The sequence below is a fragment of the Urocitellus parryii genome, chromosome 7 (genome assembly GCF_045843805.1).
Source record: "Urocitellus parryii isolate mUroPar1 chromosome 7, mUroPar1.hap1, whole genome shotgun sequence".
In the NCBI taxonomy this organism is placed as follows: Eukaryota; Metazoa; Chordata; class Mammalia; order Rodentia; family Sciuridae; genus Urocitellus; species Urocitellus parryii.
The window spans coordinates 143,647,552-144,202,785 of NC_135537.1; the positions used below are offsets into that span (position 1 = coordinate 143,647,552).

The 555,234-nt window shown below is 41.4% G+C and overlaps 7 protein-coding genes and 1 pseudogene across 19 annotated transcripts; 6 read left to right on the plus strand and 2 right to left on the minus strand.

Moving 5' to 3' along the window:
- Positions 1–553: 553 nt before the first annotated feature.
- On the minus strand, positions 554–12,478 carry C7H17orf75 (chromosome 7 C17orf75 homolog). Of its 2 annotated transcripts, none has more exons than XM_026388861.2 (10): positions 12,265–12,478; positions 11,474–11,554; positions 7,701–7,826; positions 5,886–6,029; positions 5,584–5,641; positions 4,093–4,212; positions 3,304–3,368; positions 3,014–3,150; positions 1,800–1,903; positions 554–1,196 (listed from the first exon to the last, which is right to left on the minus strand). In XM_026388861.2, exons 1-10 carry the CDS (start codon positions 12,402–12,404, stop codon positions 1,071–1,073), a joined length of 1,101 nt encoding a protein of 366 aa, XP_026244646.1. In that variant the 5' UTR covers positions 12,405–12,478; the 3' UTR covers positions 554–1,070. The 2 variants fall into 2 exon arrangements, with proteins under 2 accessions (XP_026244646.1, XP_026244645.1); XM_026388860.2 differs by having other exon boundaries at positions 554–1,286; positions 12,265–12,476.
- Positions 12,479–23,983: 11,505 nt separating this feature from the next.
- On the plus strand, positions 23,984–51,664 carry Znf207 (zinc finger protein 207). 11 transcript variants are annotated; one of them, XR_013344045.1, is made up of 14 exons: positions 23,984–24,155; positions 25,703–25,830; positions 31,849–31,987; positions 33,014–33,184; positions 33,319–33,394; positions 33,883–33,930; positions 35,119–35,189; positions 36,322–36,479; positions 37,792–37,884; positions 38,850–39,092; positions 39,915–40,074; positions 40,214–40,697; positions 43,316–43,370; positions 47,660–51,664. XR_013344045.1 is itself a non-coding variant. In XM_077801376.1 (13 exons), the coding sequence occupies exons 1-12, from the start codon at positions 24,116–24,118 to the stop codon at positions 40,372–40,374; spliced, it is 1,488 nt and encodes a 495-aa protein (XP_077657502.1). In that variant the 5' UTR covers positions 23,984–24,115; the 3' UTR covers positions 40,375–40,397; positions 40,615–42,043. The 11 variants fall into 11 exon arrangements, 8 of the variants coding, with proteins under 8 accessions (XP_077657502.1, XP_077657501.1, XP_077657503.1 ...); XR_013344046.1 differs by having other exon boundaries at positions 47,663–51,664; XR_013344047.1 differs by having other exon boundaries at positions 40,214–40,397.
- A 57,135-nt stretch (positions 51,665–108,799) lies between these two features.
- Positions 108,800–147,767, plus strand: Psmd11 (proteasome 26S subunit, non-ATPase 11). Its single transcript, XM_026388838.2, has 14 exons — positions 108,800–108,944; positions 111,267–111,368; positions 117,760–117,884; positions 125,710–125,781; positions 126,174–126,231; positions 128,877–129,071; positions 138,588–138,732; positions 139,623–139,683; positions 141,816–141,878; positions 143,655–143,780; positions 144,252–144,287; positions 144,527–144,578; positions 145,063–145,205; positions 145,325–147,767. The coding sequence occupies exons 1-13, from the start codon at positions 108,854–108,856 to the stop codon at positions 145,203–145,205; spliced, it is 1,269 nt and encodes a 422-aa protein (XP_026244623.1). The 5' UTR covers positions 108,800–108,853; the 3' UTR covers positions 145,325–147,767.
- Positions 134,293–134,630, plus strand: LOC113182778 (eukaryotic translation initiation factor 1 pseudogene; annotated as a pseudogene).
- A 3,537-nt stretch (positions 147,768–151,304) lies between the features above and the next one.
- Positions 151,305–153,626, plus strand: Cdk5r1 (cyclin dependent kinase 5 regulatory subunit 1). Its single transcript, XM_026388982.2, has one exon. The coding sequence runs from the start codon at positions 151,341–151,343 to the stop codon at positions 152,262–152,264; it is 924 nt and encodes a 307-aa protein (XP_026244767.1). The 5' UTR covers positions 151,305–151,340; the 3' UTR covers positions 152,265–153,626.
- A 3,128-nt stretch (positions 153,627–156,754) lies between these two features.
- On the minus strand, positions 156,755–468,262 carry Myo1d (myosin ID). Of its 2 annotated transcripts, none has more exons than XM_026388876.2 (22): positions 467,945–468,262; positions 384,671–384,879; positions 382,858–382,951; positions 380,464–380,629; positions 379,001–379,054; positions 377,152–377,247; positions 373,797–373,913; positions 371,623–371,826; positions 368,785–368,930; positions 368,421–368,535; positions 364,148–364,318; positions 359,935–360,005; positions 356,323–356,397; positions 353,962–354,094; positions 343,707–343,873; positions 334,418–334,625; positions 293,329–293,552; positions 287,343–287,487; positions 285,931–286,032; positions 278,427–278,540; positions 244,346–244,500; positions 156,755–159,157 (listed from the first exon to the last, which is right to left on the minus strand). In XM_026388876.2, exons 1-22 carry the CDS (start codon positions 468,037–468,039, stop codon positions 159,001–159,003), a joined length of 3,018 nt encoding a protein of 1,005 aa, XP_026244661.2. In that variant the 5' UTR covers positions 468,040–468,262; the 3' UTR covers positions 156,755–159,000. The 2 variants fall into 2 exon arrangements, with proteins under 2 accessions (XP_026244661.2, XP_026244660.2); XM_026388875.2 differs by having other exon boundaries at positions 285,931–286,035.
- A 24,807-nt stretch (positions 468,263–493,069) lies between these two features.
- Tmem98 (transmembrane protein 98) lies at positions 493,070–504,451 on the plus strand. The gene is made up of 7 exons (XM_026388882.2): positions 493,070–493,155; positions 495,385–495,596; positions 496,959–497,090; positions 497,944–497,977; positions 500,175–500,290; positions 501,528–501,587; positions 503,626–504,451. Exons 2-7 carry the CDS (start codon positions 495,466–495,468, stop codon positions 503,831–503,833), a joined length of 681 nt encoding a protein of 226 aa, XP_026244667.2. The 5' UTR covers positions 493,070–493,155; positions 495,385–495,465; the 3' UTR covers positions 503,834–504,451.
- A 38,078-nt stretch (positions 504,452–542,529) lies between these two features.
- Positions 542,530–546,307, plus strand: Spaca3 (sperm acrosome associated 3). Its single transcript, XM_026389018.2, has 4 exons — positions 542,530–542,782; positions 543,580–543,738; positions 544,036–544,114; positions 546,241–546,307. The coding sequence occupies exons 1-4, from the start codon at positions 542,596–542,598 to the stop codon at positions 546,305–546,307; spliced, it is 492 nt and encodes a 163-aa protein (XP_026244803.1). The 5' UTR covers positions 542,530–542,595.
- The last annotated feature ends 8,927 nt before the right edge of the window (positions 546,308–555,234 follow it).

Genomic DNA, 555,234 nt, shown 5'->3' on the forward strand with positions numbered 1-555,234 from the left:
GTAACTCTGATAGGAAGAATCTCTGTTTGCATTCCTTATCTTACAGTTTGTTTGTAAAACTTATGTACTTTATTTCTTCACACTCTATTTAAAAACTCTGGCATTTTTCATCTAAAAGAAAAAAAATACTGGCAACTATCTGTGGACAAATTAATGAAGAAAAGTGGTGGCGGGCGGGCACCAGTTCTGCAGCAGCTTTCCATCAGAGCTAACGTTTTATCTTGCAGCTAGTGCATCTATTTTTGAAGCTTATGTAATTTCTTATACACTTATGATTTATTTGCATATTGACTTAAAAGCTGGCTTCATCATCCAAGCCAACTATTAATCAGACCAAAAAAAAAAAAAAAGTGTATCAGGTACCTGCAGCATGCAGGATGCACAAATCTATGAAATGGTGTAGTGGTACTAATCTTTCTGTGACTGAAATTACGTGTTTAAAAAAGAAGCTACAATCTATTGAGAAAAAAAGTGCTATGAGTTTTTTTCTGAGAAGAAAAATTGTAAATACACTAGCAAACTTTTGAGAGAAGCCACAAAATCATCTCTGAAGTTTCTGAGGCAATACATTTTTTTTATTATTATTTATTTATTTTTGATAACAGGGATTGAACCCAGAGATGCTTAACCATTGTGCCATATCCCCAGCCCTTTTTATATTTAATTTAGAGACAGTCTTGCTATGTTGCTTAGGGCCCTCACTAAGTGACTGAGGCTGGCTTTGAACTTAGTGATCCTTCTACCTTAGACTCCCCAGCCACTGGGATTACAGGTGTGCATCATCACCATGTCCACTTAGGCAACACACTTTTGAAGTTTAGAATTTATGGGAGCAACAATAGGCCAAAATTCCACAATTCTAACACACATATCGATGTAGGACTCAATGAAGATATTCCTCAGATTTTTATGTTTAATTAAGTTAAAATTTTTAAATACAAAAAGAAAAAACAATCTGGTATAATTCAAATAATCCTAAACAGTAATCCTATGAACAATTATTAACAACTGCAATTTCAAATGCCAAGGCTTGAATATACAACTTCACAAAGTAGTTGTCTCAAACATGATCAAAAACCTTGGGCAAGAGCTTCTTTCATGAATTCTTCAAGGACAGCTACCACATTTTTGGCTTCAGGCATTTCTTCGTGTTCCACTTTAACAATCTTCAAAAGGATATCTCCACTACCACAGTTCTTTAGGAACATGTAACATTTAAACAAAGCATAATGATTCATTTCTGCCTGTCGGATAAATCTCTTCAAATTGTTTGTGTCTTGTATGGCCTAGAAAAAGATTACCTAGTTAAGTATGTGTGTAGTGGGATAATAATGAAGCTTGAAAAATATCTCCTATCCAGCTGAGAACTCAATATATGTTCTAAATTGTTTGCTTTTCATCTTAAACATTTCTATCACCTTTATTGTTAATATGCTTTACCCTTGGCAGAGCAAAATCTCATATGTAAGTAAAAATACTTAAAAATCTCCTAAATAAGGTGACAACACTCCCATCAGAATTTTGAACCACTTTTTTTTGTGTGTGTGCTTTGCAACTAAAATACATCAGTAAGCTTCCTTAAATAAAAGCAAGCTTTCAACCCAATTTATTGGAAGTGATGAAATTATATGTATGCAGAAGCTACTGAAAAATTAAAAGCCTTCTGAAGATTCGTTTTAAGAACATCTTGTTTAATAGACATCACAACTGCAAAACAGATTTATTATTCTATCACGGGTACTAATTAAAATGCAGACAAAAAACTGTATGTGGCCCTTGGCACACAGTCAATTAATTACCTTTAATTTAAAGTTCTCCAGTACTTGTCGGAAAAGAAAAGGGTTACCCCCTTCAGCACCATTTAAGAAAGCCTGCATCCAATCCTCGCAAAACCGGTTGCTTCCTACAAAATATTTAGAGAAATTAAATAAATAAAAACGCTATCCTACAAGACAGTTATTTCTTTTTCCCCCCCTTTTTTTATTTCTTTTAGTTGTAGCTGGACACAATATCTTTATTTTATTTTTATGTGGTGCTGAGGATTGAACCCAGGGCCTTGCACATGTTAGGTGACCTCTACCACTGAGCCACAACCATAGCCCCAAGACAGTTATTTCTTTATAACAACATTTATACTGAACTTTTCAAATATTAAATTTATTATCATATTTATTTGTAATGACTTTTATAGTGATCTAAAAAATAGTGTGCTCCCCATATGGCTAAGAAATATGAAGAGGGCTAAAGCACCCCCACCTTCAAGTATGTCTCAATCATATCCCCTTCTTTCCCATCAGAAAGGATTATGATTCCCATATATTTCTCTAAAACTTTTGCTATATCCCTTTGTATCTCCAAGTTATTATTTTGCATATGTTAAAACCTTTTTTTTTTTTGGGGGGGGGGTACCAGGGATTGAACCTGAACCCATGGGCATTTGACCACTGAGTCACATCCCCAGCCCTTTTTATTTTTTGAAACACGGTCTCTCTAAGTTGCTTAAGCCCACTCTAATTTGCTAAGGCCGGTCTTGAACTTATGATCCTCCTGCCTCAGCCTCATGAGTTGCTGGGATTACAGGCATGTGCCACCATGCCCAGTCCTTTATGTATTTTTTTAATGGTTTTTCCACTGAATAATATGTTTGAGAGCTATACTAACATATGTCATCTCTGGTGCATTCATTTTCAACTGCTCTATAATGTCCCATAACATGCAATACCAGTGTATCAAATTCTTGCTGTACACGTTGATTTCCAATTTGTTATAATTTTAAATAATGTTTTCATGAATATTTTTGTATTCATCTTCTTGTGCACATATATGAGTTTCTCTGTATATCTAAGAATGGAATTTCTAGGCATGACTTAATTTCCATGTTTCTAGAATTATTATTGTTTTCAGCAAGTTTGGGATAGCCATGAAAAATTGTACAAGGCAAGAAGGATGTTTGTATCCTTTATTCTCAATGCAAAAAGAGGACCTCACAAGAGGTCCAGAGTTTATGGCTCACCTGCATTGGAGAACTGAGGCTGGGAGCCACTGCAATCGATGACTACAGACTTATGCTGCTCTTCTGTCATGGCCATGCACAAAGATGTCATGGTGCCTTCATGAATTAGTCCCTGAAGACTGGCCACACTCAGAAACCTGCCAAACACACAGACTTTTTTCACAAACAGTATTGGACTATGGGAGGGAGAAAACTAAATCATTCTGCACTGGAAGGGGGAGGGTTTAAAAATGTATAAGTCAGGCTTGCTGTGGAAAAGATTCTCTCTTTGCAAAAACTATGTTCTTTACCTGTTAATGTCTCTCTTTGTTTTTTCATCTGATTCTTTAACCTCAACAGGAGTATAACTCAAAGCCTATGAGAGAAAAATAAAGCCTGATTGATATGTCTTCCAGTTTCCCTTATTGAGCAGCCACTCATGACTAAATGTTACCATTCCCAGTAACCACCTTACTAGACAATGACTGATGGGCATAGCCCACAAGCTCTCCAGAGAGAGATGGTTTAGCAGCTAGTTTAGCAGCTCCTTGCTAATATTTTTGTATAGTTAAAATCACTTTAGAATTTTGTTTTCCTTTTCAAAATGTTTTGGAAATTACCTCTCTTAGATCAGTTCAAAAAGTAATTATTTAAAAATGTTTTATCCTATTAGGAAGACTCAGTAGGCATTTGCAATTCAATTTTACCTTTGTAATATAATCTTCTAGATCTGAATAAATTAAGTGTGCTCTATCCTGACAGCAAGCATAGTTTAAATGAATATTCAGGGGAAAAAGAAATATTCACAGAAAGTGATTTGTCTCCAGATAACCCAAACTCTAGCCAGGATGGTGCACACTTGTAATATCAGATACTTGGGAGTCTGAGGCAAGAGAATTGCAACTTCATGGCTGGCCTGGACAATTTAGAGACCTTATCTTAAAAACAAAAACAAAAAAAAGGGTTGGGGTTAGCTCAGTGGTGCAGCACTTGCCTGGCAAGCATAAGGCCCTGGATTCACTCCCCATATCTCAAAAAATTAAAAACTCTGCCAAAGTGATTCTTGATTAAGGAAATGCTCTTGTTTGGGCAATACATACCGCATGTAGCAGAAAAGTAAGTTTCTCCTGAAAAAGAAGAACAACCCTTTGGATTGGGCAAACAACATCCTCAAACCAGCTGTTCAGATAAGCCTTGGTATGGTTTTCCAGGCCCCCTTCCTAGATCAAGAGAGAAATTATTTGCTTTAATACCGCATAAGCCTTCCTGTTAGTGGACTCAAAACATTTTCTTCACTGTACTCTTTCGACAGTGAAAACTGGAACAGACACCTCCTTTTTTTTTTTTTAAAGCTAATACTACCAGTTTAAAAAAAGGAATCGTGATATAGCTTTCCTGGGAATTTGAATTAGTAGAGTTCTATGCTATTCCTCACTGGGAGGAGTTGGGCATTCACATGGCTATCCCTCCCTACTACACTGGAAGTTCTTTCTTAATAATCCTCATTGCCCCAGCACCTGGCATAGTGTCTGGAACATGCATAGCAAGACTTATTGACTACTGACTAAAGGAATGTAAATAGATAATTCAGTTGTACTCAAAAAGTTAAGAAAAAGAAGCCGGGTGTGGTGGTGCACTCCTGTAGCTTGGAGGCTGAGATGGGAGAATGGTGAGCTCAAAGCAGCCTTAGCAACTTAGTGAGACACTGTCTCTAATAAAATATAAAAAAAGGGCTTGGGATGTGGCTCAGTGGATAAGCAGCCCTGGGTTCATTCCTTAGTATCAAAAAAAAAAAAAAAAGGAAAAAGTTAAAAAGAAACAACAACCCATCAAAACACTCAAAGCCCACTTGTTGTGTCAGACATGCCACCATGAACACATCTGGCTTTCGGCTGTGCTGCTTTCTCAAGACTAGTGTCACATAGGAAGAAGCTTCAGTCTGGGAAAGCAACATCCCCAGACTTGAATCCCTGGCTCACCCCTAAACGGATCCTTCCTTTCCTCTTGCAGTACCATAGAAGTACATGACAAGTAACAGGAACTATTGCTATGGATAATGGGTGATAAATTTTTGAGTCATAACTTCAACAACTGCTGCAAGTTGAAAGCATAGCTTCTAAAAAGGTTTGGATAAATTAGTCAATTTGGAGATATCTAATTCATAAAGGACTGATGAATAAAAATGCAATATTTCTAAAAATCTTTGATGTTAAGTCCAAGGACAGCTATACTATTGCGCAGCATGTCTCTGGTGCCAAAGGCTGCACGGACAATTAGTTCTGACCAGAATATAAATCTTATGTGCTTAGAAATCAGTAAAGGGGTATCCTCTTCCTCTCCAGACATGCTGTTGAATTTAACAGGTAGAAATCTTCATAGGAGTAATTCATCGCAAGCAGTCTTGTGAAACTTTCAACAATTATAGGACTATGTTCCCTCCTTTCCTTAAAAATCACCAGTCTACTAGCCTACAAGGTCAAGTTTTTAGAATTCAGGTGTCATTTCTATCTTCCTATATGACTTGACAAGTACAAAAGCCATGGTTGGTTAATCATTTCAGTCTTACAAAATTTTTAAATCTATCATCTTACCTCACAGTTCATGTTATTTTTTAGCCCTTGAATGTACTTGTCCAGTTCAAGCCTGAAAGTATGTTCTTAAGGAAGTAATAAAGAATGAATAATCAAGACAATGTCTTATCTCACACAGGAAATGTGAGATTGCTCAAATAACGTAAACTGTAAATTAGAACAAGCCAAGGCAAATGGCCACAGGAAGTATGAAATTCAAGCACATACATAAAGGCAGAGAAGCTTGGGGAGGGTAGTAGATAACTCCTCCACTTGCCTCCCACATTCTCCTTCCTGATTCCCTTAGACCAAAGAAAGGATATAGCTCAAGGCCTTTTTCAGAACCTCCTAAAAAACAGACCACATACTCTGTAGGGTTATATTCAGAGACCACTGTTGCTGTTTCAGGAAGCAGTTTTCCTTGTTGGAAAAGACAATAATAACAACCAACTCGATAACCTGGAATTCTGAAAAAGAAAAGAGTAAAATGTAATATTTTGATAACTCAGGCATCTTATTCTGTGGACTGGGCTGCATCTTTATTTATTTATTTTTAATAGTTTTTTTTTAGTTGTAATTGGACACAATATCTTTATTTATTTTAATGTGGTGCTGAGGATCAAACCCAGTGCCTCGCATGTGCTAGGCAAGCGCTCTACTGCTGAGCCACAACCCCAGCCCTGCTCTGCAGCTTCATCTAGCAACACCTTTAGACTGCCCACTTCTCCAGGGCTTCCTAGACTTATCAGTTTACTCTTAACAGCAGAGGGAACATGATTGTACACCCCAGATGGGCTTTGGTGAAAGCAGTCCCTAACACAGACAAACTTTTCTTTGAATTCTCCTGGGTTGTGTGCAAATTTCACTCTTGTTCAAGGTATACACATATTTACATGAATATAAACATATTCCTTGAAATTATGGCATTTGCTGGTAAATGGATGGAACTGGAGACTATTGTGCTAAGAGAAATAAGCCAATCTCAAAAAACGAAAGGCTGAATGTACTCTCTGATATGTGGATTCTAACACACAATGGGGGCAAGGGGGCAAGGGAAGAATAGAAGTACTTTGGATTAGACCAAGGGGAATGAAGGGAAGGGAGGGGGACAGGAATAGGAAAGACAGTAGAATGAATTGGACATAACTTTCCTGTGTTCATATATGAATACCAGTGTAATTCCACATCATGTACAACCACAAGAATGGGAAGTGATACTCCAAGTATGTATAATATGTCAAAATACACTTTACAGTCATGTACGTCTAAAAAGAATTAAAAAAAAAAAAAGAAAAGAAAATAAGCACATTCCTCTTCTTCCTCAAACCTTCACAAATCACTAAGCTCCAGGCACAGGTTCCAGGTTTATCCCATAGCCTCATGCTTGGGCCATGGCTTCAAACTCTTGCGTGTCAACTTCATGATCTAAAGCGAACCATAATCAAGAAGTGTAATGGAAAGACAACTAGAATTGAACTGAGAATGCCTATGTTTAAACGTGAACTCCAACAAGGTAACCAGTCCTGTAACCTCAGGCATCCCATTTAACTTCTCTGAGTTTATTTTCTCATTTGAAAATGCAAACAAAAGTAGTGCTATATTGGGCTGGGGATGTGGCTCAAGCGGTAGCGCACTCGCCTGGCATGCGTGCGGCCCAGGTTTAATCCTCAGCACCACATACAAAGAAAGATGTTGTATCTGCCGAAAATTAAAAAATAAATATTAAAATTCTCTCTCTCTTTCTTTAAAAATAAATAAATAAATAAAAATTCTCTCTCTCTTTCTCTCTCTCTCTCTCTCTTTAAAAAAAAAAAAAAAAAGTAGTGCTATATCTCCTCTTTGTAAGGAGAATTGTTCCAAAGTTTGGGAAAACACTTTATAACTGTAAAATACACAATTTTGGTTTTAGTAATTAACTCTTCTAAGTACAAAACTACAAAAAGTACATGTAGGTGCCAGTGTCTCCATGTTCAATTAACCCCATTCCATAAATGTTTACGTGTGAATCCCAGCACGTGGGCTCTCGGAAAACAACAATACACCGGGCAGTTCTAGTAGGAGAAATTTTAGAGTTTCTCATTACTTCTCATATTTAGCTCGGAAACAAAAACTCAGAACACAGCACATTTTATACTTACCTCAGCTCTACAGATGCAACATTACCCAGCCCTTCAAAGATGGCTCCTTTCGAAAGACGCTTAGCAATGAAACTCCGCAGCTCTGGCTCCACTTCAGATGGTAAATTAGTATCCACCAAGGAGAGGCTTAACAAATGAAAGACACACATTCCTTACCAGGGGACTAGGGCATTCACACTTGTGAGTCAGAAAGTATGATACCAAAGCCAGGATCTCCCTTAAGGACCTAAGAAGGCTACCTACCTAATCCACTGGATACTGCTATAGTCTGGATTTAGAATGTGCCCCAAAGGCCCATATGCTAACAGTTTGGTGCTACTGGAAGATAGTAGAACCTTTAAGAGGTGGGGCTTTGTTGGAGAAAATTAGGTTACTGGGGGCATTCCCTGGGGGCATGCCCATGATGGGGATATTAGGATCCTGGCCTCCTCCCCGCTCGCCTCTTGCTTCCTAGCAGCCACTAGGTGAACAGGCCTCTCTACCATGTGCTCCTGCCATGATGTAGTGCCAGAGACTCAAAGGCAATGGGCTGAAACCTCTGAGATCATGAGCCAAAATGAATCTTTCCTCCTTCAGTTGATTATTTCAGCTATTTTGTCAGTGATTGAAAGCTGAACAACAACAATGTGACCTCTAGGAATGTATGTCACCAAGTGTGACTTATTATCAAACAGTTTAAAATATTACTCTCTCCAGCTCATTCAATTCTGCAGTACTGGCACTCTGCTGGAATCTTTTTTTTTTTTTTTCCTTCGGTACTAGGGACTTAACTAGGGGCACTTGCCACTGGACTATACATCCCCAGCCCTTTTTAATTTTTTTTACTTTGAGAAAGGGTCTCACTAAGTTGCTGAGGCTGGCCTGGAACTTGTGATCTTCCTGTCTCAGCCTTCTGAGTAACTGGAATTACAGGTGTGTGCCACCACTCCTGACACTCCACTGGAATCTGTTTTTTGAGGGGAGGGGTCACCAGATAGATCTCAGGGGCACTCAAACACTGAGCTACATCCCCAGCCCTATTTTGTATTTTATTTAGAGACAGGGTCTCATTGAGTTGCTTAGGGCCTCGCTGTTGCTGAGGCTGGCTTTCAATTTGTGATCTTCCTGCCTCAGCCTCCTGAGCCGCTGGGATTACAGGCGTGCACCACTGGACCTGGCTTCCACTGGAATCTTGAGCCCACTGATTCTCTTTTTATTTTTTGAAGGATTTACGCATTTTCATTTTTTTTAATCTTTATTTTTATGTGGTGCTGAGGATAGAACTCAGCGCCTCACATATGTAAGGCAAGCGCTCTATCTCATACCACTGATTCTCTTTTGACAGTCCCTCAAGTTTCTCCTCTCCTCACTTACTTTCTCCTTAATTAGCTTAAGTTTGCTGGTCAGTCATTATAATCACATCCCTGCACACATTCTTCTTTTTCTTCCTTTCAACGTTACTGAGGTATAATTGATATATAAAAATTGAGTACTAGGCTGTGTTTGTAGCTCAATGGTAGAGCGCTTGCCTAGCACTTGTAAGGCACTGGGTTCAATCCTCAGCACCACATAAAAATAAATAAATGAAATCAAGGTATTGTGTCCATCTACAACTAAAAAAGTATTTTAAAAATTGAGTACGGTGCACATTCTCCTTCAATGAGCGATGGTCTGGCATGTGCGAGGCCCTGGGTTCGATCCTTAGCACCACATAAAAATAAATAAACAAAATAAAGGTATTGTGTCCAACTACTTCTAAAAAATAAATAAATATTAAAAAAAAAAAAACTTAAAAAAAAAGTAGAGAGAACAGTAAGTTCTCATGTTCCCATGATCCAGTTTCAACAGTTATCAGCTCATGGTCATCTTATTTCATCTTTACACACATATTATTCCCCCCATCCCAGAAAATTTTGCAGCAATGTCCCAGAAATGATTTCATGCATTAATTTCTCACTATGTATTTCTAAAAGATGAAGATTTTTTTAAACATTTATTTTTTAGTTTTAAGTGGACACAATATCTTTGTTTTACATTTATGTGGTACTGAGGATAGAACTCAGTGCCTCAATGTGAGGCAAGCACTCTACCACTGAGCCACAACCCCAGCCCTAAAAGATGAAGATTGTTTTGCTTTGTTTTGTTTGTGGTGTAGGGGAGCAAACCCAGGGCCTCATGAGTGCTAGGCAAGTGCTCTACCACCGAGTACATGCCAGCCCCTGGACTTTAAAAATATCTACATATATACTATTATGACACCTGAAAAACTCCTTAAATCATCCATTTTTCAATATTTTTGTACTGCATCTAATTTTGCATTGTCAATGTGAATTCATTCACGTACAACATGTCAAAATATATTCTACTACTGGGTGCAGTGGTATACACCTGTAATCCCAGCAGCTTGTGAGGCTGAGACAGGTAAATCACGAGTTCAAAGCCAGCCTCAGCAAAAGTGAGGCATTAAGCAACTCAGTGATGCCCTGTGTCTAAATAATATACAAAATTGAGCTAGGGAGGTGGCTCAGCAGTTTTAAGTTTTAAGCAGTTTTTTAAAGTTTTGAGTACCCCCGAGTTCAATCCCCAGTATCAAAAATGACAAAAACAACAACAACAAAAAACATTCTACTGTAAAATAAATAAATATATTTTTTAAAAAGGAAAATGGTTAAATATGATTATGACTATTACACCGTAGTTTCTCATACATTTACAGATATAAAATTTATTAATAAATCTTTAATTTTACATGTGCTTTATTAAAAAAGGTGCATTCATTCATGCACTTAATAACAATGTATTAAACATCTACCCTGTGCCAGGTACTACTAAAGGGACAAGACAGGAAGACAAAAATGAGATAATCTCTAATGTCCTGGAATTTCCATTCTAGTGTATGGTAGAGGAGCTACTAAAGAATATCAAGGGATGGGGTTGTGGCTCAGTGGTAGAGTGCTTATGAGGTGTGTATGAGGCACTGGGTTCAATTCACAGCACCACACATAAATAAATAAAATAAAGGTACACTGACAAGTAAAAGAATATTTTTTAAAAAAAGAATATTCAAAGGGAGGAGGAGAGGGTTTAAATTCAAATCTTTTAAAATTTTTCTTTTAGGGCTGGGGATGTGGCTCAAGCGGTAGCGCGCTCGCCTGGTATGCGTGCGACCCGGGTTCGATCCTCAGCACCACATACCAACAAAGATGTTGTGTCCGCCGAGAACTAAAAAATAAATATTAAAAATTCTCTCTCTCTCTCTCTCTCCCCTCTCTCACTCTCTCTTTAAAAAAAAAAAATAATAATGCTTTCAAAATATCTATTTAAAAAAAAAAAAAAAAAAAAAAAAATTTTTCTTTTATATATTTTATATAAAATATAACATATTTCCTAACATGTTATTGTATTTTTAATACCTTTATTTTTTTTATTTTTATGTGATGCCTAGGATGGAACCCAGTGCCTCACACATCCTAGGCAAGTGCTCTACCACTGAGCTGCAACTACAGCTCCTTAAATTCAAATCTTGATATCAATCTGATATTGAAAATTTTACTGGAGTTCTAACCAAAGAACAGAATAATTCTTTTTGGTTAATCACAGAGGCACTATCAGTATTTGGATTTGCCCCAGCCTCTAGTGAATGCCCCAATGAGAGAGAGGTTCCTAAGGAATAGGAAGAATTGATGGTTTGACTCTTAGGAAGTTCAGTGGAAATAGTGTACCTACTGACATCTACAGGCCAGAGATGCACAGAAGATAAAACACATTAGGGGGTGTGGGTAAGCTGGTTTTACCTGAAATCATCACCAGAGGGAGTTTCCAAATTTGTGCCACTTGGGCTTCCATCATCACTGTCCCCACGTTGCTGTGCCAATCTGCAAGCCAAAAAAGCAACAATTTTGCTATCAATTATGGGCTCCAAATCAGATGGAGTCCTTGCAAGCAGGATAGTGCAAGGAGTCACGTAAAAAACTGCAAGGTTAAAGTGCATGGGTCCTCTATTGCTTTGCTGCAAGACAGGGAAAACCCATAACAGGGCTGACAAGCGCCTTTCTCTTGCCAGGCTACCTTAGGGGTGGAGGAGAGGCCTAATAAATTAAAGAAGCGCCTCTTTAAAACAACCACCACCAGAATTAGCAGGGCCAAGAGAGCCCCTGGAACATCAGCCAGGAGGACAGAAAAGATGCAGCAAGGACAAAGAAACCGGGGTGTGGGGGGTGTCAAAAACGGGGAAAACTGGGGAGATAGTGACCAGAGGACAGGGGATGGGGATTGAAATTACTAAGCATGCAGGAACTGTCCTAAATAAACGGCCGGGGCGAGAAGCCGGGCTGAGATGACACAGGGTCAGTAGGAGAGCAGGAGCTAGGGAAGGCCTGGCAGAGAAGTCCAGGCTAGTAGCCAGGAAGAACGGAGTGAGAGCTGGAGGGCCCTTCGGGCCAGAGACCGTGGCTGGGAGAGGAGAAGATGGCGTTTGGGAACTGCCAGGCCGCCAGGGCCGGGAAAGGGTGTAAAGCCGGGCAGCGGGCCCGGGGATTAGGGGGACCGCAGGGGCGGCCGGGCAGGCCAGGCCAGGCGCGGGCACCTGCTTCCGCGGTAGCTGTAGAGACAGTAGTGGCTGCTGGGCGGCGGCTCGAGTTTCCGCTCCTCTGCAGAGCCGCCCTCCTCGCTGCTCTCTAGCTCCTTTTCATCCCCATCCAGCGATTCCTGCAAAGACGGGAGCATTGCGGCGGCCTCCGAGCAATTCAGTGTCGCCGCCAAACCGATCCCCCGCGGCCGTACAGTCCTCGGTGGCCAGGCTCGACCGGCTCCCCGCCCTCGCACACCTGCGTTCCGCTGGTTTCCCTGGCCCCGCAGCCTGGAAGCTGGCCCGAAAAAGAAGGCGTTTTTCCGGGAAGGACCCAGCAGGCTTCCTGAGTTCCCCCTCACCCAAAAGCTTTTACTTTCTTCTTCTTCTTCTTCTCTCTCTCTCCCTTTTTTTTTTTTTTTTGGTAATGGGGATTGAACCCAGGGGCACTTAACCACTGAGCCACAGCCCCAGTCATTTTTATTTTGGGACCGGGTCTCCCTAAGTTGATGAGGCCCTCCCTAAATTGCTGAGACTGACCTGGAACTCAGGATCCTCCTGCCTCAGCCGCCTCAGCTACTAGGATTACAGGCGTGCGCTGCCAATCAGTTTTCATTTTGATGTTATTTTTATGGGTTGATTGATTATTGATTGTGGTGCTGAGGACCAAACCCAGCGCCTCTGACATGCTAGGCAAGTGCTCTAACACTGAGCTGTATTGGTAAGACCCTGCCTCAAAATCGAAAATGTGTCTCAGTGGTTAAGCACCTCTGGGTTTAATTCCCAGTACCAAAAAAGTAAAATAAAAATAATCCTAAATCTTATTTAATAGAATTGTTTTCTTAGTTTCAGTTTAGTTATTCATTGCTGATACATAAAAATAAAATTTGTGTATTTCTATTGTATTGTGAACACTGTCAAACTCTTAGTAGTTCTCAAGAGTTTTTATCCTTAATTCCTTAGGATTTTCTGTATATAAGTATATTCATTTGCTAGGACTGCCATAACAAAATACCAGAGACCGAGTGGCTTAAACAACAGACAATATTGCCTCATAGTTTTAGAAAACAGCACAGAATCAAGGTATTAGTAGGGCTGGTTTCATTTGAATGTTGTTGGGGAAGGATCTGTTCAGACCTTTCTCCTTAGCTTGTAAAAAGCTGTCTTTCTATGTCTCTTCATCTGGTCTTCCCTCTATGTGTATCTCTGTATCCAAATCCCTTTCTAGAAGGACACCAGACATATTGGATTAGGATCACCATAATGATCTCACCTTAGTTTGATTATCTCTGAAAAGAATCTATTTCCAAATAAAGTTACATTCTGAGGTACTGGGGGTTGAACTTGCCATCCTCCTGCCCCAGTCTCCAGAGTTGCTGGGATTACAGGTATGCACCACCACACCAGGCTGCTTTTTATTTTTTGAAGATTGAATATGTGACTTCCTGCTCCCATTTCTCTACTTCAGACTCTTTTCTTCTCTCACCAGGGTTGCTGTCACATTCTCTAAGACTTGCCTTTATCTAACTTCTGACAAACCACTATCCAAATGGCAGCAAGGATGATCTTTCTAAAACTCAAATCTATCCAGGTGTTATGGTACACGTCTGTAATCCCTCGGGAGGCTGAGGCAGGGGGATCCTGAGTTTAAAACCAGCCTCAGCAATTTTGTGACACCCTGTCTCAAAATAATAAAAAAAAAAATGTGGAGAGTGGATGGTCATTAGCTGATCCTGCGGCTTGGGCAGAGCCAAACCCAGGAAACATTCCTTGCCAAAGGCAAGGAGTTATCAGCCTTGACTCTGGGCTCTAATGCTAACAGTTATAGGAGGTCTCAGGACAATGGGTGTCCTGGGTGCAGCAGGATAAGTACAGAATGCTCTTAGCACTGCAACAGTATAGCAGGATAACTGCTGCAAATGTTTCTAGTTCTGTAACTTTTTAGTGCACAAAAAAGCCTCTGACAACTTACAAGCCTTGAGCAATTTACAATGCCCCTTAGTTTTAACTTTCTGATTATATAATAAACTTGTGAAGCTAGGTCTGGGTCACTGTTCCTCCATCAGAGTGCGGTTTCCCACCTTCTCATGAAAGTATCTCTGTGTCTTTTTTGTCTCTTGTGTTTTTCTTCATCTGCTGTCACCCCTACTCAAAAATCCTTTGTTGATGCTGTGCGGGTTGAAGCAGTTGCCGCCCAGTGAGGGACTAAAGAGTACAAGGGAATTCAAACAGAATCAGAGGACGAAACGCTTTTGGAACATGCACACAGTTTTTGAGATCTCGACATTAGCAGTAATCACCGTCAAACTTCAAGGTAAGGAGCGCATATTTGTAGCAGGTTATCAGTCGCTGGATGTAAAACATGGGAAAATCGGGTTCTCAGAAGAAAATTCTTTATGTACACTTAATGCAATTCTTGAAGATCGAGGATGCACTTTAAAAAGTAAACAGCTTGTTACATTTTTTAAATTTGTTGATAAAAATTGTCCTTGATTTCCAGAGGAGGATACTCTTGATTTAGATACCTGGGGGGGGGGGGGAGTAGGAGAGCAGCTGTGTGCTTGCTGTATTAATAAAGGTTCAGATAACATTTCCGTGTCAACTTTTACTATATAGACATTAATTAAGGACTGTTTAAATCCTATCCAAGAAAAATCAAGATTACTTTCCTCTACCAAGGCAACAGATTCAAAACAAACTTTAGATGGGTGTCAGAAACTAAAGTCTTATCTGCCCTTTGTACCTTCAAAGGTTGCAGCGTTAAGCTCAGCTACAGGTGATAAATCATTGCCCTTACAATATAGACAAGAATTAAAATCGGAGGTGAATCAAGATCAATGCCAGCATGCAGAGAAAGATGTTTCTGTTAAAAATAAGGACATTACTAAACACTTTGCTACTGTAATTCTTTTTTAAAAAATATTTATTTTTCTAGTTGTAGTTGGACACAATACCTTTATTTCACTTATTTATTTTTATGTGGTGCTGAGGATCGAACCCAGGGTCTCACACGCATGAGGCGAGCGCTCTACTGCTGAGCCCCAGCCCCAGCATGCTACTGTAATTCTTAGAGAGAATTTTTTTTAATATTTATTTTTTAGTTCTTGGCGGACACAACATCTTTGTTTGTATGTGGTGCTGAGGATCGAACCCGGTTCATACGCATGCCAGGCGAGCGTGCTACCACTTGAGCCACATCCCCAGCCCTGTAATTCTTAATGTATATTCAGTGCCCTCTACTTTGGGTGCCAATCAGAAATGTCAACTGTTGCCTGACATGGTGGTGCACGCCTGTAATCCCAGCAGCTCAGGAGGCTGAGACAGGAGGACCGCAGGTTCAAAACCAGCCTCAACAAAAGCGAGGCACTAAGCAACTCAGTGAGACTCTGTCTCTAAATGATATACAAAATAGGGCTGGGGTTGTGGCTCCATGGTCGAGAGCCCCTGAGTTCAATCTCTGGTACCCACCTGCCAAAAATGTCAACTGTTTTCCTGTTCTTTCCTTTGTCTCTATTTCAATTGAGCCCATGAGAGGAGAGAAAGCTGGGGAAGATATTTTATGCTTTCACATTTTCCCTGTAATTGAAAGGTATGATACTAATAATTTTGGACAAATATTACCCATATTTGAGCCTATTCCTTTTAAAACTGTAAAGGACTTTGGAACAGCTTCTAGCTGCTATGGGCCAACTTCTCCGTTTGTTATTAGTTTGCTTGAAAATATCTCTAATGAAGCTGTAACTCCAAATGATTGGCAAGCTCTAGCTAGGCATATTTGAGTCCAGGAGATTATCTAATGTGGAGGACAGACTGGATGGAAGCCAGTGTGACCAAGGAACTTGAAATCAGTCACATGGTATAAGCACTCCTGTGGAAATGTTAACAGGAACTGGAGCTTTTCAGAAATGTACAAAATCAGCTAAATTATACACAAGTTTATCAGCAAATAAATATATGTACAAAAAAACATGGAGGAGTTTACCAACTAAAGGAGAAAAACAACAGACATCAGTAAAATTAGACAAGGACTAGATGAACTTTATGCTGATTTTATGGCTTGTTTATATCAGACTACAAGTAAAATTATTACAGATCCTGATGCTGGAAACATTCTCGTAAAACAATTGGCATAAAACAAATAAGACGTGCCAAGACATTGTGCCTTTTTTTTTTTTTTTAAAGAGAGAGAGAGAGGAGAGAGAGAGAGAGAGAATTTTTATTTATTTATTTTTTAGTTCTCGGCAGACACAACATCTTTGTTGGTATGTGGTGCTGAGGATCGAACCCGGGCCGCACGCATGCCAGGCGAGCACGCTACCGCTTGAGCCACATCCCCAGCCCACATTGTGCCTTTTTTGAAAAAAGGGTACTGTGAGTGATTTTATTCATTTAGGTACAGACATCGGGCCAACATATATTCAAAGGGCAGGTTTTGCCACAGCATCAAGAGGCTTTTTATCTGGAAAAGCAAACAGATATGTTCAAGGGACTTTGTTTTAATTGTGGCAAGTCTGGGAATTACACTAATAATTGCAAACAGTTCTCTGTTCCTGTAATGGTTAGTGGAAGGAGGGCTCTCCAAGGCCATCAGAGAGATGCTCTTGATATCAGCGAGGTTATCATTGGGCAAAAGAATATAGATTAAATATGGACATCCTTTAGTTTCTTGGCAGGGAAACTGTCGAGGGGGCCAGCCCGCCACCCCAACAAATAGTGGAGACACTGACACACCACCACAGCTGTATCAGCTGTGGCAACCAGCAAACCCACAGTGAGAGATCTCTACCATGCCACCCCCAGAAGCACAGGATTGGACCTCCGTCCCACTTCCAGATTTGTACTGACCCCAGAGATGGATCCTCAGGTTATCCCTACAAGGGTTTATGGTTCCCTGGCACAAGGTGTTATGGAACCTATTTGGGGATGTAGTTTAACCATGAAAGGTTTTCAAGTGTTACCAGGAGTCACAGGTCCTGACAATCAAGGGGAAACGTCATGGCTTAAATGATTAATACTATTGTTCAAATTCTTCCAGAGATTAGGATGGTGCAAATTGTTCTTTTACCCTACAAGCTAACTGGTAAAATTCTTTCCCCAGAACCTAAAAAAGAGGTGTGGCTCCTCCAATCAGGTGTACTGGCACAATTAATTAAACAGGGGTGTCTACAACTTAATTTTCAAGATACTGGAGCTGATGTCTCTGTCATTGCCCTACAGCAATGGCCAAGGGCTTGGCCTCTATATATGGCCTATGCATACTTACAAGGTTTTGGTCAAGTTTCCCTGCTTCAACAAAGTACATCTTTTATTTATTTGTTTATTGTATATGGTGCCAGGAATCGAACCCAGTGCCTCACACATGCTAGGTGAACGCTCTACCACTGAGCCCCAGCCCCAACCAGTACTCAACATCGTAAATGGGAGGAAGAATCGGCTTGGTAATACCAGATTGGTTAAGCCTTATGCTCTTAATCATCTTCCTATTAATCTTTGGGGTAGAGATATATTAGCTGAGATGGGTGTCCTATTATTCAGTTCCAACTCAGTAGTTACCTCCCAAATGTTAAATCAAGGTTTTGATCCTACTAAAGGATTAAGTATGTAACAACACCTTTTCTACCTTCTGCCTCCCCCCAACAGGGGTGAGTAGGGCTAGGCTATAATGACTCCACACCTTTAAGGGCCTTAATCACCTCTCCCACCAAAAAACAGCAGCTAAAATCACTTGGCTTTCTGGTGACCCTTTTGGGTCAATCAGTGTCCCCTAATGGGAAAGAAGTTCCAGGCAGCTCAAATATTAGTACAAGAACAGCTTCAGGATGATCATATTGAACTTATTTTTAGTCCTTGGAATACTCCTATTTTTGTGATTAAGAAAAAAATCTGGAAAATGGAGACTATTACAGGACCTTAGAGCAGTTAACCAAACCATGGAAGTTATGGGTCCTCTACAGTCTGGACTACCATTACCTACTGCTATTCCTTATCTTATCATTTATTTATACTGGAACTAAAATATTGGGTTTGTTTTTTTTTCTTCACAATACCTTTGCACCCTGAGGATTGTAAATGTTTTGCTTTTAGTGTTCCTACAATAAATTTTAAAGAGCCTGGCAAATGGTATTGCTGGAAAGTATCACCACAGGGAATGGCTAACAGCCATACCTTGTTCCAACATTTTGTAGATCAAGCTGTTTCCCCCTTTTGTATAAAATATCCTAATGCATGATTATCCATTACATTCAAATTTTTTCTGGTTCCATGGATTGAACCCAGGGGTGCTTAACCACTGAGCAACATCCCCAGTCTTTTTAAAAATTTTATTTGGAAACAGGGTCTCACTGAATTCCTTAGGGCCTTGCTAAATTGCTGAGACTGGCTTTGAACTTGAGATCCTCCTGCCTCAGCCTCCCAAACTGCTGGGATTACAAGCATGTGTCACATACGGGGCTTACATGGATAATTAATTGTTTTGATAGTTGTAAATGAACAGAATACCTTAATTTTATTTGTTTATTTTTATGTGGTGCTGAGGATTGAAATTGCCTCACTCATGCTAGGCAAGTGCTCCACCACTGAGCTACAGCCCCAGCCCCATGGATGGTATCTTAATTGCTCATGCAAAATTGCTTGTGCTCCAGGAAGTCTTTCCAGACATACATATTTCTCTTTACATGGGTTATGTATAGCTCCAGAAAAGGTTCAGAAGACTTCCCCATTTCAAAACCTTGGAATTCTGATTGAAGTGCACACTGTTCGTCCCCTTTGGCTTCAAATTAGAATAGACATCTTACATACTCTCAAGGACTTCCAAAAACTTCTGGCTGATATTAATTGGTTATGTCCTTCTTTTTTTTTTATTTTTTAATGTTTTATTTTTTTACTTTTTGGCGGACACAACATCTTTGTTTGTCTTTGTTTGTACGTGGTGCTGAGGATCGAACCCGGGCTGCACACATGCCAGGCGAGCATACTACTGTTTGAGCCACATCCCCAGCCCACGTCCTTATTTAAAATTAACTACATCAGAGTTGAGGCCTTTGTTCAATATCCTCAAAGGGGATCTAGCTCCATGTTTTTGGCAACTTACTCCAGAAGCTAAAGCTAGGCTGAATCGTGTAGAATCTGCCCTTCAAGCAGCCCAACTTATTAGGGTTGATCTAAATAGATCCATTCAAGTACTAATTTGCCTACTACTCATACCCTATGGGTGTTCTTTAGCCAGAAGCAAGAATTATAAAATGGCTTCACTTGCCCATTCTTTCTAAGTCCTTAACACCATTTCATGATTTCGTTGCTGAATTAATTGAAAAAAGCTTGATATTGAGTGTTGCAGTTTTTAGGGCTACAGCCTTCCCTATTGTAGTTCCTTTTACTACTGAGCAACAATATTGGCTTTGGCAAAATTCCACAAGTTGGCAGACTGCACTTGCTAATTTTTCTGGTCAAATAAATAGTCATTATCCTGCTAATGAAATTTTACAGTTTGCTTCTATGATTACTTTTGTTTTCCCTAAAATTGTTTGCACTAAATCAATTTCTCAGGCTTTAATGGTTTTTACTGATGGGTCCACCTCAGGGAGGGCCACATTTTATAGCAAAAAAAAAAAAAAAAAAAAAAAGAGTCCAATGGTCATCAAATTTCTCCTCTGCACACTGTGTTGAAATACAAGCTATAATTTTTGCCCTGCAATATTTTTCATCAGAATCTATAAATATTTACAGTGACAGTGCTTATGCAGTAGGGGCAACTCAAGTAATTAAAACAGCTACTACTGGGCGTATTAACTTTGAGGAATTATTTCAGCTTTTAGATCTTTACAAAACACTATACAACATTATCTATGTTTTACTGCTCATATTCAAACTCATTCAGGTTTTCTAGTACCTTTAGTAAAAGATAACAATGTTATTGATCATTCTACTACATCAATAAAATGTATAGCACCTTATTCCTTAGTTCAAGCATCACATGCCCTATTTCACCAAAATGCTTCCAGTTTGCACAAAAAAATTTAATCTCCTAGGGTACAGACTTTGACCATAGTTAAAAAATGCCCTTGGCCAGGTGTGGTGGCAAATGCCTGTAATCCCAGTGGCTCGGGAGGCTGAGGCAGGAGGATCATGAGTTCAAAGCCAGCCTCAGCAATTTTGCGAGGCACTAAGCAACTCAGTGAGACCCTGTCTCTAATAAAAATACAAAATAGGGGGGCTGGGGATGTGGCTCAAGCGGTAGCACGCTCACCTGGCATGCGTGCGGCCCGGGTTGGATCCTCAGCACCACATACAAACAAAGATGTTGTGTCCGCCGAGAACTAAACAATAAATATTAAAAAAAAATACAAAATAGGGTTGGGGATGTGGTTCAGTGGTTGAATGCCCTCGAGTTCAATCCCTGATACCCTCCCCACAAAAAACAATGCCCTCAATGTGCTATTCACCTCCTGGTCTTATCAATTTGGGGGAAATCCTCGGGGGCCTAAAACAAAATCATATTTGGCAGATGGATGTTACTCATGTACAAAAGCTTGGAAGACAACAATGGGTACATGTGTCTATTGACATCTATTCTCATTTTATTTTTAAGACAACACAAAACAGGAGAAAATGTTAAACATGTCATGAGTCATTGTCTGGCTGCTTTTACAGTTATGGACAAACCTCTGAAATTCAAAACCGATAATGGTTCAGCCTATGTCAGTTCTTTTCAACACATTTGTGCTTCTTATCAAATTATTCATGACAGGAATCCCATACATTGCTCAAGGATAAACAATTGTAAAACATGCCAATAAAATGTTAAAAATTCAACTTCAAAAACAAAAAGGAAAATAGGTATTCCATCTCCACAGAATCAATTGTATTATGTTCTTTTTACTTTAAATTTTTTAAACATTGATAAGGTGGGCCATACTGCAGCTGAGAGATAGCAAGTTTCTGGTTCAGTTTGTAAAGCAAGAATGGAATGGTGGAAAGATTTATAATCAGGAAAATGGAACAGGCCAGATCCTGTAATGATGTGGGGAAAAGGTTATACCTGTATTTTTCCAGAAGGTGCTGAGATTTGGAGTTGGGTACCTGAGAGAATAGTGCATCATCAACATGGATCCAACAGCCAGACTTGAACCTCAATTCAAAAGATTAAGAATTGCTCCAAAAACAGTGGTTTCAAAAGATTAAGGATTGCTCCAAAAACAGTGGTGCCTTAGCAACAGCTGACTCCCAAATCTCAGAAATGCTGAGAGAAACAAGCAACAAGCGAAAAGCACACTAAGTGCAACTCCCTCAACTTGGGGTCAGATCAAGAAGTTGACCATCAAAGTTCAGAATATGGTTGAGAGTGAAGGGGCCCCTATGACACTAGTTACCATATTTATGGCAATGCTGGCCATTATAGGTTTTCAGGTATGTATGGTAACAGGAGAAACTTATTAGACTTATTTTCCAGATCCTCCCATTATTAATCCTGCTACTTGGCCTGGAGAATCTATCCCAGTGTTTACAAATTATTCTGCCATGGGCAGTGGTTAATCTGATTTTCATATTATTCCCTCTCATGACTTTAATTACTTATTCTGGATATAGTGCTGAGACTCCTATTTGTCTATTCATCAGAAAACTGGGTGCTTACAAGTGTCCCAAGAATGTAAGATATCCTATGGTGGTACTCGTGTTGCCACAGTTTCTAGTCCTTGGGACTTAAAAATATATGTACACAAATGTATGAAATATGATTGAAATGAAATATGAAATATGTCAAGAGCTTTGTAATGTTTTGAACAACTAATAATAAAAAAAATATATATGTACAAATTACTGTCAAATTAGCTTTTCCTAATTCTGGTGATAAGGATTCTGTCAAACACCCTCTGTTTCCTTATTGCCCTAATTCCACCACTTCAGAACTGGGAACTTTTCTTCACTGGCTAGATTGTGATAACCTCTTTTATCTAATACTATAGTAACAGGTCAATAAAAATGGCACCTACACCAAATGTTTTTTGAGACAAACAATATAAAATTTCTGGCACATGGTAAGGTCTCCATGGATGTCTGCTAGTATTTTTTTTTTGCATTTACTACCAACACATAACTCACATTACTAGTTATTACTACATACCAAACTCTTAAGTGCAGTTGGATCAAGTTAAATAATTTTCCAGTCATGCAGCTGGGCAGTGGAATATGAACACAAAGGCTGGGCCCCTAAGCCACCTCTTACTTGCATCATTCTCTAATCGCCCTCTAAAACTCCTTCGTGGCCACCCATACTTCAGTAGGAAATCCAACTCCTCAGAATGCTTTTAGGGAATGCTACAAAACTCGCCCCAGCCAACCTCCCTAGGACTCTGTCTTGCCATCAGCACCTTCACTATGAGTGCCAGTCCCACAGTAGGTTATTTCAGATGCCTTTTTTTTTTTTTTAATATTTATTTTATTTAGTTCTCGGCGGACACAACATCTTTGTTGGTATGTGGTGCTGAGGATCGAACCCGGGCCGCACGCATGCGAGGCGAGCGCGCTACCGCTTGAGCCACATCCCCAGCCCTCAGATGCCTTTTTTTCTGGCGCTTTTCTTCTTGGTACTACAGAGTGAATCCAGGGGTGCTTAACTGCTGAGCCCCATCCCCAGCTCGTTTTTTTTTTTTTTTTTTTTTTTTTTTTTTTAATTTTGAGACAGGGTCTTGATAAGTTGCTTAGGGCTTCACTAAATTTCTAAGGCTGGCCTCGAACTCGTGAGCCTCCTGCTTCAGCCTCTGGAGTCCCTGGGATTACAGGCATAAGCCATCGCGCCAGGCTCAGGAGCATTTTTTGCCCCGTTATTGCCATACCCTGTCCAGTCCGCTAGCTCCCGCGGGTCCTTCAGTAAGTCTCTCAACCTCTCATCCCGCCAAAGCCGTGTTAGGTTTGCCTTCTTCTGAGGTCTTGCAGCCAAAGCCATCATGCTGACTACACTGCGTCATTTACTTGCCTGTCGCTACTTTTGAGACTGTGACTTCTTTCACTTTTCATGTAGTGTGCACATAACCAACACTGTAGAAAAGCTTCATCAGATAACTGAAATAGAATTCAAAAATTGGGTGCTATCTCAATTATTACCATCATTATTATTGTTGTTCTGCGGTACTGGAGGTTGAAGTTAGGGGCGGTCTACCTCCGAGTCACGTGCCCAGCGATCCTCCCCCCCCCTTTAAAATTTTTTTATTAGTTACTGATGAACATTTGTTTATATGTGGTCCTGAGAATCAAACCCAGTGCCTCACACATGCCAGGCAAGCGCTCCACCACTGAGCCACAACCCCCGCTCCTCCCAGCCCCTTTTTAAATTCGACTTTCAGACAGGGTCTAAGTTTCCCAAGTTGGCCTCGCGATCCTCCTGCCTCAGCCTCCCAATTACATCCGGGCATAATCGCACCCAGCAATTTTCCTTTATTTGTAACCTGCCTTTAATTACATTGGTAATCGTTTTTGTTTGTTTTTTGGTTTGTTCGTTTGTTTCTTCCCGATTAGAGTGCGTCGGGGAGTACCTACGTTGCTGGCTCCTTTACAAAAGAAACCCACGGCTGACGACTCTCACAGCCTTTGAAAGCAGAATCCACTTAAACGCTCAAGATGGCGTCTGCCTCTCTGCAGCTGTGCGTCTCCACCCACTCAGGGCGGAGGTTTGCGTCATGTGATCCTCCCCTCTCTGGCCCCGCCTTCCGCCGCAGTGCCTGACGGGAGGCGGAGAGCGAACGAGGGCGTCGGCCATTTTGTGTCTGTTTCCTGTGGGAGGCGGTGGTGGCCGTTGGGTCGGAAAAGTGAGCGATTTATTTCCTCGTTTTCCTGCTTTTTTCTCCTCCCTTTAATTTTCCGAAGGGACGCAGCTATGGGTCGCAAGAAGAAGAAGCAGCTGAAGCCGTGGTGCTGATATCCTTTGTCAGTTGGAAGTCGAGGCCGAGCGGGGGTGCCGGTTGATGAGGACTGGGACCTGGAGGCCCGGATTTGTCGTGTGGCGGGGAGCGCTAGGGTCCTAGGCCTCAGTGTGGGTGGCCTGGTGGCTTGGAGGCTTGGATTAATTTAGGAAGGTTTCTCAGAAAATGGGAACCAGAGGTCCAGAGGCTCTGGCGGGTGTAGGACTGGACTCGGTGACTCAGGAGGATCTCGTTTGGTGCGAGCGTTGGCCCACGGGGAGGCGGCCTGGACCCTCCACCAAGGGCAGTGTCCCCGAAGAACTCTTAGGCCGGTTGTTTTGGTGACGCTTCAACAAAGGGACTTTCTTCCAGTGTAACATGCTAATTGGCTCCATGGAGGATTGGGAAGAGCTTCCGGAGTTTGTCTCCTAGTTAATTTATTTTAGCCGGTCGTTTAATCAAGGTTCAAGTTAGTCCGCCCTGGTTTTGCGCACCTCTGCGTCCCGTCCTCCCCACCCTCCCCACCCCGGGTGTAACCCACAACTGGCTTCCGTATCTCACCCAGAGGCGCCTTGAATCCGAAGGAAGCATTCTCTTGTGGGGCGGAGTTTCTCGTCACTGTTGCCCAACTTTGTAGGGCCAAAAAAAAAAAAAAAACAGCTTTCTCTTTAGAAAGGAAAAGTTGTTAAAATGTGGCATCTTTTTAATACTTTCACCGCAAATGTTAATTTCCTTTATGTTAAAGTTAATTTAGTCTCGTACTTAAATAGGTGTGTTACAGAAATAAAATTTATTCATTCTAGTTCAATAATAGCTTAAAATCGATTATGCGTTTTTAAAAAATGTTGCTTATGGGAAAATCTTGAGTGGTAAGAATTCTAAGCATTGTAGCCTTAACTCATCAGAGTTAATACATTCTCTGACACCATAAATTAGTACGAAGTTACTAGCAATTTTATGGCTTGTTCAGTCGAAATGCGTAATTATTCTTCACCATACAATTAGGTGTTAGACTCGAAATATTGGTGAATTGGTAACATTTCAATTGTTTTTATTTCCTTTATAGCTAATGAATTTTGTATTGAAGTGATTTTTAATTTTTTAACATGAATTTGGGGACTTAATATGGGAACCTTTTGTGTGCACTCATAAATGTTAAAATATTGAACAAAAGTCAACGTGTCTTTTCTATTAAACAAGTATTTTGCAAAATTTTGCCAAATACTGAGATGAGATGTATTTATTTGGGGTTGGTGAAGAGTTGGGTTTCTAAGAAATTGGAAATAGGAGACTACATGATATGTAATCCATATGGTATTATAAATGTGAAAATAAAATTTACTGTAAAATGCCATTTGGTTTTAATTGTTTTGATGCCATCCCTATGATAGTTCTTTTCATTTTTTAATTAAAGAGGTGGAGTTCCACTTTGTTGCTCAGCCTGACTCTAAACTCCTGGGCTCAAGTGATCTTCCTGTATTAGCCTCCATGTTGGCACCACTCAAGATTGTTTTGGTTGTACACTGTCATTATTGTACTTTGTACCTTAACAGTATCGATCAGGTATTGTAATAGAGATTTTGATGATGAGAAGATCCTTATACAGCACCAAAAGGCAAAGCATTTTAAATGCCATATATGTCATAAGAAATTGTATACAGGACCTGGCTTAGCTATTCATTGCATGCAGGTAAGGATTTTCTTTTCTACATTTAATTTTTGTCCCCTAATGTTGAATTTGTCATTGAGAACTACAGTTTTTTTGTTCATTGCAATAAGATAATCAATTTGCTTAAAACAACTCAAATCTATTCTTTTTCTACTTTTTCTTTGGTGTTAGGAATGGATTTTAAGGCCTCATACAAATTAAGCATATGTTCTATCACTAAACTACATCCCCAGCCTCCCCCAGTCTGTTCTATAACCATCAAAAGAATAAATTGACTTTGTGTGTAAAGAAAGTTGATATTTATATTAATCTTTAATTATTAGTGGGACTTTTCGCTCTAGGTTAGGTTAGCAACAGTTACATTGAGATCAGAATAGCCTGGAAATACCTGGAGTAGAGAATAAGGATTGGTGTTTTAAATTTTGTGGGCATTCTGGCTGTATGAATTAATATGTCATTAGTTTCCTCACTGACTGCCATTGAATGATATATTTGTTATAATAGGTTGCTTGGGGCTAGGCTTATTCCACAGGCTGTTCTAGGACCTATTAAGAGTGGCAGTATTGCATTTCTAGGGTTTTTGAGTCTTCTCACTATGAGATAGCAAGAACTTTAAAACTTATATTTTTATGATTCTCATTTAACATTATTTCTTCTACTTTTGCCAAAGCTGCCTTCTACTTTTTTTCAGAGCTGCCTGAATTTTTTGCTAAATAAGAGAAATGTGAAATGAGTAAATCCCTATGCCTTAAGAACTACTTACTGTTGGCAAGGCAGGGAGACAATGCTTCCCTCAGTTTAAGAATAAATTTACAAAAGGGTTGGGCATGTAACCTAGTGGTAGAATGCTTGCATAGCAAGTACAAGGCACTGTGTTATGTCCCCAGCACTATAATAATCATTTCTATTTGGCAAGGCGAGGTGGTGCCTACCTGTAATTCCTGTGACTCTGGAAACTGAAACAGGGTTGCAAGTTTGGGGCCAGTGTTAGCAATTTACCAGTACCCTTAGTAGCTTAGTAGGACCTTTTCTCAAAATTTATAAAGAGCTAGTGATGAAGCTCCATGGCAAAGTGCCCCTGGGTTCAATTTCTAGTACCAAATAAATAACTTTTCACTTAAGTGCTTTATTGTAATAGCAATTCAGTATCTATTTAAAATTGAGAACCTACTACTTAATAGACTCATAGTTGTTCACTGCAGCAACTAGTAGTTTCATGCAGCTTAATTTTAAATTAACAATTTATTTAGAATTAAGTAAAAATTAAAAATTATGTTTTCAAGTCACTTAGTGACATTTTCAGTGGTTAATAGTCACATGTGGCTGTGGATAACTGTTGATATGGTAGATATAGAACATTTAATCACAGAAAGTTTTTATGGAACAACACTGCTAGACATTGTAGGTATACAGCAGTGAAAAGTCTGCCATTATGGAGATTAGATTTATGTTGTGAAGGAGTATAACCTCTAGATTGTCTTAAATTGATAAGTGATAGAGAAAACGAACATAGTGAGGGCCATAAGGTAGGAAGGAAAGGCCTAAATTAGAAGCTAACATCTGATAAGATCTGAAAGGAAGTAAGCAAGTTTCCAGGGAATAGGAAATGAAAGCCCTTAAATACATCAGAATTCTCCTATACTGAAGGAAACAGAAAGGGCAGCACTGTGTTACTTTAATTTTTTTTTCATTCTGCGTTAAATGGATTTGAATAGCAATGGAACATGCTGATACACTACTATTTGTTTAGGTACTAGGGATTGAACCCAGAGGCACTTTACCACATTAACTTTACCACTGAGCCACATCCCAACCCCTTCGCTTTTTTTTTTTTTTTTTCAGTTGGAAACGGACACAATAACTTTACTTATTTTTTATGTGGTGGTGAGGATTAAACCCATGACCTCACACATGCAAGGCAAGCACTCTACCACTGAGCTACAACCCTAGCTACCCACCAACCTTTTTTACTTATTTTGGCACAAGGTTTGAGTTGTTTAGGGCCTTGCTAAGTTGCTAAGGCTGGTGATCTTCCTGCCTCAGGCTCTCAAATTGCTGGGATTACAAGAGTACACGGCTGCACTTGGCTGATACACTTTTTAAAATGATCATTCTGGCTGGAGTGTTGGAAATAGATTGCAGAGTGCACTAAGATCAGTTAGGGGAGCTGGGGTTGTGGCTCAACGATAGAGCATTCACTTAGCAAGTGTGAGGCCCTGGGTTCCATCCTTAGTACCACATAAAAATAACAAAAAATTAAGGCATTGTGTCCAACTACAACTAAAATATAAATATTAAAATAAAGGACCAGTTAGGGGACCTAAAATATTCCACATGAATTAAATGGTGATAGACCAAAATTTGATGATAGATTAGATATGGGGTATAAGAAAAAAATGAGAAATTAAAGATGACCTTGAGGTGTTCTCAGCAGTATGAAAAATGACTTCCCATGGAGTGAGAAAACTGCAGGAAGAATAAGGATTAGGGGGGCTGAGGCCATAGCTTAGTGGTAAAACACTTGTGTAGCATGCCTGGTTCATTTATTCCCCGGTATCTTGTGTCCACTCCCCCCACCCCAAAAGAAGCTAGAAACGAGGATAACGTGTTTTTTTTTTTTTAAAGAGTGAGAGAGGAGAGAGAGAGAGAATTTTTTTTTTTAATATTTATTTTTTAGTTCTCGGCGGACACAACATCTTTGTTGGTATGTGGTGCTGAGGATCGAACCCGGGCCACACGCATGCCAGGCGAGCGCGCTACCGCTTGAGCCACATCCCCAGCCCTTCTTTTGTTTTTTTAAAGATGGAATTTTATAGCATAACAATATAATCCATAGTGAAATTCAAACAAGCTTCTTTTTTTATTTTTTTAGTTGGACCCAACACCTTTATTTCACTTATTTTTTTATGTGGTGCTGAGGATAAAACCCAAGGTCTTGCACGTGCGAGGCCAGCGCTCTACTGCTGAGCCACAACTCCAGCCCCTTTTGTTTTGTTTTTAACATGGTAGTTTTGTCATAATTTTGAGATCTACTTAACATGCAGTTGGAGATGTTACATAAGCAGTTGAATGTATGGAGTTTAGACAAGTTGAATTGGAGATAGGAATTTGAATTGGAGATAGGAATTTGAGGGCATGCAGGATGGTTAGTTTAAGGCTTGATAATAGGTGTACTTTTCCTAGGGAGTATAAGTTCCGTGCTCTTTCCGCGACTCCCCCCATTTAGAGGTCAGAAAATTTTAAATAATAATCTAGGGAGATAGATTGAAATGAAGGAAAATCAAGAGAATAATGCCCTGGAAACCAATGAAAGTGTTTCAAGGAGCGAGTTATTTAAGAGGTCAAATATTGGTGGAGGTGAAATAATAAAGAGAGAATTGATCAAAATGGAGGTCATTAGTCAAGACAGGAGTGATTTCCTAGAATGAAGAGAATGAAAGCTTGATCAGAATACTTTGAAAATGGAAGAGGAAGTAGAGGCACCCATGCCATTTTTTTTTTTTTAAAGGAGTTGTGCCTTGGAGAAGAGCAGAGAAATAGAATGAAAACTAGAAAGATTTCTAGGAATTTGTACTTTTCCTCAGATTTCTGAAGAATTTCATACTTTTTTTCCCCCCCAATGCTGTGGTGGAAATTGAACCCTGGGCTTCACAGACTAGACCAACACTTTACCACTGAGTTACATCGCAACTTGTTGACAACATTTTTTTTTTATTCAGTGCTTTTATTTATGTGTTTGCGCAGGAACCTCTGAAGTAGACATTGCAGTAAAATCATATGTACCCTAGCTTTAAGATGGTCTGTAGTAGGTTCTCATCAATGCTTGGCCATATTTTTTTTTTAACCAAAGAAAGATGATGCTTTTTTGGCAAAGTCTAAGAAATCTAGTTCTGGGTATACCATAATGGGAGGATTTTAAGCAAATCGTTATTTTTCTTCTAGTATATATATGTTTATCATTGACCCTATCACTCAGAAATGTACTGATGTATGTGAATGTAATTGTATTTCTTTCCTTTTTTTTTTTTGGTGTGGGGATTGAACCCAAGGGTGCTTTACCAGTGAGCTAGATTCCTGGCCCTTTTTATTTTTTTGAGAAAGAATCTCTCTGAAGCTGGCCTTCAACTTGCAATCTTTTTGTTTCAGTCTCCTGAGCCACTGAGATTACAGTTGTATGCCACTTCACACAGCATAGTTGGATTTCTTTAAGAATATGAGTTGCTTCATTGCACTTAATAAGAATAGCACATATTCCCCCAGAAACTTAGGAGACAGGGTCATTAAATCATTTCTTATAGTTTATTTGTGGATCTTTTAGTGATAGCACAAGGAAAAGCTGTTAAAGATTAATTAGGTACTGAGATAGTTTCTAAATTTGATTTGCATGTTACATTTTATTGAGATGTTTCTAAGGAGAATCCACTTATTTTTTTTTTACAAAAAAAAAAAAACTAAAAGGGACTTGCTAAGTTGCTTAGGGTCTCACTGGGTTGCTGAGATGGTCCTTGAACTTGTGAACCTCCTGCCCTAGACTCCTAAATTGCTGGGATTACAGGTTACTGTGCTGGGCTTTAACTTTTTAAAGGTACCTTTCTATAAGTGTCTTGAGAGGAAAGAAAAGCAGTATTTCTTGGCAATCCCAATCATTAGCCTAAATCAGTTTGAGCATATATCAGGATCACTTGGAGGAACTGTGTTTGTTAAAACATAGGTCACTGGTCACACCCAAGAATTTTAGATTCAGGTCTTTGGTAGAACCTGAGATTTTGCATTTGTGTAGTAGGCTTCTGATTATGGTGATAGTCTAGGCAACATATTTTGATATTCACTAGCATAAACAAAAGGCTTTTTGTGTGTAGTGGCAGGCTGCTTAGGAATTGAACCCAGGGGCATTCTACCACTGAGTTACATCCCCAGCCCCTTTTATTTTTCATTTCAAGATGAAATGGGGTCTAAGTTGCCCAGGCTACCTTCAACTTGTGATTGTCCTGCTTCAGCCTCCCTGGTAGCTGGGATTATAGGCATCTCCCACTGTGTCTGGCAAGTGAATGACTTTTGCTGAAAAAACCAACTCTGTATAAGGATATAACCATATATTGTGAGTTATTCATGTTTGAGGGTTAGAAACATTTGAACTTGCAAAAGCATACAGGGAAGAAATTATAATAACTTCCTCAAGTAATTATTAGTTATGGGTGGTGCTAATTATAATGTACATTTTCTTGTTTGTAACTGTAAGCCAGACTCTTTCTTGGAAATTTTATTCTAATTTTTTTTTCTTTTTAAGTGGTGCTGTGGGTTGAACGCAGGGCCTCCTATGTGGCTAGGCAAGTACTGCACCTCTGAGCAGCATCCCTCTAATTTATTTTATTTTTTTTTATTTTTTATTTTTTTTTAAAGCGAGAGTGAGAGAGGAGAGAGAGAGAGAATTTTTTTAATATTTATTTTTTAGTTCTCGGCGGACACAACATCTTTGTTGGTATGTGGTGCTGAGGATCGAACCCGGGCCTCACGCATGCCAGGCATAGCGCCACATCCCCAGCCCCATCCCTCTAATTTAAAAAAAAAAATCTTTTTAGTTATAGGTGGACACAATACCTTTATTTTTATTTGTTTTATTATTATGTAATGTTGAGGATCAAACCCTGTGCCTCACACATGGTAAATAAGTGCTCTACCACTGAGCTACAAACCCAGCATTCCCTCTAATGCTTAGTATAAGACTGTTCGGCTAGGGATATAGCTCAGTGGTAGAACACTTGGTGTGAAACCCTGAGTTCAGTCTCCAACACTACACACAGAAGAAAGTACATTTTATAATCTTTAAAAATTTTTTTCTAGTTGTCAATGGATCTTTATTTATATGTGGTGCTGAGAATCGAACCCAGTTCTCACACGTGCTAGGCAAGTGGTCTACCACTGAGCCACAACCCCAGCCCCCAATCTCATAATCTTAATTTAGACATGAAACATTATTCCTAAAAAGATTTTTATGAGGCACTTTTGTGTATTTACTGAAATTTTTGTTTTTAATGTTAGGTGCATAAAGAGACAATAGATGCTGTACCAAATGCAATACCTGGGAGAACAGACATAGAGTTGGAAATATACGGTATGGAAGGTATTCCAGAAAAAGACATGGATGAAAGACGACGACTTCTTGAACAGAAAACTCAGGGTAAAAAATAAGATGATTATTATTTTTTTAAATATATCTTCACTTTAATGAGACTATTACTATTTTTAGTGTAAATTTATAGATGTAAATTAATAGATGATAGATTTGTTCAGAACTCCAATTTTGAGTTAGTTTTCCCCCTTACATTTATGTTTAGTGGTTTTGTTAGACTTGGAATTTGAAGCTATGTACTAACTAGATGGTAGAAATTGTTATTAATCTATTTAATCACCTATGTTTTTTATTTTGAAGCGAATTTTTTATCTTGTGGAGACGTCAGACTTCTTTGTCATGGTTGACCCTTTTTTTTTGGTACTGGGAATTGAACCCAGGGCATTCAACATCTGAATCACATCCCCAGCCCTTTTAATTTAGACATAGGGTCACACCGAGTTGCTTAGGGCCTGCTGAGTTGCTGAGGCTGGCTTTGAACTCATGATCCTCTTGACTTAGCTCATTCACTGCCACCATGCTTGGCTCATGGTTTACTTTTTATTTGGAATAGAAATAAAATTTGGGGATTGAACTCGGGATGCTTCACCATTTTGAGATGGTTTTGCAAAGTTGCCAAGGATGGCCTTGGACTTGGAATTCTCTTGCCTTAATCTCCTGAGATTCTGGTATTACAGACTCCCAGCTAGAAAGCTTTTTTGGGGAAGTGGGTACTGGGGCTTAAACCCAGTGTCCTTAATCACTTAGCCACATCTTCAGTTCTTCTTATTTTGAGTCAGGGTCTAAATTATTGAGGCTACTCTCAAAAACTTGGGTTGATCCTGCCTTAGCCTCTCAAGTCACTGGGATTACAGGAATTCGCCACCATGTCTGACTTAACTGTTTTTTGAGTAACTTAAGTAAAACTGACTTAGGATAATCACTTTTATCTTTCATAGGATGTTAATTCTCCTTAATATAGAGTAAAGGCAGATTTGAATAGTGGAGAATAATTATTGAATTATTTGAAGTTAAATGTCCTAAACTCATTCACTCTTTTTTAACTATCAGAAATAGTAATTTAAATTTTCTTAGCAGAGAGTCAAAAAAAGAAGCAACAGGATGATTCTGATGAGTATGATGATGATGACTCTGCAGCCTCGACTTCATTTCAACCACAGCCTGTTCAACCTCAGCAAGGTTATATCCCTCCAATGGCTCAGCCAGGACTGCCACCAGTTCCGGGAGCACCAGGAATGCCTCCAGGTACCACATAGGGTTTCATAAAATGTAACATTCTTTTGATTTTATTAATATGATGTAGAAGTATTGTTTTTGTTCCCCTAACTCTTTAATATTAATTGATGATTTTTTTTTTTGGTTGAAATTCTTATTTGTAGGCATACCTCCACTAATGCCAGGTGTTCCTCCTCTGATGCCAGGAATGCCACCAGTTATGCCAGGCATGCCACCTGGGTAAGAAAACTTTTAATTGTCTTGTGGGCTTATGCCTAGTAATAATATGTTTCAACTTAGGTATACTTTAAGTAAATGTTATTTTGCATTTTTGTTTCTAGAAGGTATGGGCTCTTAAGTCTTAACTTTGTTTAATAAGGGGTCAATCAATGAATTTAAGGTATAAGTTTGCCTCTAAAGAGAGTAGATTTTTGGGTTTTAGTATGTAGGCAGCCATCTGCTTCAATTGCATATGCGGTAATTAAAGTAGTTGGTTGTATATTTGAGTTTCTGAGATTCAGAACTATCCTTGACACTTTATAGTTGTGAGAAGAAGCAAACTCTGTAAATGATTGTATGTGTAGAAGCATCAAAAGTTAAGGTTAAGATGAGGTGCTCATGCCCATCACTTTTACTTAAATATTGTTGGATGTGAGGTAAACAATACACTTTCCCACTGTATTTTGAAAATCACAGTTAGATTTTGATTTTGTCATACATTTTCACAGATTGCATCATCAGAGAAAATACACCCAGTCATTTTGCGGTGAAAACATGTAAGCATCTCATTCATAATGTAATTCAGGAAGTATAATCATAATGTCATTTTTTTGTGTGTGTTTAATGATATCTATTCAGTTGGCTTCAGAAATTTTCTAACCTTCTCTAGAACTTAAAAGTTGCAAGCTGCTTGACACAGGTCTCTTAAAAAGAGGGAATTAAAACATCTCTGAGGAAATAGACCCATTAAATAAAGCATTTTCTAAATGTGTATTTTCCCCTTATTGCTAAAATTAATGGGACCTGATAGTAAAAGTGTTTGTGTTTAAGGAAGAAAATATATATTCTGACAAATTTTTGTATATTAATGTTTGAATATGATTGAATTTTCTTTTAGTTAGAATTTATGTATAAAGTTAAAACTTCTGATATAAGTTCTAAGTTGTGGTATTGTGTCTATCTACGACTCTTTTAGTTGTGGAGCTGGGGTTGTTGCTCCACAGTACAGTGGGTGCTTAGCGAATGTGAGGCCCTGAATTCAGTCCTCAGCACCAAAAAACCCCGTCCAAAATAATAATACTAAACCAAATTGAAAAACTTCTAATTTTTTAAAAAATGAATTATACACTGATGAAGGTGAACTTTTTAAAGGAAAGAAAATAATGTAGGTTTTGGTTGTAACTCGTGGTTTAATGTTAGATAACTTGTAAATAAAAATTAGACAATAGTGAGTTTGCTTTTGACAGTATTAATTTTGGTGGTAGGTTTTCCTTGCCTTTCCAAAACAAAAAATTCTTACTTTATAGTATACATTAAATATTTTCTTTTTGAAAAATCTAGCAACTCTAAAATATATTTTATTTATGTTCTGTGAGGATATTTTTCAAGTGGAATAAAAGATTTTGCTTTCCAATACACATTTTTGATGAGGCCTCCTGTACATGTTAAATATTTTCTCTCTATAACTTTGAATGTTTTGTCAACAAAGACTGATTTTCTCCCCTTTACCGATAAACCCAAGAGCTTGCTGGCTTTTTTTTTTTAGGATTTATTTTGATAGGACTGTTGTGCATAGTTTGTTTTTTCAGCTTTTTTGATTTCAGTATTAGAGGGCAAATTCGAATCTTTAGCCAAAATATTTTCTTATAGTTTAGCCAAAATATTTTGGATTTGGCCAAAATATTTTCTTATGGTTTATACTGCTAATTAACTTTAGTTGTTTTTTGAAATTTGCTTTCTAACAGAATGATGCCAATGGGTGGAATGATGCCACCTGGACCAGGAATACCACCTCTTATGCCTGGTATGCCACCAGGTATGACATGTTAAACAGTTTTCTATATTAATATGACTAGAATGCTTTATTCGTAAGTTTCTTGTGAAGTAGACGTATAGGAAATAGATCAACACACATTATGCTGAGGTATTTGCAATAATTTAAATGAATACAGATAATAATTGTTCACAGGGTAGGGTTGTAGCCCAGTGGTAGAGCACTTGCCTGTCATGTGTGAGGCATTGGGTTCAATCCTCAGCACCATATAAAAATAAAAAAATTAAAGGTATTGTGTCTATCTACAACTTTAAAAATGTTTAAAAAATAATTTTTTGTTTACTAACAAAGTTGGTAAAAGTTATACTACAGAAACTCAAACCCATTAATAATGGGTTTTAGTAAAAATAGCTTAGGGTGTCCAAAGGAATAACAAAATTTATAGGTCCTAATATTGTATGGCTTACGGAAATTTTACTGTCATTCACATTAAAGTTTCAGAGTTCAAGGAAGATTTAAAATGTATGGTAAATTGAAATAATTCTGATGACTGAAATAATTATATATATTTGAATACATTTACTAATTCAGTTATATCAGTAAGCTTAATTGTCATTTTTGATCATATGCCAGTTCTAGTATTATTTTCTTCTGTTACTTTTTGTTTTACTGGGGATCAAAGGGGCACTTTACTGTTCAACTACTACAGTTCTTTGTTTTTTAATTTTAAAAAAATATATATTCAATTTTATTTTATCCTTATTTATTTTTATGTGGTGCTTAAGATCATACCCAGTGCCTTTCACATGCTAGGCAAGCTCTCTACCACTGAGCTACAACCACAGTCGCTATTATTTCTTTTTTTCCTAATATTTTTCTCTGGTGCATTATAGTTGTACGTAATGGTGGGATTTGTTGTTACATGTTTGTACGTGCACACAGTAGAACTCTTTTTAGTATTTTGAGACAGGGTCTTGTCATGTTGCTGAGGCTTGCCTGTAATTGATGATCTTGCCCCAGACTTCCAAATTGTTGGAATTACAGGTATACACCACCATGCCTTGGACTCTATAGAGTTGTTCAGGAGTCAATTAGTAACTTTCTAGTATAGAAACATTTTTCTCTGAACGAACTGTTTCATTGACTGAATTCCCCACTACCATTTTTTCTTCAGGTATGCCCCCCCCTGTTCCCCGTCCTGGAATTCCTCCAATGACTCAAGCACAGGCTGTGTCAGCACCAGGTATTCTTAATAGACCACCTGCACCAACAGCAACAGTACCTGCTCCACAGCCTCCAGTTACTAAGCCTCTTTTCCCCAGTGCTGGACAGGTAAGGTGAAATTACTGCAAAAAGTGCTCTTAAAGGTAAAGCATAGTTGTTTACAAAAAACTTTGAAATTGTCATAGGTTAATTTTTTAAATAAAAATTTAATATAATTAAATATACTAAAAAGTGGCCTATCCTTTTCCATGTTTACACTTCTTGACTTTTCAACCTATTGAATGAAATCAGAGATAGTTTTTTTCCTCCCGTCTTGTAATTCTTAACTGAATTAGAAATTAAAATTGAGTTGTGATTGGTGATACAAGCCTGTAATCCCAGTGGCTCCGGAAGCTGAGGCAATAGGATTGCAAGTTCAAAGCCAGCCTCAGCAATTTAGTGAGACCTTAAGCAACTCAATGAGACCCCATCTCTAAATAAAATATATTAAAAGGGGGGTGGGGTGGGCTGAGGATGTGGCTCAGTGGCTAAGTGCCCTGGGTTCAATCCCCAGTACCAAAAAAGAAAGAATTAAAGTTGATTTCTGGAGACTTAAATACATACTGTTAAGAGGCCCTCCTTTCCCTATTTAATAGTAAGTAGAATGAGGCCAAAGATGAAAAGTCCTTTAGAGGTTAGGAAATAATTTATTGGACTACTCTTATTAGAACTGTGGTAAATTACAATGCTGCAGTCATGCTAGAAGGACATCATTTAATGGCTTTATATTTCCTAGTGGTCTTGTCTTCCTTCAAAACTTTCTCCAAAACATAAGAGATGTTTGTGTTATATGCAGTATAGATATAATGGTTGGGATCTTTGCTTTTTTTCAGTTTCATTCGGAACTAAGCACATGTATTTAAGTTCAGGATGTATATTTATTATTGGTTCTTTTTTAAAATTATCTCTTTGATGTTTTCTTGTATCACTTTTTTTTCCTGTTTGTGGGTGCTAAATTAATAAAGTGTCCTTTAAGCATATTAATTATGTTTTGTGGTGGGTGGGGATTTTGTTTATTGAGAATGTGAAACTTTTGTAAAAATCTTTTTGTAGAGAGGCATTGGTGAGGATTGATGTGTCCACAATAATACTTTTTCTCAGTTTTAGGTATCAGTTCTTGAAATATCTCAGTGGAAAACACAGTTTTGTTAAAAACAAAACTGGTTAACTAGGTTTATTCATGTCAGTTTTTTTTTTTTTAAGGCTCCTTCTTTCACCATGTTTATTGTAAATGCATTAACTGCCTGCCTCTTAAATGACATTTGATTGCATTAAATTTTGCATTTACAAAAATGCAATCTATACTAAAAAGTCTGCCACATGGCTTATTTCACCCATTTGTTTGGAGACTTTTCATTGTTTCCTTTCTTTTATGCTACAGATGGGGACACCTGTAACAAGCTCAAGTACAGCTTCATCCAATTCAGAAAGTCTGTCTGCATCTTCTAAAGCTCTGTTTCCTAGCACAGCACAAGTACGCAGGAAGTTGCAGTTTAAAATTGTTGAAATGGCTTTATAACTTAACCCTTTGGACCCTACATGAAAATTAAATTATCCTTAAAATCTTATGTTTTATTTTTTTTAAAAGTAAGATTAATGTCATTAATAAAATCAAATGGCTTTGGAAAATCTGAATTTATATTAACAATCCCAAAAAAGTACCCTCAACTTCTATGGTTCTAAAGGGTTAAAAGCATGTAAGCAGTAAATGCATTATCGTGGCCAATGTATTCTGATGCATGGTTTTGATTTATGCTGTTTAATGCATCACATACAATGTAAGGAAAGTAGTACTCTGCATATAGTTCAAAAAGTTGACCTGTTTGACGTTTTAGATGTTTGGCATTTTAGAGAGTAACACATTTGTTTCGTGAAATTCTTTAGAAGAACCTGCTAAATTATAACCCTTTTGTCCATGAGAATCTCTCTAATTGGAGAGTTTTGAATTATTGTATAAAAAATGCTAGTAAGGACATAACTTTATTATGTCACCATTGACAATACTTTTTGTGCCATACTTAGTAACTAAAGTTTATCTGAACTTTTGTATTCTTTAATTTCTTTTTTTTTGAGCTGCTTGAAAGATTACCTTTAAAAAACTATTTTAAAAAAATAGGTCTGTTTATAGATTTTTGTTACGTGATACTGTATTTCAGCTATTTGAAATAAACTTTAATTTAGAATAAAGTTACTAGTTAGGACTGTAGAAGGCATCTGAGAAGTTACATATACAGTCATCTTGTTTTCTAATAGTCTGATATGACTTTAATCCAGTCTTTTGATATGGGCTGTCTTGAATTTTGTGAGGCATTTATTATATGTTAACTTTTGTTTGGATTTAATTTAAATTTTGGTACTTTAATGTATTTTAAGTTAATCTCATAGATATACTCAACTTTGGGTTTTGAAGTTTCATTAATGAAAAATTGTGTTTTACAGGCTCAGGCAGCTGTGCAAGGACCTGTTGGTACAGATTTCAAGCCCTTAAATAGTACCCCTGCAACAACTACAGAACCCCCAAAGCCTACATTCCCTGCTTATACACAGTCTACAGCTTCAACCACTAGTACAACAAATAGTACTGCAGCAAAACCAGCAGCTTCAATAACAAGTAAGCCTGCTACACTTACAACCACCAGTGCAACCAGTAAGTTGATCCATCCAGATGAGGATATATCACTGGTAAGTTGTTTTCTATGTCTTTACTAGCAGCACTTGATTTTTAATTTTTACTCATTGGGTCTGATTTAGTGGTTCCAAATGGTTGTTACAATTTTGATATTTAAGAAACCACAAAATACTCATAAAGTGGATGGATTCTACATGTTGTGATTGCTTCCTCCCTCCTATTTCTAAAAGAAGGTAATAAGTCAGTTTCTCAACTTTCTTAAAAATCATTTTAGTTAGACATAAATCTGCATTTATTGACTAAAGATACAAGTATGAGGTAAAACCTGCAGATCCTTTCAAGCCCACATAAAGGAATTTATTTCAATAGAAAGTTTTTTAGTCCCCCTTTTGTTGATGATACTGTGATTAAACCAGAAATGTTTTGCTTCTGAGCAAGGTCTGAAGCCTGTTTTAATTTTGTTTAGATGGAGGCAGGGTCTTCATAAGTTGTTCAAAGTGTGCCTCAAAATTGTAGTCCTTCTTCCTCAGCCTCTTAAGCAGCTGGGATAATAGGCACGTGCTTAACTCCTGGCTAATATTTAGAATTTTCATAGCAGTATTTAAAATCTAGACAGTTTCTTGTTGAAACATTTGTCATTCCTGTGAAGTTGTTAGTCGTGCTTCAAGTATAAAAATAGAGGTTTTTTAAAGCATGGACATTTCAGGTATTTGAACTGGTTTGTGGGGACAAAAATAATTGGTGGATAGTAAGTATAAATTTTAAAACAGGTAATTCTTATTCTGTAAATTATAAATGTTTTACGTGCTTGCCTTAATGCTTGGTGGATCTCTCTGCATACATGTGTTTAACATTGTTCTTATTTTTATTCCTAGGAAGAGAGAAGGGCACAGTTACCTAAATATCAGCGTAATCTTCCTCGACCAGGACAGGCCCCAATCGGTAATCCACCAGTTGGACCAATTGGAGGTATGATGCCACCACAGCCAGGCATCCCACAGCAGCAAGGAATGAGACCCCCAATGCCACCTCATGGTATTTTTCTCTTTTTATTGCTTTATTGGATTTTAGAGGATACACATAAAATGTTATCTGCAAAATATGTTGAATTTATAAGTACAATGCACTGACCAAATCAATCTTTTTTTGTGTGTGTTTTAAATGTTTTTTTTAGGTCAGTATGGTGGTCATCATCAAGGCATGCCAGGTTACCTTCCTGGTGCTATGCCACCGTATGGGCAGGGACCGCCAATGGTACCCCCTTACCAAGGTGGGCCTCCTCGACCTCCAATGGGAATGAGACCTCCTGTAATGTCGCAAGGTGGCCGTTACTGATCTTGCTTCATCCAGTTTAATAGGTTTGGAGATTAAACCTTTTCTCAACTTGTGCTGTTTATATAGCCGAGCTTCCGTCAATAAGGCTTCATTGTGACTTTAACAAACATTATCTTCCCACATACCAGGAACTATTGGACATTTATTTTACATGGGAAAAATTATTTGGAATAATAAAGCAGGAACTTTTCCTGAGGTTGCAATTTATACTGTATGGCTTCTTTTTCATGTTTCATCTAGGTTTTTAGAAGTGAAGTATAGTAAATTTGGTTCGTTAAATTGTGAAGGCGCTGGAATTACATGAACATACCACCTTAATAAAGGCAAGTTCTGTAAGCTTACATTGCTATTTGTAAAGTTATGCCTTCACAGCATTTCAGATGCTGTTGGACTTCATGTCCCCAACCTAGCTTGGTGAGGGCTGTAACTGTTTCCAAGTACCTGTACATTGGAAGTCTGAATGTGTAACAATATTTAATGTATTTAGAGTTCCTCATGTTGCAGGGTTTAAGAAATCTGACCCACAAAGGTCATGTGACTTTTCTGTACTGTTAAACTTCATTGTAATAAAATGAGAGAAAAATTTATGCCTTTTTATTCATAACCCAGCTGTGGACCACTGCCTGAAAGGTTTGTACAGATGCATGCCACAGTAGATGTCCACATAATAAAATTCACAGTTACCAATGCAGTTTTGATACATCATTGAATTCTGTCCTTTGAGTAGTAGATTGTTTCTTAGCTGCATGTTTTAAACTGAACAGTTTATATAGAATTGTATGTTGATATTTCAGTTAAAGATACATATATTAATCATTATGCAATAGGTTTGAAATCTTCATATTGTCACCTTTCCACACCCTTGGGTGTCATCAGATCTCATAGATATTTAAAATGTATAAGCCTTAATAGTTCTTCCATTAGCTATTTAGAGCCTAGTGCCAGACTCATTTGATTTCATGCTGATTATTTTTGAGATTTCAGTACTGCATGGACCTCAGAAGCTTTTCAGGTACAAACTTCTAGAAGCTTAGATGCATGCAGTAATAGCTACTTATGTTAATGGGTTGTTATATGTTCTTCTGAGTGTAGTACTGTGCCTCTTAGGGTAGTTGACTGACAATTTTTAAATTTATTAGGTTCCTAGAAGGTAACATTACTTATTTGATTAGATGGATACCTTCTGTTATTAAGCCTACTTGGCGTTACTGTTTTTATCCTTGGCTAATTTGAATATTATTGTGTTCTAATAGAGAACTTTCCTGTAGAGATAACTGCCATTTTGCAGTATTTTGTGTTGCAAATCTTTTATAATATAGCCCTTGTTGGACTTTTTGTTTTTCCTGATCTCTTTAAGTATGAAATAATCCACAAAGTAATTATCAATGAATACAAGTGGAGTTTCTCTAATTGTAAGCCTTCCAAAAAATGATTACTTCTTAAAATAACTTACATGAGGTTATGGGCAAAAGGTTAAAATATAAAGTTTTAAGGCAAAAAAGGCTTTAACTTTGTAGGAAAATGTTTTTAAATGTTTACTCAGTACAGAAGAGTTTGTATTTAAGTGACAGGTTTTGGTCATTCAAAATCATTTCAAGTATTTTAAAGCTGAATGATTTTTTAAAAAATGGTGCTGTTCTCTTCTGATATGGCTTCTGTGCTCTGGTACCATTGAGGTGCAAAAAATTCCATACTTTGAAAAGACAGAATCCATTTATCATCAAGAAAGCTTTTGCCAGTCCCACACTCCTTTCCACTGTTTGCATAGCTAAATTGTTTTGTAATATGCATAAGCTTCTTAGATTTGACCACTTTGTTTTTTATACTTCCAAAGAAAAAACTTCGTTGAAAAGTATTTAAGGTAAAGTGGCCTGATTAAGAATGATTAATCATTTAGAATGATTAAATAGGAAATGTTCTCCCAAATCAGTGTCAATAAAGGATTTCCTATATAGATTTATCCACAAACTTCATAAGAGTTGGTAGACCTGTTTTAAAAATTGTGTAACGCTTTATTTGCATTTTATGAGAAGACCAATATTTTATAGCAAAGTTTATTGCTCTCTGGGGTCCAAAGGGATAAAAAAAATTAAATGAGTGATAAAATTCTAATAAACAATTAATTGCTGGTGTTATTCATGGCATTTAAAAAATTAAGTACATGATCTTTCCTGTACCTTGTAAGTTATGTGGCTCATAGGTGATATCCATTTAGTGTATTTAATCTGTAATTTTCATGCACCTAAAGATGATTAAGCTTCTAGAAAATACCTTTTACCTAACTGCTTCTGGGGTCCTTAGTGTGGTTGAATCTTGAGTGGGACAAATTATGTTGAAATAACTCTTTGACTTGTGCTTTTTTAAGTAGTTGATGAAGTTGAGTCAAATTGAATTTTAATTGTCCTACTTTGGAGATTGGATGAATTCAGGAGGCACTGTGATTGCCATTATTGAGGAAGTTATAAATAAGATTAATAGAACTGGCAGTTTTGGCTCTTTCATCTACTCCTCTTATCACCCTTTGTAGAAAAGCAAAAATAATATTTTGTCTGGCACTAGTTTCTATTTTATAAGATTTACTACTGATGATAGTAACAAGACCGGCAAATGAGGATCAATTTTTGAGTGACTGCTGGAATTATTTCATTTGAATTTGTGTTTTAGAAATCTCTCACAGTGTTTGCCGTTAGATATGGGAGAATACCTATTCCATTGATCAAGTTATGTGTTGAACTCAGTTTAATTAAACTTATATAGGGGGAAATCCCCCTTCCCCAGGAAAAAAAATATGGGCTCAAAATGGAATTGTAATAGATAAAAGAGCTGCTCTTTTCTCCTTTGCTTGCTTGATCATTGGGAATTTTTTTTTTAAATTTAATGCATGTCTTTTAAATTAATTGGGTAATGTTTTTCTAAAATTAAAATTTTCTTCTTCCTATAGCCCTGCCATAGGACAGGCTGAGGCTGAGTCTCAGTGTTGCCCTGTTCAGTCTGAGGCAAGTGGGATTTATTTTATTCCTTATAGGGGCTTTCACAGCTTTATGGCTGTTGGATATTTATGTCCCCAAACTTGCAGCAAGTTTGGTGAAGGCCCCTAAATTTAATTAAACTTAGGATTTTTATATTCTTTGGGCAGAGAAGGCTCTATATTAATATTCACGTTTGACTGTGGTGTTAACAAACAAATACAAAGTACTTTATATTACATAATTAACAGCCTCAGTAAAGTTTATATTATTGTATTGAACCTTAGTAAATTGACAATTTGACATTCTTAATTTGGAGGCATGAAATGTTTCATTCAAAATTTTCACTGTCATTTCTAGGAAAATCTTACTGGTTATTTTCTCCTCAAACTATTAAATTTAACCTCAAGGATAAGTTAATTATTGAAACTGCCACAGGGTACTGATATATGTTATTAATCTTAAGCTTATACATTGACATCAAGGTTGAAAGGTCATCTGTAGAAGTTTGTGATTTTTAATATTTTCAGACCTCACCACATTAGAGCAAATGTTAATGTAGAGCCCTGTGAAGAGTGGGAAGGTTGTATGTCTTTGTGTGCTTGTGTGGTATGTATGGGTGTAGAGTACACATGTGATAGAATAAAAGGGTTTGGGTGTTACAGACCTGTCAACCTGGATAGTTTAATAATTTTTAGGAAACCAAACTAAAATTGGATCATGTGGCAAAGTTACAACTATATTAAACTGGTTTTGGAAATGATTATTTCATAGTTCATACTCACTGAGCAGTGTTTTATGCAGTATGCACAAATGAATAGTATCCATGTTTGTTTCCAAGCAAGATTTGCTTTTATTTGGTGAGAAAAGTTGTATGTCTGTGTGTTTTGTTATAGAAGATAAAGAGAAAATTGGAAGAGGGGCCAAAACAAACCTGGGTTATGTTTGTTCCTTCTTGTGTGTTAAGACACCATCCTAGCCAGATAGCATTTCCTCTGAACGAGAGCAATTAACATATAGTATGACATAGACCTGTATTGTGTTTTTATTCTTGGAAACTTAAAAATCATTAAAAGAATTCCAAATTTGGACCCATTTGTTAGAATACATGATTTTCATTGTAACTGAATCATGGGAATGGATTTTAAAATAGCAAAGAATATTGTTGTTTCAGTGACAAAATAGTCCACTGGAATATTTTATACCAATAATTACATGTTTTAAGACTAATTGGAGATCTGTTTTATATTGCATCCACCATTCTCCAGTATACTGGAATCTCTTGAAGTTGCTTGGCCTAATTCTAATAGTAATAATTGGAATAAATATAATTGGAATAGGCTTTGGTTGAGTACTAGGTGGGGCTTTACTCATGGTGGCATAAGTTGATAATATCTAATTTAAAATATATCATTTATATATTTGTAATTCCATGACTCAGACACAGTTTTGAGAATTACATAATTTTCAGGTAGTCCGTAAAGACTGCTAGTAAAACTTGGTAAATGAAAGAAAATGTTGAAGTCACTTCAGTCAGTCAGCTGATAAAAGTAGACACAGAAGACACTTGTGTTGCTGGGTACTTCTGTAATTCCAGCAACTTGGGAGGCTGAGGCAGGAGGATTTACAAGTGTGAGGCCAACCGTACCAACTTAGTGAGAACTTAAAAAACTTAGTGAGACCCTGTTTCAAAATAAATGCAAAGGGTTGGGGATGCAGCTCACTTGTAAAATGCCCCCGAGTTAAGTATCCACAACTACTACAAAAATACTTGCACTGTTTAGGGAATAAAGAAACATTAAATGTGTACCCTTAATTTTTATAAATCAAATATCTTTTTTAAAAGATGGTGTTACCTACATAGTATTAAAATCTTTGTATGTTCTTCCAAAAATGAAACTTTGTTTTATCTTACTCTAACTTTTATGAAAAGTCCTCCAGAAGGAAACTGTGGCCTATAGGGCAGGTTTTTGTAAGTAAACATTCTGCTAACTACCCTTCTAGGTATCTCATGACAATGAAGTTTGCTTGTTTCTTTTTTACCCTTATTTCTCAGTATATACTTTTGTTTTCTGTCATTCAAATCATTTTTATTACTTTTGTTTTTTATGTGAAGAAACCATCCAACTTTTCTGTGTCCTATTTGTTAGCAAAAATAAGCACTTTTAACTGTATTGTACATGTGGGGTCATGCATATAGTGGATATTCATAATTTTTAATTGCTGAATTTTCAAAACTACAAAATTTTGAGCTCTTATGGATTTAATTTAAGTGAATGTGTAGGGAATGTGTAAGAAGTGGAGAAATTAGGTCTTCAATTTGAACTCCCTAATATTGAATGCATCAAACTTTTCCAAGTTTTTTTTTTTAAAGTTGAATTTTTTTCTGACATGTTTTAAAAGTGATATGTGATATATATGGGGTACAGTTTTCTTAAGTGTTTAAACCTTTACATTTCAAACATTTTAAACATTCTTGAATGGCATTTTTGTTAGGATATAGATTAAAGTAGTATTTTTAAGAAAATGTCTTCAGTAAGACTCCGAATAAGCACTGTTTCTTCCTCTGTGTGTACATATTCTTGCATAATGTTTTAGGCTTTAAAGGAAGAGCCTTTCCTTTTCTTCCCAACTGGGACAGTTTTTAGTTGAAAACTAAATTAGTTGGAGCCAGGAGCAGTGATGCCAATCTCTAATCCAGTAGTCCTGGAGGCTGAAGCAAGGACGATCACCAGTTCAAAGCTAGCTTTAGCAACTTAGTGAGGCAGCACAGTGAGGTCCTGTCTCTAATAAAATACAAAACAGGGTAGGGATGTGGCTCATTGGTTAAGTGTCTGTAGGTTTAATCCCCAGTACCAAAAAAAGAAAAGTTTAAATATTTCGATCTATTTCTCTTTAATTTTCAGTTTATCTCATGTTTTTGCTAAGCAGGATGTAGAAATAATATAGACAGAATTTTACACCCTTAAAAAGATTTTTGTTGAAACTAATTTTGAACAGCTATTGGAACCAAATTAAACATTGTATTAAATCAAGACTAGCTCATTAAATGGAAACTTTAAATATTAGGTTCTTTAGGAAGCAGATGAGAATTTTTTTTTGTGTATGCTTTAACTTCAGAGGAGACACATGTGAGTACTTTATTTGACTACTTGAACCATTCCCCCAGTTGTTTTAAATGCTGCAATGATGTGTAAGGTGTTAGGGCCCAGTTTCAGTAATGTACTCTGTGTGTTTGATAAGGAGTTTGTGTAATGCTGTGTTTGTAAAAGATGAAATTCTTATTGGCATTTTTAAAGCCCACTAGATTTGTTTTTAGGTTGTTTTTGTTTTGTTTTTAACTATTAGCATGTTAAAAGAAATTGTGTGTCTTCGCCATTTCTAAATTTTAGGAACTGGTTATAAAATTCATTGATGCCCAACTTTGATAAAAATGAACAATAAACCTGGAGTATAGATCAGTGGGAGAGCTTGTGCTTTAGCATGCATGAGCCCTGGATTCATCCCTAGTACCAAAAACAGAAAAAGAAGAATGAAGAATGTTTCCACAGTTTATTAGACACAAATAGTGATTATGGGGGAGGAGGGAGACCAGTATATATAGTTTTTTTAGACTTGAGAACCTTAAGTGTAATGAAAAGTAACAGCATTTCTACTGTTTTATTTTTGAGGTTTTACCATATTATCTCCATTGATGTAAATTATTATTAGTGTTTTATTTATAAATATCTTAGTCTTAGAAATCAGAATAAGGATTTGCAGTATCATTTCCCAGGCTGCTTAATTACCCACATAGCCTGAGATAAAAATTATCATAGTTCCTGTGAGTTTGAATCAGAAACATAATAGGTAAATGCCATATTCTTTTTACCTATTAGCTTGTTAGTGAACTTTAAGGAGTAAGTAATTGAATTTACTTTTCAGCTCATGTTTTAAAAATTTTAAAATTACTAATAATATGATTCAATTTTCTTGAAAATTAAAAGCTTTTAAAAGTTGTCTCTGAGGAACCATTTCTAATTTTGAAGTAATATATATGCTTAAAATATACTCATTCACTTTTTAGGGTAACCAAAATTTCCAGCACAATTCACCTATTAAAATACATAGTATATTAAAATTGAGATGTATTCAAGAGATATTTAGTATTAACAGCACATGCTCATAAGGTCACGCTAAATTTAGTAGTCATTGTAAGTGGTTAAATTTAGGGAAGAACTCTAAATGTATAACAGACTCTGAGGAATTTAAATGCACATTGACTTTTTAAACTGGATTGAACTCCTCAGTTTAATACAATTTGTGTTTTTGTTAACTAGCAGCAGAATTTCAGCATTTGCTACTTACTGGTAGAGAAGAAAAATCCCACAGCCCTGCCAGTACAGGTTAGTTTAATCTGTAAGTACCTGATGTTCCTTTTTTTTCAAACATATCCATATAACCCACACAAAGAAGAAAGCTGTGCAGTTACTTACTGTGAGTATAACTAATAAGAGAATCCATTGGACACTTTTCACACACTCAATACTTGGGCCAAAGTAGTTCTAGGTTTGCTATCTTCAGTTGTAATAAAGGTTTAGTAAATTATGCCTTTATTATATGGTCTGGGTTGAACCTGAGTAGATAAATTGTACATAAAAGAAGAGGAGAGTGAAAGTTTCAATTCTCTCTGCCTTTATTGGTATATACTATGGAATCTCCAGGGCGCTTCGGGTCCAGGGTCTTTTGCATAGAAGCTTTTCCATAGTGGTTCTCATATTCAACTTTTAGTTTTTTGGAGTATGAATCAAACTAAGAAAAGAAAAGCAAGTTCCCTCACATCTAGCAGTGAAAAATGGTGTATTATCATAAGCCTGAAGTTTTTTTAATACTGTTTTTTTTTTATTTTAAATGTTTTTAGTAGCAGTTGTAATTAATTAAGTGTATATATTTTTTTTGTTCATTTTCTTTTGGTAAGTTATAATCTGTTTACCTAGGTATACCAATGTGGGTCAATTTTACTTTGAACCTTATTTTTCACGTTAATGTTGAAATGAAGGCTGACTCCCTAGCAAGAAACCTAGCCAGATTCTCATGTAATCCCCTTGAGGGGCAATAGCAGGTTTGAAAGATAACATTTTTATTAATTTTTTTTTTTGTTTTCATTTTACCAGAGTTCATTGACTCATTCTTAAAGCGATTGTCTTTAACCTTCAAGTATTGTGCTTTTGTGTTTGATACAAACTGAGAACACTGAGGAGGGAGGAATAAAGCATACAACTTAATTTCTACCAGATGGAATCATCCTGTCTGTAACATTGATACTTGAGTACATGGTTTCCTCCTCTTCAAGTGTAATGATGTTTAGTTTGAGATGTTCTAACCATAAAACTAGCTAATCTTATACTTAAGAAAAAAAAAACTGGGTGGTGATTACCACCCTTTATTACCATCCTTTATTGTATCTTGAATTCATGTGTTCACATTAAAATTTTAAAAAATCCTTAGTGTATCAATTGGTGACAAGTTTTAAGATAGCCACCTTTTTTTTTTTTTAATGTAAACTTGCCCAAGGGCTACAGTTTCATTGCCTTTCGCAGTTTAATCTGTATAAGAAATGGTGTAGATACAATGGAAATGGTTTTCCTTAAAACCATCTCTTTAAAGCTGCCTTTCTGGTGAGTACTACTTTTATACTATTATGTACCAATTTTACCTTTTAAATTTAACTGAAATGGACATTAATCAAAGAGGTGAGCAATTCAAATTTCTTGATTTCTTCGGGTATTACTTGAATCTGAAATACTAAGATGATTGTTTTATTGCTAGGCATTTCCCTGTTACTCTTGGTTTACCTTTTTCTAACCGTTAATTAACAGGTTAAGTACAAAAACATTTAATACATAAATCATTTTCTTTTGGTTAGTTGAAATAGTGTTTTTACTCAAATCCCTCTAGCACTTAAGAAAATCTTTGTAAGGGTAAAGTTTTCTTTTTAGTTTATAGTGAAAATTTTTTCTCAATGCTTTGATTCTCACATTGCACAGGTGTAATATTAAAATACCAGAACTTCTTTCTCTTCTTGTTAAAGCTGTTACTGCAGTTATTCATGAGTAACTAAGATGGAGGATAGAGTAAAAGGAAGGTTTATCAGAATTGTTCATGCAGACCAGTTTTCAAGGTTCTCCTTGAGGCTCAAAATTGTTAAGCATAGTAATTCTTAAATCATTCTCTGCATGAAAAACTTGGTTAAGAAATACTGATTTCTGGCAACTTATATATCAGTGAAAGGCCTGGGAAGATATTTATTATTACTTTTGCCCCTGTTTTATCGTTACCAAATTATAACACGAAAGATTTCTTCCTATTTTTTAGCCACAACCTAGATAATGTTGTTATATCCTAAGGGTGTTTTCATATTGTAATTCCCATTTTGACCTTAATAGTCAACTGTGATGTTTTTTAGTATGAGCAGTGATAGTCTTCTAAAGTAAATCTGAAGTTAATAATCTGAGTGTGTGATATGGTAATGTATTCTTCTAGATAAGTACTCAACAAAGTATGGACCCTCAATTTGTGTCTTTAAGATTAAAAATGAAGTAAAATTCTAAGGAACTCTGTCCTTTCCTAGCAGGGATAAGCAGACAGTGAAAAATTGGTAAGTATGTAACTTTAAATGCATGTAATAGTGATGAGAGTAAGTCACCAGTTTTCCATAGTATGTGATAATATTTAGAACTGAACAAGAAGTCTTTGATCTCCTTTGTGACTTAATGTAAATGTCTTAACATTTTTACGAAATTCGTGTTGCACAATGATTAAAAATGAAATGTACCTTACTCATTTTGTCCGTCTTTTTTTTTTTTTTTTAAGTTTGTATGGTGTTTTAAATACTAATTTTCTATTTCCAGCTCTTTTCAGGGTAGAAATAAGTGGCTGTTAAAGAAAATATCTTCAAGAAGAATTATTTAAATGTCTTTTTAAAAAACCCAATGATGACTTTCAGTTTACTTAAGTCTTCTGTTTTTCAGCTCCAGTTTAAACTGACAAATGGAAAAAAAAAAAGTTTGTGCTTTTTCTGGAATATCATAGTAATCCGTGCATAATAGCAAAATGGCATTAAGCCAATGTGTGATTTGCATAGAGATAATTTTTATTATTTCAATTAATTTATTTTGGTATTTGGGATTGAACCCAGGGGCACTTAACCACTGATCCACATCCCTAGTCATTTTTAGTATTTAGTTTTGAGACAATTTTCACTAAGTTGCTTATTAGGTCCTTGCTAAATTGCTGAGGCTGGCCTTAACTTTACAATCCTTCTGCTTCAGCCTCCAATGTCACTGAAACTATAGGCATGTGCCACCATACCCAGCTAATGAGGCAATGTGTTTTAACTTAATGGAGAAAACACGTCCTCACTACCGGTTGATTTTTTTCGTAATAAAAAGATGATTACTTCAACAGGAAAAAATGCCTGACTTCTGGGAAATATGTCCATTTTATTTCCAAACTAGCATTTTGTAAAATGGTACAAAATCCCAAAGGGTTTTAGGAAAAAAGAGGCCTGTTTCTTAGACTGTAAGCTTCAGTTGTACTGCAGGGAAGTCTCTGGAGTGATACGTAAATATATTGTATTGAGGATGTGAACAAACCACATAAAGGAGAATAAATGGCTAGTCCATAAATGTGTTTAAATGTCTGGCTAGCCAAAAGTCTTGGCTAATGGCATTTTTAAGTTTAACTTAATGAGCTCAGTGAAGGAGGTTGTTGAATCCTGGTCTTTTAATTTTTCCAGCATTAAAACTGTAATTCCTAGATTTTGTGGAAGGGTAAAGTAAAAAAAATTTCTTGCACAAGTAATATCTTGATGTATCACCTGGTTAATACCTAATAGCTCTGTAAAAGAAGTGTGTGTGTGTGTGTACTTAATTTTTGTCTACTAATAGGATTTGGGGAGAGATGTTCATTAGTATATGTAGCCATAAAATAATTCATTGTACCAGAACTTGGTGGACTGGGGATGTAGCTCAGTGTTAGAGCACTTGCCTACCATGCATAAGACCCTGGGTTCAATCTCCAGTACAGTATATTAGAGTTCAAAAAGGGCATTGAAGTTTTTTGTTTGTTTTTGGGGTGGTCTGAAGATGTTTACTATGCTTTGAGTAAGCCAAAACTACATTTGAAAGTGGTGCTTTATTTTCGTATCTAGTGATTTTTAGTTTGTTTTCATCTAAAAATTGATGATTAGTAGGAGATGGTGGACTGTCTCCCATCTTTCCTTACCAAATCTTTGAGTGCCTGTTATCCACAAAGATGAATAAAATTTTTTATTTATTATTTGATACTTGTCTCAGTTCATTTCATTAATTTTAATCCAGAAAAATTTATATTGAGGATGGATTATGATAGGACATAATTGTCCTAAACAGTCTTTGGTGTGCCCTGAGAATAATAAAGCAAAAGTATATTTAATTACATATACATGCTTATAGGAAGAAAGTTAAGCAGTGAAAAGCACATTTAGGTAGTATGGATATGAGGTATGTAATACAGTGCTAATTTAACTTGGGTAGGTAAATTGAGCCATATTATGGTTTAGAGTAAGTCTAAAAGTTGCAGTCATAATCCTTGCTTTCCCATCATTCACTAGTTATGTGACCTTCAACAATTTACTATGTCAAATAATAGTAAATTTCCTCAGTTTGTGAAGCTAGTATATATTTAAAAAAGAAAACTGGTACTGGTACAGACTAAAGTGTTTTCTGTGTATGTGCTTGAGAAACAGACATGATTATATAAAGAAACCTTTTCAAGCCAGTGGAAATAGTGGGGATAAAGTTTCTAAACCTAAAAACAAAATCTGTTTAGTAAATACTAGATGGATACTTTGATGCTGTCTTGTGTGTAGGTAGGAAGGGAGTGCATCACAAGAGGATCCTTGTAAATGGGGTTTTAAGAAGCCAGCCATTGTAAGAAGTTAACAATACTTTTGATGGGGGTGGGTACCAGGGATTGAACTCAGGGCCACTCAACCACAGAGCCACATCACCAGCCCTATTTTGTATTTAGAGACAGGGTCTCACAGAGTTGCTTAGTACCTCACTATTGCTGAGGCTTTGGATTCCCAAGCCACTGGGATTGCAGGTGTGTGCCACCGTGACCAGCAGTTAACAGTATTTTGGACAGTAGGAATAAAAAGTGCAGGAACCACGAGATGGAAAAGCATAGTATTCTTGGAGGAAGGAAAAAGCGAGTCTTGAGTGGTGGGTGTGAAGGGTGTGCAAGAGATATGTGGAGATTGGAGAAATGCCAAATCACTGAACCAGGATCATGGTTTGAATTTTATTCTAAAGGAAGTCTGAAGAACTTGAAACTGGTGAGTAATGTATGGTTTGTGTTTAAGCACTTATTGTAGGTTGAATGGTGGTGATTATTTTATCGGAGATTTGTGATGGGGTGAGTTTCTGGGAAGTTACAGGGATCAGTTAGGTGAGAATAAACCTGGGTGAAAACAGTGTGATGAATTATTGACTGGATAATCATTGAAGAAGTTGAGGAGATGCTTACCCTCAATGTGAGAAGCACAGAAAAAGGGGTAGATTGGAAAGTTTCTTATTTTTTTTAAATTTTATTTTAGTTGTCAATGGACATTCATTTATTTATATATGTGGTGTTGAGAATTGAACCCAGCATTCTGCCACTGAGTCACAACCCCACCCTGAAAGTTTCTTTTTCTAATGGTTGTAATAATGGTTTAATGGACCTGTGAGAGTCATATTTACTACGCAGATGGAAAAAAAATAAGGTGGGGAGGGAAGTAAGGGTCAACTCAGTACCTCAGTTTGTATTCCTGCAAAATAATTAACAAGATGAACTGCCAAAATATGGTTTAATGTGCCATGTTGTCTCTTCTGTCCTTATGTGGAAGTATTGAAGGGCACAGCAAGCATTTCAGTGTCTTTCAGCAGTAAGCTCTTTAGCACACACATTTCTACTATATCTTCCTTTTGAACTTTCCCCCAATTGGTTATTCATTCTTCTTGATTTTATTCCTCATGGCAGGTAAGCAGCAGCCCTGGAATGAGTTGTTTGCTTGTTGTTGCTTCCCCTTTTTTTCAGGCTCCCAAGGCTGAGGCAGACACCAGGGTATCCAGTTGGGGCAACCAGTTGGGTTGGTTGGTTGGTTTTCTGATACTGGTGATTAAGTCTATTGCATGCTAGGCAAGTGGTCTTGTTTTTTATTTTGTGGAGGGGTGGATATTGATTGAACTTGGAACTTCATGTCTGCTTGGTTATTGCTCTACCGCTGAGCTATATCTTTAGCCCTTTTAAAAATTAATTTTTTTTCCATATAGGTATGTGTGTGTACATATTTTGAGGTGAAGCTAAAATAGTTGTTCTTGGGTACTGTGGTTGGGGATGAGGCATGAAACTTGCATATTGGATTTTTTATTTTTTGAACTGAATTTTGAAACCACGGTTGCTTTACCACTGAGTTTCATCTCCACCCTTTTTTGAGATAGTGTCTTACTTAGTTGCTGAGGCTAGCTTTGAACTTATGATTCTCTTGTCTCAGCCTCCAAGTTGCATGGATTATAGGCATGCACCACCATACCTGGCTCTCATTCTTTTAATAACTGCCTTTCATGTAGAGTAAAACTTGAGTGATTGAAAATGGCATAGTAGGTGGGAATCAAGAATGATATACCTTTTAATTCTAAAATAATTTTGTCCTTTGGCGTCTAAAGGCACCCATTATCTGACCCCTGCTTATTGTTACAGCTTTATTTTTGGCCATTTCCTTTTGGTGTTCAGCTCAGGCTCACAATTCTCTTTGCACACCCATCTCCTCTTACTGCTTTGGAACATGTTTCTAAAACCTGCCAAATTTTAGAGATAATTTCCACTTTTATATATCCTTGATCTTCCACGATGACTTTGATTCCACTAGGTACTTAGCCACTGTTGCCCACTTACATCATTCTGAAGCATGACATGAGAGGCACTTAATAGCTGTATTGAACTAAATTGTCAGTGGGTTAATGTCATCAAAACAGGTCCAGAGAGATGTGCCTTTATTGAACATTGTGCAGTTTAAACAAACCTGATTTAGTTATGATTTCCTTTGAGCAGAATCAGAATAGCTGTTAACTAAATAATAACCCTTTCATATAGCAAAAGATCTCAAAGATTTTTCTATTTGGAAAAATGTAACATGGAGGCATGCCTATTAATCCCAGCCATTTGGGAGGATGAGGCAGGAGGATCAGCAAATTACAGAGGCCCTAATCAACTTGGTGTGACCCTGCCTCAAAAATTTAAAAATAAAAAGGGCTGGTGGGTTCCTGTCCCTTCCTCCCTGTCTCTCTTCCCCCCCTCCCCCTCCCTCTCCCCCTCCCCCTCTCCCTCTCCCTCTCCCTCTCCTGGCAACTGGCTGCTATGGTCCTTCTAATAAAATCTCAGGTTAAAAAAAAAAAAGGGGTTGGTGGTGGGATGGGCTGGAGTTGTGGCTCAGCAGTAGAGTGCTTACCTAGCACATGTGAGTCCCTGGATTTGATCCTCAGCACCACATAAAAATAAAGGTATTGTGTCCCACTACAACTAAAAGATAAATATTGAAAAGGGAGGACTAAGGGATACGTAGTTCTTTAATAAATTGTTCCCAGATTAAGGCCCAAGGTTCCCCTTATCCCCTCTCCCTTGTTTGTTCATAAAATGGATCTTTTTTTTTTTTTTTCCCCTCGGGGGCGAGTACTGGTTACTGAATTTAGGGGTACACAACCACTGAGCCACATCTCCAGCTCTATTTTGTATTTTTAGAGACGGGGTCTCACTGAGTTGCTAAGTGCCTTGCCAATGTTTAGGCTGGCTTTGAACTCATGTTCCCCTGCTCGGCTTTCCCAGCCGCTGGGATTACAGGTGTGTGCCACTGAGTCTGGCAAGAGTAGGGTTTTTGAAAAGTGACTCTGGTGTATATGTCAGAGTAAAAAGTCCTTGTTTCCTACTCGGTGCAAATTAGCTCTTGTTTGAAATAGAGGTAGGCTCAATAAGGAATTGCAAATATGTTCAAGAACAAGACAGTTAATAGAAATGAATGAAACAAGCCAGTTGGAGAGTGGTGAATTTATGACCCTTATAAACAGGACTTGTTTAAAGCATGGCCAGGGTTCAATCCCCAGTCCCACCAAAAAAAGAAAAAAAACTAAACATTGTGCCAAATACAGTTCTGCATATGGATCACCAGTATAGCTTCTTTTTGGCAGGCTGGGTAAGTTAGGGAATTTATTTACAAGAGGAAAACTAGACAGTTTCAGAGAAGATGATTTGATAATGGACAAGAGGCAGATGATATGTCAGCATGATGTACTGTTTTTTGAAAAGGTGGCTGAATAGACTGGTATAGTTGAACTTATTGGCTGCTATTATCCAAGGGTAGTTTGTAGGTGTGAATTAAATACAGGACTTTGTGTTAAGCATGAGGATTTGGGTTCCTGAACAGACAGTGTACAACCACAAAAGAATTGTAATCATAACATCTGGAGTGCACAAGGGGATATCTTGAGAATAGTTATAAAACATAGACTTAATAAAAGTTCTTTCATAAAGCCTGACAACTACTGAGAATATTTTTTTATATCTTTTTTTTTTTTTTAAAGAGAGAGGAGAGAGAGAGATAGAGAGAATTTTTAATATTTATTTTTTAGTTCTCGGCGGACACAACATCTTTGTTTGTATGTGGTGCTGAGGATCGAACCCGGGCCGCACGCATGCCAGGCGAGCGCGCTACCGCTTGAGCCACATCCCCAGCCCGAGAATATTTTTTATATTGAGGTTCATCTCTAGATGTTTTCCTCATGATCAAATCATTTAGGGTGCTGACAAAACATACTTTAGTCCTCAGTTTCTCAATCAGCAAATAATGGTGACACAAAATCTGAATTATTTAATTTTAGAAGTTCATAATTACCAAAGATACATCATGTTACCTATGTCCTGAAATTTTGTATGTAGGGTTCATTCTGTCCTATCCTTATACATTTAAAAAAAAAATTTTTTTTAATTTAAGGTGGTGGTGTGGGGAATTGAACCCAGGGACTTGCCCCCTGCTAAGTAAATGCTCCAACATTGAGCCACATCCCCAGTCCTTAAAGTTTAATCTATATTACTTAAAATATCTTTTTTGCTGTGTTGGAGAATCAAAATCGGGGCCTTATGTATGCCAGGGAAGTATTTTGCCAGTAAGTTATACTTCCTACCCCTATTTATTCTCTCACACACACCCACACTTATTATATTATTGAATCACTTTTTATGCTGGTCCTCCAGCTTCACCTCAAGCGTCAATACAAAGCCACTGTCCTGTACTGTACCAGAGGGATGGATGGACTTGGGGAAGGCTCCACATGCTGGGTCCGCCACCTCACCCCAAAGGGCTGCCCACCCCTCTGGTTTCTTCTTCCGACTCACCTTGCTGTTGCCTGGCTGATGGTTGCTGTCCTCAGGGTGCGTGGGGACCTCTGTGTCTTGGTGGTCTTCCACTGGCACTGACTTCACTGCCAGCAGCGCCTGCAGGGAGCACACAGTCTGGGGTAAAAAATCTATCAGGATAACCAAAAGCAATAGTTTTGCTGTCTACTGGTGCACACCTGTACTCCCAGTGACTTGGGAGGCTGAGGTAGGAGAATTACAAGTTCAAGGCTAGACTAAACTTAATGAGACACTTAGTGGTAAAGCAGCTATAAGTTGAATCCCCAGTTACCCCCAGCACCCCCCAAAAAAGGCAATAGCGTCAATCCCCACCCCTAGCCACAGTACCCATAGAGAACTACTTTTGGCTTCACCTCAATATATTTGAATTTCCTTTCATTACTGATTATTTATAAATATCAACATCTGTTGGTTTTCACATTTATTTTCTTTTCAGGAACCCAAATCCTTATGTATGCCAGGGAAGTGTTCTGCCAGTAAGTTATACTCCCTATCCCTATTTATATATATATATATATATAATCATAAATAAGGATTTAGTTCACTTTTCCATCTACCAAACCTTACATGTTGAGGTAATTATATTCTAAGTTTTGTTCTACTGTTACTTTTGTACGTTTATTCCTTTTTTCATCAGTTAAAGGCAGTTATCCTTGAGACCTCATAAACTCCTCATAAATTGGGGCTGAAGTGTAATGTGCATGGCATTGTGGGACTTTGGGTTCAATTCCTTTTTTTTTAAGAGAATTTTTAATATTTATTTATTAGTTTTCAGCGGACACATCATCTTTGTATGTGGTGCTCAGGATCGAACCCGGGCCGCAAGCATGCCAGGCGAGCACACTACCGCTTGAGCCACATCCCCAGCCCCTCAATTCCTATAGTTACATATTTTTGCAGTGTCAAGACTGAGTCTTTAATTTTTTTTCTATAAATAATTACATGTTTCTGCAGCAAATGACTTTTATTCTTTGTACCAGGAATTGAATCCAGGGTGCTTAACCACTGAGTCACATCTGCAGCCTTTTTTTTTTTTTAAAGTTGTGGATGGAAATAATAACTTGCTCCCCTGCTCCCCCCCATCTTGCTAAGTTTTTGGGATCTCGCTAAATTTCTGAGGTTGGCTTTGAACTTGTAATAATTCTGCCTCAGCCTTCTAAACTGCTGGGATTACAGGTGCACATCACTGCACACTTGTAAATGATTTTTAAATTAGAAATCAACAAAGACCTATTGTCTTTTTCCGGAGGGGTCACTTCACCCCTATCCTTTTTATTTTTTATTTCTAGACAGGGTTTCACTAAGTTGCAAAGGCTGAGATAGGCAGCATGAGAGAGTGTTTCTCTGGACTTGGTACACAGAGTTGCTTAAAAAAAGTTTATCTTAAAAATTAAGAACATGAGGGGCTGGGGTTGTGGCTCAGTGGTAGAGCGCTTGCCTAGCATGCATGAGGCACTGGGTTTGATTCTTAGCACCAGATAAAAACAAATACAAAACAAAGGTCCATCAACAACTTAAAAAAAAATTAAAAAAAATAAGAACATGAAATGATGTTATACAAAAAACTTTGTTGTCACATTTATTTTTGAAATTTAGATGTTTCTTTTTAGTGAATAGAACTTTCCAAAAGCTCTTCACAGTTTGAAAGGATATCATTTATATAGGACTTTAGCAACATAAGATGCCTCATCAAATTGATGATACGAAAGGTACTTCCTTTGTCCTAGTTACTGTTTATCATTGCATATATGTACTTTTCTTAAAATGATTTATACTCTAGACAACAGTCAATACAAATTCTAGACCCATATCTTGACCAGCTTCCTCAAAACCTCTTGTATAGTATTTTTTTTTTTTTGAAGGGTGAATTTTAGAGATTTTAAATAGAATTTCGGGCGCTGGTGTTGTGGCTCAGTGGTAGAGCGCTTGCCTAGCATGTGTGAGGCACTGAGTTCAATCCTCAACAACACATAAAAGTAAAGGTCCATTGACAACTAAAAAAAATATTTAAAAAAATGAATTTCAAAGATCGTCATGAGCCCCTTTGCATAATTAACAGCTAAATTTGCCAAATTTTGTGCTCACCCAGCAAAACTTAGAAAAAGCAGGCAGGAAATATTTAAAAGGAATAAAGACTTTTGATATCTATAAGGACATGTACATGAATCTTTAGTCATGTTACTATGTCCTCCCTGGTTCTCTTTGCACATGACCTCTTTAAATTGCTTCTATGACTTAACCTTGTTATTTTTCTCTCTTGATGTGTTTCTTCTCTCATTAGAACATCTTTGTTCACTAGCCTAATGGTGGAAAATGCAAGTCGTGGAACAAAGGCACCTGAAGTGGTTCTTCCCAACTCCCTACCAGGAGAGGGATTTCACATTTAGTTTATATTTTGGTTTAAACCTACATTTGCAATCAGACATACTGCATCTGTTTTGAAAACTGGATACCTTATCTTTTTTATTTTTTAAAAATTATTTTTCGAGTTTTTTTAATCTAATGAAAGTTACTCTGTGTAAGACTGTAAGATATTGGCACTAGAGGTTACCTTAAAGATCTGTCTAAACTTATTTTACAGAGACAGAGATGAACTTTTTTTTTTTTTTTAAGTGAAACATTCCTCCTTTTTTTTTTTAAGAGAGAGTGAGAGAGGAGAGAGAGAAAGAGAGAGAGAGAGAATTTTTAATATTTATTTTTTAGTTCTCGGCGGACACAACATCTTTGTTGGTATGTGGTGCTGAGGATCGAACCCGGGCCGCACGCATGCCAGGCGAGCGCGCTACCACTTGAGCCACATCCCCAGCCCAGAGATGAACTTCTTGAAAGCACTTTATTAGAACTAAATACTTAGTTTTTGTAAATGACATCTTAGGCAACTGTTTTTTAAATAGTATGACTTTGGTTCTCTTTCACTTGCAAATATAGATAAATATTCCTCCCTTTTGGTTTTTCTTTTTGTTTTTGTACTAGGGATTGAACCCAAGGACATTTAACCACTGAGACATAACCCATGCCCTTTTTATTTTTTGAGTCAGGGGTCTCACTAGATTGCTTTAGGCATTACTGAGTTGCTGAGGCTGGCTTTGAGCTTGTGATCCTCCTGCCTCAATCTCTTTATTCAGTAATTTATTTTCTAATGAATTATTGGGTTTTGCTAAACGTCTTTTAGTTTCCCTACTCTAGCTCAATGTACTTTTTGCATGTTTTCTTGACATTAACACAAATTTGTAAAGAATACCAGGTATAATTTTAAAAATTTGTGCAAACCTGCTTGGTGGTACACATTTGCAATCCCAGCAATTTGGGAGGCTGAGATAGGAAGATGTCAAGTTTAAGGTCAGCCTGGGCAATTTTAGGTAAGGTGCTGTAGATGGATGGATAGATCGAACAAAGAAAGAATATATAGCTCAGTGGTAGTGTACCCCTGGGTTTAGTTCCCAGTAAGGCCAAAAAACAAAAACAAGAAAAACAACAATGAAAGACAAAACAATACATTTGCCCCTTAATTTTATTGCTGACAGACTACACCTAAATATGAAAGAAACTGGACAAGGTGGTGCACCCCTGTATTCCCAGCAACTCGGGAGGCTGAGGCAAGAAGATTGCAAGCTAAAGGCCAGCCTGGGCAACTTGGCAACACCTTTTCTCAAAAAAAAAAAAAAAAAAAAGTTATAAAAAGAGATGAGGATGTAGTTCAGAGTTAAGAACACTGCTGGCTTCAATCATCAATAAGGGGGAGGGGAGAAGAAAGATTAGTGTTACTTTGAAAATTTGTGTTGAAAATTGTGGTCATCAGTTTTATTCTTCCAGTTTACTCACATTCAGGGCATTGTTATAATCCTTGACACTTTTGGGCCGAAATAGGTGCTTATGTCCTCTGTGTTCTCATGGGACTTTGTAATGCTTCCATGAATTGGGGGATAAGATAGTAATAATGCCTACCTCATGGAAAGATGAAATGAGACAGTTTGTAATAAAGTGTTTAATAAATATTTAATAAACAGTTCTAGCTCAACAAATGTTAGGTGATTTTTATCAGTAGTGCTTCCAATTGCGTATTATTTATTTTGAGAGTGTGTGTGTGTGTGTGTGTGTGTGTGTGGTTTTGCTAGGGATAGAACCCAGGCAATCTAGGCAAGTGTTTCACTACTGAGCCAGATCCCAACCTCAACTATATTTCATTTATATTTTAAGTCAATATATATTCTACATGTTTCAACATTACATGGTATCCTATTAATATGTATAGCTTTTATGTTTTTGTGTATCAGTTGAGAATTTTAAAAATATGTACATACATTTTTTAAAGATCTACTATTCTAGATGGGGCACTATAAGCCAGGTACAGTGGCACATGCTTATACCCAGGAGGGTGAAGCAGGAAGATTGTGAGTTCAAATCCAACCTCAGCAACTTAATGAGACTCACTCTCTCTCTCTCTTTTTTTTTTTTAATATTTACTTTTTAGGTGTAGTTGAATACAATATCTTTAATTAATTAAAGATCGAACCCAGGACCTCGCTAGGCTAGCGCTCTACCGTTGAGCCACAACCCCAGCCCTGAGACTCAATCTCTTAAAAAAAAAAAGAAAAAGGGCTAAGGATGTGGCTCACTGGTTAAGTGCCACTGGGTTCAGTTTCTAGTACTAAAAAACCAAAACCCTCCCAAAAAAACCCGATAGGGGACTAGAGTTGTGAATCAGATATGGATAGCTTTTAAATCAGAGTCCTAATGTAATCTTCAAAAGGTTTACAACTAATGTTTTTCACTTGGGACTTGGGTTGTAGCTCAGTGGTAGCACCCTTGCCTAGCATGTGTGAGGCACTGGGTTTGATCCACATAAAAATAAATAAAAGTATCATGTCTGTCTACAAATTCACTTATATCCACCACAAAAATTCTAAATGTGTAGTGTAGTATTCATATTGGTAGATATGATCAACTCCAAAGTGAAGTCTATTTTTTTTTCCTATTTTTAAAAAATATATTTTAGTTGTAGAGGGATACAATACCTTTATTTTGTTTTATTTTTATATGGTGCTGAGGATCAAACCCAATGCCTCACACATGCCAGGCAAGTGCTTGCCACTGAGCCCCAGCCCAACTTTCTTATTTTTAAATATAGCATTTGATTAAAAATACATGAAACATGTTATACTTTTAGAGTTATATGTATTTGTGTCTACACAGTGGTATTGTTCTGTTTGTTTCTAAGCTTTATAAAATTGGAATCATGCCTAATCATACTAAGATTCAGTCATGCTTTCTGTGTCTACTGTGCATTCATTTCTGTTGCTGTATAGTATTTCATCATCAAATGTACCAGAATTTATTCATCCCTTCTCCTCTAGGTATTTGGGTTTCCAATCTTTTGCTTTTCCAAACAATACTGCTGCAACAATGCAGCCTGTGTCTCCTGGCACATAGTGAAGGGGTTTCTCTAGGAATGGAATTACTGAGGAATAGGATTTGCAAATGACAAACTATTAAGAGAATATTGAAGTATTTTCAAAAGTAGATGAATCCAGCAATGTATAAAGATTCACATTAATCTGTATTCACTACAACATTTAGGGTTCATCCACTTTTATATTATTTTGTCATGGGCTGGGGATGTGGCTCAAGCGGTAGCGCGCTCGCCTGGTATGCGTGCGACCCGGGTTCGATCCTCAGCACCACATACCAACAAAGATGTTGTGTCCGCCGAGAACTAAAAAATATTAAAAATTCTTTAAAAAAAAAAATATAAAAAAATATTATTTTGTCATCAGTTTGCTTATAATGATATGGTCTCATCTTTCACTTTTTCAGCTGTTTTCTGCTTTTATTTCTTTTCTCAAAATAGTTTCCAGTCCTTGGTTATCTCTAGCTTTTTCACTTTTTACCTAAACAATAATTGCACTTTTATGACTTAATTCACTAAAAGCAGTATACATAGTGGTTAGGGTTTTCCACCCTTGAACAAACTGGAGTTCTAATTATATCCTACCTATCTGTACTTGGACAAGTTAATCAACCTGTAAAATTGAGTTTTCTCTTTATTTATTGGTACTGAGGATTGAACTCAGGGGCAGTTAACCACTGAGCCACGTCCCCAGCCCTTTTTATTTGAAACATTGATTGTAAAGCAGCACATGAAATCTGGCACACAACATGTAATTAGATTTGTTTTTGTTAATACTATTATTATTAATTCATGGCAAGCTCCTTAAGAACCAGATCTAGTGCTTGACACAGTGTTTGGTTACAGAATTAGCACTCACTAAATATTAATTGCCAAATTAACATTAATGCTAATATTTCAGTAATGTAATCTCCAAATACTTTTAAGATAAAAGGCCCTGGGGAAATTTCTTTTTTTAATACTGCTGGAATCTTTCTAAGCAATAATTGAAACTCCCCTTGCTGGCAGCTATCCTAACTAGCTAATGTCTTGTTCATACTGCTTAATTACTAAAAACCCACCACCTTGGGATTATGCATATCCTAACTGGCCATTTCTGGTCCCTGATGTGACATTTTTGAAGCACTGAAACTTTTTTTTTTTTTAAGTACCAAGGATTGAACCCTGGGGTGCTTAACCGCTGAGCCACATTCCCAGTTCTTTTTAATTTTTATATTGAGATGGTGTCTCCTTAGGATCTTAGGACCTTGCTAAATTGCTGAGACTGGCCTTTAATTTGTAAACCTCCTACCTCAGCCTCCAAATCACTGGGATTGCAGGTGTGAGCCACCATGCCCAACTTTAGAGTACATTATTTTAAAGTTATAATATTTTTAAGGACAATGACAAGTAGAAAAAATGGTGGATTTGTCTGTTTAATTTTTAAAATTTGAGATGGAGTTTCTCTGTAGCTCCAGCTATCTTCTAATTTAAAATCTTCCTGCCTTAGCCTCCCAAGTAGCTGAGTTTACTGGAGGGGCCATCACTATTGGCTCATACCTTATTCTGTTTTCAAATTGGTTCTTTCTTGAGGAATCATCCAGGTTTCTATAGTTTACCATTTGTAAATTAATGTCTACTAATAACAAAGAACTACAATGTACCGCTACAATATCTAAAGTTTCATTTCATGCTGTTCACTTATGTTGATACTGGGGGTCTCTTACTCTGAATGTATGGAATTATTTGTATAGCTTCTGCCTGTCTAATCAGTGGTGCTAATGATTGAACCTGAGGGCCTCATGGATGCTAAACATTCACTCTCAGACTGAACCATGCCCATCCCTCTATTTTGACTTTAATGTATGTGTCCAAGCCCATGACTTCTTTCCACGTTCTGTCATACTCCAGTTTTCAGATCTGACCCTCTTTCTTGGCCTGCCTGATCTAGTTTATTAGGACTGCTTTGCTCTTATCAGTGCTGTCCATGAACCCATAAGCCAACTAATGCTTCACTATATGTTGCCAGTTCTCAAAGCAATTCTGCTAAGCTGACTCAATGTGAGGATCAAACCCAGTGCCTCATGTGCTAAGCAAGTGCTCCACCACTAAGCCACAACCCCAGCCCTGTGATAAGGCCTTTTCACCAAGTATTGCCTCACTCATTTTTCTCACAAGCTCATTAGATGTGACTGAACGTTTCCTTTCACTTCTTCCCTTCTGGTTCCAATGAGTCCATAGAAAATATTAGGATGCTGGCAAGTAAGTGTTTTTGAAGTGATGTGTGAAGCCTTTTCCCTGTTCTTCTATGAGAATTGGGCTCATTCGGGGCTGGAGATGTGGCTCAAGTGGTAGCGCGCTCGCCTGGCATGTGTGCGGCCCTGGTTCGATCCTCAGCACCACATACCAACAAAAATGTTGTGTCCGCTGAGAACTAAAAATTAATCTCTCTCTCTCTCTCTCTCTCTCTCTCTCTCTCTCTCTCTCTCCCTCCCTCCCTCCTCCCTCCCTCCCTCCCTCCCTCCCTCCCTCCCTCCCTCCCTCTCTCCCTCTCCCTCTCCTCTCTCTCTCTCTCTGTCTCCCTCCTCTCTAAAAAAAAAAAGGGGGGGGCTCATTTTCCACTCTTTATTTGTTCTGTCATGGTATATATAGTAAAGAAAATAAATTTTAAAAATAAAAGGTTTTTGGGCTGGGATTGTGGCTCAGTGGTAGAGTGCTCACCTAGCACATGCAAAGCCCTGGGTTCGATCCTCAGCACCACATTAAAAAAAATAATAAAATAAAGGTATTGTGTCCATCTACAACTAAAAAATATTTTTAAAAGTTTAATTATTTCCTATTACAAAATACATTGGCATTCTTTCAAAATGTAGAAATAATGTATTTCCTGAATGAGATGTTAGAGTTCATTCTTCAACACAATTCCTCTGCTTCAAACACTGGCAATGACAGATTAAATGTTTGAAGAGAAAGAAAATGTATGTAATTGAAAATGAAAGAGAACCTCTAGGGTTGAGTGACACTCACCACGGAGGTCACAATGGTGACCTTTGCTGTCAAAAGAGACCTTCATGAAAGCTCCATGAATGAGGAGGACTGGAGCTGGGAATATTGCTCAAAGTCAGGGCTTGGGTTGGGTTTTCCTTTGTGCAAGCAGAGTGATAAATGTGTTGACTCTCTGCCTGCAATTTGCTTTGTATGAAACTGGGCCTAATGAGGGTAAGAAAAGCTTGGCTTTTTGATCAAAAACTGCCAAGTAGCCTGTTACTTTCTGACTGAATCTGTGACATTAAGGTATCAGAACTGTAGGCTTGGGCTGGGGATATAGCTCAGTTGGTAGAGGCTTGCCTCACATGCACAAGGCTCTGGATTTGATCCCCAGCACCACAAAAACAAAAAACAGTAGGCTCAAAACACAACCTAGTTTTGTATTGGAGGCTCTGGAGAAATGGTTGAAGGCAGCTGTGAACCTTCCAGATCGGGTAAGAAAAAGAGAAAGACCCAAAAAGTAAGCAGGCACCTGGGCGTGGTGGTACGTGCTTCTAATCCCAGTGGCTCGGGATGCTGAGGCAGGAGGATTGCAAGTTCAAAGCCAGCCTCAGCCACTTAGTGAGACCCTATCTCTATATAAAATATTAAAAAGGGTTGGGGGATGTGGCTCAATGTAAGCATCCTGTGTTCAATCCTTTGTACCAAAAAGAGGTAAGGGAAAAGAACTTTAACCTTACTTTATTTGAAAAGAGAATTACTGAAATTTTTCTAAAATTAAAAAAAAGCCTAAAATTTCAGAATAGGTGTATACCTGGAAAGCCACACAGGATATAAGATAACTCCATCTTCAGACTTACCATTGTGAAATTTCGGAACATCAGAATGAAGTTGAGAGAAAACACTTGTCTACAAAGGATTGCAGACTTCTCATCAGCAAAAACAGCCAGAAAACAAGGAAATAAAGTCTCTTACATGCTAAGTAAATTATGTCAACCTTGAACTTTATACACAGTTTAACTAACATTGAAAAATGAATGCTAATTATAAATACTTTTAGACACGACAAAGTTTTATACAAACTCACTTCAATATTAAAGGATGCTTAGCTTCTGCAATGAAAAAAAGTGAATTTGGGCTGGGGTTGTGGCTCAGCATCACATATAAATAAATAAAATAAAGATCCATTGACAACTAAAATGTTTTTTTAAAAAATGTAATTCAGAGGGAAGGTGTGGGATTCATAAGCAAAGATAATTTCTATATTGAGAAGAGTGATGACTAAGTAAATAAGAGTATCTGAACATAGAAATTGATTTAACAGGCCAGTAAATTTAAATTAAGTATTGACTCTAAACGTGTCAATTTTAAATGTAGAACATTTAAAATAAATATAAAGTGTGTGTGTGTAACTGAGTAGAGCACTTGAGTAGCATGTGCAAGTCCCTAGTTTCAATCTCTAGTATCTCCCCCCGTTCATTTACAAATAATGACCCCAGTACAGGTTAACATAACATTTTGATGAAAAATAACCTTTTTCCAGACAGATTTTATGAGTGTCATTATTTGTGCAATTTTACAAATATAACGTTTGACAAGAGAAATCAACTGGACTCTCATGCTTCTGTCTTCAATCTGTCACAGTATGTTTTCTGGGTTGCAGTATGTGAAGAAAATCTAGCCTTACAAAGATAAGTAGTTGGAAAAAAGGAGTCTTGTAATAGCCTTTTTGCTTGAAAGCTTAACTGTGTGTGTGTGTGTTTGTGTGTGTGTATGAGAGAGAGAAATACTGAGTTGTTTTCCTTGAAGTAGCAGGCTCATTTCTTTTTGCGGATATGTCCAGCCAAATACCCACTTCTGTAGACTAACGATCTATCAGTTGTTCTTTCAAATAAAAATCGTGGGGCTGGGGTTGTGGCTCAATGGTAGAGCACTCGCCTGGCACGTGTGAGGCCCTGGGTTCGATCCTCAGCACCACATATCAATCAATAAATAAAGGTATTGTGTCTACTACAACTAAAAAATATTTGAAAAAAAATGGTGTTTCATGAAGAAGTGGCTGGTTCAACTCAGTTCATAGAATTGCACATGTGTTTTTCCACAAGACAACCATTGTACTTTGTGTACAAAAATGCTTTATATATGCCCCTCATATCACTCAGAATTTTTAAAAGATGTGTATTCATGAGTCAGGATTTAAAAACAATATTTACTACTTTATCAAGGGCTTTTTTTTTCTCCGTGAATGCATGACAATGAAGGGTACAATGACTACTGGGTCAGTTTGGTACCACAGTCATGAATCATAAGACACTAGCTGTTTCACCCATCCTTGCTTTTGTGTCATCAATGTAAATGTCAGTAGTGTCCAAAAAAGTCTTATTATTATGAAAATGGATTGAATCCTTCAGACTTTTTAATTGTTTTTGAAAGAGACTTGAAGAACATACTCTCAGAACTGTTGTTCTAGCTCCTTTTTCTTCTACTTTTTTCCCCCAATTTTCTTTTTAATTATGGTGGGAATCAAACCCAGGGCCTTACTGCACGGTAGAGAAGTACTGTATCACCGAAGTATACACCCGGCCCAGAACTGCTGCTCCTAATAGTAATAGCATTAGAAAGGGAATGGTTAGTGGTGTGCTAAGAACTTCACATTCAAGATGAGGACAGCACTTAGAACATTTAAAATAAATATAAAGTTAAGTATATTCTTTTTTTTTTTAATTTTTTAATATTTATTTATTTATTTTTAGTTTTCGGCGGACACAACATCTTTGCTTGTATGTGGTGCTGAGGATCGAACCCGGGCCGCACGCATGCCAGGCAAGCGCGTTACCACTTGAGCCACATAAGTATATTCTTTAAAATCAAGAGTAGCTGGGCGCGGTAACTCACGGCTATAATCCCAGTGGCTCCAGAGGCTGAGGCAATGGCGACCCTGTCTCTAAATAAAATACAAAATAGGGCTGGGGATATGGCTCAGTGATTTAGTGCCCCTGAGTTCAACCCCCAGTACCCTACCCCCCAAAAAAAAGTCAAGAATACCAGGAAACAGAAAAATACATTTAAATTTGTTTTCAAACAAACAGGATGTAAAAAGAGAATATAGAAATCTTATGGATTCAGTTGAAGGAAGGAAAAGAGAAAGAATCAGAGAAAGGGGGTAATAGAAATATATAAAAACTGGGGCTGGGGATGTGGCTCAAGGGGTATCGCGCTTGCCTTGCATGCGTGTGGCCTGGGTTGGATCCTCAGCACCACATACAAACAAAGATGTTGTGTCCGCCGAAAACTAAAAAATATTAAAGTTAAAAAAAAAATATATATATATATATATATATATATATATATATATATATAAACTATATATATAATCTGGGGGAATAAGTCCAAGTATATCATTAGTCACAATAGTGTGAACTTAAGGCTAGGGATGTAGCTTAGTGGTAGAGCACTTGGCCAGCATGTGCAAGACCCCAGATCTGTTCTCTAGCGTTACAAAATAAACACATGTACTGATTTGACTCCTTTGTAAAAGATTAATTTGTCATATTAGAATTTTAAAAATCCATCTGTAGGCTGTATAACTAAAACCCCTAATTTTGAAAAATATTGAAAATAAAGAAGAAAGCAATAAAAGGGGAAGGCAAGTAAAAGAAAGCTCGTGCAGAATTATTACTGTGAGACAAAATAATATTTAAGGCAGAAATCAGTAGTGAAGCTGGGCGTGGTCGCACACATCTGTAATCCTAGCAGCTTTAGAGGCTGAAGCAGTAGGGTTGAGAGTTCAAAGCCAGCCTCGGCAAAAGTAAAGTGCTAAGCAACTCAGAGAGACCCTGTCTCCAAATAAAATACAAAATAGGGCTGGGATGTAGCTCAGTGGTTAAGTGCCCTCAGTGGTTAAGTGTCCCTGGTTACTCCCCACCACCCCTGCCATCAGAATCAGTTGTGATAACAGGCATTATCTGGCAGTGAAAAAAGTTATCTAATTAGGGGCTGGGGTTGTGGCTCAATGGTAGAGTGCTTTCCCAGCATGCTTGAAGCCCTGGGTTCTATCCCCAGCACCACATGCAAAACTAAAAAAGTTATCTAATTAGAAGATGTAATAATGAAATTCATTGACAGGATTGCAAGGAGAAATTGACATATTTTCGAATTGTGGTGGGAAATTTTGAAGCACCTTTATCAGAAATTAATACAACAGATTGAAAAAGAAAAAAACAGACAGGTAGAATGGTACACAACTGTATTTCTAGCCAGGGAGTCTGAGTCAGGGGAATTACAAGTTTGAGGCCAGTCTCAGAAAATTTGTGAGATACTGTTTAAAAAACAAAAAGGGCTGGGGGATATAGCTCAGTGATAAAATGTCCCTGTGTTCAATCCCCTGTACAAAAAAATTATATATATATATATATATATATATATATATATATATATATATATATAACACATTATTGTACACTTACTGGGAAAATTATTTGTAGTAGCAACATGACACTTGTTGCAAAGTTACAGTTTTCATATAAAAATGGACAAGGAAAATTCAGGAAAGGAAATTAGAAACCAATCTCATGAGTATAAAGATAAAATGCTGCAAATTTAGCAGTTCACTAAATAATATGCAACAGACAAGAAGGATTTACTCTGGAAGTGTGAGAAATAAAAATTTCTTTAAAAACACACCACTCATTTGCTCAAAAATTTCCATTGGCAAAATACAAAGCTCTGTCCTGAGCATCTTTGTACCTCTGATTCCTTCAGCCTCCCATAGGCTTTCTTAGACCTTTTTACACTTAAATGAGACTCCTCTCATTGAACCATTTATTATTTAGAAACACTGCCTGTCTCTTTTCTCCACTTTTTTCCCCCTCAGAGAACTTACCATGACCTATTATGTATTTTATTTTCTGCCTCCCCAATGAGATTTTTTTGGGGGGGCGGAGGGATTGAACTCAGGGATGCTCTACCACTAAGCTACATCCCCAGCCCTTTTTACTTTTTATTTTGAGACAGTACTGAGGCTGGCCTCAAACTTGTGATCTCCTGCCTCAGCCTCCTGAATCCTGGGGGCTTCACCACCCCTAACCTCCAGCTAGAATTTAAGCTTCATTAAGATGGGTTTTCCCCCCTTTTTTCTTTTTTGGTACCAGAGGGTTTTGTTTTTGAACCCAGAGGCTCTTAACCACTAAGCCGCATCCCCAGCTCTTTTTATTTGTTTTATTTTGAGTCAGGGTCTCACCAAGTTGTTAAGGGACTTGCTAAGTTTCTGAGTCTGGCTTTGAACTTTCAGTCCTCTCACCTCAGTCTTTCAACCTGTTGGGATTACAGGCATAAAATGCACCTGCACCTGGCAGGTGGGGATCTTTTTCTCTTTGTTTCCCGCTGTTTTTCCCAAGTCTAGAACAGTGCTCAGCACATTGTAGGCACTCAACAAATATTTATTGAATAAATAAACGAATGGCTAGTTCAAAAGTAGAAGCCTCATCAACAGATTAATAAAAGCAAAATTATGATAATTTCAAATCATATACAGAAGAATTTGACAATATTGTTCATAAGAACTCTTAGAAAACAATAAAACGAAGACAACAGAAGAGAGTTTTGACTTGCTAGTGATCAGACACATAGAGCTGTCATACTTGATGGTGGAACTTGAACATTCTATGAAGTGAGAATCAAGGCCAGAAAGTTCCTCCTGTCTACCTATTCAGCATAAAGTCTAAGAGATATAAAAATAAGGAAGTAAAAACATAGCTATCATATTTGCTGAGGAAGTCTACATTGAATATTCAAGAGAGTCTACCAGCTATTAAAACTACTAGAAAGTTCAGCAAGCTATTACTTAAAGATCAACCTTCTTACACACTTGTGGTAGTAGCTGGCAATAATGCATTTAATAGGAAAAGTGATCTAATTTATAATAACCTAAACATATGGCTATTTAGAAATTAAAAGATGTTAGCTCTACATGGAGAAAATTACAGAATATTATCCAGGGTCAAAAAGGACCTGACTAAATGGAGATATATTTATAGATGAGAAGAAATAACATGTGAAAAAATGTCTATTCTGTTCACGTTGATCTATAAATTAAATTGTATGCCTGGGACTGGAGTTTTGCTCTGTGGTAGACTATGTACTTATCATACCTGAGATTCTAGGTTCAAAACCTAGCACATGCACACACACATGGGTATTCTTAATGATTTTGCCTAGAATTTGAAAGTTTAACCCAAAATTCATGTGAAAAGACAAAAAGCCCAGAATGGTTAAAAGGCAGCTTTTTTATTTTTTTTTGGGGGGGGGTAGTGAGAATTGAATCCAGGGGCACTCTACTACTGAACTACATCCCCAATCCCTTAATTTTTTTTTTTTTTTTGAGACAGGGTATCATTAAGTTGCTGAGGCTTCTTGAATTTTCCATCCACCTGTCTCGGCCTCCTGAGTTGATGGGTACAGACATGTACCATAGCATCTGGTTTCCTTAAGACAACTTTGAAGATGAAAAATATTGTAGGGGACTTGCCCTCAGAGATATCACAACTAATTAAAAAGTCATGGTTGCTCTTGAGTCTAGAACAGTGCCTGACACTATGGTGTCATTGAATGCTTGCTAGGTAAATTGATGGGTAAATGAATGGACTAGTGTTTAGGAGACAAGTGAAAAGCAGGTTAACTTGGGTCCAACTTGACCTGATGTTACTACTCATCTCTGGTGATAGTGGGTAGGGTGGAACCTGAGGATAGTGGTGACTCAGAACTGCAAAGATTAGGGAAGATGATGGGCTGGGGTTATGGCTCAGTGGTAGATCCCTCGCCTAGGACATGCAAGGCCCTGGGTTTGATTCTTAGCACCTCATAAAAATAAAATAAAGATATTGTGTCCATCTACAACTAAAAAAAAATGAAATTAAAAAAAAAAGATTAGGGAAGATGAGTTCTGACAAAGGTCAGCACACAGAGATGGCTGATTTGTTTCATTTTCCTACTGATACTACTATAGCCTTAGGAAATTTTTATCTTAAAAAATTTGAGTATGGGATTAGAGTTTCCTTGTTTTTAGCAAGTGTTTAACAGGAATTTATTTATTTATTTATGTGGTATCAGAGATTGAACCCAAAAGTGCTTAACCACTGAGTCACATCCCTGGCCATTTTTATTTTTTATTGTAAGTCAGGAAATCACTAGGTCACTAAGTTGCTCACAGCCTCCCTAAATTGCTGAGACTGGCTTCAAACCTGTGATCCTCCTACCTCAGCCTCCTGAGCCTCGGAGATTACAGGTGTGTCCTAACACGCTTGGCCTTTAATAGGAATTTACTCTGTACTAAGTGTGGTATCTGTTTAGTTGAAACATAGGAATACTTTTGATTTGATGGAAAAGCTTTTTTTTCTTCAGCATGCATTTATGTTGCTAAATATTTAATTATTTTGAATTTATAGTTGACATAGTGCCCTAAAGCTGGATGCTATGGTGCATGCCCATAATCCCAGTAACTCAAGAGACTGAGGCAAGAGGATTGCAAGTTTGAGGCCAGCCCCAGAAATTTAGCAAGGCCCTAAGCAATTTATTGAGACTCAGTCTCAAAAAAGTAAAATAAAAAGGACTGGGTAGCTCAGAGGTAAAGCCCTCTTGGGTTCAATCCCTGGTGCCACACACACACACACACACACACACAAAAAAAATATATATATATATAGAAAAAAAGGAAGAAGAAAAAAAAGAAACATTGTCTTAAATTGGGAACATTTCATTATTTGGGAAAGTGATTATTTAGGAATGCTAGCATAAATGAAAAATAAATATTGCCAGAATCAAATTTGGCTATACATGATATGGGCCTTAGTGAGAACCCCCCCCCCTTTTTTTTGTGGTACTGAGGATAAACCCAGGAGCATCTTACTACTAAGCTACGTCCTAAGCCATTTCCAGTTTTCATTTTGAGACAGGATCTCACTTATTTGTCCAGGCTGGCTTTGAACTTGTAGTCCTCCTGCCTCTGTCTCCTGAATTGCTGGGATTATAGGTATGAGCCATCATACCTGGTTGTTACCTTGATTTATATATTCCAGTAACAGAGGTGTCAGCCAATATTGATGTGCTGTTCTGGTAATAACCAGTTCTTGTATAGCTCTTTTTTTTTGGTATGGGGGGGAGGTACTGAGGATTGAACTCAGGGGCACTTAACCACAAAGCCACATCCCCAGTTCTTTTTTATATTTTGTTTAGAGACAGGATCTTGCTAAGTTACTTAGCACCTCACCATTGCTGAGGCTGGCTTTGCCCACTTCCTTTCACTTGTACCTCAAAGTTATGTAAAGGTCATTTTTATTCAGTGATCCTTTATAAAATAGATTTTTTTTGTCCTAGATCTTGAGAAACCAAAGAAAGGACAATGACTGTGACTTCAGGTAACACAGATAACACTGGGATATACAATCAGGAATAAAAATGTGAGACAGTGATTAGAGAGGGAGACTTAAAATTGGGTGTAATGATAGATAGTGATGGCATCCATAATCTTTGTTATATTTTTGGTCAAGGAAGAATTGGTGTGTCTTCCACCATTTTGAAATTATACTTCACAATTTACATAGACTATATGATGTACTTTTGAAAATTATATTACATTTTCTATGGTTACAGTTTTTTCCCTCTGAAAAATCTGGATGACATATTAGAGCGTTCAGTTTAGGTCAGCTTCCTTAATGCTGTTTGTAGAAGGATTACTTCCGTGCCACAATTTGGCCTTTTGGCATCCATAATGCAGTTTTGTTTATAAGAAATATAGCTTTTTAGGTTTTTGCTGTTAAATCTGAAAAAGGTGAAGAGAAATAAAACATGACAAGTCTAGAGGAGTGTGCTGTTTGACATGTGAAACAAATCCCCATGTCAACAAAAATGGAAGCTCTTGAAATGAAGAACAGAAAAGTCAGTGATTATTCTTATTATCTGTGATTATTATCTCCACTTGGGTGTTGAAGTGGGGTATCAATGATAGAATTAAATGAAAATGTACTTTTAAAATTTGAAAAACAGAAACCATTGCTTTTCAATATCTGTTATATACTCAGAAAAGTTTGCTTTTGTCAGGTAAGCATTCATGTTGAATACATAGTCCATTTGTATTAATTGCACTGATAAAATTATGTATGACAAAGGAAATCCAAATTTTCTGCAGAATGTTTTGTGGATTTTGTAGAATCCCTCATTTCATATGAACTTACCCTATAAACACTGTAATAAAAGCTTTCTTAGGGGTTAGTTTTCTTTTGGAATGGTATCCCTTTATTTTCATACTTGATTCCAACAGAAAACTTCTACCCAATATAATAATGAAATGATTTCAATTTGTTTTTGTTGTTGTTGTTGTTTTTGGGGTGCTGGTGATTACCCAAGACTTACATGTGTGTTAGGTAAGTGCTCTGCTGCTGAGCTACACCTCTAGCCCAATGGAATGATTTTTAAGCAATGTTATTATCTTATCAGGGAAAGCTAGCCTCCACGAGAATCCTGAGACTCTGCCATCTCTTCACCATTGCCAAATCAATATTTTTCATTAGTACTGGTCTTTGGATTGTATATTTGCACTGTAACAACACATTACAGATGGATGCATATATTAAAATGGCCTAGTAATCCTCTCTGTTTTTTTTTTTATGGAATTAAGATGTAGATTTTATCAGTGACTAACCACGGTCCCGCATGTGAAACACTGTAAGATATTTGATAATTTTTGGAAAATTTCAAATTGGTTGGATAATTTGATCTCCGTGTGTGTGTGTGTGTGTGTGTGTGTGTGTGTGTGTGTGTGCAGGTTTTGGGGATGAAAGTGGCATTCTGTAGTTGAAAGAATGGAATTTTTGTAATCAAAGTGATTTTGGTTGAAATCCTTGCCCTATCACTGATAAGCAATGTACCTTTCGGTGTGTAACTGAACCTCTCTGAATTAAATTTCTTCACTTGTAAAAAGGAACCAATATTACTTTATAGGGTCTTATGAAAATTAAATTAAGCCTTAACATGATGTCCAGCATATATTAAATTAAATTATTCTATTTTCAATAATACAAAGATATAGGGTAATATTTAGTACATTTCATTTGCAGCTCAAAGGTTCATAAACTCAATAAAGATGAGTTTCCTCCCAATAGTAATTTCCCATTGTTATATAGAGTAATTTTGATAAAAACATTGCTATATAAATTATTGGAATTGTTGTTAACATTTGATCACTAGTGGAAATGTAAACATTATTGCATTCTGGTTTTATTTATTTATTTATTTATTTTTTAGTTATAGACACAATGCCTTTATTTTATTTATTTTTATGTGGTGCTGAGGATTGAACCCAGTACCTCACATGTGCTAGGTGAGTGCTCTACCACTGAACCACAACCCCAGCCCCTGTTTTTTAGTTTTATTGTTAGGGTCTCCTCCTCCTCCTTCTCCTCCTTCTCTTCCCATTCTCTCTCCCCTTACTCTTCCCCCTCCTCCTCCTCTTTCTCCTCCTCCTTTTTCTTTTTTTGGTATGGGGCATTAAACTCAGGGGCACTCGACCACTGAGCCACATCCCCAGCCCTATTTTGTATTTTATTTAGAGACAGTGTCTCACTGAGTTGCTTAGTGCCTCACTTTTGCTGAGGCTGGCTTTGAACTTGTGATCCTCCTGCCTCAGCCTCCCAAGCCACTGAGATTACAGGTGTACACCACCATACCTGGCTTTTTGAGACCAGGGACACTCTACCACTGAGCTACATACCCAGTGCTTTTTATTTTAAGACAAAGTCTCACTAAGTTGCCCCAGCTGGTCTTGAACTTGTGATCCTTCTTTCTCAGCCTTCCAAATTGCTGGAATTATAGGCATGTTCCACCATCGTTGGTTAGATTTCTATTATTATTATTATTATTATTATTATTATTATTTACTTCTAAGGAGACAGGGCCTCTCTTGTTGCCCAGGCTGGCCTCCAACTCCTGGGTTCCAGTGATCCTCTTGTGTTACCTTCCCAGGTTGCTGGGGCTATAGTCCCAGAGCACTGCTTCCAGCTTGTTCAATTTATTTATTCAGTTGCTATTATATTAAATAAATGCATCATTGTTTCTGTTGCTTCTAGTTTTCATGCTATAAATTGAGGATGAATAGAGACTAGTCCATATGAGTAAAGTTTGTGAAAGAAATCTTATAAAATAAAAACTAAGATTAAGAAATATTAGGTAGATATAAATGAATCAGGGGGGCTGGGGATGTGGCTCAAGCGGTAGCGCTCTTGCCTGGCCTGGGTTCGATCCTCAGCACCACATACAAACAAAGATGTTGTGTCCGCCGAAAACTAAAAAATAAATATTAAAAAATTATCTCTCTCTCTCTCTAAAAAAAAAAAAAAAAAAGAATCAGGGGTTGGGGTTGTGGCCCAGTGGCAGAGCGCTTGTGTAACATGTGAGGCACTGGGTTCAATCCTCATCACCACATAAAAATAAAATAAAGATTTTGTGTCCACCTAAAACTAAAAAAATAATATTAAAAAAAAAGATTTGTGAAACTCTTAAGATATTAAAAAAAATAAAAAATGAATCAGAGGGCTGGGGATGTGGCTCAAGTGGTAGCGGCTCTCGCCTGGCATGCGTGCAGCCTGGGTTCGATCCTCAGCACCACATACAAACAAACATGTTGTGTCCTCTGAAAACTAAAAAATAAATATTTAAAAAAAATGAATCCGAACACATAGAATTAATAGAATACAAAGTGCTGTTGAAAAACCTTATGCTTCAGAACTGATTGTGTATTTTTAAACAAGGATAACCCTATATGTCCTAAAAAGTTATAAAGGTAAGTTTACCTTTATATTACAACTCATAAGTTACTGCTTATAAGATGGAGAGAATTCACCAGGCATGGTGGCTCATGCCTGTAGTCCCAGCTACTGCAGGGGGATGGGGGAGGCCTGAGGATCATAAAATTAAGGACAGCTTCAGCAATTTAATGAGGCCCTAAGCAATTTAGTGAGACTCTGTCTCAAAAAAAAAAATGAAAAGTATGGGAATGTAGCTCAGTGGTAAAGCACCCCTGGGTTTAATCCCCAGTTCACAACCCCACCAAATAAAAGAAGAGAATTGTGAAGATGCGCAGGGCTCCAAAAGTACTGGGGAATTTTCAGTAGTTCAAGGAAATGAGAGAGCTTTTCTGTGTGTCTGCATGGGGAATTTATGGGATGGGACCTGTTGACATTTTATTTATCCTGAAAGGCCTCTTAGTGTCCACTTCCCCCAAAGTTTTTCTAATGTTTCTACTAGCTTGTAAGAACACTTTTTTTTCCTGTCTTTCTTTTTTTTTTTGGCTTGTGATTTAACCCAAGGGTGCTTTACCACTGAGCTCCAGCCCCACCCTTTTTATTTTGAAGCAGGGTCTTGCTAAGTTGCTGAGGGTGTCACTAAGTTGTTGAGGCTTGCCTTTAGCTTGCAATCCTCCTGCCTCAGCCTCCCAAGTTGCTGGGATTACAAGCATGAACCACTGCCTACTGTGCCCAGCAGGAACTCTTTTCTTTTTATACTAGACAAGAGGAACTATGAGTTTGGGACAGAATTTTTTATTTGCACTTAGAAGAAGTAATGTTATGGTTGTTATAAAAATGTGTCTGTCTCTTTAAATCATAGTGCAATAAGAACTTGAATTCTTAGATTTAAAATACCTGGTTTTGAATACTAGTTCTGATCTTTTCTAACAATGTGTCTTTTTGCCATATAATCTCTATTTTGATTTGTTGGGAGGATTAAATGTGATAGTATACACAATGTACCTTTTATTACCTGTTAATCTACAGTTCAAAACCTAATGAATTGTATAGAATTTCTGTTCTGTGCTCTCTGATAAGTGTTATAAGGGGATGGTTTGGAAAGAGAAATTTTAAAGATACTGTATGGAATCCAAAACCTATGTATATAAGGAGTCATATGCAAGATCTTTGTTCTTTAATATAATTAAGATGATGAATGTAAAGAAACTATGGTTCATCAGGAAAAGCTATCATTAGTCACTCGGGTTATAATAACATTTACATTATGTATTATATAATGGAAATGTTACCACTCTTTGCATCAGAAAGAACTTCTATGGGAAAAATTAATTCTGAGAAATTCCTGTTTATAATAACTGTATTATCAAATTAGCCATGGAAGAAGAGGAAAAATTGTAGCTTGTCATTTACCTGTCTCAAAGAAAACTGCTTATTCATCTGGTAACCACAAAGCTCCACCAACCATGTCAAAATCATCTACCCAAGATGCAGTATGGACTAATACAAAGTCAACCTGTGGTAGAAATCAGAAGAACTGGACACAAGTCCTGATGTTATCTGAGAATAGGCCTCAGTTATTTGGGTCTTATGTATCAAAGACAATGGTAAAATAAAAACTTATTAGAAACATTGTACACAGTGAAATTATACAACTCTGTATATTAGTGGTGGCAAGAACATGAATTATTAAAGATAGCTAAAACTGACCGGAAGCAGTAACCTTTTATCTCTACAAACAAAACCAGAATCCCCATAATTCCTCAAAATAAATGTGGGTTTCAGCCCAGCACAGTGGTGCATACCTGTAATCCCAGGGGCTTGGGAGGCTGAGGCAGGAGGATCACAAATTAAAAGCCAGCCTCAGCAAAAGCAAGGCACTAAGCAACTCAGTGAAACCTTATCTTTAAATAAAATACAAAATAGGGTTGGGGATGTAGCTCAGTGGTTCAGTGCTCCTGAGTTCAGTCCCAGGGACCCCAAAACAAATAAACAAATAAATAAATGTGGGTTTCCTTCTGGTCCTCTTCCCAACAAGACCCTGACCAGACTTGATAGACCTAACTATATGCTGGCGATTCTGTATTGACATACCTTAAAGAAATGTTCATCAGGCCTGAGAAGCAAAGGCAGGGAAGAAGTCCTTGGAGTGTACCAGTTTACATAAGAACATCAGGTAAAGATAGGCAAATTATGTGGCTGATGAAATTCTGTCCAGAGTGACAGTGAAATGTTCTTGTGATCAATCCAGCTCATCAAAAGGTCAGGCAAAATGTTTTGAAGAAACAAATAAATCAAGAGGACATGGTGACTCCAGGAGAAAATGAACCTATCAAATGTTTGTGTAGGGAAACAGTTGCCAAGAATATAGGCATTGAACCAGTCGTGGTGGTGCATGCCTATAATCCCAGTGACTTGGGAGGCTGAGGCAGGAGGATTGCAAGTGAGAGACCAGTCTCAGCAATTTAGGCCCTAAACAACTTAGTGTAAACCTGTCTCAAAATTTTATAAAAATAATAAAAAGGGCAGAGATGGAGCTCAGTGACAAAGTGCCTCTGGGTTCAATCATCAGTGCCAAAAAAACAAAAATGGCTTTGATGGGGTTTGAGGGTATAGCTTAATGGAAAAATGCATGCTTAGCAGGGACAAGGTTCTATGTTAAATCCCAAGTATGCATACAATTGTTTTTTGTTGGTGGTGGTAGTACCGGGCATTGAACCCAGGGATGCTTAACTACAGAGCTATACCCCCAGTCCTTTTCTATGATTTTATTTAGAGACACAGTCTTACTCAGTTGCTTAGGGCCTTGGTAAGTTGCTGAGGCTGGCTTTGAACTCTCGATCTTCCTATCTCAGCCTCCTAAACTACTGGGATTACAGGCATATGCCACAATGAGCACACAGGCTCTTATGAAAATAAATCCCTCTTGTTTTGCACAGAATGCATTTCCATACAAGTTCCCTACAAATACTCTATACAAGTTCCATTGTATAGAGTACTTGTAGGAAATCCCTTTTGTTTTGCACAGAATGCATTTCCATACAAGTTCCATACAAGTACTCTAAACAAGTTCCATTGTATAGAGTACAATGTCAGAGACTAAAGAAAAAACCTGAATACTTATTACAAAAGGCAGGTGTTTAAGCAACCAATTTATTCTTTTTATTTTGAAGTGTGATTGATGTATAATTTATATGCCATATAATATACCTATGAAATTATATAGTTCTATGAAGTTTTTGCACATTCATAGACTTGTGTAACTATCTTCATAATTTTACAATATGTTTTTATCATCCCCAAAAGAAACCTGTTACCTATTGACACTCCCCATTTTCCTCCAATGTCCCCAGCTCTAGGCAACAATCTACATTATGTCATTTATAGATTTGCCTACTCCATTGGGTGAGGTGGCATATGCTTGTAATTCCAGCTACTAGGGAGGCCAATGCTGGAGGATCTCAGGTTCAGGCAAGTTGGGCAATTTAGCAAGATCCTGACTCAAAATAAGGTGCACTCAGCCACTGAGCCACATCCCCAGTGCCCCCCCCCCCGCTTTTTGTATATTTTATTTTGAGACAAGGTCTCACTAAGTTGCTGAACTCCTCACTAAATTGCTGAGGCTGGCTTTGAACTTGCAATTCTCCTGCCTCACCCTACTAAGCTGCTGGGATTACAGGTGTGCACTACCACACCTGGCTCAAAATAAAATTTTAAAAGTTATGGGGTGTAGCTCAGTGGTAGAGTGCTTGCCTAGCATATGCAAGGCTCTGGGTTCAATCCCCAGTATTGCAGAAAATATATATCTGTATCTGCATATCTATATTTGTCTACCCTAGACCCTAGATATATCATATAAATAAATGATTGACTGTTTTCATTTAGTGTGTTTTCAAGGTTCATCCATGATGTAACATGTACCTTATTCTTTTTAATTGCTGAATAGTTTTCTGTTAAATGGTTATACCACATTTTATTTATAAATTTATCAGTTGATGGTCATTTGGAGCAGTTTGTTCTGTACTCTCTCTTTTGCTTTTGGTCTTCACAGAGAAGGGACTTTTAGAAGAGCACTTGAGTGCCATTACAACTAAACTAAAAGTCCTGATTTAAGTGTTTCCTATGTGTATGTTATCTGATCTATATTATTACCTAAACCAAAATATGAAGAATCAATCAAATCACCTTTATTTAAAAATAGCAATACTCCTCAACTCTTTTAACATATTCAGTTATACTATTGAACTCTTTGATGATCCTTGTGACTCTTGATTTCTAATTAACTTTTGAACTTTTTCTTATAATAAATACAGGTGCATTGATGAAACTGGGAAATACACATACACAAAATTTAAAAATTACCTGTAATCTCAACACTCAAAGACAATTAACTTTAACATGTTTTTAAGAACAAATTTATTTGTAAAAATAATACATAAGTTCAGAAAAATGCAGAAAGTACAAATTGTAAAATAAACTTTGCCACTCAGAAATAACTATTTTAATATTAAGTTAAAATATTCCAGGCAACTTGACTTCTACGTATATATACAGAGAGAAGGACAGATAAACAAACAGAAAAATACATATAGAGCTGGGGTTGTGGCTCAGTGGTAGAGTGCTTACCTAGCATTCATGAGGCACTGGGTTCGATCCCTGCCACCACATAAAAATAAACAAACAAAATAATTTAAAAAAAAATTTGAAAAAGAAAAATACATATAAATGAAATTATATGCTATGTGATTTTTTTTTTCAGACAGGGTCTCCTTATGTTATCCTTATGTTACTCATGCTGGCCTAGATTTCCTGGGCTAAGCAGCCTTTCTGCCTCAGTCTCCAGTCTGCTGGGACTACAGGCGTGCACCACTGTGTGTGGCTTTACCTGATGATTAACAGAGGTAATATTTTACTAATGGTGAATTGGGTACATTCTGTTGTTTCCCTCCTTTTCTCCAAACTCTAGGGACTTAATATATTCATAAATGTGTTAAAAACCAAGATGAATTCTCAGAAACTGTGAGAAAGTTCTGACTAAAATCAGCTGAGACTGAATTGAAGGGGTAATGCAGTCTAGTGTACATCTGCGAATCCAACAAATCCAACATATATTGCTGCCACAAGAAGTAGGAGCTGGGCATGGTGGTATATATTCCTATAATCCCAGTGATTCGGGAAGTTGAGGCAGGAGGATTGCAAGTTTGAGACCAGCCTCATGAACTCAGCGAGGCCCTTTATCAAAATAAAAATAAAAGGGCTGGGGATGTGGCTTATTGGGTTTAAACCCTTTCACACACACACACACAAAAAAAAAAAAAAAAAAAAAAAGAAGGAAAAAAAAGGAGTGGGAGCTCCATTCTCATATTCAGGTTGGAAGCTGGAAGCAAGAAGATGACTCGAAATGGAAGCTGGAATAGTGCAATGAAGTAGCACCCCAGCCAATTCTTCCTGAACCCCATCCTGGCCTCCCTTCTGTAAGTCATGCTACTGTAACCACTATCTCCAGACAGGAGTAGTGTCTCAGAGAGAGAGTATCGTCTTTAAGTGGCTGGCAACATAAGGGAGAAATGTGAAACCTGTAAATGTGGGACACTGGCTGTGGAGGCATCTTTTCTTGTATCATACTTTATCCACCTTTCAGTGTCACTGAAAACTACATAGAAAGTAAGTTCCCACAACCAAATAAATCATCACCTCCCTTAACTACACTCCAAGATTATCTCCCCACATCAAGAAAGTTTCAATCTAATAGGAATCTCAGGGGAAAAAACAGACTCATGCTGAAGAATATTCATACACATGAGCAGTTCCTTGAAGTAGAGTTAAAACAACAACAGTAACTAAAAAGCAAAACAGACGAACTTCACTTAAGAAACAAAGCTAATAGAATTGGAACAAACCGGGCTGGGGATGTGGCTCAAGTGGTAGCACGCTCGTCTGGCATGCGAGCGGCTCGGGTTCGATCCTCAGCACCACATACAAACAAAGATGTTGTGTCCGCCAAGAATAAAAAATAAATAAATAAATATTAAAAAAAAAAGAATTGGAACAAACCTATAGAAAATGCATAGATAATATTGTTCAGGAGGTGCTCTGGTATTGCATCCATGAAGCAAAACAGGCATTATGGAAAGGAATCAGTAAGATGTGGTGGCACGTGCACACAATCCCTGCTATGGGGAGACTGAGGCAGGAGGATCACAAATTTGAGGCCAGATTGGGCAATGTTGTAAGATCCTGTCTCAAAACAAAATAAAACAAAAACTGGAGATGCAGCTCTGAGATAGAATGCTCCTGAGTTTAATTCCCAGTTCTGAAAAAGAAAAAAAAAAAAAGAAAAGAAAAACCCAAATTGGAGATCTTGAAAATGAAAAACAGTTTTGAAATAAGTCACTGAATGGGCAGAATGAATTACAGAATAGATAAACTGAAGAATGAATTAATGAACTGGATGACTGTAGAGAGAAATTTTCCCAGTATGCAATAAGAAAGGGAAATAGATGGAAATATGAAAGAGGATTTAGACAACATGGTAGATGTACATGTGCTAATTCTAGTCAAATGGGAGTGCCAAGAGAAATTGGAGAAACTTGGGAAGATCCTGTCTCAAACAAATACAACAACAACAACAAACCAGACACTTAGAGATGTAGCTCAGTGGTAAAAGCACCAACAGGATTCAATCTCCAGGATCTTTTTAAAAAAAGAGAGAGAGGGTAACAGCAAGCTATTGGAGGGGAAGATATGGCAGAGATACTTTATGCTGCAACTCTAATCCCTCTTTCTTGCTGGCCAGTCTTTCTCCCACTTATAGAGGCCGAAAATGTCCACACATTGCTTTTCCAGCTGGGTCGAGGAAGTATGATTCAGGTCTGATCAATGGGATCTGACAGGAATTCTGCTAGGAGACTTACATGAAAGTAAGTATTTCCTCATAATACTAAGAGATGCACAAGGAGAAATTGCTTTCCTTTGTTTGAATCTTTTGTGAATAATCTGGAGCTCCGAGGGTCATCTTGCACCCAAGTGGACATGAAAGCCCTGCTGAGAGTGTCAGAATGAGACAGATGGCCTTGGTCTTTGTACATTTAAATATTAATCCAAAGTATGTTTTAGATGTGGTAGATAACCTTGTTTGGTTGTTACATGTCTATTAATTTTGTTTATGTCTTGCTTTTCATAGAAATAATGTTGATGTAATCAAATTTGTGTTTTGTATGTGCTTTTGAATTTTTTTCCTATTTCCAAATCACAAAGTTCATCTGACATTTTATGCAGTTAATTCCATAGGTTTCATTTCATAGTCCTTTAATTCATTTGAAGCTCATCTGGACAGATGATGATAGATAGTGATCCAGTTTTATTTTTCTTCATTTAGTGAACCAGTTTTTCCAACTTCACCTAATAAATGCTCTCTTCTTTGACCATGGGGTCTGTGATGCTTCCTCTATTAGTCCATTTTATGTTGCTAAAGACACAGCAGATTGGGTAAAGTTTTAACTGATGGAAGTTTATTTTGGCTCATGGTTCTGGAAAGTCCAAGGTTGAGGGGTCACATCTGGTGATGGCCTTATTGCTGGCAGAGTCCCACAGAGTCCCAGGAGGATCACATGTCTGTCCTCTGATTGCTGCCTCTCCACAGTATTCAATGTGACTTCCACCCTAAACATGTCATTGGATTAAGTTTCCACCCTTCTGTACCTCACAATAGGAATTAAACTCCAACTTGAGTTTTGAAAGGAACAACTGGTATTCAAACCATAGCTAAGCTAATGCTTATTTATTTTATATCAAGTTCCCATATACCAGTGATTCCTTCTGAGAATTCTCTACTTTGTTCCATTGGTCTATGACCTTGTAAGATGTCTTAATATTTGACCCCTCCTTTTGTTGTTATTATTTTTGAAAAACTTGAATTTTATTGGAATTTACAGACTGGGAAACAAGTACTGAACAGAATGAATAAGAAAAAAGCCCATACATGGGCTGGGGATGTGGCTCAAGTGGTAGTGCGCTCGCCTAGCATGCGTGAGGCACTGGGTTCCATTCTCAGCACCACCTAAAAATAAAAAAAATAAAGTTATTGTGTCCACCTGAAACTAAAAAAAATAAATATTAAAAAAAAACCCATACAAGTCATGTAAAAGTGACATTTTCAGAGCATTAAACAACAACAACAACAACAACAACTTGGACTGTGATTGTAGCTCAGTGATAGAGCACTTGCCTGGCATGTGTGTGAGGCACTGGGTTCGATCCTCAGTACCACATAAAAAAACAAATAAAATAAAGGTATAAAAATATAATAATATTATTAAAAAAATCTTAACTGGAGAAAAAGCAGATTACTGAGAACAACAACAAAAAAGAATCTTACTGACATCTGACATTTCATCAGCAACATCAGATACAAGAAGGCAATGGAGCATGTGGAAAATATAGAACTTTATGAGCTTTTTTATTTTGTTTTTCTAGAAAACTTCATGAGATGCCTTTAACTCAAGCCTGATAGCAGCAGCTGCAGGGAGACAAGAAAATTGAAATGCTCTCCTTGCCCCGAAGCTTTACAAAGTATCTATACCTTGGGTGGAAAACCAAAAGAAATGTATAAATAAAATAATCAAGGGGCTGGAGATGTGGCTCAAGCGGTAGCGCGCTTGCCTGGCATGCGTGGGGCCCAGGTTGGATCCTCAGCACCACATACAAACAAAGATGTTGTGTCCGCCGAAAACTAAAAAAAATAAATATTAAAATAATAATAATAATAATAATAATAATAATAATAATAATCAAGCCCTAACCGCACCCCCACCACCACTTTTTTTTTTTCTAGTACTGATGATGATGGATCCTGGGGGCACTCTACCACTGAGCTACATTTCTAGCCCTTTTTATTTCTTATTTTGAAACAAGGTCTTGCTAAATTACTGAGGATCTTGCTAAGGTTTCCAGGCTGGCCTTGACCTTGTGATTCTCTTGTCTCAGCCTACTGAGTCACTGGGATTACAGGCTTGTGCTGTGTCTGGCAATTGAATCCATTTATAATCTAAGTGAATAGCAATAGGAATATATTATGGACCAATATTTCTTATCATTGATAGTTTCAGTTTTATGAAATTCTTTAAAATATGCTTTCTGGGGCTGGGGATGTGGCTCAAGCGGTAGCGCGCTCGCCTGGCATGCGTGCAGCTCGGGTTGGATCCTCAGCACCACATACCAACAAAGATGTTGTGTCCGCCGAGAACTAAAACATAAATATTAAAAAAAAATTCTCTCTCTCTCCTCTCTCACTCTCTCTTTAAAAAAAAAATATGCTTTCTGAGGGACTGTGGCTGTGGCTCAGTGGTAGAGTGCTTGCCTCATATGCATGAGGAACTGGGTTTGATTTTCAGCACCACATATAAATATATAAATAAAGTACATTAATAGCATATATATATATTTTTTTTCCTGAGATTTGGAATTAACTCAAGTACCGGGGTGAAGTGAGGTGATGGGGTTTTTATTTATTTTTTATTTTTTTGATACTGGGTATTGAACCTAGGAGCACTCTACCATTGAGCTATATTCCCAGCCCCTTTTTTTTTAAAAAATTTATTAGTTATTGATGGACCTTTATTTTTTATTTGTTTATACATGGTGCTGAGAATTGAACCCCGTGCCTCACACATGCTAAGCAAGTGCTCTACCACTGAGCTACAACTCCAGCCCCCCCTCCAGCCCTTTTTTATTTATCTATTTTGAGACAGGTCTCACTAAATGGCTTAGGCTGGGTTGAACTTGCTATCCTCCTGCCTCAGCCTCCCAAATTGTTGGGATTTCAGGCATGTGTCATCCCACTAGGGGTAAAGGAATTTTATTCCATGTGATAAAAAAGAGGATTTTTGTTTATTTTTTTGTACTAAGGATTGAACCCAGGAGTGTTCTACCACTGAGCTACATCCCCAGGAGTTTTTATTTTTTTATTTTGAAACAGAGTGTTGCTAAATTGCTTTGGGCCTCACTAAATTGCTGAGGCTGGCTTTGAACTTGGTGACCCTCTTGTCTCAGCCTCCCAAATTGCTGGGATTATAAGCATGCACACTGCACTGGGCAAAAAAAGAGGGGGTTTAACAAAATAATTTGATGCTCCAGAAGATATCTTCAAAGAGCACAAAAGGATGATGATAACTTAAGATAGGAAACAAAACATGTCAAATTTAACTTGAGATCTTTCACTCTGCTTGGTCATTGGGTTGTGAATTTAGCTCATTGGGTTGTGGGTGTTTTGTATTTTCCGTTTCCAATTAGCATAAGAGATTAACAAGCTCCACTACATCTCCTGTATAAACAAAATATTTTTAGATGAACAAAATTGCTTCTTTCAGGGCTGGGGATATAGCTCAGTTGGTAGAATGCTTGTCTCACATGTATAAGGTGCGCTGGGTTCAATCCCCAGCACCACAAAATAAATAAATAAATAAATATATATATATATAGTAGTTGTCGATGGACAGAATGCCTTTATTTATTTTCATGTGGTGCTAAGGATCAAACCCTCATACATGCTAGGCAAGCGCTCTGCCACTGAGCTATTGCTCAATGTTTTGTTGTTGTTGTTGTTCTGTAGATCAAACTCAAAGGTGCTTTACCACTTAGCCACCACATCCCCAATCCTTTTTTTTTTTTTTTTAATTTTTAATTTTGAAGCTGGGTCTTGCTAGGTTGCTTAGGGACTTGCTAAGTTGCTGAGTCTGGCTTTGAACTTGGGATTCTCTTGCCTCAGCCTCCCAAATTACTGGGGTTACAGGTGTGCACCACCTCATCTGGCCATATTTCTCTTTTTAAAGGCAGAATTATACTTTGCAATTTCATTAACAATATCTTCAAAGTGCTGAAAGGACAAAAAAATGTTACAACTGGGCATTCTTTTGCAGCCACACAACCACTCAAATTTGTTGACAAAATATTCTTAATTAAAAGCACTGAAGAAATGTAGAAAATTTGTCACCCAAAGACTCACTCTGATATAATGAAGTTAGTGGTTTTTTAAAAAATATTTATTCTTAAGTTTTAGGTGGATACCACATCTTTATTTTACATTTATGTGGGGCTGAGGATCGAACCTAGTGCCTTATGCATGCTAAGCAAGCACTCTACCACTGAGCCACACCCCCAGGCCCCATGTTTAGTTGTTTTTTAATTAGAATGTCTGAGGACTGAAGCTCAGGTTCAATTTTATCCAGGAATAAAACATCTGTCTCACCTTATCTTATTCTAGGTGCACTCCAACCAATGTATATGCAAAGGGCACACCAGGGGATATGTCATTTATGAGAGTTTGTTTAGCTAGAAGATGTAGTCTACAAAAAAAAAAAAAAGAAGAAGAAGAAGAAGAAGAAGAAGAAGAAGAAGAAGAAAGAAAGAAAGAAAGTAGGGGAAAACAATGAGGTATAAAAAGAAATAGCGAGAAAATTTTGTCTAAATATTAATTGGATTTAAAAGTATCTATGAACTAAAATTCTAGTCGTATCAACATGATTATTATGTTGGGGTACGGAGGCACTTAGAAAAAGTAAAAGTATGCTAAGGATTCATGAGATACTGTCTTGTTGAAAGGGATGATGTAGACATTGATTAATTCTAGGTACCATTAGAAACAAAAGTTCAGTTATATTTGAAAAACTTAATGGAACTACTAGAAGGCTAAAAGTTGAATAGAAAAAAAATGAATAAAGAAATTTAATATTAATTCAGTGGATGGCAGGAAAGTGGCAATTTGGGGGTTAAAAGGAGAAAATACATAGAAAACAAAATTGTCAAGAATATTTTATAAATTATAATATTTTATAATTATAAATATTTTATAAACTTTCTATTTTGTAAATAGAAAGTTGTTAAATACACTAATTTTTTTAAAAGTCACTGCTTGGATTAGGGGACAGGGGTGTATCTCACTGGTACAGTGCATATCCAGTGTGTGTAAGGCCCTGGGTTCATTCTCAGCACCAACAAAAACTAAACCCAAATACATGAACACCAAAATCAAGTATATGATGTTGATAAGAGACATAGAAACCAACACGGAAAACCTAAATATTAAGAAATAAGAGCTGGGCATGATGGTGCATGCCTGAATTCCAATAATTATGGAGTCTTAGGCAGGAGGATTTCAAGTTCAAGGCCAGCCTCAGCAACGTGAGAACCTATTTCAAAAATAAAAAGGGCTGGGGATGTGGCTCAGTCAGTGGTAAAGCATCCCTGGGTTTAATCTCCAGTAACAACAACAGCAAAAAAAAAAAAAAAAAAAAAAAAAAAAAATAGAATGGAATAATCATTTGGTGGAATATAAGTAATTAATAGAAATGAACTAAATTTATATGAAGTATACTCAAAATCTATTAAGAAAAAAGCAGGATGCAAAACACAGTTTACTATGTTTGCCATGATACTATTATAAAAATGATTCTCATGCAATACTATATATCAGCTACAGATACATATTTATCATCTATCTACATACATATTTAAAACTGAATGAAAGAGGTTTTGCTCTTCATGGGAGGGATGGTGTTTTAAAGGGGACATATGCTATATTTTAAAACAATGACTCAAGCCGGATGTGGTGGCATGTATCTGTGATCCCAGTGACTCAGAAGGCTGTGGCAGGAGGATTGCAAGTTCAAAACCAGCTTCATCAACTTAGTAAGACCCATCTTAAAATTAAAAAATAAGAAGGACTGCTGGGTACAGTGGCACACACCTGTAATCCCAGCAGCTCGGGAGGCTGAGATAAGAGGATTGCGAGTTCAAAACCAGCCACAGTAAAAGTGAGGCACTAAACAACTCAGTGATTGAGTGCCCCTGAGTTCAATCCCAGGTATACCTCCGCAAAAAATAAATAAATAAATAAATAAAAAATAAATAAGAAGGACTAGAGATGTAGTTCAGTGGTAAAGCACCCCTGGGTTCCATCCCTAGTTAAAAAAAAAAAAAATTAACGTCAAATTAGACACATTCACAGTTTATAAGTTATTAATTCTGGGTGGTAGGGATGTAGGTGTTTGCTTTATAATTTTTATTACTTATTTCTACTTAATCTTTTTTTCTCAGAATTTAACCAAAAAAAAAAAAGGAAATTAAAGTAAAATTGAAGAAATGTTTGAATTTCAGTATTTTTTCATCCAAGAGCTGTTATTTTCTGGGCTATTTGTTCAGAGTTAAGGAAAAGGAAATGATAAACAGTACCATTCTTGAAATCATTATATATTGTAGCTACATGTTTTATTTTTGAAAACTTTTGCTTAAGATCCTTTTTAAAAAATATTTATTTTTTCATTGTATTTGGACACAATACCTTTATTTTTTATTTTTATGTGGTGCTAGGTGAGCCTTCTACTGCTGAGTTAAAACCCCAGCCCCCTTGCTCAACGTCTTACTATGGGTAGATGAATTGAAAATAACACTGATAAACTTCCTGTCTTCTCTCCTTAATTCATTGGTTTTGGTAGTTATTATTTGTTGAGTTTTAAAACATTTCTATTATATTCTGTTTAGTTTTAATTCTATATTTAAAGGGAACCACTGCTCACCACCAGGAGTACTTTTATTTTATTGAACTCTTATTCTGATCCATTTCTAAATTAGATTTCATCAAGTTTTTTTTTCTCCTAAGAGCTTTTTGTCCTATATTTCTTTGAACTTCTTGGCCAGATATAATGTTCTTGAGCCACATTTTCTTTCTGAAATTTGCAGCAATAGTTCTTCTGGTGTTGAACCTTTAGAGATATCGGAAACAAGCCAATTCCAATGCCACTTCACCCCTCACAAGCAAGTTGATTGACCTGTCTAGTTGTTCAAGGAATTCTTTCTTTAACTTTCATGTTGAATAATATGTCTAACATTGTGTGTCAGTTTTTGTTTGTTTGTTTTTTAGTATTAGGGATTGAACAAACCCAGGGGCACTTAACCACTGAGTTACATCCTCAGGCTTTCTTAATTTTCATTTTGAAACAGTGTCTTGCTAAGTTGCTGAGGTTGATCTTCCTGCCTCAACCTCCCCAGCTTCTGGGATTATAGATGTGCACCACCATGGTGTTTTTGTTTTTTCCTAGAACATGGTGTGCTTTTTCCATCTGCAACTTATTTCTTCATTTATTTACGTGAAATTTTCAGGGCTGGGGATGTAGCTCAGTGGTCAAGCACTTGCCTGGCATGCATAAGGCCAAAAGTTCAAATCCTAGCACTGCAAAGAAAAGAAAAAAAAACAGTGAAAAAGGGCTGGGGTTGTGGCTCAGTGGTAGAGCGCTTGCCTAGCATGTGTGAGGCACTGGGTTCGATTCTCAGCACCACATAAACAAATTAAATAAACAAAAATAGGGGGCTGGAGTTGTAGCTTAGTGTTAGAATGCTTGCTTAGCTTGTGTGATGCACTGGGTTCGATTCTTTGCACCGAATATAAATAAATAAAATAAAGGTCTATTAACACCTAAAAAAATTAAAAAAAGAAAAAAGAAAAATGTGGGACATATATAAAAGTAAATAAACAAAAATAAAGGTATTTGGTCCATCTACAACTAAAAAGTATATTTAAAAAACGGTGAAAAAAGAAAATTTCAAAAATTGCACCTTTGAATAGTTTTCCTGCTATATTTTTTGGTTCTTTGCTTCAGTTATTTTTTAAATCGCTGCCCTTGTTCTTCATGGATACTATCTTTTTTTCTAATTCCTTTACTTTTCTCTGCTTTTTACCATGATCATGTTTTACCGTTTTTTCATCTTCCCCCTTCCTACTCCTCCTCTTTCCTCTTCATCTTCCTCCTCCTCCTCAACTCTACCTCCTCCATTTTTCCTTTCTTTTTTTTTTTTTTTTTTTAATTTATTTATTTTTTTTTAGTTCTCGTCGTTGCACAACATCGTCGTTGCACAACATCGTCGTTGCACAACATCGTCGTTATACGGTGCTGAGGATCGAACCCGGGCCGCACGCATGCCAGGTGAGCGCACTACCGCTGAGCCACATCCCCAGCCCCCATTTTTCCTTTCTTTTTTGTTTTTTATTTTTTATTTTGGTGCTGGGGATTGAATCCAAGGACACTTTACCAGCTACTCCCCATCCCTATTTTGTATTTTGTTTGGAGTCAGGGTCTCACTGAGTTGCTTAGAGCCTTACTTTTGCTGAGGCTGGCCTTGAACTTTCAGTCCTACCTCAGCCTCTAATTTGCTGGGATTAACGGGCATGCACCACTGCACCCAGATTTTAACCTTTCTATAATATGTTATTTCTATGATATGATATTTAATGATGCTTTCTTGATCCTCCATTTCTTTCCTTAACTCTGCATTCTTGCTTTCATCTCAAGTTTTCTTATCATAATATAATTGAGCCTTTTTCAAACATAGAATTTCACTCTCCTATTAGATTGTTGTATTTAAAAAAAAAAAAAAACTTCTCACCAGGTGTGGTGGCACCTGCCTATAATCCCAGAACTCAGAAGGCTGAGGCAGGAGGATCTCAAGTTCAAAGCCAGCCTCAGCAACTTAGGGAGGCACTTAGTAACTCAGGGAGACCCTGTCTCTGAATAAAATATAAAAATAAAGCTGGAGGTGTGGCTTAGTGGTTAAGCACTCCTGGATTCAATTCCCAGTACCAAAATGAAACCAAACTAAAACCACTTTTGGGATTCCTTTCATTTTGGGGGGTTGGTTATTCAGGTTCAAAAAATGTGTGACTAGTAGTTTAGCTGTGTGTCAAATTCTAAGCTAAAAACAACATTTTAGTTTTTATTATTTATTATTATTTTTTGGTACTGGGGATTGAACCCAAGGGTCCTCTACCACTGAACTACATCTCCAGCCCTCTTTAAATTTTTTATTTTGAGACAGGTCTCACTAAGTTCCATATCTGTATTTTTTTTTTGAGAGAGAGAGAGAGAGAGAGAGAGAGAGAGAGAGAGAGAATTTTTTAATATTCTATTTTTTTAGTTTTTGGTGCACACATCATCTTTATTTTATTTTTATGTGGTGCTGAGGATCGAACCCAGTGCCCCGCGCATGCCAGGTGAGCGTGCTACCACTTGAGCCACATCCCCAGCCCAATATCTGTATTTTTTAAATTAGAGCTTTAAACGTAGTAGTGCGTGGAAACTCACACATGCATGGAAATTGATTTCAGTTCATGGAGTCACTTCAGTTCCCCCTTTTCCCTCCTGTTTTTCCCTCCCGTCTCCCTTTCTCCTGCTTCTACTAGACTTCCTTTCCCTTATCTATTGATTTGTATTTGATTAGTTCTTTATGTTATCCTATCATTCCCTCCTGTTTCTTTGGATTTTTCTCTATATGAGAGAAAACATTTGATCTTTGAGTTTCTGAGTATGGCTTTTTAAATTTAGCATAAGATTCTCCGTTTCCATCCATTTATAGTCAAATGCCATAGTTTCATTTTTTTATGGCTGAGTAGAACTCTATTTGGTGTGTGTGTGTGTGTGTATCACAATTTTTTAATCCATTCATCTTTTTTTTTTTTTTTTTGTACTTGTGATTGAACTCTGAGGCACTTGATCCCTGAGCCACATCTCCAACCCTAGTTTGTATTTTGTTTAGAGTCAGGGTCTCATTGAGTTGCTTAGTGCTTTGCCTTTGCTGAGGCTGGCTTTGAACTTGCAATCCTCTTGCCTCAGCCTCCTGACCCACAGGGATTACAGGTATGTGCCACTGTGCCTGGCTCCATTCATCTATTGATGGGCATCTAAGTTTTACCAGGGATTGAACCCAAGAGTGCTTAACTACTGACACACATCCCCATCCCTTTATTTTTATTATTTTTTTTAAATTTTGAGACAGGGTCTCACTAGGTTGTTTACAGTCTCACTAAATTGCTGAGGTTGGCTTTGAACCTGTAATCCTACTGCCTCAGTCTCCTAAACCACTGGGATTACAGGTGTATGCCTCCATGCCCAGCTGTGTTTCTTCTTTTAAGAAGTTTCTATTCAGTTCTTTCATCCATTTATTTGTTGGGGTATTCTTTGTGTGTGTGCTAAGTTTTTTGAGCATTTTGTATATTCTGGATATTAATCCCTTATCAATTGGGTAGCTGGCCAAGATTTTTTCCCATTCTGTAGGATCTATCTTCATGCTTTTAATCATTTCCTTTGCTGTGCAGAGGCTTTTTAGCCTGATGGCATTCCACTTATTGGTTCTTGGTTTTATTTCTTTTGCTTTGGGGGTCTTATTAAGGAAGTCAGTGCCAGCACCAATGTGATGGAGTATTTCTACCAGTTGTAAAGCAAGGTGTTAAGCAATTCACTGAGACCCTGCCTTTAAATGAAACACAAAATAGGGCTGGGGATGTGGCTCAATGGTCAAGTGCCCCCTGAGTTCAATCCCCAGTAGCAATAAATAAATAAATAAATAATTTTTTAAAAAAATCAGGTGGCTATAGGGATGTGGATTTGTCTCTGTGTCTTTTATTCTGTTCCATTGATCTTCATGTCCATCTTGATGCCAACACCATGCTGTTTTTGTTACTACAACTCTGTAGTATAATTTCAGATCAGGTATTGTGATATTTCCTGCTTCACGTTTCTTGCTTAGGTTTGTATGGCTATTCTGGGTCTCTTATTTTCCAAATTAATAAAAGAATTCTTTTCTTCTAATTCCGTGAAGAATGTCAGTGGTATTTTGAGGGAAATTGCATCGAATCTGTATGTTGCTTTTGTTGTGTGGCCATTTTGACAATATTGATTCTGCCTATCTAAAAACAGGGGATACCCTTTCATGTTCTAAGGCCTTTAATTTCTTTTTTTTTTTAAAGAGAGAGAATTTTTTAATATTTATTTATTATTTTTTTAGTTTTCGGCAGACAACATCTTTGTATGTGGTGCTGAGGATCGAACCCGGGCCGTACGCATGCCAGGCAATCGCCCTACCGCTTGAGCCACATCCCCAGCCCGGCCTTTAATTTCTTTCTTCAGTATTCTATAATTTCATTGTAGACCTTTTTATCTGTTTGATTAAATTAATTCTCAAGTTTTTTTTTTTTTTTGAGGTTATTGTGAATGGGATGGTTTTCCTGATTTTTTTCCTTGGCTGAATAACTATTCAAGTAGGAAAGCTATTGTTATGAGGGTTGATCTTGTATCCTGCTGCTTTGCTAAACTCATTTATAAGCTCTAGAAGGCTTCTGGTGGAGTTTTTTTGAGTCTTCTAGATATAGTATCATCAGCAAACAGTTTGACTTCTTTTCCTATTTGTATCCCATTGATGTCCTTGTCTGTTTGCTCTGGCTAATGTTTTGAGAACTATTTTTTAAAAAATATTTATTTTTTAGTTTTCAGTGGACACAACATCTTTGTTTGTATGTGGTGCTGAGGATTGAACCCAGGCGGCACGCATGCCAGGCGAGCGCGCTACCGCTTGAGCCACATCCCCACCCCAAGAGAACTATATTGAATAGGACTGGTGAGAGTGGACAGACTTGTCTTGTTCCTGATTTTAGAGGAAATGATTTTAATTTTTCTCCATTTAGTATAATCTTGGCTTTGGGGTTGTCATAAATGGCCTTCACAGTGTTGGGTAAGTTTCTTTGATCCCTTGCTTCTCCAGCATTTTTAACATGAATAGGTGTTGGATTTTATCGTAGGCTTTTTCTGCATCTATTGAGATGATCATGTGATTTTTGTCCTTAATTGTGTTTAAGTGGTGAGTTACATTTATTGATTTGTATATGTTGAACCAACCTTGCATCCCTGGAATGAACCCCACTTGATCATGGTGTATTATCTTTTTGATGTGGTTTTGAATGAGGCTTTCTAATATTTATTAAGGATTTTTGTATTTATGTTCATTAGGAATGTTGGTCTGTAGTTTTCTTTCCTTGATGTGTCTTTGTCTGGTTTTGATATCAGGGTTATTATACTGGCTTCATAACATGTATTTGGGAGTGTTCCTGTCTTTCAATTTCATGGAATAATTTGAGAAAGACTGATGTTCTTCTGTAAAGGTCTGGTAGAATTCAACTGAGAATCCATCAAGTCTTGGGCTTTTTGTTTTTGGAAGACTTTTAAATGCTATTTCAATTTCATTACTTGATAATAGTCTGTTTAGGTTTTCTGTATCTTCCTGATTCAATTTGGGCAGGTCATATGTGTCTAGAAATGTGTCGATGTTTTCCAGATCTTCCAGTTTTTTGGAGTCCAAATTATCAACATAGGTTTTGATAATCGTATGGATTTCCAAAGGGTCTGTGGTGATATCTACTCTTTCATCTCTGATCATGTTGACTTGAGTCTTCTCACTCTTTCTTTTGGTTAGTTTGGCTAATGGTTTGTCAATCTTATTTATCTTTTCAAAGAACCAGCTCTTTTTGGATATACAATCCTGTGTATTGTTTTCTTATTCTCAATTTCAATGATTTTGGCTCTGATCTTATTTATTTATTTTCTTCCACTATTTTGGGGCTTAGTTTGTTCTTCTTTTTCTGAGACCTTAAGGTGGACCATAAATTAATTTATTTGTGATTTAATTTTGAGGGGAAGGTACTGGGGATAAAATTTAGCAGCACTCGACTACTGAGTCACATCCCAGCCCTATTTTACATTTTATTTAGAGACAGGGTTTCAGTGAATTGCTTACTGCCTCACCATTGCTGAGGCTGGCTTTGAACTCACAGTCCTCCTGTCTCAACCCCCTGAGCTGCTGAGATTACAGGTGTGCACCACTGTGCCAGGCTGATTTTTTTTAAAAAATGTTTTTATTTGTAGATGGACACAATAACTATTTATTTATTTATTTATTTTTTATGTGGTGCTAAGGATTGAACCCAGTGACTCACATGTATTAGGCAAGGGATCTACTACTGAGCCATAATCCCAGCCCCTAATTTATGTTTTTATGACTTATTGGTGATAAGGATGTATTGAAATCAACCATTGTTATTGTGTTGGGGTCTATGTGGGATTTAATATCATGGAGTATTTTTTCCATGTAATTGGGTGCATTGACATTCAGGGCATAAATGTTATTATTGTTATGTCTTCTTGTTGGATTGTTCCCTTTACTAAGGTGTAGCAGCCTTCTTTGTCTCCTCTGATTAATTTTTGCTTGAAATTTGTTTTTTGCTTGAAATGAGAATAGCTACTCCTTTTTTAAAATTTTTTTTTAGTTGTTGATATACCTTTATTTTTTATGTATTTATATGTGGTGCTGAGGCTTGAACCCAGTGCCTTACACATGCTAGGCAAGTGCTCTGCCATTGAGCTACAACTTCAGCCCTGAGAATGGCTACTCCTGCTTATTTTTTTTCCAGTCCATATGCATGGAATCATTTTTGCCATCTTTTTACCTTCAGCCTGTTGGATGTCTTTGCCTGGAAGATGAATCTCTTGTAAACAGCATATAGTTGGATCTTGTTTTTTGATCCATTCTCCTAATCTGTGTCTTTTAATTGGTGAGTTGATACCATTAACATTCAGCCTTAGTATGGATTTATGTTTGTACCATTTTGTTTTTTTGGGTATATTTTACCCATGTCTTGAATCTTATTCAGCAGATTATTCTTCTATTGAACTTCCTCTGGGAGCTTTGGGAATTGTTTTTCAGTTCCTCTGTGTGTAGTTTATCTTTGAGCATTCTTTGTGGGGCTGGCTTGCTGCTCATGAATTGTTTTAATTTTTTCTTGTTGTGGAAAATTTTTATGTCCCCCTTGAATTTGAAATGGAGCTTTTCTGGGTATAATGACCTTGGCTGGGAGTTGTTTTCTTTTACTGCTTGGAATATCTCACTTTAGCCTTCCTTGAGTTTAGGATCTGAGCTGAGAAATCAGAAATGAGCCTTATTGGTTTGCCTCTAAATGTGACCTGATGTTTCTCTCCTGTGACTTTTAATATTCTTCCCTTATTTTCTATGTTAGGCATTTAATTATGGTATATCTTGGTGAGCTTCTTATTTGACTAGGTCTATTTGGGGTCCTTTAATCCTCCTATGTGTAGATGTCTATCTCATTTCTGATTTGGGGAAATTTGTCTGTAACTATCTTACTGAAAAAGTTCTTTATGCCTTTAGTTTGAATCTCCATGTTCTTTTCTATCCCAGTGATTCTCATGTTTGGTCTTTTAATGTTGTTCCAGAATTCTTGTTATATTTTTTCCCATGTTCTATAATTTTTCCCCTTTATTGCATTCTCTGTAATCAAGATCATTACCCTATCTTCAAGGCAGTTCTATCTTCAAGGACTGAGATTTTATTTCCTACTCATTCTATTCTGTTAGTGATGCCTTCAAGTGAGTTTTTAATTTGTCTTTCATTTTTAGGGGTTTTCTGCTTAGTTTCTCTTCACTATTTCTATTTCTTTATTGAAGTGGTCTTTCATCTTCTGTAATTGCCCTCTTAATTCCTGGTTCACTGAACATTTTTTTAATATTTATTTTTTAGTTTTAGGTGGACACAATATCTTTATTTTATTTTTTTTATGTGGTGCTGAGGATCGAATCCAGTGCCTCACGCACGCCAGGCGAGCCCACTACCACTTGAGCCACATCCCGAGCCCACTGAATATTTTAATAATCAGTTTTTATAATCTTTCTCTGAACTTTTGTCCACCTTCCTACCAGTGGGATCCTTTGTTGGGGGATTGTAGATTTTGGGGGGAGATTTTTTTTTGCCTGTTTCCTCATGTTTTCTGAGATTTTGGACTTGCCCATCAGTTGAAGCAGATTCTCCGACCTCTTTTTTTTTTTTTTTAATATGTGTCCTTTTGTGTGTAATTATCTTATTTGTTCTGGGACTTCTCTCTGGTTTTGGTGTATCAGTAGATGTCACAGGGTGGGGCATGATTTCCCTCTCTGATTGTTCCTCCTTCCGTCCTTATTGTTGATTTGGGGCTTTGTCTCCTCAATTCTTTAGTGGAGTAATGCCAGGGGATGTTTATTTCAGCAACAGAGTCTCTAACCTTTGAACTTTTAGTGTCCTTCAAGGTTCCCAGCACCTCACAGAATGGGTCAAAATAAAGAGTAGCCCATACCTATATTCTTAAATATGAATGGACAGCCAGGGATTCCTAGACATTTGGGGGAAACTGCATAACACACAGAGGAGATCCAATATAAACAAACAAAAAATTCTACCTTGGAGAAAATGAGATAATTCAGAGAATGGGAAGAAAGTATTTTTAAATTTCAAATAGTATCCTCTGAAAGTTTATGCATGCTACACATATATGTCAAGTGTGGATACTTATACTATGTATAAGTAATCTGTTTCTTCAGTAAGTTCATGTGTTCAAGTTGGCTCAGTTTTTTTTCTTTAGAGATAGCATGTGTCAACTCGTGGGCATAGGAACACATGCAAGGAACGGACTGGGAAGAAGTCTTTTGAAATTTCAAAATGAGAGAGGTTGCTATCCTTGGTGCCAACTCTCAACACTAGAAGTCCTAGATCTCTCCAGGCTGATCATCCTGTTTGTAATTCTTTTTAATCTTTGCATACCTGATGTGCAAAAATTAAGATTCTCTTATTATTAAGAAAGAATGAAAAAAATAGCCAGGTATGGTGGTGCATGACTGTAACCCAGCTACTCAGAAGGCTAAGGCCAAAGGATTGCAAGTTTGAGGTCAGCCTGGGAAATTTCAAAAGACTTCACCTTCCCAGTCTGTTCCTAGCAAGACCCTTTCTCAAAATTAAATAATAATTTTAAAAAGCACTGGGAATGTAGCTCAGTGGTAGAATACTTGCTTAGCATGTGCAAGGCTCTGGGTTCAACCCCAAGTATAGGGGGGAAAAAAAGAAAGAAGGAATGAATGCAAATAAATGGATTAAGCATTTTTCTTTTTTTAGTCAGAGTTTCACTAAGTTTCCTAGGGTCTCACTAAGTTGCTGAGGTTGTCTTGAAAGTTGTGATCCTCCTGCATTAGTCTCCTGAGCCACTGGGATTATAGGTGTGTTCTACCATGCCTGATGGACTAAGCAATTTTCTTTCTTTTTTTTTAATATTTATTTATTTATTAGTTATTGGCGGACACAACATCTTTGTTTGTATGTGGTGCTGAGGATCGAACCCGGGCCGCATGCATGCCAGGCGAGCGCACTACCGCTTGAGCCACATCCCCAGCCCCGCAATTCTCAAAAAAACTAAAAAATGAGCAACAGAATAAAAAAAAAAAAAAGAAAGAAAAGAAAAAGGAGTAAAGGTCAAAGTAGAAATTAATGAATAACAAGCCTAGAGAATAACTGAATTAATGAATAAATCCAAGAGCTACTCTATAAATAACATTGAAATAGACAAATCTCTATTAAGACTAAAGACAGCGGCTGGGGTTGTGGCTCAGTGGTAGAGCGCTCACCTAGCAAGTGCGAGGTACTGGGTTCGATCCTCAGTACCACATAAATGTAAATAAACAAAACAAAGGTATTGTGTCCAACTACAACTAAAAAAACCGAAAATATTTTAAAAAAAACTAAAAATGAAGTAGCAAATATATTGCATTGGAAAAGAGAAAGATAGATGGGGTCAGATTTTTTTGGTGTTTCAAAAACTTAAAGAGAATTTTATGCTAATAATTCTCAGAATCATAACGAAACAGATATTTTAAGAAATTATGCATTTGTACACATTACCAAAATTTACTTGAGAAATAGAAATGACAAAATTAGGTAAGAAAGTAAAAACCAGTTCAAAAACTACCCCTTCCCTCAATCTGTACTAGTTCTATACAGTTTTATGGGAAAGCTCTACTTTTAATAGTTTACTTCCTGAGTTTTACCCCACCTCTAATAAAACATTCTTTTTTTTCTTTAATTAATTAATTAATTAATTTTATGGGATGCTGAGGATAGAATCCAGTTCTTCACACATGCTAGGCAAGTGCTCTACCACCAAGCCACAACCTCAGCCCCCTAATAAAACATTCTTTTTTAAAAAATTATTTATTTTTTAGTTGTAGTTAGACATAATACATTTATTTAATTTATTTATTTTTTTGTGGTGCTGAGGATCGAACCCAGGGCTTTGCACGTGCTAGGCGAGCACTCTACCGCTGAACCACAACCCCAGCCCCCTAATAAAACATTCTTAACATTTACCTTCTTCTATTCAGCTTCCTGGTAAGTTAGGTTAGAAAAATCAGTTGTAAACCTGGAGGAGCCATCTACCCAACCAACAGATGCTAATAGGTGCTGAGTCTTTCCCTAAGAGCTGTTATCACAAAGATCAACAAAATACTCTCTTACTCTGATAGCCTATAAACATTAATATCTCTTTCCTCTGTAGATATATTCATACCATTTCATTCATCAGATGGTAGCAAAACTCCTCTTCTAGCATCATTGATTTCCTACTTGTGAAAAATACTAACATTTGCATCTTATGGTGTATATGATCTATGATTGTCTAAAATACTTGGAAATAGCAGGGGAAAAATTTAGTTCTTGGAATGTCCATATAAATTTTTTTTTTGGTACTAGGGATTGAACCCAGAGACGCTTTACCACTGAGCCACATCCTCACCTCACCTCATTTTTTTTTTTATTTTATTTTGAGACAGGGTTTCACTAATTTGCTTAAGAATTCTCTTTTAAGTTGCTGAGGCTGGCCTTAAACTTGTGATCCTCCTCCCTTAGCCTCTAGTTTCTGGGATTATATCATGTGCCACCACACCAGACTAAATTAATTTTATATTATGACGTAATAGAACATATAAAAGTTAAAGAGGAGGGGCTGGGGTTGTGGCTTAGTGGCAGAGCACTTGCCTAGCATGTGTGAGTCACTGGGTTCTATTCTGAGCACCGCATATTAATAAATAAAAAATAAAGGTCCATTGACAACTAAAACTATATAAAAAATGTTAAAGATGAAAAATACTTAAACATCACTTTTTACTTAAGAGAATATCTTGAGTAATAGGGATGTAAATTCCTATTTCAAATATCTTCCTTTTATTTTATTTTTTTGTCAGATCTTAGACCATTGTGGTTGATCTAATGATCATTAAATGATTATGGTTACTCTTGTGGCTTCAGCTTATATTAGAAGTTGAAGAGTTTGCCTGCTGTTTTTCTTGGTTTTCCTATACCCATGTTACCTTCAGTTCTTTAAAACCTTTTATATATTTTATAAAAGCGAGTGTTTTTGAATTGAACAAGGTCTTCACAAACTGTAAAATATCACAAAATGCAAGGTGAACTAACATGTGAAGGTAGCATGGAATTGTGTATTCCTGCTCTTCCTGAATCTTAGTGAGGGAGCCTCTGGTCAGTGTTCATTCATGTGTTAAACAGGAATAAACACTAGTACCTTCCTTTTTAAAAATATATGTGTGGTACAGAGGATAGAACCCAAGAAACCCAGGGCCCCATCCATGCCAGGCAAGTGCTTTACCACTGAGCTACATTCTCCGTTCATTATTATCTTAGTTTTTAAGTTAAAAGTTCTAGTTTTTCCCAGCACCTTGCTTAGGAGACCACTGTTTTAGAGGAGTATGTAAATATTGCTGAATAAGTAACAGGAAAAGCCTCCTGTGATAGAACATCTAGACATGCTCAGTTAAATGTAACAAAGACCTCACCATAAGCTACAAGTCAAGACTTGGTGCAGTTGGGTGCAGTGGTGCACACCTGTAATCTCCCTGACTCTAGAGGCTGAGGCAGGAAGATCTCAAGTTTGAGGCCAGCTGGGGCAATTTAGTGAGACCCTGTCTCAAAATAAATGAATAAATAAATTAATAAGTGGGGTGGGGGATATTGCTCAGTGGTGGAGTACCCCTGTGTTGGCTCTCCAGTATCAAAACCAAACAAAAACTGTTCTCCAACTACTCTTAAGGAAATAGTGCCATATGGGAGGCGAACAACATCAAGGCTTGGACAATAATAGACCCTCTGATTATATCTTCCACTATTCTCCTTTTTAGCCAATCAGTTCCAGCTATACTCAATCTTCATACCCATCAAATACTTCCCTGTTTTCTGACAGTCCATCAGACTTTTCCTCTGTCTAGAATGCTTATCTCCCTCCCAGTTTTCCACATGGCTAAATGGCTTGCTCCTTCCTCTCTTTATTCAGCTCTATGCTTAAATAGCATGTTCTCTGCATCTTGTTCCTACCACTCTATTATAACACCTCATCACTCTCTTTTGTAGTATCTTGCCTTAATTTTCTTTGTAACTACTTGGTTTTACACTTACTCAGTTGTCTTTTTAATTGACTGAGGACTTTGCTTTTGTTTCTGTATATTTCCAGTGCTTTGATTAGTGCTGGAAAATAACAGGGGCTCAATAAATGTTTGATAAATGAATGTGTGTTTTACACTCAAGAAGCACACATTTCTAGCCACAAATGTGTACTAGCCACATTCAAGTGCTCAATAGCCATGTGGCTATGCAGCTCTAACATACATCTAGTAGGATTTCTAAGAGTAACGGGAGAGGAGGTACTATTTGAAGAGGGAATGGTTGAGAATCTTCCAAAATTAATGTAAGGTATGACTTTTAAGATTCAGGAAACATACTGTGTTTAATCAGTATGTAGTATTTAAAAAAATTTTTTTTAGTTGCCAGTGGACCTTGAGTTTTCAATTGAACCCAGAGGTGTTTAATGCTGAGCCTGATCCACAGCCCTTTTTATTTTTTATTTTGAGATAGGGTCTCACTAAGTGGCTTATGGCCTTGCAAAATTGCTGAGGCTGGCCTCCAATTTGCAGTCCTCCTGCCTCAGCCTCCTGAGTTGCTGGGATTACGTTGTGCTCCACTATGCTCAGTCCCTGCTACCTTTTGGAAGGAGATGAGCTTTAAATAAGTTATAAGATCACAGACTGGGGTTTCGTGTGTAGCTCAGTGTGGAGCACTTGCTTAGCATGTGTGAGGCACCGAGTTTGATCCTCAGCACCACATATAAATAAATAAATAAATAAATAAATGTATGTAATAAAAAATCGAAAAAGATCACAGGCTATGTTAAATGCTAGGAAGGAAATAGAGTGATGTAATGGTTATTAGAATGAAGGCATAAGAGATGATTCATAATGGAGGTGGCACAGAAGGCCTCTTGGAAATAACCTTTGACCTAAAACCTAAGGGGGAATATGAAGGCTTTGAGGTGGGGAAGCACTTGGCATATTTAAAAGGGAGGAAGAGGGAGAGAGCAAGAAAGAGAAAAGGAAACAGCTCAGCAGAGTATGGGGCAAAGTGATAGGAGTAAAATTTGGAGAAGTAGTAGATAGGGGCCTGATATAATTCTTTGTGGACCACAGGAAGGAGGGATGCTAGCCAAATTTTTACAAGTCCTAGAACATTAGACATATGGAAAGAAGGTATGAAGAATCTCAGATTTTAGAATGGCAAGGGCTGGGGATGTGGCTCAAGCGGTAGCGCGCTCGCCTGCACTCGCCTGGCATGCGTGCAGCCCGGGTTCGATCTTCAGCACCACATACCAACAAAGATGTTGTGTCCGCCGAGAACTAAAAAATAAATATTAAAAAAAAAACTCTCTCTCTCTCTCTCTCTCTCTCTCCCCTCTCTCACTCTCTCTTAAAAAAAAAAAAAAAAAAGAATGGCAAGACAACTAACTGCAAGAGAATGGGTGGGAGCTTTTAGTGATCCTGAGAATGTCACATTCCTGAGAAGAATAATGTTTATAGTCTACTTAAGTTTAGGGACATTGCTTATCTCTAATGTAGGCAATGATAGGTAACTAATAGTTTGTCATCCCTGTGATATAGATCACTTCTCAGTATTACGTAATAGAAATAGATACTTCATAGAAAAAAATAACATTTATTCACCTGTCCCCATATTACAACAATCTTTTTTTTTTTTTAAAAGAGAGAGTGAGAGAGGGGAGAGAGAGAGATAATTTTTAATATTTATTTTTTAGTTCTCGGCGGACACAACATCTTTGTTGGTATGTGGTGCTGAGGATCGAACCCGGGCCGCATGCATGCCAGGCGAGCGCGCTACCGCTTGAGCCACATCCCCAGCCCTTACAACAATCTTGTGAGCTAGATTTTATCATTCTTGTATTCTAGATGAGAACATCAAAGATCAGAGAAATTAAGAAACCTGTTAAAGTCACCAAGCTGCAAAGTGGCTGGAATTTGAAAGCAAATATTGATTCTAAAGTCTATGGTCTTTTCATTGCATTTTCTGATTGATGATACAATTTAAAAAGATTAAGAAAAGGTATAGAGATCATTCTGTTGTACTTGATGTGGAAAAGGGGGATAATCAAGGGTGACAAACGGAATAAACCAGTTCTATATGTCTCTTACATCTCCTGGGAGATCATTTTGTACCTCCAAACAGAAGGAGCAGCAGGGCATGGTTGCTCATGCCTGTAATCCCAGCAACTAGCAAGGCTGAGGCAGGAGGGTCAGAAGTTCAAGGCCAGCCTCAACAATTTAGGGAGATCCTCAGCAACTTAATGGTTGGGGATGTGGCTCAGTGATTAAGCACCTCTGGTTTCAATCCCTGGTAAAAAAACAAACAGAAGGAACAGTAGGAGCTCATATATATAGCATCCTTCAATCATAGGCTTTAAATGATATAAGAGGAGATAGTGTGGAACCAGTGATCCTGAGGAACATATTCAGGAAAAACTAAGAGGTAATAATTAGTTATGATGATAATGGTTGGGGGAGAGAGAGGAATCAATTTAGGAACTGTGATTGTTAATGTGATATGTCAACTTGACTGGGACAAGAGATGTCCATATACTCGACTGAGATCAGGGATGCCCATACACATGGTAAAAGACTGAGATCAGGGATGCCCATACACATGGTAAAATGTTATGGGTGTGTCTGTGAGGAAGTTTCCAGAAAATATTAATATTTGAATGGGTAGATGGAGTAAAGAAAATAGCTCTCACCAGTGTGAGTGGGCATCATCTAATCCATTGAAAGACGGAATAGAAGAAAAAGAGGAAGAGTACATTCAGTCTGCTTGAGCTGGTATATTCATTTTACACTCAGATTGGGACTTACACGATTATCCCTCTGATTCTCAGACCTTCAGACTCAGTCATTGGCTTTCTTGGTTTTCTAGTTTGCAGATTATGGGACTTCTTACCCTCCATAATCATCCCCGGTCATTTTTAATTTTTTATTTTGAGATAAGGTTTCTCTAAATGGCTTAGGGTCTTGTTAAATTACTGAGGCTGTTTTTGAGCTTGCAATCCCCCTGCTGGGATTTCAGGCATGTGCCACACAACCATTTTAAATTTCCTTTCCTTTCTTACCTAGCTATCTATTTTGTCTATCATTGACCTAATCTGTCTTCTATTGGTTTTGTTTCTCTGGAGAACCCTAACTGACATAGGAACCTAGGAAGTTGAGCAGATAATGGTACCATAATAAATACCGCTAAGGTCTGAATGTCTGAGTCACCTTCCATATTTTGAAGACCTAATCACCACTGTGATGGTGTGAGGAGGTGGGACCTTTGGGAAGAGCTAGGATCTTTTGGACAGACCCCTCATGAATGGGATTAATGCCCTTATAGGAGAATCCCAGAGAGCTGCTCTCCCTTTCCATATCATGAGGACACAAGCAGAAAGTACACCTATGAATCTGATCTTGGATTTCCCAACCTCCAACTGCACTTCTAGCCTCTAATTACTGGGTCTCCTTATTTTGGCAAATGGCTTTATTGAGTAGGTTCCGTCAAAAAAGATCGTGGATGCCAGGTGTGGTGTTGCACACCTGTAATCACAGTGACTCAGGAGGTTGAGGCAGGAGGATCACAAGTTTGAGACTAGCCTCAGTAATGTAGTGAGGCCCTAAGCAATTTATCAAGATCCTGTCTGAAAATAAAAAACAAAAAGTGTTGGAGATATGGTTAAGCACATGCTGGGTTCAATCCCTGGGACAAAAAAAGATCTTGGATAATCTACCTTTTCAGTTTCCACTTTGCCCCTAAGAACACAGGAGAGGCTGCCCTGCCCCATTGCTGCCCTTTCTCTTCATCTTATTGTAGAGTGTGCCAGCCAGACTCCTTAATTCAGAATTCTTTAGGCCAGAATGAGTAACCATCTTCACAAATATATATGAAGGCCCCAAACTGGAGAGATGTGTCTAGCTGACTTCTTTGGGGAGGTAACACCTAGGGGTGTTCTAACACTGAGCTACATCGCCAACTTTTTTTTTTTTTTTTTTTTTTTTGTGGTACTGGGGAGTAGACCCAGGAGCACTTAACCAGCCATATCCCCCCTCCCCACCTTTTTTTGGTGGTAGTACTGGTGATTGAACCGAGGGCCTATGCATGCTAGGCAAGCACTCTACCAAATGAGTTATATCCATAGCTCTCCAGTCCTTTTTTAGTATTTTATTTATACAGGGTCTCTCACCTAGTTGTTTAGGGCCTCGCTAAGTTGCTGAAGCTGGCTTTGAACTCATTTTCCTCCTGCCTCAGCCTCCTGAGTCATTGTCCAACCCTTTTTATTTTTTGAGGCAAGATCTTGCTAAATTGCCCAGGCTGGCCTTGAACTTGCTATCCTCCTGCCTCAGCCTCCTGAGTAGCCAAGATTACAGGCATGTGCTACCATGCCAATTTATAACTTGTTCCTTTTAGAATGACAACAACTTTTGGCCTGTTCTCAGTTTTGTAGCCCATTAACATTCTGGGAAACTAGGGATGTAACTCAATGGTACAGTGCTTGTCTAGCATCCTAATTTCTGGGTTGAATCCTCAGCACCACACAAAACAACAACAACAACAACAACAAAATAGGGAGGAATACCTTTCTTGAACAAAGACCCAGTTTTACACTCAGAGTTAGGAGAAATTTAGAAACAATTTAATTGAACTACTAAACAAAGTCAGGAAGCCTGATTGCAACTTTATGAGATGTTATCTGATTTTCATTTGAACACACCAGGAATTAGGAACATATTCCCTGTCATTCTCAGTGCTGTCAATTGCTATCTGAGCTTTATCAAATCTCTTAAATCTCCTGTTTTCTCATTTACTAAAGAAGAGTAGATAATATCTTCTTCAAGAGCATTGTTGGGAGGATAAAAGGCAGTGTATACATTGCATAGTTCAGTCACAGAGGAGTGCAATGTTGATTCCATTTACAGGTCCTTTTATGGGTCAGGAAATTCCACTTCTGGATTGTCATCACCCAGAAAAAGCCCCCTTTTGAACTGCTTTTATACAGTTTTGGCAGCTTCTTTAAGTTTTACTTTCAGTTGTCAACAGAATGTCCCCCCCCCCCCCCCATTTGACATCCTCACAGATACCCAATTTTAGCTGAAGGAACTGGAGAAATACAATGAATTTTTTAATTGAGGAGCTGGGGTGAGATTTATGTGTGAATCATAATAACTATTTATTGAGACAATGTTCATTTTATAGCGAGCAGCTCTGTCCCGAGATTGAATGGGCTGCTTGGGAAAGACAGTGTTCTGTGACACTGGTGGGTTTAAACACAGGCTGGCTCGGATTCTGTAGGATTCAAGTCCGGACTGAGCGCACGCCGGCAAGTGATAAGACACTTGAAATGCATTTGAATGGTGCTATTCCTAGCAAGCAATGTTAGAAGGTTATTTGTCGACCTGAACGCATGGTTAAACGTGGAAGCTACAAAGCAAGCCAGCTTTCTTTGAATACTTAGCTAGGTGTTGAAAAACTCCTCTCGGAGGAATCTCAGAGTGGAATGGACTTTGGGGGTGGAGCATTGTCCCTTTCCTCGAGGGAGGGCCACCAGGCGGTGCTGCGGGGCTGGCAACCCACCCCCGAAGCGCCTCCACTCTCCGGGTCACCAGTCGCCCACCGCCGGGCAGAAAGACTACAACTCCCGGGGTGCCCTGGGAAGGGAGGCGGGAGACCCCGGGGGAGGGACGCGAGGGCGGGCCTTCCGGGTGTGTGTTTCCGGCGTCGGCGGCCGCGGCCGGGGACGGTGTGAGAGCGGTAAGATGGCGGCGGCAGCGGTGGTAGAGTTCCAGAGAGCCCAGTCTCTACTCAGCACCGACCGGGAGGCCTCCATCGACATCCTCCACTCCATCGGTAAAGGTTGCCGCGCCGTCCCCGCGGCCCCGCTGGCCCAGCGCGACCTGTGTCGGTCGGCGGCAGCGGAGAGGGGCCGGGCTAGCCGGCTCTGGTGCTGCTGACTCACTGTGTGTGTGAGGGGGGCCGGGCCGGGGGCACAGGCCGCTCGGGGTCCCCTAGAGCCCCCGGGGTCCCAGTCCGATGGGAAGCCCCGAGGCAGCCCTAGCGTCCACTTGCTGGCTGCTGACTCACGGTGGGCTCAGTGTGGAGTGGGAGGGAGGGCCGGACCGGGCCCCCACCCCTCCTCAGCCTTGTCCCCTGCTCCGGCCCGCACGAGCTGGCCCGGGACCCGGAGCAGTGCCGGCCGGCGGCCTGGTTACAAACCGGTCCGCGAGTGTCGAGTTGAAAGGCCTTGGCTCAGGGCTGGCGTTTCCCGCCGTTGTTATCAGCACAGGTTGCTCGGGGTGGGAGCGCGGGTGCTCGCACTTCTCTTGGAGTTTGGTTCCACAGGACCGTGGGAGCTGCTACTTATCCCAGCCCTCAACGCAAGGCTCCAGTAAAGGAGGGCATATTTCTGAATGTTGGAAATTTAGGGGTGACACACTCCTCAGGTTGGCATTTGTTTGAGGAGGTGGCCGAGACGTTCCTATGCTCGGTGTAGAGAGAATGTAGGAGCTAAGTATCGGGTGGGACTGCCGGGCTGGAGGAGGTGACTCACTAATCGTCCGGTTCTCTTCTGTAGCGAGGTTGGAAGTTAGTTCAGGGAGTTAGTTGTCAGTCGCGGAGTTCAGGAAACTGGAACCAGCCGACTGCACGATGCTGGAGAAAAGGAAAAAAATAAATTTCTTGACACCGTGGTATGATTGTCTTACACCTGCACCCAACAGGAAAGTTGAAAGTGGTGTCCTATCCAGTCGCTTTCTACTGGGATTCAGGTGTGAACAGAAATAAATTTGTGATGACAGAGAAGGCTTTCAATGTTTAATCATGAAGGGTTCAATTAGGGCATGGCTAACTCTTCAGGCACTTGTAGTAATGTGGTCTTTTAAATGTTTCGGGTTTGATCAACAAGTAGTACGGGAATGCACGTGTTTGTGGGTCTTCCAGGATGTTAGTATTTGTGTTGACTTATTGAATCTGTTGAATTTTGGTGCTCAGACTTGCTTGGAGAAAGGACAGTGACAAGATTTTGATGTCTTTATCTTTGTGGGTATTAGAGGAGTTGGGAGTCAAGATGCATCTTTGAAGGAATGATATGGTAAAAGGTGTTCCCTTTGAAGTTTTGATCTCAAGTCTGTTAAAGTTGCAAAACCAGAGTCATGTCAATCACTGTTACCTATATCTTTTTATTCTGAGTTCACATTAATATTTATAACTGATGTGAGAAGCATGTGTTTTAACCTTTTTAAGCCTAGTGCCTAATATTTTGTCTTTCAGATAGTAGAAATTATGGTAAACATTACCATTAGAGTATTTCTCTCTGGCCCACTATACTAGGAGGGAGTTCCCTGAAAGCTTCCCTGTAAGAGCAAACTTGAGTCATGATGGTGACAGCTTACTTTTTTCAGACTCCATCATGGAGTATCAAAATCTTGGTTTTTGTCAAGTCATGATGCTTTGTAAGAGAAGTGGTAACTAGTAATGATCACTAAAATTACAAACTTGGAGAGACTATTAGATGTTCACATGTTCAAATAATTATTAACAGTTGAAAGTGGGACAGAAAGTTATTTTAACAGCACCTGAATCCATTATGAAGCAGCAGTCTCTCCTAAGTGTAACTGTTCAAGATCACACTGGAACTTTGATAGCAGCTTTGAGCCCTTCACAGAATTGTTTATCCCTAATAAACCTATGGGCTGAAGCTTTCCACAGACCTGAAGTTTAATAAAAGGCTTTTGATTTATAGTCATCAATAATTTGGTCATTTGATTTTAGTTTATGGTAGAGATGTGTAGGCATGTTTTATATCTTCACATAAAATAGTGATTAGCATGGAGCTTAGCATCATAGGTATGAAGGATTTGTTTTAATTTTAATCAAGTGGTCACAACAGAAATCTCAATGTCTCTGGGCAAGGGAAATTCCCATGGATAGACTGAAAAAGCACGTTTAAAGAGAGGAATCTATTTTTTTAATGACTTACATGGGGGTGTGTTCTACATATATATGACCATTCTATTTGTTTAGAGAGTTTTTTTCCCCTTTTGTTAGTTTTTAAACTTAGAGTTTGTTGGTTAATATGTTTAAGTTCATAATAGGTCTTGTGAGTGTGAACTTTCCCTCAGTGTTCTTAGTTTTAATATGAATTTTAAGAGGACTTTTATTTTTCTCTCCCAGTGAAGCGTGACATTCAGGAAAATGATGAGGAGGCAGTGCAGGTCAAAGAGCAGAGCATCCTTGAACTGGGGTCTCTCCTGGCAAAGACTGGACAAGCTGCAGGTAAGTGCTGCAAATGGATCATACTTGAAATGCTTTTACCTGAAGTTCTGGGTTGAAGGCACTGTATTTTGTTGAAGGGAAGGGACATGAAACTTCTTTTACATACCCAGTTCATTTGTGATATAAATTCAGTTTTGTTTACTTGGCAACTTATTGATCTTCAGTTTTTTTAAGAAGGAAATTAAATGACCTTTTAAACTTTTTTGTTGTTGTTTGGGATTGAACCCAGGGATGCTCTCCCACTGAACTATATCCCCAGCCTTTTCAAACATTTTTTTATTTTGACAGTGTCTCACTCAGTTACATAGGCTGGCCTTGAATTTGTGATCCTCCTTCCTCAGCTTCCTGGGTTCCTGGAATTATAGGTTTGTGCCATCAGTGTCCACGTTCTTTAGTGATATAATTTTATTCTACAGATAGGGAAATCCATTTTTATTGGGATATAGGGATCTGTGATTTGTTTCTGGTTTTTGAATAGTCAGTGTATTTCCTTACACATGGGCAATAGTAGTCTCTAGTGATTTTATTGAGCAGCTTTGATGTATTTAATAAGGATAGTGACTTTAAACCCCTTGCTTAAAAATGATTGGGATCTTGTATCCAAGTGATTCACCATTTTTTTTTTCCTGAGACAGTGAATAAGACATTAAATAATTTCTTCTCAACACTTTTCCATTGGTATCTAGGACTTTATGCATGTTGTTGCCAAACACTTTAGTTGTAATTGAACTATTGGCTAGGTTTAAGATGATATTCTGATGATGGGTGTGTCCTTGGAATGAGGGGAGAGTTCTGTTGTTCACAAAAGGCCTTTGACCAGTAAAGTGGTAATAGTATTAGAGAGAAGTTTGTGTAAACTTAAAATGGGCTATTTTATTTATTTATTTAATTTATTTAGTTTTGTCCATTATAAAGTGAATTTTGGATTGTGGGCATAGCTAAATGTAGACTCTCTAGCATGTGTGAGACCCTGGGTACAATCCCTAACACTGCAAAGAAAAAAAAGTAGTGAATTTAGAGCATATTTGAATATTATAATAAATTAAACTATGGTAAGTGCCTTTGTGAATTACTTTCCCCCAAATTATGTTGTTATCCAAGAGAATGATGAGAAAAATTTACCAAAACTTCTTGAACTTGAGAATTAATTTTTTTTTAAATTAGGGTAATTTAACTTATTGACTCAATCAGTAGAAAGTTGAGTAGAGATGTATGAAATTCTGAGGATGTGTTTACATGGGTTTTTTAGTTTAAAATATTATTTATCTATTACTGGTGATTGAACTGAGGGATACTTTACCACTAAGCTTCATCCCCAGATCTTTTTATTTTTCATTTTGAGACAGGGTCTCACTAAGTTGCTGAGATTGGCCTCAAACTTGGTGATCTTCCTGTTCAGCCTCCAAAATTGCTGGGATTACAGGCTTACACTACCATGCCTGGCTAAATTGTCATCTTTAAATAGCTATAAGAAGGACCATACCTAATCAGTTTTGAGTACTAACTATGAACTCTTTTAAAAATGCACATGTTTTTGAGTTCTTGAAACAATTTAAAGGTAGGTACTGTTATCCATTTTACACAGGAGGAAACTGAGCACAGAGGAGTTAAATAACTTACCAGTAAATGGTGTGGCCAGGGTTTGAACTCACCATAGTCTCACTTCAGAGCTCCTTGCCGCATGGCATAGTTATTGCTTTTCTATAGTTATTCACTTATGGATTATCATTGATGGGTGTTGGTTTTTTCCAACTTAGGGTAACTTCTTTCTTGTTTGATATTATTTATGGATTCCTTTTGCCTGTGAGTGAATTTCCAAAATAATTGATAATTAGTTCATGCAAAATATAATCTATAATTTTATTGAAAGAATTATAAAGCCAGGTGAAGTGACTTAAAATTTTTTGTTGTTGTTGTTGAAATATTCACATCTCTGCTTTCCTCCAGGAGTATGGATAATTAAAAATTATAAATAAGTAAATCTATATCTTTAGTAGTAGATATAGTCAGTGCTTCAGTAATTTTTATCTAAAGAAATTATTATTTTATTGAAATTCCTATTTTTTGCTTATTTATCTTTCATCCTTGCCCTCCTTGCCTTGTGACCCGATATGTGATCAATTTAGAAGTATGTTGCTAAACCTGTTGGAAACATTATTATTATTATTTTTTGAAAACCCAAAGGTACTCTACCACTAAGTTATATCCCCCGCCATTTTTCAAAGTTTTTTATTTTGAAATAGGATCTTACTAACTTGCTAAGGCTGTTCTTGAACTCAGTCTCTCAAGTCTCTGGGATTACAGGCATGCAGTACTGTGCCTGGCTTTATTGGAACTTAATGATGAATTATAAGGGTTTTCAAAAACTTTCCTAGATTTCTTATCATTTTTTCTAAGATATTGATGAATATAGGTATATACACAATAGAAATCCTAAGGAAGTCTTGGGGCCCATTAAATTCATTTACCTGCCTTTGTTGTTAATAATTGATAGATTTATATTGTTTGTTTTCTTTGATTTTGAGTTCCCTAAGAACAGAAATCTGTTCCATTAATCTTCCATTCATTTTCAGTTTTGCTTTATTATGCATTTAGTCTAGCAGTGTGCTAAGTACTCTGATTTTGAGTTTAAAATTAGGCTTCTGACTGACAATAGTCACTTGGATTAGTGAATAAGACGATGTTTAATGTATAATAGTGATTGAAAGTAGTGTTGAGTGTCACAGACATGAAGCCTAGGCTCACAATCTGCAGATTTCAAAGCCTGAGACTCTTTAAAGTAATCTGTTAGTTTCTAAGGAGATTTTGGTCATATAATTGCAAATACCAGTGAGAATGGGGGGAAGACATTAGTATGATTTTATGGATATTTTAAAATTTAACTCTGAACATATGAAAATGGAAAGAAATAGGGAGTACATGTAAGAATGAATATAAAACAATAGTAGACTAAAGTAGAAAAAATGAAGTCTTGAACAGTGACAACTGAGCTAATTTGTTTCTCTGTTGGCATGAAGAATAACACTCATTGCTTAAAGGAAATATTGTAATGTTATCATGCTGGAGTGAAAGGCAGAATGCTTAGCTCATGTTTTACTTCTGCCTTTTCTAGGAAGGAAAATGATTTTCAAACAGAAAAAAGATAGAAATAACATCAGAAAGAGAGAATTAAAGCCCAGGTAGGTGAGAGACAAGACAGCAGATAGTCTCTTTAAATAAATAAGGTTCTGACAATTTCTGTCTTTGAATATCAAAAGACTTGTTCTATCAGATTCAACCATAGAGCTACTTACTCTAGAAAAGTCATGGAGGATGGAGAAGTATAAGGAAACTAAGGATAGGTAAATATTATTTCACCTTTCAAAAAGATAATGAAGAGACTAGATCTAGATATTATAAACTGTATTATAAACTAAAGTCAGAGAAGCTCTGGAGATAATTTTTTTTTCTTAAAACATTTCTTTTTAGTTGTAGATGGATAGAATTTTATTTGTTTTTATGTGGTGCTAAGGATCAAATCCAGTGCCTCACATTTGCTAGGCAAGCACTCTGCCACTGAGCTACAACCCCAGCCCTGGACAGATTATTTGATTAGGAGATTTTAATGACTTATAGCAGTGTATTATGAACAGATTACGCCAAACTTTCCTTTAGAACTGGTAGATTTGCAGGAATCCTGCCACCTGTTTTTGCAAACAAAGTTTTATTGAACATGGCCACACCCACTCATTTTCATATTGTCTTTGACTCCTTTTCTACTATAATGGCTTAGATGAGTACCTGCCCGTGAGACCATATAACCTAAAAAAGCCAAAAGTATTTACTATATGGCCGTTCATAGAAAAAAAAAATTTCAATTTGTGAATTAGAGAAATGATATAGGCTGTATTATTTGGTTTAAGCAGAATATTTGAACATTTACCATGATTACTAATATAGAAGGTACAGTTAGGAATTTATAGTGGAAATGTGTTAATAAATGTGTCATTTGTCTACCTGAAGAAAAGTCTCTAGTATCATGTCATAGGAATCTATCCTTGTTTAGCTTGTCAGCATCTGGTATCATGGTTAAAGCCATTTCAGAAGGCATGCTTATTTTTGTAGATGACTCAGTACAGTAGAGGACAGAATTAAGGTTCACAGTTACTGCCAAAGCCAAGAAGATTAAATTCATTTGTGAAGTATTTATCACAACAGAGGAAGATGGGGAATTACCTGTCTTAACAGTAGTCTATGCAAAAAAAAGACCTTTGTGGTCTGAACAGTCTGAACAAAGAATGCTATTGGAAAAAAGCAAAATATGCTATCTTGTGGTATATGTAATAACCAGAGAAAGAATATTATACCCCTCTTGGAGCATTTTCTTTAGTTCTGGGTTCAGTAGTGTATCGCAAGTACCTTTATAAACTAGAGCTTATTCAGAGGAGGGCAACTGTAGGGATAAGTACTCTAGAAACTTGGACATTGGAGGAACAATTGAAATAGCTAAAGATATTTAGCTTGGAGAAAGGGAAAGTTAGGAACATGTAAATGATAGTTATTTTTAAATATTTGAAGTCATATGGGAGGAGGTATAGGCTTGAGTTTCCTAAAAGAATAGTTTGGTTTGATCAACATTGGAATAGATTACTTTTTGAATATTTTAGTCACTAGAAGTCACATTGTTTATGCATAGGAGAAAATGCTATAGGAGAAGGGATGTTTAAAAAGTTATGTTGGGGGCTGGGGCTGTAGCTCAGTGTTAGAGCACTTGCCTTGCACATGTGAGGCACTGGGTTTGATCCTCAGAACCACATAAAAACAAACAAACAAATAAATAAATAAATGAATTTTTAAAAACAATTATGTGCATGTGGCTTAAGGTAGAATGCTGTTCAGCATGTATGAGACCCTGGGTTCCATCCCAAGCACCACATAAATAAATAAATAAGATTAAAAAAATTAAAAACTGTCATTATGTAATTGAAATTTGTATTTGCATAAATGTAAAAAGCAATTTGAGGGGGAACATCGCTATAGACTGGAGTTAGCATGGAAAACTTAATAGGACTGTTCCTCAAAGGCTATGTAAAACGTATATAAGTCAAGAAGATGGGAAGACATATCAGATGTCAGATGGCATGGTGAGATGAGTGCAGCTTGAAAGCAGGAATGTAGTGTATGTGAGGGTGAATGAGAGGGCAGAATGGGAAAAAGTTGTAGACATTGGGAATCAAAGGTCAGTACTGGGGAGTGAAAAGGAAAGATGAACTCTGTGTAGAGTTCCTTTTAGTACCTGACACAGTCCTGTGCATCCTCTTACTACTCAGGCAGATGAGCATTTCAGGACACAAATTAGTGTTCTCTGGAGGGTGAAGATCGCTTGTCCTGAATTAGAGTTCTCATGGGGGTGAGTCTACAACAGGAGAGTACTAAAGAGGCACCGAGGTAGTTTTAACCTAAATTCCAAAAATACTTCCTTTTGTTTAGTAGAGACATTCTCTAATTTTTGTTTGACAAGCATGTATCTCTTTTTCTAAAGTCTCTCCCTTAGTGTTCATGTACTCTTCTCTTTTCTTCTACAAGGGGGAAGAAGCAGGCATTTCTCTCACTGAAAGAGAATTGTTTTTTAAGACTCAGATTTTGTAGATTAGTAGGATTTAAAAATCTTTTTTAAGATTGATATAATACCTGTATTTTATTTATTTATTTTTATGTGATACTAAGGATTGGACCCAGTACCTCACATGTGCTAGGCAAGTGCTCTACTACTACCCCAGCCCTGATTAATGGGAATTTTTTTAAAAAATAGGGTATAGTAAAACTCTTAAGGGTAAAATACCTTAACCTCTATGTGGAAAGTTTATTCAGAAGAATGCTGAGGAAGTGATAACTGCTAAAGGCGATATTGGGGATCCTTCAAGAATTACTTCAAGAAGGGAAGGAAACTTGGTATTGGAAGTCTCTGTTTGAGAAGAACTGCAAAGGTAGACTTGGGATATATATACTCCTGTAGCTTGGTATTTGTTGATTGTGAGAAAGTGATTTTGTACAAGGTGGGCAGAGGTATAGCACATTTCATGGTCTAGAAAACTGACCTTTGAGAATAGGAGTACTTTGAACATAATCTTTCATTAAGATGGGTAAATGAGGCATAGATATAAGATTTTTTATTCTGGGTTTTCATCCAGTGTCTGAGAAGGAAATAAAATACAAATTTGGTATATGATATTAATCTTTCTTTTGCTACTCTATTTCCTGCTGGGAATGCTTTAAATTCCTAGTAAGTTTCATTTAGACTAATTTCAATGATGTAAGTACTGATTTTTATTATTTTGGGTCAGTTTTAATGGGTATTTTGTCCCTGATACTGATGCTTACTTTTTTCTTATCTCAATTGCCTTCTATACAGAGCTTGGGGGACTCCTGAAGTATGTACGACCCTTCTTGAATTCCATCAGTAAGGCTAAAGCAGCTCGCCTAGTCCGGTCTCTTCTTGATCTGTTTCTTGATATGGAAGCAGCTACAGGGCAGGAGGTAAGCTATGGTAATGACAGAAAGTAGATTATATGGAAAAAAGTGTTTTAGTGAGAGAAATGCCTGCTTCGCAGTGGTACTAGGTGGAAGGGACAGCTGGGAGGACGGCTCAGGACTTATCATGTCAGTTTCTCTTTGTTACAGGACATTTGATACTTTGGGTCTGTTCCATGCTTTGCTTTGTAAGTGGAGATTGTCAGTGGTCCCTGGAATCCTCATTACATCAGGGTCACAAACTGATTCTTGTCTTTGAGGTATTGTATTGCCACACCTTTGTAATGTTTTCTGTGTCTGTGGTACCTTTCATCTTGTGTGACAATGCTCTTTATGAGCAATAATTAAGTCTTGTGGCAGCCCTTCTTGGCATGTTTATATTATGTACATGCCTTTATTGAGGGGTGAGCATTCATCTGTTGTGTCTCATGTGTGCGGAAGTGACTCTGATGTTTCTGTACATGTTCTCTCTCTCTCTCTCTTTCTCTCCCCCCCCCCCCAGTACTGGGGATTTAACCCAGGGGTGCTTTGCCACTGAGTTAGATCCCCAGTCCTTTTTGTTTATTTGAGACAGGGTCTTGCTAAGTTGCTAATACTGACCTTAAACTTATGATCCTCCTGCCTCAGCCTCCTGAGTAGCTGGGATTACAGGCATGTGCCACCATGTCGAATTCTGTACATGTTCTTTACAAATTCAAACTAGACCTTGAACTGAATGGAAGAGTGCCTCTCTGTAATGACTGAACTTCTTAATTAAAAATCATTCTGTAAACAGTGACAGACTTAAGGATATATTATAATTGCTTGAATCTTTTTAGGAAGACTATAGTTGTTACGTTTCCTGTAGATACATTTATCAGGATTTATTGCGTATCTGCTGTGTGTTAGGTACTGGGATACAACTGTAAAAACACACTATCACTGTTCTCAAGAGGATTTTTAATAGGGAAGACAGATAATTAAACCATACATAAAATTTTAATAGTATGTAGTCAGGAGTTAAAATTGTTAGTTGGCTACATGTCTAGTTGTTTGCTATATATTTTCTTTTTTTTTTAAATTTTTTTTTTAATATTTATTTTTTAGTTCTCGGTGGACACAACATCTTTGTTGGTATGTGGTGCTGGGGATCGAACCCGGGCCGCACGCACTCCAGGCGAGTGCGCTACCAGTTGAGCCACATCCCCAGCCCCTAGTTGTTTGCTATATATAGGGAAAAGATATGAAAGGCCACAGTAGCATATTGAATAAATCATGAAGAATTTTAGAAACCCAAGGGCTCATGGGTCCCACTTGGAAATCATGTCTTTTGTTAAATCTGGTTTCTTGCCTTAATGATTCTTTGAAGCTTAGTTATAAACTTTATTTGTGTGAAATATTTGTTTTGGGCAAAACTGTGTTTAATTGATAGTAGATCACAAATAAGTAATATTTAGATGACTGCCTTTTGAACCAAAGTATTAGAGTTATTTTTTAATTTTAATCTTTGGGTACTAGGAATTTAACCCAGAGGTGCTTTGCCACTGAGCTATATCCCCAGCTCTTTTTATTTTTTATATTTTAAGACACTGAGTAACTTAGGGCCTTGCTAAGTTGCTGAGGCTGGCCTCTAATTTGTGATCCTCCTGCCTCAACCACCTGAGCCTCTGGGATTATAGGCATGTGTCACTGCACCTGGCTTAGACTTATTTTCTATTTTTTGTAGTTGTAGATGGACAGAATACTTTTATTTGTTTATTTTTATGTGGTGCTGAGGATTGAACTAGTGCCTCACGCTTGCTAGGCAAGCGCTCTGCTGCTGAGCCCCAGCCCCAGCCCCAAGGCTTATTTTTATAAATAAAAGAAAAGATGACTTTTTATTTGGGATATCAGTCTTATCTAACCCTGACTTTTTAAAAAATTGTACTTTGTACTCATTAAACTGGCACCATCTTTTGTTTGAAGTAGGATACTATAAAGTAGAGTGATCAATAAATGTTAGTTTGAAAATTATTAATAAATGCTACTTGAAGCCGGGAGCAGTAGTGTAGGCATATAATTCCAGCAACTCAGAAGTCTGAGGCAGGAGGCTTTTAAGTTTGAGGCCAGCCTCAGCAAATTAGAGAGGCCCTAAACAACTTAGTGAGACCCTGTTGTGTGTGGGAGGTGAGCACTCTACTGCTGAGCCACAACTCCAACCCCTTAATGGAACTTTTTAGGCAGAAAAATTATAGAAGCTGCTCCTTTGCACATGAAAGTCTGTGGAATTTGATCTTTCCTAGAACATAGAGCTGACTTCAGTGAGCAGAACTGCATTTGTTTAATGATCAGTTCTTTTACATCTTTGTGGAAGTATATGCAAATCATAGTTTAATGGCGTCTTTTAATTGACCAGTGAGATTTACTGGCCTTTGTCATATGGTTCTACATCAGGTTAGGCTCTCCCTTAACTGTGTATATGTTACCTTGCATTACATATTACATTTTTGTGAACTAGCCACCTTTCTTCTTTTTCCTTGAGTATGAGGAAGCATATGTAGGCATTTTTCATTTTTATCATCAGTGTTACTTTACTGTTAAATAAAGGCTAATTTTTTTTTTTTAAATTAAGTGCCAGAGTCTTAATGGAACACCTCCCCCCAGGGGCACACTCCCACTGAGATATATACCTAGCCTTTTTGATTCTCTATTTTGAGACAAGGTCTCACTAAGTCCAGAAACTGACCTTGAACTTGTGATCTCTTCTTGCCTTAGGCTGAGTTCTGGGATTATAAGTGTGCACCACTATTCCTTACCCTTTTTAATTAAGGGTGTGTGTGTGTGTATGTGTATGTATATATATATAGATACACACATATTCTGCCCGCCATTTATATTGGAGATTGAACTCAGGAGCACTTTACCATTAAGCTACATCCCCAGTTTTTTTTTTTTTGTTGTTGTTGTTTGTTTATTTGTTTGTTTGTTTGAGGCAGAGTCTCACTAAATTGCTGAGGAGCTTGCTAAGTTTTTGAGGCTAGCTTTGAGCTTGTCGTCTTCCTGGTTTAGCCTCCTGAGTTGCTGGGATTATAGGCATGCACCTCTGTGCCTGGCCTGACTCCCTCACTCCCTTTTTTTCAAATCAGGTTCTTGATAGATGGCAGAGTTTGGCCTTGAGTTTGTGATCCTCTTTCCTCAAACTCCCAAGTTGCTGGATATTTTGGTAATTTTTGTGGATAATAGGTTATTTATTTTTTGGGGAAGAGATTATGAATCAACCTGATGGTTTCAGCTATACCCCTACTCAGTATCACCAACCTCAGTATCCAACCATTTGTTAAATTCTTTTCATGCAGCTGTCTTCAATGTCTGCTTCTCCACCTCTTTTGTATTTGTTTTCTCTTTACAACTACCTTCTAATTTGGTTCCTAATAATTTGTTATTTGGACTATAGAAGAAACTTCACTATTCCAATCATTTCATTTCTCTCCTTTTTTCCCTCCAGCTTGAGCCTTCAGTGGCTCTCCATTGTCAGTAGGTAGTTCTTGGTATTTTATGATACAGTTTTCTACAGCAGCTTGATCTTCTGGCACTCTACTAAATTTACCAAATATGCCAGTCATGTTAGATGCCTGGATGTTTGCTGAACAGCCCTGTCTGCTCCTTTTGCTGTACCTTTACATAGTTCTATCTCAAGGTCCACCTTCTCTGAAATCTTTCCTTGTAGACTTTGGTGTGATCATTACTCTTTCAGTGACCCATATTTACATATTATGTGTATGATTATTCTGTTTTGTATGACAATTACTTGTACATTTATTTTCTTTAATATAATCTCAGGTGAAGCATTATATACCTTACATTACCTAAGGATCTTCCTCATTCCCAGTATAGTCCAAATTCCTTAGCCATAGCTACCTCTGACTGTATCTAGTACCCAGTACACTGATTTCTGTTTTACTTTCTTTACAGCTGGCATATTGTCCTTTTTGCCATAATCCCTTAAACTGTTCTGGCTGTGGGGCATTTATATTCATCTGGATTGTTCAGCCTGATCCCCCCTATCCTAGGCTTATTCAATATAATTCTTTGACTCTACATAGTGTTTTTGTAAAATGCTACAAAGTTAAAAAAAAAACAAAAAACAAAAAAAAACCCACCTCAAACAAGGTGGGGTTGTAGCTCAGTGGTAGAGCACTTGTTTCACGTGTGTGGGACACTGGGTCGATCCTCAGCACTACATAAAAATGAATAAATAAAAATAAAGATATTTGTCCATCTACAATTAAAATAAATAAACAAACAAATAAAAACTAAAAAATTTTGTATACTGACTATACAGTAAAAACCCAAAACAGCATACAGGTGTTTGAGTAACCTGCAAGACCACCGAATGGCAGGTGAAATGGGATCTCAGCCTGATGATAACATGAGTGTTTTTCTTCATATTATTTCAAGTCTTTGCTCACATATTGCTTTCTCAGAGACCTTCTTTGAGCAATCTCTGCTTTATTTCATATTTACTTGTTTAACGTTTCTTTTCCACTTAGGATAAATGGTTCATGAGGATAGCTGCTTTTTCCTACTTACTGCAGTATCATTGGTACTTGGAATAGTTTTGTCTCAGAGGAATTACATAACTAGTACTTGTTGAAGGAGTATGTGGATTATGCCTCTATTGTGGTAGATGCCCAGAAAATACTGTTGAATTGAGATCTGAGTTTACTGAATAGAGATGTAAGCATGGGGTGCTTGCATCTCAGTACTCCTTGTCTAGGTGACACAGAGATATCTGACTTGGAAATCAGATATAGTTTTCATTTTTGGTTCTTTTAAAATTCTTTGGGTGATGGAAAAGGATCACTGTCATAGTATTATTGAGGCCTGAAGCAAAATAGGAAGTTTTAGATAATTTTTAAGAGAGAGAGTTTTGTGTTAAAGAATTTGTTACCTTTTTCTGTTTAGGGGCCAGCTGTAAGTCAGGGGTATTTACAGAACAATCTTCCAGCTTGCAGTATTCTTAAAGATGATGTGATTCAGGGTATGATCTGGTTGTTTGTGTTACTAAGATTTGGAATCCAGAAAGTAAGGACAGGGAATAAGTATAGGAGAATGGAGGGTGGGGGTGAAGACGAGTGGTTGGCACGATGAGGGAATTTGAAAAAGTGTGATGAAGAGAAGACTGAGCCAGATTCTTGCCAAGTGGTAAACTGAACTCAAATTAATGTTTCCTTTAGGGATCTCTAGGGAGTTGCTAGAGATGTGGGAAGCCATTGTTGGGTGTAGTCTGTCCAGCTGAAAGTAATAGCACATTTAATTTTTTTTCATATGCATACTTTTATTAAATATAATTTCCAAAAAAATGAGAAAAGTGGTATTGCTTTACATTTCTGCTTTATTACTTTTTATATAATAGCATACTTTAATAAACCAAAAGGGTTAGAGAATTAGAGAATTTCAGTCGTGAAATAATGGTTGTTTTTTCCTTAGAGGAATTTAGTTAATTCGGTATTATAAAAGAAAGTATAATAGAGGCTGGGGATGTAGCCCAGTGGTAGAGCCCTTGCCTAACATATGCAAGGCCCTGGTTTTGTTTCCCAGCACTGAAAAACAAAAAGCAAAACAACCTACTGCTCTATCCCCTAAAAACAAGTAAAGAAATGGCTTAGTGTAATAGTTTAAAACTTAAATCCTTAATTTTGATTATGTTGAGCTTTTTAAATTCAAGTCAGGGCTTTCCTCCAGAAGCCTGGGCTTATGCCCTTTGTCAGTCACTGTTACCATTAACAAAGCACAAAAGCCTCTCACACAAAAAACTGTATAGCAAAGCTTAGTGGCCTTTATAAATTTTTTTTCTGGGAACTGAAGTGGTGGTTTCACTAATTACAGTTCTATATAATGCAAATTATGTACTCTAATTGAAAATAGAGTGCTGACCTTAAGTCTGGGTTGAGGTAAAAAGAGCACTGGGAGTAGGGGTAAGTTCTGGTCCCATCAGGTATTATGTGACCTTGTGCTGGTCACTTCATATCATGAGTATTAGGCTGAGGTAGAAGGATCACAGGTTGGAGGCCAGCCTCACCAATTTGGTGAGACCCTGACTCAAAATGAAAAGTAAAAAGAGCTGGGAATGAATCTTGTGGTAAAGCACCCCTGGGTTCCAACCCCAGCACAGAAAGAAAGAAAGGAAAATATCTGGACTATCAGGGAAATTAAAGTAGGTGAAATCTTGGGGTAGAATTATGTATTTCTTAGTTAGATATATATTTCATAGTTTTATTGAAGTGTAACTTAATATAGAGGAATGTACCAAGTTCCAGGCATCCATTTTTGTCATTTAAAAAAGCTCTTTGAGTAAAACTAATAGGCATTTCTTAGGCATGTGGGACTTAAGACTCTTGTATTTTTTTTGTTAAAATATTTTCACTTCCATATATTATGAACAGAGATATTACTTTAAGTTTGTTTTTTAAGAACTTACCTCAAAACTCCGAAATTTGATTGCCTTGCTTTTGGTTTAGTTTTGGGTTCTTATTTTTGTAGAATGTTTATGAGATTAGCCACTAGAGGGCTGCAGTGAGGAGTTTTTAAAGATTTCGTTGAATCATCTAAATACCATTAGTTTATTGCTGAGTTTGAATTTAGGATCTAAAGGCAAAAGGTCGATTTATTTATTTATTTATTTATTTAGGAACTGAGATTTGAACCCAGAGGCAGTTTACCACTGAGCTAAGTTGCCAGGCCATTTTAATTTTTTATTTTGAGGCAGGATCTTACTAAGTTGCTTAGGGCCTTGCTAAGGTGCTGAGGCTAGCTTTGAACTTGTGATCCTCCTCCCTCAGCCTCCTGAGTCCCTGGGTCTCTTAAGAGAATTTTGAATTTATAATATTATATTAGCACTTAGTTTTCTGGAAAATTGAGGGTTTTTTCCCCCTTATGATCTAATTAGCAATCTTCATACAAAACTCATAGTAGTGGAAGTGACATAATATCTGTAGTACTTCATAGGTACTCTGTCAAACCTGGTCTATCAGAGATATCTGATGGTCTGCTAGGCTAGCATAGAACATGGTTTTGTATCAGTTACTTTGTATCTTACATCACTGCTTGGGTGACAGAACTGGAGGTTCCAGGGTTCCTTTAAATAAAGCTTAAGAGCCCTTTTAAATTTTATGCTGTTTTTTTTTTTTTTTAACTCCTTTAACACAAGCTAAGTTTACTGTATCTGTTTGCTTTGTGGGTGATGATGAATTGGTTAGTCGTACTTAGAATCTGAAAAGAACCAGCATTTGTGAGTAGGCTGAGAACATCTCTCCTTTACTGCCAGTATATTCACAAATGCACATTGCCATTACTATTTCCAACTATTCGGGGAGAAATTTTGGCTTTAAAAATTCTAAGCTTTCCCCCAAAATACACACTATAGGGCTACATGTGTTTTGGAGAGTTCTGGGCGGATCCTAGAAGAGTCTTTTTTTTTTTTTTCTTTTCTTTTTGGTACTGGTCATTGAACTAGTCCTTTTTATTTTTATTTTGAGATCTTATTAAGATAATTGAGGCTGGTCTCAAACTTGGATCCTCTAGCCTTAGCCTCCTGAGTAGTCTGTGCCACTGCACCTAGCTAGAAGAGTCTTAAAGAGGAAGCTCTTTTCCAAAAGAGCAGTTTAAACACAAAAGAGATTTTATGTGTAAAACACCAAGTTGATTTTCTATTATGATGTACCCTTTATATATTTGAGACACTGTGTATCAGACACTTAATAGAGCAACGTGGGTAATTCGTAAGGAGGAATTAAAGCTCTTCTGTTCTCCAAAGCATAGTTGATTGGAAGAATATGAGGATATAATGTTGCATGTACTGTCTTTATTGCAGGTCGAGTTGTGTTTAGAGTGCATTGAATGGGCCAAATCAGAGAAAAGGACTTTCTTACGCCAAGCTTTGGAGGTATGTATCCACATTAGCACTGATTTCAGTTCTCAGACATTAGTGAATATAAGTAATACCATCCTGATCAAAAGCATCTTCAACAACTTTGTATTATCCATTTACTAAAAGATTATCACTGAAATAAGTCACTGAAAGTTGTCTCATTTGTGAGAGTTTCCCTGGTTGAAGTTTTGAGGCAAACTTGCTAAAGCAGCAACATGGTAAAGTTAACAGTCTTTGGCAATAATAGGAGACAGTATTGGGGTCTGGATCATTTGTTATGCTTCATTTTATCATCAGGACATGGATATTCAACAGTAACAGTTCTGTGACTGTTGATCTTTGATTTCTTTCTGTGGCTTTTTTTTTTTTTTTTCCTTCCTTCAGTCAATGCCTTTTCTCTTTCCTAGGCAAGACTGGTGTCTTTGTACTTTGATACCAAGAGGTACCAGGAAGCATTGCATTTGGGTAAGTAAACTGGTAGAAATTAATAAGACATCTTAGTTAGCTAAATGATTATATTCTAAACCTGGCTATTCTTATTAATTAACTATTAATAATTTATATTCTACCTACTTCTGAGGATTCAAGGTAGTTTACATTTATGGAATTTGTCATGGAAAAATGCTATTTGAAAGTTATGAGAAACTGTTAGAGAACAAATGTGTCAGTTTTTGTTTGCTTAAATTTGAACAGTCCATTCCATTGAAGTAGCTGAAGTTCTTTTCAATATTTCTGTTTTGTATATAGCACCCTATTAAATTTCAGACTTAATTTTTTTTTTTTTTTTTTGGTGCTGGGGATTAAACCCAGGGGTGCTTAGCCACTGAGTCACATTCCCCTCATTTTTTATTTTTTGAGACAGGTTCTTGCTAAATTTCTTAGGGCTTCATTAAGTTGCCGAGTCTGGCTTTGGACTCATGATCCTCCTGCATCAGCCTCCTGAGTTGCTGGGATTACAGGTGCGTGCCACTGCACCTCGCCAGATTTAATATTTAAATTGAAAATGTTTAAAAGTATTACATATGCTACATTTGGTTTTAATTGTACTTACAATCTATTTAAAAGTCAAAAAGTGAATTTTGATTGCAAATGTGTTTGGAGGCCAAAGTGGGCCAGTTGAAGGCATTCCCTGTGTAGCCTGAACTCTTTCCCTGCTGCTTAGTTTTTACTAATGGGTAGATCTGGACTATTTTTCCCAAACAGAAGAAATTGGCCTTTATGATCTATTAATTTGAATAGATTGCCAGTATTTAATCTGTCAGAAATGGCAATTAATATGTTTTAAACAAATAGGTCACTCTTTTAAAGTATATGATTCATTGTGTTTTTTTGTTTTTGTTTTTTTGTTTTTTGTACAAGAGATTGAACCCAGGGGCACTCAACAACTAAGTCACATCCCTAGCCCTTTTAAATATTTTATTTAGAGACAGGGTCTTGCTGAGTTACTTAGGGCTTACTAAGTTGCTGAGTCTGGCTTTGAACTCAGGATTCTTCTGCCTCAGCCTCCAGTGCTTGCTATGATTATAGGCATGTGCCACTACGCCTGGCCATTGGTTTTTTAGTATATTCAGTAAGTTGTGCAACCATCACCACTATCTAATTTCAGAATTTTTTCATCACCCCAGAAAGAAACTGTGCCCATTAGCAGTCACTCTCTAATAATTCTCCACACATACTTAGTGCACGTACGGGGCAACTGGAGGATAGCATAACATGTGGTCTTTTGTGATAAGCTTCTTTTACTTGGCATAATGTTTTTAAGGTTTATCTATGTTGTAGCATAATCAGTATTTTATTTCTTTTTATTGCTTAATAATAGTCTATTGGGTGTTTTACATTTTACCCATCATTTGGTGGCATTTGGAGTTGTTCTTACTTTTTGACTATTATGAATACTGCTGTGAAGAGGTTTCAGGTGGATATGGTTTTCTTTTCTTTCTTTCTTTTTTTTTTTTTTTTTTTTGTAGTTGTAGATGGACAGAATGCCTCTATTTTATTTACTTTTATGTGGTGCAAAGGATCGAACCCAGTGCCTCACACATGCTAGGCAAGTGCTCTGCCACTGAGCTATAGCCCCAGCCCCTGATATGTTATTTTTTGTGTGTATATATCCAGAAGTGAAATTGCCAGGTCACATGGTAACTGTTTATCTTTTTGAGGGACTGTCAACGAGTTTTCCAAAATGGATGTACCATTTTACATTATCACCAGCAATGTATAAGCGGAGTTATAGTTTCTCTACATCCTCATCAATACCGTCTCTCTTTTATTTTAGTTCTCCTATATATATGTACTAGTATTTCATTATGGTGTTGATTTGCATTTCCTTAATTGCTGATGATGTTGAACATCTTTTCATGTACTTGTTGCTCATTTGTATGTCTTTGGAGTAATGTCTGTTTAAATCCTTTGGACATTTAAAAATTGAGTTACTTATTTGTTTTACTCTGGATACAAGTCCCTTACCAGATCTATGATTTGCAAACATTTTTTGCTTTTTTGTGGGTTATTTTTTTCACCTTTTTTGTTTTTAAAGCTTTTTTTTTTTATACTCAATACCTTTATTTTATTTTTATGAAGTTTTAGTTCTTTGGTCTGTTTTTGGTTAATTTTTGTTTGTGGCATAAATCTTTTGGTTCTTGACATTCTCATGCAGGATGGGGGAACTAGGCATATTTATATCAAGAACACTGGCATATCCAGAACTCTTTACTTTCCCCAACAGCCCCAGTGCCTAGTGTTTCTGGTATAGTCTTATGATTGCTGGACAGGGAATGAGTGAGGTAAGTCCGTGTCTGAACTGGATAACTAGTTTTAGTATTTTATGGGTAGAGGTTCCCACTATATTTAAATCTTAGGAGTGAGCTTAGAGGGCTCTTAGCTTCAATACTGTCCTTGGGAAGCAGAATAGTTTCAATGAGATGTATGTTTCTTTTTTGGAAGATAGCACATTAGAGGAAAACAATTCTTTCAAGGGCTCTAAAGGTAACTTTTTTGAGTTCAGGCAGATTTCTTTATCTCAAGTGTTATTAAGATGAGAGAGTGAGATTTTTCAGCAATATGGTATTAAGATTATGGTTAACAAAGAGATACATTTTTTCCTCTTCCAGGTTCTCAGTTGCTGCGGGAGTTGAAAAAGATGGATGACAAAGCCCTTTTGGTGGAAGTACAACTTTTAGAAAGCAAAACATACCATGCCCTGAGCAATCTGCCGAAAGCTCGAGCTGCCTTAACCTCTGCTCGAACCACAGCAAATGCCATCTATTGTCCCCCTAAATTGCAGGCCACCTTGGACATGCAGTCAGGTAACCCTCATAGCTATTCCTGGGATGTGTTTTCTTAGAGCTCATCTTGTCTTAGGTATGGAAGGATTGGGATTTGGGGCTGGAGAATATAATGGGCTGATTTGACTCAAAGAAACCAATTAGAAGGCTACCTTTCTAACCAGCTGTTCCCTTCCTATTGAGTGCCTTAAATATATTAAAAATGTGCCTATCATTTCTTAGCCAGGCAATATGACTGTTAGAACCAAACCTTAGAGAGGTCTCACTGAGGTTTGAAAGTCTCCCTTAATTTTCCTATTAGCTACTTACACTCAGCATGGTAGCATTTCTCTTTTAAGATTGGCCTAATCCAAGTCTGTTAACTCTTGCAGACCTTCATAAAACTTATTGAATTTTTAAAAGGACCTTAATTGTTTGTAGTTTGTAGCTTTCTGATGGAGTGTGTGAATGTTGGTGTTAGGAAGCAATGGATTGGCAGGTGAGAAACTTTTTCTTGTATTCAGCATCTTTTTTTCACCAGAGGCATCATTACTGGAGGTAGAAGAATAGTACTTTTTTGTTTTTGTTTTTTGTTTATTTTGGTAGTAATAGGGGGTGCTCAACCACTGAGCTATATCACAGTCTTTTAGTCTTTTGTATTTTATTTTATTTTTTAAAAATTTGAGACAAAGTTTTGCTAAGTTGCTTAGAGTTTCTTTAAATTGCTCAAGGCTGGCCTCAAATTTAGCGATCTTCCTGCCTCAGACTTCTGAGTTTGCTGGCATTGCAGGTGTACACCATTGCACCTGGCTCAAAAGACAAGTTTAAGCACTGATGTTATCTGTCTCATCTATTAAAGATAATATATGCCCATCTTGCCTCTCAGATCTAGGAACATCCTTTCCTTGGTTAATAGTTAGGTCTGCCGATTTATAGGTATTTGGTTTTGGGAAAATTACTTAATTTATCTTTACCTTTAACTCATCTATGAAATGGTGAAAATAATTGTACCTCTTTATAGAATTGTGGTGAGAATTAAACAAGGTGATGAGTGTGAAGCCCTTATCACAGTACCCACCTTAAACCAAGTATTGCCACTTTGAGCTATTTAAGGGTGAACCCTTCCTTTATGGTCAAGAGGTGAACTTCTTTACTACTTTTCAAAAGAAATCGATGGCATTTTGAATGTGAGCCTTCTTTATTTCTCTTTCCTCTACAGAATTTGTATACTATCCACTTTTACCCCTTATCAAGAATGAGCTTTCCACCTTTCTCTTGTTCCATTTTATGTCTTTAGTCATTCCTCTCAAAATTTGCTTCTCAGTCTTTGAACTGCTCCAGCTGAAAAAGCACAGCCTTTTCTCTGTTGTAAATTGCTGCTTTCGCCTTTGTGTCAAGTTTATTGAAAAAGTTGAAAGAGTATCCTTATTTTGTGTTTCTTTTTTCTTTTTTTTTTAGTTGTAGATGGACACAATACCTTTATTTTATTTATTTTTATGCTGTACTGAGGATTGAACCCAGTGCCTCACACAAGCTAGGCAAGTGCTCTACCTCTGAGCCACAACCCTAGTCCCTTACTTTGTGTTTCAGCTGATTCCTTGAAGAAGTCAACTCCCTTATAATCTCTGACTTTTGGGGATGAACCCTAGACTTCCTTGACATCACCATCTTCTTGGTTTGCCTCCTTTGACTATTATTTGTGGCCCCATGTTGCCATTTTCTTTTCCTTCCAACTACCCTTTAACTGTGGCTGTTCCTCAGTGTTTCTTTCTTAGTTTTGTTTCCCTTCCTATTTTTCCTGTTTTCTCTCTACTCCTATATTCTCTCATGATTTTACTGCCATTATTGGTCTCCTCATCTAGATTTCTAGTAGCTTCCCTCTCTAGATATAAATACTAGATCTAAAATTCTAGCTGCTTAAAGGATATACATACCTAACTATCCCATTGCTATCTCAGTGGGAACTTATCAAAAACTAACATCCAAACTTTACATCCAACTCCCTTCTCCAGCTGTCATTTCTGTATTTCATTTCATTGTTAATGGCATCATTGACTTATTTGTTCAAACTTTCATAATCAGAGTAATTTTGACTCTTTTCCTTTTTTTCCCCTCATACCAGTCAGTTGGCAGATCATTTTGAAACTGCCTCCATATTTGCTCTTTTTATTATTTTAACATCGTGGTAATTAGGTTTTAATTGTCTTTTACTCTTGTAACTGTCGCTAGTTATTTTTTCTAATCCATCCTCATCTGGCCTCAATGTCATTTTTTTTGAAACCAAATCTGTTTTGTAATTCCTTTGTTTAAAATTCTCTAATAGTGCTGGGCTTGGTGGAACAATTCTGTAATCCCAGCGTCTCGGGAAGCCGAGACAAGGACAATCGCGAGTTCAAAGCCTGCCTCAGCAATTGTGAGGTACTAAGCAACTCAGTAGACCCTGTCTCTAAATAAAATACAGAATAGGGCTGGGGTGTGGCTCAGTGGTTGAGTGCCCCTGAGTTTGATCTCTGGGACTGCCCCCGCAAAATCTCTAGTGGTTAAAGTAAATGTTAGTTTAACATGATATTCAAAAGGAAGGCATCCTTTCCTTTTCATCCTAACCTCTGGATTTAGTCTTAGTCACTGAAAGATTTCATGGTCTCTGGGTATTCCATGTTACTTCCTGCTTCTGTCTATATTTTGTCTTCTTTGCTTAAAATTTCTCTTTTACCTCGAATTCATTGCAAACTCATGTATTCATCTGGATCTAGTTCAGATGTCTCCTTTCCTCCTTTGTACTTTCCTCTTTGATTTTGGACTTCCCTACCAAAAGAGAGAGAGAGAGAGAGAATTTTATTTTTTTACTTTTTTAAATATTTTATTTTTTAGTTATAGTTGGATAGAATACCTTTATTTTATTTATTTTTATGTGGTGTTGAGGATCGAACCCAAGGCCTTGCTCGTGCAATATGAGGGCTCTACTGCTGAGCCACAACCCCAGTCCTATATATATATTTGTAGGTGAACACAATATCTTTATTTATTTATTTTTAGGGTGCTAAGGATTGAACCCAGTGTCTCATGTGTGCTAGGCGAGCGCTCTACCACTGAGCCATAACCCTAGCACGGCAGGTGCTTATTAATGTTTGTGTTGAATAAGTGAGTCTAGTTTTTTGTTTTTCTATAAATAAACTTCATGCTTACCATGATATTCCTGATAAAAACATGGCCTTTGTTTACTAATGTGTTGGAGAGAACAATATGTCAGCTCTTGGGCTTTTTATTTAATTAATATTTTCAACTGTAAATGGACATGGTATCTTTTTTTTTTTTTTTAACATGGTGCTGAGAATCTAACCCAGTGCCTCACACATGCTAGGAAAGCGCTCTACAACTGAGCCACAACCCCAGGCCACCCCCGCAACCTTTTTTTAACTAGACTTATTTTGGGTATGATATGTTAGCTCCTAGCTCTGTCCTGAGGGATGTGGTTCAGTGGGGATGTGCCTTATTTAGTTTGGCAGCATTAATAATTGGTTGTTGTTTATTTTTTTATTTTTTGATATTGATGATTGAACACAGAAACACTTTGTCACTGAGCCACATCCCCAGCCCTTTTTATTTTTAGAGACAGGGTCTTGCTAAGTTGCTTAGAGCCTTGCTGAGTAAGTTGCTGAGGGTCCTAACTTGCACTCCTGCGTCTCAGCCTTCTGAGTTGCTGGGATTACAGGTGTCTACCTGGCTTAATTTTGCTGGGTTCCATTAGGGGCTTTCCATGACTTTAGAGAGGGACACATTTTCCTTCAGCTCTCTCTAGTTTAGAAGAGTAATAGAATTAAAGTGATTTGAATAGGAAAAGAAGAGCTCAAACAATCCCTATTTGCCGACTACATACATTTAGAAGACCTAAAAAACTCCACTAGAAAGCTTCTAGAACTCATAAATGAATTCAGTGAAGTAGCAGAATATAAAATTAACACTCATAAATCAGTTGATTCCCTGTACATCAATGACGAATCAGCTGAAAGAGGAATCAGGAAAACTATCCCATTCACAATACCCTCAACTCTGTGCCTACTAGAGGAAGAAGAAAAAAATATTTGGGAATCAATCTAACAAAAGAGGTGAAAGGCTTCTATAGTGAAAACTAGAGAACATTAAAGAAAGAAATTGAAGAAGACCTTAGAAGATGGGAAGACCTTCCATGTTCCTGAATAGTCAGAATTAATATTGTCAAAATGGCTACACTACCAAAAGTGCTATACAGATTAAATGCAATTCCTATTGAAATTCCAATGATGTTCTTCATAGAAATATAAAAAGTAGTCATGAAATTCATTTGGAAATGTAAAAAGCAATCCTTAGCAAGAAAAGTGATGCAGGAGGCATCACAATACCAGACCTTAAATTATACTATAGAGGGATAGTAACAAAAACGGCATGGTATTGTCACAAAAACAAACATGAAGACCAGTGGAACAGATTAGAAGACAGAAACAAACCTACGTAAATTCATTCATCTCATACTAGATAAAGGTGCGATAAACATACATGGAGAAAAGATAGCCTCTTCAACAGATGATGCTGGGAAATCTGGAAATCTATGTGTCGTAGAATGAAATTGAACCTCTGTCTCACACTTCACAAAAATTAATATTTTCAGCTGTAAATGGACAAGATATCTTTTGATATCAAAATGGATCAGGACTTAGGCATTAGACCAGACACTCTGCGTCTACTAGAGGAAGAAGTAGGCCCAACTCTACCATGTCAGCTTAGGAACCGACTTATTCAATAAGATTTTTTAAAAAATTTTTTTTTAGTTGTAGATGGACACAGTACTTTTATTTATTTTTATGTGGTGCTGAGGGTCGAACCCAGTGCCTCATGCGTGCAAGGCAGGTGCTCTACCACTGAGCCACAACCCCAGCCCTTCAATAAGATTTTTTTAAAATCTTTTTTTTTAATATTTATTTTTTTTAAATGTAACTGGACCACAATATCTTTATTTTATTTATTTTTATGTGATGATGAGGATCGAACCCAGTGCCTTACGTGTGCAAGGCAGGTACTCTACCACTGAGCCACAACCCCAGTCCTTCAATAAGACTTTTAAAGTGCAAGAAGTAAAATCAGGAATAAATAGATGGGCCTACTTACTGAGCTGCCACCGAAGTCTCAGCAGCCTCCCCCTGGAGCGTCCTCACTTCCCGACACCCGTTCCCCCCTCCTGGAAACACCTTCTGTAGCCATTTCCGCCAAGGAAAAGGAATTGTATCGCATGTCTGCTATTCAGAACCTCCATTCTTTCCCCTCTGCCGATGCAAGTAAAGATGACCTGCTTTCTGCTGGCACTGAGGATTTATTATCCATATAAGAATTCAACAGAGAAATGGCAGGAAGAACCTTACTACAGTTCAAGGGATCACTGATGATTATGGTAGAAAGAAACTAGTGAAGGCATTTAGGAAGAAATTTGCCTGCAATGGTACTGTAATTGAGCATCCAGAATACAGAGAAGTAATTCAGCTACAGGGTGACCAGCGCAAGAACATATGCCAGTTCCCGGTATTGATTGGACTGGCTAAGGACAATCAGCTGAAGGTTCATGGGTTTTAAGTACTTGTGGCTCACTGAACCTTAAGTGAGGGTTTCCTTACAACGAGTAGAATTGCCCTTCTGTCCCTTGTCACAAGTTTAAAAACCTCACAGCTTGTATAATGTAACCAGTGGGGTCCGTTTTTAACTTGGACTAATGTAACTCCTTCATGCAGTAAACTGAAAAGAGCCCCCCAAAAAAGAATAAATAAATGGGATTGTATCAGATTAAAAAGCTTTCTTTAAAAAAAAATTTATTGGGGTCCCCTAAAAAGCTTTTCCTTTTCCTTTTTTTTTTTTAAGTTGTAGATGAACATGAAATATTTTATTTATTTTTATGTGGTGCTGAGGATCGAACCCAGTGCCGCACACATGTGAGGCAAGTGTTGTACCACTGAGCTACAACCCCAGCCCCCTAAAAAGTTTTTCATAGTAGCTGGGTACAGTGGTGCATGCCTGTAATCCCAGTGGCTCAGGAGGCTGAGACAGGAGGATTGGGAGTTCAAAGCCAGCCTCAGCAATGGCGAAGTGCTAAGCAACTCAGTGAGACCCTGTCTGTAAGTAAAATATAAAATAGAGCTGGGGATGTGGCTAAGTGGTCAAGTGCCCCTGAGTTCAGTCCCTAGTCCCTGCCCCCCACCAAAAAAACAAACAAACAAACAAAAAACTTTTTCATAGCAAAGGAAACAATCAGGAACATGAACAGAAATCTTACAGAATGGGAGAAAATCTTTATCACCAGCACCTCAGTCAGAGCATGAATATCCAGGATCTACAATGAAGTTAAAAAACTTAATACCAAAAATAAATAAATAAATAATCCTATCAATAAATGGGCCAAGGAACTGAACAGGCATTTCATAGAAGAAGAAATATGAATGGTCGGAAGATTTATGAAAAAATGTTCAACATCTGGCAATTAGAGAAGTGCAAATCAAAACTACACTGAGATTTCATCCATCTCAACCCAGTCAGAATGGCAATTATCAAGAATACAAGCAGTAATAAGTGTTGAAGAGGATGTGGGAAAAGAGGTTCGCTTATACATTTCTGATGGGAATGCAAAGTGGTACAACCTCTCTGGAAAGCAGTATGGAGATTACTTAGAAAACTTAGAGTGTAATCACCATTTGGCCCAGTTATCCTACTCCTTGGACTTAAAATCAGCATATTATAGTGACTCAGCCACTTAAGTGTTTATAGCAGCTCAATTCATAATAACCAAGCTATGGAACCAACCTAGGTGCTCTTCAATAGATGAGTGGATAAAGAAAATGTGGTGTATATACACAATGGAATATTACTCAGCCTTAAAGAAGAATGGAATTATAGGATTTGCCAGTAAATGGATGGAACTAGAGAGTATCATGCTAAGTGAAATAGGCCAGTCCCAAAAAAACCAAAGGCAGAACATTCTCTCTGATATGGATGCTAACCCACAACAAGAGAGGAGAAGATTAGAAATTAATTGGACTAGACAAAGGGGAATGAAGGGAAGGGAGGGGGATGGTAATAGGAAAGACAGTAGAATGAATCAACATATCTTTCTTATCCTCATATATAAATATGCAATCAATGTAACCACATTGTGTACAACCACAATAATGGATCCTAATTAGAACAAGTTATACTTATTCAATTTATGTATAATATTTCAAATATACTATTATGGAAAAAAAAGACTTTCAAAAGGTGATTATTTGTATATATAAATATAAATTAAAAAGAAGAGTAATGGAAAAGAGATTTAATACCTCCAGTCTCAAAATGTACCCCTTTTAAGCAGGGTAAAGTGTTGAGAGCCACAGCCAAAGGGGCCCCAGAAAACTTGCAGCTGCCAGCAAACTCCCAGCTGCCGGCTGATGATTGGCTCACAGTGGCCCCAGCAACATCTAGCTGATTGGCTTCTCTGCGGCGATTTTCATTGGGCTGTTTCCCTGCCCTTCAGACTACGGAACTGCTCATTGGGGGACTTCTTTGGCTCCGCCCACGCGACCCAGCCAATCGGCCTCAAGAGCAGGAGGATTGTGGGAGGTGGTGTGGTTGGTGTGGGGGAGAGGCTTCTGGAAGCCGGTGGTGGCAGTTGGGCTCTGAGGGTTTTCCTGAGGAGCTGTTTTGTTTGGCGTTTGTAGTTTTAAAAATAAAGTTTGTTTCTTTTGATAAGTGGCTCCTGAATTGTGCCCAGTCAGACTGCGGCAGTAAAGGGCTTAATTCAGAAATTGGTTAAGTCAGAATTCCCAGTAAGCAAGCATTCCATGTGCCACAGGTTTGTTGTAGGTGGGTTAAAGGTATGTCAAAACATTGATTCTTTGGGACCACATGTGAACAGCTTCACCTTTATATTCTACTGTGCTAAGTACTCTTCTGTGTGTATCTTGATGTGAAAAATGTTGGAAGCACTGTGGTAGACAAATGGTTGGGATAGAGGTCTGTAACTTCATTAGGGATTAGACAGTTGGAGTTAATACAAAGAAGTACAGAATTTTAGGGCTTAGATGCATCTCAAGCTGGAAAGAACTAATTTTTATATTATTCCAGGTGATGGAATAGATTGGAAGTAATAGTGGGTTTAATATAGTTGGTTCATTGGGAACAAACCCACCTTCTGAACAGTAGAGAATTGGTGAAGTGAACTATAGTATCAGCCTAAGGGAATACTGCTTAACCATGTATAATTAAGTTTATGGATTTGGCATTATGTGAGATAACATGCACTGATTTCATCTAGGCAAAAGCACATCCATTAATGACAAGTATTTGAGATGGAAATAAAGGAATTGGTTTTTTTTTTTTTTTTTTTGCCCCTTATGAAAGCTTCCTTAGCTTTTCTAAGTTTGATTTTTTTTTATGCTATCTTGAAGTAGTTAATGTTATTTCTTTGCAAACATAGTGGATGTTCCCAAAACCTGTTGGATATTCTGAAAGAAGTGTGATAAACAACCCATAAAGTGACACAGTACAAGAAGGGCAAGGATTTTCTGTATGCACAGGGAAAGTGACGTTATGACAGGAAACATAGTGACTGTGATGGGAAGACTAAGCAGATTTTCCATGAAAAGGCTAAAAATAAAGAGGGTGCTGAGGCTTAGGTGTGTGTTGAGCTTAACTGCAGATCTAAGAGAATGCTGGCTATTAAGAGATCTAAGCATTTTGAACTGGGAAATGATAAGAGAAAGTGACCCAGTGCTAAGTTTCATTTTGTTTTATTATGAAGATAATAAATTGTTGATGTTTTGTTCACAATAACAGTTATTCAGTTACCTAGGTGTGTTTGGGTCAATTCCCTGACCCTGTGTAGGTGATGTCATGGAGGGTAAATGACTTTTGCCAATGGCTCTAAAAGAAAGCGGAACTAGGATGGTGGTAGGCATGGGAGAAAGATGGTGCACTTTATCTTTTTAGGATCCACATTGAGTTGGATCTCTTAACTCCTTTGGGAATTTAATATGAGGTTGAGCTGAGAGACTAGAAACAGCTTGGGTTCTAATCCCAGCTTTCACTTGTTGATTGTAACTTTAAGCAGGTTCTTTATCATTGCTTTTTTTTTGGTACCAGGAATTGAACCCAGGGGCACTTAACCACTGAGCACATCCCCAGCCCTTTTTATTTATTTTGAAACAGAGTCTCGCTAAGTTACTGAGGCTGGCCTCAAACTTCTGATCTGCCTGGCTCTTTTGTCTGTCTGTCTGTCTGTCTGTCTGTCTCTCTCTCTCTCTCTCTCTCTCTTTAAATTTTTTTTAATATTTATCTTTTAGTTGTAGTTGGACACAATACCTTTTTTTAAAATTTATTTTTATGTGGTGCTGAGGATTGAACCCAGGGCCCTGTACCTGCTAGGCTAGCGCACTACCACTGAGCCCCAGCCCCAGCCCTAGCCCTCTTTAGTCTCTCTTGACCTTATCAATAGGTTGATACTGCTAATCTTTTATAGTTTTTTAATTTTGTTTGGATCTTATTCCTTTTTTCTTCAATGCCCAGGTATTATCCATGCAGCAGAGGAGAAGGACTGGAAAACTGCATACTCATACTTTTATGAGGCATTTGAGGGTTATGACTCCATCGATAGCCCCAAGGCCATCACATCTCTGAAGTACATGTTGCTGTGCAAAATCATGCTCAACACGTAGGTGCACATTAACTCTGGAATATAAGAACTGTAGTCCTTCAGCCAAGTTTGTCTACTGTGACAAATGACTTGGGCAGGGAGTTTGGCCAGTTATATATGTGGTAGCACCTGTAGCCTCCGAGGCTGGTTGAGGTAGAGTGGGAGGATCAGAGCTGTTCTAGAGCACTTTGCTTGCTAGTCTTTCAGACTCAGGAGACAGATTGTAGGAATCCCTTTCCTATCTCCTCTTGGAGAAATCTCCTTATCCTTCAGAGACTCTGTCCTCATTGGTGCTTAACCATAGAACAGACTATGCCAGACAAACTGGGCCACCCAGAATATGAAGGATAGGCTAAGAGACATTTGAAAGAGAGGACAACAATAAGTATGACATCTTTTTAAAAAAAATTATCCTAATTTTATTGGGAATTAATAAAATATTGGCGGGATTCTGGATCTTTGGATTACACATGGGTTGTATTTTGGTAAGACCTGTTATACTGGAATTTGACTTATACTTCCTGTTCTACCTGTTTGGCCTATTGTTTTTGGTAGGTTCAATTGGGCTTCCTTTTTAGTGTTGGAATTTTTCTATTTTTCATTACTGACTTTTAGCCCAGAATGAAGAAAGCCTAGCTTCTAATGTGAGGAATATATAGGTTTTAGGGGTTGGGGCTGATTTTTTTCTTTGGGCGGTCTTTTTTTTTTAATATCTTTGTTTATTAGTTTATTTTTTATGTGGTGCTAAGGATCAAATCAATGTCTCACACACGCTAGGCAAGTGCTCAGCCACTGAGCTATAGCCCCAGCCCTTCTTTGGGCAGTCTTTATAGTGGAAGTTCACTGAAACCTGTACTTAGAATCATAACATCCTGGAGCAGTTGACCAAGTATATCTTTTTTTTCTAGCCCAGAAGATGTCCAGGCTTTGGTGAGCGGGAAACTTGCACTTCGGTATGCAGGGAGGCAGGTAGGAAATGTATTGACTGTAGTTCTACTTCATATGAGACCAGCATGTTGTCAGATTCATGATGTTTGGTGAGACCAGAGCTCTTCAGGTCTCCATTTTGCTCTTTCCTCTTCCCCACCTGTTTCCTTCCCTGAAGCCCATTCAGTGTTTTTCCTATACTGTTGGATTCTTGACCCACAAAGTCGGTATTTGGTGCTTTTACAGACAAAAGGTGGTTTAAGGTAGTTACAGAACTGAACTGTAGCATTCACAGATGCTACAGTGAGTTAGGTTGCATTTAACATTGATCTGTCTCATGAGCCTGCAGATTTAACATGTGCAGAATATATGACCTGTTGGATTCTCTTGAGTCAGGAGTGTGGTTAGGTCTGGGACATGTGTGCTTTAGGGAGGTCTGATTATTTATTGTAAAAACTAGATTTTGAGACCCATACTATTCAATTCAAGCCTTGAGTTTTAAGTGTGATGCAAAAAGGACCTTTGATTGTTGGTAGCCCTTCTTTCGTTTTTGGTAGTAGGCATTGAACCCAGGGTTGCTTTACCATGAGCTACACTCCAGCCCTTTTTAATTTTTAAAAAAAATTTTGAGTTAGGGTCTCACAAAATTGCCAAGCTTAGCCTCGGATTTGTGATCCTCCTGTCTCAGCCTCCTGATTTGCTGGGATTACGAGCATTCACCCCCATGCCTGGTTGAGTATAAGTTCTGAGAGCAAGCAATTTTCACCTTTGTGAAGATGATATCTGAGATTTGTTATACCCATTTTTGCTCAGTTATCACTATTTAAATAAAAGTAATCTTTTGGATTTCAAATGGATTTGTTTCTGAACAATAGATTGGCCATCTCACTACATCTCTGGAGGAATGACCACAACAGATGATTTATTTTTTTGACAAGTGACCCTAATTGGTTTTGTATTAACAAAAGTTTCAGGTTAGTTCCTATTTTGGATCTCAAGAATACTGGTTATCACTATAGTGAAAGATGTACTTTCCTAAGGACTACAGTTGAGATAGGTCATGTGTTCAGGATAAGGTTAGATAGCTAATAAATGGTGGAGCCAGACTTTGAACTTGGGTTATCTGGCTCTAAAATTTTTCTTTCTAAAATTTTTCTAAAATTTCTTTCCTCATGATGACATTTGTTCTGTCTACCAAACAGATGCTGGAGATAAACTGTTCTTGATAGCCTTGTACCACTTACTCTGCTATATAAGGCATCCCTATTTAAGTATGTAAGCTGACACAGGGGGATTCTGTCTCTTTGAGCCTTGATGACAACTTTCAACCAGGAGTCGGGCTGATCTAGAAAGATGGGTATTTCTAATTCCTTGCTAAGTAGACTTAATAGCTTGGACTATAATTTTATAATTAGGTTAAAAGTTGCCATTAGTGGGCTGGGAATATAGCTCAATGGCTGAGTCCTTGCTGAGCATGCACCAAGCCCTGGATTTCATCTCCAGTGATACTCCCCACTCCCTAAAAAAGTTGCCCTTAGCCATTGAATGTATCTCTAATACTCTCTCTATAATTTTTTTTAAGTTATAGATGGGCAAAATACCTTTATTTTATTTATTTTTATGTGGTGCTAAGGATCGAACCCAATGCCTCACACGTGTTAGGCAAGTGCTCTGTCACTGAGCTATAACCTCAGCCCCCTTTGTAGGGTTTTAATGTTCAAGTATAATATGTAGAATATAGTAATACCTTAATCCTAATAAAATAGACCTCATTCAGTGCCTTGTATCGAACTTGGTAGAATGGATCTTGATAAAGCACAGGTGTATACTCATGTTTGAGCACAGGAAGGAGTTGGGTAGGTATGGAGATAACGATTCTTAGAGGAAGGGGAAAGAAATCACAGTTCTGTCATTTTTCCCTTTCAGCTTGTCATATCTGGAGAATTCTGTATCAAGGTCTTTTTGGGAGACTTCCTAAGTCACTTGAGATTTCAAAAGGAAAATGGTTGGCATACATTGATATTTAATCCTTTTAGCTTTTCAGCCCAGGCCTCTGAAAAAGAATCCTTATAGCACAAGTTCTGTGGATATAAACATATTATCTCTGAGACTTTTTTGGGTGTATGTAAACATGCAAAATAGATCATTTTTATGATTTATCTCTTTATTCTCAGACAGAAGCATTAAAATGCGTGGCTCAGGCTAGCAAGAACAGATCGCTGGCAGATTTTGAAAAGGTGAGCATGGTATTGGGTTGGTAGGGAATGGGGTGGAAGACCATTTAAAAACTTTTTAAAAATAGTTCTATAAGAAGTTGCAAAGATAGCATTAAGTGATCCCATGTATGATCTCAAATCCAGGAAATAGTTAAGCACTTTTGTACAATGAAACTTGTTATGTTGATTTAGATTATATATCATATATAATACTTCTTAGTTTCAAAAAGTTCTGTCATCCTTATTTACAGCAAAGCTCTTATCTTCATTTTGTGGTTGAGGGAATCAGGAGGATGCCCAAAGTCACACAGTTATATGTATCATGGTTTGATTCCAAGTCTAGTGCTTATCTCACACAATATAATCATAGGTATTCCTTCAGCTCCAGAAATGTCAGGTCTGCTTCGTTAGTCAAGTTTTCATTACTGTGACCAAAATACCCCGCAAGAACAATTTAGAGGTGGAAAACTTTATTTTGGTTCACGGGATGACCTCTTGCTCTGGGCCTAAGGTGAGGCACAACAACATGGCAGAATGGTGTGGTAGAGGAACACTATTTCACTCATGGTAGCCAAGAAACAGAGCACTACTCCCTTACATAGGGAAATGAACCCTTCTAGGACATGCCCCCAATGACTTTCATTCCTTCATTACCACAAGAGCTTTTGGGGGATACTTCATAATCATACCATGACAACTCCTATGCCATTTGCTTATTGGGAAGTTTCAAAGGGAGAGACACTTGTCTTAGGTATATTTATTCTTACTTGAGCCTCTCTCCTCTTTGTGTGATTAGAGTGACCAACTTAAAAACAGAACCTAGATCCAGCTAGATGTGGGGCACATACCTGTAATCCCAGCAACTCAAAGAGGCTGAGGCAGGAGGATCACAAGTTCAAGACCAGCCTCAGCAATTTAGAGAAGCCCTAAACAACTTAGACCCTGTCTCAAAATACAAAGGACTGGGGATGTAGCTTAGTGATAAAGTGCCCTTGGGTTTAATCCCCAGTTCCTACCCCCAAAACAAAAATAAAAAACCCTCCTAGATCCAGAATGAAAAAAAAAAACCATGTAGATGGATACTAGGCCATGTGGCCTGGATTATCCCCAAGACTCATCATTTTCCTGAGGACTCTTGCTGATTCTTGCCATCTCTTACTTGGTATGATTTGCTTTTTAAAACATCTTATAGTATAGTGGACATGAGACTTGGATAGTGAAACCATTGCTAAAGGTACATTTATTCATGTTATGAACATGAATAAATAGTTTGTCATTTTACCCCCAGCTTTGTATCTTACATGGAACACTTTTATTCCAAGTGATTCCTTGGGAAAAGGGTCCTATGATCAGATATTTGGGAAATATCAGGATTAAACAAAATCGGTTAAGTTTTCTGTTTTAACAGCAGAGCTATACTATACTGATATTCCTCACAAAACTCCCAAGATCTTGTTGTGCAATTTAGCGTTTCTCATTTAAACTCAGAATTATTTGAAATAAATGCTGAAGAATGCTTATATAGTTGATTTGGCTTACAAGTGGAACTGCTCCTAGGGCTTACATGATTTGAATTGGTGACATGAAGGTTTTAGATAGAAAGATTGTGACTTCACCTTTTTGTTTGACATTCCTTTTTTTCTGCTTTGTTAATGGCTTTTCTTTGATCTCCTCAAAACTCCCAGAACTTCATTCAACCATGTAGTTAAAATGGGTAGTCAGCTACTCAGGAAGTTAGGAGGAGTGTGACTTTAAAGTTCTTCTCTGTGCCAATCTCTGTGCTGGCTCTTTGGACAGGCCCTGACAGATTACCGGGCAGAGCTCCGGGATGACCCAATCATCAGCACACACTTGGCCAAGTTGTATGATAACTTACTGGAGCAGAATCTGATCCGAGTCATTGAACCTTTTTCTCGAGTACAGGTAAGAACCATCCTGGGGATTCTGTCTGGTTTTGGCCATACATTCCCACTGTAGCCACCTCCCTTTTCACGTCTGTACGAAATAGGAGCTCACATCCAAGAAGGTTATGCCTGGTGAGCAAGAGGCCACCAAGAGCTCGGTTTATCTTGATGGGAAATGAGTGGAGGAGGAGTAGAGACTTGTGAGATGGCACCTGCTTGTGCCCTGAGTACAGTTTCTTTCTTGATTTTGTAGTCATTGTGCATGTGGTACTCATTTTCTGTATTGGGTATGTGGGACAGGAGTGGGTTTATTATCTGTAATGGTAACCTCAGGCAAATGGACCGCATAAGGGAAGCTAAGTATGGCCAGGGAAAATTTTTAGAGACATTCAACAGGTTCAAAAGACACAGCAATTTCCTGTCCCCTGCTTCTCATGTTGGAGGCAAAAGTAAAACTTTCAGTGTTGTGTCTCTCTGCCTTTCCTTTTAGATTGAACACATATCTAGCCTCATCAAACTCTCTAAGGTAAGGAGTTCAGAGGCCTTCTGGTGGGTAGGGATGGGAAAGAGGTGGTGTAGAAGGGATAGCATTTGTACCTGATGGGCCTTATTGGAAAGCTCCTAAGCTTCCCGGGGAATGGGAAATGTCAGAGCTGAAGTTGCATTGTTGCTGTTTGGTTTTCAATCCATTTGCTCTAAGATCTTTTCTACAAAGCTTTCATATCAGGGTGATATGGTCCCTTTAATCATGTGCTTTGATTTTAGGCCGATGTGGAAAGAAAATTATCACAGATGATTCTTGACAAGAAGTTTCATGGTGAGTAATAGTCACACAGGCAAGGGGACTAGTGGTAATAAAGATGGTTTAAGAGGCATTTATTTATTTATTTGTGGTGCTGGGGGTTGAACCCAGGAGTGCTTAACCACTGAGCTACATCCCCAGCCCTTTTTTATATTTTATTTTGAAACTGGATCTTGCTAAGTTGTTTAGGGCCTCTCTAAGTTGCTGAGGCTGGCTTTGAACTTGAGATCCTTCTGCCTCAGTCTTCTAAGCTGCTGGGATTACAGGCATATACCACCGTGCCTGACAAGAGGTTTATTTTTAAAGAAATTGTTTGGTTCTCTGGGATCCTGGTCCCTCTTCCCTGTGTTAAGTGTGTAATAACATGCAAATGGAACAGGAAGATGAGTTCTGTTCCCTTTTTCTGGAGAAAATGAGGCAACTAGGGATCAGGCTACTTTAAAATTGCTTTTATGTCTAATCTATTCTTTTACTTGGGTTGCCCTTGTGTTTCCTGCAGGGATTTTGGACCAGGGGGAGGGTGTCCTGATTATTTTCGATGAACCCCCAGTAGATAAAACTTATGAAGCTGCTCTGGAAACAATTCAGAACATGAGTAAAGTAGTGGATTCCCTCTACAACAAAGCCAAGAAACTGACATAGGTGAGTGCCTGCCCTGGACCCAGGGCTGGGCAGCGCTGTCTTCTGCCTGTTGGGACTGAAAACCTCCTCCTGGTGTCCTCGTGGCTTCCTGATTGACACTGCTCTGTCTTCTCTTGCAGAATTGGATCTGTAGCGGTCCTTTGGAGAGTGTGTGTGGCGGGAGAGTGAAACCTTGGGGCAAAATGCTAGGAGATTTCTTTTTTCTTTTTGTTCTACTTTTCGCTCGGAAAGTTTTTAAATCCTCATTTGGTGCATCTGTATTCCAACCCATAGGTGTGCCAGTTTTCATGTAATCTTTACTGGCCCAACTTGGGAGTGGGAAATTGCTTTAAAAAAAAAAAAAAAGAAAGAAAAAAAAGATTATTCTAAATAAACGGAAAAAGGCTTACACTACCTAAAGCTGTGCTCTCTGCCTCCTGGGAGAGGGCCGCAAAGCCAGGCACCCCACCAACCACTGGGGGCCCTAATCTACCCGCTGGGCGTCACCTCTCCTCTTCTTCAGAATTGGGTGTTTGCTGACCATCAAAAGCAATGACTTTTTATTCTGTTTGTACTGAACCAAAACAAACAACTGTGTATAGACTGCTATTTTCTTTTTTATTTGAAATGAGGCGTTTCGATGTTCTTTCCCTTGCCATTTGGCCTGTCCATCCTTCCTTTCCTGATATTGGCTCCAGCAGACTAGCCGAAGGTCCTTCCACTACCGCCACTGCCGCCGCCGCCGCCGCCGCCGCCGCCGCCACAGCAGCAGCAGCAGCAGCAGCAGCAGCAGCAGCAGCAGCACCTGCACGGCTCCGCTCTCACCTGTGAAAGGAATGGGGACAAGGCCAGGAGCTAGTGTCCACCACGGCCACACAGGGAGCAGCGTGGGCCCTCAGCCCCCAGGGGACCTGCTGTGCATGTGGCTTTTTTTAACACAGTAATTAGACTAGATGTCAGTGTTTTAACTGCCCCTCTTCTCTGTCCTCTACTCTTCTTTCTCTTCTCTTTCCCCTCTCTCAATCAGGAGACCACTTTTTCCTTCCCTCTCCCACTCCTCCTCTCCTGCTGTCAGATGGATTTATTCCTTTTTAAAACAGTGAACATCGGAAATGAGACTGTGGGGTGTTTTTTGTTTTTTTAATTTTCTCTGTTGGGTTTTCAAGCAACCTCATGTCTCCTTTCCAGGGAGCGTCTTTATTTACCTCTTAGAACTTGAATGGATGGGCGGTAGAGCACTGTATTTCAGCATGCTTTGTTTTCTGATATGATTACATAGCAAGGCTTTAATGCCATTTGGGCAGGTAAGCTTCAGCACCTTGTCGCTGTGCTCAACAATATTTTCTTCTCTCATTTTCTCTTTTTTCTTCTCCCCCTCTTCCTGTCTCCTTCCTGCTGGCCTCCTTTTCTCTTTCTTTACCTTTCTCAGATTATCCTTCCAGGTTTTCGTAATAAATTTATATTTTGTAAAAGGATTTTGTTGTACCAGGTTTTGCATCTTCACTGAATCTGACTGGCTTTTATTTTCCTCTCCGAAATCAGGTTTTTGTTCTTAACATCTTCTCTCCCCATCATGTCCAGTCACTGTTTTGGTTTTGGCACCATCAATATCCAATGTACAAACGGTTCTTGCTAACCAACACCAGGTATATCTGATGTTCAGATGAGTTCCAATAAAATAATTTTTTTTTCAAAAGGTGTCATTTCTTGAGTACTGGAGGTTTTCTGAGCAAGTTCAAACAGCTCTGTGTAGCTCAGCAATAGTCTAGCCCTCTAGATTGGCCAAAGCTCCATTATCTCATTTGCTTATATTAATGTTAGTAGTCCTTTAGCCGAATCTGTAGTCCACTTTGGAGGGCTTTGGGCAGGAGACTTGATCTGTGATGGCTGAAAGCAGAAATGGAGTTCAGGTATGTTTTTCTAAGGCAGCATGATCCAGCAAGAACACCTGGATTCTGTCAGTAAGATCCTCCAAGGTTGATGCTTCTATGGTAGGTGATTGTGATACAAAAGGTCATATGAAGTAATGGAAATGCAAGTGTGTAGAGGGTTCTCACATTCAGCTGTGGTTTAGTTTCCTTTTAGAATCTTCAGAAGCAGTGGTTTTCATGATGTTCTCAGACCCTGGGAATGATTCTGAGGGATTTGCCGACTCTTCTCCAGTTTGAGTATTTTGGTATTCTCAGTTTTAATATTGTGTTTCTGTGCATAATTTTACTTGCATAGAGGTTTGTTTCTATAAAGGACTTTAAAATAAATAATCCATAGAGTTCCTAGTACTGGAACAGAGAGGAAAGGGTTTCCCAAACTTAGGGGATCCCCTCCCCAAGAGGCTCAGGGCAGCAGCCCTTTTCTCTGCTTCCCTGCTCAGTCTGTTGACTTCCTCTAGACCTGCGCTGTCCAATGAGTAGCTGCTAGCCACATACTTATAGTGTGGCTAGTTTTGAACTGTTAATGTGCTGCAAATGTAAAAAAAACAGATTTTGAAGGATAAGAGTGAAAAAATGTAAAATATCTCAAGTTTTTTAAAGTGTATGTTGAAATATTTTGGGTATATTGGGTTAAATAAAATATTATTATAAATCACATGTTTCTTTTTACTTTTTTAACGTGGCTACTGGAAAGTATCAAATTATCTATGTGGCTTGTCATTGTGACACGTTATACTTCAGTTGGACAGCGCTGTTCTAGACCATCAAGGACCAGCAGTTGTGCCACTACTTTCCCTCCCAGCCCTCATGTGAGCTAGTTTAGGCATAACTGAGAAGGTCATCTGCTCCATAGGCTGGTCTGGGCTGGGCTATCTCACCAAGGGTCCGTTTTAGGCACCAGTCTTCACAGTGCCAGGACTTTCTTGGTTGTTAAGGAGTCACTGCTGGTGTTAGGATCAGAAGCTAAGGTGTCTGCACTGCTCTGGTGCCCTGCTGTGCATTGAATTATGTAATCTGTGCTGCCCAGAAGGGCCACTAGATGCTGCTCTGTGATCCCTAAAGAACAAAGACTTCCTCAGGAACCAGGGCTCGGCCCAGCTTTATATGGAACCCTTTCTGGAAGCTGTAGCTGGCTGCTGCCTGGCCTCCCTTCTTCAGGCTCTCATGGAAAGTGGAATATGCAGAACAGGGAACTGGTATCATAGTCCAGCAAGGTAGCCAACAAAATTGTTGGCCCTTCAGGTAACTAGAATAGGCTGTAGGATAAGTAGGCTGGTTGACAAGGGTGCTAATTGGACATCTTCCCACAGCTGATTGATGAAGAGGACTGGGAAGAAAATCCTACGTCTTGCCTTTTGGGTCCTTGCTTTCTGCCATTTGGGGCAGATTGTTGTCCTCCTTTTCTTCCTGATGGAAGCTGGGGTGGGGGAGCTGTGTGATGCCTTGAAACAGGCAGGGCTGGGGTGGGTGGGGACAACCTCTTCCCTCAGCAGCAGGTAGGCTGGCAGTGCCATTCCATACCTGCTCTGCTGCAAATAAAGATTTTGCTTCTGACCAATGTAAGAAAGGTTGGGATAGTTCTGTGGAGGCTCTTTGAGGTGATAATGAAGGCCTGACTTGAAAAAGGCAAGAGATAACACAAGTGTAGCCAGACTGGCAAAGACCCAAGCAAATGTTGCTCTGTTTGGGGAAGCAGGGTGGTCAAATTTGGTATTGCCAACTAGGAATTGGAATAGCTAGTATTGAAATGCAGTTTCTAAGGGGTGGATTACAGGCTTGGAAATCTGGTTATAATTTAGGAAATTGAAAGCATTTAACCCTTGCTTAACATTGGGATCAGAAGGGAGCTTAAGACAACGGACACAAGGCCAACCTAGGAGCTGAGCCTCTAGTAGGGGCCTGAGTTCATCTTTTCTTTATAAAAGAAGAGAGACGTCTGACCAGAGGACCTGAAGGACCCAGAAATTACTTCTCACTTCTTACTATTAGGGGAAGGGGGAACACAGATAGCTTTATCTGAAGAGTGGGTAGGTTGCTGAAGTGGTTTGAACATGGTTTGTCCCTTCGAATTCCCAGGGCTTAATGAAGTTCCTTTGAGAAAGTGGGTGGTTATTGGAAGCAGGTCATCCTTGCACATGTGCTTACTCACCCACACTGCTTACTTGGGCTTCCCATTGGCAAGCCCTTACCTGGGCATATTGTGCTGCAGGAGCTTGGTGGTTCAACCTCCAGAATTGCGAGCTGCAACCACCTATTTTCTTTGTAGATTATTCATTGTCATGTATTATGTTCAGAAAACGGGCAAGATGTGTAGCTTGAGGGATGTTCAAAAGGAGTATATTGAATTAAGAGCCTGCCTTCCTCAAAGTGATGAGAACAGCTGTTGTGGACTTTTATATTATTTAGTACAGAGCAGTTTTGCACTGTGTGGTCACCAAGGACCCTAAAGCTTTCAGTTGCCACTATTGACAATAATCTGGGTAGTACATAAGCTCTTAGCACTTTGTGACTTGGCAGCATTCATCTGGATGAGATCCCCTTCTCTATCGCCCTAGGCAGTTGGCAGAGTATGCAAATGGTCAGTAATGGGATATTGATAGCCTCTTCTTGGGAAGCTTCCTCATCTCCAGGTCCAGATATGGTAATCTGAATTAAGAATTAGCTTTATAATCAGGTTTGCATCAGTGTCCAGAACCATACACAAATGAACCAGCAATAAACAGTAGCTTTTGCGAAGGATTTGGTTTCATTTCTGAAGCAACTCTTACCCGGACCAGAATTTTGCTCAGTTTTACAACTACTACTGTGAAGTTTTCAAGTTACATTTAGAAGACATTTAAATCAGGGTCAGAGGCTCCTTGGAGGCGCCGCTGCTTTAGTATTTAACATAATAGATGGGTTTAGGTCCAGCCTGTCGGTTGGTGCAGTGGTCCAGAACGGTCCTCGCCTTTCTGGCCTGGGTTTGGGATCTATCTAGTAGCGGGCGTTTACAAGGATGAAGGCATACATGTGCGTGTCACTAGGGCGGCCTCTAGTAAGGACTGTGCCCTCCCCGCTCAGTGGCGGACTTTTCATGCCCCGGGGGCGATAGTCTGCGTCCGGTGGCCGCGCGATGCCAGGGCTGGCGGCGGCAGATCGCCCTGGCTGCCGGCAGCTGCGGGCTGCGCGGCGGGAACAAAGGCAGCACGTGGCGGGGCGGGGCCGAGATCGGCCCCGCCTGCCCTCGGAGCGCCCCACCCGCGAGCCCGGCAGGCTGCGCGGGAGCTTGGGACTCACGCGGCCGCGCCGCTGCCGGCGAGCTGTGAGGGAGGGGGCGGCACCAAAGGGCCGGGGCGGGGCGGGGCGGGCGCCGGGTGTCCCCGCTGCCGCCCGAGCTGGCTCTTAGATGGGGCGCGGTGAGTAGAAGCGCATCCCGCTCGCGGCCGCATCTGCCGCACCGTGAGCGGCTCGAGTCGAGGACCCTGGCGGCCGCGGTTCCGCTACGAGACCAGGCCCGCCAGAGCCGACTCGTGGACGGCGCGCGCTCCCGAGGAGACTGCTGAGGCGCGCGCCGGGGGCGGGGGCGGTAACGCGGCGGCGAAGGCGAGGGCAGCCGAGTGGGGGGCGGGGCCGCGACGTCTGCAGAACCTTGGACAGAAGCTCCGGAGCTGCCGCCGCCGCCGCCGAGCGCGAGCCCCGCGGAGCCCCGCCGAGCCCCGCCGAGCGCCGGGACTGCGGCGGCTGAGCCGCGGCGCGCACTGCGGAGGGCTCGGAGCACAGGAGCCGCCGCCTGCCTGGTAAGCCTGCGCTGGGCGGTCGTCCGCTGTCCGGCAGAACCGGGTCCCGGCCGCGCGAGGTGGGGAGGCGGGGGTCCGCGGCCGCCTCCGTGGGCGACCAGCCTCCTCCCTGCTGCGCCTCCAGACCGCGGTAGCGGCGGGCGGGGGTGCTGCAGTGGAGGCGGCGGGGGCGCGGGCGGGGCCGCGGAGCTCGAGGAGGCTCGGGCGAGGGTCTGGAGGTAAGCCCGCGGGGGCCGCGAGGCGCGGGGCAGAGGGGGCGCAATGCGGAGCACCTCTTGGTGTTGAGAACCATCTTGTTTTCCACGCAGATCTGGAGGGGCAGCACGCGTGCCGGGAGCGTCCCCTTCTCCTTTTCGGGGCCGCCGCAGGCTCAGTGAGCCGTTTTTTCCCTCTGGCCGGCAGGCTGGGCGCGCAGGGACGCGGGCCCCCGCTGGGCGCGCAGCGGCACCATGGGCACGGTGCTGTCCCTGTCCCCCAGCTACCGGAAGGCCACGCTGTTTGAGGATGGCGCGGCCACGGTGGGCCACTACACGGCCGTGCAGAACAGCAAGAACGCCAAGGACAAGAACCTGAAGCGGCACTCCATCATTTCCGTGCTGCCTTGGAAGAGGATTGTGGCCGTGTCAGCCAAGAAGAAGAACTCCAAGAAGGTGCAGCCCAACAGCAGCTACCAGAACAACATCACGCACCTCAACAATGAGAACCTGAAGAAGTCGCTGTCCTGCGCCAACCTGTCCACATTCGCCCAGCCCCCACCGGCCCAGCCGCCCGCACCCCCGGCCAACCAGCTCTCAGGCTCCCAGACCGGGGTCTCCTCCTCTGTCAAGAAGGCCCCGCACCCCTCCGTCACTTCCGCAGGGACGCCCAAACGGGTCATCGTCCAGGCATCCACCAGCGAGCTGCTGCGCTGCCTGGGCGAATTTCTCTGCCGCCGGTGCTACCGCCTGAAGCACCTGTCCCCAACGGACCCCGTGCTTTGGCTGCGCAGTGTGGACCGCTCCCTGCTTCTGCAGGGCTGGCAGGACCAGGGCTTCATCACGCCGGCCAACGTGGTCTTCCTCTATATGCTCTGCAGGGATGTTATCTCGTCTGAGGTGGGTTCAGACCATGAGCTCCAGGCCGTCCTGCTGACCTGCCTGTACCTCTCCTATTCCTACATGGGCAACGAGATTTCCTACCCGCTCAAGCCCTTCCTGGTGGAGAGCTGCAAGGAGGCCTTTTGGGACCGTTGCCTCTCTGTCATCAACCTCATGAGCTCCAAGATGCTGCAGATCAATGCTGACCCACACTATTTCACACAGGTGTTCTCTGACCTGAAGAATGAGAGCGGCCAGGAGGACAAGAAGAGGCTCCTTCTAGGGCTTGATCGGTGAGCCCTGTAGCCCTGGTCATGGCTCAAGGATTCATTTTTAAAAATTTATTATTAAATCAGAGTTTTGTGTACAGTATGTGTCTAGCAAAGCCACCAAGGGCCTCCCCCTTCCCATGTTCTCTCCTTGGGATTTTTTCAGCCCTATGAAGAATTCTGGAGACTTGAACTCTCAAACCTTGTGCAAACCCAGATGTACTCGAAGCCACCCAGGCTGACCTCCCCCTTTGGGGAACCCAAGGGGCTGACTAGCCCCTGCTGCCTGTGCCCTTGCTGGATCCATGGTGGGTGAGGCTGCCCACTGCTCCCTGGATGGGAGCTGGTGAGAGGGTCTCTGGCTGCTGGCCCAGGGAGGAATTGGGATTTCTGGTCAGAGGTCCAACTGTTTTGGATGGTTCATTCTCCCAGAGGCTCCTCAAGCCAGCTACCCTGACTGAGCCTCAAAGACAAGGGTTTTGAAGCAAGATCCCCATAGCCCTGGGACATCTTCAGTAGAGGAGGGGCAAAGTGGGTCTCGTGCAATGATTGTGTCCAGTGGTTTGCCTGCGCACGGCCCTGGTTTGCGTTTTCTTTTTTAGGGAGAAGGGCTTTCCTTTAGTGGAGAAGTGGAACTTGCCCCTCTGCCCCTTGCCCACTACTCCCAGCTCCCACATTAGTGTTGGCTAATGAGCTTGTTTGCCTCATTAGGTTCTTATTTTGGGTCCCAGCTGAAGGGGTGGGGGTGAAGCTGGGGACAGCTACTTTCCTGGGTGAATTTTTCATTTGAATAACACAGCTTAGTCACCCTGTGGTGAAAGCCAGGACAGTGGCAGCTGCCCATTAGCAACAGCCTGTCTTCTGGGCAGGTGGAGAAGTCCACACCTGAGACCAAGCTGGTGCCCACCTAAGTGCTAAGGCCTCTTGCTGGTGCACATGACATTTGTCCTGCCAAGTCGGGGGAGGTGAGATCAGCAGTAGGGGTGATGTGATAATGGTGTATCCCACCCCCACCCCGTGTTAATTTAAAGCTGTTTCCAAGCAGTTCACTTTCTTCTGGAGAGGAAGCCTTGCTCTGTAAGGCCCAGTGAGACAGCTGGATCTTGGAGATAATTACAAGATGGGAGTTTGACTCCTGATTGCTTTGGAAGCTTGGTGATTCTGTAGCTGATTACTTGCAGCTGCTAGTTTTGGTGTCCACCTTACCCCAGTTCTATGAAAACACATGTTATGTACTTTACCTGTTTTCTTTCTAATTCTCCCAGACTGGTGGCTTGGGAGAGGTCCACGAGAAGGAAGCAAGTCTTCCTGTGTGGCCCCCACTCTTCCTTTGGGGAACAAATAGCAGTGTGAAGATGCTGTAGAGGATTCTCTCTTCCAGTCCTGGTCACCAGGGAGTGCTGGAATTGGGGGCTGGGGTGGGGGAGGCAGAGGTCATTTTACATAGGATTAGGTTCTAGGTGGCTTCCGACTTCTGCACAAGCACTACTGAAATTACATAAAAAAAAAAAAAAAAGCTGTGAAATTGAGGTACCAATTTAAGAGGCCTGGAGCAGAGCCTTTTGGTCTGAGGCTTTCCCAGAGATGGGGAAGAGGGCCTGTCCTGCTGGAGAGCCTTTCTCCAGCTACTCCTTGAGGCCCACACTGAGCCAGTTCCTGGGACTGTGAGATAATCAGATGCAGAGCTGGAAGGCACCTGCGGCTGCTGGCACAGACTTCACCACAGCCTCTCTTCTCTGCTGGTTTTCATGCAGCCTGTCTTTACATCCTGCTGCCACTCGTGACCCAAGGTGGGAGGCCTGTGGGGGCAGCTGGCCCCTTCGGGCACAGAAGAGGAGCTTCAGGTGCCTAGTCTCAGCAGGAGGGTGCATGTTTGTAGTCCATACAGCTGGTTGAACCTGGCCTAGAACTGTGCCATTAAGTTGCATCCACAGGATTCCGGTTTTTTATCTGTTTCCTTCTCTCTCTGTAAATTTTTTTGTTGTTGTTATTGTTGTTTTTTGTTTTTGTTTTTAGAGGAGGTACACATTTCAGGAGATATTGTGGACTAAGAAAACAACTCTAGTTCCACCAATGTGAAGCCTGTGTGTTCTCTTCTCTTCCCTTGCACTGGTCATCAGTATTGTAAAGGAGCAACTGATATACTTGAGTGTGCAAGCAATGAACCCATTTGACATGCTGCTATGAAGACTACTTTTAGAACAACAACAAAAAACTAACCTACAAAAAAAAAAAAAAAACCTTTATTCTTTAATTGTTGCTTTTACAGTGATATTGTGCATGCAAACCAGGAGCATTTTGTGTCTTAAGAAAAATAATCTTAGAACAGATGGCTGTGAAAATTACACCCATGCACAGAACAAGCCACAGGAATAATAGTTCAGGATTTGGTTTTTCTCTTTTTCTTGTAAACCTGAGGGTTGATATATTCTTTCCATGCAGTTACTAGAATTTAGTTTTGTTCCAACGGTTGTTAAACTTGCAATGAAAAGAAAATGTGCCATTTTTTTTCCTCTCAGAACTATTCATAGCTGTATATTTGAAACTGCTAATTACACATGTGTGATATATGTTGATTTTTTAGTGCAATTTCTTCTGTAGCTATTCTTTGACCAAACTGTGGGTATTGTTAATATTAATTTATATTTGTCTCATTTTGTATGTATGTGTAGTGTGTATGTGTGGTTTATAATCTGACAGTCATGAAGCTCAGTTTGGCTGTAATTTAATTCCCCTTTCCTTATTTTTATTTATTTTTGTACTGTGCTGATTCAATAAAATGCACTGACCATCCATTACATAGACCTCTTTTTGTGGGCCTGTCACTTGTGAGCAGGCTGGGATACTTTTTAATGCATGATTTATGCACTTGGAATTAAATTGGATTTGTGTTATTGGGGAGGGCAGGTGGAACAGAGCTGGGGGAAAGGGCTGAACACACTAAGGAGATTAAGAAAGCAGCACAGGTTAAGTAGGCTTTGGGTTAGTGGTGGGGGCTCCCTTTGTGGAGGCGGATGACCGGTATGTTGAGCCAAGGAGGGTCAAGATCACACATATGGCCTGGCCAGTGCTGGCCAAGTGGGTTTCTGCATGGGCACTGGGCCTTGGACCAATATGTTGAGGCTTGTTGCTTAAGGCTGCTGCTCCTGTGTCCCTGAGCCTGGCCCTGCTCAATGCTCACTGCCCAAAGGCTCCTGGGCCAGTAGGGGTGGACTTGTGTCCATGTTTAGGTTTAGGTCTATGTAGGTTTCCTGCAGCGAAGCTCAGTTCTGGGGCTTCCAGAAAAGCAGCCAGCCCAGCCTGCAGTTTGGGCAGGGTAAGAGCCTCCTAACTCTGGTGGTTTGGGCCCAGTCCTGTCGAGCTCATGCCACCAGCCTCAGCTCTGGGAGAGGGCAGCGGGGACTTGGTCTTCCCTTGCTCCTGCACCTGGTTGTTAGAAGCTGTCAGCCCGGGAACACGGTTACTGGTTTCCTTAAGGTAACTCTCATGGGCTGAGTCATATTTTCCTGCCAGTGACTGGGAAGCACTCTGAGGTGGCAGAGCCTCAGGTGCTGGGAATGCCCCATGGCCCCCTCTAGGCCTCACCTTGTTTGCCTGCAGCTCCCACTCCTACCTGAGAGCCCATTTTTGCTTTCACCTCTCCTTCCACCCCGCCCCTTCTCCAACCAACTACCTTGGAATGAGGCCATTTTGTCCTCTGCCATAAGATTCTGAGCCCATCCAGTATACATGTTTTTATTTCAGTTAATGTTCTCTGACACCAAGCAATGGGCTTCAAAATTTATTATTTATGGAACCCAGGGGTGCTCTACCACTGGGCTCCATTGTTTTTTGAGACTTGAGGATTTTTTAAAAAATTTTCTTCTCATTTGTAGATGTTTATTTTTATGTGGTGCTGAGTATTGAACCCAGTGCCTCTACCACTGAGCCACGACCCCAGCCCCTGAGACTTGAGGATCTTGCTAAATTGCTAAGGCATGATATGACATCCCATCTTAGCCTTCTGAGTCACTGGGATTACAGGAGTGTGTTGTCATGCCCAGCTCCAAGCTTCTGGATTCTGGAACACAGGCTTCAAAATGGTATAAGAAAGTGTTTGGATCGAACTCCACAGCCTTCTCTCCCCACCTCCTTATTCTTCCTTCCCGTTCACTAATAACTCTTTACTGGGATTGAACCCAGAGGTGTTTTACCACTGAACCACATTCCAGCCCTTTTTATTTTTAGATTAGGTCTTGTTAAGTTGCTGAGGCTGGCCTTGATCTTTGCCGACCCTCCTGCCTCTCTGCTTGCCCAGGGGCTGGGATTACAAGTGTCCGCTACCGTGCCTGGCCTTGATCATGTTTTTGTTGAAAAGCCTTGGACAAATTATCCTCTATTTTACATTATTTGTGCTTAGTGCTCTCTTCTGTCCTCTAGAATAAGTTGACTTTAAGCTAAAATTTTACAATTATAATGTTCAATGACAGATAAGAAGAACACCTTTGAAAATAAGATTTAATGCTTTATTGCTCTTAATGTAAATCAAAATATGCTTTAGAAATAAAGTTAATTTAATGGAAAATAGGAATATATGCACCAAACCATAAAACTGCATTTAAGTCAATCAGGAGAACCCACTTCATTGCATACAATCACTGCCTTCTTCCCTTTGCCCCCCTGATGCATTCCCATGGTCAGTCCTATCCTATAGTCTTCATCTTTCTTCCGTTGCCACACCCTGTGACTTCTTTTAGTACATTATAAAAAAGTGTTTGTGGACAGCAGCGTCCAGTGGCCTCAACAGGAAGGCCCTGGTGCTGGGCTGAGGGGCCCCAGGCTACATCAAAGGGTGGGAAAGAAGAGTCCAAGCCCTTCATTTTATCCAGCCTTTGACAGGCAACTCATTTGGCATGATCTATTTGGGTGTGTTTAAAACATGTGCAGTGTCTAGTGTAAAGCAACAAGTTTGGGGCGATAAGTGGAAAGGGGAGGTGAAGTTCCAGTTAGATGGTTCAACTAGTGTCTACTGGTGATTGGCAAAACTATGAGCGTTGCTAAACTGGGCTAGTGGCACCTCTGCACTGTGCAGGCAGCTGACCAGGTTGGAGAATGAGAAAGTGTTCCCAAGGACAGGATGCCAAAAGGATTCTTTGTTGCAAATTGCACATAGTGCAAATCTCTGCAAATCCTGGGCAGGGGGTGGGGGTGGGAGGATGGGGTGGGGTGTCCAAGATGGTGGGACCACCTTGGGTTAGCCAGGTGACCGCATCAGGCCCAGGAAAGACACAGGAGCTGGCACACAGGCACTTGGTGAGTTCCGCTGGGTCAGGGTGGGAGGATCAGGAGGGGCAAGCATCTGTGGCAGAAGCTGAAGACAATTTGTCAGCCCACTTTATACCCTGCCAGCTGCTCCTGAGGCACGGGCATACCCTTACCCCCTTTCATTATGGAGTATCTGCTCCAAGGTTATTTTTTTTAAGGCTCCCCAAAGAGAGGCCTGTGCTGCCCAAAGGCCTCAGTATTCTTAACAGCTGAGGCTTGGGGAAGAGGGAGGGTCTCTGAAGTGCATGTGCTTTTTTGCTGACAGAAACTGGCAAGATGGCAGCATTCTCCTGGCAGGAAGCCCAAGGCCCCAAGCTCCAGTGGGGACATGTGCACAGCTTTGCAGGGGGATGTGGGGACCCTGGCCTGGCCTGCAGTGTCAGGACCCCATGCTCTTGATTCCTGATGCTCTGCCTCCTATGGTTCCTGTATGCTCGGAACCCACCCTGGTCCTAGTTCTCCCAGTGAGTAGGAAATAAGGAGTGAGAAGAGGAGAGCTGCCAAGCACCAGCGCTCCCCTCACCCCGCACCTGCATTTCCTCATTAGGCCTCCCGACACAGTGTGGCCACAGCAGAGACCATATTTGATTAACAATCCTGTAAACTGCAAAAATCAGTGTAAGATGGACGCGGGCTGTAGGTAGGGAAGTTAGAATATCCTCAGGGCATCATCACACTGTCTCCACGAAGAGTTGGTCAGAAGGCCCAGGCTTCTGGTTCCTGGTGACACTGGTAGTCTCTGAAGGGCAGGCTCTGGGAAGGAGGGACTCTCTGTTGGGGTCTATAGGTGAACCTGCTCACCTGATGGCTTTGGCTGGCTGGGGAAGGAGGGTCTGCTTAGGCACTCTGAGCTGGGTCTCCAGGACTGCAATCACCTCCAGGAGAGGCAGCAGGCAGGACTCGGGGAGAGAACAGGCTACAGCTCAGCTCAGCCACCAGGTCTCCTCCACTCCCCGGGGGAGCACCACTTTTGCTGGGGAAACTTCATTCTGGGCTCCCCCAGCCCATCTCTTTGCAGGGGTCAGCAGCTAGACTGACTCAAGGCCCATTGGGTTGACCTGGCCATTTGAGGGATGGCTTCACCAACTAAAGGTACCATCCAGTTGCCTCTGAGGTGAGATGTGTTCTGGGTGTCAGCCCAGGGGTCTGGAGCAGGGCACGGGGTCTTTGGTTTTCTGAGCAGGGACTGTGGAAAGTCAAGAGAGCAGAAGATGGAAACCAAAGGTAGAAAGCTGGGAAGATGAGCTCCCAGGGAAGGGCCTTAGAAAGGCAGGCGTGGCCCTCCCCAGGCCTGGGCCCTCGCCAGCTGCTTTCTGGTGGCATTAGTGGGGATGCAGCAATCGGGCTGGAAGGAGGCTGAGCGGGGCCAGCGCTCGAGGGCCTCAGGGGCCGAGCCCCTCGGACAGCCTCGCCCTAGGCCCAGCCTCCTGCTCCCAGGCCAGGCCTCTGTGGTGCAGTGGTCAGTTCCCAGGCACGCTGAGGATGAAGCCCGAGCGGTTCTTGGTGAAGTCCGGCTCTGGCTGGTTGAGCCGCGTCTCCACGGAGACGGTGCACTTCTTCCCATGCAGGCTGCACTGCACTGGATTGGTGACGTTCACTTGAAGGTGGCGATTCTCACTGGAAAAACCAAAAGACCAGGCAGGCAGTTAGCAGGCAGATTTAGAATGGGGTGATTTCCCTGGCCACCCACAGGGGCCTGCCACTTGCCAGGCTCCTGTGGGCTGGTGGGTTCTGATTTAACTTGCTTCTTCACAGATGTCCAGAGAGGGCTCGAGAGTGCTAAAGGGAGGTGGAGGCTGGGAGAGAGCTGGGCGTACCCTCCACCACCAGTGGCAAAGCACAGGGCCCGCCGCTCATCTCTGGAGAAGCCAGCAGGTGCAGCTGGTCCAGGGCAGGCAGGTGTGGCTGAACCATGCAGGTCTTGGGCGTTAGGTGTCCTGGGGGCAGGGTTCTCTGTCTTGTGACTATTAATTGGTTATCACCGATTGTGACAGGGAGACCCATGGGGGACAGTGCCTGTCAGGGGTAAGTGGACACATCCCCCCCCCACATACTCCCCGATGAGAGGAGGGTCTGCTGGGAGTCTGACCCTGGCCCCTCTCTATCACACAGTCCACCTGTGAGAAGGCTGTCCCAGTAGACCACAGCTCTGAAGGCTGTGGGCCTCCTGGAGGCTGGGGTTGTGACCTGGCATTGCCAGGTCAACTTTGCTGATGGTGCCTACCACCCTGGCAGATGGGAATGGCGGGTACAGGTAGTGGCTGCTCCCACTCCTGTGTCCACTAGGAGCCCTGTGTGGTAGGAGCTCACGTTCCCCTGGCCTGGGAGCGATGAGCCTCCTACTGGCCAGAGAGGGGCCTCATGCAGGTCAAGTGGGGGGTCAAGAGCTGAGGGGCAGCATGGCGGGGCTCCCCCTGCTGTAGAGACAGGAGCCCTATCCTTCGGCTTCTCACACTGCACTGAATATACTTAAGCTGCTGCTTATTTTAAAAGCTGAGAATCCTGTAGAGCTAGGCTGGCACCTAACATCCAGGCACACACCAGCCTGCTCTGGGGAGGGAGAGGAGAAAGGCAAGGCCTGGGAGCCTCTAATCAGGTGGGCTGGCTCTGCCCCATGTGCCTAAAGCCTTGGGAATCCCTTCGTGACTCTGGGGTGGCACGTGGGGCGTGGACAGGCTGGGTGCCCCTGAACACTCTTCTGGACCCACTGGTCTGAGGTTGCTCCTGGCGTTGAACAGTGAACGCCAAGCTGCCATGTTCACGTGTGGCGGGAAGGCCAGGCCTGAGGTCAGTACATGCTGAGTGTCTCTGTCCAGCCTGGATGTGCCCTCACTGGGCCGCTGTGAATGTGAGGTGCTTTCTGAGCACTGGCCTGGCCGGGAGGTGACTGCCCGGAGGCTGAGGCAACCTGTCAGGCTGTGTTCACTGCCAGAGGGGGCCTGACAGCAGTGGGCCCAGGAGAACCCAGGCTTCCCCGGAGTGCCCAGCCCAGAGCACCATGTCCAGGGACTCCCCATGACGCACCCCAGAAGGCTCTGAAGTTTAGGAAGTAATTTTAGGTGTTCTTAGGGGCTCTTCTCACAACCGCTTCCTACCTGCTATGATTAGCTATGATGTAGAGGCAGAAAATGGACCAGGAAGAGGCCCGTGGTTATCACTTATGGGCAATAGGCATCTAATACTTAATATCTTGTCAGCTGCAGCTAAAAGCTTGGCTTAGAAGCTATTTTTAACCAGACTTGGACATAAAAATAGCAGAGCCCATCAGAGGCAATGACTCAGGCGTCTTCTTCCTGCAGGAGTCAGGGCTGCTCTGCAGGTAGAGTGTTCACCTGGGGTCCTGGTGCAGGCCCGAAGCAAGCAAAGCCCCAGCTCTGTGGCGCTACTGTGGCTGGGGATGTCTCCAGAACCAGGCTGGTTCCTGAGCCTCCCGTCTGGGAGCCAGCGCCCTTCCTTCCCCTTCCTGGCTCTGCCCTCCTCCTTCCCCTGTGGAACCTGGTAAAGTACACCTGGTGGGTTCTAGAATCTCCTGGGGAAAGGGCTTAAGTGGCCATACTCCAGGCTCTCCCCACCCCATGCTCCCGGGCCTGTGCAGTCCTCCCAGCAGGGTCCTCCTTCCTGGCCTGGTGCCCCGAGTCTGCAGAGTGGCCCTTCCCCTCCTGTTCAACTGCTGGACCTGTTCTAGGTCTCTAAGAGGCGGTAGAGGCTGGTGAGGAGAGAGGTGTGAGGAGCACCCAGGGTACAGGGACAGACTTGGCCTTGAACACGGAGCCCTCAGGGGGGTGGGGCGGGGTGAGGGAAGCTGCGGAGGGCCCTGGCTCTGGGTTGCTCCTCCCACACTGGGCTGCGCTAAGAGCTCTTGTCCCTTTCTGTCCCAGTCAGTAAGCACTGGAGTAAATACTAGCTGGGGAGCAAGCGGGAAGCAGATGACAGAAAGGGAGGGGGGCAGTTCCCTTCCTCAGGGAGCTTCCTGCAGAGGGGAGAGCAGAACACTCGCTGGAAGGCGCAAGATAGGTCCTGCGTGGCTGGGGCGGGCTCTCTTCCCTCCTGGAGGCCATCAGGAAGCAGGAGCTGCTGCACTCGACCCTCCCCAGCTCGGACCCTCCCCAGCTCCGGGCCCTCTCCTCCACTCTCCCTGTCCCACCCTCCTGGGCCAGCCCCACAGCTGCTCTGTCCCCCCCAGCGGGATGCACGGTCCCAGGACAGTGGTTGGTTGTCCTGTCCTTCCGGTGGGCAAGGCTGGCTCTTGGGCATTCTACGCCACAGGCCCAGCCCACGGGGCTTCTGGAGCAGCTGTACCCAAGTGGACAGAAGGGCCGGTGTACATGTCAAGGGGCCTTGCTGCCATCTCCTCTCCCGACCACATTTCTGAGCTGCCCCTGACCTGGACCACAGATTCTGGTCTGTGGCAACAATGAATTCCTACTTCCTGTGTCTCAATGCTGACCCTCAACTGAATGCGAATGAGTCACAGACATATTAGGAAAGAAAAGGCAGCGTTTAGTGATGCTCCCACATCCCCTCTCCACCCCCGGGGGTTTCTGGGTGATGCTTTCTAAGCCCATGTGAAAGTTCTCCTGATTCCTTTGGGGTCTTAATGTATGATCCAGAGGCCTTAGGGCTGGAGGGTCTGGATTCTTATCCAAGTCTTTCATACCTCTACGAAGGTCTTTTGCAACTCTCAAATATATACAGGAAATCCATTGCCTATTTTATGGTGAAGATGAATGGAACGAATACTCTCATCCATCCATTGATCTAGCCTCTGCCCTCGGACGCCCTGGCACTTACCCAGTGCTCACTCCCCGTCAGACACTGTGCCAGGCCCTGAAAGACCAAGTGAGTTTGTAGCCAGAGAGCGGGGGAGGGGTGGGGTTCCCCTGAGCCCTGGCAAGCTGCTTGCCCTCATGGGATTTGCAGTCTGGCGAGGGATCTGCACCGGGTGCTTGGTCATAAAGCACCGTATGTGGGAAACCCACACTATGATTTTGCTTCACGGGGGAAATTTTACTCCTTTCTCAAGTGCTAAGAACCTCCAAAAGAGATTTCAGGAGAGCTATTATTACAGACTCAGTTTATGTTCTCTTCACACCATAAAAACCATACGAATGCTTCTGTTTTGAACAGTCCCTTCCTGACTGTCTTCATGGGGTGGTGGATTCTCAATCTATTTAAATCTGACAAGTTTACGGAGCATCCTGCCTTGTGCACTGCTTCCACTTTGAGGATGCAGGTGCCTGGAGGGCGGAGAAGCCTCTCACAGGGGCTCAGACACAGGGCCCCGGAGGCTGGGGATGCTCCCAGAACAGATGGGCAACACCAGCCAGGCCGCTGGCCCTGGGCTTGCTAGGTCCGTATGACGTTGCAGGCCTCGGTGCACCTGCTCTGCACACTGCTCACCCAGCAGCAGAGCTCCATCCCCTCACTTCCCCAAGTTCAGATGCCCACTGCAGTCTCTCAGCCGGGGACAGCAGAGAGCACGACTGTCAGCATTTCCTAGGACGAATGCACACCCAGTCTATGAAGTGCATTCCAAAGGAAGAGTGGCCAGAAGCCGGTGAGATGGAGGATCCCCGAAGGAGGCCTGTTCCTTAGAAAAGAAACATTTCATGTTGACTCCCCAAGTGACGGGATGTCCCTGGGCTCCTGCTCTTTTCCTTGCATAGCCCTGTGTGGCCCTGGCTTATTGGGTCTGGACCGAAAAGGGGGCTGAGATCATAACTCAACAGTGAGGGCAAGAAGAAGTGCCTCCCTCATTCTGTTCTCAGCCACACTCAAATGGTGCCATCTACACACTACCATCAACAGACCACAAAAGAAGAAAATGTGGATTCAAGTGGCAGTTCCTCAGTAAGTTCAACACAAAATGACAAGACAACCCTGCAATTCCACTCCAAGATATGTATCCAAAGGAAATGAAAACAGATGTTCAAAAGCTTGTCCACAAACATTCAGAGCAGAGCTATTTACAAAAGGTGGGAGCAACCAAAATGTCCATCAGTGGATGGATCCACAAAATGTGGTATGTCCATTCATTGAAATATTATAATTCAGTGGAGAATATTACTCAGCAATAAAAAGAAATAAAGTTTTGACACATGCTACAGCATGATGAACCTTGAAAACATTTTGCTTAGTAAATAAAGCCAGATACACAAGGCCACATGGTGTATGGTTCCACTTATCGTAGGAAAATCTATAGCAGAGAATCTATAGAGACAGAAAATACAAGAGCCATTGCAAAGGGCTGTGGAGAGTGGGGTGTGGTGGGGCTGCTTAATGGTTATATAGTTTCCTTTTGGGGTGATGAAAATATTCTAGAACTAGATAGAGGAGATGGTTGTGCAACACTGTGAATGTACTAAATGTGGGATTCAATTCTTGGTGAATTTCATCACAAGAGTTTTCCTTTAAAAGTGGACTGATTTTGCCAGGTATGGTGTCTCACGCTTGTAATTCCAGCAGCTCAGGAGGCTGAGGCAGGAAGATCACGAGTTCAAAATCAGCCTCAGCAAAAGTGAGGTGCTAAGCAACTCAATGAGACCCTGTCTCTAAAATAAAATATAAAATAGGGCTGGAGGGTGGCTCAGTGGTCAAGTGCCCCTGAGTTCAGTCCCTGGTGAAGGAAGGAAGGAAGGGAAGGAGGGAGGGAGGGAGGGAGGGCAGGCGGGCATGGTGGTGCATGCCCCAATTCCAATAACTCCGGAGGCTTAGGCAAGAGGATTGCAAGTTCAAGGCCAGCCTCAACAACTTAGTGAGGCCCTAAGAAACAGTGATGACCTGTCTCAAAAAATAAGAAGGGCTGGAGATGTGGCTCAGTCAGTGGTAAAGCATCCCTGGGTTCAATCCCCAGTACCAAAAAAAAGTGGGCTGATTTAGAGGAAACAAAAGACCTGCCCTCTCACCGTGTTTTCTCTCCCCCTTTCAAGTACGACCCAAATGATTTCAAGACCGGCAAGAAGTTGCTGCGGCCGAGCAGCGCTCAGGGCTGCTCCAGGGCCCCCTGACTGGCTCTTGCTGGAGCTCTACCGCGTGCTGGAATCTTTATAGAGTGCGAGCCCTTTCTTCATTTTTTAAAGAAAAGAAAACAGATTTTATACATGGAAACAGGGTGTCTCCTGTGACGGCGTGCCAAGCCGAATGACAGCTGCGGACGGAGGCTGGCAACGGGGGGAGGGCTTTTTCCTTCCCATCTTCTGTTACAGGATTTAGTGGCTCAGCAAACTGTGGAATTTCGGGGGACTTTCATCTCAGTCATCTGTTCTCAGCCATCATCGCAGGCAAATGGCCTCTGCCAAGTCACTTTGCTTCCTTTTTCATCTACACTCACTGTGGCCGCCCGAGGGGAAATGCAGGAATGGATCAATGTGACGACCCAGGGTGGACCCTGGGCTGCCAAGGAACTGAATCAGCCCTGAAAACGACCCTACCTGTCCAGGCCCTGGTCAGTTGGCAGTGCAGGTCTCTAGACTGAAGTCGGCCCATGAAGTGGGCCTGGGCAGTGGGTCAGGTGCCCTCAGCCAGGGGCAGGATGGACCTCGGGTTCTTCCCCATGGTGGTCCAGTGGCGCTCCTTCTGGGCCCAGGGTGATGCATTTTAAATCCAACAGATGCACCGAAGGGAAGTGCAGTGAGAGTGGGGTGCAGCCCGGTGGCCTGAGAGCCCTCAGGGTGTGGGCAGGAGTGCCCTAGGGCAGTGGAGGCTGATGCCAGGTTCTGGTGTGAGGTCACAGGACATGGTGGGAGGCACTTCCTCTGCACCAAGCCTTGACAGGCAGTAAACAGACGCTTCTCAAAGAGATGAAAAGTGTCTTCAGTGCTTCATGAGGAACCCTAGAGGCTAGGTTTTCCACCCAGATGTCACCAGGACAGGTGTGCTCTCCAGCTCCCTGAGGACAAAGGGCCACGGATCGGGGTGTCTGGAGCGCCTGGCTGAGCTCTGTACTGTATTTCATTTCCTTCAAGCAGCAGGCCCCTTTGTGGGCTCAAACCACAGAGGGCCCCTCTTTCACAACCCTGCCATAGGAAATGCCACTTCTGCTTTTGTTGGGGTACAACAGACACTTGTACCACAGTCACTTCTAAAGTGAGACCAGGAGGCCAGCACCCAGGCAGCCAAGAGCAGCGGGTCTGCGCTCCCTGGACTAGTCAGTCCTTTCTGGTTCCATGGCTGGTGAGGGATTGGGGCAAAACCATTTTAACTTAGAAAATAAAATTTCTTGTCATGCAACAGCTGGGTCAGATCCAGGTGCTGTCACCAGTCAGCAACTCTGAGGCCTCACCTGAGCCTGGCATTTATCTGCCAGGGCCCAGGTGGCAGAGGCTGCACTTTCCACCCCACCCACTGTGTCCCTCACACTACCCCAGGACCCTCCTGGCCTGGGACATCTTTCCCCCAAGGTGCTCTCCTCACATGGCCCCCAAGCCCCCTGGCAGCTACTGACCATGACAGGCAGGGCCCTGCCTGGAGCGAGTAGGTCAGGCCCAGTTATGGCCCTTCCATCAGAGACGGGTGATGGGCAAGGTCAACACCCCATAGTGACTAACCATGGGATGCACAGAGGAGGGTGTCCTGGCCTTGGGTGGCTGAGGTGGGCTCCCAAGAGGAAATGACAGCAGACTGAAACCCCAAGGGTGGTGAGACTTCTCGAAGGAGCTTTTTGGCTCTGTTTTCTCATTTCTGAAGTGTTACTGTATGTTCAGTTCTCTTTGTTTTGTATGTCATTGCACTGTGGTGTCACCTATGCATGGGGTTTCAGTGACAGTACCCAATCATTGTCCCCATCTTAGCATGAAGTCCAAGCATATATTCTCAGCCACCTCTAGACAAATCCCCCAATGCCCTTCAGCCAGCCGAGTCCTCCTGGGCCCAGTGCTGAGCTCATTCTCCTGACCCCCTCTCCCAAAGTGCTTCCCTCCTCTTGTCCAGCCTGTCGGGCCGGAGGCTCCCCAGTCAGGGAGGCCAGGACTCAGCCCAGCTCCCTTTTCTTTCTCCATTGCCCATGCAGAGCTGAGCTCTTCCGACTCTCCCCACGGTCACAGCCATGGCCCAGAGCTACGCCCCTTCCCTGGTTTCTGCCCCAGAGCCACGCCCCTTACCTGGTTCCTGCCCCAGAGCCACGCCCCTTCCCTGGTTTCTGCCCCAGAGCCACGCCCCTCCCCTGGTTCCTGCCCAGTCCCCTAACTAGTTTCTCTGCCCTCCCTCCCTCCTCCATGCCAGGCCCTCCTTCAAGCACATCCCTGTGGTGTCATCAGAGAGCTCTGTTCTGGGCACACCGACATCCCGTGGCTCTCTGCTACCATTTCTTGTCATCCTCCAAGCTTTTGAGGTATCCAGCCTCACACCGAGTGGTGTCCACCTGTGGCCTCTGCTCTCCCACGGCCGCTAGCATGAAACTGGCCCAGCAAGGGATAAGAGGGACAAATCTGACTCCTGCAGGATTCGGCAAGTCCTGATTATGGTTCCAAAAAGGGAACGGCTAAAATGGACATTAAAGAAAAGAAGGGGTGACCTGCAGGTGGCAGGGGGCTGCAGGGGGCAGGAGGGGACGCTGGAGCCAGCATGGGAAGAAGGCTGGGGTGCCAGAAGCACTGACTGGGGAGTCACACCTGGGGCCACCAGTGAGGGAACAAGGACTGAGCCCTGCTTACAGACAGGCCCTCCACAGGCTCCCGGCCTGTGAAAAGGACATCAGAATTTTTGCCTCTCCAGCTCTCCTCTCTGTTGACCTCTTGAAAAGCAAATCCACTGCGGCTCACCAAAGGCAGGGAGAAAACCTCAAGAACCGAGAGGAGAGGTTCCCAGCGCAGAGGCAGGCCGGCCTGGTCCAGTGGGGGGACAAAAGTTCACTCTTCAAAGGGCTGACCGAGAGCAGAGCAGCCGTCGCCCGGAATTCTGCCTCCGTCTATCGTCTGAGCGAGGACAAAGCAAAGACTTTCTCAGAACACAGGGCCTCTGTCGCTTGGCCAATCTCTGCTGTCATGGGAAGAATCACCGCAGGACACTTCATTAGGGAAGAGCCAGGGCAGAAGGAGAGTGCGAGGTGCAGTGGAGCGAGTAAAGGGGGGACTTACAGGCAAAATCTAGGCAGGTCAGAGCGGAGGAAACACCACTGTAACTACAGGAGTGAACCGGACCGAGTTCCAGGGTGTGAACCGTCAAGGTGAACCGAAATCCAGGATGACGACAAGAAAGGGGGGTGGTGTCCCAGCGGACCTTCCAAGGTCCTGGTCTCAGTGGAGGAGAGTGGGGACGCTGAAGGACCTCAGCCTTCCTTCAGATAAGCACACAGTGGGAAAAAAATAGGGGAAACAAGAACAGCAGGACACACGACTCCCCGACAACAGGAAGGGCGAGAAGAGAATCTGACCCTTCAGGGAAGGTCCCAAAGGAAGACAAAAGACGCAAAGAAGAAACAGAACAGGAAAGACTCCATACTCCTGAATGAGCTGAAGTGCACACACGAGCGAGGGCCCTGGATGTGTGAACTGTTGAAAGGGATTTCTCAGATTAATTTAAAAATCCAGCTACACACTACTCCCAAGAAACACTCCTGAGTCATAATGACACAGAAAAGTTAAAAAGGGGTGGAATAAGATATAGGAGTCAAATGTTAGTCAAAAGAAAGCTGGTCAGCGGGCGTGGTGGCAATGTGCCTGTGATCCCAGGGACTTGGGAGGCTGAGGCAGGAGGATCTCAAGTTCAAAGCCAGCCTCAGCAACTTAGTGAGGCCCTGGGCAACTGGATGAGACCCTGTCTCAGCATAAAAAATAAAAAAGGGAGAGGATGTGTCTCAGTGGTAAAGTGTCCCTGGGCTCCATCTCTAGTACCCTACCCCTGCTCCCCCCAAAAAAGCTGGCAAAAATCACTGCTGGAGAGAAAGCTCATAGGTAGTTGTTTTCTTTTTCAAGAGCATCCTCTCGTGTGAGCATGTGAGCGTGTGTGTGTGTGTGTGTGTGTGTGTGTGTGTGTGTGTGCGCGCGCGCGTGTGTGCACATGTGTGGTGCTGGGGTTCAAATCGAGGGCCTTGTCACATGGCACACTCTGTGACTGAGCTACACGCCCAGTCCCAAGCGTGGGGAGACACCTCAGCCAGGCAGTGCTCTCCCCTCCCAACCCAGGGCTCTCCCCAGAACCCGACCACCCTGGATTTGGAATCTGTGGTGTCCTGGTCTGTGGTATCATCACGGGAAAATAGCAGAAAAGTAGCAAGGGATTTACAAACATCAGTTTGTGGAGTCCTCAGTACAACATGAGGCAAGTTCAAGTTCCACTTTCAGAAGAGGAAATGAGGCCCAGAGAGGCTCAGAACTCACCCAGAGTTACACAGTAGAAGCAGGACTGGAGCCTGGGCACTGTGGGCCAGTCATCCTGCTGTAAGAACAGGTTGGCATCCTAGCAGTGTCCCTTCCCTGTGCTCTCTGCTCAGTAGGGCACTGAGCATTGTTCATGCCCCATGAACAACTCCTAGGAGTCCATCAATGTCCACAGAAAAAATGAATTTTAAAAAAGTGATATGATGAAACCAGCAGCCAGGGTTACTTCAACCTGAGACACTGACCTGAAGACGAGGCCAGCATCAGGCATCTTCAAAGGGGGGTTGTTAGGAGGTGAGTCCAGCATGAGCGGCCAGGCCTGGGGCCCATGGAGGTCAGGTGAGGCACATGGGTCCTACTGGTTCTTTGCTCCACTCAAGGGATTGTTTATATATGTGGTTAAAAGATATTAAGACTTTAGGGACACTAGGGACACTATCCAAGGAATGCCTTTTGTAGCTGGAATCCTTTTACAGAATGAACCGCTACCCTTCTCTGTAAACTCAGACTTCCACGGATTAGGTGCTGCCTCCTCACTTTTCAAGGAAATGAAAACACTCAAAAAATTGTTTTTTGACAGTACTGGGGACCAAGTACAAAGGCCTTGTGTGTGCTAGGAAAGGGCTTTGTCACTGAGCTATATATCCCCAGTGGGACTCATGGCAAACATATGTGCAAAATCGAAGAAGTTGCAGGAATTTATATCAGAGAGCATGCTGTCACTTTTATGTCCTGAGGTTTAAGGGAGCAGTGGTTCTACACTCATTTCTCTATAGTACGCTACGTAGTGTGGGCAGGTATTCCTAGTGGTCACTTAGCTGTCTGCTGGGCTGGGGCTGCTTCGTGCCTTGGGCAACTGTTAGTGGGTCTTGGGCTGGGGTGGGGGTTGGCAATCATCATCCATTTATTAAGAACCTGCCATGGAGTAGGCATGAGCATTTTACACGCGTCATCTCATTTAATCCAAGACTGTCATTATGAGGCCCTGACATCATGTTCCCTTTATAGATGTGGAAGTAGCAGCTTAGAAAGGTCAAGTGACTTTTCACAGCTGGAAGATGGCGAGGCAGGGCCTGTACCCAGAGTGTCTGCCTTGAACGACACTTTAAACCTCCATTCCATTTGGTCCCGGCATTGAAACGCTGTTCTAGCCTGGTGTGGAGTGTCGCCTCCGCAGCATGGAATTTGTTAACCCCAGGCACGTGTGAGTCACAGGAAAAAGCACTTTGCATCTGCCGCAGCAGTGGCAGGTTTGGACCTTCTGACCTGTGACCCAGGCCCCCGCGGCCCTCTCTCCACTCCGTGTCCCCTTCCTGGGATGGTGCTTTCCACTCCTCGGCCTCCATCGGGCCCAAAGACACCGATGTCTCCCAGGCGTGGATTGTGCCAGGTCTCAATGAAAGGAGTGTTCTCCCGGTGCTTGGAGAAACTGCGCCCCAGGGCACACTGTGTCTCGACTGTCCAGCTGTAGTCCCCGGGGAAGACCACTGCTCCAGGGAGACTCTCGGTTGCTGTTTTCATCAGCTAACTGTCCCTGTTCATTGTGCCTCAGCATCTTCCTCTAGCAAAGGGGACCAGGGCAGAGCCTCTGTGCTGGAGGGGACCTCTGTAGCCTGAGTGGCCTGGTGGCCGCCATGTGCCTCTGATTTATTTCTCTGCCACCAACATCACAAGTGGGGGTGGTGAGAATATGCCCCATATTAATCTGGACTCTTTAGGGCTCACTCCTCTGTCCCTCCCTCCCAAGGTGTCCAAATTGATGCTTCTTCGCACCAGGGATAATGAAACTTCCCCAAATCAAACTGAAGAACCAAAACTGTACCCACAGCTCCTTCAAATGTGAAAAAAGAACAAAGAATAGGAAAGAACAGAACAACACCAAACCAAACAAAAAGCCAACCACACCACAAATCAGTAGCTGGACGCGGGGGTGTCCCATGCCATGGGGTCCTGGGTCCCTCTGTGGGTGCCCTGAGATGGCTCCCTCCCACGAAATGGCAGTGGGCTCCCAGCCCTCAGGTCCACGGGCAGCAGCCCTCCCACCCTCCCCTGCACACCTGTCTGCCTCCCTTCTTCTCTTCTCCCCCTCCTCCTTCAGTTTCTCATCTCTTGGTGCGTCTTGCTCTGATGTCTGTAGGGCTTTATTTTATATCTGAGAGATTTTCCCCTTTAGCTGTGTTTTTTTTTTTTTTTGACATCTTTTCTGTTTCCTGCTTACATTTCTATTTCTCCTCTCTTGACACTTCTGTTCATAGCACCTCCACAGTTAGCACCATCTGTGCACTGGTGTTTATTTTCTGTTCACGTTGTTAATGAAGGTACTAAATAAGAAGAGATGGAGTCTGACCGGCACCCACACCTTTCTCTGAACAGATGATTCTTAGTGGCTTGTCAGGAACACCAGGGCACATTTTCTTTTTTAGGGAGAAGGGGTATGGGGATTGAACTCAGGGGCACTCGACCACTAAGCCACATCCCCAGCCCTATTTTGTATTTTATTTAGAGACAGGGTCTCACTGAATTGCTTAGCGCCTCACTGTTGCTGAGGATAGCTTTGAACTCGTGATCCTCCTGCCTCAGCCTCCCGAGCTCCTGGGATTATAGGCGTGTGCCACCACACCTGGCACATTTTCTTGTTCAGCTTGCCATTATCAAGAAGGAGTTGGATTTGCATTTGTCAGTGGCCAGAGGTCACTGAACAGAGAAGCTAACAGGATCCCAGTCTCTGCCACCTGAGAACTGAACATTTAAAGCAGGTCATATCCACCCACAAACATGTGGGCTGGGGTTGTGACTAAGTGGTAGAGCGCTTGCCTAGCATGTGTGAGGTGCTGGGTTTGATTCTCAGCACCACACATAAATAAAATAAAGGCCCACTGACCAATTTTTTTTAAAAGGATGCACATGAAAGATTAATTATTTCTATCCATCAGGGTTGTAGGACAGCATTTTTGAACTAATGAAAAGGGCGTCTGCCATGAGCTCAGGAATTTTGGGCATTGTTTTAAAACCTGTTCTACATGGATCATCTGAGCTATGGCTCTGTGACACAAGATAATAAAATAGCTTCTGCTTCTAAGAAGTTCAGTCTGGAGAGGGAGGTGGACGTAGCGGGGTGTGACAGGCAGGGCCACGGGGGTCTAAAGAGCCTGCTATGAAGTGCTCGGGACTCTCTTGTCCTGCTGCCAGGGGCTCTGTCTGATAGGCGCACACACACACATCTTCCAGCACCCTGGGCCAGAACGGCCCTGATTTCTCGCCCTGCCCTGCTCCCCACACAGATGATGCCGGAGCCCGGGAAGCAGGTGCTCAGCCCAGTGTGCCAGGGGCCAGCTTGCCTGCGCAGCCAGCTCGCCCCTTCACCAGCGACGTCCTCAAGTTCTAACTGCCTTTCCCACCCACAGGGATCTCTAAGATGTGACAGACGAGGCAGCCATGGGCTTCCCTGTGGAGGACGAGAAAGACTTGGTCCAAGATGAGTGGGGTGGCATTTCAGCGACCCTGAAGGACAACCAAGAGCTGGAGCTCTGAGTTCCAGCATGTTTGGGACAGTGTGGTGGGAGAGGAGGCCAAACAGGCAAGGTGACAGGCAGGGATCTGGGTTTGATTCTGCAGCCAGTGGGCAACCTCAGGATTCCTGAGGACAGAAAGTGGAGGCCCCTCTGTCTCCCTAGGCACCCTGGCCACTCTCTGCAGTGGGCACGGTCCTCGGCCGGCTCCTTCTCTCCTTTCCTCTAACTCGCCATCATCTCGAAGGAAGACCCACTGTAGGGGACCTTGTCTGTATCCCCCGTGCCTAAGAGAGCATCTGGCATACAGTAGGCACTTAATGAAAGAGTCAACACAGGAAATTGATAGAGATGTAACAGGTGGGGTGAAAGATAGATGGATGGAGGGGTTTTAAGGCAGGAAGACGAATTAAAGAAATGGAGTCCTGGAATGAAGGGTTGGGGCGAAGACCATCGGCTCTGAGCCTCTGTGGAGTGGGGACTTGGTGATTGATTGTGTGATTAAACCCTGTCCCCAGGTTTTCAGCTTGAGTGGTTGAGAGGAACCTAGAGAGAGAGAGAGAATGAGTTTGGTTTGGGACGATGTTGAGTCTGACTTCCTCTGAAAAGTCCAAAGGAGTTCACGATACTTTATGCAGACCCAGGAGGACCCAAAACTCACCCTCTCTTCCTGCAAGGTGATCTGGTAAGAGTGAACGTGTGTGCTCCGTGAAGGTCTCTCACATATCAAACTTGTTTTACAAGACCTATTTTAGGGGCTGGGGATGTGGCTCAAGCGGTAGCGCACTCGCCTAGCATGTGTGCGGCCCAGTTTCGATCCTCAGCACCACATACCAACAAAGATGTTGTGTCCGCCGAGAACTAAAGAATAAATATTAAAGTTCTCTCTCTCTTAAAAAAAAAGAAGACCTATTTTATAAGCAAATTCTACTACAGAGTCAGTATTTACAGTGCTATAGTGGTGCTATGACAGCGAGTGACAGCAAACGAAACGTCTGGAACTTGGAAACCGAGTGTTGAAATGGCAAGTGGGGCACTCAACCTGTGAAACGCCACCTCCAGCCACTGGGCTGCCACTCTGGTCCACCCGACACACCTGCAGATTCTTAACTTTTTAGTCAATGTTGTCTTGTTGTTTACACTTTCTCCACTATTCTTTCCAGTGCTCTTTGTCTGAAAATGTCCCGATTTTTAAAGACACTATTCTTAGGAGCAAAAATGCAATTATTAAGGAGGAGGAGGAGGAGGAGGAGGAGGAGGAGGAGGAGGAGGAGGAGGAGGAGGAAGGCTCTGCAAATTACCTAAAATTGTGCTGACTTACAAGAATTTGGAAATTGGTCAGTGAAAATGAGTGAAGTACAGTTTGCTGAAGAGTCAGATCAAGCCACCATTTAGGGGTTGTTAGCACATCAAACTGCTTGCTGAGCCTCGAGAAAGAGCTCTCTCATATATTAACTTTCGGAACTTCAATGATAACACATCCAAGAGTTAGATGTTCCATCTGGGAGTAGAAGGAGATGGGGACAGGGACTTCTAGGACTTCTGGGACTGTTGCTTAGTCAGAAGAGGACAGAGTGGGCTCCTAGTGCACAGAGCCCCAGGTTTGGAATCAGCTGGTCCAGGGCTCAATCCAGCTGTATGGCACTGGGCAACTCATCCTTTGGAACTCAGTTTCCTTAACGGGGATGATTGGCGATGACTCTCCCTTACGAAGGGTTTTGGTGACAGTGAAAGGAGGAAATGTGGGTGCTGGCTGGTGCAGTGCCTGACACCAAGCAAGTGGCCCGTCTATGGCTGCGAATGGGGTAAAGTGCTTTAGTGAGGGAGGTTTTCGGGTACAGAGGGCTGGCTGAGCGTCCCAAGGGTGCAAGGACCCCAGGACTCACCCCTCAAGGCCTCTTCCCTGACATGTATAGCCTCCCAAGCCCCAGCCAGGCCACCTCCCAGGGCTGTCCTGGTAGAAAGGCGTGCTTCCAGGAGGCCCTGTGACTTCTTGTTGGGTATTTTTAAGTCCTATTTAAGCTGAAAATGGTGCTCACCTCTCAGGACTGATGACACAGTTCTTTTTATACAGTTTCCACCTTACTGCCACTAAACCATGCTGCCCACCCAGGCAACTGTCACCCATGGCGATGCATATTTGATTGGGTAGCAGGGACCTGGGGATTTTTTTTTTTGTACTGAGGGGAATTCAAAGAGGTTGAAACAGAAGCAAGGATCTCATAAACCAACCCCAGAACACCAAGATGAAAAGAAACAAATTGTCCACTTTCTACCACCTGTTTGAGAACAGAAGGATTGGCACTCAGTTATGTCAGCTAAAAACGGTGCCCTCTTCTCACTGCGGTAAAGGCGCCTCCACCACACCAACGCCTTTGATGGAGAAATCTGCCCCCTGCTCCGACACACACTTACATGCTGGAGATGACAGGCACGGCAGGCCTCTCTATCAATATGTTCTGCACACTGCCTCCCAGCTCCGCTTCTCCTATTCTGCATTTGCTATTTTAAGTGAGTACATAATGCATCAATTTTCAGACTCTTACTCAATGCCTCTGCTACAGAACTGAGAACTCAGTAATCTTGTCAGGCAGAGCAGAACAATATTCCAACAGTCGAAACATTCCATGCAGGCTTAGACTTCCCCTTTCCTGGGAGGGGGCATCTATTTCTGGCCCTGTAATGAGACATGGGCCTGTGGTGGGATCCAGTTCTTGCTCAGGAATCCCACATCACAGAAGTCACCATGCTGGCGCTGGTGGACACATCAGAGGCCCCACGGGGACACAAGTCCCTCTGACTGCCTTCTTATTTTTTATTTTAAGTTCCCCCAAATGGGTTGTTTGGACCTGGGCTGGAGATTGCTGGCTGGAACTGAGTGTGGGTTTTCTCAGGCCACATTTGTGCTCTTCCTGCCTACCACGAAGAGTTGCCATTTTTCTCCGGGATCACTTGATTTAAGAGCCCAAGTCTTTTTGCTGTCCCCAATCCCCTGGGAGATTCAATGTGAAGGGTCCCCGTGGGGCTTCTTGCCAAATTTGGTGTGACCTTGAGTGCAGATATACTTCTAGCAGCTGACCCCCTGGTGGGCAGTTGAGGGAGGCTTCCCTGCTGACAGCTTTAGTGGCTTCTAATGCAGCCTTCTGATTGCAGCAGGGGTACCTGGGGGAGACAGCAATCTGCTGCCACACGTCCTAGGCCTGCTATGTGGCATTTTCCAAAGATTTACTCGTTATTTAACTGTAGCTGGCTGCCATGAATGGGTGGGTCTGCTTCCATCAAGCCCTCCATTCCTGCTCACTTTATCTCACATATTTATAAAATATGGTACAACAAATGAGATTGAGTGGGCGCATAATTGATTCTATTGGAAAGTGATAATTCAATAAAAACTGTACACTCCTGTTTTCTAGCTGAAGAACTAATTCATAGCATCAAATGATTCAGCCATCCTGATGGGGATTGCGGCTCAACTTCATCAGCACAAGAACAATCAAAACCAATACACTCTTTCTCTGGGGCTGGATGTCAGACACCCTGAGTAATATTTAGGTCACTGCTGCCTGGGCAAGTCTGAAAAATGGTGTGCGTCCTGATTAGACAGTCGCATGTTTGTGTTAAATGGCTGTCATAGGAGACCCTGGGGCTTTTAAGGGAAAGAGGTTCTCTGAACAGTCCCCAAACAATGTGAAGCACACTGAGGCGAAGAATCACCCTGTCAACTGGTGCCCCACCTACTCAGCAGCAGCTCTGGAGCTGAAATCAAATATCTGGGTTTGGTGAGTCTAAGGGTGCCCACTTCCCACTTCCTCTGGTCTCTGTTTCCGGGAGACGGCAGAGCAATGATCCCTACCTTGATTACACATTAGGGTCACTTGAGAAGCTCCTGAAGAGCAGTGGCTCTGAAAGTGGTCAGCCCCACCCACAGAGGCCGCTTCACTGGCCACTGTGGCCTCTGCTGCATCACCTTCCCGAGGACGACGGGAGAAAAGCTGCTTGGCTTTGCCTCAGATGAATGCCCCAATTACCTGCCTGGGAACTGGCTTAGCAGTCGGTAGGGTTCCCTTACAGCAGCCCCCCCCTTATCCACTAGGAGACATTTCAAGACCCCCAAAGGGTGCCTGAAACTGGGGACAGTACTGAGTCCCATCCATACATTTTTCCTAGGCATACATTCTTATAATCAGGTTTGATTCACAAATTAGGCACAATAAGAGACTAACAATAACAATAAAATAGAGCAATTCCAAGAATATATTATAATAAGACTTATTTTAAAATTATAGAATGTTATTTCTGGAATTTTCCATGTAATATTTTTGGACTGCAGTTGACCTTAGGTAACTGAAACCAGGGAAAGCAAAATGGATGGGGGTGGGGGCCAGTGTATGTATAAATATAATTGGATAATCAAACTTTTTTTCTGACAAGTTTCAGATCTAGACTGGAGAGAACAGGCATATAAATTATTTACAGCACCTTTAGAGAGGTGCTTTATAAAGAGGGGTGGAGCCCCGAGGGTCACCTGAGTTCAGGAGGCCCCTGCTGAGGGTGCCCCTCCTGCCACCCTGAGGTCACTCCTTATGCTCCTTATGCCACTCCTTATGCTGCCACCTCCCTCTTGTCCACTTCTCTCTTCATTCAACAGACATTTGCTAATTCTTGTCCACGTGCCAGCCCTTGTGAAGTAAAAAGCCTTGTTCCTGCCCTCATGCAGCCTACAGTTTGGTTTAGAAAACTCTTAACATAAACATGAATTATATACTCATCACTATTTATAATTCTGGGAAGAGCTCTGAAGGAAAGAGCACAGGATCCAATGGAACCACATGAGGACAGACCTGACCTAGTTTTATTTCTTGAAGAACTGATACTAAAAATGTTTTAGTTTTTAAAAATGAATAATAGCCAGGTATAGTGATGCTTGTAATCCCAGCGATTTGGGAGACTGAGACAGAAGGATCACGAGTTTGAGGCCAGCCTCAGCAACTTAGAGAGGCCCTCAGCAACTTGGTGAGACCCTGTCTCAAAATAAAAAATCAAAAGGGCTAAAGACATGGCTCAGGGGTAAAGCACCTCTGGGTTCAATCCCCAGCACATTGAAGAAAAAAAGAAAAAAAAAAAGAGATAAATGCACATGGTATAATATTGGCAAATACTAGAGTAGATATAGAAGAGAGGGAGAATACATTTTTCTTCTACTCTATTCTCTGGCCTCTCTGTTTCCCTTCCATCAAGCTACCACATCTCAGTTTACTGTGTATCAGTCCAGAGATAGCTCTGTGAAGTAAATACACATACAAATACATACATAAATGTATTTTGGGGGATGACTCTGAAGCCAAAAACCTCATTCCTTAACCATTTTAAAGGTAGGGCTTTTATTTCTGATGTAGGAATGGTAGCAATGGGCACACGGTATGTTATGGAAGCAAGAAGACACTGGAGAGCCGCTGACTCGGGAATATGACAGGAGCTGCCCAAGATTTCTGGCTGCTAATCAGTTTTTATCCTTTGAATATCAGGTTACTTTCAGAACATGGAAAAAGTCCTTTCAAAGTATACTGTTAAACCAAAAGCCTATTTATGTGTTGGATAAAGTCCATGCCTAGAGAAATTTTGAAAACTTTAATTAGACCCTGTTGTGTTCTTTTTTTTGTGGACACTCAAATAGAGTGGCATAAACCTGTTTTCTTTCTGACATTTTTTAAAGAAGAGAGCCTCAGCAAGTATATGAGCTAATCTGATATTTGAAGCCAGTGCCTTAGAACAGTTTGCTAAATCTTTTGATTTGGTGGTACACACCTGTAAATCCCAGCAACTCTGCAGGCTGAGGCAGGAGGATGGCAAGTTTGAGGCCAACCTCTGCAATTTAGAAAGACTCTATCTCAAAAAAATTTTAAAAAGGCTGGGGGATAGAGCTCAGTGGTAAAGCAGTTCAATGCCCAATACCGAACACAACAACAACAATAATAACAACAACAAAATTGCTTGCTATTTGCCCCAGGACAAAGGAAAGGCAGGAGAATAGTTATGGGTAGGGGTCATTATTGTGGCCCAATCCCCCAGTACCCTTCCTTTCCAGGCCAGAGTGAATGCTAACAGCAGCACAGTTTGCTAACACAAGCCCTGTCCCCTTAATCCAGAGTTCAAATCCAGAAGTCCTGGAAATGCTAATATGGGGATAGCAATTCCACATAGATGAAAAAACTCAGGTTGTGGATGAGTTGCCTGAGGTCACATGAGGTAAGTGACCATGGCCTTGCCTGGGGAGAAGAATCAGCAAGCCAGGGCTAAGATGGAGCTGTCCCTAGGGCTCCCCAGCCTTGCCTTCTGGCAAAAACCATCTACTTCTGAGGATCATCTGCCTCTGCTCATTTTCTCTAGGTGGGGAGGGAAGGGGAATGGAGGACCAGCAGGGAATTTTTGGAACCTTTCACAGTTGTCCTCCACTTCCCACTGCATGGAGCAGCCATGTGCAAGATGGTAGCCCAGGCAGGGGACCAGAGGGGACCTCCAGCTGGGGCCTTCACACCAGGTTAGACACAGGGGCCATGGCCAATGTGCCAGACTGTGGGCCAAGGGGTGGATGTCCAGGTGAGGGAAGAAAAGTGCCTGCTGGGGGCTTCAACCCTGAATTCTTTTAAGACATTGATTCCAAGCGAGGCATCAGGCCCGGTCTGCTGAAGGGGAGGTGGGGGTTGGCGACAGGGTCCCTTCCCTGCGCTGCATGGCACCTCGCCTCACCCTCGCCTGCAGCGCTCCCAGAGCCACGCACCTGAAGGGGAGTAGAGCTCCGCAAGGTGGGGGCGACAAAGGAAGGGGGGCGGGGAGAGGGTGGCGGAGGGGGAGGGGGAGCCAGAGCGAGACAAAGAGGATCCTCGCTGCCCGGGGTGGGCTGCGGCGGGGAGGCGGCGCCGGCCGAGGCTGCTGCTTTTAGCTCCGCAGCTCCGTGGTCGCCATGGCAACGCGGTCCCTGAGATTCCAGCTGACATTAAAATGCCACCGCCGCCGCCGCTGGCCCAAGAGGAGCGGGGTGCTGCTGCCGTGGGTGGAAAATATGTGCTCAAACACGCGCTCGCGCGCCCACCGAGGAGGCGCCCGGGCTCCCGCTCCCCGGGTCCCGCATCATTATGCTGCCCCCCTCCCGACCCTCCCTCCCTTCCGGCGGTTTTGTCTTTCTAGATGGAGAAGGTGATGATTTGGGGCTTAGATCATCCGCTGGCATATTGATGAGCTCACTGGGTTGCTGAAGGGGAAGGGGGTATGGATTTGGATCAGGGAATATGATCAGTGTAAGACAAAACAAAGAAATGGAAGATTTGGGCATTTTTTTTTTTAAAGCCAGGAATATCTATCTATCTTAAGTGGAAATAGTTAAAAGGAAAGGCAAGAGAAAGAGCTACCCCGCAGACACATGAAACGGGATTAGTGGAAGCCACGAAGACTGGAGGCCCACGGGAACCATCCTGCCGCAGCTGATTCACGTGACATTTTCCTGCTCAGATTCCTGCTCCAGAAAAAGAAAATCAATCTGTGCACTTTTTCCTTTTTTTTTTTTTTTTTTTTTTTTTACTCAGAAGCTCCACCTCATAATATTATCTCTCAAACTCTTTCAGCATGGACAGGGAAAAGCTGGGGAACGGCTCTGGTGTCAGTCACTGTAAGGGTTAGCCCACGATGGGACTTGTATGCCCAGGCAGCCAGGTGATGGCCCTGTCAAGTCCACAGAGGCCTTCTAGGCTCAGCTTCCTCCACGCTGCAGGGATTGAGCCCAGAAACACCCTGATGGCACAGATGCCTTGCTATGAAGTCAAACAAAGGGACAAGGGGTGTGGCTGGGGAGTTTTTGAAAACTCACTGCCCAGCATATTGTGGGCAGGGACACAGGCCTTTCTACCCACTAGGAAAAGTCTCCTCTTTATGACACATCTCTTCTGGGTCTGCAGCATCATGCTTTGAAATATAATAAAGAGGCACGTTGGTGAATAATAGGCGTGTGACAGGCTGGTGTGGGCTGGTGGGGACTTGGCTCCCTGCTGCTCTGTCTCTGGGCTGTGGGACTCCCAGGCACAAGAGGACACAGGGCTGTCTGGAGTGTCACCTAACTGCTAGCATTGATTCTTCCTATCTAAACAGATGCTGTGTCCAAGAGTTCCAAGTGCTCCCTGTGGTAACCCAGGGCAGAGCAGCCAGGCCTTGCCACAGCCATGGGCAGGAAAATTCTGGATAATAATAAGTGTAGACTTAGAATTCCTGCATTGCAGAATTCAAACCTTATTATCTTCAAAGAGGACTGATGAAGTTCACCCTCCTTGCAGGTGGTGTTTGAAATGGCAGTGGGTGAACAATGAATGGGGAATGATGGACGGACTGAAGGACACAGGGCAGGGAATGACAACACACGGGGTTCTCAGCTGGCTTACCCAAAAGAACAAGCCTCCATTTGGAAGCTTAGAATTCTAGAATGGGGCCTCGAGAAAGGATCTGACCTTGAGTTTGGCTTGAGTTCAGCAACCATCTGGCCAGAAGGCTACTTACTTACTTCCTAAGGACCTCTCCCTTGGGGACAGATGGCCTGTCCCTCCCGAAGCTGCCTACTGTAGTATTCTTACATCCTGACAGTGAAGGAGGTCTTTGTAAGCCATGACAACCAACCTACTCCTTAGAAACACACCTAAATTAGGGAGAAGGCCCTGCAACGCCTATCGTAGTATAAATGAGTGCTGTGGGGTAAAGCACTTTTCCTTTAGAGATGGACACGTGGGACAAAGGCCCCTGCATTCGCACATGGTCATGACCAAATTACTTCCAACTCTGAGGAATTCAAAATAAGAGGAATTTTGATTCCTCTCACAAAAATCCCTCCTATGGTTGACAGCCAGAGTTTTAGGGAATGCTTAAATACACATATTAGTGAAATTAATGACCAATAATTGACAGTGACTTGGGCAAACATCAGTTTGCTGGGACATGGGTGGTAGTTACTTCTGGGTCCATATAACCCAACCAGCCAAGCTGGATTAAACAACTCTGCTTCTCTGAAATACTTCAAATATTCATGTATAATAAAATTCATACATCCTCCCGGAGCAAGTTGTTTGATGTTTTGTGGTTAAAGGAAGAATTAACTAAGCACAATAAATTTCAAGTAAATGCTCTAACACCCTCTTCCCAACCCTACGCCCAACCCACCACTGCAGGCTGATATCGTCTCCTATGGATGAGTTCAGAGTTAGGAAGACTTCTGACCAAAAACAGGTCCCTCACTGGTGGTCAGAATGGAAAAATTTTGTTCCAAACTATCCTATTCTTTTGAAGACCTTGAACTTTAAGACTTAAAATGAACTAAAGTATTATAGAGCCTGGAAGGGATATGGATCTGGAGATATAGATATATATATATAGCCAGGCCTACAGAGTTGGGAACCTCCAAGATTGAGTAGGCAGGTAGCGGCGAAGGTCATATTTCCAATTCATGGTACCTTCATGTTCATGTCGTTTGCGGGAGGAAGGGAGAGGGGAAAAGTGTGAAATAGTGCCAACAATGAAAGAGCATAACGTGATTGAGAAAGACAAACTCTCTGCAGGAAACTCAGGAGACTAGAAAACCATTCCTTTCAGTCTTCCCAACAAAACACTACCTGAGGCACCCAGCAATCCGGAGTCAGGTGTGGGGCGACAGTGCCTGGGGGCAAATTCTGACTTCCTCTTAGACCAGCTGTGAGCCCTGGGGCCAATTTCCTAACCTCCCAGGCCTCATCATCCTGGACCTTGAGCTGGAGATGACAGTAGCATCATGCAGATCTTCTAGAGATTAAAATATATATATATATTCCCAGCAGAGGGTCAGCTTGGCGCCTGGAGCATTAGAAGGCGCTCGCTGAGCACGTGCTGTTATTATCATGACTGGGACCGTGGAGCCTCTACTCTATGGGGTCAATTAGTTTTTCTTACAAGAAAAATGCAGCCCCCCAATCAAAAAAAAAAAAAAGTATTGATGGTATGGCAAAGCATATCTATTTCTTCTGGGGTTCAACATATTGGGTGTAATATATATATAAAGCTCTTTAAAAATTTCCCCCCCCCACACACAAAAAGTCCTCTTGCTTTGTCGTTGGTGGAGCTTGCTTCCTTCCGAAGTCACCTCACTTTTTCCTCTGTTGGTGAGAAAGCCCCAGTCTCAGTTTCACAACTAAAAACAGAACTGCGTCTGGGTGGAGAGTCCCCCATTCTCTCCTCTAACAAGCTCAAGTATAGGATGGAAACAGTAAAGATACTTATTTCTACATTTTGCTACTTTTGTTTCCCTTAAGCCATCAACTGAACTCCGGTTGCCTAGACTAGGAATTCTCAGTGTGAAAGAGGCCAGGGGCCAACACGCTTTTTCCTCCATCTGCAAAATGGGTAGCACGAGGTTCAGGCAATTCATGCCAGTGGGCCACTGCAGGCTCCTCGTATCATTTCTTCAGCTGCCAGGCTGATATTCCCTGGCCACTCATCCAGCATCCCCAGGATAAGCCTCCCCTCTCTCCTGCTCCCGTCCATGGGTTTCTGTGGCTGGCTCATTGAGACACCTGATCCTGCAGAGTTTCTACGCTCTGGGTTATTTTTAGGCCCACTAACCGAGGCCAGCATGGCATGCAGCTGTGGAAGCAGCTGCTGTGGTTTGAGCTCCCGTCACTATAACTTGATGTTTTTTGGCAGGTGATTTCTAAAATTCTTTTGTTTTTTTAGATGCTGTCAAGAGCTGTTTTTTTCCTAGGGGGTACAATATGATATCAGAGCAGTAAATCTGATCAACTGCTCTAGGTTGGGGACACATCTAGGGCCCCACTAGAAAGAAAGATTTATTTCTCTGTTCAGGATCCAAATTTCTCTGCCCCAGAAATATCAGATCTGGGGCAGAGAGATAATCTATGGGCTCTGGTCCATATAGCTTTCTGAGGGCCCCCTCTCCAGTTTCCTTCCTTCCTTCCTTCCTTCCTTCCTTCCTTCTTCCTTCCTTCTCTCTCTTTCATTCTTTCTGTACTTAGAATGGAACCCAGATACACAGCAGCTTCATCTCACTGACGAGTCTTAGCCCTTTTTATCCTTTATTTTGAGACCCGGATCATGCTAAGTTACTGAGGCTGGCCTTGAACCTGTGATCCACCTGCCTTAGCCTGCCGAGTTGCTGGGATTTCAGGCCTGTGCCACCACACCCAGCTCCAGTTTCCTAATTTGAGCTCAAGGGAGCCACTATCCTGGATTCTCAGATGCTGTAGAAGAAGCAGCTGCTGGCCTGCCTGGAGCCTGGCTTCAGGACCAACAGCTAAAGCAGACGGAGGCTGTGTCACTCTGCCCAGGGGAAACCCGAGCAGACATGTGCTTCCTCCCCCTCCCTTGCCTCTCTCTTCTCCCATGCACACACCCACTCACCTTTTCCTGGAGGCCCCTCACCTGCTGGTCTCTTGGTTCATCAACTTGCACCTGTCTGCCACGATGCTTCTGCTTTAGGCTTCTGTAATGTGTTACTTCCGGTCTAGAATCTGACTCTTTCTCAATATCAGCATCACGCTGGGGAGCCTTTCCTAATGCTCAAGACAGAATTAACTAAGTTCCTTCAACATATATGCCCTATTATCACGCCCAATGCCTGGGGTTGGAGTAGCTATCTTCCTCACCAGATGAAACTCCTGGGCAGGCTCTGGGTTTTGTTTACTGTTGTATCCCCACTTCTAGCCCAGCACTTAGTAGGAATCAGTAACATTAGTTCAATAATGAACTGCTTTTCCCTTTCACATATATATTTATAGACAGTATCAAATTCTTTTTTTTTTTTTTTTTTGGTGTGGTGTTGGGGATGTAATCCAGGACCTTGTGCAGGCGAAGTAAGTGCTCTACCACTGAGCTACACTGCAGCCCCAAATTCTTTGTTCTTCACATTGCCTAAGTCTTCTATTTTAATGGATCATAATATCTGTTCAAACCAAGTTCCTTCATCAGCTCTGAGATTAAAAAAGGTTTTACACTGTGTGTACATGAAGATGTGGTACCATCACCCCTCAACAGTGCCTGTGTCTAAATACACACCATAACAAGTGAAGATAGTGGCAGGGTCACTAAACTCAGCTTGAGGCTGTCCATCTGCAGCCCTGTCACCCGCCTTCATGGAGCCTGCCATTTGTGGGCTGGTGAACTTGGATCCCTTTTCAAGGCACAATTATTCGTGTGTGTGTGTGTGTGTGTGTGTGTGTGTGTGTGTGTACTTGCAGATGGACACAATGTCTTTATTTTATTTATTTATTTTTATGTGGTGCTGAGGGTCAAACCCAGTGCCTCACATGTGCTAGGCAAGTGCTCTGCCACTGAGCCACCACTCCAGCCCCCAAACACAAGTTATTCTTAACAGGGAGGTGGCCAACCAAGAAAGCTCTCCAGTGATCTGGAACTGTTTTACATTTCCTTTCAAGAGAATCCTTACAGTGACACGAAATCTCCACTAATGCTCTTCCTTCTGCAGCTCTAGCCTCTCTGCTCTGGCAGACAGGCACTGAAGCCAAGAGCTGCGGTCACGGGCTGTCACACAGCATCACTGCTGGGTTCCCTATGGTGACTCTGTAAGAACACTATGGCTGTCTCTCCCTGTCCTCCACCATCACAGTGTCTGGCACAAGATTCAACCTTCTGCCTTCAAAATGGCCCCATAAACAAGGCTTCCATCCAAACGGGAAGGGCGGGTGCTTCAGAAGAACACTAAAGGTGTGCCTGGTGTGCCCAATCCACCCTAGGTGCTGGTGCAACGGTGGCTGACCATGGAAAGTCCGCCAAGGGACAGTGGGAACTGAGTCTCTCAAGGAACCAGCAGGCAGTACTGTGGACTGCAGCCAGGGATCTGGTCTCTGTCCTTGCCGGCTTTGTAATTCTAGAGATGTCCTGATGAAAAGGCAGAGGCAGGACATTTCCACACTGGTCTAAGTTGCTAAAAAGCTAAACAACTTGATTCTTATAGTAATAAAATTGGCTCCTTTGAGGTCTACCCTCTCCTGCCCCGTGGTTTGGGGGAAGAAGGTGGCCTAATGGGAGGAAATGTCTGACCTCCTCTGGCCTCTGGAGAGGTGCTGGCAAGACACTGCAGGGGGTGAGGACTGGATGGCAGGAGGCCCATATGCAGTGCTGGGGGGTGGGTGCCTCTGCATTGGAAGCTGGGGCGAGAGGAGCTGGTCCTGAAGCAGGATGAGGGGCGGTTATGGGCAGGGGTAGTGTGTGCAGCTGGATGATGGCCCCCAGGATGTCCATGTCCTCACCCTCAGGACCTGGGAATGTTACCTCATATGGCAGAAAAAGGACTGTAGCTAAGGTACAGAAGGCCCTGGAGCTGGGAGGTTACCTTGGATTATTCAGGAGGATCTTAAACACCATCATGAGAGAGGCAGAGGGAGATGTGACACAGGCAGAAGAGTGGGGTAGGGGACAAGGTGAACAGGGAGGCAGACTGGAGTAAGTGGCCACAAGCCAGAGAGCATGGCAATCGCCAAAGCCAGAGAGGTGAGGAACAGGTCATCCCTGAGTGGCTCTGGAGGGAACACGCCCTGTGACACCTAGACGTCAGCCTAGAGATACTGACTTGGACTGCTGGCCTTCAGAACTGTGAGAAAACAAATCTCTGTGCTTTTAAAGCCACCAAACCTGTGGCCATAGGGAACACAGATAGGTCTCTTCTGCCCTCCGTAAGCTTCTGATTCAGTCCCAACAGGCATTGCATATCTTTATGTACCACACTCAGTGCGAGTATAACAATCCTGCTCACAGGTGCACACAGGTACACTCAGGGCCCCAGGTCAGGTCAACATCTGCCCTTCTCTAGCTCTGAGGTCTTCAGTCATCCCTGAGAGTAATTCCTGGGACCCTGGGCCAGGAGCTGGGGCTGGGAGTGAGAACAGGAGAAAGAACCAACCAACAAGCTCCCCCACCCAGTCAGGGAGGCCCAGAAGCACAGAGAGAGCAAAGGCAGGCGTGCCTGGCCCTTCTCTGCCATCTCACAGCTCCTTCCTCAGGGATGAGCTTCAGTCTTGTGTGCATGGGAGTTATTTTACATAAGAGGACCAAGGGGACATGGACAGCTGCAGGAGGTGGCCAGGACATGGTGCTGGCAGTGCTGCGTCTTTAGGTGGGAGGCCATGGTCCCCATAGCACTTTAGCTTCAGGGTCCAGTCACAACAGTTCTTCTAGGTCTCTCTGAGGGAGTGGGGTGAAGGAGCCCAGTGTGAGGAGTCCTGAGTTGAGCTGAGACATTCCTCTGCACTGCTGTGGCAGGACATCCAGGGCTCCCCAGGGACCATGCCCCACTGGGCAAACAGGGAGCGGCCTGGCAGCCTCCTGATCTGGTCTCAACACCGAGTCTCAGGCACCTGGGCTCACTCCCAGCCAGCACGGCTCCCACATTCACAGGAGGTTTGGCAGGGCTTGGGCCCAGTTCTCCAAGGACAATCAGACAAATGAAAATAAAACACAGGTGACACCAGAAGGAACAGGAAAGGGGCAGACCCACCCTCATCGTGTCCCTCAAATACACCCCTTGTGCCCTGGTGGGTGCCTCACAGGACCTCTCTCAGTCTTTCTATCTATCTGTACCGGGTTTGTTTAATAAAATAACAAATGGCTCAGACAGGGTAAGAACTCAATGAAATAATACATGTGCACACTCCTTTAAAACTAGAATAATTGCATCTCAACATGATAAACTGTAATGCATAAGGAAATATTAAAAATTAGACTAATGAGGGGAATAGAAAAACACACACTTAGTGTTAGTTTGATTCCAAGAATATGATAATCTTACTGTGACTCATCACAACACTCTGGGACAAGAATACTGTTCAGAGAAAAGAACACCTGGAGGGGCTGGGGTTGTGGCTCAGAGGTAGAGCACTCACCTAGCATGTGTGAGGCACTGGGTTTGATCCTCAGCACCACATAAAAATATAATAAAGATATTGTGTCCACCTATAACTAAAAAATATATGTTAAAAACAAAAAGAACACCTTGATATTGAGGGCACCAGTTTTTCTCTGCTCTCTTCTTTCACTTCTCCACTTTCTCTCCCTTTGGAGTACTGACCCCCACACACACATCCAACTCTGGGTGGTGCTGCCCATCCTAGGACTAGGCTTCCTGGGAGGACAGGCTGGACTGGCCCATCACTCCCAGAACCCTGTTCCCAAGCCCTGGCTGTGAGCCTGTGTTGGGCGGTGATCCACGCTGAGCCAATCAGAGCCTTTCCCTGAGACTAATAGGTTTCGCTAACCTGGCAGGATGCAGGCCTGGGGCCACGGACACCCACTGTGCAGAAGCCTAGGTAGAGTAGGACCAAAGGAGGTCACCGGAGGTCAGAGGAGAGCCAAGCCGAGGGAGCAAAAGGGTCTGGGTGCTGACAAGACCCCAGTGCTTCTAGTCCCTAGATCCTTCCAGTATAGTCAATTTTAAGTTTAAACTGGTCATTTCATTCGAAAGACTCAGATTTATATACTAAGTTTCCTTTGAAACACCAAATAAAGCTTTATGGAGGGCGAATAAAAATGTTTTGGAAAAAGATTCCATAAAGCCCACTGTTATTCCAGCCTGGCACACAGAGACGTGCATTCCTGGTTTTCTGAACCTGGCTCAAGGCACTAGCCAGCTCCTGTGTGAACTGAACAGAGATGGCCGTGCGCAGGCCTGGCGAGGAACGCTGGAACCTTCCACGAGGGCTTGGCTAGAGGATTCTAACACCTGACCAGCATGGGCAGCATGCGGAAATAGATTCAAAACACACACAGACAATCATGCTGAACGCAGAGAAAAGTGACTGGACGCCACGTGAGCTTCTAGAGAGCGGCGCTGTGTGCTTACTGAACCAGCAAGTTGCGTCTCAGAACCGGTATACGAGTCCACCCACTCCTCACGGCTGCAAACCACCAAGACCAAATAGCCAACCGTGGTGAAGGCGCGTCCTCGCCACCACAGAGACAAGGACTTCCCCAAGGCACTGCCCTGGCGCGTCCCTGGCTCCTAAGTGACTGCTGAGAATTCCACTGGCAACTTGCAGTTGAAGTGGTGAGAAGGTGATTTTTCTGAGCCAAAATCGGATGGAAGGAGGATAAAAATGTCCTTTTACCTTTCAACCAGATAGGATCTGCTTTCTTTTGAAAAATCTCTGTACAAGTTAATACCTGCTACTAAGGGGGCTAACTCGGTGACACCAATTCAGAAATGAAGGGACTGCGAGATGAATGGTGCAGTGCCAACATCTGGTGGTGACCTACGGCCCTAAAAGGGCTGTCCAGAGCGAGATATCTGGATGAATCTAAAAAGCACAAATGGAATATTAAAAGTAGAATAGAGCCAGTATTAGGTAGACGGTCTCACTACACATCCTATGTACATTTTAGGGTATATAGAGAGATAAGCCCATTTCACCACAGCTGAACTGAGGCTTCCCTACTGTACTTGGCTTTGTCTACACTAAGGCTACTTTGTTGGGTGGTTACAAACACATGACAGCCGTCTTTTCACAGGAACCAGACTTCCTCATTTCCCTTTGCTTCCCTGGGTCTCCCATATTGGGGAATTTTGTCAAGGTGGGTTTCTACCTTCATGCCTGTTCCCTGAATTTCTTGAAGTCACTGAGAACATTGCCAAGTGGCTTCCACACTGTGGCATGTTCTCCTGCTCTTCTGCCAGGCCTGCCGTCTCCTCCTCCTGTAACACTACAGATATCATCCTGTGTGCTGGTGACTCCCAGATCCCTCCAGTACCTCTGGCCCACCTGAACCGCACACCTGACATCCAGCTGCCCTTAGATGGCTCCACATGGACAGGGGGGCAGCTGGGTTTACTGACTGTCCACTCGCCCACGTACCCCAAAACTCAAGCCTCACTGCTGCAGTTCAAGTCCTAGAGTTTGTAATACTCCATTCCAAACCTGCCTTTGCTCCTTCCCTCCTTACTGCCACTTCCTTTTCAGACTCTCCTGGTATCTTTCTTAAGTCTTAGAACAGAGTGCTCTCTGGTCTCCCTGCCTGCCATCCATTCTATAAGCTGCAAACAGAATGATCTTCCTAAGCGCACATCTCTAAGGTGCAAGTCTAGCCTCTGGCTTGAAGCCCTCCTTTAGCTTCCCACTGGGCTCAGGGGAAAAAGTCCAAGCTCTTGCTGGTGTCTCTGTGGCCTGCCGTCCCTGCTCCCTCTGGCTCTCACGCTTACTCTTGCCTTGGACAGTCCAGGCTTTCTTCTTCACCCCTCCCTACAGCAGGTTTATCCTGAGGAGAGATTTGAAATGCAACATTATTTTAACCCACAGATGCTCCATATACAGATGCACATTACAATTAAAAAATTACAATTTAAAAATTAAAACTATTAAAATGCCCAAAAGTAGAAATTAAATTTTTTTTTGTAGTTGTAGATGGACAGATTGCCTTTATTGTATTTATATATTTTTATGTGGTGCTAAGCATCGAACCTAGTGCCTCACTCATGCTAGGCAAGTGCTTTGCCACTGGGCTACAGCCCCAGCCCCCCACTTTTAAATGACACAAAAACTTCAGTGTCAATGAGAAATCATTCATGGTTTGTTAAATGACAAAATCAAATTACGAAAGTTTCCATCATAATGTCACCGACATCAAGGCAGGAACAGCATCTGCCTCTGACGACTGGCAAAATAATGGGTGATTTCAATTTTTTCTTTACGTTTATCTGTTTTACAAAATTTCCCCATGAACCCACAATAATTACTTTTGTAATTAGGAAAAAAATACTTTTAAAAGAAGACCAGCCTGGAGCAAGGTAATATGAGGGTGAAGATTCTATTTCTCAGGGAGGAATGCTTGGGATGGAAGTTTAATCCAACAGGCATGATATCCAGAGGCTCATCCGGGAGTCCTGTAACAGGCAAAGGGTGCAGTGGAGACAGCTGAGGCGGGCGGGGGACTTTCTGCTGACAAATGCTAGGGCTGATACTAACTCCTGGTCTTGGGGATCTGCGTTTCCCTTATGGATTAAGTCCCGCCCCCCTTTCTTTCCTCTCTGCCCTGTTGAGATGGGTGCTGCTTGGGTATTGTGGAGCCAGCTGGGGGCCACAAGAAGTGGAATGGAGTGGACAGAAACAGGTTGAATCTCAAGACCTCACTGCAGCCGCTGTGCTTCAGTCAGCAGGGGGCAACAGGTGTCACAGTCCGTTGGCGTCTCAAATATGGACAGAGAATGGAAAGTTCATGTGCAAAAGTTTTGTTCTCTAGAAAAATGAGTCATTCAGCTAAGTCCCCACAGCTGTGTCCAGGGGCTGTCAGTGGTATTTCAGTCATTGCAAAGTGACACAAGACATTTGCTGAGACCTGAGTACATAACATAGAAGGGGGGGAGGGGTTCTTTTTAGTCTTAATTAATTAGGTTTGTTGCTTAATCCATAAATTGTTAGAAGGGAATGGCAGCCAGGCGTGGTGGTGTAATCCCAGCAGTTCAGAAGGCTGAGGCAGGAGGATGGAAAGTTCAAAGCCAGCCTCAGCAAAAGTGAGGCGTTAAGCAACTCCGTGAGACTCTGTCTCTAAATAAACTACAAAATAGGGCTGAGGATGTGGCTCAGTGGCTGAGTGCCCCTAGATTCAATACCTGGTACCAAAAAAAAAAAAAAAAAAAAAAAAGGAGTGAATGGTATACTTTGGGATCATGAGACTAAACTTTCAGCTTATGCAAAAAGGTTGCTTTAAAGCATACAGTTGAAAATATAGCCTCTTTTATTCACTTTAATAGCTAAGTGTTTACATTATGACCTACCACATAGTACTTGTTGCAAAGCATACCAAATACATAAATTGTAAGCATTTACTTCCTTATTTTTTGTGGGGCCAGGGATTGAACCCAAGGCCTTGTGCACTTGAGTCAAGTGCTCTACCAACTGAGCTATATCCCCAGCCCCAGCATGTACTTTTTGAAACAACGATTTCAATCTGTTTGATGAGAAAAAATATATTGTTTTATGTAACATTTATATAAAACAAAATAACATTTATATAATATTTTTGAGGTTTTCTTGAGTGTTTTGCCTGCAGAAACAAGACTGCAGTCATATGAGGTAGAAGGGCAAATTTTTTTTCTGTATTTAACTCTATTCCTGCAGAGAGGGAGAGCATAGTTGGACAGTGCAGTTGGGATAGTGACAGAGAAGGGTTATGGGTCTCCTAGCCACAGACTCTGATTCTGCCATTTTCCAGATCTGGAAAGGAAAGAACCAATGTGAATCACCAGCCATATCTAGATAAAGGAAAACAAGAGAAGATCCTAGTGTGGCAGGTTGTTTTGAACTCCAAACCGACTTTTATTACTACAGTTGATTAAAACAAGTGGGTTCTTATTGGCTTAGACAGTAGAATGAATCATACATATGGCTGTGGGTTAGGTGGGTGATGAGTCTTACGTGTGGCTTACTTTGCCTGATTTTCAAGTGGCTAATTCCAAAGCTAACGACAATTGATAAATTTCCTGGAATTAGATTTGAGCAGGAAAAAAAATACAGCATAAATAAGAAGATGCTATTATGCAGTGCGCATGTCACTTTGGAGTCTGCTTATGTCTTAGAATCTGGGCTGGTTGTACCCCATGGCGTTACTGACACCCTGAATACGGCAGCATTCCAGCAACTGTCACTGACTCCTTTCAAGCTGTCTGCCCAGGATTTCATCTTGGTGCTTTGAAAAAAAAAAAAAAAAGCCCTATGAATTGCATCCTTTCACAGTTAGAAATTCAAGGGTTCACACTTCTTGTCAGCAGGAAGTGGGTTTTGGGAAGAAATTCTATTTTTGGAATTGAAAGGCCACCTTTGACCCAGAAATGTGCAGTTGGATGAAAGCTGTTTCTCTGTTCTGTCTTACTTGATTTGCTCAAGGAATGGAGAAATGTGGAAGAGTGCAATCTCAGCAGGCCTGTGTCCTCCCAGGGCTCCAAGATGACCCATATTAACCACGTCTTAGGAATTTCAGATTTTCAAGTGTTTATATTGGTCTGTGTGACCCAGGTCACAGTCACCTTGATTATTCAGAGCCTTCATATTGTTCTTAGACAGGAGAGTCAGGATTTATTCTTCTAGATCAGGCCCTGACAAACAAGGGCTCGTCTAGTTGAATGCACGGTTTTTTTTGCAAATAAAGTTTTATTGGAACACTTTTGTATCCATTTGTTGACATACTGTCTGCAGCTACTGTCATGCCACAGTGGAAGAGTTACAGGCTAGTGACAGAGACCGTAGGATCCATGAAGCCTTAAACTATTTACTGTGTAGCTCTTCATAGAACAGATTTGTGACCTCAGTTCTAGAACATAAGCTGAGGAATTAAAGAGGGCATAAAATAGCAGCGTTGAAGAGTAGGACTTACACAGGCTGGTTTCATAAGTGTCTAGCTTTTAGGGTAAAACTACTTTCATTTATTTATTTAGTTTTTGGTACTGGGGATCCAGGGGTGCTTCACCACTGAGCCACATCCCCAGCCCTTTTTATTTTTTGAGAGAGGGTTTTGCTCAGTTGCTTGGGGGCCTCACTAAGTTGCTGAGATGGCTGGGGTGGTGGCTCAGCAGTAGAGCGCTCCCCTAGCATGTGCAAGGCCCTGGGTTCAATCCTCAGCACCACATAAAAATAAATAAAATAAAGTTATTAAAAAATTACCATCTTTGGGGCTGAGGTTGTGGCTCAGAGGGAGAGCTCTCGCCTCACATGCGTGAAGCACTGGGCTTGATCCTCAGCACCACGTAAAAATAAAATAAAGATATTGTGTCCACCTATAACTAAGTTGCTGAGGCTGGTCTTGAACTTGCAATACTCTTGCCTTAGCCTCCTGATTATAGGTGTGTGCCACCATGCCTGGCTGGGTCTAATTACTTTTACAACTGGTCTGAGATTTATCAATCATGGAAAAGATATTAAGACTCAGTTATGAAATGAACAGTTTGACCTGAGGGCTGGCCATCAAGAACTCAGGCTCCATAGAGAAAGAGGCGAATCCTAAGACGTGGTTAATATGGGTCATCTTGGAGCCCTGGGAGGACACAGGCTCCGAAGGAAACGATGCTTCTAAAATTACACTCATATAAATACTAGTGATCGATTTTTGGCTTTAGGACCAATCATCAAAGCAGAAAACAATGTAAATAGCACTATTAACTATGTAAAAGTAAAGCGATAGGGGGCAAAAGTTCAGAGAGAGAGGAGGAATAGCAGGGGAAAGCAGGCCACTCGCACCTCCATTTGTCATCCTGCGGAATCAGGAGACAGCAGATGGAGTAGACAGGACAGGGGAAAGAGATCCCTGTGCCTTTCCGTGTTTCACTGATATTAAGGCCCGTTTGTCAATCTTTACTATCTTTGAACTGGGACGCTCCTTCCACTGGACGGTACCTTAAAGGTATGATAACAGTGTTGTTTTTCCTTAGTGGGAGATAAAAATAATGGTGCATCTAAGAAGAGATGTCATCTTAGATTCTATGATACTGTATCTATATCTGTATATATCTATATCTATAGCTATAAATGAAGAAAGATCTATCGATAATAGCTACATTTATATGTAAGTGTGAGTGTACACACACACACTCACACACACACACACACACACACACACACACACTTCTGAGACAGGCTCTTGTATGTTGCCCAGGTTGTCCTTGTCAAACTCCTGGCCTCAAAAGTGAGCCTCCTGCCTCAGCCTCCCAAGAGCCTGAGATTGCAGGTGTGTAACACCACACCTGGCTTATGATACAGTATTTTGAGTTATGAAAATAACCAAGAGTAAACTAAACATACAGAAAAACACCAACTAAACTGGGAGGGAGTGACCACCATATTTTTAATTCAAAGTTTAATAGATAAAGTCTAGACACAATAAATTAAAAAAGTAGCAGCACAGCATATCTTGTATTTATAGTTTCATTTTAGACTCTTCCACCATGATACTTTTTTTAAAAAATATTTTTAGTTGTCAATGGAACTTTATTTATTCTACTGATTCTTTTAAATAGTGTTGTACTAGTTTTGGTGGCTGCCTTAACAAATTACCATAAACTTAAAACAACAGAAATTTATTCTCTCTCAGTGCTGGAGGCGAGAGGTCTGGGATCAAGGAGGTAGCAGGCCAGGCCCCTCCAGAGGTCTGGGGCCCCTGGTCTCTTCCAGCCTCTGGTGGCTGCCAGCTTTCCTTGATTTGTGACCACACCACTCCAGGCTCTGCCTCTTTCTCACTTGGTTTTCTCCCCTGCGTGTCAAAGTCCCTCTGCCTTCCTCTTATAAGGACACTTGGAAGTGGCACTTGGGTCCCACCTGAGTAACCCAAGATCATCTCCTCATTTCTAGATCCTTAATTATCTCTGCAAAAGACCCCCTTTTCCAAACAAGGTAACAAGCACAGATTCTGGGCATCAGGACGTGGACGTAGCTTTGGGAGCCATCATCAGCTTACCACACAGGTGCATGTATGAGTCTGCTCCCCATAACTTCCAAGATCAAGTTCAAATGATACATCGATTAAAAATATGGTCTCTAAACTGAGAACACAAGCAACAAATGAAAAAATAAATTGGACATCATGAAAACTTTTTATGCTGGGTATGGTGGTGCACACCTATAATCCCAGTTATTCAAGAGGTTGTGTAAGAAGCATGGCAAGTTCGAGGCCAGCCTGGGCAACTTAGTGAGACCCTGTTCCAAAATGAAAACTGAAAAGGAGCTTGTGGTGTAGCTCAGTGCAGAGCACCCCTAGGTTCAGTCTCTAGTACTGCCCCCTTAAAACTGTGCTTCACAGGACGCCATGATGAAAGTAAAACCCCACAGAATAAAACAGGAGACGTCAATGCAAATCATATATCTGATAAAGAATTTTTATCTAGAATATATGAAGACTTCTAAGAACTCAATAATGATAAAAAGTAGCTCAATTTAAAAATGGGCAAAGGATTTAAATAAGTGATTTTTTTTCAAAGAAGATAAACAAATGACCAATAAGCTCATAAAGAGATGCTCTCTACATCATTAGTCACCAGGGAACTGCAACTCAAAACCACAATGAGAAACCGCTTCATGCCAACGGGGATGGCTAGGACGGAAACGACAGGCGTGGCCCACGTGGGCAGGGATGGCCGGAGCTAGAGCCCGTGTGGGTTGCTTGTGGAAATGGGAAATGTGCGCCTGCTTTGGAAAGTCACCAGGCAGTTCTCCAAGGCTGTGGTTTGATCTGGAATGTCCCCCAAAGGCTCAGCTGTGGAAGTCCTGGTCCCTAAAGCAGCAGTGTTCAGAAGTGGGATTTTAGGATGTGATTTCAGCAGCAGATCAACCACTGATGGCTTTAAGATTTGCATGGCTTATTGGGAGGTAACAGGAATATTGGAGGTGGGACTAGTTGGAGAGAAGGGATCCTTGGTGGTGTGCCTTGGGGGACTTGTCTCCTGCCCTTTCCTCTCTCTCTCTGCTTCCCAGCCATTACAAGGTGAGCAGCTTTGCTTTCACCATGAAGCTCTGCCTCGCTGCAGGTCCAGAAACTGTGGTATCAGCTTCCCATGGACGAAAACCTCCAAAACTGTGAGCCGAAATAAATATTTCCTTCTCTAAGTTGTTTTTCTGAAGTATTTTGTCACAGTGATTAAAAGCTGACACACTCAAAAAGTTAAGGATGCAGTTACCATGCAACTGATTTAACTTTAATGTAAATAAATATTCAAGTAGAAATAGTTCCGGACAAGAACTTCTACACGAGTGTTCATACCAGCAATATTCATAATAGACAAAATATGGAAACAATCCAATTGTTCATCAATTGACAAATAGATCAATAAAGTGTGGTATATCCATACAATGGAATATTATTTGGCAAATAAAAGGAATAAACTTCTAATAATAGACCTTGAAAACATTATGCTAACTGAAAGAAGCTGGTCACAAGGAACCATATATTATGATTCCTTTTATATGAAATGTCCAGAGCAGGCAAGTCTGTAGGGGCAGAAAATACATTGATTATTGCCTGGGGTTTGATGGGGGTTTAAAGGAGAGGGGATGATTGTCAAAGGGTTCCCATTAGAGGAGATGAAATAAATATTCAGTTGATTATGGTGTTGGTCATACAGCTCTGAATACACTAAACCCATTGAATTGGACACTTTAAATAGGTGAAATGTATGGTATGTGAATTATATCTCAATAAAGCTCTTTAGGAAGCTAGCTAATTTGCCATGTAGAAAGTATTCAGAATCAGAGTCTTGGGTCCCGTTCCAGCTCCAAGAGAATGTACAGATGGACAGAGGGAGCAACACGCCCAGCCTTCCCACAGTCCCTGGCACGGGGCAGGTACCCAACATGTGTGTATTGTTATTTACCTGGTGGTGGGAGCTTTGCAGGGTTGGCCCCTGCCTCAATCTGGCTGCTTTTCATCACTTTAACCCATTAAGGTCTGTGAACATAATATGAACCTAGTACATATTCAGATATTTCAAAGTTACCATAGTGATATATTTGTTGCCCAATTTGTGTGTGCGTGCGTGTGTGTGTGTGTGTGTATTGTGGATTGAACCCAGGAGCACTCTACTACTGAGGCATATCCCAAACCCTTTTTATTTTATTTGGAGACAGGCTCTCACCAAGTTGCAGAGGCTGGCCTTGAACCTGTGATTCTCCTGCCTCAGCCTCCTGAGTTGCTGGGGCTACAGGCACATGTCACTGCACTCAGCCTGATTTAAGTTTTCATAGCTATTCCACGTTTGGCACAATGGGACAAAGCGGTGAACTCTCCTCTAGGGTGGCCTCCTCGCCACTCTCACCCATAGGTAGGGGTCCTTAACTCAGCCTCCCCTGGAACAATTTCAGCACATCCTGCTCTTACTAGAACACTCTTTTCCTCCCCTGCCTCCCCCTGGCTAATTCCTCTTTTCTTCCCGTGGAGGCTCTGGAGAGGCCTCCCCTGCACCCCTCAGGTTAGCTCCAAGTGCCTCCCAGAGAACACGTCCACCGCTGTGCTGGCCATTCTCAGGGGCTCTGTGGGCCTCTGCGGTATCCAACTGCACATGCTCAGTGCCTCGAAGAACAGTGAGGAGCAGAAGGAGGTGCTGACTCACTATGGGGGCAGGAAGAGAATTACTCAGCACCAGCTGCGAGGCCCTGGGGAGGGAGCAATGTTTCCCCAGGCTGTCTGCACCGGGGACCTGCCTGGTTCTCTGGGCTGGGGAACCTGGCACAACGTCTGCTGCGCCCTCTTTTCAATGCACACTTGTGCAGACCTGCCCGCCGCCTGCTTCCCACAGGGTGACAGGGAGGTGAGACACACTGCCTCTCCTGTGACACCGGGCAAGCCCGGTTTCAGCTGTGCCCTGACAGTTTATTAACACCTTATTGATCCGCACGTCCAGACTTGCAGACTCTATGGGAAGGGACATCTAAAGCCTAGGAACAGCGTGACATTTACACCTTGCTGCATTTGCAAAACCCTGATGGAGGTGATGCTTAAAGAGAGCCAACGGCTTAGGGACAAAAGGGAAAGCTACCTTATAAATATTCCCTGCGTCATAAGCTCGGCCTGGTGATGAGTCCAGTGAGGCTAGAGTGCCATGGCCCTTCTCTAACCCCGGAGTGGTGAGTTCCTGACCCCAGAGGCATCTAAGCCTGGGGTGGGGCTATGTGGAGAGCACACATAAGGAGGAAAGGAGGAAACTGGATTCCATGGTTTTTAGCTCTACCCCAGTCCTGGGATTCCACGATTACACATGATTTTGCTTTTTATCTGTTGAGAGTTATTTAAAATCCATGGATTGCTGTGCTGTTCAACCCCAGGGTGCCCTTCACGTGGCAGCCTAGGCGGGAGGCATCTGTGGGGAGCGCAGAACAGAGACTGCAGCCACAGAGGTGGCGTGCTAAATCTTTTTATTTTTTAATTTATTTTTTAGTTGTAGTTGGAAAAATAGCTTTATTTTATTTATTTATTTTTATGTAGCGCTGAGGATCCAACCCAGGGCCTTGCACATGCTAGGAGAGCACTCTACCGCTGAGCCACAACCCCAGCCCCCCAAAATTATACTTTTTGGGGTGCTGGGGATTGAACCCAGGGCCTTGTGCATGTGAGACAACCACTCTACCCACTGAGCTATATCCCCAGCCCCCTAAATCTTGATTAGATAATCCCACAGGTAGTAAAGCATGGCTTGCTTATTTTCATATGACACTAGCTTTGTTGTTGTTGTTTTAAATAACAGTCAAAAGTGTACCTGTGACTGAATGAAATTGTGATACATTTTAAAGGACTCTCCCAACAAGAGGAGGATTGGGTTGGCCAGAGTGTTGTTACTGGCCACATCTTAGGGCATACTCTTAGAAAATACTAGCAACCTGGCTATGGGGCAGCTCGGTGGTAAAGCACTAGCCTAGCATGTACAAGGTCCTGGGTTCAATTCCAGGTACTGAAACAACCAACCAACCAACCAACCAACTAGCAGCCTTCTCTGATCTTACTGCATTTGATTGGTTAGGATTAGAAAACCACGGATAGGTCAATAACTCTCAACCCAGGAAAATATGCCAGATGCCATTTTTGAAAGTAAATAAGTTTTACTTTCATGTCTTTGTGAGTGCCAGCTCAGTCCGACAGTTGCTTTTCCTTGTCTTCATTCAAGTAGAAAAGGATCAAAACTGGCCCGAGTACACACACAAACACCCTGACACACACACCCTTCACCTTGAATGCTATTCAAAGCATAAAAGTACAAAGACCAAATAAGCCAAATACCAAGTTCATTAGCTGATCTGGTAAATGATGTGATAGAAGATAGGGAATATTTTTAGTGCTCTGAGATCTCTTTCTCCAAGTTTCCTTTGTTCTTTGTAACTGAGCACAGATCTGGCCACAGCCTTACGATATGGATGAGGAGTCGTAGCTTAGTGTAGGGAGGAGGCAGGGAGGAGGCAGGGAGGAGGCAGGCAGGAGGCACCTGTGTACCTTCTTCGCCTCCCCCAAATATCAGCTCCTTTCCCAAGCTCTCCCTCATGAATGTCCCGGACCCAGTCTGTGCCTCTCTGAAGGTCAAGTGGGTAAGAACATGGGGAGTCAGAGAGAATTGAGCCGAAAGCCTGACTCTGCTGTTTGCTAGGGGTGGTCACCTGCAGCAAGTGGCACAGCCTCTCTAGGGCTCAGTTTCCTTATCTGGAAAAGGGGACCAATGCCCGCCTTCAAGGGGTTATACAAGGTTAGGTGAGAAAGACGTGGGAAAGGCACACGGCTCCCGGTGGCACTCCAGAAGTAGTCAGGAAATGGAAGCACAGGATTTTCCCATTTGATGCGTCCTTCTAAATTTATTCTGTCTTTATTATTAAACACATTGGGTGTGAACACTTTATGGGGAACGGAACACAAGAGGGAGGGAATCCATTTCAGTTCCTACTAACAAGAGCTCCTAGACCATCACCGCCCCCTCACTTCTGCCCCCACCTGGCCCTGAATTACGAATCAGGCTAAAGCTACATCATTCTACCGGCCAGATGGCAGGTTTTCATTGGTAAAGAGAGTAGTAGGAAAGGTTAGTTACGATACATTTTATTGTGCTATTTCTTAATCTCAAAAAAAATGTTGCCCGGGTTGGCCTTGGAGCTTGCCCCCTGCTGCAGCCTCCCAAGTGCTGGGATGATAGGTGTGCCCCGATGCACATGGCTCAGTTCGAATTTTATATGTGGTTGGCCATAAATGGCACTCCGGAATTATATAGATGCTTTTTGTTTGCTCGTCTCATGCAGGTGTTCTCTACTGTACCCAAGAAAGTACAGGCCATCCCTTCTCCCTCTCCTATTTGTACCCTACAGAATTTAAGGTCTGTTTCTCTCTCCTGGGTCTTTTGCTAAATACTGGAGGGTATGTGTCTGAAGCCCTGAGCTCAATTCCTGTGATCATTCATTTCACCAGGTTTGAAACAGGGCAAGCTTATCACGGAGCCTCATGTGATTCACACTCCCAGAATAACTGGCACGGAGGCCTTCTAGAACACAAGGTTGCAGGTTCACGGTCTGGACTCCCTCTCCCTGGCCTGCCACCTTGGGTGCCCAGGCTGCCTGAGCACTGGCTGCGAGCACTTTGTCCATTCTGGTGCTGTACCAGGTAGGAACTACTCCCCCACAAAGGATGAACCATTCTGAGGACTGAACAGCAGTTCATCCACTCTCTGGCTTTCCTTTGGAATTCAGTAATGAACTCATTAAATCACCAACTTGTTGTGACAGGAAGTCATTCAGATGCTGATGCCATTGCCATGGAAACCATCCCTCTGCTCCGAGCTCTGTCTGTCTCTGCCAAGGAGCACTCCAGCTCCATAATTACTGTCACCCCCAAATAGCACAGAGCCCTCGCGGTGCGAGCAGGTCCAGAAGCAGGGGCATACCGCGTCTATTTTGCTTTCAGATGATGGATCCTTCCTTGATGGTTTTAGTATTTTTAGCACACATTTCTGTTCGGTACCAGTTGTCTTTTAAATTCCTACATGCTGGCTCTTTTCTAGAAGCTTTCCTGGAAAAGCACACAAAGGATTTTTTTTTGGGTGGGGGTGGGACAGCTGCCAGGATACTCATTTAAAGAGAACCGACTGCTTCCCTAAATCTTCATGCTTCCAAATATGGAACAATGTGTTTCCCCGCCTGTAGCAGAGACTCCAAGAGAGAAATCTCAAATCCCATTAGATCACAGTCTGTAAAACCTACAGGCAGTACCGATAGGTCAGTAATGCTCAGATGCAAGATGCACCTCAGAGAACAAAGGGCGGTTCGCTTCATTCGGTTTGGGTTAGGTAGGTTTCACTGAGCTCCATTATTGAAGACTAACCACATCACCAAAAAAAAAAAAAAAAAAAAAAAAAAAAATGGAGCACTCATCTTACTCAAAGCAGCAATCAAGACTTGGCTGTGTATGTTATAGCAAGCACAGGGTATATTGTGAATCATCACACATCATTATCAGCCACAAGCACCTGACACATACTGCACCAGGCAGTTTACATTTGTCTCCTGATTTAAATTAATGTGCATGAAAACCCCACGAGGCAGGTATTTTTATCCCAATTTTACAGCTGAGGAATGCGAAGCTCCAAGTGATTAGGTAAATTAAATAAACGCCATGCTCTTCCGTCCTGCACAGTTGTTACCGTATCTGCCTGCCGTGACAATAGGCATAAAGGTGACTTCTGCAGCCTTAGAATCATAGACGCGTCCATTAGAAACAGCTTTTGAGATTATCTTGTCCAAACAACCCACACCTTGCACAGCATCCCAAGTTCACAAGCCCCTTAGATCCTTAATACTCTGAATGGTCATCCCCACCGGGGGCTGCTACGGCACCCTACACCTCTTCTTCTGGGCTTATCACCCACTGAAGAAATTTGGCTTTGTCTACAATTTGTCCTCTACAATATCTAGGTTAAGGAAGGGAGGTGGGGAAAAGAGAAGGGGTAGAACCGTTTGAGTTCCTGGAGAGGACTTCGGCAGGCCGTGGCTAGCCCATGTGGAAAAGCGACCTGCTCCCCAGTGCCAGGTGAAGCCACAGGCGTACAGCATAGGAGCAGGGATCACGAGAGGCAGAACCTTTTGTTACAAACACAAACTTAAACACTTAAAGGTGGGCAGTGGGCAGTGATCTCTGGGCCATGTCCTGCTGATGTCAGCAAGGCCACAGGAGGGGACAATACTGACTTTCCAATTGTAAATCTCTATTGTTGTGGTGTTAATGTCATTTTATTTATTTATTTATTTTAAAGGGACCTTTGTTTAATAGTAAATTGAAGTTATACCCAACATTCTTTATTTGTTTATTTTTATGTGGTGCTGGGGATTGAACCCAGGGTCTCACACATGCAAGGCAAGCACTCTACCACTGAGCTACAGCCCCAGACCCGGGAATTATAATTTTAAATGAACATTACGTAGCTAACATTTGGAGACGGTTTACCACGAGTTAGATGCCTGCTAGGAGGTTTACTTTCATAAATGGTCATTTGCCTCACACTGTGAGCTCTTGGGTAGCAAGGTCTGTGACGTATGCAGATACCTGTGACCCGTGACCTGTTCAGTCTAAGTGCCTCCTTTCTCTCATCTGTCAAATGAACACTATGGTGACTGTGTTTTCCATGGTCACCTTACATGAGAATCGCAAAGAAGGAGTAAAATGCAGAGTGTTAAAGCCCTTTGAAAAGAAGGAAGTTCTGTGGAAGTTCACCTATTTTTATTTATTTATTTTTTGTACTGGGGATTGAACCCAGAGGTGCTTTACCACCAAGCTACATCCCCTGCTCTTCTTGTTTTTATTTTGAGACAGGGTCTCGCCAAGTTGCAGAGGCTGGCTTTGAACTTATGATCCTCCTGCCTGAACCTTGGGAGTCGCTGGGATTACAGGTGTGTGCCACCACACCTGGCTGAAATGTGCCTAATTTAATGTTCTGAGCAATGAAAAGCTCAGTGTTGGTAATAGAGTAAGTCATATCTCTTTGATAATGAATATTATGAACAAAATGATTTCAAACTTTAAGCAATAATAATTCATTTTAAGCAATATGCCATATAATATTTCTTCAATACTACAGAGTTTTGGGGGTTGTTTTCAAAAGTTTTTGGTGTTGGTTTTTTAGTGTTTGGTGTCTCATAATCTAAACTGTTGCAAAGACTAAAGTAAACAGTTCCCCAGTTAATAGTGAAGGATGAGGAGGATGAGGAAGTCCTCGTAATATGGCATCATTAAAAACACGTGAATCATGAGTCCAGCATCCAACCTCTGTGTTCTTTGTAGATTTGTTTTCTAGGTCATTGAAAAGGTACTTGTGAATATACTCTTCCCATTTCTAAAGTGGTTTTGAGGACTGCCTATAATAAAATGAATAGAAATAATAAGGGAAGTAAGTAAAAAATAATCTTTTCATCCAATTCAAAGACAATTCCTCTCAATATCATCTGTAAAACAGAATCTGGAAATATAAATGAGCTCTGTGGTTTCTGACACTGAAAATATTTTGTTCACTCTCTCTAACCACAGAGGACGTGCCCTGAGTCTTCAGGGCGGGGGGCTGCTGTGCTGTGAGCAGACACCACTCAGGTGGGGAGCCGGGGACAGCGTCTGACCACACGACCACATGAGAACACGCATCGACACAATCCAGGCAGAGCCCGTCCACACGCAGCGCTGCTCCGGCACAGACTGTGTGTCTTTGGATGTGACAGTCAGCCTTAAGCAGGATATGGTAAGAAAACCACACAGAGGGAAGTGAGTCATTTATACAAGACCGGAAAGGCTTGGCTGCCTGGCTAGACGGAGACTCAGCCATGTCTTTTCTGCCCTTGTTCCAATTCTACATCCTGAAAGCACCACCTTGTCTGAATCGTGGGCACGACACATTTTTGCAGGTACACGTAGAGCCACTCAGCTTCACTCCTGTTCTTTCCATGTCCCAACGAGCACACACACAGAGACAGCTAGCTTCAGAATGTGTGTGGGTTTTTTTTTTTTTTTTTTAATTTTTTAGGTGTAGTTGGACACAATACCTTTATTTGATTTATTTATTTTTATGTGGTGCTGAGGATCAAACCCAGGGCCTCAGGCATGCAAGGCAAGTGCTCTACCACTGAGCCACAGACCAGCCCCAAGTGTGTTGCTATTCTTCAGCAATCTTACCTCCATAATTGTGTGTGACCTGCATGAACATTAAAACACGTTCCTCTTCCGAGAAAGCAACAGCATCTTGCCTGTGAGCCCATCTCTCCCCCACCCCTATTTTCTGCTAGAATGAAAACCCCATGGTACAGAAACAGTCTGTCTCGCTCACTCTCTGGCAAGGTGCCAGGGACGTTGTTGGTACTTCTTGAGTGAATTAAAGAAATAAACATTTTCAGTCTTTTTTCTACTCTCTGCTTTTTCCTTAGCCTATAAACATGTTCAAATCTCTTTCCTAGATCAAAAAGCCCATGTCCTGTTGTAACCACCCCAGTGCCACCAAATGCCCTCAGATTAAACCATCCATAACTACTGCCTTCTCTCATCACACCTTACAGCTTCTTAAAAAGTAGTTCACATACATTCACTTTCCTTCCGTTTTGCTTATTCTTCAACCTTTGTAATCCCAACTTCCCTCCCGCTCCCCCTCCCACCCACCCACTCACACGGCTACTCACTCCCTTCCCCTCTCCTTTCCTTCTTTCCACGTACCTGTTTGTCCACCCCCTTCTTTCCTCCCTCCTTCCTTTGCCCACTCTCCCAGTGCCTACTCTGACCTAGATACTGAGCTGGGCACTAGGGATGGGGTGTTGGAGAAGGCAGTCTCTGCAGCAGAAGTGCTCTCGATTTGGTGGGAGACACATATGTGTAAATTCAAGCTTCTTAAACTGGGCCACTAGTTCCCTTGGATACCCAGCCTTGTAGGATAGTAAGTGAGGTCGGGGGAACGAAGATGCTAGGGAATCAGCTCTGCACCACGGAAGTACCTGGGAACATTTAGCACTCGATTAAATTACAACCCACACCTGCCATGGTAGAATGAAAACCAGCACTGATTGTTTAAAAAACACAAACACAGGGCTTTAAAGGCAGTATGCCATAGGCTGTTCTGGGCTATGTCCTCAGCAAATGTGGAGGTAACATCTCTGTTGCTGGGGGAACTTCCTTTGAAAAGTATCGATAAGTAGAAAACTATCACACAAGGTGACATATTAGCCCAAAGGCAGCAGCAATCATGTCCAGGGAACTCTGAGAACCAGGCTGTGATTGTGGGGAGGGATGACCAGGGTGCTGCCGCTGGAGGTGAGTGGCTCTCCTGATGGAGAGGACAGTCTGTGTGGGTGGACCTGACAATGAACCCAGTGGGTGGGAAGAACAGGGAGGAGCCTAGCACTAGCTGGAATTGGAGGGCTCCATGCTAGAAAGCTTCAGTGCTGGGAGCCAGTCCCTGTCCTTGAAACTCTTTTTCTCTTGGCCCTGTTGCTATTCTGCGTTCTACTTCTTTCCTAAATTCTTAGTTTCTTTTGCTTATTTCTCCTTTTTGACCCCTACCCCACCCTGTCCTTGGGTTTCAGTGTCCCCAGCTCCTCCTTGATGAGCTTCATTCACTCTCACTACTTCAACTTCCCCTAAGTAGCTGGCTCCCAGCCTACAACCCCCAGCGCAGCCCTTGGTCCAGACTCCTGTTCCCCATTGCTTGGGCATCTCGACCTGAATGACTTATATTCCTTCAAAATGCATGAATCCTCAGCCGCCTGTATCATCTTCTCTGTGCCTCCCCTTCTTGCCAAGGCTTTGACTGCGCCCCCTTCCCCCATCAGAGTCTAGGTTAATGGAAACACAACTATCCAGTCACCCAAGTGAAGATACCGACACTCACCTGTTACTCTGCTCCTTTTCTATGATCAGTCATTTGCCAGCTCTTCCAGCAAACCCCATAAACCTCTCTCAAATGTGCTCCTTCCTTTAACTCTCCCCAGGGAGTCCTAACTGAGCCAGGAGTTCCCATCCCTGTCCCCCACCTGAGGTGGACAATCAATCACTGCATGTGAGGAAGGACACCACTGATGGGTCTCTGCTGCAGGGTGGCACTGTGTGGGGCAGAGAAAGAGAATCACAGGTACAAACAGATCCCTGATGACCAAGTGCAATACCTGGTTCCTTCCCCTTGAAAGCCTCCTCCACAATTTTGCAACTATCTTTTAAACATAGAAGTCTGATTAAAGCTAACCTATTACTGAGATTTACAAAAGTATTGAAGAGTGAGTGGGAATATCAATGAATATTTACCTGACTTCTGGGTGGGTGAGACTTTAAAACTTTCATGCCAAGGCTAAAGGAGAAGACAGGTGTGACCACATAAAAATGCAAAACTTCTGTAGAAAAACTGATGCAGTTTGAAAAGATAGATGGGGAAAATATTGCACCAAATACGAGGACTAATGGTTGATGTATAAAGTGCTCTTAAAAATTGGCAACCAAATGAATAATCCCAGAAGAAAAAAAAGCAAAGGATATAATTCACAAATGACAAGCAGACCCACAGGACAAAACGTTCCATTTCATTGAAGAATTGTAGACGAAAACAATGGATATAGAAAGCTTTTCCCCGTCACATTGTCGAATTAAACTAGTACCCAGAGAGTGATTTGGCATGGGAGGTACACTCACACTTGGCTGGTGGGAACATGAAGCGATGTAAGCTTTCCTGGAGCTAATCTAGAAATATGTACAAAGTCTTGAAAAACACATACCCTTTGGCCCCATAATTCTATTTCTAGGAACTTTCAGGAAACAATTATTGATATGAGTAAACATATCTGCCTGAGGATAATTATTACAGCAGTTTTTTAAATGCTGGAATTTGGGAACATTCTAAATGCTCAACATTATGGGCTGGTTAAACAAATAGCTCATTTTAAGCATGAAATGCCATGTAGGTATTAAAAGTACTAGAAAAAGAATAGCTAATGACACAGGAAGACATTTTCAGAATGTTGGCTCTATAGTTAAGTGAAATAGCAATTATGCCATAGAAGATGTAGAGAAATCTCACCTTTGGAAAACCATATATATGTATGCATAGAAGCTATTAAAATTTAAAAAATGGTTTGGATGTGTGCTTACAGATATTTTTTCTTCCTCCCTCCTTCCCTTTTTGTACTAGGGACTGAACACAGGGGTGCTTTACTACTGAGCTATAGCCCCAGTCCTATTTAGTTTTGAGACAGGGTCTTGCCGAGTTGCCCTTTAACCTGTGATCCCCCTGCCTCAGCCTTCTGAGTTACTAGGCTTACAAGTGTGCACTACTGTGCCCAGCTCACTCCCCAGATTTCCACAGATGGAGGTCCTTTGTTGTTGGAAAAAATATTTTGACCAGGAAGCACACAGTCGCCCTGTTTTGGCTGGCTGTCCTCTGCTGGGTGAGACCACACCCCTGTGCCTGCTAGATGAGGCCTGTCACGGTCTGTCCCCTCCTTGGCTTCCCAGCCTGCTCTTCCTGCTCTTCCTGAATCTCACATTTGTGGCCCATCAGTCAGGAACATGTCCACCAACAAGCTGGACTGTTCCAGACCCTGGGCTGCAAGAGCCACGCCCCCCCCACGTTTCTCTTCTCCCCACCACTGTCTCCCCAATGCCTGGTCTTTCAGTTCCTCAGCATCCCAAGTCCGTTTCTGCCTCAGAGCCTCTGCGTAGCTGGTCCTTGTGTCTGGACCGGCCTTCCTACAAGCAGCTCCTTCTCATCTTCCAAGTCTTGGTATCAGCGTCACCTCTTCATCTGGCCTTTTCTGACCACTCTATCAAAGGAGGTTACCCTTTAATTTTCTATCTCACAACCCTGCTTAGCCCTTTTTTTTTTTTCAAGTTTTTTTTTTTTTTTTAATGGTCGTTCATAACATTACATAGTTCTTAATACATCATATTACACGGTTTGATTCAAGTGGATTATGAACTCCCGCTTTTACCCCGTATACAAATTGCTGTATCACATCAGTTACCCTTCCATTGATTGACATATTGCCTTTCTAGTGTCTGACGTATTCTGCTGTCTGTCCTATTGTCTACTATCCCCCCTCCTGCTTAGCCCTTATTACCATTTAGAATTATTTTTAGTCATCTGCTTTCTTGGTGTGTCTGCCCACGTGGAAGGGATGGTTGAGGACAGCAGGGCTGCTGTCTATGTGACCCAGGGCGGCTGAGGACATGGCATGTGCACGTGGTTCCTTATGGAATGAACAAAACTGAAAGACCACTGGTCCATAAATCCTTCCCTTGTCTTCCCACGGGTCTGCACTTCATCTCTATCACCTCTGTCGACCTGTGTTTTTCTAACTCTGCCGCAGTTTATAGATGTGTCCGGTGTGCCCCCCACTCCCCGCCCCCACCGTGAACTGCAGGTGCTCTGAGTCTCCACCGGGCATGGTGGTCAAGGCCTGGCATGATGCTGGTGATCAATAAGTGGGTGATCTGAACGAAAGGCCACATGGGCTCCTGAGGCGCTCCAAGTGGGAGGAGGTCAGCATTCTGGGACTGAGCAGTTGTTCCCAGTCATGAAACACTGCCCACAGGACAGCTGTAGCTCACCACGAGCCCATCCTAAACTGCAGACGTGGGGTTGAAGATGAATTTCAGCAACTATTGGGTCAGCAGCTCATTCTTGAGATTCAAATTTTATAAATTGGACAACAGCGAATTTAGCATTCAGGTCATCAAATTAAAAGAAGGAAAACTAGGACTATTACAGGTGTTTTGGGTTGTCAAAAGATGAATCCTGCTTAATTCCTTAACCTAAGGAACTTACAGACTCCTTGTGGGACCTGTATCTCAGTGATGTTTCTTTTGGGATGTGGCTTGATGCTCCTAGGGACTTCAAATAGTTATCACACATACAATGTCGGGACACTGCTCCAATTAAGGCAGCTGGATATCTTAATGAATGCAGTGAATGGTTAGCGACTTGTGAGACCAAATGACAAATACAGAGTTTCAGCACTGCAGTTATTATGTAGCAAGACAGCACTAGGCAGCCTGAGCTCATCTTTGGTGAAGGGGATCCACCTGGGTGGGGCGGAGATGTTGTTGGTCCAGTTCAGGAGCAGAGCTTGTGGGCCACACAGCCTGCATTGCAACTACTCACTTGGCCAGAACGGCTTTGTTCCTACATTTTATTTAGGGACACTGGATTTGAATTTTATGTACTTTTCAGGCATCTCAAATTATTATTATTCTTTTGATTTTTGTTCCCCCAGACATTTTAAAAAATGTAAAAATTTCCTGGTGGGGAGTTAGATTTAGTTTGGGGGTTAGTTTGTCGACCTGTGGTCTAACTTAAAACAGGGCAATAACAACCAAGAGTCTGAGGGACAGGGCCCTTCCCTGATCTCAAGAGTGAGTTCCACGCTGAGTTTCTGGGCTCCCCAGGAGCAGTTCATCTCAGGCACGACAGACCAGAGAGAAACGACGAGCACTTGACAGTTAACATCAGAGTTAGGACAGTGCAGAATGGGAGGATTTGTCCTTGGCAGTGAAGAGCGTTCTTTGAAGTCTGACTAAATGTGTTTTACTTCACACTTTACGGAAGCGCATTATATTAATGCTTTTTCACTGAGGATAAAGAGAAAATAACTAATGGGAGGCTGTCATCACAGGCCCACCTGTGCCTTGAAACAGTAAACAAACCCCTCTCCATTCAATGGCTGCCATCAAATAACACCACACTGACAACAAGGGCCCAGAAATGTTTCCTGCTCCAGAGAAGGAGGCTCCACCACAGTCCCCGCCCTGGGTTTGCTGTGGTTAAGAATTCCCAGGGAGATGAGAGGACGCAGAGGTCATGTTCAAGGTCTGTCTCTGCTGCCCCTCTCATTTTCTATTTTCAAATGCACTTTGTTCTGAATATTTCACTCCTGCTTTGAATACTGAAGTCTTACATCTGAGAGGCAGTAGAGTCTAGGGGACGGGATGCTAGGCCTAGGGACACTAGATCCAGACCTCCTGGGTTCTTGTCTGTTACTAATTAGCTGTGATCTTGAAGAAGCTATTGAATCTCTCTGTGCCTGTTTCTTCAGCCATAAAATGGGGATGATAAGATCCGCCTTCTAGCCTTGTGAGGTTTATGTGAGTTAACACACGTACAGTGCTTTAAATAGAGCCTAGCGTGGACCAGGGATGAGGTCATTAACTGTTTTTATTATTCTCTGTACAAGTTTACCAAGCATCTCAGAATGTGTGTATGTATGTGTGTGTGTGTGGGGGGGCATGAGTGTGTGCATGTACATGCACAATTTAAACTTGGTCCTCAGGCTGGTCGAGCATTATTCCCCCTTTTTTTAAAAATTTCCTTTTTATAGATGAAAATAGGCTTAATGGCTAACGGCCATTCAGCTACAAATCTTCTTTGTATTACAAATTAGATTGCCTTTGAAGAGATTCTAAATTACTGAATGGGATCCTGAATGTCCTATCCTTTGCTTGCTGGGGGAAGTTTCTGAAAGAAAAGGCTTTATTAAAAACAAAAATCATATACTATACTTTTAATGTAAATACAATTGGGATCTCTATTGTATGTCTGAAGTTCAGTTTATTTTTCTCACATACTTTATTACCATCGCCTTCTTATTCTATTATTTCTATCCCTAACACTTTTTTACTACCTTTAACTTCTCTTTCTTTCTTTTTTGGGTACCAGGGATTGAACCCAGGGATACTTTACCACTAAATCACATCCCAAGCTCTTTCCATTTTTTATTTTGAAACAAGTTCTCACAAAGTTGCTGAGGCTGGCTTTGAACTTGCAATCCTCCTGCCTTAGCCTCCACAGTCACTGGGATTACAGATGTGCATCACTGTGCCCAGCTGAACCTTTTTCTTTATACTGATTTTACACTCACAAATTTTTTGAAATCTACATAAATTATAACCATTCCCAGCTACAGAACTTTATTATTTATCTTTATTTCTGTGGTGCTGCAAATTGCACCCAGCTAAGCACTTGCTCTCTCCCTGAGTCACACCTCAGTTCCCCTCAAACTTTAAATGAGGTATTTCTTGATTCTTCAGTGCTATCTTATATATATATATATATACACAATACCTTAATTTTGTTTATTTATTTTTATATGGCGCTGAGGATCGAACCCAGTGCCTCACACATGCGTGTAAGCGCTCTACCACTGAGCCACACCCCAGCCCCAGTGCCACTTTTTGCATTTATCGATGTTGTGTTGTTATAATGCAGCTACAGAGTGGTCATCCCACAGCAACCTCATTCAACTGCAAAAAAATGTTTGTAGCAAAATGAATGTGCCTGATGTTAAAATATGCAACTAATCTGGAGAATGGTCTAGTCCCTTATTTTCACATGAATATGGTGACTAACACATAGCTATGGCAGGTCATCAGACATAGAGTTCTCAAAGTTTATAAATATCTCAGAGATAGTACGATTTCATGAAAACTACTGCAAGAAAGAAATGTCTGATATGGAGGTGCTTAATTTAAGAATATTTTAATACCTAGATACAATTGCAATAAATGATTCATAATACAAAGCTCTTACACCTAAAGTTAAAAATTCTGACTCTCATGGTTAGTAGGTGAATGTTTCTGAGAAAGCAACATTTTAAAAAAAAATATTGTTTTAGTTGTAGATAGACAAAATATCTTTATCTTATTTATTTATTTTTATGTGCTTCCAAGGATCCAACCCAGTGCCTCCCATGTGCAAGGCAAGTGCTCTGCCGCTGAGCCACAACCCCAGGCCCAGAAAACTACATTTTTGAAGATGTTTACAAGCATATGAGCATTTCTAGCTTTTGACACAAGCTCAGTCACATTTACGTTTTGAACTTTTCTTTTTTGCTTTTATTTTTTTCCAACTTCTTTTTCTAAATCTGAAATTCATGCATGTTCATTGTAGAAAACTTGAAAAGTATGAAGAAACAAAATTTCACCTATCTACTTTACCATCTAGAGAAATATTAATATTTTGACATGTTAATAATAGTAACATTAATATTTTACATATTCTTCTAGTGATTAGCTTTTGCCATACAGAGTTAAAATTATGTTTTCTTTCAATACCCTCTCCCCCTTTTATTTAGTACTGGGAATTTAACCCTGGTGCCCTTTACCACTGAGTTATATCCCCAGGTCTTTCTCTCTTTTTTAAAAAATGTTTTATTTTGAGACAGGGTCTCACTGAGTTGCTTAGGGTCTGCCAAATTGCTGAGAGCTGGCTTTGAACTTGTGATCCTTCCATCTCAGCCTCCCAAGTACTGGGATTACAGGCATGCGCCACCACGCCTGGCTTCGATTTTCCTTGATTATCAAGTAATACATGCTCATTGAAGTAAAGCAAGAAAATACAGAAAAGTTCAAAAAACATCTTTGAACTTTCTTGCTTTACTTCAATGAGCATGTATTAAAAAACAAAAACCTTCAACTTTAACCATTTTGGTACATTTCTGCTCATCTTTCTTTTAATGTATATTTTCTCAAAGATGAATGAATTGTGATCACAATTTGGATATAATCTTACCTACTTTTTTTAAAAAAAAAAAACCTTATTATCATAAACAATTTTGGCATCAAAAAGATTGTTTTTGCGATACTGGGGATTGAACATAGGGGTGCTTTACTACTGAGCTCTATGCCTGGCCTTTTATTTTTTTGTAAGTTTGAGACAGGGTCTCACTAAGCTGCTGAGGCTGGCCTTGAGCTTGTGATCCTCCTGCCTCGCCTCCCGAGTGGCTGGGATTGTAAGTGTGCACCACTGTACCCAGCTGAGAAGATAAATTTTAATGGCCCTAAAAAACTTCATCATGACTATCCCAATATTTGTTTCCTCCTCTATTGCTTAGGCTATTTCTAAAATTTTCATGCTTTATAAGTAACTTCTATAGGCATCTTTACATATAAATTTGGCCCCATTTCTGATTATTTTCTTAGGACAAGTTTTTCTCAAAAACATAGCAAGAGCTATGTGCATTAAATAAATAAATAATGTTTATTTTCCCTCGGATTCTAGATGTATAACATAATCCCTGAAATAACTACAATTAATATTTTATGATATTTCCTTTCCACCTTTTAAAGGGAAGGAACATCTGGAAAACTTCAGATTCATCTTTTCAAATGGCATCGCTTTCCTCTCAGCAGCAAGATCTCAGTGCAGACTCTTACTTCATCTGCAGGACTAAAGACAATGACCGTAAAAACAAACCACAGTGAGCCAAAGGACAAACGGTATCTTATTGTTTGGTTAACATACCTCTGATTATGATGGTCATCATTACCCTAGGTACATGTATGATGGCACAAATGGTGTGACCCTACTTTGGGTACAACTAGAGAAGTGAAAAATTCTGCTCCATTTGTGTACAACGAACCGAAGAGCATTCTGCTATCATGTATAACTGATTAGAATAAAAAAAAAGATAAGCTAAAGATAAAAAAAAAAACCCTGATTATTAATGAAGTTGAACTCTACCCCCCCCCAATTGTTTATCAACCATTTGTACATCTTTCTTTCTGGTGAATTGTCCATTTTCTTATGTATTTCTAAACACACAGATAACAAGTTACTGTGGGATGACTGTGTTCATCTGAAGCTCAGATGTGGTGTCTCAGCATGTGCTTTGTGCAGGAGGAGCTAAAAAGGGGCACAGTAATTCTCTTTGCTAGTCCTGTCCCTTCACTGTCTTTGTGACATTTGATCACGCCTCCAACAGCTACAGAGCAGTTTAAGATGAGCTATCATATAATTAATTTAATGTATTTGGCTTTTTAAATGCCACCTGAATTAAGTATAATAATTTGGTTTACTACTATTTTTGCTGGGCTAAAAGATCTGAGGAAATATAAAACTAGCAAGAGACAGTGAGATGTATCAACAATTGACTGAAATCTGCTTTGGTTAACTATAGGGAATCTGGAAGCCATTACATGCCTCCAGCATGCCCATTGACCATCAGGAGATAAGGTGGAGAAGTCCTTCTCTTGTTCACTATCGGCTTTTAACCATCTGTGTGGAGTTGCCACTGCCACAGGTGTCGCGGCTCAGTGGAACTGTGAGCAGAGCCCAGGCTACACAGGCGAGGATCCTCACCCCTCTCTACTTCCTTCCCTTTGGGTGGTTGAAGTGACTGAGCAGGGGGCTGTCAAATAGCCAGTAGATTTTTTCTTACTCTTCCTCTGAAGTTTCTAACTACTCATAAAAACCTGGAAATGAAGCTCACATCAGCTTCCTTCACAGCATCACCCAGGAAAATGTGTTGGTGTGAGGTCCCTCTCTCTAGGCCAACACCCTCCACTTGGCAACCACTGCTGCGTGGCTCTTAGTGCCCGTGGTGTGTGGAAGGCCCAGGTGGCGTTCACAAGCTCTTGTCCTTGGCCAGAGCTGATGGCCCTGGCTGCAGCCTTCCTTCCCTCCTTTGGTATTTATTTACTGCTCTTGTGCTAGGTGCTGTGGGTGATTCAGACACACATGACATGTTCCCTGCTCTCAACAGACCTCTAATTCATTTATGGGGAGAAAAGTATACAGACAATTATAAAGTAAGAGGATAAAGAGTTCCCCTAAGAGGTAACAGAGCACCACAGAGGCCCATCCCTTAATTCCATTTTCAACTGTTCCTCCGAGGTTGGAGTGTGTGGGGGGTACAGCTTGTTTGGAGAAGTCAAGGTGGGGACAGGAGAGGGGTGTGGAGAGGGGCGTGAGGAGCAGCGGGCCACACCACATAGGTCCTGGGAATGATTTCAGACCTTATCTAGAAGGCACCAAAGTGGGGAGTGGCATGATTTGAGTGCATTACTGGACCTTATCCAGAGCTGAGAAAATATCTTTTGACCTACTTAATTGAAGCCCCAAGGAATCAACTCAGTGTAGTAACATGCATTAGTCAGGGTTGTTGTCTTAACAACCGGAAGCAGTTCTAATAAATGTAGAGCCTTAAATGTAAACTTCCAAAAGTTCTTTAAAATACTTAAAAAAACAAAAAACAAAAAAACTTAGGCCCTCATGCAGGCTAGGCAGGGGTTTTTTTTTTTTTTTTTAACCTTTGAACTGTATCCTCAGCCCAAAAAAGCAACTTTTATAACCCTCACTCAAAAAAAAAAAAAAAAAAAGGTTTCACTCTTTTCACTCTTTTGGTCTTTCTTCCTTTAAACTTCTTTTTAACCAGACCAGGCGGCCAGGCAGGGGCTGTGCCAAAGCCCTGGCGCACACTCCTCTGATCTTCCAACCCAGGCAAGGAAGATGAGCTTGGCCTCCCAGGTAGGAGCCTCGGGCTGGCCCGGGGGGCGACGGTGATGCTGAAGCCCTGCTCAGGCTACTCAGCCAGAACTGGCCAAGAGGTAGAAGCAGCTAGCCACAGGGGTGCTGGCCTTTGAAGAGGAAAAACCACTGAGGAAAAGGCAGCTTCTGGTTGAGGGCAAGGGCACAAATGAGATGGTGGTGGCAGAAATTAACCCACTGAGAGGGAAACAAAGAGAGGAGAGCTGAATCTGTGTCAGCATCCCGAGAATTGTTGTTTCTCTTGCTCACAGTGTACCCCCAAGGCACAGAAGAGTGCTCCACAAGTTAATGTGCTCAAAAAATATATGCTGAATGAAGAAATAAGGCACTGGGCCAGAACCTATGGTGTGATAGGTGTGATGAAATGAGCTACTGTCAACTGAGCACCTACTGTGTGCCACGCCTGTGCTAGGTGCTTGACTACATGAACAAGTGAAGGAGGCGCTGTTATCCTCACTGGCTGGCCAGGAAACAGATACAAGGCTGAGGGAATGTCCCAGCTCCCATCCAGGAAGTGGCAGGATGTACTGAAAGCAGACTCCAAGCAAAGCCCGAGTCTCTCTCTCTGCCTGTCACGCTGCTTCTCAAGCAGGAGCACGTCAGTGCCTCGGGCTCCACCTGCAGCCACCCCTTCAAGATGACTCGGCCACTGTGGGGTCTCATTCTGCCCTCGTCATTCTTAGTCATCAAGTCCAAGCAGCCTCAGAAGGAGGCACTTGAACGCCAGGAGTGGGTGATCACAGGAGCACACCTACAGAGCGCGTTTGACTGACTGTGCCTTGTGAGACTGAGGCTGTGACCGATTCTGTCTTCGTGTCCAATTAACTCAGCTCTGTGCCTCAGAGGCAACACCCCTATCCAGGTCATCTGTCGCAGAGATACATTCACTAGTTTCAGTAATGAGAGCTGAGAAGTGTGGGTGGCTTGGTAAGACCTGTTTGCAAGACTAGCAAAACATTCCAAAGGGTGTGTCACAATCATGGTCAGTGACACCTTCCCAGAAAAATATCATGCCAACCCAAACGTGGGTGATCGGAGCTCCTCTGCATTAAGACCTTTCCCCAACAAAGTCTTAAGATTCTTTTTCCTCTCAAGTGTTTCTTAGAATCTTTTTTATATCTGTGTGATATTATTAAAAAAAAAAAAAACAGGCAGGTTCACAGGTAGCAGGCAGCTCGTATTATTTTTGAAGATTACTAAGAACTTAAAAGGCTCAGATACATTTAGAACATCTACGCAATTTGATACAGTTCAAGAAATTATAATTGGAAACGGAGACATTATTCTAACCAAAGTTTAGGCAAATTTGTGTTTAGAATATGGTGAGTTTTCAACAAGAGTGATGGCTAATTCTTCTTCTCTGGTTTCATCCCTCTGCACACTGTTTTCCTTAGGGTCATGGGAATTGTTTTTCTAAAACAGAAATCTTATCAGTTCGCTTGCCTTGAATAACCCACCAGCACCCTGTGCATGGTGCATAGGTCAGGTGGCCACAGGATTCGTCATCTGTTGGCATACTCTTGGGAGCTGAAGGAGGCAGCTCTATTATTCATATGGGCAACAGGCAGAAACCAGGACTGTCCCTGGCAGTCTAGGGCCTCTGGTCACCTACACAAGACAAGCTGACAAGAATCCATAGGCTTTTGTTTTGTAAGTTCTAAGTGCTCAGGAAATTTTAGTTGATAATGAATAAATAAATTCCATGACAACATGACCTGGTACCCTTTAAATAAACATGTTGAGATCTATGTTGTCGATAAATGTTTTATGACACAGCTACTGACTGCCCTGGTTTCACAGAAACTTCTGTGGATTTCCACATAAGTGAGTGTATAGAAGGAGAAACCTTCTATGAGCAATCTGCTTTCTCAGGGTGAAGACAGAATAGGCATATTTCACTTTTATTGTTTCCTGGAGATAGGTTTACTCTAGGCCAAAGCCAGAGCCTGCTAAGCAGTGACTAATCTCAGAAGTGTTCCATATGGTGCGGGCAGCAGCCCATAGGTCCCCTCAACTTTAGCTGGAACATGGTGCTCACGACCAGCCGGGCCAACTCTGTATTGGTTCCTGCTACGGAGGACACACGGAAACCCCAGTGCAACTCTTCCCTATCTAACCTGTTTCCTGTGGTGGGAACTCCCAAGGGAGCAAGAGGACATGCCCCAGACACTGGAAAATGACACCTCCCACTGGGTGAGCAATGGCACACACCCTGGAAGGTGAATTCCCTTTCTCAGGGTTTTCCCTCTCTGAGATCATTAATCCTGGAGGGATAAGCGATGACTGGGAAGTGCTCACATCCAACTAACTCTGAATTTCCAGTTAATCAGAGAGCGAGGACTTGAACCTGACTCAAGAGCCATCCCAGCACGGGAGCTTTCCAGCTGTGGAGGATCTGTAGCAGGTGTAATCTGAGCCTATTAAGGAGCCAGAAAATGAGAGCTGGGGGGTAAAGGAGAGATAAAAGGTCAGGGGATGAGAACATGGGGTGAGTCACTAGATGGGGACAGCTATTTCCCACAGTCCCTGAGAAGGAGAAGAAACCACAGCACAGGGGATTTTGGTTAGAAATAGGACCAGATTTCCTGAGTGGGATGTTTAAAGTCATTAAATAAATCACCACGGGGACTGTGGATATTTTCCTCTGGAGGTCTTTAAAGCAGCAGTAATTCAGCCAGCAGGGATGAGCTCTGTTTAGATCTGACCACTGCCCTGAATTGGCTGGAATCTTTAAGGCCCTCCTGGCGGTATCTCATCCTCATATGCACGAACTGCCTGCTAGTGGGAGGTGAGCAGAAGCCAGAACCAGGGGTCTAGTGGAGTGATCCGATCTGCACCCCATTCACCATATAAAATGTCTATTCTTAGGTGTCGTGAGGGAGGAAAAGCAGTGCTACCCAGAGTCTGCCATTATCTAATCCGTCTTGGATGGTCAAAACCTCACCCCCATACTTAAACCTCCTGGGTTGTCAGATGGGGAGCAAGAGGTGGTCTCCTCCTGTCAGACCTCGAGTGCAGCACACTGGGAACACCACTCGCACGTTCTGGGGCTCTTCCAACATTCTCCACGCTTTCAAAGCTCCTTTTATAGCTACTGCTGTAAAGTTAAAGCAAATCTAAGACTAGGTGAGATCCCAGTTTGGCATGATTCATCTGTACATGGGTGGATTCCATAACACCCAGCTTCAGGCCCCGAGATTAGGCTAAATATTGAGGAACGCCAGTGGATTTCTAACATAACTTTCCTGCTTCTAACACACACACACACACACACACACACACACACACACACACACACAAATGGTGTCTATTAATGCTATAAAGGATCTTTCATGAATCCAAGTTACCTAATGCACCTATCTGTTTTCCGGGAACACGAGGTGAGGAAAAGAAGAGGCTGATTAGTTTTACCCTGAGGTTAGAAAAGGCTGGCTCCCGCAGGCAGGAGTGGGAGAAGGATGGGCAAAAGGGAAGCGGAAGTCATGCCACAAACAGGCTGAGGGAGATGAAGGGAAAGTAAATAAAAACACACTGAAGAGAAATTCTTCTGACTCAAAATGGCACTTGGAAGAGAGAGCTTAGTGGGGTCTTTCTACTGTTTATGCTTGGGTAGATGGATCTGCAAGAGGTGTGCTGGGCAGGAGAGAAGGAGATCGGAGGGGAAAGGAGGGGAGAGGAGAGTTGGGGTGCAGCAGGCGGGGGCAGGGGATGGAGAAGACCTCACTCTAGTAAGTGGTCCCTAAATGGACCACACAGTTGAATAGCTGCAACCTTTCAATCAGCTCTGCCCTCAGCTAGAACTTTGTAAGGGTCCTGTTACCCTGTTCTTCTGTTCCTTTGGATTGTGCCCTATGTCAAGCTTTTCTCTCTTTCTGGGAACTCTCAATTCCATTAAATTTGCCAAATGGCCTAGAAAAACTATAAATTCTGGTAGGAACTGGAATGGTAATGCCCTGTTCTCTAGACAGAATAGGGTTTAAATTAGAAATTTAAATGTTGACATTTCTTCAAGGCAAGGAAGGATTAACCCTTTTTTCCTGACACTTGGCAGCATACCAATAATTCCTCAGTACTATTTTCAAGAGATAAGACCTTCAAACCCTCTTCCCCGCCTGTTCATTTAATTTTGGGAAATCAGAAAGCACTTACTTCCATTCAATAGCCAGAACTTCTATTTTGTTTGGATGATAAAAAACATTACCTTTTTATTCCCTGGCAAAGGAATTTCACACAGAGGCTACAACAAGGGAAACGTAAAAGCCCCTTGACCCAGGATCCGTTATGTTTGTTTTAAGTTACTTCTATTTTTAATTTTTTCATGGTTAGCTCCAGTCACTAACTAACTTGTTTATAGTGCTCTTAATTTATAAATTTTACATGTTATCCCCTGAGTTCCTTTTATGACAGATCAGGGTTTATAACACTAATAATTCCCTTTCTCCTCATCTGAAATTTAATCAGTATAAGCCTATGCCTATTCCTCCCCCTCCTTCTCCTTCCCCTTCCTCCTCCTCTTCTTCTCCTCCTCTTTCTTTGACTTCTTCTTCTTTTAACAGTACTGGGAATTGAACCCAGGAGAACTCTACCGCTGAGCTACATCCCCAGACCTTTGATTTTATTTTGAGACAGAGTGTCACCAAGTTTCTGAGGTTGGCCTTGAACTTGTGTTCCTCTTGCCTCAGTTTCCTGAATTATGATTAGCTGGGATTATGATTATCTTGACTATATTAAATAATATGTGCAACTTTTATTTTTATTCAATCAATAAGGAACTGGAAAAATATATATTTCTTAATTCCTCATTTTCTAAGGTGAAGACATTAACATCCTCTCTTCTCTTGGAATTTCCACTTCCCTCACCAACCTTCACCTCCTGTGAGCTAAACTTAGTTAGCAAGTGTCTAAATCTGAGGCTCCTTTTGGTCCAGGCCAAATGCCCTTTATATTTTTGTAGCTCCAATCCCAGGATCTTTCAGTGACCTTCTCTATGTAGCTCAATCCATTTAAAAAAGTCATTAGGCAGGAGCCTCAAGCTACAAAGTTCTGAATTCCATTTATTCCATTTATTTCCAGGTATTTATTTGTATCCTTTTATTTACTGATGAAAATTTTGAATAAGTACAATAGAAATTAATAAGTTTTTATTATAAATTCATTCTCTTTATATTGAATTTTGTTAAGTGAAGTATTGATTGGATATGGGATGTGATTACATACATACAACTAGGAGAGGGATTGGAAGACTTATGGACACTGACCTTGTCATTTTATTCCTATCAGCTGCTCAGTTGGCTGTCTATCTGCTTAGGGGCTCCTCTTCCCCTGTGGTGCAGTGAAGGCCATGGCCCGTACCCATCAACCCTCTGCAGTGTGCTTCTCTTAACTTTGTATCCCTTCCATTATGATTTAAGGGCTCCTGTGTCTTCTCCTAGAGTTTGCCTGGATCCTGCCCTTCAGAGAAACAACAGCTAGGTTGACGGGTCAGGGACAAATCATCAAGTAGTCTCCAGAATTCCTGGGATGCTTCTCCGCTCAACGACCTCCAACAGCTGTCCACCCACAGTGGTCAGCATATCCATGACGGTGGGAAAGGAAGCAGGACGTTTTAAAAGGTAGGTTCCAGTTGTGCTTATCACCAACAGAGTAAGCTTTCTGGTTTGTGGTCAGTCAATACCCTCATCCGAGAGAGGTGAGAGCAGCGAGGGTTCAGAAACAAGGCAGACAGGAACCTCAAAACCACAAGAAGCCTCCGTTGCCTTCTTTTTGCCTACTGAGGAGAATCCACTAATAGAATTTAAGAATAAAATTGCAACAAAATTAGCTCATCATTAGGTAGATCAGGGTGAGTCAGGGGAGAAGGAAGAGGAAGCATGTCAAAGTATCTATTTTCCAAAGAACACTGCAGAATTGGCGAGCTCGCTCCTCTGCCCTATTTGCTATTTAGGTTCCAAGTGCTATGACTGATGGTGAGTTCTTTTTTTTTTTTTTTTAAGAGAGAGTGAGAGAGGAGAGAGAGAGAGAGAGAGAGAGAGAGAGAGAGAGAGAGAGAGAGAGAGAGAATTTTTAATATTTATTTTTTAGTTCTCGGCGGACACAACATCTTTGTTGGTATGTGGTGCTGAGGATCGAACCCGGGCCGCACGCATGCCAGGCGAGCGCGCTACCGCTTGAGCCACATCCCCAGCCCGATGATGGTGAGTTCTTAAACCACAAGGTTTCATACTGAAAGGCGCCTGGATCTCCTGACCTTCTTACTCCTCTATCTAGGATAGACGCAACAAAGGAGAGCACATTTAGCAATCTGGAGTTGGAATCATCTGCCAAGGCTTCCTGAGGACAACTGGGACTTTCTACCTCTAATCTGTCATAAAAGGAAGGTGAAAAAGTCTTTTGAGCAACACAGAACTTTAAAGAATATTCTGTAATCCATATCCAAAGCATGTCACATCCTGTTCAGAATGCCAAAACCACCTAAATCGGATGAAAGGATGTGGGGGTTGTCCGTGTGCCTTGGAAATGTGCTTCAGTGGGAGCTCTGATGTTTTAATATAATATCAGCTTTGATTTCCTACTGCCTCTCTTTCAAAAGGGAGGCCGTAGAACAGAGGTCATATGTAATACCCAACAGCTCATCGAGATCTGCCAGGGGTCCGGATGTTTATTTTCACACCTTACCTTTTGCGGGAGGTGCGTGTTCTGTGGGAGTCTGCTCCTCTGAACAAACAGATGGCTATCGTTTAACTAACAATGCTGCCTTTATTTACCAAGGACTCCAAGGACAGTCACACAAAATAATGAATATGAGTTGGCTTTCCCTAGTGACAACTGAAAATAGAGCCCAAATAAGAATCTAACAGATGGAATTTTCAAGATTCAGAAACAGGTTTCAAAGAGACCCTTGAGGTAGCTCTTCGAGTGCTCAGGTTTATAAAACATCAGAATCGTTGGCAGCAATCGCTTAGGAGAAAATAGCAGAAGATGGTTTGGGAACCTCATAAACATAAAACAAGTTATTTGGTGAAAATATTTCTCTTTGTTAGTGGCCCTGCATTCTTTTAAAAACCCATATGAGAGGAATAGAAAGTTACAGTCCAACCAGAGAGGGAGCGAGCCTCCTGAGGGATGGACACAGAATCCGCTTGTGCATAATAAGGTTTGGAGACCATACCTCTGCCTTCTCGGGGTCACTCACCACTGCTCAGTTACACAATTAGGCTGTCACCTAACAGAACAAAAACTTCAGCACCTTGCTCTTGAGGGAATCAGCATTAACTTGCCAAACTGAATGATTTTTTTTTTAATTTTTGAAATTATAGTTGTTAATATGCATATTAATTATACAAATTGATGGGTTTCTCTGTGCCATTTCCATACATGCCTATGTCATTCTTTGATCCTTCCACCCTCTCCTGCCCTCTCTCCTGCCCTCCCTTCTGTTCCCCTTCCTGATGGTCCCCTTCACTAATAGTCCCTCTTCTAGGTTGTCTTTTTTTTTTTCTTTCCAGTTTCCATATATGAGAAAAAACATGCAATACCTGTATTTTTGTGTCTGGCTTACTTCTCTCAATACAATGTCCTCTAGTTCCATCCACTTTCCTGCAATTGACATGATTTCCCTCTTCATGGCTGAGTAATACTCTACTGAGTATGTATACCATATTTCCTTTGTCCATTTATTGACAGGCACGCAGGCCAATTCTGTTTCTTGGCATTGTGAATAGTGCTGCAATCAACATGGGCATGCAGGCATCTCTTTCGCAAGCTGACTTCATTTCCTTTGGATCTATACCCAGGAGAGGTATAGCTGGATCAGATGGTAGTTCTATTTTTACTTTTCTAAGGAACCTCCATACTGTTTTCCATAGTAGCTGCACTAATTTACATTCCCACCAACGGTGAGTAAGCGTTCCTTTCTCTCCACATCCTTGGCTGCCCAAATTCAGAACACATTTATCACTGGGTTTTCAGGTTCTCACCTACAGATCAGACACCTGGAACTGGTTTTCTTGAATCTGTTCAATATGAAAAATTAAACTTTTGAGCTTGACTAAACCTCAGAATAGAGATAAGAATACTTTAAAGATCAGTCCCTACTTTCTAACCAGTCTTTTAAATCAGTTTGTGTGTCCAATTTGGCTTTTATCCCAGCCCCTCACTACAGACACTTTCAAAGCCCAGCAGATCTCTTCTTAGGCTGAGGCATGACCACGATGTCCCCTCTGCTTTCTGTGAGACACCTCCCGAGTCTCCTCCTTTCAGCTTGGTCATCCGTTCAGCACAGGAGTCGCCTGGGGATCCAGCCTGGCTCCTCTTCTCATGCCACTTGTTCTCCTAGGCGATTTCCTTCTGCTTTGGTATAAATTCAAACTCATCTATATTACCTTCATGGTCCTGACCACCTGGCCATACCTAGAGACCCTTCTAGTATTTTTTTGCCACACCCTTCCACATCCTTCCACACGACTCTGACCTTGACACACTGGATGAGTTTTCAGAATAGTGTCAGTGTATTTTCAAATAGATCCTTTATGTCTTTGTCCACGCTGTCTCCTTATATCCAAAATGTACTGGCCTTTTCCACCTGGATCCCCTCCCTACGTTCCAGACCCCAGTCACCTCTAGTGACAGCCTCGTTGAAGCATATGTGGCAAGTAAGCTGCTCATATCCAGTGTACAGTCTGATAGGTTTTGAGTGGTGAAAACATTACCACACTCAAATATCCACCCCGCCCCCAACAGACTCTGTGTTGTCACACAGTTAGACTGGACTAAGGAGGTCTAGCATGCTACTGCCAGTAGGGTGACCACAGATGATGACTATGTACATCTAGGAGAAAGGAATTTGAATGTTTTTACCATGCATGATGGATGTTTGAGTAGGCAGGTATGTGTAATCTGACCAGAACATCACACAATACACATGTCAAAATATCATAAATATCCTATAAGTAGGTATAGTTTTTATGCTCTTGTTCATTGGTTAAAAATAAATTTAAAAAAGCAAAAAACAAACCTCTTATTCTGATGTTGGGAATTTTTCTTCTGTTTTTCATAATCAGTCTTACCAGATGGTTCTAACTGATATTTGCTATAATTTTTCTAATTTTGTTGATTTCTGTTCTGATATTTTGTTTTTCTTCTTTTGCTTTCTTTAATATGTTCTGATTTTTCTTTCTTCTTCTTCTTTAGTTGTAGATGGACATAATTCCTCTATTGTATTTATTTATTTTTATGTGGTGCTGAGGATCTAACCCAGGGCCTCACACGTACTGAGTAGGTGCTCCACCACTGAGCCCCAACCCCAGCGCCCCTCTACTTTCTTGGAGTGGAAGTTGAATCATTATTTGAGAATCTTTCTTTTCTAATCTAGGCATTTAGTGCTACACACTTCCACCTAAGTGTTGCTTCAGCAAGAGAACACAGATGTTTTCATCTTAATTCAGTTCAAAATCTTATCTTCTAATTTCTTCTTTGACCCATGGATTACTTTGGAGTGTTATTTGGTTCCTACTCTTGAAGGAATTTTTTAAAGACCTGTTTGTTGCTGATTTCTAATTTGATTTTATTATGGCAGAGATCTTGAAACCTTTTATATTAATTGTGACTATGACAAGGCCCAGAATATACTCTATCTTGGCAAATAAGTACTTGAAAATAACATGTGTCCTGGTGTTTGTTATAAGGTAGGAAGTTTTAAAATATGCTAATTCATTTCCTTTGGCACAGTGTTCAGGTCTTCTGTAGGCCTAATAATTTTATGTTGACTCTTATATTGATTGCTGAGATAGGAGTACTGAAATTTCCAACTACAATTGTACATTTGCCTAGTTTTACTTATAGTTCTATTAGTTTTTGCTTAAGATATTTTGAAATTCTCTCATTAGGGGTATAAATATTTAGGTTTGCTATGTTCTGTTCATGAATTGACCCACATTTCTTTGTTACTGTTATTTTTTAATATTTATTTTTTAGTTTTAGGTGGACACATCATCTTTATTTTATTTGTATGCGGTGCTGAGGATCGAACCCAGTGCCTCATGCATGCTAGGCGAGCACTCCACCACTGAGCCACAACCCCAGCCCCTGTTACTGTTATTTTTTAAACAGAAAATTTAAAAAAGTCTTTTAAAAAGATTTAAATAATAAGAAAAAATGCTATGAATTTACTCATGTAGCAATTTTTCTAGTGTTCTTCGTTAGTCTTTGGAGATCTATATTTTCATATATTTTTTTTTCTTCCTGAAGACTTAAACATTTCTCATAATGTGCATTTCCTGTGAATGAATTGTTTCATCTTTTGTGTGTCTGAAAAGTTTTTAATTCACCTTTGTCTTTAAAGGTATTTTTGCAGGGTGTGAAATTATAGGTTGACAGTTTTTTCCTCCAGTTCTTTTTTTTTTTTTTTTGAATTTTTAATATTTATTTTTTAGTTCTCGGCGGACACAACATCTTTGTTGGTAGGTGGTGCTGAGGATCGAACCCGGGCCGCACGCATGCCAGGCGAGCGCGCTACCGCTTGAGCCACATCCCCAGCCCCTCCTCCAGTTCTTTAAAGGAGTCTCTACACTGCTTTCTTGCTTGTACTGTTTCCAGTAAGAAACCTGTTATCATCTTTATCTTTATTCCTCTGTGTACAATGTGTCTTCTTCCTCTGGCCACTTTTAAGATTTCACTCTTATCCTGGTTTTTGAGCAACTTGATGGAGATATGTGTTTCATTCTGGATGGTTTATATTGCTGTCTTCAAATTCACTAATCTTTACTTCTGCAATGTCTAATATACTGTTAAATTCATCCACTGTTTTTTTTTTTTTTATGTCAAACACAGTTTCTCAGAAATTTGATTTGGGTGTTTTTAGAGTCTTTTACAACTTTAACTTTTTGTTGAAATACAGTCAATAACTATTTTAATGTCCTTGTTGGCTATTACTATATCTGTGGCAGTTCTAGGTTAGTTTTCATTGATATTTCTTCTCATAATAGGGTGTATTTTCCTGCTTCTTTGCAGGCCTGCTAATTATTGGTTGGATGTCAAACACTGTGAATTTCACATACTTGGGTGCTACATAATTATGTATTCCTCTAGTTACTTGGGAAAATTTAGTTCTTTTGGGTCTGGTGTTAAGATTTGTTAGAGGAGATTAGTGTTTAGTTTAGGGCCAATGATTTCCCACTTACTAAAGCAAGACCCTTCTGTGCGTGACTCTCAGTGCTCCAAGGATTGTTATAGGTTTTCCACTCTAGTTTCTAGGAACAGGCATTACTTTTTGCTTTCTGCAAGTGCCAGGCCTTGGTACCTCTAATCTTTTTGGACTGTTCTTTCGTGGTCCTCAAGTAGCTGTATCATACACATGTGCACATCAGCAGTCAGCGGAACAACCAGAGTTCTCTCCCTGTGTGGCTCTCCTCTCTGTTGCTGTCCTGAAAACTCTAGCCACCAAGCTTTACGGCTCCCCTCTAGGTGCCACGGCTGGATACTCGCCCAGGCAGTAGGCCGGGGTGACTGCAGTGCTCCTCTCCTGGGTTCTGGTCTCTCAAGGATGACTGTGCTTCACTGTTGATAACCAGTGTCTTAAAATCCACTGTTTCATTCAGTTTGTTTTTTGGTAAGTCTAAATCTCGTTACTCCAACTTGGCTAGAAGTTAAACTTAGAGATCTCCTTTAAAACCCAGCACAAATACAACCCCTCTTTGATGACCTTTTCCCAGAACACTTTTCCCATCTCTCACACATGTCTGAAGATGTACTCTGACCTTTGTGCTGTAAGCCACCATATTTATACTTCTACAAATGTTATGAGTTATGCATTTTTTCCCCTGGATAGACCACAATGAATGGTAGTAGGTTGGTTTTTGCAACCCCATGCCTAAGACAACGTCTGATATGTTACTGAGCTTGAAGAAATAGATTTTTCTTGTTTCTATGTTGCTGGCTAACAAATACCAATTTTTATGTTACTTTTTGACATCTTAACCATTTTAAAGTGTACTGTTCAGTAGCAGTATTAAGTATATTCACACTGCTGTGAAACAGATCTCCAGATCTTTTTCATCTTACAAAAATAAATATATATTTTTTTTAAATGAGCAAATTTGGTACAGTCTTTTAATCTTTCAGATAAATCACAGAACAAAAAAATTTTGACATTCTCAAAGGCTTACAGCTAGCTGATGGTAGTGTTAGGACCAGAAGCCACATTGCCTGTTTCCTGTCAAATACTTCTTCCTACTAGGTCTGTTAATTCAGTGCATATGCTAAACAGAGAAGGCCAAGAATTGCCATGCATCAAAGAAGCTTCAGATGTGGAAAGTTACTAATTCTGAATGGCATAATTTAGCTAGGCTGGGCTTGTTTTTTTTTTTTTTTTCCATTTGTCTTGGTACTCAAGAAATATAATATCCCTTAACAAATTGTTCCCTGATTTTTTTTTTCTCTTTTCTGACAAGGAGTTCTGAGTCATCTGGTCCTGTAAGGCTGCTGTGCTTTTCCATTTTATACCTAAATTTCTTTTCTTCTTAAGCTCTCAGCCAGATTCTTTTCTTTTTTTTTTTTTTGTGTGATATTCTATGCCTGGTATATTTCTCCCTAGATCAGGATGTAACTCTTTGCTTCATTTTGTAATAATTCTGTCATACCAAGGATCAAACTGATTTTTTCCACTATGAAAATTTTATGCTCATTTATTGATTAACTAGTTGCTTTGTTTCTGGAAGAAAAATTATCTAAAATAATATTATAACATTGAAATATTTTTTTTCTGGCTACAAAATGTATAAAAATCAGAAAATTGGACATTCCATATTTTTTGAATAAGTTAAAAAGAAGTCCTCAAGTAAGAAATATTAAATGCAAAACCCATTTTTTTTTGGCCATCAATATGTTGGATATTTCTTTTAGTTTCAGGTTTTGAAGAAAAGGAAGCTTAGGAAAAAATTTTCAATGTGTCAAAGAGAAAAGCTAAAGGAAAGAAGTGTTGCTATCTTTTTAGGAAGGCCAGGGGTCTGGCCAGCAACATACACCATGTGAAAACACCTGGGCCCATGTCAATATTCTAAGCCAACATTCTAGAAAATAAGTTGCCCCTGGCCCTGTGCAAATTAACCCAAAAGAATGATTTCTATCTCTCTTCTCTAGTGCTAAGTTTCTTACTTGCACCCCAATGCTGCACGTGACTGGGAGAATCACAAGTACTAGAGTCTTGGGGACAGATGTGGCCCCAGAGGCTTTCCTTCTCCACACGCAAACAAATGCCATACCAATTCCAAAGGCAGAGCTTCACATTAACTTCATTGTGTGGTGGTTTCTTGTTGTTCTAGCTTGTCAAGATCATTTGAATCCTGATTCTGTCACCCAAAATATAAGTTCTCTTTCCTGGGATTGTGCCACTGGCAAGTCTGGTGAGTAGGTCTTCATCTTAGATGTTGTTTAAAGGAACTCCGTTAGTTTTACCCAATCACTTCCCATTAGCTTTATGCTGATTTTTGTAGCTTTTTCTAAGTACTTGTAAATTCTGACAATTTTAGAATTTTGTTGAAAATTTATGTCAGGTTCCACAGTGATTTTACTCTTGGGGGTCTCTGTTCACATTTGGGAAACTAGGAGATCCTTTGCCTGCCTTTAGTTTTTGGGCCCCTTCTCTCTCCTGACAGCACAGAGATTTCTGAGTGTGCCGGGGTCATCTGGCCTGGAGGTCTGAGCTAATAAAGCACCCAGTCGCTCCCTTTCTACTAGTTGGACTTCACATTCCCTGTTAGTGCTTATTTTTAGTTTCAAAACCTCACTTCCTGATGGATAAAATAAAATACCTTCTGTCTGCAGGATACCGTCTGAGTGGCGATATCTGTCCCTTGTTCAACAAGCCACACTCCTTCCTCATTTTTTTTTTTTTTTGTCCTGGGGATTGAACTCAGGGGTACTTGACCACTGAGCCACATCCCCAGCCCTAGTTTTGTATTTTATTTATAGCCAAGGTCTCACTGAGTTGCTTAGTGCCTTGATTTTTGCTGAGGAAAAATTTTCAATGTGTCAAAGAGAAGCTAAAGGAAAGAAGTGCTGTTATCTTTTTAAGAAGGCCAGGGGTCTGGCCAGGAACATACACCATGTGTAAACAACTGGGCCCAGTCAATATTCTAAGCCAACATTCTAGAAAATAACTTGCCCCTGGCCCTGTGCCAAGAGGCTTTGAACTTATGATCCTTCTGCCTCAACCTCCCAAGGTGCCTGGCCTCCCTTATTTTTGTTATTATTTTTCCTGAGACTCATTAGGTTAGGATTTTCTTGGATTTGAGTGACAGAAAGAGAGAACTTTCTATGAACTAGATTCATTGGTAAAAAGTGACTTGCCAAAAGGTGAATTCACCAAAGGTTCAATCTGCTGAAAATCCAATTTGCCAAATTTACAAAATTTGCATATTTAACAAAACTGTTTTCCTCCCTATTTTTGTTGGGTGGACTATCAGGGCTGGTAATAGCGCCTGGGGTTCTTGGTGTCAGACTCTTCCCAACCTTCAGCCCACCCCTTGCTGTCCCCTGGGCTTTCCCTCTGGCCCCCCTCAGCCTCCCTCCTCAGTGGGATTAGCAGCTGGGAATAGGCTCTCCTCTCTTTCCCCGTTTCTCCTCTGTTCTAGCTACCCCCAGCTGCAGTGAGGCCAGAGTCATACTGTTGAAAACTGTTAGGAAAACAAAATACAAATTGATCACTTAGAACTTTGTAGAAATCCTCAAAAGTCATCAATTGCCATCCTGCCTAAGTGAATTGTTACAAACCGTAAGGAGTCAAGAGAGAGGCATTTTTGGTAAATTGGTGAATTTGGAAAAATTAAGTGAATTAGTCATTTGGCGGATTTGATGGGATAATACTAAATATCAAATGGAAAAGATCAGAAAAGATATCAAAATTTAGCATCTGGGCTGGGCTGTAGCTCAGTGGCAGAGCACTTGCCTAGCATGCGTGAGGCACTGGGTTCGATCCTCAGCACTACATAAAAATAAACAAACAAAATAAAGGCATTCTGTCCATCTACAACTACAAAAAAGAAAATTAAAAAAAAATTAGCATCAACCAAAATTCCCATAGGAAATGCTAAAACCTGTGCATTTTTACAACGGCTTTGTATTTTGGGAACTGGTTTGCAAAGGTTAAAGTGCCAGATGCTAGGAACAATGTGGATCTGCATGACGTGAAATGTAGGTAGATGATTTTTAAACGTTGAACTCTACTGTCTGGCACTGTGAGGTGGGAATGGTCATATGGATTTCACGACCTCCGTAGGAGCACTATGCTTATATAAAAGCACCTAGGAGCAGCACATCCTTCCTTGACCCTTCTACATAAACTCCAAACATACCTGCAAATCTGAGCAAAATACATTTTTCTGCTATAATTCGTTAAAAGACTAATCCAACCCAAAAGCCTTAGTTTTCTTCAACTTGGACACACTTTAACAGCTGGGCAAGGTGATACACACCTGCTTACTCAGGTGGCTGAGACAGGGGGATCACAAATCCAATGCCAGCCTCAGCAACTTAGCAAGGCCCTGTCTCAAAATAAAAAATGAAAAGAGCTGGGGATGTGGTTCAGTGGTAGGATGCCTCTGGGTTCAATCCCCAGTACTGGGGAAACATGCTGCTAAGAGGAAAATATTTAAGAATTCATCCTCCATATATAAAAAACTCAAAAAATTTAAACACGAAAACAAAACAAAAATCAAATAATTCAATCAATTAATGGGCAAAGGAACTGGACAGGTACTTTGCAGAAGAAATAATAGGATGGTCAACAAATATATGAAAAAATGTTCAACATCTCTAGCAATTAGAGAGATGCAAATGAAAACTACACTGAGATTCCATCTCACTCCAGTGAGAATGCAAATATCAAGAATATAAGGAACAGGGCTGCTGCTGGAGCTTGGTGGTAGAGCGCTTGCCTGGCACACATGAGGCACTGGATTCAATCCTCAGCATTAAATAAAAAAAAGATATTTAAAAAAAGAATACAAGTATCAATAAATGTTGGTGAGGAGGTGGGGAAAAAGATACACTCACACTTTTTACTGGTGGGACGGCAAATTGGTGCAACCACTATGGAAAGCAGTTTGGAGATTCTTAAGAAAACTTGGAATGGAACCACCATTTGAACCAGTTATCCCACTCCTTGGTATATACCCAAAGGACTTAAAATTATCATACTATAGTGACACAGTCATATCGATCGATATTGATAGCAGCTCAATACACAATAGCTAACCTGTGGAACCAGCCTAGGTGCCCTTCAATAGATGAAGGGATAAAGAAAATGTGGTATATATACACAATGGAATATTACTCAGCCATAAATAAGAATGAAATTATGATATTTGCTGGTAAATGAATGGAACTGGAGACTATCATGCTAAGTGACATAAATTAATCCCCAAAAAACAATGGTTGAATGTTTTCTCTGATATGTGGATGCTGACATACAATAAAGGGGGTGAGAATACAAGTTTATTGAATTAGACTAAAGGGAATGAAGGAAGGGGGGATGGGAGTAGGAAAGATAGGAGAATGACTCAGACATAGCTTTCCTATGTTCACATATGAATACATTACCACTGAAACTCTGCATCATGTACAACTGCAAGAATGGGATCCTAATTAGAATAAGTTACACTCCATGTAAGTATAATAGGTCAAAATACGCTCTACTGTCATGTATAGCTAAAGGGAACACATAAAATAAAAAATAAAAAATAAAAAATAATGAAGCTGGACATGGTGGGACATGCCTGTAATCCCAGTGGCTTGGGAAGCTGATGCAAGAGGATCAAAAAGAGCCTCAGCAACTTAGTGAGGCCCTCAGCAACTCAGTGAGGCTATCTCTAAATAAACTATTTAAAAATGGCTGGGGATGTTGCTCAGTGTTTAAGTACCCCTGGGTTTAATCCCTGATACCATAATAATAATAACAACAACAACAACAACAACAAAGAACCCATCCTCCAACAATTCCTAAGAGTATAGTAAATTCTGCCAATTATCTGCAGTTCACATTCGGACTATACAAGACCACAGTGTGGCTGGCCTCTCAGATAAGCCAATCTGGCCCGGAGGGAGTCAGGCCCATGTCACTCAAGCCTCTGCTTCTCCCTGTAGGTCTGCTCTACTGCATGTTGCTCTCCCACTGAGACCAGCTTCTGCACTGGAAACCTGCTCAGTCATAGCTTCCAAGGGTTCCCCTCCAGACACATGAGGGCAGTGACCTGTGAGTCTTCTCGTCCCCACGCCTGAAAAGCCTGAGGATGGGAAGCCGTCTAGCTTGGGTCAGGTGCCTCCTTTCCCACAAACCCAGCTCCTGGGAGGAGGGCCATGGAAGGAGGAAGCGCCTCTGCTAGAACCAGACAGAGGAGAGGGAGGTCCTTGAAGGGCAGCTGGACAGACCAAATGACAAATGTCCCCACACTCAAACCTTTCCTTCCCCCAAATAAATATTTCCATCATTTCCTGGGAATTTTCTCCCCTGAACAATGGCTGCAGAATGGGATGAAGGTTCTTTAATCTCCTGCTTCCTTGCTGTCCTTGAAGGTGGTGATCAAGATCCTTCTCATTTTAGGGATTTTTTATTTTTTATTGCTAATAACTATAGGGGCAGCCAAAGAAGCAAGCAGCTGGGGGAGCTGCAAAGATGAAGAAATTTTATTACAGTTTTTCTCCTGTGAGAGTTTCTGATTTCTGGTTTCATTACTGAGGGTTGCATCTACCCTTCTAAAGAACTCCACCCTTGCTGGCTCTTTCTGTGCTCAGTGCAGCCATTTTGGCATGTGATGGTCACGTTTGTGTTCTACATCAACTAATCCCCAGGTCCCTGCTTTCCTTACGTGGATAAATAGTTTGCATTTTCGATCATGTCCAGGCAGGATGGTGTCTATGTCATCCGGTTTTGTCTCATTGGATAGTTTTACATTTCTATGCTCACTTCTCCCTATTACTTACATGTCAAAGTTCAAATGGGCCGACACAGGGGTTTTTATAAGCTCCTGCTTAGTTTTCAGGTCTCATTTCTTGCTACTGTCCCTTTGGTCCCCTATAGTCACCCAGTTCTCCAAATGTGCCAGGATGCTTCTCTCCACCAAACTTTTGCATTCTGCTCCCTTCTCTGGGGAAAATCTTGCCTGATTTCCCACTTTGTTTCTGCATGCCCTCTTTCTCATGGAATTCAGAGCTGGAGTGAATGGCCATCTTTCTGTCCCTCCACACCCATAGCTGACTGGCGCAGGCACCTGCTGAATGACGGATGGCGTGGAAATGGAACGGTGTTCCCCGCAGACGAGACACTTGGCTAAGTATGTTATGCTTACATAAGATCCTGCTTCCAATATAGCAGACAGGACCCGAAATAAACACTTTAAGAAAGCTTTTTAAAAATCCCATTATATCTGACATTCAATTTAGGAAAAAAAAATCCAAAAGATAGCACAAACCACGGTATTGTTCACTAATCATTTGCCAAATCCATGAATACCTCGCAGTACCTCCATTTTAACCTGTGTTGTAAGGTTTGGTGCTATGGCCTTTAAAAAAGTAGTATGGCTACTGTGAATGTGCATTATCTACCTGCAGAGATGCTGAAAAGATCATCAATTTTCCGGCACTTTCAGATTTACTCTTTGAACATGAAAGGCAATGATGGGCACATCATAAAGCATATAAGTGGCTTTGATCTGCAACAATCCTCCAAAAACCCCTATCATAAAAGCAGGTACAGCCTAGGATGACTGTGTGGCTGGGCACACCCTCTCAGGGAGCCCTGGCTGAGGGAAATTGGGCCGGTAAGTGCTCACAGCAGACAGCAGCAGCCCCGCATCATCAGGGGCCCTGGCTTAGTCACATGGAAAGCCTGAGTGGCTGAGTTAACAGGTTAAGTTCCTGGTGAAGAGGCCTGCTAGTGCAGGTGGGGTTTCCTATCTGGGAACAGGCAGGTGGGACCTCGCTGCAAACTTCTTATGCTAATTAAAAACCAGTGCCGAGAATGACTGACAGCTCTCTTCTGGGATAAGTAGATGACAACAGATCCTGGGCCTGGGTGGCTTCTGTGCCAATCGTCATCTCATTTCTAATTTCCATTGCTCCTGTACCCCTTCCGACTTCTCTTCATGGGGCAGTTGGGGATGTTTATTTTGCACTTTGGTAATAACAAAAAAACCATGAACGTGTAGTGGTTTCATTTTTTTTTTTTAAACTTACATTTGTCACAATGGCTTCAGCAAATTGGCCACATCAAACCCAATGTGCTTATCTGGGTTGTTTCCTAAGTCAGCTCATGAAGCCAGCGGATCTCAAACTTTGGTGGCTTAGCAAAGGTGTGGATTCCTGGAGATGATGGTTTAGATGCCTGGGATGGCTTTGGATTTGCCTTTTGAACAGCAACCTCGGGGATGCCAATGCACATGAGCATGCATTTTAAGGAGCCCTGATACAGAAAGTTCTTTTTTATCCTCAATGGCATGCTATTTTATTTATTTTTAAAATCTAAAACATCTAACCATGTTCACTCGGATGGACTTTTGTCCAAAATAAAGCTCTAGTATTTGTTTTTCTCACCTAGCTTCATTTCTACTTCTTGTGGGAAATGCTGGCTCCATTCACTTCATGACCCCAAGCACTCCTACCCAGCTCTGCCTCACCTTCTTCCAAAAAATGCTTGCCCTTGGTCTTATTGGAGACCGCCATGTTCTAGAAGCTCCTACTTATCTGGTCACAGTGACCCCCATGGGGGTAGGTGTCCCACAACAAGTGGCAATCCTGCTGTTCTGGCTATGGTTACTGGTTAGTGGGAACACTCCCCTGGGATTTCTGGACAGCAGTCCCAAGATCATGGCCCTGACTTCCTCACTGGTGGTAAAGCTGGAAATGGGATGCAGGCATTTCTGGTCACATGGAAGAAGCTACTGTGGGAGAGTGAAGCTGGCGAATGAAGAGAAGTGAAGATGAAAGATGGAGGTCGTGACAGCTTTGACTCCGCATCGCAGCTGCTGCCCTTCCTGAGAGCCTCAGGAGCACGCGCTTCCTTAGGCATCTGACTGTTAAACACACATGACAACTTGGTTGGGCATAGCATTCTTAGACCCTAACCTTTTCCTCTCAAAAAACAAAAGCTGTTGCTCCAATGCATTCTGGCATTTACTGTCTCAGAAGGCAATCCCGATTTTTCTTCCTTTGTAAGGGCATCTGACCCCACCCCAAGGTCTGTGTGCTTAAAAAAGAAAAAAGAAATATCTACCTATATATCTATGCACACATTATACGTCATATATAACATATGTATAAATATACTTAGCTGTGATGTATATATATTTATATATAAAAATATACTCAGATGTAGCGGAATATATATATATCACATATCATAAATCATATGTAATAAAAATATTCTATGTAAATATTTGTTACTCTTAAATTATAAAAGGTCATTATGGTAACAAATAGGCACTCTAGATTTTCAGACAAGGTACTTTCAGTATAGGAATATTTTTTTCTAGAATGCTTTAAATTACCATATTTTACCTGTGTCTTATGTTGCTAAGAAAGATAAAGAGCTGTCCACCGTATCTGTGAGAATTCATTAATTTATATCCCAATTTTCACAGATGTTAAAATTTAAAATACTATATTTAGAATCCTTAAGATATAGTATTACTTGCACTTATTCTGTATCTGTTTCAAGTACACCTGTTCTTTCAGTGGAAGCCTTTTGGGTTTGGTCTTCTCTGTCAACTCTTAAAATCAGTGCCCTCCTCTTCTGCCTGAGGGGAGACTTTTCCTTTCTTTCTTTTTTGTTCTTCTTTTCTTTTGGTGTTGGAGATGGAATCTAAGGACACTTTACCACTGAGCTACATCCTCAGTCCTTTTATTTTTTTGAGATAGAATCTCTGTGAGTTTCTGAGGCTGGCCTCAAACTTGTGGTCCTCCTGCCTCAGCCTCTTGAGTGGCGGAGAGTACAGGTGTGCACCACTGCATCTGGCTTCTTTCAGATCAATCTTATCTTCTGTAATATCAACTGCTACTTTCAGATTTTTATATTGATTTAAGTTCTTTAATATTTTTCTTACTTAATTCAAATCACTGAACATTTGTATTCATTTCTCAGCCAGCACTGTCTTAATCTGTTGGTCATATTGCCTTTATTCTTCTGTCTATGTAGAATCCACGCTTTCTTGAAGCAGATAGTTGCTATAATATGAATTTCCTGTTGTAATCCTTTTCAGAAATAGCTTTGCTTTTTTCTTTTCAGTCTTATTGTTTACATCTTCTTACTGCTAATCTCTTTCCTCATAGGACCCATAAATAAGGAGACATCTTTTCATCCTACGGTTCTCACATAAAAGGGGCAAATGGATTCTTCTGGATTCCTTCTTACGGTCCACCTGCTTGTAGTTAGAATCCCTGGCTCAGCTCTTAAGCTGGAGAGCTGACTTATGTGCACAGCCTCTAGTTGTGGTTTCAAAGTCTTTTACTTATTAAGAAACTGCTGATCCGAGCAGGAACCCCTACATCCTGCTTCCTCATCAGCTAACTGACAAGAAGAGTCTGAAATTATTTCTAGTTCTTTAGTGGTTAAAGAAAAGTGAATGAAAAGCTGCAGCCCTCAGCATATAACATACCCAGGCCTCTTCCAGCCCAGAGCCCCATTAACTGCTGACTTAATATCTTGAAATATCTAATCACTCTGACCCCAGATGCATTACAATGCTTAGAGCTGTAATCCTAGAATCAATGCAAGAAAACAGTATTCATGAAGGGAAGGACACTTCAAAAGGATGCTTCCTTTCTTTCATACGGAAGGAGGACTGAGGTACCATCTTCTGGTAGGCAAGGTGCACACATCAGGAAGAAGAGCTGGATGTATCATACTGGGCTGTTTCAGCCAGCAATGATCTATCTAACAATCATCATTCAACTAGTGTTTACAGAGAACCTTCCAAGTGCCAGGCACTGTTTTGAACACTAGGGAGACTGCGGAGCACAGCAGAAATAGCCTCTGCTCACATGGAGCTTATATTTCAGTTGGAACATGTGCAATAAACAAATGCACAAGCAGAGGTGTGGCATGTCAGAGGGAGGTGAGCACATGGGGAGAAGCACAGCTGTGGGGGGGTGCTGCTGCTGGGGTGGAGTGGAGAGCTGCTCTCCATGGGACAACTGGGGCAGGCCTGATGGGTGACCTGAGCAGCAGCCGGGCATATCAATGGCCCACAGCCGAGTGCTGTTTCTAGTTTCTCGAGCTGTGGAAAGTTGGTCTCTCTGCAATGTTTTTATGTACATCTCCAGTGGAAGGTAAAGGAAGGGAAATTGTGGTCACTTATTTTTCTATCATCATGAATTAGATGCCTTCAATAATTACAATTTCAAATAGCCCGCATATGCCCTTGAGATGACCAACATTTAATCAACCAGTCCTCTAGGTTGGCAATCTACAATTATTTTCAACTCTGCTTATTTTACTGCTATATTTTCAGTTGGAATATAAATTACCAGGACGGGTAGCCAGGCATCTGGGGGAGAGATGCCTGGGAATACAGATCCCAAACCATGAAAACCTGTACTGACACACAGGCAGCAGCAGGAAGGCAGTGGGCAGCAGCCGGCTGGACTGGGGGCTGGGAGCCAAGACCTCCAGGAGGCAGCCCAGCCCCTCTGCTTCCTTCACCTCCTGCCAAGGAGGCCTCATCTCTCCTGGCCCCTGGCCTGCGCTCCCTGGGCAGCAACAGTGATGTGCAGCTGCCAAGCAATGGCCTGCTTCTGTGCATGAGGCTGCCCATGGTTTTAAGGGAGAGTTAAAAAGAACAGAAGCAAACTGCATCAGAGGAGCAGGTCAAATGTTCAGAGAAATCCAGGAACTGTGCTCCTTCAATGAAGCAGATATTAAAGACACTGCTATGACAAACAAGAAGCAGATGGCATTGGCTTCTGGCCTTCCTCCACAGAAACAGAACAGGAAAAATAAGAAATTTCAGTCCCTGAGAGTGGGGTTATACTGAGGTTTCCAGCATCCAGACAGGCAAATGCGTGGACAGCTGCTGAGGGCAGATGGGTCCTGTGACAGCTTAATATTGCAGGGTTCCTGGTGACTCCTTAGTTAGGGCAGCCGATGTGCGACCATCTGTTTACTAGTGGGCAGAAAGGCTCACTCCCAGCAGGTCGTCACTGCTGAGAGCGGGACATGCAACCCAAGAGCCCAGGGCGCCACCTTTATGACCTCTGCCAAGCGGCTGGCTGACCCCCAACCCACCGAAGGCGACCCCGCCCTGCGCTCACGTGAGGTTCACCGGACCTGACACCACGGTGACGGTCCAGGAGGTTCCGCTGGGATGATTTCAAGATTCTGCACCGCCAGGAGATGGATCATTGGCTTAGAAAGTGCTTTTGTCTTATTGTATTTTTTATAAACGAGGAAGAAAGTAAGGAATTCAGAGCCATCTATGACATGCTAAAAACTAGCTGCCTTTATTGTAGTAAAGTGAAAAAATTCAGAGAGAGACACATATTTGTTGCAAAAGGTTTATGGTGAAAAATTAAAAAAATCTGCCTACTGTCTCTTTTTTTCCAAGTACTGAGGAGTTCTAGTCCCCTCCAGAGACAAACATGGTTACCCATTTCTGGCATATCTTTCCAGTCACAGTCTATAATTTACATAGTTATATGTGTGTGTACATATCTGTATCTCTGTGTATTGTTAAATAGGGGGGGGGAAAGGACAAGGTGAGAAAATGGTGTATGTTGCATACCATTTATATAAAAATTGCAATGAGAGATAGTTGTAATATAGATGGTTACATTCACTCTCTATATAAGTAACCTAAATATCCTTAATGTTGCCCTTTGTATTTGTGGGGGGAGAGAGAGAGAGAGAGAGAGAGAGAGAGAGAGAGAGAGAGAGAGAGAGAGATTACAACTTTTTTTTTTTTTTTTACATTGATATAGTATGCTATACACACCATTCTGTACCTTGTCTTTTCCCCCTACTTTACATATTTTGGAAACGGTTTGACATCAGTGTAGGTAGGATTCTTTTATACTGACTGCATTTAAAGTGAGCAAAGGCACTGAGAAGTACTGCAGTAAAGATACCTGTATAATGAACTCATCAGCATATCCCAACATGTATTGGGCTTTGGGCCCTGGCTTCTCCCACTGGTGGAATTCCTGATTTGTGGAGTACAGCTTGCACCTGCCGAGTGGCCATATCAGGTGTTTCCAGATGGCACCTGTTCTGATGGGTCTGTGTTTGAGCCATACTGGTTATTAAAACAATTTTTTTTCTAGTACTGGGTATTGAGCCCAGGGCCTTGTGCATGCTTGACAAGTGCTCTACCACTGAGCTATATGCCTCTGGGCCTAAATATTCCTAATGTCACCCTTTGGGATATACTTATCAAAGATTATTAAAGACGGTCTTCAGGGCTGGAGGTGTAGTTCAGTGGTAGCATGCACAAGGCCCTGGGTTCCATCCCCAGCACTAAGGAAAAAAGAAAGTCTTTTCATATGTTTTAGGAAAGATGAAAATTGTATGAGTAGGTGCTTGGGGAGGCAGGGAGGATAGGTACAGGCTGAACACAGACTGCAGGTCAGAGAAAGAACCTAACTTACACTTAGTCATATTTAGTTTCAGGATTCACATGGAAGGAGAGGTCTGGCTTTAGCTCATGAGAGAAGATGGTGATGAGAAAAATTTACTGGATAAAGTGAAAAGCTTTGTCTTTCTTGTTTTTAATCATGAAATATTACAAATATCAGTGTATTTTTCATCTGTAAGTCTGATGTGTAGTTTTTTAAAATATCTTCCACGTCTCTAATTAACTTACAAACATCTGACATTGTAATAACTTTTAATGTCGGCGTCTGCTAACTCTAATGTTCCTGTCAGCTCTAGGCTCGTTTCAATTGGATGGCTTTTCTCCTCACAGTGGTTGTGATTTCCACCTATTTGCATGCTTCTTCATCTCAGATTGCCTGTCAGACATTCAGGTGAATTCTATGTGTGGAGTTTGGAAATTTTTGTAGTCCTTTAAATATGCATGAATCTTGCTCCAGGATATAAATTAGTTGGAAGCAGTTTGATCCTTTGGGTCTTGCTTTTGAGAATTATTTGGCAGAATCTACCACAGCAGTATTTATTCTAGGGCCAATTATTTCCCTCTGCTGGGGTAAAACCCTCTGGAGTCCTCGCCCAAACACCCTGTGAATTATGAGGTGCTCTGTTTGCCTGTAGGACAGAGGCTCCTCCTGCTCAGTGTGAGTGCTGGGCTCTCTTTGGTCCTCTCAGCTGGTTCATTCCCAGGCCTGGGGAGTTTTCTCTTCCTCATGCACTAATCAGTACTTTGCAGCATACCTGAGGGGGATCCTACACAGATCCCTGGAGTTTGTGGCACGTTGACCTGCAAACTGAACTGTCTTGGTCTCCCTGATTCTCCTGTCAGTTTCCATGGCTCAGGGGGATCTGCCAGGTTCCACTTGGGTTCCCTGCAAACATACAGCCTGGCAATTCCCTCATGGCAGGGTCATGGGGTCAGCTTCTCTGTTTCTTACCTCTTGGGGAACACATCCTTTGCTCTCTGATGCCCAATGTCTTGAAAATGGTTGCTTCACACATTTTGCCTACTTTTTGTTGTATGAGGCAGGAGAGTTCTTATCACTCCACCTAGGGCCTATCCCCCTCCAACCTTTTTTAAAAAAATACTTATTTTTTTAGTTGGACACAATACATTTATTTATTTTTATGTGGTGCTGAGGATCCAACCCAGGGCCTTACACGTGCTAGGCGAGCACTCTACCACTGAGCTACAATCCCAGCCCCCTCCAACCATTTTTTAGTGTAAAATTTATTCCTCATTTTTGACTCTGCCTTTGCTGACTTCCTTTGTTCCTTGTGTTTGCCTGTGCATAGCTCGCTGGTTCTTTTCTTTTGGTTTATCATTGACTTTGAGTGGGGGAAGCCCCTTGCCGAATGTGGCCCTTGAAGAGAGGAGGCTATCCTGCTAGGAGTGTCCAGCCAGGGGTGTCTTGCTAGGGGTGACCTGCAGTTTCAACTGGGCAGTGGCCTCACATTCTCTTTCTAAACTGCCATGTCCTGTTCCCAAGGTCATTTCTTCCCTTAGCTTGCATACATCCTTCCCCTTCACTGGGGACAATATGACTTAGGAGAAGGTCCTGAAGCCACAGGCCCTCTGGGTGGTAGCCACTGAACCATTTCTGTGCAACTAACTTTGGTTGGCAGTTGCAAATTTGCTTTTTATTTGTTCCCATTCCTGTGTTTACCCATGTTTACCCACTTTGTGTGTTTATTTATCAGCAGTCAGCACTGCCTTTTATCAAGTAGCACTTGTGTTTCTACTGAGGAGATGGAATTCTTTCCTCCTTTCATCTGGGGAATAGGTTACAGAGCTGTCCATGTACCCCACCACCCTTGCATTCTCAGGACCACCTCAGTGTGTATGATGTGTTCTTTTGAAACACTCTTGGATCCAATTTGTTGGCATTTTATTTAGTATTAAAAAAATAATCTGTACTAAAGTGGGACTGGACTATCATTTTCTTTTCTTGTGCTACCCTTATTTGTTTGGGGTACAGTGTTGTACTAGCCTAATGAAATGAGATACTCTTTTTTCAAAATTTGAAAAATTCTGAAACTTGGCTGAAGTTTTGCTAGTGGATTTTTAAGTTATTTTTTAAAAAAATATATATTTATTTTTTAGTTGGACACAATACCTTTATTTTATTTATTTTTATGTGGTGCTAAGGATCAAACCCAAGTCCTCAAACGTGTTAGGCAAGCGCTCTATGGATGAGCCACAACCTCAGCCCTCGATCAAGTTCTGATCCTCTCTCTTTATATAATTTTTTAAAGACAATGACTCCTGTTTAAATCAACCTCTGTTAATTTATGAAGTCTTGAGCCATTTCCTCCCATCTTCTGTCTAGAAAACTTCTTAGAATGCAGGTTAGAGAAATGATCTAAAGATAAATAATTGGCCTGGAGTTAAATCCCTCTCCCCTGTAGAATTCCATAGTCACCCCAGGGACAAGTAAGATCATATGCCACATAATTATGCTTGTAAAACACAATGTGGCTGGGAGTGGTGGCACACGCCTAAAACCCCAGCAACGCAGGATGATTGCAAGTTCAAGGCCAGCTTCAGCAACTTAGCAAGACCCTGTCTCAAAATAAAAAATAAAAAGGGATGGGGATGTGGCTCAGTATAAAAGGGTCCCTGGGCTCAATCCCTAATCCAAAACCAGAAACAACAACAATACAAAAAAACTACAACGTGAACTTCAAAATCATACCAATGATATGAGACGTGACAATAAAGGAAAATAGAAAAAAAATGAAGTTAATACTAGCTTGATCATTATAATTCTAAGCCCAAATTTCAAGCCTGATATTTTTCCTTATTTAAACATATAAACATGCATATATATGCGTATATATATATATATATATATATATATATATATATATATATTTAGCCGTGAATGAACCTTTATTTTTATTTATTTATTTTTATGTGGTGCTGAGAATCGAACCCAGTGCCTCACACATGCTAGGCAAGCACTCTACCAGTGAGCCCCAGCCCCAGCCCCCAAGCCTGACTTTTCTCTGGTCAGTCAGGACAGATTTTATGTCTCATTACTACTTATGCTCTTAATGCATAAGATAAAAACAAAAAGAGTAAACAAAAATACCCAGCATCTTGATGGCCTTCTTTGCCTCCATACATTTATGAATTTTAAAGAAATTAAAACTCTTGCATATATTAAAGATAGGAAGCATGCACCTAGAAATAAATCTCAGAGCACATATGCTACGAAAAGGAAGTGAATCTGTGAATTCTATTTCTGTCAGTAGGAGACACTAAACAAGGACAAAGATTGAGACAAAATACTTCAGTTCTTCAGGCAAAAACTATTGTATCCGTTACTACAAGCATCCAAATTCAAGATGACGAACTATAATTCCTTTGAATGCCCATACTTTGTGATACCTAAATGTCATTAGGAAAATAAGTCTGCTTATGGGAATCACAGATAATTATTTAGAGATGCTTTTATGTCTTTACCTTCCATTCTAAATTATAAACTCTCAGTTTTATAATTATTTGGCAGTTAGAAGAGCATTTTTCAAAGGCCTCCATATAATTTAAAGATCCACTTTGATCTAGAACACAAGGTTTAATAACATAAAATAAATGACCTGGGTATTCTGCCTCTAAAATTATAGTCAATACATTTATCAGGAAGAAAAAATGCAGTAGAGTTAGACATACGGACATCTGAGTCTAAATATCTTTAGGAAGGGGACAAAGCCAAGTAGTACTTGATTATTTCTGGGAATGTGGGAAATGTCTATAGAAGGAAAAGGAACCAGTATCATCACTTGGATCATCACTGGTTGTCTTTCCCCCCAGCTTCGGGGGATGCAAATGGTTGCCTCAGTGAGAAGAAAGTACGACTATGGAGAGACCCGCCCATCCCATGACCTCTCGTGGGAAGAAAAACTCCATCTCTAAAACAACTTCAATAAGTAACCAGACAAAATCCCTCCCCCATGTTAGATGATCCATTTGCAGGTCCCCATTGCCCTCAGGGTCTGCTCTCAGTTTATATTTCTTACATCATTGTTCACCACACACACATATACCCAGATATCAACTAGGTTTTCTATGAAGTTCTCAGAGTATACCACATTCCACCATGAATCCATGTTTTTATAGCAGCTATTGCCTCTCCTGGGAATTTCTTTAGTCTCATAGACCTACATGTTATCTTGAATCTGCCTTCTAATTTGTTTAGGGTAATAGTAGATACGCTGATTATATTGGAAGCAAATTAGGAGCTGTGATGGTAAGAATACAAAGTAATTTTTTTCCTATTGTTTGGATTTAATTACATTTGGATTCACTGTGAAGAAATACCCATTAGGGAAACCTCTCATTGTTGGTTTAGCTAGAGACTGGGAAAGCAGAGGATCATTCCTAATCCTGAAGCTAAGCCTGGTTACTAATTTTACCTTCTATGAAACAGATGATTGGATTGTCTCTATGGAGGAAAATAACTCAATAGATTAAAATTGGCACCAAACAAGTTCAGTGATAATTATGATTTCATATATTTAAAACCTGTCTTAGTTACAAAAATAAAACTTTACCTCTTGAAATGATTCGCCAGGACTCCAACAAGTTCTCCAATTCGACTCTCATGGGTGGGCTGCTTGCTGAAGAGGCACACAATGAGGTCTTTGTTATCTTTTGTATGGAACACTACAAGTTGGTCCTTTCCATTGGAGACGCTCAGACCAGTCAACTGAAAAGAGATAACACAGGGCCACTGCTAAGATGGTTGTCAAACTAATGAATTTTAAAAATATATTTTATGGGTTAGGGGATAACTCAGTGGTAAAGAGCTAGCCTCGTATGAATTCCACTTCCAGTACTGAAGGAAAATTCTAAGAGTTTTGCTCAATCATGGTGACGACTTTAATCTTCCTCAAGTTTTGTGAAATAAACAGATGCATGGAAACAATAAAGAGCAGAAATGAATGCAATTGGAAGCAGAAAATGACAGAGAAAAAAAATAAGTGAAATAAAAAGATGGTTCTTTCCGAAGATCAACAAAATTGATAAACCTCTAGCCCAAAAGCAAAAATGGAGAGACCTTGTCACTAGCATCAGGAATAGAAGAGAAGCTACTGCTACATATGTGGATATTAAGCAGATGATAAGGGAATCTTCTGAACAGCTTTATGTACCACAATTTATTCAACAACTTAGATACAACAATAAAATTCCTTGAAATCTAAAAACTACCAAAACGCCCCCAAGAAGAATTCTCCTAAATAGTTCTCCGTTTAACAAATTAAATTTATAGCTATCAACCTTTAAAAAAGAAAACTGCAGGCCAAGATGATTTCACCAGTGAATTCTATCAAGCATTTAAAGAAGAAATAACACAATGGTCACATCTCTTCTAGAAAGAGAAGGGAACACTTCTAATTTATTTGAAAAGCTATTATTGTTCTGATCCCCAATATAGATACAGAGAGTACAAAAAAGTATAAACCGAAATGCTTCAGCAACATGGATGTAAAAATAGGCAATAAAATATTAGCAAATCGAATCCAACAACGTGTAAAAAGAATTATGAGGGGAGTTAATATAAGAAATGCATGGCTAGTCCAATATTAAAAGTCCACCAATGTGGCTGAGCACCTGCCTAGGGTACCTGAGGCCTTGGGTTCAATCCCCCATATTGAAAAAAGAAATCAGTATTGCAACAGAATAAAACAACAGAATAGAAAAGAAAAGCCAACTGATGTAGGAAAAAACTTGACAAAATTCATGATCTACCTATGATAAAAATTTCTCAGCAAATCAGGATGAGAAAACTTAACCTGATAAACGATTTCTATCAAAATGCCACAGCTATCTTAGTGGTGGAAGACTGAATGCTTTCCCCCTAAGACCAGGAACAATGCTAGGATTTCCACTCTCTGCTGCTCCACAGCATCACGTTGTTGGCTCTAGCCAGTGCACAAGGCCAGAGTCAAAAAACCACACAGCACACACTGAAAAGAAACAAAAGTCTATTTTCAGACTGTGTGGTCACTGACACAGAAAATCCCAAGGAAGCTATAAAATAGTTCCCAGAACTAATGAGCAAGTTCAGTATGGTCAAAGGGTATAAGGCCAACATACAAAAAATATTTGTATATACCACAAAGAACAACTGGAAAAGGGAATTTAAAAATAAAACCACCCACAACTTTAGAAACAAAAATACTGGGCTGGGGCTATAGCTCAGTGGTAGAGCACTTGCCTCGTATGTGGGAGGCACTGGGTTTGATCCTCAGCACACATAAAAATAAATAAAGATATTGTGTCCATCTATAACTAAAAAAATTTTTTTTTAAAAATACCTAAGATACAAATCTAGCACAACATTGTAGTGCTGCATCAATAAAAAATCTGGAGAAGAAAGACCCTACAAAATGTTGAAGAAGTCAAATTAAAATGCCGATTAAAGCAGTTTACAAAAATCTAAATAAATGGAGAGGATGATTTTATCAATTGGAAAACTCAATATCGTTAAGACACCAATTTTCCCCAAATTGATTGATAGAATTTTTTGTTTTCCTATACTGGGAATTGAACCCTGGGTGCTCTACCTCTGAGCTACATCCCCAGTCCCTCCCTCTTTTTTTTGAGGGATTGAACTCAGGGGCACTGGACCACTGAGCCACATCCCCAGCCCTATTTTGTATTTTATTTAGAAATAGGTTCTCACTGAGTTGCTTAGTGCCTTGCTTTTGCTGAGGCTGGCTTTGAATTTGTGATCCTCCTGCCTCAGCCTCCCAAGCCGCTGGGATTACAGGCATGTGCCACTGTGCCAGCCTTCATCCCAGCCATTTTTATTTCTTTATTTTGACCCAGGGGTCTTGAAAAGTTGCCAACACTTGTGTAGAGCTTGGGATTTTTCTGCCTCAGTCTCCCAAGTAGCTGGGATTATAAGTGTGTACCACCATCTGATCTACAGTTACAATACAATCTTAACCAGATTTTTGGGCAGATTATCAGTAAACAAATTCTAAAATGTGTATGGAAAGGCAAAGAAACTAGAATAGAGCCAGCAATTTTGAAAGAGAAGAATAAGGTGGGAAGACTCAGAGTAGCTGATTTTAATAATAATGATAAAGCTACAGTAATCAAGATGATGTAGTTGGCAAAGGAAGAAAAACAGATCAGAAATGGACCTGCACATGTACCTTGGTGGATTTTTCCACCAAGGTGTGAAGGTAAATCAGTGGAGAAAAGATACTTTGGACATTTGGGTGACTTAGGACATGAGAATGTTCACATTCCAACAGAAATAAATGTCTCCCTAAATCACTCTTCTTAAAAATATCAACTTGAAATGGACCATGAGTCTAAATATAAAATGTAAAACTATAAAACTTTCAGAAGAAAACATGGTAGATAATTTTTTAAATCTCAGGGTAGGTAAAAATTTCTCAGAAATGATGTTAAAAAAACACAATCCATAAGAAAAAAAATTGATTAACTGAACTTGATCAAACTTAAAATATTTGCTCTAAGAAAGACACTGGTGGGCAAGACTAACCAGGGACTGAGAGAAAACATTTGTAAAGCTGTATCTGACAAAGAATCTATATCCAGAGTATAAAAAGAACTCTTAAAGCCATAAGAAAGTAAAAAAATTCAATTTAAAAATGGGGGAAAGATTTGAAATGACTTTGCCTGAAAAGGCACAGGAAAAGATGCTCAGATGGCTAGCTATTTAGGAAGTGCAAGTTGAATCTCTGATGACATAACATCATAACCCTGTCAGAATGGCTATGATGGAATCAAGACAGACCACAACCACAACAAGGGACAAAATCAAGGGCTAGTGTGGACACAAAACAAGTGGAACTCACACACATTGTTGGGGGAATATAAAATGGCACCGCCACTGTGAATAGAGTTTGGTGGTGGACCCAAGAAGGTACATGCAGTAATGGCACTTTTAGTGTCCCTCTGAGGGAAATAAAAACTGAAGTTCACACACCCTTCAACAGATGAATGGATAAAGAAACTGTGGTATGTTCACACAATGGAATATTATTCAGCATGAAAAGAGATTAAAGTTATAGCATTTGCAGGTAAATGGATAAAGTTGGAAAATATCATGCTAACCAAAGTAAGCCAATCCCAAAAAACCAAAGGCCGAATGTTCTCTCTGATGAGTGGATGCTGATCCATAGTGGGCTTGGGGGTGTGGGGAGTATGGAGGAAGTTTGATTGGGCAAAGGGGAGGGATGGATGGGGAGAGAGTATAGCTGCAGGAAAGATAGTGGAATGAGATGGACATCATTATCCTAAGTACATGTTGCATGTGTGGTGCGACAGAGAAATGAAAAGTTGTGCTCCATTTGTGTACAATGAATCAAAATGCATTCATTCTGCTGTCACGTATAACTAATTAGGAAAAAAAAAAACTTAGGTTCACACAAAACCTTGCACATGGCTGTTTATAGCAGTGCTAATTATAACTGCCCCCAAATGGAACCAACCTGAAGATCCATCAAGAATGGATGAATGAGCTGTGATACATCTATACTACGGAATGCTACTTGGCAATAAAAAGGAACAAATGAATGATAAAAATCAATATGTAACACACATATCTAAGAATCTAGAATACAGAATCTCAGAGGTATTACACTGAGTAAGAGCAGCCAGTCTCAAAAGGTAACCTACTATATGACTCCATTTATGTGACATTCTCTTGAATACAAAGTTATAAGGATGGTCAAGGGATTAACAGTTGCCAAAGGCTGGGGTTGGAGAAGTCTGATACAAGGGAGTTTTTTTTAGGATGATGGAACTACTGTGTTCACTGATTTTGGCAGGGGCTATATAAACCTATTCATGTCTTGAGACCCCAAAGTCAATTTTATTACATAGAAATAAAAAAAAATATGGCTCCCTGGTTGTTTTGATTCCAAGACCTTCTACTTGGGTCAATAAAGCATAAGCTGGAGAGATTTCTCATCTTGTATTTGTTTTATTGTAGAAAATCTGAAGTGCTGCCCCTGGCTGCCCCAGGTGCTATCAATTAGGTGGGTATGCAGTCAGCCTGGTCCAGGGAGCCACCTGGGAAGTGCCCAGTGGCAGCACTCGGAGTAGGGGCCACTTAGTGAGATGTTGGAGATGTAAGTCCTATTCTTGGGAGATTCATAATCCCCCAAAGAACACTTTAACAGTTATGGATTGGAAAGGCCTTTTAGTTTAATGCCCCAATTTTATGGATAAGGAAATGGAGCCTCAAAGTTAGCTGATTTGCAGATCTGGAAACCAGAAAGCAGGCTGTGGACTCAGATCCTCGTTCTTTTTATCACCAAAAACCATGTGTAAACAAATGAACAAAAGATACATAAATTAGTATCCCCATGAGTAGATTTTCATTGGAGGTGAGTTCCTAAGTTGATTTTAAAGAGTGCTAAAGGCAGTGCTTATTGAACGGAAGGGAAGATATTTCAGGAGCTGGAAATCATTCAGCAGCAAATTCAGATCTCGGGCTTTCAGAGACTGTCAGTAGGACAATACAGCAATTTCTCTGCCACTTAGATGAACAGCATCTAAATGATTTTTTTATATGATTAAATTAAAAGTATCATTTTCATTTAAAAAACTATTTTACATCTATGATGCTTCACTCTCATTTGATTATTTTAAATCCAAAATTAAATTTATGCGGCACTTCTCAGGAGAGTTTTGATTTAACCTGTAACTTGCCAGTGCATCACAGGAGCATTGGCTGCAGGGGTCTGGGGAGGGGGAGCTGCAGCAAGAGGGTTGAAACCCTGGGATGGAGGCTCCCTTCCAGAAGGTTCTTTTTCAGCCCATGCCCAGCTCAGGGTGTCGCTTCTCTTCTCTGATCCCTGCTGGGGTGGCTTCAGCTGCTGTGGATAGGAATCAATTCTTCTCAGGCCTCAGAGTATGTCAAGCCCCAGGGTAGCACTTAACCTGCTCTGCTACACAATGAAATATTGGGTCTCCCTCATCCCAGGACAGGGCAAATGGCATCCAGAAAATCTCTTTTGTTCTGGGAGAGGAGATGGTACATAGGGAAGAGAGATAGACTGCACGTGAATCCCAGGAACCTTCTGATTTCTTGGCTTTCTGTCTCCTCTTTTTATTGTAACATAAGGAAAACGGCAGGAGCCTTGTCTACCTAACAGGGTGTGGTAAGGATCAAATGGGAGCAACTCAGGCTGCTCTAAAATAACCACAAACAAACAAACAAAAGACACAAAAGATGGCTTTTACACTCTTATGGGAAGATGTATAACAGCAAAACTCTATGAATGAAAGTATGATTTAAACATCTTATAGTACCATGCAGATGAAAGGTACTGTGAGAAAACACCTAGTTTGGGAAGGAGTTGCTCTGTGGTGATCTCTGGGCAGCCTTACAGTTTCTGTGAGCCCCAGGGAAGCCCCTCCCCTGACCCTGGGTGCCTCCTGTCTCACAGTCTGTGGGGTCTCTGATATGACAAGTCTCAACTTTCCTTCTCTAGTCTTGAAGGTTTGCCCAGGGCACACAGAATTGCTGGTTGCAACCTGCCTCCACTGTCCCAGCCTCTCCTGGGTCAAAAGGACCAGATGCTGGACCCTGCTGGAGCAGCCCGAGGGTTCAGGGCAGGCACCCTCCTCCACAGTATAGAGAGCACCACAGAGCAGGGTAGGGTGCACTCCAAGAGGAAGCCTCTAAATCACATTCTCGTTTATGAAATGGGTGCAGAACAGACCCATGTTTGAGAAAGAGATGATTCCAAAAGATAGACCAAAGTTAAGTACACCCTGGAAGTGGCACAGGATACATACGACAGAAAACAAAAGAGTGGAAGAAAAATTCTCATGTTGAAATGGTTTGCATCTAGACAGAGGAAGATCACACAGGGCCAGGGTCACTTGGATGTGCAGCCCAAAGTGTCAAATTTCTAGAAAAAAAATGAGAAATCTTCAAGTACCTAGGCATGATAAATAAGTTACCTACAAAGAAAACTGAAGTTCAGGGTTACTTCCTTTATTAAAAAAGTTGTTGCTTCTGTTTGGAATTATAAGGAAGGATGTGGGAAGAGGAGAGAAAGGAAATGTTAATTTTTTCATCATTCGTAGGAAAAGATAAGTAAATTCATTTTATTTTTGGTATCCACAAAGAAAGATCAGTTAAATACTTAACAGAACCATTATTAACATTAAAAAGAAAGTATAACTTTCTAATCATTAGTAAAAGGAGAATAAATAAAACTCAACCAATGTAGTAACTGGAAAAAAGAAGGAAACAGCATTGGGAGATGAAAGTGAAGAGCATTTAAATAATGACTAAATTCAAGAAAAAAATGTTAGTTTCTGTAGGAGATATGAACTCTCATCTGGATAAGAAAAGCTCACAGATTAGGTAAAAAGTCAAAATTTAATTCTACTTTATTTATAAAATATGTATTTAAAACAAAAAAGACATGGAAAGATAAAAATAAAAGGGTGGCTGGGGACGGTGGCCCACACCTGTAGTCCCAGCTACTTGGAAGGTTGAAATGGGAGAATCGCTTGCCTGGGCAAATAGGGAGACCCTATAGCAAAATAAAAAAACAAAACAAAACAAAAGACAGACAAAGATATACCAGAAAGAAAGCTGGAATGAAATAGGAATAACAGACAATACAAAATTCAAGGCAAAAACCACAAATAAACTTTTATATTGCCAAGAATATAGTTTTGAGCTGGGCACGGTGGTGCACGCCTATAATCCCAGTGGTTTGGGAGGCTGAGGCAGGAGGATCTCAAGTTCAAAGTCAGCCTCAGCAACTTAGCAAGGCCCTAGGTAACTTAGTGAGACCCTCTCTATAAATAAAAAGTAAAAAAGGCTGGTGTGGCTAAGTGGTAAAGTGTCTCTGGGTTCAATGCGTGGTACCTCCTCCTCCCACCCAAAATTAATTGATACAGTCAATGCTAAATTCAGAAGAAAGTACGTAATCTACTATATATTATTAAATAAGAAAGAAGTAAATCAGTCAAACGAAAAAGACAAAACAACAAAAAAGAAATTAATTAAATAATTAATAAAGCAAGCTAAAGATTAATTATGATAAAAACAGAAGTTAATGAATGTGAAAACAACATACATGATGATAAATTAAAGAGCTGGTTCTTTGAAAAGACCCATAAAAGAAACAAATGCTCAGCAGAGTCTCATCAAGGAAAAAAACAAGTCAGAACCACAAATGTCTAATGTTAGCAGTGAGAAAGGGCTTTAAGAAAAAGTGTGTTTACTTTAGAAATCACAAAAGAACATTTGCAATTATACATTAGTACATTCAAAGGTTTGTGACGTGCGATTTCACAGGAAAAATGCAAATCACCAAAACTGACTCCAAGAAAAATAATCAGAATTGACTCATAATCCAGCGAAAATGTTTTTATGCTGTCAGGTAAACACTTTCCTAAACGTCACTGGGAAGAGGTGATGTTATAGGCAAACTTTCAAGGCCCAGGTAATTAGGTAATTCTTATTCTGCTTAAAATGCTCTAGGGTACAGAAAAATATGGAACCCATCCGGATTCATTTTATTTAATCCTGGTAGCAAAACTTGATGAAGTGCCATGCTTGTGCATGTTCATTCTCTCTCTCTCTCTCTCTCTCCCTCTCTCTCTCTCTCTCTCTCTCTCTCTCTCTCTCTCTCTCTCTCTCTCTCATACCAGAAACTAATAGACGTAAAAATCTCAGATAATTAATAAACTGAATTTAGCAGGGTAACACACCATGACAAAGAGAGAGGATATTGCAAGTGAAAAGATGGTTCATTAATAAGCAGTATATCAATCTAGCCCCACTTATTAGTGGGCCACATCTTCATGTTATTGGTTTGCTTGTCCAACTAGAATTATTCTCTTGAGGTCAGGCTCAATGTTTGTATTGTTGTTTATTTACAGTACCCGATGGTATAGAAACAATAGCTCTCTCCATAGCAGGCTGGCAAACACTCATATGCATTTAGTAACTATCTCGTCACTTTATTGGTTTTAATTTTTTAAATCACATCACTGGTAATTTTTGGGAGCAAAGGGTTGTGGATGGAGAACAGATTTCCTTCTCAGTATAAGATTACGAGGGGACCAAAAACACACACCAAGACTGATCCCAGAAACTTGTGCCTGGATCTTTTAATACAATTTTTATTTTATTTTATTCTTTTTTTTGGACTGGGGGTTGAACCCAGGGTTGCTCTACCTCTCAGCTACATCCCCAACATCTCATTGAGTTGCTTAAGGCCTTTATTTTGAGACGGGGTCTTATTAAGTTGCTGAGGATGGCCTTCAACTTGTGATCCTCCTGCTTCAGCCTTCCAAGTTGCTGGGATTATAGGCAGACACCACAACACTCAGCTGCAATTTTTAAATGATAGCAATGGGGTATGCTACCAGATACCATCTAGCTCTTCTTTTTACAAATAGCAGGTAAAAAAAAAGAAAGAACTGGAAATTAAAACACATAATTCCCACTCCTACCCCAAATTTTATGCAATTTGATCCATCAGTCAAATAAGATTTTTTAAAAATTGAGGTGTAATTTACATATGATGAATAAAATTCATGAATTTTAAATGTACAGGTGAGGTACAGTTAACATTTAATAAAATTCACAGATTTTTCAGGTGAACAGGTGGATGATTTTTGATGCCCAAATTAAGGCACAGAACATTTTCATCAGAGCAGAGAGCTTCCTCTGATTATTCTTTTTAAGTCTTAGTGCTGTAGATACATGTCAAATTGGCTTAAAAATTCTTGAAAGCTACAAAAATAGATCAGTACTCAAGAAATCCAGGTTCCTTTGTCATATGAACAGACCCACAAATACTAAGTTCTCTCCCTATCTTTTTTGTGTTTTCATGGGCTGTATCAATTAGGACTGTGAGAATTTTACAAAGGAAACAGCTAATCTTTGAAGATGATATACCCAACACTGCAATGATGAATTTTTTTTTTTTTTTTGTACCAGGGATTGAGCTCAGGGGCACTTAACCACTGAGCCACAACCCCAGGCCTTTTTTTGTATTTTATTTAGAGATAGGGTCTCATTGAGTTGCTTAAGGCCTTGTTAAATTGCTGAGGCTGGCTTTGAACTTGCGATCCTCCTGCCTCGGCCTCCTGAGCCAATGGGGATTACAGATGTACACCACTGCTCCTGGCTGCAGTGATGATCTTTAAGGGACTGTTTAAATTATTTTAATAATACAGGTTTACTCAAAATGGCTTGAAACAGGTGACTTGGAATTCAAACTATTTTGGTTGCTCTGTACTTTTCATATAGCAAGATTCTCTTTGACAGAATTTAACTTTAATTGGTTTCTCTTAATAAGCAGGCAATCCTTGGCTCCCAACTTCCCAGTTTTCAATAATTTGAGGCATAAACCCACAGTTGTTGGATCAGATCCTGTCCACTTTGTAGGACAAGAACTGTTGCCCCATCCACACTCCCAGCTGCAAAACCGTGTCTTTAGGTACACTATCACGAGGGGTCAGGGATGGGGTCATGATTCACCAAGGTCCACTGTGGCTTGGGTGATTTTGCTTGCTGTCTTTTGGCTTCACATTGCCATCTCCCTGCCTGCTCTGTGGGTCTCTGCCTTTGTGGGCCCAGGTGAATCCTCTGTCAGTGAAAGCTGGGGGCCCTGAAAATGCTGGCTGCAAACCCAGAATCTTCAAAATAAGTTTCAGGAAGCTGTGGATTTCTGAAGAATGTGGGGATGACAGGGAAAAGCTCTGATAGTCGATAACAAAGCCACCTAATAACGCAGAAGGCCACCAGCTCTTGTTACTTCAAAAACGGTTCAGCTCCTCAACTGCTCACTGACTCCTTTAAAGCCATCAAGGGCCACCCTGGGGGGGAGATCTCGGCCTTTCTCACAGAGCTGCTCTTCTGGCTTCCGCTCTGGGGAGTCTTTGTTCCTGACTTACTCCGTGGTCCTCTTGGTGGGAAGACCTCTTCTCTCCTGGGTTACTGCCGTCTGCAAAAATCCTTAACTTTTTCCCCTTTTTTTCCCAATGATACGCCCGGTGCACAACTTTCATGAAATGGGGGCGGGCATTGATCTTCTTCAGGTATTGCCTTAATTTTTGGTATATACACTGGCTTTTTGGATTTACTATTCTCTACTCCACTTCTTTGGTTTGATAGCAGGATTATGATATTTCTGTCTTCTGATCTCAATCAACAAATTGACTTGGCTGCTCCTCACTGGGAAAATGTTCTGTTCCTTCTATTTTCCATCCAGAAGCTTGGAAGACACCTGTTCTGGCTATTTGCAGGATGCCCGGTGATTTGATTTCTCACTCTGTCTCTCTGTTCTCCACTCATCTGCCTCTTTCAATCTCCCTCCCCCCACCCCCCAGTTCCTTCCTTACTCCTGTGTCAACTACATACAAATCAGGACTCTTAACTGTGCTGGTTCATTATGGAAGTAACACATGGTTTGGGACAGCTGAGAATTTATCCCTTTTCAAATAACCATAGCTTGAAGCAACCAATTGCCTGTGCCCTCAGCCACATGGACTGACTATCCTGAGTCGATCAGGCAGTGAGAAAGCCAAGCCCTTGGGGAGGAAATGTGTGGACACTCTGGTCAGCAGTCCTGGTCTGAGCATCCCCAGCTCTGGTGGCAGACATGTGAGTGTTTGAGGGTTGAGTGTCTTAGTTTTTCTGTTGTTGTTAATACAATACCACAGACTAGGTAAGTCATAAAGAAAAGAGGTTTATGTGGGGCTGCAGTTTTGGTCCACGACTGAGGGGATGCATCTGGTAATGGCCTTCTTGCTGGTGGAGTCTTGGGATGGACAGGGCATCACATGGTTAGAGAGGAAGCACGTGTATGTGTGTCCCTCAGTCTCTCCCTCTCCTCTTATAATCCACCATTCTCCAACCACAGACTCGGCTCCAATGACCTTATCTAGCCACAGTCCCCTTCCCAAAGCTCCACCTCCAAGCACCAGTCAGATTAAATTTCCACCCTTTTAAATAACACAAAATGGGATTAAATTCCAATGTGAATTCTGGAGCAGGGCAAACCAATTCAAAGCACAGCCTGAGGAATCCTGGGGTGCTGAGAAGCAGCCTTAGAGTCTCCCAAGATGCAGCCCAAGACATTGTGTTTTAGTGCTCAACTGGCCCCGGTGTGCCCTGTCCAAATTCATTTCTTTGAATCCAGGGGTGCTCAGCCACAACCTCAGCCCTTTTTACTTTTCATTTTGATTCAGGGTCTTGCTAAGTTGCCTTCAAACCTGCCATCATCCGGCCTCAGCCATTGGGGTCACTAGCGTTACAGGGGTGTGCCACAGAGCTTGGTCTTTTCCATGACCCACAGAATCTGGGCACATAATAAAATGGTGGTTGCTCAACTCCACCCTATCTGGGTGGTTTGTGACACGGCCGTGGTAACTGTGATAAAAATATGATTCGAGCAGTGGGGCTACCGAGACGTGGCCCCAACACACCGGGCACTGGCTTTGGGAAACCAGCAGGAGCTGGGAGAGCGAGGAGGAGGCCCTGGGGAGGCAAGAAGGGTAAGGAAGGCTCAGGTGGCAGGCAAGGGGACCCTTGTGACGACCCGGAAGAAAATCTGACAACATGGTGCCGGTGGGAAGGTAGAGAACAGAAAATGTACCCAGCAAATGTGATGAACTAGTTAAGGAGGTTTCTTGACAGAATAATGAAACTGCCATCTGGCTTCTTGCTGTCTATGAAAAAAAAAAAAAAAAAGCAAGAGGAAAGAGATGAGCCTAATAAAGAACTGTTCGGCTTTCAGGCAAAATTTAGAGGAAATACAAAGATGCCTGCAATTGCTGGGCTTGAAAATAAAACTGTTTCTTATTCCCAGCTTCTCCAGATGGCAAATGATTCTCATATTAAGAAATAGTTTCAGGAGGCTGGGACTGTAGCTCAGTGGAAGAGCGCTTGCCTAGCATGTGTGAGGCACTGGTTCGATCCTTAGCACCACATAAAAAATGAACTAATAAATAAAGATATCGTATGTTCATCTACAACTAATCTAAAGATATTGTATGTTCATCTATATCTATTATATATATATATATATATATATATATATAAATAGTTTCAGGGCAGTGGATCAGGACTGTTAAGATCCTTTGTTACAACCTCAGATAGACCTAAAGCACTGCTTCAAAGAATCTTCCAGAGAGATGAAAGGTGCTCTCAACATCTTCAGAGCATGACTTGCAAATTCTCTCCATCAAAACAGGGCTCAGCACAGTCTGAAGAGCCTTGTCCACAGAGGAACTTGAGGAACAGGACGGCTTAATTTGCAGAGGGGTGTGTGTATGTGTCTCATCAAATAGAGATCATAAATCGATGCACAGCGAATCCATTCATATTTCAAAGGACTGGATTAAAGAGTTCAGATTGGACTGAAAGGAACTGAGATGTTACAAAATGCAAAGAGGCTTCTGGACCCCCAAGCTTCTGCAGGCAGGCAGCAGGCTACCAAGCCCACCTAGCTGCAGACACAGATGGCCAGTGACTGGGATATGCCTTCCATTACCCGCCCCCCTCTCTAAATAGAGGTGTCTTTGGGAACATGCACCCTTAAATGTGGGGAAGACAACCTATCAGTTTAGTTCATAGGTCTTTGGATCAAAGAAACAACTTGAGCAATGGCACCTTGACTGAATTAGACGATAAGATCCCAGTCCTCAACCTTGAACCTGATACCATCAGAAGAAAAGACTTTTGGGGCATCATAAAGAGAAGGAATGAATTTTAAACATCAGATAAATGTAAATACTTTTAAATGTAAATACTTTAAATCAGAGGGTAGACTGAGGAGGATCTGAAGCATGTTTATAAGGGTCTATGTCCCCTCCCTTTGAATCAGGGCCAACAATAAGTTGCGGGTTTTTTTTTTTTTTTGTGGTGCTGGGGATTGAACCCAGAGCCTTGTGCATGTGAGGCAAGCACTCTACCAACTGTGCTATATCCCCAGCCCAATAAGATGCTTTTAACCAGTAAGGTGAAACAGAAACAAGGCTGTGTGACTTCAAGACTAGCCATAAAAGGCAAGTGATCTAATGGTCTCATTCAATGGGGCACTCGAGCCATAAACAGCCCGTTAGAGGTCCACCTACTCTGAAGCCTCCACTTTTGAGGAAGCTGAGTGTCTCCAGTCTGCAGCTGCAGTCTCCACATCCACCCCCAGCCTGGGTGCCAGCGGTTCCAATGAGTGGGCCTTCCAAGGACTCAGGCCCCCCAGTCCTTGAGTCATCTCCAGCCTTGGGTCTCCCCAGCTGAGGCCTCAGATATTACAGGGCAGGCACAAGACACCTGCTTTGTCCTTCCTGAATACCTGATCTGAGAACCGTGGCAGTGATAACATGGTTGTGGTTGTACATTGGGCATAGTTTATTATGCAGTAAGAGTGACCAGAAAACAGAGAAAGCTTTTTATTTTTGGTGCTGGGGATTGAATCCAGAGCCTTGTGCATGATAAGCACAAGCATGTGCTTTACCACTGAGCTGTGTCCCAACCCCAGTGGAAAAATCTTAATTTGTGAACACATCATGGGAAGGATATATAGTTTGGGATAGCTAAAAGTTAATTCCTTTACAAACACATATCATTTTCAACAAAATCTTTGTTTTTATTTTAACATGTTGGATGGACATTTTTAAAAAACCCTACATACACAGAGTATATATGTATGTATATTTATTTATGTATGTGTGTGTGTACATATACACATACATACATATATGTGTAAATGTATATATTGTGTGGAAGTCTTGTTGAGTTGCCCATGCTGGCCTCTAATTTGTGATCCTCCTGCCTCAGCCTCTCCAGTAGCTGCAATTATAGACTCATGCTATGTGCCCTACTTGAAAACCTTATATTTTGAAAATGTTTTCTAGCTTCACAAGACAGAACAAAATTATTCTTTTATGCTTTTTTAGGGATTCAGCATTACTGGGGCAAGCATTAATCAGTAAATGTACTCTCAAACAGATTCATCTTCAGGGCCTCTGGAGTCCACAGGACATTCCTTGGCCCTGTATTCCAGAAATCATACTGATACATGTGAACCACATGACATATTAATGGTGAAATAAAACCTATTATATAAAATATGAGCCTCGAGCAATATTTAAAAAGTGTCCAAAATTAGGTTAATTGACTTTATAAACAAGTACCCATTATAAGCCTTGTACTATTGATCAATATTATTCAGGTCAATGAAAATAATCGTAATCAACTGATTAAAGGGCTGAGTTTACATCATTGATTGACAAGGGCTTTCAACCTTTGATTTTAACAGCTTGATGAAAGCCACTCAGTCAAACTCTTCAGCAAGTTTCCAACACCAATCCATAGTGCACTATATAAATAACGGCTCCAGGGGCTGGGGATGTGGCTCAAGCGGTAGCGCGCTCGCCTGGCATGCGTGCGGCCCGGGTTCGATCCTCAGCACCACATACAAAGATGTTGTGTCTGCTGAGAACTAAAAAAATAAATAAATAAATAAAATCTTTAAAAAAAAAAATAAAAATAACGGCTCCATGCCCAGCTTCACTTTCTTCCAAATGTTCCACATCCTGACAAGGATCAAGGGCACCATCGAGAAGAATATTTACAATCTGGACAATGTCCCCATTGCAAATGAACTCTGTATTTTATGAAATTAAATACAAATTCCTCCAGAGAGTGTCACATGGGAATTGGGCCTGCCATAGCCTCCTCTGTTAATTTAAAGGCCCAAATCCTTCTTTTTCCTTAGATTGTTAAGTATCTCACTTGTGGAAAGCAAATTCAGAGTTTTCACATTTAGATTAAGCTTGTTCAAATTCCTTGCTAAGACTGGTGATTAGAATGCACTAGTTCATGGCCAGTTGTTCTCTTTTTTGCTGAAATTCTCAGATCGGCCCCTTGGAAGTCTCTTTCCTAGAATACCTGGCAATCTGAATAACGGGGTTTCTTTTGCAGCTCAGAGTTCAGTGTAAATCTTATGGAAAACTGACTTTTAATTCCAAAAGGACTACTTTGAGGAAATGGCTCAAGTAAGCACTTCCATGAGTTTTTAAAACTGAGCCATCCAGTGGAACTGAACTAGGTCTCTGGTGAGTCCCCGAACACTTCAGTTTTCATAGATTGCAACTATCAACCTGCCTGCCGGTGATAGACGGACTCCTTTTTAATTACTGCTTCAGATTTATTGTTGTGCACTTGGGAGCCAGATAATCAAATGCATCACAAGAGCACATGAAGCAAGACAAATGGCCCAACAGGGCGCTGCTGTAGAACAAACACACAGAGTTTGGTGCTTAACAGCTGCCACATCTATTTTGACTGTTCAGAAGGTATAAACACCCTTCTGCTTATATTCTGGGGGTGGTTCATTTGGGCTCATGGCTCCCAACCATGGCTGCACATTAGAATCACTGGGGACACTCTTTCCTCTGGGACTGGACTGGGCATCTGTAGTTGGTAAAAGTCCCCTAAGTGATTCGAATCACTTAAAACCATTGATACAGGTGAGACTACTAAATAATTGGGTCTTAGATAGTCAAATTATTATTTTACAAAGATAATTGTTTTACTAATTGAATCCAGTTTTATATCTACTTTAATTTTATTTTTTACTCTCTCTTAAAATACCAGCTTAATTAAGTTGCTTCCCTTATTGGTCTTTTAATTGAATTTTTTTACCTTACAAATTAATAACCCTCTCAATGCAAAAAAAAATTATTCACTCATCATTTTAGGTTCACTGTTTTTATCCTATATTTACCAAGAAACTGAATCTGTGTATACTAGCTCCTATTTTAAGTATGATGGATGATTTTTTAAAAAAATTGTATCCTGGTCATTTTGGGTATTATGTTATGAGACTAGATCTTTTATATTTTTTTAAATTATTATTTTTTTTAAAGAGAGAGTGAGAGAGGGGAGAGAGACAGAGAGAGAGAGAGAATTTTTTAATATTTATTTTTTAGTTCTCGGCGGACACAACATCTTTGTTTGTATGTGGTGCTGAGGATCGAACCCGGGCCGCACGCATGCCAGGCGAGTGCGCTACCGCTTGAGCCACATCCCCAGCCCTTTTTAAATTATTTTTAAATATTTATTTTTTAGGTGTAGATGGACACAACACAATGCCTTTATTTTTATGTGGTGCTGAGGATTGAACCTGGGTCCCGCTCGTGCTAGGTGAGCGCTCTACTGCTGAGCCACAATCCCAGCCCGGAGACTAGATCTTTAAAAAAAAAAAAAATTTAAAATTTGTTCTTTCTAGATATACATGACAGTAGAGTGTATTTTGACATATTATACATACGTGGAGTATGGAAGAATCACTTCCCATTCTTGTGGTTCTGCATGATGTGGAGTTTCACTGGTGTGTGTTCATATATGAACATAGGAAAGTTACGTCTGATTCATTCTACTGTCTTTTCTATTCCCATCTCCTTTTCCTCCCTTCATTCCCCTTTGGCTAATCCAGTGAACTTCTATCCCCCACCCCACCCCACCCCTTGATGTCCATTAGCATCTGCATATCAGAGAGAACATTTGGCCTTTGGTTTTTGAGGATTGGCTTATTTCACTCAGCATGATGGAGACTGGGTCTTATTTAAATCTTGACTTAGCAGGCCTCTGTTAAAAAGGGGCCAGTAAGGGAAGGTAGCACCAATGCTACCCCTGCTGGATGGGAGTGTGAAGATAAGGCCCCCTTGGGCCTCTTCTGGTGGAGAGTCTGTGAGTGCCTCACAGCCTCCGGGAGGGTTGGGAACCCAGCTCCTTAGCCTCCAATGGCAGGTGAAGAGGGGGTGGGCCAAATGCCAGGATCCTCCCTACTGGATATCTCCCAGCAGGGAGGGGTCTAGGAAAGGCATTCTTACTGTCAGGCAAGGTTGGAGAACAGGCCTTTGCTGATAGGAGCTAGGGATGCATTTTTTTACCCCTGGTGATTTTTTGGAGAAGTGTGTTTACTGTCAAAAGGGTTTCTGCTTTGCTAGGCTGCTGTTTCCTGGTCCTTTGACAAGAGAAAGCAAGTTTTTCTTCTCTTCTATTTTCTCCACTGGTATTTCTGGGTTGTGTGTTTCTGCAGCATGCAGTCCAGGATATGAGGGAGGCTACCCCCTGCTGCCCTGCTTGCCCTAAGGAGGTCCCCTGGTCTTCTTCCCTCCAGCTTTCAGAATCTTCTTGTGTTTGTTTCATAATGCAATGTCTAGGGCTTTATCCACATTTAGTGAGACAGACTGGCAGAGATTCACCTATTCTGTTTTGTTTGGAACTGGAACTCCCAACTCCTTATTTTAGATTAGGCATGCAAAAGGATTAGAAAATGGGCTTTTCCTTCAGCGATTTTACCATGTAGCTGAGGAGCCAGAAGGGACATGTCCCAGGGACTTCAGGTCAGGAGAAGGGACCAGAAGTTCCCTTCTCTTTAAAATACTGCTAACTTCCAAAAGTGAGTACCAAGCACAGCCCTTCTTCTGGAACTCCAGATGGGTGCTCCTGCCTGTCTGGGAAAAGCACAACTAGGGGTCCCCAAAGGGCCTAACGGGTCTCCATATGACCTGAACAAAATGAAATTCATCACCTCACCCTAACCACTATTTCCTCTTAGGCCTCTACTTCAACAGAGTGCCACCAGCCACACCATCTCCTAAACCCAGAAGAGGAGGCGTGTGCCTCAATTTCCCCAACCTGTAAATCCTCGACAGGGAGCAGTCCAGAGCTGTTAAAGGGCACAGTCTCAGGGACAGACTTCCGGGCACCTTGCTGGCACCACTTCTGCCTAACTCTATGCCCCTGGGTAAGCCTTATCATGCTCCATGTCTCCGTTTCTCCTGCTTCAAATGCGGTAACTAGTACCACCTACTTCATAGGAATGAGGACAAAGTTACCTAAGTTACTACATGTAGAAAATTAAACTAGTGCACATAAAAACATTTTTAAAAGAAGTTAACTTGAGCTGGGTGTGGTGGCACTGTCTTGTAGTCCTATGGACTCAGGGGGCTGAGGCAGGAGGAGCACAAGTTCAAGGCCAGCCTCAGCAACTTAGCAAGACTCTAAGCAATTTAGAGAGACTCTGTCTTAAAACAAAACAAAACAAAAAAATAAATAAAAAGAGCTGGGGATGTGGCTCAATGGTAAAGCATCCCTGGGTCCAATTCCTAGTGCCACCAAAAATAAATAAACAAAAATAAATTAATTTAAATAAGGAACACTTCAGAAATTTCTTTTGTCTTCTCTCCATTTCTGGGGCTTCTATGTCCACTGGGATGATTCCAAAAGCTCTTGAGGTAGCATTTATTTCACCACCTCTTCCCATGTTAGTCCATTCATGGTACTGCTCTCAGGATTAGCTTCCTAAAAACAGGCCTCATTATGCTACTTATGCTACATTATGTTACTTCGCTACTAACTATGTTACTCTGCATTGCCAAAAGCAGCAGGTCACACACCCCTTCAAGAATTTGAAGAAAACTACCAGTGCAGAAAAATGTACAAGTGTTGGCACATACTTATGAATCCCTGAAATCTCCCCTTGTCCAGAAAAGTCATTTCCACCCCTTCTCTGTACCTTCTCAAAGTACTTCCTGTGTATCTTTGTTTTAGCATTTAATAAATTATACTTATTAATGATGGGTTCCTGTTGCTCAAGCCACTTAGTCCGTGGTTCTTGTTACAGCAGCCCAAGCCAACCAAGTCAGTCTCTGTCCTAGAATGTCCTCTACTCGACTGTCTGCAAGGCCTCTCTATTCTGTATTCCTCAGACCACTAGGTGAAACCTGTTTGAGACTGAGCTCATTCCACTCTCTCTGCTTCTTTTCCTACATTTCCAATCCTGGTCAGAAACTCTCGCCACCATCTACCCAGGGGTCTAGAAAGCAGCTTATGGGTTCAGTCTCTTTCCTCAATGCTCAAAGCCTGTTATCTGCTCTTGAATCCGCCATCATCCCCCCAGCTCCCCAACTTGCCTTTCATTCCTGTCCTTGCTTGAGTTCAGATCCTTGTGACTCCTTAACAGCAGTCTCTTAACTGTTTTTCCAGTCTCTAGTCTTGACCCCTCCAATTTGTCCATCAACACCCATTTACTGAGCACCTACTGTATGGCAGGAAGTATTCTGGGGATGAGAGTCTGACCCTTGGAGCCAGACTCTGGACAACTGTATGGTGAGATGGGAGGTGAGGAGGTCCATGGAGAAGAATGGGTAGTGGGATCAAGGCATGGAGACAGATGGGCTGGAACTGGGGGTATCATTCTAGACAACCTCTGCATGGTTACACTTGAGCAGAGATCTGAATGGAGGAAGTCACGCAGTTCCCCAGGAGGTCACACTCCCACAGAACGAGCAGCAACAGGGAGGGCCTCGGAGGCTGACTTCATCCTACTCCTCTAAATTCTATCACACAGAATGGCCAGTTTGCAAGGGGCTTTAGAGCAGCTTGCAATTATTGAGCAATGCATTATTGGACAAGAACTAGGTCTGGACCTCACATGCATTATATCAGACTTACATGCACCTCCTTTCAGGCATCGACATTTCACAGCGGCGGGGTGGTAGGGGTACCACTGTTAAAACAGGGCATGAATTCCACAACTGCCCATGTGCTTCCACACACCCTAACCCCAGTGTCCCAGACCCCACTGGGATGAGATTTCTCTTCTTTCCTTTACCATCCTGTAGTGTAATGATGTTCAAATGCAATATAGGATGCTTTTACAACTCCAAGAGCTTTGAGAAGGGCCATGAGGTGGGATGGCAATGGCAGGAGGGAGCAGAGGAGGAAACGGAGATGCTGGAGGCAGCTTCCCAAGAAGCAAAATGACTGCCCCCTCCGCAAGCCAGTGGAGAGTCCTGACCTGGTCAGCTTTGCTGTTTCTACTGGATACTCTGCCATTATGGCACACTATTAAGATGTCTCTGTTTAGATACAATTCCAACAAAATGAAAAATTTTAAATGTCTATTATTTAGAAAATTGGGTTCTCCCTGTAGAGCAGCAGGACATGGTTATAACAATTTTGTGTAAAGAATGTTTGTTCTGGACCTAGCCAATTACACACTAATTCACTCCTTCACCTGATGCCTGTGAGTTCAGGACCAGGGTAGGCACCTCCCAGGGACTGGGATGGGGAGGAGAATCAAGTAAGAATGTATGCAGATGTCCATGACAAGGGATGAAATCACTGAACAGCAAGGACGTTCTCTTACACTGCCCTGGTCTAAGGAAAACCTTCTGATGAGACTGTCCTTACACGTTAAAAAAACAATGGCCAATGACTATAAGATGATTTGATTTTTGATACAGACCATGAGATCACGAGGCTTTCTAGGGAAAAAAAAAACACCACATTTTCCCTCTCTCCCTATGTCTTAGTTAATTTAGACTGCTGTTACAAATAACAAACTATGTGGCTTATAAACAACAGAAATGTATTTCTTATAGTTTTGGGCATTTATCCAAGATCAGGGTGCCAGGAGGGTGCAAGAGGGCTCTCCTGGGGTCTCTGGTATAAGATTCCTAATCTCATTCAAGACTGTCAGCTTGGGGCTTAGGATCTCAATGTAGGAATTTTGGAGGGACACGTTCAGACCACAGTGCATCTTACAATGATCATGGTATGGTAGGATTAAATCATCTAATAAAAGTCTGGCATTAGGTACACGACCAATGTTAATTTTGTTATCTTTTTCTTTAACACAAGATTTTTAGTTTCACGGGTTGTTCTTCATTAAAACTTGCAGCAGGCAGCAGGGGTTGGGTTCTAGGCCAAAGAGATGGGGAGGTGAAGCCCAGCTCCACTCTCACGAGCTGTGGCCTTGGGTGGGTTGCTTCACCTTTCTGAGCAGCAGCTTCCAAGAGGCATCGAGATGCCGTACCTCCGAGGCTACCAGGGTGTCATTGTGAGGCAGACACTGTGCTGCCCTGCCACTGTGCTCCCTGCCTCTCCATGGGTCTGCGAGGCCCCACGGCAGAGACCGCATGGTGTAGGCCTGAGCTACTGGTGCCCACCAAGTGCATAGCACAGAGAAGCTGCTCAAGAATATTTAAAGCACAGGAGAGGGCTCTGACAGGGCAGATGGACAAGAAGCCTATTACTGCCTGTACCCAGAGGCATCTATTTCTGCACATGCAGAGATCTGTTTGCATGTCCATCTCTGTATAGAGCTTTGTTTTAAAAGGATGCTGCTTCAAGCAATCTGATAAACAAGATGGTATTGTATTTATTCCCTTATTCTTTGGTGTGCGGTCTTTAACAAGATAACTTTGTAAAGGAGTCATAAATTGGCCCTAATGATTGTTGCTCCCAGACATGGCTTTGACACATCTTTTAAATTTGAAATCAAATGCCAAGTAACATATTGGTGAAAATGGGCCATACCTTGTGTCTATAGGCACAACATTTGACATTATTATTGGCTTGGTTTTGCAACTGTTTAGCATAAGCAGTGGCCTCTAACCAGGGTGACAGAAGGCATTTACTTCTGAGCAGGAGTCAGGAAAACAATGGATAACGGAGGTCTGAAACTTTGACTTCTTTCTTTTTTGTTAACAATAACAAAAGAAAATATAGGAGAGAAAAATAGATTTCAAGCCAAAGTTAATCAAAAGGGATAAAGAAGGACACTTGATACTGCTCAAGGGAACCATACACCAACAAGACATAACAATCATAAATATATATGCCCCAAATAATGGTGCAGCTGTGTTCATCAAGCAAACTCTTCTCAAGTTCAAGAGTCTAATAGACCACCATACAATAATCATGGGAGACTTCAACACACCTCTCTCACCACTGGACAGATCTTCCAAACAAAAGTTAAATAAGGAAACTATAGAACTCAATAACACAATCAACAACCTAGACTTAATTGACATATATAGACTATACCACCCAACATCAAGTAGTTACACTTTTTTCTCAGCAGCACATGGAACCTTCTCAAAAATAGACCATATATTATGTCACAGGGCAACTCTTAGACAATATAAAGGGGTTGAGATAATACCATGCATCTTATCTGATCATAATGGAATGAAACTGAAAATCAATGATAAAAGAAGGAAGGAAAAATAAAGCATCACTTGGAGAATGAACAATAGGTTGCTGAATGATCAATGGGTTTTAGAAGACATCAAGGAGGAAATTAAAAACTTCCTAGAGTTAAATGAAAACACAGACACAACATATCGGAATCTATGGGACACATTGAAAGCAGTTCTAAGAGGAAAATTCATTGCTTGGAGTTCATTCCTCAAAAAAAGAAAAAACCAACAAATAAATGATCTCATACTTCACCTCAAAATCCTAGAAAAAGAAGAGCCAAACAACAACAAAAGAAGTAGAAGGCAAGAAATAATTAAAATCAGAGCTGAAATTAATGAAATTGAAACAAAAGAAACAATTGAAAAAATTGACAAAACTAAAAGTTGGTTCTTTGAAAAAATAAATAAAATTGACAGACCCTTAGCCATGCTAACGAAGAGAAGAAGAGAGAGAACCCAAATTACTAGCATACGGGATGAAAAAGGCAATATCACAACAGACACTTCAGAAATACAGAAGATAATCAGAAATTATTGTGAATCCTTATACTCCAATAAAATAGAAGATAGTGAAGGCATCGATAAATTTCTTAAGTCATATGATCTGCCCAGATTGAGTCAGGAGGATATAGACAACCTAAACAGACCAATATCAATTGAGGAAATAACCATCAAAAGACTACCAACTAAGAAAAGCCCAGGACTGGATGGGTATACAGCAGAGTTTTACAAAACCTTTAAAGAGGAACTAACACCAATACTTTTCAAGCTATTTCAGGAAATAGAAAAAGAGGGAGAACTTCCAAATTCATTCTACGAGGCCAACATCACCCTGATTCCGAAACCAGACAAAGACACTTCAAAGAAAGAAAACTACAGACCAATACCTCTAATGAACCTTGACGCAAAAATCCTCAATAAAATTCTGGCGAATCGGATTCAAATACATATCAAAAAAATTATACACCATGATCAAGTAGGATTCATCCATGGGATGCAAGGCTGGTTCAATATACGGAAATCAATAAATGTTATTCACCACATCAATAGACTTAAAAATAAGAACCATATGATCATCTCGATAGATGCAGAAAAAGCATTCGACAAAGTACAGCATCCCTTTATGTTCAAAACTCTAGAAAAATTAGGGATAACTGGATCATACCTCAACATTGTAAAAGCAATCTATGATAAGCCACAGGCCAGCATCATTCTGAATGGAGAAAAATTGAAGGCATTCCCTCTAAGATCTGGTATAAGACAGGGATGCCCTCTCTCACCACTTCTGTTCAACATAGTCCTCGAAACACTGGCCAGAGCAATTAGACAGACGAAAGAAATTAAAGGCATAAAAATAGGAAAAGAAGAACTTAAATTATCACTATTTGCAGATGATATGATTCTATACCTAGCAGACCCAAAAGGGTCTACAAAGAAGCTATTAGAGCTAATAAATGAATTCAGCAAAGTGGCAGGATATAAGATCAACACGCATAAATCAAAGGCATTCCTGTATATCAGCGACAAATCCTCTGAAACGGAAATGAGGACAACTACTCCATTCACAATATCCCCCCCAAAAATAAAATACTTGGGAATCAACCTAACAAAAGAGGTGAAAGATTTTATACAATGAAAATTACAGAACCCTAAAGAAAGACATAGAAGAAGACCTTAGAAGATGGAAAAATATACCCTGCTCATGGATAGGCAGAACTAACATCATCAAAATGGCGATATTACCAAAAGTTCTCTATAAGTTCAATGCAATGCCAATCAAAATCCCAACAGCATTTCTTGTAGAAATAGATAAAAGAATCATGAAATTCATATGGAATAATAAAAGACCCAGAATAGCAAAAACAATACTAAGCAGGAAGTGTGAATCAGGCGGTATAGCGATACCAGACTTCAAACTATACTACAGAGCAATAGTAACAAAAACAGCATGGTACTGGTACCAAAACAGGCGGGTGGACCAATGGTACAGAATAGAGGACACAGTAACCAATCCACAAAACTACAACTATCTTATATTTGATAAAGGGGCTAAAAGCATGCAATGGAGGAAGGATAGCATCTTCAACAAATGGTGCTGGGAAAACTGGAAATCCATTTGCATCAAAATGAATCTGAATCCCTATCTCTCGCCATGCACAAAAGTTAACTCAAAATGGATCAAGGAGCTTGATATTAAATCAGAGACACGGCATCTGATAGAAAAAAAAGTTGGTTATGATCTACATACTGTGGGATCAGGCTCCAAATTCCTCAATAGGACACCCATAGCGCAAGAGTTAACAACTAGAATCAACAAATGGGACTTACTCAAACTAAAAAGTTTTTTCTCAGCAAAAGAAACAATAAGAGAGATAAACAGGGAGCCTACATCCTGGGAACAAATCTTTACTCCACACACTTCAGATAGAGCCCTAATAACCAGAATATACAAAGAACTAAAAAAATTAGACAATAAGATAACAAATAACCCAATCAATAAATGGGCCAAGGACCTGAACAGACACTTCTCAGAGGAGGACATACAATCAATCAATAAGTACATGAAAAAATGCTCACCATCGCTAGCAGTCAGAGAAATGCAAATCAAAACTACCCTAAGATACCATCTCACTCCAGTAAGATTGGCAGCCATTAGGAAGTCAAACAACAATAAGTGCTGGAGAGGATGCGGGGAAAAGGGCACTCTTGTTCATTGCTGGTGGGACTGCAAATTGGTGCAGCCAATTTGGAAAGCAGTATGGAGATTTCTTGGAAAGCTGGGAATGGAACCACCATTTGACCCAGCTATTCCCCTTCTCGGTCTATTCCCTAAAGACCTAATAAGAGCATGCTACAGGGACACTGCTACATCGATGTTCATAGCAGCACAATTCACCATAGCAAGATTGTGGAATCAGCCTAGATGCCCTTCAATAGATGAATGGATAAAAAAATGTGGCATTTATACACAATGGAGTATTACTCTGCATTAAAAAATGACAAAATCATAGAATTTGGAGGGAAATGGATGGCATTAGAGCAGATTATGCTAAGTGAAGCTAGTCAATCTTTAAAAAACAAATACCAAATGACTCCTTTGATATAAGGGGAGTAAACAAGGACAGGGTAGGGACGAAGAGCTTGAGAAGAAGATTTACATTAACAGGGATGAGAGGTGGGAGGGAAAGGAAGTGAGAAGGGAAATCACATGGAAATGGAAGCCGATCCTCAGGGTTATACAAAATGACATATAAGAGGAAAGGAGGGGTAAGACAAGATAATACAAATGGAAGAAATGATTTACAGTAGAAGGGGTAGAGAGAGAAAAGGGGAGGGGAGGGGAGGGGAGGGGGGATAGTAGAGAATAGGACAGACAGCCGAATACATCAGACACTAGAAAGGCAATTTGTCAATCAATGGAAGGGTAACTGATGTGATACAGCAATCTGTATACGGGGTAAAATTGGGATTTCATAACCCACTTGAATCAAACAGTGAAATATGATGTATTAAGAACTATGTAATGTTTTGAACGACCAACAAAAAAAAAAAAGAAAATATAGGAGAGAACATGACTTAGATGTCACATTTTTAAGTGTTTAAAACAACATGGCTCATTCAAAATCCAAGGATAAAATCAGTGAATGCTAAAAAAGGATAAGGAAAGTACAAAGATTGTTTCATTGCCAAAGCCATCAGAGTAAAAAAAAAAAAAATCTTGAAAAATTAAACTGAAACCTTAACATCTGTATTTTTCCAAATTTCTTTGAAATATAGGCATCATTCCCCCTACTTCCCCCACAAGAACAGGGTTTTCCTATTTCATTCATAGGTGCTTTCTTTACTACCAAGCTACATCCCCCGTCTCTATTAAAAGTAGAAAAAATTCGAGTATTGCTTAGTTGCCCAGACTGGCCTTGAACATGTGATCCTCTTATCTTAGCTTCCAGAGTAGCGGTAGTTACAGGTGAGTATCACCGCACCCAACTCAATATCTAATTTTGCTAAGCAACGTTCTTTGTTATCACTGGCAGAAAATATAAACATTTGCACAAGATGTTCAAAATAATACAGCTCCCAGGACCTGCCAAGAATTAATTAGGAAGGTAAAATTTATTACCTAAATAAATAAATAAAACCTGAGTGCTACTCAGGGCCCGACAGTAAGGGATTGTACGCTTTCTATTAAAGAGGACTAATAAATACCGTTTAAAGGCTTGAGGGAGGGCCGGGAGGGGAGAAGGGGAGCGCAGCGCGCCAGCTCAGGCGGTGCCAGACGTCAGCTGACTGCCTCGGTTGAGGTTGCCATGGAAACGCCTTCCCCTGGGATGCTGCCAGGAGGGGAGGGTGCTCTAGAAATGGTCGCGGGGAGGCGCGGATGGATTTCAGCAGGGCTCACCCGGGTACACATTACAAGGACAATCCATCTTCACTCGGCGCATCTTTCTGGCCAGTCATGTCAAGTGGAATAATAAAGCTGGAAGCCTGGCATAATTACGATCCCTTCGCCCCTACGAAACGGCACATGGGTTCAGATAATTGTCTCTCCTCTCCCCCTTGCTTGCTTTGTGTTTTCCACAGAACTGAAGGAGGATGTGTGTAATTAACTGGCGGCTTCCTTAGCCATCAAGCTCACAATGATAAAAAGGGACTATATCAAAACTGCATTAATGGGCAGAGTCGAACGTCCCTCACACCAGCCCATCAGGCAAAACCCACACACTGGTGACAAAGGAAGGGTAAGAATCCCAGCTGAGGCCGTTCACACAGTCTCCCTCAAAAGCAGAGGGCAGATTTTATGTTTATGCAAATTAAACTCAAATCTTGGCATGCGCTCAGCGAGCACTGATTTGGGTGCGCCCATGTCCACACGAACCCCAGGGGCGCAAATGCACCTGCTCAAGCGACTTCCTCAGCGGCAGGCAGCAATCTTCTCTGCCAACTTACGGTGATCTCTAGGATGATTCCCAGAGTCAGAAAGGTTGTGATCCAAGTACAGTCCCAGGGCTAATTATGCTGGTAACTTGTCGCCTTTGTTCTCCAGACCAAGCCCCAGTAACCGTGTCTCCCAGCTTTACAAACATTCAAATTCTGACCCACTGCCCCCTGGGAAAATTTTAACCTTTGGTAACAAATGTATCGGAACTAATGCTTTAATTTGATATTGCAATTTATAAATACAGTGTAGAGAGTGACTCAAAGGGGAAGATACTAATTTGACAATAACACAGATCCCAGCTGGCTGAAACCCTAACCTGGGTATGCAGTATTTGTACACAGTAAGTCACTCAGCTGCTAAAGGAGTCACCTGTAACTTGAATATTTCATTCTCAGATTGCTGTTTACTTTTATTTGACCATGGCATTTGTGAGGACAATATTTACTGAAGATATTCTTGAAAGCCTGCCATGATTTCCTATTTTTATCTTGCTTATGGAAAGCGACTGGAACCATCATTAAATGATAAATTGATCGGATAATTCTTGCTAATAGGAGGGGGGAGGTGTCAAATTTATCTTTTTAATTATATTTGCTTAGGTTTACATAAAGATCAGTCTTTTCTCTCCTAAGCACAAGCCAATAGAGGATGGAGAGATGGTTCTTACAGTTAAAAGACTGAGACCTACTATGTACTGAGACATACTATTAGGTAATATAAAAATACCTATTAAAACTTATATGGACACAAATTTTCATATCAGTTGGGTAAATATCTAGGGGCGCAACTGCTAGATTATATGACAGAAATAAAACAAAAAAGGGTTAGGGATATAGCTGGGTGGCAGAGTGCTTGCCTGACATGCACAAGTCCCCGCTGTAGTTATGGCTGCTGGCCCTAGGAACAGCCAAGGCTGCCTCCCTGCCCGAGGATGTGTGGGCAGCTTTCTTTGGGAGAGCTGAGAAGCCAACTCTACCATCATGTTCCCTGGGCTGTATGTCCAGACCTCCTCAGGGCTCCACCCTTTGCCTCATCTGCTTTGCTTGCCTCTTTGTTGTTCCACCATCAATAGCGTTCTTCTTCCTCCTCCTTTTCCCTTTCCTCCTTCTCCCTTTTTTTGAGGAGTAACAAGATACTGCAGTGCACAGACCCTGGGAGACAGCCTGCACCACCACCAGATCCAGCTCCTGATCCTTTCCAGCCCTGGTGGGCTCTTCTCTCCCTGCTCAAGCCTGTCTTTCCTGCTCCTTCTGCCTGAAGTGCTTTCCCACCAAGTAAATAGTTCATTGCTAAGCTCCTTTGTCTCTGCCTAAATGTCCACTTCTCAGGGAGGCCCAATCCCCCTACATAAGATTATAACACTGTACAGATTCTCCATCTTCTTTCCTAATTTGACTTTTCACCTTATCACCTTCTTTGGACTCTGTGTGTGTGTGTGTGTGTGTACATATATGTACATACATAGAAATACACACACACACACACACACATCATAGAAATCTATGGCTTTTCCCCGTTAGAATGTCAACTCCATGAGGGCAGCAATTGTGACTGTTTTGTCACCTCTATCTCACTCATACCTATGTGGATGGCACATAATAAGCACACAGTAATCATGTGAACTGAACGGTGTAGTTATTGAAAGTGTGATTAGACAATGGTGTAAAGCTGCCTAAAGTCCCAAAGGAAAGAAGGTAATTCTCTAGCAGGTGTAATTTAAAAGCACTCCCTTCCTCTAAGAAGTGTCTGTTCAGTTCTTTGGCTCATTTATTGATTGGGTTATTTGTTTTTTGTTCTTTAGATTTTTGAGTTCATTATATATACTAGAGATTAGTGCTCTATCTGATGTGCATGTGGTAAAAATTTGCTCCCAAAATGTAGGCTCTCTATTTACCTCACTGATTGTTTCTTTTGCTGAGAAGAAGCTTTTTAGTTTGAAATCCATCCCATTTATTGATTCTTATTTTAATTGTTGTGCTATAGGAGTCTTATTAAGGAAGTTGGGGCCCCATTATGGATCAGCCTCCTTATATCAGAGAAAACATTCAGCATTTGTTTTTTCGGGATTGACTAACTTCACTTAGCATATTACCTAACTCCATCCATTTACCTGCAAATGCCAGGATTTTATTCTCTTTTAATGTTGAATAATTCCCTTATGTATATATGCCACATTTTTTATCCATTAATCTATTGAAGGGCTAGATTGGTTCCATAGTTTAGCTATTGTGAATTGTGCTGCTATAAATATTGATGTGGCTATGTCCCTGTAGTATGCTGTTTTTAAGTTCTTTGGGTATAGACCGAGGAGTGGGATAGCTGGGTCAAATGGTGGCTCCATTCCCAGTTTTCCAAGGAATCTCCATATTGCTTTCCATATTGGCTGCACCAATTTGCAGTCCCACCCAGCAATGTAGGGTTGTGCCCTTTTCCCCACATCCTCGCCAGTACTTATTGTTGTTTGTGTTTTTAATAACTGCCATTCTGACTGGAGTGAGATGAAATCTTAGAGTAGTTTTGATTTGCATTTCTCTAATTGCTAGAGGTGTTGAACATTTTTCATATATATGTTAAGCATGGGAGGATTAGATGAACTCTAGATAGGGCAAAGGGGTGGGAGGGGAAGGGAGGGGGGCTGGGGATAGAAAAGATGGTAGAATGAGATGGACATCATTACCCTTAAGTACATGTGTAAAGATACAAATGGTGTGACTGTACTTTGTGTATAATCAGAGATATGAAAAATTGTGCTCTAGATGTGTACTACGAGTTGCAATGCATTCTGCTGTCATATATAACAAATTAGAATGAAAAAAGAATAGGGGGCTGGGGTTGTGGCTCGGTGGTAGAGCACTTGCCTAGCATGTGTGAGATACTGGGTTTGATTCTCAGCACCACATATAAATAAATGAATAAAATAAAGGTCCATCAATATCTAAAACAGTATTCTAAAAACAGAATAAAAAAGAATAATTCAACTAATAAAACAAAACAAACAACAACAGCAAAAAACCACTCCCTCCCACCCACCTTCCTTTAGGAAGTCCTATAAATCTCTGTTCATTACAACTCAAGATCAGGCACCAGAGGCTGCAGGACACAAGTGCCAGAGGGGCTGCAGTTGGTTCCACATCTCAGGGTGGGGCAAAGGCAGCTCTCCTCAGCAGGGATGAAGCAGTGACAAACTATCTCTGGTGACCTGTGGGGGACAGCTGATATGTCCATTAAAGTTGAGCAGCTGGGGCACTTAGTTGCTGCTGATTACAGAAGCTCAATGAGTAAGGAGATACAAGAATAGTGGAACTCGCTAGGTATTTTTATGGCGCTTTAGGAAAGCAATGGGTATTAGTCCTATGTTGCCTGGCTGGAGGCAGTAAAGAAAGTAGAGGGAACCACCCATGCTGGGAATTCTTGGCACAATTTTAGGTCCCTGTTTGACAAAGACTGGGATCCTGACAACTGGAATGGAAGTGGCTGGCAAGAGTCCAGGAAGCTAAGAATGCCTGATGAATCTGCCTATTTGAAGCACTTTGCTCCCAGTATTCCTTTCCCCTGGGGAAACCAAACAACCCACCCCAATATGCAGCATGATCTGTGACCAAGATTCAAATGTGGCTCAGGTCTTGGGATGACAAAACTAGTAGAGGAAGATGATCAGTTAGGCCTAAAATGAATTATAGGAATTATCCATGTCATACACTAGAAAAAATCAGGAAAGGCTATGCATAGATTTACAAGTGTTTGACAAGGAACAAAAGTACAGATTTGGATCATGCAGAACCAGTTGCTATGGTGAGGCTTCATCTGAGACTCGGTGTATGATGTGCTACTGCAGGATGAACAGTGAATGGCTGGAGCGGCTGATTCCAACCTGAGCCCAGGGCTGACCTGTGCTGTCTGGCAAGAAAGAGGTGATGGCTAATGGAAAGACAAAGACACAGAGACAGAAAGAGCAACTGAGAGGCTACAGGATAACATGGTCCTACAGAGCTGCCTTGAAACCTGAATGGCCGCACTTCCTGGGTTTCCAGGAGATTCTAAACATGGCGTCCGTCCCATCATTCATGACCTTATGGATCTGAGGGGAATTTAGAGCTGATTAGCACATTAAAAGAGAGATGAGAAAATGGAGGACCACAGGAATCCTGCTTTTTATTGTTTCCTTTGGTGATTCTCTTCCTCACCATTTAACTGGATATTCTTGAATAATCTGCCCCCTTTCTCCCTCTAGATTAATAATTTCTGCCTCAAATTGTAAGTGATCTGCTCTTACATTTTAATCCTAAGTGAATTCCTTTCTACTCTATAGTATCAGAATTCCAATTATGTATGGAAGGAATACTTGTCAGTTTTACCCATCATGAAACTCAGCTTGCAAACTTGAAATTGCTTTCCTCCTCCCCTCCCAGCCTCTCCAGCACCATTATTATTATCATTATCATTATTATTATTATTTTCCTTTTTGTACCAGGAATTGAACTCAAGGTCATTCAACCACTGCCACATCCCCAGCCCTTTTGTGTGCTTTATTTAGAGACAGGGTTTTACTGAGTTGCTTAGGGCCTCGCTAAGCTGCTGAGGCTGGCTTTGAACTTGTGATCCTCTTGCCTCAGCTTCTTGAGCTGCTGGGATTTCAGCTGTGTGCCACTGTGCCTGGCCTTAAAAGGTTCTTTATCTTAAACTTTGTTTTTAATTTGAAACTATTTCAATTGTGTAGAAAAGTCTAAAGAACAATATAATAAACATCCATGTCCCTATCATTCAGACTTAATGTTTTGCCATATTTGCTTCAGCTTAAAAAAATACAGTTACAGTTGGAAGTCCCCTCTCCCATCCAAATCACTCCCTCCTTGGAGCTTGCCACTCTTCTGACATTAGTTCCTTCCAGAAGCAGACCCTAAGGAGCCAGCCGATGAGTTTGAGAGGCTGATGTGGGAAGTGCAAGGACAGTGACAAGGGAAAGGGAGGTGGCTCAGGGAGCCGAGGACATGGGCTTTGGGCTGCTGCAGGGCAGCTCTGGGGAATTATCTTGGCCAGTGAGTATGGAGCGGGAGCACCACACTCCTGCCCTGACTCACTGTGTGGCTGGGCACCCAGCCTTTCTGTGGGAGGGCAGCTTGGGTGCTGGCCGAGGGCAGCCTTCTACAAAGACATTGGGCTGCTGGAAATCAGGCTGCATGCACAAAAATGGCACAGGAATATGAAGGAGGGTGACAGAGCTCTGAGAGCACTTGCATCAAAGTGCCCTATCCCACCAACACCACATTTACTAGAGTAGTTAAGTATTATTTTAATGATATTTTATGTTATTAGTGTAATTAGAGATAGTGATGATGATGTTAGTGGTGGTGACAGGAAACAGTGACTATTAGTACAAACCAGTCAAGGTGAAAAAGGAAGATAATTTTGGAAAATAATTTTAGTTCAAAATGTTGTTCAACAATTCATTGAATTTATATCATGTGCCTGATGGATTTCTCCCTAACAGAAATGCAGGGAAAATAAATAAAACTCATACCACAATTTATTTTTCTTTGACTTCACACTTCATGAGACTTTGACACAATATGGGTTGTTTCCCTTGCCCTCCTCCATCTCCTGCCCTGAGACTGCAGGTTATTGGGCTTACCCAGGGTTGGGCTGTAAGAACACAGTCTTTGCCAAGAAGACTACACACAGTCAAGCACCTCACCAAGTCATCTTCTTCTTGGCTGCAACCCCCTGGCCGCCTATTAACAAGGAGCAGGGTGCATGTGGAAGGGTTGGGGGGAGGGTGATACAACAAGGGCATGTCCTAGACCCCCACCAGGGCCTTCTGTCATTCAGCAAAGCCAGGAATAGTTTGACTTCTTTGTTTCTTATGACCAAAGGACCCCTGGTATACCAAAATAAAACTACAGAACAGTAATGTTTCCTGTTCCCTTTTGCAGAGATCAAAGGAATTTAAAATGATCTCCATACACTCTTTATAGATCTTAGCCTGGACAAACCGACTTCCTCTGTTAAACTAGAAGACAGAGAAATCACCTGACACATGAACAGATCCAGGAGTCCTGTAGGATCTTTCTGAAGAACCAGAATAGTTATGAAAACAATGAACCCAACAATCTCATACTGAGATTCAAGGCAAAAATTCCATGTTCAGATAAAAAATGATTTCAGAATTTGAAAACCCTCAGGATACAGTGAACAATAGTGGGTTTGGACCAGAGATCTCACAATCGGCAAACAGGGGCATATAAACTATATTGGTGAGAACTTTCAGAAGCTGCTTATGTTTTATATTTTAAAGAGCAGTAATATTTTCACAAAGTAATTCCCTGCTGTTTTTCTATTTGATTCCATTTCCATAAAAAAACAAGCCTTTTAAAAATAAGAAAACATATTATGCACCAGCACAATCAAGCAGTAAGTAGAATTAGTAATAAAGATCCCGCAGATCCATAGTCCTTACACTTTTTATAAAATGCCTTTGTTAATCCACTGGGAACTTTGGATCATGCCTATGGAAAATTGAGCATTTGTATAAAATGCAAGATTGGAGTAAAATGTCAGGAACACAAAGGCAACAGCTCCCTGGGGCTCCAGAGAGCAGAGGGGGCAGTCTGTGGGCCTACAGGTGGCCCATGAGCACCGGCGTGGAGAGGGCACAGAGTACTTACATTGTACAGAGGGATGGTCTTCATCACCTTGTACTGTTTAGTGGGATCCATTTTATACAGGTGACGGTCAGTGACAAAAATGGCTCGGTCTTCCACCTTACTAAATCGATTCACCTGTAGGAAAACAAACCAATACAGCACAGTATGTCACCAAGAATCAAATCAAGCTATCTGTGTGGAAACGTCAAGGGGGGCGAGGTGACTAACCGTGAAGACAAACCCTTTAACAGATGGGTATCCTGTGTGGCCACTCCACGGGATGCAACAGGGAACGCAAAAGAGTGGCAGTTTCTAGATGCATGGAATTTAGCAACTGAAGATTTACAGTGTAACAGGGAAGACAAGAGAAACACAGAATTCAAAGACTAAAAATATATAAACCCAGATACCATCAACAAGATGAAAAAACAAACCCACGGAAGTGGAGAAAATTTTTGCAAATCATTTAACTGATAAGGGACTTCTATGTAGAATAAACAAAAAGCAAATATAGTCCAATAATTAGAAGACAGCCCAATTTATATAAAGCAATGACATGAAGCCCTTGGTTATAATATGAAGTGGAGACCAGTATAAGGGGGTAAGATGAATAAGAGACTAATAAGTGAAAATAAATTCATATGATAATATAAAGAAAATAAAACTAGATAATGAGATTGGGAGAAAATATAAATGTGTGAGTATATATGTATGTGTGTTCTTCTGTAGGGTGCTAGGTTATTAGATAGAGGGTCAGCGAATGAATGCCCCCATCTGCAGGCAAATCTTTTCCTAAGAGACGAAAATAACCACAGGACATTTTAACTTGTTTCAAACTTAGACTAAGCAGTTGTATTTTAAATGAGGCACCTAGCACTAAAAATGCCACCTAATAACACTGAAATGCCAAGTTTCTCAGTGACTAGAAGGAAAAGCAAACAAAACAAAATCAGGCAAAAACAAACAGCCCTCCCCTAGCTGACCAGGAGGCGGAGCTGTGGTGTAGCATCCCCTGCCCTCCTCCTAAATCCTTACTTCCAAGATGCCAACAAGGAAGTTGGAGATTGACTTGAAAACACAGCGCACTACAGTGAGAACTCCATTGACTGAATTAGGATGGAGGATGGGACCCGCAGGGTTTACTGATGGGAGTAGGACAGAGTGAACAGGAATTCAAATCTGAGTTTGAGGTATATGCAATCTTTTCTTTTGCCTTATAGTTTTAGAAATCAGCTGATTCTGTAAACACTCCCTTTATAACCAGAGCATATTTTCCAGTCAATTTGACAAAAAAAAAAAAAATGTTGTCAGTAATTAAGAGTAAAATAGAGTCTAGGTGGTAAATTGTTATGGCTCTTGGTAAACAGCCTCAAACAGCCTCCATTTTTGCCATAACAGAGGATGGGCGCTTTTTGGAAGCCTTGCAATGAGGTGAGGTTGAGCACTGCCAGACTGCTTGGCACCACGTACAGGCCTTGTGTGGGACTCTCCAAAAGGAAGGGTTCCATGGCCCACTTGGTTTGAGAAACAATTGTTCAGCAAGGTTTTCTTAATCACAACCAAGGCCACCACAAGGATAATTCATTACCTAGGCACATATTAAGTGCTCTGAGAATTCTGCATTTAAATAGCAGTTTAATCCAGTGTTTCCAAATTGCATTTACCCACGTTGGAGAACACTGATCCTCATCTGCAGTGGAATATATAGAATAGAGAATATCTAAAATAGAATCTGAACGATAAGCAAAAGGTATGCTCCTCATCTTTTGTGGAAACATATTGAGAAATATGTAAATGTGATGCAAAAGAATATGATTTAAAAAACCTTGCTGCATAATTTCGCAAGGTCATTCCAGGGTCAAACCAAAAAGGCCATGTTTCCTTTTCCATGATATGTCCAAGAATTAATCTGAAAAGCATTAACAGAACCTCACAGGCAGCAACTGTATCAAAGTTCTGTTAAGAAAGATTATATATATATATATATATATATATATATATATATATATATATATAATTTTAAAAAATATTTTTAAAGTTGTTGATGGGCCTTTATTTTATTTGCTTATTTATATGTGGTGCTGGGAATTGGAACGCAGTGCCTCACACATACAAGGCAAGTGTTCTACTGCTGAGCTACAACTCCAGCCCCAAGATTGTATTTTTTATATGCAGAAAATATAATTTCTAAAAAGGACACATTTATCTTCCATTTCAGCAACTTAAATCATCCTTACAACATGATTCTAGTGAAGGGCATTGTATAACAATGTAAAAGCTTTAAGTCTCACAACTTAGCTGTACCAAAACAGCAAAGAGAATTACTCCACATACATATGTGAATTCCAAACTTAGGACAAGTATGGCACAGGAACACTGTTTTTATACCACTTAAATCATAAAGTAATAGAAAAAGAGGTCCAAAGACTCGGTACTAAAAGATCTCATATTGTTTCTTCTATCCAAAGCTAAAATCATCGACCCAAGGAAAAAACATCTCTAACATCCTGCTTTTACCTAAACACTTGAAGTGATCTGTTTATAGGTTTACTTAGTACCACAGGGGCCCCAGAGAATGCTTCCCTGGAGAGTCAGACCAGAGAGGACACATACCCAGAGAGTATGGGTGAGAGGAGCTATTTGCCAAAGTCTCTCACCTTAAAGGAGGTTTTATAACTCCAGTTAATGGAAAGTGGCTGTTTCAAAAAGAAAGCATAAAGAAGAGGGCTCTGCTGAAGTCATATTGAGCTTGCCTTGGTGTATCTTTGGGATTGAAGAGCTCTAAAGAGGACCTTATCTAAGCTACACTGTGAAGAAAGAGTATTTTGTATTGAACTTAGCAATTCAAGATCATGACAAAACATTTTCATTTTCAGTTTTTATCCAGCAGAACCCAGGATAAAATTGTCAGACATTAAGCTGTCCTTGCTGGAAGGAGACACATTAGGCTTTTCTGGGGTGAAAGACCTAATTTTCAAAACTGTCCAACTCTCTTTGATCAATTGTTCTGATTATTATTTTGACTGCCTGGAGATCTTGATACTAGAAGAGATGTATGCTAGATACTGGCTATAAGGACTCACTAAAATGGTACACTCCTTGGTTAACATTCACAAACTGGCATCATGTCTTATATTTTTCATGTGGGTGTGTAAATCTTGTTGGCAAAAGTCTTTTCTTGATTGTCTCATTAACTCTAGGTACACTTCATAAAAAGAGTTTCTCGATTTCTATGTTCAAATCTGGACTCGGCTGTGGTAACCACTCTGAGATATTACCAGTAATCTCTTCTTGATGACATTTTAGTCTAACTTTAAAACTGGGTGCTCTATGATTTATTAAAAAACCTATACAAGCTTGTGGCAATAAGAAATATATAGTTTGAATATCCCATATCCAAAATGCTTGGGACCAGAAGTGTTTCAGATCTGGGGAGTTCTTCAGATTTTGGAATATTTGCATAGACTTTACTGGTTGAACATCCTTAATACAGAATTCCAAACTATGAAACATTTTTTAATGTAATGCTGGCACTCAAAACATTTGAGATTCCATATTATTTCAGATTTTGAATTTTTGAATCAAGGATTCTTGGTCTGCATTAAGTTTTTTTTTTTTCATGAAGTTCTTTTTTTTTATTGTTGGTCGTTCAAAACATTACATAGTTCTTAATACATCATATTTCACAGTTTGATTCAAGTGGGTTATGAACTCCCAATTTTACCCTGTGTACAGATTGCTGTATCACATCAGTTACCCTTCCATTGATTGACATATTGCCTTTCTAGTGTCTGATGTATTCTGCTGTCTGTCCTATTCTCTACTATCCCCCCTCCCCTCCCCTCCCCTCCCCTTTTCTCTCTCTACCCCTTCTACTGTAAATCATTTCTTCCATTTGTATTATCTTGTCTTACCCCTCCTTTCCTCTTATATGTCATTTTGCATTAAGTTTTTGTCTGGGTTCTGATACAGAGCTTGCAAAACCCTTGCAAAACTAAATATATATATATATATTTAGTTGTCTCAGTACCACATAAAATATAGAATTGTATTTTTTTAAAGAGAGAGAGAGAGAGAGAGAGAGAGAGAGAGAGAGAGAGAGAGAGAGAATTTTTTAATATTTATTTTTTAGTTTTCGGTGGACACAACATCTTTGTTTGTATGTGGTGCTGAGGATCGAACCTGGGCCGCACGCATGCCAGGCAAGCGTGCTACTGCTTGAGCCACATCCCCAGTCCTAGAATTGTATTTTGGCATAATATTTAGTCTTTGCCCTAGGTTTCTGACAAGAGCTTCTAAGACCTTTAGAATCTCTAGAGTGATGAGTGTTTTTTGTCTGCTAATGAAATGACTAGTGACTGGGGGCTCCTAGTTTCAGGATGGGGACTGGTTGCCAAAAAGACCAAGGCATGATTACAGGGTTGAAACTTTTAATAGCCTCCCTAAGCACCTTCAGAGAGAGAAGAGGGGCTGGGGTTGGGGACAAAGTTAATTACCATTAGGCAATGATTTAATCAATCATGCCTATGTAATGAGGAGGCTTCATGAAAGCTAAGCTGTTGGGTTTGGAGAGTTTCCCATTTAGTGAACATCTCCATGGGCCCAGAGGGCACAATTTTTCCTTTTAATTGTGGTGTTTTGACCACTGGCACTTAATGTGATTGTCCATATGGTTAGGTTTAAATCCACCACTTTTCAATTTGTTCTGTATTTTTCCTATTTATTCTTTGTCTCCTTTATTCCCTTTCCTACATTTTCCGACTTATTTTATATTGAGATTTTAGAAAATGATTGTTTTATTTCATCACCTTTTTTGACTCATTAGTTATAGCTTTGTTTTGCTATTTTAGTGGTTCTAGAATTTGTGGAATACATTTATAATATACAACAATTTACTGATATATCAATTCGGGTGTGATATAAAAATCTTACAACAGTTTATTTCCATTTCTCTTTCCTTCTGCCTGACATTCCCTGCAGTGCACATCTGCAGATTTGTCTAAAAAAAGGTTTTATTTCACTTTGATTTTTGGAAGATACATTTGCTGGGTATAGAATTCTAGGTTATTAGGTTTGGTCCATGGCCACAGTACTGTGTAGATTTTGCTCCACTGTCTTTCCACTTGCGTTAGTTCTGATCAGATACTGAGTGTACCTTTATCTCTGTTGCTCTGTGCCTTTTCCTCTTTATTACTGGTATTGAGCAATCTGATCTCAGGGTGCTTTGATCTAATTTAGTTTCTTGTGCTTTGGGATATGTTCAGCCTCTTGGTTATATGCATTTATGTTTTACATCAAATTCAGAAAAATGTCAGCAATTATTTTTTAAATTAAAAAAATTCCCCCTTTCTCCCTCAGGGACTGAAAATGTACTTATATAGGGTCACATGAAATTGCCTAAGAGCTTCCTGATGTGTTGTTTCTCTAATTTTGATGAGTTATTTCTCTAATTTTGGGTAGTTTTATTGCTATACTTTGTTTTTCTTTTTTTTTTTTTTTTGAGACAGAGTCTCACTAAGTTGCTCAGATTGGCCTCCAACTTGCCATCTTCCTGCCCCAGCCTCCCAAATCACTGAGATAAGAGGTGTGTTCCACCATGTCCAGCTTGCAAGTTTGAGGCTAGCCTCAGTAACTTAGTGAGGCCCTAAGCAATGCAGTGAGACCCTGTTTCAAACAATAAAAAGAGCTGGGGCTGTGGCTTAGCAGTTAGGCACTCCTGGGTTTAAACACCAGTAGGAAAAAAAAAAGAATATGTGTGTGTGTGTGTGTGTGTGTACATATATTTCTATGAACATTTTTGAGTTCTGCTTTTGGATGCTGTTAAGTTACTTAGAAACAGTTTGAGTCTTTCCAGTTGTGCTTTTAAGATTTGTTCAGTAGGACAGGAGCAGTGTTTACTCAGGGTTAATTATTCCCTTGTGCGTATTCTACTGATGCCCCCGCATCTGAGGTTTTCCAGCCTTGAGTAGTTTCCTTGTCTACATGTCTGATCAGTACTCAGCGGGATATGAAAAGTGGACTTTGGAATGTTCTCTCCCTGCAGCTCTCTCTTCTCCAGTATGCTGCTTTGCAAATCTAGTGGTTGTGGTCTTTCTCAGCTCTCAGCTCTGTGTTTTCAGTTAGGGAATCTCTGGGCTCTAACATGGCTCCCCTGCTCTGGCCAGACTGGAGAGCCCCTCAGTCTATAACTGGCTAACTATAGCTTACCTCACTTTCTCTTCTATTTCCGGGGTCACCATCTTTCCTTGATTGATGTCCACCATCTTGAAAACTATAGTTTCACATTTTTTGATGCCCTTTCCCTTCCACATATATCCAATTTCCATTTATATAAATAGCTACATTGTATTCTATTGTGTATGCTTATAATTTATTAATTCAATCATTTATTGATGTAGTTTCATCTCTCCATTTTTTTGTGTTAGAATGTAAAAACTCAAATATCTATCTCCTTTGGATACCTGTGCAAATATATTTGTAGAGAAAGATCCTGGTTTATGGAGCTTTTGGAGTAAGAAGTATGGACATTTTACATGTCGACGGGTACTGCCAAATTGTCCACTCAGAAGAATGTGTCTAATATTCCTACAACAGTGTTTCCCTAGAGCCTGTGAACTGCAATCAACAGTTCAAAGTTTGCCAAGCTTACAATCTAAAAACTATATTTCATTTCTGATCTGAATAATACTGTAATTATACCTTTTTGAACATTTGAAACAAAGCACCTGCAAAGTCACCTAAAATTGTTGGATTTTTGTTATGAGGTAATTCTTTCATAATTAAAGAAAATTCCTCCTTTGGCTAGTGCCATATTTATGTTGACATCTCTTCTTGTATCAATCTAGGCAACAGTTTTCTCTTTCTCTACTTTTGCAGAACTGGAGATTGAACCCAGAAGTGCCTTACCATTGAACATCCTCCAGTCCCTTTTTTCTTTTTCTTTTGAGACAAGGTCTTACTAAGTTACTGAGGCTGGCCTCAAACTTGCAATCCTCCTGCCTTGGCCTTCTGAGTCATGGGGACTATAGGTATGCACCACTGTGCCTGGCTAGGCAGTAGTGTTTCTTAAATTCATTTCATCTATTTTAAAAGTTATTTGGATCATTTTACAAATGCCCTTTTAAAATTATTTCAATGTCTTCTCTATTCTTCTAAACAAATACTTTGACTGTGTCCCTTTCCTTCCACTTCTCAACTTCCACTTCCAGCCACCATCATCTTCAGGCTGGTGACAGTGCTGAAGGACCACCAGATACAGGTCTTCAGGGGCTATGAAAGGTCTGAGTGCCCTGAAAGGTATGTCCCTGGCCTGGAGCAGATTTCCCAACCTGCTCCAAGAAGAAATGGCTGTCAAAAGTCTTTACATCCCTGTGACATTCCAACATGCCTTGGCACAGCCAGGCACAGCCCCCTGGTGCTGCGGCCTGGCACACAAGAGTTGTGTCTCATTGCAGGTCTACTTTAGTGAGTGTCACCTGAGTCTTGACTTTTCTTCCCAAAACAGTCTGTTTCAAGCTTGCCTTACCTTACGAACGTGACAGGAAAAGAGGATGTTCATGTATTTGTCCTTCCGTTTCAGTTCATTAGCAACAGGGACGAACGTGCCTGAGGTCTGAGGTGTATCTGGCTTCTGAAAGAAACCAGAAAACCATGACACGAGAATGCTTGGCACTGTAGATGCCATGGCCACCGTTTAGCACGTGGCTCTGTAACTATTCCCATGTGGAGTTTCACAGGTGAACTTTTTATCTCTTCATCCCAGATGGTAGGCTAGTAAAGGTCCCATAAAATGTTTAAATTCAAAATGTAGCTTTGGAATAAATTAACATAAAGGTGGTAATTAAAAATAGTAGCTGAATAACTCCAGGGAAGTTTTCGATTTTCAAAGCCGGGTTCTAGAGTGTACCTAATCCATATGGAACAAAACAGAGAGCCCTTTTAAAAGCAGGGATGACTTCAAACACTGTACATTAAGAAGCAATAAAATCCTTTAACTTAGTACCTGTCACAGAAATTATTAAGTTTCTGAAAGTGTTTTATTGTCTTTCGTATAAATTCTTGGAGAAAAATTCTTCTTCCTTTTTTTTTTTTTTTTTTTTTTTTTTTTTTTACTAAGACCTCCACCAGCACATGCTTTCTTTCAGTGGGCTATTTCTGTGCTAAAAAACTAACCTGTGAATGAACAGGTCCAGAACATAAAGGTAAGTTTGTTCATTCCAGGGACTGCACTTTTTGATTCTCTGAATTGTCAAGCCACACTCTATTCCATTAGCTCTAAGATACCATAATTGGAAGAGGCACTAAGGAGGAACAGGACTGGAAACCATGATGAAATGTTTTCATGGTTCTTCAGTGACTCTTGGTACTAGAAAATATCTTTGATGTGTTTGTTTTGTTTTGTGTGGGGGTTTTGGTTGGGAGGGATATGGATGTAGGTCCTGAGCTACTATAGCCAACTTGTGATTAGGGGGGAGACTCTGAAGATGGCAGAGTAGGACAATGACCATACTGTTAAAAATTAGTTCATTTAAATTTTAAGAAAAGGACTTAAAATCTTGAAATTACAAAGCCTAGTACTTAATGTCTTATTACTGCTTAGTAAGGTTCCTTTTAGAATGTATACATGTTCCTTCTTGCTTTTTTTCTTTTTCTTTTTTTTTATTGGTTGTTCACAACATTACAAAGCTCTTGACATATCATATTTCATACATTAGATTGAAGTGGGTTATGAACTCCCAATTTTACCCCAAATGCAGACTGCAGAATCACGTCGGTTACATATTCACAATTTTACATAATACCCTATTAGTAATTGTTGTATTCTGCTACCTTCCCTATCCCCTACTATCCCTCCTCCCCTCCCCTCACATCTTCTCAAATTCTTCTTCCTTTGTAAAGGGAGCAGGAGTCGAGTCCATGCTGATCTCCTGGACTTACCGAAGCAAGATAGTTGCCCTCCCAGGCCCTCTGGAGCCCAAGGTCAGCCCTCTGACCCTTCAACATTTCCATGGCTGCGACCTTTGCCCTGACCTGGGGCAGGTCCGAAGCAGGTATGCTCTTGATGAGCTGGGCTGCTCTCCATCTACAAGGAAATAAACCAAACAGAGAGACTTCAGAGACACAATCCCATTCATTCTCAAAAATAACTTCAGCTGCCATTCAGTAAATGAAACCAAAGCACTTGCGAACTAGACTAAAAAAGAGTAAAAATGTTCCCAAAATGTATACAGAAGTTTATAAAACACCCAGTTTTATGCAAAGATTTTCTAAATCTTCCTTTGTGGTTTGTGTGCTTTAAAAGCAACCAGAAATGTGACACGTGAGCTCCAGTAATACAAGTTGAGCATCCCTAATTCCCAAATCAGACATCTGAAATGCTCTGGAACCCAGAACTTCTTGAGTACAACTCAATCAGTAAAGTCTGTGCGAATACTTCTAAGTCTGTAAAAACCTCCGAATTCAAACATTCCTGGTCCCAGGTATTTCTGACAAGGGATACTCAAGTAGGGTTCACAGGGCACAAGACGTATGGAGTCATCCCATTTATTCACTGAAGTGCTTCCAAGGCACCCACTGAACTCCAGGCCCTGTTCTAGGCAGGGAAGGCATACCAACAAGCCAAACTGACAGAGGTCCTTTCTAACAGGTGCCTGTACTCTAGAGTGGAGTGACAGGCTCAGACAAGTAGACATATAGCATGTGTGAGGGGCAGCCCTGCAGGACTAGGGGAGGAGGGCAGGTAGAGCCATGAAGGAAGGACCACCAGTCGTGGTGCCTACACAGAGCGTATGGTGGGGGCACCTCTGATGGGGACAGAAGAGCAGTGGCCACAGAAGCGAGGGAGCCAGCCATACGCACAGCTGAGCAGGTGCGTTTCAGGAAGAGGAGAACATGGCAGGTGCCAGCCAAGGCTGGGAGACGGGTCCGCTTGGGGGGTCAGAGGTGCAGCCAGGACCCTGTGAAGCTGGAGAGGCCTGAGGTGGGGGAGTCAGGAGAGGGAGAGCAGACCAGAATCCACGGAACCAGGAGAGGGTTATCAGGACTTTGGCCTTTCATCTGAATGAAAAGAAACTGGGAGGTTCTGGACAAAGAAGGGACGTGACCTGCCTCGCACTGTAATAGGATCATTGTGATTGCTGCAGGCTGGGGACAGGGCGACCTGTGGGGAGGCTAGTTCCATAATGTACAAGCTGGAGGACGGGGGCCTGGCCAGGGAGGTGGTGGTGAAGGTGAAGATGAGTTTTGGACACATTCTGAAGGAAGAGCCAATCGGATTTGCTGACTAGATGTGGGGGAAAGGGGGGGTTCATGATGACTCTAAGGTTTTTTTTTTCCCTTAAAACAACTAAAGCATAAACCAAATAAAATCCTGATTGAGAAAAACAGGTCGGAGGTGTTTTATGCTCCTTGCAGCATCTCAGCCTATTTCTGTCTTCTTTTCTGCCACAGGAGTTTGAAGCAGGGTGGGTGGAAAGCAGACTGAACTTCCTCTAATGAGACGAACCGTCAGGCCAAAGGTTCTCAAATGATGCTCCTGTGGAATACTAGAACAAGATTCAACTGAAATTGAAAATTCTCCCTGAGATCACTGAATAAATCTAAAAATAAGGGGAAAATGAAAACACCACCAGGAAATGGGAATGATGTCGATCAACTGGAAGGTGCAAAGGCTTTCTGGAAGATATGAAGCAGACGGGGTGGGGCTGGAGAGGTGGCTCAGTGCAGGAGGAGAGGAATCCTCAGGCCGCATGGGTTTCTTAATGAGGCCCAGAGAGTCCTTAAGCCCAAGCAGCAGGGGCTAGTATCGGGGCAGGAGGTGATGGATTTTTAAGGTGGGAGCTTTGCCAGTTCCCTGCACATGAACTGTCTGGTCACATGAGGTCGGACACCTTCCCTGGCAGCGAGGATCAGCAATGGCACAACAATCATGGGAAAGCAAAGGCTCAGCACCTCAGCAAGAACCTCCTCCCTACTTCCTACAGCACCTGGAGTCATGAGACAGACTGTCCTAAGGTCAAGACCAAAGAGGCTAGAAAAGTGACAGGCATGGAGCAGTGGAGGACACTGGTGACAGGCAGGCTCTACCACACTAAGCGGCTTTCTCAGCAACTGCCCTAATGAACTCTTGAGATCCAGATTTCATTATTGGCTCTGCTCTGACTGCTGCTGTGATTCCAGCCTATGCCTGCTCAGGCTGTCCTTCTTTACTGTCCACGGTGGCCCAGGACAAGGCTCACACCTGCCTGACTACAGAGGCACAAAGGCAGACTGCTGGGGCACAGGGGACCTGACGGCACCACTGTGGAGAGACCATGCTGGCTTCTCATCCTGGTTATGCAAACCACCAGCAGCTCATAAACCAGCAGCCTGAGGACATGGAGAGGGGACAAAGCTGGGCATGAAGCGGGCTTGACCGAAAAGATTTAATGTGAAGAAGAGCAGCGATCTTAAACACAGTTAGATACGCACTGAGATTTCAGAAAAATAAAAACAAGACTCCAACAATGACTATTGACTCCTTTAACACACTTCTCTCAGTAGTCCACAGATGAAAGAGTTCAAGATCAGGGTTGGTAAGCCATAGCTTGTACCACATGTGACCCACGGTGTGCTTTTGTACAGCTTATCAGCTAAGGAGAGTCTTTACATCATTATGTTTTTAACCAAACCAAACCAAACCAAACCAAACCAAACCAAACCAAAGAAGAATGTGTTAGAGACCACATGCAGCTGTAAGGCCTAAAACATTCACTACAGGAAAAGTTTGCTGACTTCTGAGTGGGTGAAGACAAATGGGAAATTCATCGAGAGCTCATGAGAGAGGGTTAGGGTTAGGGTTAGGGTTAGGGTTAGGGTTTGCTGACTTCTGAGTGGGTGAATACAAATGGGAAATTCATCGAGAGCTCATGAGAGTACACGCGGTGTGTGTACAGACGATAAACAGAGCAGACACATTATTGTCATGTGCTCGACTGTAACTCCTGGGGGGCTGGGTTTGTCTTTCCCATCCTTCTTGTTTGTCACCACATCCCTGGGACCCAGGTCGGTATCTGCAACACAGCAGGTGTTAGGTAAATATTTGCTGAATGTGTAAATTGGATTTTACGCAGATTAATCAATCTGGGCCACAAAGAAAACCTCAAAATGTAAAAAGAAGACTGTGTAGGCCACAATGTAATCTAACAGAAATCGAGCACAGTTTTCTGTGGATTTTCTCCCGATTGTCATGGACTGGTCTTCATGACTTGTTTTTAACTGAAGTCATAGGACCATCTATATCATCCTGCTTATGTAAAAAAGACAGGAGGGGGAAAGCCCAAGTGGCATGTGGCTGTGTTTGTGCAGTGCACTCACAGCATGGGCAAACATTATTACGTGACAGGCACCATCTGACCATCTGAAACCTTCCAGTAACCCTCTGACGCAGGTGTCGTTATTATGAAATTGAAGCACTGAGATGTTGGCCCAAAGTTACACAGCTAGTCCACTGCAGAGTCAGAACAGCCAGGCCCCAGGGCTCTATGGATTTTTTCTTTCTTTCTTTCTTTCTTTTTTTTTTTTGTATTGGGTATTGAATCAATCTTCAGGGCTTTGCAACTGAGCCACATCCCCAGTCCTTTTTATTTTTTTTTGAGACAGGGTCTCACTAAGTTGCTTAGGACCCTGTTAAGTTGCTGAGGCTACCCTTGAACTTTCAATCCTCCTGCCTCAGCCTCCCAAGTCACTGGGATTACAGGTGTGCACCACTGTACCCAACTGGGGTCTGTATTTTTAACCACTCTATCATGCTGTCCCCGTGTGTGTGTGTGTGTGTGTGTGTGTGTGTGTGTGTTCAGAAACACATAGAAAAAGGTTTAGAAGGATACTAATTGTTGATGAATAGTCATTCCAGGGAGAGGAAATAGCATGGCAAGAGAGATATGGAGGATTTTAACATTACAACCTATGTTTCACTTAAACAATGAGCATGCTTTTAAGTATAGCTTAATTACTTTTAAATCATATAAAAGTAAAGATTGTAGATGATGCCATTCATGAGAGTATTTTATCTATGTATTAAAAAGCCTGAGCCTGGCGCAGTAGCACATGCCTATAAAACTCGTAGCTTGGGAGGCTGAGGCAGGAGGATTGCGAATTCAAAGCCAGCCTCAGCAATGATGAGGCACTAAGCAACTCAGTGAGACCCTGTCTCTAAATAAAATACAAAATAGGACTGGGGATATGGCTCAGTGATTGAGTACCCCTGAGTTCAATCCCTAGTACACCCCCCACCCCCCACAAAAAAAAAAAGCCTGTCAAGATTGAAAACTAACACTTACAGTATTGTATCTTAAGACTTGAGGATTGAGAAACTTCTGTTTTCAAATATATTGTTTGATCTTTTTCTTTTCAACATTAGAGATTAAACATAGGAGTGTTCCATTGCTGACCTACATCCCAGCTCCCCCCATACTTTTTAAAAATTTGAGACAGGGTCTTGCTAAGTTGCCTAGGCTGGCCTTGAATGCAATCTTCCTGCCTCAGCTACCCAAGTAGCTGGGATTACAGGTGTGTGCCAAAACTGAGCTCAGCATAAACAGACTTTTAAATAATAAAATAGCATAAATAAGTGATTGGCACACTTACAGACCCATAGAAAATTTAAAAACTGCACAGGGCTGATCTCTTTTTATGAGCATTCACTTCCTATTTTTTAAAAATGCAAATGAGTTTCATGGTAAAGAGGTTTTCTTTCATTTTATCTTTTGTTACCTTCTACTGGTTATATAGAGCAAAATCTAAAGAAGATAAATTCTTATTTAACACAGAATTATAAGTTCTTTTACATTCAGGATATCATTAGTATTCTTTTATTCAATGATATCAAAAGACTATTTGAGAACTGCTAGCTAAGTTTATAAGATAAAGCTACATACAGTCAGTGCTTTGTAACTATGGGTTTCACATCCAGGGATTCAATTAATTTTGGATTAAAAATTGTGTGACTTCATTGAATACATACAGACGTTTTTCTTGTCATTATTGCCTAAACAATACAGCATAACAATGATTTACACAGCATATACATTGTATTAGGAATTATGACTAATCCAGAGATAATTTAAAGCATGTGGGAAGATGTGCATGCAGAGGTGACACCATTTTACATAAGGGGAGTGAGCATCTGCAGATTTTGGTGTCCACAGGGGGCCCTGCAATGGATCCCCTGGAGCCACTGGAGGACAACTGTATATCTGGTGCACACAAGCAACAAATAAGCTCCAAAAGTGATGAGGAAGGACTTATGTAAGGACAGACTCAGATTCAGGGCAGGTTATAAAAAAAAAAAAAAGAAATGAAGATCAGTTGGAAAGGTACCAAAGTTTACATGGATGTTTATATAAAAAAAATAGCTTGGTCTAAAATAGTTGTTTTTCCTCCGTGGCTGTACTTAAAAATCACCAGGGAAACCTTAAAAGGCCCTTTGCCTGGGCCCCACCCCCAGCTCCACTGAACAGAACTCTCTGGAAGCTGGTGTTTCATAAACTCCCTGGGAATCTCAGGCACAGCTGGACTGGGACCCGATGCTCTGAAGGGATCAATGGGCTTCCTAGTATGAGTTATGTGGGGGTGACTTCAAGAAATAGTTATTTTTGCTAATAACAAAGTAGAGACAGCATGCCAGTAGCTTTTCTAAATGTGGCTTCCACCCAGGGGTTATGGCATGCTGCTGTCAACTGCTACAGGAAAAATAAATTGGCAGTGTCATTATTTTGAGAGGCAAGAAGATGCCCTCTGAAAGCAAAATCTATAAAACTGAAGACACAGGGATAGGTAAATGTCACAACAGCAAGAACAGAGCCAGTGTGAGTGTCCAGGACTTGTGACTATGTGTTAAGGGTGCTGCTCTACATGGATGTGGCACATAGGGACAAGCTCTTACCTATTAAAAATGGCCTGGAGGGATTCCTCAAATCGGCGCAGAACTTTCGGAGGGGCCGGCCACTTCACGTGCTTCCCGTAGTCTCTCATGGTCTTGATGCCCTGGAAGCGCTTGGCCACCTCGTGGATGTAGGACTTGACTTTGTAACGCCGGTAGTACCTGATTATTGTCAGAGCCGCCTTGGTCCTCCTGTACCGCATGCGGGCCAAGGTGCCCCGCCACACCTTCACGATAGAGAAAGAAAGAGGAGAATGTTGCTGTCTGGCTGAGCAGTGGGTGACTTTGACATTATAGTAGCTGTTTGTTTCACAAACTCAACTGAGGAACTTGCTGGCCAGTACACAGGGGCCAGAGCCTAACCATGCCAATTCCGTGTGCCACCAACAGAAGGTGCTAGGAACCACGGTGGTCATTTGATAGGTCTCATTAGTCTGTGTAAAAGCTTGTGCAGAGTTTCAAAGTGGAGTCTTGTTTTAACTTTATTGTCATGAAAAGAAGAAAACCAAAAAGAAAATATGTGTAGATAAAGATTTTAGGAACGTTGAAAGGAAGCAAGAAGAATCAGAACTGAATGCCATCTATAGTTCTTTGGTGAAGCTTAACCGTACAGATTACACCGGCCACTAGCTGATATCATTTTGGATTTATAAACTGATTCCAACACAACCTGTGCACCCAGATCCCCAGGTGCGAAGTAAACTCCCAAGAATTTAGTTGTGTTCCTGAGAAAAGGGTGAAACAGATTATCAACATAATAGGATTCTTGTTGTTTGGGGTACTGCGGAATGAAGCTAGGAGTGCTTTACCTCTGAGCCACATCCCTAGCCCTATTTATTTTTATTTTTGAGACAGGGTCTTACCAAATTACTTAGGGCCTTGCTAGTTGCTGAGGCTGGCTTCAAACTTTCAATCCTCCTGCCTCATCCTCCCAAGTCATGGGATTACAGATGTGCACCACCACACCTGGCCACATGAATGTTCATGAAAAGTTTTTCAGTGTCAGAAATCAGTCAATATGTACATGTCTCAATGCCAACTTCATCCAAGCATAGTGTTAGAGACACTTCCATTTTGTTCAGAATACTGTGTCCAGGTATCCATTTTCTCAACCTCATGAGCAAAAATAAATTTGATGTGATCTTCATCACTGGCCCCTCTTTATACATTTTCTCTACCACCAGCAATATTTCCAGTCGGAATCTCTATTCCTTTCTGCTACCAGAGCTTGCACCATCCCAAATATCCTAAGTGCATGCTTACTTGTGTCCACCCCCATGGTGCTCCAGTTTCACAACCACCTTAGATAACCATTCCAATTCTTAGGTTGGTGGCATATTCCCCCCTCCTCCCCACCTGAAAGGGCCAAGATTTTCAACCTCTCATTCAAAGCCCACACTATGGGTCCTCCAGACTCCTCCGGGTTTCTTTCTTTCTTCTTAAATCCCCATCTGTGCCTACAAACACGTGCACTGCCTCTTTTATCCAGCTGTTTGGGGAGCGTCTTCACGCAGACCCCCAACGTGCCCCACATGCCTGTGATGGGCTCCCTTTGCAGCCTGCACACAGACAAGATAAATCTCTTTGCACGTGACATGGGAGGATCCCAACGGTTCAAGAAAGACCAAAATATATAAGGGAAGCAAGGCACACGAGCCATTTGTGATGGGGATCCGGAGTTCACATGTAAACAGTTATTTAGAGACAAAGAAGCAGTAAAAGCTCTCTCACGTGGCATTGGCACATCGGCCCTTTTTAGTCCAAGTGGCTCTCTTCCCTGTCGCCGAATGCACTGTGCAGATGGCTGAGCGCCTCCACCCGAGTGCTCAAATAAGGGACCCTGCTGTAGCATCTTGAGAACCAAGGGAATACAATTAGAGGGTGGGAGTGTGTGATTCAATTTCTTAGATAAAACAACATTTTTTTTTTTAAAGTTCATGCTGTTTGTGGTTTTTTATTTTTATTTTTTTTTCAGGGGAAGAAAATTAAGACTCCCGGGAGCCACACTTACATAGAAAAATCAATCCTGAATTTCCAAAGGGCGTTTTAGAGAGCTTTTTATTAAAATATTTTGTTAGATTCTTTAATAATTCTTAAAACGTTTAATGAGTAAGTACTCTTTAAGGACAAGTTTCATCTGTTTTTTTTTTTAAACCCCAGGTTTTGTGCAGTTAGAAAAACACAAATAGGGGGCTGGGGATGTGGCTCAAGAGGTAGCATGCTCGCCTGGCATGCGTGCGGCCCGGGTTCGATCCCCAGCACCACATACCAACAAAGATGTTGTGTCCGCCGAGAACTAAAAAATAAATATTAAAAAAAAAACACTAAAAAAAAAAAAGAAAAACACAAATAGTACAAAATGCTTAAAATAAAAGGCACTTAAAATAAGGGGCACTTTCCCTCACCCACCTGACCCCCACCTCTCCACCTCGAAGTCTCAGTCGACACAGATCATTTCAGCTGCTGCTTCTGGTATTGACTGTCACATTTATAAATAATACACAGAAGTGTTATTTCTTGGTTGATTCCTTTTAGAAACAATCCAGATTAAAGAAGTTGGTGGTTTAGTTCTCTTGCTATCATTTTTACTTCTTCTATCATCCAAATAGTATTTTACGTGAAAAATTTAAGTTGATAGTGTTCACGTTACATGGATCAATAATTTTATATATTGAATGAGTAATTCATGTGCATATATTATATGGCATCATATATTACATTGGTTCATGGCTTTGCTAAGGAGTATGACTACGATTCCTTTATCAAGTGAATCTGGTTTTACCTATAGTCAAGAAAGTAGAGGCAACTTTTTAAAAATTGGCTTTATCTTCTAGTATACCTACTGCTATTTTTTTGCCAAATGCTCTTGAGGACCCACCAAATGACCAGCACAACTTTTCCAACTGCCAGGCACCTTAACTGAAACTGGTGTTTCCTGACTCTCATAGACTTTACGCCCTCCACTCAACTGTTCTCCTGGGACTTTTGAAACTCCTTCACACTGGTTTCCTGATTCCTGAGATAATGTCCTTCTCATTCTTCTTCCATCTGTAGTTTCCAAGAAAAGGTGAGTGGCCAGTAAATTTCTATTCTCTTTAATTTCCTTGTGAGTACAGAGCAGTTGCCTAAAATGTGTGTCCTGGGGAGAGTAGTTAAGAACGGGCTCTGGACCCAGGCTGTCTGTGTCCAGGTCCTGGCTCTGGTTGTAATTGCTGGGTAGACTTGAGCAAGCTTCTTTACCCCCTGTGCCTTAGATTTATTATCTGCAAAATGGGCATGGTAATGGTGCTTGCCTCACGGTGTCTTGAGGATTAATGGCGTCAATACACACAAGACACTAAAGGAGTGCCATGCTGAGCAAGCACAGGCTACAGTGGCTTCTCAAAAGCCCATTCTTTGTCTTCAGAAGGCTGTGCTACTTTCCTTTTGTATGTGGAATTTTTTTCTTTCCTTGGATCACGTGTCAGTGTGACCTGGAAACTCCTTCCTGCATGTGAGCCATTCTTCCTCAGCCTTCCATCTGCCTCCACATAGTGCTTCACTGGTCTTATTGTATCTGCTCTGTACAACGGGCTGCGTCATGGTTTGTAAGCCTTATCTAGTCTTTCAGCTGCCCAAGAGCATGGGGAGAGAGCTGGGGCTTTGGCTCATTGCCATCGAGGTCTTTCCTTCATTCTAAGGAAACAAATGCTTCCCTGAGTCGAAGTCTACCGTGGGTTTTGGCTCGGTGTTCTTTCTCCATGCTCCCTGGAGCTCTTCTTGGGTAAGCAGTAGTAATTATTGCTAGCATATGCTCCCCGTTCATGGATCTTTCAGATACAGGAAAGAGGGTACACCTTGCTGACTCTTCTTGCTTGGGCAAGAAGTCTTTTCTCTCTCTGCTTCATGCCAGCGCCTTCAAAAGCAGCAAGACTTTCCAGAATTCCCTCCTTGTGCTTCTCCATGTTCCATTTTTCTCTTTGATTTTCCAGTATCTTTTTTTTTTTTCCAACTTGGTCCAATTTTTCTTACCCTGGATGACACTTGTCAAAGCTTACAGTATAAAGCTGTATCTTTTTTTGGCTTCAGGATTGGTGGCATGTTCTTTGTGGTTTTTACATTTGATATTTATTAACTCATACCGTTTTGAGGAAGATAAACTCTGGGAGCCGCCAGTTCTATCACCAACTTTATCAGAAGTCCTCTTAGGCTTTATTTCTTTTTTAACATCAGAGAAAGAGTACCATTGAAAATCTACAGAAGAAAATGATTCTATGGGAAAAAGTGGCTCAGGTATTTTTCTGTATAATCTAAATATATTTGGTTTAAACAGATGATACTACCATAAAAGTTTGTGTGTCCACATGGGGAAGAGTTTTGCTGCTTAACTTGCCAAGGGTCTGCAGGCTGGAATTTAAGATGGAAGACCAATGTTTCCATTCTCCCATTTTATTTCAAGCAGCGTAAACTGTCTGGTATTTCAAGAGCTATCCAAAGCTTACCTCTGTGGAGGATTCTGCCTGATGACAGAGGTTCAGAAAGCAGAAAATTAAAGGTTTTATTCAATAAACAAATGCTTAATCCTCATTTGCACATGCCTGAGAGGTTCAACAAACAACAAGGAACAGAGAGGGGCCCTTGTTAAACCCTTGTGAATACTCGAGGTGGAACCAGGCTTTAGGATGTGGTGCAGGAGGAGTGGGGGCCGCAGGACGTGACCTGGTGACAGGGAGCAGAGCCACAGAGGAGGAGCCAGGAGACACTTCTGAAGAGAGGACCAGAGGCCAACAGCTCAGAGGACACAGCGAGGTCTAACACAGTGCTGGAGCAGCACTGCTGGCCAGATGGCAACAAGGCACCAGAGTGACCTTTCTAAGACCACAGTCCGATCATGCCACTTCCCTGCTCAACACCGCAGTGGCTCTCACTGTCCCTCAAGGCAAAAACCCACAGTCCTTCCGAGGGCTTTCCTGGCCCCAGATGACCCGGCACTGTTCTCTCCCTGGCTCGCCCCGGCCACAGTGGCCTCCCTGCTGCACCTGCCTAGGTGTACATGCTTTATGGATGGTGGACTTCCCTATAGGGTGATTAGTTGGGGACAGGCCATCTGTGGGGTATCCCAGAATATCAGTATCTGAATGATTTTGTCCTTGCTATCAGAATTCTCAAAGTGAAGAGGGACTGAGGGGTGGGTCTCCTCTTCAGCATGGACACTGTCATATCCTTGGCTTCAGTATGGTGCCTGACTCCTCTTTCACTCAGCGGGTATCCCCAGACCTGGTTCAGTTTCTTCAGACAGTAAACTCTGTGCCATCTTTCAGGATGAGACTGAGGTAGCCACTGTGCTTTGTGAGGTCTGGGAGGAGACATGATGGTCTAATTCTTTTTTTTTTTTTAATTTTTAAAATTTTTTAGTTGTCGATGGGACCTTTGTTTTTCATTCATTTATATGCGGTGCTGAGAATCAAACCCAGTGCCTCACACATGCTAGGCAAGCACTCTGCCACTGAGCCCCAGCCCCAGCCCTCGGATTCTTTTTTTGTACAGATTTTGAACCAACTTCCTCCTGTAGTTGTACACCTCGCCCCTCTACAGAGGTACCTGGTCCTTCCCATTCCAGATCTTTCCACAGCCTCTGGTCAGATGGACTGGCTTGCTCCTTGGCCTTGTTCTCTACAGGTACTTTCCCCACCTGCCTGGGGGAGGGACTACTTGCTCACTTCCAAAAGTATGCTGCTGTCTCTTGTCTGCTGTTGTTTACACCACGGTTCTGTTCCTCCCTGTGGGTTATCCAATTTTTATTCCTTTACTGTTCTTTCAGAACATTGAGAGTGAATATCAACACAAGTGTCGCATTTGGCCAGATGTTTTACAATGCCATCTTAATTCTGCCCTCTCTCCCTGCTGGTGTGTATGGTTTTCAGTGGTCAGGCTTTTCAAGGCAACACCTGGCAGTCAGGAAAGCCCAAAATACACTCTGCAAAAGGCTCCGGATTCTAGGTTACCCTCTGAAGAAGTAGGTCAATTACGTACCTCTGGTTTATTCTCAGCATCACACACAGGCCAGCCTCCCTTTTTTCTCGTCCCTTGCCCCAGCTCCTCATGCATTTTGCTGTTTGTTTTTAGTTCCAGTTGCCATGGGTGCTGGGCTTTTCCTGTCTAGCTGTCAGTACAAATCAGAGCTCAGAGGACCTCACAGCTCTCCAGGATCCTGGACAAGAATCCTCCAAAAATCTTAGCTTTCCAGGCCCTCTGTGCCTAGGGACAGTTTTTAGAGGTCTTTCTTCCATTGCAACCCATAATTTCCCAGGGAGGCACCCTGGCAGAGTTGGCAGGTGAGGGTTAAAGAGTGGTAGTGTTAGGAACAGAGGAGGGTTACTTAGGTCCCAGGCTGAGCTCTAGGCAAACTGTAAAATACACAAAATTTGTCTTTGATATCTATATACCCCATCCAACTTAGAATATGACAGTGGCATCAATGTGGGATATTTTATGATTGATTAGCAAAGGCATGGCCCCTCCTAAGAATATTTTAAAGTAAGATTCAAAGATAGAAAAAAACCTCCCAGCATCATTCCTCTTCCACTCAAAGATCTCTGTGAGGAACAGCATGAGTAAAGACCGGATGTGCTATTTAAGACACGAGTGTCCACGTTTTTTATCAGAATTGCAGGTTAATAATGTACTGAGAAAAAATAAGATCCAGCAGATATGATTTATAGGTTTTTAGCACAATTTCTGACATGAAAGTTCCCAAGTTTTATAGATAAATTAATAACATTTTGGGATGACCTAGGGGAAATCTAACTAGCAATGAGATAACCAAATCTCCAGTCAATTAGCAAATGTAAAGCTATTAAAAAAGAGACAGGAAAAAAAATCACAGGTGAATCTGATCATTATAATCTGTTCTGATGAGCTTAACTCTCTTGGCAGGGGTGCAGTGGAATGTCATTTAGCAAGGACCACCCCTGACTGCCTCACCTCAGCCTGGGAAACTAACCTGCTGAGTTAGTGGTGCATGAACCTTCATTTAGGTGCATGAACCTTCATGTATGTTTTATATGTGGTTTGTCTGGATCTAGTGGCCTGGTCATTCTCTAGTGCAAACAGTTGTTGTATATTAATGATTTCTCCCCTGGGGACAACAGACTCTGACAGCATCCTCATAACTGTAACTTCAAGAAGCAATTGGAGCTTGTAGTCTATTCCTGCCAGAAGAACCGTTCAACATGAACTCCATCAAAGGCCAACTGCACCTGCTTTGCAGGCAAATGAAAATAAAACGAGTCAGCTACTAGGCTTAGTAATTCTGATAAACCTGTCAGGATTCAGTCTTGTTCAAAAGTAAACATTTGGCAAAGCTATACAGGAGTGATTTTTTCTTTTATTTGGCTCCATTTTCTTGAAAGAAAAGGTATAAGATTGATAATTCAAAATCTTTCAAGTTAAGAATAACTCGAAACTGCTTTTTGATGTAGAAATGTGGGGTTTTTGTCAAATGTTTGAGTATTTGAGCAGATCCAACAAGGTATCCAGAGGTGTTTCAACTTTGTCTCCTTAAAAATAACCCAGATACTTGCAAATGACCTCAATTGTGAATGGTTCCCCAGATCACTCAAAAACTCAGATAATAACTGATATTTGAAAGGACCAGCCAAAGGTGTACCCCAACATGTACCCCAAAATGTATCTATCATTTTGATAGAGTTCCAAATGGGAATTTTGAAACATAGGATTCTGAAATGCTCCCTGAAAAGAGGGTTTGAAAGAGCTGCATATTGCACTTCCTTTTTGAAAATTCATGATGCACATCATCATATTAAAAGCTCTGAGAAGTTCTACATACATAAACTTGTTTTTAACTTTAACAGAATTATTTTTAAAAACTGTATTTTAAAATTTTTATTGACATTTTCACCTACCATTGACACTCCTAGTAACCAATGCAAATAAACTATTGTTTAATTTTACAGACTTTCCTCCACAATACACACATACACACGTGTTATTGTTAAGAACTGTTTAATATAAATGGAATCTAGGTATAGAAGGAATATACCTCAACATAATAAAGGCTTATATCACAGGCTCACAGCTAACCTAACACTCAATGGTGAAAAATTAAGAGTTTGTCTTCTCAGAATAAGAACAAGAACAAGACAGGGAAGCAGAGTCTTACCACTTCTCTTCAACACAGAACTAGAAGTCCTAGCTAGAGCAATTAGGCAAGAAAAGCAAGTAAGGTCATCCAAATCAGAAAGGAAGAAGTTAAATTGTCTTTGTTTGCAAGTAACATGACTCTACCCAAAAAACTATTATAACTACTTATATGATTTCAGTAAGGTAGTAGTATACAAAAACAGTAACATTTTATACACTAATAACAAATGGAACATATTTTAAATATGTTCAATCACATACATAGATTGTGTGTAGTATGTGAACCATATATCAATGAAGCTGGTATAAAATTTTATTTTAATGTCCATCTTATAGATTATAACATGCACAACTGACATATTACTGTTTACCTTAAATGGATGCTTTTGAACTTTAACAGAATTTTAAAAACAAATCTGACTACAGACTTCTTTGGTATATGAACTAATCATTTTGAAGGAGATCAGGATGTGTCCCCTCCCAAATATGCTACTTTAGCATAGGGATTATTTTAAGATGAAGCTGACAGAGAAACAGCAGGTACAGGAAGGGCTCTCTACACCTCTCCCCATCAGCCTCCTAGTAGCAGGAAGACACAGGGTGAGTCCGTATGAGCAGACCTTGCTAAAACCATCCTCATCTTCCTTGGCTCTCTCCATACAGCGATATAATCCCTAGTCACTTTCCCACAACTTATTAGTCACAGAACTCAAAATCCCCTCTCTCTCGAATAGTCACATCTCTGCATTTTATGGCCCTTTGTTAAGATGGTATACAAGCCCCAGAGACTGACTACTTCTTAGGATTTTCACTTCTTTTTGGTGAAGCTTAGTGCATATAAAAATATTAATACCAATAAAATTTGTATATCTTTCCCCATTTATCTGTCTTTGTCAGTATAATTACAGGTCCCAACTACGAAACCTAAGAAAGGATAAAGGAAAAGTCTTTTTTACTCCTCTACAATTTACAAAGAACCAGCTTCTATCCATTGGGGAAATAGTGAATTCTAACAAAAATAAAAGGTCACTCAAATAATGAAATAAAGAGTTAATTATGCCTCCAGATCTAGACTATAGAATGCTATTATAATTATGTACGAAGCTTATTTTAAGCTGATTAAAATTCAAAGTAGAAAGAGAAATTAGCTGTTTTACATAACTTTTCTTTTGCTAATAAAAGGCATACACATTTGTTAGGAAAGACATGCTTTCTTGAATTAAGTAAACTCTTAGAAAATAATATTGTATCAGCATTTAATTTCCTGATGTTGATAATTGTCCTATGGTTATGGAAAAGAATGTCTCTGTTTTTAAAGAAAACACAGAATATAGTAAATTAGCCCAAGAACCAATTGTACACACACAAATATGTCTGCAACCTGATCTCCGTGTCTAGTTACATACACAGGGTGAGAGAGAAAACCAAAGAACACACACAATGCTGCAAATACAGTAAAAATTTAACATTTGAAGAACAAGTATATAGGAATTCTTTATACTAAACTTTGCAACTTTTCTGTAAATGTATAATTATTTCAAAATCAAACTTCTTAAAAAAGTACCTTTAAGTGATAGAGAGGAGAAACTGCAGAATACATTTTAAACAAATTTACATACATAAAAGTGATCATCATACTTTTTTAAACACCAAAATACTGTTCTAAGGACTATTTTTACTTATGCTTTATGAATATTGGTGGGTATATATAATAAAATAGAAAATGATAGCATGTTTGGGTATGTAAATGAGCCTATGTTATTTAAACAAATTGAAAATGTGGCTAAGGATGGTAAGTTAATTCTTATGCTAACCCACTCTGGAATTATATATATATATATATATATATGGAGAGTGCTACGCTGGGCCATATTCATGCTGGGCAATATTGGAACCAGAGGCAAAAGAAAAAAAATCAAGAATCTGAATCTTGTCCTCATTTAAAAATTTGATCTTTTGTTCATATCAGTCTTTCTGCATTTGTTTTGGTTTTTTAAAATATTGCATGAAAATATTATATATCTTTATTACATTTTTTTTTAAAGAGAGAGAGAGAGAGAGAGAGAGAGAGAGAGAGAGAGAGAGAGGGAATTTTTTTTTTAATATTTATTCTTTTTTAGTTCTGGGCGGACACAACATCTTTGTTGGTATGTGGTGCCGAGGATCGAACCCGGGCCGCACGCATGCCAGGCGAGCGCACTACTGCTTGAGCCACATCCCCAGCCCTCTTTATTACATTTTAACACCGTGTGTGTGTGTGTGTGTGTGTGTGTGTGTGTGTATGTGTGTGGGGTAATGGGGATGGAACCCAGGGTCTTGTGCATGCAAAGTAGGTACTCTACCACTGAGACACATCCCCTGCCCTTTGACACCCCTTTAAATTTATATCTCAGTGCAGTTTTACTCACCTTTCCCTAAACCTGGTTCTGCAAAAAGATATAAAAATTATAGAGCAAAACCAGTGCAGCAGCTGGAAGGAAAGGGAGGGCATGCCAGGCACATGCTGGGTTCTGCACTAGGTGGTTTACACATGCTATCTCATTTAATTCTCCCCGGGGTCCAGGCAGGCAGATGTTTTAACATTTTACACAGGAGGAAGCTGGGGTTCAGAGAGAATGAGGGACTCTGGATCATACAGTAAAAAATGAAACTGTTCCTCAGCCTGGTCTAGCTCCAAGAATTGATTACAGTATCTCCTGAAGCTGTCACACTTAATGACAGTCTAATGTATCTAGAGCAATGCTTACAATTTGATTTTTCTCTCTGAATAAGAGACTTGGGCTTGCCTTAATAATTCATAGTAGGGTTAGTTTCAAACATAATATAACTCACTACAATCTTCACATAAATCCCCAAATTTATAAAGTTTGGAGGTAAGTCCGATCTTTTCCTAATGGCATTAGCATAATTTAGTTGTATGGATCTTTCATGAGAATAGGTTTATGGTATTCTGATAATAAAGGGGCAGAGATGTGGCCATGGAGATGAAATGAGTTTAGGCACTGCAGCTATCACACTTATCAAAAGGCAGAATGTGGTTTTGCTGCCAAAGCATATATTGCAACTCAACAGTTGCACAGAAAAAAAAAAATCTCTGTATTAGTTAGTTAAGGCTTTCTTCGTTAATTCTGGATTGACTATTGTGAGGAATTACATACACATGCTATAGAGTTACATTTTTCATTAGAGAGTGAAACCACACTTTGGAGAAAAAGTTTTGATGGATTAAAACATGATTTAAATTTTGGCAATACCAAAAAACCTCAGACTTAATGATAGCTGAGTTACTTTTAATGCTCATGAAAAAAATTAACTAAAAATGAATAAACAAGATTTTGAAAAAATTATTTTAACATTAGCATAAAGGCCCAAGGACACATTAGACACCCATCAACAACAGTTTTTTTTAAAACAGGAAAAAGAAGGAACAAGCAACTCAAAGGGCTGAGGCAGGAGGATCATGAGTTCAAAGCCAGCCTCAACAAAAGTGAGGCCTTAAGCAACTCAGTGAGACCCTGTCTCTAAATAAAATACAAAATAGGGCTAGGGATGTGGCTCAGTGGTTGAATGCCCCTGAGTTTAAACCCTGGTTAAAAAAAAAAGGAGGAACAAAATTTATTACATTATTACATGCCTAAGGTATGGAATTATTAGACTCCAGCAGTAATTTCTAATTCTCTTTTGGGCAACTGGATTTCTGTCCAGACATCAACTATTTATCAATGTATTACTTTGAAAATAATTTTGTATCTCTATCAAGTATTGGGATTATTTTCCTTGATTTATATTACTGTGGTAATTAGGAATGTACCTAAAATTCATGGGTTTTTTTTTTTTTTTAACTACAAGTATTCTTCAAATTCCTACCATGCATGGGGTTTCTGTAGGAAATACAAAGGAAACAGGAGACACCGATGACAATCTAAGAAAAACCAAGTATGCCTATGAGACAACTAGAAAACAGCTACAACGAGTCCTTTAAAAAGTGTGATCTGGTTAAACGCCTTGTAAACTTCCACAGGGCTGGACTCCTCAGGTTGTTTCAAGGAAGTCCAGCACTGCTCAGACGGACAGCTCCTTGACCGCAGGCACTGTATGGAGTGGAAGCAGCCTGCGCTCAGACAGGCCCATATGGCCTGCAGGGGTCCCTGGCGAGGCAAGCTTTGTAGACTTTAGGTTCTTCACCTGTAAGCTGAAGAGGTTACACTAAATGATTTATGGGAGTTTCTATTGGCCTTCTATTGTTACAACTACTGAAACAGTAAAAAACTTAAAATGTATTTCAAAGGTTCTTTCTGATGCACAAAGTGCACATGAAAGTGAGAATCACAATCTTTGATTTTTGTCTGCTGACTGTTATTACCCATATGGGAAGGAAGAGGGAACATTTCATTGTAGTGTGCAGTGCCTTGTGCTAGACATGCTATACACCCTCCACCCCACCGCCTGCCAGTACTGGGGATTGAACCCAGGGGTGCTCTACCACTAAATTACATCCTCAGCCCTCTTTACTTTTACTTTGAGACAGACAAGCTCTCGTTAAGTTGCTGAGGCTGGCCTTGAACTTGCAATTCTCCTGCTTTGAGCTCTGGAGTAACTGGAATTACAGGTGTGAGCCACTGTGCCCTGCTCAAAGCACTTATTCTTGACATCTATTTGTACTGCATCATGTTTCTCTCATAATAATCTGTCATAAAAAGTGAAAAATGCATTTGAGATAAGCTGAAGTCATACATTAATATCTTTTTGCTGGCAAATGCTTGATTTGGGAAATGATCATTGTTCAGCCCTGGGATCCCTGCTTCTACAGAGAAACACAATTCATGTTCACAGCTCCTGCAACTAGCCTGGCTCTGTCTGTAGGTGATGGAAGATAGGGATATGTTTTAAATTTTTAAAAACTTTTTAATGAGAAGAGCGTTCCTCAGTGTAGCCTTGCTCCCCAACATACCATCAGTTACTAGGGCTCACTATGACAATGATGCTTCCTGGAAGGGGGCTTCAGAACATTGGGGGAAGGGAATAACCTGGAAGAGACCCTCAGTCACTTAGGGTAAACATTAAATATACTTCCTCTTCTCATTTTCCTTTCTCAGATTGTAACTGATAGAAAGTGGGATGGCAGGATAAGCAATGTACCTTTATTAAGGACAGATACCATTTCTTTTTGACTGGTGCAAGTTTACACAAATATGCGGAACATAACAGGGTGAAATAAGAGGATCAAGACTGGTCATAACTCAGTACAAAACGACAGCAAAAAGATGGTGCTCAGGGAATACAATTCTGCTGTCTGGGAGCATGGTCTACCTGCAGCAAGTATTAGAGTAATATAGAGCTCATGCTAGAATAATGTGGTGACACAGGAAGAAATGCCACTCTTCTAGAGAAAAATCTAGATTAAGGGAAACGCTGGACTTGTTTGGTGATGTTGAGGTTTTATGTTTGCTCACACAGCGATAACTATCTTTATTCTGAAAAATGTTACCAGAAACATAAACTTGCACTTGTAAATCTAAAAATCCTACTCCTCAGCAGTTTCTTCCTGAAGAAATGCTTTAAAACCCAATATTTGAAAAGTGAGGTTTCTTAGTTTTATTTCAAGTCAGAACATAACTTAAATGAGTGTCAATGGGATATGATTAATTTCCAACCAATTTCTATTACTGTTGAAACTATTATTTTACAAATAAGTATTTCACTAGTAATTTCTTTTTATAATTTGCACACTTCTACCTTTTATCCCATTTCCTTTAGATTTCAATTTCCTACTGATTTATATGAGTTCTTTATAAATTAAGAGAATCATCTTTTGTCATTAACATTTTAAATATCTTTTCCAGTAAATACTTTGATACCATATTTAGTTTGTGGTTTTATAGAAGTTATTTAATTTTTTTATATAGCCAAGTGTACTAACTTTTCTTCTATGTCTACATACACTTTTTATATAAAACTGAGGCATATAATAATCATCAAATGCTCTGCAATGTCTTTTGCTTTCCCATGTGATCTAATATCCTCCTGGAATGTGATTCTGAATGGTCTCACAGTGCTCCTTCTGAGAGATGCATATGCAATTCAGTTAACCTACCCCCTACTGTGAGATACTTTTGATATTTTCTCTTTTTGAAGTTTAAAAACAATGTTTTAGTAATATCATTAGGTATAATGATATATGTAATGATTACACGAATGATTTATGGTAAAGTTCTAGACAGAGAATTGATGCTTCGTTACATTTGTATTTTCAACTGCCACATATTAAAGTCTCCATTTCCAAAATCTTGCAACCACCTTGCAACCACGAGGGGGAGCCAGACTTAAAACGCAGAGGGTGCGAGAGAGGGCTCAACAGAGAGGCTTCCTGTTGTATGAAATTAAATCTGCCTTCTCTCTATGCCAGCTTGAATTGCATTTTCTGTGATTGCAACGGAACATACATGATACAGTGATTGTCTTTTGAGTAATGGAAGTTTTAAATGATTATACAGAAATATTTATCAATCTTTGCCTATTTTAATTAGTTTGCTGCTGATATGTTTAGAAAGGCCTTCCCTGCTTTAAAATCAAATCTGTGTTCATAAGGTGAATGTGAAAAATAAAAAAAAGATGAATTTGTGATTTTAAGATACAAGCTCATGGGGGTAAGAAACTTAATCACAACTAGAGTACAGAGTCCTTTTTAAATGATCACTCCATGGATGGTAAGGGATTGTGCTTATTCCAGTAAATTACCCATACTTAAAAATTTGTGAAATGCCCACAAAAGCTCCAAATTCTTTGAAATACAAATGAGTTGTCAGCTACAGCTGATGAATATAACAAGAGTGGACTCACATCGATATGAGTAGACTCAATCTAAATGAGCTCCTCCCTGTGGGCACCAAAAAGGTTTAAATTAGAAATCTTCATGAGAATGTGTTCTCTGAAATAGAGGTGTAAAAGTCACTGGGAAGTAATGAGGGAAGATGGATAGATACAGAAGGATAGTTAGATGTGTCAACACATACTTAACTGCAATTATTTGATGACAAAAGTCCTAAGCTAAAAAGGGTCTATATTATAGTTTTCATATTACCAATCATAGTAAACCAGGATGCAATGTCAGAAACACAAATATTTAATTCAATCAACTCAGCATTAGACCACCCAGTTATTCCTGTATGTGCATCATGGAAATATTTTAAGATCATCAAAATCTACCCTTCTTTTTGGTCTTTTTCATTCATCTCAACTGACTTATGATCAATATTTCATGGCATGCTCCTACAGCTGCCCTCCAGGTGTCCTTCTAGAAAACCCCAAACCAGAACCACAGCTCAAACCGTGTATAGACCTGCCACACCAAACCTTGAACAAATGGATGTGTGATAGCATCAAGAAGTGATAGAAGCCCAGACACTACGGGGATACTGCTAAAAGGCCTTCAACTGTTCAAGCTCTTTCTTGTCAAAGTCTCTTTGCTTGTGTCATTTCTCTGGCTTTAATCCTCTCTCCTTGAACTTTTCTTAGGGTCAAGTCTTCACATTCTTTTTTCTTTTGGGGGGTGTGGGGTGGGGATTGAACGCAGGGCTTTGTGCATGCTAGGCAAGCACTCACTATTGATCTACATCCCCAGCCCACCAAACTCCTTTCTGAAGCAGGGTCTCACTAAGCTGCTGAGGCTGGCCTTGAACTCGTGATCCCCCTGACTCAGCCTCCTGCAGCTGGTATTACAGGTATGTGTTACCACACATGGCTTCAAATTTTTATACTCTTAAAGTCTCAGGCACCTCCTCGGAAAGATCTTCCTAACTTCTCTAAAATACATTTCTCTGTCCTCTGAATGACTGCCCAAGAGCATTCTTTCATAACTATTAGGCAATATGTAATTGTTTGTGTTTTGTGCCACTCTTTGACTCTAGAATGCATACTCCGTAAGGACAAGGTCTATTTCTTTTTTTTTTTTTAAAGAGAGAGAGAGAGAGAGAGAGAGAGAGAGAGAGAGAATTTTTTAAATATTTATTTCTTTTTAGTTCTTGGCGGACACAACATCTTTGGCCGCACGCATTCGGGGCGAGCGCACTACCGCTTGAGCCACATCCCCAGCCCAACAAGGTCTATTTCTGTTTTGTTCACTACTGTATTTCCAAAGAGTAGCTAGCAATAAGCATATTTGCTAAATAAATGATCACTGACTTCAACAGAATAGATAAATATATGGTGGGTGTCATGCAGTTCTCAAGTCTTACAGAACTTCAAAAACAATGTTGACAGTTGATGGTTCTAGAGCAGTTTAGTATGAATAAGCACCAACGTGAAAAATTGTTGCCAACTGGGCAATGAGCATCTTGACGCATGAAAATCTGGGCTTCAGTGAATACCCATTTATGTCAAAAGAATTTCACTATGGCAGTCACTTGGGAAGCTGATGGAGGAGGATTGAAAGTTCAAGGCCAGCCTGGGCAACTTAGCGAGATCCTGTCTCAAAATAAAAGATAAAAAGTGGTAGAGTGCCCCTGGGTTCCAGCCCGTAGAGAAAAAAAAAAATGCTAAAAAATTAATTGAAAATTCTGGTTCTAAGTACAAAAACATGGATATTCTAGATTAACTTCCTGTTTCCCTGTTCATTTCAGTTACAGGATATTTATTTATTTGCACTGGGGATTAAACCTATGGGTACTTTACCACTGAATTACATCCCCAGCCCCTTTTTGCTTTTTTGAGATGGGGTTTTGCTAAGTTGCTGACGCTGGTCTCAAACTTGGAATCCTCCTGCCTCAGTCTTCCAAGTTGCCAGGATTCCAGCCATGTGCTACTGCACTGGGCCCACTTAGGGGATTTTAATTTTTAAAAAAGCCTTTTTTCCCCTTTCTTTTTGACAAAAGGCACTAGCTCAGTATCCCTACATTTTGTCAACTGACCAAGGAACATGTGCTCAGCCTCACTCTTTTGTAGTGAACAAGACTCAGAAAGAGCCTATTGGTTCTAAGGTGCATTATTCTTTTTTTCCTGGGCCTGTGAAAATAACAGAATTCCTCTGGTACTGAAATGAGAGGTCATTAAAACAAAACAGACTGGGAAATTCAGTCAAGGGCAAATCTGCAAATATTATATATTGGTTCTCAACTGAACAAAAATCAGACTCCAAATAATGTATAAGGATCAGTTCCTGGTAACATTACCCTAATAAATTAGCTTCCCAAGTTCATGGGCCAGGAGATGAGAGAAGATGCTGCAGATAGAGGAGCTCTGGCTTTACTGCAGCAGGTGTGGTCATCTCCAGGTCCCTCCTCTCGTGCACAGGTGACCCAGCAGGAGTCTGTCCTTGAAAAGGGGCAGGACACCCTCACTCCTTTTTCACACCTCCAGGGACTCTGGAGTCTCATATTATGTGGAGTCATCATATTATGATGACAGGAGCTAGGTGGCCCAGAGGCATCTCAGAGTTACTGTCTGGAGAGGCTTATTCCCTATGTAAAAAACAAAAAACAAACAAACAAACAAACAAACAAAAAAACCATGGAACAGGGTTTCTAGGATTCTCATATTCAGGAATATCTTTACTTGGCCAGATCAAGGCCACAGATAGAGCTGTTTGACTTACCATCCAATATGAATTACAGAAAACTATCCTATTACTAAATAACTTTGCTCTTTTTAAAAATTTTCAATACTGGAGATCGAACCCAGTGCCTTGTGCATGCTAGATGAGCACTCTTCCACTGAGCCACATCCTCAGTCCTTCATTTTTTTGAGACAGGGTCTCACTAAATTGTTTAGGCTGGCTTGGAATCCTCCCGCCTCCTATGATCCCAGCCTGAATAGCTGGGATTGTGGGTGTGTGCCACTATGCTCAGCATAGTTTTGTTTTTCATTCTGTATTGTCTTCCTTGCATAAATAAGTATGTTGCTGACTTTGTTTTAAATTACTGTCATCTACAAAGAATTCTGTGCTAGGTTATATTGTGATTCACCAAATAGTCACCTTGACCCGTTTGACCTTCATGGATTACTCTGTGATGTGACCTGTTTTGGCCAATGGGATATAAATGACATGACATTTGATTGTGTGGTCAGCCTTGCCCTCTTGGGCTTCTGCCATTACCATGAAAAGAACGTGGCCTTGGGGTCTACTGACTTCATAAAAATGGGCAACAAATGGAACCACCCTGAACTCAGCCAAGACTGGCCAAGCCACAGATGCATGAGCAAGGAATAAAATCTGACCTTTACACTAAAATTTGGGGGTAGTTTGGTAGGTGGAATAGTGGTCTCCAAAAGATGTCCACCTCCCAAACCTTGAAACCTATAAATGTCATCTCAAAGGGTAAAAAAAAGTTTGAAGTGATTAAGTTAAGGGTCTTGAGATAGATAGATGATCCTGGATTACCTGGCTGTGCCTCACTGTGGTCACACACATCCTCATCAGGAGGTGGCAGTGGGAGATTTGAACAGAGCAGAAGGCATTGTGACCATGGAGGCAGACGCTGGAGTGGTGCAGCCACAAGCCATGGGATGCTGGCCGCTGCCAGAAGGGGGGCGAGGGAAGTCATGGATCCCCCTCACCTCTGGAGAGAACACTGTCCTGTCAACATCTTGATTTTGACCTTGTCAAACTGATTTCAAACTTTCCTCCAGACTGTGAAAGAATACATTTCTGTTGCTTTAAGCCACCATGTTTGTAATGAGTTTTCATAGCAGCCCTAGGGCACTAATCAAGGTGGTTTCTGGCATAATTGTGGCAACAATTTACAAACCCAAACCAATAACGTCAGTATTAACAATAACAGCAAATACATGTCATGGTATTTATGAGTGTTTGAAGTATGTTGTTGAATATCTTAACTCCTCTATTACAACTACTCTCTTAAGTATTATTTTATCTCCTTTTTACAGATGACAAAACTGAGGTGCAGAGAACAAAAAAGGAAAAAAGAAAAAAAAAGTACATCCTGTAAGTGTCATAGCCAGGACTGGAAACTAAAGCCAAGCACTATCTGTGGTCGGGCAGTATAGCAGTAGAGTCTAGAAATCACCCAGAAGTTAGTGACTCTTAAACTCTGAGAGCTGAATTAAAATTTCCAGTCTTCTTTCCCAGTTGAGAATAACTCTTGTAACCACTAATTTCACCATTTGCTTGGCATTACTAAGGTACCTTATTTAAATGCATGTAAATAGCTATTAAATTTTCACAAAAATTATGCTTTTTTGTACAGCATAGTTACTAAGAAATTTACAAATCCAGAACTACCTAGTATTGAGTCATATAATGTAAATGTATTATTGATAAAATGTTGCCCAGGGCTACTGTGTACTGGGCTATATGTTGGGGTCCCTGTGCAGAACACAAATTTTAAAATATGGCTTCCCTCAACAATTTGGAACTTATTTGAAGAGGTCAGGCCAATGGGCAAAATTACTAGAAGATCTAAGATTTAAACACAGGTTAAAGACTATAGAAGTTACAGAATCTAACAGGAATTTTTCGGCTGAGGAGTTTTTAGAATTCTGAGAAGTTCTCCACCCTGAGTTTCCAGGGCATTCCTCAGGAGAGACACATACAGGATGTACAATCCCTCAGGTGTGCCCTCCTCACCCACTCAAGGAGGCAAGTATAAATGTTATAGAAACAGCCCTGAATCAGCTCCTACTGATAATTCACAATCAATACTTATGAGTAGCAAATTACTGTACAGCTCATACTTGATTACAATAGATGTGCTCCCATCTAACACTATCATTTACAGATTAAAGAAGTGAGGATGACTTAAAACATCATACAAACCCAAACCCTGAAACCTACAGCAGGTTCCTGCCTTCCACTGAACTTGCCATCTCACCGAGCCATATACAACCAACACTAATAGAAGGGGTAAAGCTGATTGGACTGGTCTGGCTGGAGGACTTTGGTGAGAGGTAGAATCTGATTTGAAGAATGTTAAAAATGAGGCAAACGACGTGTGCAAAAGCACATGGATGGAAAGCAGGAATGGTTGTGGGTCCAGTAAAAAACAAAGCCACGAGATCATCCTAGGAGGTGACAGGAGGTGTGATGGGTGCCAAGTGCCGAAGAGCTGCTTTTCATTCTGTAGGTGCCTGGAGGGTTCTCACCAGAGGACAGCCTCAGGACAGCTCAGATGTCCTGCAGACTGGACTCAAGGAAGGAGGCTGGGAGGGGCATTCAGAGGTGGACTGGGGCCTAGGCACAGCCAACTCCAGAATGCTGCTGATGCTCACCTGGAACCCCTGAGCTCGGTGCACAAGGTGTGGCTTTCTTTCTGTCTTTCTTTTCTTTCTTTCTTTCTTTCTTTCTTTCTTTCTTTCTTTCTTTCTTTCTTTCTTTCTTTCTTTTCTTTCTTTCTTGACAGATTATTATTTTTTAAATATTTATTTTTTAGTCGTAGTTGGACACACTACACACTTATTTATTTTTATGTGGTGCTGAAGATTGAACCCAGGGTCTTGCACGTGCAAGGAGAGCATTCTACCACTGAGCCACAACCCCAGCCTGTGGCTTTCATATTTAAAACCACGTGTGTGAGAGAGAGTGGGACAAAGACTGGAATGGTATATTCAGAAATGTACATGGTGGTCCTCTTCTGGTGGTGAGGTAATGGGTGATGTTACCTTATTTAATTTTAAAAAACTTCAGCAACAAATATGTATGACCTTATAATAAAACCTGTCTCTTAAAATTTTAGAATGAAATGATGTGACTACAGTTATACACTGTTCCTATTTATAATCTACTTATAAGTTTAAAGTATAATAAACTCATGAATAACATATTTTGTCTGTAAACATGCATTTAAATTATAAATGCTTGATTATATTTTTAGTTCCCCAATGATATTTGTCACACTGTATTTTTCCACGAGTTTCCTATCCATGCAAATACAATAAAACCAACTCAAGACAGCTGACTGGTAAATATCCTATTTTGAAATTAGATTTTCTTTAAAAATACAGGTTCTCATTATAGTACTAAATTTGGATAGTGATTTTTTGGTAACCTTAAGACTTTCTGACAAAAATCACTGGATAAAAATAGTCCTAAATTTTCTTTGGTTATAAACAATACCCCCCCCAATGATTCATCAGTTCTGCTTCAGTTATAATGGGTATGTGTGCACACATGTGTGCAGACATTTCCAGAATTAAGTATATGGTTAAAAAGGAACCACATTGAATATTTATTTTGTAATATATATTTTTCACTTACCTTCAAGGTGAACAATTCTGATAATTCTGATGTTATTAAATTCTTTTACGTTGTTACTGTTAATGGCTACAGAGCTTCCCTCCCTTCCTTCCTTCCTTCCTTCCTTCCTTCCTTCCTTCCTTCCTTCCTTCCTTCCTTCCTTCCTTCCTTCCTTCTTCTTTCTTTCTTTCTTTCTTTCTTTCTTTCTTTCTTTCTTTCTTTCTTTCTTTCTTTCTTTCTTTCTTTCTTTCTTTCTTGTTTTTTTAATTGGGGGAGTACCAGGGATTGAACTCAGGGGCACTCCACCACTGAGCCACATCCCCTGCCCTGGTTTATATTTTATTTAGAGATGGGGTCTCAGTGAGTTGCATAGCTAGCTTTGAACTCCCAATCCTATCTCAACCTCCCAAGCCACTGGGATTACAGGCTTACCCCATCGCTTGGCTACAGAGTTTTCTATTGTGTAGATGTATCACAAATTATATAACTTGTTTCTTAACATTAAAGAGTCTTCTTATTTTCATATTGAAATACCCATGGACAGTACATGCAGAGAAATATTTACAAAGAAAATTCTTGGTAATTTCCTTACTTTAGAAATATAATTGCTGGATTGTAGGCAAACAACAATTTCTAGGTTGTTTGTTTGGAAATGCATTGTCAAACTACCCTCTAGAAGTTCTTGCCAGTGTGATCTTATGTGTCAGTGGTGTACAAATCCTCAGTAATATTGGTATCATTTTTTAAAAACTGAGTATTTGATAAGTAAAAAAATGGTTTCTGAGTATTTTCCATTTTTTTATGGATGGGTTATCCCTATTTTAACTCAAATTTCTAATGAAGTATTTATGTAATTTCTTTGGAGGGACCTCTTGTATGTTAAAGGTATTCATATCTTGCACTTGCTTATAGCCATTACAGGTCCTTATTAAGAGAAACAGATGTCTGCATATATACAATAAATCATGACACATTTTTCAGAACATGTTGAATGTTACATAAACATTTTTTGTTACCAAAATTTGATAGCTCAGCCCAAGCAAAATGTTCTTAAATGTGCCATGATAGAGAACATGAGAAATTTCTGAAACACTTAGATCTCTTGGTACTAGTTACATATATTTGCTATAGTAAGAAAAATAAAATAAACCTATCACTGTAGCCCTCACACTTAAACCACATCTATTATATACCTAATTCAGTTATTACATTTTCTTAGCTTTCATGTGATAAAATTATGTACTGCAGAAAATCCTTTCTTTTCTGAAAAGTCAGTTTTAATCATCCTCGAGGTAGCTATGTACTTGGTAGCAGAGCATTTGCCTAACAAGTGTGAGGCCCTGGGTTCCATCCCTAGCACTGCAAAACAAACAAACAAACAAACAAACAAACAAAAACCCAAACCACAAGCAACACTTTTTTTGGGGGGGGGGGTGATATTTATATTAAATGCCAGTGTTTTCACTAAGCAGTACATGGCCATTTGAATAGTTTAATCTGTGCTTTTAATATTTTTACCTAACTATTTCCAAAAAGACTAGAGGGGATGTACAACAATAACAACAACAACAAAAATTTTTTAAAGCTTCAGATCAAATCCCCCCCTTTTATGGCCACTAAAAATTTCACTTAATTTTATTCTGATTTTGACTAAACAAAGATATTGATGAATAAAACATTTTTAAATTTAATTTTTAAACTTATACATAAAAACATGAAAATGGCACATATTTATGGGGTACCAATGTGATATTTCAATACATGTAAAATTCATTGCATGACCTTGCTATGTTGGAAGAGGTAGAAAACTGAAAGCTGCCCCCCCCCTTTTTAAAATATATTTTTAGTTGTAGATGGACACAATACCTTTATTTTATTTGTTTGTTTTTATGTGGTGCTGGGGATCGACCCAGGGCCTCACATATGCTAGGCAAGTGCTCTACCACTGAGCCACGTCCCCGGCCCATACAACAAAATGTACACAGGTAACTAAACTACCAGAGTAAGTATAAAACAAGGACAGCAGGCCACGGAGGCAGGGGCGCAGCTGGGAAAGAGAAACTGTCATATTGAAAATCCCAAACTAAGGATGGCTCCTGGGTTGCACTGTGATTCTGAGCCTGGAGCTTCCTGACAGCTATAATAAATAAGAAATTTAACGAGTTGCAAGGATTTCATGATTAAATAGGCATTAATAAGGCTAGTAATTAAAGCAAATTCTCCCTGCACCCAACATACCCTTTTAATTTTTAAACAATAATTTCTGCTGAGAACAAAGCAAAAATGAATTGCTCAGCAGCGATTCAATGGTACGTTATTTGGCTTGGCTATGTGCACCTTTAGCTACTGCTGTGATAGCATCTTCTTCCAGGCACACTTTTGATTATACGCATCTTATCTGCAAGATCTTTTTTGTGTGAGTCTAGAATAGCGCTCCTCACTGAATTGTCCAGAAGTTTCGTAATTTAATGTAAACATCTATTTGCTGAATCACTTCCTTTTCATTAATTAATTCCTTACAAAGAGTCAATCTCTTGAGCTTGTGGCAATTAAAGAATAAACTCGAAATAAAAATGTAGCTGTGTTTTTTTCTTCCCTTCTTTTCCCTGCCACCACCTACAGGGGCCAGAAAGTGTTGTCATGGAGACAACAGCTGTTGGGTTATGAGTGACAGATCTCCAGAGAAAAGGGTCTTGGAAAGGGAACATCTCAAGTTTAAAAAAAAAAAAAAAGAGGTGAGGGAGAAACCACTGCTGGCCGTTTCACTAAAGAGGGGAGGTTCAACTGAAAGGTACATTTGGGCACGAAAAGGATAAAAGTAACATTTCTTCTTCTTTCATCTAACATAGAAAATGTTTTCCTTCCAAAGTCGAACAGATTTCTTTTAAGTAAATCTCAAGCATATGTACATATCTTGGCATAATTACATTTTAAAATTGGGATTCACACTGATGCACCAAATTGGTTGCCTTAGTAATGAGATATCACCCAGGCAACGGATTTGCTGCTCTTTCAGGAGAGCAAATCATCTGTTTCCAACTCGGGGGGGAGTGGGCTGGAGAAGGGTGGCAGTGGGTACTTACTGGCAGCATCCAAAAGCAGATACATAAGAAACAAATTATTTTTGACATGTCACCATTATTTTCTAAATATGCTTTTATCTTTTTATTCACTGATTGGGTGGGAGAAGGAAAATGGGAGATGGGGGGGTGAGGGTAGCGGGGAAGAATGTTCCAGCGTTTTGATGTTAAATTTTTGCTGATGCATTTTTATCGTTCTAAAAGGGCTTTACAATGTGTGCAAATATTTAAATGGATCGGTTATTGGCTTGCATTATAAATCAACAGACGATTTCTTCATAATAGTAAAATCAATGACTTGTACACAGGAATGCTACTTTAATAGCGTGGCTTAGTAATGAACGGAGGGGTAAGGCTTCCATGTTCAGTAATCGACATTTACTAGCAGTTACAGAAGACAAACCTCCTTGGTTTCTTCATTAACATACATCCTTCCCCATGCCTATTCTCACTTTCATGATTAATTCATAAACGCTCAACAGCTATTTTCTGGAGGATTCCAGGCCCTGGGTTTTTTTCCTTCTGTATGCTGTAGCCTGGTCAACTTTAGCACTATCTCCTAATTGTCCGACTAACTGAGCACTTTGCAGTCCTTGTTTGGTTGGATGTTCTGGAATCTTCTGCTTCCTTTGTTATCCTCCCTCACACTTCCAACTGCTTGCTCACCATCGTCACTGGCAATGTCTCATCTGAACCTTGACCACACCATTCCTGTCCCCCAAGGATGCTCTGCCCCTTCCACCTCTATCTCAGTTATTGGTGACACCAATTACCCAGGGCCCTGAGCTGGAAACCTGGGAGCCACTGACCTGTGCCTTTCATCAGCCCCTCATCCACACGACTGTCATGGTCTGCTCATTTAATCTCCTACCTATTCTCGAATTTCTCCGCATCTCAATTCCCACAGTTGTAATTTGGCCCTTTCACTAGCTTCTCCTAGATTACAGCCACAGGCTCTTCATTGGCCACTCTGCTTCCAGTCTCTAACCTCTCCTTGGTACAGGTCAATTTAAAACTACTAATTGACCACATCACTTCCCCCTTAAATCTTCCACAGCACAGGGTGGAGGTGTAGCTCAGTGGTAGGGAGACCACCTTGTACAGCCTGCACCCAAATTCCACAGAGGGCGAAGGTGGGAAAACAGTAGTCTAGATTACCTGATAATCCTCTCGCTACTAAAAATGTGATATAGCTGAGCTTACAAGAGAGAAAAGGTCATACTTAGGGGTCAATATTATTAGACTGGCCACAATTAAAAAGTTTGACAATTCAAATAATATTAAAAACCCTTGTGCACACTGGGAAAGTGTAAACTGGTACAATTATTTTGAAAAACAATTGAGCAATCTTCAGTGAATTTAAAATGTATGAACCCTATAACTGAGCATTTGCAGAAGTTCTCAAAGTGTGGTCTGGGGAACCCTAAGCATTGCTGAGATTTTTTTCCAAGGGATCCTCAAAATCAAAACTAATTTCATAAGAAGAACAGCAGGTTATTTGCTTTTTAAATTCTTAACCTCTCACAAGTCTGTTGTGGAGTTTTCCAGTGACTATGCCACAAGTAGTGATATCATCATTCAGATAGCCAACACGATCCATGCTTGCGTATTTTTATATTTTATAGAATCTTCTAAAGGGAATGCTTTGGGGTCCTCAAAATTTGAGAACAGCTGCTCCCCAAAGACTTATTCACTTGCAAGCCAGAGAACACGAAGAAAAACGTTCACTGAAGCATTTTGTGGAATGACAAAACATTTAAAAGCACAGTGACTGGTATTAGGAAAGTAAATAGATAAACTATTTTTCTTTTCCTGTTTCTAGATATTGAAACCAGGTGTACTTTACTGCTGAGCTCCATCCCCAGCCCTTTAATTTTTTTTTTTTTTTAAATTTTGAGACAGGGTTTCCCTAAATTGCTGAGATTGGCTTCACACTTATGATCCTTTTGCATCAGGCTCCTGAGTCAAGAGGATGACAGGTGGGCACCACCGTACCATAAACTAACTTAATAATAAAATAGCACTACGATAGTCAATGTGTGTTATGGAAAAAAAAGTTTGAAAATAGTTGTAGAAAACTTTCTTCTCTATATTTGTCATAGGAAGTGTTTTTACCCATTACTTTTATAGTGACAATTAACCCACTGTAACATCGATGATCTAGCTCTAATGAGCTCAACCTGTATAAATCATTTATAAAATGCAGATTAAGCTCTGTTCTCCCTGTAAGTTTATTTTTTCTTACTTTTTACAGTACTAGGGATTGAACCCAGGGGTGCTGTACTGCTGAGCTCCATCCCAGTCCTTTTTAGTTTTTGAGACAGGGTCTTGCTAAGTTGCCCAGGCTGGCCCTGAAGTTGTAATCCTTCTGCCTCAGCCTCCTGAGTAGCTGGGATTACAGGCATGTGCCATTCATTGCACCTGGTTCTCCCTGTAAATGTATTTTCAAGTACATTGTGACTAACAGAGTTCAGATTCTGGTGAAGTTTTTTGGCACTTCTTTTTCCAGAAAGTTTTCTCTTCCCAGCTCAGCTAGAAGCCCACAAGGCAGTGATTCCTATCTCAGAGCATCAAAATTACTCCATTTTGCTGGTTTCAGACCTAACACATCTCCCTCCTAATTGGATCGTTGGCTTCTTCTGAGAAGAACCTGACCTTGTTCATTTCAGGGTCCTCATTCAGTAATAACAAATAAATCCATGTTCATTACTCATTTAAAAATGCACATGAGGCTGGATGTGCTGGCACACAGGTTGTAATCCCAGCTACTCAGGAGACTGAGGCAGGAAGATAGCAAGATCAAGGCTAGCCTCAGCAATTTGGCAAGACCCTATCTCAAAATACATAAAAAGGGTTAGGGACGTGTGGTTCAGTAGTAGATGCCCCTAGGTTCAATCCCTAGGACTGAAAAAAATAAAATACATGTGAGCACTTTCTCTAGTGTGGCCACATATTGCAATGTTGTAAAGGACACACCTGCTGCCTGCTTCTTCTCACAGTTACTGAAAAGATATAGACAATGGCCACCATCTGATCAGAGGTACACTTTTCTTTCTTTCAGCACTCAGCTGGAATGAACTGGTACTTCGGCAACTCCTCTTCCTGTAATTCAGCTTGTGATTTGTCAGGTGGCATCCAACTTACCTACCTTGCTCCTGGCTTGAAAATCACCTTTAGCAAAGCAAAAGGAAATTTCTTCTCCAGGAGCACACATTCTTAGTAAGAAGCTGAGAGTGGCTGATTGCTTTTCATTGCTGTACACATGTCCAGAGCTGATTCATGCTTTGAACATCAGTGTTTTCTTCCAATTGTATGAAAATTATCTCCTTCTCTGCTTGTTTGACATCAACAGACTCAGACATCATTAGATGTCCACCATGGCCATTCAATGAAGGAATTTGCCAAATCTCAGCCTGCATTCTCTCTGAGCATGATGCTATTATCACCTTTGTGGTTGGTTTCCCAAACTTTTCTGCCAGAGTGTGAGTCATACCTGTCCCTCCTCTAAGGAGTGCTTCCTGGATGCTGCACTGTGGCTCGGTGGTCAGGGGTGTGTGGGGGAGGCAGGACTGCCAGGTTCAGACCCCAGCTCTGCAATATCTGCGTGTGACCTCCGTCTCATTACTTAACTGCCCGTGGCCTTAGCTCCTTTATCTATTATATGGAAATAATAATATATACCAGCATCTAAGGTTCTTGTTGACTTAGTTAATATACATAAAGTATCCAGAATGAGGCTTTTCACTCCGTGAATATTAGCTCTCACTTTAGGTTTTTTATTTTTTATTTTGAGAGCAAAAGTAATTTTACATGAGAAATAATTATTCTGCTTTTAGTTTACAAAATAAAAAAGTTGACTGATTTCACAAAGAAGTCGCTGTGCTATATTTGAAAATGGTGTGAAAGCTTCATAGCTCTATTAGACGAAATTTCACAATAAACAATACATTTGGGAATAGGAGCCAATAAATCACAAAACCAATAAAAGCTATATTTAGATGATTCTACTCACACTTTTGGCTAGTTTACAAAATTAATGTCTATGTATTAACCTTCAGACTACTTAACAATTAAGTTATTATTCTCAGTTTCAGAATTTATTACTTTGATTTCTACTGAGCTCCCTCATGAGCTCCATCTTGTGAGTGGGGCTATAATATAGTCCAGCAATAAGAATGTAATGTGCAGGGGCTCGGGCTGGGGCTCAGTGGTACAGCACTCACCTAGCACTTTCGAGGCGCTGGGTTCAATCCTCAGCACCACACAAAAAAATAAATAAGTAAAATAAATGTATTGTGTCCAACTACAAATAAAAGAAAATATTTAAAAAAAAAGAGGGGGCTGGAGTTGTGGCTCAGTGGTAGAGTGCTCGCCTAGCATGTGTGAGACCCTGGGTTCGATCCTCAGCACTGCATATAAATAAAGGTATTGTGTGCAACTACAACTAAAAAATAAATAAATGTTTTTTTTAAAGAAAAAAGAATGTAATGTGCAAATTTAAAAAATAAATAATAAGGACATACAAATAATGTGAATTATTAATTAAAGTAAAGCAACCACGGCTTTGGGATACATGAACCACCTTTAAAACACACAATTTTAAAGAATAAAAGGATGTGCCAAAGATAATCATGGTTAATAATATTATTAATTAATATCAAGTTTCTGAAATACATTTGAACAAAACCCTGATCCAACTGAGAGATGTGTGACTGACAGACAGGGGCCCTGCCCTGGTATGGACATCATACTGTGAGGAAGACCAGTGTGTTCCTTTCTCAATGGAGCTGTAGCTTTCCCGGGCCATCTGTGAAGACACGACTCCTAGTCAACTAGGAACAACCAATAGGCTATGTATTAAATGATCATAAGGAATTTGATAAAGCATGATAATGGTATAAAGTCTTTTTTAATAGGACTATGTCGGTATCTTTTAGAAATATCTATCTGTAGAAATCATATTGACATTCAAGAGTGAAATGATAAAATACCTGGGATTTTAATTTTAATAATTTTTAAATTATTTTTAATTTTTTAAAAAAATTTTAATTGATTTTTAAAAAATAAATGGCAGTGGAATGCATTACAATTCTTATTACACATATACACCACAATTTTTCATATCTCTGGTTGTATGTAAAGTATGTTCACACCAATTCGTGTCTTCATACCTGCACTTATAATGATGTCCATTACATTCCACCATCTTTGCTAACCTCCTGCCCTTTCCGTTCCCCTCCCACCCCTCTGCCCTATCTAGAGTTCGTCTATTCCTTCCATACTCCCCTTCCCTACCCCACTACGAATCAGCCTCCTTATATCAGAGAAAACATTCAGCATTTGTTTTTTTGGGATTGGCTGACTTCACTTAGCATTATCTTCTCAAACACCATCCATTTACCTGCAAATGCCATGATTTTATTCTCCTTTGTTGCTGAGTAATATTCCATTGTTATATATATGCCACATTTTTCTTAATCTATTCATCTACTGAAGGGCATCTAGGTTGGTTCACAGTTTAGCTATTGTGAATTGTGCTGCTATAAACATTGATGTGGCTGTGTCCCTGTAGTATGCTGTTTTTAAGTCCTTTGGGTATGGACCAAGGAGTGGGTCAAATGGTGATTCCATTCCCAGTTTTCCAAGGAATCTCCATACTGCTTTCCATATTGGCTGCACCAATCTGTAGTCCTACCGGCAATGTATGAATATACCTTTTTCCCCACATCCTCACCAACACTTATTGTTGTTTGTGTTTTTAATAGCTGCCATTCTGACTGGAGTGAGATGATATCTTAGAGTAATTTTGATTTGCATTTCTCTAATTACTAGAGATGATGAACATTTTTTTAATATATTTGTTGACTTGATTGAGGATACAGACTATTCATGTCCTTGGCCTATTTATTGATTGGGTTATTTGTTTTTTGGTGCTTAGCTTTTTAAGTTCTTTAGATGCCCCAGATATTAGTGCTATATCTAATGTCTGAGGGGTAACTTTTTAAAAACTAACCAAAACATACACAATTAACATGCATAAGAATGGCAAAATGTTGTTAATCTTTGAGTCTGGGTGATGGGAACATGAGTATTCATGGATATTATTATTTTCTTTCTACTTATATGAATATTCAGTTTTCATGATAAAAATATTCAATGAAGAAAATATATTATCTTCTACATGAAGAAAATATATAATTGTCTATTTCACAAAAATGATTACATACCAAGTCTCAAAGTAACCTTAATAAATTCTAGAAAGTATACCATAAAACATAATGTGATCATAAAGTAAGAAAACTAAAAAGTAATAATAAAACTAGAAAGTACAGCTGAACATATATCTGAAAATGAGTTTTTAAAAATTTTAAACACATTTTGAGAAAAGAGGAATCCTAAACATAAACTATATGATAATGTAATGTTCTAGATTCAGCAAAAGCAGATCCATTATTTGTAAATGTGAAAGAAATTAGAGAAAGACAATCTCTTCCTTATTTCTGCTCCTTATGTTAAAAAGGAATTGATGAAGATTAAAAGAAAAATAAACTTAAGGCAAATTGGAGAACTGGTGTGCTGAGAAAAAAATAATAAATGCACCATTAACTACAATTGACAAAGAAAAAAAAAGAGTGAGCATAGGTAAAATCATCACAGACACAAAGGGAAGGGGAAGAAGCTTAAGAGAACACCTTTTTCAGTGTCATTCAGTTCAGTTTGAGAACCTGTATGACATTCTAGAAAAATATAAATTACCAATACAGATCCTATGACAGACACAAAACAAAAACACATCAAGAAGAACAAGAGAAAAGGTATGCTCCAACAAGGCCCCTTCCACATGGTGACCCAAGGGAGTTCAACCTGAGCAGATCAACTCCAGTGCTATTTAGACTATCAATAAGAATAAAAGGAAAAGTAGCATGCTATCTTATTGAGGCAGACATAATATTGCTATTGGATTAGTAGTATTCTCTGTATTGGTAACTAAAGAAAAAAAATCACCTGAGTATCTTGATATCTGCTTAAATGCGATTCAGTATCTATTCTTGAATTTGAAAGTATTCTCAAACATCTGGGATAGGTGGATACCACCTAACGTGTTCAAGTGTATCTATCTCAGCCAGCATCCTGTGGAAGCATAAGCCACCATTCCCATTAATCACAGGAACATTTCAAGACTGTCTGATATCAGCACTCAAGAAAGTTTCACAAGGAGGCTGTGCAGCAGCCTGTCCCTGACTGGCAACTTGAGGATAGAGGCAAAGGAGAATTACAGCTGATCCCGACAGAGGAATAGAGAGAAACTTTCCCATGGACCATCTTGAAAAGAATATTGGATACTTCTGTTACTTCCTTAACTACTATCATACACGGTACAGAGACACACACACAGTGTGCATATTACATGTGTACACATCATACATGCATGGTGGATTGATAAAATCAGGCATCCTATTTTGCATACTATTTTCACAATATTACTTTGCTAGTGGAGTGCCAATTACATGCATCCCTTTTACAATTCCATGTTCAACTCCACGTAGTTAGAAATAATCATGTCTAATCTTAGCACACATTTTAATTATCTTATTCCACTAACTGGAGGCTCTTTTTCTCCTTTCTCACAGCCTTTTCCCTTTCATATCCTTTTCTCTTTCCTGTTTTTCCACAGACTTAGATTCTTTTCCACTTCTGGCTCTCTTCACCCTATCCTGCTTTTGGCAATTGCATCAACTCTGCTATCGTCAAACCGTGACCCTCTTCTAATCAGGAGAGGTCATTTGACAAGCAAAAATAAAATTCAGAGCAACAACTGACCCTAGGTGACCAAAGTGTCTGAACCTTTATAAAAAGGGATTTCCGTTATTTCCTATAAAGTCATGTACGTAGTTTCACATAACTACAATAAAAGACTGCCAGCTTACTTTAGATTTAAACTTGACTGTGGACCTCACAGTTCGTCATGTCATGGGTGCTACAAGCTGCAAGCCATGTTTCGGACTGAAATAAAAACCAGAAAACTCATACCATGGGGTGTGGGGCAGGACAGGGGTCACATGATTAAAATTTCAAAAGGGTTGGCAGATCTTGCTGCTACGGAATTCGTGAGTTATACATGTTATTCTAGGGCACCTACAATTTGCTTGGAAGAAAAAAATTTAAAGACTTTCAATACTATTTTAATAAAGAATTTATATGTTTAAAAGACTTCAGTATATGACACAGGAAGGATCTTGACCTCTCATCTATATCATGATACATTGGAAGGACTAATTCCATCCCTAGAGTTAGAATCAAAGCTGTGTGATCTGAACTGGTCCAAATACATAACATGGTGACCAATTAAGATCTTTGTAACCAATTGTAGATGCTCTTTAAAGAAAGGGTTATGCATTAGCCTTCCTTCACTGGAATGAAATACTTGAGATAATCCATTTATTTAAAAAGGTTTATTTTGGCTCATAGTTATGGAGGTTGTGGTTCATGAACAATTGATCTCATTATTTTGGGCCTGTTGCAAGAAAGCACATCGTGATGGGATCTCTTGGTAGAGATCTCCCTGTCAGCCAGGGAGAGAGAAAGAAGAAGGGGCCAGGATCCCACATTTCCTCCAAGGCCCTCCCAATAGGCCCAGCCTTTCAAAGGTTCTGTCGTCTCCAAGTAGAACCACTCTGGAGAACTGAAGAAATTAAAGGTTTTGAAACCGCAGCTTTAAGCAAGGAGGTGTTCAGTGAGGAGTCAAGCATACAGTTGGTTCAGGGGTAAACCCAGAGCTGAGTTGAAGTGAATGATGACTGTTACTCAGTGTGTGGTGACATAAATCCATCCAAGTGAATTTTGTTGTTTCAGCATTTTTTTCTTCTCCAACTTGGGCCTTTCTGGCTTTTTCATTTCTTATTTATCTCCTTGTGTTATATTCTCAAACAATAGAATGCATTTTTTTTTGCATTGTTGAGGAAATCCTAAAAGAAGACTATGATTTGAACTTTTAACTACTAGTTCACAGTGAACTGATTTTTAATGAAAATACTGCACCAAATACATCACCAAGAGTCATGATTCTCTGATAGTGTATCCAATTATTCTAAAATATTTTGTTGTCCTGGAAGAAGAATGGAATAGGGAAACTGTCAAAAAAAATTTCCTTCAGAGAATTCTTAGAATGACACAGGAAGGGTCTTACATTCTTAGAATTCTTAGAATTCTCATTCTGAGAATATTCTCATTCTAAGGAATTATAGGAAAAGATCAAAACTGTCATATAAGGTTAGTTATTAAGGATAAATTCTCAAAGGGAGAAGGAAAATTACTGAGAAAGTTTATTTTTTTGTGTGACCATTAACCACAAATTTGGATAGGTTGATAGGATGGAAGAGTGTTTCTTGACTACCTATCAGATAATTAGGTGAACTCTTTTTACCTGGGGGGTAGTTAGCCTGCTACAGTTTGAATGCTGAGTACCCCCAAAAGCCCACATTAAAGGCCCGTTCTCCAGAGTGGCACTATGGGGAGATGGTGGAGCCTTTGAAAGGCTGGGCCTAGTGGCAGGTCCTTGTATCACTGGAAAGGTGCCCTTGAAGGGAACTGTAGGACCTTGGCCTCCTTTCTCTTTTGCAGGCTGACTAGCTCAGGGGTTTTGTTGCACCACAAGGTCCTGCCATGAAGTGTTTTCTTGCTACAAGCCCCAAATAATGGGGTCAATTGTTCATGGACTGTAACTTCCAAAGCTCTGAGCCAAAATAATTTTTTTTCTTCTGAGTAGATTATCTCAGATATTTCATTTTGGTGATGAAAAGCTGACTAAGACATAGCCCTTTCTTGAAGAGCATTTATAATTGACTATAGAGGTCTTAACTGGTCATCATGTCATGTACCACACAGTTTTGATTATATCTCTGAGAATGTAATTATTCATTATAATGGTGTAGATGAGAGGCCAAGGCTCTTCCTGTGTCACATATTGAAGACTACAAAACATAGATTTTTAAAAATTCAATGCTGCATAGATGAGTATACTATGACTGGGGCTTTTCACAAAATGCATTTTTCAATATTCAGGTAAAACATACAGGTTTTAGGTCATTCAGAATGAGAGTGCTTCAGTGAGACAGCTCTTACATGCATTAGTTGATGGGAATGTAGATTGGTACAATCTTTCTGGGGTCCATTTGAAAGTGGATATAAAAATATCTTAAAAATACCCATATTTTAAAACAACAATTTCATTTCTGAAAATTTATTCCAAAAAAAAAATAATCAAGGATATGTACAAATGCCTAATAGTAACAGCAGTACTGGCTGTAATAAGAAGAGCTAACATTTACTGCACTCCGAGTATGTGCCAGGCACTGGTCTAAGTAAACAGATGTGCACTGTAATGAGACATGTTAGAGTGAAGCATTGGAAATGCCTACAGCACCAGGAGATCAGACACAACCCAAATACTACACAACAGTGACATGATAATGATTTAAATTTATGTTTAATATAAAATAAAATTATATTTAAAATAAAAATTATATTTCTTATTTCTACATGAACTTATATTGTCATCACTTTAGTATTACAAAATCAATAAAAGTCTTTGAAGTCTAGATTTATAAAAAATGATATTTCCAAAATGAGATGGACATCATTACCCCAGGTACATGTATGATTGCATGACCCTACTTTGGGTACAATCAGAGAATCAAAAATTGTGCTGTATTTGTGTGTAATGAATTAAAGAGCAGTCTGCTGTCACATGTAACTGATTAGAACAAACAAATAAGTTAAAATTAAAAAATAATATTTCCAGTAATTTCACAAACTTCCTACAACATCAGTCCTGATCAAGTAAATAAAAGGAAACAAGACGCACTCAACAGATTACCTACAATTCTTGATATTGAGTAGGTAATGGTTTAAACGACAGTGGAGAACTATACTTGTTTTTATGAATTGAAAAATAACAGTTTGTATCTCTTCTACAACCTTTCTTTATGACTATGCAGTTTATCTGTTTAACAAAAACCAATTTTGGAGGTTCTGGTTTTAGTCAACATTTTTGATTCTGCCTCCTACAACCTGCCATTAAATCTCCAATAAGGTGCAGAAAATGTATGCAAATACGCTGAGAGCTAGGTTCCCAGAGATTAAAATCTATTATGTACTATAAACACGGTATGATACTGGCTTAGGAACACACTGTTGAATACAACAGTGAGTCCTGGAATAGATCACATACATATGCAAAATTAACATTGGACAAAGGTGAAATTTCAAGCTATTGGAAAAAGGAGAAATTTTTAAATAAACGATATTTAAACAGCTAGTTATTCACCTGGAAAAAAATAAAGTTGAGTCCCTATATCACACCATGTTCAAAAATAAATTACAGATTCATGTTTTTTTTTTTTTTTGTAGAAATCCAAAAGCTATACTTGGAAAGATAAGACAGTTTTCATTATATTTACAGTGAAAAACTTCACACAGAAGAGTATACCATGAATAGTCAAATGATAAATCACTTTAACGAACTAATTGCAACACATAAAATTAATACATATATATACAGAGAGCTCCCAGAATTTATAGGAAAAAGACAGACAACCCAGGAGAAAAATGGGCCACAGATATGAATAAATCGATAACAGGAGAAGGAATCTGAAAGGCCAAAAGCACGCCCTCACTAGTGGCCATGGAAATAAAAATTTAAAGTAGAAATAAGATACCATTTGTCACTGATCAGAATGGGAAAACTTCAAATGCTTGGTAAAAGCCACTGTCATCGGAAATTTAGGGAAAAGAGCGTTTGTTTACATTGTGGGTAGAAATATGTGAATCGTTATGATTAAACACACACCCACACCCTTTAACTCCACAAGGACACCTCTGGGAATCCAGGGCATAGAAATGAGGGCCCCTGGCTGGAGGGCTGTGTGGACAGGAGGTCTATGGGAACCCTGTGGGGATGCCCAGAAAGGAGTGAACGTTGCAGGTCTGAGGCAGCCATTCTTAGAGGGGCCTGCTGAGTGGCTGGTGTCTGGGAGATGCTGGCAAACAGCTGCCTACATGGACATAATAAGAGTGACCCTGTGCTTAAACTGCTTGTATAAACAATGCAGTTGGTGCTCAATGCCCGACTTCCTTCTGGGAGTCTGGAATTTGGGTGGGGGTAAGGAAGAGGGTACCTACGTTACCAGCCCCCAATAGAAAACACTGAGCACTCTCTCTAATGGGCTTCCCTGGAGATCACCTGGCTTGTGCAGGCCCTACTCACTACTGGAGGAATTGCTTCTGGTGTAGCTCCACCGGAGGGAACTCTTAGAAGCTAGCTCCTGGTTTCCTCTGGACTTCCCACCAGATGTCCTTACCCTTTGCTGATTTTGCTTTGCATCCTTGGCTACAATGAACTTTACTCATCAGTACAACTCTGTGCTGGGTTGTGAGTCCTTCTAGTGAATCACTGAGACTGGGGGTGGTTCTGAGGACCCTTGACACAGCATAGGGGAAGAGAGGTGGGCAGAGGAAGAAAATGTGCAGGAAAAAAGAGAATAACAGAATATTGTAGGAAAAGAGAATGATGATCATAAGAAAATCATCACAGGAACTGTGATCGCATTTTTTTTCAACATGTGTGCTTATAAATATGCCCAGAAAGGTATCAAAAAGGATGGTGGGGCTGGGGTATATATAGCTAAATAGAGGAGCACTTGCCCAGCATGCTAGGTTCAATCCCCAGCACTGGGAGGGGCAGTGGTGGGGGAAGTGGTCACCGCTATATTAAGACAAGACATATTTCATTATATGGGATTTTAGGTGATCTTTCACCTCTTCCTTTATTTATTTTTTATTTTTTGTATGGTTTGGATTTGTGTGTTTGAGGGGATAGGGACGGAAATCAGGGCCTGGTCCATACCAGGTAAAAGTTCTACCACTGAGTCACATCCCTAGCCCTGAATTTGTTTTTACAATATGCATGTACTGTTTATATAATCAGAAAAAATAAAGCCATTTTTATTTAAGAAGGAAATAAAAATCAGTTGTTGGAGATTCTTGTTTAAAACAGCAGCTCCCACTAAGTGTGGTGGTGCACACCCATAATTCCAGCAACTGAGGCAGGAAGATTGCAAGGTCAAGGTTAACCTTGTAATCTTGCGGCTTACAACTTAGCAAGACCCTGCCTCAAAGGAAAAACAAAAAGGGGTGGGAGTTGGGGGTGTAATTCAGTGGTAGAGTGCCCCTAGGTTCAATCCTCAGTACCACAAGAGAATAAAACACATAAAAAGCCACCAAAACAAACAACAAAAACTCCCAGCAGTTCCTGATGCTGCCTTCCTCTCTTAACTTCCTACTCAAGTCCTGTGAGGATACAGAAGAAGGAAAAAACACACATGGCATGGCAGGTTAGGTGACAGAGAATCTATTTCTAGAAACTGGGAGAAATTCCCATGACTTTTATGGCTTATGGACAAAATCAGTAGATTGCCTATATCAAGTTCTAGAATGGTCTGAGACCAGGGAGGTCTGAGACTACTCCACTGCCTTATGAATGAGAAACATGAGACCTATCTGTCACAGAAGATGGGACAGCTTCCCTCCATTGCATGGCTAATGGTTTATGAAGCAACTGTCCCTTCTCCTTTCCAATCTTTCTTTCCTAGTTAGAGAGTGCAACTTCTCACTGGAAAGAAAGCAGAGGCAGGGATGTGTAACGGCATGATGCATTTCTAGAAGCCAAGGGCTATCAGAGGGGGCTGAGAGAGGCAGAGGCAGAGCCTGAGTGTATTTTTTTCAGGTCTGAGATGGACTGTGAGCTGGAAGGGGAGTGGGGCAGACCCCGTCCTTGGCCAGCAGAGATGTAACAGACAAAAGTCTGTGGCACACTGACCACTGTGAAAGAGGTGGGCAAACTGCCACTGTATGTTTGGGAAGAAGATTCTACTAGACACCAATGGACAGGGAGGGAGTTCCACAGAGGGTGACGACGCGGTCCATTACCCATACTGGGACACTTTGAGAGTGCCTGGGATACTATTAATAGCTACAGTGTGTGACGGTCACCAACCGGAGCTGTCTTAAGCAAACTGAGAGGAACGATCACCTGGGTTTGTGGCCTGAATCTGAGCTTGACTCAACATCTTAGGTATGTTGAAAGAAAAAAACAACAGTATCAGATCTGAAAAGAACAAAACCATCATAAGTAAGCACCTGATAGAGGACAGATGCATGAAAATAATTCTCTGTAGTAGACAAAAAACAGACCCAACTTACAAATTCATGAGTATTCTCAAGAAAGAAAACCAGAACTGAACAAAAGCAATATAAAAAATGCAATTAATAAAAATTGTTGCATTTAATGAACTTCTTATACATTAAAATTTACATTGCAGGATAATAAGATCTATGTGTAGGTTAATCCATAATCCATTTTAATAAAGAAAAGTAGAGGCGATGGATTTATCCTACCATACACTAAGGCATACTATGACAAAATGTGTGGCATTAATGCAAGATGGGCAAATAGAAAAATGGAACAGAATAGCCCTCTCTGACACACACACACACACACACACTCTCTCTCTCCCTTCTCATATATGTATATAAATATATAAACAAGTGACAAAAGTGGGACATATACACACTCTCTCAAAAAACAAAACAATGAAATAGGACAGACGGTCCAGTAGATGAGAAGATTGGCTAACTACATAGAGGAAAATAAAAAACTGGATCCCTATATGAAATCACATTTATAGGTAGATTTTAAATGGACTAAAGACTGAAATGTAAAAGGTAAAACTATATAGTTCAAAGAAAGAGTCTGATGATGTAAAATTTGAGGATTTTGTTCAACAAAGCATATTATGGATAAAGTTCATTTGAATGCCTACAAGATAGGAGAACATATTTATAATGTTTAAAGCAAAAACAAGGTTACTATCTAGACTATTCAAGGAATTCCTGGTAATCAACAAGAAAATGCCAACTCCAGTAGAAAAATGGGCAAAGGATACAAACGGGCAGTTTACAGGAAATCCCCAGAAGCAAACAAGCATTTAATGGAAACGCTCCAATTCAGTAGCAATTTAGTAGTAGCAAAACAAAATAAAATAGTGAGATATCATTATACCAGTTACCTGATACAATTCAGGGGGAAGTATCACATGGGTTAGGAATGTGGGCATACAGGAACCCTCAGAAGCAGCTGGTGGTTGTGTAAATGGGTAGTCATTCTGAAGAGGAACCCAGCGCTAATGTGGATTCTCTCCAGTGCCTCCTCCTCTCTGCTTCCCAGCGTCCACAAGCTGAGAAGCTCCTCTGCCATGCTTTTCCACCATGATGTTCCGACTCACCTCAATCCCAGAGCAATGCAGTTGGCTGACTTTGAACTGAGAACTAGAAATTACGAGCCAAATTAAACTTTTTCTCCTCTAAGTTGTTGTTGTCAGATATTTTGGTTACCCGAACACAAAGCTGATTAACAAATACACATATAGAATTTTTTTTTTTTTGCAATAAAATAGTACACATGAAAGCTATAAGAAAGGCCACGGAACAATAAAAAGAATGAATGCATGAATAAAATGAGAAGGGGGCCTTGCACAGCTCAATGACCATAGGTACAAGTTCATAAAGTGAGGTTAAGGGTGGTGGTAGGGTAATGATGGGTGAGGGCGGTGATCACAAGCATGTTGGCAAAATTTCTGAATCACAAGATTAAAAAAAAATCCTTTAAGAGCTAAAATCAGCATGATATAGTGATACAGCCACTTCAATGTTTATGGCAGCACAATTCATAATAGACAAATTATGGAATCAACCCAGATGCCCGTCAACAGATGAATGGATCAAGAAAATGTGGAACATACATACAATGGAGTTTTATTCATCCATAAAGGAGTATAAAATAATGGCATTTGTTGGTAAATGAATGGAAATGGAGCAAATCATGCTAAGTAAAGTAAGCCAGACTCAGAAAATCAAGGGTCGGATGTTTTGTCTCATATATGGAAGCAAGAGCAAAATAAGGGAAAGAGAGCAGCGGGGGAGGGGAGAGGATATTATAAAGATACAGGGATGATCAGAGGAGTGAGCAGGAGGAGAAGGAGAGGGAGGTAGGAAAGAGGGAAAGGGGAAAAATATGGAATGAATTTAACAAAATCATGTTATATACATATATAAACATACCAAGGGGAATTTCACCTTTATGTATATGTAGAAAGTACCAATCAGAAATAAATAAAGGAGTGAAAGAAAGACCAGTAAAGAAGGGAAAAAGGGGGAGGGAGGTGGGAGATGGCAGAAAGGGGACTGAAACCAAATCCCTTGCATGTATGATTCTGTCTGAATGAACCCAAATAGTATGTAGAATTACAATGCTCTAATAAAAAAATTCTTTAAGCATCTAAGCTGAATGAAAAAACATAGTTAACTACAAAAGACAAAAAGCAGATGGTCTAGCTCTCTCTCCAACTCTAAATACCACAAGTCAAAAAGTCTTCAGAGTTTTAAGGATAAACTTAGGCAGCCAAATAAGTTTTCCACGTGTGAAGGCAACACGCATTCCAAGATCTGACCAGACATGCGAACGGCTCCATCCACGCACATTTCTTGAATTACAGAAAGCATTTAGTAAATTAAAAAAAAAATAAAAATAAAAGCAAAAACTACTCTTACTTAAAAAATATAAAATTACCTTTTGTAGAAAGAGAACAATCCGTATGAGCATCTGGGCACGGAGTTCCTCCAAGGTAAACAATGTACGGGGTGTTCGAATGAAAATTTTGGTCTTCCCATAAGCCACATCATCCTGAAAACCACATTTTTCTATCAGTTTCTTGACAGCCTCTTTGTCTGAAGGAAGGTCATGGTTGGGCCACGTGAATTCAGAGATCATCTTGTACCTGGATGGAAAAAAGAATAGGGTGCAAGGGAGAAAAACCATGCAGTCATCTCAACAGAAAAACTATTCAATAAAATTCAAGATGCTTTGTAGAAGACAAAACAAAGCCTTCTTTGCAAATTCTTAACAAAAGCAAATTTCATTAGCGTGATAAGAGATGTTAAAAATGTGTCTTCAATAAAATAAAACACTCCTTCATGATAACAACTCATACCAAGCTGGGGATAGGAAGGATTTCCTTAATGTAATAAAGGCTATTTACCCATTTTTTTAAAAAGTATTTATTTTTAAATTGGGGTTGGACACCACACCTTTATTTCACTTAATTATTTTTTATGTGGTGCTGAGGCTCAAACCCAGGGCCTTGCCCATGCTAGGTGAGCACTCTATTGCTCAGCCACAACCCCAGCCCCTATTTACCCCAAATTTATAGCAAATATCACTTAAAAGTAGGCAAACTTGAACATATTTTCTTCAAGCACAGATGCAAGACAAGGGTGCTTCTACCACGGGGTCTACTCAGTATTGTCTGGAGTTCTAACCAGCAGCACAGGGAGACCAAGGAGCAAGCTGGCAAATGGCTGAAGAAGGCACAAAACTGACACTATTTATAAACAATATGACTTTTCAAAGGAAATCAAGAAGTCCCAAGACAGATTCTTATAACTAAAACAAAATTAAGCAGCGTTGTTGTATGCATTGATGTGTAAAGTACCTACATTTTTACATATAAATTGCTAAGCTTCTTATCACGTGGGCTGCTCACTGAGTGGCAGTTGGTTTCCTGAGCTTGCAAGCAGAAGTCATGATCTTCTGCAGCCTGTACTCACAGGTGACATCCCACCATTTTTACCACACTCCATTTTGGTCCAGCCTATACTCAAGGGTATTATAGGGCATGGAAATCCGGAGGCATCTTAGAATCCTGCCTGTCATGCAAAGTTGTTTAATATGCATAGTGAAATTAATTTTTTTCTTATATTGCACATCAAATTTTAAGTTATTGTGAGAAAGGCTTTCTTCGCACCCAGGCTTTAGAGTAATCTACTGAATGTTGGCTTCTAATACTTGCATGTTTTCATTCTTTTATGTTTAGATCTCTGATCTGTTTGGAGTCTATCTTGGCATATAGTGTGAGGATGAGTCAAATTTTATATTTTGATAAAGAGCCATTCAGCTAATCCAATACCATTTTAAAGCCCATTTTCCCCCCCTGCGATTTCATTTGCCATCTTTATCATATACTAAATGGTCATATGTGCTTCAGTTTATCTCTGGACTTTCTGATCTGCTTCATGGCTGTCCATCTGTGCATCAAAACCACATGGTTTTAATCATAGAAGCTACGAGCACAGTATAAGTCTTTCCCCATTTTTAAAGGTCTTTCTAGCTATTCTAACATGTCTATTTTTCATATGAGCTTCAGAATCAGGTTTTATAGTTCCAGGAAAAAACTGGTATTCAGCAAATAAACAAACTTAGAAAACCAAAAAAACTCCAAATCCCCTTGATAATCGTTTTACTGAATTTATATATGGTGCTGAGTTGTCCCATCCAAGAGCAAGGCATGTCTTCCCACTTGTGCAAGTCTCCTTTAGTGCTTTTCCAGGAGTCTTTTTAAAGTCTCACAGGGCTTTTCACATTTCTAGCAGAGATGACAGAAATCTAAGCAGCATCTGACAGAGTTACTTTACCCAGCTTATGACCTCCCTGTGACTTCTTGGTATCCACCCAGAGCACTCTCCTTGCTTTCCTTTGGTCTCTGGATATTCCTCCTCATCTCATTTTCTGGCAATTCTGGCTACTACTGGATCCCTAAGTGGTGGAGTGTCCCAGGGCTCAGCACAGTCTTTCCGTAGCACACTCTTCCACATGGCCTCATCCAGCCCATTGGATTTAAATAATATGTCAAATGTAAAATGTAAAACATAAATATGTAAATATTTTAATATGTACATTATAAAATATATTTTTCAATCTGTGAATGTATCATTCCCGGGCTTTCCCTTAATTAATCAGCTTCTGACTCCTGAACCCAGGGCCTAGACAGATCCAGAAGGCGTTTAAAACTTCTCCTTCAATCTTTCCTGCCTCAGTTCATCCAGGTACTAAAGTTGGGATCCTGAGAACATTTTTATCCCTTTTTTTTTTATCATTACCTCTAATCTATCATTAAATATGGTGGATTCTCCCTCCAACATATATATATATATATAAAATCCAGTGATTCTCTTTCTTGTCACAGCTGCAATCCTAATTGAAGCCAGCTTTGAGCTTCCTATGAAAGATTTGAAAGATTCGAAAGATTCGTGGGTGGTTTTCCACTTCCTTTCCAAGCCATCCTGGGTGCATCAGCCACAGTGGCTTCCTCAGAAGCCTTGAATCACTTGTTATCTACTGCTCCCTCCTTCTCACACCTTCAGACCTGGGCGTGGCTGCCCCTGGCCTTTCTCTCTACAAGTTCCCCAGGTGTGGAAGGCAGGCTGGCCAGCCCCCTGCAGGGGGCGGGGCGTCCTCCTCCTCCTCTTCTTCCTTGATCCTCCAGGTCAACATTCCCCACCCCAACAGCGTCTCCAAGGCAACTCGCTTGGCGTTGTCTCCCCCCAGACACTCATCACAGTTTGTGATGACATGGATTTGTGGGATTTTCTGTTAAATGTTCCATGAAGGCAGAGGCTGTTTCCCACTCTGGGCCTTCTGCCTGTCAAGTTGCCTGCAGTGATAACGTATTTGTGGAATAAATGAAGGAATGTGTTTAAAAGTCTACTTACTTTGTTACATAGACACAGAAATCCAAACCAAATGAAAGAGTTTTAATAGGAAGACAGGTAATGCCACACAGTCTCACGTGAAAAAAAGAAGGACGAGATCAGGAACCTCTCGAATTCATTATTAAAATAGAGTAAGGGTCCATCCACGTTGGGCCCTTGCCGGGGTAGTGATGGTGCTTGTCTGCAGTCCCGGGCACACCACAGAAGCTGGACGCAATGCTGCTGCCACCCTGCTCAGCTCACGTGGCAGGGTCTAGGCGCTCTGCCTGCCTTCCTACCAGCGGAGGCCCTGACCCCAGTTCTCTAGCAAACCAGCGTCCTGAACTTGCTAATGAAAGAGCTGAACTCATCTGCTTCCTGACAACTTGTCTGACCTCCCTGAAGGACTTGAGCAGTTTTTAAGGTTATCAGTATGCTTTTAAAATCCTTCTCTCTTTATTCAATAGAGGCAATGAAAATAAAGGAAAGTGACAAGTGAAAATTCAGGTTTAAACCTGAATTTACCAAAAAACCTAATCTTAAAGCAAAAATTGACTGTAGAAAATATCACTTTATTTCTCATCATCACTGAAAACAACAGTCTGATGTATTACCCACCTTCTATCCTATCCCATGTTCCATGGCTAATTGGTGCATTCAGGATAACAATAAAATAAAATGACACTTTCTCAATTTAAAAAAATGCACTTTACATGAAGCAGAAGATGAACCAGTCTGCAGAGTAAGAAGAGGCTCCCTTCCCAGAAGCACAGCCCATCATCTCATCTAGCACAATCCCTAGATGGTTCTAGAGAGGGATTTATCTCAACTTAAATAACCATCGGCTGTATAGTATAGACTTCTGTCTGTGCAAAATTTATGTCTTTTAAAACAGTAAGTTCCATGTTTAACATGTTTATCATGATTAGTGGTGTACTTTCTTGTTACTCTGCTTTCCTTTAGACTGAGCTTTCTTCATTCCATTTTCATTTTCTCCTCAAATTGAAAAATATATTCAATTATGAGGCAATTTTGTTTTTGTTTTTGTTTTTTTGGTTACTAAGGATTGAACCCAGGGCCTTACGCATGCTAGGCCAGCTCTGCGCCTGCACTACCCCTCCTGAGCGACACTCCCATTTCTAAAGAACTGTTGAAGATCCTAGGGTCAGAGCCATTTGCGGGGTTCAAACATGGCACCCATGCTACTTAGCCACCTGGCCTGTGGCAAGCTACTTGTCCTTTAGGTGCCTCAGTTTCCTCATCTACATACAATGAAGGCAACATACTCACCTCCTGTGAGTGTCAATGTCAGTGATTTATTACATGTAGAATGTACCAAAGGGTGCCTGGTTTACAGAGTAAACATTTTAAAATGAGCGGCTATTTTTACAATTCTCTTAAAAATTTCAACACATAAATTATCTGCATTATCTATGTCCTTTTTGTAAATAGGACAAAAGTCTTTTCTTATCTCTATTTCTCACTTCTTTTTAATTTCAGTCCAAGGTTATTACTAAAGACTCCCTCCCCACGATACTTTTGTAGATTTAACAAAAAAAAATGCTGATTTATTTGTACTATACTGCATTTTTGCATTCCACGTTTTCCTTCTCCATTCATCTTTCTTTCTGCTAAAGTACATACTCTGGAAGATTTTCCAGAGAGGGTCTATGAATAATAAACTTTCTGAGTGTGTCAGAATTTTTTTAAAAATTTTATTCACAATCTTGAAAGGCAACTGTGCATGGAAGACTCTAAACATGAACTTCATTTCCTTCACCTGAAGATGTGGCCCTTTGTCTGCTAGATCCAATGTTGCTAATGAGGCTTTGAGTTCAGGGAGAGTCCCAGCCACGGTCTCCCCTTGCCTCTCTGTTCTTCCTTTCTGGTATCCTGTGGCTGGGTTCTGCCTCCCTTGTCAGTGTGGAGGAGGCTACCTGTCCTAGCCACTAAGGCGACTTCCTGGTGCCATAGCTACTGTAAACATTGATAGGGGACAGACAGATGTAAATGAGGGGAACAGAGGTTAAGGGAATAACTCCATAAAATGGGCCCATTGTGCTGACCCCCACATGCTTTCACTTTTAAAAAGCAATTTCCCTGAAGCCCTGCCTCCTTAAGTCCACAGGGTATGTTACACTCCTGCACAAACTGCCTGTTATCTGCAGGAGATCTGTAGGCCCTAAAAGCGATAAGAAGAGCACAAGTTACCTTCAAGAGGGGGACTTTTGTGACCCTTCCATAGACCAGATCCCAAATCTCAGGGAGATAAGAATAATACCCCAACCATAAAAATCTCAAGAATAGGTTCCAATCAGAACCAGTCACCATGGGCCAAAGTGACCTAGAGTTGTCATGGCAATGGGGACTTGAAGGTCTGATGCCATTCTGCTGTCAGTCAAAAGTCAAGAAGTGGACAGGACTCTCTGGAAACTTCCCTGGGACCCCAATAAAACTGGAGGGTAGAAGAGGCACATTGTCCTTTTCCTGAGAGGACCTACCTCTCCCTGGGGAGTGTCCCCTTTCCTATCCCTTTTAATAAACTCATGTCTGTGACTCTGAAATCTTTCTGACTTGATCATAAGAACTGGGGCTTGAAGGGGGCCTTCCTGCTGCCTCAGTTTCCTGGAAGGCCCCAGCCCTGGAACACCAGCTGGATTTTAAAATGGCCTCATTCTAGTTTTATATGAGTATTAGAAAACATTTTAATCCTTATACCATGTTTTGCATGTCAAAAACAGACACACCAACAGCTTTTGATTTCAAAGTAAAATAAGTCCAAAAGGAGATTAAAGGTCAGCAGTAACAAGTCTTCGACAGCTTGCATGGCTTCCCCTTTACCTCATGGCAATATAGCTTTCAGTTTAGCCCCAGCCCAGAGTTATCCGTTCCTGTGCTGTTCATTCTCATATTTTACTTCCACTGATTTTCTGCAGGTGATGACACAGAAACAAATTTTATGTCTGATCAACTGCTAGAATTTTCTAAGCAACAACAATGGACTGGAAAGCTTTCTCCCCCCCCCCCCCATATGTTTTAGTTGTAGATGGACACAATATCTTTGTTTTGTTCATTTATTTTTATGTGGTGCTGAGGATCAAACCCAGTGCCTCACATGTGTGAGGCAAGTTCTCTACCACTGAGCCCCAGCCCCAGCCCGGGCTGGAAGGCTTTCTAATAATATAATTTGACACTGTTTGAACACAGCATGAAAACTTTGCTACTGAGGTAGGAGTTTAGGGATGTCAAGTGGCAGAGCTGGGTACAAGAGCAGTGCCCTCTAGAGTGAGGGATGCATCCTCATGTCCTGTTGGTGTTAACTCCATTATCATGATAGCTCCCGCCACAGGCTCTATATTCAAAGTAGGCAAAAATAAAGTGACCAATGGGAACATATGGAGCAAGGTCTTCAATCAGGTCCATGCAGAGAGGAGGGTGAGGTGCGGCTCAGCACATAGGACAAGACTTGCCCTGGGCCACCACGCTCGGCCTACTCGGCTCTAGCTCATGAAGTGTTATTTTCACTTTCAACAAATCTATGGTCTGCCTGTTACTTCTGCTCAATTCTTTGTCTGGGATGCCAAGAACCTGGACCTTAACTGGATACCACTGGTGTCACTGCTACACAGCCTCAATAGAAAAGAAAAACCAACTGTATAGATCTGTGTGATTTCTACAGGGAAAAAAAACGGTCAGTTTTGAGTGTAACTTTTCGATTAATGTAAAATTAAATTCCAATTTTCCAAACTAATATGCTAGAAACTTTTATTCATTTTAAGCAAGAATATTTCGTGCAATCTCTTGCAGAATGCTCATGGAGAAAATCTGACAAGGCTAGTTGGTCTCATCCATCTATCTATCTATCTATCAATCAATCAATCAATTGTACTGGGGATTGAACCCAGAGGTGCTTAACCACTGGGCTATATCCCTAGCCCTTTTAATATTTTATTTTGAGACAGGGTCTTGCTGAGTTGCTTAGAGTCTTTGTTGCTGAGGCTGGCTTTGAACTTGCGATCTTCCTGCCTCAGTCTCCTGAGCTGCTGGGATTACCAGCATGTGCCATGGCACCAAATTCATCTTAGGTTTATAACCATGAGTCTCAAATGGGCACTCTGTTCTTCCTGATGGCAATCCTGTTAAAACAGACCTATGTTCTCCGGCTCTCCAAAACGAGCAGTCTCATTTCCCCTTAAGCCTCCTATGTGCCACTTCTCCTAACCCTCACTCTCAGCTCATGATATCGCTGCACACTTCACTGAGAAAACACAAGTGATCCAACAGGAGCATTTTTGTATTTGCCAAAGCTTTGAGCTTCTTGTCCCTGTGTCTGTGTTCCCCACCTGTCTGTTTTTGCTGGGGTGAAGTGCCCCTTCTCCTAGGCTGACAAACTTATGTCCAGGATTCGGTCCCATCTTATGTCTCAAGGATTTACTATAATTATCTCTCCCTTTCCTGCGTCATAGGTTTTCCCTGGGTCTGAATCACACCCACCTGCATACAGACCTTTTCTAGGACCTCCTGACCTCATGTCCTTTTCTAGCTAAGGCTTTCATTTTCTCTACTCCCAGGCTTAGCCCAAGTTTTTGAGTTGTTTTGGCGTCTGACTCTGCATGTCCCTTTTCTGTCCTACTCAAATCAGCCTCTACCCACTTTCTCCTTTTACCTCAGCATTACCAAGTCTCCTGGTTAAATTGCTTTTGTTATTTGGTTGCACAGCAGTGTCTGAGGCCTTTTCTTCTTGAGGCTATTTCATCTTCTCTTGTCTGGGCCACTGCCCTCTTCTGGTTTTCTCCTACCTTGCTGGTTGCTCCTACTCTTTGCTGGTTCTTTTGTGTCAAACCACGACAATCTAAATACTGTCACAGATCTCCTCCTCCTCCTCTTCTCCACCCAGTCCCAGGGCTTACAGGTAATCTGCATATGAATGACTCCCCAAAGCTCTTGCAGACTGACTTCTTTTCAGAACTCTAGGTATGCAGCTCACCCACCTAGACATGGAGCAGGCATTTCCAAGTTAACACAGTTAAGAGAATAATCTTGATTCTTTCCTTGCTTCTGTTCCATGTCCTCTCTTCAAGCTTCTTTGACCTATTTTATCTCAGCAAAGGATATCATGCTTTCTCAAATGCTCAAACTCAAATCTACTGTCATCCTTTATTATTCTCTACACTTGTCTCATCATAACCAATCCATTCATGAGCAAGTCTTCTCATCGTTACCCACCAAACGCATCCTGAATCTACGCCACTCCTATCTACAATACCACCTGGCTGAGGTGTTATCTTCAAGCCATCTCTCCCTTGCTCCTGTACTAGCATCCCTAAGCATCTCCTTGCTTTTTGTTCACACAGTAGCCTCAGTGATCCCTCAAAGACACCCATGACTGTGTCACTCCATGCTTAAAATTCACCCATGGTTTTCTATCACACCTCGCCAAAATCTAAATGGTTCAGTCTGACTACAAAGTTCCACATGATTCGGTCTGTCTCCTCTGTTCTCATCTCACACCATGCCTGCCCCTCAGCGTCCTCCAACCATAGTGACTAGGTCAGGTACCAAAAGTGCCACACTCATTACTGCAATGGCGCCTTTCCCTGGCTGCTCCTTCTGTCCCACTCTCTCTTCTCGGGTCTTTGTATGCCTGGCATTTCTCTATCATTGCTATCTCCTTAGAGACTTCTGACCGACCAATCTACAGTATTAGAATTTTCTGCATTTTTATGGTTTATATTTTATGTATTAATTTATGCATCTTTTGTGGGACCTATAGTCCAGAATGTAGAAAATGTTCAATAAATATTTAAATACAAACAGATGAAACTGAAAGCATTCTTGGATTCCAAGCTGCCAACAATCATTGGCATTATCAATTAAAACAAGGACACATTTTACATTTATGAAGTGGTTTCAAGTCAGGTATGATTCTAAGCGCTTTGTTTATCATCAGAAAACCTTCAAAATAGCTACCACTATAATCCTCATTTCAAATGTGAGGAATCGGAGGCATGGAAAGGTTATGTGAGTTGCCCAAGGTCACATGTCTAGAAAATGGCAAAGCCAGGATTCAAACCAGGTCAACTAACTTTAGTGTCCCCAGGCTTAACTTCTTTATATTCTACTATTATGATAATGATCATGACCAGAAATGGTAAGTAGCATTAATTGAGTATCTATTATGTGCCAGTGATATAGGCTTTTTACCCACTTAACTTAATCCTCACAACAGCCCTGTGAAATACTATCATTCTCATTGTTTAGGTGCAGCAACAAGTCTTAGCTGCTGTGCTGCTGTGTGCAGGACTCTATCTCTCCACTGGGTCTGTTCTTACCTGTGGAGGAACTTCTCGTAGTTCTGACGGAAGGCAAACCCGGCTCGGCGCACTCTCACGTTTTCCAGCAGTCCAAGGTATTCCACTTGGTGCCGGCAACGCTCATCATCGAATATCTGAGGGGATTTCTTGTCGTTGGGTTTGATGCAACGTACATAATATGGTTCCTGGGGAAACACATCAGCAAACGAGAAGTTTCACTAGGAAAATCCCCTAACTGGGGATCAGTGCTGTGTCAACTGAAGCTCCATGCATCTGATTTCTCATGCACATCCTTGTGGATAAGGAGTTGTTCTTCCTTTCTCAACTCAAGGTTAGATGTTCCCATGCACTCAGCAAAGTCTTTATTTTATTATGTTTAAGATTCATCAGAAATGACAGAAAAGGGATAAAACTAGACAGCAAATAATTAAGACATGTAAGCACCATTTTTTTTGTATTTATGGAATCATAGATAAGGTCTCTGAAAGAATAGTTCAATAGAAAAAAGCAGCAGATGTGGAAAGACCAAAAGGAACGAGGAATGTAAAATATTAACGACTGCTCTAGTGCACACCAAGAGTTCCTAAGTGTCAGCCATGATTAGGATTACTGCTGCCATTACTGCTGCTGCATTAGTTTGTGCTTTGAAAAACAGATGGGTAAGTAGAGGAGTTATACACACACACACACACACACACACACACACACACACCTCTGAAGGTGTCAATAATTCTATGAAAGAGCCCAGTTAAAAATCCTTCCTTCTGTGCCAATTAAGTTTTGTACCCTGCATCAGATCACAACTCCTGTTAAACAGAACACTGTGCTCGGCATAGATCCTGGTACACTGAGGATAATAAACAAGGTAACACTGGATGAATCCAGGAGGTCAGATATATCCTCTTATAAGAGTACAGATTTTCTTCCTCTTCTCTGAATCCTTTATCCACCATATATACAGATGCACTTTAATTAAGACACAGAGTCCTCTGTAGTTAAATTATGCAGTTTTAAACTCCATGGAGGACTTGAGGTGGCAAGGGTAGCAAATACTTTAAGATGTAGAGGAGATTTGAAAAATATGAATCTATTTGCATTTTGAACAAAATAAAAGTTTCCAACATCTAAAAAGTAATACTGTTTTCTTTCTTTCTGTAAGCCCTGCTGTGCTTTTTCTTATGTTTGCCAGAGCAGATTATCACAAATTTATTTGCTTGAAACAACACAATTAACTTATCTTACAGCTTTAGCAGCCTTAACTACTTCTGGAACCTTAATTCCACTTTACTGGGTAACAAAACACGGACACAGGTTCTGGGGATAAGGACATGAGCAATCCTTGGTGGAGGGACTGTGGTATAATTGTTATAGAGACAGACGAGGCAAGGCACCAAAGATAGCAGGAAACAGTTTTACTTGGCTGCAGCCAAGTATAAATAAATAAAATAAAGTTTTTTTTTGTTTATTTGTTTATTTTTTTAAAAAAATTAAGCTACAGATTGAAAAACCAAAGAAAAGCAGGGACAGGCAGGGGCAGAGGACAAAAAAAATCCCAGACTATCTTAAAGAGCAATAAACAGACTGAACAGCTGATTTTTCAAAAGAAACTATGGAATCCAAAGGAATGCAATCTTTGAAGTACTGAAAAACATGTCAACCTAGAATTTTATACTCAGCAAAGACATTCTTCAAGCAGGAAAGCTTTTATAACAATATTTTTGGGGTAAGAAAAACAAAGAATTGGTCACCATCATATTTAAACTATAACAGGGTGAAGTTCAGGCAGAAGAAGATGGTCCCAGGTGAGTAATACAGAAAGAGAAAGAAAGAAATGATGAATGAGCAAAGCTAAAGGGGCATATTGACAATATGTAATTATAATAGCAAGAATGTCTTATTTGCTTTAAATATACATATTTAAATACACACACATATACATGTATATGTGTTAAAATACATGACCAACATAACACATAAGTTGAGAGTAGGATAAACAAAATAAAAAATGTTTTATTGGCCTTGTGTTGCCCAGAAAGGAAGTAAAAGTACAAAATGATATCAGATTATTATATGAAAGAATAATATTATAATAATAAGTCAAGTAATTACCAAGAGCCAAGATCTCTTAAAACAACAAAGTGAATATAACTTCCAAGGTCCCCACAAAGGTCATGCCTAATACAAGAGTCCCTGAGCTCATTCAAGCCCCATGCTTACTATTTCCATCAAACATTTATCATTCTTCCAGCATTGATGGAATCACCAACAGGGATGGTTTTTACCATAAACAATGTGGCTGTGATAAGTTGATATACATCTTACTAGGTTACTGGGGGAACAGAGGTAAAAATTTAACTGAGGTTAATTTGTAAAACAGAAGAAATGAAAAGGAAAAAAATTCATTGAAGGATCAAATAAAAGCTCTAAGGGGATGGCTGATTTAAATGAGGCAGCAGAGTAAAAAAAAAAAACAAAACAAAACACTAATTACATTAAAAGTAAATGAACTAGAAGATTTATTCAAAAGATAAAGATTTTCAGGATGGATTTTTTTTTAAAAAGCCCAAACTAAGTTATGGAAGACATATTTGAAACATGAGGATATAGTTAGATTGAAAGCAAAAGGATGAAATAGATATCATGCAAACCCTTGCCAAAAGAAATGCTGGTGTAGCTGTATCATTCATGCAAAGTAGACTTAAAGACAAAAAGCAATATGGAAATAGAGATACTGACAAGGGACTCAGTCACCAGAAGATACAACAGTAGTGGCTTGAATGAACCTAATACGTTCTCCAGATATTTTAAGCAAAAAACTTAAGGTACAACAAGGAGAAGTAGACAAATTCAGAATCAAAGTGAATTTTAACAAACTTTCAACACTGACAAATTAGTAAGGATCAAGAAAAGTTGACCATGATTAGCAAATGCAACCTAATGGGTTTGCATGCAATACTGAATGAAAATTATATTTAAATACAAACCAAACATAAACATAAAGCAAATCTAACAAATGTCTAAGGACTGAAGTCACCCACAGGATGTCCCCTGGGAAAGTAAGACTAAGGTAGAAATGAAGAGCAAAAAGATAATTAGAAAAATCTTAGGTTAAAAAAAAATGACAATGTGAACTAGAAAATATTTCAAATTGAATGATGTATAAAATCATGTGGGCAAAAAATCTAAGTGTAAGGTGTCATTTGAAGTAATATAAATAACTTTACTAAGAAGCAGTCAGTTGAATGGAATTGTACCAGCATTGACTGATTAGGTGCAGGAAGAAATAACACTGGATGAGATACCAATGACCAGCCAAGGAGTAGGGGAAGCCCTTTCATCCTGCTTAGTAACAGATAAGTCTTTTGATGAGGACTCTAGTGGAAATACATTCTCTATATTTAATCAGCATTCTGTGTCAATTTATATATGCCACCTCCTCTCTCATTTATAAATATCGAAACTGACTCAGCCTAAGAAATCCTAAATTTGACAAATTCAGTGTGGTATAAAGGTTAAATTGCAGAAATTAATTGTGATCTTATTCCCTTAAACTTTTAAACCTGTCTCTCTCTATATTTTATGTGAAAACATCACTTGTGAAAGTACACTGATCAGTACATGCATTAGATAGAAGAGGCTGTATTTAAATATTCACCTATTTAGCCTGCTTTGTGCATTGTCCAATAGTCAAAGTCAAGTTCATTTAATAATTTACTGGTCATGTGTCCATAGCACTTTATAGTGCCATCAAGAAGCATATAAAATCAACAGAATCTATTTCTCCATCAAAAGATAAACTAGGTGAGAAGACAGAGTATACATTTGAAACACTGTGGACAGATCCCAAGGAAGTGAGCGAGCAGGGATTCCCTCTTCTGGAGGACCAGATGGTACACACCAAGCTTCCTGATGAGGTCACTGAAAAGAAGGTGCTAGACCAGATTCAGGCAAAGGTCCTCTTCCATGCACAGACCTAATAAGACTGAGGAAATAGCTCTCCAGGATCAGAAGATGACTACAATCTCCAGGAGTGAGCCGGGTGCCTGGGTCGTTTTCTCAGAAGCTACTGCTGATGGAGAAGGCAGTCACGGGTTGGGCGGATTGGGTGCAGCTTCTGATGAGGGGTGGGGGAGCTGGAGCCAGAGCCAGAGGCCCTGCCAGAGGGGCTCCGCTTTGGTCTGAAATCCTGGAGAGCTAACCTTGGGAGTTAAAGGTGAAAGGCAAGCCACTTTTAGTGACAGCAGCCCATCCCTCAGCTACCAATAGTAAGTCCTGAAATAGGATAAAGCTGATCCCAGATTGCCAGAATTTGACACAATCTTTCAACTTTTCTAATTCCTTATGTTTAGATGTCACTAATAAGTAGTATATATCTGGAGTCTTTCTTTAATTTGACCTGACAATTTTTATCCATTTATATTCAATATAACTGCTGATACATTTGGATTTATTTCTACCACCTTGATTGCCCCCAATTTTCGTATATTCTTTTGTCTCCTCTTTCCAATGTTGCTTTTTCTTAGGGTTCTTTTCCCCCTTATTAGTTTGTAAGTCACAAACTCTATTTCTACTCTATCAATGAAAACTTTAACACATATTTTTAACTCATTAGAGTTGAAAGTTAAACCATATTTTTATTCTTTTCCCGAGTAACTGAAGGTTTTAATGTTTAAATATGACCCCATTTCCAATTCATATGCTGCTGTTGTGGTATTTAATTCTAACATTTTAAATATAGAATGAGATTATTTATATGCATCCACATATTTGCCTGTTTCTTTGCTTATCTTTTTGTGCTTCAGATTTCTTTTTTTACCATATTCTTCCTACTGCCTGATGTAGATCCTTTAGAATTTCTTTTAGTGAGGACCTAATATTGGTAAACTCAGCTTTGATTTTTTAGAAATATTATTTGTTATGCCTTTGTTTTTGAAGAACTTATTTTCCGGGCATAGATTTTTTTTTCCCTTGAATACTGGGGATTGAACCCAGGGGCAATTAACCACTGAGCCACATACCCATCCCTTTTCATATTTTATTTTGAGACAGGGTCTTGCTGAGTTGCTTAGGGCTTCGTTGAGTTGCTGAGGTTGGCTTTGAACTTGTGATCCTCCTGTCACAGCCTCCTGAACTTCTGGGATTATAGGTGTTTGCCATCCCACCAGGCTGGGTATAGAATTTTGGTTAACAGATATTTTCACTCAGCCTAATTGTTATTCATTTAAAGCCAGTCTCCCCGCCCCCTACCCCTACCCCTTGGCCCCCAGTAGCTACTTTGATGTCCTGGAATTTCAGTAGGTGTCACTATGGAGATTTATTTAAAATTTTCCAAGTTGGGATTCTGTTGGCTTTCTGATTCTGTTGAGTGGTGTTCTCCAACATTCCTGGAAATCTCAGGAACATTCTTCAAATACTGCTCTGCCCATTCCTCTCCTTCTCTATGGCTGATTAGATGCATGCTAGACCTTTTTATTTCATCTTCCATGTCTCCTGGTGTTTTTTTTCTACAGGTTTCATTTCTTAGTTGAAGTGGAATTCTGGATAATTTCTTTAATTCTTATTATTTTTATTTTTCTTTTTCTGTCAGCTTTGTCTAAACTGGATGTTAAACCCATGCACTGGGTTTTAAACTTTAATTACGTTATTTCTATCAATTGTTGAAAGAGCAAGAGTTGCTTGCTCTTTCTCATATTATCAGGCCTTACATTTCTTGAGACATTAAACATTCTTGTATTCTATTTCTGATCATTCCAGCGTCAGAAGTTTTCTTAAGTCTGAGCCTGTGGTTAGTTCACATGGTTATCTTGTTGAGATTCTTCACTGTGAGCTCCTTATTTTCTTTGGAACTTATCTGTGAAATTTCTTTAAGGTGTGGTATGAAGGTGGTTTCCTCAGGAAAATAAACTGTGCTCCCTTCTTGCAGATGCCTGGGGGCAACGTAGGACTCAGACCACTTTAAAACAAATTGTTGGCTTGGAACTTTTCCAGTCCACCCAGTTAGTGTGAATTTGGGCTGCAAACCTCATAAAAGCTGGCTTAAAAATACACACTCTCAAGAGAGACTTATCCCGACCCCTCAATGTACCCCTTGGCTCAGTGTCAAGGATCAAGATGGGCAGTCTTCCTCCAATTCACTCCAGATACAGACCTCTGGGGAGGTAGTCCTTGAAGACCTGCCATTTTTTGTGTGTGTACAGAATCTCACATTAGACCCTGCTCTGGGCAGGCCTGGCTGCCACCTCAAGGACCCAGGTTGAATAACCACACTCAAAGTTATCTAGTTGACTGCTTCAACATATCAGTTAGGGCTCTGGATCATTCCTTCTTTGGCTCAGTTACTTCTGCATTCACTCAGCCCCTGGCATACTTATTCCTTATTTTCATTAGCTCTCAGCAGCATTCAGGAAATTGATTTTAATAGTTTACCTAATTTTTTAGTTGTTTTGAGTTGACTTTAGTGGGTACCTTGCTTATCATGCTGCCAAAAAAATGCATTATTCATATGTATTTTTGAGATCTGCTCATCTATGTTCTCACCAGAAAGTATTCTCTCATTTTATTTTCTGATATTAGCCTTGTATTGGGGTAACATTACTTTCATAAAATGAGTTGGGTGGTGGACTGTCTTTGCATCCTCCCAAATAGAAAGGAATTGTTGGCTCCTTTAAGGTTTTATAAAATATATCTGTAAAACTATCTGGGCCTGGTGTCTTTGACAGAGTTGGGGAGGGTAAAGATCTGATTTGTGATTCAGAATTTTTTTTCAGATTTTCCTTTGTTCTTTTTAGTTATACACAACAGTAGGATATATTTTGACATATCACGCATACATGGAATATAACTTCTCATTCTTGTGATTGTACATTATGTGGAGTTAACACTGATTGTGTATTCATTTATGACCACAGGAAAGTTATGCCTGATTCATTCTACTATCTGTCCTATTCCCATCCTCCTTCCCTTTCCATAATTTAGAATTTGTAGGGTTACTGATTTATTCAAATTTTGTTTCTTCTTGAGCTAATTTTGAAAACATTTTTCTAGAAAACTAAATTTCTAAATTTACTGGCAACCAGTTTTCAAAATATGTTGATGCTTTTTAAATCTCTAGTGTCTAAAGTTATAACTTTTTTCATCTACAATTATCAGTTTTATTAGAGATATTATCTATTTGATTCCTTTTTTGATTTTTCTATTTAAAATTTTTATTACTTAAAAGTTATTTTCTTCTTTCTTTAGAGCTTCTTTTCTAGCTTTTTGAGTTGAACTTCATTCATTCTTGGTTATTTTACAAAGGCATGACAAATCACTTTAGTAGCGCCCTACAAATTTGGACAAATTCTTTATTGAGCAGTTCCAAATATTTTGTAATTATGTGATTTTTCTCTTCAATCTGTGAGTTATTTAGGATTGTGGTTCTCAAGCACATTAAAAAATACTGAGTTTTATTTCACTTGCTTTCAGGATGGGGAATGTTATCTGTAAGTACATTCTTTCAAAATAGTTAAGTCTTTGTGAACTAGCATGTCATCAAATTTTTTAAATGCTCTATGTATCATTGGAAGGAATATACACTTCATAATCCCTGGAATCAAATTTATTTTGATCTACTGGATAAAGTTTGAATCCGGTTTTCAAAATTTCTGCATTCTTATTAATGTCTTTGCCTATTGGATCTATCAGCTTCTGGTAAAATTGGTTTGAAATCTTCCATTATGATTGTGGATTTATTAATTTTGCCTTTAAAATTTTTCAATATTGGGCTGGGATTGTGGCTCAGTGGCAGAGTGCTTGCCTAGCATGTGTGAGGCACTGGGTTTGATTCTCAGCACTGCATATCAATAAATAAAATAAAGGTCCATTGACAACTAAAAAATATTGTTTTTTTCAGTAATTTTCCCTTTTATAGAGTTCATAATACATATGGCTATGTTGTTAGGTATTCAGTTCAAAACAGTTCTATTGTCTTGGGCATTTTTGTTTTGTTATTACTAGTTTCTTTGGGGTGCTTTCAACCATTTGGGAGGGGAATGGCTTGATGTTCCTTCATCTCTCTCTCTCTCTCTCTCTCTCTTTTGGTACCAGGGATTGAACTCAGGGGCACTCTGTCATTGATCCACATCCCCAGCCCTATTTTGTATTTTATTTAGAGATAGAGTCTCACTGAGTTGCTTAGTGCCTCGCCCGCCCATTGCTGAGGCTGGCTTTGAATTCATGATCCTCCTGCCTCAGCCTCCGGAGCTGCTGGGATTACAGGTGTGCACCACCCCACCGGCTCATCTCTTTGTTTTAAAGCTTTCTGCTAGGTGTTATTTAGGTGTGTCTCCTGTAAATAGCTGGATTTTCTACCTGTTTCTTTTGTTTAGGTTATTTGCATTCATGGGGAATTCTAATGATTTAGATTTACTTCTATCACACTATTTTGCACTTTCTAAACCTAACATTCTTCCTTTCCCCCTACCCCATTTTTTTTTCTTGGCCCTGTTCTCTTCCTTTTTTCCCCTCATAGAGAGACTGTGAAGCTATGGCAGACAGTGCTAGGCTAGTAACCTTCCTTATATCTCATATCTTTTTCCTACTTTGAAACAGAATTCTTATTTCTAGTGTGATGCACTACTGACCAGAATAAAAATATACTTCCCGGCCTCCCTCGAGCAAAAGGAAGGTAGCTGAAGCACCACGTGGACTTCCAGGAGGCTCATTAAAAGGAAGCCCCAGCTGCCTTCTTGACAGGGGGATGAGGCCATGGACAGGAGGTAGGTCTGGTTCCTCAGTCCTGCTAACCTGGATCTGTGACTGCAGGTCTGGGACGCCTTCGCTATTTCATTTGTGAGAGAGAAATGAACTTCTTTTTTGTTTATGCCACAATTTGGGGATCTCTTTTACTGAAACCTGAATGCAATTCCTGACACAGATATTATAGAAGGTTCTAGAATTCTTATTTTTTAACAAACATTTACCAATTTCAGAAAAAAAAAATCTTCTTCCAGTTTATTAAATAACACCATTCACACGACTCAGTGCTCAGCTCTTTCTTGTGTCACATGGCTCACTTCTAAGTGCACCTTTCTTCTGTATGGACTAAGCTGACTGAAGATGGCATGGAGACAAGGGTAGGGACTACTGATGGGGTCTAGCCTTCAGTGTTTGGGGTCCTTACTCCTGCCCCTCTGGAGATCTGATCATATGAGCCAACAACTATGCTTATTTGCTGGCACTTGAAGCCAAAGAATCATGATGCAAAGAAATAGCTACTGAACATATGCGCTCCTGTAGCATTTGCCTAATTCATCCACAGTGAAGTAACCAGAAACAGTATAGATTTCAATTTAAATTCTTAGAGAGGGAATTGATTTTAAAAAGACAATATCAGAGAAGCAAACACATAGGAAAAACACCAGAGGAGAAAGATAAAAATGAAGAACTAAAAATAACAAGTCCCAGAATGCTGCCTAATTTATCAAACTTGTCAACATCAGCAGTTAAGAGTAGGAATCTGTTCTTTAAGGGAGGGGAACAGACTTAAGCTATCAAACAGTATTAGAATCAAAGGGACAACAAAAACTAGAAATAAATGTCCATAACACATCTTTATGTATCAACTATTTAAAATAGCCTAAGGACAATACAAAGTAATGTCATGTTAAAATTCTCCCTGGTCATTTTTTGGGCGGGGGTGGGGTGGGGGGTGGGGCAAGTACCAGGGATTGAACTCAAGGGCACTCAACCACTGAGCCCCATCCCCAGCCCTATTTTGTATTTTGTTTAGAGACAGGGTCTCACTGAGTTGCTTAGCGCCTCACAGTTGCTGAGGCTGGCTTTGAACTTGAGATCTTTCTGCCTCAGCCTCCTGAGCTGCTAGGATTACAGTTAATTTCCAAATATAATGATGATGCAGTACCACAATTTAACTCAAGAATTTTTGTTTGTTTGTTTCTTGCCATTCCCTTTCTTCAGCACAGGGCTGAAGTTCATTTCGTCAGAATGGTATACCCTACATATACTTTAAACCATGCTAAGGTATATTCTTGACCATGACAGTGGAACAAAACACTCAGATTAAGAAAATTTACAATACAAACAATTATTTCACCCAGGCAAGGTTTTTTTTTTTTTAAAAGAAAAATTTTCTATCAGAACACTAACTTTTAAGTATATGTTCTCCAATTTGATTAAAATAACTACCTAAAAAGCGAATCATAACATGCATTCTAACATATATCAAGAGGAAATCTATGAGTTAAAATGGATATTTAGAAAGGAAAATAATTACCTTTGAAGCAAGGTTGTCAACTAAAGCAATCATAGAATTCTTAAACAACGTGGCCGCAGTCAGAGGTCGCTTGGTCACCTCTGTAATGCTCAGTTTGCCTTCAGGCCACATATTCTTCAGCACAGGATTTGAACTGAGAAGCATAGAAAGAGCAATTCAGAAGCTGCATTCAAATAACTTGAACAAAAATGGCTAAGCAACCCCACTAAACTGAATCCTTGGAATCCCAACTGGACTGCAGACTAAACTCACAAGGCCTAACTGGACAAATGGTTCCATACAGAAAATTATGCTACTATAATGACCAATACTACACCAAGCTTTTCTAAAGCAGAGCACATTTAAAAATTTCTTCAAATTTCTTTAAAGTGAGGTCTATAGTGTTACTTAGAACCCTCAAATGCCTCCTACAATATATACATAAAATGATTTTGTGATGATTAAAAAATGAGGATAACTGGGTGCGGTGGTGCATGCCTGTAATCCCAGTGGTTCAGGAGGCTGAGGCAAGAGGATTGTGAGATCAAAGCCAGCCTTACCAAAAATGAGGCACCAAGCAACTCAGTGAGACCCTGTCTCTAAATAAAATACAAAATAGGTGGGGGATGTGGCTCAGTGGTCGAGTGCCCCTGAGTTCAATCCCTAGTGCCCTGTCCCCAAAAATGAGGATTAACCTTAGGAAAAATATCCTCAAAATCACGGCAGAAAACAAGAAAGTAAAAATGTCTTCTGATTGAAAGAAATATTCATACAGACTAGGTAACACTACAAAAAGCAGCTCTTTGAAAAAAATATAGGTAGGGATATAAAATAGTCATTTTTATACTGTCTTCTAGCAAATCCCATTAGTGTAGTTGAATTTATGAACACGTTTACAGATAGCTCTGGCAGTTATGGTATTTTATTGCTATGTCACTAGGACTGCTGCAATCTGATTCTAAAAACGTATTTCAGCCCAATTTCCATGTTAAAAATTACATATTCATTATTTGACTCCGTGGAGATATTTTAAAAAATGTGTGGTGATCTCAACTGTGATTTTCTTCCTATTTCATTTTGGGTACTTTTCATTTTAAAGTAATTGGAACTCAAAATGTTGCTTCCTTCCTGGAAACTTTGTCAGAAAAAAAAAATTCTAAAAAACTTGAAAAAGAAAAGAATTAACTCCGACATTCAGTGCAGATTGTGCTTACGCTGCCACCATTTTACCTACTTTCCTGGGTAGGAAACTGAGTAAAATTCTGTTCCCTAGGTGCTCGACATAAGGGCTGCAGAAGGAAGGGATGGATGATAGCAGGGTGGAGGCCAGCGGTGACTGGAGGACGGATGGTCTGGGACCGCAGCACCCTAAGCCTCTCCACTGCCCCAGGCGCTCTCTGCATCTGCACCCTGGGTCTCAGCCAGCCTGGCCTTCTTGTGGTCCTTACTGCTGTCAGTCCGCTCAGCTCCCTCTGTCCATCTCAGAGCCGTGGTGCTAGCTGCCTTCTCTGCTTGGAAGACCCCTCCTCCAGATGCCTGGCTCCTCCCTGCCTGCCTCGCCTCCGCTGCCCTTCACTAGTACTCTGACCTACTTTATTATTCTGCACAGCACTTGTCAGACCTGAAAGTCATTTGTTTCCTTGTTTATTAAGTGTCACCTCCACTAGACTATTAGCTCCATGAGGGCAGTGGCTTTGTCCAAGTTGTTTTCACTGTCGTGTCCTAAAGCACAGAAGAATGTGTGGCTGGAAGGTGCTCAGTATGTTTTTGATGATCTACTGACCAACAGACTGAATAGACTTTTATAAACAAGTAAATGGAGTTCTTGAATCTATAAGAAGCTGGCCAAGAATTTCCTTCCTTGCTTCTAAGCCTTCTTTCTGTATAGGGTTTAACTTGTTGGTTTTATTTTGCCCAGCTTTTATTATACCCAGTTGGTTCATGAGAAAATTCTGTCTGCACAGCCAAGATCAGAGCCCCGACTCTAGATGCCAGTCTGACATCAGAGTGATCTCTTGTTTGGGGGTAAGGACACTGCAGTGTCATCCGGGCCACGGGTTGCCTGACACTTCTGCATCCACTAGCCTGGCCTGGGGACTGCTGAGTACACTGGTAGGGGACGACAGAGACAGTAAACAGAGAAATGGTGGCAACCCAAGGGAGATCAAAGAAAACCATATTAATAGCAGGTTCCTTCCTAAGTTTATAGATTTTATCATTGTAAGGTCATGTACTGTTTCACTCATTAAGCACAACAAAGTAGAACTAGAAAACCTGCCAGAAACTCTTAAAATAGTCACATAAAATAATAATGTGCCTGTATATACATTGTGTAATATCTGTCAGAGAGCTTAAAGATAATCAGTAAAATATTAATCATACCTGTTATACATAAGACGCTTGAAATCTTGAAATAAAGTATCTTTATTTTTGTCAATAAAGCCAACGACAGAATAGCTAGTAGAAAAAAAACACAGAAAACATGAGTCATTCGCCATGCAAGAGCCCCATTTCAGCTTTTCTAGAAGTTTACAAGCCTTTCCACTGTTGAATATGCAATCAATCATCTAAACGGCTGGTACTGTCCACCTGGTTGTGGGTCCAGGGACACCAAATTTGCCCACTAAATAGAAGGGACTTTGTTCCTCCTCTTCAGAAGGAGAGCCAACATCAGTCCTATCATTCTGATTAAGACCATTATTTCCTATTGTTCATTGCTTACCTCAAGAAGACGACTTCAAAACAGAGAGCTGTCTTTATCACCCAGCACTCCTAAGAGAAAGGCAAAGCAGCCACATACAGGCGCTAACGTTTCTTCCGTAGGGAGGCCAAGCGACTGCCTAAGGACCACTCAGTGCTCAGGGTAGGGTAAAGAATCCAAGAAGAACTGCAAGGACGGCAAGAATTGGGTAAGCAGAGGAGAAAAAAGCAGGCAGATCACACAGGGAAACAGCAGAGTGGAGGGGTGGGAGCAGGCATAGGCAGGGAGTTCTGGAGAGAAGTGAGCCCAGTATTTGTGGTTTGGAGGAAGGGAGAGAGTCAGGTCTTGAAAGCCCAGCTGAGGCTGCAGTTGGCCAGAAGAGCAGGTGTGGGAGCTGCACCGCTGCAGTGGCGGGCATGGCCTCTAGGGGGAGCGCACTGCAGTGGGGTGGAGGAGTCATGGGGTGATCAAGCAGAGGCTAGGAGGTTGAGCAAACAGTAGAGTTCTCCTTAACAGCTTTGCCCTCTGCCTGTCTACATGTTCTTCCTTGACAATCCCATCAGTGAAGACAACTCCCAGGATTCTACTCCTGTCCCCTTGCCTTACATATTTAATTCTGTAAGAACATTCTTTCAGGCTTTGCTGCTCATGGGCACTTTCAGGTCACGACATCCACAGTCATCTCCTTGCCTGCCTCATCCTAGGTCTTCTCCCTAATACCTTCTTATCACTTTGACTGAACTCTTGAAGTCACCCGACTCAATCTATTGTCAAACCCACAGAACTCCAACTTCAAAGTCGTTAGTTTGGCTTTCAAGAATGTGATTTGATCTCAACCTACTTTTCCAGGCGTTTCTCATCTGTGCTACAAAAAAGAACACATTCCAATCAAAGGAACCTAGTAGCTCTTTCCTGAATTTTTTTTTTAGCACCTTTCCCACTTTTTCCTATAAAAGAATTTCCCAGCATTCAAAGACCAGTATCAATCTTCTTGGCTTCACTGCAATAGCATAAGGTATCATGCCATTTCCTAACTCCAAATTTGGATAATACTTTTATTGTTCATATGGCCAATAACTTAAACCATCTTTTATTGTATACACGTATGTATATGTGTGTGTGCCTAAGTATGTGTTTGGATACATTTTTCATGTAAAGCTTTTTGTGGGCAGGGACCATGCCTTATAAAGTATTGTGTATACAGAAGACACTCAGTAAAAACTAGAAGAGGATGAAGGGCTTAGGGAGAGAAGAAGAAATCTGAGGCATTAAATATCAACTAGAGTTCCTGACTGGGAGTCTGGAAACCTATTGTCTCAGTTCTTCCATAAACTTAGTATGTAACATTGGGTATGACTTTAACTCATTCTTCTAAGATTCTTTCTCTGTAAAGTAAGGAGGCTGGACTTGGGGGGTCTCAGAGGCCTCTGTCCAGCTCTGTGTTTATGCCATTCTGAGTTCTGAGACAGTGCTCTGTGAGTACAGCTTGGATTTTCAGCAGGGGCTCTCTATAAGGTACTGGATCTTCTTTCCTCAGTGTTCGGGGCCTGGGAACAGGACCAGAAAAGTGGGAAAAGGTGCCATTGCAGCACTGATGGCGAGTTTGACAGATGGGGTGATAATCTTGAGCCGAATTATTTTATCATTTTAGAGCTTTAATTTAAATCAGGAGTAGCTATTAAAATTTCTTCAAATATCTTTTCAGCATTTATAGAGAAGACCATTTGCTTTTGTTCTTGTTTAATCTCTTCCTGTAATGGGTTACATGGAAAGAATTCCTAATGCAAAAAAAAAAAAAAAAAAGCAAAAAGGAAAAGACTACTTTAAACTCTAAGATGAGGAGCAGTGTTCAACAAACAGCAAACAACACATCCCAAACAGTAAGCTGAGAAATGACCTCCATCAAACTCCCTGGAACCTGGGAAAGTCACCTTCTCTGAATATGTTAAAGATGTTGAGAGGAGGAGCTTATCCTATATTATTCAGGTAGGCCTATCATGACTTCATCATGTCCTTTTAAGATAAAGATGGGGAGGTTTTAATTTTTTTAATTTTATTTTTTTTAAGTACTCCTGGCTTTTCATTTTTTAGTTGTTGACTTCACAATTTTTCCATGTTTTTTTTTTATTGGTGCACTAGATTTGTACATCATGGTGGGATTTGTTATTACATATTCATACATATATGCAATATAACAATATAGTTTGGCCAATATCATTCCTTAGTATGGCCCACTTCCCTCCTCTTCTCCCTTAGGCAGAGGGAGTTTTAACACAGACACACCAAAGAGGAAGCTAAAAGGATACACTCCAATCAAAGGAACCTAGTTGCTATTTCTTGAATATTTTTAAGCACCGTTCCCACTTTTTTCTATGAAAGAATTTCCTAGCATTCAAAGACCATGGAGGCAGAGATTCGAGTGATGTGACTACAAGCCACAAGCTGGAAAAGGAGGAGCCTCTGGGGGGGTGTGTCCCTGCCTCCAGAATTGTGGAAGAATGCATCCATTGTTTTAAGCCACTGATTTGTGATAATTTGTGACAGGAGCACTTGGAACTTCATATGCCATAGTTCACATAACATAGTTACATTTTTTTATCCATTTCTATTTTTACTGTAAAATAATCAGAAAATGTGATGTGTAAGAATTTTACTTTTTCAATGATTTTTGAAAAATAGTACAGTAAAATAGCTCTGCATATGTAGATATCTGGCTCCTGGTAGCTCTTCAGTACAGGGATGATCTAGCCCCTGGGCCTTTACGTGTCTGCAGCTGCTTCTACTTGAATATGCCCTCGTTTCTCCCTCTGATATTGCTTCCTCCAGCAAGACTTCTCTAGCCTCCCTGCGCTGGGTGCATTATCCTTCCTCACTGCTCCCATAATGCTCTGTGCCTCTCTAGTTTAACCCTTTACTTTTTCCATCATAATGACTTGATGATGTATCTGCTTATATCTCCACTAAACTGCTAGTTTCTTCTGAACAGAGCCCATTTTATCCACGTCTCTATCCCAATCCTTAACATGATTTACTGATCCATCCATTAATTGTTGCTAAATACTGACTGTGCCAAGAACTGTGCACAGGCATAGAGTGTGTGCTTAATGTTTGAAAAGCAAGGAATTAATGAAGCTGTGCTGTGTATCTTTTTTTTTTCAAATAAAAAGATAAAAATACACTGACACAAGAAATCATCAAAAATGCAAACGAAAAGACAAACACTCGGTAGTTTCCCAGACTGCATTTCTGAAGCAAGGTTGCATGCATGCTAGCCACTCCCATAAGATACTCACACCACATCGCCTGCATAATGCCGGATTCGAAAATCCCGATCAAACTCCAGGATTTTGTCTGAGGCACAGACCTAAGAGAGGGAGAAGGAGATTATTTTGAAAATAGACACTTTTGCTTTCCTAAAGGTACATTACAACTTCATATGAGATATTAGTGTCACAAATGATGGAATCATGAGTAAAATCACATTATGTGGGGCTTATGTGGTAAGAACTGTGGACTTTCACCCAAAATCCACATAGCTAGACTCCATTTGCCAGCCACTCTTGCAACTGATATGGTCACGTGACCACATTCTGGACAGTGGAAGTGAAGTGTGGCAGCTCCAGGCCCCAGCTGGGATGAGGTGGATGACTCCCCTAGGGACTAGCTGGATGCAGAGGTTAGTGTCTAGGGGATGGGAGGCCAGGTGAGGGAAGAAGTGGGGATTCCTGAGAGAAACAACCTCTGCTGTCATCTGTCACTTCAATCTTGGCTACAACCAGCTGTGTTTTCTCTCCTCCATCTTCCACCTAAGGAGACCCACACTGAGCACTTATTATCTGTGAGGTGCACACATCTCATGCAGTCCTCACAACCTACACTTAAAGTAAGTACTAGGGTCTCTCTCTGACACACCTGGCGACTGAGGCTCCAAGAGGCCAGGTAACTGGCACAGGACCATGCAGCTTCCCCGGGGCAGCCCTGGGAGAACTCAGGAACCCACGTAACGCCTGTGCTCTCGCATGTTCACGGGACCTGACTCCTCTGCCTGCCGCTCGAGGACTCCAGTTCACAGGTGACCTACTGTGTGCAGCTCTTTGTCAGGGAAGGGGAATAGCTATGGAAAGGCAGCTCGTGTGTGCCCCAGGGGTCTCCATAACCTTCTGCCGTCTTCCCTTCCAGGAGCACCTTTGCCCTGGGAAGACAGCTGGATGTCCTACAGGCTCTAAAGCAGTCATCAAGACTCCCCCCAGCGCTGGCTGCAGTTACACGCAAAACCCACGGAGATTCTAATGTTGGAGAGCAAACAACCCCAATCGCTAAAGGAATAGTTATTAATTTGACAAATGAATAATTATGGGAAATTAGAACAAGACTTCTGAGGTTCACATCTGGGCACTACTAACTACCCACCCTTTCTCTCTTCTCAAGAGTTTTTGAGAGTTGAGTGAACTATTATATAACCAAAGCATCTATATACAGAAGAATCTTCAAAATATGCAATTTCTCTTATTTTTCCCTCTTACTAACTCCTTTCACAAACCCTTTTATTTATAAAAGGAAAAGAACCCAAGTGGTGAAATATGTGTGTGCGTGTGCGCATGTGTGTGTGTGTGCGTGTGAGTGTGAGTGTGTGTGCATGTGCGCGCGCGAGTGTCTACCAGGGACTTTGAACACTGGGGCACTCCACCAACTCAACTATGCTCCCAGCACTTAAAAATTTTACATTTTGAGACAGAGGGCTTCCCAGTTGCCAAAGCTGGCCCTGAGCTTGCAATCCTCCTGCCTCAGACTCCTGAGTAGCTGGGATTACAAGTGGGCACCACCACACAGGCTAACGAAATGTCCTTACATTTTGGATACATTGCAAAAGTCTCAATTGATCTGAACACAAAAAGGGTTCTTTTGTTTTTTATTTGTGGCAATAATTATATATTTATAATTTAACTTTTTTTAAACTTTATTTTTTTTAGTTGTAGTGGGACACAATACCTTTATTTTATTTGTTTTCTTTTTATGTGGTGCTGAGGATCGAACCTAGTGCCTCGCACATACGAGGCGAGCATTCTACAGCTGAGCCACAACCTCAGCCCCTATAATTTAACTTTTTACTTTAAAAGTATTTTATAATTTATTAGGTTATTGCATGCCTCTCCATGGTAACTTTAATGCATCAAAGAAGTAGTTTAGTCCATAAGTGAATAAACATTATATGCAAGAAACCCTTTCTTCAATGCGCCATTAAGTCGAGTTAATCAGTAACCAGTGGCAAATGATGATCATACAGGTTAATAGCATTATATAACAAAACAGTACATAGGGATTAAAAATATCTTGACAGCTTGGTTATTTCATTTCTTTTCTTCATTAAGCAAAAATCCACATCTCAGTACTTGTCCTGGGGATCCCAGAAAAAAGAAGAAGGAGCCATTTGCCTGATAGTTTGGAAATCAGAGCTTCCACAATTTGGGGGTGGGGTGGGAACATCACAGATAAATCACAAATTAGCATTTTCTATCAAATCAGTAGCAAGTGTTTAAAAAATTAGGAGCAGTTTCTCTGAAGAGTAAGATTATATTTCAAAATATTTGTAGACAAATTTAACTCAAGTATAGAAATGGCCAAGGTGAAAGATGGTTTTACAATAAGGTGGGCTTGACTTCTCATGTGCGACTCATGGATATTTATTTAAATGAAGATTTAAATAAGATGTATTAGAAGAAAGGAATTTTTTAAAAATAAAAGCTGATTTTCAACACGACTGTCTGACTGTCACAAATTGAAACAGTTTGCACTGGTCTGGGGTCTTCCACCAACTACTTTGAAAATAGCTCAGTTTGCCTTATTTTTCCACTGCAGGATTTTTTTCTTTCTTATTTAAGAAATATTTCACTATCACAGGGTCATGAATATTCTGCTTTATTTTCTAAAATGTTTATAGTTTTAACTTCTCTACTTAGGTCTCTAATGCACCTAAAATAGATTATACATGTGTGTAGTAGGGATTCTGATTCATTTTATTTTCTCATGAATTTCTAATTATCAATTATTGAGAAGTCTGAAACTTACATTGTCATAAATCAAGGATCTATTAAAGTATGGGTCTGTTTGAAAAGCCAAAAAAAATGCAATTATTTGGCATGATGGTGATCAATTCAATTTAACTTCACAAATACCGATGAATGTCTATCATTTGGTGGGTGGGTCTAGGGGTTCTCCACAACCTGACTTGTAATTACAACAGGCAAATGCCTGTTATAAAGTATCCATCAAAGATAAGACCTTTCCCATGCAATCACTCCATTTTTAAATGCATCACTCTAAATCAATTAGGTTGCTTCTAACTTTGCTTACTGCTATGCCTCCAGCACTGAGGAAGGCACCTGGAAAATGAGAAGCACTTGATAGTTATTTGGGATTCAAGTGGGGGATGACTGAGTATCCCTAGCCCAGAACCCTAATGTCAAAGATTGGTCTGTGGTGTTTGCAGGCCAATTTGTAGCAGGTTACAAGTCAATCCTCAGTAACAGCCTAAGGAGAATATCTCCCAAATAATGAGCCAGAAACATACTTCAGTCAGTAGTCAATTTCTTGATGATATGTGCTTTGACTAGATAACTGTGGAATTCCCTGTTTTGATTATATAATTTCAAAGGCAACAAAGTTAGAAAATAGATTTATTCATGCTAAAAAAATGGCAGCATGTCATAGATTTATAAAATAGTAGAGGAGCAGAAATGTTTGCCCTTTTATTTAAGGACATGAGGAGCAGGGAGGTGTTCTCCTTCAGCTTATGGCTGCTAGGCAAGCTTATGTGGAGAAGGCCAGGGGTGATGGTGACATGCCCCTCCCCAACACAGATCCTGAACAAATATTAACAGCAGGGCCCGACACAGAGGTCTGATTACCACAACTGCCATCAGTTATTACAGAAAACTGATTTGCTTGTGACAGTTTTAGATTGTGAAAAATGAGAGCAAAAAGGATTCCCGTTGCTCAAGCAGTGAGTTTCCCTGTGATATCCAGAATTATAGTTTCAATTTTTCCTGTTTTCAAGAAAGTCACATAGTCGGAAGAACCATAGCAGAGCACACACCACATCTTGCAAATGAGGATTACAGTGAAAAGTCAAGGACAAAAGCTATTTTCTGTGCCAGAATTATCAGATGCAGGAGTAAAATTCTAGCACATGAACCAGGACTCTGCACCTATTGGCTGTCAATGACATCATGCTTTCCAAAGAATCATGCTCATTTTCCCCATTTCTAGCAAATAAAATGGTCTGGAGCTCCCTCTCCTGGACGCTATGATTTTATCAATCTTGTCATTCTATAAACCAGAGAGGCAGAACTAACCATGCCAATAAATCATTCAATGATGCTTATGGCTTTTCTCCTTATTCGAGTGGACATTCTTTTAAATCCAATATGTAAAGTAATTTAACTCTGTCAAACAATGAGCAAAATCTGACAGATCAAAATGAGAGGAAGATCTCATTAAGCATATTACCTTTCGGCTGGAAAAATGACCATGTTTGCCCAATTTACTGTTCAGTGCCTCAAGGAACATTTCATCAGTAACTTTGCCGACATTCATGCAAGCGTCATCTAGGATGGCAATGATGCCTTTGTGCTGCTGCTCCACAAGGTCCACAATGATCTGATTGTTGAAGTAGTCAATCTGTAGGACACAGTGAGAAAGCAATTCTCTAAGTGAACAGAGACCAGTGCAGGTGAAACACAAAGGTGCCTCCACTGGTTCTGGAGCATGTTTGATTCCCCTGATGTGAACTATGTGAACAGCGTTAATGAGGAATGAGCACACATTCTAACAGAGTATGTGAACTCTGTAATAAACAGTTTATTTGAAAATTTCTTTGTTATCTTTATATCATAAAACTCTTTGTCAGAGAGGCAAAAGTTATAAGGTAGACAATATTCTCGTCTTATGAATTCTTCTTTTGATCCTGTCGCCATATTGTATTCCCAAACCTACTCCTTCATGTTCTCCCCAATCCATTTTCTGATAACCTTAAGACCCAGCTTTCCCTAACAAATAACCTTCAAGTTTTATTTGACATACTACTCCATCATGAAGTTAAAGTATTACACAGAACTTGCACTTTTAGTTATATGACCTTAAGACTAAAAGCCAAAGACCTTTACCTTCAGATTCTGAAAAGTTAAAAAGAATATGAGTCTAAGAGAATTTTGACATTTTTTTTTCTGAATATACAAAATTAATTTTGAGATGTACATATCTATAAAAGATGAGAATACACTTTTTGTTTATTTCTACGAGCTGAATTAAGTTATAAAAACTTCTGCTTTTTTAGCTACTTCAATATATACAAGCTTTGGACAAAATTCCTCTCTTACTACTGTCCTGATGGCCTGCAGCACACCGACCACCAGACACAGAGAGCACACACAGGCCTAACTCAGGCAAGCCACGTGTCCCAGAGGGACAGCTCATTAGCAAACATTTGAATCTTATGTGTAGATGTGTCCCATCTTGTGCAGGAGGTATACCTAACCTGTCTCTATTACCTTCTACCAGGTCTATATACCTGTAAGGAAACACTAACATGTCTCAAGTACCCATGTCCCATGCTTTAAAAATTCAAGGACTTTTGCTGGTTATTTGTGGCTTTCAGCTCCAAATTCAGCTTGCATGTTGTCTTCTGTATCCCATGGACTGAAAGCCTACAATCTAGGTGGCTTTTCCCCTCTTTTTATACTTTTTCTGGTTTGTCTAAATCTCAACTGGGGGTGATTTTGCCTCTCAAGGGACATTTGGCAATGTCAGGAGACATTTTTGATTGTCAGGATGAAAAAATTAATTCCATCTTTGGAAAAAATATTCTAAAAATACTAAAAAGAATTCTATATTAATTAATAGCTGACACCTTAAACTTTGGAATGAAAGACTGTTTTGTCTTGAAACAAAAGAATTACCTTAAAATTCAAATGGTATTACCCAAAGTGCTTGGTCTTTACTGAAGATTCTAGAAACTCTTAGTTTGTAAATTTAATTCTGCTTCACATATTGTTTAAAGTAATGGTTTTCAAACCAGTTTCTCCCAGTAGCCTGGCATTTCCAGGAGTATTTATTTATTTATTTATTTATTAGGGATGCAGGAGCCAGGAGAGAAGTGATGGGTTAGCTTAGGGGTATGGGCTCTGGTCTCCATTCCAAATACTACAGTGTTAACAAGTATGCCAGTGGGATTTGATACTCTGATTGTTAGGAAGGATAACTTTGATCAGTTACCTCTGAATCATATCTGAGTAGCAAATTTTCTGTTTAAATTTGCTATAAAATCCCCTAAGCTTCAGTTATATTGTATATTATACAACAGATACATTCTTAGAAAACTCCATATAAACTTAATTGGATTGAATTACATTTTAAATGGGCTATGAGAGTTCACTTGAGTGTTCTCAATATTTAAAATGACTTGTAAACTACATTGTCAAAAGATCTTAGAAGTGGATGAATCAGAAAGATAACCAGGCGTTTATGAACCTCCTGACAGAAGTTCACACACAGTCCATGAATCAGAATGTGGAAAAAACTGATCCTGAGTCCAGTCAAGGCTCTAGATCTAACCACCACTATACAAGAGACACAAAGAACAGAGGCGTATTAAATGGCACCTCAGGAATGGGATTAGCAAGATCCAGACTGTGGGAAACACCACAGAACATAAGCTCTCTTCCACAAAAGACTGCAAAGGGGGAGGGCGGGTAGAGAGGGGGAGAGAGGGAGAGGCAGAGGGAGGGAGGAGAAATCTGTGGGTGTGAAAGAGCTATCATAAATGCAAAACCCTCAGTGGATCCATATTCAAACAAACTGTAGAACAACAACTGTAAGGCCATTGAGCAAATGTGAATTGTGCACACTAATTATACATCTGATGATCATCAAGGAGTTTTTGCTAATTTTTGGAATGTGATAATAATAGTACTATGGTTATGGTTTTTGAAGGTGTTTAAGATAAAAGCACTGAAATTTTCATAGATGAAATAACAGGGTACCTGGGATTTGCTTCAAAATAACCTGGGGGCAGATGGGTAGGCCCAGATGGTATGAGAGGCAATCGCTGACAACCAGGCTGGGTGGTGGAGATGAGGTGCTTATCACACCATGACGCTCCTTTTATTTTTAAATTTTTAGAGAAAGTGCCACTATGCCTAGAAGATTGAGGTTTTAAAGGAAATACCTAGAATAGAGATTCTAATTTTCTGGGGAATGGGCACTGCTCAGTAGCTGTCACCTTGGGGTTACAGCCTTCTGCTTTCTCCTGAATATACATTTCTTTGGCTTATTTAGCTAAGATTTTTTTTTTTCCTTTTTAGGGCTATTGATCTTTTTCAGATATTTGGAATAACTTACTGCATGTTACTTTGCCTTTATTAACTATGCCTTTGGAACTTGATACTGATTGTGAAAGGATATATTTGACCTGTACCTTGGAATCAAGTCTGAATGACAAGTTTCAGGATAAAAATTGCTTTAAAAATGTAAGCTTCAATTATACTTTGTACTATACATCCGATAAATTCTTGGAAAACTTCACTTAACTTAATTGAATTACATATTAAATGTGTCACGAGTGATCACTATTTAAATCAAACTATAGGTAGCTCTTTCATAAAGTAACTGATAACTCTGGTATATTTGTAAATAGATAAAATTTGTGCTAATGTACTTCAATGAATTTTTTATGGTGTTCTAATATTTAACATATGATGGAAGACAAAAGATTTAATTTGAGGCAGGAACACTATTTATTATACCAATGTCTCTTTTTTTCTCCTGAATGAGAAGAGATGGAAAATAGGAATGTAGGAAGGAATATAAAAGTAATTTAAATATAGCATTTCAAATAGCTTTTTACTGCTATTATGTTGATATAAAAGTAAATATTGACTTTAGTATTATTTTTTTCTTTTCATTTCCAGGGCCAAGGATTGAACTCAGGACCTTGCATGTGCTGGGCAAGTGCTCTGCCACTGAGCTAAATCCCCAACCCCGACTTTATTTTTTATGGCATGGCAAGTTTATAAACTCAGAAAGTTACAAAAACTCAGAATATTTCAAGTCTATTCCTAAAAGCATTTAAAATACAAATTTGTAAGAAAAATTATGAATTTCCTTTTTATCATGAGCAGAAGGTTTGATTGAAGGCAACCAGAAAGCCAAGCAAGTCATGCTTATGGGCAGCCACCTCTGGGTTTGTATCCTGGACAGTCACACTCTCTGGTGTATCTTACCAGTTTAGTGTGCCTCTGATAATGATACTAGTTCACAGAGGATCGTGAGAAGAGAGGTGATAACAGGAAAAGTAAATGGAGATGAAAGTTAATACAGGTGTCCCCATGGGCAGGTTTTGGAGCGTATGAACATCATCAACTGAAGACAGTAAAACGCCACACAGTTTACAAAGTAAAGCAGGAAAAGAAGGAAGGAGAAAAATTAGATTTAGAAGCAAACTTCAGGCAACTTAAAGTAACTTCTAAGGGACGCTGAACTCTTAACAGACACATAGTCAGGAAGTCTGTGTGGGATGGGCCACGTGGTGATTCACCGGTTGTCAGTCAGTGTGCTCTTGGCACTGTTGACAACCCTGAAAATGAACTGGATTTACATATTCCAAAGGGGAAGCTAAGGTTGGCCGTTTCAAGTACCCAAGAGGATCAGGAAATAACTAAAATGATAAGATTGAATGTCACTGATAACAGGCGAGACACACAAAGGCATTTCCAGTGTCACTCACATGCTTCCACGGGATGCCCTCCCGCTGGTACTCCTCTTGTTCCTGCTTCAGAACCAGCTGGATAAATAGCTGCTGCAGTTTCTCATTGCAGTAATTGATGCAGAACTGTTCAAAGCTACATGCAAAAGAGTAAATTAAGTTTACATAAATAAAAAATAAGCAATAGGGTTGGGGTTTCCGCTGCCCTTCTTGTGCTTAGGAATTGAACCCAGGGACACTTAACCACTGAGCCACATCCCCAGCCCTTTATATGTTATCATTTACAGACAGGGTCTCATTTAGTTGCTGAGGCTGGCTTTGAATTCATGATCTTCCCAAGCCACTGGGATTAGCAATAGGGTTTTAAGCACCTCCTGCACCTCACCTGTTGTTGTCAAAGATTTCAAAGCCATAGATATCCAACACACCAATAACAGTGTTTTTCCCATGGATGGTGGTGTCGTAGTTCTTGACCTCAATGATATCATTAATTCGAGTAACGATCCAACAAAAAAGGCGCTCATATATTGCCTGGGAAGAAGATAATATTGTAAATTTTTTGCCCACTTGGAGGTGAGTCGTCTGGATTTGTGATTTCCTATCCATCTTCTCCTTACTGTTTAAAATAACTGTTATTAGACTAAGCAGAACAATAAAACATGTCGATCATATGTTACCAAAAAAACTATATGATGTTTGCCAAAATAAAGTGAGTGATCTGGATTTTTAAAAGATGATGGATCAGCCATTGGTTGTTTTCCAGCGATGTTCCCCAGGCATGTTACCACGTCCCACTGTGCCAGGGATGGGCCTGCCCCCTTGTGTAAGTCACTCTTTATCAATTGACATCATAGTTGGTGTCAATTTCATCAACTATGAGAAGCTGGGAACAAACGAGTTAATATCTATACTTTAATATCTATTCTCCGCTAAAGTTCTGTGAATTCTAAAAAATATATAAATATTGATTTATAAGGCTCAATAAGGGTCTGAGCCAAAAGGCCAATGTTTGAAATTCCTTGAGAATCAAGTCCATGCTGAGGGTGTGGCTCAGTAGTGGAGGCTTGCCCAGCATGCATGAAGCCCTGGTTCACCCCCAGCACCACATATACACACACAAAGGTCAAATACACATCTATCGTATAAGGATATATATAATCCAAAGACACACGTGGAGAAAGGTGTCACAGGCAGCCTGACATGCTGGACATGTTTCTGATGTATCCCCCAGCCAGCCACTCTCTCCCCAACTTCACTTCTCCTGTTCTTTCCAATCCTCTGGGGTCTTCACTGATGTCCTGCTCCTCCACTAACATGGCTCATCAAGGACCCAGAGCACCTCTGTGCAGACTTCTCTGTGGACATCTGAGATTCTCTATGTCACTCAATCTAGGTGCCCACTCCCTTTTTTTGAAATATTCTCTTGTCTGGGATTTGTGATAACACCCTTCCTTGATTTTCTTCCTGTTTCATTGGCTGACTTTTAGGTGACCTCTGAGAGGGTTTGCTCCTCATCTAAACTCTAAAAGCTGAAGTTTTTCTTGGCCCTCTTCTCCTCCCTCTAGTGCCCTCTGAGTTATCTCACCCAGCATTAAATATCACTGATATGGTCTGACTCCCAAGTAGTTATCCCCACCCAGACCCTGGAGAGTCTCTGAGCTCTGGACTCATGTGCTTGACTCTGCCTGACAATGACCCCGAGATATCTCACAGACACCTCAAACTCAGATCCTGTGAGGACTCTTGATGTTTTCACCTCCAAAAACTGTTCCTATCCTACTTGGAGCCATAAATAAGTGGCACCAGGCACTTAGAAATTAATCATTGATTCAAACAAATGATTAATTTGCTGACTACTCACAATGTAGTTTATTGAAGCCATAGGACAGAAATAGTCTCAATCTCTTAGGGAGTAGGATGAAGGACAATTACTTTCTCTGTCTCTCTGTCTCTCTGTCTCTCTGTCTGTCTGTCTGTCTCTCTCTCTCTCTCTCACACACACACACACACACACTCCCTCACTCTCTCTCCCATCATACTGTACTTAGGAGCAGTACTTGGCACTGGAAGGGAATTTGATCTATCTGGTATTCAGGAAGGCCAGGGAAGCCATCTCTGAGAAAGTGATGTGTGAGCACAGGTCAGAAGGATAAAGGGAGAGAAAAGCAAGGCATGCTGGGGAAACAGCGTGTACAGAGGCCCGAGGCTGGAAGCAGAAGGGGATAAAGATCCCCTGGGAGGCCCAGGGGAAGGCTGTGGTGCTGGAATGAGGAAAGGTGGCTGCAAGACAGTACTCGATAAGGTGGGAGGGGTCGCTGGAGCAGACCTTGCCAAGGCATAGCCTTTCTTTCTTTTTTAAAATTTATTTTTACTGTTTTAATCAGAACTTTATAGTTATACATAGTAGTTGGGTTCATCTCAACAAACTCATACACACGTGGAATTCAATTTCGGTTCATGATCCCCCGTTTCCCTCCTGCCCTTCCTCCCCTCTCCTATTCTCCTTTCTCTACTAGACTTCCTTTGGCTTATCTATTTATTTATATTATATTCGATTGGTTCTTTCTATCTATGCATAAAGGTGAAGTCCCCTGTGGTGTATTTATATGTACACATGATTTTTTTTTTTTTTTTTTTGGTGCTGGGGATTGAACTCAGGGCCTTGTACATGTGAGGCAAGCACTCTACCAACTGAGCTATATCCCCAGCCCTCACATTACATGATTTTTAAAATAATTCATTCTGCACTGCCTCCCCTTACCCATCCCTCCACTCTGTCTCTTGATCTCCTTTTGAATTATTGGTCTCCCATAAGGCTCTATTCTTGGTTCCCTCATTCCCATGGTTGGTATGATTTTGCTTTTCTGGTGTGATGTTCACGGACAGAGGGGTTCATTGAGACTACAATGGTCAGAAAGTCTTATCATGGTTTCTTTCTTTTTTTTTTTTTAAGAGAGAGTGAGAGAGAGAGAGAGAATTTTTAATATTTATTTTTTAGTTCTCGGCGGACACAACATCTTTGTTGGTATGTGGTGCTGAGGATCGAACCCGGGCCGCACGCATGCCAGGCGAGCGCGCTACCCCTTGAGCCACATCCCCAGCCCCTTATCATGGTTTCTAAAAGCCTTTGCCTGCTGTCAAGTGTCTGAATACATTCTTGATGGGTTTCACCCATGCTGCAGCTGTGATCCCCCGGGTCTATAGCGTCTTGGTGAAACCTCACCTTAGCAAAAGCATCTCGGCCGTAGCAAGCTTCTTGTTCTGTGTGCTGCTTGTCGATGATGTCACGGCCTGTGGCCACTGTCCTGTAGAGAAGGGCTTTCTCAACCATGTCTGTCTTAGTAGAGAGCAATTCCGCTATGATAGACACAACCTTGGTGTTCTCGATGAGAGGTGTGTCACCGTCCACTACAAATTTTAAATTTCCCTATATCAGAATTGAAAAGAAGAAGACACATCATTTCCAGTGAGGTTCTGAAATATTATGTCAGGTATATATTTGCCAATTTAAAATACAATTCAAGTGTCCTTGTTTGCACCCATCTTCCCAAGATGGGTGTGATTCTGTTTGAATCTTCTGGGTTTTGAACCCGTTACATCCATGACATTGGCTGCTACTCTGAATTCTGCAACATCAAGGATAGAGGACTAGAAATGAAAATGAAAAGCCCAGCACTTTGTCTGTTTTCTCCCTCTTCTTCAGAAACTTGTACAACTTTTTGTTTTCAGCTTATTTTTTAAATAGCAGTCCTATATTTTTATGCAGTCAAATTTATGAGTCTTTTGCCAAGGGTTTTTCTTTCTTTGGTGTCTATACTTAGACCATTCCTTTCCAAAGAGTTATAAATACTTAATATTTTATTCTAATACTTTATTTTCTTTCACTTAAACTTTTAATCTACTGGGAATTTATTTTGGCATGTATTGTAAGGTAAGACTCTGACTTTACTTTTTCAGATGGTTAGTGCCCCAACACCATTTCTTGGGTTGTCTAGTTTTTCTCTCCTGACTTGAAATGTGTGTGTATGTGTGTGTGTGTGTGTGTGTGTGTGTGTGGGTGGGTGAAGTTTGCTCAAGTGTTTGAATGTATTTATGTTCCACTCACTAAATAAACAATAAATATTTATTAACCAACAACCAAGTGTCTAGCCTATCAACTGATCTATTGATTAACTTGTTGATCTGGTGTTAAATTTTTATAACAAGTTTTAAGACCTCGCAGCATTTACTATCACTTTAACTTTGGCAGAATTCATTTTGTCTTCTCTCCTCCCTTCCTCTACCCTCTATTCTTCTTTAACATTTTATTTGATCTTCTTACAGGTTTATTGGTCCAGGTAAACTCTAGGATCATGAAATCAGTTAAGAACAAAATAAGGTTCCTTTCTGGATTCTGAGAGGGGCCACTGGATTCGATTTAGAAACTAACTTGAAGACACAAGACAATGTATGATACTGCAGTCTTCCTAGACAGGAATATTTATTTATTTATTTGGCCCTATGAGGAGCTGGCTGCCCCTGTGAGGTTGTGCCACCCCTATAAAATGCCTTGTAACATTTTTCATATGGATTCTTCCTCCTCTTTCTCCTTGTTCTGATTCTTAAGGTTTTAAGCTTTAATACTATCAATTATAATTGTAAAATTATACTAGGAGCTAGGGACCTCATAGTCACCAAATGGTAAGGCTTTTTGTTTAATTTTTTTTTTATTTCCATGTACTTCTGACTCAGAGTTAAATCTTGTTATATTGAGGAGAAAGGTAATTTTTGTTCCAGATTTGTATCTGTGTCATCCTTCATCCTTCATGTCATCCTGCATGTTCATAAAGTTTCCAACACCTCCAATCATATTAGGGATAGTGAAATAAACCCAACAGGTGGTTCTTCATTTCTCCTGGGTTTGGAGAGCTATAGTGAAAACCCCTGGACCACAGGTGTGTGGCAGTGGCTTGTGGTTTTGGCCCTGTGAGGAGCTGGCTGCCCCTTTGAGGCCATGCCACCCCTATAAAATGAGATGACTGAAATCCAGTACTGATCATCCATGATCTTATGTTTCAAATGCTATTAGAAATTTACACTATTAGTAGTCACATTATTGTTGGAGTTTTTTCTCCTCAAAATTAACTAGTTCGAGGCTCGACAATACCAATGAGACAATGAGCTGAAATCATAGGTTCAAAACCCACAGTGGTTTGGAAAATCCCTCATAATATTATAAAATAATAGTGAGAACCACCAATTAATTTCTTCAAAATGTGAGCCAAGTTTTTCTTTAAATAAATCGCTTTTTAAATCCACAGAGAAAAAACAAAATTTTCTTAAAGAGTATCCTGTCTCCACAGGGAGCCAAAACATTCTGAGAGGTGAACCCCACTCCAAGTACACACTCCCACTTACCAAGTGAAGAATAGTAGCCAGAATTTTATATACTGTTTGAATCTCCTCGGGTTTGAAGCCAATTACTTTCATGGCATCAGCTACAACTTTGAATTCTGCAGCATCATTGATAGAGGACTAGAAATGAAAAGGGAAAGCCTAAGTCAAGACATTTCATATTAGCATTAAAATCTAACAATTTTGAAACTAAGTTCAAGTTTAGCCATGGTCTTGATGTCTTTGGAGTAAATCACTCGAGATGATGAGTATCCAGATAATAAAAGTATTTCAGGGATGGGAACATCATTCAGCACATTTACAAGCCCACTTGGGTGTGATAGCCATCTACCTAATATAAAGCACTGTGCACTTTTCTGGAAGCTTCAGTCCTGAGTTGGGATCAGACGTACTGATTAGCACTCCTGATCGGTGAGGGCAAAGGCATGGAATGCAAGATCACAAATGGACATGTTGAATGTGGGAACTTTCAAAATATATGATTGGCTATTATCATCTGTGGCTCTTTCTGCATAATTTATCTCCCTCTCTTGCATAATCAGACTTTTTATTTCCCAGATGAGGAAAGCAGGCCCCCAAGAGCAACGCAGCCTGTCTCAGTCACTCGGCAAGCTGTGAAATAGACTGGGACTGCTTCACTTTTTCACTCACTTGGAAAGAAGTCAGATCTTCTAAATGTTCAGGGGAGTTCGAGGATGAATCACCTGCCCTTACGGAGCCATGGCTATGAATTCAGGCTGTGAATTCCACAAAACTTCATAATAAAGCAATGGTTAACTGCCTATGTTACAACTTTTCCCAAAGCAGCCATTATAGACTCATCCTTTTCTTGATGAGTTGCTGCTCTTGCCTGGACACAGAGACCCAGCATGATGCTCACCTGATGAGGGAACCTCTCTGCTGAGGAACACATGCTCCTCTGGTATCCAGGAGATAATCAAGCAAGAGGTTGCACCCTACTATTTTTTTTTTATAACCTTAGGAAAGATAATTAACCTCATTGAGTCTCAATTGTTGTCATGGTTAAAATGGACATAGTATATTTATTTTAGTACTAATGTGAAAATGGAATGAGAATTTGTATAAGGTACCTCCCTGGTTAATAGCACATAAAGACACACAAATATCAGATACTACTATTACTGTAAACCACAACAATGTTGAAATTGCAAAGCAACTGGAGAAAAGTTCTAAAAGTGTGGGGAACTGCTTACTGTTTCCCCAACACCCCTTCCACCCGACTTGTTTCTTACTAACAGAACATTTGTTTACTCCTCTCCAAGCACACAACTGGCCTGCACCTCACCTCATGGGTACATCTCCACTGGTCTAAACTAATTATGGGGCTCTTGTTTCCCCTGCCAATCACCTGGTTAGCCACAGGCATGGATGCTATTTTTGATCAATAAGAAGCAAGGGAGGGAGAGAGGGAGAGAGGAAAAAAGAGAATGAATAGAGACAGATAGATATGTGCGTGAAGTAAGTGTTCCAGGGAGGTTTATTCCAGTTTATAAAGGGATATAATGCCAGGAATATTTCTTTTGCCTCTGACTCCTAGAATTTTGAGACGATGAGGAAAACCAGACTAAGAGGACAAGATAGTCCCCTGAGTAGAGGAAAGCTGTAAGTTAGTAAGACAAACAAACAAACAAACAAACAAAACTACCTGGGTTCCTAACAACATGTGGAGGCAACAACCAATTCTGGAAGTGCCCTGTCTCAAGGCTTCCTGTCTTGTAAGATAAGTAAGCAACCCATGGTATCTTAATTGTGTAATGAGTTCTACATCTTAAGACTAGTTAAAAATATGTAAAGCAATATTTCTAGATAAAATTATCATTAATTTATATTTGTCTGCAAGGGAAGACAATAAGAATTACACTGTAATATAATAAAAACAAGTTTATTTATTGTGTGATTTCATTTCTAAGCATGCACACAAACCCTGATCAATTATTATTATGTCTGGATGGTAAGATTTAAGCATATTTTTGCTTCCTTTTGGTTCAACTTTATTTTAGGTTTTAACTCAGTTGTTTTTGTTAGAGGGGAAGCGTGGGCAGGGGAGGGAAAGTAGATGCAGAACACTTATCAATAAAAGGGAATGTAAGCTGAATTTAACTTAGAAAAAGGTCTAAATATTAACTTAATACTTTCTTTCTTGTGGGGGCTCTACTTGGGCCAAAAGTAATTTGGTTAATAAGACAATCTGACTAAAAAAGAATGTTTCCAGCCACTGGCTTTCTAAGTGTTGATTTTATAATCCTCTCTATATATTCAAGTACCTCTGATGATTCTCAGAAAGGTGGAGTGTTGCCCTCTATTGTTCTATTTTCAATTAAATTTCAGCCAAATATTTCTGCTCTGTGAAAAGTTGGTGTTATCTAAATGTCAAATAATGGAATATTAATTGCAAAAACATATTATTTATTTTTATGCCTAGTGATAAAAATGGAGCTAAACCAGTAGTGAAAGTATAATTAGCTGAAGGTAAATAATAAAAAACAATTAAAGACATATATTCTACAGCTTAGATCCTTTTTTAAGTTTATTTTTCATCCAATGAGAAAAGCAATGCATCTGTCATTAAAGTTTAAAATGTTGAAGAGTAGAACACAAATATCCATAATATCACCCTTCCTGAATAAACAGTTAAAAAATGATCTATGTCCTCCAGATCTTTATTTAATGCATTTATATACTTTTCCTCCTGCAAAACAGAATAATGTAATTATTGCTTATAACCTACCACCAACAAACAGCTGTATTATCACCAATAGTTGTAAAACGACTAGCAGAAAGTTAATTAGAAATAAAAGAGCAAAAATGTACGTGCACATGTGTATGTGAGTGTTTTCACACAAAGGGAGGGGGAAAATGGATTAATTTTGAAAGCTGAATACACAGAAATGCCCCATGGGCCAAAAAACTATTTCTAGGATACATGGAAATCAGCATCTGGGGGAAAAAACAGTGAATGGAGAATCAGAGTTCTTTTTAATTTTGTTTTGTTTTACTAACTTGCCTTTGGCCAAATCATATGAAATCTTAGAAGGCAGACTTCCTTGTTCTACTAATATCTTTATAGTAGCAAAATATTGGAATAGGATTAAAAACGTTGAACACAGAAAGAACCTTCTTTTCTGCTAGATGGTGACAAAATATAGGGATGGATTATTTAACAGAGTTGTTGACTATAATGTACTGTGTCTCTGTCTCTGAGAGTTTAAAAAAATAGAAGAGAATTAGAAGAAATGTGCGTTTGCCTAGAGGCAGCAGGCTCAGTCAGATGAATAGCTAATGTCCCTTCGGATTGTCTGATTCTGTATCTGAACAACCTTGAAGAAGAAATTCCCACCTTTAACTGAGCTCCAACATGGATGTAGTTGTAGGATGAAAGGGATTTCTGCAGGTGTAGAGAGCGCAGTATCTGCTCTGACCCTCCTTGGAGTAGCTGAAAAACATTTCATTAGAAATAAATTGGTAAGATATATACGGAGGCAAATATATCAAATACCCTACATTTATGTCAATCTGGGGGATTTTGGCTTTGAAGAGTTTTTAAAAGTTGTTTGGGCTTTTTGCTTCTTTTTACCTGAAGGTAAATAGCTTCAGTGTCATAAGTTAAGCAGAATGTTATATGATACAGGACAAAAGGTGTGAGTAGGATTATCTGGAAAACAGCACCCTGGCCCTGAGGGGGTCACTTGTTTAGCATCCTCAGTACAGAGGGATAGAGCTGTGCCTCTGAATCTGGAGAAAGTCAACCCTCCGCAGAGTGAAGACGCATGGCAGATGCTCAGTGTGGAGGCACACTCAAGAAGAGACTGCTTTTTAGGGCTTGGCTAGCTTCACTTAGCATAATCTGCTCTATTGCCCAGAGGGGTGAAGACAAGACAGGAAGGAGGAAAAAAAAAAAAAGAGGAGACTGCTTTTCTTCACCTGTTACCTTCTGCAGGGAGGAGGACCAAGGGATAAGACTCAGTGTTGGATGAAGACAGATTTTAGCACCTTCATTCAAGGGAGAAAACACTGGGAAAAAAGTTTTGAGTGCTTGAAATTAACAACTTTTCTACATGTGGTAGAAAACCAGTTCACTCAAGACAGCCAATTGTCAACAAGAACGGATACAAAATTGACAGCTCTTTTATAGAGAACATGCCTTTGGTGAGGCATTGTGTTTAAATTCTCTATGTTGAACTGTATGCTTTGGTTTACTTAAAAGGGATAACTATCAGACTTTGAAAACCGAGTTTTCATGCAAACACCCCAGAACTTGCATGTGTGAGTGAGGGGTGTCCACCACAGTAGTTATCAGACCCTATGGGACACTGTGCTCGACTGCACAGTGGTCCTTCAATCACCTGCATAGACAGCTTATGCATGGAAAGCAATCTCAATTGATTTAGAGCTTTACTTCTTAAAAATCCAAATTAATATTGCTTAATTTGACCACTCTATTTATTAGCCTTGGTTTAGATCAGTTTGGGCTTTAAAAAATTATAATGATGCATCAAACTTGGTTTCTTAATGCAGATTCCGTAGCACAAGGGACAGTTAAAAGATTCTGGCCTAGACTCTAACAGTATTCCTAAAAGAATTGTTCAGTTTTTTTCTCCCCTAAGCTTTGATGGGCTTGAATTTATAAATCCTGGTTATTTTTTTAAAAAGAAATCATATTGCTTTAGAGTCTCTTTATAATAGCAAAATAAACTGAATTTGCATTTCCAGTTCTGGAACTCAAAAATATAGGGACAAGAGCTTTAATTAAAAATAAAACCAGGGCCGAAAACTGAAAAATAAATATTAAAAAATTCTCTCTCTCTCTCTCACTCACTCTTTTTTTTTTTTTAAAAAAAACCTTTTAAAAAAATAAAACCAAATTAATTTAGCATATTGATAATTGACCATACCAAAAATTTTCATGGTCATTACACCATTCTCTGCACTGCAAAGAGATGCGGGTGATGCTCAATCTAGTTCATCTGATTGGTAACCACCTGCTAGCCCTCACAAATGGTCACGCTAATTAAATCTCTTATGAAGCATGTGGGGTAAGGTGTGTGCACATGTGTACACATCTGTAATGTGTGTGGACCAATGGGCACAAGAGAGGGACGGAACAGGGGAGAGCCCAATACCAAAACACCAATTTCTGGAGCAGCTGGGTAAATGATCAATTCTCTGGCCAACAAGAGATCACTAACCTGATAGAAAGAGTGAAAGCTTCTTTCTCCTGGCTGCTGCACAATCACTCGAGACTAAGGAAAAACACATTCAAATGGTTAAACTCAAAATGTCCCCATAAAATAAAACGGAAGCCACTTTCTTAGGGAATCTTGTGTCTCAAGTGCATTTCAATGTCCTAGGACAAGGAATAGTTCTCACCTAAGACTAGATCTTCCCTGTTTCTCATGCATTTTTTTTAATAATTCTTAAAACAAAGGTTCCTAAAACTTTCTGAGCAATGAAGCTATTTTGATTTTTCTTTTAAATCAGGAGCCTAAAGATAGTATTTTGTGAGGTTTGGAGATTGGAAGTTGGGAGAATAGAAAGGAATGCTTTGGGAGGACTATTCTCAACATTCCCTTCCCCAGGGTCTGCTGGCATTTTAAAGAGCAAGGCTGTATATCCTGTAATAAAACCAGTTGCGCAAGATCAGTCCCTAGGGACTCCTGCCTTAGATGGTTCCAGAAAGACTGCTGTTAGGATAGGGCTCAAAATGTGTGTTCGTCCAGTCTGAAGGGATTCTTTTGATTAAACATGTGCGTAAAGCCATGAAATATTTTGTAAAAAGAAGACTGATAACACTTGGCATTTCCCGTCCTTTTTTAACAGGCTCTGATAAAACACTCATTTCCTTAACCCTCTGACCTCAGTATAACAAAAATAAAGATTATGCTGCATTATACTGCCCTAAAAGAAGCTACAGAGTAAAATGGGACGGGAAATCCTTAACTGAGAAGGCATGTCCTCTTAGGTCAGAGCACAACTTAAGGTGGAGACTCAGCTCTATTAAGTACAAGCTTAACAGTGAATCTTGGGGATGCACGTGCTCCTGCAGTCAGACCCAGCGATGATCAAGATTGGTTAGGACATGACTGTTCTGCCAGTCCCAAGAGGAAAGTTTTAATTGGAATCTCCTAGAAATTGGGCCTAACATTTGCTTAGGCAGATAAAACATATTCCAAGTTTTCACTGACCAAATACAGTATGCTTTATAATTAGGATGTAAGATCGCAGAGTACATATGTGATACTACAAAGCAGTGAACAAACAGAAACTAAGAAGAAAAGGAAATTTCAAATTAATTAAAAAGAACATGGATGGAAGAGGGTGATGGATAAAGACTAGAACTGACGAGTCCTAGTTGGTTTTTGGTTAAACCTGACCCAGAAATTTGTGTTCACTCTCTTTCAATCCCCCCACATATGGCCCTTCCCCCCAAAATCTGTATCTACCAAATCCATAAATTTTTCCAACTTGGTATTACAAGTGCTAATAAGAAAACACAAAAGGAGAATCTTATCACACAATGCTAACTTGAGGAGGGAGAAAAGGATTAAAAGCTACTTTAAAGCTAAAAAGTTAAATTTTATAAATAGAATCAAGTATTTTTAAAAAAAACTAGCATTTATAAACATTATCCTCAGATATTAGCACACTTTACCTTCTCCAATAAGTAGTTGTTGATATGCCCACCAATAGGGTCTCCTTTGAAATCAAAGTTGATATCCATGTATTTTCCAAACCTGCTTGAGTTGTCATTACGGTTAGTTTTGGCATTTCCAAAAGCTTCCAAAACACAGTTGGACTTAAGCAGCATATTCTTCACTCTTTAACACAGATAAATGAAAGTCATTATAAAAAGTTGCAGAGACTAGGACTTTTAAAAAATTGGACTTTGCTAAAACATTCACATATTAATTGTAAATATGCAAATATTTACAGATTGTAGCACTGTTTGCAATATTAAGAAAACAAAAACAAATGTGCACTAAGGGGGCAGATAAAATATATTTTTGTTTCCCAGTATAATGAAATGCTACATAGATGTTAAAAAATAAAGAAGTACATCAACATATATAGGAAGGTATCCAGATGTGAAATCAAACTGAAATATATGTATTGCAGGAACTGAGTGTGTATGTGTGCATGCACAACCAGGGAATGTCTGTGCACACAAACATGTGTTGGTAAACCTCTATAGGTCTAGAGGGAACAGCACATGCCACTATGTAATCTAGGCAGGAGGTTGACAGGGTAGGCAAGGGGAGATTTTAGGGAACTTTTACCTTCAACTTAGTTCAATAATTTTTGTGTTTTTTTTTCATTTTTAAAAGAATATGTTTTATTTCTGTAAGGAAAAAATTTTAGAAAGTATGTTCTGAAAAGAAAAAGAATAGATGATACAGTAGAGGAGAAAAATATTAAAAGTATTTGCTTATCAAGCCTAGATTAGTGACATTTAAAAGACATTGTTTTAGTTGTTGATCAACCTTTAATTAATTTATTTATACATGGTGCTGAGAATCGAACCCAGTGCCTCACACATACTAGGCAAGCGCTCTACCACTGAGCTACAACCGCAGCCCCGAATAGTGACATTTTATTGTACTTAGTTATACCCAATAAATTTGATCTTTACTAATTTAGGAATTGTTCATTATTTTGTTTGAAGCTGTGTGAAATCTCTCCTTTGTATCAGTCGTGGAATGCATTTTTCACTCAATATTAACTTTTTATAGAGTAGTCTTTCCCAATGGATATATTTTAACTTTCATGCTAGTCCTTATGTCTTGTTTTTACTTCTCTGACAAAATCCCTCTCATACAGGCATACCTACAGAAAAGCAGCCTCTGAAACAGCCCAATGGAACAGATCCATTGTTCTTCCCACGAATACCGCAAGTGACCCTTCGGCCTTATCACCTCATAAATTAAAGTAGACTTTTAAAATGTGTGTGGAAACTTCTTGCTGAAAAAGGAAACTATAAAACTATGGTAAGATATGCTTGTGAAAGACTAGTAAGTGTTTACATGCCTTACTCTACTGCAAGAAATAAGATTAATTTCATTCTCAGCTAGTTATTCTCCTGAGCTCCTAAGGAAATGAGGAAGCCTTGATCAAATCCTCATCTTTGTTAGACTACAACGTCAGAAGTGGGATACGGCACAATTAAGAAGAATGCCTGATTAATGATGGAAAGCGCTAACCCATGTAGGGCCACTGAGTCTATATTTTCCTCTTCATGTCAGCCCAGTTCCCTGTCTTCCTCATTAGAAAAATGAAGACTAGATGGGATGTGACTTCAGGAAATTAACAACCCCCTTTAAAGCTGCTGCCTATTAGGAAAAGATTCTTTTTCTCTTCCAAAATGCTGCACCACATAAGAAAGTCAAGTAATTTTGCTTTATAATCACACCTTTTAAAAGCCCATCCAATCATTCCTCAAATGTTTGCTGAATAAACGCTGTTTGTCAGTGGGTCCTACCTGCAGGGCTGTGCAGACCAGCTGTATTGCTCATTGCAGCTTGAGCAGCAGCGTGTCTTGGCACGAGCCCCTCTCAGGCGTGAGCCTTACTTAGAACTTCCAACATGGGCAGGTTCTGGTTGCAGCAATGATGGGAAGGCACAGATAGGCCTTCCAGACCAGCTTCACCCAGAACACAGTTTAAAAATAAAACAAACAAGGAACAAGGAACTTGCGACAGCTTCGACAATAAAGTACAGAGTACTTTATAATGTACTAGAGTACATTATAACAGCTCTGTTGACTACATGTAAGGCAGCAGTTATACTCTCAACTGTTTCAGAGTAATAAAAAAGAAAAAAAAATGTGTATATATATATATAAAATATTTACTAGAGTAGTATTTTTCTACTAAAAACAACTCTAGAAATAGAGTAACATAAATAGAATTAGAGAGAGATGATATGCAATATGAGATTCAAAGCAGTTTAATTATCAAAAAATTGTTTGACACCTGTCCGTTTAGGCCCTGCCAATCTGTAAAGAGAATGGGGCTCCCGCATTACCTACTCGCTGTCCGTCAAGCCTTACCTTTCCACCTCTGCTCTCTGACTGGGGTTGGTGATGGCCGCAATGTACTGCATGATGTACTTACTGGCTTCTGTTTTACCAGCTCCACTTTCCCCTGGAGGAAAGAAATTGTGCAAGACTTAACATCTTAATTTAAACCAAGATTAAACTAATTTTCAGTAGAATAATTTTAAATTTTGATGTTATTCACTTAAGATCCCTCGTGCTACAGAGAGTCCTTCCATTTTGCAAGTTATCTTGCCCTGTATTGCCTCTAACAGATCTGAATATGTTGGGGGAGGGGAACTATTATAGAAGTAAAATAATGAATAGACTGAAGATCAAGGGTAAATTCTGGTAAACCATTCCTTACACTAAGTCTTATTTTGAGCCTTAATTTTAGACAATGACTTCTAAAACTAGTAGAAATGAAGCAAGGTTGTGATTAAAGCAGTGGCCAGAGCTAAATTTGTGTAATGTATTTTCTATGATGGAATTTCATTTAACTTAAAGGGGATAAATATAGGGTGTTCATTTATATATTTATTTATTTTGGACTGAATACAGGGGTGCTTAACACTGAACCACATCCCCAACCCTTTTAAAATATTTTATTTAGCGATAGGGTCTCACTGAGTTGCTTAGGAATATAATTCTTTTTTAAAACTAAAGTTAGAGCTGGGTGTCATGGTGCATACCCATAGTCCTGCTACTCAGGGAAGATTGCCTGAGCTCAGAAGTTTGAGGTTAGCTTGGCAACATAGTGACACTTAGTCTCTTAAAAAAAAATTAGGAGTAATTGTAGTGAAGAAAAACCCTACCAAACTCCAGAAACAAGGTATCACAGAAAAAAACATGACACTCAGGATAATTGGTGGTGGAAGGAAGGGATCAATTTGGAAGTTCTATCTTATTTTTGACAATCAAAACAAAATAATGATCATAAAAGTGTTTTTAAAAGCATAAAACCACTAATAAACCTCACAAATGTGAGGTCTTATTAGCACTAACAGAAATTCCCAGAGGTGGGGAGAGGCCAACCTGGACTAGCCAACAGATATCTCCCAGTTCTCATTTCACCACACAAGATGCCTTGAAGGGCCTGAGGTACTTGGGTAGCTCAGCTCCAGTTCCTGCATGTGGGGCAGTAGTAGCCCAGGTCCCTCCAAAATGGGCTTGAAAGCTCAGGCCCTGAGCTCCAAAGGCCTATTTTTGCCCCTGGGCCTCTGCATGTGCCACCACACCAGCTCCCAAGCAGCAATCTGACTTTGACTTTATTCTTCTGTTTGGAATCTCAGTATTTAATTTTCTTGGTTTCATTCTGTTACTATTTAAAATGTTTTGGTTACTTTTATCTGGTACTTACATGTGCTGGGGATAGGAGGGAGCATATTCCATGCTGGGTCAGTCTGCAAACCCACTGGAAGTATCACATAATTTTTTTTCTTTGAGATGGGTCTCCATTGCCCTGGCTGACCTTAAACTCCTAGGCTCAAGTGATCCTCCCCACCTCAGCTTCTAGAACCAGGACTAGCAGATGATCAGAAATGACATAAATAACTTGGTATTTAATGGTCATTACTCCCCCCCCTATAAAATTGCTTAGGTTTTTGCCTTAAAGATTATTTCACTGGGGCTGAGGATGTAGCTCAGTGGTAGGGTGCTTGCCTGGCACACACAAAGCCCTGGGTTTGACTCTCAGTACTGTGTATGTGTGTGTGTGTGTGTGTGTGTGTGTGTGTGTTTGAACAGACACACATACATACACTCTCAGCAATTATGTACTAAATAAATACATCTTGACCTTGGATGTACCAGGGACCCCTTCAAATACCTGATATCACAATACAGGTGTCTTTTGATCGCCTTTTCATAGCTTTGTAAGCAGCATCAGCAATAGCAAAAAGATGAGGGGGTCTCTCGTAGAGCTCGCGGCCTCGATAGTGCTCGATTGTGTCCCTCCCATAGATGTTCAGAGACTTGTAAGGATTCACAGAAACAACGACTTCGCCGATGAACGTGTAGATGCGCCCCTTCTCAAATCTGTACAGGAGCAAAACAAAGGAAGACATAGCTATGGTTATGTAGAAATGCTACTTCTTTCCTGAGTGTCTCTTATTTCCAGTCAAGTTCAAATACCCCAGCAACAACTTCTGAACTGATGTGCCACTGATTCTGAGTTTGCTTTTAGAGACCATGTTTGAGGCTATTTCCTTCCGATGCCACCAACAGAAAAGACAAGTAAGGATTAAAAATCAGCAAGAAAGAAGAATTTAACTTGTTGGAGGCCAAAGATTTACTGTTTCCAAAAATATAGATGGCCAAGAAGAAAAAGTAAAATCAGTAGAAGAAAATCTCAGAGTTCTAGGAGAAAAAAGAAATAATGTTGAACCACTCAGCTACATTTTCAATTACAAAGAGGCCTGCCCAAGCACGAATATATTTCTTCTCTTACTTGAAACCTTGCTAAAATGTCAGGAAAGGAATAAAAACAGTAAAATCCATACCAGCATGGTAGAGGAGACACTTCTGTCTGGTATAAATAAAATTTATTTTTTTTTAGTGACAGCCTAAAATCCCATGGTGTAGGTAAATCACAGTCTAGTCGATGATTCTCCTTCCCTCTGGAGACTATGTACAGTACTGCAGAAATTACTGTGGACACATAATCTTACAAATCAGGGCTTTTATTTCTGTGGGAAAGAGTCTAAGGAATGGGACAGCTGATTGAAAGATATGTGTATTTTAAAAGTAACTTTAATATGATTGCAACTCCCCCTCCCCCCCAAAAAAATACAAAGTTTGAAAAGCTATCCATGTACATATTTGTATGCATATGTGTACGTGAATATATTTGATGAGTATATGAGCATGGGAAAATATGGAAGAATATGTTGCTTCATTCATTCTTGGATGCACACAGTAGGGTGTACGGATAAAGGGGTTTGATGAGGAAGGTGACGTGGGCGGGTGGGAGGAGGACATACAACAAAGGAAAAGAGCGAAAACCCCATGATTGCAATTGTAAATATAGACACATGAATTTGCATGAAGAAAGCACTTGTACATAAGACTTAGAAATCTGAGTATTTAGAGATCTGCTATTTACCTCGCAATCCACACCCCCACACACATGTGAACCAGAGCTTGGCTGTTTCTACACAAGTGTTTGTCACCACACTCCGCCTGCTGGACCGAGGCACAGGAGGACACACGTGTTTGTCCTTCAGTATCCAGGGACACTGGCTCCAGTAACCCCAGAAGATATCAGAATTTGTGGATGCTCAAGTCCCTTATATAAAATTCCATAGTATTTGTGTAGAACCCACACTTTAACTCATCTCTTGGCTGTTTGTAATACCTAATATGATGTAAATGCCATGGAAATAGTTGTAATACTATGTTGTCTAGGGAATAATAAGAGGGAAAGTCTGTACATGTTCAGTATAGGCACAATTTTCTTCCCCAGATATTTTTGATCCAGAGTCGGTTGCTTCTGTGAATGTGGAGGGGCAGCTGTATATCATCACTTCTCAGAGCTGGTGGAGAAGAGCCCCCAGAGAGGCTCTGGGGTGCTCCCCAGACGCACGCCTCTCAGCACCCGGCTGGTGGCCAACAGGGCAGGGAAATAACTAAGCTTTGGGGACCAAAATGTAAGATCTTTGAACTTCCTTTAAACTAGAATGAAGGTTGTTGGCTATAATTAGGAGTAGAAACAAACATGCAGATAATGTCAATAGTAAGTTAGAACCAAGATTTTTATCAAGTACTTAGTGAGTATTTAAATAAAAGTTATTAAGTACTTTGAGGTTTTCTGTGCATTTTTCAGTTGGGGTTTTACTATTCATCCTCCTTGCTGTTAGAAATTTTATAAGGTGGTTGAAAGCATTGACTTTGGAGTCTTTTCATCTTAGTCTGAAGGTTCATATTACAAACTTAACAGTAGTGAGGTCTTGTGAAAGCTAATTAACCTCCCTGTGTTTCAGCTTTTCCATCTGTAAAATGGCAATGATTACACTCCTCTATCCTTCTAGCACTGAGTAAGTACTTTTTTTTTTTTTAAATCAATTAATCTTGGGGCTGGCCTGGGCTCAGTGGTAGAGAGCTTGCCTAGCATGTGTGAGGCACTGGGTTCGATTCTCAGCACCACATAAATATAAGAAAATGAAATAAAGGTGTTATGTCCATCTTCAACTAAAGAAAATTTTTAAAAAAGGCAATTAGTCTTTATAATTCTGATATGTTATTCATGAAGGGCATTTTTAGTAAAAGTTTATATATATATGTATAAATATATATATACATATAGTTGTAGGAATTTTAATTGTTATATATATATTTAGTTGTAGTTGGACACAATACCTTTATGAGGATCAAACCCAGAGCCTTGCACATGCTAGGCAAGCGTTCTATCTCTGAGCCACAACCCCAGCCCAGGCTTTTAATTTATTAACATTGCTACTGAAATCAGAGCCATTAGTACTCCTGAGGCATGACCACAGTCTGATTGCTTGCCTCAGTTGTCAATGAACTCCAAGTCACCAGAAAAATGTCTACACAACTCATGTTTAAAGACCTACAAAAAAAATGGGCTGGGGTTGTAGCTCAGTGGTAGAGTGTTTGCGTCTTACGTGGGAGGCACTGGGTTTGATCCTCAGCACCATGTAAAAATAAAATGAAGACACTGTGTCTACCTACAACTAAAAAAAAATTTTTAAAAAGACCTACAAAAATGACAAAAGGTAAGATTTATCACTCAAGTGTTTCTGGCTTAACCTGCAAATCTGTAGTATACGCCCACCAGATATCTCTAAGGAAATTAATTAAAATGACAAGATTCTTTAGTCTTTAAAAACTTCTCAATGAGGAAAAAATAGCAGAAAATAGCAAAAGGACATTAGGAAAGTCAGCTCATGATTCTGGGACCCCATGACTAGGAGACACAAAAAATAATATGAGTTAGAATGTTGTTCTAAGATTCCAGGTTTGTTCAATAATATACTTTATTTTTCACTAATTACTAGAGCCAGTAATAGATCATTCTTCTTTAAAATTCTATTTTAGCAAATAAAAAATGTTTATCAAAACCTCTAGGCATCAAGTTTATAAAATGCAATTAAAATTCCTGCATACAATCAATGACTATTATAAATCATGCATAACTATTATCTTGATGATAAACGGTAGAGACTCAGAAAAATACAATATTAAATATAATGCTTCAACAATTTGCAAAACATTAGAAGCACATCTTATTTGAAATTCTATCAAACTTTCAATTTGATTATGTCTCAAAAATCACCACTAGATGGTGCTAATATACACTTTAACAGAAACTCAAAAGATTTGCGTCTGCTTTGGATGGGTTCAGGGTGAGGAGCAAGCCAGAAGGTTTTCTGGAGGAACTGCAGTAACTATCCTAGATGACAAACAGGATTATGCCATCTGTTATAGGAGAGCGTGGAAGGCATTTCTATGACCTCAGAGTGAAAACCTGTTAAGACAAACTTGTAATTCATTCTTCAAATATGTATCTGCTTGGCTTCAGACAATAAGCCTAGCCCTTGGTGTTAAAAAAAGAAGAGGGAGAGAGAGAAAGAATATAAAAGTACTATAAATAAATAATAACAACAGAGAATGACAGGTGAGGCGATAAAAGCATGTGCTATATGATGTCAAAGACTGTCACAACACACTAGTCTGAATGAGGAATACTGGGAGTCATGGCAGGGCTGTAAGGTCTGGCCTGGACGTTCCTTTTCACTTAAATTCTAACTAGCACCCAAACTTCCACCCATTAAAACCTTCCCCACCCTCTCTGTCACCCTTGTTCTCACATGAATGAGCTATTTACAGTTTCCACGGGCACCATGCCTTCGTGATTTTGCCCGTGGGGTTCCTTCTGCCCAGCACACCTTCTGCCTGGTCTCTTCCTGCAGGTACCCAGTGGGTTCCCACTCATTCTTCAAAAGCAGTTCATTCCTTGAGGGAGTCATTCTTGATGTCCTGCCTCTGACACCAAGACTCGGACCCTTGCTCACTTCTTTTCCCCCTTTAGAGTGCCCCAAATGGTTAAAATAGCTTGACAATCACTGATGCTTTTTTTTAAACGTAAGAAAATTTTAAAGTATTTCTTAAAAGGGCTAGATGTTTTCACTGGCTTTTAAATGAAACCAAGGAGTTCTAAAAGGTTTTGAATGTGTAGCAATGGAAAAATTAGAAAGATAATGCCTTTGGAGAACAATGGCCCTTTGGAAATAAACTCTGAAATACTTATTTTTTTAAAAAGGTAGCCTCCTTAACTTGCAAATGTCACTTGTATTCAAGACCATCCACAGTAGGAAGTCAAGACGTGAGTTCCTTAGGATGAGTCATGGGCAGACTGCGTAGGACCCTACAGAGACACACAGGCTGTGTGTGTGTGTGTGTGTGTGTGTGTGTGTGTGTGTGTGTAACAGGGAAGTGGTTGGCCTCAGCAGAGCTACTGAATGTCACTGAACAGTTGGAAAAATTCAACAAAATAGGATTTGTTTATGATATGATAGGCTTTGAAAGCCAGGCTGTGAAGAATTAGCAAAGATTCACCCACTGCTAGAATTAATAGCCTTGGTTGACATCTTGAAATACACGTAATCAGTCAGAATCAGGAGGAAAAGCCTCTGTAAATGGTCTAGCATGCATTTAATAAAATCTTTTTTCCATAGGTATTACTCATTGTTTCATGAGGAACCTACACATTCTGAATAGGTCTTGCTTAATCACACTATTTGACCCAATTTCCTTCCCTTTCCAGTGTGAAGGAAATCTTAAACACCCTTATTTCTCAGGAGAGGTTTGTCTACATATGCTTTCTTCGGTAACTATTGATTAAATTTTCCAAACTAAGTCCCCAGGGATAGTGCTAAATTCACTGGTTGATCATCGTGCTGTCTGTCTGAGTTTCTCAGCAGCATTGGACATGGACTCCCGATTCCTCAACAGCCTCTTTCTTGGCTTCTGGGAGGTCATATTCTCTAGGTTTCCTTCCGACTTCTACAGTTTTCCTTTCCATGCTCTTTTGCTTCTTTCTCCTTTTCTACCCTTCTCTAAATATTCAAGTTCTCTAGGGTTGATCCCAGGATCAAACACTGCCCAAGATTCCCATTTGAGAAAGCAAAGTGAGGATATCTTGGCCCTCTTCCACCCTCTGAAAATCAAGAATGAAAAATAAAACCCACGAGAGAAGAGTGTTACCTATCACGAAATAAAACACTCGCCACAATTCCAAGACACGATATATATACATGTACAATATACAATTATATATACAATATATAACATATTCACATATACAATATATGATGGAGGGCTGTAGAATATTATGGAAACCAGACCTAGGTGAGGACAGGCCTCTGTGATCTAAGGCACTGGAGCCTTCACCACTAAATGTAAGTTAGAGTTCCAGAGCAGCCAAACCACAAGTCTCTTGCCAAGAGTGGCATGGTCACAGTATGCAGGTGACAAAATTAGCCCCATTAGAAACTTCTGAGTAGCTGCAAGGAGGAGTTAAATGAAAATACAAATAAAAATTATTATTTTTTCAAAAAGTGGGCTTCAGAGTTTTAAGGCATAAGAGAAGAAGTAGGTGCAATCACCCTTATCGTGAATAATCTCAATAAATCGAGATTTATCCCCGAAGCCCTGCAGCATATTCACAGGACCTACTATCAAGAAAGATGTTTGTCCTTTCAGGGCAGAGTGCTGGTCTGGAAACAACAGAACCTAAACTCCAGTGTCTACTGGCCATTCTGATAGGGGACAGAATGGTGGAGTGGTGGGGACGTGAGCCTGGAGGGAGGGTTCTGGACTGAGCTCACTCTGTTGACCTCCACAGGCTTTCACTTTTGAGGAGCAATTTACCTGCAGCCTCGCCCTGCCTAAGTCCACAGGGTATATTACATTCCTCAGAAAACTAGATATTATCTGCAGGAGATAGGCAGGCCCTAAATTCCAATAAGAAGTATAAAAGTTACCCTTAAGGGGGAGACTTTTGTGACCCTTAGGTTTCCAAACAGGTCTCAGAACACAGAGAGGTGAGGATAATTCCCCCTAACCATAAAATCTGTAAGAACAGGTTCCATCCAGTTAGAACTGGTGGGCATGGGCCAAAGTGACTTAGAGTTGGAAGGCCCCAGCCCAGGAACAATTCCGCACACATACTCTTTTGATAAATGATCCAGAGTGAATTACGTCTATTCAAAGGTGACAAAGTGAATCAGAATGGGGTTCATGATAAGATTTTATAAGAAAAAAGTAGGTAAAGAATTTGATAAACAGAAGGCAGATCAAGAACCCCACACTCCCCATAATGAAATAGGTCATGAAGTACAAAAATAATTTTAGAAACTTCCATATCAAGACAAAGAAAGCACAGTCCTCTAAAACAAAGTATCAAAGAAGACACCATTAGGAAAGAAAAATCTTATTTAAAATCATTAAAGTGGGGGTGGGAGGGAAGGAGATAGACAGACAGGAAGTTGGAAGAGCTTTTAAAAAATGGAAAAGATTTTTTTTTGTAGACCCTTTTGGGTCTTCTAGGTATCAAATCATATCATCCGCAAATAGTGATAATTTAAGTTCTTCTTTTCCTATCTTAATGCCTTTAATTTCTTTTGTCTGTCTAATTGCTCTGGCCAGTATTTCGAGAACTATATTGAATAGAAGTGGTGAGAGAGGGCATTCCTGTCTTGTTCCAGATTTTAGAGGGAATGCCTTCAGCTTTTTTCCATTTAGAATGACGCTAGCCTGAGGCTTAGCATATATAGCTTTTACAATGTTGAGGTAAGTTCCTGTTATCCCTAGTTTTTCTAGTGTTTTGAACATAGAGGGTTGCTGTACTTTGTCGAATGCTTTTTCTGCATCTATCGGAGATGATCATATGGTTCTTATCTTTAAGTCTACTGATGTGGTGAATAACGTTTATTGATTTCCGTATATTGAACCAGCCTTGCATCCAGGGATGAATCCTACTTGATCATTATGCTAAGTGAAGCTAGCCAATCCCTAAAAAACAAATGCCAAATGTCTTCTTTGATATAATGAGAGCAACCAAGAACAGAGCAGGGAGGAAGAGCAGGAGGAAAAGATTAACATTAAATAGAGTCATGAGGTGGGAGGGAAAGGGAGAGAAAAGGGAAATTGCATGGAAATGGAAGGAGACCTTCATTGTTATATAAAATTACATATAAGAGGTTGTGAGGGGAATGGGGAAAAAAATAAGGAGAGAAATGAATTACAGTAGATGGGGTAAAGAGAGAAGATGGGAGGGGAGGGGAGGGGGGATAGTAGAGGATAGGAAAGGTAGCAGAATACAACAGTCACTAGTAGGGCATTATGTAAAAATGTGGATGTGTAACCAATGTGATTCTGCAATCTTTGTAATGTTTTGAATAACCAATAAAAAAATAAAATAAAATAAAGAAAAAATGGAAAAGAAAATAAAATCCAGGACTATGAAATTCACAATTAAAAGCAGACTGGACCCTGCTGAAAACAGACAGGGGCAGGAAGAAAAGGTGGAAAAAGTAAGCAAAATGAAATGGAAAAGTAAAATTGAATAAAGAAAATTACAGAAGTGGAAGATAACGGAGATCACACAATTGGTGTCCCTGGAGATTTAAGTATTCGATAAAGTGACATTTCAAAACATTACATAAATATACCAATGAAAAATGCCAATAAATGTTGGAGCATGGACTAGTTGCTGGGGTGCGGTGGACGTCTAGCCTCCAGATCATTAGTGTGTGGTTGAACTGGGTTCCCCAAAGGGATCTGTTGAGTCCTAAACCTAGAGTCTGCGAAGGCGACCTTATTTGGAAACAGAGTTTTTGCAGATGTAACCCAGTTAAGATGAGGTCATTAGGGTGACCCTAATCCAAGTGAGTGGTGACCTTGTAAGAAGAGGAAATGCTCTGTGGAGTCAGAGACAAGAGAACACGATGTGATGACAGAAACAGACTGGAGTAAGGCAGCTTCGGGTGAGAGAAGCAAGGACTGCCGGGCCCTTCAAGCCTGCCATGAAGGAAGCAAACGGTGGGATTTAGGTGCTGAAAGGACTTATGTTCTAGGCCACAGCACAGCGATGGGGTAAGTGGCCCGAGGTGAGCCTCACTCTCGGGGGTCAGATTGACTTGATATGAGTTGACCCCCAGAGTGAGGCTCACCTCGGGCCGCCTACCCCATGGCTGTGCTCTGGCCTCGAACCCAAGCCCTTTCCTCACCTAATCCCCTCCTACTTGTTTCCGTTGTGGCAGTTGTCACAGTCTTTCTTACTTGTCATCTTGTTCACTGTGTCACCTTCAGCAGGCGGCACAGCTCCTGAGTGAGTAAAGCATGGTTATATGAAGTAAAAAACAAAGCACTGAATGAATGACCCCCTTGGGCCCACCTCCGTTTTCTCTCAGAAAATGTAATTGACTTATAGAGCAAATTCAGGCTCTAAGGTCTGGAGAACCTTAAATCATATATCATCATTTATCATCATTCCCTTCCCCATTTATGTAGTGGGTTCCCCTTCCACCTGACCTTTCTCTTATGTAACCTATGACTTTTAAAATTAGAGGAGAGGGATAAAGGTGTCACCTAGTCTTCAAAAGATAGACCATATATCCATATCCCAACAGAAAACATTCTACTCTTTATGTGTGCAACTTCAAATCATCTGGATATAAATAGCAAGTTGTATCCCAGAAAAATAAAATTCGGGTACCTGCTGCAACTCAATCTCTGAGACAGGGTTTTCAGCGTTGGAGAAGGAGGTTGCAAAACATGTGGGATTGAACTGAAATTGTAGGTAACAGTAGGAATTGGTGGTATGTGAAGAGCAGAGAGAGGAGAGAGCAACTGTTTGTGTCCTGTCCCCTGGGAGAGCTGACAGGTATAACACCCAGATGTTGGCTTGTAAATGCTAAAATCTATCTTATCTAAAAGAACTCAGGGCTCCATGGAGATAGACCGGTTCATTCACTGGGATAAGGTACCTTCAAGAAGAATCTGGAATAATCTGTTGAACCAGAGAATAGGAAAGTACTCAAAGAATGCCAGCTTGAATGGGCCCCCACTGGGACCTATCTGGGACCACATCAGCATTAAAATAAACCCCAGGACAGATTGTAATCCACTGAATAGAGACACAATGGAAGCAAAGAAGTCTACAAGAGGAAAAAAAGTTCTTCCTTAGGGTAGAATGCCAAAGAATAAATATAGAAGGGATGATGTGAGTTGGGACCCTGTCAATGGATGCTAAAGCCAGTAGCTGAAAGTATGGTGAGGAACAGGAGATTCTCATAGCCTCAAAATATCTCCCCACTAATTAATTATTAATTACAAAGGTAAAGATAATAACTTTGCAGTAGAGAAAGCCTGCAACCACGTAAACCAAGTGATCAAAATTAATATCATCAATATTGGAACGAACCAACACAGGGTGAATTTCATGTATCAAGTTGACTGGGCCACACAGTACTGAAGTGTTTGATGACACATTTTTCTGAGTATGTCTGTGGGGGTGTTTCTGGATGAGCTCACCTTTAAATTGGTGTACTGAATAAAGCATATTGCCCTCCCTGGTGTGGGTGGGCAGGCCCAGTCTGTTGAAGTTCTGAATGGAATAAAAGACTAAGGAAGAAAGAATTCTTTCTCTCTGCCTATCTTTGAGCTTCTCCAGCAGTTATCTTGGTCCTGAGGTGTTTGGACTCCGACTGGGGCCACAGGCTCCCCTGCACATGTTGGACTTCTTGTCTTCCACCATTGCGTTAAGTCGGGGCCTATGGTATGCCTAAGGCATTGGCATGGGAAAGGTGTGTGTGTGTGTGTGTGTACACACATATATATACATACACATCTGTATCTTATTAGTTTTCTCTGGAGAACCTGGACTAATACAAACTTTGGTACCCAGAGTTGTTAAATGTTAAGAATTTTTAAAAATTCTGGAATGATTTTCAGAATAAGTTTTCTAAATTGATTCTGGAGTTTCTGGAATTGATTCTCTAATCTGATGAAAGACTCTTTCCAGAGAGTTGATAGCATATGGTATGACCTAGCAATAGAGATATGGAAAGTTTCTCCACTGCATACTCCTAATCAAACACTCATAAGAAACAAAGAGCTGGGAGACTGGTATAAGATACTTCTGAACATTTCTGAAAATCTAACAGATAGAGTGAAGTTGGCTGGTGGCTCCTGATGATGCCCGGCAAGGTGAAGAGAGGGAAGGATGAGCTCAGGGACTGCAGTGCCCAGCTCAGGAGCTGCCATGGCCTGGAGGCATCCAGGTGGGCTCTGAGGGACCTTCAGTCTCCTGTTCAGCAGGCTGAGAACCTAGACCACAGCAGAGCCTCCCCATCAGATGCAGGAGAGAGGCCCACCAATCACTTCTGTGGCATCCTTCCAAACCACGGAAACAATCTAATCAGGAGCAAACAAAGACAACCTAAACTGAAGAATGTTCTACGAAATAACTGGAAACAGACACGATCAAGAAAACAGTGATATTCCAGGTTATAGGGAATTAAAGAGGGATCACAATGAACACACAGCACACTACTGGTTTGTAACCTAGAGGAGGGGAAAAACTTCTATTAAGGGTTTTCTTAGAGCAACTGATGAAATCTGAACATTGGCTATGAATTAGATACTAGAATTGTGTCAAAATTATAGCTCCAGAGTTTGATGATTGTACTGTGGTTAAGTAAGAGAACGTCCTTGTTCTTAAGAAACATACCTTGAATTATTCAGAGGTAACAGGAAACAGTGTCTTCAGAATACTCTCAAATGGTTAAAAGAATTACATAAAGATACAGGAAAACATAAAAAGAGAAGCTGAGAAGCAAAAAAAAAAAAAAAATGCAAACAGTTGGTAAAGAGTACAAGGCGGGGTTGGGGCTGTAGTCAGTGGCAGAGCACTTGCCCTGGGTTCAATCCCTCATGGTGCAAGAAAAATGCAGGGGAGTGGGGGAGAAGGGGTTTCTTGTGACTTTTCTGTAAATCTGAAATTATCAAAGCTAACAGTGGGAAATTAAAAAAATCCAACTTCCAAGTGTATTTATAGAATTAATTTAAATATTTATTAATTCTTTAATTGTGAATAAGATTCTTAATAAAGGACTTGAAAGATATAAATTAAAAAATTGGCGTGTTCCATCTTTTCTACAGCTTCACTCCTCAGAGGCAACTACTGCTGCTGGTTTCTTGTGAATTCTTTCAGAAATAGTTGATACATCCACAAACATGTGGCCTCACATAGGTTTTAAAAAAACCATGAATGGCAATGTTTTTCTAATTAAAATATTTATACTGGCAAAAATCTCTAATATTTTAGGCCTGCATAGTATTCTATTTCATGGGTGAATACACAATAATACACTGCATCAATCCCTATTGGACATTTAGGTTGTTATCAATCTTTTTCTTTGGACAATGAAACTACAAATTAATGGTGTCTATTTCTATGTGCATGCATGTTTGCATACTCATGGAATGTATGTCCAGCATTGGAAATGCTGGTTCAAAGGATATGTGCAATGTAAATGATGAATTATTGCCAAATTCTTCTTCACAGAGGTTATACCAGCTTATCGTCCACCTATAATGTATAAGAATTTCTATTTCCTGAGTTTTTTTTTAATCAACAGTACCAGACCATTTTGAATGGATAGACTGTACTGCAGCTTTATTTTCAAAGTACATAAAACTTTGACCCCTTTCTTCACCACCGCACCTGCTGATGCAGCGTTCATTAGGCGACTGTCAACTTTGAATAAGGCTCAGTCCACCTCCCCAGTTCTTAGGCAAGAACCTCTTCCCAAGGGTGGAAGCATCCTATTTATGCTTTCTTGGGTCAAATCCCTTATCTGTGAGATGGAGTCACTCTGTTTTATGTCTTTTACCTATGCATTCGACCGTGTGTTGGAAAGATTATGAACTTTGAGTCACATAGCCCTGGGGCCCCGAGTTTGAATCCTGGCTCTGCTACTTACTGGTTGTATGGATTCATAAATCTCTGAGTAACTAGTAAGTGCCCATGTGCCAGGCACCATGCCAAGAGCTTGAGTTCCAGAGGAGAATAAGAGTCAGTATTACTACACTCCACAGTTTACATAAATAGACAATGCCACACAGAAAGCACAATGGAGGATTTAAAAATTAGCTTTTATTTATCATTCCCCTCTTGTTCCTATTCACCCTTCCACTCATAATCATGTTGTTTCAAAATATATTTAAGACAATAGCAAAGATAGAAAGAATGCTATGGGGCCAGGTGGGCATGCACACCTGTAATCACACCTCTATGGGAGGCCAAGGCAGGAGGTGGTGATTTTGAGGCCAGCCTGGGCAAATTAGTGAGACCGGGACTAAAAAAAAAAAAAAAAAAAGTGCTATGAAAGCTTAGAGAACAGGGACAAACACAGGCAACCTGACTGAAGAATGTTCTACAAAATAACTGGAAACAGACATGATCAAGAAAACAGTAATATTCCAACTCTAGGAATGAGAGAATCCAAAGATATCCTAAAAATTATGTAGTTTGACATTTTAATTATTCAGGTAATTATAAAATCTCTGTATTTGCAGTTCTGGATATTTCTTGATTTATACTGCATTTAGAATCATCTGGAACTGGATGCTTTATTTTTGACCTTTTATTGACATACTAAAGCCCACACTTCACGACCTAGGACAGAATATTTGAGCACTAGTATAGCCCACCCACAAAGCGTATGAGAATTTCCAGTCCCATGAACAGCAGAGGTAAGGGGGCACTGATATAGAGAGAATGCTCTAGAATCTGGTTGCAGTTTTAGCACTAACTAGCTCTATGATTATATGCAAGTTATTGAACCTCTCTGTGCCTCACTTTCTTCATCTGAAGAATGGGATGATAATAGTGCTGTGTTAGCCAGATTTTCATTGCTGTAACATAATACCTGAGACAATTAATTTATCAAGAGAATAGGTTTATTTTGGAGTGATGGTTTGGAGGTGCCAGTCCATGATTAGGTGGCCCCCACTGCTTTGGGCCTGTGGTGAGGCAGCATCACATAATGGTGGGAGTGAATGGTAGAGCAAAATGGCTCACCTCACAAGCCAGGGAGCAAAAAAGAGCAAGGAGGGGGCTGGGTCCCACAATTCCCTTCAAGGGCACACCCCCCAGTGACCTAAAGACCTCCCATTATACCCCACCTCTTAAAGGTTCCACCACCTCCTAAGAAATCCACCTTCTTTTTTTAAATTTTTTTTTAGAGAGAGGAGAGGGAGAGAGACAGAGAGAGAATTTTTTAATATTTATTTTTTAGTTTTCGGCAGACACAACATCTTTGTATGTGGTACTGAGGATCGAACCCGGGCTGCACGCATGCCAGGCGAGCGAGCTACCGCTTGAGCCACATCCCCAGCCCAAGAAATCCACCTTCTAAGGAAAGGAAAACCCTTTTAACACATGGCTTTATGATTTGGGGGACACCTGACATCCAAATTATATCAAGTACCTACCTCACGGGATTTTTATAATAAATATTCCACACAGAGTGCTCAACACACTACTGTCATATGCTAAGAGCACAAACATTCTAAATCCTATTTTTTCCATCGTTTTTTAAATTTGTTTTACTTAGTTACACATGACAGTACTGTGATCTTGACATATCAGACATTTGAATCAGACGGGATATAATTTCTCATTTTTCTGAGGACTATTTTTATGACAGATAATATTTAAGTCCTTTAAATGGTCTTATTGATGTCTTTGATTTTATTTGTAGTCAATTGTTCATCCAACCCATTAATACTGTCAGCACTCATGTTCCAAGCATGGTGAGTCATGGCTAGTAAATAGCAGATCATCTCTGCCCTAATGCAGGCAAGGAAGAAGACAGATACTAAACAGGGGCTCTAGAGGAGGCAACAGAATGTACCCTGCCCAGGAGGAGGGAGGGAACAAGCATCTGAGGAATCCAGAGCAAGAGGTGACTTCACCCCAGCAGGGAGAGCAAGGGGAGGGTGTGAGAGGAGGTCCACAGCATGCAGGGGCTGCAGCCATTGCTGGGGTCTGGGGTTTATCTCAAGGGCAGAGTTGTGTGTCTGTTGATAATGTCTGCTTTGTCAAAAGCACCCTGTGGCTGCAGAGTGTAAGAAATGGAGTGCCCACTGAAGGCCCAGTTAGGAGGCCAGTCCTGAAGGGGGATGGCTTTGGTTGGGAGGGAGCAGTGGAGAGGTGGAGAGGTGAAGGGGCTTTAAGAGCAGAACTGACTGGACGTCAGAAGTGAGGCAAGGACGTGTCAGGGCTTCTTACGTGGACAACTGAGTGGACCACAGTGCTATTTGTTAAAGACAGGGACAGCCGAGTAAAAGAAAAAAATTAGGTGACTGATTGAGACAGGCTGTGTTGAGTTAGAAAAACCTGGGAGTTACCCCTATTTATCCCTCTTCAAATCAAACCCGACTCCCTGGATACAAAGTAAGCAACATAGAGGATGGAAACACGGACTACCAAAGAGCAGAGGGCACCTGGAAACCCTTACCTGTCACAGGTGGGCAAATAAGAGACCACGTGCTCCAATGCCCAGGTTAAAAGGTAATTTTCTTTTGTTTTTAAAGAGCTGCCTAGGTTCTATTTGGAAATTTTTTACTAACTGAATTTTATCATGTCAAATTACTCAATAATTTTACTTTTCTAGTATAAGAAAATAGTATAAACAAATATGACATCTTTCCCCCCGACTGAAACACTGTGTACCAAGGACCCAGGCAATGTGACTTAAGAAAAAGTGAAGATGCAAATATTATGCAATGTCAGCATATGAATAAGCCCAAACAGCTCTGTTTAGCTATGAAATAATGAGTGCTTACGTAATGAGAGGCATGAAGATTTAGATCAAAACATAAGAATGAAACTCTTTTAATAAACACTGTGTGTGTGTGTGTGTGTGTGTGTGTGTGTTTTCTTTGTGCAGTGCTGGGGATTAAACCCAGGACCTTGCACATGCAATATAATGTTCTAAACCCCTGCTTCCAGCCCTGAAGCTTTCCTATTTAAAAAAAATATATTTTTTAGTTATACTTGGACACAGTATCTTTATTTGTTTATTTACTTTTATGTGGTGCTGAGGATTGAAACCAGTGCTTCACAAGAGGGAGACAAGTACCCTATCACTGAGCCACACCCCAGCTGCCAGCTTTCCTATTAATAATAATAACACTATATTTTCTCTTTCAATCAGCCACGAATTAAATTCACTAATGTGGGGCTCAACTTGTGCATGACACTGTTCAGGAAAATGAAAGATGCCTGGACCTAAGGTAGAAAACCTATTGATAGGAACACAATTAAATGAATCAATAGTAATTGTGCATTTTTAATAATACTATAAACACTTGAAGTACCATACGGAAAACTCTTACAAGAATAAATAAATCTGAGGGCGTTAACTGATAGATCCACCAGGATTCCCATCTCTTCTTCCCATCACGTTGGTACCAGAAGGAGGTGCACCACTTTACACTGAGGTATTCCATCTGTGGGGTAGGGGTGGGGTCTGGATGACTGCAAACTTCTTCAGCATACACTGCCACTTTTAATAACTATGCCTAATTTAGTAAACGACAGAAAACCTACTCAGTATACTACATTTCCTTTTAATACTGAAGTTCTCTATCCCAATTTTATAACATGGGAAGGCTTTGGCGTCTGTAAAACAAGATTTTCCCAGGTGTTACTGAAAACCTTCAGGCAGCCAGATAGGCTGCTGTGGGGTGCAAGCTGGAGAGTGGTTGTGTCCAGAGACACTGAGGGAAAACAAATGGCTAAAGTTGATTGAATGGATTATTTCCATTTCTGTTTACTATGACAATCCCTCTTTTAAGTTTGATAAACAGATGCACATTAAATAATTATTTATTGTGCACCTACTCTGTGCTTAGGATGATGTTAGATGTTTTTCATGTCTGTTGCAAATCCTAAGTTTACTAAATATTAGTAGAAACATCTTCCCAAACCCACTTTTGTTGCAATCATGTACCCAGGTGCAGGTAAGGAGGAAATTATCATCCATCTAAGCCAATTGCTTAACCATTGTTTTGTTTGCCGACAGCTAAGTGCAAAGCAAAGCCGTTGCAGGCCTGGAAGAACTGTTTCTACTACAGAATGGACTGAACGAGTGGAAAGACCAGGATGCTCCCAAGTTATGGATTCAGCTTCTCTTTCTCTTGGGTTGGACTAATGGTCATCATAGAACTGAGAAGATGATTTCACAACCAGCAAAAATATTTACCAAGTAAATGAAGGCCAGAGACCTTATCCTTCCTGGGTTCTCCTTGGCTTTTGTCAAAAATTAGTAACATCCGCTAAGGCCACATTTTCTCCTGAAAAGCTTTGAATAGTTCTATGTTTTGCATTATCCTTATCCTTGTATTTGGCACTTTCTTTGGGTGTACGTGTGTTTTTGCAAGCTTCCTTGTGTCTAAGTCTGGGTAAAACCGATTTCCTGTGTGTTGCAGGACTTCTGTCATCTAAGCAGTTTTGCTTTTGGACTGTGGACATGGGCCTTGGGTGAAGGAGGGAGGTTAGATGGGCACACACCTATTCCCATGCTGGGAGTGTCCAGGGGGCTATGGGACATTTACAGCGTTAATCTGGTACCTGTATAACTCAGTCTCGTGTCGTGAGACCCTAATGGGAAGTTAGGAATGTCAGGTGACATCCCCAAATGAAATGATCAGAGCTGTTCCCTGGGGCCTCTCAAGAATGGCTGGTCACATGGGGATAGAATTTTTATGTGAAGGGAGTTAAATTCAGAGGGGTTTAAAGATGATCTGAAAGACGAAGGACATTGCCATTACCACCCTACAAAGAGCTTTCATTTTTAAATGATATTTTAGATGTTGTATTATACAGCTTTATTCTTATGTTGTAATCAAGTGTCCTAAGACACTGCAGGTCATATTTTTATTTTTTATTTTTATTTTTTACTTATTCCTAGTATATTGCCAGGGGACAAAAGGGAGTTTTTACAAAGTGGGAAGATACTGGGAACCAGTGAGAGATTCGTTATTAAAATCTCCAAGTGTCCAACAGGCCCACATTCAGACTGAAAATCGACATACTCCAAAGACAAACATGATCTGGCCAATTCAGTTCCTCTGCTTTAACAGGTCAGTCCATCTCCATTTGTGAAAATAACCAAATGTTGTCTATGCTCAGGAATACCAGACACCAGGAAGTGAACTAAGAAAGTAAGAATGTGGTGGCAAAGAAAAGAGTCAAACTAAAAACAGATCAAATACATCAGGAAATGGAAAAAACAAATAATTTTTCCTTTTTTTCCTTAGTTCTTCTAGCAGAAATTAAAATCTTTTTTTTATTGCTAGATCATACTGAGAAAGGAATTTATGTAGGCAGATTGGTTGCCAATTTAAGGTAAACACTATAATGTTATTTTTTTATTATTTAAATAACACCCCAACCATGACTGTGTATTTGGAGTTTCACAGGCTGATAAGAAAAGCTTTGACTGCCTCAGAAAGTAGCTGTCTTCCAATTCAACCTGGCTCATCGAAGCACTACAGTTTCTCCAAGTGCCTGTTAATGTGACATTTCAAAAAAGGAAGAAAAACTAAGACCACTTGTAGACAGCATGAGTTCCAAATCTTCCCTTAAACAAGTCCCATCATCCTCTGTGAATAAGAACAGAACCCAGACAAAGTGACTGAATAGCTAAAAATTTTAATATTCTTGTTTTCAAATTTCAGGAAATACTTTGTCTCAACTTTTTGCTTATAATTCATCTAGGTTTAAAAAGTCAAAGGTTTGGCCAGCATGGTCAGTGTATTTGGCAGAGCCAAGGCTTCCAGCTGGCCCACTGTGTGCATAGTGGGGCCAGGGTGAGGGCTCCACCAGTGTGGCCGGGGTGGCTAGCAGTACCCACGAGCTGGGAAATTAGTAGTATATAGGGTTGAAACAAATAAGTCAATATGTTGAGGATAACAGAAGCCAGATTTCTTCCTCTTGCAGAAGGGAATTACAAATATGTTAGAGGAAAGACTGAAATAAATCCCACAGTGTTAGGCTGAAATGAGAGGTATCAATATGAACTCGTGATGCATAATGTAGACAGAGTCGTATAGCTGTCCCTCAGTATCTGCCGGAAGTACTGGGATTCTGGGACTTCCACACCCACTGTGGATATTCAAATCCACAGATGTTCAAGTCTTTTATATAAAATGGTATAATATTGATATATAACTATGTGCATCCTCCCATGCCCTCTGTCATCTCTGTATTCCTTATAAATACTTTACTTACACATCACTTCATTGGCACAGATGCAATATGGTACTTGACACACTGTAAATTCAAGTTTTGCTTTTTGGATTTTTTTTTTTCACAAATATTTCCCATCTTCAATTGGTTTATTCTGTGGATGTGGAACCTACAGATCACAGAGGGCTGATGGCAGATGGGGAGGGTATACGTGCACATTCCCCTGCCTACTCCCCAGTTCTGGTTGCTGAGAAGCCTAGGGACAATGACACATTAGTAGCAACTTCCACACCTCCACCAGATGTTGATTTCTGAATGCTATATCCTACTAAAAGATTCCAAAGTGTTTTGGAGAAATGGTTGATTCCATCATTGGGCCAGGGAAAGTATAAGATGAACCTGCAGTGTCCCAATGAGCCAGGATGTAAGGAAGTTCTCAAAGAATGGCAGGCCCATGTCAAATATACTGCTGTCAGCTGAAAGGGGTTTTCACTATCCAAATCTGGGATAAAGAGTTTATTAGCGGGGCTGAGGATGTGGCTCAAGTGGTAGAGCCCTCGCCTGGCATGCGTGTGGCCCGGGTTCGATCCTCAGCACCACATTCAAACAATGATGTTGTGTCTGCCGAAAATTAAAAAAGTAAATATTAAAAAATTCTCTTTTTTAAAAAAAGAGTTTATTGGCAAAAATAAAGAGAATGAATTATCTTATGGACTATTATTTATTTATTTGCAGGGGGTGGGAATTAAACGCAGGACCTTACACATGTTAGGCAAGTGCTCTACCACTAAGCCACACCCTCAGCCCTCTTTATTTTTATTCTCTGTCCTGGCTGTGTTGACTACAGTTTTTATTCTGACCAGTCTCCTAGGACACACACTACTGATTACAAGAGAGACCAGCCCAAAGGGTTGGCACAAATTCATCACTGTGAATAAATGGCTTACGTCTGTGCTCTGTTGACAGTATAGTTTGTTTAAAGTACCTAATATGCAGACGCCTACCTGTCAGCTGACATGTATTTTGCTAATAAGGTCCTTCTTTGGAAACAGAAGCAACACATTTATTTATACTTTGAATGCTTTATTATGGCAAGGTACCAAAACTGGATGCACAAACAAATTGTTTCAGTTGTTAATGCATATGAAAATATTTTTCCTAAGTTATATTCTTAATATCAGCTAAGTTATATTCCTAATATCAACTAAAGGAAAATATTTTTTTCCTGGGAAATAACTCATAAAACATGGTATCAATTAGGTTGGCCTTAAATTTTTCCTTTCCTCAAATTCTGACTAAAAGATAAATCACTTAGGGGAAAAAAAATCTTTTTCACTGTTGAAAATCTGTGGTTGAGAGTTAGCTTTGACTTTTAAAAATAATTTTCATGCTGAAAGAATTTCAAACTTGAAAGTTTGTAAGACATTTTAAAAAATCCCAAATATCCTTCACTCAGATGATTCCTCAATTGTTAGAATGTTTTCATATTTTTCTTACTCTCACATACATGTATGTGTGTGTCTATGCACACTCACATCTGTTTCGTTTACTCATAGATTATAATCATCTACTTCTGAGGCCTATTTATTTCAACCACAGAATTATATATTATTTTGTTCTTCAAATGATGCATAATGCAAGTTATGAAAGGGAACTGATGGTGCTAGAAAAGCTGAAGGTTTTGTTTGGGCATGGCTTTAGATCTGCTGGGTAAGTCACACTGTCACCCACTGGCCCAATAATCCAACTAAGATGTCTCTGAAAGCCAGGAGGCCAGACAGATAAGCAAAACAGAAAGAAAGTTAAGTCAAGAAGTGCCTTGTGGGGACTCTGGCAAGCATGTGACCCTCACAAAAGGAGCAACAGTGACTCTGGCAGATGGTTCCCATTCTGAAATGTGGATGAGCTAGGCCAGAATTGCTGATTTCTCAAGAGAAGCCGGAAATACAGATTTTTAAGGGATGTTATCCCATTTTAAAGTGGGACTAAAACATAAAGAAGATAAAACTGGTTTGAGCATATAACTTGCACCCCCACATCTACCCCACCTACAGCCCATCCCACAATACCAGCTGACAGGTGTAATAACAATCTCCACTGGTCATGACTAATCAGTGAGTCCTAACACCATAAACAGGTAATACACATTGTGCAGAACAATGAGAAAATGACCCTATCCTGAGGATCCTGCAGTCAATCCTCTCGCAAAGGAAGTGATGCAACATAAACTACACTCTGCTGGCAGAGACCGATTCCATATTACAAAACAACATCTGCAAAACAGAGCTTCGAAAGGAACCTTACAGAGTGTTCCCACTTATAAAGGATCTCTGGTTCAAACACAGTAATTACCAGGAAATTTGTGATGACTCAAAAGAGCAAGGACTTTTGTTTTTAAATTTCTAAATTTATTTATTTATTTATTTTAAACAAAGAACACAAGTAAGGAAGTTCCTTTTGCATTCAAAGACTGACCTGAGGATTTATTTAGTGATATCATTACTTATATATCGTTAACTTGTATGATTAACAGTTAAGTTTACTTCAGGGTTTACCAAAAGACACTGTAATTAATAATAAAATTATCATATATATATTTATTTATTTATTTATTTTATATTTTATACACACACACACACACACACACACACATACACACACACACACATATATATATATATTTTTTTTCCCTTGGTACCAGGGTTTGAACCCAGGGGCACTTAACCACTGAGCCACATCCCCAGTCACTTTTTGTATTTTTATTTTGAGGCAGGGTCTCCCTAAATTTCGGAGGCTGGCTTTGAATTTGCAACCCTCCTAACTCAGCCTCTCAAGCCACAGGGACTACAGGTGTGCACCACTGCACCTGGCTTCATTTCATATTTTTAAACATCTTATCATCCTTCGAGAAATCTTAGAAATAGTTTAAAGGCTTCTCCTTAAGGCTTTTCTTGCATTGCTAGCCTGAGGCAATCTCCCTTCTTCCACTGGACTTTAAGACACTGTCTTTACACCTACCTGCCAATTAACTGATGTTGCCCTAGGAAATTCTTCTGTTGCCTTTTTAAATTATTAAGTGTTTCTATAATTGTTTACACATATTCTCCAATAGTTTCTAGAATAGTGTTATACCAGGTGTTCTGTCTGCAGATTGTTCTTTGGTCTCTGATATGTACGGAAATAGAGTATTTAGAGAATTTTAGGCAATTTGACACTACAATGACAGACAAGAGTCAAGAGTGAGATCAACAGACTTACTTGGCTCAAAAATGTCATTTTGAATGCTGTCAAACTCACCTGCTCAGCTTGCATGGCAAGGAGGCAAACTGGATATCACAGTAGTTCTGTGTTGCAAAGCATAATATTTAAGGATGATATATCAACTCTAATCCAAAAGCATGTACAGATCAGAGGGGAAAAAAGCATTTATTTTTATTACTTATTATGTTCACATTCATCTTAGTTTTTAATAAAGCCTGTTTTTAAAACTGTAACTTAACATTATTAGCTAAAATAGAGTGCAATGGTCTGGAAATGTCCCCTCAAATTTCATGTTGAGATGTTATCTGCAATGTATTGAGAGTTGGGGTCTCTGGGAAGTGATTAGGTTATGAGGGCTCTGCCCTCATGAGAAGAATTAATGCCCTCATAAAAGATGCCTGAGGGAATTTTTTTGCCCTTTCCTCCATGTGGGGACCTATAGCAAGAAGGCAGCTTCTGTGAGGAACAGACCTTCATCAGACATCAGGTCCTTCGGTGCTTTGATCTAGGACTTCCCCTACTCCAGGACCTTGAGCAATACATTTCTGTTGTTTATAACTTACCTGTAAGTTAAGTTAATGTGTAAGGCACATTGTTATAGGAGCCCAAATAGACTAAGATATTAGGGAAGAAAATGCATATTATTTATTTTAATGCTAATTAATTTAACTTCATGCTTAGTCCTTTGCAAAACAAGCTTTATAGACTCCTTTGTCCTTGAGAGACATATGTTTTCCAAATGTCCAGTCGCAATGAGTAAAATTAAGATGGTGGAAGTAGGCCCAGAGAAATGATGCCCGAGAGTTTATACTAGGTTTTACTGGGAGGTATGATCCTCTCATATAGTGAGCTGGTTTTGGAGCCCACACTGATGGTGAAGTGTGTTATTTGAAGAGATCACTCACTGAAGAAACAATAAAGCCATCAAAATTGGACAGCATTTACATGCAAAACATAAAGAAATAACTTCAAAGCCAAAAGAATTATTTGAAAAAAATATGCATTTAAGAAAGCTGACATTTACAGGATAGCCTACACCTGGTCAAGACAGTTTGGATGGACATTAAGTTTGGGGCAGGTCTGGCCAAAGAAGCATCCACTTTGCACTGGATTTCTGCAAGAGCCTCTGCAAAGGCTATGTGCTCTTTCCTGGAGGTTCAGAGACTGTGACAGAGGCAGGAGCTCAAATCACATCTTTAGGACCAAGACCATATTTATTTTAGGGCTATATCCAACTTTGGGGAATACATTGCCCTCTGCGGTTTAATAAGAGGTTGAAGTTCATGATCATCAAAGGAGCCATATCCCACTACACCTACAGGGTTATGCTGTTAGTTTTTTTTCCAATTAAGAGTTAAAATGCATTTTAAAATACATATTTAATATATACCCCATTAGAATGTCTGGCTTTGTGAAAAGAGTACATAAACCTGTAAAAATGAACCTTCATATTCTGAATGCCTAAAGAGATTAATGTACTTTTAAAATATTTCTCTTAGAAACAAGGATTATGTCATCTGTTACTGTATTTTTATAGCTCAAAGGGTGTTTGGCTTTCCAAGGCGATGCCAGTCAGTTCCTCACTGTTCACTATGAATGAATTACTTATTTCTTTGCCTGCCCTTCAGTTGCAGCTTATTCAGGAAAGGAGTGGTGCAGAGTAAATGGTGAATGGCATTTCCTATTTTGTAAAGCTGGGAACTTATGAGGCTTCACAAACCTAAGGAAGAATAAATATATGTGGGTTTTACAATTCTCCCTACACACATAATATACACATATACATACTAAGACTCTAACTTTCATTTAAGGCAAGTTAATAGTTGTTCAACTCAGATTTATCAAAACTCAATTTATTTTAATAGAGGATTTCACAAAGTCAATATAAGCTAGACTGAAAAAAATCCATGAAAAAGTAATCTATAATTCTCCTGCCAGGAATAGTGGTGCATGCCCATTCTCTGAGCTGCTTAGGAGGCTGAGGCAGGAGGATCACAAATTCAATGCCAGCCTTGGCAACTAAGTGAGACCCTGTCTCAAAATAAAATATTAAAAGGGCTGGGGATGGAGCTCAGTGAGAGAGCAGCCTGGGATTCAGTCCCTTATACCCAAGGAAAAAGTGGAAAATAACAACAAAGTTCCTACTGTTAATAACTTCTCACAAAGTCTTCCAGAAACCTTTGTGTCTATAATCCCTGTATGATCCCTGTATGTACATTGAGTTTTAAAATAAAATGATATATAGTATATGAAAGATATTATTTATCATACTATATATGATAAATACAAGATAATAATATATAATCTGGCCTGTATGTTGTTTTTCCCAAGATGGGGCAGGACAGAGCTCCGTTCTCCCACACAGCACCCCTTCTTGCAGTTAGGCAGGGCCTTGGCGTCAGCTCTGGCAAACGGGCTGTGGGACACACAGACTTGGGCCAAAGCACTGAGAGCTGGCGTGCCCGGGCTTTGGTGACTACGGAAGCTCTGGGCTAGGACGGCGGAGCAGTGCATCTGCCCAGTCACCACCTGGAGGGGCTCCGAGCGATCCTTGAAGATCTTATGTGAGTGAGAAATAAATCTTTGCTATATTAAGCCCTGAGTGCTGGGGGTTGCGTGGAGCTGCAGTATGACCTTCCCTATCCTAATTCAGCAACTCTCCCCATATTAGCATATTTGCAGGCCCAGTTTTTCTATATGGCAGTACAGAGCATCATAACTGATGTGTCCCCCCACCCCCACTGATGTATTTTTAGGCTACTGCCAGTTTTGCTGTTGCTATTGTTACTGTAAACAATGTTATCATTGACATTATTTTATCCACAATTTTGTAACATACAGATTTTGTGCAGGATAAATTCCTTGAAGTAGAATTGATGGGTATGGAATAGTAAATTTAAATTTAAAAATAAACCAATAACCAAAATTCAAAAGGCACAAAATGCATGCTGGAAGGAAAGGCCTCCTTTATACCTTGTTCCCCAACCTCCAGTGTTTACAGATCCTCAAAGTCATAGACATGAAAAACAGTGACCAAGAATATTCATTTTCAATCAATTTGCTATTTATTTTTTATTTTATTTTATTTATTTACTTTTTTTTACAGGTCTAACTCTTTAAACATTTATTCAGTACTGCTTTTTTTTTGAAACTGCTTTTTCAGTTTTGTTTTTGGGGACATTAGCATTATTAACTTTTGTTATAGGCAACTTTGAGATGAAACCAAATTATTTCAGATTCTATAGATAAATGGAGATTCCTGTTACATTGGTATCATATTTGTCTTTTTTAAAAATTTTCTTACATACATGACAATAGTGGAATGTATTACAATCATAATTATCCATTCACAGCACAATTTTTTGTAACTCTGTATATAAAGTATGTTCACACTAAATTATGCCATACACATGAGCTTTCTTCTTATTTTTTATGTTATAATTCTTTTTTTTTTTTTAAAGAGAGAGTGAGAGAGGAGAGAGAAAGAGAGAGAGAGAATTTTTTTTTAATATTTATTTTTTAGTTCTCGGCGGACACAACATCTTTGTTGGTATGTGGTGCTGAGAATCGAACCCGGGCCGCACGCATGTCAGGCGAGTGCGCTACCGCTTGAGCCACATCCCCAGCCCTATGTTATAATTCTTAATGCACCTTGCACCTTTATACCACAAATTATCATATCTCTGTTTGTATATAAGGTATGTTTGCTATTAAATTTCCTGTGAAAAATCACCCAGTATGTCTGATCCACTTACATCCTCCTGACTGAATTCTAGAACTCTGCATTTGCCCTCTGTTTCTCCTGCTGGCTGCTCCCCTGCCTTTCTTCCTTCCTTGACCTCCCTGTCTGCTCTGTGCACTCTTGGCTGCAGACTTATCAGGAATCCACTGTCATGGGCTCCTGGTCTGGGGCCGCGGTTCTATCCTGCCACCACTTCTTAGTGCCGCACACACCTTGGGCCACATTCCTCCAGCTGCCTGCTGCTCACACCTCTCCCCTTACACACAGCTGCTCCTGCTTTGTCCTGCTCACCCTCACCTTTCACTTAGCCCATCCCCACTACCTGTAGGTAATGAGGACGAAAAGGTAGGTCTGTGCTTTTCAATGTGCCTTTAAATAACTGTCTACTTACCACGATTTCCTGGACTTAGGGGTGGAAAAATTTCAATTTGGGGGTTGATTTGGTTTTTGAAATTTAATGATTCATGAACTTTTAGAAAAGTAGATCAAGTGATTTACTTGAATATCTAAATGCTGAATTAATTTTAACGGAGGTGGCCATTTGTCTCCCATTACACTGAACTCTTGGCAGACAGTGAGTGAAGCAGTGGCTTCACCAAAAGTGACTGCATATCTTAAGAAGAGGGTGAGGACTATGAACTGAGAAAGGCAATAAAGAAAGAGGAAGGCCCGAAGGAGACTTGAGCTCCAGCTTCAAGAATGATGACAAGTGGCTAGGTATGGTGGTGGCACATGCCTGTAATCCCAGCAACTGAGGAGGCTGAGGCAAGAGGATCACAAGTTTGAGGTCAGCCTCTGCAATTTAGTGATTCAAAATAAAAAAGGACTGGAAATGTAGCTCAGTGGTAAAGCCCCTCCAAGTTCAATCTCCTGTATGGAAGAAGAAGGAGGAGGAGGAGGAGGAAGAAGAAGAAAAGGGAAGGATCACAGCTTCTGTCCTCAGAAGAGCATTTTGAAATCTACAATTCCAGCCCAGCTATTCCTTCCAAATGGCTGTGGAATATTCCCACTAAGACGTTTCACTAGGATCCTCTGACTCATCTGGTTAAAGCTTAACTAAGACTCTGCCCATGAAACCTACTCATCCTGCTGTCTTCTCCACAATGGTCATGCACTTAGCTATCTGGTTTCCTGACTCAGTGTCACTCTCAATTCTTCATTCTTGGAACTTTTTTTTCTCTGATTATGAAATATTTCAAACACTGCAGCAGACACTGTAAGCTCTCCACCCACATTCATCCCGTACTATCCTTTGCCAAAGAGCCCTGGTTCTGCTCAGGTGTTGGCCCCTCACACAGACCTGTGCTCAGGGCACGGAATCCTATCCTTAGCTCCTGGACATGAACCTTGGTGGATCTAAGCTGAAACTGGGAATTCCAGTCCTCCTGTAGGGACTTACATTAGGAAGGCTTCTCAGGATCTAGTAAAGGCAAAGGGCAATCCCTTTTGAACATTGTCTAGCAAACGAGTTGCCAGAACTTCTGTCTTGAGGGGACAGAGCCAAGTTAAAGGATAAGTCAAAAATGCGGAGAAGATGGAAAGGACCAGGTGCTCAGGACAGGACTGAGCACCCGAATCACCTAATGCTGGATTCATCCAACCTCCGGGTTTCTTGTCACAGGACAGAAATAACTGTCCTTGTGCTTCAAGCCACTTCTGTTTGGGCTTTCTATTGTAGCCAAAGCCTCCTGCTGCAAAAAGAGAGGAGCTTAGCCTAACAGGGAAGGTGCTACGTTTGGTTTTGAATTTTGAGTTTGGGTTTCCTGTGGGACATCTAAGTGAAAACAAGATCAAAGGAGGGATGAGAAGAGGGGAGTGCAGGGATTCAAGAAGGGGTACAGAAGTGGTAGAATTCCATAAAATTGGCTGAGGTCATGGCGACTCATGATGGCTAATCATCATTCAGCACTCCCAAGGTTAAGATTTTCCATTCCCATGTTACATATGGAAAAAATGAGGACCAGCAAGGTCCACGTTCACCAAAGGTCCAAAAGGTCAAGGGAGGTCCTGCCAGGTGTCAAACCCAGTGGTCTGGCAGCTGAGTAAATGCTCCTAGCACTTTATGCTGTGATATCTACACTTAATCACAGAAAAATAGTGGGGTCACACATAGCAACAGTCAGAGAAGTAGAAGCAACGTGCAAAACAATAAAAAAAAAAGCAGTTCCCATCAGAGAGGGGGTGAAAAAAACCAGCCTAAGAGTGAAAAGAGCTCCCAGTGGGAGAGCTGGAAGTGCCTGAGGGACTCTGTGTGGAATGAGAGCCAGGCTGCAGCAGTTCCGGCAGACAGGGGATGTCAACTTCACCTGCTGCACAGTTTTGCTTAGGGTTGGTGACATGTTATAACACACTGGGGTTTTTGTTGTTGTTGTTGTTTGTTTTTCTTTTCTTTTTGGCCTGGATAAAATACTAAGTCACTTAAAAATCAGGAAAATACTTTTACTGAGTAACTATAAATGCCCAGCACTTGGTTAGGTAGAAACTTCACAATGCATGTCATTAGGTCATTTGATCCTCATAATAACCCTAGCCATAACTGCAATATTATGTTTCCATGAACAATTGCATCAAGCAATTGTGGAGTCTTTCACACCCACCACCCAATCCATCAGCACATCCTATTCATTCAACCTTCAAAATACACTCAGCATTCAACCATTTCTGCTGCAAATGGTCTTTACACTGAGAATTTCCCAACACTTGGAAAGCTATTCTGGCACTGACTTCAGTCTTCTTTAATGTATCCTGAAATATCACCCTAGAGACAGTCTGAAAAAGACTGGGTTCCCACACCCTGTTACTCATTTATGTAACAGATACGCATTACGCTAGGCAAGGATTAGAGGTGACAGTGATCGACACCATCATGACTGCGATGCTCCCGAGAGCCTAGCAGAGGAGATAGGCCAGCGGAGCACAGGGGCTGATGAGAGAGGAAATGCAGGTTGGTATCAGAATAAGAATGAAGGGCAGTGAACCTAGACCCCAAGGATCTGGGAGGGTGATTCCAGAAGTAACATCTCAGTAGAAAAATGAAAAGATGGGGAGGAATTACCAAGGTGATGATGGGGTGGAGGGAACATGGGGCGGGGCGGAGAGTCATAGCAGGGTCAGAGGCTGAGAGGCCTTAGAAAGGGTAAGGCATGTTTAAAAGATGGCTGGACACAGAGTGCAGAAGAGACAACGGGAGACAAGACAGGGGACTTGCTCGTTGATGATGTAGGTCTTAACATCACAATCAGAAATTGGGGCTTGGGCTGGGGATGTAGCTCAAGGGTAGAATGTTTCCCTAACATGGACCAGGCCCTGGAATTGATTCCCCAAACTGCAAAATATTTAAAAATTAAAAATTAGGTTTTACCCAAGAGTGAGGGACAATCTCTGAAGGATTTTAAAGCAGAGGCATGAGGTGTTGGGGTCTGCACCTTGGAAAGCCAAATCTGGCTCCAGCATGGAGGTTTAAAACTGGCTCTAGGGAGGTGTGACAGGCTGCAGCACTCATGGGATACCTAGTTGGAACCTAAACAAGAGCATGGAGGTAGTTAGGATTCAAAAGATATTTAGGAGACTGGATTGACCTTGTCTGGGACTGACCAGAGAGAAGTGAAATGGTGAGGAGAGACATGAACTAAGATAACCAGGTGACTGGCTTGGACATTAGGTAGAAGGTTGAATGTGGAGTAATTTTTCCTAGGTTGGTAAATTTCTCAAGGCAGCAACACTTTTTTGGAAAGTGACCTACCAGGATCCAGGTCAACCACAGAAAAAAACACTTCCGTGCTGAAATGTTATTCCTTCTTTTTTTTTTTCCTACTGCATTTATAAATAAAAGTAAATGCTCTCGAGATTTATAAACACTAAAATGTAAACCATATAAAATGGTGTGGGAAGAAGGAGGATAAACAAAGGACCTACTTAATCAGGGTAGCCATTAGTTGGCTGTTAAAAAAAAAAAAGTCAAGTAATTTGGAATAGTGAAATCAAGACTAAGAATTAGCAGACTATTTTAAGTGAAACCATGCTTCTTCCAAATGGGACGCATTACAAATGAAGACATACATTAATCATTCTTGAAAATTCAAATACTTACTCTAGAATTGCTATATTACCTACTAAAAGTTGCCTGAGGGTAATGCTAATTGCAATAACAAATACAGTCCAAACTTTCAGTGGTTTAACACAAGAAGTTTATTTTAATCCACACGTGTCTCCAATACAAATGTTTTCTTGGGGCAAGGAGTGGGCCTTTGCTCCATGCAGTCATTTAACGACCATCTGACAGCAATTCTTCCATCTTCCATACATGGCATATGGCTTGGAGTTCATCTTGGGCATCAATGACCAGACAGGGGTAGAGAATGGAGAATCAATGCCCCAGTACTTAGTCACATGACACATACACGTGCAAGGGAGGGTAGGCCACAAAGGACAGAGTCTGATGCACAATCAGCAGTCTCTGTATAGCAGGTAAAACTCTGAGGACAAAAGAGATAACTTATTCATCTTTGCAGAGCCTAAGAGTATTTTAGAGAAAATAGGCATTCAAGTACTCAGATGTGATTCCATTAAAAAAAAACTTTATGAAAAATTATCTCATAAGAAATTCATTTTACTGTATAAACTTCTGCTAAAAGATCATTTTGGAATACATAAACTGCGGGGGAAAAAATAAAAGATTGCTAAGATCTTGATTTATAGAAGTTGTTCATTTTACCCTAAATATTTCCTTATTTACCAAGAAGATACCAAAACTATTAGGGCAGAAGAATCTATTGTAAACCTTTGGTTCAATAAGAATTACAAACAGTATTTTTAAAGTACTATAAAATTCCATGTTTACAGTTATGTCACCCTGAACACGTCTAATCTAAAATTCCAGTTAGTAATCATCAGTTGCTTAAGTGTTTTAAATTTTTATGTTAGTTCTTTTTCTCATAATTTTTATAAAAAGCACAGTTATTATTTTAGGTCGACCAAGTACAGGGAAACAAATAAAAAGCTCCAAAAGCACAGAGTTTTCCCAAGAAACAACCTACATATATGTAATCTGTCTCTGAATGGAAACCTATAAATCAAGAGAAAGTTCCTCATTTTATTAATCAGGATAATACTAGGTTAAGCTACAGTAACAAAAAAGCCTCTGAAATCTCAAGCCCAACACAACAAAGTTTTATGTCTTACTCATGTAAGTCCAGTACTGGTCAGGCAACCATCCTCCATCTTATAGATTTGCCAACGAGAACACATGGACTACTAAGTTGTCATGGTGAAGGAGAAATAAAGAAAGCACATTGGCTTTCGCCTACTCCAACTGCAAAATGACATGAGCTGCTTTTACTCATAGTTTATTAGCCTGTAGTAGGTCTAGTGCAAGTTAGGCCAGGAAATGTAAAGAGGTACAAGGTTATTCAGTGATTACTGTCTCAACCACACTAAGACATTGTAAAAACCATAAATCTAGATCTTAGGTACATTTCCTATTGTAAGTTCAAAGGTTTTTGTATTTATATTCTGGCACACAAATTAGTTTCTTGGGAGTTTAATAGTACCAATAACTTTGATATTTAAAATGATAAAAATCAACTTGCTAGGTTTGCAACCTATACAAATCTTTTACTCATGGTGACCTAGTAGCAACTAATGTGATCTGAAACCCTATGGAAGTAGCCAGTTGATTCCACTATCTCTTAGCTATCATACTAAATAAAGAATCCCTTCATCCATCAGTCAATAAGTATTCATTGAGGATGTGTGACACTAAAGATATAGAGGGAAAAAGACATTTGGTTTCTGCCTTGATAAAACTTAACAGTCAAGTAAGGGGAAGAGTCTCCAAATTACAGATAACTGCACTGTTATAACCCAGACAAACCTGGGCCACTCTAAACCTAGTTAGAGTGCTAACAGTGTTAAAAATGAGGCCTAACCGGTTTTGAGAGAGAAAAGCAGGGCCCAGAAGGACAAGTAAGAATTAGGCAAGTGAAGGTGGATGGCTAAGATGTCTGGACCCAGGTTGTGGTGGGAAGAATTGGGAACTTCAGTAGTATTTATGACCTGTGGTCTTGAACTTTGAAATCATTTAAAAAATTATTTTGGTTTCTTATATACCTGATTGTTGCAGCACTATTAAAACTGAATTTAAATAATTCAGTTCCATCCTCACCAATCAAGTTTGCAAGAGATTGCAATTACCTAACAACATTTTCAAATGTTAGGTACTGTGGTTTGAATGTGATTTGTCCCCTGGAACTTATGTGGGCATTTAATCCCTAGTGTGAAGCATTAAGAGGGCAGCAATTTAGTCTGAAGCCCGTGTTTGAGGTGGGACTTTAGAGAAGCAAGTAGGATTAGCTAAGGCCATGGGGTGGAGCACCTGCGGTTGAAGACTGGTGCCTTCATAGGAAAAGGGAGAGACCCAAGGGGACACATACACGTGTTCCTTTTCTCTTCCCTTGTGATGCTATGAGCCACCTACAGACCTTACCAGCAAGGTGGCAGTTATGGTTTGGATGTGAGGTGTCTCCCAAAAGCTCATGTGTGAGGCAATTCAGGGAGATTCAGAGAAGAAATGATTGGATTACAAGAGCCTTAACCCAATCAGCAAATTAATTGGCTAATGGGATTAATTGAGTGGTAACTGAAGGCAGGTGGGGTGGCTGGAGGAGGTGGAGCACTGGGGGCTTGGCTTTGGGGTATATATTTAGTCTCTGGCAAGTGGAGTCTCTCTGCTTTCTGGTCATCATATGAGCTGCTTCCCTCTACCACACTCTTCCTTCATGATATCCTGATGTTCAGCTTCACCTTGAGCCCTGAGGAATGGAGGAATGGAGCCTGCTGTCTAAGGATTGAGACCGTTAAAAAACTGTGAGCCCTCAAATGAACTTTATCTCCTCTCAAATTGTTCTGGTTGGGTATTTTAGTCCCAGCATCAAAAAACCTAACTAAGACAGTGTCCATTCCCAGCTGCAGACCCTTGACCTTGGACCAGAACTGTGCACCAACACAAACCTCTTTTCTTGATAACTTTCCATTCTGTGTTACTGTGTTATCAGCAACAGAAAGTAGACTAAGACCCTAAGGAGGTGGGGCACTTGAATATAATTTTCATTGGAAGTAGTATACTATGTGTATGCAATTAATGAACCATGAGTGAGTAATTTCACTGTACTTATCAATTGGCCTGTATCTAATCAGTGGAAATACTTACTTGCAGACATTATAAAAAATTCCTGAATGCCACCTTAAATATGAGTTTAAAATTTAGTATCAAAACCCTAATTCATCTCTATCACAAAAATAGGATTTTGTCTTTCTCCTTCAAATACAGTCCTTCTTAAATTTTTAATAATTAAAAAAAATAGTGTTTTTAACTGAAGTGGGGAAAGACAAGTGGCAAGGATAGCCATATCATTAAACTTTTCAGTTAGGTGAAATGTTCACAATTCATCTGTATAATGTAAGCAAGTAACTATTTCACCTCAAATTTCTATTTAGTGAGGCACTAGATATGCTGTTATAAATAAAGTAAAGCTAGTTTTATCTGCTGGCTACTTCTCAGTAATGTTATGAGAATACATTTTTTAAAACCTATAAATTTTATAGCCCTAAAAGATGTGAGGACTGACGCCTCATTATGCTGCTGAGAAACAGGAAAACAACAGCCATATTACTTAATGGTTTAGCTACAAAACAATTTGGGACATATTTCTACCTCTCTTCATTATGGTCATAAAATGCAGATACGTTTTATGCACTTTGAAACTGATATTTTACACTCATAAAATGACTGCAGTTTTAAACTGGCTCTGTCAGCTAAGCACAGGAGTTAGCATTGTCAAGAAAAGCAATCTCTCCACCTTTATACGCCTAGAAAGCCATGACTTGTTTTCAGCTGAAAAACTTAAAAACCATTAACCAAAAGAGAGCAATTTTAGTAGGGAGGCTGATACTACCTCTTTCTTGCTTTTTCTCTAAACCATTTTCAAGTAGGATAGCAGCGGCCAGCATTTACTGAGTATTACCACGTCAGGTGCTGTGTTAAGTGGATCCTTCACAACCCTATGTAGTACGTACTTAAAAAACACATACTAACAAAGAAATTCCTATATCACAAAGAAACTGAAATTTTAGAGGTAGCAGGTACCTACCCAAGGTCACTCAGATATTAAAGGAGAAGAGCTGAGACTCACCCAGTCTCTTTCTACAGCCATGGCTCCTAACCTCCCCTCCATCCTGCAGATCCTCTGTATATAAGTATTAGTTATTCTAATGTTCAAACCATGGATCTCTGCTGCCTGGTACTTCCTGACAATCCTCTCCAGCATCACCAAATGGTTCCATGGGAAGCCTCTGTAAGATAGGCTAAGTGTCCAACAGCAGCTCCAGCACAGTGGGAAATGATCTGCTTGGTTGCGACAATATGGCCATAGTGGGGGAGCTAGATGGATAATTCAAGACTGATTGGCTCAACGATCAAAAAATGGGGTTTTTGCCAGGGGCAGTGTTGCATGCCTATAAACTCCTACTTGGGAGGAATGAGGCAGGAGCATCATGAGTTCAAGGCCAGCCTGGGCGACTTAGCAAGACACTGTCTCAAAATACAAAATAAAACCAGGTTCAATGGCACACACCTGTAATCCCAGAGGCTGAGGCAGGAGGATTGCAAGTTCAAAGCCAGCCTCAGCAAAAAAGTGAGGCGCTAAGCAACTCAGTGAGACCCTGGCTCTAAATAAAATACAAAAAAAAGGCTGGGGATGTGGCTCAATGGTCAAGTATCCCTGAGTTCAATTCCCCGTATTCCCCCAACAACAACAACAAATATAAAATAAAAAAGGGGCGAGAACGTGGCTCAATGGTAAGGCATTTGTCTGTCATGCATGAGGCCCTGGGTTCAATCCTCAGTGCTGTAAGTAAGTAAACAAGTGGAGATTGTAAGGTTCCAGCCTTCTTTTCTAGAACAGATGCTAAAAAAAGACCAAGAAAGGTACGGTAAAAGCCTCACTCTTCTCTTGCCTGAATTTTACAGCCCAAGGAAGCACTGCAACATATTCTTTGCAGTCAGGAAGACCTGGGTTCAAACCTATTTCCATCCCTAGCTGTATCTTTGATCTTGGGCAAGGAGTTAACTAACTGTGTGTGGGTCTTACACTACACAAGGTTATTGTGAGTGCTAAAGGAGACTGAGTAGGTGATACACACTGGGGTTCAGCTCTCTTTATGTATGAAAGTAGTGGGACTAGAAAACCTTTTAAGTCCTTTCCAGCTATAAATCTTAGAAAGTTCTGCTTCAATTAAAGTTCAAAAATATTTTTAAAGTACCAAAAAAAAAAAAAAAAAAAAAAAAGATCTACTAGCAAGGTCGATGTCAACTCTTCCTTGCCTTTTCCTTAAACTAGAGTACCAAAAAAAAAAGAGGCTATGCTTGGCAAGTGCTCAACCTACTCTAAAGGAAGTCAGCAGCCGTGAAAAGTGACTGTGGCTGGTTATTCACTTTATTCTGAAAGCATCTGCTGTTGATATAATCACCCTACAGGAAAGCTTCCTAATGCTGGCCACCAGCAACCTGGAACGACACAGCAGTACTGCCCCACCGTGCAGAAGTCAGCTCCATTACTTTTGTCTGGTTGTAAGTCAAGAGGCTAGGCCAGCTTGGTCTAGGGCCGTTCACTGTAAACAGACAAACAGGGATCTTACGGGGATCCTGGGTACCAATCGCTGGACTCAGAACTGAAGGGCCATGTCACATGTTTCTCTCTCCTCATTCAGTCCACTTCCATCTCTTTAGAGAAAAGGCTCCTTGTGCTGTGATGGCAGTTCCTGACCCTTCATCCGTCTGACTGGCAGATGACTGACTTGCCTTGCACCCTCCTCTCGTTCTCCACATCAGGTGCTTTCAACTTTGATTTTGTGTGTGTGCTGATATGCACATATGGACTTGGCTGCAGGAAGGTCCATGATGTCATCAGATTCCTCTAAAGGGCAATGGCCTCAAAAAGGAACAAAACCCACCTTTCCTTTTTATTTGCATTTTGACATTGGAGCATGTGACCTGAATGAAGTGAACTGGGATCTATGAACTGAATAAATTACTCTATATACTGAATAATTTAAAACTTAAAAACTTAAAAAAAAACTTTTTAAATTTTTAGAAAAAATAAAGAAATACAAATTCAAACATTTTCTGAAAAAAAAAAAAAAAACAGAGCCGGGGATGGTAACTCAATGGTTGAATGCTTGCCTAGCAATGCATGGGGCCTTGGGTTCCATCTCTGGGACTGCAATCAATCAATCCATCAATCGATTTTAAAATGAAAGAGAATCCCCTTCCCAACCAAATTGTTTTTGCGCCTTTCTCAGAAGCCGTCTGCTCACACCTGTGTGCAGAATCACTGTTCTATCCCATGACACTCCACCTTTAGTTTCTATTGGAAACTCATAGTCATTCAGTTTCCTAAGAACATATTTCTCACAAAATAATAATAAAGCTACCATTTCTGGGGCTTTAAATCTGAGTAAGACACTGTTCTGAGGACCTGATATGGATGAACTGCAGTCTTTTTAATTTTCAAAATAACAGTGTACAGAATCTAGTATTTTACAGAGAAGGAAACTGAGGCATAGGGATCCTTGAGGAACCTGCTTAGGGTTACACAGCTAGTAAGTGTCTGAGTCTTAATTTGAACTTAGCCAGCATATATCACAGTGAAAACTGACAGAGTTAAACTTCCCACATCGAGCCACAGGTGGTTGTTATGCCCATAGGCTGGCCATGTTTGGATTAAGTCCTATCCCAACTGGGCAGGTTAAGGGTGGATGGGAGACAAGGGGGCCTGGTGGCTCAGACCCAGGCACTACCTAGCAAGGCCACCACAGGGAAATTTCTCCTAAAAAGGTACAGGAAAGCTTGGTGTGGTGGCACATGCCTGTAATCCCAGAGGCTTGGGAGGATCATGAGTTCAAAGCCAGCCTCAGTAAAAGTGAGGTGCTAAGCAACACAGTGAGACCCTGTCTCTAAATAAAATACAAAATATGGCTGAGGATGTGGTTTGGTGGTCCAGTGCTCCCGAGTTCAATCCCTGGTACCCCCTATCCACCCCCAAAAAGGTATAGGCAAAAATGCAGAGAAAAGGGAACACTTGTACACTGTTTGTGGGGATATAGATTAATTCAGTCATTATGAAAAGCTGGGGGTTCCTCAGAAAGTTAAAAATGATCTAGCAATCCCACTTCTGGATATGTGTCCTAAAGAAATAAAATCACTATCTTGAAGAGATATCTACACTCCCATGTTTAGTGTAGCATTATTTGCAATGAGTATTGAAGGATGAATAAAGAAATGTGATACAAACACATAAGCACATACAATGGAATACTATTCAGCCTTTAAAATGGAAGAAATTCTGGCTTTGATGACCACATAGACAAATCTAAAGGACATTATGCCAAATGAAGTCAGTCAGTCACAGAGAGACAAATACCACATGAGCTCACTTATAATGTGGACTCTAAAATGTTTAACACAGGGAAAAATATTGAATGATCATTATAAGGGCTCAAGGAATAAAAAAGGAAGAGTAAAATAAACACATTTTAACAGAAGTCATATCAGAAGTAACAAAAAAGAGCAAAGGCACTGTTGAAACACATCCAGGGGTGTGATAAATTCAAGAAAGGTCAGAAAATAAAATGGAAAACAAGGTAACTGGAGAGAAAATAACAGACCAGGGGGAGACAGTGGAGAATCAATGTCTGACTGGTGTCTCTGAAGGAGACACCGAGATAAAAAACATTCTACATGCAGTTCAAGAGATGTACATCACTGTCAATGTTCATATTAGAGGGGAAGATGTTTTCTAAGATAAATTAAAAGAGACGAATGAACACCAAGACAGATCTTAGGTTATTGGGATTCAAAGGAAAACAAACCAACAAACAAGTTCCTTGGACATTTAGAAAAAAAATAAATCAAGCTACCTATCAGAGGAAGACCAGGCTGGCCTCAGACTTTCAGTAATAGTCAACTTCAGAAAATGGCAGAGCAGAGTGACCAAGAAAATCAAGTAGAAAACAAGTTCATGCCCAAACTATCACTTCATAAAAGTGACTTGACAACGTGCAAGAATGGAAACAGTGTAGTTGAATCCCTTCTGAAAAAATTAGAAATAAATACCGTTCGGTGGGACAAGGTGAAGCAAAAAGACTGTGTATAGGACCAGGGCTGTGGCTCAGTGGTGGAGCACTTGCCTGGCATGTGTGAGGCCCTGGGTTTGGTCCTCAGCACCACATATAAATAAATAAATAAATAAACAAACAAACAAATAAATAATGAAAGATCCACTGACAACTAAAAAAAAAAAAAGAAGAAAAAAAGACTGGGTATAAATACTGAATCCACTCCAGGAGAGAATAAGAACATTACATAAAAGTGATAATGGAGATTAAAACCAGAAGGAACAAAAACAGAAGGTGGAGGGGGATAAAAGTAGACCACATCCATAATGGGGGCAAGTGACAAGAGTTTCCCACTCCTGGTCTAAGTTGCTGATGGAAGGTATCACGAGAGGTATAAAGGAAACCTGGGCCTCACTTGGCTCACTGCTTACCCTTTGTCTTTTTACCTTTCTTTCTTACTAACAGAACGCCAATTGGGTTCAGAGAGCCAAGGTGCCCATTTAAAAATATTCTGCAGCAGGGGGCCAGGTGAGGGTTAGGTCACTGAAGTCAGGGCAGGTTAGTATTTCTAGGGAAGCTTTACCTCCCCAATAAAGACGCCCATTCTCCTCTTCCTCTTTAATTTTCCTTCCTGTCTAGAATGCAGATGAGAGGTCGGAGACAGACCAGCCATCAGGTGACTATTAGACAACAGGAACACAAAAGTCACAAGCCAAGAATAGCCCTGGGGGAAGCTGTCAAGGGTCAGAGCCACGGATGACACACACACAAAGTGGCTACAAAACCAGCCCAACTCGGACCAGCCCACTCTTCATTTTATGGGAAGAATAAACCCCTATTTAGTTAAGCCACTTACATGGGACTTCTGCTCCATAAATGCCAAACATGATCCTAATGGAAATCCCATCAGAAAAGCTGATAATAATAACCAAACTGTGGGTGATAAAAGGGAGAGAGGGAAGGTAAAGTTGCAGTATAAAGGTAACTTCTAGGGGAGAGGACTTCAGAAACTGACTGCGAGGGCCTGAAGAAGTACTGGGGAGTGAGACCTGTCGAACTATACCATGTCCATGTGCCAACACTCCACAATGAATATTATATATATTAATTAACATAATAATGACAATAATAAATAGGAGGGAGATCAGGAGAGTAGAGCAGATGAGAGAGGGGCAGGTAGGGAAAGCAGGTCCTAGGAAACGAGAATGATCAAGTTATGTTCCCTGCTTATATGAATGTGGCACAACAAATCCCACTACTATGTATAATTATAAGGCACCAACAAAAGTAATGGTAAATGTTCAAATAACAGAAGGAATAAATGCGCACAGCAAAGCAAACACTAAACTTAATGTGAAAACTATTTAACTAGCACAGAAGGCAAAAACACTACATAAAATATGACACAATTAAAATCAAATGTATCTGTCCTTATCAATAGACTGTCATAAAACCACTGAAAGCAAGACCCCCAATATGATCACCAAAGTAAGATCAAACTATATGAACACAAGAGATTCATCTGGAACAAAGCAACTCTGAAAGTTGATACCAATTTTCCCCAAATTCAACCTGTATATTTAAAGCAACTGCAGTTAAAAATACTAATGAACTTTCATTTTGAAACTTAAAAAGTTTTTGAGCTGGGCACAGTGGCTCATGCTTGTAATCCCAGTGGCTTAGGAGGCTGAGGCAGGAGGATGGAGAGTTCAAAGCCAGCCTCAGTACCATCAAGGGGCCCTAAGCAACCCAGTGAGACCTTGTCTTTAAACAAAATACAAAATGGGGCTGGGGATATGGTTTAGTGGTCGAGTGCCCCTAAGTTTAATCCCCTGTACCCCAAATAGATAAATACAGCTCAGTTTTTGAAAAAAAAAACATGAAGAAGTTTTGTTCTTTCATAACAGCGAGACACAGCTTCATGGGTGAGCATTCACTGCGATAGCAACACCACCATGGCCAAGTGTCAGGTGCTCCTCATGGGGCTGCCACTACCCTGGGTTCTTTCCACATGTCTCACTTAGTCCTCACAATCCTGTGAAGCAACCTGTACACTGCTCATTTTACAGAGGGAAAAACTGGAAGTTAGAAAGATGGCATCACTGTCTAAAGTCACAAGGCCAGTAAGTGATGGCTTAGGTTGGACTCACGGCCACTTTCTCTAGAACCCGCACTCGGGTCTAACTGGCTCCACAACACTGCTGCCCAGCAAGACAAATGTGAAACATGCACTGGGATTTCATAGAACTAGTCAGACCAGGGGCTCTCCCTCTAATGAAAAGCATGCGATCAAGATTTTATTTCTCAATAACAACTAAAGGATATATAATCCAATTAAAATTAGATTTCTACCTTCATATGTTACATAAAAAGTAAATTCCAAATAAATTACCAATTTAGCATAACAAACTGTGGAAATAAAGCTACATAGGTGAATATTCCCATAATCTGGATTTGGAAGGGTCATCATAATCACGACACCAAACCCAAAGATGGTGAAGGGAAAAGTTGGCAGACTTGACAAACGAAAATTAAAAGCTTTTATCTGGCAAAACTAATCATATACAAAGTTAAAGAACAAAATGAAAAAAAATCATATTATATAAGAGTAATATCTATAAAGGATCATTAAAATCAGAAAGAATATGACAAATACTCCAATAAAAGGCTATGAAAAGAAAATTTTCAAAACATTAATAGATGTATCTATGAAATACATCCTAGATTTATCTAGAAAGTCAATCTTACTAACAATCCAGGAATGTACAATAATGACATTCCATTTTTCACCTACTAGATTAGCAAATGCTATTTACAATTGCAAAATCTAGGGCTTAAAGCATAGGTTAAATAGGTCGAGTACAAGCACCTAAGAGAGCAATTCAGTGCTACATATCAGAGTCTTAAAATGACAAATGCATGCAAGCAAATGGCTCAGCAATCCCACAACAGGCAGCTACTCTCTAGAAACAACAGGACATGTGTTTACACATGCATATGCCAGGATATTCACTGAGGCATGTGTACAATACCAAAGTTATCATGAACCTCGGCAATATCAGTGAATAGAACAATTACGTTCACCCCCCCAAAAAAAAAAAAAAATCATACAGCCACTGGAAAGAGTGAGGCAGAATTCAATAGACTGACATGGAAAAAGGTCAAGGTCACATTGTATTAAAATAGAAAGGAACCATGCTATAGAATAGTATTACAACAAGGTCTCCTTTAGTTTTTAATTTGAAGTTAAATGTCTGTGTGCACACACACTCTCTCCTTTTCCCTCTCCCTCTTTCCCTGTTCTCATACACACTCAAGTAATTGGTTGTCCAAAGGACTGCTGTTTTGGAAAGAGATGCCAAACTCTCCGTGTTTACTTTTGGGGAGGACTGGTGGAGAGAGGACAGGGAGGGAATTTCACACTTCATTTAATTCTAATTGTTTGTTACTAGCATGTTTTGATTTAGTAATTAAAAAATAAGGATTTAAAAAGTGTAAACCAAGATTCAACACGATGACTTTTTTTTTTTTTTTAATTGGAAGGTTTTATGTGTAGAGTAGCTTATCTTTGTTATCTCAGCTGTGGCTTATGTGAAAATTGTGATATCAGAAATACTAGTTGAGCTTGTTGTTCAACTCTGAAAGAACACTTTCACGCCCAAATTAAGTATTATTCAAACAAAAATTCCTGTGAGACATTACTTTAAAATGCTTGGTATTTTTTTTTTTATTCCAGAATGAATTTCCTTAAATTAAGGCCACACGCTCATATGCATAGAGTTTTGAAGCTACTGGTGATTTTAATTGCCTGGGCTTGATGAAAGTGAATGGCTGCTTCCTTAATATGATACTCATTTCACAAATGAGAGATGATGTTAGAGTTCTAGGTAAGTGCTTATCAGTGCCTTATTCTGGACATCGACTCCTCTAGGGAGGACACTTTTCTTGAAGAAGTTGGAAGTGTTTGAGATCTTGATGATTCATTCTCTTCTCCTCTCCAAATCTTGGTTAGCTTTTCCCTTGCCATCTACTCCAAAGCACTCTGCACTCAATTTTCATAGAACGAAAGTTAGCAGCACTGTACTGGATTTGTGTGTTCACTTGTCGGCAATCAACATCCCACTCCTACCCATGCAGCACTGGGCCTGGACAGGAGGTCAAAGTTTGTTGATGTGAATGAATAAATGCTTTTAAGACCTGTAGAAAAAATGTATAGGAATACTTTACTTATGGCAGCCAGCTGACTACCTTAGAAAGAATATATTAATTCCAAATGAGTAAATCTATAGCTTGAAAAGTATGGGAAAAATGAGGATTGTTTCAGCAATTTCTGTTATTTAATAAAACTGAACACCAAGTAATCTATATGTATTAGACCAAAAACCTGGTCTAGATTTAAAAGACAGCAGACACTAGATTCCCTATACTCTTGTGATAGCAGAAAATTTCTATCTGAACGAAAGACAACTAGTACTAATTGTAAACTAATCTGATGAGCCTAAAATTATCTGGACAAAACATGAAAAAGTACAATATTTGGTTATGTAGCTCTCATGATGTTTCATGACTTCTGGTTAAGTTACAATTATACGCACATACATACACATTATATATTTCATATATCAAAAAAAAAATTAAAGATTTATTAGGAAGCATGGGGATATAAAATGGTGCAGCCAGTTGTGGAAGACAGCAATGGCAGTGCCTCACAAAAATCAAGCATAAAATTACCATATGACCTGGTAATTCTACTTGTGGGCAGAGGCCCCAAAGAACAGAAAGCAGGGGCTTGCAGAGATATTTGCACACCAATATGCACAGCAGTGGCACTGTTCACAATACTGAAAGGTGGAAACAACCTAAATCCGCAGATGGATGAATGGGGAAACCAAATGTGGCGTCTACATACAACGGAAAAGTATTCAGTCTTAAGAAATGGGATTCCGATACGTGCCTCAACACGGATGAACTCTGCCAACAGGATGCTAAGTCAAACAAGTCAGACACAAAAGAAGAGATATCTCATGGTTCTATTTCTATAAAGTACCTAGAATGGTAAAATCCAGAGGAACAAAGTCAAATGATGGCAACCAGGGGTTCATGGGGGATGGGAATTGGGGAGTTATTGTTTAAGGAGCGCAAAGTTTCAGTTCGGGATGATGAAAAAGTTTTGGACATTTGTACAAAAATGGGAATAAATATAAGTGGGGCTGAAGCACTAAACTGTACACTTAAAAAGGGTTAAAATGGTAAGTTTTGTTATGGGTACTTTATCATACAGGAAGCATTTCATTATTCTTTTTAAACCTTACTATATTTTTAAACATCCAATCTAGCCAATCAACATGCACACTCACAAAAAAAAGAAAAGAAAAAGAAACAAAGAAATGAGAGAAAGAAAGGAAAAGAAAAGAAATGAAAAAAGAAAGAGAAAGAAAAAAGCAGGGAAAAAAAGACATCTCTAAGTTTAAAGACAGTCTACAATCTACAGCCCACAAAACAGATGGTCAGTGACTCTGTGCACAAGGAATTATCTTTTATGCCAAAGCAATGAGGGGAAAAAAAAGAAAAAGCCACAACTCTCCTTTAAGCAGACAAATATTTTCATAAATTTATAAATTTGATTTATAGGTAAAATAGAATGCTCCTCTCACTTATGAGCTATATTTTCTCTAAGAAATTGGGGTAACATTGCCAAGTGTCATGACATTATTCTTATTATTGAGTTGAAACCACACCATTGGTGAAAGCACATGATCACAAACCACTAAATACTGGGCAAAGAACAAAACACTGGTGTGGAAGAGGCTAAACACACGCTGGAAAACACTCCAGGCTGCACCGAGTGGACTGGCTGGTGGGAAGGCCAGCAGTGCTCAGGGCAGCGTGATGTTTTCAGAAAGGCCCTGGTAAGACGGGATTAGTTTTGGTAAAAAAGTTGGGTTCCATTTTCATTCTGCGGCGTTGTCAGAAGAAGACAGGAAACAGGTGTGGACAAGTCAAGGGAAGAATGAGGCAGCTCCTGGGCAGCCACATCCCTAGTTCCAGGGCTCTCCTTGCCGAGTTCACATGCAGGGTGAGATGGGGACAGGCCAGAGGGAGAGGGGAAGGGAAGACATCAGGTGAGCCCGTGGGCAAAATCTGATCTCATACAGCTACAGGGACTTAAAGGGGTGGAAAAGGGCACCTATTCTGAGTTCTTGCTCTGTGCTGGGAGGCAAGGTGATGCTTGCATGCAGATTACCAAGTATTGTTTTATCAGTTGTTGGTTCTGTATTATTATTATAGTCCTGTTTTGTTGCTATGGAAACTGAGGCACAAGAAGTTGAGTAAACTTCCCTAAAACCATGCTATTAATAAATGACAGAGGTTGGAGGTAAACCTCAGGGCTGACTCCAACACTCAGGACGTGGTCACTGAGCCGCACCACCACAGTTCCACAAAGACAGGAGAAAATAAGTTAGAAGCAAAAATGGAAATGATAGAAAGAAAATATGCTAAGGTCCATGCCAAAATAAACTACAAAACATTTACTTCTGAGATGAGATCTTGAAATAGTAGCAAAAAACAGTCGTCTAGCAGGGAGGAGCTGACAGGCCCTGGAACAGGGAAACTGGACACACGAGGGGCAGTTCTGAGTGAGGCCTCAGGCCGCTTTCCTCCTTCCCCACCTTTTCTTTCTGCAGAGTTCATCAGTAAACGAGACAACTCATCTTCCAATGAGTGGAGAAGATCATGTGCCCGAGTCATTTATTGCACTTGGGAGCATACACACCCTCTGAAGGAACCCTGGAAATGTGGGCTCTGCAGTCCTGGCTGAGGTCGTGCCCATGTCTGTCACCTTCTAGGACTGGGAGTCGGAGTCTCCTGTACTTTATGCAAAGGAGGAAGCAAAAATTCCTTATGGAATTTTTGTGCTGTGGAAATGAGAAGTGCCTGAGACAGTACCTACTACAAAAGGGCCTCTCCATCCCCCTCCCCATTAGTCAAATACAGAAAGCACTTGATCTAGTAAGTTTAGAGTTATTTAATTAGCCTATCATCACAATTTCCAGGCAATCAAAGTTTAGCCCTAGAGTCATGTCCAAAGTTAGAAAAAAATTAAAGGCCTGAGACAGTCTCCTATGAACAAGCAAATTGATTACAATGTCTGTTTTAGCTGTCCTGAAACATATTTTACTTTATTCACCACAACTGGATAACGGGGGCAAACAGAGAAAGTGGTAAAATTAAATCAAGACTTTTATCACTAAAGTGAAATTCTCTATCCACTGAAAATATGCAGGAAACTTGAAATGGCATTTATCACAATGTGATATCATCGGATGAAAGAAAATACTACAAACGACATCAGCACAGTGTCCTAAGTGCAGCAGTCATTGGATTACAAGCAAGGTAGGGAGAAGTCAGGCTGGAAAACAGAAGAGCAAGAAACCAGCAAAAATAATGCTTCAGAGACATAAAAATATATTAAACACACAGTAAGTAAAAGTCACAGTTTGGTGTGTATTTGGTAGTATGCACTCATTTTAATTTTTCAAGATCATATGAGCATTTATTTAACTTACATATCTATGACTAGAAAAACCTCTGAGCAGATAAACTCAAAATATTAATAATGATTATAACTAAATGGTAGAATGAGAATTATTTTCCTTTTTCCTGATATTTATTTTCTGATTTTTCTATAAGAAGAAGATTTTTAAAAAGATACTGACAATGGAAAAAAAAATCAGGAAAAGATGAAGTTTTTATAAGTGGATTATTGACTTGTGATCAACAGATACAAGAAATCATCACAGATTAAAAAATAAAACACAATTTGGCACAGAAGCAAGCAGAAATTTAATAGAATGCTAATCTAATCAGAAAAGGCTTTCAGAATTCTGCTGAGAAAGAGAATAACATTTTTTGAAGCATATGATATTTACTTGGAGGAAAAAGAATAGCTGTTTGTTAATTTTTGCTGTGTTCGATCACGCTGGGTTTTTACCGTAGGGGATCTCTGAAAAGTACCCTCCCTTAGTGGCACCCAGGTATGTCCTCACGGAATTTACTTCACTTTGATTTTTACTAATTGGTGACTATTGCTTAGGAGACCCAAGCCACTAGAGCAGTCAGTATTTTCACACAGTGAGAGACTTAGTAAGCCATTACCGTACCCCTTGAAAGAGGAACGTGATCACTAGTTTGTAATTACTGCTGTGACACAAAGTAATAACAGGAGTTATGTGCAGTAAAAAATAACAGGAGTTATGTGCATTAACTCAATGTGTGCTCCCAGAGAACTGCATTACTTTTCTACACATGTAAAGATCATTTATGTTCAGATTCTTGTACATATTAGGTATACATTTTAATTCTTAAACAAATATTTAAAGCTCACTGTGACCTGCTGCTTTCTTTTCCTGGAATTTGAATGGCGTGGTCAGGTTACCTGGGATGCCATTATCATTACACATAAGGGCAAGGTGTTTTTCACCATCTCCTCATTTTTTTTCAGGTGACAGTCCTCAGCTCAGCCACTTTCTAGCTGTGTGATCTGGGGTCATCATCTCACTAGCTTTTGCAGCCTTGGGTTTAAATGGGGTAACTTATCTTCTAGTGAGGTTAGACAAACTTGCACAGGCATTCCACACATAACCTGGCTGGAAGGAAGCACTCCAAAATCTGACCAAGTAAGGTCAAATGCTCTACCACTTAGAGCTGTGTGAAGTTAAGCAAGTCACAACTGTCTCAGTTTCCCCAAGTGCTAAATGGAGATCATTTGGGTACCTACCTACTCAGGATTGTTGTCCTGAGTTTATTCACACAAAGTACTTAAATTGTCAGGCACACAGCACCATGCGAGTGTCAGCCTCTACCATTAAGTCCACAGTGAGGAGCTGGGTAGGACCCAGTGATGCTCCCTCTCTGGTACTTGATTCTATTTTCTTCTATCCAAGTACTGTTCTTCAGAGTATCTTGTTTTTCTACATCTTACATCCATTAGGTTAAATGAAAAGTCTATAAAACACAGTAGACTTTCCAAAAATATTTCTTAGAAAACTAAATAAAGTTATATTTTTACCAACTCAATCTCTATATTTATCTTTCTCAGGTGGTACCTGCAACAACTGCCCCAGCCTCCTAGCCATGATCAAATGCTCTCCATAAATGCTAACTGATCATGAAGGTAAGGCCAAATATTAAAAGAAGAGTCAAAGATTTCAGTAACTAATAAACACATTCCCATTTCACACCACTGTATCAAGATGGCTGTTTTCTATAATTTCTCACTAAAGTAAATAATATTCAGAGTTTTCAAAGTAATGGAATATTAAATAGAATATCAGTGGTTACATATTTTAAAGTGTTTAGCAATAAAAACAACGGTTTTATATGATTAATAGTTCCCAATCTTCTTACAGTAATTATTCCATAAATCAAAGATTAAATCTGGTATACTCAGCATTATTTCCTACTAATATGTATGCATTTCCTAAAATTAACTTGCAATCTGGCACACACACTAATGAGAAGAGCAAAGCAAGGTAAGAAAGGAAGGATGTTCAGAGTAAAGACAGCTGCATTGAAAATAGCCAGTTTCACCAATTTTTACTGACTTGAGGAAAAGCCATGTTTTATTTTTTAACTAAGTATAGAGAAGAGAGGTTATACTGTACACAATTTAAGAATCCATTGTCCTTTGAATTGCAAGTAACTCTTTATACAGGTACAAGCTCACAGCTTATTTTATCTTATATATACAAAGTGTTTCTGAGCCTATAAAAATATAATCTGAAATTTCCCCCAAGGGACCTTTACCTGATTCTAAAGCAGTGTTGTGTATGGCACTCCCCTGAGTCTTGGATATTCAAATCAAACTGCTCACAGTAACAAAATCCCACAGAATTAAATTTGTATTTGTAGCCTGGGCTTCTATCCTGATTCTCAGAATTAAATATCCAGCTACCTATTTAGTGTTCCCAATGTAACATGTTCAAGCTGATATTGCCCTGAACCTGCTCCTGCTGGCTACATCCCACATCTGATCTATCAGTAAAGACAGGTGATCTTCAAAATAAATCCAGAATCCGACTTCTCACCACCTCTACTACCAATGTGGTTCACAGCACGGCACCATCGTTTCTTTCATTTGATTTATTACTGCATAGCTCCTAATGTTTTTCACCTCTGCCATGGCCACCCCCTTCAGTTCGTTGTCAAAACAGCAGCCACAGAGATTCTATTCACAAGTAAGTCTCATTATGTCATTCCTCTGCTTGAACTCTCCAACAGCTTCCCAACTCAGAAAAATGTCCAATCTTTCCATCAGCCTTCCTGACTCCTGTCCACCCCCAGCTACTCTCCCCCACACTCACTCTGCTCCAGCCTGGCACAGAGCGGGCACCTGACAAACGTTTGTTGAGTGAACAATGAATAGAGTTCTCCAAAATTTAATATTGACCATTATCCTTAACTTGATCAGTATTATATTAAGACCATGAATTGTCACCATATTAATAGGCCACTTTGAGAGGAATAGCAGTTGGTTCATCCACTTATTATCCTGATCACTGGGAAAACAGTAATGAGCAAACAGATATGGTATCTGCCTATTACATATGTTTTGGATCTGGAATGTCTCTCAAAGGTCCGTGTGTTGAAGGCTTGGTCCCCCAGGCAGCAGTGTTCAGAGGTGGGGTTTGGGGACGTGTTTGGATCATGAGGGCTCTAACACATTATGATGAAAATGCAACATCCAGAATAAGGTTAGAATTTTAGAACCTGCTAGAGAATAATGACAGGTCACATTTCAAGGTAAACCAATCTGAATTTCAGCTGATTTCTTAACCCTGACCCTAAAAGCTAGGAGGTCTTGAAATGATACATACCAATAATATAAGAAAATGGATGACAACCAAGAATACCATACTCAGAAATATTAAACTTCAGAATTGAAGATGAAATAAAAACCTTCCACAATTAGAGACTTAGGCATTAGACCAGAGACACTGCACCTACTAGAAAGAAAATGTAGGCTCAGGACTTCAACATGTCAGCTTAGGAACTGACTTCTTCAACAAGACTCCTCAAGCACAAGAGGGAAAATCAAGAATCAATACATGGGATGGTATCAAACTAAAAACCTTCTTCACAGCAAAGTACACAATCAAAAGTATGATGAGGGAGCCTATGGGATGGGAAAAAATCTTTGCCACCTGCACCTCAGATAAGGTGTTAATTTCGAGCACGTACAAAGAATTTAAAAAGCGTAACTCCAAACCAAACCAAACCAACCAACCAAACAAATAAACAAAAAAAACCTGCAAATAACCCAATCTATAAATGGGCAAAGGAACTAAACAGACACTTCTAAAGGAAGAAATAAGAATGGTCCACAAATATACAAAAAAAGTTCAACATCTCTAGCAATTAGAGAAATGCAAATAAAAAATACTAAGATTTCACCTCACTCAAACCAGAATGGCAATTATCAAGTAACAATAAATGATGGTGAGGATGTAGGGAAAAGGGTACACTTACACATTGTTGGTGGAACTACAAATTGGTGCAACCACTCTGGAAAGAAATATGGAGATTCCTTTAAAAAACTAGGAATGGGGGACAGGGGTTGTAGCTCAGTGGTGAAGTGGTTGCCTCGCATGAGTGAGGCACTGGGTTCACCCTCAACACCACATAAAAATAAGTAAAAGGTATTGTTTCCACCTACAACTAAAAATATTTTAAAAAACTATAAATGGAACTACCATTTAACTCAGTTATCTTACTCTTTGGTCTATGTTCAAAGAAGTTAAAATCAGCATACTACAGTGACACACCCTGAAAGCAGCACAATTCACAATAGCTAAACTATGGAACCAACCTAGACACTCACCAACAGATGAATGGATAAAGAAATTGTGGTATATATGCACAATGGAGTATTACTCAGCCATAAAGAAGAATGACTTTATGAACCTTCTCAGTAAATGGATGGATCTGGAGACTATCAAGCTAGGTGAAATAAGCCAATCCTCCAAAACCAAAGATTGAATGTTCTCTCTGATATTTTGATGCTAACCCTCGACAAGGCAAGGGAGGGAAAGAATAGAAGTTCCCAGTGGATTAGACAAAGAAGAATAAAGGGAAGGGAGGGAATAGGAATAGGAAAGATAGTGGAATGAATCTGACATAACTTTCCTATGTATGTATATGAATACACCACAGTGAATCTCAATCTCTTGTACATCCATGAGGCTGGGATCCTAATTAGGATAAGATTTATTTCACGCTTGTATAAATATATCAAAATAGATTCTCCTGTCAAGTATAACTAAGAAGAACAATTTTATTTAAAAGAAAAAAATAAGTAGATTATTCTATTGGAAAAGTTCATAATTTGATGGCATTTTGGGGAGATGGCAGAAAATGTAGACGGTAGGACCTAGTTGAAGGGAGTAGTCTTTGGGAATGCCTCCGTGGGGACTATATCTTGTCCTGGCCCCTTCTCTCTCCCCCTCTGCTGCCAAGCTGCTGTGATGTGAGTGGCTTTCCTCCGTCACACCCTTCTTTCATAACCACAAGTTATGAAAGTCCAGTCTTACCTCAGAGCAATGGAGCCAACTGACCTTGGGCTGAAACCTCAAAAAACCATGAGCCCAAATAAATCTTTCCTTAAATTGTTTTTCTAGGTATTTTGTCATAGCAACAGAAAAATGATTAGCACACTGTCCTCATGGAAGTTATCGTCAAGCAATGGTGTCCAACTCCCTGCATGACTGTCATCAAAACATATCCACGGGTAAAGACAGGATTAGCATGTCCCCAGTTTCCAAGCTGGCAACCCATGAATCGTCCTCAATGTTTTTCTTCCTCATCTTCTAAACCAGTTAACCAATTTGCTGTCAAGACCCCGGGAGTCTACTCAGGAATGTCCCATATGCACTCTGTCTCTAACTGCACTATCACTCAGTTCCCCAGCTTCATCAGATGCCACCTGGGAACTAGAGTATTCTGATTAGCATCCTGTCACCAGCTTCTCTAACCCTGGGGCAATGCCTCCAAAACAAAAGCTCCTCCCTTCCTTGAGTTTCTTCAACAGTTTCCCCCTGCTCACCAAAGGACACACAAGGTCCTGTAGGAGCTGGTCACAAACATACCTTGATGGGTACAGCTCTGTCCACAGCTGTCTCTCCCCATACCATTCCATGACTGGCTGCTTGGCAAGTTCATCCATCATTCAATACGCCACTAGAACATCCCCTCCTCCGCAAAGCTCTCTCCAATCCCCTGAAGAAGAGGATGCTTCCTCCTCTGGGCTCCCACAGCACGTGCTCTGCTTCTGTCACAGCACTGGAAACACTGGACTGTCTGCACAGCTCAACTGGTCACTGCACAAGCTCACTGAAGGGGCCATGACTTGCTTTCTGATGCTCCTTGCTAAGTAGGGCCTCCAACACAAAAGCACTAAGTGTCCTGTTCACTAACAGCGCTGTCACGAAGAGTTTTCTTACCTGGCCCTGAAGCTGCTTCCCTGGCATGCCTTCTACTACTGATAGGAGTTTTGCTGAGACCACAGAGAACACGGCAAACTCTGGTTCACAGAATTGCCTGTCCAGTCAGAGGAAAGACACTGGATCCTTCTGGGTGTTCCTTCTCCAAGGAAACTGGGACTGATTCCTTCTGCCTTCTTTCACACATCACCATGTGAAGTCTCTTCCCCCCTGGTTGTGCTGCTTCTGAACACTCCGTAGGTTACTTATATGCTTAGAATGGTGGCATCTGAGAACAAATGGGTATCATTCTTTGTTGTAGTTACTGTTCTTCAATTAACCTACCCTAAAGGAGAATTAACATTTTCAGGCTTACACTAATTGTGGATCATACTGTGCTTATAATAGTGTGAATGTTTTAAAATTAATTTAAATTTTTATTTTTTGTTTTAATGTTTTGTAGTGCTGGGGATGAAACCCAGGGCCTTGTGCTAGGGAAGTGCTCTACGACTGAGCTGCCCCCCAGTCCCCCTAAATTATCTTTAAATGTTTAAAATAGGACTCATTTGTTTCCATTGTCAATGTAGGGCTCATTATATATTTTTGTAAACTGAAAAAAGAAAGAAAAACAAATCCAGCCAACTATAGACATCCAATCCATGTTATAGTTTGGTGAACTAAATGATCAATGCAAAAGGAAATTTGGCTTATTTTATACTTCTCCAACCATATACCATATTAAATTTATAAATATTTACATATAATAAGCATTTAAAAGTATTCCTACTTGTAAATAACTGTCATTTATCACACATCAACCATGTGCTATTTTGACAATAATCCTGTAAGTTAAGTGTGGTTATGATTGATAGATGAGCATATGAAAGCTCAGGGAAAATAAATGATTTGTGCAAGGACACACATTCTTCCCATTTTTTTTTAATCAGTGAGGAATGTAAAAATGTACTGTTAGGATTTGAACATATGCATATATTATATAGCCACCTTATGGGCCAACATATAGGGTATTTCCATTCCATCAGAGGGCTCCTGTGTCTACTCTCAGCCTCTCCCACCCAGGGATCCCCACTGTTCTGACCTGTATCACTGTCAATTACCTGCCTGTTGTCCTGTCCCGTCAGTGGAATCATTTAGCGTGCGCTCCGTTGGTCTGCTTTCCTTTGTTCAGCATGATGTTAGTGAGAAACATTCATGCTGGGTATCACTAATTTGTTCTTTTATTTTTGCCTCACAGTCTTCTGTATAGGAAATATGCATTGATTTATTAATCCATTCTCCTATTTATGAACATGTGGGTGATTTTCAGTTTTGGATACTTTGAATAAAGCTGCATTGAACACCTTAAGACTTTGGTAAACATAAGAACTCTTTTCTCCTGGGTAAATCCTTAGGAGAACTGCTGATCACTGGAAGGGTGTATTGTAAACAGTCTGTTCATTTTGTGTATGTGCATTTATTGAGCGATCTTTAAAAGTTTTTCTCATTCGTGAAGAAATTGAGCTTTTCTTTTCATAACATTTTATTATATTTTTTGTCATTTCATATTTACAATAATCATTTTCTGAGATGTGCTTTGTGTTCTTAAGATTTTTATGTGGTTAAGTCTTTCACCACTACAGCTTAGGAATGTTTCTTCCCTACAATATTTCCTATACAATATGCCATATAAATATAAGTATTTCCCTACAAATGTTCCCATCCATCTCTTACAGCTAAAAAACATACATTTAACTCTTTAATTCCTTAGCAAGATTTTGGGGAGCATTATTTACACTCAAGTCTAAATCTACTCTTTTTCCAAATAGGTAACCAGCTGTGGCAATACCGTGAATCCTTTGGATCTGTGATGCATACTGTACCATTTTTGAAATTTTCATTCAGTCCACTTTGGGGCTGTCTTTTCAGCTGATGGATGTGTCTACAACATCCTCATGTTGCCACGCCTGCAGCCACAGGATTATTTCACATCTGACCAGTAATTGTTGAGTGCTGCATCTTGTTGGATCCTAAGGATAAAATGGTGAATGCAAATACCTGGTTCTGATCCTTATGGGCAAGCGGGAGCACGATGACAAGTAACCAGTGACACTGCATGTGATGAGCACGACAGACTTGCAGGGAGCTTAGGCTCTGCAGAGAAAGGCCCTTAATGGGCTTGGGAAAAGAGGAAGAGCTTCATGGAGGGCATGATGTCTATGGCTGAGTAGGAGAAACAGATGCTGGAAGGGCTGGAAGCGGAGGAAAGAGGGGCCCTAGGAGCAGGAAGAGAACTGAGCCGAGCTCTCAGGATGCAGAAGGACGAGTCACGCAGAATCTTACAGACCTTAAAAATGACAGTGTACCTAATCCCGAGGCAGGGCAAACCAAACACTTGCAATCAGGGAGCGAGAATGACTGGATAAAGAATGGATGAAGACTGACTGACTAGAGCAGTCAAGGGTACAGCCACGGAACCTCACCAGGGGGGACTGCAAGGAAGACACAGTGCAGAGTTTCTCAACTTTACTGTGTTGCCTTCATGTACTCACTTTCCCAAATTAACTTTAAAATTATTTAGTCAAGTTCCTGCCTGGATACCCAGTTCTACTAGAATCCAATAGTGATTTTATTTGGAACTGCATTCAATGTTTAATTTATGAAACATTATAACTTGATTATGTAGAACTTTCCCTAAGGTTAAACAATTGCTGCTAAGGTGCATATCCTTTCATCATATATTTTTGTAATGAGAATGTACAATCATTAGCCAAAAAAAAAGAACACCCCACCAGAGGCAAGATAGGAGAGTTTTAATAGCTTGACCTAAAGTAAAGGGACGCAAAAAGGACTAAGTCTAAGAAAGTAGATTGAGCTATTGGAGAGACCCTCAAGGACAGTTTTTTTAAAGTAAATATTAAATAAAGGTATGCCAGGGTTCCAACAAAGAAAGAACCCTGTTTTTCCAAAAGTCAAGAAGTAAATTAAAAAAAAAAAAATCCACTCCAACCAGAATTCAAAGCAGAATGGGGTGTCAACAAAATAACAATGAGCCACAGCGGCAGGGCCTGAGAACTAACGGAGCAGGAAGGACCCTGGCAGAGATTTTCAGTGCCGTAGAACTAGACCGACCTGCATGAGTGGGAACTGAGTGCAGCGTCACTTAATCCTCATTGCTAGGGTCTCTTAGGCCACAGTGAAGTGAAGCCGTGATCCTGGAGACTGTGAGCCAGGAGACAGGGCAGACTGGAGGTCAAAAGTGGCCTCCAGAGAAAGGGAGAGTGAGAAGCCAGCCTGGAGAGGAGCCTCACTCTGGGAGGAGGGCCCCAGGACCCAGAAGGAGGGACACAGAACACGGAAAAACCTAGGAAATGCCCATACTGTTAGGATGGTGCTTAGGCTCTGGATTTTTAATGATTTTTTTTTCCACAGAAGATTTGTTATTCTGAAAATGGGCTGAGTCTTCTTTTCTACTATGAACACTGAGCACCCTAACTCAAGTCAAAATACGACCAACTGAAAGATTTGATGGTCTGACAAAACTACTAGGTAGATAATGCCAAAAACACATAGTTCCCATGGACTTTCTTTTCCAAGGCTCCCATTCAAAGTTGTCTCCTTGAGAAAGAAAGAACATTTACACATAAGATCTTGTTTCAATTATAGTTTCCTTGTTAATCTTTTCATGTGGGCAGAACATAATTCCTGCATTCAGAGATGTTTATCCCACTCGAGGCACTGGGGCTAGAAAGATGAAAAGACAGATGTGCCTCCTATCCTCCCGGGGCTCCTGTACAACAGGGCATACAGGCAAATAATTATATCATTTACGGTCTAGGGCCCAGGGTGTTACTGGAACACACAGGAGAAGCACCTGGGGAGCAAAGAGTCACCAGGGTATCTCACAGGACCCAAGCTAGGACCTTGTGAAGGACTAGAACCAGATATTGCCACTGAGCTTCTCCCTCTGGGTATGTGACCGAGTTCCCTCCCAGAACTAAAACCTGTGTTCCAATTACTGCTGTACTCACCAGCCATAAGCACAGCCCTGCCTCTTCCTCTTGATGGGCAGTTCTAACATTGCCATTTTCTATGCGGGTCATGACAGGAGAAAGGCTGGGAATCACTGCCTGTAAAGAACTCAGGGCCTCTGAGCTTTATTCATTCACTCCTTCCTCCCTTTCCCTCTCCATTCTTCTCTCACTGCTATTTTTTCCACTCTTCATTCTTCATACAGGACTTGACTGCCAACATGTTGAGTCTTAGCCCACAAAAGAGAGAGAAAGATGATTTCAGTCCAAATATAAAATCCTGGTGAAGAAGTATGATTGGTCCAGCTTGAGTCAGGTGCCCACCCCAGGACAATTCAACAGTGGTCAGAAGGGAGGATTACTTTGCACTTTAACTGGTGCCACCTGTGATGGGAAATAAGGAAGAAAGAGTAGGTGAAGATGTGGTCTTTATATATGCCTGCAGGAAGCGGGTGTTGAGGCCTGTGGAGGTATTTCTTGAAGAAGCAGAAGGGTGATGCGTGAGAGGGAAGGCAGGCTAGAAATACAAGACCAGTGGAAAGACTATGCAAGAGACATTAAGCAAAATGAGAGAGGGGCAGGGGAGAGAGAGGCGGGGAGGATGTGCCAGACGAAGGGAACACAGGAGGAGTGCCTGGCAATTTTAAGATCTGCATGAGGTTAGCAACTATAAATGTGGTGGTACCCATCTGTGCAGTAGGATCATTATCTCCAGCAAGTCTCAGCAGCCTCAAAATACTGGGATATGGAGGCAAATTAAAAAGAGCAGTTTGGAAGGTTCCAGACTGGGGTTTTATAGGTCAGACAAGTCCCCCTGAAGAACAGTAGGTCACTGAAGTTTAAGGCTGAGAAAACAGGGATGCAATGAGCTTGGGTTTGATAGTCTCGGGTAGAAGAGGAGGCAGGGAGCAGCATGTGAACAGGATGACAGGTGGCATTTTGAGAGGCAATTGAGAGCACAAGGAACATGAAGCATGGTAAATTTAGGGAGCTTTGAAGTTTCTGGGACAGTGAATCCCGGCAGTGCCCTGGTAGACAGGGGGTCCCTCAGGCCGGACAGCAGTGGAGACAGCTGACACTGGGTTGATGGCTTTCTGATTTTTTTTTTAATCGATGAGATACATTTGGGTATTCCTCAAAGTCTTTTTATACTTTATACTTATCTTATTTACACCATCTCTTCTCTCTCCCTTGGTCTTCCTCTGTGAACTACCCGCATCCTTTTTTCAGTCCCAGTGACCCCCTTCAGACAAAGCTTCGTGCCACTTCCAGGATGCTGCCAGTCCCCAAACTTCCACCCATGGCGTCCTAAACGTCTCCTCCTCACTCTCATTCAGAATGTCCCTGCACATTCTATGTATCCAGCCTTCAAAATTTCACCAATTCAAAATCCTGTAAGTGTCCACTTACTTGAAGGAAGCTCCAAGATTTTCCCCACCCAAACCACTCTTTCTTTCCATTATACTACCATTTGTATTCTATTCTCTATAATGTTTGTTATACTGTCATTTATTTTTTTACTTTTCTTTAAAGTTCTTAAATTCAATTTTTAAGCCAATATGTGTGTGTGTGTGTGTGTGTGTGTGTGTGTGTGTGTGTGTGTCTAAGAAATACACTTGACAAAGTGGTGCAGGGCCAGCTAAAGTAGACAGCTTATTCTAAAGCTCATGTGCCTCTCGGAGCACCCATACTGAAAAACTTCTATGATTGGTGAGCAAACGGAGAGTGTGCCTGTATTCAAAGCTGCACAATAACCTGCCAAATTAGTCATGGAATGTTGAATGAATCAAATGGAATGTTTACCACCAATGACGAGCCTTATGCTTTTTAGTCACCAAATCATGTTTTGTATGTAGTATGCCAAGGAAATCCAAGGTCACCAAGTTTTCTACTTCTCTACCTTTTAGGCAAATAGAAGAGATGGAGATGAGAGAGAAAAGAGTCATTTACACATCCAGGAATCAGGACTTAAGGCAGCAGGTCTAATTAAGGTATTATAGGTAAAATGTTAGATCTACAATTTTCTAAGGACACATACACATAAACTCATCTAGCCACATTCCAACTGAGGACTAACATGTAGAAAAATCCATTAATGATGTAAACCTTTTGGTTTTCCTCCTCCAGGTAAATATGGTAATATTTACTTTGGAGACATTCTCACTCTAGGTTGAATTAATGCTACTTTTCTTCAGGGCAATCAAGCAATAAGTACAAAAATGTTAAATTTGTATATATTTTGATCCCTTACTTTATTCTAGGAATCTATTTTTAAAAGATAAAAGTTATATATATGTATATATGCATATATGTATATTCATTAAAACAATGCTATCTTTGCTATCAAAGTCACTAAAATCAACTCACCATTTAATTGGTTAAATATTCTAGCATATAGCACAATCTATATGTATGTGTATGTGTTTATATGTGTGTATGTGTGTGTATATGCACACACACATATATAATGAGTAAGATTTTATTTTAGGTGAGTATAAAGCATATGCTAAGTGAAAAAAAGCAAGTTTAGGAACAAGTATGTGTAGTTACATATAAATAAATTTAGAGTAATATGCATATATCTGTAAAAAGATAGAAGAAATATATACTAAACAAGAATGTGATGGGGGGATATGGATTCTGAGGATTTCTTTGTAGATATTGTATTCACATTATGCTTGATAATTTGCACAAACTTGTATTATGTTTGTAATCAGAAATCTACATACTTTAAAGTCTACTGATATGTAAAAATGTCAATAGATTTTTTTTAATGAAAAAATGCAGGTCAAAGCAACGTATTTCCAAATTTGTATTTTAAAATAGTTACAACATATTTCTAAATTTGTATTTTAAAATACACAAGAAAAGAGATCTGGATGGCTACACCATAGTAGTCACAATGATCATTCTGGGCAGTGAGATTTTACATGATTTTTTTTCCCTTCTTTGTCATTTTCTGTCTTAACTCAATTTTTTTTTTAAATAAATGCCATCTATTATTTATATAAAGTTTTTATTTTAAAACTTCATCTTTAATATTCACTTGCAAACCTTTTTAAGAACTGAGAAGGTTCAGCTATCACTCCACAATAATAATTAATTTTACTTCCTTTCCTAATTTATTCAACAGACTCTAGGTTAATCTGTCTTCTAAAAAATACTTGGCTTAGAACAGGAAAAGTAGCAGGACTGAGATACACACCAACAAGATGTGGATGCTTCTAGTTTTGCTAGGAAGCAGTGCCATAATTTGATAGTCATTTTATATTTTCAATTTATGATTTGGTAAGTGCAAAATCATATAAAAGACTATGATAAAGGTAGGGAAGTTCAATCCTCTTACTCTTAAGGTAAGTATTCTGAGTTGGAAGAAGTGGAAGGATGTGTCTGGGGATTGGTGAGTAGCAATGCTAGCCTGCCCAGTCCAATATGGTAGCTGCTAGCCACATGAGGTTTTTTTAATTTAAGGTAATGAAAATGAAATAAGTTCCTCAGTTGTATTAGCCACATTTCAAGGCTCAGAAGCCACTTGTGGCTAATGGTTACTGTATTGGACACAGAATATTCCCATCATCATAGAGATGGTGTGATTTCCATCCCAATAACATTTTCCCTTCATGTGGTAGGTTTCTACCCTTGCTTCTTTTGAGAAAGGAAAATATTATGCAATGATCTTACTCTAAGATCTTAAATACTGAAGGGAAAATATGCTGTGCTGAATTCAGGTAACAAAGGGAGCTAGGGTAAGTAGAGAATACTGAGTAGTGGGAGAGGACACAAGAACAGCCCCAAGCATGGTACGGTGAACTCTGCATATAGCCCACCTAGTACCTTCTCGCTCTCTTTTTCCTTCTAACAGAATTAAGATTTTGTTTTGTTATCTACACCATGCTCCCAAAGAGTTTAGGAATATGCCTGAAATGCAATCTGGGCTTAAAGAAACAAGATGAGAAGTTAGCTGTTAGAGGTACACCTCTCGTGGCTTTGATCTTGACCCCAAGGATGAATACAGCACAAGTATGTGTATATTACATGACCACACGCACTACTATCACAGTAATGTCTGCTCTGCAGAACTAGCAATGTGAACAGAGCAGGGAACTAAGAGTTACCACACAGGTTGGAGGCAGGTTATCTAGATGTGTCTTGGCATGACAACCAGACTTTGTACTTTCTGGTCAAAATTCTTCCATCTGAAATAGAAGTATATTCTTGCAAAAGTAAATTACAATCATGATAGTTATGAAAACTGCTCATGTTATGTTCAAAACCTATTAAAAACTTTCAAATCATTAATAAAGCAGAATAACAACATAAATATGAAGAGAGCATAGGTACACTATGGGAGAAACTCTCTACCATTTTGCAGCCAAACATTTATAAAAATTTAAATAATCCAGATGGAACAGAGAGATTAGATGATAGCATAATTCTCCTATTTGCAGAATTATAAAAATAAACCAATTAGCACTTTAAAACTGTACTGAATTTAGTTATTTGATTCCACTGAATTGCCATGAGTCTTTTAAGAAAAAAATATCAATTTGGGATTTGGGGATTTTAGGATTTCTTCGTATCTTGTGGGAATAAATTAGAAGCAGTATGTCAACTCTGCTGAACATTTATATTATAAAACACTAATATCAAAAGCTGTCATACAATTTCCAATAGAACAAAGATGATAAAAGTTATGAATGATTTTGGAATCATAAGCATATGCTGCTTTGCTCACATACTTCAGAGAATAATTACAGGCTCCCAAAAATCAACCAAATTTTTAAACAGAAAGATGGTGGCCACCAGTCATTTTTCTTCAGCTGCAGACAAGCTGCAGGATGTATTTTGGAACTTTGAAACTATTCCATCAGGAACTTACAAAAATGTCCCAATAGGATGGAATAACAGCTATTGCATCTTTAAAAGATGGCTTTAACCAAAGAAAGTTTAAGCTGGGTACAGTGGCACATGTCTATAATCCTAGAGGCTCGGGAGGCTGGGGTAAGAAGATCGTGAGTTCAAAGGCAGCCTCAGCAAAAGTGAGGTGCTAAGCAACTCAGTGAGGCCCTGTCTCTATATAAAATATGAAATAGGGCCCGAAATGTGGCTCAGTGGTTGAGTGCCCCTTAGTTCAATCTCTGGTACCGCCCCCCCCCAAAAAAAGAAACAAAGAAAGTTTAATATCTACTTGGCACAAAACAGTACCTATATAGCAAGAATTGGTAAGAACCAATGGTTGCTTACACAGAAAGTAATTCATTTGCTTAAAATGTACTAACTGATGAGCCATGAAATGTGAGTATTTCCTACAGAATACCTACCATGTAAGATCTCTGGTCTTTGTTTTCAAGGAGATGCTAAAATGGACGCACATATAATAAAGCAAATGACACATGTAGTTAAAAATGCATCCCTCTCCATTCCACTTAAAATTTAATTCATTTCAGATTAAGTAAGAGATATGATGTGAATCTTGGACCAGGAAAAATATTATAAAAGACATTATTGGAGGCAACTGGCAGAATCTAAATTTGGACTTTGATACAATACTATTATCTAATACAGGGTAAGATGTCTGGCTTCTAACAACTGTGGACTCTCCTTATTCTTAGGAAATACACAGCGAAGAGCTGGGGTAAAGAGGCATGGTGTCTGAAGCTTACTCACAAACACTGGTTGTGGGGTTTTAAAGCAAATGTCAAACAAATGGTGTACCTGGGTAAAAAAATATACAGGTATTCTTAAAAATTTTCTGAAATTTTCAATGATGTCAAAATAAAAGGTCACTAAAAATGTCAATTACTTTCTCTGTACATTTCCTTGATAAGACAAGTCATACTGTGATAGTCAAGCCTCAGAGTGATTGAGAAGATGAGTGTTTTGGAAACTTCGAGACCAAAGTTTACCTGAGGAACCACGGCATGCTGAATTAGCTCTGCAATGGGTATGCTAGGTCTAGAAGTGATTCACTCCTTATAGAGAACACTCTCTTGTTTAGCCCATGTGGAATCAGTCAGTGACCACTTCCAACTTGAACTATTGGTGTAGTCACCATCTAACCACAGCCTCTGGCCCACACCTTACTGTCATGGTGTGCAGCTGAGTTCATTCTGCACAGCGGTCCCCTTTCCCATATTTGTTCCTTAAAGTATATGCTTTACAGAGAATAAACCCTGTAATAAAGAGGCCCCTAGTTGCTCATTTCAAAGACCATGCCAAGCTCCCTAGTTCTTATTATCAATGCAAAGTTACATAAACCTACAAAGTAACAGGAGAAATAAATTGTTAGAAATAAACATTATGTAGTAAGACACATATAACTTAGAACAAGCAGTCCCTTAAAAATTAAGTATACTCATCGTACAGCTGTAAAAACATGTTTGAAGCCTGAATTGTAGCATTTCAAGTCCTTTCTACCATTTAAAACAAAACACAGAAGGAAATTCACTTTACTATCATGACTTGTCATCCACAAATTATATGTCTAACCCTGGAGCTTATTTTAGAATCTCTCCTCACTAATTTGCCTGCATTTTTGAATAGCAAGTAATATGTTTTCAATCACAAAAGGTTACAGGAAAATTTTTGTGGTAAAAACTGGACTTCCACTGGCATAAAAATCATCAGAATTACGGCAATCCTTTGGGAAATAACTTTTTTTTTTTTTTGCATCATTGTCAAGTGACTTTCAAATGCATTTTAATAGCTACTGTTCCTGAGAATGGTTATTTACATCTATTGAAAACTAATATACTCAAAACCATGTAAGGAAAAAAGTAAGTTTGGTAGAGAAGATATTATTTCTTTACAATACACTAAGAGAATCAAAGTTGGTGAACTTTTCTCTTAAAAACAATTATCCATTGATATTTAAATGGCCAACTGCCCATCCTCTATCTCATTATACAACCCAGCCCTCAACTACTGTGTCTCCACCATTTGAACAGACAGCAGTACTCTCAAAGAATGTAGCCGCTTTACTTTGACACAAAATTGTATTTGATATCATTTTTTCCAAAGTATTCTTCACATAAAAATGTTTGAGCGGTACAAAAACTAAATGGCTTTTTAAAGTGCTCTATTGGCCTTCTCTTTCATAGTTTCTCTTCCATTTTCACTGACTAAACAATTGTTGTACTTCCAATAACATTAAGCAATTTTTCACAGGAATAACACAAAGGCTGCCTTTCTTTTTCTTCCCCGTAAATCAACCTTCTGTACCCTGTTAAAGATATACCATACAAGGATATACCCACTTTCTAAAACTTAACTACAAGCATTAGTGAGTCTGAAGGTCAGAGACCTACCAGGGACTGGAGAGGGCTTGATCACTAGCTTACATGGGGCTCAGTGCCCATTTCTTTCAAGTTAGTTAAGTGAACTTGTTTTTAAAAAATGTTTTCAAAGGACTGACAGTTGATTTGCTTCTCCCCTGCACCTGGACTAAGGACTGCTAAGGAATCTGACTCCTGGATTAGCAGATTGGAAGGTGTGTCATTCCATGATTCTCAATGTCAGGGGGACTCTGGACATTGCTTGGGGATCAGCGTACTTGTCCTTGAGCTCCTTGGACTCCCACTTACAGCAGGAGATGTTTCAATCATTCTCCTCACTCTCAGGCTTATCTTGTGCCTTACACAGCAAACCAAAGCCTCCTGGGGAGAAACTCCTTTAGCCCCTGCATCCACTCCCATCCTTTTTCCAGTCCCTGAGAAGGAGGTGGTCCTAAAGCTCTGGACCCCATCTTCACTCACTTCCTCAAGCATCTGTACAATCAGTTATTAATTCCTATGCCCACAAATGTGCTTAAAACTCTCCCATTAAAAAACAAACAAACAAACAAAACCACAACATCATCATCCATCAATTCTGCACCTCCTCTACCTAATAACCTTTTTCTTTTCTGCTTCTCATTGCTAAGATTCTGGAATAAACTGTATCCACTTCATGTGTTCCTCAGCTCATTATGGCCTGGCTAACTCTTACCATTTTACCAACACCTCCCATCACCAAAACCCATGGGCCTGTCCATCCTTTGTTTATGTGACCTCTCTGTGGCATTTACTACTGCTGACACTTCCTTCTAGAAGTTCTCTCTCCCATCAGTTTCTCGCCTACCATTACTTTCTGGTTCAGCTATTTCTTTTGAGTCTCCCTCCTATAAAACTCTTAAAATGTAACATTTTACACTTGCTTTTGCCTTTTAACCAAGTAATTCTACATCTCAGAATCCATGCTAAAAACATTATTATCTTAAAAATTAGTATAATAATAAGTATACTTCAAACATCTCCTCTGAGGGGGGTGCTGCAGCCTGCCGTAGTATGGGCCTGAGTGTGGTGCCCCTGACAGCTTCATCCAAATAACTCTGCCAATTTCAGATCTGAGTATGTTTCACAGCATGGATTGCTTACTTTGTCATGGACTCTTTCTATCATTTACCTTCCCCCAGAGATGTGTCCTCCTGTCCGTACCTGTGGCATGCCATCCATATTCTACCCATCATGGATCACACTGCTGCAATTATTTCCGTGTCCATCTTTACCTCTAGACTTGGGGTACATGTGGACAAGGACAGGGTTCTCTTCATCTCTGTACCTCTAATACATAGCATATAGTTGATGTATAATTAAATGTGCTAAATGCCTGAATGAATGACTTGGCTTCCCCTACTCCCCGCCCCAAAAAAAGGACAGGATGGATTTAATAACTTATGGATTTCCCCCACATACTACTTAGTCGATACACAAGAATCAGCATATGTAAGATGGTAAGTGTACCCAATACACTAGTAAAACAAATAAGTCCAACATTATGAAGCATGGGGGTATTGGCTTCAAATTCACAAAGCTACCTTGTAGTGATGTTTAAGGTACACAAGTCTTTAACACAGTTCATAAGAATCTTCCTGCCTTTTTTTCTCTTTCTGAGGCATATATGCTTAAAAGTCATCTTTCATAGTTACTAATTTCAAATGTAGGCAAAAAGTTATCTTAGTTTCCCAAAAATAGAAAAAAAAAATCTGATACTTTTTACTAGCAATGTCAACAACTTCACCATACTGGAATCAGTACAAACTAAAGAAAAATAAAATCCCCTTTTCACTTCATGGAAAGCTTCTTTTCTATTCATTACAAACACATGCATTGGAAACCTTGAGAATTCTAGTTTATTAATCAGAATTATAAAGAAGATCTAACTCATAAAAGGGTTATGAACAAATTAGAGTGATCTTGGCAGAAAAGAGACTACTAAAAAAATCTATGAAACTCTGAAAAACACATCTCTTCCTTACTTAACCATTCAAAATTCCCCACAAGTGAGTCACCCTCTTCCAAGAAAAGCTAAGTTCCACCTGAAATAAACCTGAATGTGAAGAAGCCTGCACATCTAAAGAAACCAACTTCATTTTATTTTATTTTTTTCTGAGCAAAAAGAGGAAATCATTGATGAAGCCAGTCGCTAACAACAAACAATCCCAAAATAATTCTTGCTTCACTTTGGGATACACTATACACTTCATGCAGTGGTGACAGACTTAATTTTATTTGACAAACTAATGTCAGAATTATTTTGTACTTCCTGTACACAGATGATCGGAGCCAGGTAAACACAGCCTGAAAGGCATCGGAGGCTCAGAGTGAAATTAGAAAGTGGCTTGAGGAGATGTAATTCACACAGGGTGAAGGCTGAACTGGCAAGATGAAGTCTATCCCTACAGCCTCAGAACATATGCACAGGAAGCTGGGAGCTGGGATCTCCCCTGGATGAGTGGGCCTGGCTGAATCCAAATCCCACGCTACTAGTCATGCCAAGGTCCCTGTGGAAATGCCAGTATATGATACACCCATGTGCATGTGTTCCCATCTTTGTACACACACACACACACACACACACACACACACACACACACGCTGCATAGCTGGAAGTTACTCTTCCAGCCTGTGCAAATCCACTGAAATCATGGTGTGCCTTCAGCTAACATTAGCAGAGTGTTGCTCAATCCTCCCTGGCTGCCACGAGGTTTATGATGCCTTGTATAAGGTCAAAGGATTTCTACCAACTTTTAATTGCTTGTTTAATTGCTTGCCGATCTTCCAGTTTCCTCAAATACTTCCTTGAAGGCTCCTCATCGCCTTTTTTTTTAAAACACATTTTTACTGAAGTGTAATTATGTATATTAAAGTACACAAATTCTAAGTATTCAACCTGATGAATCACCAAAGTGAACACACCTGTGTGACTGAAGACCATAACTAGCAGCAGCCGGGAAGCCCTTCTGGTCGCTGTTCCTTCTCTCCTCTCCAAAAAGAACCATTATGCTGACTTCTAACACCACAGATTAGTGTTGCTTGTTTCTGAATTTTACATAAATAGAAGCACAGAGTAGGTATTGTTTCAATGCTGGCTTCTTTTGCTCAATGTTATGATTGTGAGATTAACTCATGCTGATGCATGTAGCTATGATACATTCCCTTTTGTTATTATCCAGCATTCTGTTGTATGAATACCACAATTTACTTTTCCGCCCCACACTAATGGACACTTGCTTTCTTTCCAGGTTTTGGCTCTTATGCTTTTCTGCATTTTAGCTTTAAACACGACACTTTTATTTTTACACAGCAGGTCTAGCATTATCGAATTTTTGCATGCCTCATATATCATTCATCCATTTACAAAATCTTTGTCAACTACTGCAGATCTAAACCATTCTTCAGAACTCAAACTAAATGACAGAAAGATTCCATGACAAAGTAAGCAATCCATGTTGTGAAACATACTCAGATCTGAAAGCGGCAGAGTTCTTTGGATGAAGCTGTCAGGGGTACCACACTCAGGCCCACACGGCAGGCCGCAGCACCCCCCCTCATTGGCAGAGAGCATATTCCTATTCCCTTGTTCCCTCTTTACTCCCATTTACAAGGAAGACATTTCAAAACAGCATTATAAAGACTGTACTCAATCAAGCAGTTTTAAACAGATGTACCTTGGTTGGCATCACTCAGAATGTTAACGCAGATGCTAATGTTGGATGATGTTTTTTTTTTCAGAAATGCTGTAGACCATGCAGCAGCTATGCTGTGGTCAGTGAGAACACCCCAAATGCACACACCAAAGCTTCTGTGCTCAGGGGAAGAGATAAAGGCAAATTAGGCAATGAGCAGGGAGCCTCCATGCCCACCCATCCTGCCCAGTCCTGCTGCCCTGGGTGCCAGAACTGACATCTCCTCAGGCACCCTGTCAATTGTTAGAGCCTCTCTTCTTTCAAACTCTCTCCTCCCTTCTCTCTCCTGCCTCCTTCCCATTATTATTTACTCATGTTCAATTATCCAGGCTTAAAAACTAATAGAAGAATTAAAATGCATCTGTGGTGTCCTGTAGCCATGGTCTCCCCTCCTTCCCTCATGGCACACGTCCTGCAGGCCTTACCCCACTCTGCTTCTTCTCCCCACTCACTGTTTGAACACCACAAACTGTTGCCCCTCCATGAAGCCACCTCCATGCAGTCCCTAGGCCCTCCTTGATGCTGACACTAATGGACACTTCTTCATCACCTCTCCCTCCCCTTCCTGGGGTGTCCCTCTTTTCCAGCCACTTTCCTCTCACCTCCTACGACATCACACTCTGTTTCCTTCCATCATCCCTGGATGCTCCTTCTAGGGTCCTTATTCTGATTCTGACTGTCTTTAAATACTGATGGATCTCAAGGTTCACTCCTTGGCCCCTTTCTCCCTCTCTATGCTTGCCGGTGACCCTAAATCTCATAGGCATGTTCCTGAGCAGCTAGATCACCATGAGAGATGTTGGGATATACTCTCCTTTCCCAGTATCCTATTGTACACCCATGCTCCACGCCCTTATCACTGCTCTCTATTCCTTTCCATGGGTATAAGGCAGTGATGCTCAACAATAGAATGATCACGGGCTCTGAAGTCACACCAATCTAACTTCAAATTCAACTGTTTTTTAATTAGTTACGTGACTTAGGGAGAGCCATTTTCCCCTCTGGACAGAGTTTTCACCTCTGTATTATGCCTGTCTTAAAGGACTGAATAGATGAAAAAAAAGGTGAATTAGTGAATGAAAAACCATCTAACAGCACTAAACACCTACAGCTGTCCTGGTAATTTATTTCCTCCCACTTTTCCTCCTATGGAAGCTAGTTCTTTTCCTCAACTACAGGAGAACCCCTGTTATCTGTGGTTTAAATTACCCACAGTTCAAAAATATTGAATGGCAAATTCCAGAAGTAAATGATTTATAAGTTTTAAATTGTGCACCATTCTGAGGTTACTTGAACAAAAGCCCTGTGAATTCTGTGATAATTTGATGACCAAGACGGCTGTCATCAATCTCCCCCTGCTGCCCCCTATCTCCCCCTGCAGTTCCCAAGACCTTGCCTGTATGGATGCTCTCTCTTCCACACCCAGCTCCTCATGCATGGCCCCCCTCTATTTGACTGGGGCTCCAAACCCTAATCTGGGTCTCTATAGTTCCCTTCCCATGGCACGGACACCTTCCTGGCTGTATCCCAAACTGGTGGCTTTAGGATCAGATTCATCAGGAAGAAGAGAAGTAGAAGGATAAATACCACCTCCCTCACTTTTACCCACTGGCATGGATTGTGTCTTCTGGGGTCTCCCAGAATAAATATGAGTAGTCATATCCAGTACTTAGGACAGTATCACACCCTAGGTCTTATTCCTTGTCACTCCTTAAATTAGACTCGGTGCCCTCATCACATAGAGCTTTCTTTTCTGAACAAACTCACTCTGTCCACAGTTTGTAAACGTACAGCGAGTGGGCACTCTTGGCGGCCTATCCAATACCTTACTTGGCCTCTAAACTTCCTTCTTCCTAAAAGGACATGGCATTGTTCAGGCAGTGACTTTCCGGTTATGTGATGCAAAAGTGAACTCTATCTTGAGCTCTCAATTATTCTAAGTTAACCAGGATGCCTACACTCCTTTTACTAGTGATAGGTGTAGTAATGGGCCTGTGACCAAATGCTGACCAACAAAGCACCTAAGAAAGAGCACAAGACAAGCAGACAGCTCCTCTGTGGGTCACTGTGGATGGGGTGCACAGAACTGCTGCAACCATCAGCCTGAGGACGGACCAGCGCAGGGGGGTGGGGTCTGATGGGTCACAGGTGGAGGCAGAGCCCTCATTCCTGGACTGACCAACTGGACTGGCCAGAGCTTCTCATATCACTGAACTTCTTGGTGCAGGAGATACGGTTTCCCATCTGTTTAAATCAGTTTGCTCAGTTATTCTCTGAGGCTGCTGCCCACAGCATTCTGATACAGATAGTGGGAACTGCCCTCACCCCACCAGGGGAGGTGAGATGAGCCACAGAATTTCCAAGCCTCTATTTCCTTAGCTACAGAGCAGTTCATTGTTGATACAAAGTATCCAATGTGACTACCTCCAGTCTTGCTCACCCCTACAATGTTACTTTGTAGCTATCTTGTTAAATTGTTGCCCTTCAGTAGAGAACTAGGAGCTTTTTATTTATATTGTTACCTTTTCTATTGTTTCAACCTGTTCAGACCCTTAATAGTAACAATTTTTTAAAGTGGAATAATAAAGGAAATTCAAGAGCTGCTCCTTGATTGCAAATCAAGACTATGAAGAGGGGGAAATAGAAAAAAATAAGTGTGGAGCTGGGAGGCAGGTGACTTCTGTCCAGTGCTAACTAGGCCACTACAGAGAAGAGTCCTCATGAACCACATGCTCTGTATCTCTAACTTGGTGACCCTGTGCAATAGTGAGGAACCACAAGGGCTCTTTTTGGCATTATTATTCTACCACTTAGACTTCTTCAGAGGATCCGTGGCTCAGGATTGCTCTACTGGCTGAAGCACGAAACCAGAAAAACAAACCTCCTCAAATCAGTCTGTGGCCTATTAGTCATTATCAAGACTCACTTATTTCAAATAAATAAAACACTTAAATTAAGAAACAGCTTTGTTACACTGCAGAGATCACATCAGGACTGCATTTGTGTTTACTATCACTACAGGAAACAGAAAGCATGGCCAAATCTGCACTCAATTCATCAGCCTGATGAAAATGAATATTCACAACAGCTACCAGGCCCAGGGGATTTGGCCCTGGGGGATGTGACTCTAAAGAGGCCCCACTTTCTAGAAGCATGCCATCGCCCTGACACTGACATCTTACTGCAAGATGTGCTAAGCCCTTGACTGCTTCCCAGCATATGTCAAGTCTGCACCCTTCATTCCCCATGCTTTTCAGGCAAAGTGTGGTCCCTGACTAGGGAGGGCTCCATCACCCCATCCCCACTCCCTCCAGAGACCCCAGCCTCAGTGGCTGCCTTTCAGTTTCCAAAACTCACAAAGAAGTCTTTCTATCTAAAAGTATTTCTTTCTCTCTGCTCTGCATATGTGATTGTGCCTGGCCTGGACCCTCCTCTGTCTGCTTCTCCCCCGACCCCACCCCACAGATTGCCCATCTTTCTGATCCCATGTAAAGCCAGCTTCCCCACAAAGTGCCTGCTCTGGGGCATGCGAGCACACATTCAAGTTGAGTCCACTCCCCCGCGAGGCAACACTGCTTTCCCCTCACAGTTGGAGCTATCCTTTGGTTCATTTGCTAGTTTAGCATGTCCCCCAGTGGTTGATCAGCTCAATGAGAGCAGGGACCATGCCTGCCAGGGTCACTCTTTCATACCCAGAAAAGAAGGAAGATGACATAGTGGCTACCATACTTTCAAAGGCAACTTAATGACATGGGAGGACACTAAAGAGACCACACTAAATGAGAAAACAGCTTATAAAACTATCGTGTAAGTGGAAAGAGTCCAAATTTTTAATACACACTCAAAAGACAACAAAGGAACTACATCAAGGTATTAATGAGGATGGTAGGATTATACTTTTTTGTATGAAAAATCTAGGAACAGATACAAAAGTAATATTCAATTTGGCAAAAATGGACAGCCACATTCATGGGGTAAAAACAGAAAACTTGTTGCAAGGTGAAGAATAAAAGTGTGATTATCAAACAATTAAGTTGATTAATAACTATCACAGAACTACAAACACTGATTATTTGGATGTTGTATTTGTTACCAAGCCTGTCAGCTTATAATGCAGTCACACCCCATTTGGCTTCAACAGAACACAATGGCAGAATGAAAACACATTAGCCTAGGATAGTGACTGCTCATCAAACTTTGGTAATCATCTGGACATTAATGAGGCTCAATAAATCAGAATCTCAAGGAGATAAGGTTCAGGGAATCTTCCCAAAACTGGGTAATTCTGATACAAAGCAAGATTTAAAAACTACCAGTCTAGGATATATTAAGAAGTTAAATAAGAGATGCATTCTAGCTGGGCATATGCCTGTAATCCCAGTGGCTTGGGAGACTGAGACAGGAGGACTACAAGTTCAAAGCAGCCTCAGCAACTTAGCAAGGTGCTAAGCAACTCTGTGAGCCTATCTCTAAATACAAAATAGGGCTGGGGATGTGGCTTAGTGGTTGAGTGCCTCTGAGTTCAATCCCCAATACCAAATAATAATAATAATAATAAAGAGATGTACTCTGCTTCATGTATAACTAAGTAGAACAAATAACAATTAAATAAGAGGTTTATTTTCAGTAAAAGTTTCAGATAAGACAAGAACTTATGAGGTAAAGAGGCAAAGAGTAACAGATTCTGCCAATAGCAGCTACCTACCCCAAATCAACAAGCAATCATAAAGTGCACAGCATGTAAAAATCCACCCATCATGCTTTGGTTTGCTCAACCACACATAATTCAAATACTAAGGACAGCAGGAAGTTTTAGAGTGGCACCTTACCTACTTAGGACTCAGTGTTGCCCTACATGCCTTTCCAGCCAAACGTGCCAAAACAGTACCAAAAAAAAAAAAAAAAAAATAGCCCTCAGCAGAGAAGATAAAAACAGCATCTTCAAAACAGTAGGTGATATACACAAAACAGCCCCTGCAGGGCATGGTAGCACATGCCTGTAATCCCAGAGACTTGGGAAGTTAAAGTAGGAGGATCATGAGTTCCAGGCTGGCCTTACAAACTCAGCAAGACCCTCAGCAACTTGGAGAACACTGTCTCAAAACTTTATTAAAAGTTTTTATTAAAACTTATTATTGGGCTGGGGATGTGGCTCAAGCGGTAGCACGCTCGCCTGGCATGCGTGCGGCCCGGGTTCCATCCTCAGCATCACATACAAACAAAGATGTTGTGTCCGCCGAGAACTAAAAAATAAATATTAAAAAAAATTAAAAAAATAAAACTTATTATTAAAAGTAAATAATGGGTATAGCTCAGTGGTAAAGCACCCCTGGAATCAGAACCCAATATGGAAGGAAAAATAAAAAATAAAAAAGCCCTTCAGTCTCATCAGAACACATTAATTCCTTCTTGATATACCCTTCTAATGAGTTTATTAGCTGATTGCCAAAACCCAGAGCAGATTAGATTTGTAAATTAAGAGGGAGAGAAAATTCACAGGCAGGCACACTAAAAGAAACAACGAAGACCTAACCACATACTCTGGAAAGTTAAATCATTCAAATCAATTTGATGTGGAACAAAACATTACACATCATGATAAATACCAAAGACATGAAGACAATTGTTAATAATTATGTTCATGATGATCTAAGTCATTAAGGAAAAAAGTTAAATCACATCTTTATATTCTGCTACTAGGAAGCAAAAATGAGAAAGCATTAACCTCTGAGTGCCTTCAATGTGATAGGAATGCTAAGTAACCTGCATTAGCCCATTTGATGTAATAACCTTTAATGTAGGAACAGTCCCACTTTAAGACTGGGCCATAAAGACTCTGAGAACTGAAGTAAATTATTTAAGTTGTACTGAATACAGTACAGTCAACTTCAGATAACTGAGGTATTTGCTCATTATTTTATGCTCCACTGTCACTTTTTAGTTCACTTTGGTTGGAAATATTTCTGTGTGTGTGTGTGTGTGTGTGTGCACATGTGTGTGCATGTGCGCATATGTAAAGCCTTCTGGGAAAAAAAATCATCTATAACAGTAGTTTGCAAGTTGCTGCTTAATTTTTTTTTTCCAAATGAAAAATTCCTTGGAACCCAATACAATACAGACACAGAGCTGCTGCCAAGACCAAGGGGTAGCAGGTGGCTTGAAGACCTACCCCATCCTTACCTGGATTCCAAGACTGCTCTGGGGACCTCAATGGCCTGGGACACAGAACACAGATTGTAAGAAGCACCAGTCTAAATGAGCACAGTCACTGGATTTGCTTAGAGACACTCAGCAAATGACAGAAAGCTATCTAAAGGCATCAGGATGTGTAAAAAGTTCTGGACTTTGATTAAAAACTCATTTAACCTGCTAAGATGAGTGACATGGTAAGACTGTCAAGAGTGCGGTGCCACTCAGCGTTTCCCCGGTCACCATATGGTATTAGGCTTCATACGAATGAGTTCTACAAATCATTTAAAAGAAAAGATGCCCACCATTTCACAAAGATGCTGAATATATTTTAGTGTTTTTGATTTTTGTCCCCCTGCCACCAAGAAAGATGGTAATTTCATTTTCCTATCTTCCCAAAGGCTGGAATTACAACAAAAACAGGTTTTATAAATACAGATACAGTATGCTAGAAACATACATAAATAACACAGAGTAAATGTATAGTTCAGCTGAGAATCAAAGAGGCAGAAATACTAAGCACAGTTGGGTGCAATGATGTCTCTTGTGGTACCAGCGGCCAGGGTCGGGGGCAGGAGGATTGCTAGAGCCCAGGAGTTTGAGGCCAGCCTGGACAACATAGCAAGATTCATTGATGGGAAAACCTTTTATCCTTAATACCTGAAAGTTAAGCCTTCCAAGATCAGATCTTGCCTTGCCCTCAGGGCTAGAGGTAAGACACAAACATAAACTGATCAGACAGGCTGAATAGGGTTAAAAACAACAAGAAACTCCTCATAATTGCACTCATTGGCATTTAAACTATTCTAGGGTTTTTACAAAAAATTTAAAGGTTTTCTTCTTAATCACAGGAACATAGAATAGAAATGACAGAATACGGTTAATCCAACATTATCTTAGAATCAACTTAAAATGACCTAAATATCTACCAAGTTAAGAGTAGAAACATTACCATTGATAGGGTTATCCAAAACAATTGTGGTTTTCATGGTGGTTTATCATTTTTAATTGACTATAAAATTGTTCTTGACTCACTGTTAAACACGAGGCATCGGACTGAGGTGGAACCATCAGGGGTCACCCACCCTGCTACAGACACTCCCCCATTATACAAGTTGCTCAAAGCTAACTTTGTGGTTACCAAAAAGAAAAAAAAAATTAGTTTCTCTCCGTGTTTTCTTCATTGTTTTAGAGGAGGCCATTTTTTTTTGATTGATTCATTTGCTTCTATTGCTTATGTGAACCTTGTGTACACAAGTGGTCATTTTCTTCCTTTCAAGATTTTGTAATATAACTGAGTAGGAAACATGGACAGGAGGAATGAAAGGAAACCTATGTTTGCTCCTTGATATATTTCCCATCTCTTCGAGAAGGATTATTTAGGACTCTGTATGGGCCAGTGGTTCTTTGAGAAAAACCCACCTTCGGCAGTCAACAATCTTTTTATTGAAACAACATAGCCATACTAGAGTTACTGCTTTGATCTTCTTAAAGTGAAGTCCATTTCTATATTGTGCATCGAGGAGCAGAAATGGGAGGGAAACAAAGGAAGTCCTGTTCATCCTAATGGCAACTCGTCCCACGTGAGCAGCTGAGCAGGACTGTAAATTGGGATCAATTCAGCGTGAGGCTGGGGATAATGAGAGGCTGGAGGTGGGCAAAGCTGCATGAAGAACTGGGGGGTGTCCTTCATTCCCTACCTCCGTCAACTGAAGTCACTTCTTGGAGCCCTTTGTTTAAAAACGATGTACTTTTCAAGAGCAGACCATTCTACTTCATTAAGAGATGTTGAAAGCCATCATCAGATTGACAGGCTGGCTCACTCACCTCTCTAACCCACAATGCTATGCCAGAGTGTTCGCCACACAGTCTGGGTGCGGAGTCTTGGGAGTTCCATAATTGGGCAGAAGATAAATGAGAGGAAAATTCCTTTTCCTCATCTTCTTCTATGCCCAAAGACACATTTTTTTTTCTAGTTGTGCAACATTTTCCTTGGGGATCCTCCTCTCTGTCATCAGAACCTGCTTCCCCAAGGATGAATTGAGCTACAAAATACTTTCCCATTAGGGTTCAGTTCTCCAGTTCTCCATTCCACATGCTGCAAAATCACTTCTCAAAAATGAACATTTCAGTTCTTCATTTTGATGGATTTCATTGGGGCACAAGAAATTAACTGGACTGAGCCAATTTACACTAATGTGCCTGCGCTGCATTCGCAGTGCGTGACTTTCTAAAGAGAATCCTCCTCAACCTAACTCAATCTCTACGTGGAAGATCTGGAGGATGCATAAGAAAGGAATGAAAAAAAGTACAGATAGTGTGGGGTAAATATTTTTGAGCAAGGAAGCTGCCTAGCAGCATGGATAGCCCACTAAAACGGAAGAGTGGGTTGAGAGAGAAGAAAAGAAAAGCCAGGAAGGCCCAGGCCCCCAGCAAAAAGGCTGCTCCAAATGGGAGACATCTGCTTCCACAAGGGTCTGCTCCTGTTCTGCCTCTTCTGCAGAACATGTCCTACCGACTTCCAGTCTCAATTTTTCTCTTTCTGAATTCTCTCTGAACTAAAATATGTACAGACACATAACTCGATTATTTTGTCATCAGTTCTTTTTAAAAATATAGCATGTTGATTCCTTTTCTCTGGGAGGTCCTTAAAACAACTGTCTGCACTCTTCATGTGGACTCAATCATAATCCACCTTACACTGATCAATTTGTTAAGGTGTCCTTTACTCCCAATTAAACTATCCTTTTTTTTTTTTTTTAAGTTTCCTCCATCAGAGGGCCCAACACACAGCAAGAATTCAAATAGTTGCTAGCTTTACAACCAGGAGATAATATGAAAATCATATAGAATCTGTAGTAATACAAGGAAATGAGTTTTGATTTTTTTAAAAGACTCTATACCTGAAGTTCATCACCTGGCCTTAAGTGCCTCAATTTGAGGATTAGTATCATAAATTTTCATGAAAGCAGAGCACTGTGACATACAAAATATGTTGGATGTTTTAAAATACAAATAGCAGATTTCATTTTCTAAAGGGCTTAAAACGATTTTCAGAAATCAAATAGTGGTACCCCGGAAGGAAGCATGATTATGAGTATGTTTAAAGTGATGGCACACTTTTGCCCCACGAAGCTGGCCCAGGGGATTCAGCAGCCCCTGAGCACCATGCTCTGGCCACCACATTAGGTGTTAGTTACACAGATGCTATCATGTAATTTTCACAATAACACATCATCCTTACAGATGAAGAAACAGAGGCTCGAGAAGGCTAAGTAACTTGTCCAAGGGTACACAGCTGGGAATAACTGGACACAAAAAAGATTAAGGTCCAGACCTACCTCTAATGCTCTTGCTCTCTCCCCTAGGTAATCTGAATCCCTTCTAGAACCTTTTTTCATCCTTACCTCCCACCTCTCTCTCACACACACACAAAACACTAAAAGAAATAAATCTGTCTTGGTGAGGAAGGTAGAAATGACAAGAAAGAAGTGCAAATACCCAGCTCTACAGTAGTTCAGGGACAGGGCAAGGAGGTAAGGCCATCTGGGGAGGACTCAGAGGGACAGTAACATTAATGAGGAGGGAATTAGATAACAAGTAACAAGCACTGACCAGGCACTTCCTACTCATGTGATTTCATCCCAATAACCCTAAGAAGTGATCACTGTACAAATAAGGAAACTGAGGCTTAGGGAATCCTAAATCAAAATGCTAATAAAAGAAAAAGTGAAGCAGAGATTTGGACTTGGTCCATCAGGTCTCAGGCCTATGCTCTTTCTTTCCACAGCTCCCTGTTTAAGCAAGCTTTCCTTTTTCTTCCCAGAAATGACAAAAACTAAGGTTTGGGAAACACTGTTCTCTTCAAGAGCTCTAACCAGTAATTACATAGCAGTTGGACAAAAGAAGCCTCAGGAAATAAAACTGTCATCTCAATCAAGGGATTTAATAGATTATTAGAGGCTTCCAATGTATACTTTTAAATGCTGTTACCCTCTGACCCATTTATGAATATAGTTGACATTTTTAGTGACCATGTCAGTGAGGCGTGTCAACAGGGAATCTACCGTTGGGGCCAGAGCCTCTCTTGGCAATGCAGGTCCCCCATAGACTGACTCAGCAGTGGCTGGGTAATGACATAATGACCCAGTCCAGTCCCAGAGGCAGCACAGTAGCGAATGTTAAAGAATTATAAAACAGAGCCACTCCTTGCTTGAGATAGGGTATGTTTTGCTGAGCAGGCTCAGACATAGGTGAAAATGTCAATGCACAGCTCTCCACATAACACTACTTCACAATGCAGATAGCTTACACACAGATCATTAAATAAATGCATTTTCTATACCAGATTTGCCATTTCTATCTCAAAGTTCGGCAAAAAGCCAAATCTTGTCTCTTTCATGTAAAAGTTGATCCCTTCAGAACCTGTAATGAAACAAACCAGTAACAGCTTCTAAGTGCTTGATTCCACCCGCATCTGGCTCTATTTGGAAGCTAAATTCAGCAAAAGTCTCTAGGGTCAAGAAATGACCCTGAATAAAAATAGTCTTGGAAATCTGTCACAGAGTAGGAAAGGAAACAAGGCGGCAGGGTGATTCACTCCAAATGGCAGCTCCAAACCCCAAATTCCCATTTTTGTCCCAATATGAAGCCAATGTGCAAAACAGGCACAGAGCAAACTGTCCTTTTCCAAAAGCCTCCAAAAGAAGTTGCCAAAGAATTTCATGTGGAAGCCAAAAAGCTTTAGTGTGCCATTCACCTCTCCTATAAATCTAACCAGGGCTACTTCTAACTAGTGCTCTAGACCAATTGCTGGTTTACATTTGCTTGAAGACCACCCAAGGTATCTCATTTTTCCTCTGGCAAGCAAGAGAAATCTTTTGTCCCACTGAATCTTCCAGATGACCAAACAGCCATAGAAAATGAATATAGAGGTGCTGCGGTGAGCATGCGTGCATCTGGTCACTGCTTTTCCACTAATTCCATTATTCACTGCCTGCCTCCCAACAGTTAAGTGAATTAAAATAAGTATTTTTGAAAAGGTTGCAAATTTAAAAAAAAAAGGTAAGAATTCCACAGCTGAAGTACAGTCAATATCTGACTGCTTAGTTAACTTATTTCAAGCTGTTTTGAGCAGATGGATGCCAAATTCTGTAGTGTGACAGGACACAGGAGCAGAGATATGCTTTTCAGACATTCACTGGTACCTTCCCCTTCCAAAGCCCTGTATCTAATTTTGCATTCATAATTTATATTCTTTTTTTTTTTAAAGATGGTGGTTCCCAACCATACTGAGTTTCAAAGTACTAAGTTTCAGAGTTTCAAAGAAAACCTGGATCTACCTCAGGATGACATGACTTTCTTTGAGCATCGCATAGGCTAATGAAGCAGGCATGCAGAGAACAATGGAACATGATAAATTCCAAGTTATCACCAAGTATCCATGTATCCTGGCAGCAGAGTGAAATTAACCCATCTTGGAGGATTGGGAAAGACTTTTCAACACTGGTCTTGAGGGAGGAGTAGGAGTCTGACAGGGCAGAGATGAAGGGAGGAGGAGGAGGTCAGTGGTTCTCAGCAGGAGGTGATTTTGCACACACATACTCTGGGCACATTTGGCAATGTCTGTAGACCATTTTGGTTGACACAAATGAGGGGGAAGATGTGCTACTGGAATCCTTGGGTAGAGGCCAGGGATGCTGCTAACCACCCAATACCATGCAGGAGAGCCCCCCCACACACACCCAATAAAGCTTTATCCAGCCCCAAATATCAACAGTACTCAGGCTGGAAAACCGCTGTAAGTAGAGGTATAACAGTCTTGTGTTAGGTTAGGAGTTAAGAAATGGGCTGGGGATGTAGCTCAGGGGTAAAGCACTTGCTTTGTATGCGAAAAGCCCTGGGTTCAATCCCCCATACCATTATACAGAAAAAAAAAAAAGGAGTGGAAAAAAAAAAGAATCACTTCTCTTCTAATCTTGTTTTTTCTCTTGGAGATAAAGCTTGCTTTTTATCCACCTGCTACAATTGGTGCAGCTTTTCCTTTACTATTATTACCTGTAAAAATGGATGTAGGTGTGTGTCTGTGGATAGGGGTCTGGAGGGGGCAATATTAAAGGGATGATGTGGATGATGTGTGAGTATATTTGAGGAGCTTCAAATTGTATCTCTTATTCTCATAACAGAATCTGCTAGCATCTTGAAGTCTGCCTTCTTTTCCTTACAGAAGTCTCTTACCAGGAGAGATTTGTTCTCTTTATTTCTTTTTTCTTCTTGGGGGAGGTGGAGGTGGTGGTGGTAGTATACTCCTCAGTCCATTTCTCAAAGATCTGTGCCTTGGAGTAAGATTCCTTGTGGTCAAATGTCTTCATGTCTTCATGATCAGAGATGTTTCCTGCCTACAACTCCAATGTCCACTTGAAGTCACAACCACAGCATGACCACCATGTTCTGCTTTCTTTGTAGCCAATTCTGTTTTGAACCTGCAGCCCATAGTCCCTCTTTTCCTTGTCTGGGCCATTTCTACTCTGGAGTTCTTCCATTGTAACCATCAGTGTGGCCTCCTGTCTAATTGAGAGTCCCTCCAGGCAAGCTGCATGGAACCCCTGGTCCTCCCTGTGCTACTTACTCTTCACCTAATTATCTGCATAAAATGACGAATGTAGGCTGCTGCTCAGGAATGGACTAGCCAGAGCTGAAGACACTGTCCCTGAGACAGGTATCTTTCATTTCACAGGACTGTGAGGTATATGTTAGGCTTCCAGAGATGTCCATACATTCCCAGTGCAGCCCAAATCACTGATGTTCCATGGGACAAAACACTTCAACATCATCTCATTGCACCTACTTGATCTGCAATGGTTGTTTCTGGTCACCTACAAAGTGAAACAAATATCTAAGGGGCACAGCAGCAGGATCCCAGGAGTGCACACAACTGAACACTAAATAATCTAGAGGGATGTTAGGGTGATACAAAATTCAAACTATCTAGGAGAGAACTGTTTTCTTTCAGAGGATTGATTTATGGCTGGAAAGAACAATATGGAGCTTCCCTTTGCTGTGACTATGTTAATGACTACAGAGAATCTACTCTTATAAGTTAATCACGAACAAGCACTGTTCTATACAATGAGAACTGCAGCCAATTTTCATTGTTGAGCACACACACATCTGAACATCTAGGATCCTGGCTGATGTGATGACTGGGTGTAAAGGTAGCCCTAGAGGCCTGGGCATAAGCCAAGCACTGGGCTAAAGAAGCTGGTGATCCTCCCACAGATCCAACACCAACTCCTTCCCCTCCAGACAACCTGTCTTATTCATTGTCACTCAAACAGAGTCAGCTTTCATGCCATCAACCTCTGCTCATGCCACTTATCCACCTGGAATGTTCTCCACCTACACACCTACCTAGACAAATACAGACAATCCTCTGGGACTCAGCTCAACTCCTCCTCTCCATGGGGTTTGAGACAACCTCTCGCATCTCTCCCTCTTCTGAACTCCCAACACAATTAGCTCATTTAATTACTTCACAAATAATCACTTAAGCTCTGTAAAGTTCATCTCTTCTGTTGTTTTCTTGAACTATTCTTTATATCAACAGAAATTTTCACTTTCTCCCTATTTTTGCTGACATGCCACCTCTTTAAAAGGTAAGGAGCATAGCTTATTCAGAGTTCTTTGGATCCACCTACTCCATCCTCAGGACTACCTGGAATAAGGTACGAAAACAAACTGCAGCACTCTCTTCAGTGCACACAGGAGTTAAATTAGGTTCACCTTAGAGATTTAAAGATCCAAACAGAACACTTAGAGACTCTGCCACCAATGAATGTGAAAGCCTTTTTTTTTTAAGTCATTCTAAGTGCCCTCCCCAAATTTATTTATTAAAAAAAAAAAGCCACAAAGGTTAAAGATGTAGCTCAGTGGTAAAGTGCTTGTATATTATATATGAGGCCCTGGGTTCAATGCCCTGGGGAGCACTCCCCCTAACAACAAAAAAATAAATAAAATAACTTTCACAAGTGTTTTAATTATATTACAAAGGACTGGTTCTACAAACTGATGTAACTCAGTTATACACAGCCTTCAATTTCAAATTTGGAAAATTCTGCAAAGTTCTAACTAACATCATGTATTTGCTAGTGGTGACATATAGAGGTTAGAATGAATGAATCTATATTCAACTATTATACAGTGTCTCATATGCAGTATTATTTAATAGTGTCTGATAAACTGAAAAGAATATAAACAGAGTGACTAAATTAAAAAGGAATTTTTCAAAGTAGGCATCTTCCCCCATAGGGAGGGAGGGGTGGAATCTCTTTAATAATTTTAAACAACACCAATCCATGAAATTATTATTTAACTTACCACTTTATCTTCTTTACGTGCACTTGGGAAAACTTTTTAAATAGTATTGTTAATAAGTATTTGCCAGGTATTAATCTTTGGAGTTTCATATATTAACTAATTTAACAATTAAGACAACCCCAATTGTATAGATAAGAAGATCTAGGCACAGAAAGATTTAAATAACTGGTCTGAGAACCTCAACAAAAAAAAGTGGTAGAACTAGAATTTTTACCTCAACAGTCTGACTCTTCATCACTATAATAGTGGATACTGGTCATAGCTGATGTAGAGTTATGTCATTTTGATTAATATGGTATTTGAAGCAATTTCTATAAAAAGGTGGGAATCCAAACTTTGGAAAAAAATGTAGCAGTTTAGGGTTGGGGTTATGGCTCAGTGGCAGAGCGCTCGCATAACACGTGCAAGGCCCTGGGTTCGATCCTCAGCAAAACATAAAAGTAAATAAATAAAGTTATTGTGTACAACTACAAAAAAATATTTAAAATGTAGCAGTTTATCATAATGCTGTGTAATAAATCTGATTATGATTGACGCTGTGTCTTCTAGGTTTACATTCTCAATCAACTGAGGATTGAAAATATTTGGAGAAAAATTGTGCCTCTGCTGAACACATAAAACTTTTTTTTCCTCATCAGTAGTTCCTAAATAATATAGTACAACAACTAATTCACATAGCATTTATATTGTATTAGGTATGTAAGTAATCTAAAGCTGATTTAAAGTATACCAGAGGATGTGCTTAAATTACACGCAAGTATGGTAATCCCACAACCATAAGTTTTGTTTCCTCTAATTTTAACTATCTACAGGCAACAAGAAAGATGAATGCAGTACAATAAAATATTTTGAAAGGGAAAAATGGAAACCACATTTGCATAACTTTTATTATAATATATTGTTATAATAGTTCTATTTCATTAGTTATTGTTTTTAATCTCTCACTGTGTCTACTTTATAAATGAAACTTTGTCATAGATATGTAGGTATAGGGAAAACAGTATTTATAGGGTTAAGTTCTACTTGAGGTTTCAGGTATGGAGGGTGTCTTGGAACATATTCCCCACAGGTATGAAGAGACTATTCTATTACATCATTTTATATAAAATTTGAGCATCCTCAGATTTTAGGATTAACCGGGAGTCCTGGTACCAATTCCTTGATAAGGAACAACTGTGTTCCTATGCAACGCTATTTAGAAAGATACTGTGAAACTTTGAGACTGTCTACCCTTGGAAAACTTGGAATCATTGAAAGATATCCTGGAAAACTTGGATCACAGAATATGAGCACTGAAATTCTGGAGGTCCCTCTTATTTTACAAAATTAGTAAACCGAGGCCCACTAAGCAGCTCGAGGTCAATTTGTGGTAGGCAGGTGTAGAACTTAGGTCTGTACTCCTGCTCCATGCTCTCCCTCTGGGACTTAATGAAACTGATAAAGAAGAGATGAATTCTTCGTGTGGTTTGCAATTTCAAAGAGTAAACCAGCTTTTTAAAAGAATTCTGAAATTAGAGTTGACAGGGACAATACAGACAAGTAGGGTGAGTTAAGCATCCAAACTAGATTATGACTTTCATGTTATAAGCTTAAGGTGACGTTCAGCTATAAACTTTACAAAAAATAGGACAAAACTTCCAGAAAAACACCCCCCCACCCCAACCAGCTATTTCGATTAAAGTCGAACTGCTTTAAACCTCTGCTTACATATTACTGTATCAAAAATGAAATTATCACATGTAGAAGACATAACAAATTCAACTTGGGAGCCCATTTGGGGGATTCAGTTGTGACTACATTCTCAAGGATGTCAGTAACACAAGGGCTCCATCCATAACTCCTTGAAAAAAAAAAAAAAAACGGAAACCATGAACTCCTTGTCAAATTCAGACAGTTTATCTTGGCACTGCCAAGTATAGCAGTCCCTTCGATGTCTGGAAACGTGTTTAATTACGTTTAGCGAATAACTAAAAAATAGCCGGCATCCCGGAACAGACAGCTCAGGGATCACTCCGCAGCATCCTGAATGACATGATGGAAACAGTCCAGGAAACAAAAAAGAAGACGAAAGAAAAAGAAAGAAAAGAAGCAAGTGTGAAACAGGGAGGAGACGCCAGCCTCTTTCCAAAACAACTCTCCAGTCTTCCTAGGGCCCTGGGGAGAGCCAGCAGGACTCTCCCTAAAGTTTTTATTTTCTTTTACTTTTGTTTCCATTAGGTCACTCGGTTCCGCCTACACGATTTACCTGGCGTAGGGTGGGATGGTGCGCTGCCCCAAACGCACCTCCAGCTCAGCCTGCCCCTTCCATCACCAAGGATGACACCCCTCCTCAGGACAGCGCAACCCACCACACCGGCACGCCCCTTGAGCCCCCAAAGCCACACCCATCTGCGTCTTTTCTCGAGGAAACGTGACCACCGAATTCAAAGGACCCCCCCTGGCACCGTAATCCCGCCGCGCTCCATCCCTCGCGCTCGGCGCGCCCCGGACACCCCGAATCTGGCCACACCGCCGGAGCGCCCCCTCTCGGGAAAGCCCAGAGTGCGGCCGCTCCGCCCTCACCTGAGTCTGAGGTTGGCCATGAACTCGGGCATGGACACAGTGTCCATCAGCACGAAGTCCGCCTTGCCGAACTCCAGGTTCTCCTGCTCCGCCATGGTGCCGGCACACGGGCGCAGGTGGGCGCGGCGATCTCAGGTGGTCGCGATCGGGCCCCCGGGGACCGGTCAGGGGCCAGCGGCGAGCTCGGGCGAGGTCTGGGCGGGGCTGCGCGGAGGGGACGCGCGCGCCGCTCGGGGGGTCCGGGCTGGACAGAGGCCGCCCCGCCGCTCCTCTGCGCGCTCTGGGCCGGCGAGGCTCTGGGCGGGCGCACCCGGCGGTTTCCGCTCCTCCCGCGGCGGCTGCCGGGCGCTGTGGGGGCCGGGACACAGAGACGGAGACGGCGGCGGCTGGTCCCGCCTCTGGCCTTGGTCTCGCTGTCCCTGCCCCGCCCGGGCCTCTCAGGCTCCGCCCCTTCTAAGGAGCCCGCCCCCGCCGCGGCCCAGGCCACCGCCTCCTCACCTGGGCGGCGCGCACGCGCGGGGCGAGAGCGCGCGCCGGGCTGGCCCGGCGGTTGGGCGGCAGCGCCCTCTAGAGATGGACGCTGGAATCCCGGGCGGCCCTAAGACCTCAGTGGAATCAGATTTCTAGGATGGCTGCCTTCCGCCCTTGCTTGCTAGATGATAATAGGATTGAAAAAGTAGGTTGTGAAGCTTTTGGTGAGGATTATTCATTATGATTCTATCGTCCTGCAGCGCAGCCCTCACTCCTGTGCTTACATCCTTAAAGTGGTGGTTCAATCACAGATGATAATAGCTCCCATTTTGAGGGCATCAAAAATGCCCAGAGCTGTCCTAAATGCTTGAAAGAACTTAAGTAAGTTGTCCCACAGTTTGGAAGTGGAGAAGTTGTAACTTTGTGCAGCTCCTTTGACTTATGAACCCCAGCGTTGAGCCTTTTGGTGGAATGTCTCCATTCCCAGTGATCCTGGTTTTCTCTTCCATCCATCTGAGTATACCACCATTCTTATCTTGTATTAATACATTTTTAATAAAATTGTGCAAAATCTCTCCTGGATGGTTGTAGGCTTCTTTCACACAGGACCATGTTCTATGCTTCTTGACATTCCCCTTGGCACCCACCAATTAGCTATTGTACTGTTTTACCTATGTGAATATGAAATTCATCCTTGTTCCATGGAATGAAATGAGTTAGAGGAGGTCTTCAGGTAGAGATACATTGGGTGAGCTTGGAAAATTATTTTAGAACACAGAATGCATTTTCCCAATGAAAAATTATTTGAGGCCCTTCTAAGGCATCTGCTTTTCTCCAGTCCTGTGTTTCCATTAGGACCATCTTCTATTGCAAAATCTACATGGAAATCTAGAGGCCTCCCAGGACCTGGCTGGGCTTCAGCTCTGTGGCTGAATTTGAGATGAGTAAACTAGATGAAGGACCTTACTCAAGGCCTGCTTCAGCTGCCAGCAACCCATACTTGCCAAAAGAGAGGGAGGTTGGTGGCTTGATCACCTTCAAGGGAGCTACTCTGCAGTGGGAACTTTGGCATAGGCAGAGCTATGGGGTTGCAGCCTGACTGCCATTAGCAGCTTCTCCCCTTCAGAAGACACCTGTCTTCGTCTCAGTGTCCTCATTTTTGGAACAAGAGCTCTGGGCTAGACCCTTTCAAGGTAGGACTGTCCTGTGTTTGAGTCATTGTGTGGGTCGGTGGGTAGTCAAGCAAGCAATTACATAGAGTATGCTTGCATTTCTAAGTGTTCTTATTGGTATGCCCTGACATAAATAGAACTACATTTAAAAAAGAAAAATAAAAAAAAAAATAGTTCTCAAGATTGGTGTACTTTGGAGCAAGCTGTGAACACCGCCCCCCCCCAAAAAAAAACACACTGGTAAGTGAATGTATGTGTGCTACCTGAGCCCTAGAGTTGTTGAAAAGTAGGGTGAAATCCCAGCTACCAGGAAAAGAAACATCAGGGCCTGCAGATGATGAGAGGATTGCAGAAATTGTTTGGTGTTAGGAGCTGTAGTAGGATAGGATGTGATTTTCAAATGACCAAAGTAAGAGATTTTTGTTAGAATCATTATCTCATACATATATATCCAAAATATAAAACATATGCACAACATATTCAAAGTGTTGTTGTATTGAGTTATAAGCAGAAATTAGTATCAAGTCAAGCATTGAGACTAAGAAGTCTTTTTTATGAACTCAAAATATGTCCAATGAAGCTCACCATTGACTTAAATCAGTGTCAGGATTCCAATTTACTTGTGTATGTTGTTTTGGTTGTACGATATCAAGGAGATTCTGATTCACTTGATAATTTTACATTAATAGCAATAATTTTTACTTGTATAATTTTACATTCAGTCTTTTTAAGGCCAGTGCACAGCTATAACCGTATTAAACAATCACACACACAGTTCAAATATATGCAGAGATGGCAGAAGACACAGACATTGAGGCTGCATTCAAACAAGGTAAACTTGAGCAGTTTAGCTCATTTATCTCCTTTGTGATAAAATTTGAATAGAAGTATATTTGGATGTGTACCATCCAAATATGTTTGTTACCATTTAAAATATACTAAAAAGCCAAATAAACGTTTATATCAGCAATAGTGAGACACAGTGACAATATGAGCTTCCTAGTGTGATCTCCTGAAAAGTATCGCTTCCCAGCTACAAATACATAAACTGAATCTAATCATGAAGAAACATCAAACAAACCCATGGTAAGGGGCATCCTACAAAACAAGAGATCTGTGTTCTTCAAATAATTCAGTGGCATGAAAGACAAAGAGGCTGAGGAGTTATTCCAGATTAAAGATGACCAAAGAGGGCTGGGGTTGTAGTGCAGTAGCAGAGCGCTTGCCTTACACATGTGAGGCACTGGGTTCGATCCTCAGCACCACATGATCATTATTATCCAAAGTACGGGTATGAAGACACGAATTGGTGTGACTATACGTGTATACAACTAGAGATATGAAAAATTGTGCTCTATATTGTAATAAAAATTGTAATGCATTCTGCTGTCATATATCAATAAAAATAAATTTAAAAATTAAAAAATAAACAAATAAAATAAAGGCATGCTGTTCATCTACAAGTACAAAAAAATAAAAATTAAAAAAAAAATGACCAAAGAGACATTATGACTAAAGGCAATGTGTGATCCTGGTCTAGCCAATGTAAAGAACCTCCAAAGTACACTAAGTTTGAGATTTGTTTCTTTTTGCAATTTCTTTCTTCTTGTGTTAAAGCACAGAAAAATGTCAAGGATATTGTTGGGACAATTGGTGAAATAGATGGTAGAGTCATGCCAATGTTAATTTTCTTGAATTTGATCATTGTGCTGAGTTTCTGAAAGAGAATATCCTTGTTCTTAGAAAACACTTAATGAAGTTTTTAGGAGTAAAACGTGATGTCTCAAACAGGCGAATATAACAACAACAATAATAACAGTAAGAGGAGGAGGAGGAAGAATAAGGAGGATGTGTGGATCTACATAGGTTGATAGATAATCAATGCATAAAGCAAATGCTAACAATTGGTAAAGTCGTTAAATATATGAGCGTTTTGGTGTGTGTGGGGGGGTACTTGAGCACTATCTTAAAAAACATTTCTGTAAGTTTTAAACTATTTTTAAATGTAAAGTTAAACATCAACTAACAACCTAAATATAACAACCTTCTGAGTATTTTTAAGTTTATTTAGAAGATATCAAATAACATGTAGGAAACAATAGTCACATCAAGAGTTTGCAGACCTTTTAGAATGAGCCAATACTTGGAAAACCATAGTCCAGGACATCTGTTAGCTCTGATTGGCATGGATGTGCTTGGAGGTTATAAACAATGAACAGGAAATTCCACTGAACAGTGAAGTGTTTACCTTAGTTGACAAACAAATCCATATCCCCCAGAGAGGGTCCATCCTGTTCTCTGCCTGAAATTTTCTTCCCTGCCGTGCCATCTCTCACTCTGTGGCCCAGCTAACTGCTGTTCACCCCTCAGCTGTCAACCTCAGCATCCCTTCCTCCAGGAAGGCTTCTCTGATCTCCTGAGTCAGAAGTGGCTGTCCCTCCTTTATGCCTCCCCACCCCCACCCAGTATCCTGAATGTGCTGCCCGGGTTAGAGCACTGGATGCCCCTAAGCCTATTGTCTATCTCATGAGTTTTTAGGGTCCCCCAGGGCTGTTCTGTTTGGGGGTGTGATGCTGATGCTCAGCACCCTGCCTAGGATGTGTGTGAAGCTCTTCATAAATGCTTGTCTGATAAATGAATAGTGAACAGTCTGTGAATCTATAGGTCATGTGATGTGGGTTTATAAATTCATCCCCTTGGTAGAATTTCAACATAAAAGTGTTTCATATTATACAATGTTTACCTCCCCAGAAGCAGATCTCAAGGCTCTGTCTCCTTCTCCCCTGGAGACAGGCCTGTGCACCATGCATTTGCATTGACCAAAAGCTGCTGTTCCAAAAATCCTTCTATTATGGCCAACCACTGCTGCAAGTCTACTCTGAGCTATCAGTGAAAAGTAACTCTGAATGTTCCACGGCGAGTATTTGCTCCCATTCTATTTTCCTAACATGTTTCTGGGCTGCCTCACCACTTTTTCCCCCTTTACCAGGGGCTCTGCATCCAAGGAAGTCAACTCTTTCAGCATGAGTCCAGCAAGACAGAAGCAGGATAGGAAAAGGATAGAAAAAAAAAATATAGCCACACAGCATATTTCAAGGGCATTGTATAAATTTATTTGAAAAACTCAAATTACTATAGAGCAGGAGTTGTAGGGCAGATTTGCATTGCAAAGTAACTTCATAAGGTACTCACAGCCATATAGGAATGATTTGGGACTCCCTGTCTTAGAGAGAATTCAAAGCCTACTTCCTCCTTTTTATACTGCTAGATTAGAACCAAGACTGACACATCAAAGGTTGCATATCTACTCTCTGTGCTTTCTGAAGCCTAAATTTTTAAAGTACAAACAGACCATTAATTATTCTTGCCTATCTGTAGGCCCCTTCTCTCTCCCTAGATCCCCACCTGACACTCTATGGGCATTTCATATGGGAAAGATAGTTTTCATGGCTGGGGTCACTGCTTTATGCTACCCAGATGGTTCAGAAAGTGACTTCAAAATTTCATCATTTCACTTTGAGCTATTAAAGACAGAAGGCCAGCTGGTCAATTGCTAAGATTTGGCGCTGAGTTCTAGGGATTTCTCTTCCCCACTACATCGGTGGTCCAATTACTTGTGACAGTGTCGAGTGGGGCCAGGGTCTTTCCTTGATTCTTTGGAACAATTGTGATACTCTACTTTTAATGAATCAGACTAAGCCTAGAGGAAGTTGGCAGATGGAGGAGGAGGAAGAGAGAGAAGGAACTGTCTTTATAAGGCTTTCTTGGTAGTAGATGGACAGTAACCAAATGCTCTCAATTTCTGGGTTTCATCCTTTGGTAAAAATGGATGGACTTTTGTCTCCTGAGACAAATATAATAAGCATATACCCAAAACAGTTTGCACATAGATTGCCTTTTGTCTCCCATTTCTAGAAGTGACCTCTTTATGGACCCCAAGTTAAGAAACCCCAGGCTAAGGAAAAGATCACACCCCAAGTAGTGATCACTGGGAAATGGAGAAGAATGTAAGCAAATTATCACTGTCAGTAGCTTGTGAGTCACCAGACTGTCCCAGTAACTCATCCTCCTGTGTGGGCAGAGGAGCCACACATAAAAGACCACAGCATCAGATAGGGGAGGCAGGCAGTTTGGAATTGCCTCCAGAATTATTCCTGCTTGTGACAGGTTCTGACTATAACAATTCCAGCAGAATGCATCCTCTTTCCCAACTACAGAAGTGCTTATCACACTGGATTGAACTTGGCTGTCTAGGCCTGTTCCTAAAATGTCCTAGGACAGTACCATGCTCCTTCAGCTGTGCCTGGTGCTCAATAGGTACTTCTTGAATCCAGTTGGTGAATTAATTAGCGTGCTCACTAATTAGTAAATGAATTTGCATAAAGATATTACATTTTAAGGGCCACCTGGTCTTTCTCTATGCCCCAAGTGAGACAATCACTAAATCTCAAACTATTCTGGCCAATGGATAGAAAATTTGATGTGGGGCTGGGGTTGTGGCTCAGAGGTAGAGCGATCGCCTTGCACATGCGAGACCTGAGTTCAATTCTCAGCACCACATAAAAATAAATAAGTGAAATAAAGGTATTGTGTCCAACTACAACTAAAAAAATAAATATTAAAAAAAAGAAAATTTGAGAGTGTGATAGGAACCCATGAGAGGAAACCCCAAAAGCCAATTTACAAATAATTTATAGATTGATGGTGTTTGAAGGCAGGTTTTTTTCAAGCTTTGAAGTATCTAAGAATCACTTAGGGATCATGTCAAAATGTGCATTTGGATTCATAGGTCTGGGAACTGAGATTCTATACTCAAGACTTGAAAGTTCTGATTTAGATAATGAGTTGTTCCTACTACCCAACATGAACATCCAATTAAGAGATTGCTCTTTGAGACAAAATGCAGGAGGTAAAGTAAAAAGAAACAAGAAAAATCAGCACCCTAGATCCACCCTGGGGCCTCTGTTGCTACCCCATTCATAACTGGGGTGCTGATGTCTTCCTTTTCTTCACCCCCCACCTTTCTCCTAAAAGCTCAGAATACAGGTTAGAGGAGACATATGCTTGAAGTTGGAAGAAATCCATTCCAGTCCCTTTCTTCCTTCTACCTGACAAAATAGTAAGTAGTTAATATTTTGCTATTGTGGTATATTGTTTTTTTGTCCGTGACTTCCGGCTCATGACTCTCTCCATAAGGCAAACTGCAGACGCTAGAATTTCTCCTCCCCAAAGCAAGTTCTAGAACTCCAATCCTCCCCTTGCCTTCCTATGTTGGGACTGGCCACAAAGAAATTCTTTGATGCACCACGTCTGATGGTAGATCCTAAGGCCCCCATTTCAGAAGGGGTCCTGCCCCTTACAGGGAAGTCAAGAAGGATTTGAACAGACAGGTCTTGCTGGGCTTCCCCTCTCAGTCTATTAGAGATAGATCAGACCCTTCTCATCCAATCACATTTCCACATGGTTGTCCATGCTTCATGGTGTCTCTGCAATGAAGTCTTCATTAGAACCCAAACAGATGGGGTTCAGAGATCTTTCAGAGAGCCAAACATGTGGCAGTTCCAGGAGGGTGGCATACAGAGAGGGCATGGAAGCTCTGTACCCCTCACACAAACCTTGCCCTGTGGGTCTCTTGTAATGCCTTTTATCATAATCTGGCCAATATAAGTGTTTGCCTGAGTGCTGTGAGCTGCTCTAGCAATCACTGAATCCAGGGAGGGGGCTGTGGGTACTGTGATGTGCCCAAAGAAGCACAGGAAAAACAACCTGGGTTTGCAATGGGCCTGTGACCATGGGGACAATCTCATTGAGTGAACCCTTAGCCTCTGGGATCTGGTGCTATCTCTGGATAGACAGTGTTAGAATTGAATTAGGGGACACGCAGCTAGCCTCCACTGTAGAATTGCTTGCTTGATGTGTTAGAAGGAACTCCCTACACATCTGGTATCAGAAATGATCAGTGTTGAGTGTAAAATAGAAGAAACTGAGTCTGAGTCTATTTTTCTGTGGCCCCCAGAGTGGGTACCTAGAGAATGGACCTTCCAGGCAGAGTTTAACATCATATTTCAGGTGACATATTTAATCTGTTCCCTCCAACCCCTTTCCTCCTGTCATTCACCCAGAATTTCTCAGTTTCTCAACCGGTGAGCTGCAGCAGAACCCATACCCCAGAGTGAAGATCATAAGATGAGAGAAAATGAAAACACACACAATGTGACCCATTGACTTTTTCTGATCCACAAGATTCATTCTTCGGGTTTTCTATAGGTAGAAATAATACGAGCCATACTTGGGTCCCGATTCTGACAACCTGAACCTTAAAGAAATGATACAAGGGAAAAGTTTCAATTATTTAAAAGTAGAATCAACAAAACCTAGGAGACTTCAAAGGTCATGTAATCCAATATCCCACTCAGTGCCCGAATCCCTTCTTACAGTACACTATCACATGTGGACCTATCTGGGCCATTTGACTCAAGCCCCTCTCGTGAGAGCAGGCCCCAAACTACCCTTTCACATGCAGTCTGAGTCCTGAACCACCGGCCAGATGTGCTCCATTTCCCTGTACCAAACAGCACCCAGCTGCCTCATCTTTTGGTCTTGTTACTCATTGATCCCTATTTATGAGCTTGGTTTGTCCTCTGGGTCTGACATTCCATCCAGATAAGAGCAGGTTGTAGTGAACTGTCATCAAGTTGGCGAGTCAAAGTCCAGGCCAGATAAAGACAGACCTCCTACTTTTCTGAAGTTGACCTCCCTTTTCGAGTTTTTATCCATAGTAACCTAGCTCTGTCTTCCCTGATCTTTTCTAGGTCACCTTCTTGATGACAGTCTGACTGTGCTTGTCTCCTAACAGTGTCACTTTTTCCTGATGTTCCCATTCTTTCTCAGTTTTTAATCAGCTCTTCTGGACTGAACAGGATTCAGTTCACAGTAGCATCCTTCCTGTCCTCAAGAGGCAGGTGAGGCCTTGGTACCCAAGCATGGAGTCCCTACACCAGAGGCATAGGGTGGGATTTGGGGATCTGAACTTTAATAAGCATTGCAAGAGATCCTGCTGCAGGTGATCAGAGGCCTAACTTGGAAAAAGGTTGATGGGAGTTTTGGTGTCAGATACTCTGGAGTTCAAGTCCCGTCTCTGCATCTCACCAGTCGTACAACCTTGGGGAAATTGTTGATCTGTATAGGCTTCAGTTTCCTCATTTTTAATAGGCAGATGATAAAAACCCATCTCTGAGATTTAGAACTACAAAATGATGTTCCATAAAGTGCTTCCTATAATTCAAGGCAGGTTAGTAAGCCCTCATTAATGTGAGCTAGCATTGCTATTAGTATAATTGCTTTCTTTTTCTTTAGGATAGGAATTATTAGAAGATAACTGTTTATCACACATCCTTCATAGTTGGCTGAGATTTTTAATTGATGCCTGTGAGTTCTTCTGATCACCCTGTGATTTTCCTCTGCGTGAATTTTGTCATTCCTATTGGTATTTTATTACCATTTCCATGCATAGCCATGGGCCTTGTATTTAGTAGGGAATCAAAATTTGCTGAATATTTTTGAATGAGCGCATGCCATCTGGCCAGGCCCTCTGTGCTCTACTCTCCCTGCAACATCACACATCTGTTCATCTTCCCTCCCCAAGTGTTCTCCAAGGATGCTTTTGTCATATAGACCTGGTTGGGTTCCTTCCTGGCCTGACCTGTGCCAGTTCCCCATTTTATGTGAAGAGTGCCATCCCATGGGATCTCAATGATGCCTTCTTTGCATTAAAACTTCAGATTCACTTAATCATATAGCATTTGCATTGTGCACATATAGAATGTTAGAAGAGAGAGATAATGAGAGCCAAGGCTGGTGACTTGAGAGTAAGGGTTGGGGTGGTGGGCAGGTGGGGGGGGGTGGAGAACGTGGCTTTGATGATCCCTAGGGAATAGGCAACCACATTCCCTTTCACAGAAGTGTTCAGTTGAGTTTTTGGTTTTGTTCATTCTGGTGCTCTACAGTTTTGAAAATTTCATTTACTTCAGGACTTGGCAAAGAGTATCAAAAGAATAATTCAGAAGACATTGTCAGTGTTAAGAGACAGTTGAACCTGCTCTGTGGATAAGTTCCATTTGAAGTCCTCGGATCAGTGAATAAGTGCAGGTAACAGCTACACAGAGAACATGCATGTAACTACAGCTGTCCCTTGCTATCTGGAGGGAGGCAATTGGTGCGAATACTGAACCTACAGATGCCCCAGTCCCTTATATAAAATGGCACAGTACTTGCAAGTAACCTAGCAATCCTCCCGTGTACTTTTAAGTCATCTCTAGATGATTTATAATACCTAGTATAATAAAAACAAGCTGTGAATAGTTCTTACACTGTAATGATTAGGAAACAATGACAAGGAAAGAGGTCTATATTTTCAGCACAGACCTAATTTTTTTTGCATATTTCCAATCTGTGATTGATTGAATCCATGTATATGGAACCTGTGGTTCTGGAAAGTCGACTATACAAGGATCATGGGGTTCCAGTGTTCAGAGTTTGAAGGCAGTAATAAAGCATGGAGTTAGAAGCAAAGTAGTTTTTTTTTTGGGGGGCATCTCTGCCATTTATAAGTTGTATGTGACCCTGGGCAAGTCACTTGAGCCCCCTGAGCTTCAGTTTCCTCCTCTGTAGAATGAGAGTAATACTCAGATTTTACTTCCCAGGGTTGCTCTGATAATTAAATGTTAAGCACGTAGTATGAAGCCCAGGACGTAGTTATCCCAGGACTGTTACTGTTTTAGTCAGCTTTTTCATTGCTGTGACCAAAACCCCCAAGAAGAACAACTGAGAGGAGGAGAAGTTCACTTGGGGATCATGGTTTCAGAGTTCTCAGTCCATAGCCACTCCACGGCTTGAGGTGAGGCAGCACATTTTGGGGGAAGGGCCCAGCAGAGGGAAGCTGCTCAGCTCCTGATGGGGTTCAGAAGCAGAGGGGCAGGGAGAAAGGGGTGCAGGGCAGATGCAAACTTCCAGGACATGCCCCCCAGTGACTCACCCTCCAGCCATGCCCCAGCTACCCACAGCTCCCACCGAGTCAGTCCAATCATGAGGATGGACTGATTTGGTCACAGCTCCCATAATCCAATATTTTTACCTCTGAATATTCTTGCAATGAATAGGAGCTTTGTGGTGGGGGGAACACCTCATATCCATAACAATATTGTCCACTGTCCCCTTCCCCTGCGGCTTTGATGCTGCTTATAACCAGTGGTAGGGGAGAGAATGCCTTTCTGGTTCCTCTCTGCTTTTGACACCCTCTTTCTCTGGTGTCCTCTTATCTGTTGGTTCATATCAGACTGGTCACTTCCTTGTAGCTGAGCCAACATACTAATTGCCGGGAGTTCATGGCCGCTCTATCTACAGTTTCTCAAAGTTCAGCCGTGAAGGTACATTGACTTCCTGGCTTCCCATTCATTCACCGTCACCTGAGTTCCTAATTGCTATTGCCTAACCAGGTGTGTGCTCGCCTCTCAGGAGGTGCATTTCTCTCCCAGGGTAAAATATAAATGTACAGAGCATAAGCATCATTTCCAGGATTGGCTTCCCCCCAGCCCCATATTTTGTAGAGGGGAAGTTTCATGGCTCAACGAATCCCAGTCTTCTCAGTCATCAGATCCCTTTGAAATGCTTTAGAAAAATACAGCTTCCAGGTCTCCCTCCTAGTTTTTTTTTAAATTGAAGTCTTAGTGGCTATGAACCTCTGGAATAAAATAAAAAACTAGGATTGGGTGCAGAAACAGTACAATTTCTGAAATGAATCGTTGCCTAGTCAACTGATGGCTGTTGCATCCAAGTGGTCTCTCTCTTTTTCACGTAGGATAGAGCAGAAGAAAACTTAGGATTTTGAGTTTCCTGCTTCCTGATTCTCTCAGGAATGCTGCAGACCCCACCTACGATGGCTTCAGGATTCTGTGAGACTTCATCTCCTTCAAGTTCAATCGTGACTGCTCTCAAGACAGTGCTTTCCAGCCTTCTCTTGTAAAACCCCTCTGGAGTGTGCACTGGCTCCAATCAGTGCCCTGCACTAGGGGTAGAAGGATTGAGCCTTCAACTTGTGCTTCATTTGCTTCAGTGACCTAAGACTCCATGAGAAGGTGGAAGTTTATTTGCTTCAGTGACCTAAGACTCCATGAGAAGGTGGAAGTTTATATTCAAACAGGGGTGAGTCAGCTCAGCCATTGGGAAGAAGAGGTGGCAGAAAAACAGGAAGAGGAACAAGAGGATGCCTATTTAAGTTACATGGGAGGAACAATCCTAAAGCACATGAATTGTGCTCTCTGTGAAGGCTCAGAATGGCTGAGAGAACGAGGTATCACGTTAGTGGCCTTGTGTGTGTTCCTGACTCCCACTTACTCTGATAGGGGAGCCCTCCTTCACACATTGTGTTCCTGAAGAGTTATGTGCAAACTGCTTCTGCAAACTGGATCTGCTAAGGGCTGCTATCTTCTCCCACTTGGCTTGCTTTCTGTTGGCAGCAGCTCTGAACACCTGAGCTCTTAGTGCCTCTCTCTAGCATCTGTCAACAGGCACTGTGTAAGTGGATTCTGAAGGGCTCTCCCTTTTTCCTGGAGGAGAGGGGACGTACCACCTCCTCGGTGCCTCCTAACAGTTGCATGAATCGGTTTTCATCACATGATGCTTTGTGTTTCAAATGCTCCTCAGGTGGTTCAGCACCCTGATTTTTTTCTTCCCATTCACCCAGCCTCACCCCACAGCACGCACGCACGCACATTGTAGAAAAATGATAGGGAGATGTTCAAAAGATGGAAGGAGGAAGTTCTATGAAAGATGAGCTAGAGCCCGATTTTTGAATTTTACTTCTTCAAGACAAGGAAGTTGTGTTGGGTGCTCCTGTGTGGCCTTGTACCATACTCCTGTAGCATCATCTGGAATGGGTTGCTGGCCTGGGAGAAGGAGGGAGAAAGATTCAGGCAGGATGGGAGAAGGAGAAGGGTGTGTGATACACACAGGAGGGTCTTTCCACCACAGCACTGGTGACATTCGGGGGCCAGATGACTCTGTTGTAGGAGGTGGTTCTGTGCATCCTGGGGTGTTAAGCAGCATCTATGACCTCTACCCAGTAGATGCCAATAGTGTCTTCCCTCCCAGCAAAGATGTCAACAGACATTACTAAACGTCTCTGGGGGGCACAGTTGCCTCTGGTTAAGGACCAACACACGCTGTTGAGCTTGCATTGGTCTGGATCTGTCCATGGAAGAACTTGCCTTAACCATTCCTCTGGTGTTTCTTAGATATTTCCTTCTAATAACTAGGCTTTCCTTGGCCTGTCTTTAACTGTGTGGTCCTGGAAGGCCATTCTGCTTCCTCACACCTCCAGTGACTTGGGTCTGTGCCTAGAGTCAGCGTCCCAGGGCCCTGCCAGGATACAACAAGATACTGGTTGGGTAAAATGTATTGAGTGTCGACGTGCAAGCCAGGTCTGCTGCAGGAACTCCAACCAGAGCCATGAGGTCTCTATCATAAGGACGCTCACCACCCTGCAGCAGGAAGCACTGTCGAGGGAAGGTTTCTAAATTATGAGAACCAGGAGACACATTTTGAATCCCTCTTCAAATCTTTCCTCTCACAAAGAGAAACTGAGGTCAGGGTGAGCATGGGACTCACCTGGTGATGTCCCATGTCCAGGCAGAGATGGGATTGGAGGATTGTGTGGATGATAGTCACAGCGGATTCCCTCTGGTACTTTCGCTGTCTCTCTAACTTTAGACAAGAATACTAGTGACCTCAGGTGGTGTCAAGGTCCTCTGGGAGGAGGGACTCCATAAGGATGAGTGGGCTACCAATAAGTGGGAGGTGGCTAGAGAAGGAGGCCTAAAGGAGGGATAGGATCCAAAAGGTGACATTGGGCACCAGCATGGCAGGAGGTGACAGAGAAACAGTGGCAGGGGCTGGGGTTATAGCTCAGCCGAAGAGCAAGGCCCTGAGTTCAATGCCCAGCACTGCAAAAACAACAGCACCAACAATGGTGGCACGAAGTTTGGAAAACAGGGACATCAGGGAAGAGCAATCCGATGGGTCGGAGAACAAGCTGGCAGAAGGAAGCCATAGGAAGGAAGGGAGGCTGGAAATTGGGGACCGTTAAATTAACATGCTCACTAATGAGAAATAAAAAGTGTGAAAAAGCATTTTAAGCTAAAACAGTATTTTGTTTCTTTGTCACATCCCCTTCGTTGTCCATTTGGATTGTTTCACATGTGCATGCATCCATAGGAGTAGTGAGTGCTGGGTGCTGGGTTAGATCATGAGTGCTGGGCGCTGGGTTAGACCGTGAGTGTTAGGCATTGAGTTAGACCATGTATTGTTGACCATGGAGATTCTTCACTTCCCACCCCTGTGACATTTCTCTCCCAGATCATCCTGGACTTCCATGGGCGCTGCTGAGTCTTGGATGCCCCAGGCTCTCTGGATGATTGGCAACCGGAATGAGTTAGCCTGGAGACGTTCAGACCGCCTTTCTATAACCACAGAAGAGGTGTCAACCGCAGATAGATCCTTGGAGCAAACAGAGATCCGCTCAGAAGAGCTTTTGAATAAATGAAATTGCTCTGAATGGCCCTGGTGTTGAAGTGACTTGTCGCAAAAAATTGGATATATTAGAGGGCTGGGTGCCCGAGAAGCACCTGCGGCATCGGGATTTTCGGTGTGACACACCTGTCCTCTGGGGCTTGCGTTGCTAGCCTCCAGCTTACAGTGTGAAAAAGATACAACCTGCTTGTTTGTGCTCTGTGTGCGTGTGTGTGCTTCTCTGGTCTGTGGCTGTGTAACTTCCCACACGTGCCTGTCCTCCATTGTGAGCTGACATATTGTCTTCTTGGAGGTCACCCTGTCTCCACTGTCTCTCCCACTCCAGGCTGGGGTGTAGACTGCTGTGCTGGAGTCAACTGCAGTCCCTGGGGTGGGGGAGGGGAGAGCTTGGAGGGGTGTGAGATCAGGGAGGGGGTAGTTGGCAAGGGGGTGGCATTGTCCAGGCTTGCAGTGTGGAATAGTGAGGATTGCTGTCAGCTCCAACTTTCTCCCTGTACCCTCCCAGATCCTCTCAAGCTTTTTCTCTGGTCACAGTGTTCTCTTTTTTCCCCACACTTGTGTGGCGAGATTGCTTGTGTTTATTTTTTTGGTATTTGGGGTTGAACCCAGAGGTGCTTTACCACTGAGCCACATCCTCTGCCCTTTTTAATTTTTATTTAGAGACACAGTCTTTCTAAGTTGCTTAGGGCCTGGCTAAATTGCTGAGGCTGGCCTTGAACTTGTGCTCCTCCTGCTTCAGCCTCCCTAGCCCCTGGGATTGCAGGCGTGCACCACTGTGCTGGGCTATTGCGGATATTTAGAAAGTCATTGTTTAGACTCCTACAGGCAAGGCGACCTTCTTAAGCATCTCTATCATGATTTGTAGGAATTCAAAAGGAGAGTGCATGGGATCTGTTTGCTCTTTGAATTTATGACTCATAGCATTGACTGTCTATGTAGCACTTACCCATAACAGTATGCATGCAACAAAGTATTTGTCAAAAGTATGAGCTGATCAGGGACTCCCATGACTTTCCCAGGTGATAAGAGCAAAGTAGTGAGGGGCAAATGCATGTGTAGTCACTGAAGTAACCCACAGCTACCTTTACCTTATTAGCATAGTGAAAGCACACCCCCAGGTGGAGAGTCACAATGATCATGAGACATGCAACACATAGCATGACATGATAAAGAAGAGCAGAGGCTTGACTCAGTCCCACCTCCACATGTGACATCCAGAGACCATGTATGTTCCTGCCTAGCCTGTACATGCCACAAAAGCTGTACCCCTTTGTTCCTCGCTGGAGTTAGCTTGGGATTCCTGCCCCCCCCCACCAAGTATTGTCTCCTTTCTGGCTCAGGCAGAAGCCCCCTCATCAAGCCTTGACTGTGCTTCCTTTCTTTCTGGGTCCAATGTCTGTTTAACTCTGGTTCCAAGAACCTGAGATTGGAAACAGTTCCAATTATGATGGTGTGATAATCCCATGAGTTAAGAGAAGAGAGATTAAACGGGTGAAAGGCTTTAGATGTGGGGGGTCTGGACAAGCCTACATAGGTAAGATGAGGGAGATGATGTTAAGAATGGGAAGGGTTCTGGGCTAAGGGAATAGCCTGAGCAAATGCCCTGGGGCCAGCAAGATAGCTGTTGGCATGTTGGAGAAACTAAATGAAAGGCAGGGCATCTGGGCTGTAGCAAGCAAGAGGGAAGTACAATAGGGGATGAGATTGGAGCAAAAGGCCGGGGCCAGATTCTGCAGCAGTGGGTTTTTTTCTCTGAGTGCATAGAGAAGCTGCTAGTGAGTTTCAACTTGGAAACTCACATCTTAGGTATTTTGGTTTGTTTTGTATTTAGTTGAGGCGGAAAGTGTTCAGATCTTAAACACACCTCAAGTTTTTAACATATATATACCCAGACTAGGATACAGAATATTTCCATCACGGACTTTGGTTTTAAGACCACTGTTGCTGCTGTGTCAAAAACAGATTAAAGAGACTGAGGTAGAAGGATCTCAAGTTGGAGGCCAACTTTGGCAGCATAGAGAGACTGCCTTTAGATAGATAGATAGATAGATAGATAGATAGATAGATAGATAGGCTGGGTCTATAGTTCAGCAGTTAAGTGTCCCTGGGTTCAATCTCAAGTATGAGGAGGTTGGAGGCAGGATTGAAGACAGGGTGGAAAAGGGAAGATCAGTTATAAATGTCTTGAGTCCATTTGGCAGAGTGATGATGGGTGTGGGATAGCAGTGAGGAGGGAGAGAAGTGAGAGATTTGAAAAGAGTTTTGGAGATGGAGACAATCAGACTTGCCATGAAATGGATATGAGGAAGTGAAGGAAAGAATACTGATCCCTAGGTGTGGAGCCTGTGCCACATGGAATGACAACGGTGCCCTCACAGAGATGGAGCAGCTTAATGGAGGACGGGTGTTGGGGGTGGGGAAGAGAAATGGAAAAACCCCCCTCTGGACATGCTCATGTTGAAATACCCATGGAACATGCAAGTGAGATGTCAAACAGGACTGGATTAAAGATACAGATCCATGAGGCATCAGCATAAAAAGGTGAGAGGGATCAGCAGTCATGGGTAAGATTACCTGGGAAAATCAGGAAACAAGGAAAGAGAAAAACATGGGCCTCATGCTTAGATGCAGATAATGGAGGAACCAGCAAAGGAAATGGAGGCAGAGAAATCTAAGACAGAAAGAGTCTGCTGTGGAAGACAAGAGGGAAGCACGTTGTGCGCAGTCGTGGTGCATGTGCGGGGGGCGAGGGGGACAAAGTTAAAATAAAATATTTATGCCCATTGCATCTGGTGATAAGGAGATCAAGGTGACCTTAAGAAGTCACCCCTGTGGTGCAAGGTGGGTATCAGCCAGATCTGACAATAGGAGGTACTTAATGGAGACAGGTTTTGATGGTATTGAAGCAAAAGGAGAAATGTAGTACTGAAAGAGAACACACGGTGGCGCACGCCTGTAATCCCAGCAGCTCAGGAGGCTGAGGCAGGAGGATAGTGAGTTCAAAGCCAGCTCAGCAACTTAGCGAGGCCCTAAGCAACTCAGAGAGACTCTGTCTCTAAATAAAATATAAAAAGGGCTGGGGATGTGTGGCTCAGTGGTTAAAACAAAACAAAAGAAAAAAACAAAACAAACAAAAAACAGACACTGGCTGGTCTGCAGAGAGTCACTTGACATAAAGAGAAATTTTTAAAATGAGAGCTTAGTTGTCTGATAATGAGAATTCTCCAGGATAGAGGGAGATGTCTGGTCCAGAGGAAAGTAGAGAGAGCTTAAGGACCCAGGACCACTAGGAACCCAGGGCAGAAGTGGAAGGGAAGAAGATGGACACAGGCGTTGGTCGGTTGGAGGTTTGGTAATGGGAAGATGAAGACGTTAGGACCTATTTCTCTTTTCTGTTTTGAATGAAAACTAATGAAAGTGAGGTTGGGGCATGGAGACCTGAGGATTGGATAGGAAGTCGTTGTATAAAGGAGTTGGAGAGTGCTCTCTGGACACATCTGGATAGGTAGCTGACCACAAATGTGTGTCTGTTTTAGGTTTTTGATCAGAAATGAAAATCGGAGCCACTCTGTGTGAGTTTCCCTGATCCCATGCTGCGGTGCTGACTGGAGAAGGCAAAGTTTGAGTGGACAGAAAGAGGAGCAGGGGAGATACTCTGTGATCAACCGTGCAATCCAGGCCAACCAGGAAGGCCCCGGGTGTGAGGGGAGAGGGAGCACCCAGGAGCTCACGGGAGGCACAGAAGGCCTGTATGCTGAGCCTCCAAAAAGAAAATTCTCTCTCTGCACCATTCTTTGTCATTAGTGAACAGAACAGAGCACTTGCCTAGGAAGCAGGGGTGACACCCAGTGGCCACTCCTGGGAGTGCAGCTTCTTGGTCATAGGTCATCAAACCAGGAGGTGCTTGCCCTGTTCCACTTGGGGGGTGTTCAAGCTTCTCCTTCTCCCCGCAACTGACCCTCAGCATTTGGTCCCACTGGCCCCGGGAATTCTAAGGCGATAAAGTAGGGAGAAGGGGACCACCTAGACCCCGAAGGCTGTTAGTTCCAGAGCTTAGACCCGCACTTCTCAGCCAGTTCCCTGCTGTCCTGGGACAGATCCTGCATCCTGGATGACTTTGGGCATTCCAAAGCCCTGCCCAGGTTCAGACAAATGCCAGGTAGTGACACCAACATCTTCTAGCCCACAGTGGTCCTGGGAAATTGCCCTCCTCTCCACCACCTCCCAAGAGTTGACTGTCCTTTGTGATCAAAGAAGGTCCTATTGTCCCTGGCTCTGTTTGACCCACGTACTGGGATCTGGCTTGGTGTGGGAGGCCGCCATGTCGTGTGACCAGCATTTTCCTCTTCTGATTGGTTTGAGGCACTGTCGGTCACTTCCAGTGATCTGGCCGCCTTCAAGTGGCTGTAGAGGGTAGCCCCAATCTTGAGAGTAGTAAAAATGTAACAAATGTGTCTTCATGCGTAGGGTGCCTTTCTGCAGCCCCATGGGTCGAGCTGTGCTCACCTGTTCCTTAGTGATATTACCCCTTTGCCCTGTTTGGGATAGAATGTTCCATGGAAACGCCCTTTGTGTGTCCCCTTCTCTTGCTCTGCCCTTGGGTGTGGCCTTCCTAGATGTCAGTCAACCTGCTGACAGCAGACATCAGGAAGCTAGACTCAACCCCCTGAAATCTGACCCCTTGCCTCATTTGAATGGCTTTTCCTCAATAAAAGGGGTCAACACATGCTCTCTCTCTCTCTCTCTCTCTCTCTCTCTCTCTCTCTCTCTCTCTCTTTCTCTCTCTCTCTCTCTTTCTGAGGACCCTTAAGGTCAGAGAAGCCATCACAGGACCCCCAAAGAGAAAGGTATCTCTGTCTCTTGTGTGGTTATTTCATGCAGCCCAGTTCCCCTGGAGTGACCCTGAGTGTTTTTTGGCAACGGGAACCCAACAGCTTAGTCCAGAGAGAAGCTCAGCTTTCTTCCCATCACAGGTCCCTGTCACTTGTCATAGCTGGCTGAACTTCTGGGCCAAAGAACCAGGTGCCTCTTAGTGTGAGGCTGTTCTGCCCAAGGGCAATACAAAGAGGACCATAACAGAACAGCTTGCCCTTTTTGCAGCACCCCCACCTTTTTTTTTCCTTTTTTTAATCTCAACACCTTTTATAGTTCTGGCATGATTATTTAATGTTTGAAGCATGATATTTACACCAAAGCATATTTCATAAACTTTAAGGAAAGAAATAACTTCATAGCAACGCGATCTACTATCGGGAAGGTGACACCTGATGTCCTTTCAAAAACTAACAGAGCAGGTCGGGAGGTAGTTGAAAGAGAAGCATGCAGGACTCGGAGTCCCACAGACTTGGCTTCACATCCCAGCTCTGCCAGTGACTAGCTGTGGCACCTCTGGTAGGTCCTTGACCCTCCTGAGTACTTAGTGTTCCCCTGGGTGAAGTGGGGTAATCCCTCCTTTCCAGAGCTGTTGAGATGATTAAACAGGGTACCATCTAAGAAGCATCTGGAATAGAGTAGACACTCAGTGAATGTTATCTTGAAAATGCATTAATTCAGGTCATCCAAAGCTAGTTATTTGGGACATAAGTTATGGATCAAGCACTGAAGTTAGGCACTTGGTGACACCACGTAGCACAGCTTTCCCCGTCCCCCACCTTTTTGTGGTACTGGGGATTGAAGCCAGGGGCACTTTACCACTGAGCTAAATCCAAAGCCCTTTGTATTTTTTAATTTTGAGACATGGTCTTCTTGCTAAATTGCTCGGGCTGGCTTCAAACTTTTGATCCTCCTCCCCCAGCCTCCTGAGTTGTTGGGATTACAGATATGTGCCACCGTACCTGGTACATAGCGCAGCTGTTCAGACAGATAATTCTAGTTTGAATCCCAGATTATCACTTACTAGCTGTAGAAATGTATATAACTTCTGGGTCAGGGAGGATAATCTATTATTAACAATAGAATGATCGATTATAAGAAATTATTGTAATAATTATGTAGTCTAGATAGCGTGCCCAACACAGTACCCGACATATATAAAGTTTGAAAAATGACAGTGATTATAAATGAATATGATCATGCTGAAACATTAAAGGGAGGAGATGCTTTTGGATCACATTTAAAGCCAGAAATGCAAATGATTTTATTTAGAGCATTAAACCCATTCTTAAACCAACTTCAGCTGCATTAAATAAAACGTGAGGTGCTGTTTCCCCTTATGTACATCTACCCATCACTCCCTAAATATTTAGAGCAAGAGAGATTTTCATTTGCTCCAAAGAGGCTAAATATTAAATATTAAAATGGAAAGGAAGGCTGTATAATCTCTATAGAGTGCTTTTGGAAAAGTCTTTTGAAGATTTTAGATGTCTTTGCCATGTCCCCTATGGCCTGGGTACACATGCCCTAATGTCCCCTGGGGAAATCCCTGTTGAGGGTCTCTATGTGCTTTGGTTCAGCTGCCTTAACTGAGAGGAAATGCAAACTCAGCCTGAATGCCCCTGCAGCTAGCTCCCAAGGCTCCTCCCAACCCTCACTTTCTCCCTGCTTCCTGCTCCTGCCCCTTGCTCCAGGAAGCCCTAGCAGTCCTGAGTGTTTTCTGGCTTTCCGCTCCTGCAAGGGTTCGGTCCACGCCCACAGCTCAGAGAAGCCCTGATCTGTGTACACAAACCCTTCCCTAGCTGCGTCACTTTCCTTGGAAAACCATTCACTAGTCCATAAAAGGGCCCCGAGCAGCACTTCAAACAAGCATGGACTCAGAGTCAAATCAGGGATTTAGAATCAGGATCCTTTAATTCAGGTCAACCTTCCTTCTCTTTCCTATGCTGGTGCCTCCCCCTCTCTGAGAGTTTCCCAGGGCTTCCCCCTCCTGCCGCACCCAGCAGGCTACCAGGGCTGGGCGAGGGTCTAGAGTTCCTATCTCCGGTCTCCACGGTAGAAAGCCAAGTGCAGATGGCTCAATTTTATTTTCATTCCTTGCATAAGGTCTTACTGAGCACATGCTAAGTGCCAGGGACTGTTCCAGATACTGGAGGTCAGCAGAGAACACTGACATGGCCCTTGCAGACTTTAGATTCTGAAAGAAGACAAATAATGAACAGGTGCATCAGGGAAATGTCAGGCAGTGATAAGTGCCCAAGTCTGGGGTGCATGAAGGACAGGAATTGTTATAGAGGGCTCCTCGGTGGAGGTGACATGAGCAGACATCTGGACAAAGGGAGGGAGGGAGTCGTGGGAATGACAGAGTCAGGATTCCAGGCAGAGGGCACAGCCGAGCCCTGACATGGGCTGAGCTTGGCATGTTTGAGAAACACCGAGGAGGTCCCATTTTTTCTATGTCATGCTATAAAGAGCACTTCGTTTTACTTGTGAAAGAATATGCAAAACATGCTTTACCGTTTAAACCACTTGTAAGCATACAATTCACTGGCAGCACTTTCTTTAATCTTCCTAAACTGAAACTTGGCACCCATTCAATGGTAACTCCTCATTCCTTTCCCCGGGCACTGGCAACCCCCATTCACTTTCTGTGTGACCGAACATTTGACATGCTGTCTCATTTCAGCCTCAAAACTCCTGCAGGCCACAGGCTTTGCTATTATCCCATTCTACAGATGAGAACAGAGACCGAGGGACTAATCTTAGATCACACAGCTAGCAAGCAGGGGAAAAAGGCCTCAATTTGCAGCTTTTTCTGACTCAGGCTTCTGTTCTTCTTCACCTCTCTGGTAGGGTAAAGGAGGCTGTTTTGCTGAGGGTTTAGTGTGGATTAAAGACAATGCCAGAAGCTTTTAGCATTGAGACAGGATGGGGTTTGTTGGGCCAGACTAGTGCTATCTGAGAAGAAGGAAGGAGCTGCTGCCCAGAGACATGCGCTGGGGGTGGAGGGGAAGGCAGGTGATTGACACCTGTCTGTGTCACTCCTGAATTTCCACCTCTGCCTTGATACTCAGCTTCTCTGAGTGCATAAGCATGGTGTACCTTGGTGCTCGGTATCCAGATAGCCAAGCAATGCTGGCACCGCTTATTATTAGTAAAAAGCACAGCATGAGGTGCTGCCAAAAGAATCACCCAGGAGCTACTCGTGACCTTGACACGATGATGCAGCTGCTACCAGAAGAAAAAACAAAGCAAAAGTATGTCAAAGTGGGACTAGTAGAGTAGACTTACTGCAGGAAGAACAGTACCTAGCTCCCACCCAGGGCCAGAGTAAGTGCATTTGTGAGGATGAAGTATGTGTTGAGGAGAGACTGGCTCTATCTGTTGCAGCTGACAATCTGCCCTGTTCCAATATCCAGGTTGTTGGAAGAGCTATCAGGTTCCTGGCTTGGTGGTCTGGGCCAGGGGGTGTTGAGTTCCACTCCCTGTCCTACTCTGGATAGCTGGCAAGTTGCCTTACCCCTCAGAGGCTCTTTTCTCTTATAAACATAATCATACCGACTTCTCAAGGTTGGTGAGAGGATCAAAAGACATAAGGTGCATCAGATGCCTAATCAATGTCTAACGCATATACAGTAGGTGCCCATAAATGTCCACTCCTTGCTTGGGTGAAGCAGGAGCTTGCACCCACCATCCAGGAGTCCAGCCTCTTCCCTCTTCTCATGATCTGCACCATTTCCAGTCTTCTGGCTTCTCCCTAATCACCAGGTTCGGCTCTGGATTTGGGGACCCTAGTGTCTCTGTCTGATGTTTAGACTTGGTAATAAGAGACCATATGTAGTGTATTTGAATTTTGGGGAGCAATCTGGAAACTATCCCTCTTACCTATTTGGGGTAACTACCTTGCCTTTAGCTATATTTTCCGGCAGGACAGTGCCTGTACCTCACCTCCCACTGTGGGGGCAGGAAGGGTCGGGTCCTATCCAGTACTCAGAATCTGGAGTGAAGGATAATGTTGGAAAGAGGGTCAGAATCATTTTAGGGCAGCAATACTCAGCCCCACTTCCTAACCTGTGTCTTCCATTTCCTGATGATTCTGTGGGCACCCCATGCTCTGCCCATAAGTCCCCTGTTCATGTGGGCAATAGTTCCTGTTGTTTACAAATAAGAAAACTGAGTATCTCACAAGATCTCAAATTAATCCAGAGAGGCTTCAAGGGGATTGGGATGGTGGGAGTTGCTAGAACATGGGAGACGGTTGGTTAGGAAAGGGCACCTAGCACAACCTTTCTGCAACCCTGTTCTGCTGGCAGCTGGGCATTGGGTTGTTTTGTTGGGGCATGAATGCTGTCAGCTCCAGGCAGCAACTGAGCTATTATTTACTTGTTTATATAATTTGTTTTTTAGTTGTACACATCGTTTCTACTTGTGTTATAAACTCCTCGGGGCTAAAGCTTCCTTTTTATATCTCTTGTACAGTGTTGGAGCCCCAGACATGGAAGAGGTCACGAAAGATCTTGTGGTTTGGCTTCATCTCTTAACACCATGGAATGTCTAACCACCCAAGACAACTAGAAACAGCTCATCTCAGAGAATCTCCTAGAAACGGAGACGCTGACTGTCCCCAGTCACCCTTTCCAATGTTTGCTGTTTTACAGTAAACCCATTTTCCCTACACAGAAGTCAGGCTCAGCAGTTTTCTCATGAAAACCCTTCAGCCTTCTCTTCCCTGAGCACCAGTGATGGGGAAGCCCAGCTGCCCACAGGACCAGGCAAATAGGGTGTGAATGAATGTGCTTATGTTGTTTGGGCAATGAGGAGGGCCGGGGACCAGAGAGCAAGCCCGGGACAGCAGTAGCTCTTCTCTTACTGCCGGCAGAATGTGGACTGAGTTTTGGGAGATTTGATAAATTTTTCAGAGAAGCTGGAAACCTAGAATTCTAAGTGGAATTCTTGGTTTTCAAAAATGTTGGCAATGAATTTGAGTTTTAGAAAACATGAGTCAAAGAAATACTTTCAAGGGCTGGGTGTGGCCTGGAGGCTACAGATTTGCAGATGCTGCAAGAAGCTGCCTGGGAACTAATTTGCATCCTTGGTACTTGTCACTGGTGACCTTAGACCTGGACACGAGGAACCAGCTCATGCTTTAGTCAGCCTACTCTGGCTCTGCCTTGTCCTTAGGAAGGTCAGGGATACTGCCATCTGGAGCCCATGTCTTCTCCTAGGTCAAGCCTCTGGCACTTTGGACTCTGGGAATCCCTGGCCAAACAGCACTCACCCGGCTTCCAGGGCCTCTGGGGGGACTCTGATCTTCCAAGCACAACCTGTACCACCTGGTGTCAACATCTTTAGGCCTGAAGGATGGCCAAGGGATGACTGTTAGCCAGAACCGAGCTGTGTCCCTATGAAGGAAGTGGTCCCCCATTGCAGTAAGGTTGGAGTAGTGTGGGATCAGGGACAGAATTGCCCCTTGGAGTCCTGGCTTGGGCCAGGTCTTCTTGCCACTGTCCTGCCTGTATCAGGCTACTGATTCATTGTCTCCCCTGGACCAGGCACTCTTCAATGCACCGAGCGCTTTGTGTCATTGACCCCGATACCAACTCAAATACTTACAAGCAAAGGAACTAACCAAAGCATAGAAAAATAAGTTGCCCACAGCTAGTGAGTGAGTGGTTCCATCAGTTTGCAGACAGTAAAAAACCTCAATCAGTGACCAGCCGCACTGTGGAAACGGTGGGTGCTCCCCAACCTCCACTGGATGGCCAGCCCCGACCGGGTGGGCGCGGGAGGCAGGGACCCTCCCTCCATCTGCCCCCAGCCCGGCCTCCTCGGGGGCACGAGGAACCTTCGTGGGATCGCTAGTGTCTGCCTCCCAGCTGCCCCATCCCGCCACCCCAACCCCCGGGCAGCCTGGGGGCCTGGCGGGGACGGCGGCGCCTGGCAGCGGGGGATTTGGATGCGCCGCCGGGGGGAGGGCATCTGGGTCCCTCCGCCGCCCGCGGCTTCCCGGCATGCCCCGCTGCAGGGCCGCCCCGGGCCGGCGCCCGGACTTCGCCATCGGCGGGGCGCGGGAGGCACCGGGCGCGCCGGGAGCCGCAGCCGCAGCCGCAGGTGGGTGAGCGCTCGTGCCGGAGCTCCCTCGGGGACCGGCAGCTGGAGGGTCCCGTGGGGAGCCCACCGGGTGGGGAGGGTCCGGGGGGCGCGGCGGGGGCGAGGGCAGCTGCGGCCGGGGGGAGGGGCGCCGCCTCTTTGTCCCTGTCCCGCGGGGCGCACAAGTTGGGCCGGAAAGTTAGAACTGCGCGCTGGATTGCTGTCCGACCCCCGCGCCGCGCGCTCCATGCCCGTCTGGGTCCCAACTCTGGGGCGTTGGAATGGGATCTGGGGTTGGGGGGTGGCCCGGCAGGGGAAAGAGAGGGTCTTGGGGCTGCTTAACCTCCTGGACTTAGACCACGAAGAGGGGAAAGCGGGGCTGGCGGGAAACTTGCAGAAATCGAGAATACACCGAGAAAGAAAAGCGCACAAAGAAACGCCCGCACAAACCAATCAGAGAAAGGCAGGGACAGCCCAGGAACTCAGACACACTCGGAGGAACAAACTCCCGACACACAGAAAGAGAGGAAACCCAGAAGCTCTGGGAGGCCTGGGGGCAGGGGCGAGAAAAGGAAAGAAACGCTGATCCGGGAGAGGCTGAAGGGAAAAGAGTGCGTGGAGAGGAAAACAGACGCGCAGAGACAAAGACGGAGATGGGGGGACGGGGGACGAATAGCTCATGGCCGTGGGGTGGACACTACACAGAACCACCCACCTGGAAAAGCTGCGCAGACGCTGAGATACACCCCTTCCTCCCACAACCAGAGAAAAAGAGATGAAAGAGACATCTCTGAGAGAGCAGCGGTGGTGGAGAAGACCTCCTTGGCATTTTAGGCCAGCTAAGGTCCCACCTTGTCCCCCGGCAAACTCCTACACATCCTTCAAAATCCAGCTCAAGCATCACTTGTCCCTGTGAAGAAGGCTTTCCCAGAAAATGTTCTGCATATGCAGTTACTCTCTTTTCTAGGTGCTTCTGCCCCTAGCCCAGGCACATGGAGTTGAAATGGTTTTTCTAACTTTCTCACCTTTCCCACCAGTTCCTGAAGATTGGCCTCACTCTCTCTGTTTTAATCTCTAATCTTCAGACTCCAGTCCAGAGCTTGGTGCATTATAGATGATCAGTATATGCCTACTGAATGTCAACCAAGAGCATTTGGATCCTCTAAGACATAACGCACAGACAAATGCAGATAGAAGAGATGCGGCATCCTGAGGTCACAGAGACCCCCCATGTCAGAGCACCCCTTTTTGCAGATGGATACATGAAATGGGTACTTCCATGAGATGCCCTTGTTCCTTTGACCTAGGAGTTAAAAAGACAGCCATGCCCTTTGTACGACATTTCACTAAATGATGAATTCCTATGCACAAAGGTGGTTCTGTAAGATCATATCATAGCTGTGGTGTTTGCACAATGACAAAAATCTCAGAACTCATCCCTCTTGCTAAGCCATGCATAACTGTAGAGGTGAAAGAGCCTCCTGAGGGAAAACAGGCAATAGGCAGTGGATGCTTTGAAACCATTTGTAAGTTTCCAGCACTGAAAATGATGATCAGAACCCTTTTCAGAGTTTCCACAGTCTTCTTTCCTCCTGAGAAAGAGGAAGTCCACTTCCCTTTCTACTTTCTGACTATGTAAATATGGACAAATTCCTTGAACCTCAGTTTCCCCAATTATAAAATAGGAACACCCATGTCTAGCTCATAGCGTTGTTAGATGAGTTAACGCACAAAGTGCCTGGCACAGAGGAGATCCTCAGTGAACACTTCTCACCTCCTCCCTGCTTTCTCATGCACAATTTAAAAAATATATATGAAAAATTAATGGCCAATTGTTTCCTTTTGTCTCAGGTTTAAAAACCCATCCTAGCTAGGCACAGCGGTGCATGCCTGTAATCCCAGCAACTTCGGAGGTCAAGGCAGGAGGATCCCAAGTTTGGAAGCCAACCTCAGCAACTCAGTGAGACCCTGTTCCAAAATAAAAATTAAAAACAACTAGGGATGTAGTTCAGTGGCCCTGGGATCAGTCCTCAGTACCAAAACAAACAACCCTTCTTGGTTCACTCAGGAGGCAAACTCTTAATAAAGGGAAAGGTGAATCTGGGCATGTCATATAATGCACTTTGGGTTTCTTTAGTCCCTCAGATCTGTGCAGATGGGTTGGAGGAACTTCACTCTACCCACTTCCTATTTGCCACTTCCGACAGGTGAGACTCAGCAGCCCTCTTCTCTTTCTGGCTTCTTCACTAGGTCTGCCCTGACCTGGCGTTCTCTCAGGCATTAGCCTGTGTGGAGATGTGAGCGGGACTGAGTCGGGAGCTACCGGGAAGCATGGAGACGGTGGTGATTGTTGCCATAGGGGTGCTGGCCACCATCTTTCTGGCTTCGTTTGCAGCCTTGGTGGTGGTGTGCAGGCAGCGTTACTGCCGGCCCCGAGATCTGCTGCAGCGGTATGATTCCAAGTGAGTGGGTCTTGTGGGGGGGGAGGTGGAGGAGGAGAGGTGGGCTCCCCCGAAGGAAGAAGAGAGGAATAGAAATAGCTTGGTGCTGGGCTACTCTGGCTCAGTGTTTGCTCTCTGAAATGGTACCCATATGCTGTCCTGCCCAATAAAGACCTCAGAGCTTAAGAATATTCCTTAAGCCCTCAGCATCCTGAGCCACATCTTTCTCTGTTCACTGAGCCATTGAAAAAGTCCCTGAACATGTTCACCTAGCATAAAGGCAAAGCCATCTGTACAAAGCTGGTCATCTCAGCAGTGGGACAAATCAAATCCCTCTCCAACCAGACCCCTGGGAACAAAGATCACATGCCCACACTCAGCCACACAGCTAAGTAACAGATGCTTCCTACCGTGAAATCCCAGCCCAGGCCTGTTTCTGCCTTTGCATAGCGGATTTCATCATGATACATTTTGTGTGAAATGGATTTTTTGTAAGGAAGATCCAACTTTCAGTTTAGGGATGTTTTAATTGATAGGTCCTTAAGGGACCGTGGCAACTAACCCTTAGTTTCTGTTCCACCTTTATCTTAATTCTATCAGCTTTTCTGTTGAGTGGTTAAATAATTTTTAAGTGCCCATTTTCATGGCCTAGGAAAGCTCTGCTGTTGCAAAGAATGCCATGGTGGCTTGGGTTTTCAAGATCCCGTTATAAAGGAGGAGGTGATTCTCCTTCTCTCACTTCTCCAGGATGACTAACTTGGAGAGAGTGGAGTTTGGGGGTGGGATAAGGAGGTCCCCCAGAATGATTCTGCAGACATAGTAGGGGGTGCAGGTGGGCTTGGGTAATAGGGACTCTGGCCTGTCTGTGACGTATAGGATTGAAGGGATGATGAGCAATGAAAAGATATTATTTTGTCCTGAAGGAGTAGCCCTAATACATTTTTGTAATCATAAAATTATAGCTCTATTCTTTTTCTCAGTAGCTCATCTCATTCTGTCCACTTGTATTTTTGGTGTCCCTGGCCTGACTCCCTAACTCATCATTCAGCCAGATGCTCTATCCTCAGCTGTGTTTCCTTTAGGGTTGGGTTTGGATCCAGGATAACAGGGTTCTGCTCTAAGTTATCCCCTTTATCCTTTGGGTGGGTATGTGGGTATATTAGTCAGTTTCCCATCACTATAACAAAATAACCGAGATATTTAACTTATAAAGAGAAAAAGGGTTATTTTGGCTCACAAGTTTAGAGGTTCTAGTCCATAATGGGGTGGACTCACTACTTTTCAGACCTCTGTGTGGCTGGCCTGACGACAATGGTAGGGAGTGTGTGGTGGAGCCAACTGCTCACCTCATGGCCACGACCGTAACGGGGTCTTCCCTCCCAGGCCCATCGTGGACCTCATCGGAGCCATGGAGACCCAGTCGGAGCCCTCAGAGTTAGAGCTGGATGATGTCGTCATCACCAACCCCCACATCGAGGCCATTCTGGAGAATGAAGACTGGATTGAAGATGCCTCGTAAGGCCCAGGACCTCTGCTTCTGTCACTGGCTACCCTGGCCCTGCCCTTGACATGGGGAGAAATCAGAATAGGGCATCTGCCCTTGCTCTCTCCTCCCGTTTGGTAGACCTGAACCCTCAGGCTCTCAGATGTGTGGCAAAGATTGTTATAAGTCACCCCCAGGTGCTTGGGTTATATTGGGGTGCCACGAATTTGACAGTCAGGCTCCAAGGAAGAAGCGTTGGTCCCCAGTATCCCTCAGGCACTCTCTATCCAGCAGGAGTCTCTGAGGTTTCTTTCCTTTATCCCTTTGGTCATTCCCTTCCCTGGGCACGTGGTCATGGGGCATTATGTGTAGGGCCCCGGGTCGGTCCTGCAGGTATTCGAATAGCAGGGAGATGGAACCGTTCTGAACACGGTAGAAACTGAAGGTCATCTCTGCGGGTGGTGCAGTGGGCACCCAGAGGAGGCAGTGTCTAGGTTTGCCTGCAGTGGGGAGGCCCAGGTGGCTTTCACGAAGGATGCCACAGAGGGGAGCCTTTTGACTTGGGAGTGAAGGATGGGAAGGAGGTCACGAAGATAAGCCTAAGGGAAGGTCTTGTTGGACAGAGGGAAGAGTCCACCCGAGGGCAGAGTTAGAAAAGCGTGCCTTGATAGACAGTCTGCAGAGCCAGTGGGAGGACCAGGTGGGGTGGCGGGGGTGGGAGGGAAGGGAAGGGCTAGGGCCTTGTCTGTTTTAACACTGAAGCATCTGCTCTGAGGTGGTGTACCCTGTGCCCACTGGTCAGTGCTGGGCGAGGGACAGAGGTGGTAGCTGGAGGGGAGGGGAGCTCTCTGCATAAGCAATGACACCTTCTTCTTGTCTCTCCAGGGGTCTCATGTCCCACTGCATTGCCATCCTGAAGGTAATACTCCCATTTCCCTGTGACATCAGGGCAGTCCCCAGTGCACCCCAGGCACAGACAGTTGGAAAGGACCCCAACACGTGCCCCGAATCTCTGCCAGGGTCCGTCCTTTACTCTGCACTTGGCATTTCCACTCTTGCCTGTTCAGTCTGTTTTGCTTTAGGATTCTCAAGGCCCTTTGTGGGTTTTATTTCATCTGGTCCTCTTCACACCGTGGGAAAGTCAGCCTAGGTGGGCAAGAGCCACGCTTTTACCAACCTAGGGGAAAGCCACGCACCCAAGTCCACATGGCTGCTGAGGGAAAGCAGGTTCTGGCCTCTCTCTGAGCACACACTTATCAGAGAGCTCCAGCCTGTACAGCCCGTGCCTCTGAATGTAGACTTCGGTGATTAGAAAGTCTTCACTAACTGAATTTGGCTGTGACAGTAGTCAGTCAAATGGACAATCAGTGTTTAAAAATCCACATAATGCCAGGAGCAGCACTGCACACCTGTAATCCCAGTGGCTAGGAGGCTGAGGCAGGAAGATTGCAAGTTCAAAGCCAGCCTCAGCAACTCAGTGGAGCCCTGTCTCAAAATGGGCTGGGGATGTGGCTCAGTGGTTAAGCACCCCTGAGGTCAATCCCTGGTACAAAGTGGGGAAAAAATCCAAATCATGAGTTCTTAAACCTGTAGGAAGAATTGTTTTCTCTCCCTCTCTCTTTTTTTTTTTTTTTTTTTGTTCTTGTGGTGTCGGGAATGGAACCCAAGGACTCATTCTTGCAAGGGAAGCCCTCTACCACGAAGCTATAGCCCAGCCTGACTTTTTCCTTTGAGTGTCTGAATCCTTTGGAAGATTGTATCCAATTTTTCATTTTGGGTAAATTTTATAGTTCCAGCATTTTCCTCCCCAATTCTTGTCTGATACCATCCTACCTAATATCATCATAATAATACTCAAATATTTGGCCAATTACAAGTGTGAGTTCCTTCACTTCGCTAACTCTCTCTCTTTGTCTCTTTGCCTAGTTATTATTTGAAATTTCAAAAGAGATCATTTTGTCTTTTCTCCAGTGTCATTCAATATAAGATATCAAGAAGTCCTTTATCCCACCTCATGCAAATGATACATCTTTCGCTGTCTCTTTTGGGACAAAGAAAGACTAGCAGGAAATGGTTGCCTCGGAGCCTGGGCTTATTATGTAATTCTGGGAAGTTCTTTGGGTGTATAAAATATGACTTTAGCTAGAGACAGGATTGTAGATACGGATAGCCAGGTATAATGACGGGAGCAGTGAAGCCGTATCACATTTTCCTTGTCCTAACTCGTGCCCTGGCTCGTGCACCTGTCAGAGGAGGAGGATAAATAGCACCTGTGGTGGGAGATGAATTAGCTGGAAGGAGCCTTATTAGATTGGTATAAGGGAGGACCCAGGGAGGACCCCAGATCCAAGGAAAGGGCTTCTAGTCCTCCTCTTGGGATCTCAAGTCCCTTTGCTTAATCACCTGCCTTTGAATCCCTGTGGCTGGAGTTCAAGGGAGGGGACTGGGCTCCTTTCCCACTGGGTCCTTGGGCTTCTTTTTCTCCTTATTTTCCAGTCCCGAGTCCAAGGCAGGTAACGGAACTTCTTTGCAGGGATAGAGACCAATTCAGCCCTCACCTGGGGGAGGCGTGGAGGGCACTGAGCTTTGGGGGGGGGGTGGCTGGCACTGAGGGTGGATGATGAAAACATCCTTGTGTCGTGGATTTGCCTTTCCCCTGCTTCTTCTGTCATCATCACCCTCGAAAATTGTTGAAATCTGTGCCCTTATTGAAGAATGTGCTTAAAGGGAACAATCGCCCTCTGTCCAGCCCTGTGTGTGCGGGAGCTATTCCCCTTTTGGAAGACTAAAGCATGAGGTGGAGGCATAGACAGAGAAAGCAGGCTTTCCCCCCTAAGCGAGAAGGTGAAATCAGGGCACATGATTTTTATTAGAGGGATTATTTCAGCTTAGACTCCTCTGAGCTGAAGCACCTCCTTGCTCTGAGGTTCCCCACCACCCATCTCCTCTGCCCTCCGTGAGCTGCTGCTCACTCAAACTCCGTCGCTAGGGGAGGGGTTCAGCTGTGTGGTGGCACCCGGGGGTGGGGGGCATATTTTTTCTTGTCGTGGGGGTGGCGGAAGTCCTCGGAGGGGACAAGCCGCTCCTCATCACTTCTGTCCTCCCTGCCACATTAGATTTGTCACACTCTGACGGAAAAACTCGTTGCCATGACGATGGGCTCTGGGGCCAAGATGAAGACTTCTGCCAGTGTCAGCGACATCATCGTGGTGGCCAAGCGGATCAGCCCCAGGTGAGTGATGGGTGGCCTTGAAGTCTCCGTGTACTTCACCAGAGAAGCCCAGGGAGACCTCAGGGTTGGGGCTCCGATAAGAAGCAGGAGGTGGGCCACTTCCGTTATCTGCATCCCAATATTTCCCTGGAAGCCAGGAGGGCTTAGATAGAGGGACTCCCAGGTCAAGAGGGTCACCTGGGGTCGCCATCCCCAGCGTGCCTGGCTGCCAGCCCTATTCAGCAGCCCAGTGAGACGGGTTCCACAGCCTGTTCTGCAGCTCTGTGGTGGCTGCTCCGGCTCCTCCTCTTGCTACTCCATCCTCCCAGGTGCTGCTGAAGCCAGCAAGTGTGTTTCCCAATGGTGCCCACACCTCTGTCTCCAGTGACCTCCTGGCCATGCCCTGTGTCCAGCCTGGGTCTGTCCTGGGGACCCCTTTCTTGTTGCCACAGTGGACCTCACTGCCCCCATGCCCAGCCCAGCCAACAACCTCCAGGATGGGGTGGGAGGTGAACCACAGCATTCAGACCTCCCAGATTCCAGGCAAGTCTGCAGAATCCCACGTGGGAGGCAACCAGCAGACTGCAGTCAACAACTACACCCCCTCATTTGGGTTCTCTTTTGCAAAGAAAAAAGTCCTTTTCTTAGAGCAAAGGGCTGTACTAAGTTTGTGTCGCCATCTGGTGGCTGGTATGTGGACGTGCCTCATCCCAGCAATGACCCAACTCTGTCAGTTGGCCATTCCCTGAGTTCCAGGGACCTTGCTTTCTTTGTTGCCAAGACCTCCGGTAAATCACCAGGAACCAGCCCTTTACCATCCTCAAAATTAACCAAGTAAGAAGCTAGGGGCAGCGGCTGGGAGAGGGTGCAAAACCTTGCACCCCACAAATCAGAACCTGATTTTAAAAACTTAGCCGTGGATTGAACCACGTGGTAAAAGAAAAGCAATGGAGTGGTTTGAACTCAAATTAAACTGGTGACTTTGTGTTTTAGTGTTCTGTGTAATTGCCTTAAGCCACATCTCCCGCACTCTGCCCCAAACACAAAAGTAATAAATGCCTCTGAAAGTTAAAATACTGCAAACTCAGACCATCTGGGAAGTGGAGTGCTCCCTAATTCTACTTCCTCCTGAGGCCAGGAGACAGGAGAATGCAGAAGCAGGAGGGAAGGAACCACTGAGTGGGCCTGGAATATCAGCAGACAGGGGAGAAGGAGAAAAGGAAGTAAAGTGAAATATTTGACTTTTGTCTCCCCTCAGAGTGGACGATGTCGTGAAGTCCATGTACCCTCCGCTGGACCCCAAGCTCCTGGATGCACGGTGAGAGGGGTGCGGGGCTGGCTCGGCATTTCCCGCTGAGGTTCACCTGTATCAGCTCTGTGAGGTTGAGCGGTTGGATTGTTTAGAGAGGGCTGTTCTGCTGGGTTCCCAAGGCCGCACCCACGTTGGGGTACATTCTCTTCTGTTCAAATGGTTAGCCAAGCGGAGCAGAGGCTGGCTGGGTGGTGGACACAGTCATCTTCCAGAAACCCCGCAGGAGAAAGAGCCAGTCTTAGGTTTGGAATTTTCGTGACTACACATCCGGCTGGGCTGCATTCCACCCGGACTTCCCTCCCTTCATCCCCTACTGCTCCCTCTGATCTTTGGACCCCAGAAGCAGACACACCTAGCTGAGAGTGCTGCCCTGTGGGGCCCGGTTGAGCAGAGCTGGTGAGCAGAGGTGACAGGACAGCGGCAGGGGTGCATACCTTCCACTGGGCACCCAGAAACCCTTCTTTCCTGACCCTTCCCTGTATACGCAGGGAACATAGCTTTATGAAATTCTATGCTCCTATACCAGATTAGACTCCTTTAAAGAATTCTTTACTCTTGATTTATATTTCATGGACACTCGTGTGAGGTCGCTGGGCACACAGGACACAGTGATACTTCCAGCTTTTCTCTGCCTCATTCCTGCTGCAGCCTAGATTTGTCCACAGATTAGTAATCTTCAGCACATTCCCAAATGCAGTAGGCACACTCAATATATAAAAAGGGTCTTACAAGGACTCTTTCAATGCTAAAAAAAAGAAAAAAAGAAAGAAAGAAAACACAAAAACGAAAAGCTCCTCAATTTGATTTTTTTAGTTACTATTATTGTTTTTTTAAGAGTTTGGGTAAAGGGCTCAAGTCATGGCTCAGTGGTAGAGTGCTTGCCTGGCATGTGTGAGCCCCTGAGTTTGATCCTCAGCATTGCATATAAATAAATAAAATATCTATTGACAACTAAAAAATATTTTAAAACAAACAAAACGTTTGGGTAAATGAGAACTGAGTCTTACTGATTGGTGATCAGTAAGAGGTGCTCAAGGTTGGCGTATTTATATCCTGTCTTTAGGTGTGTGGCACTTGGAAAAATGCGGCCACTGAGTTGGCCAGATCTGGCCTGTTTCACGAAATGCTTTTCTGGGAGATGTTCATAGGTGTGCTGCAGAGAGTAGCTTCCATGCTCTGCAATGCCTGTGAGACACACATATCACAGTCTCCCTTGGATCTCTATCAGGGTCTTGTCCACAGCCCAGTAGTGCCAGGGAAATAGGGAGGTTGCAGACAGGCCCCCCCAAAGTGCCCAGAGACAGCATGGGAGCTGTGGTTTATTGGGGAGAGCTCACAGGAGCTCAGAGACTGCTCCCAGAAGAGTTCAGTTGCGCAGGCTGACAGAGAGCACCTCGGATCCTCATGGTGCTTTGCCATGCGGCACCCCCTCTCCTCACAATCTTTTGTCCAGTGGCAGCTGGCTGGATGAGTGACACATATCCTTTCCATAGTGCCTTTACTTCTGTGCCAGTCACCACTGACAGAGGGGTTTGATCTGTTAGGCTGCAGAAGCAGTGACATCATCAGCATGAGCTTGCTTACTTTGCTTGGGTGACCAGCATCCCCACGAGCAACTCTCCTTGAGTACCTGCAAGAAAGTAGCTTTCTACAGATAACAGTAACTCACCCTGGTTCCCAGCATGCATGAGAGAAAGCTGGAGTCCTTCAAGATAATATGGATCTGGGCTTTCCAGCCCCGGCTTGCTCTCATTGGTCCCTCTCCTTAACTTACTAAGGTTTTGGGAACAGAAAGGGTGCATTCAGGGACATGGTGTTTAACTGTCCCCCTTTACTGTAGGGACGATATAATCTAGTCCATCAAAGGCTCTGAGACAGGCTCCCGTTAACCTTGTTAACCCAAATCTGTTGAGCATGGAACCATTCAGTTCCACACCCACCAACCTCTCGGGGAACACTAGTCTAGAGTGTGTCTGTTTGGGGTTTTGTGGGAATTTTCTCATTTCTTAGGAAACCTGATCCTGTTGGGTTTTTTTTTCCCTAGGACCACTGCCTTGCTCCTGTCTGTCAGTCATCTGGTGCTAGTGACCAGAAATGCCTGTCATCTGACTGGAGGCCTGGATTGGATTGACCAGTCACTGTCAGCTGCTGAGGAGCACCTGGAAGTCCTTCGAGAGGCTGCCCTGGCTTCTGAGCCAGATAAAAGCCTCCCAGGCCCGGAAGGCTTCCTACAGGAACAGTCGGCCATTTAGTCCTGTAGGAAAGCAGGTGGTCACGAGGGCCAATCTGCTGCCATCCTGGGTGGCTTAGCTGAGCCTTTCACTTTTCCCTGTAGAGTTAGTTGTTCTCCAGGGCTCGGGGGTCCCGCCATGTGTGTAGAGTACAGCAGAAGCACCCCATCGTGGATGCCTCTGTGGCAACGGCAGACGGTGGCTGGAGAATGGTATTCTCATACCAGGGTTAGGGGGCATGCCTTTCGCCACCTGTACAGCAGAGTGGGCTGTCAGCTCAATTTCGCTCACCTAGTGTTTTCAAGAAAATTGAGCCACCCTCTAAGAATCCAGAGGTTTCACCTAAAAATCAGAATCCCCAACTTCTCTTGGACAATCAGAAGGCGTGGCGAATCTGAACTGCGTTTTCAAAATAGGACAATCACTTGGAGCTCGGTAGGGGTTCAGTCTCCCAGTAAGCACAAGCCTTCTACTCTGCCCCTGGCCTGATGTGTTTATTTGTGTTACTTCCTGGTCCCTAAGGCGTCTGAGCCCCTCTTTTCCTTTACAGGCTTGGGTCTGAAGCTGAGCACTGCAAAGTTGATTATTTCCTTTTTATCATTATGCCTGCGATTTTACCTAGCTACCACTAAGTGAATAGTAAATTTATACATGTGTTTTCCTCAAATGTGTGGTTACTGAGTCAAATTCACTTGTGTGGTGTGGGGGTGGGGTGTATGTGAGAACTGAGGGTGGAGGGAGACAGCCTAAGAGTCCTGAGGATGCCTCTTGTGTATATCTCAAAATGAGATATTTAAGGTCTGCTCAGAGCTCAGGCATCCGCAGAGATGCCTCCATGGAGTTGTTTCAAGCTCCAGCAGTGACATCTGTGAAGGGCGTGTTCTCTTTTCTTCTAGTATCTGTGTGTCTTGCAAATTTTGAAAGATAAGGAGCACTTCTATGACTCAAGACCTTAGTGGGACCTAGAATCACAATCTCACATTCCAAGCATGATCTAAACGGCCTAATTTCTATCATGAGCAAGCTGGAAGTACTCTGCTTCTTCCCTGATTCTCAGAACCCACCTTGCCCTTGGAAGAGGGTCCTGGTTTGGAGAGTTTCCGGGTTCGTATCCTATGTCATTAAGTATGGTTGGAGCTGCCTATGGGTTCCTACTTCATTTTCTGTGTCCTAACTCAAGTCAGCAAACCCTTCAGACTGGTGTTGGGGAAGCAGGAACTCTCATTCTCAAATCCAAGACTGGGTTTGTTTGCAGGAGTGCACTTTATTCTCTCCTGGAAAATAGGCAAGCTTCTAACCAAATCCCAGCTGGGGAAACAGAGTCGGGAGAGGGAAGCTAGGGCTCAGCCCGAATAGGCTTTGGGATGGATTGTAGGGGAGCCTTGTTGGACGGTCACGTTATTAACTCCCGTCCTGCTAGCAAGCTGTGAATGGGAAATGTTCACAACGTCACTGACCTTTCTCTTCAAGGTCTCCACAAATAGGCATCCACTGTCCCATTTTTTGTCTTTTTCCCTCCCTTTAAAAACTTGCTTTCAGGCTGGGATTGTGGCTCCATGGCAAAATGTTTGCCTCATACGTATGAAGCACTGGGCTCGATCCTGAGTATCACCTAAAAATAAATAAATAAAATAGAGGCATTGTGTCCATCTAAAATAAATATATATATAATTAAAATATATATATATATATATATATATATATATATATATATATAAAGTTAAAAACAAAGCGAAACAACAACAACAAAAAAAAACCTTGCTTTCATCACTGGACTGTAAACCAATTCCTGCTGAGGTTGCAATGGCTGTCACAGTTGTAAATGTCCCCTGCATTTTAACCTGGCCCAGAGCCTTGAGCAAGAGAGGCAGCTGTGGGTCTGCATCTCAGTCACCAGCTGCCTCCTTGGAGAGGGGCTGGATGGTGAGCACAGAGAATCCCAGGACTGTCTCTGCCAGGCGTGGTTTGCTAGGGGACAGACATGTCCCAAGTCCTTTGATCACTAGAACGTGGTGGTAGATCATTCCATAGCCCCTCCTTATCCTGGGGTAAGATCATTAGATTCAAATTTTAATGAAGAAGAAATTACTCAGGGGAAGGAGTGAAATGTGAAGAGAGAAAGATATTTGAAGTCAAAATTAGGTTTAAATATGAGCTTGGTCTTTTTTTTTTTTTTTTTGTGGTGTTGGGAATTGAACCCAGGGCCTCTCACACACTAGGCAAGTGCATTACTACTGAGCTACATTTTAATAAAATTCAAGATAGGGTCTTACTTAGTTGCTGAGGCTGGCCTTGAACTTGCAGTCCTCTTGCCTCAGCCTCTTGAGTAGCTGGCACTACAGAAGTATGCCACCATGCCTGGAAATGTCTTTCACTGTGTGAGCTTGGACAAGTTTTTTAACCTCTTGGTCCTTAGTTTTCTCATTGGGTTGGTATGTCAGTCAAATGAAAAGGTATGTGTGAAATGCCCAGGCGTGCACCTGGTTCCGACAAGCCAATGCCAATCTTTCTGTCCCCAGGAGTTCCCGTGCTCCGATGTAGTTGACTTATGTGGTATCCCCTCAGTTACCATGACTTTGTCCAAGTAGGGGCTGCTAGCCATGGGCCCTAGAACTGAGTGTCCCCAAACAAACAAACAAAAAATCACTACAGCAGGGAGAGTAGCCCTGCTTCATCCCCCCTCTACCCCAAATATGTTCACATTCTGCAGACATTCAAGCTCCTGGTCTCTTATCAGTGTTCCAAAGGTTGTTTATGCAAGTTCACATTCCTCAGAGGAGCAACCCACCCAGGGAACTTCCTCCAGCTTGTGAAATCTCCAGGGGAAACTGTTCCTGGCATCCAGCTTCTCCCAGTGCTCACCCTGAACTCCCTCAGTCCAGGGCTTCCTTCTCTTCCAAGATTCTGCCCACCTGAACTTGATCTTTACAAAATGGCTTGCAGTTCACAGGCTCCATGTTGCTTTATGACCTTGGAAATTTGTGGAAGGTGTCGGTTGAAGAATGTCCATCCATTTTCTCCTCCCTTCCATCCCACTAACGAGCAATGAGAGGTTCCTCTGGGGGAACTAGATGTGCTAGATGCTGGGGATCTGGAACAAAAGTCACAACCCCGTGTCCTTAGGGAGAGAGAGAAGACTAGCAAGCAGCTGGTAGAACCAGAGCTGCAGCCAGTATTGAGATGGAGAGAGCCACGCAAGGGCACCTGGGAGGGAGGAGCTGATGCCTGAGTGGGGACCTGACAGAGTGAGCTGGAGAGATATCATGCAGACAGGACGACATGGGAAGGGTCCAGGGCCAAGAAAGCATGGCTGTCTTGGGAAATGCAGGTGGCTGGGGAGGACTGGAGTTTGGAATGTAAGGGGTGAGGCTGGACAGGTTGGTAGATGTCAGATCATACTAGGGAGCTGGCGCTTCATCCTGAGCATAATGGGGACTATAGAAACGAGACAGGTGGGCTCTCTGGGAGAAAGAAAAAGAGACCCTTAGTAGACCTGGATCTTCAAGCATGGAGCACAGAGCTCAACCCTGACACTCAATTTCTCCTCTCTGACAGGCGAGGGGCACACGTACTTACCTGTCTTTGGGGTATGTCTACCTTTGCTATCCTTTAGCTATTTAGATATAGATATCTCCTTATGCCTTGCTTCTGTCAATCAAGAACCCACTTGGAATGAGTTGAGTTTCCATTGCCCCTTGGAGGGATCTCCTTGGACCCCTGTCTGGTGACATTCTTTTGGCAACCACAAAGAGACTATAAACTGAGGCATTGCAAAATGCTTTCCCTTTCTCTTAGCTTTGGCCTTTTAATTGCATGGCATCCCTAGGAACCTCTGCACTCCTAGTTTCTCCACCCCAGAGACTCCTACATTCCTAGAAAATGAGTGCTTGGCATTGAAGGTGCTGAAAAGAAGAAGTACTTGCTCCCTTTGACCAAAACCAAAAGGGACAAAAGGTGACAGGGGAATTCCCCACAGACAATGAGTGGCCTCAGCAGGGCATCCTTCAGCACAACATACCTAGCTCCTGGATCAGAGGAGACTAAAAAGGCTGTCCTGGGGGACATCCATATAAGGCCTGATCCTCCTATGCGCCAAGCTGGTTTCCTTGTCTAATTTCATGTGACCCATGTTGGGGTAACCCGGCTCTGACCTGAAAATCAGAGAAAGTGTCTCCATCAAACAGCACACTCTGGATTCAAAACGCTTATTTATGTTATGTTACATTCTTTTCTCCTATAATGCTAAAAATTTGTCTCTGGCCTGCCGTCTTTTTCTTCTCTCCCTTCCTTCTGTTCACAGTATGAACTCATGTTTTAAGCCTCTGCAAATAAAATGTACTTTCTTTTTTCTTAAATTTAAATTTACTTTTTTTTTTTTTTTTTGCAATCCCTGAGGTTTGAATCCAGGGCCTCATGCATGGTGGGCAAGTGCTGTGCCTGAACTACATCCTCAGCCTTTTTTATTTCGAGACAGTGTCTCACTAAGGTGCTGAAGATGGCCTGGAATTTGTGATCCTCCTGTCTCAGCCTCCTGAGTTGCTGGGATTACAGGTGTGTGCTACCACACCGGTTGTCACAAAATTTTTCTCTCTTTCCTTCTCTTTCTCCTTTTATCCTTCTCCTTTTCCTTCCTCTTCCTCTCCTCCTCCTCCTCCTCCTCCTCTGCCTCTGCTTCCTTTTTTAAACAAACAACAGCTCCACCTTTGGGAGCAACACTAGCATTGCTCCAACATGTACTATGTTTTGAAAGTATCTTTCAGGAAAAATTGTCTCAAGGCATGATGCCAGTTGGTCCCTCTGTTCCTAATAAGTCCTCTTCTGTGGATTCTATTTGACTATGGCTAGTTCAGAGGGAACTCCCCAAACCCAATTCAAGAATACTCACAAGGTCTCTGTATAATTGCTCTTTTAAAGAATTCTTAATAGCCTGGCATATTTAGGTTGCAAAAGATATCAGGGCCTTTCTTTCTTTCTTTTTTTTTTTTCATAAAAGGGTGAAGACCCAGGGCTTTTGTATTTTTTTTTGGGGGGGGTCGGGGTACCAGGGATTGAACTCAGGGGCACTCAACCGCTGAGCCACATCCCCAGTCCTTTTTTTTTTTTTTTTTTTTGTATTTTATTTAGAGGAAGAATCTCACTGAGTTGCTTAGTGCCTCACTATTGCAGAGGCTGGCTTTGAACTTCTGCCTCAGCCTTCTGAGCCACTGGGATTACAGGTGTGCGCCACTGGACCTGGCTCTCAGTGTGTACCTTTTGTCTTTGTTAAGGGTACTCATGAAGGATTTGGAACAGCCTTATAGGATCCTGTAAAATTTCCAGAGACAGCTGAAAATATTTGCTGATTGAGGCCGAGGACCCTGGAAACCCTGGTGAATTACAGAAGGAATGGGGCAGCTTTTCTAACCCAGGGTTAGGAACTTACTAGTATCCTGTTTTGCTTTGTTTCTTCTCTTTCAGAACACACAGAGGTGAGCTTCCAGGGTGCTATTGGAAATTTACCTCTGGGCAACTCAATCTCTGTTCCAACCAATTCCCTTTTTCGGGTGTATTTTTTTTTTAAATTAAGGTTTCTTTAAGGCAGAAGATGGAAAGAAAAAGAAAATTATTTTCTTTTGTAATGTTGCTTGGCCACAGTACGAATTGGAAAGTGGAGAAATTGCGCCTGAAAAATGGAACTTTAAATTTTCACACAATACTTCAGCTTGACCTATTTTGTAAACAAGAGGAAAAATGGATGGAAATCCCATTTATCAGACCTGTCTGACCCCATACCAAGACCCAGAGCTTAGGGACTTTCGCAAAATGTGTTGTGCTCTTGTTCCCTTCAGTTAAAAACAAAAACAAAAACAAAAACAAAACAAAACAAAAAAAACCCCAGAAGAATCAGTTCCTATAGAGGATTCGCTTTTAAGCACCCCAAACAGATCTTTGCTGCCCCTCCAGGTAGCTCAGTTACAGACCAAGCCGAGCCTTTGTCCCCTGGAATTGACTTTTCAGTCTTCAACCCCATTGTGCCAATGGCGCCACCTACCGGTTTCAGCCGGTATCACTCTTTATATTCTCCCTTATCAGGTAAACATTGCTGCTGGCACCACCTGGAGCCAACGTCTTGTCACTCAAGAATTTCTAAATCTTCAAACATTTGCCTGCTCCATGAAGTGGTTGATGGAAAAATGAGACATAATGAGAGTACATGTCCCCTTTTCCGTGACTGATTTAACTCAGTGCAAACAAAAACTAGGTCGGTTCTCAGAGGAAAAGCTGGCAAAGCTGTAGATGAATTTCAGGGATTGACTATTACTTGTGATTTAACATAGGCAGATATTCAGGAAATTCTTTCTGCCTATTGCACCCCAGAAGGAAAAGTTTGCATTTGGGCAGCTAGCCAAACGTATGCAAATGAAGTAGCTGCCCCAGACTAAACTTAGCTGTTAGGAGCAACTGGGGTGCCCAACCAAAATCCTGCTTGGAATGATCAGATCCCGAGAGCAGATCTTAAAAGGTGCAGTCCTATGATCACGTGTTTAACCGAAGGCCTGAGAAGAAGCATGAATGAACCAGTTAATTACAAAACGATTAGGGAGACAATCAAATAGAGATGATAACCCTGTTCTCTTCTTGGGATGGCTGACAGAAACCCTTCAAGATTATACAAACATTGATCCAATTCCCATGGAGGGCAAATTTTGATGGGCACCTAATTCGTTGGCCACGAAGCCCTAGACATTAGAAGAAAACTTCCAAAGGAGATGATGGTCCTTAGACCTCTGTCAACCAACTTTTAAATATGGGTTTTCAAAAACAGGGACAAGGTAGAAGAGACAATAAACATTCCAAGGGGTCATAAGAGCAAGAGAACAGCCCAGTTATTCTCCATAGCATTGGGCAATAGACCCCTGCCTCCTCAGAGATGCCCAGAGGCTCCATATGAAAAAAAAAAAAAAAAGAAGGGGAAATGACTTGGTGTTTAGAGGCTACTGCCATTGCAAAGTGGGCATTGTAAAAGGACTTCTCTAAGTAAGGTCTACCCACACCTGGGATGTGCCACCTCAGGAAAGAGGGAAATGACTGGAGATGAGATGGTCTTCGTCTCTGAGGAAGGGCAGGGGGAGGCCATCTGCTCCCATTATGGTTATCCTGGAAGACTGAGGATGCCCCAGTTCTCTCAAAGCCCCCTGAGATCAACTGGAGGTCACCCCCAGCAGAGCCTTTGGGGACTTTCTTGATGTGGCACGTAAAAGACATTCACTCCCTTTTGGATATGGGAACCCAATTATCTGCCTTATTCAAACCTCTTGCCTCTTTCTGATCAAACTTGTGCTGTGACTAGTGTTGACGGGGCCTCTAAGCCCAAAAGGATTTACAAGGATTAAGTTTTTAAATCTATAATTTACCTGTAAATTATAGATTTAAAAACTTAATTCTCACTTAAGCTTTTCTGGTTCAAAGAAAGATTCCTCATCGATCAGCTCCTTCCTAAGTTGAAGGCCCTTTTTGGGTTCTTTTAAACATCTCCACAGCAGTTAAATCAGAGGGACACACACTTCATGGATTCCAGGCTTAACAAATCTCGGCTAATGCCTTGCTTTTGATGCATCCTGGAATTTTTTCAGAGCTGCAAATCAAGAACCCACTCAGACTGAGAGGAGTTTCCATTGCCCCTTAGAGGGACCCCCAGGACCCTTGCCTAGTGATGGAAAGAATTTAGGCAGGGGAATGACTGGGTCAGATTTAAAATTTAGAAAGATAAGTCATTTCTTTCAGAACCTATAACCCTAGGCTCCAAGGCCCACAAATTTGCTCCCTGCCACTCAGGATATGTTGCATTTTGCTCAGGTCTGAGAGGCTCGAAACTGGACCACAATATGAAGGTAGGGTGGGCATTTTGTTAGGAACAAAGAAAAGGGGGGCCAGGCATCGGAGCAGGGAACTCTGGGGAAGTAACATGCTGTTCTGTCTGTTTTCTGATAGGTAATCACAATGTCCCCATACCAGAAAGGCTGATGAAAAATTCTGATAATTTGAAGCAATACTGGATTCTTCCTGTTTCATTTTTTTTTTTTTTTTTTTTTTTGGAGGTGGTGGTGGGCAGCAGTGCTGGGAATCAAATCCAGGGCCTTGCATCGAATACCTAGACATCTGCTTTACTGCTGAGCTACATCCTCAGCCCAGCTTATCTGGAGTCGTATTTTTATTGTCCTCATCTGACTGGTAAGGAGATCAAAACCTTGAGAGACCAGGAACTTTCCTGGAGACTCACAATGAACAGAATCAGAGCAGAAACATGATCCTCCTAACTTGTATTTTTAACCATTATGCCTTCCCTCCTGGGTGTGGTAGGTGAGGAAATGAAAAATAATGGAAAACACTGGAAATGGGGAGGAGAGATCAGCTACGAGAGCCGTTCCATTCTCTTCTGCTCCTAATCTTTTTAAAAAATGGTGGTCATGACCCATAAATTAATTTCATGGCCCATAATTGGTTACGACCCACAGGATGATAGAACATGGGCTCTAAAATCAGGACTGGGGCATGGGTGAGATATTTTTCTCTCCATCCAAAATGACTTAATTTTATCCACTTTAAGTAAAACTTGCATTTTTACCAGAAGAGTGGCAAAAATTTATGGTGCAAAATGGAATCATTAATTTATCCGGTGATTGATTAGTTCAAAAGTCATCTGTTGAGCGTCTCTACTGGACTTGGCCCAGGGATACAGGAATGAATAAAAATATAATGTCTCTCTGGAGGAGCGTATAATCTAAGGCGGGAAGAAAGCCATAAAGAGTCATTTTCAATATTGCCTAGTTTTAAATGCTAAGTAAGGGAACTTGTGCATAAGTCGGAGCCCAGGGAAGGGGCCCCAAACTCAGCTCCTGAGGGTTTCCTAGGTGGTCACGTCTCAGGAGTACCAAGGAGGAATAGAGAAGAAGAATGGTTGGGGTCAGGGTAGGTAGGGAGGAGGGAGACAGAGCTTTCAGGAAAGGCAGTCTGGGCAGACAGGATATGCCACATTGGGCTCAGGATATTCCAGCTGGTTGAATTCTGCAAGGGTCCGATTGCAGGACAGGAAGGCAGGAACGAGACCCTTGAGTCTTGCACAATCTTTGAGCTTTTTCTGTAAGGCGGTAAGGAGCTACTGAAAGTCAAAAAAAATTCTGCCTTCTTTTTCCCTGGGAATCTAGTAAGTGATCACTGCATCCTTACCCTCCTTTAATATTATTCTAATTTGATAGGTGAACAGAGGTTTGGTGTTGTATTAATTTGCATTTCCCTGATGACTGTCGAAGTTAAACATTTTTTATGTGTTTATTAAGCTATTTGAACCTATTCATGCCCTTTGTCTCTATTTCTACTGGGATTTTAGTATTTTTCTTATCCATTTATATGAGCTTTTTACATATTAAGGATAACAACCTTTTGTCATGTTTACTCTATGTGTTTTCCTTAGCCCTTGTCATTTGCCTTTTAGTTTTATTTAGAAGGATTTCTGATAGCCCAAAATTTCAAATTTGGCGATTTTCTATTTTGGGTATCAGGGATTGAACCCAGAGGCACTTCCATTCCCAGTCCTTTTAATTTTTTGAGACAGGGTCTTGCTAAGTTGCTGAGACTGGTCTCAAACTTTCCATCCTCCTGCTTCTGCCTCCTGAGCCACCGGAATGACAGGTGGGCACCATGGAGCCCCCCTGGCTTTTCTTTGGCAATTTCTTTCATTGTTTCATATTTAGAAAGTCCTTTTTTTTTTTTTTTTTTTTTTTTGTACAGGGGATTGAAACCAGGGTAACTTTATCACTGAGCTACATCCCTGGCCCAATCCTTTCTTATCCAGAGATCAAGTAAATATTATTGAGTTAGGTTCGGCGATGCACACCTGTAATCCCAGAGACTAGGGAGGTATAGGCAGGTGTATCCCAAATTCAAGGCCAGCTTTGACAACTTAGTGAGAGCTTGTCTCAAAACAAAACAAAAACCAAAAAAGAGGGCTGGGCATGTGGTACTGTGGTAGGGTGCCCCTGGGTTCAAATCCCAGTACTACAAAAAAAAAAAAAATCATTGAAATATCTGAAGCAATAGAGCGCCATGGGTGGATGGTGAATAATATTTGCAGGTTAAGTGTAGTGGTAGGAACCCCCCCCCCAAAAAAAAATAGGAGATAAGAAACCAAATCTTCCATTACCTTCCACCCAGCTCAGGATTATGGGGGAAGAGTTAGGGATGGCAGAATTGGACCAGAAAGACAGGAGAGGTAGGGAGGGTCTTGAGGGACCTGGAGGAGGTAGTTAGACACATGAGGTGGATGGGAGTTGTACATGGAGGAAGTCCATGTCCCCAGGCTGTATAAAGGCTGAGGATAATGGGCAGGGGGAAAAAAGTAACTTCTGTCCTCATGAGATTATAGTCTCGTGGGGGAAAGACAGATATTAAGCAAATGATTGCTTAAACGCATTTAAATTAGAAGGTGTGAAAGTGTTTGGAGAAAAGAGATGGAATCTCTTGAAAGACCTTATGGGAAACTGATCTATGCGGACGTTGGGGGAGGCTGTCACCACAAGGGCTCTTTGATTTACCTCTGGAGGATATGTAGGAGTCCAGAGGTGGAGGAGGGGGAACACAGGAACAGCACGTGCAAAGGTCCTTTGGTATGAGAACTGGCCAGTGTGACTGGTGGGCAGACCGAAGGAAGGCCAGGAGAAGACAAGGCAGGAGGTCCAATCACCTGTGATCTGGGAGGCCACGCAAAGGTCTCGGGTCTTTAACCAAAGATCTAAGAGAGTCCATTCCAGTGGCTTATTTAAAGCTGGTGGGTTGGAGTGGATTAGAGGTAGAGAGGCACAGTCAGGTTTGTATTTTGAGAATGTCCTCGTGGTGTCTATGTTGCTGTGGTCTGAATGTTGGTGTCCCCCCCCCCCCCATTCATATGTAGAAGCCTAACTCCAAATATGAGAGTCTTAGGAGATGGATCCTTGGGAGGAGATCAGGCCACAAGGGGAGCCTATTGCCTCTTTTGCTGTGTGAAGACAGAGCTAAAAGTACCAGAGGTAAGGAACGGACCCTCACCAGACACCAAACGCTGATGCATTGATCTTAGACTCCCAGCCTCCAGAAGGGTGGGCAATAATTTGTGTTGTCAATTACCCCGCCTAAGGTACTTTGTTATAGCAGCGCAAAAGGACTAAGACCGATGTGGAGAACCGATGGGAAGGGTCAGAGTAGGCAGGAGGGCCCCGGAGCTGTGCAGCAGTCTAGGCAAGAGTCGCTGGCAACTTGGGGTAGGCAGGGACAGGAGGCTAGAAAGTTAGGGAACTGGCTATCTTTAAGTAGACACAGTCTTAAAATCCACTTAGGATATATTATGGGATGTTAAATAAACAGGATTTGGGGTGGATCGCTCATGGGATAATAATGCAGGGGGGAGGCATGAGAAGAAAAGACTCTTAGGTTTTAGGTTTGCACAACTCTATTGAGACAGTTTGGGGATAGGGATCCCTGGCAGAGGAAACACCAGAAAAGGATCAGGTTTGGGCAAGAGGTTAAAGGCATATATTTTGGATTTAGAGAGTCTGAGGTGCATTGGCGACATCTGAGTCGAATTAGATATGGTGGTGGAAATGTCAGAGAAGACGGGGCTGAGGACTGTTCGTGGGTCCTTGTTGTTGGAGAGGTGCTCCTGGAGGTCCTGGGGGTGAGGCTGGGGAAAGAGTATGGAACGAAGAGAAGAGGGAGTCCAGCACTGAATATGATCTTGGGCCAGTTCAAGGCTGATGGTGGTTAAGTGAAATCCTATATGCCCAGTGTCTGGTACATAGTAGGCATTTACAAAATGTAGGATACTTCTTTATTCTTTCCTTTTTGACTCTGCTCCTGTCCCGCCCCATCAACCTCGAACCTTTTTAAAAACTCCTCCCTCTTTTTCCAGATCTATGTGTTATAGAAACTCAAACCCAATTCTCCCAACTTGAGATGGCCCCCAGAATACTTCACATATATACCAGGCATGCCTTGCTCTCCTGCGAGAGAACCAGCCCCGCAGAGCCTACCTCTTGAGAGCTGTCTGAAACCTATTGAAGGAGACTCTGGGCCTTTGTTTAGTTGACCCATGCTCAATGCTCAGCGAGCCAATTTTCTTAGCACACACGGCAACACCCAGCGGATGATCATACCTTAGAATGATAATCGCACCATCTTGCATTTTTTCCCCCCAGAGGATTTTCCATAATGATTATCTCAGTTATTCATCACAGGATTCTTTCATTATGAAATGCATTTGCATATTTTATTTACCTATAATCCTTTTCACTTCTGAAACAATAGCTTGCATATGGATGGCTTACAAATTCACTCTGCTCTTAATGACAAGCTTGCCTTCTCTTGTTTCCCCGTTTTATTTTTAAATCATGAGTTTTATCGTCTTGGCCATATTCTCTCACATGTTTCAGTTATTCTCAAAAAAAATCAAGCCTCTGTTCTTTCTCTTTCTTTTGAGCAACCTGCCCTCCTCATCTTCTCTCACCAAAGCTGAGGGTTCTGGCCCCCAAAGCCTATTGTTTCTACACATTCGGAGGCTCACGTTTCCCTTCACCTCCTTCCTCTCTGCCGCAGGTGCTGATTATTCTGCATGGAAACTTCCTATTACCTTTAACTAGACATTTGTTATGTAAGACAACCTCTGCGCACGCAGCTTCATCCAGATCCTTCCTTGGCCCCTAGCATCTTAAAGATTCTCTTCTGCTTCTCAATCTCAAATCACCGCCCCCCCCCCACCAGACACACATAATACTTCACGGATCTCCTTTTTTGTATGCTTGATCTTTATCTTCTGCTATTTTGATTCATCCTCTCACTAAACATGTGTCAAGCACCTATTCTGAACCAGACTCTATGCTGGGCTCTGGGGATTCAAAGTCTAGAGACCTGGTCTTTGACCTTGAAGTGCTCACTTTCTGCACGGTGCATCTTTTGGTGGCACACTTGAATTGTTTTCTGAAGAGCTTAGAAAAACCAACGCCAGAGTCCTATCCCTAGAGATTCAGGTTAAATGGTTATAAGCAGGGACTCAGACATTGTTATTTAAAAAAAAAAAAAGAGATTCTAAACACGCACCGGGGAAGGAGAACAACTTGTTCATCTAAGCAGAAAGGGCTGGAGGAGAACAGGAGAGAAGCCCTCATCTAGTCTGGGAAGTGAAAAAGCAGCATTGGTTACTCTAGAGTAGGAGCAATTATGAGCACAGGTGTGGGAGTCAAAGACACGTGGAAATCCCAGCTCTGCTGCTTAACTGGCTGTGTGACCTTAGGCAAATCACTTAACCACTCTTGAATCTCAGGGTCCTTGTCAATAATGCGTGTGGGTGGCCTGCATGCACGCATGAGAGTATGTGTGTGAGAGAGAACTGCAGAGGCTAATGCATGTAATGTACATAGCCCACTGCCTTACACACAACAGGTGCTCAAAAAATTGTAGCTAGCTAACACAGTGGTGCCCATCTGTAATCCCAGTGACTTGGGAGGCTGAGGCAGGAGGATCAAAGTTGGAGACCAGTCTCAGCAGCTTAGTAAGACAGTAAGACCCTGTCTCAAAATAATAAGCAAACAAAAATGGCTGAGAATGTAGCTCAATGGTAAATGACCCCAGGTTCAATCCCCAGTACCAGACACACACACACACAAAGAAATTGTAACTACATAGAATTGAGGTGTCATGATGCATGGGGTATGCTCAGTGCTTCTTTCAGTAGCAGGCTCTCAGATGGCCTTCTGTGTTTGCCCCACCTGCTCATCTCTGCTTGCAGAGAGCACTTTGTTTGGCCCTTCTTTATGCCATCTCTGAAGGCTGGTGTCTGAGCCTCGAGCCCCTCTGTGCAGACTCCTCCCCTGGCTCCTTCTTTTCTCTTCCCTGGTCGCTTTGCTCCTTCTTCATCTCCACAGCTCCCACCAATGCTGCCCCCTGGCCTAAGATCCACCCTTAATCGGACCAGGAGGACTCTCTCACAACTTCCTCTGCCTGCTCCACTGTGATCTTTCTTACAACGGTGGATGGGTTTGTGGCCACCCAACGTGGCCCCCACAGCCTTGTCTGCTGTTGCAGATGCTTGTGGTGGGACTTTTAACCACAGTGGGGGCCCCCAACTGCCCACTGGGCTTTCTAATGCACTATTGTATCCTTGGCCTGTCCTCTCCTCTTCCTGGGACAACCATCCAAGCTTCGTGGGCCAGCTTAGAGAATTTGGTGGCTAGATCTGAAGTCTGTGGGGAGCACATTTTATGAATTTTATAGTTTGATCAGTTCTGGAATCCTGTTTTGTTCTTCCTCCGTAGCCTGGGTCTCGCCTTCTCGGAGCCTTTCCTTGCTCCTAACAGAGCTAGGAACATTGCTTTCTTGTCCACGTACTCTCCCCGGGCACCACCATTATCTTTCCCTTCTTCTCCTTTGGTTCCACGGAGCCCTCCTACCCCTGGCATTCCCAAGGAGTGTCTGTGTTGGTGCCATCTGCCTGTCCACTGCTCTGTCTCTTCTAATTACCAGGAATTCTGTCCTTACAGACTTCTCGCTTTAGTTCTTTGATTTTTAAATTTTTTTTTTTTGGACAGTGGTTTCTGCTTCAATCCATCCCCTTTACCATTTTCCTCTCTTCTCCTTGTCATTTGCTGTGGCAATTTTGCTGTTTTAAATATTTGCCTTTGTTTTTCCTTGATTGAGAGTTTTTCTTGTCTCTCCGGTTGACCCAGTCCCACTTGGCTTATGAAAAGTAGACATGACTCTCCACCAATGCCTTTTTTTTTTATATATATATGCTTTTTAAAAATGCTGCTGTCCTGCTGGGACATTGTGTGTCCCTCCATGCCCTCTCCTGCTGGAACACTGTGTCCTCCACCTATCTTCGCCGAAGCGTATGGACTCCTTCAAACCTTCCTGGGAGACCCATAGGAGTGGTGACTACTATTGTTGTCTTTGAAATCAGAAAAGTGAGATTTGGCAAGGAGGTAATTGAGGCCTAGGAAGGGCAACAACTCTCCACACTCATGCTGCTAGTCAGGAAAGAGATGGGAGAAGGATTCATGGCAAAGAATCCACCTTGACCACACCCTTAGTGAACACTGAACAGTCCACCAGGGCCAGGTTGAGGGCTGGATTCTGCTCTCTGCAAGTTAATAGAATATTCCTATTGGTGAAAGCCTGTGACCCTGGCCCACTCGTCTGTTGGGTTCCTGTTTCAAAATGGCAGGGGAATCACCACATTTCTATTTATTTGTAGAGTGACAGCTACAAGGACCCTGGGAGCAAGATTCAGCAACATAGTCCCTTGTGCACATGGTACATGGAGGTCCCACCATCTTTCTAAGGGTTCTCTGGTTGGGGGCATGCCTTCAGTCAAATTTCTGAGTGTTCTGTTTGGATGGAAAGTTCCAGCCTCTCAAATTTTCTATTGCCCAACTTGATTTCCTCCTCGCGCAGGAGGGACCAGGTGGGGTGTGTGTGTGTTATGCATGCACATGTGCGTGCTTAAGGATACATTGGGGTTTGCGGTTGCCAACAAAGTCTACAAATGGAAGACCTCTGTTGTTGGGTGAGGGGCAACATTTCTCCCCTCCTTTTCACCCTTCTTTAGAAATTCCACTTTGACCTCTTTTCCCATGGCAGTGGAGTTGTAGCTTATGTGTGGCGGGTCTCCAGATGCTGTCTTTTGCTCCTGCCTAGGAAGAGTATTGTCTAGATTGAATGGATGGACGCTGATCTCACTGGTTACATTTTTTTTTTCTTTCTAGTGGGCAGGGCTGCTGCAGCTCAGAATCAGAAACCAAGTCAGCCACTCCCCTGACTTCCCCTCCTGGGCTCAGGGGACCCTGCACCTATAGCCTCAGAGTGGAACACCTGTGGTATCCTTCTAGAAGGCTTCCATCCTTGTCTATATTGCCAAGCTTCCTCTTTAGCCTTCGTCACATCTCTGTAGGCAAGCTTTGGGGTGTATGTTCCAATGTCTGGATTGGGGATGAGAGTTGAGGGGAGTCCCACTCTCACTCACAGCTTGATCACAGATGATAGGAGTGCCTGTGGTTAGACAGCTGTCATGTGTCAGAGGAGAATAGACTTGGCATTTGCTTCCCATTTGGCTCAGTATCCCTGTGTGTCTTGTGCCATCATCTGATCTCCTTGGGGCCTGGAGGAGAAGAGGGAGCATGCTACTGGGTGCCCCCCAACATCTGCCATCATGTCATGAAAACATGGTGTGACAAGGTTGAAAGGTCAACTCATTCATTTCAGAAATTCAGGGTAAGCTTAGGACGGGGGGAAAAAAGAGAAAAGTCCCATCCCTTACGTGACCCGTTCTCAGTGTGGTAGAACGCTGAAGCCAAGAGAGACCTGAAGAGACAGGGGATCTCTCACGGACTGGGTCCCTACTTCATATTGGAAGCTGTTCTAAACACCCGATGTGCATTGTTTAAATGAATCTTCACAAGAGGTGAGCAACTTTACGAGACTGGAATTATTCCCCTTCACCCAAAGCTCACGGAGGTCAAGGTACTTGCCCGAGGTCACAGAATGACTTCTTAGTTGATTTGAGAATCCAGGGGCTCCTGTCCCATTTTGGGACTCTATGCCATGATTTGATCAGGTTATGAAGGATGGACCTGCCCGTGGTCCCCTGAGCGTGTGACTGCTCCTCTGTGGGTGGGTTGACATTGGAGAAGATGGTCCCGTCTCTCAGGCTTCCTGCTGGTCACCTACAGCACCCTGGCTGAATGGTCTCCTGGGTGTGACTCTGTGTAGTTTGTTGTCCATTTCTTAAGTACACAGAGAAGAAAGTTTTTCTTGCTGGGAGACAAAGTTCAGCTGCACCCGGAAGGTGGGGTGGGTGCTGCAGTGTGGCCAGCTATGAATGATTAACCAGAACATGTGGGACATGGCAGGATAAGGAGAGAGAGAGAGCAGGGACCCAAGTTCATGTCCTTTCCTCTGGGGTTTGACTGCCCCTACCTGCCTTTTCATGATCCTGGTGCCGTGGAGAGCATGCAGTTGGGAGTTAGCATGTGCCACTGCTCCCTTCCTTTCTAGAGAGATGGAGATGCATGTCTCACAGCCTCTCATTCTTAGGGGTTTTCCTGCGACCTCTTCAAATCCCAAGTATGCCCACTGGGGACCCTCTGAGCGGAGGCTCTGTTAAACGCTGGAGCTGGAGAAAGGCTCGCCGATGCCTGTCCCTCCCTTATGGCTTCACTCAGCTGTTACCTCCTCCCAGTTTTGGATTGGGCTGTTCTCTCCATCTGGAACACTTCACCCAATCCCATTCCTCAGTTCTTTCTCAAGGTACATTTTAAATGTTGCCTAATGGGAAACGCTTACACGTAAATACCGCCTGCCAGGTACGTTAACTTGTTAATCATGTCCACATCCCTACAGCGTAAGCATCGTTAGGATTCCCAATTTGCAGAAATATGAGGCACAGGGAGGTTAAAGAACTTTCCAAGGTGACATTGTTAGTAAGTAAATGGCAGACGTGGGCAGGAGGTGGTGGTACATACCTGTAATCCCAGCAGCTCGGGAGGCTGAGGCAGGAGGATCGCAAGTTCAAAGCCAGCCTTAGTAACAGGGAGGTGACAAGCAACTCAGTGAGACCCTGTCTCTAAATAAAATACAAAATAGGGCTGGGGATGTGGCTCAGTGGTAGAATGACCCCTAGTTCAATCCTCGTTACTGCCCCCACCCCCCAAAAAAAGGCAGACCTGAGATGGTGCTTAGCTGTACTCTCAAATACAACCACAAGTAGCTTAACATAGGGATACATTCCGAGAAATTAATCGTTAGGTGATTTCATGTGTGTGAACATCACAGAGTGTACTTAGACAAACTAAGATGGCTACAAGGTCACTGTGGTATACGTGGTCTGTCGTTGACTAAAATGTCCCTACATGGCATTTGACTGTACCAAAGTTGGCAGTGTGGTGTGGCGAAGGAGCCTAGATAGGGTTCAGGTTCTGCTCCCACCACTTGAAGCTCTGGGAGCAGAGAAATGGCTTAACCTTTTCAATTTTCTCAATTGAAAGTCTCAATTTTCTCATCTCTAAAAGGGGATAATACATACAACATCTTCTAATGGTTCATGAGGTTTAAGAGAGACCAAAGACAGTTGTGGACCATTTGTGAATATGTAATACTTCACTCCACCTCTTCCAACTTTGAATCCATCAGTTATGCAAAGACGACACTGAGAACATAACAGCTCCTGGTCAAGGCCAGTCATGCAATCACCTAGTGACCATGGCAGAGATTGAGAGCCACCTTTTCTAAGGTCAGTTCTCCCTGATTCCTCAACAATAGAACTTTGGGTTTTAGCTGGGATCCTGGTGTCTCAGAGAGAGAGATTATTTCCTAGCTTTCCCTGGACCTAAGAGTGGCCATTTGGCCATGGTTGGCAGATGAGACACAAGTGGAAAAATCATGGGATACTTTCTGGAGATCTCCTTCACAAGGGAGGAAGCCTTTGTCCTCCTCCCTCTCTTCCTCCTGGCTGCTTGGAAGGCAGATCTGGTAACTGGAGCTTCGGCTGTTGTCTTGGAGGATGTCACAGCCTAGGAATGGCAGCACCTTGACATTATCCGGAGTCATGGACTTCGGATTTATTTCACATGACACAGAAATCAACTTCTGTCTTGCTTAAGCCACGGCTACTTGGGTTTTCTGTGACTTTCAGTCCAACTGAGTCCTAATTAAATATGGACTAGAACCAAGGTCAGTAAACGTTTGTTAAAGGTATGGGGCAGGGGTTCCCCAAAGTTTCTGACCTGCTTTCTTCTTCTTTCTGCAGATATTGATGAGAGAAATTGGAGTTTCCACAATGAAACTTCTGGAAGCCCTAAAAGGACTTCTCCTGCCTCATGAGTGAGGGTGGGCTTATCTCTAGGAACTTGGGTTGTGACTAGAGGCTGGTGCTTGGATATGGACAGTCGGGGCTCTTCCAGCCTTCCCTCTCCTGCCTCACAGGGACAAGCCTGTGGGCAGAGCCATCCTGTGGCTTGCAACATGGGTCTCTGCACAAGGTTGCTCCCCAAGCTCCAGGCTGGTGGACTGAAGAAGCCAGAGAAACCCAGGGAGGGTTCACGAGCTTGGCTCTCTTTTTTCCCCCCCAGTCCTTCTGCTGCCAACATGTTTTGAAATGGATAGTTTCTTCCCACCCTCCCCCCCCAAAAAAAAACAAACAAACAAGCTGGGCACAGTGTGTACACCTGTAATCCCAGTGGCTTGGGGAGACCGAGGCAGGAGGATCGCAGTTTCAAAGCCAGCCTCAGCAACTTAGCGAGGCCCTGTCTCTAAATCAAAAACAAACAAACAAAATGGGCTGGGGATGTGGTTCAGTGGTTGAGCATCCCTGAGTTCAGTTCCTGGTACTGAAGAAAACCAAAACAACAACAACAACAACAACAACAACAACAACAACAACAAATGTTTCTCCCTTTGCTTCCCCCCACTTTACCTTTTTTTTAAATTATTTTTTTCATCACAAAATATTTCAAAGATCAGACAAGAATAGAAAAGAACATAATGAATACTTATTTACCCTCCATTAAGCTGAATCAAATCTTAACATGTCATATTTGCATCAGATCTCATTTAATAAAGGCCAGCATCATTCTAAATGGAGAAAAATTGAAAGGATTCCCGCTAAAAACTGGAACAAGACAAGGATGTCTTCTTTCACCACTTCTGTTCAGCATCATCTTTGAAACTCTAGCCAGGCAATTAGACAAAAGAAAGAAATTAAGGGGATACAAAAAGGTAAAGAAGAACTCAAACTATCACTATTTGCTGACGACATGATTCTATATCTAGAAAATCCAAAAAATTCCACCAGAAAATTTCTAGAATGAATAAATGAATTCAGCAAAGTAGCAGGATATAAAATCAACACCCATAAATCAAATGCATTCCTATTCATAGTTATGAATCCACTGAAAGAGAAATTAAGAAAACTACTCGATTCACAATAGCTTAAAAAACAAAACAAAACAAAAAAAAACCTGGGAATCAAGCTAACAAAAGAGATGAAAGACCTCCATAATGAAAACTGCAGAACATTAAAGAAAGAAATTAAGAAAACCTCAGAAGATGGAAAGATCTTCCATGTTCCCAGATAGGCAGAATTAATATTGTCAAAATGGCCATACTACCAAAAGCGTTATACAGATTTAATGCAATTCCTATTAAAATCCCGATGATGTTTTTCATAGAAATAGAAAAAGCAATCATGACATTTATTTGGAAAAATAAGAGACCCAGAATAGCTAAAGCAATCCTTAGCAAGAAAAGTGAAGCAGGAGGCATCACAGTACCAGACCTGAAACTGTACTACAGAACAGTAGAAACAAAAATGCATGGTATTGGCACCCAAACAGACTTACAGACCAATGGTACAGAATAGAGGACACAGACACAAACCCACATAAACAGTTATCTCAGACTAGACAAGAGTGCCAAAAACATTCACTGGAGAAAATATACAGTATTCAACAAACGGTGCTGGCAAAACTGGAAATCCATATGTAGTAAAATGAAATTGAACCTCTATCTCTCACCCTGGACAAAAATCAACTCAAAATGGATCAAAGACTTCGGCACTAGAACAGAGACCCTGCACCTAATAGAAGAAAAAATAGGCCCAAATTTGCACTACGTCGGCCTAGGATCTGACTTCATTAACAACACCCTTAAAGCACAAAAAGTAAAATCAAGAATCAATAAATGGGATGGATTCAAGTTAAAAAGCTTCTTCTCAGCAAAGGAAACAATTAACAACGTGAGGAGAGAGCCTACAAATTGGGAAAACATCTTTACCACATGCACCTCCGATAAAGCATTAATCTCTAGGATATATAAAGAACTCAAAATACTTAACACCAAAAAAAAAAAAACCAATCAATAAATGGGTTAAGGAACTGAATAGACACCACTTCACAGAAGAAGAAATACAATTGATCAACAAATATATGAAAAAATGTTCAACATCTCTAGCAATTAGAGAAATGCAAATCGAAATTACTCTAAGATTTCATCTCACTCCTGTCAGAATGACAATCATCAAGAATATAGGCAACAATACGTGTTGTCGAGGATATGGTGAAAAAGGTATGCTCATACATTGCTGATGGGACTGCAAATTTTTGCAACCACTATGGAAAGCAGTATGGAAATTCTTTAGGAAACTGGGAATGGAACCACCATTTGACCCACCTATCCCCTTCCTTGGTTTATACCCAAAGGACCTAAAATCTGCATACCACAGTAACACAGCCACACCAATGTTTATAGCAGCTCAATTCACAATAGCTAGACTGTGGAACCAACCTAGGTGTCCCTCAATAGATGAGTGGATAAAGCAAATGTGGTATATATGCTCAAAGGACTATTACTCAGCTTTAAAGAAGAGTGAAATTATGACATTTGCCAGTAAATGGTTGGAGTTGGAGAATATCATGCTAAGTGAAATAACCCATTCCCACAAAACCAAAGACTGAATGTTTTCTCTAATATGCAGATACTAATTCACAATAAGGTGGAGGGGGGGCACTAGGGAAGAATAGCGTTACCATAGGTTAGGTAGAGGAAGTAATAGGAGGGGAGGGAATGTGGGGATAGGAAAGATAGCAGAATGAAATAGACATCATTACTGGATGTATATATGTGACTACACAACCGATATGATTCTGCAAGGTGCACTCAGAAAAATGAGAAATTATGTCTCATCTATGTATATCAAAGTGCATAAATGCATTCTATTGTCATGTATAACTAATTAAAACAAATAAAAAATTTAAGAAAAGAATATTACTGTTTTGATAGGGCCCTCGGAGATCATTTAATTTCTCATTTTGTAAGTGAGAAAACTGGAATCCAGAGAGGCCATGGGATTTTACCCAAGATCATATTCATTCCTTCATAACACAATATTTCTTAATGTTTAATTTCTTTAATTAAACAAACAATTGTCCACTGGAAAAAAATCATATTAAAAAAAAGAAATAACAGATCACTGACATAGTTTGAAGCACCTGTGTATCCCACTCCTAAATCTTATTTCCCTCAGAAGTAACTATGACCATAAATTCAGTGTTTTATCATTCCTGTGCATATTTTTATGAATTTACTACATATCTAGTATCCATTCATATGGATACTATTCCATAGGCATTTCATTGTATAAACAATTTACAATGTATTTCTCCATTTTCCATTGAACATTTTTTTTTTTTGTACCAGGGATTGAACCTGGGGAACTTAACCAATGAGCCCCAATCCCCAGCCCTTTTTTTATATTTTATTTGAGAAAGGGTCTTGCTGAGTTGCTTAGGGTCTTGCTAAGTTGTTGAGGCTGGCTTTGAACTCTTGACCCTCCTGCCTCAGCCTCCCAAGCCACTGGGATGATAAGTGTGCACCACTGCATCTGGCTCTCTCTTCTTTTTGATGATCTAGACACTGCTGTGATGACCATAGCCATCTTCTGGGGGCAGGTGTGTGACAGTTTTTTTAGGGCAGTTGTAGACCAACTAGAATCCTATGTCAAATCTGGCCCCCACTTGCTTTTGTAAGAGGCATTGATTTAAGAGTAGTTTTTAACCTTTTTATTTTAATTTGACTTCTAACTTTTACAAGTTAAGGAAAAAAGAAAACTTGTAAAATAGGCAAATATTTTACAAATATTTACAAAAATCACAAATAACTTGTAACATATGCATAAGAGTTACCACTTGCACCCTCTTTTCAGTGTGCAGTTTAGTGGAATCGAGTACATTCACATTAAGTACATTCATTTAGTGGAATTATGTGCACTGTGCATCTGTCACCACCATCCTTCTTCAGAACTTACTTGTATTCGACATTTTCTCTAGAACTTTCTCATCATCCCAAAGTGAAACTCTGTAGAGATTAAACAGCAACTCCCCAATCCTCCTACCTTTAGCCCCAGGCGACCACCTTTCTATTTTCCATTTCCATGAAGTTGACTCCTATTTGGGACCTCAAATAAGTGGAACAAAACAGTGTCAGTTCTTTTGTGCCTGGCCTGTTTCATTCAGCTTCATGTTTCCAAGTTTCATCCACGCTGAGGACTGTGTGTGTCAAAATTCCCTTCCTTCTGGGCTGGGGTTGTGGCTCAGTGGTAAAGCACATGCCTAGCCTGTGTGAGGCACTGGGTTTGATCCTCAGCACCAAAATAAAAATAAATAAATAAAATAAAAGTATTGTGTCCATCTACCACTAAAAATGTTTTTCAAAAATTCTCCTTTTTTTTTTAAAGGATGAATAATATTCCGTTGTATGGATGTCTGTATTTTGCTTTTTCCATTCATCCATTATGGTTTTTACACCTTAGTGGTTAAAAAAAAACCAAGAAGACTATTTTAGACGTGTAGAAATGACATGAAGCTCAAATTTCAGTGCCCATTAAAAAGTTTCCTTGGAACACAGCCACGGGCATTCATCTAAGTAAGTGTTGTTTACTTCTGCCTTCCTGCTAAAACAACACAGTGTTAATTAAATGGTTGCAACAGAGACTACATGGCTTTGCAAAACCCAAAATATTTACTATCTGGCCTTTTACAGAAAAAGTTTGCCAACTGTTCCATGTTATGTAATTACCTGGAATGGTTATCGGATGGGAATGTATGTGCATCCTTAGCTTTGCTCTCCAAAAACGACAGAACGAAGTATGTACTTGAGGGTTTAAAAATTTTTTTTAATATATATATTTTTTAATTTTTGTAAAGATTTTCTCTTTTTAAGCAGTCAGATTCTTTCTTCAAATGCTGGAAAGGTCTTTAAAGGGTACAGGGTAGTCAGGGATGTTGCCACATACCAAATAACTTTGAAATTCTCATCGCTTACCATGAACATTTATTTTGGGCTCACAGGCCTGCAAGTCAGCGAGGGTTTGGTTGATCTGTACCAGGCTCAGCTAAGTCTGACTCCAAGCCCTGTGGGTTGTGTCCACGTCTGTCCCACATGCCTCTCACTGTCTTTAGATCTGTTGCTTATGGAGGTGAACTTTTCTCATGGAGCTGATGAGGGTAGGTAGGTCCAAAGATACAAACACATTTCAAATATTTGCTAATGTCAAGCAAACACATCCTTTTGGTGAGTGTATAGGTAAGCCCCAAACCAAGGGCTGGAGAAATTTACTCTATCCTCCATGAAGCCCCGGTAAGAATGCAAACGTATAGTTATCATGGGGAGTCGAAGACATGGGACCAACGATTCAATCTCATAGGCATCAACCATTTTTAGTTCTAGATCCTTGTTCTGAAACAAAACCTAAGGTGAGGATTTTCATCTAGAATATAGAGAAAAGTGAAACTGCTGCTACTGACATGGGGGTGACGGTAGCAAAGTCCTGCTCGCTCAGCTTCCCTCTGCACCCCTTCAGGGCTTCCTGGGACATCTCTGCAGAGGCGCCCAAGCCTCATGAAATGTAGTTTGACAGCCTGTTCTCTAGGTTGTTTGCTGTCCAGGGAGATATCAGAATGCTCTCCCTTCAGGATCCAGGGAGCAGAACTTCCCTTGTGGGCGGGTCTCAACATGAGCACAGGGGGCAGGTATGGGATGCCTGAGGCCACACCTAACTGCCAGCAAAATCAGAGGACAAGGCGACCAACACGTTTGGTTTGTTCTAAGGTCGGGAACCATCTGGCTGGATTGCTGTGCCTCCAGCTTCTTGCCTGCCTGTGACTCAGGCCAGGGACATCCTTCCCTGTGGAACATCTTGCTCTTAGGGAATGGGTCTCCTGTTAGGGGGATGACACCTTTTTTATTGTTATTGACCTCACCATGGTCTCTGCAGTGTCTTTTGGGCAAGCAGCCTGGTTGCTGTTCGTAGAACTGAGCCACAGGTGAATCCCAGCCCAGTAGCTCTCTCTACTTCTCTGCTCTCTCTTTGGTTGCATGAGAAGTCCACACATTCAGGAAGTGCTTAATAAGTGTGAGCTGCCCTTGTTATTGTGCTCTGAGAGCCACCGTTGGGGCCCTGCCGATGCATTGCCCACTGGGCTCAATTTGCATTCTCATTTAAGATTTCCAGGAGAAACCATGAGATGATGTCAAACCCCATTATGATTCTATGAAAAAGATGTTTGGTAGCCAAATGCACATACATGTTACATAAAGAAAAGCTAAGATCATTCAATCAAGATAAGGATCTGTTATGGTTTAAAGGATGTTTTTCCAGTGCCTTCTCCCTCCCTTCAACACACCCCAAGATCATCTGAGTTCCCTGTGTCTGTTTAGGGCCCAGGAAGTAGAGTCCAGCCTCTGTCCTTGCAGAGGTAGAGACAGCCTCAGGAGGCCCCACTTGTTCCGGCAGCTGCCAGTTTTACTGCTCCCAGGCTCTGCTCCCAAGGTTCGAGATGCAGATTCATTTTCGTGTTTGATTTTCCCATTAGATTTCGCCTACAACATTCTGATCCTTTACAACTTGTCCTGAGACTTTTGTTCTTGGGATCTAATTAAAATAGGTGAATCCATTAAAACTACTCTAGGAAGTCAGAAGAAAAGCATCCCCTCTCGTTCCTAGAGGGCAGGATGGTGGAGATGGGGAGAAAGAAAGGAGACTCAGTGTCTACAGGGGCTTTTTCTTGCAATGCCTTCAATTCTACAAACATCTGTTAAGCACGAATTATGCAGTAGCATCTGGGTTAGATACGAAGAAGATAGGGACAAATAAGAAAATAGGGCCAGCTACCTGTTTCCTTGTGTACTCATTTGCCATAGGGGCAGGTTTTCCTGGATGCATCCATCTGGCCGCTCAGCTTTGACCAGCTGCTTAGGTATTCTGTGCTGTGCCCTCATCCCCGCCAGAGCAGTTCTGATGACATTTGCAGCTTCCACCCTTGAGCTTGCTTCACCTTTTGAACTGAGCACGTTGAATCTTTAGGGCTGCCTTCTCCAGGGGCCCAGTCTGCTGCTGAAATTCTCCCCCTCCTTAATCCTGCCCTGAGCTCTGACCTGACTCATTCTTGTCCCCTTGCCCTAGACTCAAAGGACGTGGGTACCTTTTTAAAGCCACGCACTGAATTCTTCTGGTAGTATAATTAGATCAAATCTTCTAGAATAACTTCATGGCCTTTGTATAAATTGGCTTCCACTGATGGGAAAACTGAGTAAGAACTAAAACCACCTTCTCTGGAGAAGTGAAGGATGAACCAGGAGAAGTTTCTACTGCTTATTTGGAATGTTTAAGGGACCAGATCTGGGCGGCTGCTGCTTGCCTAGGTGGGTGCCTGGGTCCCCTTCTGTCTCCTGTATCTTCCTGCCTTCTTGCCTGACTCTCAGTGCTCCAGGGGGCTGGAGTCCTGCTCTGGAGCTCCTGGTCTGCCTCTCTTACAGTCCCGTCCACTCGGGGTGTGTTCGCAAGACGCTGTTTTCAAGAGTGGGGGCTCAGCCTTCTGTGCATGAGTGCATTAGCAGGACCCTGGTGATCCGGGTTTCAGGGGCAGCAGAGTGGCCTTGGCTCTGAGGATCCTTCCAGATTGCATCTCCTGGTATTTTTGAATGATGGGGTTTTGACTTTTAGCCTCAGGACTTGGCATTTCAGAAGGTTCTGTCTCTGCATAGCTTAACTTATCTACATTCTTGTTGACCTTTAATCAATAAAAGGTGGTCTCTGCTTAACCATGGAACAGATTTTGTTTTACAAGATTGCTGTCTTTGCCAAGGCTCAAGGGTAGATGCCGTCTGCCCTTTATCAGTCAAGAGCCTTTATTTAACCTCATGATGGTGTGTTCTTGGGGGTGTGGTGAAGGGAGGGAGAAGGCACTGGAAGAACAGGCTTATATCCTCCTCCTTTAGACCATAACAGATCCTTATCTCGACTGAACAGTCAGTCTCTCTAAGCTTTTCTTTATGTAACATGTATGTGCATTTGTGTGAGTGTATGTGTGTAGAGGCCGGAGGTAGCCAAGGCTACCAAACATCTTTTTCATAGAATCATAATGGAGTTTGACAGTGTCTCCTGGTTTCTTCTGGAAATCTTAAATGAGAATGCAGTTGAGCCCAGTAGGCAATGCATGGGCGGGGCCCCAACGGTGACTCTCAGAGCACAACAACAAGGGCAGCTCACACTTATTAAGCACTTCCTGAATGCTTTATCTCACTTGAAATTCAACAGGCTTCTTACTGATTTGCATTATTATTGACAATTAGATCACTCCCCGAAGAATGGCAGAGGAGGGGTGTGACCTCAGGTCAGACTTGCCTCAGCTCTGTCACCTCTATTCTTACCTCCATTCCATAGAGACCAGAGCTGTGGAAATGCGGCTTCTAATGGAATCTTTTCTTTTTTTCTTTCTGATGAAATATTTTTCCTAAGGAGGAGTCAGAAAAAGCAGCAGACTGCCTGCAGAATCTAAGATCCACTGCTGCCTTTTGGAAAGTTCTGAAAAAATATTCTCTTTTCTCACAGGCCCTTCTTCCCTGGAGGCTATTGAATGAGGAAACCTGTCAGTGAATCAAAATTTCCTTGGAGGATTTTTCCATGCTGATCCATTATGGTGTTTTTTTTTTTTTTTCATACCAGGATCGAATCCAGGGGTGCTTAACCACTGAGCCACATCTCAGCCTTTTTAAAATTTTTTATTTCAAGACAGGGTCACGGAGTTGGTTAGGGTATCTCTAAGTTGCTGAGGCTGGCTTTGAACTTGTGATCTTTTTACCTTAGCCTCAAGAACCACTGGGATTACAATGTGTGCCGCTGCATCTGGGGGTGTTGTGTTTTCTTTGGAGATGAATTTTATGAAGCACCTACTATGTATAAAGCAATTTCATATGCATTATTTCCTTTCTTTCCCCATACTAAATGGGAATAATGAAGGAATAATTACTATCATTGTAGTGTTGAGAAAACAGAGGTGGGGACACTTTGTTTTTTTTTTTTTTTTGGCTTATGAAGATGATGCTGTAGAGTGAGGGCCTGGGTTGTGACGGGCTTATGTATCACAATAGGTCCGAAGTTGACCTCAAGAGCAATGGCGAACAGAAGCCTTTAGGCAAAAGTGACTTATAGGCAGGAAAGATGAATGAGGGCCATGCAGACTCAGGAGTGGAGGTGGTGGCAGAAGCTGGAATGGATCATGGGTCGGAAAGAACTTTAGAAGTGGAACCAGCCGTTGAGATGTGTATGGAGATGTGAGGGGAGCGGATGCAGTAAAAAATGGCAACACGTATTTGTATGGTTGTTAAAATGCTTTCCCACAAACCTTACTTAATTCCCACAACCATTTATGAGCTAAGTATTGTAATTATTACATATTATTACATATTATATTATAATTATTATATTATATATGTATTATATATATATATATATATATATATATATAATCTTTTTTTTTTTTTTAAGTATGATGGACTGAACCCAGGGGCACTTTACCATCGAGCCACAACCTTTATTTATTTATTTATTTTATTCTGAGACAGGGCCTCACTAATTTGCTGAGGGCTCGCTAAATTGCCAAGGCTGGTTTTGAACTTGTGATCTTCCTGCCTCAGCTTCCTGAGTCACTGGGATTATTGGCGTGTGCCACCATGCCCAGCTTTTATGTGTAAGAAACTGATGGTCAGAGAGGACAGGCCACAGGACACAGAGCCAGTAAATGGCAAAAAATATCAGAACCATGGGCCTGTGGTTTCTCACACTGGCGATATCTCTTGGCTCACACTGCCTCTCAGGACTCAGTGTGCAGCTGCTGCCAGAGGGAGAGGTGGTCTGGGTCCAGGTTTGAATGTGTACTGGGTCCCCAGGTTGTGTAATCTCCCTGGTTGCTAGGAAGTTTCTGATAATTAGAGTCCTCAGGGTTGCTAGGCAACCTGAGTTACTAAGAGTTGCAGTTTATTATAGGTCTTGGGATGTTGGAAGCCCTAGGTTATTCAGATTTTCAATTTAAAAGGCTTCCTGTTTCTCAGAGGCCCCAGGTTTTTAGAGACCTCAGCTTTTAGAGCCCCAGGTATTAGGATGTGAGCCTATCCCGGTTGCTAGGAACTCAGGGTTCTGCAGGCTCTGGGTTCAAAAAGGCCTTCAGCTTTTCCAGGTGTCAACTTGACTCAAAGCCATGTTGCTAGGGACATAGACTCAGATTTTCAGATCTGCTGGCTTCCCAAAATTGTTTTCTCCCCTGTACCCAGCCTCTTTCTAGCTGGTCAGATACTGAAGCTGTGTTTTTTCTTTTAAATTTTTTTTTTTTTAGAAATCATAGTTGGCCTTGCTCAGCTCCCATAACTGCACTGATGCCAATTCATTATACATAGGTCTCTAACCACTTAGGCATCCTTACAAAGTCCCTGAGAGCAGAAACTTGTTTCTTAACTAACCAAATGTTAAAGCACACTCCAGTTACGTTTCTGTTGTAGGCTTTCATCTTCCAATTTTAAATAGTCTGATGTTAAATTTTGTGAAACGTTCTGGAGTTGACAGTTTCTTGCTTTCAATATATATATATATATATATATATATATATATATATATATATATATATTTTTTTTTTTTTTTTTAGATTGGCCGTAACAATAAAACCAAAGCCTGTGTGTTCTTTTCCTTTTTCTTTTTTTAAAAGTTTTTATTTTCCAATAATTATCAATTCTCAGAAAACTGCAAAAATAACACAGAGATCCCATAATCTTTATCCGTGCCCCGAAGTGGCTTCCATCTTACATAACTACCACAGAGTAGCAACATCAGGATGCTGGCCTTACAAATCTGCACAGAGTAGGTCCTTTTTTCACATGAGTAGATCTGTGTACCACTGCCCCAATCAAGATACAGAATTATTTCATTACCGCAAAAAATATCCCTTGTGTTACGCTCTATAGTTAAATTCTTTCCAACCTGGGTGTGTGTGTGTTCTTTTTTTTGGGGGGGTGGGTGGGTATTGGGGATTGAACCCAGGGGCACTCAACCACTGAGCCACATCCCCAGCCCTATTTTATATTTTATTTAGAGACAGGGTCTCACTGAGTTGCTCAGCATTTTGTTTTTGCAGAGGCTGGCTTTGAACTCACAATCCTCCTGCCTCAGCCTCTGGAGCCACTGGGATTACAGATGTGCACCACTGCACCTGGCTCCAACCTGTGTGTTTTTAAATGCATCCCCTTAGCCTCTCTTTAGTACTTTCTGTGTCTCATTCCTCAATAGTGGGTCAAGAAGTCACATATGGGTCAAGTGGGTCAAGAAGTCACATATGGGTCAAGTGGGTCAAGGGTCAAATATGGTATTTGTGACAGGTGGGGCCCAGGTCACATATACCATAGAGTAGAGTGTAATGTGGAAATTCTACTATCAGGATAAACTCAAGGTCTAGGGACAAGAAAATAGATAGGAGGGTTGAGGAACTAGGGTGTTGGATTAACCTTTTCTGTACAACTTGTAACATTGGGCTGACTTTGAAGAATGAACTGATTACCTGGTACCTGATGAGGAAAGATTGAGACAGGTAAGTTTGAGGAGGAGATGGTAGGTAGTTCAGACCTGTCAGAGTCCTGGGATGGGGCTGAGGGAGTGCTGGGGGTGGGACTGGAAAGGTAGAAGAGGGTGGACTGTGCAAGGACCCATGGGGCTGTTGAGCTGGTTCAGCTGACCTCGTCCTGCAGGACGGTGGGAATGGTGCATTTGGCCGTGTCATTTAGAAGCCCCAGCAGGGGTAACAAAACAGGGCTGACAACAGTCAGAGAAGTATCTTTGATCTTGGAAAGAGCTCAGGATGGGAATGGGGAGTAGGAAAGGGATGAATAAACACCTTCTCCAAGATTGATGGTTTCCCTTTTTGTTTTGGCTGTATCCGTTTCCCTGAGAGAAAAATCCCTATTATAAAAGTCCAAGAAGATAAATGTGAGTAGAGAAATTTCCTGCGTATCCAGAGATCTTATTCCTTCAGAGATCTTGCATTTTTACGACTTCAGGGAGGGCCAGTTGCAGCACAAACTTGGGGAAAAGTCCTCGGAGCAATTAAAGAAGCACCTGCTGTTTCTCTGGGGGGACCCTCAAGGCCCCTCCTCGGAGTCTCTTCCTGATGAGTCAAGTGCAAAATATGGTTTAAATATGGTTTCTTTGTTTCCTTATCCGCAAAATAACAACGATTAAGAGCTAATTTTTTTTAAAGATTTATCCTTTCTTTATATATATATATATATATATATATATATATATATATATATATATGGTGTAGATGGACACAATACCTTTATTAATTTATTTATTTTTATGTGGTGTTGAAGATGGAACCCAGGGAACCCAGCAAAGTGCTCTACCACTGAGCCACAGCCCCAGTCCCAAGATTTAACTTTTATTAAGTGTCTGCTTTAGTGCCATAATCCCTCCATGACCCTCTGGGGTGGCTATTGCTTTTCATTTCACAGTGAGGATCCTGAGGCTCAAAACAAACAAACAAACAAACAAACACTCCCCACCCCCAGCAATAACCTGCCAAGGGTTACAGAGCTAGTAAAACTTACAGAGCTAGAAAGTTTTGTGAACTCAGGACTCCAGGCCAGGTCTGGCTGCCTTCAGCCTGTTGTCCTGTACTGAGGGAAGAGATCAGTTTGTAGTGGCTCAAGATCAAGGAGGGAATGAATGTGGATTGAGGAACTTGACAACTGTTAAATGGTTTTCTAACAACTTCAAGGGAAGGTTTATCAGTCAGGAAAGTAGCATTTTAATAGGATGTCTACAAACTTACCTGTCAAGAAAGAGATTCTATATGTAAACATATATTTGGAGAGAGAGAAAGAGAGAGAGAGAGAGAGAGAGAGAGAGAGAGAGAGAGAGAGAGAGAGAGAGAACACATGCAAGAGGGATTGACTTGTTATAAGGAATTGGCTCATGTGTTTATGGAAGCGAGTCCCCAGATCTGCAGGGTGAGTTGGCGAGGTGGAGACCTGGGAGTGCCTATGGCTTAGTTCCTTTCTGAATCCAAAGGTCTGAAAACAAGGAGAGCTGATGGTATCATTCCCAGGAGCGTCGAAGGCTGGCAGGCTTGAGACCCAGGAAGAGTGGATGTTCAATTTGAGTCCAAAATCAGGAATTGAAAAGACAGTGTGTCCGTTGGAAGGCCATCAGGTGGGAGAAATTCTGTCTTGGAGCAGGGCCAGCCTTTGGAGGGCAATCCACTTTATTCTGCCAACTGATTTGAATGCTAATCTCATACAAATACACCCTCACAGAAATAGCCAGAATAATGCACCATCAAATATCCTGTGGCCCAGTCAAGTGGATACATAAAATTAACCATCTCACAGGGGGAGGAAGGATGATAAAGGAGACATGACACTAAAAGCATATGGTGGTGTGAGACTGCTTAGTGTAAGCGTTTCAGAAAAACATGGTCCTTGTGTTTGAGAACAGGCAGCCAAAGTCAGAAGGTGCCTTGAGACCAAGGAAGGAGGCTGACAGATCCAGGATTACACAAAGGCGTAATTAGGCACTCACAGATGGAAGTGCATCTTGGGCGGCAGCAACACAGGGTGACCCCTGCACCCCACGGCAGGAGAAGGGGTTTATATACTAAGTGAAGACAACAATGGGCTGCAGCTGATCAGAATGTACCTGGCCCTTCTCAAAATCTATGAACATGTCCAATGTCAGTTAAGAAATGAGCATGCACGACCAGCTGAATGACTTTGTCCATAACATTTGTGATGCAGGCCAGGGTTATCTGGTGGGCAAAGTGGCGATTTTAGTTATATCAAGGTGGATCCCTACAGTAGAGGACCTTAGTCCTTCTGCAAATAGTGTCACGTAATTGCAGCCACACACTGTGACCACCGATGGGAAGAAGAGGGAACAGTTCATGGAGAAGAGGTCCGTGGAGAAGAGATGTGGAGCAGGGCAGCTGAGGGCTGTTTTCCTGAAGCTCTAGGCTCTCCTCACCTGCAGCCAGAGGAGGATGCTCTCCTCCATTGCCCACAGTCTAAGGGCTCACCTGAGATCCCTGAGCTAAGTTCCTTCTGGTCAACTGACTAGGTGATTTTCACTTGTTCCTTTTCCTTGCTCAGCACTTTTTGACTTTGGTTCTTGATGCAGGGAAGACAGCCATGAGACCCACCAGATGCCTGCCAATCTGATGGGAATGATGCAGAAAGAAAGAAGCTACTGATAAAGAGTGAGAGATGCTGAGATCCTAAATTACCACTGAGCACTAGGTAAGAAAATGGGGGGCCCCTAGGTCAGCCCAAAGAGTCCAGGGGAGGAAGTCAAACTTCAGAAATGCTTAAAAGAACACCAGAAGCTAGCCAGGAGATTGGGTCAGAAAAATGGGTATGACATATATAATACCACATAGGATGTAAAATACAGTCACACATTTTGGAAACTCTAAGAAGTTTGGTTGGAATAGGGTTCTCAGCCTGGGAGGTACTTTGGAATGACCTGGGAGTAGCAACAGAAATACTGATAACCAGCCCACAGTTGCTGAGATTTGGATGTCATTGGCCAGAGTGGGGCTCAGGAATCAGGAATATTTATAAATTGCCACAGGAGCAACAAGAACTTAAGAGAAGTTGCTAGAGAACGTGAAATTGGAGGGAGCCCGTGGTGGAGCGTCGCTAGGATGTGGTCAAGAATCTGAGCTCACTTTGGGGAAATAGGAAAGACTTGTGCAGAGCTCAGCAGAGAAATAAAGACCCTCCGAGCCCTCACTGGGCCACATCTGATAACTGTTTCTTTTTGAGCTATTGTTTCTTTTCCTCATTTAAACATGAAAGCCAACCGGGAAATAACAAAACATACAATAAAATAAAATCAGCTGAAAGATTACTCAGTAAAAAGAAGTGATAAAATAGTAAAAACAGGCCGATGCAGTAAACCCAAAAAGACTCAACCAGACAGAATCACCCACCAAGGGCCAAGCAATAAAAATAATAGGGAAAATGTCCTGGTGCAGGTGGTTAGCTTCTTCATGCATTGAGAAACTTGAGCTTCCCCACCATCCTGGGAGGGAGGGAAGGAGGGTGATTTTTTTCCAGTTTACAGAGGAGGAAATGAGATCTAGGGAGATGAAGCACAGGGGCTCAGGTTTAGAGTGGGTGGAGCAGGGTGATGACTACATCTTAATTATGAGGAAGTGGAGGTCAACTTGTCAAGACTAAATGGCCCGTAGGGGGCAGTACTGAGCTCCTTACCATGGTTCAAGGTTCAAGCCCGGATGCACATTGGAATCTTCTGGGGGGGGGGCTCCTCAGAAATACTGATGCCATTTAGACATTTCTTCAAAGAAGACATACAAACAGTCAACAGGCATCTGAAGAAATGCTCAACGTCACTCGTCATCAGGGACATGCAAGGTAACAACAGCATGATAAGACGGCACTGCACACACATCAGGATGGATATTATTAAAAAAAAAATAAATAAAGACAAGCAGGATGTGGTGGTGCATGACTGTAATCCCAGCAATTCAGGAGGCTGAGACAGGAGGAATGCTTGGGATGTGGCTCAGTGATTAAGCACTCCTGGGTTCAATCCCTGGTTACCCCCCCCCCGCCCCCCGCCAAAAAAAAGACAATAAGTGTTGATGAAGATGTGGAAAAATTAGAACTCTTGCATGCTGTTGGTACAGATGAAAAAATGGTGCGGCTGCTTTGGAAGGCAGTATAGCTATCCTTCAAGAAACTAGAGTGACCATTTGATCCAACAATCCTACATGTGGGTATTTCTCCAAAAGAACTGAGATCACAGTTCTGAAGATACATTCGCACTTTCATGGTCATTCATTGCGGTGTTACTCACAATGGCCAAGAGATGGAAACAACCCACACACGTTCATCCACTGGAGAGTGCAGCGAGAAAATGTGGTAACAGGCACAGTGGATCACTCAGGATGTTGTGCTAAGTCAAAAACCAGTCACAGAAGAACAAACAATTCCACTTCCCTGAGGCACTAGGGGAGTCAAATTCATAGCATCCAAGAGGGGGATGGTGATTACCAGGGGACGAGGGAGGGGGACATGGGGAGTCACCAATGAACAGGTCTGAAGATTCAGTCAAGCACCACGAATAAGTTCTAGAGATCCGCTGTACAAGAGTGCACCTAGAGTCAACAATAATGTATTGTACGCTTTAAATTTGTTTACAGGGTGGATTTGCTGTTAAGTGTTCTCATCCCATTTGAAAAGCACTTTTCATTGAAACTTAAGCACTGTATTTGTTGTAATAGTTTCATATGTATGTATGTATATATATGCATATCTATATCTATATATATATACATATACCTATATATAAAACACGATTTCTTAGAAAGGAAAATGAAATGCTGAAGCCAGTGCTAGATTGAGCTTGATCCTAACTTGGTTGGTTGATCTGGGCTGGATCAAGCAGGCAGGGTGCAAATAAGCATATTTGTGGCTTTGCTCTAGTAGTGGTTTTACTCTGGTAGAAATATTTGTGATTTTACTCTACTAGTAATTGTCACTATTTACTGAGCCCTGAGTACTAAGCACTTCCGTAGATGCTTTATTGTGCTCATCTAATACCCTGTAGATATTGTCATGCCTCCTTGGGGATTGAGAAAACAGAGAGCTTAAGCTGCTTTCTCTGAGTCACCCAGCTGATGGTCAAGAGTGCAGGGGTTCCTGCCCAGGCCAGCCTAACTCCACAGCCGACGGTTTAGTTGCTGTGTTGCCTGGTCTCTAAGTAGGGTATAGACCTGGGTATCACAAACCCTTTCATTTCACTTGTTTGTCCTTCAGCTTTGGAACCATAGTGTAACCTTTGCCCAGGGCCTGTCCACACTGAGCAGTCACCATTAGAAGGAGGAAGGGGGTGGTCTGTGGCTCAGCATTAAGAAGAGCTTTCTGCCGGTCAAAGGAGTTCAGCAGTCACATGGGCTTCCTGGAAGCGGTGGGCCCCTGCCCTCCTGCTGGGGTAACCACCTGAATGAAGGTGGGAGGACAGAGTCATCCTTTAAAGCACTGAGTGTGTGTGTGGGTGTGTGTGTGTTCAAGCAGAGGTGCGCAGGGAGGGCCGGGATTAGACACCTTTCACATGCCCCCCAGCCCTGAAGCTGAGGGCCTCAGGTGGATTAGCCAAAGCTGAGTGGGTGGGACAGGTTCTAGAAGGCGAGCTCACAGGGTTGGGGAGTTCTAGAAGGCCACGATCCGTCCGTGGCCTCGTTACTCTCTTAACTCTGGGTGCTGGGGCCCTGGCCATACCGCGGGGGGCATCTCTAGCTGAAGCAGGGTTCGTAGCCACGGTGGCTGCTGCCATTGTCACTGCCATCTCCGCTCTGGTGGGGAGGCCTCCTGACTGGTGAGTCTCCTTTCCCCTCTTCCTGGAGCTGTGAACCAGGGGGCCCTGGGCTGGGCTGGCCAGTGAGGGACAAGGAAACAGCAAGGTCATGGTGAGAGGTAGGGGGAGATCCTGGTCTGTAAGATGGCCAAGCTGAGAGGGGCCGAGGTGGGGACACGGGAGACCCTGGCTCTGGGAGTCGCCAGATGTGGCTCCTTACACCTCTGGACCTGCTGTGGAATGCTGAGAGTGGACTTGCCTTTAAAGTCACTTTACTGTAAAGATATCAAAAATCACTCACTGTGTAGCGGTGAACTTAGTTTCCTCATCTTTAAATTGAGGATATTAATCCTATCCACTTGGAATTGTTAAGAGGATTAGACAGATAAGATTCAGTTAGAAAATGCCTTGGCCCAGTGTCTGACAGATTTGAAGAACTCAGCAAGAGGAACCGTTTCCACGTTTCCCGTGCTTTGAAGACATGGGCTTGTGCTCTGTGGTTAGGACTTGGGCGTACTTCAGTCTCAGAAGCAGCCACTCCGCACCGGCTGCTCTGCTTGGCTCCCAGGATAAGAAGAAAAATACAACTGTTCTTTGGAAGTTCGCCTTGTGGCGGGAAAGACTGACCCATGTTGCTATCCAGTGTGACAGAGGGAGGGTAGAAGATCAAGATGCTGTCTAGGGAGGGGGTCTGTCCGTGGGGAGAGGCCAGCAGGGCTGGTCATGAAGGAGTGACAGTGGGAGCTGATAAGTGTCTCATGGCTGGACGTGGTGCATCATTCTGATGCATGTGTAGAGAAGAGGGGCCATAAGATCATAAAGGACCGGTGATGGTGGTTTGAACCTAAGGAAAGATGGTTCTTTTGGAGAGATGGTAGAGTCAACAGGACCTAAGACTTGATTGGCTGGGGATGATGAAGGATGGGGATATATTCATATATTTATGAATGACATTAATATTTCTAGTATGGATAAATGGGCCGCCTGTTTTAGACTAGTGAAAAGAAGACATAAGCAAGGGCCGATTATGGTGGGAACATTCGTTCTGTTTCAGACAGGCTTAGTGTTCAAGGGCAGTAATGAGGATTTTGAACTTCCTTTGAGGAACGGGGAGGGAGAAAGCTGACCCAGCACAAGCACTAGTACTGGTACTAGGGCTGGCTCATTATAGAAATCCCAGCTAGTCTATTTTTGGTGTGAGGAGCTCGTTCTTTTCTTGATCTCATTCTTGATCTTTCTCATTTATTCTCTTGACACGCTTATGAGGTGTGACTGATTTCCTCACTGTATGGGGGAAGAAAATGAGTCTCAGAGACTGTCCATGGTCCTCAATATAGTGAGGAGCAGGGTGGGCTTCAAACCCAAGTCTTGCTGCGAAGCTACGCCCTGAGCCATCTCGTCATCCCCAATGACATCCAAGTGGGGGGACTGGAGAGCGCGGCCACCCATTTCTGAGGTTGTGCAACTGTTTCAGGTTTTGACTCCGTAGGTGGAGAGCGGGTGTGATGGGCAGAGATCATGAGAGATGTGGGCAGACGTGTCAGAGCGTGAGGTCTGAGAGAGAGAAAGGTTGGGATAGAAAGATGGAGAGGTGCGAGGTGTCGGGTGATGGCCATTGGCGGGGACGACACTGCCAAGGAGTGGGAGGCTGAGACAGAGTGGAGGTGAAGGTCGTCAGGCTTGCTGAGGTGAAGGAGCCATGTGGTCAAGGTCGGCAGGAGCTGATGTTCTCCATGATCGTGGGGACCTGTCCACAAAGCCAAGGACGAGACGGACGGACGGAGGGCAATGCAAAACAGGGTGGGTGAGCTCCCAGGAAGGAGGAGTTTTTGCAAGGTCATGGTTTAGAAGGGATGAAGGGGGATGAAGGAGACCCTCAGCACAATCTGGGGCCTGTGAGAGGAGGACTGAGAGGAGGAGCATCTTCCATGTGAGAGGGCTTCAGGTAGCAGTTCCTGGGAGACCCTATTTCAGGTCACTATATGGAGGCTAGAAGAGGGGGTGTCTCTTGGTAGTGGGGCTTACAGACTGACAGTGATGACACAGCTCAGCCCATCTCTCTGGAAAATCTGCTCCAGGCCATAACCCAATGGGGCTTTGGATTCCTACCAACTTCAGTCTCAGGCCAAACTTTGTCCCTTCCCAGTTGTCAAATCATGAGCCTCAGGATCAAATCATGCCTCGTGCGTGGCGTGGAGCTCAGAGGGTTCATTTTCTTCCCAGTTTCCCCTCCTCTCTCCCCAGCTGCTGGGCCAGGGTGGAGTAGAGTAGGATTGGAAAGGACCGATGTAGGTCGCAGGAATCCTCCAGGGTCTTGGGAGGATGGGGAGGTGCTTCATAGGGGATGCCGAGGAGCCGATTCCTCCACTGGACCTCACCTTCTTCTCTTTCCAGGGGTACACTCAGGCTCTGCCCCTTCTTCTTCCAAGGAGTAGGTGTCTGAAGGGGACCACCAGGGCTGATGAACCGCCTGTCATCCCAAAGCTCAGCTCTGACCCCGTGTGGCGGGGGCTACATCTCTGCAACTGGCATGAAAGCCAGGAGCCGGGTACCCAGAAGGCGACTGAGTCCACCTAGGGTCACCTGGCTGGCTCTCGTCTCTCTACTCAGCGGCCTGCTCACCTCCAGCCAGGCCAAGGTTTTCAGTCGCTGCGAACTGGCCAAGGAGCTCCACAGAATGGGTCTGGACGGCTTCCGGGGATACGAACTGGCTGACTGTGAGAACCTTTTTCCCTGGCTGGCCCCTGGCTCCTTCTTACCTCCACTTCCTCCTCTCCTCCTCCTTCTCATTAAAGGGGGATGGCCTTGGGGGCTTTTTAAGCCTCAGCTCCTAATCTCTAAAACCAGGAGTAAATGAGATGACAGGTTGAGAACTCTCAGCCTGGAGTTCAATGCCTAGTAGGCAGGAAACACCCAGCCAGATTGGAACCATCTCTTCATTTCTCCCGCTCTGGCAAAGGCAGGAGTCAAAAGGTCCGAATAATTTAGTATGCTAAATTTATAATCCTGGCCACGGGGATCCGACCTTCTTCCTGGCCAAGTGAAAAGGCAAATTGAACAAATGAGTAATACCAAACTTCTCCAGCTGGTGGCCGATTTGGGAAGCTTTGTCTGTGAGGTCCAGACACATCTGGATTTATTTTTCCTCTCTTCAGTTCTAGAACCGTTTGCAGATCCTACTCATGTCTTTCCTAATTTTGCCTCTAAAGATTTAGTTCCTGCAAGCAAATTCATTATCAAACGTGCGGATTGGATTTTACGATGCTCTGGGCAATAAGCTTGAGCCTGGGAGTTGGAGGCCAGAGGCCCAGTTTTGACCCCCTTGCTAGGTGGCAGCTGTATGTGATTTTGGGGAAATCACTTTGCCCTCTGAGCCTCAGTTGATCCAACGGCAGAGTAGGCGAGAAGGTGTCTGCCCTGGTCCTCACTTGGGGGGGGGTGAGGCTGGGGTAGCCAGTGCGTGGGACCCATACTGTGAGGGTACCAGTCCAGGCAGTGTCTCTGTCACCTACAGGGGTCTGCCTCGCTTACTTCACAAGTGGCTTCAACACAGCTGCTGTGGACCACGAGGCAGACGGAAGCACCAACAATGGCCTTTTCCAGATCAATAGCCGGAAGTGGTGCAGAAACCTCTCACTGGATTCCCTCAACTTGTGCAAGATGTACTGCTCTGGTAGGTTGAGTCTCGGCCTTGGGCTGGCTGGGGTCAGGTCTCTACAATAGCATTTGCTTCTGCCCAGTTCAGACCTGCGTAGGGATGCCCCAGGAGACAGATAATGTGCAAGTGAGGAGAGTGGATCCTCCTTCCATCTGACTTGGGGTCCCAGGTGGGACACGGGTCTCAGAGTGGAGGGAAGATTGTTTCTGATGGAGGGGGAGAGCAAGAGAGTGATACCTGTGCCCCCAGACTCCAGATGTCTAGCTCTGCCCCCTGCTTCCCAATTTTGTGTTTCTCTGCCTCCCACTCCAGACTTGTTGACCCCTGATCTCAAGAATGCTGTTGTCTGTGTCATGAAGATAGTTTCAGGGCCCAAGGGTCTGGGCTACTGGTAAGTAGCTTGAGGGTGGACCCTGCTCTCCAAGGTGGTGTGTGGCCAAGACTGGTGTAAATTAACCTTTTTGGGGTACCCACTTTGTCATAGGCACATTTCTAAGCTTTACGATCTAATCCTCACTATAACTTTTGGGGTGGGGAGTCCAAGCAAGGAAGTATCTGTAGATGACGCCTTGAGTTTTAGGGAGGTCAAGCGATGTATGGTGGCCCCATGGGCACACACAATTGAGCTGGGTTCCTCCAAGATCTGGGATGCCTGCTTAGAGGTCCTCAAGGCCAAGGCTTGAGAAGATTGTTAAATTTTTTTTAAACGGTGGCATCTTTTATATAAAACCTAAATGTTCTATGAAAGGTCAGGATGTACATCAGATTGAGGTAGAGGTTCTCTGCTTGAAGTGGGCGTGGGGCTCTGGAGCTCCACCTTCTCCACCTTTTTCCTCTTGCTTTCAGGAAGATGGCCTTTGAAGCCATCTTTAGAATAGATGAGAGTCAGGCGGGCCATTGAACTAGATGGATGGATCACGGGGTGCCTCTGGGTCAGGAGCTCCCCAGCTGCCTCTGTTGACGGGAGTCTCCTACTTAGTCTGTGATCTCTCCTCCACTCATATTTCTGGAGGAGAAGTCAGCATGGGTGGGGGAGAGCAGCATCTGGGAAAACACCCAGGGGCTGGGACACCGTGAACAGATACGGCAGGTGCTAAGGCTGGGAGGGAAGCTTGGAAGGCACTGAATGTTAGTCCAGGAGCGGAGGGAAGAGGGAGAGAGGGCGGGAGCTCCTATTTGGGTGACTCTATAGGAGTCTAGGTGAGAGTTGTAGGGTCTGTGTGGGGACAGGTGCACCACTGTTGGCCAACAGAGGAGTTGGGCATGAAGGATTAGAAGAGATAGAGGGACAGGTGAGATAGGTGGCCTGAGAGGGAGAGGGGGAGTGCAAGTGACTATGAATCTAGAGAAGGTCTGGAAATGGCCTGGAATGACCACAGCTTTGGCAATGTGATGGTTTGAGGACAGAGGAAGGCTTAGGAACCGAGTCTGGGGCGGGGCAGGCTCCGTGGGATATCATGCACCTCTATAGAGTCAGGAAGTGGGAATGTAGGCTCAGGCACAAATCCAATGGCCACCACCCTGAGATGGATAGTCCTTATGGGTTAAATCAAAGAACAACTCTCTCTCTCTCTTACACATTGGGAGTAAATTCTTGGCATGAATATACCCCTAAGAGCAGGTGGCTGAGGCTAGTCATAGGAATTGGTCCCACAAGGTGGACATAACGCTGTTCATTCACACTGCACACATGGACTGAAGACTCAGGCATGCCAAGCTTGGTGCTGGGTCCTGGGTTTCAGAAATATCCAAGCAAAGAGCTCATGGAAGAGACAAACGGGCCAATCGATCTTTTTGGGAAGATAGATGTATAGAGGTCCTTTGGGGCACTCTTGCTCACTGCGCTCTTTGACATTGACATCATAGAGGGCATTAATTATCAGAGCCTGGTGCCCCCGAGAGTTTGAGACCCCAGGATCCCTGTGGCCCTGATTAGCTCCCTCAGTATGTCAAGCTGTGAGCTGGTAGAAAGTCATGATCTCCAAAGAGCCTATGAAATGTAGTAACCAACAATGAAAAGACACAGTTTGGTAGCCAAGGAGGGCTGGGTGTGGGCACAGCTCTGTCACTTAGTAGCAGTGGGATTTGGGAAAGTGATTTTGCATCTTGGTCTGAGTTTTTTTTTTTTTTTAATTTGGAAAAAAGGGAACATAATATCTCTTCTGTCTACTTAGATGGGCTGCCGAGGGCAGGAAGGGGGGTGGTGATAAATGGCAGACGGGTGAGACAGTGCCAGGTAAACTGTAAAGGGCTGTACGTATGCAAGGTGACACTGGTGATAGTGATGCCACCAGAAGCATGAAAGCATAGGGAAAGGACCAGGGCTCCAGACTCCAGGGCCCGACCACTGGCTTGTGGGTAAACCTGATCCTATTAGTAGTGGTCTTCAGTGGTAAGGTAAGGAGGCTACCTGTTGAATTCTTTAGGGGCATTCTCTTCCCCTTCATGTTCTTCTCTGTGTAGTGCCTGGGGCTGCCGCTGATATGATCTCTCGTCTTCTCTGTTCTCCATCTTTAGGGAGGCCTGGAGGCATCACTGCCAGGGCAAGGATCTCAGGGACTGGGTGGATGGCTGTGAAATGTAGGTCCTTCTCTGGATGGACCAGGCCACACACACTACCCCCTGGGAAATGCAGTTTGGTTCCTGACCCAGCCTTGTAAAGACAGACCAACTAATAAAGTCTATTTTGACCTAAGCCTGGTTCTCGGCTGCTGGTGTGTTTTCATGTTGGCCTACAGCATCTCGTCATTCCCCCACCTCATCTGACCACCGGGTTGGGCTGCAGGAAGACTCCAAAATCCTACCGTCAGAGCCTTCCTTGTTCACACCCGGTAGAGTTTGGGCTTAAGTTTGCCAGAAATTAGCAAAACAAACAAAACCCAAAATAATACTAAAAAAAGAGAATGTTCCAGTTAAATGTGAATTTTGGATATATGCATTTTAAGTGTAAAGTATGTCCCAAATGCTGTATGGAACATATTCAGACTAAAAAATTTCTTGTGTATCTGAAATTCAAATTTAACTGGGGCAAATTTAATTAATTCAAATTTAATTCTGTATACCTGGTGGCCCTAACTGAGTCTGGTGTTGTAAACCTTTGGTTCGTGTGGAAATGCCTGCGGGACACTTGTATCCTGAGGCTCTGGTCCCAGATGGCAGCCACCATGCCTTGGCCCTCCTCAGGGTCCCTGCTAACACTGCTGTCACCGTGGGGTGATGGAGTGAATACCCTTGGATGACCATAGGGGCTTCTGCTCTCTGGTGCCCTCTATAGGCGAGAGGTTCAAGTGCTGCTGATAGTGATGGATCACTTTCTGGGTTGGAAAGTCTCCCCACAGGGCTGACCACCTCTAGGAGGCTGGAGGATGGGGTGGGATTGCTAGTGGCTTTTGGGGAGCAAACTGCACAGTTAGGGCAGTTTTTTTCTTTCTTCAGCACATGGGGAACTCTGAAGAGGCATCGCTGTCCCCCTTTGACCAAAACCTCAGGGTCTCAGGGAGGATGTCTGAAGGAGGGAGGTGGGCAGCGTCTTGGAATCACAGTGGGCATGATGGCGAGAACAGCATTCCAGGTGATGGGGTGATGTAAGAAGGCTGAGTCTTGAGTTTGGATTGTAGATCCTTCTGGAAAGACTTCACAGAACCCTGCAAGTATTGAATTGTTGGTTGAAGCTTGGCTGGTGACTCAGGGGGAGGGTCTATGCTATCACCCACCACAGGGGACCTGCTATCCATGAATGTCACTGGGTCAGCAAACACCAGAAGGGTGGTTAAGCATAATTGGTGAGACATACCAGTTTCCTTGCATTGCTTCTCTGGTCAAGGGGATGATAAAAATTGGGAGCTGCTCATATTAAATGGATAATGGCGAAAGACCTTGCTAAGAGAGAGGGCATCGTGACTCATGGATCCACTAGATCATAGGTAGAGACTGCTCTCTCTCTCTAATATTAATGCAAACACTGTGCGTGTGCCTACTGTGTGCCATGCATTATCTAATTTAGACCGTAGAACAAGAATCTATGGTGAAGGGACAATCAGTACACCCCTTCTATAGATAAGGAAACAGGCCGGGCGTGGCGGTGCATGCCTAAAATACAGCTGCTGGGGAGGCTGAGGCAGGAGGATTGTGAGTTCAAGGCCAGCCTCAGCAACCTAGCAAGACCCTAAGCAACTTAGCGAGACTCTGTCTCTAAATAAAAATATAAAAAGGGCTGGGAATGTGGCTCAGTAGTTGAGTCCCCTTGTGTTCAATCCCCAGTACTGCACCGCCCCCCCCCCCCCACAAAAAAAAAACATTCCATGGATAAAGAAACTGATTCAGAGAAGGTAAATTTGGACACAGGTCACTATGGCTCCATGTGTGCCCTCAGTCACTGTACTTTGTTAGGAGTTACCGCTGGGCCAGAGACCCGGGGCCCATCCCATCTTTGACTGATGCTCTCTACTCCATCTGCCGTCAGACCTCCCGTGTCTGCATTACATGATTGCCCCAATGGTCTCTTTTGCTTGTCTGGGGAAGGAATAGGCTAACTGAGGCTCTTGAACCAAAGGGATAGTTGGGAAAAGAATTTGGAGGGTCTGGGCCAGCATAAGGGCCTCAGGGCTCGGCAGGGAGGGGCTTGGACCTGGATGAGGGTTCTGAAGCCTGAGCTGGGAGATTAACCAGGAACAGGTGGAGACAGAGAAGGCTTATTCAGGGGAGAGTTCCCTGACCAAAAACCAGAGAGGCTTCACCTGTGGGGAGGATGGAACTGTGAACGGGTTCACCTGCAAGTGGAAGCCACAGGAATTCTAGATTCAGAAAGAGAAATGTACGCAGGTCAATTGGGGTAACCAGGCTAGGTCCTGGGGTCTCAGTGCTTCTACATCACTTGCACCCAATATTCCACCAATCATTCAGACCTGCCTATATTATTTTCTTGATATCTCAGGAAACTGTCCCTCCTTTCTATCCACATATAGCTACTTTAATCAAGAGCTCCTCGCTTCTTCTCAGGGACAATTGCAAAGGCCTCCTAAGAGCATCCCTGCTTCTAACCTGGTTCCTTGCCACCCCCACTTCTTCCTCCGAGAGAACTTTCTATCTTGTTCCTGCTTTGCATCCTGAACCCAAGGTCTTTTCTTACTTTCAGGTTAAAGTCAAGCTCTTGGCTTACCAGGTCTTCTAGGACCAAGGCTCAGCTGACCGCGACAGATGCATCTCTCAACTGTTCAGAAACTTTTTTCCTAGCTATTGTGGTCCCTGGCAATTAGTCCCTTCAAAGTAGCATGTTGCGTCTCCACCCCTCCTCCTCATTCATAAACTCTTGTGAACTTGTTATCCAACAAGCTGCTTCTACTACTGTTCTGTGTTCCTGGAATGGTCATTTCCTCAAATCAAATCTCAGAGTGGTTATTCCTTTCTCTTCCATCAGGTCTGATGTCAATTTTACCTCTTTAGAGCGACTCCCTGGCCACCAGAGTTGAAGCGTCCTCACCCATCCTTGTCACTGTCTTACCACTGTAGCATGTGCTACAGTCTGAAATGATTTCATGCACATCTGAATTTATGTATATTCTTCCTTCAGTCTCCTTATATTAGATTGTAAACATCACGAGAGCAGGAAATATGTGTTTCTTCTATCCCCAGAATCTAGAATAGTGGCACACAATTTTCAATAAATGAATGAATCTGTTGAATGCACAACCGAAGTGTGAATAAATGAAGGGTAGGCACCCAGCTAATGTTTTCAGAATCCCTGAATCCTAATACATTTTCATCTGTAACAATTCATTCAATGGTGTTGCTTCAGCAGTACCTATGTGCTGAGCTCCATGCATCCCTCCCGGGGAACACAGTGTCCCTTCTGAACTCACCAGGGAGTCTACCTCTCACAGGGACCACGCTGGCTGCTCTTCATCCAAGTCCCACACCCTTTCTCCTTGGACGTGTCTTGAGCAGAGGGAGCTCAGCGGTGTGGCCAGAGTTGGAGCTGATTCTAGCTCATTCTAGCTGGAGCTGATTCTAGCTGCCTGGCCATGGGAAAGTCATTCTGCCTCTGGGAGCTCAGCAGTCTCCTTGGGCAAGAGGAGCTGATATTGTACCAACTGCAAAATATAAAGCAGTGAAGCACCAAGCACCCTGCCTGGTACAAGTGGGCTTCCAGAAGTTCTGGCTCCTAGTCTGGGGGTGCCGAGTTCCAGCCCACCTGGGGAGGAATGGGTGTGTGCAGGTCCTATCTGCCTGGGGACCAGGGTTTCCTTAGGAGACCTGCCCTGTTTGCTGAGGAGGAGGAAGAGGAAAAGACAGGATGTGAGAAGAAGAAAGAGAAAAAAAGGGATGGTTTGGATAAGGTGGTAGAGGTTTCTATGCAAAGTGGGGAGAAATTAAGTGAATTTTTTTCAGACTTTTGAAGCTTCTTTTCAAAAGGAATTATATCTGGTTTAAGATAGGCCAGTACAAAGTGATGGGTGGGAACCATATCATACCCAGCTACCAGTCTTAGAGGGAGGAGGTCTCTTGGCCTAGTTTGGCTCAAGGAGACAGACTCAAAACAGTCTTTTGGGTATCTTTTGTGCTGAGTGGAGCGAATGGTCCAGGAATACCTGGCCTGCTCAAGTGCGGCTGCTTCTCTGTGTCTCTGCAAAGGTGAGGGAGCCAAGGAGGCTTTTCTGAGTGCTCTTCTTTGGGCTGAGATCCTGGTGCTTTGCCTGTGTGACCTCTCCCTCTGCAGGGTATGGCTGGTTTTCTCCACTCTTGAGCATGTGTGCCCCTTTGCCTGTTGGAAGATATTGCAAACTAAACACAAGCTTCTATCTGACTGAGCCGGCATGGGGCCAGGAAACCTTCTCAGCCACTCTTGATGGAGTTGGCGCTTGGGATGGGATCTTTATCATCGCCGACCTGTCTGTCGTGGTTTAGGCATGACAGCGGCACTTGCCAGAGCTTATCTCACTACCCATACAGCAAATGGAGGAGGAAGCTGATCCTCAGAGAAGTTTTAAAGCTTGCCCAAGATGGCACAGTTGGTGAAGCTGGGATTTGGCTGGGGTTGTCAGGCTGCAGAAACCAGGCTTCATCCCTAGCACGTCTCAGCCTCCATTGCTAGACCCAGCCTCAGCAGGCAGGACTCCAGAGTGGAAAGGTCCAGTCGAGGGAAGGCAGTAGAGAGATAGCCCATTCCTATTCAGCAGGGATCCTGCATTGTCAAAATCCCTTGAGTTCTCTTCTGCCTCTGAGCCTTTGTCTAGTGTCTCCTGCCCACAACTTCTAACTTTTCTCTAAGGGCTTCAGCCAAAGTCTAGTGCAACGCAGCCAGACCTAGGTGTGTCCTCCTCATGAGCCCCCAGCACCCGGCACAGTGCCTAGCTATCATGGGCACACACAGAATGCTCAGGTAGTGATAGACGCAGGCCAGAGAGCCAAGCTTTCTTCCTGCTGTGCCTTAATACCTCCTCCCTCTAAGGCTAGTAGCTAGGAAATGATTTGGTGCCCACCCATCACTTTATATTGGGCCTATTTTAAACTGGATATAATTCCTTGTGAAAAGAAGCCACAAAGGTCTGAATTACATTCAAGACAAATGGCCCATAAAGGTGATAAGTTAGTCAAATGAGCATGGAACAGCTTCAAGGAGGCAAGACATTCAGATTCCCCTCCCAAAGCATCCCTTTTAGCCATTATCAGGGCGTGGACCCTTTAAAATTCACAAATGAAAAGTTAGCCCAGCAGCTCTGCTCAGAGATGAATGAGATTCAACAGTGGGGTGTGCTTGGGGGCTCAGTGGCAACCAGAGAACATTAGGCATGCATTTCCCAGATGCTGTGATTCAGGGGTCACATCCTTAGGCCACGGGGATGTCTTCAAGGCTGATGCTGTGGTGGCTTTTGATGTGCACAGCTCTTCTCAAAAATCTCTACATGCATAAAATAATTTTATGAAATCATATTTCCAAGCGTTTCTGTTCATAGTCATTTTTCTGCTCTCTCATTCACTTTGCCATCTGTGAGAACCCACTAGCTCACAAGCTGCAGCAGGTGCCAAAGGTTTAAAAAAAATTAAGGGAGAAAAAAACGTGAAATTGATCAAATCCTATTTTTTTCTTTCTTTTTTTCCCCCCTCTCTATAAATTGAAAAATGACAGTCTTTATGTCATTTTAGGAGAAGAAATCTTGGTAGTTCTTTGTGATACTGGTGGGTTTTATTAGAGGATTGTTTAGCACTTTTGAGACCAGGGAGTCTTTGGCTAGCATCAATAGATCCCCAGAGGATCACAGATAGTCTCTGTGGTTCTAAATCCCTCTTAAAATTGTATGTAAATTTTTTTGTACATCTACATGACCACGTGCATTTTTTTCTGGAGTGGGGAATTCATAGCTTTCATCTTTTTAAAAAAGAGTCAGTGATCCCAACAAAATCAAGAATCACTGTCTTACAGGAAGAAAGCTGATGAAGGAAGAAAATGTTTTATGCACCTTGGCTCATTTAATTCTCATAGTTACCCTGAAAACCAGCATCATCATATGCATTTTTAAAATTTTTTATGTATATTTTTAGTTGTTGATGGACCTTTATTTTATTCAATTTTTTTTATATGTGGTGCTGAGAATCGAACCCAGTGCCTCACACATGCTAGGCAAGTGCTCTACCACTAAGCCACAACCCCAGCCCCCATCATACACATTTTATAGATAGGGAAACAGGGTCTCTGAGCAATAAATCAAGCATTTGCTCACATACCCAACTTTTGTTCCCAACTTAGTCTCGTGGGGTGTTAGAGTTGGAATGCATAAGCCAAAAGGGTTATCTGTCCCTTTTCCATTTCTCCCCTTTTATAGAGGAGGAAATGGAGGCCCAGAGAAATGAAGGGGACTGCCCAGAGTCATGGGATCAGCTAACAGAAGAAACAGATGAAAAAGCTCAGTCTTTTGATTCTCCATGTAAAGCCTTTGCCACCCTCTTACTTTACTCTTGAAAAGTGAGCATGGGTTTTATCAAGTGCTGAACTGAATTATTAAGAGATTCTCCTCTTCCTACCTGTCCTATTTCCTCTCCAGGTTTGGGTATGATTGTCCTGTTTCATGTCCTGCAAAATACTCCACCTGTTAGCCTTAGGAATATGTAAACTCATGCACAAAAAATTCCATGTTCTGAGAGGCAAGAGTCTGAAATGAGTGGGAAGAAAGTCATTAGCTCAATAAATTCAGCCTTGGCTTGAGAAATGTCTTCATAGACCCTTGAGGAGCAGGGGAAGGACTTTGAAGGACATGAGCCATGATACCTTCTCAGAAGGTGACCAGGCCCTTCCTCCTTCATCACCTGACTCACCTCTTGGTGGTCATTAGGATGATTTTCCCTTTTGATTCTTTGCTTGGGTTCCCCTGGGCCTATGTACCTTGTCCCCTGAATTGTGCCTTCTTCAGCCCTCTGGAAACTGCATATGCCTCTTCCACACCCCCTCATCTGGGAACTGGATTCATCTTTTGCCGTCATCTGTATACTTGTCTGTATTATAAATCCCTTGAGGACAAATGCCTGGCACATAAGAGTTGAGTTGAATGAATGGCGGACCTGTGTCCTTCCTGCATTAGACCCTCCTTTGTCCTCTTGCTCCTTCCCATCTCTGCCAGGAAGCTCATTCTGTGCAGCCTGGGGTCTGTTCTGGCTGAGTATGGGTCAGGGCTGGCTACACCCCCCCCCCCTGCAGAAGGAAATTCCTTGCCCTTTCTTATCCCTCTTTCTTCTCGGTTCCTAGGGGACACTCATTGATGGACTCATGGAGGTCCTGTCCCACGCAGAATAAATGAGTCAAAATCTCCGAGCTGTGAAGGAAGCAGCAACCGGGTTTCTCCTTGGCCTCTTGGCCTCCAAGGGAACACAGGACCTTCCAAGCTCACCCCTGTGGGCCGGGCCTGTGTCTGGCTGCCTCCTTGCCTGCTCACATCAGGAGCCTTTTTCCAGATACCCTCTGGGTCCTCTGGTCTTCTCCTCATTAGTGCCTGCAGCTCCACGCACTTCTTCCCAGGCACGTTCATGGTTAAAACTTTCACAAAAATAGCTTCAAGCTGAGAAGAAGAAAATAAAAGGACTGTGGTTTCTCTTTGCCAAAAACAACAAAGCAACAGCCTGGAAGCCACCAGCTCAGTCCCCAGGCATCGCTACTCACATTCCTTTTGCTGTCCTTAGCTGCAGCAAGCCGCGTGGATTCTGCTCCTGAGGTCGTGGGCCACTCCCTAATTAGTTTATCTGACTCTCTGATTCCCACTGAGAATCCAGCCTTGTGGTTTGGACTGTGGTTGTTCCCAATTCTCGGACTTTTGTATCATCATTTGGGTCACTCCTGTCCACCCAGTCTCTCCTGATCTTCAATAAAGAATGATCACATACGTGTTTACTTGTTTGAAACAATAATACAAAACCCCACCAGCCTCTGAAATTTGTGTGTTTTGTTAACAATCAATAATCAGTAGCTGGCTATTGATTTGCCTTTTTGAATTTCATATATATATATATATATATTTTTTTTTCCTTTGAAAATTTAAGTAATTATATAGACCTAGTCTAAGCTGAACAAAGCCAGAGTCCCCTAATCAAAAGGGGTACCTAGATATGTGAACCCTGAAGCAGTCTAAATGTATGTTCAAATATTCTTTCCTCCATCAACAAATTGATCTCCCTTTCCATTTTTTTCCTGAAAGGGAGCCAGAAATCCAATGAAGCAGTTCAAATTGCAACTTAAGCTATAGATTTTTAAAAATTTATGAAGCTGTAAACTGGAACAAGGCAGAAGCATCAAATAGACTCCTGACTATCCAAGTAGACATTTCGTTTGGTTACAGTCCCTGATGGGAACAGTCCGAGTCCACCCTTCAAAACTTTCTGTCCTGTATCTGATAGTTCAGTCACTAGCAGGACATTTGCAAGCCTGATGTCATGAGGAGTAAGTTTGTCTCAGAAGAGGGACTTCCATGCCTCGGCAAAGTCTGGAAGAATAATAATAACTTTTAGTCTCCCTTAAGTCTACAAAAAGGTCTACGAAAGGAATTGTGAGCCAGGAACTTAGGGGTATAGCTTGGGCACAGACACTAACTTGCTGGGTGACCTTAGGTCAGTCTCTCCCCTGCCCTCTTGGGTATGCTCAGAGTACATTGGACTATAGGATCCAAAAGGCCTGTGGATGGCAGAATCAGGGCCCCCAAGGATGCCCTTGTCCTAATCCCCAGAACCTGTGCATAAGCTATCTTACATGGTAAAAGAGATTTTGAAGATGTGATTAAGCTAATAGCCTTGCAATGGTGGAGATTATCCTGGATTATCTGGTGGCCTGACGTAATCATGAGGATCCTCTAAGGAGAAAGCAGGAGTCAGAGGGAGATGTGGCTGTGGAAGTTCAGAGTTCTGTGATCCGAGGACTCAATCCATCATGGCTGGCTTGGTAGAGGGATGAAGAACCCAGGAATGCAGGTGGCCTCTAGAAGCTGGAAAAAGTAAGTAGATTCTTCCCTGGAGCCTCCTGAAAGAAATGCAGTC

What these genes read in the sequence shown, in the direction of transcription:
- Tmem98 (XM_026388882.2), top strand. Translation starts at nt 495,466, where the DNA reads ATGGAGACGGTGGTGATTGTTGCCATAGGGGTGCTGGCCACCATCTTT. An exon ending in GACTGGATTGAAGATGCCTC is followed by an intron (nt 497,091 to 497,943) that starts GTAAGGCCCAGG and finishes TTGTCTCTCCAG; the next exon opens with GGGTCTCATGTCCCACTGCA. An exon ending in ACTGCATTGCCATCCTGAAG is followed by an intron (nt 497,978 to 500,174) that starts GTAATACTCCCA and finishes CTGCCACATTAG; the next exon opens with ATTTGTCACACTCTGACGGA.
- Cdk5r1 (XM_026388982.2), top strand. Translation starts at nt 151,341, where the DNA reads ATGGGCACGGTGCTGTCCCTGTCCCCCAGCTACCGGAAGGCCACGCTG.
- Znf207 (XM_077801375.1), top strand. Translation starts at nt 24,116, where the DNA reads ATGGGTCGCAAGAAGAAGAAGCAGCTGAAGCCGTGGTGCT. An exon ending in GCAGCTGAAGCCGTGGTGCT is followed by an intron (nt 24,156 to 25,702) that starts GATATCCTTTGT and finishes CAGTATCGATCA; the next exon opens with GGTATTGTAATAGAGATTTT. An exon ending in AGCACCAGGAATGCCTCCAG is followed by an intron (nt 33,185 to 33,318) that starts GTACCACATAGG and finishes TCTTATTTGTAG; the next exon opens with GCATACCTCCACTAATGCCA.
- Spaca3 (XM_026389018.2), top strand. Translation starts at nt 542,596, where the DNA reads ATGAAAGCCAGGAGCCGGGTACCCAGAAGGCGACTGAGTCCACCTAGG. An exon ending in GTGCAAGATGTACTGCTCTG is followed by an intron (nt 543,739 to 544,035) that starts GTAGGTTGAGTC and finishes CTCCCACTCCAG; the next exon opens with ACTTGTTGACCCCTGATCTC. An exon ending in CCCAAGGGTCTGGGCTACTG is followed by an intron (nt 544,115 to 546,240) that starts GTAAGTAGCTTG and finishes CTCCATCTTTAG; the next exon opens with GGAGGCCTGGAGGCATCACT.
- C7H17orf75 (XM_026388860.2), bottom strand. Translation starts at nt 12,404, where the DNA reads ATGCTCCCGTCTTTGCAGGAATCGCTGGATGGGGATGAAAAGGAGCTA. An exon ending in GTTGCATCTGTAGAGCTGAG is followed by an intron (nt 6,030 to 7,700) that starts GTAAGTATAAAA and finishes TTTCTTTTTCAG; the next exon opens with AATTCCAGGTTATCGAGTTG. An exon ending in TGGAGAACTTTAAATTAAAG is followed by an intron (nt 1,287 to 1,799) that starts GTAATTAATTGA and finishes ATCTTTTTCTAG; the next exon opens with GCCATACAAGACACAAACAA.
- Myo1d (XM_026388875.2), bottom strand. Translation starts at nt 468,039, where the DNA reads ATGGCGGAGCAGGAGAACCTGGAGTTCGGCAAGGCGGACTTCGTGCTG. An exon ending in CTCCAGGCCATTTTTAATAG is followed by an intron (nt 287,488 to 293,328) that starts GTAAGAGCTTGT and finishes ATTTCCTTGTAG; the next exon opens with ATGGAGAGCAGCCCAGCTCA. An exon ending in AGGGCAACTATCTTGCTTCG is followed by an intron (nt 286,036 to 287,342) that starts GTAAGTCCAGGA and finishes GGTTTCTTTCAG; the next exon opens with AAGCCAGATACACCTCAGAC.
- Psmd11 (XM_026388838.2), top strand. Translation starts at nt 108,854, where the DNA reads ATGGCGGCGGCAGCGGTGGTAGAGTTCCAGAGAGCCCAGTCTCTACTC. An exon ending in TCTTACGCCAAGCTTTGGAG is followed by an intron (nt 125,782 to 126,173) that starts GTATGTATCCAC and finishes TCTCTTTCCTAG; the next exon opens with GCAAGACTGGTGTCTTTGTA. An exon ending in CCAGGAAGCATTGCATTTGG is followed by an intron (nt 126,232 to 128,876) that starts GTAAGTAAACTG and finishes TTCCTCTTCCAG; the next exon opens with GTTCTCAGTTGCTGCGGGAG.